General features: G+C 42.1%; 1 protein-coding gene and 1 pseudogene across 3 annotated transcripts; both read right to left on the bottom strand.

The window, feature by feature from the left end:
* Positions 1 to 2,679: 2,679 nt before the first annotated feature.
* LOC124594795 (lactosylceramide 4-alpha-galactosyltransferase-like) lies at positions 2,680 to 466,325 on the bottom strand. 3 transcript variants are annotated; one of them, XM_047133215.1, is made up of 6 exons: positions 466,218 to 466,325; positions 190,952 to 191,007; positions 80,791 to 80,980; positions 58,956 to 59,275; positions 30,330 to 30,549; positions 2,680 to 5,297 (listed from the first exon to the last, which is right to left on the bottom strand). In XM_047133215.1, exons 2-6 carry the CDS (start codon positions 190,990 to 190,992, stop codon positions 5,037 to 5,039), a joined length of 1,032 nt encoding a protein of 343 aa, XP_046989171.1. In that variant the 5' UTR covers positions 190,993 to 191,007; positions 466,218 to 466,325; the 3' UTR covers positions 2,680 to 5,036. The 3 variants fall into 3 exon arrangements, with proteins under 3 accessions (XP_046989171.1, XP_046989170.1, XP_046989172.1); XM_047133214.1 differs by lacking the exon at positions 466,218 to 466,325 and adding an exon at positions 294,463 to 294,539; XM_047133216.1 differs by lacking the exons at positions 190,952 to 191,007; positions 466,218 to 466,325 and adding an exon at positions 163,766 to 163,828.
* Positions 24,495 to 24,612, bottom strand: LOC124597219 (annotated as a pseudogene).
* Positions 466,326 to 576,716: the final 110,391 nt, after the last annotated feature.

Below are 576,716 nucleotides of genomic sequence, written 5' to 3' on the forward strand. Positions count from 1 at the left end.
GTAACCATTTTTTCACCAACAAAATTTTGGTGTGCTGTCTCCACAGTCCCATTATGGACATTTCACACCTATATACTGTCCTGACCTGGAAGTGCCATCTGATGGTATAAGCACCTTACAAAAAATTATTTTGTCATAAGAAATGCTTTGTACACACAAATCAAACACCAAATTTTTTGTTGCACTGTAGCTGTAGGTTAAAAGTAGTTGTGCATTTTTATGAAAAAGGGAATTTGCATTGGATGAGAGGCTATTTTGTTTTAACATTACATTATGTTGCTTATATGCGTCAACCTATAAAAATATGTTGAAGTATATACATAAACTGTCAAAACTTTACTGACCTACAGAATTCATTTTATATAAGCAGTACACCAGCTGAAAAAAACTCATGTCAGCACAAAAAGCCATATATGTTCCTCACTGAAAAACTGGCAGAAAAGTAGGAATCAGCTGCCTCAATCCTCATTCAGCCTTCCCCACCAAAATATTTGGCATCTGAACATTTGGGTGCTTTTTTGTGTTGAAAGAGAGTAGCAGAGAAACAGTGACGGTAGGAGAGAGACATTGCCAGTGTGTGAGAGAGAGAAAGAGGGAACAGTGGCAGTAAAATAGAAAGACAGATGAGTGGGTATAGTAGCAGTGGGAGCAAAAGAGAGATGGGTGGAGATGTACAAAAGCTTGGAGGAAGGGAGGGGGGGGGGGATGTCTGGACACATCCCACCCCCAAAACACACACACACACACACACACACACACACACACACACACACAGACAGACACAGACTTACTCATGCTGGCAAACTTTAAGATGAAAAAGTTTGCCAACTTTACCCCATACCCACATGTTAAAGTTTTTCATTGTAGGGGTGAAAACCGTGAAGAAACCATCCCCAAGAACATGTGTGGAGAGGACAGGCAGCAGACTGTAAGTGATAAAGAGAGAGACAGTGGCAATGGGAAACAAAGAATGGGACAAAGACAATGGCAGTGGGGCACAGTGAAAGTAGGAAAGAAGGAGAGTGGTAAAGAAGAGTGAGAGAAAGAGATAAAGACGCTGACAGTGGGAGATCAACAGTATAAGGAAAAAGATTGCTACTCGCCATGAAGATGACGTGTTGAGTTGCAGGCAGGCACAACAAAAAGACATTTACACATTTGCCTTCTATCAAATCCTTTGTCAGAAAAAGAAACACAGAAACATTCGTCCACACGAGTAGGCACACCTCACGTACACATGACTGCGATCGCCGGCAGCTCGGACCGGGATGTTGCATCTCGGTCCAAGCTGCCAGAGATAGCAGTCATGTGTACATGAGGCCTGCCTGCTTGTGCGAATGAATGTTTGTATGTTACCTTCTCTGACAAATGCTTTGGCCGAAAACTAATGTGTCTTTTCATTGTGCCTGCACGCAGTTTAACGTGTCATCCTTAAGGTGAGTAGCAATCTCCGTTTCCTGTATATATTTAACACTGGGAAAGACACAGGATAAAGTGCCAACAGTAGGAAGAAACAGTGGGAGAGAGACATAGATAGACAGTGGTAGTGAGGGGGAGATGCTGAGTTTGAAGGCTTCACTTTGGAGAGAGACTGGTAAAAGGATTTTGAATGTTCTGTGTTAAAAAAAACTGCAAATATGTTAGCATACCAAATTTTTTTGTAAGGAACGTGGAATGAGGGTTGAGGCAACTGGGTCCCACTTTTCTGTCAGAGTCTTTTAAAGAGGAGCATATTTGCCTTTTTTATGCTCAGAAGGAGCATTTTTCAGTTGGTGATAGGCCGACCTCTGTAGGCTTTCATTGAGGAAATCTACATGCTTCAGAAATCTTATAATGTTCACACTTTGTAATGTTCACACTTTATAATGTTTCTGAGAGTGGAAATAAACATGTTATATGATTCCACAACAGACTGATGTCAGAAATTCATCCCTATAATTATGTACATCTGCTCAACAACTCTTCTTGAAAATGAGAACTCAATTTTTATTCAAGTTTTAATTAACATTAGTTAAATAACTTATGCAAAACTAGTTATCTGAGTCAAGGTATTTTGACCTCATGCTTTGACACAGATATCTCAGTTGTTTCAAAAGACTTTATTAAGAAATGCATGAGAAAGAAATTCAGCAGTGCTTACAGTGTCACTGTGAATGAAATGTAGTTCTGTTTCACTAAATGTTATGCATTATTCCTAAAAATGAAACCAAGAGTCCAAACTTCAGTCACATGATGGCAGCTGATAGAGTGGAAATAAGAAACGTGAATGGTATAAAACTAGATTCATTATTTCAAGCATTTATGTTGTAGCGATAAGGGCTGTTAAATCACTACACAAAACTTTAGGTTATCATGATCAAAGTGTTTGCAACTGATATTAGATTGGTAAAAAGAACAGAGAAGTCAATAGGATTTATCACAACCCTCATATTTAATGGTTCCAAGTACAGTAGTAGTCCAAGACACTTAAACAACAAGTGGCTTTAGGTCTCCAAGACATGCGAGGGGCTGTAACAGAAATTTCTTGATTACTGTTGTTATACAGTTCATTTCATTTCATACAATTTGAAAATGCGTTACTTTTGATCAGAGAGCTACTTCTGTCCGGGAAAAAGAAAATGGGAGGGAAGGAGATTCAAAAATTTGAAATTTTTAGGTTTTTTTTATTTCTTTATTTATTTATTTTAGGAATTTGCAAGTATGGCAGACAAATAAATCGTCCTTTTCTGTAGGTTTTCACAAAATATGAGCCCTAAATACTGGTATCAGTGCACCAAAATCTACAAAATATAAATTCTGTAAGGCAGCATTACTTGATATGAATGCCGTAACATTTTGTTTTAAATTGGCAACATTTTCTAGGATTCATACAAAATAGTCATACATGGCATTATTTTAGTATAGTTTTTTCCCCTTGAAAGCAGACAAAATATATAACACTTTCATTCTAAGAAGAGACTACAAATTGGCCTTCAGAATCACATACACAGTGCTTTTTCCAGTTGACTACATTTCTTAACATGATCATTAATTAACAACAATGAAAAATAAAAAGTTTTATTATCCTAACATTGCAGAATAACTCTCTGATGAAATTAGATCAGTTCCTGTTTACAATCCCAGTTCAGTATCATTGCTAAGGTACTGTGATGTTTTCATTAGTAAATGGTATTTAGGCGTACAAAAAACCTTGTCTTCCTGTCAGATGTTCTATGAGACATATATTATATCGCAGATTGACAGAAGAAGTAACTGATGCAAGTCATTAAAAATGAAATTTTATGCCTAGTCCTACAAACAGGAGTATCTGGGGCTGAAAGGTACTGGACCTGTATCAGTGGAGATTTGAGGCATTAATTGTTAAACTGTAACATGATTGTGTCATGTAAAACATACACCTTATCCTCATCTTCTGATACAGCTCCTGTCCAGTTTCAGAAATAGTTATGTACATGAATGGTTGTCTAGTGGATGACAGTTCTTGGTGAAAAGGTGCACATCATCAGCTTTAAAATTAGTTAACCAAAGCTTTACTCCACACTGAATCAGGAAAATTGAGCACATATAGTAACAATGAAAGGGCCTACATAATAGTAAAGTAGCTGATAACACCAGCACCACACTTTCTTTTAGCAAATTTTAATATCAAATTACTTCATAATTGTATTTTTTTTAGAAGGGAGATAAGCACTAAGGTTTAAATTCTGTTAACACAGTTAATGTCTCCAGGAAATTTAAGAATTATTATACCAGTAAAAATCATTTGCATACACAGCACTTCACTCTATATGTATACAACAAAAGCTAGTTGTAATTCCTTATTGAATTAATAACATCTTCACATTTAAAATGACAAACAGCCGACCACTTTATCTCATCAATAAGCAAATCATAACAATGTGTAGTTAATCCACCTTATCAGACAATAATATAAGCACTGAAATTACCACAGAAAGTGGCATCAAATCAAATACCTTGCACAAGGATAGGAGATACATTTATGTATTTTTTTTATTGAATGATGTACTTTTGTTACAATTAGTGGCTATCTAGATGAAAACATGAGCCTTTTGAAATGTCTCAAGTTTCATAGGGAAAAAACTAACTTCATAGGGAATCAATAAATCCCTCCTATTGCAGAAAAAAAGAAAGTTAAAGTAATAATGTAAGCTTGTACTGTTTATGTGAAGCATCACATTTATAGTGTACAGTGCATACTGTCTGGCTTTTTTGTTCTTTTTTCCACTAAGTGATCATGATTATAAATATAAAGCTGCAATTTAAGGTAAGTCATAGGACTGTTAAACGGGTACAACCTTATTAAATGTAAAACAATATGCTGTTGGTGTTTTTCTTTTTCTAAAAGACTGTTGCATGTGCTTATATTAATTTAAATACAATATTAAACAAATTTCCAATGTGTTACAGCAAGTCAGTGAAAAAATTCACTTGTTTAAAAAAATGTTGGTGGACTCTTCGAGAGAATAGTTCTAGCCCTAACAATAATTGTGACTCTCATATCTATTGTTGAGATGCTGTATGATATTTTAGAGGCTCTGCCCATTTATCTTGATTTCTCAGAAATACCAATCTTGACTTTTAGTGTATTGAAAAGCTGAAGAATCACAATTAACAAATTTTTCACAAGTGTTGCTACAATGATAACATCCTCTGCAACTGCTAAAAGTTTATGAAAATTAATCACAGCTTCATGGTTTCTAATGTGGTTTTAATCATAGTGGACACTAAAATTTAAAATGAAATGACTGACTGAATCATCATATAAAAGTAAAGCCCTTATAAGGGTAAATTCGGTACTGGTATGGGAAAATAGTAACTTTTCATAGTTACTTATAACTATCTTAGGAAATAATAAATATATTGAGCTTTGGCCATACTCTCATTGAAAATTCTTAAAAAATAAATTAAATAAATAACTAAAACCTGCAGTTAATAAAGTACAAGTGTTTCTCAATGCTGTTCACATTCTTTGATTAAAAGTCCAGTTTTTTTGTCACTTATCACAGAAAACATTTTCAAAAGCCGTCAAGTGCACTTTCATAGGCATCAGGACAGTTCACACGTGCAATCTTGGCATAAGCAGAGTGAGGGAGTGTTTTGCGGCTGATTCTGCTTAGCTTGTTCCATACATGAACAGCATACGCTGTTTCCAGCTTGGCAAGTGTTGTGTTTGCATCCTCCTCTGAGAAGTACATCTGCCATGAGTTATAATGAACTGGGAAAAATAGTGCTGCTGGCAGCACACGAAAGCCACCACAATCTGCCATAGCTGCTGTCTGAGGGAAAAAAAGAATAATTGTAAAACAAAACCTCATTTTATTAAATCTCCCACCAAACTGTTACCTCTAAATTTTAAATAAATTATGTAATATTGGTTCTCGTGTTCTGAATGAGAGTCACTTCTTTCCCTCAAAATGGATGTGTTATTGTTGGTTCTGCTCTTCAAATATCAAAAAATGCTTCTTTTATTATTTCTATTTTTATCTTTTTTCATAATGCATTTTTCATATTATTCTCCAAAGTCTCTGTTTACCTCTCTTGACAGTCTGACAGATTTTCTATATATTCTCAGTGTACTTTCCAATAATTGCAATGACTGCTCTCTGTTAATATCTTTAATGTCAGTATTTAATGAATGTAAACAAGAAAGTCTGTACGCAAGCAGTTTGAGTGAGATTTAAGGGAGAACAACCAAAATTTAATTTAATACTTTGTACAAGTTACCTTTCATGTTCTACAGTGTACTGAGTCATCAGTGAGATTATGTGCATGCAGCCAAAAGTAGTTAGCACACTATTTCACTGTAGCACACTACATCTGATGATATGCCTGAAAGCACTTACCTATTCCAAATGCCAGTTATTAACATTTAGCACAGATTCTCTATCCACTGGGAATCAAATATTTAGGAAATATTTTATTTTATTTTGTCCTTCTTACTACAGTTTTAACACACATACAGTTGTTCAGTGGTGACCTGTATGTTCAGTGCACAAATGCCAACCATAACAATTTACAGGGTGTTGCCCTGACTGTGTTCAAACAGGATAAAATAGAAACTTAAAATTCAATAGCACACACACAATATTTTGCCTTGACACAGGAAGGCACCTAGAAGAAATACAGAGTTAATGATTTAATACAGTACTGCAAACTGATTTATTAGATATATGTGCTTGCTTGTTCTTGGTAGAACAATATATGAGACATTCAGCCACACATTAATGCCATCACTCTAGTAATTTAGGATGAAACTTCAACAACATGGCGTTTTTAACATCATATTCATTTCACTCACATCTAAAATAGAGCAGAACCTCAGGGCTATGCTAGTGGTTGTTGTCTGGTGAGTTAATTTAATAAAACAAGATGCACTGAAAGTAAAGCGCAAAGTCTTTGCAGGAAAGTTAAGTGTGCTGTCTGCATGAGATAACTACAAATCTTTGTCAGTGCTCTAGTTAAATTTCAGGTCGAGGTGCCACTGCATCTCATCACAGTGGCTGGAATAATATTTCTTCCATCATCCACATATAGCTATTCATTACCTTTATCCCTCAATGTTCCATTTTTAAGTTCTTCTTGACAGTGATACTTTCGCACATAAAATTAGAGCTCAGTGAACAGCTTCACACGATTCATTTGTTGTTGTTATTGTGCTTTGTGCTAACTGCTAATTATGTTCCTTGCACTTAAAAGTATTCTAGTATCCATAAAAATGAGACAATGTTCCTCTGTTTGCAAATGGAGGTATGAATTCAAAATGTGCTGGTTACCACATAGAGGAGGCGTTGAGCTGCCAATAGTCACATTGAAAAGACTGCTGTTATATAACAAACTTTTGACAAAGTCCTGTGTCAAAAATAAAAAACACATTCACACAGGCACAACTCACATACATATGGTATTGTCTCCATGCACTGGAGGCCAATGGCCCAAATCTTTAAGACAGGATCTCCAAAAATGTAGCTGCTGTTTGACTGGATAACCATTACACCTAAAATTTTTCTGATTTGTACACTACATTTACAAGTGTTGAGCAAAACTGGCATTGCTGACAGAATAAAATTTTGTGTCGGATGGATATTCAAACCTGGATTTTTGCATTCATCATAATGCTGCACCATCTGCCTCATCTAAGGACACTTCTTGATCACAGTGAAAGCTCCAGTCAGCCAGTATCACTGTTACTTTTCTTAACTGCAAATGGTTCTCCATCATACATTACTGGATTAGCATCCAAGAAAAAAAATTCGGTAGAAAATGACTCAGTGACACCCGAGAGGTTGGCTCCATAATATTAGATGTCTAAAATTAGTCAGCAATGTTTTAGGGTCTCACCATTTGCTCAACAGCAAGGGCCTTCAGGAACTCCACATTGTATCAGTTTTCAGAAGGGATGGAGAAAATAATCATAAAACTATTAATAAAACTATCATCCTAGAGTTTCCTTTGAATGATTAATAGAGCCACAGACGTTTTTGACTAGGATTATTAAAGTTTGAAATTTACTTTGACAGTTAAGAAGCCAGTATTTTACCACTGCTGCTAGTCTGCCCAGTAAAACTGATGAAATGTTATATTTTGAAAATATACAGGCTGTAGGCAGTTCATATAAACTTTCCCTGTGAGAAACAACAGTTATGTCTGTACTACTTGCCTACGCACATCACAATTGCAGCGCTACTTTAAAATGTTTTTTTAAAAGTTAAAATTTTTTTTTTTAAGTACAGTCTCTTTCAGAATAATCCATATAACTGATCTCACTGTCATGTGATGCATGTCAATATCTAAATTTGTTCAAAATCTTGAGAATGAGACATATCCCATTTTCATAGCAAGTAGTGTGTTTCCGCTGATTTTGTTGCTTTTGGTCCTTATGATGTGTGTAGACACACACACACACACACACACACACACACACACACACACACACACACAGAGCTGTTCTCATTTAATAGGTCAAACTAACAAACTAACGTTTTATTTAACTTTTCACTATTGTCATCTATATAACAGTGAAGTATGAACTAAATTCACACCACTAAACCCAAAATTCTGATAAATTATAGAGGTTCTGGTTAATAAGGTACCCTCTTTCTTTAGTTTTCAATACTTAGAGATTTTCAGTTTCCTGCCTAATGTCTGCCAACAACCTGTCGAACCCAGAATTTAAAGATCTCTTCTGAACCCAGGATATCAATGCATAGTTTATATTAAAATTACTTTTGCGTACAATATTGGAGGTGTGAATTTCATAGCTCATCCACTCGACACCCCAGTCTGTTCATAATACCAGGAAACCCTGAAGTGACATGCTTGTTGCAGTACAGCCTCTAGATTAAGGTGAAGATAACATTAGCTTAAGTAATCTACAAGTTATGTAGAAATGTGTTGACCTGATCCAGAAGCTGCTGTTGTAAACATCTAAAATTCACAGGAGTTAATATCCCAATGAATAACTGGCTGCCCACACTCCTCTAGTTTGATCTCAAATGTGATGGAACGTGATATTTGACTATCAGCAAGCAGCCATTAAGCTCATAATCAGACCAATTAATCATTATTTTATAAGAGTTCAACACCTCTTTTTAGCACTGCTCTCAAACAATGTTCAACTGGCATTGTGGGGAGTGGTGGCTCCGAGTACAGCCAGATGCTTAGTTGTAAACTACTAATTACTTTCCAAGAGCAACCGTCATTTCACTTAAATCATCATGCTTCCCTTATTACACTCCTGTCACTATATTTCCTTTATTTCTTCATATGTGACAAAAATTTTAAGCTGCTTTAATTGATCAGCATGTAACATTACTACTCTGGTGTGCGTGTTTGCTAAACGTATCATAACATAGCACAACTGGTGGGTGTTGTGGGTGATACTGAGCTAAAGTTTAGGATACTTAAAAATTTTATCATGAACTCACCTGTTAAAATATTGAAAAAGTCATAAGTTAAGGCTAAGTTAAAAGTTAAGAACAGGATCAAAATATGTCTGGTTGATCTCATTCCTACGCACATGATTAACAACAAACACAGATACCTAACTCCTACAAAAAGAAACAGAAAAAGGAAAATACTGACCAACCTTTGTAAAGCATTCAAATTAAAAATTATGTCCAAATACTTTCACAAACTATTAAGATATGCTTTAACTTTAATCTGTCTGAAAGTAGCTCTACAGAAGTGAGCACTGTAAGGTAATTATACATAAGCAAATTCAAGGAGGACAGCAGTCAGTCATTTTATGTCTACTACGTAAAGGCTAGTACCATTTTATCTTACTTTATGCTTGTCACATTGTGACCTGACTCACTCTTTGGTAATGAAACAATGATAACCATGTTATAGTTGAAATCTAGATCTGCAATAAATTACAGATTTTGCGACTTTCTTGAATTTTAATGTTCAATGATAATTGCAGACACAGGCATCCAATGGATTCCAGGTCATTAATTGTAAATATTAGATTTGTTTCACACAACTTCACCTTTAATATTGAAATTGAATTTAATTCATCCAAAATAACTTGATTCTGTGATCAAGAGTTTAATGTATTTATTTCTGTCGTGAAAATTGGTGGTGACAAGATTCCTTTGGCAACTGTAATGCGTAAGAATGTCTCATTATTAAAAAACTACTCATATGACTTGTTTGCAATTTTGAGTTGCAGAAGTTTAATTGTAGTGCCTTTACAGCTATAGCAATATTATCATATCTGTACCTATGAGATAAAAGTGTGTTACAATAAGAAAATCTGCTGCAACAACATTTATGACAAAAGTTAAGTTTTAATATTTAGTTTCAGGAATGTATCAGTAAATATGGACACTTATTAGTTTTGTTAAACTTCAGTATTCACAAAACCATTAGCACTAGTTGAACATAAATTGATACACAATTATTTTGAATGAAAAAGTATGCCAGAACTTTTCACCTTTTGGACTTTAAATTTCATCAGGATCAGAAAAGACACACATTCCAGCCATCACAATTTGCAACCATATGGCCACTGTCGTCTTTGGGCACTAAGGTTTGACTGCAACTGTGTCTGAATAGAGAAAGGGCAAGAATTACATATGTGAATTGGTAGGAAAGAAGATGTGAAGTACTGGAGTGGGAGCACAGGAGGGAATGGAGTCAGGTAGAGGCCAGAAAGTAATGGAGGTTGTGTCCAGGCAGGGCTTATGGGAATGAAAGATATGTTGTAGGCAGAGTTTCCACCTGCGCCATCCATAAAAGCTGGTGTTGATGGGAAGAATCCAGATGGCAAAGTCTGTGAAACAGTCGTTAAAATAAAGCACATGGTGTTGAGTGGTGTTCCATATATCCTTATACTATTATCTACTCCAGTTCCGCCATGGGCATCTCCTTGCCCATTAAGGGCAGGGCTGCCTGTTTAAGCATATATGAAATCAAGAAATGTAGTCGCACCCATTATGCTGCGTTCAACATGGATATGACTACTAACAAGCTGTCTGTCTGCATGTATGGCATGTATGATCACTGCCAGTATGTGGCTAGGAGACAGCTGGACCAGCCAGTTCCAAGAACGCCACTCAACACAATGTGATTCACTTTAATGACCGCCTCACAGCCTGTGCCATCTGGATTCTTCCCACCAACACCAGCTTCTCTGAAGTGCACAGGTAGGGACTCTCCTTACAGTATATCCTTTGTTCCTGTAACTCCCTTGGCTTCAACCATCATTAGGACCTGTCCTCCATCTGCCTGTCCTCTTCTCTGCTCCCCATCCAGTACTACACATGCCTTCTATCACGACAATGCACATACATAATCCTCACTCCCCACCCCCTGTTTCACATTAGTGTGAAGTTCGTTTCCAGTGACGTGGTACGGATGTGAGTGATGCTTCATCCCCCCCCACTCAGTTGCATCTAAATGCTTCTGGTAAGTGGCCACTTGCATAACTAATTCCAAGAAGCATTGTCCAGCTAAAGCAATATCAGTCTTATCCCAGTGTGTTCCCTGTGTCTTTTTATGGTAAATTCATACAAATGAGAGCAGAAAAATAAATATAGTTGGATTTGAAACACCTACTATGGAAAAAATATAGCTTTAACAAAGCCAGGGGTATTAAAGAAATTGCATTTAGTATCTTCCAACAAAAAATCAGATGTGTCAGTAATGGAAAAGGACAAACTTGACTTTTGCAGACAAGAAAATGAAAACATAGATGGAATTTCAGTAGACTTGTTGTGCATTTGTGAAAACCACTTGGAAATAACTGAAGTGGAAAAGTTCATCTTGATAAAATGGGCTGCAATAGAATGTTGCCTCATTTAACAGAGCAGAACTTGTTAACATCCTCTGAAAAAGGGAATGCCTCAGGCATGGCTAACAAATTTGGCAACTTGTTTGTATACAACCTGAAATCGAAAGACTAAGATAGTCTGGCTCAACACCCCTCTGATTTTATTTTTGAGGAAACCACCCTTAACCCTTAAATTTCTTGATGTGCAATCTGCTCAAAATTGATGAGATCAATAGATAACTGGAAATGGAGCAGTTTTCATTGTCATAAATGAGGTTTGCAAATGTGTATTTTCCCAGAAATCAAGGAAAGAAATTATTAATTCTGCCCTTTATGTATCCCCAGGATAAATACTAGTGAACAAAAGCACCACTGGCATAGCAACCAAGGCGTTTGACTAGGGTATGGAGAACACCTGAGTTCAGTTTTCAAACAAAGACTGTCGCCCCCCCCCCCTTTTTTTTTAATACCAAAAGAGATAGGAATACGAGGGTTAATAAGATGCATAAATCAATAGGGAATAATAACAAGGTAGGCACATAAATTCCTCAAACAACATTACTAATGAAAGAACTAAAATTTTAAGCCTTGTTGTACGAAAACAATTCTGAATAAGACTGCTGCAAATCAGTCATGAGGGGCCACACCCAGCCAACTGTGCAGACGGCACAGGACAGAATTTTATTTTGGTGGTTCAAAATTGCTCTGCTTTTTCTAGAAACCCAGAGGGAATTGCCCAACTGCACAGATGCAATAATAATTCATAGCATGATCAACTGTAAGCACCAATTTATCAGGCAATGTTATTATATGTCTGTTTAAATGTAAACCAAGTCTGTTTTTCACCGAATCTTTAGAAGGAACAATATAGTTACACAAATATTGCAGTTATTAGATGTTATGGATGCCATGAGTATATTTGCTTTGAGTGTTTTTATGCCAAATACCATTCATGTTGTTGCTAAAATGGTATACAGATGAGCTAGCTCTCACTAGGGAGGAGATAAATGGAAATGTCGTGTGGCTAGGGCCTCCTGTCGGGTAGACCGTTCGCCTGGTGCAGGTCTTTCGATTTGACGCCACTTCGGCGACCTGCGCGTCGATGGGGATGAAATGATGATGATTAGGACAACACAACACCCAGTCCCTGAGCGGAGAAAATTTCCGACCCAGCCGGGAATCGAACCCGAGCTCTTAGTATTGACAGTCTGTCACGCTGACCACTCAGCTACCGGGGCGGACAGGGAGGAGATGCTCAGACTGTACAGAATATATAAAAATTCTTGTAAACAAGGACCTGAGCTAGATAATACTTCTTATAGAGCTTATCTAAAATGTAAAAAAATCTACAAAGACAAACTGTCCTTGGCCAAAAAACAGGCATGAGAACATTACGTTGAAAGTGCTGCCAACAAATGTAAAGCAGCGTGGGATATCATCAACCAGTGTAATTCATAAACCCATACACAAGATGCAATGCTGCTCCCAGAAGAAGTAAATAATTACTTCCTAACCTAAGTGAGTGAGCTGAAAAACTGGCACTTGTGCACTAGATCATCTTGGTGCTGTGCCCCATAGGAGGTATACTTTCCACTGGAATGTTGTCACCCCAGAGGATATTGTAAAGCTGTGGCAAGGTTCACCAACTCCGAAAGTATGGACTGTTATTGGTTTTCTAGCTATGTAATGAAAAAATAATACACCTTATCTGTCAACCTCTTTCTTTCATTTTTAATATGTGTTTAGAATCTGGAGTTTTCCCAGATGCACTCAAAACTGCTAAAGTGATACCAGTCTTTAAAAAGGGAGATAAGCATCTGCCCCAAAACTATCGACCAGTTTCTATTGTCCCAATTTTCTCCAAAGTTTTTGAATATCTAATGTACAGTCAACTAAATAACTATTTTGAAAAGCATGATCTCCTCTCCAACAGACAGTTTGCATATGAACGTGGTAAAAATACCACTACTGCTGTCACTGAAGTTGTTAACCAAGTGTTAACTGCATTCGAAAATAAGGATCTAGTATCAGTTGTACTTTGTGATCTTAGCAAAGCCTTCGACTGCATACCATCTAACACCCTACTTGCAAAACTGGAATTTTATGGCATACACAAACCATTTTTAGATGTAATCAAATTATACTTAAGTAAGAGGAGACAGTTTGTATCAATTAAAAATAGATCCTCCTCGCTGAAGGAAGTTCGGACTGGAGTGCCTCAGGGCTCGGTCCTAGGTCCTTTTCTGTTCATCATTGCAATTAATGACTTACCTTACCATGTAGGAGCAAATTCAATTGTGTGTTATGCAGATGATACAACATTGCTCAATACACACCATGACACAACAGAACTGCATCAGGCAACACAGGAAAAACTAGAACTAGTAATGGATTGGTTTTCTTCTAATGAACTCCTGTGTAATCCTGATAAAACACAAGAACTAATTCTGGGTTTAACTACAGCTGTAGAAAGCAAATCAGTAAAATTGTTAGGTTTCCACATTGATTCAAAATTAAACTGGGAGGAACACATTGGCCATATCTGCAAGAGAATAGCAAAAGTGTGTTATCTCATTTGGAGATTGACAGATGTAGTCACTGATGAGTATCTAAAGGTGGTATATTTTGGCCTCTTTCAATCACACATTTCCTACGGCATATTGTTATGGGGACATTCTTGCTTTGTCAGTGAAATTCTGAAAATTCAAAAAAAGTAATCAGAATAATGAGCAAAGTTAAGCCCAAGGAACACTGCCACCCCCTCATTATCAAGCACACGATATTAACTGTTGTGAATCTATACATCTACACAGCACTGCTTTATGTCAAAAGCAACTTAAATGAGTTTGAGACCAGAGAGAACATACATCCCCAGAACACCAGAGGCAAACTGGACTTCGACATACCAAGACACAGACTCACAAAGACTGCAAAACTCACACAAAATAATGAGTTTAAAACTCTTCAAACTTCCAGCATCCACTCGGCCACTGACCAGTAATATTTTCAAATGTAAGATTTATGATTGGTTACTCAAACACCCATTTTATAAGATAACAGAACATTTTGAAATAATCATTGACATTAGTATATAAGAATATTCCTAAAAGAAAGGGAATTAAATTGTAAAACCTTTACTGTAAAGTTATTGTTAATTGTATATTTAATGTTCAGACCTATTCCGCTGTAAGTGGTCAATGGTGAATATACTGAATACTGAGGACGTAACAGAATGAGTGAAAGATCCATTGTAAGGCAATCTGGATTAAATTTTTAATTCTTTACTAATCAAAGCCATTCAAGAAATTTATTTGCTTACCTTATTAACCCTCTTTCTACCTTATTTGATTCTGGAAAAATACATGTAAAAAAAAGTGACAGAATTCATTTGGGAATCAGACATGAGTTCCTCACTCCCCATCCAAATGCCTCAGTCATTGCGCCAGTGGCACTTTCATTCACCAGCATGTATCTTAAGGTTAGGTAAGCTTCTTTCCTCAATTTCTAGAAAAATATTTGTTTGTGGATTCTCATAAATGATAATGAAAAATGCTCTATTTTCAATTATCTATTGACCCCATCAATTTTGAGTCAGCTGCATGTACTGATCTTTAGGGGTGATTTTCTCAGAAATGGGGAGGTGTTGAGCCCAAATATTTTAGAGCCTTTTGTTTCAAATAGCACACAAACAGCCTGCCAAATATGAGCTGAATCGGTTGACCATGGCTCAGGCCTTCCCCTTGTGGGAGTTATCTTTCATAAAGGAATCCCCACAGATAAAGCAACACAAGACCTAATGTGAAGTGTTGGCAAATTTAGTCAAGAAAAATTATCCTGCTGGTATATCCTGAAGCATTTCCGTAAGACTCGTGTGATGATCAAACCTACCAGTAACAAATCTAGCAGCCCGCCTCTGAATTGCTTCTATGTCCTCCCTCAATCCAACCTGATAGGGATCCCAAATGCTCAAGCAGTACTCAAGAATAGGTCGCACCAGCGTTCTACAAGCGGTCTACTTTACAGATTCTACCAATGAACCGAAGGCGACCATCCGCCTTCCCCACAACTACCATTACATGCTTGTTCCACTTCATATCGCTCTGCAATGTTATGCCCAAATATTTAATCGACGTGACTGTGTCAAGCTCTACACTACTAACGGAGTATCCAAACATTACAGGATTCTTTTTCCTATTCGTCTGGATTAATTTACATTTATCTATATTTAGAGTTAGCTGCCATTCTTTAAACCAATCACAAATCCCGTCCAAGTCATCTTGTATCCTCCTACAGTTACTCAACGACGACACCTTCCAGTACCCCACAGCATCATCAGCAAACAGCCGCACATTGCTATACACCCTATCCAAAAGATCATTTATGTAGATAGGAAACAACAGCGGACCTACCACACTTCCCTGGGGCACTCCAGATGATACCCTCACCTCTGATGAACACTCACCATCGAGGACAACATACTGGGTTCTATTACTTAAGAAGTCTTCAAGCCACTCACATACTTGGGAACCAATCCCATATGCTTGTACCTTAGTTAGGAGTCTGCAGTGGGACACCGAGTCAAACGCTTTCTGGAAGTCAAGGAATATGGCATCCGTCTGATACCCTTCTTCCATGGTTCGCAAGATATCATGTGCATAAAGGGCGAGTTGCGTTTCGCAGGAGCAATGCTTTCTAAAGCCGTGCTGATGCACGGACAGCAACTTCTCTGTCTCAAGGAAATTCATTATATTCGAACTGAGAATATGTTCGAGAATCCTGCAACGAACCGATGTTAAGGATATTGGTCTGTAATTTTGAGGCTCCGTCCTTCTACCCTTCTTATATACAGGCGTCACCTGCCCTTTTTTCCAGTCACTCAGGACTTTATGTTGGGCAAGAGATTCGCGACAAATGCAAGCTAAGTAAGGAGCCAATGCAGTAGAGTACTCTCTGTAAAACCGAATAGGAATCCCATCAGGACCTGGCGATTTATGTATTTTCAACCCATTCAGCTGCTTCACATTATTACTGGCAGGTTGTATACGATTAAAAAAATAATATTTTCTGGAACATTTCAAGTTTATTAGAAATTTTAAAACTGATCAGTAATTATAAGAAGAATTTCGTGATTGGCTTCTACCATAGCATTTCATGCCTCTTCATTTTATCACATGTATATAGTTCAATAACATTGAACAGTACAGTGGTATTGCATTTTTAATATAGTATACAGATTAAGTTTCTCCAATTTCCACGCCCAGAGAAAATGGTGAATGGATGACAATTAAAGGAAGACGAATGTGGGCAAGCATTAAAACGAAGTGTTCAGAAACAGAAGTGCAGTTCTTCTAGAAAAGAAAAAAATTCAAATCAGACACAAAAGCAAAGCAGCATCAAATGAGATTTATAACAATGAAGGCAATCAATTATTGACAAAATTATTTAATTGAATAGATAAAAAATCTACTCACCAAGGCAGAACACACACATATAAGAACATTGTAATTGCCAAGCTTTCGGAGACGTTAGCTCATTCTTCAGGCAGAAGAGTTGAAGGGAAAGGAAGAGGGGTGAAAGAAAAGGACTGGAGAGGTCTAGGAAAAGGGGTAGGTTTCGAGAAAGTCAGCCAGAACTGCGGGTCACAGGAGACCTACCGTACAGAATGCGAAGGAAAGACTGATTGTTGGGGACTGCATCGGACAATATTCGAAAACCTGAGAGCATAAATATGGAAGACAGGGTATATGCAAGACAGAGATTGCTACTAAAACATCATGAATTAGTTAATAAGAATGAAAAGCTAAGTGCATTGTACGTAACAGAGACGGAAGGGGGGCAGTGAAAAGTGAATGGAAAAGACAATGAAAGATGTAGAAAACTAAAATGATGTGAAGCAAAGAGTAGTTACAATGAAGGAATGCTGAAACGGAACAAATTAACATAAATTAAGGCCAGGTTTGTGGCGAGAACCAGGTCTAGTTCCCCCCGCAGAGTTCTGAAAAACTGGTGTCTGGGGGAAGAATCCAGAAGACGCATGTGGTGATACAGGCGCCATGATCACAAATGTCATGTAGAGCACGCTCTGCAAAAGGATATTGCGAGTTGCCAGTATACACCATCCGCCTATGCCCGTTCATCCTAATTGATAATTTGGTTGCAGTCACCAGTTTCTCAGAACTCCACAGTTGTAAACTATCACTAAACATGTCCTTAGTTCTCGCCACCCATCTGGCCTTAATTTATGTTAATCTCTTCTGTCTCAGCATTTTTTCATGGTAACTACTCTTTGCTTCACTCCGATTTAATTTTCTATATCTTTCATTGTCTTTTCCATCTACTTTTCACCGTCACACTCCCACCTCTGTTATGTACAATGCAGTTAGCTATTTATTCTTATTAACTTGTGTACCCCGTCTTCCACATTTAAGCTCTCAGGTTTTCAAATCTTGTCCAATGCAGTCCCCAGCAATCATTCTTTCCTTCTCATCTTGTACAGTAAGTCTCCCATGACCTGTGGCTCTGGCTGACTTTCCCAAAATCTACCCCTTTTCCTAGTCCTCTCCAGTCCTTTTCCTTCGCCCTTCTTCCTTCCCCTTCAACCCTTCCACCTGAAGAAGGAGCCAATGTCTCCAAAAACTTGTCAATTACAACATTCTTTTATGAGCGTGTTCTGCCGCCGCTTGGTGAGTAGATTTTTTTCTATCCAATTAAATAATTTTGTCAATAATTGATTGTTTTCATTGTTGTGTTCATTGTTGCTAATAAGCCAAAATGGCCATCATTCCTTCTTATTTAACACTCTTGTCCGTCTTTGTTGTCATCTGTCTTGTTCAAAAAAATGTGTTGAAATGTGTGTGAATTCCTAAGGGGCCAAACTAATGAGGTCATCGGTCCCTAGACTTACACACTACTTAAACTAACTTATGCTAAGGACAATACACACACACCCCTGGCCAAGGGAAGACTCTTACCTCCGGCAGGAGGGGCTGTGCAGTCTGTGACTTGGTGCCTCTAATTGCGCAGCCACTCCATGCAGCTGTCTTGTTCAAACTGTCGTCTGTTTTCTACCTTATCAGCTAATCTATCCGTTTATTTATCTGTGTTGTTGTTGTTGTGATCTTCAATCCAGAGACTGGTTTGATGCAGCTCCCCATGCTACTCTATCCTGTGCAAGCTTCTTCATCTCCCAGTACTTACTGCAACCTACATTCTTCTGAATCTGCTTAGTGTATTCATTTCTTGGTCTCCCTCTAGGATTTTTTACCCGCCATGATACCCTCCAATGCTAAATTTGTGATCCCTTGATGCCTCAGAACATGTCCTACCAACCGGTCCCTTCTTCTTGTCAAGTTGTGCCACAAACTCCTCTTCTCACCAATTCTATTCAATACCTCGTCATTGGTTATGTGATCTACCCATCTAATCTTCAGCATTCTTCTGTAGCACCATATTTCGAAAGCTTCTATTCTCTTCTTGTCCAAACTGTTTATCATCCATGTTTCACTTCCATACATGGGTACGCTCCATACAAATACTTTCAGAAACGACTTCCTGACACTTAAATTTATACTCGATGTTAACAAATTTCTCTTCTTCAGAAACGCTTTCCTCGCCATTGCCAGTCTACATTTGATGTCCTCTCTACTTCGACCATCATTAGTTATTTTGCTCCCCAAAAAGCGAAACTCCTTTACTACTTTAAGTGTATCATCAAGACTAATCAACAATTTGCCCCTACACCTTTTCTAATTCTGATTTCCATGCTCGTGGACGGTTCCACTTTTAACTGCATATAAAAATTCCATTGCTATTTACGAATTTGCATACAACACTTTACATTTCATTGCACTGCATGGCCTTCTCCCGATCATCTTTCGCCTATTTATTTGCAAATTTGACAGCTATTTTTTTTTTCCACCATTCACTTTCTTGTTTATATGTCATTTTTTCACGTTTTTGTGCATTTGTTTTTCGCCAAACCGATCTTATCGACTTTTATTGCCATCTCTCACGTCACTTTAATTGCCAAGTTAAGTAGTTTACATTTTCTCCTATGACTTTCACTTTCTGTTTACCCAGTTTCTAAAATTTCATCTGTTTTCACGACTTTGCCGATCAATTTTTTCCTTTTATTTTTTTTTCATATCATATAGATCGCCCACTCATTACCTCTTGTTCTATTTCCATACGAATTTTTTGCTTGCTTTTCTTCCATTTTTCTATCTTTTCCACCCTCTGCTTATTTATTTTTTTCCACTCTCATGATTTCTAATTCTCCAAACTGTTCTCTTTTGCCATGGTGAATCCCATCTGACAATACACCCATTCTTTTTGAAAACATACCTTTGCACTATCGCAACTAAGGTCCCACATTCTGTTTCTTGAAACCTGATTGTCCCTTGGAGTTACTTCAAAAGGCATAACATTGGAAGTCCCTGTTTCTAGATGCAATCCTACCCCACTCCAGGCTCTTTTGCAGTTTCAAATACAGCAATCTCTTGCTCTTACCTGTCTAACCTCTGACCTATATGCCTCATCAGCAAATTTCCACTCTACCAGACTTCTCTCCTTCTACAAAATCGACCAGTTATCTGCTCCTTATGTTTCCTTGAATGTTATCATCCACCAAGCCAACTTTGAACTGCAACAACATGCCAGACTTCATCTCGAAAAGCTATCCCACCTTCTCGTAAACTACCTGAAAAGTGGTATTTCCCTTCCCGTCCCTCTGCAGCTCCCTAAACAGCCACACCATCAACCACCACTTTTCTCCTGCAAACTGAGCTTGGCCAACCTTCTTAACACCACACAACCTTCACCACTGCCTCCCAGAACAAGAATAACCCATAATCCCAAGAATCAGTCTCAACAGTACAGTGTCCTTAACCTGTCATCTAAAGCACTCTCCTCTCCTAAATTGTATTATCTAAAGTCCTCACTTTCAGCCCTAAACCTGTGTTTGATAATGCTGCTTTGGTGAAGGACCTACTTTTCTTCACCCTTAATATCTGTTGGAAATATCACTTTGCAACCCAACCACAAAACCTTTCCACCAGCAAACCTGACATTTAACCCTGACTTTAACAGTTCAGACCATGATCCCAACCTGATCCACTGTGACTACCTCAAAATCATCCCTTACAAGCCTTCCACGAATTCCTCAAATCCAGTATTTCTTCACAACCCTTCCTCAGATCCCTACATGACTGTAACCTGTCCTCTGCAGAACTCCAGGCTCTATGTTTCCCAAAAGCTGATGACTCCATCATTTTCCTCCCAGCAGATAAAGGATTTGCCATTGTAGTACTTGACCAAAAGGAGTATGTTAGTGAATGTCTACGCCAGCTGTCTGACACCTCTACATACAGCGTCCGCCAACAAGATCCCATCCCTGTAATCCAAACTGACCTGCAGTCCCTCCTTTAAACATCAGGACCCTCACAAGGATTAACACCTCAATCCAAAGAACTTATCACCTCATCCAAACCATGCATCCCCTCCTTTTACCTTCTTCCTAAGATCCACAAACCCAATCATCCTGGTCGTCCTATAGTAGCTGGCTTCAAAGCACCCACTGATTATATATCTGCCTTAGTTGTTCAACACCTGCAACTCATAGTACAAAGACTCCCCTCCTACATCAAAGATACCAACCATTTCCCAGATTGTCTGAAATCTGTGCCTGTTCCACTCCCACCACATACCTTGCTTGTCACCACTGATGCGACCTCCCTCTATACCAACATCCCCCATGTACATGGTCAGTTTGCCGCTGAACATTTCCTCAGTCAGCGTCCATCTGATCCCAAACCTATGACATCCTTCCTACTCACCTTAATCAACTTTGTACCTACCAACAACTACTTCACTTTTGAGAGGCAGACATACAAACAAATCAGTGGTATAGCCACGGGAACCAGGATGACTCCTTCCCTTGCCAACCTTTTCATAGGTCACTTGGAGGGGGCTTTCCTGGGATCTGTAAGTCTTCAGTCCCTGGTTTGGTTTAGATACATTGATGACATCTTTACCATATGGACTCATGGTGAGGCTGACCTGCTAAAATTCCTGGAATCTCTGAATACCTTCTCCCAATTAAATTTCACATGGTCCTATTCCGAATCCCATGCTACTTTCCTTGATGTTCATCTCATACTCACCAAAGGCCAGCTACACACTTTTGTCCACATTAAACCTACAAATAAAAAACAGTACTTACATTTTGACAGTTTCCATCCTTTCCATGTCTAACGTTCCCTCCCACACAGCCATGGCATCCAAGGCAAACGTATCTGTTCGGATGCAGACTCTTTACATCAATACATCACCATTCTCACCTCAGCTTTCATTGCATAATTACCGCACCAGCCTAGTTAAAAAGCAGATTTTCCAGGCCATCACATCCAATCCTGGAACTGCTGACCCCTCCAAAAAGCAGCTTTGGAGTACATCATTGGTGACTCAGTATTATCCTGGCCTGGAATATGTTAATCAGCTACTTCAACAGGGCCATGTCTTTCTAAAATCATGCCCTGAAGTGAGATCCATTCTGTCTGAAATTTTGCCCACCACTCCTAGGATGGACATGGATGGCTGGTAGGACATGTCCTGAGGCATCAAGGGATCACAAATTTAGCATTAGAGGGCAGTGTGGAGGCTAAAAATCGTAGAGGGAGACCAAGAGATGAATACACTAAGCAGATTCAGAAGGATGTAGGTTGCAGTAGGTACTGGGAGATGAAGGAGCATGGACAGGATAGATTAGCATGGAGAGCTGCATCAAACCAGTCTCAGGACTGAAGACCACAACAACAACAACAACTCCTAGGATAACTTTCCGTGTCCTTTCAACTTCCGCAACATTCTTGTCAGACCCTATGCTCCTTCTGCACTCATCTCCCTACCCTATGGCTCCTACCCCTGTGACCCAGCCCACTGCAATACTTGCCCTATGCACCCTTCTACCACCACTTATGATAGCCCTGAAACTGGCAAAACATATACTATCAAAGGGAGAGCCACCTGCAAAACAACACGTCATATACCAGCTATTACGTAAACACTGTTCAGCCTTCTACATAAGTATGACTACCACCAAATTATCAATTAGGATGAACTGGGATAAGTGGAGGGTGCATACTGGCAACTCACAATATCCTGTTGCATGCTCTACAACATGACAATCATGACCATGGTGCCTGTTTCACCACATGCGTCATCTGGATTCTTCCCCCAGACACCAGTTTCTCAGAACTCCACAGGTGGGAACTAGCACTACAACTTGTCCGTAGTTCTCGCCACCCACCTGGCTTAATTTATGTTAATTTCTTCCATCTCAGCATTACTTCACTGTAAGTACTCTTTGCTTCACACCATTTTAGTTTTCTACATCTTTCATTGTCTTTTCCGTCTACTTTTCACTGCCCCCTCCCACCTCTGTTATGTACAATGCACTTAGCTTTTATTCTTATTAATGCTTGGATGATGTTTCAGCAGTAATCTCTGTCTTGCTTATTACTCTGTCTTCCACATTTAAGCTCTCAATTTTTCAAATCTAGTCTGATGCAGTCCCCAACAACCAGTTTTTCCTTCGCATCCCATACAGTAGGTCTCCCCTGATGCATGGTTCTGGGTGATTTTCCTGAAATCTACCCCTTTTCCTAGATCTCTCCAGTCCTTTTCCTTCACCCTTCTTCCATCCCCTTCAACCCTTTTGTCTGAAGAATGAGCCAATGTCTCCTAAGGCATGCCCATTACAACATTCTTTGATGTGTGTGTTCTGCCACCATTTGGTGAGTAGATATTTTTATCTATCCAATTAAATAATCAAATGTGATTTGAATAATAAACAATTATCTGCTAAATTATCAATCACAGAAATGAAGGAAACTGTCTTCTGAAATAATACAGAAATTTATACCAAAATTTTCAAGATAAACCCGAGGAGTAACAGGTAATATGCATGTTTCCAGAATGAGATTTTCACTCTGCAGCGGAGTGTGTGCTGATATGAAACTTCCTGGCTGATTAAACCTGTGTGGCGGACCGAGACTCGAACTCGGGACCTTTGCCTTTCGCGGGCAAGTGCTCTACCGACTGAGCTACCCAAGTGCGACTCACGCCCCGTCCTCACAGCTTTACTTCTGCCAGGTTTGCAGGAGAGCTTCTGTAAAGTTTGGAAGGTAGGAGACAAGGTACTGGGTAGCTCAGTCGGTAGAGCACTTGCGAAAGGCAAAGTTCCCAAGTTCGAGTCTTGGTCTGGCACACAGTTTTAATCTGCTAGGAAGTTTAATATGCATGTTCTTCAAAGATGAAAATTGTATAATACAATGCGAAAAACCTGCTGATAGAAGAGGAACAACAACAATTTTACACACAGGATCTGCCGTGCATAAATAAACTACAGACCTCATCATAGATTTCAGTTCAGTATCAGAAAGGATCTCCCCAATGACCTTCAAATCAGGAAACATCAGATATGCAACCATCATTATACATGCATTGACAAATGATCACAACAGAAAGAAACTACAGGAAGTCTAGGTCTTTTAGGAGGACCTGGAAGAAATAACAAACAAAATACCGGAAAGACATGTTAAAATTGTATTAGGAGATACCAGTGCACGCCTAGGCAAAGATAAAAAGCACAAGCAAATCACAGGCCCATGCATAGAACACAAACCCCCAGCTATGAATGGGGGCATCTCATACATTATTGTCAAAATAATAACTTAAAAATTATGTCACCACAATTCCAAATGCCAGGACAAAAACTCACATGATAAATGCTCAAAAACATATGGGGAGAGTTTCAGATAGTTGTATATAGATAAATATAACAAACAAAAATACAAGAGAGATTTTGAACGTGAGAATACATAAAGGATACTTGGATTCAGATCAGCACTCGCCACAAGTAAAGATAAGACCAATCGCAACAAACTGAAAGGGAATACAAAATAAAATTAAAAGGCTGGATCCAGAATACTGGAAAGTAAAAAAAACTCCATCTTCAGGCCACGAGTGGCCTACTGGGACCATCCGACCGCCATGTCATCCTCAGGGGAGGATGCGGATAGGAGGGGCGTGGGGTCAGCACATTCCTATCCAGGTCGTTATGATGGTATTCTTGACTGAAACCACTACTATTCGGTCGAGTAGCTCCTCAATTGGCATCACAAGGCTGAGTGCACCTCGAAAATGGCAACAGCGCATGGCGGCCTGGATGGTCACCCATCCAAGTGCCGACCACGCCCTACAGCACTTAACTTCGGTGATCTCACGGGAACCGGTGTAACCACTGCGGCAAGGTTGTTGCCATACTTGAAAGTAAACAAAGGCAAACTTATTGAAGAAATTAATCAAAAAACAACACAAAATTGGACACTTCTTGTGAAGACAGTTAAGAAGGCAAGTCATTGGGGTCAACCTCCTACAAAACACCAACATAGATGGTGGAAAGCAACTTGAGATCAGACCACTGAATATAGATTCCAGGCATGGAAGAAGTTTAACAGTAACAGAAACATGGCAGGATTTCCATTAAGTCCAGAAATGAAAACAGTCCTTGAAAGATATTAAAAAAGTGAAAAGGGTATACAACAGAAGTCAACTAAATGAAATCAAGGAAGACTTTAAAAGGAATAATATGAGAAACTTTTAAAGAATATTCAAGGATAAGCATTAAGCAGTTATCAGCCTTCAAATATCTGCTTCTAAAGAACAGACAACCTCTAGAAACAAACACTGAAGAATACTGGAAAATTCCTTCAAAATACTTTCATAAACCCCTCAATTGCAAAACCTAAAGAAAAAAGTCATCAAAACAAAACCAAATGTTGATTCAAAACAGCCTACAATCACAGAGGTAGAGGAGATTTTTAAAAAAAGGACCAAAACATCACACCGAATATTCACAAAATTCTTGCAAAAATCTGGATTACAGAGAAAATATGACAGGAATGGAAATTTTCATTGATCCACTGACTGCACAAAAAGGGCAACAAGACATTCTAATAATTACAGAGGTATCTCGTTATTACTGGTCACTTACAAAATTCTTCCCAAGGCATTACTCAACAGACTGGAACAACATGCTAATGCAGATAGGTGAATACCCAGCAGGCTGCAAAAGGGGAAGATCATAATTATATTTAATATACTTTGAACCTGTGAACACTCCTGAAAGACAGTGAATGTCTGTTGTATGAATGCTCTAGCCTTTCTTTCTATCTTGTATTCTTCTAATATGACAAAGAGTCTATCTGTCTGTGGAGTTTTAGGCCTTCTTAAAGTCCACAGTTTGGACTACAGTTTTGTTCATCTGCCTGATTTTTCAAGTGTGTTCACAGGTTCCAAATCTGTTCAATTCAGACACCACATTACATAAAAAGCAAAATCTCAATCATTTGACATACATATAGTGGTCAGATGAGGAAATGGGCTCTCACAACTTTCATGCAACGTGCTGTTGGACAACATTATCAAACAATGGGAAGAAAAAGTAAAAGGGATTCAGTTAGGAAGAACATGTGCAAACAAAAAAAAACATAAAATGACTAGAATTTGCAGATGACCTGCAGACAATACACAAAAGCACTGGAACACTTAAGTGAAGTCTGTGCCAGAACGGGTCTACAGATATCACATGAGAAAATGCAATACATGGAAAGGAACAACACCACACAAGCCATGCACACAAAATATAGAAGTGTTAAAATAGTGGAAAAATTCAAGTATCTAATGGAAAACAATCCCAACTTGAAATAATTAATATAGAGTAATGAAATTTTGAAAATACTTTGTCTATGTAACATACTTAAGTGATTAACATCACAAGTTCACAGAATAATGTAAGTGAACTGTGACTTCCTGCGATGCTCATGGCAGGATAGTTTCTCAGTTGAAGTTATGTCCTTTGTGGTGTCCTGGTTGGCTAGAGCCCTCTATTTAAGAGGGTTGTGGCTCACGATGTGGGATTCAGTCGAGGGCAGTGACGGAGACTCGGCCAGCAGCAGTGACAGAGGGAAGACAGTGCACAGAGCATTGCGAGTAGTCAGTCAGCACAATGAGGATGGACAGTGTTGACATTCCAGTGCCTGGGTGTGGTGGCAAGCAGAACTGGAGTGCGGAAGCAGTCATCGGTCAACTTAGGCTCTGTTTAAGAGTCGTGTCTATCTTAAATCCTGAGGAGAGTGCATGAGATTACCCTGGCATGCATGTTAACAGCAAGCTCCTAGACTACCTTTAAATAGTGAGCCATTTTGTGGTGGAACTTTTGGATGTGATTGCTTCACATACACACTTTGATTTTCACTCATCATTACATAAACTATTTGGACGTGGGTCCAGGATACTTGGTATTGCAAGTCCATAAAACTGTGCTGTGTCCTGGTTCACTTGCATTTATCTCGAATCGCAAGTCTGGCCAATATTCAGCAATTCCTTTTTTATTATTATTGTCAATATGTTAAGTGGTCAATTTTTTGAGTCAAAGGTTAAGATTATTTGCAGATTGTCTGGTCATTATCACCTTGAGCTAGTTGTGGTTTATAAATTTATCAAGTGAAATTTCATGTCATAGGAGATTGTTTAATGAACTACTGCTTTAACAGTAACTGCGGTCATCACACTATAACGTTTAACATCTCTTCCTGCATTTGGTGCTACCCAGTGCTTGGCTGTTGGTTTTAGTATTTTAGTGAACTGTATATTAGTACTGGGTTTGTGTGTACTAGAAGCCATTATTGGTGTGTGTAGGCCCTCTTGCCTCTTGTTGTCACTTGAGCTCTCGAGCACAGAATTCAGACATGTGTCAATATGAACGGAAAACGTCGAGAATGTGCTGGTTGCTGTGTAGATTTTTCAGGCTATCATAACATCATATTGCCAAATGTTATTTATGAGATCTTGCTATTTGAGTATTTTTGAAACCTAACAGCTTTTACAAATAGTTATTTTTCATATTCACAAGGCCAGATAACTGACTTAATTTCACAACTAGTGAGCTCAGATCTGCAGTTATGTTAAAGTTATATCTGTGTAACATAATTTTTAGTAACTTAAAATTGGGCCATAAGGCTGTTTTTCTTTTAAATTTTTTTGAATTATTCTCATTGCTTTTAAACAACTGAATAAGCAGTGTAAATCACTGCAATTTGCAAATGCTAATTAATCAATGTGTTGTTACCAGTGAAAATAAAATGTTGTATCCTCAAATAGGGTCAGCATTCCACTCCAGCAACCCAAGTGCCCTGCTTACCATTCCTATACCTTACCAATGGTAGCAGAGTGTGGTCGCAATTTTCACGGGAGGGGGATACTAAGTAAAGTTCACTGGTAACAGCGTAGTAACTAGTGTAACACCTGTACTCATTGAATTGTATTGCTTGTTCTTTGGATTATGGCTGTTGTGCTGTTTATTGTGTTACAGTATGGATTCCACAAGAGCCCATGTGCCCTGCTTAGCAATCCTATACCTTACCAGTAAGTTTGAGAAAAACCATTGCAAGCTTCAAATGCTGGCACATGAATAACCAGTGTAACTGACAGAATGATGAATGCAAGCATACAAATGTGCATGCATTGTGTTGTACAGGTGCAGGATGACAGTTTGTAGGATGGACCTCCATGTGTGTTGTGTTTTATTGGTCAATACAGGGTGGGTTAATAATGCTGGTTGTGGATGCTGCTGGAGTTGTCATCTGATGATGTCCCTTGCGTGCTTGGCTGGAAACAGATCTAGTGATCAAGCACGCCAAGGTAACATGTCAACACTTTGTAGAGCTTGTTGGGTTAAAACAGCAGTATGGGGATGAGCATTATCCTGTTGAGAAACATTCCCTGGCATGCTGTTCATAAATGGCAGCACAACAGCTCAAATCATCAGACTGATGTACAAATGTGCAGTCAGGATGCCTGCACCTGCTGTCACATGAAATTGTGCTGTTGGTTGCAGGTGGTCACCTGGCCTCCTCCTAACTAGCACATTGTCATTGCTGGCATTGAGGCAGAACCAGCTTTCATCAGAAAACACAACAGACCTCTCCTCTGACTTACAACAAGCTCTTGCTTGATGCCACTGAAGTTGCAAATGGTAGTGGCCTAGAGTCAGTGGAATGCGTGCTACAGGATGCCTGGCCCAGAGCTGTCCTTGAAGTAACCAATTGTAACACTAACAGTTCATTGTGTCACTGTTGTGCCAACTGTTGCTTGAATTGCTCCTGCAGATACAGTATGGTGTGCCACAGCCATGTGAAAAACGTGACAGTCTTCCCTCTCATTAGTGCCACATGGCCATCCAGAGCCCAGTCTTGTTGTGACCGCACATTCCCGTGACCACCACTGCCAGTGGTCATGTAAAGTGGCTGCAATCATGCCAAGCCTTTCTGCAATACTGTGGAAGGAACAGCCAGCTTATCATATTCTTATTACCCAACCTCGTTCAAACTCGATGAGCTGTTGATAATGACATCTTTGTCATCTTAAAGGCATTCGTGATTAACACTAACGTACGTCCAGTCTCAAGAGTAATGACCACTGCAGTGTGTACTTAAAGCAAACCTGATTTGCATCCTCATACAAGCACTACCGGTGCCACATTCATTTGACTGGCGTGCAATTTGAATAGGCATCATCTTTCAGTCCTTCTTGGTGTTCAGACTTTTTTTCTGTCAGCGTACACGAATAGGAGGTTCAGACAAGGCAGCCAACATACAGGAACAGAAAAACTTAAGAAAGCATAAAAACTCACATGGGCACACTACAATAAAAGAAACATATCAAGACAGGCCAAACTCAGGCACTACAATACAGTTGTAGTACCAAAAGCCGACTGTGCATCAAAAATGACCACAGACAAAGCATCAGGTGTGAACAGTACACAGAGATGGTATATGGATGAAGGGACCAACCAAAGAATTAGACAAACATACAGATGGACTTGCAGTTATGACCAGAAAATGCTGCTTCAAATCCTGTGGACATAATATGAACAACAGATTCACAAAGAGGATTTTTAACATAGTACACAGTTCAATAAAAAAAAACTGGCTTCAAAAAATAGAAAAAGATGTAAAATGCGCAGGTATCAGTACAGAAATAATAAATGAAAGAGATAAATTCAGAAACAAAATCTGAGGTAAAAGAAAGGATGAAAACTGGGACAATGTCAATAATTCACTACAGTATGTTCTACAATGGCACAACAACAGGATAATTTACAGGTCTCTGTAAACAGAGACATGACAGACAAGAAATCTCAAAATCTGGTATCAAAAACAAAAAATTAAAAAGTAAGCAACATAATTCATGACAATTTAACAAACGTAAAAGTGAAATTTAGGGAAGAAAATTTTGAAATAACTAATGTTTTTGACACTGCTTCGCCACCTTACAATCAAAGTGCCATCTTCCAACCTAAACTAGGCCTGAGGCTATGTTTACAGATCAGTATTGCACCACAACTAACATTTCCTGTTTACATTTATTGGCTCCACTAACTCTTGTTACTCTTGCTCAGTCACTTTTCAATGTAGCCTATATCTCAGACTACACTATAGATCAGTCTGTTGCCACTGCCTATGTATTAAAAAATATGTTTGAAAAATATTTCCAATGTTCTGTTCCCCTTCTTTTTGACATACTATATCATCATTATGTTGCAGGATAAGGCTAACATCTGGTATCAGTAGGTTCAATCGACTTGATACACCTTGACCAATCAAAATTTTAAAAAAAGTGGTTTAATGAAGGAGTATGGTCCAGCAAATATACTGTTCAATTGTGATTTATAGAAAAGTAAGTATTCAAAATGTAGATTGAGGAAAATAATTTCATTAATCTCATACGAAGAAAAACAAACAAAAGTAAAATAAACTATGTTTTATAATAGAAGTGATCACAAAAATACATCCTTTAAGAAAAGTAGACAACAGGACTGGTTTAAGAATTGTCATTGCAAAAAATATTTATGATAACATGAAACATGCACCAAAACACGTGAACGAGGTAGGTCAGTATATTTACTTGTACTTACACTATCAGCATTGCATCGCTGTGCAAGGATGCGTGTAAGGAGAGCAGGTCCATTGTGTGTCCACTGTTCACCATCAAAGCAATCCCTTAGTGATTGCAGGCAAGCAGCAGCCACCTCAGGACCTGCACTGTCAGGCCGTGCAGACAAGGACAGTGCACAGTTGGCTACTGTTGCAGAGTCCTCAGCACCAGCCCAGTTCTCACCCAGTTCTGATAACTGCCTGTGGACCATAAAGCCCAAGCCCATTATACACTGCTCATTAAACAAAAGAGTCATTGTATCCTAATGTTTCTAGTCCCATAAATCAGAACAGTTGTGAATCAAACTGAAATCATGAACAATGGTAGAAAAATGTGCATGGTCAGATTCATTCATTTGTAATGGCCCACTAATACCATCAGAAAGAAAGACATTCAAAGATATACAATTGTGTCCAGGATTTGAAGTGGGGCCCAACTCCCATTACTTGTGGTTTTGAGAGTTCATGTGCAAACCATTCATTTTCTAGCCATGCTTCTGCAGAACGCCACTGGCAGCCCAACTCCCAATTTTAGAGCTTGAATTAAGAAAATTCTGCAAATAGGAAGAAGGCTCAAATGACGAGTTGGGCCAATCTTGGAATTCAATGACCTGTTTTTCAGAACTCTCACTATGTGACAGCACAGTCACAGAGCAATAGTTTCGCAAATGGCTTACCCTTCATCTGCTAGCAGTGCTTCAGAGATTGATTTTTAATGAAGTAAATGTGAAAATAAAACAAAATGAACAGGATTGGACTCAGAATAAAAGTGTGTTTACTTGTTCAGATCTGCATGATATTTGTTCATAAGTTGTTTTACTGTTTACAGATCTTAACTCATAAAAAATTTGTATTTTATATGTTGATGTTCATGTTAGCACTACTTTTCAGAATAGTGCAAAAAAACTGTTTGAAAAATTAGGAGATCAAAATGGACAAGATGCAATTTTACCAGGCATGCTTACACATGTGAAAATAAAGCATAAATATCTTAAACTGGAAGAAAGGAACCATCAAAGATCACATCAGCTTATTTATAAGGTATTTTAAGAAAAATACAGAAAAAAGTAATTTCATTTTTGTTTTGTTATTCACAACAGACCTATTAAATATATCATATGCAGGTGTCAATAACAAAATGCATGGTGTCTGTTCATCAAGACATGTCCAAGAGAACAGACACCACACATTCACCTAGCTGGGCAATGGATCCACCTTTTTCAGTGTGGATGCATAAATACGTACAACCTCCTATGGGAATCTCAGAATAGCAAACATGGAGTAAATGGACGGGGACTGTGGATGGGTAGCACTTGATGGGAAAGTGGATTGACCATGAGGAATTAGGGATATTCCACACAGCTGTGATAACACTTTGGCCTGGACGGCACAGTGGTTAATGCAGCTGCTTAGTAAACAGGAGATCCTGGGTTTGAATCCCAGTCTGGTACACATTTTCCCCTGTCACCGCTGATTCTGAATACTGTCCCTATGCAACTGACAGCAGTAGTCCCCTCCCTTTCCTTTCCTTTCTCCCCCTCTCAACCTCAATTTGCATATAAAATGTATTGCTTGAAACACAAAACAACAAGCAAAGCAACTGCCAACAGGGTTAATATTTGTAAAGTCAACACTTTCTTTTTACATGAAGTCATGTTTCTCTAATTTTAGGTTACTGCAGGTACAGAATGTGGAACTGTGTGTCATGAAGGTCTTGTCACTTTGCATGGTGTATCTGTGAAATGACTTAGAAGAATACCTATATTGAAAGATCAAGAAGAGACTCCTGTTGATCAGGGAAACATAATAATAGATGTTGAGCAAAAGTAGAAAATATTTCCTTACAGAGTGATTCATTATGTAAAATCAAAAGACAACATGAAAAGAAGATATTTATCTGCTGATTTGTCTGTTTCAAAAATGTATTGTACATTTTTGCAAATAAATGATCCAGATAATTATGATGAAATTGTAGCTAGAAATACTGATGTAGAAAAAGTGAAATCTGAAGTATCATGCAGGTGTTATGTTAAGTGTTTTAGAGATCATTTTAGTTATGCTTTTGGGAGCTCAAAAACATGTATTTGTAGCCTTTGCAATCAAAAGAAGATCCAAATTCACCCAGAGAAGAGTAAAGAGGTACGAGATCGGCTTCAAAAAGATCTTGCAGTCCATAAATCTTATTCCAGTTTTAAAAAAAGTACGAATAAAAGGCTGGGACTAGTGATGAAGCAGAAATATTGTGATTTGATTTTATGGTAAACATACCATTTCCTCATTTACCAATCTGTGAAATATTTTATTTAAGACAACTGTGGTTGCATGTTTTTGGTATATACAGTGACACAACCAAATAATCTAAAACTTTTTTGTGGCCCAAAATAAAAGCAAGAACTAGGGGAAATGAGATAATCAGTTCCTTATACAAATATTTTAATGAAAAGTTAGATAAAAATGTCACAATGTTGTATCTTTTCAGTGATGATGCTGCTGGGAAAAACAAAAACCATGGTTTCAGTTCTCTCATCTTTAATAAAAAGAGAGAGATTTAAGAAGATAGTTCATACATTTTCTTTAAGAGTACACCAGATTTTCCACGTGATCTTTGTACACGCCTGCAGTTCCTGTAAACCCAACAAAACTGCAGGATTTAAGTAAAATAAGAATGCATATGGAAACACTTCAGTTTGCAGAAAATGTAGAATGTGACAGTGAAGTGGAATAATATAATAAGATCACAAGTGGTTAAGTTCACAGAATCGCTCTGCTTTGAAAAATGTATCTGAAGATAAATACTGTGTGTAAAATGAAACTATAGGAGTTTGCATTACTTCATTAGTTGTTTTACATTTTTATTTACTGCAGCAACTTATTTTAATATCCCAGAAGTACTGTTATTTCAGGCAAATTTTCATTTCTATGATATCAGATTCCAAGAAGGGCCTAAAATTTTCATTTTTAATAATTCACTTAAACAAGTTTGAAATGCATTTTCATGCTTCAAGTGTATACATGAATCAAAAATATTTGCTTAAAATAATTTTTTCACATTGTAATACTCAATTCTAAATTTTAAACAGTTTTTCTTGATTTCCCACAAAAATGGTGTCGTGGAATTGGGCCTCTCTTCGAATCCGAGATTCAATTTATAATGAAGGAAAAACTACTTTACATCCCATACAGAGTGCTGATATACATCACCCGCCCAAAACATTCAGAGACTGATTGTATGCCTAGTGTACAAGCAGTGTCAGCACAGTAATTATGATGAAAGCTGAAACAAATAACTGTAAACAGCAGATGTGCATTCAACCAGTGAGCTGTGTGCAGGCAGTGTTAAGCAATGGATGTGCAGCCGTAATGTGTCAACACTGTCATGTCACAAATCTCAATGGAGCAACATCTCTAAGTGTTCAAGGCATTCCCTAGAATGTTTTGAAGAAGCAAAGAGTGTGTACAAATTTTGTTGCACACAAAATAACTCCCTAACAAAAACAGAACCCTTGAACACTTGCCATGACTTGAGTCAAATACAAAACGTGGAAAATTCTTTTCTGGAAAAAATCATCAGGTATGATGAAACTTATTGTTATCAATATGAATCTATCACAAAATGACAAAGTGCAGAAGTTCATATCAAGAGTCAGTGCTTTGATAACATAACTGACATTCGAGCCAACATGACATGCGAGTTGAACAATATCCCAAAGAAAGACTTTCCTGACGCTTTGACATAAATTGACTGTGCATTGTCCTCAACTGGGAAGAGACTATGTAGAACACCTGAAGATTTAATACTGCCATCTTAACTTTTTTTAATATTAATCCAATCCCAAAACTTTTTGAATTGACAGGTAATTTTACAAACATTATACAAAATACAGAAAAGAAGGCAATCAAAGCAACTGAGATAACAATGGCTCACTGCCGAACTCCTGAACATATTTTCAGTTGTAATATAGTAAATTTCATTTACACAGAAAAGTTTTTATCAGTAAATCAACATGGTTTAGGAAGCATTGCTCATGTGAAACTCAGCTTGCCCTTTTCTCATACAATATCCTGTAAACCATGGATGAAAGGTATTTGTCACAGTGCCCCACCGCAGACTGTTAATGAAGGTACGAGCATACAGAATAGTTACCCAGATATGTGAGTGGCTCAAAGACTTCTTAAGTAACAGAATCCAGTACGTTGTCCTTAACAGTGAGTGTTTATCTGAGACAAGAGTATTGTGGGGAGTGGACCCAGGAAGTGTGAAAGGACTGCTCTTATTCTCTATGTATGTAAATTATCTGACAGATAGGGGGAATAGCAATCCATGCACATGATGCTGTGGTGTACAGGAAGGTGTCATCATCAAGTGACTGCTTGGGGATACAAGATGACTTAGACAAAATTTCTATTTGGTGTGACAAATAGCAGCTAGCTCTAAATTTGGAAAAATGTAAGTTAATGAGTAGTAAAAACAATCCTAGCATTAGTAGTACGTTGTTTGACACAGTAATGTCAATCAAATATCTAGGTGTAATGTTGCAAAGCAGTATGAAATGGAATGAGCATGTAAGGATGGTAGTACAGAAAGTGAATGGTTGATTTTGGTTTATTGGAAGAATATTAAAAAAGTGTGGTGCATCTCTAAATGAGACAATGTATACAACACTAGTGCAACCTATTCTGGATTACTGATCAAGTGTTTGGGATACCCACCCAGTCAGATCAAAGGAAGACATCAAAGCTATTCAGAGGTAGGCTACCTTAACTAGTAGGTTTGCTCAACATGCAAGTATTACAGAGATGTTTCAGGAACTCAAATGGGAATCCCTGGAAGGGAACACTATTGAGAAACTTTAGAGAACTAGCATCTGAAGCTGAATGCTGAACGATTCTAATAGCGCCAACCTCCATTTCACATAAGGACCATGAAGATAAGGTAAGAGAAATTAGGGTTCATGTGGAGGTATATAGGCAGTCATTTTACACTCACTTTATTTGTGATTAGAATAGGATAGGAAATGACTAGTAATCATACAAGGTAACCTCCACCACATGTCACAGCCTTGTGGAGTATGTAAGCAGATGCAGATGAAGCTAAAAAGATTCATGTAACTGTTAACATTAATGTATCATTTGGTACAGGAATATTCCCAACAAACCTAATATGAGTGTGTGTTACCTGAAAACATGTGGAATCTTCGCAATTAAGCAGCCAATTACAAAATTAGTAGAAATGATTTTCACAGAGAAGTAGACAGGAAGTCTCTTATCAGGGAGGTGTGTCAGATCAACCTAAAATAATATTCAGTACATTGCCTGCAGAAATGGAGAACATAAAAACAAACAATGGAAAATCCAAGAGGTGAATTTCTGTGACTCAGCATCTGTGCTATATGGTGAGCAGCAACTACATTGTAACATAAAAACATTTCTTTAAGAATGAAGAAACAGATGCTAATAATTAGTAGTATTTATAGCATTCAAGAATACATATATTATTCACATTGGCACAGGTCTGCCACTTAGTTGAAGAATGTGTTTGATGCATTTACTATGCCTCTCGTGTAAAGAACATTTATGGCGTGGCATCTCAAAGAAATACATGAAAAGTGGGGTGGGGGGGGGGGGGGATGAGAGGGTTTGTGTGTATATAAAAGTGATGAGATCTGTAGAGTATAGCATAAAAAGAGAGACCTGATCTGCTCATATCTAGATTACAGCTACAAGACACCTGAAAACGCATCTTAATATATTCTCAGAAGAACTGATACAATACATTTCAGAAGCTGTGCATCACTAAGACTAATGCTGTTCTAATTAAAGCTGTAGAAATGCCCCTCTATATCTGAAGGGAAGTACTAGCCAATAGTTAAAAAAAACACTACTATTAGTCAAAGGGTACATTTACTAGATACGTATCATACCTCTAACACGGAAGCACAGCATAAAATAAATGTTTAGAAAGGTGCACGAGCTGACTATGTTCCAGCCTCCAAAATTCTATGTGCTTAACTGCTTAATCATGCAAAGACTCAATCAGTTCAGTGGTACAAAATGATCAGAGCATTTAGCAGATTTATAATACAGGCAGAATTGCTTTGCCAGTTTTCCCCTCTTAACTGTGCTATATAAAACTCTCCCTTCCTATGAACACTAGAATTTTTACCGCAGAAACTGTGATCATGAAGAAGGCTCATGCTTATGGTATAAATTGGGATGACAAAATTGCAATTTTGACAGTTTTGAGCAGCACTTTGAAAAACTTATAATTAGGACCAAATCTTAAGTCTACAATTGAAGAGTTATATATACAACATTATAGAGGTAATCAAGACAGCAAAAGCAAGTGGAAATACTGTTAATGTGAATTAGTTAAGGCTCATACTGACAAATAACACATTGTAGTGGCTTGCTTGAAAATGCACAGTAATTCTAATCTTAACATTACACAACAATCATGCAATGTGTTGAGGAGGATTTTGTGTGTGCAGCAGGGCATGTTCAGTGAGTTAACATATACATGCAGAATGAACCAGGCTCAGAATTTAAATGTCCCTAAGCCATTTCATTCAAAAACCACAGACAGAACTGAACATTCTAAGTTGACCTGGAAGCTATAAGCCAAACACGAAAGAAAATTTGTAAGGACAAGCATGCAAACTATTTCTTAGCGTTCTTACATCAGCGGGTAAAAACGGAATCCTTATAGGATCACTTTATGTCCTTCTGTCTGTCTGTCCTATTGTTAAGACCTCTTTTCCTCGAGAACTGGTATAGGTATCAAGTAGAAATTTATGTCACATACTAAGGGCTACAATCCCTTGATGATGGAAAAAATGTAAGCTTCTCAGCCAGTACAATCAAAAACTACAGTCAAGCATGTCACATATTTTGATACTTGCAAATTCATCATCAAAATCTATGGGTGAACTAAGTGCATACATTTCAGCCCTGGTAATCTAGTGGTAAAGCACATGCTTGGAAACTGAGATGTCACAGGATAGGACTGTGGATTTTTCAGTCTTCCATTTAACCTAGTCTTCACCTTTCATCAGTGTGAGGAGTCACCAGAAAAAACACATTGTTTGTATTCTGTGTTTAACTGTAGTTTACCTTTCCCTGGTTGGATAACTGGGGTAGGATAAGGACATTAAATGACCAAAGTGGCTTCCACTGAGCCACACAAAATTATCATTATCATTTATATTCATAACTAAGCTTGTACAGAACTGTTAGAGTGTCAACCAACTTCAAATGGTGTCAGGTTTTTCAATGGACTTTTTCTGGCTTGCACTATGTTTTCTGATGTTTGGATTTATTTCTGGTGGTTTTCTACTGGTGTCTTCATTGTGTAGATGACATCATCACAAAATGGCAAAAGGAAGTTTTATTTTGGCCACCCTGTATTATCTGACCATCCAAACTTACACCTAACTTGATTTAATTATTTTTTCAAGCCTGAAAAAATGACTACTTCCTTAATTTGAAAATGACTAGAGCATGGGTTGTTCACGGTACACTTACTCAATCTAGGTGCCATCAACTCTTAAATCTGTGAGATCAATCAACAAGAAATAGCCGATCTGCGTTATTTACTTCTCATGTGCTCTGAAGTCAACCCGGGATTAGCATGCCATTTTTGTGCAGGATTGAGAGGCAGCTGTAGGGAGGATGCAAGCCAGTGGCAGCACATTAAAACAGTACCAACAAGTCAATCACTTCATTACAACTCATGAAACTACACTTAGATGACACAGGGTGACAGTCAGGCCCCTCATAGCACGTGATGAATGCTGACGACTGCAGCAGCTAGTAGCACATGACCCAGTAATCCTTGCTGTGCTGTGCAAGTGCTGTTTGCTGTGCAGGAGACAACCGGAACACTTGCAAAGGATGCCAGCCTCCTGGTGGGAAGTTCCACCTCAGCGAGCAGTGGCATGAGGTGCTGCAGCACCCACACCATTGTAGAAGGAAGGGCGGCTGTACCATCCCAGTTGGAACCTGCTGTTCCCTGGGCATAAGTTGTGCTACTGCTGGACAAGCCTAGAGTGGCTCACCAGTGAAGCAGCACTATGTCCTGGAAAGTAGACGTAATGCTAGTAGGTGGTGCTATGATGGCAGCTGCCTAGGCTATGGTAGCTGCTTGCTGGCCCATGGTGCAGCAGTTCCCATCGTAGTCCACTCATCATAGTCAGTCTGGCAGGCTGTGAATATCTCTGCTAAGAGAGTTAGTGGCTCATTTGTTGTGCTGAAGCACCACTTCTAGTTACATCTTTGACAACATTTTTGCAGCTTGTCAGGGGAGGGGGCAGGGAGGAGGGGGGGAGGGGAATCACTTGCATCCTGGGTTATTCTGTAAGACCACTGCCTTACTGCTGCACTGGTAGGCGCATGGTGCTGGGCTTGGTCTGTCTTGCAATACAAAAACAGCTCTGTCACTGTAATTGGCAGGCTGCCGTCCTGCACTGCTGGCCGCTTGCAGTTTCTGCAATGCTCTATTCCAATGCTTACATGGAACTGCTAAAAAATAGTGGGCAGTGCTACAATACCACCACCCTCTGGAAGACCCAGGCCCCAAGTCTCTAACCTTGACTGGTCTGCAACAAAACTCAACATGCATGGACAAGAATGTACAAAGATTTATACTTCATTAGTACTAGGCAGCTTGAACCACAAGGTTCAGAGCCTGTGCATTTGCCATACAATGTTTAGCTCATTAGATCATTCCTTACAACTACAAGATTACACCTTTGTTATAATAAATAATCAGGGGCCTCAATATGTGGAAATGAAAATTTATAATAAGTTAAAAGGGAACAAGTTAATGCAGATGAATTTGCGTCCACTTAAAAGGAAGCTATATGAGCCACTGACACTGAATGTTATTACTCAGTGGATGAATTCATACAGGATGAACTGGAAACTTGAGCTAGATCAATGTGTTACATATCCAAATAAATATCATTGTAGTGTTATTATTTATTTTAGTGTTATTATTTATTAGTATAAAAGTAATTGTAGCTGAATTATAAATTTTTGATGTCTCCTGTACGCAAACCAAATGGATTGCAAATGTACGTCATGAGATGAATAAACCGCAATTCCATTCCAATAGCTTTTGTGAGGACAAACAACACAACTAATATCTCACTAGCCATGCCATCTTCACAAATTTCTGCACACCACTTAACACCTCATCTCCCTTCCAAGGTCTACATGACCTACTCAGTGGCCTTATACTTCCTAAATGATAGGAAATGCTTTCCTTACTATCACATACATTACATCACACATACAACAATTAACTTTCACTTCTCACTTTTCACTTACAGCTAAGAGCTGTACTGAAAAACTCCTTCCTTCTTAATAAATTATCTTGAACAAATCAGCTTTAACAATACCTGGCGTAATGTAGCAGAATGGGGCATTATTAGACAAAGAGTATGACTCTACCCATATCTGAGATTAAATGCCATCAGTGGAAACTACTTAAGATAAAATTAAACAAGTCTGATAATTTTATGGATATATTGTGCTACAAATCAAAAGATATATCAAACATAATGTAAACATAAGCCCAACTTACCCTTTGTGAAGTTTATACATAGAAAAGTAGTATGGTTATGATAGACACCACTGTAAAGACTCAGTATTCATCTTAGGAACAAAAGTTGTACTGAAGTTGCAAAATAATTAATGGAAATAATTATCATTGTTATTGATGAACATTCCATAAAATTTTAATATGAAAACTGTGATATTTTGAAGTAACTAATTGTATCAGGGACATTGTAAAGCTGAAATCCATGAAAGCATGTAACTGTTAATTGTAAGTTAAATTTAAACAATATGTGATGTGACTTTTTAATTGTTGGAACTTACATAAGCAACCTTGGTGATGATCGAATCAAGTTAATGCTGCGTCAATATTGCAGGAGTTAGTGCTGAGTTAGTATTGTGTCAGTCTTTTATCTATGTTGTCTGTTTTCATTAAGTTATTTTTGGTGAACTCATCACAAGTTGCCTAACACTACGTAAAACTGAACCCAGATGATATTTTAAGTGGAGGAACTGCATTAAACCTGAGTTACAGACCTCAGTCATATCTTCGGTAATCAGAATGTTAAGTAACTGAAATGCAGCCACAAAATCTGGTAATGTTTTACTATGATATTTGGAGATGGGACACGTTTAAAAAAAGTCAGGATAGACTTATCAACAAATTTTGAGTTTCCGGTATCTATGCATCACAAAAATATTTCAAACAAAATTCTAAATTGTGAATATGAACAGCACTGACAGCATGACTGACCAAAAATGAAACAACCAGATGGGCAAGGAATGCGGTGAACTACATTTATATTTTTTTTCCGTGCAGCTGAAAAGAAAAAAAGAAAAAAAAAAAAGAAAAAAAAAAACAGTAGTTAGCTCGTATGACCTGAGAATTTTTTGGCGTGTTAGGTGAAACTGTTTAATGTGGAAAAGAGAAATGAGGCATCTAAACAATGAGTAGGATTTAATTATGATTTTGTTGAACAACAAAATAATTTTATAAAGAAACAATCTAATAATCAAAATAAAGAATTACACAAAATATTCAAACAATCATGGAATGTACTAAATCTATCACTAGGTGAAAAATTGAGACATTGACAAATAAACTATTTAACAGTCCACAGAAAATAAGCAATAAAACTGAGGCATCAAGTACCGAATTGAAGCATCAAAAAGCCATTTAAGCGGTAAGCTTGATACAATGAACAATGAAGTAAAAAACTTGAGAAACTCCTTCAACAGCTTTTAGGTGGGGTTGCCAGTCTTCAGGTGCTACTGGAGCCACAAGGCACCACTTAACTGAATTTATCTCAAAGTCTCTGACAGGTACTTTTGTAATGTGGTCAACAAAGATGCATGGGTGGCACCGAGGGTGTTGCTGTATTGGGAATCATTGAGGGACACTTTGCCATTTTATTCACCCACATGTCAATGTTATGCTCTTTGTGATCAAACCACAGAAAAGCAAACTGTAGGAGAGCCAAAAAAGAATAAACACCTTTTGCTGGTTTGGATCACATTCAAATTTTGTCAAACAGTTTTGAATAGCCTTAGTAGTTCCACCCTGTGTACCAGAGCAAAAATTGTGGTTGCACTACACACCAAAGAGGTCAGATCATGTTCATTAAGGTTGCAGGCCACGATTTCCTTAGAATGGGGTTGAATCATCTGAGGGCTGTCAGCAGTATTGAACATTGTTAAGAACATCATCCTGTTGCTCATTACACTGCAAACTGTGATTATCAACTGTGAAACATATGGGAATCACTGTCCCAAGAGAAGGGGTGGTTCCATTACTGCCCTTTATGCTACCTCCTGAGAGCTTTCCCTGTCAATTGCGAGCAGTGGTGTGTCTGAAATATTTTCCTTGGCCACCTGTAAGAAACTACATGATTTAAATGCTGGATATCTAGGTTCTGACTTACATTGCAGATGGATAAAAAAAAGGGGGTGAGAGAAGGTGTGACGACCTTCCCATCATGTGACATGTGATGGTGCTGGGCAGAATTGCGGTGAAATCTGGTGCCTATGTGACATCATTAACCCACCTTACACTTTACATAAACTTTTGAGCTGTGGGCTATTTTTCACATGTGTCAACATCTTGTTGGTTCAAGCATCATTGACCCTGAGGGTGACATTGCAGGGTGCCATGCATTTGCACCATTGCAGAGGAAGGTTGTAGGCACTTCTAAGCCAAATTTCAAAGTTAAGCATCACAACCCAAGACAATCATGTGGTTTCAAAAAACTGATATTATTTTTTTGTGCAATGCAACTGTTCTATTGGAAGCATTGGTAAAGGTTATATGAAGACCATTTTCACACAAGTCAACATCTACAAAAAGCAGAATTTTCAGAAGACACATTCTATTGAATTACTGGAACAATATACACTGCTGCTGTCTTACAAAATTATATTTTACAAATAATCTCTGGATGTGTGATACAATGATGGAAATAAAAAATGTGAAAGTCATAAATTTTTTTCTAAACTGAAAATCCACAGATTGACTATTTTGTAGCAGTAATGTTTTAGTTTATTTTAACCTACTGAACAAATAATAATTTAATAAATTTGTTCATTAAGCTACTGTACTTCATTATTTTCACTGTCAAGTTCATCACAATACTCTAGGGCCTTCCTGTAGAACTCTTGGGTTCTTCTAATGATGCTCTGAAAAATCTCTTTAGTTTCTGTACATCATCAGCTTTTTTGACACTCAAATTGTTTCTAGGTTTTATTACAGCTGACTGTTTGATGTCCTTCAAACAATCTACATTAGGTTTTTTCTCTTCAAGAATGATTGGAGAGGAAAGATATGTGTTCCGATTCTGCAGAGGGTTTCTTTTTTTATAAATAAGAACTCTGGTTTCAAAAAATTTTAATGGTAGCTTCTCTTTCATTAAGCTGTTAGCGCTTGTCTTCAAATCACAAACATGCAAGTCCTTCCCTAAAACCTATGGTTGGTCATAATCTCATGATAGTGTGATGGTAAGTTTACAGTTTCAAGTTTTCTCAATTCCTTTTTAATGGTATCAGGTATCCTACCAGGAGGCACATATGGCAAAGTTCTGCTTATTATGGCAATAATGTGATAACTGTGCATCTCATATGACAATACTTGGCAAAAAGTATAAATAGTTTCCACCATATTATCATGTTCTATTAAAGTGAATTCATACAAGTATCAGACATCTGAACAAGTTACTTCACAATATGTAACTGGTGCTTTTATTTAACATTTCGTGCATGTAAATGACATGGCATTACCTTCCACACAGAAGTTATCAGTAGAATAAAATGTTGAATCAGTCAACTTGTTTAAGTTGTTGCAATCAGGTAAAACTGTTCATCAGTCCATGTTTACAGAGAGCAAACTAAAATATGTTGAATGTAGAGAACTAGTGTCAACTTTGGTGCTACCAGAATTAAATTCTAGGACTTCACTATGCTTTACAATGTGTACAAAATTCTTTACAGTATGTACAAAACTCAAGAGTAAGCATATATCTTATATATGGCAAAATGTATTAGTGACAACATGACGAAACTTGTTTTTTACTGAACCACCTTCTCAAATAAGTTTGAAAAATATTCTCATAACTTATATACATGATTTACAATTAATGGGACAAATTAAGTATAATCCCACAGCACTTTCAAATTTCCATGACAGAAGATACTTGTAGACAGTAGAGATTCACTGAATTTTTTTATCTTTTTCACAAAATTATTTCATAAGAGCAGTGTTTTTGCACAGCCTCTGAGAGTACAACCCTCCCCCCCCCCCCCCCCCCCCCAATCCCCCCGCCCACCACTACCACATCTTTTCTACCTCAGAAACAGTTTTCTGGTATCATTTCAGTTTGAAAAACGTCTTGATTCCTTCTTAAGCTCTGTTTTCTTTAATAGTCTACACTTGCTACCAGAAATATACAGCTGGTACAAAATATTAGTCAGCAACATCACTTTCTTCCAAAAATATTTTCCACGGATTACTGTCCTACTATTTTCATTACCTTAAGACATGTTTTGTTATAAACTCATGAGAAATAGTCAGGATACTTCATTATAGTACCATCAGATTAATGGTAAACACAGTAGAAGCCTTCATCTTATTTCCAGGTACAACAACATACTACGTGACACAACTGATTATCACAACACACCACAATGAATAAAAGTTCCCTAACACAAGGCAAACTCATCTTAATTATCATCTCCAAAACAATACAAAATCTTATCAAAACATGAAGAAAATCACTGTATTTCATCATCATAGCATTATAGACCTACCTCAACACAATATCATAATACTCATAGACAACTCATATTTCAACATAAATGCAAAACCTACGAATTCCATGTTTTAAAATATTTGAGCATTGTGTATCAGTTCTCAAATTCATCTAGCACATGTTCAATATGTCAGAACCTATTTTCCATCACATCTCAAACAAACATTAATCCAGTTCACACATAAAATTACTGATATTAGTCATATTTCTCATCTGTTACTAGTTTTCAAAGATAACAATGTAGCTTGAAAAATAATCTCCTTAACCTAAGCATCATCTACAGTAAAATGTACTTGAGTTAATAGACAAAAGTTATTAAAGTCTGAAAATTTCAACTTAATACTCTCGTACCATAATATGAGAACCATTTCCACAAAACTCAACAACCACAAACTACAAATGTGTTTGAACATCATGTACACTCTGTTGACTGGATGATTGTACTAGAGGAGTATTCTATGCTGAGAGTAATTTACCAGTGGAATATGTTGACATAAGAAAATACTTTTAACTGCAGAAACAAAATGAATTTCTATTCTATTTGACACATATTTATTGTCATATGGTGATGCTTCTTGATGAATTAACAAAACAGTTAAGTCCATTCTAATTAGTAATATGTTTAATTAGCATTTTATTTTGGAAATTTTGGATCCACACATACCACATGCAACCCCAATGCTAAAAGAAGACATTCTAATCACTAAGAGTCTATACAGGCTGAAGAAAGAATGCCACACTTGGTGGTTGGCATATGATTCCTCATCTCAATTCAAGCATAAGTGTCTCTAGTAAAATCTAGCACTACCAATAGATGTAATAGAAATGCAATGTTAAAATAATAATAATAATAAAAACATGCATTTTCTTATATTTGCAACAATAGAATGAAAATACCTTCAAGTATTAAAAAAAAAAAAAGTCCCTCTGGCTATGCTGCAACCATGTGCAGCATGGCCAAGAACAGGTAGCATGAACTCTGCACTGTGCCAGAGCTGTTCCATTAACTCAGTGATATGAGGCAATGCTGTGGGGAATGATATGCAGACTCATCAATGTTTTAGTCACATTTGCACAAAACATTTATTTTTCAGTAAAAGCATCAAATTGTATCCAATTTACACTTCCACAGTGAGGTATCTTGTGTATTTCTTTCGGTTACTGTTACCTTTGTTTGAACATTAAGACATGACATGAACTTCTTACAGATGTAAATGACCATTTTGTTTTATCCTTGATACAAATAAACCCAACAGAAAATAATAGGGGATACAATAACATCATCTGTATCCAATGAGGTACATAAAACACAAGAGGCAGGCTAAACTAGACTGCACATTATGCTATGCACAATAATTCCATTCTGTATGTTTAATGTACAGAGCAATATACACTTTAGAGAAAATGTTCAAAGTGACCAGCTTGCATTTGCAAACACTTCACCCCTCGCTGGATCATACTTTGCTGGAAACTATGCAACACGCCTGCATCCCCCATTGCCAAAGCAGCATGCATGCAAGCTGTTAGTTCATGAACATCCATGTGTAGAGCACTATAAACTTCTTCCTTTAAGTGGCCCACAAACAAAAATCTAATAGATTAAGGTCTGGGGAACATGGAGGCCAGAACATTGGACCTCCATGACCAATCAATTTTCCTGTAAATGCTTTATTTAAAAAGTTAAGCACATTCATTCCAAAGTGTGGCAGCACACCATCATGCTGAAACCATAGCAGTCACCAAGCACCAAGTGGAATGTTTTCTTTTGCGTCAGGCAATGTATTGCAAAGACATGTACGATACAGGGGTGCATTCAACTTGCCCAGCCATAGATAAAAGCCCAAAAGCACTCCTGTCATAATTCCAGCCCACAGGTTATGCCAAACATGCCTGAAAGCCACATTTGTGGGTGACATGTGGGTTCCTTTCTGAACAATAATGGCTGTTGTGGAGGTTAAAAAAACTTTCACGAGTGAAGCTAGATTCATTAGGTCATGACATATTACTTATAAAGTGTTCATTATCTCCAATTCTGAAAAACTCATTCACAGAACTTGACTTGTTGAATGCAGTCTTCTGGCCACTAGGGTTGAGTTAACGTGTAATGATATGAATGTAGTTGTTCATTGCACAACACTTCAATAACAAGTTTTTGAAATATATGCTAGAACTGCCTTGCAATTCATGGGTACTTTGGCAAGGTGTTTGGTGAACAGTTTCACAACTCATGTCCTGTACTTGTGGAGTACATCTAATCCTTGGACTATCTCTGTCCGTTACTTATAGATGAAGATTACCAGTTTCTCAAAGATGTTGCTCGAGGCTACGAAAAACATTCAAGATGGCATCCTTGAGGATACTGAGCAGTATATGCAAGAGCAGCAGCAGTAGCTTTGGCATCAGATGCACACAGCACAAAAAGCATGTAGATGTATTCATCATTAATGTAGACAGTTGGGAAGCTGCCCTGCAAGAACCTGACAAGACCAGTTATGGTTTTGCATTGCATGTTTAGTAGACAAATGCATGCAGTTGAATTAATCCCACTGAGATGCATTAAGGCTATTGTTGTATGGAAAAATGATGTCCTGCTTACAAACAGTGAGAACTAGGGAACCAACATCCAAAAAATAAAAAAGAACCTGACAAGGATTTGAACCATATCTCCATGATGGATGGATGGATGTGGGTTTCATATCCCAGCAGTCTACTCAATGAGCTGTGAGGGCTGGTACAGTAGTGTTGGGTGATAAACTTTTCTCTGTACATTCCAATGTGCTGCACAATATGACAGTGTTGTAAGATCCGTGTTTTCATGCATGTGTTTTCAAAACACACCTGATCTGATTTTGCTAGATAAACTTTTGACTTGAATCTGGATGAGGAATAGCATGCCAACCTCCAAGTGTGGCATTTTTTCTTCACCCTGTATACATGAATAGGTTTTATAATAACTGAAACATGAATGACATAACCGTATACTTGTACTGTTCCATAATACAATTATCTGAAACACTTAATTTTTAATTCTGTAATATTAGAAGCAGTAAAGCTTAACTGTTCATTGATCACACAGGATTGTATATATTTTTCTGTAGTTGTGCTCTGACTGAACTACTGGTAATGGAGACTTTCCTTGAAAGACAAAGTATCTGAATGAAATTGAGGAGAAGTGGGACACTGAATGGCAACACTTCAAGGACAAGTTTTGGCTGTTTTTGCAATTTTGTGAAGTGGAGGAAGGACATTCTCAGGGCATTTATCAAAGAAAAACATGTGTTAATAATTTTCGTAAAATAAAAATAAATGTGTATGTGTGTGTGTGTGTGTGTGTGTGTGTGTGTGTGTGTGTGTGTGTGTAGAGAGAGAGAGAGAGAGAGAGAGAGAGAGAGAGAGAGAGTTAAAGCAGTACTTTGTATAAAATGTAAATAACAGAACTGAATTTGTCACTACTTTGTTTCACTAACAGATGCAGACACTGCAATCACTTTGTATAACAAACCTCCTATTCTGATGCATGCCTGCCACGATAAAGTTTCAACTTAACATGTGATACTTTTGGCATGGGGTGGGGGGTGGGAAGGGGTATTTATTGTAGCAGAATGGAACAGCGTTAGATGAAGAATACGATTTCACTTATACTTATTTATTTATTTATTTATTTGTCCATATAAATCTCTTTTTAAGTACATATATTGTACACAGGATATTGGACAGAAAACATTTTTTGGCTATTGGTTTTTCAAATATCAAACATAAATTTTATAAATTTTTATGACAAATTGGATCTATACAGTTAATAATTACAAATTTTTGAAATACTGTATATTTATAACTTATTTCTACAATTAAAGATACAAATTACATTTTTTCCTGCATTAGATACTGTGAGACTGAATAGTACCAGTTTTTCAGAAGGTAGGATGTCACAGACTTTTTAAAGCTTTGTAGTTCAGTAAGAGATTTTATATGTCTTGGTAATCTGTTGTAAAGTTTTGCTCCTGCATGATATACACCTTTTTGGCGTAATGTGGTGTTACAATGATTGACATGTATGTCACTGTCTGACCTGGTACTGTAATCATGGACACTTTTGTTTTGAGGAAAAAGGTTTTCTTTTCTCAGTATGCTTTTTTTGACATGCGTGACTATTTCCAGTATATAAATGCAGGGTTCAAAATGGTTCAAATGGCTCTGAGCACTATGGGACTTAACTTCTGTGGTCATCAGTCCCCTAGAACCTAGAACTACTTAAACCTAACTAACCTAAGGACATCACACACATCCATGCCCGAGGCAGGATCCGAACCTGCGACCGTAGCAGTCGCGCGGTTCCGGACTGAGCGCCTTAACCGCGAGACCACCGCGGCCGGCTATAAATGCAGGGAAGGGGTAGAATCTTTAGATCTTTAAAGAAAGGTTTGCATGATTTTCTGCTGCTCACTTGTTTCATTATTCTTATAATTGCCTTTTGTTTCCTGAAAACTGTTATGGCCTGATGTACATTTCCCCAGAAAATGATACCGTACTTCAGTATTGAATGTACACAAGCAAAGTATACAGCCCTAACTGTTTCTGCACTAGTACTGTTGCAGAGAATTCTTAGCACATAGCTCATTTTTGCTAGTTTTGAATTTAGGGCTGTGATATGAGTGTTCCATTTAAGATTTTCCTGGATATGAATCCCAAGAAATTTAGTTTCATTGACAGAACTAATGTTTTGGTTATCTGTACATACTACAGGTTGTGCCAGATTTTTATTTTGATCAGTGTGGAAATTCATTAGTACAGTTTTTTGGGGATTAACTATTAGCCTGTTTCTGGTAAACCATTCAGACACTCCTTTTGTAATATCTTTTGCAGATGCAGTAAGATTTTCTTCATTATTCCCTTCAATCAATAGACTGGTGTCATCTGCAAACAGTACTGGTTCAGAATCCCTAACGTGTGATGGGAAATCATTAATGATACTATCACACAATGTGAAGTTATTTACATGTACAAGTTTAAACTGTAACATTGCTTGCCTAGTGTTCTAATGAAAACTAGTTGACTTCAGATGAAATTAAACTAATCCTGATACGTTTATGGAGATATTGCACTACAAATCAAAGATATGTCAAATATAATGTATACATAAGCCCAACTTATTCTTTGTGGAGTTTATACATAGAAGAGTAATAGTGATTACAACAGAGTGCACTGTAAAGACACAGAATTCATCTTAGGAACAAAAGTTGTACTGCAACTGTAAAGTAATTAACAGACATAATTAAGATATTGTTACTGATGCACATTTAATGAAATTTTAATAAGAAAATGTGTCATACTTCGACATACTAAGTGTGTCAGGGACATTGTAATCATCTTTAAAGCTAAAATCCATAACTGGTTCTATGAAAGCATGTAAATGTTAATTGTAAATTCAGTTATGTTCAATTTTAACAACATGTAATGTGACTTTGTAATTGTTGGAACTTACATAAGCACCCAAACCAGTAGCCAAATTGTGTTACTATTGCATCTTTGTTGCAGGAGTTAGTATTGAGTTAGTACAGCATCACTCTTAGGTCAGTTTTTGGGCACTAACCCCATTTCAGTTTTATCTGTTTTGTGATACAGAAAACATATTTTAAAAGTATTTTGTGTGTTTTGACTACATTATTTTTTGGTGAACTCATCACAAATTGTCTGACATTAGGTAAAACCGAACCCAGATGATATTTTAAGGAACTGCATTAAACTTGAATTACCAATCTCAGTCATATCTTCCATAATTAACTTAAGTAACTGAAATGTAGCCATTTAAGCTGGTTATGTTTTAAGAGTCTGACTCCATGAAACTCTTGTGTTCAGCATCTGTTTTGTCTATCTAGTGGTTTTTTAACTCATTGTTTGAGAACATCATTCAGATCTTTGTGCATGCAATAACAGATCCTCCTATACTTCCCTAGGAAACATATTCCCACACCTATCCTCATACACGAATCACTTATGATACTACCACTTGCAGTACGTTGATAGGTAATCCTCTTATCGCTCCTATTGCAGTGTTAACACAGACTGGATTCTTCTTGAAATTCTCCTCCGAAAAGAGTCTTCCTGGTGCCCAGTGGCATGATATGCTACAAATTATGCCTCCATGGTCTTGTTTGCAGAGTAATCAATTTGTCCCTCATGATGGATGAACTCTGCAACAGCAATCCACTGATGACAGTTTCCATTAGATAGAATTTTGTGTGTGTACGTTTCAGCATGTGTCACTGAAGGTCAGTTCTGGCATTATGTTTTGGCACAAAGTTTACTGCCAGGATTGCCCTGCACCCTTCATCTACAACACACTCATCGTGCACATCAGACTGTGCTTGCATTGTAAACACCTCATGGCATGCATTAGCAGCTTGCTCTGCAAAACTATGACCTAGTGCTCATGCTACTGTAACATTATGAACCTCAGGTATACACTTCTCAAAAGATTTTGCCTTGTTGGTCTGATCAGTAACTTTACAAACATGTTCCCCCTTCCTTTCCCTATGCCCGCCCTGCTTCTGAGAAAAGAGGTGACTATTTATCATTTTTTTCAGAACATCTGTGGCACAACCATCAGCATCCATGTCAACAGTCTTGTACATTCCTCATTGTATCTCCAATAACCTCATCATCTGCAGTGGCACTCTGCATGATGCAAAAATCAATGGCACACATACTCCCCTCTGGCCCTGACTTCATAACGGCTAGACAACTCCCATTTTCACCCAACGAGATATCCATCTCTTGAATCATCCATGTTGTTATCCACACTCTTATTCACTCCCATGCACGATACATTCTCTCTATATGGGAGTACAGCTGCTTCAGACTCCAATTCCACATGACATCATAGTGGATATTTCAACATTCAAATGGTTCAAATGGCTCTGAGCACTATGGCACTTAACTTCTGAGGTTATCAGTCCCCTAGAACTTAGAACTACTTATACCTAACTAACCTAAGGACATCACAAACACCCATGCCCGAGGCAGGATTCAAACCTGCGACCTTAGCGGTCGTGCGGTTCCGAACTGTAGCGCCTAGAACTGCTCGGCCACCCCGGCCGGCATTTCAACATTACTCCTTTTAATGTCCAAGTTAGTACTCTGCATGCTGCATAAACTCTCTGGAATTTTTACAATGCTAGCACCCTCTTCATTAACTATCATAACCTTACCACTTACATCATCATCCCACAACAAAACAGCAAAACCAAAATCAGAAGGACACTTAACTGAAGCAATACCAAAAGACATCTTACTGTAACTTAATTACTCTGTTTGAGTGGCTGCTGGTAGTTACTACTTCATACACTAAAAACAGTGAATACTTCTTGACAGCCCTTAGCTTCACCTCTTGAATAGCTACACATTCTTAACTACACGTAGATATTACCTTATATATTCCTGGACAATGAGCCACACCCCCACAATTACGCATCTGTATCGATGGATGGCAATTGTAGGCACTGTAGATGCTGCTTCTGACACAAACTGAAAGCAACGCTGGTGCAGGATTGGGCTGTGGCAATAGGTGATTGTGAGGATGTGAGTGCTGGCAGCTCATTCAAACAGTACCAATAAGGCAGCCATTATCACAGTTCTTGAAGCTACACTCAGATGCTGTGAGGTGGCAGCCATAGCTCTCACAGCACGTGGCGGGATAGGCATGTGTGGCACAGTGTCAGGTAGCATCCAGCCGGCAGGCTCTCACTTATGCATCCCAGAATGCTAACATCTGTGGCCGGCTAGCAGCACATGACCCAGTTACACATGTCACACTATGCAGGTGCTATCAGCAGTGCAGGAGACAACTGGAAAACTTTCAGAAAATGTCAGCCTACCAGTGGGAAGTCCTGCCTATGTGAGTGATGCACGAGCTGCCACAGTACCCACTTCGGTGTTGACAGAAGGGTGACTGTACTGCCCCAGTCACAACCTGATGCTCCTTGGGCAGGAGCTGAGCTGCTGCTGGGCAAGACTGGGGTGGCTCATCAGTGAAGCACCACAAAGTCCCAGAAGGCAGACTTGATAATAATAGATGGCAACTAGCAACTGGCAGTGCTCATAGTGGGTGTTTGCCGTCCTGTGGTGGACAGTGCCTAACGTAGCCCCCTCCTCATAGCTAGTCTGCCAAGCTATGAACAGCTCTGCTACAATGTCACAGCAATTTGTTAGAGAAAGTGGTTCATTTGTTGTGCTGATGTGCTGCCTCTAGTCACTTCACTAACAACATTTCCATGGCCTCCCAATGAGGAAACCACTTGGCTCATCTTGTAAGACTGTTGTGTAGGCAAGTTCATGGTGGCTCAATATACGAAAACCACTCTGTTGCTGTAATCAGCTTGCCATCATCTTGTGCAGCTAGCTTCTTCCAGTTTCTGCAATGCTGTGCCACAGCTCGAACCCAAAGTGCAATGCAAGGAATTGTATGCCCCAATAATAAAGAACAAAATGCAAGTACTAGTCAAGGTTATGCATGTTTTACATGTATTCCACACTACAATTTACTCAGGAATATGTAAATATCTGCTTGATACAGGGCTTTCAATGTAATAGGTAGTAATTTTTACTGGTATACTAAAATACATATTTCATGCATACACCGATGCTCCATCTCACTCAGTAATTTGTATCAAGATGTGCCCCATATTTTAAGACACAAGGTTGTACACAGGGAGCAATGATTTAGGCCCCTGTCAAGGGTGCAGGCATGGAAGGGGGTGGAAGAACTGACAAAAAAAATTCAAGAAAGAAACATGGTTAAAGAACTAACTAGGAGAAGTACATGAGGTCTCCTGTTCCAAGAAGCCTCACATTCGCCCCATGACAGTAAACACACACAGCTGGCACTATCATTTATGCAATGTCATTACACCCAAGAAGCACCTTAAAGAAATTACTAGCAAACAGACCTCTATCAATAACATGGTTTACGTGGCAGCAGTGCACTTGGTTCACATTGCCGCCAGCTATGTGGCCCAGCCATGTTCAACAGTATTCATACTGCTACTTTGTTATGGTGTAGTAGGGTCTCACAGGTTGGTGAGTGGGTGCTGAATCAAATATGCTGTTAAAGGTTGATCCAAATATTCAAATAGCTGTGAGGTTATTTCTGACTGTGCCAGTCACCTTGTAAATGCAGTTCCAGCAAATTAAAAATGATAAATTATGTAAAATCAAATATGGGTGGGAAAGCAGACTATCAAATTTAGCTATTTTGTTGATAGAATGTGACAAAGTTGCTAATCTTCACTTTTATTACATAATTAATGAGTTTGCTTTGCTCAAAGCAAGAAAATGCAAACTAAAATTATAATAAAAACACAATTCCTGGAAAGAAGTATTTCTCAACACTTAGTTACAGAGTTTTTTGGAATAATATCCATGGAAAAACCGCAGTCCATAAAACTTTAGTAAAATTATTTCAGTAAAAGCACTCTTGATCACACATCAATTACTATTTCATTCTGTGACAGGGTTTGATCTTTTATAGGATCATCATCCATCCATTTTACTGTGTGAAGAAGAGTAATATACTTTCTTAGAGGTCAAAGGACATGAATACAATGATAAGAATAAAATAATATAAAAATATGGTTGATATCCTTTTAGTGACAGTAGGATACAGTGCCATGGAGCATAACGCTCTTGAGAGGTGTGAAGAACAAGGCTGAATAAGGCTCAGTTACTCATAGTTTAATAGCGAAACCTCCACCCACCACCTCCAGCATAACATCACTAATACGTGACAATTTCATAAAGAAGACTCTGTCCACCATCTTTTGCGTAATATTACGTATTACAGACATTATGCCAGAGGTGATCAGTGGAGCTTTCGCTACTAAACTTCAAGCGACTGAGCCTTATTCAGCAGTGTCCAGGCACCTCCAGAGCAAGCTTCTCCATGCCACTGTCTCCTGCTGTGACCAAGGATATATTAACCATACTATTATATTATTTTATTCTTATGACTGTATTTATTCAAGTCCTTTGATCTCTATGAAAGTGTATTACTCTTCTTCGCAGAGTAAAATGGTCTGATGTTGATCCCACAAGAGGTCAAAACCAGTCACTGAATGGAATAAGTAACTTATATGTGATCAAGGCTACTTTTATTGACACAAGTTTATCTTAATTATAAACCCTTTCCTTTTACTGCTAACTAATAACTTGTGAGGAGCAAATAAAATTTGATCTTCATTACAGATCTTAAAATGGTTCAAATGGCTCTGAGCACTATGGGACTTAACATCTGTGGTAATCAGTCCCCTAGAACTTAGAACTACTTAAACCTAACTAACCTAAGGACATCACACACATCCATGCCCGAGGCAGGATTCGAACCTGCGACCGTAGCAGTCGCGCGGTTCCGGACTGCGCGCCTAGAACCGCTAGACCACCATGGCCGGCTACAGATCTTACTAAAACTAATGTACGGTAGTGTCTACAAACAATAAGATATAGATTTTTTGCCTCAATTTCTTTTAGGAACAATATAGAATCTGTAATAACTTAATACAGTGATACATTTAATTTGTTGTATGCAATATTTTTCATTAGTATAGTTTATTAGTGTAATATTTTCTGGAATGCTATTTTTATTTTCAGAAGAGCTGTATTGTTACAAAATTTGTAAATAATGCATGGGCAGAAAATGTGTAATGGTTTTGTACAATACTAAAAGGGGGTGGGTTGTCTTCTGCAGTTCTGACAAACACACACAATCACCTAGGTAATCTTCTGACCAAATACACTCCTGGAAATTGAAATAAGAACACCATGAATTCATTGTCCCAGGAAGGGGTCAGATACATCACATGATCACACTGACAGAACCACAGGCACATAGACACAGGCAACAGAGCATGCACAATGTCGGCACTAGTACAGTGTATATCCACCTTTCGCAGCAATGCAGGCTGCTATTCTCCCATGGAGACGATCGTAGAGATGCTGGATGTAGTCCTGTGGAACGGCTTGCCATGCCATTTCCACCTGGCGCCTCAGTTGGACCAGCGTTCGTGCTGGACGTGCAGACCGCGTGAGACGACGCTTCATCCAGTCCCAAACATGCTCAATGGGGGACAGATCCGGAGATCTTGCTGGCCAGGGTAGTTGACTTACACCTTCTAGAGCACGTTGAGTGGCACGGGATACATGCGGACGTGCATTGTCCTGTTGGAACAGCAAGTTCCCTTGCCGGTCTAGGAATGGTAGAACGATGGGTTCGATGACGGTTTGGATGTACCGTGCACTATTCAGTGTCCCCTCGACGACCACCAGTGGTGTACGGCCAGTGTAGGAGATCGCTCCCCACACCATGATGCCGGGTGTTGGCCCTGTGTGCCTCGGTCGTATGCAGTCCTGATTGTGGCGCTCACCTGCACGGCGCCAAACACGCATACGACCATCATTGGCACCAAGGCAGAAGCGACTCTCATCGCTGAAGACAACACGTCTCCATTCGTCCCTCCATTTACGCCTGTCGCGACACCACTGGAGGCGGGCTGCACGATGTTGGGGCGTGAGCGGAAGACAGCCTAACGGTGTGCGGGACCGTAGCCCAGCTTCATGGAGACGGTTGCGAATGGTCCTCGCCGATACCCCAGGAGCAACAGTGTCCCTAATTTGCTGGGAAGTGGCGGTGCGGTCCCCTACGGCACTGCGTAGGATCCTACGGTCTTGGCGTGCATCCGTGCGTCGCTGCGGTCCGGTCCCAGGTCGACGGGCACGTGCACCTTCCGCCGACCACTGGCGACAACATCGATGTACTGTGGAGACCTCACGCCCCATGTGTTGAGCAATTCGGCGGTACGTCCACCCGGCCTCCCGCATGCCCACTATACGCCCTCGCTCAAAGTCCGTCAACTGCACATACGGTTCACGTCCACGCTGTTGCGGCATGCTACCAGTGTTAAAGACTGCGATGGAGCTCCGTATGCCACGGCAAACTGGCTGACACTGACGGCGGCGGTGCACAAATGCTGCGCAGCTAGCGCCATTCGACGGCCAACACCGCGGTTCCTGGTGTGTCCGCTGTGCCGTGCGTGTGATCATTGCTTGTACAGCCCTCTCGCAGTGTCCGGAGCAAGTATGGTGGGTCTGACACACCGGTGTCAATGTGTTCTTTTTTCCATTTCCAGGAGTGTATATAGATTTTTCCCCTCTTACAAGCTTTTATGAAAACGTTTTTGCTAGGCTTTAGTCAAACAACTATTTTCATTTTCTAGAAGTTCCGAACATTTTTTCTCTGCATGCTTTTTTATGCTTTTTATTAACTTACTTTTTTAGCTCCTTACTTATGATCAAATTGTTTGACTTACACTTTTAGTCACATTACTGTGACCACCAGCCAAAAGCCTGAATACCACCTTTTGCAGTGTGTACCTCTGTGACACATGCAGGAAGAGAGTCAGTGAAGTTCTGGAAGGTACTGACAGGGATGTGAAGCCATGCTGACTCCAATGCACTAGGTTTCCCAGTTGTGGATCCATGGTACAAACAGCCTGATTGAGGTGATCTCAAAGATTCTTGATTATGTTTAAATCCAGAAGTTTAGTGGCCAGGAGATTAAGGCAAACTCATCCTGGTGCTCTTCGTAGGATGCACAAACACTGTGACCTGTGTGAAATGTTGCATGGTCCTGCTGGTAGATGTCATCATACCGAAGAAAAACAAACTGCACATAGTGGTGGACATGGTCCTCAAGGATAGATGCATATTTGTGTTGATACATAATTACTTCCTGAATCATGAGATACGATGCCACAAAAACATTCCTCAGGCTATAATATCTCCTTCCTCCAGCCTTGAAGCTCTGCTTTCAGTTGTGTCATGCCACAGACGTCAACAGCCGTCTGTCCGATGAAGCATAAAACATGATTAATCTGAAAAGGTTACCTGTCATCACTCAGTGGGTGTCCAGTTAGGGCATTAGCATGCTAATTCTGGCCTTCAATGATCATGCCCCCCTGGATGTCAGATAATTCACTCCATTTGCACATTAATGACTGCACTGTTTTCCGAGACTCCTCGAAATGCTTTATGTACCCCCCACTGCTGGTGCTGCTGTCTGTCATCTGTGAGTGTTTACTGCACATTGACATTGAACATAGGCGGTGGTCACATTAATGTGACTGGAAATCATATCAGTTTAAACCTATAACTCATAAAAGGTTTTAACCTATTATCACTATCATTTTGACATATAAGATGTTGGAGGCACCCTAGACATTTCTTCAACAGTAGGTTCCTTGGGCATATCTCCAAGAGCTACCACACTTTGCAGTACAAGTCATCTGATGTAATGATAAAGTATCTAGTGATGAGAAGCAATGCAATCTTTCAACAGACAATGAGCAGCAAACAAACCTACCATTAGAAGGACATAATTGAGCAGCACTACCATGAAAAAAGCTTCACTAGAGTCCAGTAGAGAAACTGAACCAACAGCTCATGTGTGATAATGTGCACAGTTTGTTATTTCAAATAGTTTATATCATGGACTTACATAAAAAGAAGTTGGTATCACATACTAGGGCCATTCAGTAAGTAATGCAACACTTTTTTTTCTGAAAGCAGGATGGTTGTATTCAGGGTTCTGAAATAACACATTACTCCACACTATTTTGGCTACAAAACCCTGGTTTTCAAAGTAATCTCTGGTCAACATCAGAGTCAACATCTTGCTAAATCTATAATCCCCCATCAGCCACGTACTGCTACCCTTGGAGTGCGTACTTCACTGGGCCAAACAAATGGAAGTTGGAAGGTGAGATGTATGGGCTGTAGGTTGGATGAGGAAGAAGAATCCAGTGAAATTTTGTGAGATCCTCTTGGAGCACAGACTTGTGTGAGGCCCAGCAATGTCATGGAGATGGAGAAGTTCATTGAATTTTTTGGTGATGAACACACTGAATGAGAGTGTCTGTATGTTCCAATGTTTCAGGAGTCACAGCCACATGCAGCTGGCTGGTACACAGGAGACCAGACAGATGATGAGAGACACCTCAGCCAATGACTCACCATGCTTTTGTTCACTGCCAGGTCTCCATACACATTCTGCAAACACCTCCGAATATCTGCGATACTATGGTTTTCCACCAAAAGAAGCTACCGGTAGCTCTCTGCTTGGAACACGCCTCCATTGCAGACGCCATTTTGAAGGGTACATAAAATGCTGCAACCTTAATGAAATGGTAGGGGCTGATGTGGGAATATTCCACAATGTCCCACAACAAATTCCGCATTTTTTCAACCAAAATGGTGGAGCAAAGAAAATGTGTTGCAATACTTATTGAATACCCTTTGCAGAAAGATTGCTTCCTGGCCATTCTGTGATTTTACGTAGACTAAAGGGATTTTGGAGTAAAAATTTCAGAGTAATCATTTTTTAAATCATACTGGAGTGGCAGTGATTGTGTTTAACACTCAAAACAACATTCAGTCCAGATTGCAACAAATCTTATTTTATCACTGGCTTCGGTCAAAAATGACCACTTTCAGACCTGTACCTGAGTATATACACAACTTTTATTTTTCTATATTGCTTGTATGTTAGTTTGTAAGATGAACAGCTGTGCCATAATTGGCCAATTTAGTTAATTTCAGAGTTACTGGTCTGAAGAGGTCACTTTTTACTAAAACCATTTCCTTCAATTAATAAATTAATATTTGTTACAATCTGCACTGATTTTTTCATACAAGATAAGAGTAATTTACCTGAGTACGACAAAGTCGAGGTCCAGGTAGACACCGCCATATTTCCATAGCGCCACCAGTCGCATCACGTCAGAAGCATGTTCTATTGGCCAGTGACTGGCAGCAAGAGCGCCTTGCTCTATGAGTGGCGTGTATAGTGGCGTGTCACTCAGGAACTCTGCCAGAGGCACATACACTGCTGTGGCACCCGCTGGCACCCAACGGACAGGGCGGGGTGTAACACACGTGTGCAGCACATAGATATGCCACCCAGGATGGTGCCGTGCTGCAGACTCCACAGCACATGCTTGTCTCGGTCTCAGCCCAGACCACGACACATTCTGTAAAACGTAAGCAAAATGTGTGTCTAGAGCAAACACTTAACTATGTCGTTGAGAGCTGCTTCTACTGTCTTCTTGTTTCTTCCTTGCTCTGCAGATTAAGGGTTTTAAAATGACAGAGTGTAAATTTGAAAACAGGCTTTGTTAGACTCGAGCAGCAGAGACTAAAAAAGGGGGAAGGTACAGGGCACTGGCGGATACAGAAAACCCTCAAGGAGGGGGCGCTAGGTATAGGAAACAATTGTTACGTTATTAGTAAAAATATTTTTACGAGTCTCTTAACAATATTTTTACTGAGAAATTGTTATGAACTACTATTATTAATACTTCATAATCAACTGATCACTCTCACTCTTGACTAATCTTCACACTTGCACTTGCTACAACTAGGACTTATTACTTATTCATTCTTCAGTCTTAATATTTCTGCTTCTGAATGTAAACTAGCATCCTATTTGGCGAATAGCCCGAATTTATAGCGCTACTTGTCGAAGATTCTCTGTACCAGAAAACAGCAGACTATTCGCGACTTCTCTCAACCAAATGCCAGACAGAATAACGCATCGAGATCACTAGAATGGCCGCGATTTTTCTCGTAGGTATGTGTTAGCTATCTATGTTCCGGACAGAAACGTATAAAATACGCTGACGTGGGTGCTACATAGGAAAGTACAACTACTCGATAACTCGATTCAGTCGAGTCGACTGACGAAAGAAATGAACGAATAGCGTGCGGGCTGACTGGCGGAGGCGCTGCGGGTGGGAATGCGGGCGCCCCGCGCGCCATATGCAGTGCTTTTCTTCTGAAAAAAAGTTTGATAGTACTCTGACATTGGATATAATGCAACGAAAATTACTTATTACTGAAGCATGGGATACCACCCGTCTGCTTTTCGCCATGACGACATCAACATGTCGAACTAAAAAAAAGGTATCGGTCGGACTCTACAGTTGACTCCAGCTCAAATGAAGCAGGCGATACCGAGAAACACCCAAACATACAAGAGAATGTGGTATCGAACACTTCAGTTTACATCACTTCAAATGAAGCATGCGATTCCCATCAACTCCGGAACAATAAAAGAAAAGGGTATCATACACTTCAACTGACCTTTAATACACCTCAATGAAACAGATGAGTCCAATCAACCCTCCAGTCAATGACATCACTTTTCCCACCAAAAACTGTACTGGTATCGTCCGTATTTCAATTACCAATACAAAAAATGAGATAAAAAATTTACGTCCGTGAAATAAATCTTTGGCACTCTTCCAAGTTCTCAACATCGTAAAAAAATTACTTTGTCGACGAAAAAGTTTAGGGGTTCGAATCCCCAGCGTTCCCCCAGAAAAACAGCACTGGCCATATGTATTCGCCACTGGTACAGGGCAGAAGATGTCTGGTCGTGGGGGGCGGGGTCTTCATACCTAGAAATGTGTTAGAAATTCTAGAATCACGATGTTTAGTGGTGGCCGAGCGGTTCTAGGCGCTTCAGTCCGGAACCGCGCGACTACTACGGTCGCAGTATCGAATCCTGCCTCGGGCATGGATGTGTGTGATGCCCTTAGGCTAGTTAGGTTTAAGTAGTTCTAAGTTCTAGGGGACTGATGACCTCAGATGTTAAGTCCCATAGTGCTCAGAGCCATTTGAACCATTTTTTGATGTTTAGTAAACAGTTTATCAAATTGCAAGTTAAAAATAATCTTTTTATCCACTTAAAAAAAATTAGCTTTATAGTCAGCCACTATATAAACGCTACACACAACATTCATTTGAAAATGACCATGCATTTATGATCACGATGGTTCCTAACTATTCTCTACTACGAGCCTACAGGCTACATGGAGAGAGAAAAATTACTGTTAATGGATGTATAGTCTATGATCTGTCATCGAAACGATCTTGCGAGTCTTTTTTTTAGTGAAATGAATTCACCCACCTGTCTTCCAGAAAAGAAACGTAAGAAAAGCAAAGCCCGAAGAGACACAATCACTAACTGGATCTTTATCCTAATAGTTTCCCCTCGTGGAGTAAATAAAGATGGCAAAGAAACGAGTAATCAACATGTTAAATATGGCTCTGGTGGACCTATAATTATGGTTGTTGGGCTTAAAAACACAGGTGAAAAGCCTAGCGCATGCGATTTTAGTGATGACTTTTGTGTAACTGGCACTGAGAAAAAGTGATGATATGGATAGTAATGATGAGAACATTACTGAGAAACGTAATGTTTCAAAAAGAATCGTGAAACCTTATGTGGTCGTTTCCACTGTGTGATATCAGGTAGGTTGTTCACGATAGATGTGGTTGTCACTCTTTCCCGATTTATTATACTCAAGAAAGATGTATTTCATCACGCAGTGGTGTTTCGTGTTTTGTGTGCTGATGTAACATGGCAGATGGATCCATGCCACATCTGTAAACAAAGTTGTGGAGAGAATGTCTGAACGGTGAACAAGAAACCCCTGAAACCATCAACAGTAACACAGTCTTCTCTTATGATCTGTTTCTTGCAGTACTTGGACCATGTGCATTCTGTATGGTCGCAGTGCGGGTTTCTTCGCAGCCATCTGACATGTGCCACATGAATTGTTTGACCAGTGGCTCATTCGACGCAACAATTTCCTTGGAGAGCTCTCCAAGCGTCTTCGAACATTATCAATAACCAATGCACTCAGTGATGGTTTATGTTTACCACTGTTACTGTTTAGTACACCCGTTGTCTCCAGCTTTCTTCCAATCGATAAAACTGTTACCTTTCTTGGAACATCGCGCACACTGTATTCTCTCCGGAATGCTCAGTGTGTCTGTTTTCCAGCACGATGTCACCATAAAAACTCGCTTTCGAAGTGTGTACTGCATGTTTCTGCCATCTAAAGACTGCGAAGAGTCGCTAATGCGTTCGCTATTGTCACGCGGCCCGAACTACACACTCACGGATTTCACAAACCGCGGCTGACAAGGCTACGAACGAAATAATACGAGCCAGGCAAGCGCAGCGTTATGCTGGACATAGTCCAGTCAATGAGTGCTCAAATGAGGGGAGTAGAGTGCATGGGATGTGCGAAAAATTTTGACTTCAGCACTTTATTAGGAACAGTTAGGCGTGAAGAGGGAGGTGGGGGGTAGAAAGGTCCAATTTTTTTATTTTACAGTTATATCTCGTAAACGGTGCACTGTAGAAAATAAAGTTCCGGATAAAAATTAAAGCTTTTTAAATTTCCCATAAAATTGTTTCAATAGATATCAGACTAACTCCCAAAGGTTTTCTAGAAATATGTTATTGAAAATCGATGAATTTCGAAAAAAAAACATTTTTACGTCGCTCTTTCAGTCATTTGCTTCTAGTGCCTCCTACGACCGTTTCTCATAAAAATGGTCAAAGACGAAGCTGTAGAGCATTAAATGTCCAATTTCATATACAGGGTGAGTCAGGAGGAAAGGTACATGCTTTGAGGGGTGATAGTATTAGTGATTCTGAACAAAAACTTCATATGGACGTATGCCCTATGCCGGCCACTGTGGACGAGCAGTTCTAGGCGCTTCAGTCCGGAACCGCGCTGCTGCTACGGTCGCAGGTTCGAATCCTGCCTCGGGCATGGATGTGTGTAATGTCCTTAGGTTAGTTAGGTTTAAGTAGTTCTAAGTCTAGGGGACTGATGACCTCAGATGTTAAGTCCCATAGTGCTTAGAGCCATTTGAACCATTCGTATGCCCTATTCCGAATGTGTACCAAGATAGAAAACATTTAATATCACTTTTGTATGTTTTTCTTGAGTAACTCGAGAACCGCACCCTCCAGCGAAAACGTGTCGCATTCCAAAATTAAACTATATTAAATTTCCTACAAAAGAGGTCCTATTCATTTTTTCTCTGGAACTACTGGTTTGTGCGAAGAGAGCGCGAGAAATGATGGAAAACTCACTCGATGCGCATGCGCTGTAGCTTACGTAGTTTCTGTAGGCCAATTTGAGGTATTTTCCCGACTTGATAGACAGCAAGTGTCCCTTATCAAATTGTTCGCCTCAACTTGGTTCAAATGGCTCTAAGCACTATGGGACCTAACATCTGAGGTTATCAGTGCCCTAGACTTAGAACTACTTAAACCTAACTAACCTAACGGCATCACACACATCCATGCCAGAGGCAGGATTCGAACATGCGACCGTAGCAGCAGCGAGGTTCCGGACTGAAACGCCTAGAACCGCTCGACCACAGCAGCCGGCCGCCTCAACTTGCTACCTCAATATACTATCATCATGAAGTTAGTTTTTTCTTTAGCGTGTTCACCTGGTTTTTCTACAGACTCAAAAGGTCCCTCCGTGTTTTGATAAACTTCACTATCCTTTCCAATAATCAAAGGTCTACTGTGGTTTGAAACAGGTATTGGCAAGTGTGCAGTATTATATGGATGAAGAGGAGTCAAAGTTAGATGCATCAGAAATATGTTCATCCTGCACTGACACACACACTTCTCTAGACGCGTCTGTTCTTGGTATCAGACGCACACCCACAATGAAGCACTGTACCCAACCAACATTTCATGTGCCAGACGTAGATGTGAGTTTTCAGATCACAGCTAAGTCCTCGTTTCTTTCTTATGAAGAGGTGACCATACAGTCTTCCACAGTAATGATATTCGAAATGGATAAGGACTTGTATATCTGTTACTTCTTGCGTGGGCCGCCAACCATAATGTGTCTCCACAACTCAGGAACAGGGCTGACGCATAAAAATTATTCTTCAGGACGATGTGACTTCCTTAAATAATGGATTCAGTTCAGTCTTACAGATCCTTATGTACGATGTTCACTAACTAGAGATATTTTATTTGCATGAAGATATTTTGAAAATACGTACTTTGCGTTTTGTATTTAAATACTTTTATTTAAAACCACTTTGCATTTACAACTGAAAAAGAAAAAAAATAATTTGAATACTTTGCACATTTCTGACCGTGGACAATTTCTGAAGTCCGTGAGGCCACTAAACTTGAAATTAGCAACACTAGCGGGGCTACACGTACAGAACGTTTGGGAATATGGCGAAACGAGTAGAGCCGAGCATCGATGCTGGCGGAGGCGACTTCCGACATTTGTAGTGAGGACTATATATGTACGTATGTACTCTTCCAGTTGTGTATTATCATTTCCCAAAATCGCAAATGTGTTCCATTATTGGTTCAAATCTTATGACTCATTAAAGTAGTTCAGGTTTATACGATTCGCACAGTATTTGAGTTATTGTCGGATTTGTTACGCACTCCGTATGTGATTGCACTCTGGCCAGACAGCAGCTTGTAGAGATTTTACGCCTGTGAGCATATATATGAGCTTTTATCTGGCAAGGAGACCTTGTGGACTGACCTTGTCCGATGTCCTTTATTATATTCGTAGAATTTGAAAGTCTGTGACCAGAAATCTGTTTATTAAAACAGTGCGACAGAGTAAGTAAAAAGCATTCACAAAATGGGTGTAGGTAACTGTAATCGAATGAATAGCATCGAAGTTTCATGCTGAAAGAAAGTCAAGTTGGATCATGTTTTCCACGCAACTTTTTATGCTTGTATTTAAAGTCTATATTTTTTGTCAAGTGTAAATTACAATAGACAAGTACTAAATCATAATTTTCTAATTTACAGGGTGATTCAAAATGAATACCACAACTTTAGGAATTGAAAACTCTGCAACGACAAAAGGCAGAGCTAAGCACTATCTGTCGGCGAATTAAGGGAGCTATAAAGTTTCATTTAGTTGTACATTTGTTCGCTTGAGGCGCTGTTGACTAGGCGTCAGCGTCAGTTGATGCTAAGATGGCGACCGCTCAACAGAAAGCTTTTTGTGTTAATTGAGTACGGCAGAAGTGAATCGACGACAGTTGTTCAGCGTGCATTTCGAACGATGTATGGTGTTAAACCACCCGATAGGTGGTGTATTAAACGTTGGTATAAACAGTTTACAGAGAATGGGTGTTTGTGCAAAGGGAAAAGTTCTGGACGGCCGAGAACGAGTGATGAAAATGTAGCACGCATCCAGCAAGCATTTGTTCGCAGCCCAGCAAAATCGACTCGCAGAGCTAGCAGAGAGCTGCAAATTCCACAATCAACTGTATGGAGAGTCCTACGAAAAAGGTTAGTTATGAAACCTGAACGTCAACTACCCGAGGCGATGGATCGGCCGCCAGGCAGCCCGTGACAGAGCACTTCATCACTGGCCTCCAAGAAGCCCTGATCTTACCCCCTGCGATTTTTTCTTATGGGGGTATGTTAAGGATATGGTGTTTCGGCCACCTCTCCCAGCCACCATTGATGATTTGAAACGAGAAATAACAGCAGCTATCCAAACTGTTACGCCTGATTTGCTACAGAGAGTGTGGAACGAGTTGGAGTATCGGGTTGATATTGCTCGAGTGTCTGGAGGGGGCCATATTGAACATCTCTGAACTTGTTTTTGAGTGAAAAAAAACCTTTTTCAATACTCTTTGTAATGATGTGTAACAGAAGGTTATATTATGTTTCTTTCATTAAATACACATTTTTAAAGATGTGGTATTCTTTTTGAATCACCCTGTATTTATTTATTTAATCGTGTCAGAAGCATCGTACATAAAATCGGAATGATTAACACATACATATCAAATATATAACAAACACAAAGTTTTCTAATGAAAATTATATTTCATTTTCAATTTTGGGTCACACGAAACAAATAAAGATTTGATACAGACATGTGAAAGGACACAAATGTACATCAATAATACTCCATAAAGAATTTTCACTCTGCAGCAGCGTGTGTGCTGAAATGAAAAATCCAGGAAAAATGTAATTGCATTTGACCAGCAGTCCAACCTCTTGTATTTTTATGTACTAGAATCTACGATATGACTCCTCTGAGGGACGGCTGTCACGTTATTTGTTTGCTTTCCCACTTCCCTAACAGTGTCTCTCAAAGTTTTGCACGATTAAATTAGTTAGTTTCTGTAAACAGCATTCATTCTACCAAGTATGTAAACGCACCAATTTTTTGGTGATTTACGTTTCTGTAAATTATCGTGCACACGACCATCACGCTTTATGTAGGCTTTATCTTCCAAACCTTGCTGATAACGTGAAGTTTGAATTTCAGTTTTGCTATGACCCAGAACACCAGGTTTTGCTTCGGTTTCACTACTACCACAGAATGTTGACTCTGATAAATTGTAAGTGATGTGTAAATGATTTGACATCCACTGTTATTAGATCAAATGAAGACATTAGTCCTACGTCTTGTGGGCAAGGGTATGTGACCATGTGTTGTATGGTATGGGGGCAGTGCCACGTTTGTCATCTGTCCTAATGGACGAAAGTCTACTTAAATATAGGCAGTTTCAAGTATTCATTCACGAGAAAAAATGTACACATCCCTACATGTTCATCAGGACTTTTAAAAATGTACTACACAGCTCATAGACTGATAAACAAAGAATTCAGTACTTCACAGACTTCATCCAAGAGGAAATTGCCCTTTGGGCCACTGAGACTGAAGAATTGGTAAGATTATGCTCAATTTGAATAGGCATTTTTGCCAGAGAATTGGTCTCAGTTTGTGCAGAAACGACTTATAAAGGAGGATTTAATCCAGAGTCCTTTAACACCAGACAGGATAGCTTCCGAAAATATTTTGAAAAATGTTTGGGTCAAACCTTTATTCAACTAGGTCACTCTCAGAATTTTAAAGGCCAAACCGCCAATGGATCTCCTGGATAAATTAGTACAGGTACCAGAAACCGACCTTCATCACTTAATGTCAGTCTTGGATTCTCTTGTCTTATACAAGAGGATCCAAGAGTGAACAACCACAGCAGTAGTGATGTGGCACAATCTTCTCCGACATACGAGGTGGAATCCAAAATTTTCGGGACTGGTGCTACTATCTAGAAAGTAGGAGTAGTAGATATTTGCACCACTAGGTGGCGAGAGCTGCATATCTGATGAGTCAGTGTGCGGCGTGGCACTCAGCTGGGAGGACATGTTAGGTGTCAAATGGTTCAAATGGCTCTGAGCACTATGGGACTCAACTGCTGAGGTCATTAGTCCCCTAGAACTTAGAACTAGTTAAACCTAACTAACCTAAGGACATCACAAACATCCATGCCCGAGGCAGGATTCGAACCTGCGACCGTAGCGGTCTTGCGGTTCCAGACTGCAGCGCCTTTAACCGCACGGCCACTTCGGCCGGCGTGTTAGGTGTCCACAGTGATTTCCGTAATACTCTGTGTTTGGTGTGTGGCGATTTTACGATGGATCCGCGAACAGAACAGCGCATGTGTATCAAATTCTGTGCGAATGTCGGCAAAAGTGCTACGGAGAACCTTCCAATGATTCAACGAGTGTTTGAGGGACAGAGCATGAGCCATATGCGTGTGTGTGTGTGTCATGGTCGGTTCAGGGCAGGCCTTACAGACTTCGAAGATGATGCTCACACTGGAAGACCCGTTAGTCGCACAATGCCAGACATTGTTGCCAAACTTCAACAATTGGTTCGTGAGGATCGACGTAGAACCATTCAAGACCTTGCGGACGAAGTGGGTATTGGTTATGGAACATGTCAACGAATGTTGACTGATGAATTGGTCATGCAAAATTTGTGCCAAGGATCTTCACTGCCGATCAGAAGGCACAGCGTGTTTAAGTGTGCATGGACCTTCGTCAGACTGCATCTGATGATCCAACCTTCTTGTTACGTATTATCACCGGTGACAAGTGCTGGATTTACGGTTATGACCCAGAGACAAAGCAACAAATGTCCTAGTGGATGAGCCTGGGCTCTCCAAGACACAAAAAAGCGAGACAGATGAAGAGCAAAGTGAAGAGTGTGATCACAATTTTCTTTGATACCAAGGGAATTGTGCCCAAAGAATTCGTCCCACCCAATCGAACAGTGAATTCCGCGTACTACTGTGAAGTTTTGCGAAGGCTCCATGATAACGTGTGGCGATGATGGCCCAAACTCTGGCGTCAAGGGAACTGGCTGCTGCATCACGACAATGCGCCCTGTCACACGTCCTTGCTCACCACGTCCTGGCTCACCAGGGCCTTTTCGGCAAAAAACAACATGTCGGTTGTACCCCAGCCACTGTACTCGCCAGATTTGGCACCTTGCGACTTCACGCTATTCCCAAAACTGAAACTCAAGTTGAAAGGCCGTCGGTTCGACACTAGAGAGGATCCAAGAAGCATCGCTGGTGGTGATAAACACGCTCAAAGAACAGGACTTCCAGAAAACGTTTGACCAGTGGCAGAAGCGCTGGGACCGGTGTGTACATGCGGATGGGAACTACTTCGAAGGTGATGGTGACCACTAGTCCAAAGGTAAGGTTTTCAACAGATGGCAGCACCAGATCCGAAAATTTTGGATAGCACCTCGTAGGTACAGTGGTACTACAACAGTGTCCAATACATTATGTAATGCAATCGGGTTTACCTCCCACGCAAAATTCGGAGCACATAGATTGTGGACTACGTGAGTTTAATAAAAGAAAGCGAGATGACAGCCACTATTCCCCAGGATAGTATGGAAATGATCACTCACCAGACCACCGTAGTAACTGAAATAACCACTACAGTTGGGAATCTCCCATGAGAGGTCATTAGAATAAAAGTCCAAATACAACAATTTGTCTGTGTCAATCACTTTTTATTTTCTCCCACGAAGCATTTCGAGAGTTTGTATTCTCCCATCTTCAGGTGGATAACAGCAGTATCTTGTTACATGTGTACCAGCTGAATGCAGCCAGCTGGTGCCCATGTAACAAGATATCGCTGTTTTCCACCTGAAGATAGGAGTAGAAACTCTCAAAACGCGTCATGAGAGAAAATAAAAACTGACTGACACAGATAAATTGTTTTATTTGAACATTTATCGTCAATAGAGTGGCAGTTTCCTTAAAAGAAAAAAAAGGTCTAACATGGATGACATAAGTTTAGGTCACGACAAACTGCAAACGCATAATCATAATAAAAGTAATGAAATGCACAAGGCACCAGTACAGACTTGCACCATTAAAGGTGACTGGCAAACCCGACACCCAACAGTAAATATGACTGCATTGTCAGATGAGCCACACCTCTCCAATATGGTGTTGAAACGTACAGCTCACCATGGGCTGGATGTGGGCAATGCAGAGCGTCCAATAAATATACTATGTTACAACGATGATACAGATATCATGGTGGAATTACCCACAGATCAGTTTAAATGCAGTAATAACACTAAAGAGATTGTACAAGTTAGTATACATGCAATGGTAGGAGGTACTGCCAAGGGTTAAAAGTAAAGTTAATTGAAACCAAGACAGCACCCACATGTAACACGTATACAGGGTTACAAAAAGGCACGGCCAAACTTTCAGGAAACATTCCTCACACACAAAGAAAGAAAATATGTTATGTGGACATGCGTCCGGAAACGCTTACTTTCCATGTTAGAGCTCATTTTATTACTTCTCTTCAAATCACATTAATCATGGAATGGAAACACACAGCAACAGAACTTACCAGCGTGACTTCAAACACTTTGTTACGGGAAATGCTCAAAATGTCCTCCGTTAGCGAGGATAGATTCATCCACCCTCCGTCGCATGGAATCCCTGATGCGCTGATGCAGCCCTGGAGAATGGCGTATTGTATCACAGCCGTCCACAACACGAGCACGAAGAGTCTCTACATTTGGTACCGCGGTTGCGTAGACAAGAGCTTTCAAATGCCCTCATAAATGAAAGTCAAGAGGGTTGAGGTCAGGAGAGCATGGAGGCCATGGAATTGGTCCGCCTCTACCAATCGATCGGTCACCGAATCTGTTGTTGAGAAGCGTACAAACACTTCGACTGAAATGTGCAGGAGCTCCATCGTGCATGAACCACATGTTGTGTCGTACTTGTAAAGGCACATGTTCTAGCAGCACAGATAGAGTATCCCGTATGAAATCATGATAACGTGCTCCATTGACCGTAGGTGGACGACGAAACTAAAATGAGCTCTAACATGGAAATTAAGCGTTTCCGGACACATGTCCACATAACATCTTTTCTTTATTTGTGTGTGAGGAATGTTTCCTGAAAGTTTGGCCGTACCCTTTTGTAACACACTGTATACAAAGTAATAAGGTTGAAGATATTGATAACCAGATAGTGGTCGAAGTAGCCGAGTGCACCACTTCTGATTCATCGCAATGAACTGGGTTAAAAAATTTATTTTTAAAGTACGTGCGCATATTCAGTAAAGAATATGGTATTATAAACGCTTATCAGTATCGTATGGAAATCCAGTCCCATGAGATTTATGTTACAATATTTATTCCATCCAGTGATCTAAGACAGCAGCAATTAACAGCGAAATAAAACAGATGCTTGAACGGATTATAATAGAATCTTCTATGTCACCATTTTGCAGTCCACTGTTAGTTGTGGCGAAACCTGACAATACTGCTCCTTGTGCAAACTTGTCTGGGGAATGTGAATGAAAAATTACACAAATTTATTGCGATTAAATTCCTCTCTAGCACTGATTTACAAAGTTCTTGCTGGCAGGTAAGTCTCACCAAGGATTCTAGGAAATACACTGCCTTTATTTACGATGGAAGAAGCTAGCAGTTCTGTGTACTGCTATTTGGCTTAAACGTGAGTTCAGGAGTATTTATAAAAGTCTTAGATACTGTCTTAGGATCTGAACGCTCTGGCCAAATTACACTCCATGTTGATGATATACTAATGGCCACTCATACCTGTGAAGAACATGTAGAATTGTTAGAAAATACACTGAGGCAGGAGTGACAGCTAATTTGCAAATGTCTAAATTTGTCAGGGAGAAGATTAAGTTTCTTGGTCCATAATTATCTCTACTGTAATAACACCTAACCCAGATAAGATTAGTGCCTCCAAAAATTTTCTATAACCTCCTACTAAGCAACAACTTAGAGTTCTTTGGTTTATGCTAGTTCTGCACCCAAACAGCTTTTAAGCAGTACAAACTCGCTAAGTCTTTTGAAGAAAAATACAACATGGGTCTGTACCAGTGAATGTGAGAATGATTTTAAGGCAATAAGAGAGGCTCTAGTAAATTTTGACATTCTCCATCATACTGATATGACTACGGATTTCTCTTTAGTTACTGGTGTGTCATTTTCTGAATTAGGAGCTTGTTTATTTTAGATCCATGAGGGAAAAGGAAAATCAGATATTCGAGTCATGTTTTGCTAGAAGTCCCTCATCTGAATGCAAAGGATCATACTCTGCTACTGAGTTAGAAACTTTAGCGATGATTTGGGCGTTTAGAAAATCGAACAGTTACATTTGCAAAAAGAACATTTAAGTCTGTTGTAACTATCAGGCGTTGAGCTTTCTCATGTCATGCAAAATGCTACATTCATACTTCGTGTACTGGTCTTTATTTCTTCGGGAATAGAATTTTGAGATCATTTACACGTCTGGAAGAGATAACTTGTAGCAGATTCACTGTCATGATTACCACAAGGCTTGTCAGAATACACGAAACCAACTGAACAACTGACTACTGAGTAGCAAGATTGTAATGATAGCCAATGTTATTCAGATATGTGCAAGAACATGGCTGATTTATAGAACGTAGACAGTCAAGAAGGTAAAGACGTTAGTTTCAAAATCTATTAGACAAACTGAAAAAAGCGCTACACGATACAGAATTATGTCCCATTCTATGGACAAATTCCTAAGTCCAACATCTGGTATGTTTGCATTCCTAGTTCATATGAAGAAGCATTAATCTGATATACATGTTCTCCGCTAGCTCAGCCACAGGAAAACAAGCAAGTAACGCAGAGAAGACACGACATATTCGCCATCGATACCGCACTCTAATATAATATCGATGATAGATTTTTTACTTTTAATTAAGGGGCACTACTTTATTAATTGTATTATGATTAACTGATCTCTTAGGATAGAAGATTTCGTGATTTTTTTTATTTTATACTTTTTATTCTGGCATTCATAAAAGGTTGTATGTTACCTAACCAGGCTAAGGGCTGTATTGTACACTCCTGGAAATTGAAATAAGAACACCGTGAATTCATTGTCCCAGGAAGGGGAAACTTTATTGACACATTCCTGGGGTCAGATACATCACATGATCACACTGACAGAACCACAGGCACATAGACACAGGCAACAGAGCATGCACAATGTCGGCACTAGTACAGTGTACATCCACCTTTCGCAGCAATGCAGGCTGCTATTCTCCCATGGAGACGATCGTAGAGATGCTGGATGTAGTCCTGTGAAATGGCTTGCCATGCCATTTCCACCTGGCGCCTCAGTTGGACCAGCGTTCGTGCTGGATGTGCAGACCGCGTGAGACGACGCTTCATCCAGTCCCAAACATGCTCAATGGGGGACAGATCCGGAGATCTTGCTGGCCAGGGTAGTTGACTTACACCTTCTAGAGCACGTTGAGTGGCACGGGATACATGCGGACGTGCATTGTCCTGTTGGAACAGCAAGTTCCCTTGCCGGTCTAGGAATGGTAGAACGATGGGTTCGATGACGGTTTGGATGTACCGTGCACTATTCAGTGTCCCCTCGACGACCACCAGTGGTGTACGGCCAGTGTAGGAGATCGCTCCCCACACCATGATGCCGGGTGTTGGCCCTGTGTGCCTCGGTCGTATGCAGTCCTGATTGTGGCGCTCACCTGCACGGCGCCAAACACGCATACGACCATCATTGGCACCAAGGCAGAAGCGACTCTCATCGCTGAACACGACACGTCTCCATTCGTCCCTCCATTCACGCCTGTCGCGACACCACTGGAGGCGGGCTGCACGATGTTGGGGCGTGAGCGGAAGACGGCCTAACGGTGTGCGGGACCGTAGCCCAGCTTCATGGAGACGGTTGCGAATGGTCCTCGCCGATACCCCAGGAGCAACAGTGTCCCTAATTTGCTGGGAAGTGGCGGTGCGGTCCCCTACGGCACTGCGTAGGATCCTACGGTCTTGTCGTGCATCCGTGCGTCGCTGCGGTCCGGTCCCAGGTCGACGGGCACGTGCACCTTCCGCCGACCACTGGCGACAACATCGATGTACTGTGGAGACCTCACGCCCCACGTGTTGAGCAATTCGGCGGTACGTCCACCCGGCCTCCCGCATGCCCACTATACGCCCTCGCTCAAAGTCCGTCAACTGCACATACGGTTCACGTCCACGCTGTCGCGGCATGCTACCAGTGTTAAAGACTGCGATGGAGCTCCGTATGCCACGGCAAACTGGCTGACACTGACGGCGGCGGTGCACAAATGCTGCGCAGCTAGCGCCATTCGACGGCCAACACCGCGGTTCCTGGTGTGTCCGCTGTGCCGTGCGTGTGATCATTGCTTGTACAGCCCTCTCGCAGTGTCCGGAGCAAGTATGGTGGGTCTGACACACCGGTGTCAATGTGTTCTTTTTTCCATTTCCAGGAGTGTATAATATTTGTGCTTTTTATGGATTTCAAGTATAAGTCCAATTTCACATATAGTATATCAGCATATATTTTTAATGTCAGACGCTCATTTAGCCAAAGAAAATTTTTAACTAAAGACAGTGCATACTGCATTTTAATCTTCATATTTGCGACACTGGTTTACTATGTACTCTACCTAAAAAATGGTTCAAATGGCTCTGAGCACTATGGGACTCAACTGCTGAGGTCATTAGTCCCCTAGAACTTAGAACTAATTAAACCTAACTAACCTAAGGACATCACAAACATCCATGCCCGAGGCAGGATTCGAACCTGCGACCGTAGCGGTCTTGCGGTTCCAGACTGCAGCGCCTTTAACCGCACGGCCACTTCGGCCGGCTACTCTACCTAAAGTGCCCTCTGTTGGCAGTAGGTTCTTGTATAAATGCCTGACGCAACCTGAGTATTATCAGCACGTACCATGTACTAAGATGTTCAACTTGACGATGATTTTTTATCAGAATATTTTAACGGTATATATGGCTGCTATACAAGGCTATAAATATTTCATATTTTTATATTCCATGCATCATTAATACTGTATAGATTTAGTCTTAACTAATTGAACCTGGTCGCTTACACAATTTTTATATTTACAACAGATCTGAAGATGGCGGTAAGCCGAAACCGGTAATAAAGTGTAAAGAAATCTGTGTAATCAAGACGGGCTTGTGGAAATAAAAGTGCCAAAAATAAGATGATTGCGGACTCATTTACAAACTTCATATCTTCAATTGATACGATTGTTAAGTAAATATGCTTCTTGCAATTAAAATTAACAAATCAGTGCGCTACTGATAAATATACATACATACGAACCTAAAGTTTCAACCTCTAAGACCAAAAGAGATCATCTTCTTTTGTTGTTTTTGCTTTGGTGCGCAATAACGATCACATAACTTCAGTTAAAGGAAACAATTATAATCAGTTATTTTGCACACCGAAGTGTTGGGTATAATCTGTGTTAACATTTTGACAGTTTAACAGCTCGTAAGAAGCTCTGTGATAAAAATAATAACCATTATCTGTTTAAAAGACACTTTCAAATAACATGTTACAATTACACTACACACAGATCATTCACACACACACACACACACACACACACACACACACACACACACACATACAAACACACAAATATATACTGGCCAGTTCAAATCACTTCTTATTACAACAGAATGATCACGAAAGTTACTAACGATATTCTACACGTTCTCTCCAAAGCACTCAACCACTAAAGTTCCTGACCTAGGCTGCCTATAAAAGCATCTGGTTACCATTTTCGACCGATCTTTGATGCTTAACTTCAGTCAGATTAATTCACATTTAGAATATGTGATAACTTCGCTCGATATTATCGAATAATTTATTGCAATAATTACGCCACCAGCGGTGGGTGTAACCCATCCTTACAATAAATAATCGCATCTGAATTTATGATTTTGTTGCTGTTCACTTCTGATTTCAACCAGCTTTTTGTTCCTAATACTGTCTGATCATTGTAACCTTCAGTGAGTGATACTAATTCTATGACCTTTCCCTGGATGTTCCTGCAGTTTACAATGTCATGTTAACTTCTCCTCTATCTGATCTGCGAGAACGAGCACTCGCTGATGTAACAGCGACCTATGCAGGCAATCCGTCTCTGATCCCAAGGAGGGGTTACTCTAACCTAAAAAACCTCATGTGCACGCCACCCAGACTCCGCTATCCTAGAAGCTGCCACCTGCGCGTAATGCACGCCTTACCTATTAAGGGTAACCCTACAACTCTCCACCTAATAGCAGAGGTGAGAAATTTGCACCCGATACTGCCACTGAAACGTCTGAGCCTCTGGTTTAGACCTTCCACTTTGCTCCAGACCAGAGGACCATGACTGACCCTGGACAAGAAAGGCATCCCCTGCTGGCTCAGATCATCGGGCAGCATTTCATGTCTGTTGCTAAGAGTAAGGAGCCAGCCGTGTGGTCCATTCCCTCTTTCGGTTTCCGGCCTGTGACATGTACCTACCACTATACGCCACTCATTCTTGAGTGGAGATGAACTGGTCAGATGTTGCATATAGAAGATGCAACGACAACTAGGTCACCGTGGGATTCTAACGGCACCAAGAGTCTCGCAGCTCTCGTAACCGGCCCCCTGATGTCGCCGCAGGTTTAAGCATCAGTGAGAAGCCTCTCGACCGTGGCCAACGCAGCCTCCAGCTGTTTACAGATAACAGCAAATTCTCCTTGTGTTCATTCACAATAAGCACAGTCCCTATCCATATCGTAAGTAGCTGAAAGAGTACAAGCAGACATCCAAAAAGCCAAAAAGGAGGAATTTATCCGACTGTGGCGATTCTGAGGCAAAGCCTCACGCTGCTGTATGCACACCAACTCACTGAACACAATTGCACAGCACACAGGGAGACAAAAGGCAAACTGATGCTCTAAACGTTCAAACTACTCGATTGTCGTGCTATATTCGGCGTAAATCTGCACTACTAAAACTACGATACATGGAAATCTTTACACAAGGAAACAAAAATTAAATCTGGTGTCTCTTTAGACGGCAATGAAGGCAATATTAATAACCAAACTCACAAAATGAAAAGCGCAAGCAACTGTATAAACGCTAACTCACTGCACACAACTGCACAACACGCAGGGAGACAACGAACTGGTCCTTATGAGCGTAACCCGCAATGGAAGTTATCTTCCGGCTTATCCTAAGAGTAATAAGATAAAGGGCTAATATTACGATCAGGATTTGAAGAAATATTTTCACAAGTAATTCATCTTATTTTCGTATATGTAATATTTATGTTTAAGTATACTCAGTGAAGTGATTTATAGCTGGTTAACGAGTAATGAAACTTCCTGGCAGATTAAAACTGTTCGCCGGACCGAGACTCGAACTGGGGACCTTTGCCTTTCGCGGGCAAGTGCTCTACCAACTGAGCTACCCAAGCACGACTCACGCCCCGTTCTCACAGCTTTAATTCCGCAAGTACCTCGTCTCCTACCTTCCAAACTTCACAGAAGCACTCCTGCGAACCTTGCAGAACTAGCACTCCGAGTCTTTGTCAGACTTCCATTTTTTCCCAAAACTGAAAATTTTTCTTGGTGGACGAAGATTCACTTCCTACGAAGAATTGATGGCCAGAGTTGGCAACTATTTTGCAGGCCTGGATGAAACTCATTTTCGAGATGGGACAAGGCACTGGAACATTGCTGTACCAAGTTCATTAATCTACAAGGAGACTAAATTGAAAAACAAGAAAAAGGGTTCAGGGATGTAAGTACCTCTTTTCTATTCCGTTCTGAGAACTTTTCAAACAACTCTCGTAATATGAGGTCTGTCCGCCCTTCACCTTTGCGAAGACTTGAACTCTGCTGGGGATACTTTCAAAGGGCTTTCAGTGTCTTTGTAGAAATGTCATACTATAAAAATGCACCATACTGGATTTGCGCCAATGTGTATATACTTAGGACAACAGCACTACATCCTGAGTCATGTCATTGTATTGGCCTGAGAAGGTAGAAACGCTGGGGTCTGACGTGAAGTCGACTATCTGACACATCCCCAAGGTGTTCCATTGGCAACAGGTCAGGACCCTGAGCAGGCCAGCCAATTTCAGGAATGTTATTGCCAACAAACCACTGTCTCCCAGATGCTGCGTTATGACAGGATGCATTGTCATGCTGATACGAACAATCACTATCTACTAACAGTTCCTCTACTGTGAGCATTACACAACGCTGTAAAGCGTCTTTAGATCCTTCCGTATTTATCGCTTTCTTAGGCGCAATAAGTGGACCACAACGTAACCATGAAAAATACCTCCATACTCTAACATCACCTCCTGCGTGTTTCATTCCTGGCACTACACATGATGGCACGTAACGTTCTCCAGGCATTCACCACACCCAAACCCTTCCACACGATTGGCACAAAGTATAGTGTGATTAATCACTCCAAATCAGTAATTTCCAGTCGTCCGATGCCCAGTGACGTGGCTCTTTATACCAACTAAATCGTCGCTTAGCACTAACTGCTAAAAGTTTGGTTTAGGAGGAGCTGCTCGACCATAGTAACCTGTTATTTTTAACTCCATCCGCAGAGTCATCGTGGTAGTTGGACTGCTGTTAGCACTTAGACGAACTCACAAGTGATTTCTTCCGCTGCCTGCATGCGATTTTTTACAATCACCCTTCCCAATGCGTGATGGTCCGTTTCCATCAGTGCATGAGGTCTTCCTATTCTTGGTTTAGATGTGATTGTTATTTCGAGATTCCACGTTACAATCACATCACAAACAGTCAAACTGGGCAACTTTAGAAGGCTTAATATGTCCTTGATGGATCTGTTGCTCAAGTGACATCCAGTGACTAGTCTACGTCCTGGTCGTCAGCTACTGCTGTTACTGCATCTCTACAGACAACACAATTCCTCAACCCCTTTTCTACTGGTGGGCCCGCCTTTCATAACATCTAATGGGCAGTTCCGCTTTACATAGCAGCGTCCAGTTACTTCTCGTCAAACAACGTTTATCAATTACAGTAAGGTAAAGAAAATGTATAATCACCAAAGCGAAAAGAAGATATTGCATGTAAACAATGAAGTCATGCAAGCAGTTGTGTTTTTGGTTTTAGGGCCGTTAAAGACGGCGACTGGATACAGCAAAAGGAATAAACAGAAGAGCAGACATGACAACGAGTGTTTTTGCAAAATGAGGTGGATTTCTCAAAACCAAGCTTCCGAATTGAAGGACAGTTTATAGTCAGTGTGTATTACAAACAATTATTTATTAGTGTGAAACAGTCATTTTCAACGGAAAAAACGCCAGTGTTAGGGACTAAGTTTTGAGACATAAAAATGAAGAAACAGATCGGGAAATAGGCTGGCGTGGAAAACGGTGATTTTGACTGTGTTCAAAATGTTTGGGAGTGGGGTTGCACATGCAGCCCGGGGAATGAAAAGTAGATGAACCAAAGGAGCTCTTTGCCGGAATCCAAAGAATTAGAAAAGATCGGTACGAAGACAATTGAAGGTGGGTGCATGACATTGTAATACACAGGATGACAGAGCAACAGCCGGCCGGTGTGGCCGTGCGGTTCTAGGCGCTTCAGTCTGCAACCGCGTGACCGCTACGGTCGCAGGTTCGAATCCTGCCTCGGGCATGGATGTGTGTGATGTCCTTAGGTTAGTTAGCTTTAAGTAGTTCGAGGTTCTAGGGGACTGATGACCACAGATGTTAGGTCCCATAGTGCTCAGAGCTATTTGAACCATTTGACAGAGCAACACAATTATGAATCCTGTTAATAAGAGATCATAACCGAACTGTACACGGACAAGGCACGAGATATTGGATCTAACTGAAGAAAGGACACAATCACAATCTAAAAAAGTGAATCATGCAAAAGGGAAAATAGATGTCCAATAAGTTAGGGAAGTGCAAAATGACAAAGTAGGAATGGTTAGACGAGAAATTAGGGGATGTAGAAGCATGCATATCTAGAGGAGAAGAGTTGCTGAGGAAAATTATAGAGAACTTTCGAGAAAAGAAAAGCCGCTGTATGAACGTGAACATCTCAGATTGCAAGCAAGAACTTAGCAAAGAGGGAAAGGTGAAAGGTTTGGTTTAGTTTAGTTGGATGGAAGGTGTATGTGGAAGGGCTATAAAAGGGAAATGAGCGTGAAGGCTTTATTATAGAAAGGAAGAGGACGCAATCGAAGATCTGTAGGGAAATACGAAGAATTTGACAAAGAGCATTGAAAAATCTAAATTGAAATAAGTTCCTTGGAATAGAAGAGATCAGGACATTACCTTTGAGATATTGAGTTCCTTACGATAGTCAGACAGAAAAAAACTACTCGACTTGCTGTGCAAGATATATGAGGCAGGCGAAACATATCTTAGAAGATAGGGTAAAGAACGGAAAACCTTCGTTTACAGCATTTGCAGTTTTGGAGAGAGCTTTTGACAATGCAGACTGCAATATATTTTTTGAAATACTGTAAGTAGCAGGCCTAAAATCCAGGGTGCCAAAGGTTAAAGTACAGAAACACGATTACAGTTGTAACAGTCTAAAGACATGAGAACGTGGCAGTGGTTGAGAAGGGACTAAGACAGGGTTGTAGCTTATTCGCATTGTTGTCAATCTGTACCCTGAGCAGACGGAATTAAATTCCAGGGACAAGAAGTAATAACATTGAGATTTGCCGACGGCACTTTAAATCTGTCAGATACAATAATGGATTCGGAAAAGCAGACGAATGGAATAAACAGCGCCTTGAAAAGAGCAGTTATATGAACACCAATGAAAGTAAATCAAGGAGTATGGAATTAGGTGATACTGAAGGATTGAGGTAGGGGGATCAGATAGTAATAGTAGTAGATGAGTTTTGCTATTTGGGCAGCAAAACAACTGACGATGGCTGAAGTACAGAGGAGGTAAAACGCAGACTGATTATAGCACGAGGAGCATTTCTGAAAAAAAGAGGAATTTCTTAACATCTAATATCAGTTCCAGTGTCAGGAAGTCTTTTTGAAAAGCATTTGTCTCGTGTGTAGCCTTGTGCAGAAGTCAAACGTGGACGATAAGCGTTTTAGACAAGAAAATAATCGAAGCTTTTGAAAGGCAGTCCTACAGAAGAATGCTGAAGATTGGTCTTTCAGGTCAAGTGACTAAAAGGAAGGTACCGAATCGGATTGGTGATAAAAGGTATTTATGGCACAACCTGACTATAAGTAGGAACCAGTTGACAGGACACATTCTGATGCATGAAGGGGTCGTCAATCTTGTAATGGAGGGAAGTGTGGAGGAATGAATGCAGTACGCACGTTCAAATGGATGTAAGTAGCAGTAGTTATTCGGAGAAGAATAGGCGTGACAAGGATAAAGTGGTACAGGGAGAGTTCGGATTGAAGCCCACAACTACAACAAGCAGATTGTTGTGAAACGTATGCTTCTACTTTGCACACCTGCTACAGTGACACAAAGAGAGATCTGCTTACCTCGATGGCACAAGTGGTCTCTACGAAAATAATGTTACGCGCTCCACGCCGGGGCATGAACGGTTCATCGATGATCAACGGTGGCAGGATGACAACATCGGGAAGCTTGGGTGGAGCTGCCAGCCACGTGAAGAAACTCGTCACACTCAGCAGGAGGGCCGCCACCAGTCCGTACCTCTGCCATCGATACCTGCCAAAGAACGTACACAAGTTGAAGCATTACGTTCTCCATGTGTCATAGCAGTAGTATCTGTGCTTTGATCTATAGATTAGCTACAGTACTAGACCGAAACCGTGGTTCTCTGCGTTAATGAGTTGGTGGCTAATGTATAGGCTATTAAGCAGGAGTTCACAGGTCAATCACAAACCGCTCAGGGACAGTTTTTAAGCACCCCAGTGACTTACACAGTTTGTGTTCTTATCTTCTTGGGGGGGGGGGGGGGACTTCTTTCTTGGTACTCTTGTGACCACAGGAAATCACTACGTACGGGTATATGGAAAGCTGCGTTCTCATCGAGGTTCCGTAGAACGTTAGTTGTGCCCTACTGTGAACGGGACAACGAGACCTGTGCACACTTTTCAGCCGGTCAGCGTGGCTCACACGATAATTTCAAGCTTCGACAGTGCACGTTGTCCCTTTACATATATGTAGGGGTGTCTGTTCATTCGGACATGTCCAAAAGAACAGACTCAATTTTTATCCTGCAGCCACTATGAATCAAAACACAAAGGAAAGACATTAGCTGCTAGTGGGCAGAGATTTACACACATCAAAAACAGTTTTGCATCACTCCGGTTCCCAGAACTCCTGAAGGCAGACGATGACTGTGGATATTGTATCACAGACACACTCCCTTTGTTCAGAGATGTCACTAAACCCGCCAAAAGATGTAAACAACCATGCATGAGCAGCGCCTATTAGACGGAGAAGGTCCGACAGCCGATCAGTTCCAGTTACTCCTCCAGGAAGGTGGTACACGGCTCGTGTTCTCTGTATGTGCCAGGATGGGCTCTCAACAAGGGAAGTGTCCAGGCGTCTCGGAGTGAACCGAAGCGATGTTGTTCGGACATGGAGGAGATACAGAGAGACAGGAACTGTCGATGACATGTCTTGCTCAGGCCGCCCAAGGCTACTACTGCAGTAGACGATTGCTACCTACGGATTACGGCTCGGAGGAACACTGACAGCAACGCCATCGTGTTGAATAATGCTTTTCGTGCAGCCACAGGACGTCGTGTTACGATTCAAACTGTGCGCAATAGGCTGAATAATGCGCAACTTTACTCCCGACGTTCATGACGAGGTCCATCTTTGCAACCACGACACCATGCAGCGCGGTACGGATGGGTCCAACATGCCGAATGGACCGCTCAGGATTGGCTTCACATTCTCTTCATCGATGAGTGTCGCATATGCCTTCAACCAGACAATCGTCGGAGACGTGTTTGGAGACAATCCGGTCAGTGTTAGACACACTGTCCACCGAGTGCAGCAAGGTGAAAGTTACCTGTTGTTTTGAGGGACCGACGTACGCCGCTGGTGGTCATGCAAGGCGCCGTAACGGCTGTACGATACGTGAATGCCATCCTCCGACCGATAGTTCAACTATATCGGCAGCATATTGGCGAGACAACCGTCTTCATTGACGACAATTCGCGCCCCCATCGTGCAAATTTTGTGAACGAATTCCTTCAGAATAACGACATCGCTCGACTAGAGTGGCCAGCATGTTCTCCAGACATGAACCCCATCGAACATGCCTGGGATAGATTGAAAAGGACTGTTTAAGGACGACGTGACTCATCTACCACTCTGAGGGATCTACGCCGAATCGCCGTTGAGGAGTGGGACAATCTGGACCAACAGTGCCTTGATGAACTTGTGGATAGTATGCCACGACGAATACAGGCATGCATCAATGCAAGAGGACGTGCTACTGGGTATTAGGTGTACCGGCGTGTACAGCAATCTGGATCACCACCTCAGAAGGTCTCGCTGTATGGTGGTACAACATGCAATGCGTGATTTTCATGAGCAATAAAAAGGGCGGAAATGATGTTTATGTTGATCTGTATCCCAATTTTCAGTACAGGTTCCGGAACCGATGTGATGCAAAACTTTTTTTGATGCGTATATATCAACAGGGAAAGTTGAAAGTTCGTGCCAGACTGGAATTCAACCCTAGGTCTCCTTACTAGGCAGATGGGTTGGCCACTAGCCTCTGGACACACTGCACAGGCTACCCTAGCATGCCTCCAGTCAGACCCAAATTCTCAACCTATCCACACACTACTGACGTAGTGCCTCTTGCCCATTATCCTCATTACTCACAGCATTTCGCTGATTCCCATAAGAGTTTTGGGTTGGTGTGCATGTGCACTGAAGTGACTTTTGCCCATCCTCGCCTTAATTATGTATATGTGGTGTCTGTTCTTTCAGACATGTCGGACACATGACACCATTTTGATCCTGCAGGCACTATGAATCAAGACACAGAGGAATTAAAGGCGTTAGCTGCCAGTGGGTATTGATTGAAAATTTGTACCAGACTGGTTTCTGAAACCTGTCTCTCCTCCTTACTAGGCAGATGTGCTGACCACTACGCCATCTGGACATAGTGGTCAACTTAACTGTATGTGCTACCCTAGCACGCCAGTAGTCAGACCCAAATCCTGATGTAGTGCCCCTAGCCCACTATCCTCATTATTCGCGGCATTTCGCTGATTGCTTTGAGAGTTTGAGCTTGCTGAGCATCTGCACTGAAGGGATCATTGGCCATCGTTGCCTTAATTATATGTATGTGTGTGTGTGTGTGTGTGTGTGTGTGTGTGTGTGTGTGTGTTGTCTGTTCTTTCGAAATGCCGCGAGTAATGAGGATGATGGGCAAGGGTCACTACTTCAGTAGTGTGTGGATAGTCGAGAATTCGGTTCTGACGAGAGACGTGTTTGGGTAGTTTGAACAGTTGTGTTGACCACTGTGTCTGGATGGCGCAGTGGTCAGCGTCATCTGCCTAGCAAGCAGAAGACCCGGATTCAAATTCCAGTCTGGCACTAATTTTCAACTTTCCGCATTAATATAAATAAATGTCCACAGGCAGCTAATGTCTTTAATTCTGTTGTATCTTGTCTCTTCACGGCAAAAAGTGTTGCCAGCATGGATTTAGGACTTATTAGATGATAGAGTTCAATACATTGTTCTTAATGGGCAGAAGTCTAAGATGTAAACATAATTTCTGAAGAACTCCAAGGGAGTGTTACAGTGCAGCCAGTACTTTCAGTGTACATAAATGAACAAAATGTGTGAAGTCGGAAGCTTCCGGAGGTTGTTTGCAGACGATGCTCTTTATAGGAAGGTAGTAGTGCAGTAAGACTGTAGGGAAATGCAAGAATAACTGTGGGGGATCGGTGATTGGGGCAGGAACTGACAGTTGACCCTGAACGTAAATAAGTGTACAAGAGCATGCTGAAAAAGATTCCATCCGAATTTTTAATTCTGTTCTCGATATCGGTTGAGGTTTTACATTCACGCACATTACTCGGTCGACTTTCCCGCTTCGCTTACGCAAATTGCAACATTCTGCCGCTAGAGGGCTCTGTAGCGTAGCATTTAACATGGCGGTGCATGCTGTAATCGAGTTTCTAACCGCAGAAAATGTGTCTCTGACTGAAAAACCGTTGAAAAATGAAAGCTGCGTATGCTGACGACTGAATCGACATCAGTAATGTGTGACGTTGGTTTCGTAATGAAGGAAGCAGTGGTGCTAATCTCAGCGTGTGTGACAAGAGTTCAGAGCGGACAACCGAAAGACTCATCGGAATAGATTTGACGAATTCACCCGAGAAAATCGTTGGATAACACACTTCCAAGTAAGTGTAGCATATCACGAGAGCTTCTACAGGCTATCGTTGCAGCACTGCGGTACAGAAAATTGTGTGTACAGTGGGTGGCTCGAATGCTCACTCCCATCGTGAAACAGAGCAAAGCGGACATCCGTCAACATTTCCTTTGCTGTTTAAGCATGAGAGTGATGGGTTCCTTAACAACATTGCGATAGGTGATGAAAACTGGGGTCAACATTTTAACTCAATCTCGCACATTATTGACTACGATACAGTCATCACCGTATGACAGCTTTCAGTCTTCTATGGATTTCAATTGGAGGCGCGTTTTATGTGGTTTGAAACTCGGTTACAGCATGTTGTTTCTCACGCACCAACATCGAAACGTTACACATTACGGAGCCCTTAATCAGAAGAGGGTTGCAACCTTCGGCGATGCGGGAAAGTCGACCAAGTAATATGCATGACTTGTAATATCTCAACAGATACTGAGAGCAGATTAAAAAATTCCGAGGCATTACTTTTCAGCACCGTCGTAACATATTGCACACAAACAGGCGAAGAGACCCATTATTTTTCAGTTATACTATTATTAATAAAACACTGGGAACGGCAAAGACCGTAGACCATCAAGGAGTAGTCATCCGAAGCTACCGCCAACTCCAATGGCAGACGCTACAATTGAAGATTTGTGTGCAACGGAGAGTTTATTGTTCAAGTTCCCAGAATGCGAAAAGAGTCGGCCGACAATACGTCTCGTGAACTAACAAGTGAATACGCGAACACGCGATTAAGGGCGACCTGAGTCATGCAACTGTAAGCGACTGGGATTGTCCTCTGCAAGTGACTTCGTGCGACAGGCAGTTTGCAACCAGGTAGGTGATCAAAAATTTACAGTGAGTCCAGTGGATAATGAGGATATGACTTACTTTTTGGAAACGCTATACCTGATCAGGCGTATTACGCAAACTGCTAAAAGAAAACGTAGGTTCTAAATTAGACTATAAGTCCTTGTAGAGGCGTGCAACCATTATGAATATAATGATTGGGAAGAATTTTAAAAAGCTGAGTGGGTCCTTACAAACAGTCGCTGGTTTTTTCTGTATTTATTTATCATCAAAATATCTATTACGTTACAAATTTTACAGTAACACAAACTTCTTATAAAAACCAGTTCTAGACAATATTCAAGAACAAAAGGCATTTTTTACATAGAAATACATACCATTTTAGATACAAATACATGAGAGTTTGATGTAGATGTCAAATTCCGTCACTACTAATATGTACAATAACCCAAACTGTTGAAATATCACACAAGCAATGGCCAGCGGCATCGTGCGTATGTGTGTTGGGAGGAAGGCTCGTTCACACTAGGTGGTGTAATCCTGTCGATGAATGTTTAAGGAGCGCCACACAGTTCGTAGCCAATGTAGGTATTACATTTAAATTTTTAAGGCACAACTGCCGAAAGTGCGTGTCAATATACACTGAAGCGTCAAAGAAACTGGTATAGCATGCGTATTCATATACAGAGATATGTAAACAGGCAGAATATGGTGCTGCGGCAGGCAACACCTGTATAAGTCAAGCGTCTGGCGGAGTTGTTGTATCGGTTACTGTTGCTACAATGGCAGTTTATCAAGATTTAAGTGAGTTTGAACGTGGTGTTAATGTCGGCGCTGGAGCGATGGCACACAACATCTCCGAGGTAGCGATGAAGTGGGGGATTTTCCCGTACGACCATATCACAAGTGTCTCGTGAATATCAGGAATCCGGTAAAATATCAAATCTCCGACATCGCTCCGACCGGAAAAAGTTCCTGCAAGACGACGACTGCAAATAATCGTTCGACTTGACAAGTGCAACCCTTCCGCAAATTGCTGCAAATTTCAATGCTGGGCTATCAACAAGTGTGAGCGTGTGAACCATTCAACGAAACGTCGATATGGGCTTTCGAAGCCGATGGCCCACTCGTCAAACGAACATTTGACTGTTGATGACTGGAAACATATTGTCTCGTCGGACGAGTCTCGTTGCAAATTGTATCGAGCGGATGAACGTGTACAGGTATGGAGACAACCTCAAGAATCCATGGACCCTACATGTCACCTGGGGACTGTTCAAGCTGGTGGAAGCTTTGTAATTATGTGGGGTGTGTGCAGCTGGAGTGAAAGGCGACCCCTGATACGTATAGATACGACTCTGAGTGGTGACACGTACGTAAGCATCCTGTCTGATCACCTGCATCCATTCATGTCCGTAGTGCATTCCGATGGGAAATTCCAGCAGGACAGTGCGACACCCCACAAGTCCTGAATTCTTATAGAGAGGCTCCAGAAACACTCTTCTGAGTTTAAAAACTTCCGCTGGGCACCAAACTCCCAGACATGAACAATATTGAGTTTATCAGGAATGCCTTGCAACACGCTGTTCAAAAGAGATCTCCATCCCATCGTATTCTTACGGATTTATGGGCAGCCCTGCAGGATTCATGGTGTCAGTTCCCTCCAGCACTACTTCAGACATTAGTCGAGTCCGTCCCACGTCGTGTTGAGGCACTTCTGCGTGCTCGTGTGGTCCTAAACGATATTAGGCAGGTGTATCAGTTTCTCTGGCTCGTCAGTGTGTAAAACACTTAAAATGGCTTACCTACACACGGGCAGAAATCCTATCTTGCTTATAAAAATTCAAATTACATATAAAACAAGGGTATAAGAATGTTTACAAGGCTTTTTGTTTGCATAGGTATGTAAAATTTTAAATATATGAGCAACTGAAATCTGTTACAGTGCAAATTAGCTATGTAATTTAGCACAAAAATATATATTCATTTTTATTACAAAGTAAAAGTTCTTGGATCATTGTTTATCCGGCCAAGTGCAAATATTTACAACATTAGATAGAGTTAAATCTTCACAAATTAATTTACAGTTTCAATCTCACAACAGAGCAAAGACTCATGACTCATCACTCAACCGGTGTAGTGCAAAAGAGGAGGAATATTAGATGAAGTTAAATTTTCATAAATGAAAGGTTATGTTATGTTATGCTAACCGGGGACATAGAAACGACGGAGAAGCTCCGTCCTCGCCGCAGCCGCAGTGGTCCACAACCCCACGGCGACTATCGCAGTCCACTTCACCCCTCCGCCGCCCCACACCGAACCCAGGGTTATTGTGCGGTTCGGCCCCCGGTGGAACCCCCAGGGAACGTCTCACACCAGACGAGTGTAAACCCCTATGTTGGCGTGGTAGACTAATGGTGGTGTACGCGTACGTGAAGAACTTGTTAGCGCAGCAATCGCCGACATAGTATAGCTGAGGCGGAATAAGGGGAGCCAGCCCGCATTCACCGAGGCAGATGGAAAACCGCCTAAAAACCATCCACAGACTGGCCGGCTCACCGGACCTCGACGCTAAACCGCCGGGCGGATTCGCGCCGGGGACCAGGCGCTCCTTCCCGCCCGGAAAGCCGTGCGTTAGACCGCACGGCCAATCGGGCGGGCCTAAATGAAAGGTTGTCAGTAGTGCAGATATTGGTACAAACAAGAACGGGATACTCTATGATTATATTTTATTTCGATCGAAGAACAGTTCGTCGTGAAGTAAAAAAAAAAAAAAAAATCCGGTTACGGTTGCTCGTTGTCTGCTCGTTAATCGAAAATTTTGTGTTCGGCAGGTTACTGACGTAAAATATCATTACTACGAGTATGTCCAAATTATTACCGTTAATTTCATTGTGCAATGTTGATAAACAATTTTTAGTGGAAACTAAATGATCATTCTGTTCCCTTAAGACTTATGTGGTATCCCAGGTCTTCCTGTTTGGCCGCTGTAGTAACATTCACAGGATCCACATTTGATCCTTTACTACAGCATTGCAAAACTTATTTTTTGGGGCTTCCAACTTTCGTCGTATAATCTGCCTTTGTTTGTTACTGATTCGGAAGCCGACCCGTATATTGAATTTTTTTAAACGTATTTGCAATTTTATCTGATAATGGACCATGGTAACACAATGGAAGATATCTAATGTTTTCCTTATTTGTTATCTTTCACTTTTAGGTGTTGGATGAACCCAATAATAGTTAAAAGCCCCAGTATTTCTTTGATTATTGCAGGATGCATCCAGAGCACGTACTCACAGGAGATCCGATCAATGCTGGCAGCATGGCAAAATTATAAGCATTACTTCTCAATTTTAATGCAAGCTGTCGCTAACTCCGAGCGGTTCTAGGCGCTTCAGTCCGGAGTCGCGAGGCTGCTACGGTCGCAGGTTCGAATCCTGCCTTGGGCATGGATGTGTGTGATGTCCTTGGGTTAGTTAGGTTTAAGTGGTTCTAAGTTCTAGGGACTGATGACCTCAGATGTTAAGTCCCTTAGTGCTCAGAGCCATTTGAACCATTTCTTGTCGCTAACTCAGATTACAACGTACATCGCCGCTGACATGGGAGCATACGGTAAGGAGAGCAACGGTAGTATTTTCTCCAAATCTAAACTTGGCACACATCTTGAAACTGAAGGACTACACATTCAAAAAGTTTCCACATTGTCTGGATCGAATATTAAAGTTTAGCATGTTTGGGGATAAGTGTATCCTCTTAAAACGTACCTAAATTCTGTTTCCCGCGTCAAAACTTGGTTCATCAATAACAATATTTAGTGAGGGAGTTTCAAAGCCACGGCAAGTTACTGAGTGTACATTCGGTACCATGGCCAGCCAGTAGCTAGTGCTCATGTACTGAGGTCAACTCCGATTCGCTAATGCTATTGATAAATATTTGCAGCTGTTACATAGTATTGTCAGAAATAAAGAAGGTGAACACTAATATGTGCTTCATTACAAGAGCAACCACAAACTGAAAGCAGTGGAGCTTCCATTAGATTTGCTGCGCTAGATGAAAACAAACGCGTCACAAGAGACAATGTCATCAGAGAGAAATATGTAGCATATTTCTGTGAACACGACTCGAATGCTTGAGTATGTGCTTGAGTAATATATTCTTTATTGCAAAACCTTTCTGTACTATTAACATCACATGCATCTATAAGGTGGTTATAATTAAACTTTCGCTACCTGAGAGGGCCCCATGAAAAGGAGTGATCGTAGTAGAATGAAACTTTTTGGAAACATTTGTAAGGACATACAGAGGAGAACGAATAAACCACTGAAAGTAACATTTTAATTTCCATGTGAGAGGGTAACATCTGTTAATTCCGTGCTACGTTTACGTCCCAGGTTACAAATGTTGTTCATCGTGACGAGCATCGGCGTCCATCACACCCTGGAATTGCGCAAGAGATACAATTTCACAACTGTTCGCAGCGCTATTAGAATAGTGCATCACGGAATGTTCAGCTGATGTGTGATATCTCGCGCACTTCTTGAAGGTGGCACATTGCGTCCAGGATTCTCCGCCATGGCAACAGTAACTCCCTCAACAATCTGTGGCGCAATTGGCCGTTGGCCTCTACATCTACATCTACGTCTACATCCATAGTCCGCAAGCCACCTGACGGTGTATGGCGGAGGGTACCTTGAGTACCTCTACCGGTTCTCCCTTCTATTCCAGTCTCGTAGCCGGCCGGTGTGATCGAGCGGTTATAGACTGAAATTTACTGGAATAATCTTACGGAAATGCAGTCCGAAAACAAAGGAAGTAGGTTACAGTACACTTGTTCGTCCACTGCTTGAATACTGCTCACTGGTGTGGGATCCGTACCAGATAGGGTTGATAGAAGATATAGAGAAGATCCAACGAAGAGCAGCGCGCTTCTTTACAGGATCATTTAGTAATCGCGAAAGCGTTACGGAGGTGACAGATAAACTCCAGTGGAAGACTCTGCAAGAGTGACGCTCAGTAGCTCGGTACGGGCTTTTGTTGAAGTTTCGAGAACACACCTTCACCGAGGAGTCAAGCAGTATATTGCTGCCTTCTACGTATATCTCGCGAAGAGACCATGAGGATAAAATCAGAGAGATTAGAGCCCACACAGAGGCATACCGACAGTCTTTCTTTCCACGAACAATATGAGACTGGTTCAAAATGGTTCCGGTTAAAGGCGCTTCAGTCTGGAATCGCGCGACCGCTACGGTCGCACGTTCGAATCCTGCCTCGGGCTTGGATGTGTGTGATGCCCTTAGGCTAGATAGGTTTAAGTAGTTCGAAGTTATAGGGGACTGATAACCTCAGATGTTAAGTCCCATAGTGCTCAGAACCATTTGAACCATTTTCAAAATGGTTCAAATGGCTCTGAGCACTATGGGACTCAACTGCTGAGGTCATTAGTCCCCTAGAACTTAGAACTAGGTAAACCTAACTAACCTAAGGACATCACAAACATCCATGCCCGAGGCAGGATTCGAACCTGCGACCGTAGCGGTCTTGCAGCGCCTTTAACCGGAACCATTTTGAACCAGTCTCGTATTGTTCGTGGAAAGAAAGACTGTCGGTATGCCTCTGTGTGGGCTCTAATCTCTCTGATTTTATCCTCATGGTCTCTTCGCGAGATATACGTAGAAGGCAGCAATATACTGCTTGACTCCTCGGTGAAGGTGTGTTCTCGAAACTTCAACAAAAGCCCGTACCGAGCTACTGAGCGTCTCTCTTGCAGAGCCTTCCACTGGAATTTATCTGTCACCTCCGTAACGCTTTCGCGATTACTAAATGATCCTGTAAAGAAGCGCGCTGCTCTCCGTTGGATCTTCTCTATATCTTCTATCAACCCTATCTGGTACGTATCCCACACCAGTGAGCAGTATTCAAGCAGTGGACGAACAAGTGTACTGTAACCTACTTCCTTTGTTTTCGGACTGCATTTCCGTAGGATTCTTCCAGTAAATTTCAGTCTGGCATCTGCTATACCGACGATTCATTTTATACGGTCCTTCCATTTTAAATCACTTCTAATGCCTACTCCCAGATAATTTACGGAATTAACTGCATCCAGTCGCTGACCTGCTATATTGTAGCTAAATGATAAAGGATCTTTCTTTCTATGTACTCGCAGCACATTACACTTGTCTACATTGAGATTCAATTGCCATTCCCTGCACCATGCGTCAATTCGTTGCAGATCCTCCTGCATATCAGTACAATTTTCCATTGTTACACCCTCTCGAGATCGACGTTAGAAATGTAGGTCTATAGTTCTGCACATCTGTTCGACACCCCTTCTTGAAAACGGGGATGACCCGTGCCCTTTTCCAATCTTTTGGAACGCTACGCTCTTCTAGAGACCTACGGTACACCGCTGCAAGAAGGGGGGCAAGTTCCTTCGCACACTCTGTGTAAAATCGAACTGGTACCTCATCAGGTACAGCGGCCTTTCCTCTTTTGAGCAATTTTAATCGTTTTCCTATCCCTCTGTCATCTATTTCGATATCTACCATTTTGTCATCTGTGCGACAATCTAGAGAAGGAACTACAGTGCAGTCTTCCTCTGTGAAACGGCGTTGGAAAAAGACATTTAGTATTTCGGCCTTTAGTCTGTCATCCTCTGTTTCAGTACCATTTTGGTCACAGAGTGTCTGGACATTTTGTTTTGATCCACCTACCGTTTTGGCATAAGACCAAAATTTCTTAGGATTTTCTGCCAAGTCAGTACATAGAACTTTACTTTCGAATTCGTTGAACGCCTCTCGCATGGCCCTCATCATACTACATTTCGCTTCGTGTAATTTTTGTTTGTCTGCAAGGCTTTGGCTACGTTTATGTTTGCTGTGAAGTTCCCTTTGCTTCCGTAGCAGTTTTCTAACTCGAATGATCTTCTCCCACGAGCGATTCCCAAATCGCCAGACAATTCGAACTTCCTAACCATGTTCTTCAGCCACGGTGCGGAAGGAGAACTCTCCGCATTCATGAAAAGTATCGATACTCACCAAGAGCAGCGGCACTATTACTGCCGGTTTAATAAAACAGCTTTACGAGTAAGGCCCTGGTCACCTCGCCCAGTCCCATGTTGACCGTCCACAACTGCAATGCACACTGACGCTTCAGTTGCAAACCTACGTCGCCGTACCAGTACTGGCGCCTAACGGCAAGTGGCGACACTATCACAACTAACAACGCAAATCGCGCAACACGCAGTTTGAGCATCATTCCTATAAAGTTCGGTACCCATAAGGTAAATAGTTTTCCGTCTACACTGGCTGACATAGCGGAAGTTTAATTATCCTGTGCCGGCCGCTGTGGCCGAGCGGTTCTAGACGCTTCAGTCCGGAACCGGGCTGCTGCTGCGGTCGCAGGTTCGAAGCCTGCCTCGGGGATGAATGTGTGTGATGTCCTTAGGTTAGTTCGGTTTAAGTAGTTCTAAGTCTAGGGGACTGATGACCTCAGATGTTAAGTCCCATGCTAAGAGACATTTGAACCATTTTAATTATCCTGTACTATAAAAGTGACTACATATTTACCATTGCTGACACCCACTTCTTCTACAACTTTCAACCATAGTTTTCTTTGAATACCACGAGAATAATACTTATCGCCTTTCGTACTGCACGGAGATGATTTTGAGCGAACTACAACAATCAATTTTACACAATCTACATCCGTTACGATTGTGGTTGCAGCAGCATGTGTACTGGGAACGAGCGACTACAAGCGACTATTGCCGTTCCTAGTAGCCCACCGTTGCGTATAATCGCGTCGAATAGCCGCATTAATGGACGATGTTCCGTAACACTGCTCGTACCGGTATCGATTCCGCGACTGCTCTCGTAATCGCTTCCAGCGGACGAGCAGCCTTACAGTTATGTGCTGAATATGCTATCTTTTTTTAAAAAAACAATGCTACTCTGAAGCTAACCAGAATGAAATTTCAAAGAAAAAAAGTTTTTCTTCGTGTATGTACCTGTGTCAACCTGGCGCCGCAGTTACTCCAGGGCCGATATACAGTGCTACGAGCAAGAGAGGTCGTTCCGCCGTAACTTCTGACATTTCGATTCGCATTGTCAGTCACCTTCTGTGTTGATTCAGCCAGTGGCTTTATAACTCTGCCAACTGTCTCTGAGTGCTGAGCCACAGCCTCTCAGGCAATCAATGGCATTGGCAATGGTCCAACCTCTGCGGCGGCTTTACCTGAACGAGAGCGAAGTTGTTCTTTATTGCTCATTAACGATGACTTCAAAGAGAAGATTTTATATACATGATCAGCCATTTCTTGACGCAAACCTACGTAATTGTGACTATGACGTAGCAGCATCAATATGCCATACAGTTCGTTGGGCCAAATATCTGGTGCGTACCTAATCAGTCATAACGCAAGATAAACCCGAGGAAAACGTGTTTACCAACAAAAAACAAAAATTGGCTCTGAGCACTATGGGACTTAGCTTCTGAGGTCATCAGTCCCCTAGAACTTAGAACTACTTAAACCTAACTAACCTAAGTACATCACACACATCCATGCCCGAGGCAGGATTCGAACCTGCGACCGTAGCGGTAGCGGTCGCGCGGTTCCAGACTGTAGTGCCTAGAACCGCTCGGCCACCCCAGCCGGCGTTTACCAACAGATTTTTGTCATTTAATAGTAAAAATAAACAATAAGGTCGAACACGAATGTAGCAATCACAAAATACGTATTTTCCGTTACGTTTATAATGCTTTATCACCAAACTATTACAGTATTAATTTCTCACGCAGCTACTATGGTAACAATGAACTGTCATAATCAAAGCTGCTCCCGGCGATGGTACGGTCTGGGAAGGGGGGGGGGGAGGGGGGAGTTGGTAAAGACCTGCAACAGTGGCTACCTTTTTCTTTTCAAATAGTGACAGCAAGTGTACGAAAATCCTCATCATTTGGGGGGGGGGGGGGGGGTTGGGGGAGGGGTGTTGATTTGGGGGAGGATACCAAACTGCTAGGTCATCGGTCTCATCGGATTAGGGAAGGATGGGGAAGGAATTCGGCCGGGCGCTTTTGAAGGAACCATTCCGGCATTTTCCTGAAGCGATTTAGGGAAATCACGGAAAACCTAAGCCAGGATGGCCGGACGCGGGATTGAACCGTCGTCCTCCCGAATTCGAGTCCAGTGTGCTAACCACTGTGCCACCTCGCTCGGTGTCCTGATCATTTGGCTTGACCTGAAGCCGAACCCACGATTCACCTAACTTCCATGACAAAGATGCCTACGAATGTGGTAGTGTATGCGTACGCACTGATAAACTACTATTTCGATATCTGCACGTCTGTACGCGTGGAACTGTGATTGCACAGATCTATGTACAAGGTGCGACAATAAAGTAATGAGACTGATGTGAAAAAAAATGTTGCTTACCGTTTTAGTCAAATTTAGTATTGCCTCCTCCAAAGTAGTTCCCTTCTGATTGCACACACTTTTTCCAGCGCTTCTGCCACTGATGGTAATATTTCTGGAACACATCGTCTGTAATATCCTCCAAGACCATCGTCACAGCTTTTTGGACATCTTGTGTTGTTTGAAAATGGTGTCCCTTGACCGCGGTTTTGACTCTTGGAAATAGTGGCTGTGGTAGTACTGAAATTAGCCGGCCGCGGTGGCCGAGCGGTTCTGGGCGCTTCAGTCCGGGACCACGTGACTGCTACGGTCGCAGCTTCGAATCCTGCCTCGGGCATGGATGTGTGTGATGTTCTTAGGTTAGTTAGGTTTAAGTAGTTCTAAGTCTAGAGGACGATGATCTCTGATGTTAAGTCCCATAGTGCTCAGAGCCATTTGAACCAGTACTGAAATTTGTTATGAGGTTAAAAATTGCTGATCTGACAGAGCAGTATGAGATGGCGCATTATCGTGATGCAGAATCCAATCTTTCTCACACCAAGATCTTCAGTTATTATTAGACAAACTGTTTCTCGATTGATGTTCAGTTCTTCTGCAATAATTTTCACGAATAATCTTCGATCAGATCATAAGAGTTCACGCACCCTGGCCAAGTTGACATTCGTCCTTGAGGTTGATGTTCGTCCATTGCGGTCTTCATCTTCAACATTCGTTCTGCCTTCACTAAACATTTTATGCCAACGAAAAACTTGAGCTCTTGACATAACCTCCTCTCCAAAGGCCTTCTGAAGCTTACCGTAAGTTGTTGTCGCGTTTCCACCCAATTTAACGCAAAAATAAATGGCATAACGTTGTGCAATATTATGCGGTTCCATTTCCGTGAATAGTGACACAAACACGTGTTAACTTATTACAGCACATCTCACGACTGAGCAGTTGCATCGATGTGCTGCTTGGACTAGAAGCAGCTTACAGACCAAGGTCAAAGATATTGTGCCTACACAAGCCTGCAGGGTTGCCACATCTTGCAAAGAAAATCAGTATCATTACTTTATTGTCGCACCTCATAGATCTATCATATCCTTAGGGCCAAATCCCCCCTTGGTACTAAACCTACATTAATATTTACATGAAACGCATTCGCAGTCAATATGGACAACCGTCAGCTGTGTAATGGAATGACGATAGTGAAAATTTTTGCCAGACCAGGACTCAGACCCCAATTTCCCGTTTATCGCGAGAGGTTGCCTTACCATTAGGCTATCCGAGCACGACTCACGGCCAAATTTCTATATGTCGTCAACCACGTGTTTACAACCTGTGCTCGTGCATCCATTGTGTATATTCCCGTACAGGCGAGGGCATTTTACTGAAAACTCACTTGACTGTAATCGGCAGATAAATACGATATTACAGTGCTTGCGTTGCTCAGAAGTGCGATGCGGTGTCCCTTTGGACGTGCACGGGAATTTACATAACAGATGTACAAGTCCAGGTTGTAGACGCATGGTTGACAACATTTGGAAGTTTGAGTCTGGCCGTGAACCGTGATCGAATAGCGTAATGGTAAGACGACCGCTCGTGATAAGTCCCCCTTATCACGAGCGGTCGTCTTACCATTACGCTATTCGACCTAGTTTCGTGTTCCGGTCCGGCACAAATTTTCATCGTTGTCGTTTCATTATTACAGATGATGGTTATCCATATTTGGAAATGCGAATACATTTCACGTAATTCTTAACGGCTGTAGAGGACGCAGTACCTGTCCCTTCCGACATGCATGCTTGCATGTCCATGTATGTCCATCAATATTTGTCAGTCTAGTCACGGAAGTCTGTAAAAAGTGGAATAGGCGGCGAGTAGTGGTACTGGCCGTTCCTCCGTGCTCAATACTAAAAAACGGCATGCAGGACGTTCTCTCACATGTTCTGTGCAAAGTCCCCACAGATGTAGTCCCCTTTGTTCAGAGATCCTAACAGTCTTCCTATACAACTATGAATGGATGTGCGGGTAGCTTATCTACTTTAAATAATATTTCAGGGTGTCATTACTGCCCATATTTTGACAATCACCGCCAAATAATTAACAATCACGCAGTTTTATACAATCAACCTCTAAAAGTTACGGTAAACTGAGAGCATGGTTTCCATGGTGACCAGAATCCCTAAAGCCGACAGAGGTGCGTAGCCTGCGACAGAAATCTCTAGTGCTTTTCGTGTAACTTTCGAACGATTCGTACAATGATAATTATCATTTGTTTCTTAATATGGTAGTTTACTGCGTAGCAGAGTTACGGTAGCAAAGCTTTAGTTATACTTAGGCTGCTCCTAGCACTTATTATGTCACAGGTAAGTATTAGTAATTAATATTTGATATAGAAAAGTTCTTAGCTTCGTGCCTCTGTGTTGTTGGGTCACTGTCGTTCAGAATCGCCGAGTTAGTACCACTCTTAAGTGTACTCATGACTCCTCTCGCCAATGGAATAGTCTCAGACCAATGAGGCGCTGCCAGCGACCCAACTGTGGTAACTGTTTTCCTTCTCGCCGCAGTAGGAATATGTATTGCTGCTTAAGAGGGCGAACTCCCAGTGACATCGCCTTAAAATCCACCAAATAACATTGTAACACCCGATATCAGCACTATTCTCAACATCGCACCATGACTCATCGCCGCTAGGGATCTGAGCGCAGTACACCTCGACTGGAACTCGCGAATACAGGTTTAAGTAATTCTACGTTCTAGGGGAACGATGACCTCAGATGTTAAGTCCCATAGTGCTCAGAGCCATTTGAACCATTTTTTGCTGCAGGCTTCAGATGCACGACCACTTCCTGACACCAATTTTGCAAGAGAAAGCTAGTGGTAGGGCGCTAAGTAGAGTTGGTTATGTGTCAGGAGCCACGCTCGTAGTACGCTCTTTGCCAGAAGGACAGTAGCGACCTGTGGTCACCAGTAGGCGCAGGGCAGCATCTTGACTCGTGGTTGGCATTTGAAACAGTCTCAGTAGATACCGGCAGCGCACCAGGCGCCTGTTGTACACAATGCATGCTAACAGGCTCCAGGGTATTAAACGGGAAAAAATTCAAACATTTGAAACCACACAATGGGACCAAAAACTCGGTGAACTGATACTACACGACCGGTAGTGTGGAATTTAGCTCGACACTTTACCACGGAGCGACCCCCGCTCTGGCCGGCCGATGTGGCTGAGCGGTTCTAGCCGCTTCAGTCTGGAACCGCGCGACCGCTACGGTCGCAGGTTCAAATCCAGCCTCGGGTATGGATGTATGTGCTGTCCTTAGGTTAGTTAGGTTTAAGTAGTTCTAAGTTCTAGGGGACTGATGACCTCAGATGTTGAGTCCCATAGTGCTCAGAGCCATTTTTGACCCCCGTTCTGTGAGGACCAGACGTACCTATATACCCTTCGGCGGAGAAGGTCGAAATAATGGCCAGAACTCTAGCAGAGTCCTTCACACAGAATTTGTCTCTCTCACACACATCATTCACGCTTGAAACGGACCAGGAGGTTACACGACCTGTAGACCAGTCCGTGAGCGACGAAATCAGACGTACCAGCGCACATTAAACCACGTGGGCTATTAAGCACTGCTCAGCTAGGAAAGCTCCTGGTCCCAACGGCATTCAAAACCGTGTACTCAAAGAGTTGACGTATAAAGCCAAAGAATCTTTGACACATCGCGAATGTCATTCTACGACACCAACACTTCCCTGTCTTTTGAAAGGTAGCCAAGATCCGGATGTTCAGAAAACCAAGAGATCAGAATGAGATTTTCACTCTGCAGCGGAGTGTACGCTGATATGAAACTTCCTAGCAGATTAAAACTGTGTGCCGGACCGAGACTCGAACTCGGGACCTTTGCCTTTCGCGGGCAAGTGCTCTACTAACTGAGCTACCCAAGCACGACTCACGCCCCGTCCTCACAGCTTTACTTCTGCCAGTACCTTGTCTCCTACCTTCCAAACATTACAGAAGCTCTCCTGCGAAGCCAGGAGATCACTTACTCCCCAAAAATTACCGACTCATCAGGCTGCTGAGCTCGCTCAGCAATATTGTTCAGAGTTGATTCTAAAACGACTCACTAGGCACTGCATCAACAACGACACCCTGAGCCGGAGCAGTTCGGCTTCAGGAATCACTACTCAACAACGCAACGACTCCTCGTAGTGGAGCATATAACAGGCGACTCCATCAGTAAAGCAACGATGGCTGTGTTCCTGGACATCTAAAAAGCCTTCAACGATCTCACCGACGATGGTTTCCACGGCGGACTCGTATGTCTGATGCTCCCTTATCTGACGAACAGATGTTTCAACACCGACATTCATGGCAAACAATCAACACGACATGGCATTCTGGCCGCAGTACCCCAAGGCAGCGTCCTGGGGACCCTCTTGTTTAACTTCTACATAAGTGATATCCCAACAACACATAACGCGATGGTTGCCATCTACGCAGATGGCACTGCCATCCTAGCACAAGATTGGAAACCATCAAACATTAACTTACGACTACAGATAGCACTCAGAACAGTCGAGACTTGGTTAGAGAAATGGCGTGCCAAGGTAAATGTCGACAAATGCGGGGCTGTTCTGTTTACAAGCAGACCGAGACAACTGCAGAAACACCAGTACTGTAGAAAATTATACACTCACACCCAAGACATTTCCGTGGAAAAGTCAGATACCTCGGTGTCTGGATGTATCGGAAAATCACATGGAGAGACCACATACAACACGTTGCCCATAAAGTATAGCGGAGCTCAAACAACAGTATCTTATGCTTAACAGACAAAGCGCAATTAATAGAAGGGTGTCGAGGGTTATGTGTATGACACTTATCAGACCTCTGATGACGTTCGTAGCTCTAGTCAGCGGTTACACGGCTCCAGCACGTCATACAAAACAAGGTGTTACGAATAATGAGCAATGCCCGAACATACACACCTACGGCGGATTTACATAATGAATACCTCCTCGATACTCTCTTGGAGGTATTCAGGAAACTCGCCACACGACTATATTCTGGGGGGACTATGATCATAACAACAGGTGGAAGTACGAGCGCCCAAAGACACTTCTTAGAGAAAATTAACCACCTATGGAAGGATCAAATTAAACACACAAACAACGAAATATCGGTGAACCCAAGTATCACAGCAAATCTGACTGGCACCGCCAGCTCTACTTGTCCAGGGAAGCTGAACACACAAGACACAAACTCCGCACGACTCTACACAACGAACGGCCTATTTTGCAATCAATTGACCACTCATAAGACGACCTGGCATGTCACAGGTATGCAAGCGCTGCAGCTGGCCCATGAGATTTCGTCGGGGACCAGCTAGAATGGTAACACCTGTCCACAACACTTACCAACACCCAAGCATTAACTTACGCTACTGGCGCAAATCCGCCTAGTATTATCTGCCCTGACTATGGCAGAATTTTTTTTTTTCACGGCGCTGTATTTGGTAATTTTTCCCTCTGCCCTTAAAAGCCGCTACCCTTCAGTCGCTTCCTATCTCCTCGATGAAACTATTTTAGCGGGTGATCGCAGCCAGACGGCATGCTGTGACTCCTTCTTCTTGCTAAAAACGAGGGCAAATTACTAATTCTAAGCGTAGCGATCAAATACAACGTTAAAATAATAAAATAATTTTTCTGCCAAATTAAGAGGAACTTCACATTATTATTCACTTACTTACTTGCCATGATGAAATAGCTGACTGCAGATGTAAGTCGTCTATTAGATTTCCGGACCTGCATCCAATAAGTATGATTGAAATGCTCTCGACAGGATATTATGTTTCGCAGTCGTTTCCCCCATATCGTAACAACGCCGAGATCGGCGTTGCTAGGAGAACTGGAATTCATTTCCAATGGAACTAATCCCTTTCAAACGAACCATTCTGGCACTCGCCTTAAACTCCACGGAAAATCCAACTTGGGTGCAGGGTCGGAAATGTCAGATTACCCTCTTGAATGTCAACCCAGGAGAATAGCTATCTCGTCACCTCATCCTTATCTTGCTCATTGGTTGGAAAGTATTGCCACAGACTGAACACTTTAAGGCGTGTGCCGTCGGTTTTCGGGTGCATACAGGAGATACAATGTCCGTAATCAGTGTAGTCACGTACTCTACAAAGGGGTCACTTTAACCCTAGCATACCGAAATAAGTTCAGTGAATTATAGTAGGCAGAAGATTTCGTTGCGAAGTTGTTTTGAAGTTTACAGCAACGCCCAAATGGTGGAAGGCAGTTCTCTTTCTTGTGGTAGCCAGTTCAGTTTTCTTGTGGTAGCCGCGGACAGAGTGCAGAACATGTTTGGTCTAGACGCGTTCCAAACTCATGAATTTCCACCTCCTGTAATTCGGATTCCTACGGCAGTATTGCTCGAAAATCTGGTAGTCTAGTATACGGAATTGTCTTTTGAAAACTGATATCGGTTGTGCTAAGAACGCTACAGCTTTCACAACGCAGAAACATTCAACTACTGCCATTTTTTGCGCTTGACAATACCAATCACATTAAGCGAGGACTTAACTACTAAAGTCGAAAAGTTCAGACGCAACACAATCTAACGTCTACCACTGAACAACTGAGCTTTTTGGCATGCAGGCCAATCATTATGATCGTTGAGCAGAAACTTAAAACCATGTTTACTGAACGCTCTCTCAACAGGTCATAAACACCAAGAGGAAAAACTTTCCTGCACCAGGCTTATTGTTCTCATCATTTCCATGTCTACATTTCTAAGCGGCTAAGTTTGTCACCATTTCCAGTTGTAGGTTGCATATATAAACCTTCCAGGGGCAAAAAATATGATTTTCAATATTTCATATAATTATTGACTGAATTTAAAATTTTGAAATGCTGTCGTAATCTGCTTATTAAGAGACACAATTTAACATCAATGGATTAATACCAACCTTAGAGTCAGAAACTGTGGATACCTCTTGACCAGCGTAAAACTCATGGCGCGAAAATTACTCGTACTATATTCATCCAATATTTGAGACTTAACGACTTCAAACAAACTTAACACATAATTTCAAACTACCACAAAATAATGAAATTACGTTTTCGTCAGTCATGCAGTAAAACTTCAGCATCTGGCACCACGTTTCAATTTGTTACTTCTTTACTACTTGTAACGCTACCTCCTTCGTAGCGCTGTGGGTTTTATTCTAATTTTCAAGTAAGAATACGAAATGTTAACGAAGGATAGGCGCATCACATAGACAACAACAGAATAATGAAAGCACATATACACTGAAAAGCCAAAAAAACTGGTACACCTGCGTAATATACTTTAGGGTCTCCTCGAGAACGCAGAAGTGCCGCAACAAGACGTGACATGGACTCGACTAATGTCTGAAGTAGTGCTGGTGCGAACTGACACCATGAATCCTGCAGGACTGTCCATAAATCCGTAAGAGTACGAGGGGGTGGAGATTTCTTCTGAACAGCACGTTGCAAGGCATTGCCCAAGTCCGTCGGAATGCACAATGGACATTAATGGATGCAGGTGATCAGTCAGGATGCTTACGTGCTTGTCGCCTGTCAGAGTCGTACCTAGACGTATCAAGGGACCCATATCACTCCAACTGCACAATCCCCATACCATTACAACACCCCCACCATCTTTAACAGTCCCCTGGTGACATGCAGGGCCCATGGATTCATGATGTTGTCTCCATACTCGTACGCGTCCGTCCGCTCGATAAAATCTGAAATGAGACTCGTCCGACCAGGCAACATGTGTCCAGTCGTCAACAGTCCAGTGTCTGTGTTGACGAGCCTAGGTGACACGTAAAACTTTGTGTCGTGCAGTCATCAAGGGTACATGAGTAGGCCTTCGGCTCAGAAAGCCCATATCGATGATGTTTCGTTGAATGATTCGCACGCAGACACTTGTTTATGGCCCAGCATTGAAATCTGCAGCAATTTTGGGAGGGGCTGTACTTACGTCACGCCGAACGATCTCTTCAGTCGTCGTTGGTCCCATTGTTGCAGGATCTTTTTCCGGCCGCAGCGATGTCTGAGATTTGATGTTTTACCGGATTCCTGATATTCACAGTACACTCGTGAAATGGTCGTAAGGGAAAACCCCTACTACATCGCTAGCTCGGAGAGTTGTGTCCCACTGCTCGTGTGCCGACTGTAACACGACGTTCAAGCTCACTTAAATTGTTATAACCTGCCATTGTAGCAGCAATAATCGATCTAATAACTGCGCCAGACACTTGTCTTACACAGGTGTTGCCGACCGGAGCGCCGTATTCTGCCTGTTTACATATCTCTGTATTTGAATACGCATGTCTATACCAATTTCTTTGGCGCTTCAGTGTATTTACCCGTGTGACCCAGCATTTATGCGTTGAATTAAGAACGATTTGCCTTGCTGCGTATCTCATTTTTGCTTGCTTTCATCAAAGGTCGAAATCGACGTTAGGAAGCGGCAAGCTCGGTGACACAAAACTGTGCCATTGTTAAGTTTCAATGCAGGGAAATGATCTGCATTCAAATAATAATGATGATCGGACTTCGTTAAATGCTTGGATTGCGCGCTCGTTTTACAAATATTGGAATGGATAAACAATAACACGGTTATGGTGTGCGATAGTTGCGTCACCAAACCAACCACTTGCAATGTACCCATTTAAAACGCTGAAAAACAAACATTTTCACAGGGAACCTCTGAATTCATAACTTTTAAACGCTTCAGCAAACGCATTTCAACAGTCTAGAGTAATACTCTTCAAGTTTTTTCCACTTGTATTATGGAGCAGAGGATAGATGGAGTATGAGTTACTATTTTTTGTACCATACGTGATAATTTTTAAATTGAGCTCTGAACTGTATTGAGCTGGTGAATATTTCGTGTTCTGTTATTACGAAATGGACTTAGCTTTGATGTAGCTTTTATTACAATTTATTTTTATGATTTTACTACCATTCTCGTAAAGCTCTCAATGCAAAATTTATTTGCATTTTATAAGGATATTTTCTATCTGTATTTTAATTGGATATCGTAGGACCACTTCCAGTTTATTTAAGATGTCCTTTTTTCAATAGGCATTATTCAAAAAATTCTCTGTCGTCTGCATCAGTTACAATAGAACCCTTGTTAATAAATTACTCATTTAACTTTCGTTCTGTATTTCTGAGTATTTGATTAACTGGCAATTCTAGCCAGCGCACAGATTATTTGGCTGCACGATCACAGCTACAGGTGAATATTTGCAGCGAATGAGCTGCGGGGCATAAAAGCAGTAGTGCATGGCTCGACGTAGTGACTACACCGAGCTGTTCTTTGTGTGCATAGCCCAAGTACCTAAAGCACGAGTAACCACACGTAAATATGCAACTGATTTGCTCGTAAGGGATGCTGTTTGGAACAGCAAACACAATTGCCGTAACCGTTAGATACGGCTCGGTTCCTCAGTGGCAACATTATGTTAGATCTACACCTATACGTAGTTTATGAGCGTCTTCACAGCTTGTATCGTCCAAATGCTTAATGAAGTGGAGACCGATGGAGCGAAACTAGTACAGCGTGCTAACCCAACTTCGACCCCAGCAGCAGTAGGACAGGATGTCGACAATGTTGCAAGTCCTTTCCGCCTCGTCCGAGGTCCTCACCACGTGTAAACCACGTGCTTCCTCATATCTGCAGCGACACAACCTTCGGAACATCGTTATAAATATAGTTCTCCAATGAATAGTCTCACCAGGCTGTTAGTTTATATTCATTAAAAACTGTTGGCCAGTTTCGAGTATGTGATCATTTTCAAGAATACAGTTGGATGAGGACACATCTTCCTCGTAAGTATCTAGGATGTTCCAAGACTAGAGGGCATAATTTGAGGTATGTAATCCAGATATGTAGACAATAAAAGAAATTAATTATAACATGTGTCCTGAAATGTACAGTTTCTGAGTTTGGTCACCAAATAATAGCGATATTCACCGAAACATTTCTCTTCCCACAGGTAGTTGCAGTGGCAGAAGACATTAAGGGAAGCGTCCGATTCCACTCGACTACGTTGACCCATGACGCCATCAATGTGGCAGAAACGCCTACTTGCACCGTATACAAAACAATGACGATGTTGTCACTACACGCCAACAAACGCGGACAAAAATACACAGTAACTTCCAACTCCAACAATAAAATGAAACTAACGTGACAACCGCGGGAAAAAGGGAGGTTTAGGGCGGGACAAGCTAAATATATAACAATACAAAACAGTGCACCATCCTAAAACAAATATTATAAAAAAATCTCAACTTACGACATAGCGCTGCAGCCACAAAACCAACAGGAATCACACATTTCATTCGACCTGTGTAGTTCAAAAGAAGCCCACAATACCAAATAACCAACATCTGAAATTCCGAAGAGCGAAATCGGACATTTCAGTTTACCTAATAGCTCAAACGAAGCCATCGATACCTAAAAACCAACACCTACAACTACCAGAAGTGGAATAGGGCATTTCCCTTGTCCTGCGATCTCAAACGCAGCTCGCGATGCCTACTGGCTAACCACTAATAAAAAAATCACAAGCACAAACTTCACACTCCTACATAACTCATAAAACACCACCGAAACCAAACACCCAACAATTCGAAAACCCCAAAACTCCCATATTCACTAGATCAGTTAAAACAACCGAAATAACGTAAATATAAAACGGGCACAGCATCACAATTGCTATACAATAAAACCAGAACAAAAATTAGTTACTGACAAAAGCATCCGACAAAATCACTTGAGTTGGATACACACCCACCCACCCACCCACCCACCCACACACACACACACACACACACACACACACACACAACCACAACGACGACGACAAAAACCCAGGTAATCAGACATAACAAAAACGTCAAACACATAAACAAGAGGGAAAAACCATAACAACTCACTGAAAACAAAGCAAACACTTTCAGATCCACGTTACAGCACTGACTACGCAGGCAGATAAACCCACGTTACCACGGTGTTATCCAAGACTCAAATGAACCAAATACCGCACGTTAAACCCAATCCGTCAACATCCACCACCTGAGGGCGCCAACTACAAACACTTGAAACACACTGCGTCATAGAGACGTCACACACCACAACACCGTTACGTCACAGGTCAAGGCAGACTGGTGAAATCGGACGCTTCCAATGACCCGGACAGTTAATTCCGAGACGATGCGTACAGTCTGGCGTTCGACATGCACATAAATCAGGAGCTGGCAAAGGGGAGCCTGATTTACGGTATGGCGGACAGCAATGTGGCGCTGGCTTATCGTTTGTACCAGGAGAGGTACCCACAGCGAAGGTGTCCAGGTCGGAACACATTTGAACGTCTGTATCGCCGTCTGTATACTCTTGGGAAGTTTACATCTCCTGCTTTGGTGAGGGAACGATCCAGATCTACAAGTCCAGGCGTAGAGAAGGAGATTCTGGATTCTGTGCAAACGATCCCTTCTAAGAGCACACGAAGGTTAGGATTGCAAGTGAATGTTGCTCATACGACTGTCTCGAAACAGTTGAGATAGCAGCAACTGTACCCTCATCATTTGTAACGTGTATTCGCCCCATCACCAGCAGATTACCCTGCTGGAATTAGTTTCTGCCAGTGGTTCTCGCAGCAGTGTGCTACAAATCTGAACTTCTTTGCCTTAGTATTATTCACAAATGAAACATACACCAGCTGGCATTACAAACTTCCATAGCCAGCATGTATGGGCATGTGAAGACCGATACGAAATTGTATTATCTAATCACCAAGTGCCGTTCTCCCTCAACATGTAGGCCGGTATCGTTCGAGATCAGTGAGTTGGATCCCATGTATTTTGTAAACAGACTTACGGAGCAGGGATACACAAACTTCCTGGAAAGCACCAAACCTCAAGTTTTTGAAGAAACTCCGTTGATCTTTCGTCAACAGCTTCACATCCTGCGACGGATAGAATGTTTCCAGATCGATGGATAAGTAGACGTGGCCCAATTGTCTGGCCTCCACTCTCACGTGATGTGAACCCTATCGATTACTACTTACGAGAGCATTTAAAACCATCGGTGTATTCGTCTCCAGTGCCTGACATGGAATTCCTTTGGAATCGAATAGTGGCTGGTTGTGGGGAAATACGCAAAACACCGGGAATTTGGGTTCATGTTCGGAGAGCCGTGAGACATCGATGTGAGACCTGTATTCAAGTAGGACGTGGGCATTTCGGACGAATTTTGTGAAGGCAACTAACTACCTGTGGGAAGAAAAATATTCTGGTGAATATCACTTCGATTTGGAATTACATTTTTTATAATAATTCAATGATGACGAGATATAGTCCGAGAAGATACATACCATTGACTACATACAGGGAATGTCTCAATTGGATTACGATGAGGAATAGTTTTATTTATTGCATCAGAAGCCGTAGTCTTCGTATAGTCTTTTGAGCTTTTTTTTTCTTTTTTTTTTTTCTTTTCTTTTTTCCAACGAATATCACTGTCTTGAAGGTCATACGTCTGGAAAACCAAGGATTTCCAGACACGTATTGTAATAATTTTTAATTGTCGAGATACAAGAAATACATCCAGTTTTGAAATACCTTGTACAACAAAAATCACTCGCTATGCTCAAATACGATGACATTCTCGTCAATTCTGAGGTTGTATCCATTGAAGAACATGCCATATTTATTTATCGAGGCTATGGTGCCTCCCCCTCCTCTCGACGAAGTAACAAATGCCATGTTAAGTGCAAATGCAAGACATACAGGATGACACCTGAACCTAACAGACAGCAATCGACATTTCACTCTACACATAATTCTTAAACTAAATTGTTACAGGCGTGTCGCCTGATAAGAATTGCGAGTATTTTCACACATCTACAACTGTTAAGGTTTGCTTACATGTGTAAAAGCAATCGAAAGGCGTTCTGAAAATTTCGGAAGACTTTCTGTTTGTAAAATGGTCTTTCATTACTTACTCCAGAATGAAGGCGTTTCGTTCATATGTTTACATGTTGTGATCACCAGCAGGATAGACTATTCAACAGGTCAGGCAGGTCTTAGTCGAATACCACAGGGCTTGTAAGACGTCGTGGTCTCCTGACCTTCATTGCTTACATATTCCGCCCCCACAATCGTATTCCGCACATCAAGACGCTTCATTCGAACCCAAACTCGATAAGATAAAGTCAAATGGTTCAAATGGCTCTGAGCACTATGGGACTTAACTGCTGAGGTCATCAGTCCCGTAGAACTTAGAACTACTTAAACCTAGAATGAAATTTTCACTCTACAGCGAAGTGTGCGCTGATATGAAACTTCCTGCCAGATTAAAACTGTGTGCCGGACCGAGACTCGAACTCGGGACCTTTGCCTATCGTGGGCAAGTGCTCTACCGTGTGAACTACCCAAGCACGACTCACGCCCCGTCCTCTCAGCTTTACTTCTGCCAGTACCTCGTCTCCTACCTTCCAAACTTTACAGAAGCTCTCCTGCGAACCTTGCAGAACTAGTACTCCTGGAAGAAAGGATATTGCGGAGACATGGCATAGCCACAGCCTGGAGGATGATTCTAGAATGAAATTTTCACTCTACAGCGGAGTGTGCGCTGATATGAAACTTCCTGGCAGATTAAAATTGTGTGCCAGACTGGCACACAGTTTTAATCTGCCAGGAAGTTTCATACTTAAACCTAACTAACCTAAGGACATCACACACATCCATGTCCGAGGCAGAATTCGAACCTGCGACCGTAGCGGTCGCGCGGTTCCAGACAGTAGCGCCTAGAACCGCTCAGCCACTTCGCCCGGCTAGATAAAGTCAACGTTGTATGAATTCATGTAAACGATATGGAAATAACTAGTAAATCGCAAGGGCACACTGTGGTTGAAATACTCAAGGCTGGCGTACACGCACACATTCAAGACACGACCGTCACAAAAGCTTTTTGTTGGGGAGAGGCAAACCGCACGCCGGGGGGCCGGTCCCTTCAGAGGACGAGTCAACCTATCTACGTCGGCCGGCGACCGCCCGTAGAGTAGACAGCGTTTGCCCGAGTGAAAGGGAGAATGACCCTGTGTTCAGCTTAAAAGCAAATTCCGCTACATTGTGTGGGAGCGCCCAGCCTACGCATTCTTTACAAACATAGCATGCAGTTTCAGAGGTTTCCACAGGGAGACAGCAAACGCGCTACAGATTCCCAGACTGGTCGCCTTAAACGAAACGTCATTCTTCCGTTTCAGAAGAGCAATGCTGATTGGCAGGCGATATTCCTGATGCCTTGAGCTGAAGGAGTAATGGAAGAGACTGAAAGATATACCCCTTCACATATGGCGTGGAGAGGGGCTGTTCTGTTGTCGCTCTTTGAGCGAGAACACGTAACAAGAGCGTGTGCGCTCGTACATGTACTCAAAGAGCGAGGAACAAGTCTCTCCTCAGTGCTTCACTGGGAGAGCACCTCTGTCGAGAGCGAATCGGAGTGCGACTCTATATTGAGTCCTTGCGATTAAGCGTTGTTCACTGTGTTGGCTGCCACAGTTATTGTGCGGTGTGAACGGAAAGAGTTATAGTTAGCCGCCTGCGAGCGAATTTTTGAGTGGCATCGTGGTGGACTGGTTCTCTGACCGGTGTACCACGCCAATAGTTAGACTAGCGCGAATAGGAGTCCTTGACTTCATCAAGGCGGAGGGAGAGTTTGATTGGCGAAGGTCAATCCAGATAGAACGAGAGTTATCTTATTTGTCAGCAGCGAGCGAGGCAGACAGCAGTCATCGCAGCTTACGGTATTGTGCACTACAGCTCTTGCGAGCCCCATATTTCCTCCACAACAGTACGCTTCACTGCATTTCAAACGCGACAGCCTCGACCGTACCTAGCAACATTCCAACGGATAATTATTCAAGTTGAGTAGGTGTGGCTCTCAGCCATTCTGTTGACTCAATAACAATCTTAAACTTTGTATAGAAATTTCATTAGCGAATCCTATCCTTAAGAGGTAACTTCACATTCCGAAAAGAACCCGGAAATAACTTGTTCAGTTCATAACTAAAAGTGCCTTTGTAATTTCTCAGAATTTTAGCAAAATAAATAGTAATTTTCGTTAGTTTCATGTTTTTCTTACACTAACAAGCACTACTCCAGTACCCAAGTATCCCACAAGTTACGTAAGAAATTTTGTGAATTTTTGTGTCATTTCCTTACAGCGGACAACTCCTGAAGATATTTATTGCTGAACGTTTTTCAGGCATTTCTCTTTAGAACGTTAGGAGCGTCTGTCTGACTTCCGTAGTAGTGTGGGGGTGGAAATTGCATCTTGCAGGAGCTACAGGGTAAAGGGTACATCTCAGATTAATCCGTTGCACAGAATGACAGAATAGCACCCACACACCCACAGGCTCTTGACACCGGCACCCTACTTTATGCGGTTCAGAAACACAGACTAAACATCATCGGCTATCTCTACGAAACGACGTAGATTTTCTTTTGTATATAAGTGCTGTATCTTGTATTCACCATTCACTACTGCGTTTTCCAATGTCTATAGTCATGCACTTTTTCTCATTTTTCAGAATTTTTCATTCCTTTTCTTAACTCAATAATCTTTACAAATTGTTCAGGGTGGTTCAATAAGAGTCACTCGATTTAACAAGACTTTATCTTCTACATAAACGAAGATAACAACTTCCAATAACTAAGTTTACAGCACTCGGTATATTAGAAAAATCCTAACCTCGTTGACAGCATAGGTTCTAACCCCCTTGATCCCATCAAAAATTGATGGAGGAGATCGGTCCCACTGTGACCAAGCGGTCGGCTGACGGGGTCTGGCTGCCGTTGTCGGTGCCCCTGTGAACGCAGCCCAAGCCGGCGCCGTGGGTTTTCAGGCAGAACGTCAGAACGTGAAACGTGGGGAACAGCAAAACATTAGGAGTATATCAGAGCGCTGGAGGCGTCAAGCGCAACGAAGCTAGCGTTTCCCCTCCGACACGTTCCAAATCTCACAGCGGTGTGCGGGAAAGTGAAAACAATCCGCTTTCAAGTGGCCCAAATGTTAGTTTCCCTATCACTTCATGGCCTGGCATAAAGCTGCGCCGCACAGTGAACGGAACCATTTGGTCCTCCCGTATGTGGTACAAGATGACTTAGACAAACTTTCTCGTTGGTGTGATAAACGGCAACTAGCTCTAAACGTAGAAAAACATAAGTTAATGCAGATAAATGTAACGTTCGAATTAATCATTAGTAGTGTACTGCTTGACACACCCACGGTGATTAAATATCTAGGCGTAACATTGCAAAGCCGGCCGCAGTGGCCGAGCGGTTCTAGGCGCTTCAGTCTGGAACCACGCGACTGCTATGGTCGCAGGTTCGAATCCTGCATCGGGCGTGGATGTGTGTGATGTCCTTAGGTTAGTCAGGTTTAAGTAGTTCTAAGTTCTAGGGGACTGATGACCTCAGATGTTAAGTCCCATAGTGCTCGGAGCCATTTGAACCATTACCAAAGGGTTATTACATGGAATAAGAACGTACGGACGGTAACAGGGCAGTGGTCGACTTCGGTTTACTGGTGTTGAGTCGAGAGTAGTCTTTATTCACACACCGTCTTGGGCCTCCTGGTGCATTCGTGATCAGTGAACTGGAAGAGCGACTGTTGTTTAGCTTCTTTGTTATTGTTATTTTTATTGTCTTCAGATTTGTTTGAAGCAGCTCTCAACATTAGTCTATCCTGTGCACGCCTCTTCATTTCATTAACTACTGCAACCTACATCCATTTCAAACGGCTTACATTATTCAAGCCGATTATCCCTCTACAGTCTATGAATTTGTATTATTTGATGCCACTGATTTTATTCCGCATTGTACACTATTGTAAATATTTTATGATACCTGATGATAGTCCGCGGACTGAAACTGGTTGTGTAATAAAGAAATTTTTATCTCTAGCTCTTGTCTGTGAATTATCACGTATTTATGAGCTATCGGGTGACATCTCCTTAAAATATAGATTAATATCTCAAAAGATCATACTCCAGCTATGTCCGAGCTATTTTTTGGGCATACTAATCCTGAAAAATCGCTTGGACTTGATGAAGCCCTGTGAAACACAGTTTATATGACTATTATAAAATTTCAGCATGCTTGTTGATTATCAGTATCCTGTAACCAAGAAGAAATTAAACGCTTTGTCACCGATGTGACAAATTGCTTCCTTTGCCGAGGTGGTTAATGCACGTTAATGTAATAGTGACAGACCCCTGTAGCCGTCGGCGTTGACCCAGACTTGTGCGGAGGAGTTCCGCTCTTAGGTACACGGTTCGAACCTCGAGGGAGTAATTCACTTTAATGCTTGGCACTGTGCAGTGGAGCAGATCGCCAGCTTTTCTTCGCGTGTCAAGACACCACGTAGCGGCTGTAACAGGCACTTTTTTGTGAAGGTGAATGTGCTGTTCAGAACCACTTTCACTGTGGCAGCTGCAGTGGCTGGCAGTGACTAGCACTGCATTACACCTTGGCCTCTGCATCGCAAAGACAAAACTCAGGTGTCACGTTGCCTTTTTACGCTTCGTTATCGATTACAACGATAATTCTACGATTAGCATGATCAGTAAACTTATGAAAATCTCGACAAAGTTCTATTTAAAGCACTCTGCCACTACAACTCCTAATGTAGTTGGTCTATAAAAGCAACCAATAACATTTTTGTTTGCCTTTGATGCTTTACCTCACCCAGATTACTTCATACTTGGAATCAATAATAAAGACTGTCAGATATTATCGAGTTCTGTAAGGCATTAAGTAGCATGCCATAATTAGCATCTAACCTATCATTCCGGTGTACATTGGTGTGCGAAACTTATATACGACAGTTAGTTTTGCATAATGTGCCACTGCCAAGCAACTTAGGTAGATAAAAGTTGGACCATACGTAGAAAAAACTACTATGGTATAGTACAGAAGGTAACTTACAGATATGCGCAGTGAAACGTGCAGAAATAAGAAGGCACTGCGATTCATGATGGTCCCCTCGACGTTACAAAAGGGCAGCAGGGTTCTTAATAGGGTGTGAGATCACCAAGGACAGTAATGTACGCTCTGCAACGTGCTCCCAAAACAGCCGCAAGGTTAATAAGGAATTCTTCTGGTAGTGCGTTCCGTCCTCCACCACCGCCGTTAACAATTGCTGAATGGTCGTTGCCCTTGGAGGTCCTGCAATACGTCTCTCCGCAATGCTGGACGTTCCCTCATATAGCGAGAGGTGTGAACACATAATGCATCCTGGAAGACTGTCGAACATGATCTTTTGGTGGTCCAGATGTTATAGTGTGGGGAGGCACAAAGTTGCATGGGCGTATTGACCTCCACATCTTTGACACGGTACGCTCAGCGGTCGCCATTAACCCGCCAGGTTAGCTGAGAGCGCTAATGCGCTCTTGCTGGACTCAGGTAGGCGCGCCGGCCCCGGATCGAATCCGCTTGGCGGATTAACGACGAGGGCCAGTATACCAGCCAACCTGGAAGTGGTTTTTAGGCGGTTTCTCGCATCCCAATAGGTGAATACTGGGCTGGTCCCCACGTCCCGCCTCAGTTACACGACTCGCAGACATCTGAACATGTCCACACTATTCCATGGATTACACTAGACACAGCCAGCTGGGGTGCACTAATTCCGTCCCAGGGGGTACGGAGTGGTGGCTGGAAGGGCACCTGGCCACCCCTTTACATTAACCTTCCCAAATTCGATACTAACCATGCCGACCCTGCGGAACCGTGGGATAAAGACATTAGCGAAAGGAAGATGAATCCTCAGCGGTCGCCTTTACTGTGACACTGTATACGTTTCACATGAGCGTCGTTTCTGGTGTGCACAAGACCCTGACTTCATTTTTAATGTTCCGTACCTCAAAGTTAAAATTTATATCAAATACTGACTCTACGGTTCCCTGGCCGTGTACAAAATTTAAGCTTCTAAGTCAATGCAATCTAAATATACAGCCACTTATGTCACATATTCTGATACTTCCAAACTCACTCGTCAGAACCAATAGACAAACTATCTATATACATAATTAAGTTTGAACGGAACCATCAGACCGCAAAATCCCTTTCGGACTTGTCCGTTTTTTTGCGAATGACAATGCGTGACCGCATCCCATAGCGTGTAATATCATCTTTTAAAAGTGTCATTTCCGTTCGACTAATTGCTTATTTGTTTCACTTACCTTCTGTACTCTACTGCAGCAATTCTTTCTATCTATAGTCCAAATTTCACAAGTTGTTTTTCTCGTCAGTTCATGCGAAGGTTATTGTCATCCTTGAGCTTTGCATGCCAGTGTATATTTCAGTCTGAATTTAGGATGTTACTGCTATTCACTTCCCGTTTCAGCTAGCTTAATGTTCCTAATCATATGTAGCCACTATCAGCGATACTAATTCCAGGACCTTACCACGGACGTTCCTGCACTTTACTAATATCACATTAACAAAAAAATGGCTCTGAGCACTATGGGACTCAACTGCTGTGGTCATAAGTCCCCTAGAACTTAGAACTACATAAACCTAACTAACCTAAGGACATCACACACATCCATGCCCGAGGTAGGATTCGAACCTGCGACCGTAGCGGTCGTGCGGTTCCAGACTGTAGCGCCTTTAACCGCGCGGCCACTCCGGCCGGCTATCACATTAACAGTTTATCTTTATGATCTACGACGAAGTTCTCGTATCTTTCCACTCTGTCTGTCTGTCTCTCTCTCTCTCTCTCTCTATCTCTATCCATCTATCTATCTATCTATTCAACTATCTATCTATCTATCTATCTATCGCCCCCTCCGCCAAAGTAGCTATATGATATACAGTGAAACGCCAAAGAAACTGGTAAAGGCATGCGCATTCAAATACAGAGATATGTAAATTGTCAGAATACGTCGCTGCAGTCAGCAGTGCCTGTATAAGACAACAAGTGTACGGAGCAGTTATTAGATCGGTTACTCCTGCTACAATGGCAGGTTATCAAGATTTAAGTGAGTTTGAACATGGTGTTATAGTCGACGCACGAGCGATGGCACACAGCATCTCCGAGGTTGCGTTGAAGTGGGGATTTTCCTGTACGACAATTTCACGAGGGTAGTGAATATCAGGAATCTGGTATAACACCAGATTTCCGAAATCGCTGAGGCCGGAAAACGATCCTGCAAGAACGGGACCAACGAAGACAAGAGAATCGTTCAACGAGACAGAAGCGCAACCCTTCCGCAAATTGCTGCAGATTTCATTGCTGGGCCATCAACAAGTGTCAGCGTGCGAACCATTCAGCGAAACATCATCGATATGGGCTTTCGGAGGCGAAGGCCCACTCTTGTACCCTTGTTAACTGCACGACACGAAGCTTTACGTTACGCCTGGGCCCGTCAACACCGACATTGGTCTGTTCATGACTGGAAACATGTTGCCTTGTCGGAGGAGTCTCGCTTCAAATTGTATCGAGCGGATGGACGTGTACGGGTATAAAGACAACCTCATGAATCCATGGACCCTGCATGTCAGTAGGGGACTGTTGAAGCTGATAGAGGCTCTGTAATGGTGTTGGGGGTATGCAGTTGGAGTGATATGGGATCCCTGACAAGTCTAGATATGACTCTGACAGGTGACACGTATATATACTGTCTGATCACTTGCATCCATTCATGTCCACTGTGCGTTCCAACGGACTATTGCAATTCCAGCAGAACTATGCGACACCCCACACGTCCACAATTGCTGCCGAGTGGATCCAGGAACACTCTTCTGAGTTTAAAGGCTTCCGCTAGCCACCAAATTCCTCAAACATGAACATTATTGAGCATATCTGGGATGCCTTGCAACGTGCTGCTCAGAAGAGATCTCCACCCCCTCGTACTCTTACGCATTTGTGGACAGCCCTGCAGGATTCGTGGAGTCAGCTCCCTCCAGCACTGCTTCAGACATTAATCGGGTCCATGCCACGTCGTACTGCGGCACTTCTGCGTGCTTGCGGGGTTCAAATGGTTCAAATGGCTCTGAGCACTATGGGACTTAACATCTGTGGTCATCAGTTCCCTAGAACTTAGAACTACTTAAACCTAACCAACCTAAGGACATCACACACATCCATGCCCGAGGCAGGATTCGAACCTGCGACCGTAGCGGTCACGCGGTTCCAGACTGAAGCGCTTAGAACCGCACGGCCACACCGGCCGGCTTGCTCGCGGGGGTCCTATATGATATTAGGCAGGCATACCAGTTTCTTCGGCTCTTCAGTGGAAACTGCACTGTAGCGTTCATCAACAAACGAACTCTCTTTCCAAAAAAATAATCTAAATTCCAGAAAATATGTTTAAAGGTCTAAAATTACTTGTATCAAAAAGCAACCGACAGAGAGGGATCACTGCGGTAAATGGAGTTTTAGTAACAACAAATTTCACTGAAGACAAAGTGAAGTGTATGACACTGTACTCTTGTAGCGGCATGATCAGAAACAGTTACAACAAACTGATGCAGAGCGCTGCTAATGTGGGAGGAGGATGAAAGCACAATTACACGGCTACATACGAGAACATTGTGACTGACAATATGGCGTATAGAGTTAGTGTTAGTTGTCTCTCCATGTTGCTTGATTGACGGCGAATGAGTTATATGCGGGCCGGCCAGGGTGGCCAAGCGGTTACAGGCGCTACAGTCTGGAACCGCGCGACCGCTACGGTCGCAGGTTCGAATCCTGCCTCGGGCACGGATGTGTGTGATGTCCTTAGGTTCAAGTAGTTCTAGGTTCTAGGGGACTGATGACCTTAGAAGTTAAGTCCCATAGTGCTCAGAGCCATTTGAACCATTTTGTTATATGCGGTACTTGCGGATGGAATACAACCAGGGGGCTTTGGCAATCAATTAAGTGGGGCTATTGTCTCTGTAAGGACTAGCCATCACGAAGACAGACTGACCTCGCTGGGGACGGCCCAGAATAGTTAACACAAGGCACACATTGAGCGGCGCATCGTTAAAGGATTAATTAAAGGTGTCGACGGTGATTTAAGTAGAACTTAACGGTAGAGCTAACGTCTTAAGAAAACTTCAGAATTACTTTCAAGCAATGGCTTAAGGAGGAAGATCACAGTTGCTCCGAGCATTAGGAAAATAAATGGACAGTTCAGAAAAACCATAGCAAATTCGTCAGCAACATGTACACACGACACGTAAACGGACAGATATAAGAGAAACCAAGAAGCTGATATTTCGGGAAAGCCGGTATTCTGTGGTAAAATGTTCTGAAGTGCGATTTCATTGCATCCCGGGCGAAAGTATTAAGAGGGTGCGTCATAAAATTTGCCACGTATTCCAGCAGTTCACCAACCTGAAAACCTCTGGCTGAACAATTAATCGTACGACAATTATTTGGAAAGGAGCAAGGAATAATAAGAACAACAACATATATATAATTTTTTAAAATATAATAACAGTCATTTCTTTAGTTGAATTTGTCTGTTTGTACTATCTGTAATCGTTTTGTCGTAACATCCAAGAAACTGCATTCTTCCAAAAACTTCCTGTACTCGAAAATTAAGTGGCTTAATACGTTGTCTGCCACGTGAAGCTATAAAGCCTGGTTTTAGTGGGAGCAGAACTTTTGCCCCGCGTACTACGTGATGCGACCGGCGTAGTGCATCGTCCCCTCGGCAGTGGTAGGAGAATGAAGGTGTTTTCCGACAGAGCGCAATCCGTAGTGCGTCAGCGCTTTACGTCAGTGAATCTCGACAAGTCTAGTGCGTTATATGTTGCGTTCTAGTGAAGGAATTGCTGCCAGTCAGGTAAAGTTCGTGTGCCAAATGCCTAGAAGGTGAGCTAGAAAGCTACAAGTGCGTTTCAGTGCTGAGGAAGATAAAATGTCGATTAACACCGTGTCAAAAATATGCTGCTATCTGCTTTCCTGTGCTTCGCGTATGTCTGTAGCAAATAATCCTCTTCTTCATCGTCCATTATATGTTTGGCTATCAGCAGTGACTTTCAGTAACTGCAAGTACTAAGCACTGGGTTCCGTCGGAAAACCCCTTCACTATTTTATCACTTTTGACAAATCGAGGAGTTTTGTTTTATTTTCTCTCACGCAACCCAGCAATACGGTCACGGGCGCCCATATCCATGGGCAAGAGGGGAGCGGGGAGGCTAGCTCTCAGGGGAAGAAAAAAAAATAGCGTAGTCCGGTGTTTTTATTTCAAGAAAAGTATTTAAAATGTATTATGTTGGTTTTTAACAGGGTTGGAACTGAAACTTTTTCATGTCGCCATTCGTCTTCCAGAATATTAAAAATACACCATATTCTCCGGTCTTGCCCTCACCCCTCCTCGTACAAACTATCGTACTGGCACCCTTGAATACTGTACAGTAGAGTAGCACTTCTAAGCAACAACATTTTGTTTCAACACTCTTCCCAGGCAGCACGTGTGGAATGAATAGTTAACGCGCTTGCTGTTTCATTTCTGGGAAAACACAGTTTCGCAACTTGTTTAAGTTTTGCTTCCCTGCGGATGAAAACCGACCTGTCCAGTTCCCGCGGCACAAAATTCCTGCTCGTAGGAAAACCAGTCTTACGGAAATCCCTGTTAGGCCACGCGGCGCTGCTTTCAAGGGCGCTGCTATAGCACAGCCAGGCGCACTTCTAAGTGACGACATTTACTCGGGCAGGTGTGTAAACATACTAGGAGCCCTCCTGATTGGCCGTGCGGTCTAACGCACGGCTTTCCGGAAGGGGGGGAAGGAACGCCTGGTCCCCGGCACGAGTCCGCCCGGCGGACTTGCGTCGAGGTCCGGTGAGCAGCCCAGTCTGTGGATAGTTTTTAGGCGGTTTTCCATCTGCCTCGATGAATGTGGGCTGGTTCCCCTTATTCCGCCTCAGCTACACTATCTCGGCGATTGCTGCGCAAACAAGTTCTCCACGTACGCGTACACCACCATTACTCTACCACGCAAGCATAGGGGCTACACTCGTCTGGTGTGAGACGTTCCCAGGGGAGTGGGAGGGGGGGGGGGGGTCCACCGAGGGCCGAACCGCACAATAACCCTGGGTTCGGTGTGGGGCCACTGCGGCTGCAGCGGGGACGGAGCCTTTCTGTCGTTTCTAGGCCCCTGGTTAACATACAACATACAAACATACTAGGACCAATGTTTCTTGTCGGAATATAAGACAATTACGTTTTGAATGAAATCTTATTGACAATGATTCAACACGTTAAGTTCCAACTCCTATTTGTCTTGCGTATGGTTTGGTTCGCTAGAGAAGTTCTCTTCAGAATCGGCATAAGGTCGGGTATATGTTTAGGTTACGACAAAGCAATACAAACATTGTAGAATTGTTTGACGTTTACATTCACTTAGTTATCTGCGATTCTTGGTCCAATGCAGACAAACATCTGTCTTCAGCCTTGAACGTGAAAATGTCAGTCGAAGAGTATGAAAGTGGTAGTACTGAAATTATTTGTGCTAAAAATCGGCGTAGAGTGGTTGTGTTTCTGGAATCAAAGGAAGAGGAGGAACATGTTGATGAATGGCATGATCGGAGAAGTGATCAACCAAAGCTTTAATCAGACCTCTTGGGGTTAGAATTTAAATTTTGAGTATAAGGTCAGATTTAACGGATAAATTGTTCGAGGCCATTGCCGAACAAACTTACTTGCCAGCAGTGAGAAGATGGATGGATACTCGCAGCGCAGTGAAATACAAAAATGAAGTAAAACGATTTTTTGGGCTAGTTATATGGTTGGGGTTGGTTAGACTATCATCTTTACATTTATACTAGCCCCATGATACTGCATATATGCAAACATTTCCGAAAACAACATGTCCAGGAACAGATCTGAAATATTACTGAGAATGACATGTTTTGCTGACAACAGAAAGAGTAACTGCTTGTTCAAAATACAACCACTTACAGACACTTTGGAAATGAATGTCAAAAAAATATTACAATCAACACGAGACACACGTATATGTATTTATGACTTATTGATCCCGTTTCGTGGCCGTACTATATTTAGACAATATTTAAAACAAACCTCAAGAATTAAAATATTTACGTCGCGCTGCAGACCTCATTACACGTATGCCCTTCTCGCATATACAAGGGAATTCTAGAAGAGGAAAACTTTGCGCCCACTAACAACGTAATGTCTCTTTGTAGAGATTTATTCGGTAAGGTATACATGTTGTATACCAACAACTGGTATACGAGTTTAGAACTGGCAGACAAAAAATGGTTCAAATGGCTCTGCGCACTATGGGGCTTAACATCTGAGGTCATCAGTCCCCTAGAACTTAGAACTACTTAAACCTAACCGCTACGGTCGCAGGTTCGAATCCTGCCTCGGGCATGGATGTGTGTGATGTCCTTACGTTAGTTAAGTTTAAGTAGTTCTAAGTTCTAGGGGACTGATGACCTCAGAAGTTAAGTCCCATAGTTCAAAAATGGTTCAAATGGCTCTGAGCACTAGGGGACTTAACTTCTGAGGTCATCAGTCCCCTAGAACTTAGAACTACTTAAACATAACTAACCTAAGATGTAGATCACACACATCCATGCCCGAGGCAGGATTCGAACCTGCGACCGTAGCGGTCGCGCGGCTCCAGACTGTAGCGCCTAGAACCGCTCGGCCACCCCGGCCGGCTATGTCCCATAGTGCTCAGAGCCATTTGAACCATTTTTACTATGGAAGTCAGTCCCTCAGGTCTTATCATCCTGTTCCTTCTCCTTATAGTGCTTTCCACATGTTCCTTTCCTCTCCGATTCTGGGCAGAACCTCGTGATTCCTTACCTTATCAGTCCACCTAATTTTCAACATTCGCCTGTAGCACCACATCTCAAATGCTTCGATTTTCTTCCGTTCCGGTTTTCCCACAGTCCAGTTTCACTACCACACAATGCTGTACTCCAGACGTACGTTATCAGAAATTTCTCCCTCAAATTATGGTCTGTGTTTGATACTAGTACATTTCTCTTGGCCAGCAATGCCCTTTTTGCCATTGCTAGTCTGCTTTTGATATCCTGCTTGCTCCGTCCGTGATTGGTTATTTTACTGCCTAGGTAGCACGATTCCTTAACTTCATCTACTTCGTCACCGTCAATCCTGATGTTAAGTTTCTCGCTGTTCTCGTTTCTACTACTTCTCATTATCGTCCTCTTTCTTCGATTTACTCTCAATCCATATTCTGTACTCATTACACAGTTCATTCCGTTCAGCAGATCATGTAATTCCTCATCACTTTCACTCAGGATAGCAAATGTCATCAGCGAATCGTGTCATTGACACCCTTTCACTTTGAATTTTATTTCCACTGCTGAACCTATCTTTATTCCCATCACTGCTTCTTCGATGTACAGATTGAACAGTAGGCGGAAACACTACACCCCTCTCTTGAACCCTTTTTAATCCGAGCACTGCGTTCTTGGTCTTCCACACTTATTTTTCGCTCTTGGCTGTTGTACATATTGTATACTACCCGTCTCTCCCTATAGCTTACATCTATTTTTCTCAGAATTTCGGACATCTTGTAGCAATTCACATTGTCGAAGGCTTTTTCCAGGTCGACAGATCCTATGAACGTGTCTTGATTTTTCTTTAGTCTTGCTTCCATTATCAACCGCAACGTCGGAATTGCCGCTCTCGTGCCTTTACCTTTTCTAAAGCCAAACTGATCATCATCTAGCACATCCTGTTTCCTTTTCCATTCTTCTCTATATTATTCTTGTCAGCAACTTGTATCCGTGAGCTGTTAAGCTGACTGTGCGATAATTCTTGCACTTGTAAGCTCTTGCAGTCTTCGAAATTGTGTCGATGATATTTTACCGAAAGTCAGATTGTATGTCGGCACTCTCACACACTTTACACACCAATGTGAATAGTCTGTTTGTTACTACTTCCCCCAATGATTCTGGAGATTGTGAGAGAATGTTATCTATCCCTTCTGACTTATATGATCGTAAGTCCTCCAAAGCTCTTTTAAATTCTGATTCTAATACTGGATCCCCTATCTCTTCTAAATCTACCCCTGTTTCCTCTTCTATCATTTCATACAAATCTTCCCCCTCATAGAGGCTTTCAATGTATTCTTTCCACCTATCCGCTTTCTCCCCTGCATTTAACAGTGGATTTCCCGTTACGCTCTTAATGTTATCACCCTTGCTTTTAATACTACCGAAGGTTGTTTTGACTTACCTGTATGCTGAGTCTGTCCTTCCGACAATCATTTCTTTCTCGATGTCTTCGCATTTTTCCTGCAGCCATTTCGTCTTAGCTTCTCTGCACTTACTACTTATTTCATTCCTAAGTGACTTGTATTTCTGTATACCTGAGTTTCCCTGAACATTTTTGTACTTCCTCCTTTCATCGATCAATTGATGTATTTCCTCTGTTACCCATGGTGTCTTCGCAGTTACCTTCTTTGTACCTATGTTTTCCTTCCCAACTTCTGTGATGGCCCTTTTTAGACATGTCCATTGCTGTTCAACTGTATTGCCTACTGGTCTAATCCTTATTGCTGTATCTATAGTCTTAGAGAACTTCAAGCGTATCTCGTTATTCCTTAGTACTTCTGTATCCCAATTCTTTACGTATTGATTCTTCCTGACTAATGTCCCAAACGTCAGGTTACTCTTCATCACTGCTACATTGTTGTTTAAGTCTATATCTGCTCCTGGGTATGTCATACTTTCTAGTATCTGATTTAGTAGTCTCTGTCTGACCATGATGAAACCTAGCTGAAATCTTCCCGTATCACCTGGCCTTTTCGAAGTATACTTCCTCCTCTTGTGATTTTTGAACAGAATTTTCGCTATTACTAGCTGAAAGTTGTTATAGAACTCAATTAGTCTTTCGCCTCTCTCATTCCTTGTCCCAATCTCATATTACCAGTAACGTTTTCTTCTGCTCCTTCCCCTACAACTGCATTCCAGTCTACCATGACTATTAGATTTTCGTCTCCCTTTACATACTGTATTACCCTTTCAATATCTTCATGTACTTTCTCTATCTCTTCATCTTCAGCTTGCGACGTCGGCATATATACCTGAACTATCGTTGTCGGTGTTGGTTTGCTGTCGATTCTGATAAGAACAACCCTATCACTGAACAGTTCACAGTAACACACTCTATGCCCTACCTTCCTATTCATTAGGAATCCTACTCCCGTTATGCCATTTTCTGATGCTACTGATATTACCCTACACTCTTCTGCCCAGAAATTCTTGTCTTCTTTCCATTTCACTTCCATGACCGCTACTATATACAGATTGAGCCTTCGCATTTCCCTTTTCAGGTTTTCTAGTTTCCCTACCACATTATCCTTTCGTTGATTATTCAGTCTTTTTCTAATGGTCACCTCCCCCTTAGCAGTCCCCTCCCGGAGATCCAAATGGGGGACTATTCCGGAATCTTTTGCCATTGGAGAGATCATCTTGACACTTTTCATTATTACAGGCCGCATGTCCTGTAGATACGCCTTACTTTCTAGTTGAGCTCTTACTGAATACTTAAATTCAGAAACTTTATATTTTATATAAAAACACCACCAAGAATTACCAAATTCCGGAAAAAATTAGTCGTACACCTCACAAATTGCCGGGACGAAGACATTCCATTTAGCAGTATTGCTCATACCTCTGTAAATCCACGACAAAAACTAAAACTTGGAAAATCCTGTCAGTGCGAGGATGTTCTAAACTGTACTATGAAGAAAAGTGCCACAGTTTGGTAGAGAAACTGTTTGTATATTTATTGCGATTCGCTAAAAATCCGTTAAAATGCTGTTGTCGGAGATATTAAGAACATTAATGGAACGATCCTGTAATTTAAAAAATTCAGTAAATGTTAAAAAGATAGTAAGTAATTATCTACCATAATAATATTTAAAACAATGTATTTGAAACAGTGTAATTGTTTTAGCTTTGTACTGAATTTTACACTGCCAGTCGCTGGTGACCGACGCGCACTTAACGTGTTAACTTTTACGTTTTATCCTTTCACAGGTTTCAGTTATATTTCATTCCACTTAAAAACAGTTGTTCTTAGGTATAATATTTGCCAAATAGGATGATCTTCAACTGAACAACCTTACAGCTATTTGTTAAAAAGCTTTAGGCATGATACATGATTTTTACGCATCACTAGTTGTGGCTGTTATGTCAGCTGAAATTCAATGGCAAACATTATAATCTTGCCTTATGTGATACTATCACAGAACTAATTGCAACATGACCAGCTGAAAAATGCTCATGTTAGAGAACAAAAAAGGCGAATATGCTCCTCTTTAAAAGAATGACAGAAAAGTGGGAAACCAACTGCCTCAATCCTAATTCCACCTTCCTCACCAAAGAGTTTGGCATGCGTACATACTCGCGCTCTTTCAACACAGGGCATTTTAAGTCCTTTTATCCAGCCCTCTTTTTAGTGTAGCCTCCATACTCATCATTTCCCTTTCACTGCCGCCGCGCACATAGATTGTGGCGAAAAAAGTCAAGAGATAACGATTTCACACATACAGATGGCGGTAGTATCGCGTACACAGGGAATAAATGGACATTGTATTGGCGTAGCTGTCAATGGTATTCAGATGGTTGACGTGAAAAGGTGTCCGACGTGATTACGGCTGCACAACGGGAATTAACACACTCTGAAAGCAGAATGATAGTTGGAGCTAGACGCATGGGACATTCCATTTCGGAAATTGTTGGGGGATTCAGTATTTCGAAATCCACAGTGTCAAGAGCGTGCCGAGAATATCAAATATCTTGCATTACCACTCGCCACGGACAACGCAGTGGCGGAAAGTCTTCACTTAACGACCGAGCTGCAGTGTTTGCATAGAGTCGTCAGTGCTAACAAACAGGCAGCATTGTGTGAGTTAGCCGCTTATATCATTGTGGAACGAACGACGAATGTACCCGCTAGAAAAGTGCGACGAAATCTGTGGTTACTGAGCTATGGCAGCAGTAGACAGACTTTGCTAACAGCACGAAATCGCCCGCAGCGCCTCTCGTGAGTTCGTGATCACATCAGTTGGACCCCAGACGACTGGAAAACCGTGGCCTGGTCAGATGAGTCCCGATTTCAATTGGTGAGAGCTGATGGAAGGGTTCGAGTGTGGCTCGGACAGCGCGAAGCCATGGATCCAAGTTATCAACAAGGAACCGTGCAAGCTTGTGGTGGCTTCAGAGTGGTGTGGGCTGTGTTTCCATGGAATGGACTGGGCTCTCTGGTCCAGCTGAACCGATCAGTGACTGGAAAAGGTGATTTTCAGTTACTTGGAGACCATTTGAAGCCATTCATGGATTGCCGGCAGCGGTGGTCTAGCGGTTCAGGCGCTCAGTCCGGAACTGCACGACTGCTACGATCGCAGGTTCGAATCCTGCCTCGGGCATGGATGTGTGTGATGTCCTTAGGTTAGTTAGGTTTAAGTAGTTCTAAGTTCTAGGGGACTGATGACCACAGATGTTAAGTCCCATAGTGCTCAAAGCCATTAGAACCATTCATGGACTTCATGTTTCCAAATAATGATGGAATTTTTATGGCTGACAATGCGCCATGTGACTAGGCCATAAGTGGTCGCGAGTGGTTTAAGGAACATCCTGGTAAATTTGAGCGAATGATTCGGTCATCCAGATTTTTTCCCATTTAAGTTCGCCAGTCTGGGGGTGTGGGGTTGTCCAGAACACCCCCCGTCCAAGTCTCCTTTCATCTCTCTCTTCTCGTTTTAATTTCCACTCTCTCTCTTTTGCTCCCACTGCTACTGGCTGCAACCATCCATCTCTCTCTCTCTCTCTTACTGTCACTGTCTATTATTATCCATCACTATCTCCTTTCTCTTTGGCTCCTACTGCTGTTGTCTTCACCCATCTCTCTTTCTCTTTCACTGACACCTTCCCTCCCTCACCATCACTGCCTCCTCTCTCCTTCTCTTCCACTGGCACTGTCTCCTCACTCTTCCACCGTCACTGTCTGTCTGCTACTCTCTTTCAGCACAAAAATAGTCGAATATGTCCGCATACATAAATTTTTGTTGAGGAAGGCGGAATGATGATTGAGGCAGCTGGTTATTCACTTTTATGTCATCACAGCATATTCGCCTTTTTTTGTGCTCTGTCAGGAGCATTTTACAGCAGGGTGTGCTGCTTAGCAGAGTGATTCAGCTGACTCTACCTATGGGTTTTATGCAATCCGCAACGCCTTCATAAACCTCTCATTCGTTACATGCAAACCATTAGCCCTACAGAAAAAAATGAAGAGGACCTTTTTGTAGGAAATTTAATGAAAAATTTTGTACTGGATGCGTTTTTCTTGACGGCGATGTCATCCTTCTACAGTACAGCTGTTCGTGTCTCGGAGCCAGAGACGTGCAAAAGTGGTTTGAGGAACATTATAGGGAACTCAGGTTGATGTCAAGGTGACCAAATTCGCCTGATGCAAAACCTACGGAACACATCTGGGTCCACCGAACGCTGTCACTGTGAACGCAAATCGGCGTCTCGTTATTTACACGAATTACATGATCTGTGAGTAGACATCTAACGCCACATATCTCCACAAACCCGCCAACCAACTGTCGGATCTCTGATAAGCAGAATCAGTGATTGATTTCGTTCCAAAGAGGGACAAACAAACTATTAAGCAGGTAGTCATAATGTTTTGCAGAATCAGTATTCGGCTCCAGTGAAATCGCGTGCAACGTTTTTATTTTTCTTAGGTATGATAATCAGACAGTGTTGACAAAATTGTTTCGAAGATCCTGTTGCTTACTACGAATGAAATTTTTCTTTACGAAAAGAAGATCGTCTGTCGAAGCATACCAGTGATTGGCGTATTGCGAACTTCCTTTTATGTCAGGCACAATCACATTCTATCACCAAATTATAATTGATTTCGGCCTAAGCTGGCCATCTTCAGGTGCTGTTGTTTCCGTGCGGCATATGGAGAACAAAAATTCTTTATATGGGTTGCCATCGCAATGGACAATGTGTAACCTGGTGTATGGTCCTCGTGCCAAAATAAAGGGTGCCTCAAAGTAATGCCTACACTCGCTGAAACTGTATTTCTCTCTAACTAAAGCCGATTAAGATGAAAAATTTTGGTATCATATACATTAACATGTAACTCGAAGTGGTATATGCTGAAAATGACAACCTTCCACAGCAGGGTATCGTCGACAATAGCTTAGAACAAAGGACATACCACTATTACTGTTTGGAACAGCATCGAGGGCTTACTCATTTTGTCTCTTAGATCATCCAGTATTTGCGGTTTTGCGGCATACACTGTGCCCCTGACAGTATCCCAAGGACAGAAGTGTACAAAGGTCAAGTCCGGCGATCGAGCTGTATATTCCACAGCACTTCATCTTCGACCTACCAGTCACTAAGAGAAGGGCGACTGACAAATTCCCATCACGAAGTTGAAAGTGAGGTGATGCTCCACCACCCTTGGTTCAAATGGCTCTGAGCACTATGGGACTCAACATCTTTGATCATCAGTCCCCTAGAACTACTTAAACCTAACTAACCTAAGGACATCACACAACACCCAGTCATCACGAGGCAGAGAAAATCCCTGACCCCGCCGGGAATCGAACCCGGGAACCCGCGCGTGGGAAGCGAAATCCCATCACCCTGAAAGTAATAATCTTCACTGACAAAAAGGTCAAACTTAGAGTTACTAAGCGCAACAGTTCTACATAAGAGGCACTGCTTCGTATTGTGTGTGCACCTGAATCACTGTATCAACGCGTTCGTGATCTGTTGAACGTTTTTCTTCCGCCAGGTCCGGTCTGTACAACATGCACCGTTCCCTCAACTTCAAAATGGTTCAAATGGCTCTGAGCACTATGGGACTTAACTTCTAAGGTCATCAGTCCCCTAGAACTTAGAACTACTTAAACCTAACTAACCTAAGGACATCACTCACATCCATGCCCGAGGCAGGATTCGAACCTGCGACCGTAGCGGTCACGCGGTTCCAGACTGAAGCGCCTAGAACCGCACGGCCACAACGGCCGGCCCCCTCAACTTCCAACTTGTCTCGGAATCCTCTAATTGTTAACAGTAAATGTGGTGGTCTTCCAAATTCAACTCTCCGACGTCATCGAATTCCACTCACATTCTCAGTTTTCCAATCACAGTTTAGCACATGCTTCCGTTTCTCAAACGATAACGTCATGCTTATTTTCCATGCTGCAACAACTGGAAGCGTTGTCAAGTTTTTCGCTACCTTCTGAATTATTATACAAAAAAGAATTAATTATACCAGCTTTAATTAAAGAGAGAGAGAATCACTTTCGAAGAGTGAACACACTATTTTGGACATCTCGCATGTCTTCCGCGCTAATGTTGAGCACTCCCAACTCACTACGAAAACTTTCTAATGGTGCTCTGTAATTTTAGCCAGTTGTGAAGATTACTACTGTAGTAAGACGTACTTTTTTCTTTTCTTTGTGTTTTCTCAGGTCTTTATCAGGTTACCTTCCATTCAGAAAGCTGTTGCCCTCAGCGACTGTTACATTGACTTGTAAATTGTAGATTGCAGCGATCAGTCGTCCTTTTTAAATTTTATTGTGCAAATCTAGATTCCGGCTAGAAGCTAGCCATTCTCAATGCACTATTATTTTTTTGGATCAATGCATGTAATGCCTGTTGGTCGGGCTTTATCCACAGGTCATTGGCTACTCATACACACAAAATAGAGTGATTCTTGGAGTAAATTATTGTAGCTGAACTTAGTAAGGTTGTAGAGACGTCGGTCGTCAGCCTAAACAGAAGATAGTTAATCAGCTGATCGGCCGGCGCATGTCAACAGGGTTCGCGCGCTGACCGCCAGGAGCGCTGTGAGACGCTTTCTCCGTGCTGCAGAGCGCGCTCCACGAATTTAATAATTTTCCTTGCCTTCTTTAGTATTCCTGTTACTGTTACTGTTTTCCTTACTTAGTTACCAAAAATGGTAATATTCGTTGCAATGGAAATGTTTTATAATGTTTTTCCTACTGTTATGTGAGCTTGAAATAAACTTCTCGTCTAAATAAAGTGTTGAACAGAATTATACGTCGTACGTATCTTATTTTCGCTGCGGAAAAGAACACGAAAAGGAGATTGCAATTACAACACATACGACTGGCGACAGTGGTGACCCTGACGTCGCTCACCATTATAACGCCGTTTGATCTTTTGTCAAACTTGTTTATGCCGTTCGCATTGAGAAACGCTGCCCAGACATGCCAAAGATTTATAGATTCCGTTTTGCGAGGCTTGCAGTGTTGTTTTGTATATCTTGATAATATACTGCCCGCATCTCGTGGTCGTGCGGTAGCGTTCTCGCTTCCCACGCCCGGGTTACCGGGTTCGATTCCCGGCGGGGTCAGGGATTTTCTCTGCCTCGTGATGGCTGGGTGTTGTGTGCTGTCCTTAGGTTAGTTAGGTTTAGGTAGTTCTGAGTTCTAGGGGACTGATGACCATAGATGTTAAGTCCCATAGTGCTCAGAGCCATTTGAACCATAATATACTCATCTTTTCAGCGACCACAGAAGAACACAAACAGCAGCTGATTGAGGTAGCTAAACGCCTTGACGAATACAGAGTAGTGCTAAACACCTCAAAGTGTGTTTTTGGCCAGACAGAGGTTATCTTTTTAGGCTACTGGATTTCATCAAAGGGATCACAGCCATTACCGGAGAAAGAAGAAGCTATACAGGGTGTACAGAAAGCCCGGTAACACTTTCAATTATTTATTAAAAAAGAACATATTGCAATTTGAAGAAAACCTCAGTTTTTTTTTTTTTTTTTTTTTTTTTTTTTTTTTTTTTTACAAAATTCGATATGTGAATCATGAGTGACCCGGCAGACGTCAATAAGGTAATCGAATTCTTGCCATACCCGTCCCAGCACGGCATAGTCGACTGTGGCAGCCGCTTCCCGTATTCTCTCCCGGAGCTCTGCGACATCACGTGGCAGAGGCGGTACATACACCCGATCTTTAATGTGTCCCCGCAGAAGAAAGTCACACGTAGTGAGATCTGGTGATCGGGGAGGCCATTTCATGAAACAGCTGTCCCTTTCTGTAGTACAGCCGGTCCAGCGCGCCATGTATGCGACTATCGGCGAATTACCAAACTCCGCTGTGGTGGTATACATGAAAAAAAAAAACTTTCAGGGTTTCTCTTCAAAATGATATATGTATGATATCTGTACAATGTTTGGTTCTTGTGCAATAAATAATTGAAAGTGTTCCCCGACTTTATGTACACCCTGTATTGAGTATTCCACGACCAGAAACTGCTAAACGACTGCGACGAATCTTGGGAGTCCTTAATTTCTACCGACGTCACTTACCTCACGCGGCAGAACTCCAAGAGCCTCTTACCGCAGCTCTAGCTGGTCTTAAGGCTAAAGGCAAAACGCTGGTATTGTTGAAACAGTCGATGAAAAACACGTTCGAAGCGGCCAAGAAAAGTATAGCAGACGCAGCTCTTCTTACTCATCCTGCTTTCGAAGCACTTCTCGCGCTGGTAGTAGACGCTAGCCAGACGGCAATCGGTGCTGTCTTGCAACAGTATGTAGACGGAGCCTGGCAGCCTCTCGCATTCTTTTCACGAAAGCTATCTCCTGCGCAGCAACAATGGAACGCATACGACCGCGAATTGTTGGCGATGTATGGGTCCCTTAAATAATTCCGTACACTGTTGGAAGCTAGAGTTTCTGTCATTTTTACAGAACATAAACCCCTCAGCTATACCTTTCGTCAAAATAATGACAAATGTTCTTCGAGACAATATGATCAACTGGAATTCATCGCGCAGTTCACTACTGATGTACGACATATGTCGGGAATCGACAATGTCGTTACCGGCCGATGTGGCCGAGCGGTTGTAGGTGCTTCAGTCCGGAACCACGCGGCTGCTACGGTCGCAGGTTCGAAACCTGCCTCGGGCATGCATGTGTGTGATGTCCTTAGGTTAGTTAGGTTTAAGTAGTTCTAAGTCTAGGGGACTGATGACCTATAGTGCTTAGAGCCATTTGAACCATTTTTGACAATGTCGTTACAGACTGCTATCTCGGGTGAGCAGTATCACGAAGACTGTAGATTTCGCACAGCTAGCCCAAGCACAAGGCTCAGACCTGGAACTTCCAGATTTTTTACAAGATGTCACGTCTGGCCTTGAGCTTCGGCCGATCGAAGTTCCAGCGACAACTGCGTGAGGCTTCAACTGGGAAAACTCGTCCTTTCGTTCCTTCGGTGCTACGCAAGCAAGCCTTCGAAAGTCTTCATAATTTATGTCCCTCCCCCCCCCCCCCCCCCGTTGCCATTTTGTATGGCCTGAAATAAAAAAAGACTGTCGAGCATGGGCTCACGCATGCGTACAGTGTCAGCGCAGCAAGATTTCTCACCATATCTCTGCGTCGGTGAGCAAATTTCCGGACACAACAGCGCATTTGCCTATATTCATATTGATGTAGTAGGTCCGTTGCCCCCTTCAGAAGGACTACTTACCTACTGACAGTAATAGACCGATTCACGCGATGGCCAGAAGCCATTCTGGTAGATAACATTTCTATTGAGACGCTAGCCACTGCATTTGTGCCACACTGGATCGCCCATTTTGGTTGTCCGCTTCATATAACCACGGACAGAGGACGGCCGTTCGAACCTGACCTATTTGCCCAACTAAGTAAATTTGCATCACACAACAAGTTACCATACTGCCAATAACAGCATGACTGAAAGCCAGTACCGATCGCTTAAAGCCGCCCCAATGTGCCATGAATCACAATGGATCTCCGCCTTGCCACTGGTTTTGCTCGGCCTACGTAACATGTATAAACCGGATGTAGACGCCTCACCGGCAGAACTGGTATATGGAGAAGTCCTACGGCTTCCCGGTGAGTTCGTGGACCCATACGCGATTTCGTTGGACGATAATGCACCACCAGTATTCGTCGCCCACCTCAGAGAAAGGCTGACGCAGATTCGACAGCGACAAGAATCGCGCCATGGTACATCGCAAACATTCGTACCCCGAGAGTGACGATCCTGTACACACGTAATGTTGCGAGTAGAGGGCGTCAAACCGCCACTCACACAGCCATATACTGGTCCGCATCGTGTTGCTATTAGAGGTGACAAAGTATTTGATATCATCGTCAACGGCAAGAGTAATAATGTTTCCACTGCTAGAGTGAAACCAGCGTTCGTCCTACAACACATTCACATATGTAACGTAATCAGGTGAAACCTCCCACCACCCCAACCTCCACCGGCTCCAACTGAACGGCAAAACACGTTCCGGACGACGGTTACACTTCCCGCCACGCTTCAGGGACGTCACTTCCGGCTTCATCCAAGGACGGCGCTTCGCTTTCCCGAAGGGAGCTGGTGTAGCGACGTCGGGCGTCAGCCGAAACAGATGTCAGCCAATCAGCTGATCGGCCGGCGCAAAGTGTTCAACAGAATTATACGTCGTGCCTATCTTAAACTCGCTGCGGACAAGAACAGGATAACGAGATCGCAAGTGCAACACACACAAGCTGTCAGTCGGGACAGGGTAAAGACAGTTGTACCAAGTCGTCCGCTTTTTATAATAGTGAAGTACAAGTACAAAAATTTAACTTTGCCACGAACTACTATTTCACGCAACAATTATCTAAAAGCTACGGCTTTTGGACTGTGGAGCGACGTGTCTGCCAAGTGGACACCTTGCGATACACATCGCGGACTGCTATACATAACGTGTTACTCGCATTAAACTAATGAGAACACTACAACGTTCGAACCGTCGTGAGAAATGATTAGTAAGCGCAGTGGCGTCGGTGAACATTGCCTGTTCGCTGCGTGTAGCACGTTTGATCTACATCGCCGACAGCTGGTACTTCAGTCAATGAGAAGAGTGCGAATGTCCCAGTTTCGTTCTGCATCTATAAACGATTTGCCATTTCGAAAGGAACAAGTACAGCAACAATTATTAAGGAGAATTTCACTACTGGTTTATGGACCATCGACGTGGGACGACGGCATGCCGAGTCCGACTTCATAAATGATAGGAAGCTCTTCTCTAGTGGACAAATGCCCTAAACAATTTCGTGACAAACGCATCATTTTGTTCTGATGTAATTATATTTACCTGGAGACCAGTCTCAACTTTATCTCTGATAAAGATAGAAGCTGAAGCAATAAATTAAAATCGGTGCTATAGCTGGGACTTGAACGCTGGTCTATTGCTTACTTGGCCACTGTGCTAACCACTTTTTTTTTTTTTTTTTTTTTAATCTCATTTTGTTCGGTTTCGTTTGTTGCATCTGCTCGGGGCGGACGTCGTAAGACAGCCATTTAAGTTCGCTGTTGATCGATTAACTCAGTTTTTTTATTACAGAGGACAGCTAACCCTCTGACCGAACACGCTGAGCTACCGTGCCGGCTACACCACCGTAGCACTGCTGATACCTCCATTACACTCTGCTATTCCAGTGTCGGAGTGTCAGAAATACTGACACCTGAAGTTTGCGTTAAGGGGCATTGGATGAGGGTTTTCCGTGCAGCTATGGTAACTGAAATGCTATGGTGGTTAGCACACATGTCTAGTAAGTACGAGAGCTGGGCTCAGTGGTATACATTTTTATTCATCGTTTTAGCTTCTATTCTTAACGAGCATCATTTTGCGTTAATGTTATGTTTAGAACTTCTCATTGTTGCTACCGTTGTCACGTAACTAAAATCCCAAGCATTTGAAACAATACTCTCGGTGATTTCAAAAGCTCAAAACAAAATTAATGTCTTTTATTAAATGAATTTCAATAGCAAATATTGTATATTTGCGAATACTTTATCTTTTGACACTTCTTTCATTCTTGTACGATTTACGTGTACTACGTATTTACCCGCACCTGCACAAATACAAACCTTTTCAGTTTTGTTTTCTTCTTTTCCTGCTACATACAAATGTGGTGTTGCAGTGTTTGTGAGCTTTTCTCCTATCTTCGCATGTTTATCCAAACTGCATGTTGAATTTTGTGCTGTTTAATGCAATGCGCTATTGAAATACGCGCGTCGTATAACATCCGCCATTAAACTAGCGATTTCATTGGTATAGATAGCATGAAAACTTTGAATCTGACAGATGCATGTTGTTCCACAGCATTTTTTTATATATCAGAATTCTTCGTACTATGGTATTCCAGAGCCACTGTGGGGCTTGTGCTTACTTCTTCAGTGAATATTAGTATTACTCGCGCAAACGAAGTTGACACTCGGCGAGCTGGCTGATGGGAGCGACTGTTAATGGGAAATGCCTTAACAGCCGCGCGGAGTGGCCACGCGGTTTGAGGCGTCATGTGACGGACTGCGTGGCCCCTCTCGTCGGAGGTTCGAGTCCTCCCTCGAGCATGGGTGTGTGTGTGTGTGTGTGTGTGTGTGTGTGTGTGTGTGTGTGTGTGTGTTGTTCTTAGCTTAAGTTAGTTTAAGTAGTGTGTAAGTCTAGGGACCGATGACCTAAGCAGTTTGCCGGCCGGTGTGGCCGTGCGGTTAAAGGCGCTTCAGTCTGGAACCGCGTGACCGCAACGGTCGCAGGTTCGAATCCTGCCTCGGGCTTGGATGTGTGTGATGTCCTTAGGTTAGTTAGGTTTGATTAGTTCTGAGTTCTAGGCGACTGGTGACCTCAGAAGTTAAGTCGCATAGTGCTCAGAGCCATTTTGAACCTAAGCAGTTTGGTCCCTTAGTAATTCACACACACATTTGATTTGGCTCAAATGGCTCTTAGCACTATGGGACTTAACTGCTGAGGTCATCAGTTCTCTAGAACTTTGAACTACTTAAACCTAACTAAACTAAGGACATCACACACATCCATGCCCGAGGCAGGATTCGAACCTGCGACCGTAGCGGTCGCGCGGCTCCAGACTGTAGCGCCTAGAACCGCTCGGCCACACCGGCAGGTCACACTTGATTTGAAATGCCTTAACAGTCGCTCCCATCAGCCACCGCGCCGAGTGTCAACTTTGTGTGCACGAGTAATAATCGGGTCACTCCAAGCTGATATATTAGTCAGTGAATTCTGAGAACATCAGTGGACTGAAAAAAAAAACAGCCAACCAGTCGCAAAATACAGATTTATTAAACCTTGACCATGGTTTAGACATCATCTTCTTCAGAAGATATTGTACACTGATGCAAATATTATTTATATCTGATGTGGGAGCTTGTCTAGTACATGCGTGTGTGATCCACTTAATCAATATTTAAAACACTTGATTTAAAAGTAGTAGTCTCTAGTGTAGAGCTTTGTCTTAAAACATTTTATAATACCACACATTTGACAATGGATCCTACAACATATGGAGAGCTACTACTTGTAAATCTGAAGAAGACAGTTTAAACATTTTCGAAACGATGGTAAACGTTTAATAAAGCTGTATTGTGCCCACCCGATTAGTCGTGCGGTTTAACGCACTGCCTTCAGGGCGGGAAGGATTGCCGCTCCCCGGCACGAATCCGCCAGGCGGATTAATGTCGATGACCGGTGTGCTGGCCAGTCTGTGGATGGTTTTTAAGGTGGTTTGCCATCTGCCTCGGCGAATGCGGGCTGGTTCCCCTTATTCCGCCTCAGTTACACTATGTCGGCTATTGCTGCGCAAACACTTTCTACACGTACGCGTACACCATAATAACTCTACCACGCTAACATTGGGGTTACACTCGTCTGGTGTGAGACGTTCCCGGTGGACCGCTCAATAACCCTGGGTTCGGTGTGGGGCGGAGGTGGGGTGAGTGGACTGCTGTAGCTTGTTGTGGAGTTGTGAATCACTAAGGGCTACGGAGGGGATGACGCCTCTCCGTCGTTTCTAGGTCCCCAGTTCCATACAATACAACCAGTATTGTGCAACTATTTGGCTGTTATTTCCAGTCCATTGAAGCTCTTGCATGCACAGTTGCTGAAGCACACCAATGTTTAAATTCTTAAAATTCTGAGAATAGTTAGAACTTATTGATTTTAGTTATCCCAAAACTTACGTAAACGAGTTCTTGTACTCATTTCGTTAGGAACGTATCAGGTTTCCGTAACTTTTAATATATGTTGGGGTTAAATTCTGCTATAATTTAAAATATAAATTGTTTTATTACTAAATTTTTATATGAATACGGTCATTTCTGGTAGAAGTAATTCATGGGAGTTTCCTGTTTCGTTACACAATCGCTGAATACGATTCCCCGAAATTAATACTTGATCACTGTGTCAAAAAATTATTATCATCACCTACCTAGCGGACAAATGGATTTTTCTGTTGTAGATGCACTTTCGCCTTCGCTACCAACTGTTCTGACTACAATTTTGTCTCTGGGTTGAAATCCTGGTTGCCGGCCAAGGTGGCCGAGCGGTTCCAGGCGCTACAGTCGGGAACCGCGCGACTGCTACGGTCGCAGGTTCGAATCCTGCCTCGGGCATGGATGTGTGTGATGTCCTTAGGTTAGTTAGGTTTAAGTAGTTCTAACTTCTAGGGGACTGATGACCTCAGAAGTTAAGTCCCATAGTGCCCAGAGCCATTTTTTTGAAATCTATGTTCTTCACAGTCACAAGGACTCCAGACGTCCTTCAGGCTATATTTCACCGTTTCCAAACAAGGTTTTGAGATAGCTTTCCGCGAGGGTCTTCCACTTCCAATAACAAACACAACAGCCATGGCCCACTTAACTTATTTATAAGCAAACTTCAATCAGGATACTGAGTACACTTTTATCCAGACAACTTCAACAATCTGTTGCTACGGTCTACTAGCAAGATACCACGTATTCTATTAACTACTTCTTCCAAAAGATCCTCGATTGGACGACCGGAAGGAAGGAACGAAGGAAGGAAATAAAGAAACAAGTAAGGAAAATTAGGATTTAACGTCCGTCGACAACGAGGACATTAAAGATGGAGCGCAAGCTTCGGATTGCGAAAGGTAGCAAGAAATCGTCTCGGCATGATCTGATGTGGATTCGAACTCCACTTCCCCTCGCAATTAGCAACCACAGAGCCACAGCAATAGGTATCAGACGCCCTGAACGCGACGAATCTGCATGATTGTACGACCTCGTTATAACTCATCTATCCAGTATCAAACAGACTGATCGTGCAGAGCCACCTGTCATTCCCTCCTTCTTTCCTCCTGCCCTTCCCCCACCCCTCCCCCATCTCTGCCTCAAGTATTTTCTTTATCTGAGCTGTAGTTCACTTTTAAATGAGTCAAAAGATCATCCAGGACAGCTAACTACAAACAATTGGATGTTGCTTCCGATCCTTCGAACAATATCTACAATAAAATCATTTTTTCCAAAATAGGTGCCCCTTAACAATATTTCTCATTATTTCGTACAAATTTTGATGACGTATCAATCCAACCTCGTAACAACCACCCCTGGTACGCGCGCCAAGCTCTCCATTGTATTGGCTCCTTGAGGAGTGCAGCGCCTTGATAGTGCCGTGTAACAAAAGGCCTTTCACATGCCGAAAATCAATAACCAGCAAGGCCTTCACTTCTTAAAGGGGAGGTCAACGAGGATCAGCCAACAGGTTAAAATCCGTCACTTTTCATCACATCATGGACTATCACTGACCGTCTCCTAAGGAACTACACAAGAACGTGACTGCATGTGCAACTACACTTTGAAAATCTCTATAAATTTCAGACCAGAAAGTACAAGTTGTTGTGTCACGTATTAAGATTTTCCCAGTTCTGTCTTCCTGTGTAAGAAGTGTGGGAAAAAAGGGAGTACTTATAAGCAATTTTTAGTCCAAATCCTTCTTCCACATTCGCTACGTGACCATTGTTTACAGAGATGAAGAACATGCTTTGGTTACTCACAGAACAAAACTTCTGAAAAATTTGTATATTTTTGCGAAGTATTACTTGGCTTTCCTCAAGCAAATGGCTCTTCCGATTTTACAGCAATGCCTTTTTTTCCTATACTCACTGTCTTATGTTATCCCAACTTGATATGGGTCCCACCAGTGCTGGAAGTATCCATTGTAGGACATAATACGTTATTTCGTGCATACACACATCAAAAAACTGGTGCATCACCTCGGTTCCGAGAGTTCCGGAAACTTTACAGAAAATAGGAATAGAGATCAACATAAACATTATTTCCGCCCTTTTTATTGCCCATTAAAACCACACATTCCATGTTGTACCACCATACAGCGAGACCTTCAGAGGCGGTGGTCCAGATTGTTGTACACATCGGTACGTCTAATACCCAGTAGGACGTCCTCTTGTACTGATGCATGCCTGTATTGGTCGTGGCATACTATCCACAACTTCTTCAAGGTAATGTTGGTCCAGATTGTCGCACTTCTCAACGGCGATTCGGCGTAGATCTTGGTCCTGATTATCCCACTCCTCAACGGCGATTCGGGGTAGATCCCTCAGAATGGCTAGTGGGTCACGTCGTCCATAAACAGCCCTTTTCAATCTATTCCAGGCATGTTCGATAGGGTTCATGTCTAGAGAACATGCTGACCACTCTAGTCGAGTGATGTCGTTATCCTGAAGGAAGTCATTCACAAGATTTGCACGATGGGGGCGCGAATTGTCGTCAATGAAGACGAATGCCTCACCAATACGCTACCGATGTGGTTGCACTATCGGTCGGAGGATGGCATTCATGTATCGTACAGCCATTACGGCGCCTTCCATGACTACCAGCGGCGTACGTCGGTCCCACATAATGCCACCCCAAAACAGCAGGGAACCTCCACCTTGCTGCACTCGCTGGACAGCTTGTCTAAGGCGTTCAGCCTGACCGGGTTGTCTCCAAACAGGTCTCCGACGATTGTCTGGTTGAAGGCATATGCGACACTCATCGGTGAAGAGAACGTGATGCCAATCCTGAGCGGTCCATTCGGCATGTTGTGGGGCCCATCTGTACCGCGCTGTATGGTGTCGTAGTTGCGAAGATGGACCTCGCCATGGACGTCGGGAGTGAAGTTGCGCATCATGCAGCCTATTGCGCGCAGTTTGAGTCGTAACGCGACGTCCTGTTGCTGCACGAGAAGCACTATTAAACAGTGGCGTTGCTGTCAGGGTTCCTCCGAGCCATAATCCGTAGGTAGCGGTCATCCACTGCAGTAGTACCCCGTGTGCGCCTGAGCGAGGTATGTCTTCGACAGTTCCTGTCTATCTGTATCTCCTTCATGTCCGAACTACATCGCTTTGGTTCACTCCGAGAGCCCTTCCTGGCACAAATTAACAACGCGGACGCGATCGAACCGCGATATTGACCGTGTAGGCGTGGTTGAACTACAGAAAACACGAGCCGTGTACCTCCTTCCTGGTGGAATGACTGGAACTGATCGGCTGTCGGACCCCCTCCGTCTAATAGACGCTGCTCATGCATCGTTGTTAAGATCTTTGGGCGGGTTTAGTGACATCTCTGAACAGTCAAAGGGACTGTGTCTGTGTTATAATATCCACTGTCAACATCTGTCTTCAGGAGTTCTGGGAACCGGGGTGATGCAAAACTTTTTTTATGTGTGTATTTTAGTTTCCTAGTATCCTATCAAAGAATCTAAATATTCTATTACTTCAGTTCTAGATTTGCTTTACAAGTTCGTTCCATCGTATATTGCCATTCACAGTTACTATTAGCTACATTTACTACACCACTGACCAAAGTTAAGACTTATAAATCCTGTAATCAAGGCTATTACAAGTTTAGATTTAACACTTGTCCTATCATCTTGTCCTTTTCCTGTCAGTGTTTCCCACATGTTAATCTTTCGCCGATTCTACGAAGAATCTTGTTACTTCTTACCTTATCAGTACAACTAATTTTCAAAATGTTCTAATCTGTGTGAAATCTTATGGGACTTAACTGCTAAGGTCATCAGTCCCTAAGCTTACACACTATTTAACCTAAATTACACTAAGGACAAACACACACACCCATGCCCGAGGAAGGACTCGAACCTCAGCCGGGAAGAGCCGCACAGACTAATTTTCAGCACTCTTTAATAGCACCATCTCGCAAACGTTTCGATTCTTTTCTTTTCCGGTTTTTCCACAGTCCATGATTCACTTCCGCACAATCCTGTGCTTCAAACGCACCTTCAGAGATTTCTTCCTCAAATTAAGGCCAACGTTGGATACTAATAGTGAACCAGTGAGATTCTGGAAGGTAGGGACAGGGGTGTTCGGATGCCGATTCCAGTGCTGTGACCAGCTGCGCTAGCTTTCTCGGTTGAGGATCGGTGGCGCGAACAGCCCGATCGAGGTCGTCTCACAGACTCTCGATTGGGTTTGAATCCGGGCAATTTGGTGGCCAGGAGTTTACGGTGAACTCTTCCTGGTGCTCTTCGAACTACGCACGTTCACTGCCAAGCTGTGTGAAACGTTGCATTGTCCTGCTGGTAGACGCCACCATGCCGAAGGAAAACAAAATGAATGTACGGGTAGACATGGTTCCCCCGGATAGGTACACACTGTTCTTATGTTGATCCATTATGCCATCCAGAATGGCGATGTAACGCAGGGAATGCCTTCTAACAGTTGTTGCAGGGTATTTGGTTTCAGACGTTTCACACCGATTGAGCATAAAAGTGATTCATCTCAAAAGGTCAACCGGCCCCATGAAGTGCGCGTCCAGTTACCAGTTGCGGTATTGGCGAGCAAAATACAGCCATCGTTACCGATGAATACCATTCACCATGGATGCACGAACCAGGCGCCTGCTGCGGGAGTCCATAAATAGCAACGTTCGCTGAGGGTCGGTGAGGAGTCACTGTTGGTAGCCCCTTGGTTCATCTGGGCGGTTAGCTGCTCAACAGTGCACGTCTATTCACTCGTACACACCTTCGCAGCCGTCGTTCACCCCTGTCATCTATGGGTAATGGTGCAACACAGTTGCCTCGGCGCCGGTTTGGATAGCGCCATATTGTCATGCACGATATACATTACTGGCCATTAAAGTTGCTACACCAAGAAGAAATGCAGATGATAAACGGGTATTCATTGGACAAATATATTATACTAGAACTGACACGTGATGACATTTTCACGAAATTGGTTGCATAGATCCTGAGAAATCAGTACCCAGAACAACCACCTCTGGCCGTAATAACGGCCTTGATACGTCTGTACAGGTACAGCTGCCCATGCAGCTTTAACACGATACCACAGTTCATCAGGAGTAGTGACTGGCGTATTGTGACGAGCCAGTTGCTCGGCCACCATTGACCAGACGTTTTCAATTGGTGAGAGATCTGGAGAATGTGCTGGCCAGGGCAGCAGTCGAACATTTTCTGTATCCAGAAAGGCCCGTACAGGACCTGCAACATGCGGTCGAGCATTATCCTGTTGAAATGTAGGGTTTCGCAGGGATCGAATGGAGGGTAGAGCCACGGGTCGTAACACATCTGAAATGTAACGTACACTGTTCAGAGTGCCGTCAATGCGAACAAGAGGTGACCGGGACGTGTAACCAATGGCACCCCATACCATCACGCCGGGTGATACGCCAGTATGGCAATGACGAATACACGCTTCCAATGTGCGTTCACCGCGATGTCGCCAAACACGGATGCGACCATCATGATGCTGTAAACAGAACCTGGATTCATCCGAAAACATGACGTTTTGCCATTCGTGCACCCAGGTTCGTCGTTGAGTACACCATCGCAGGCGCTCCTGTGATGCAGTGTCAAGGGTAACCGCAGCCATGGTCTCAGAACTGATTGTCCATGCTGCTGAAAACGTCGTCGAACTATTCGTGCAGATGGTTGTTGTCTTGCAAACGTCCCCATCTGTTGACTCAGGCATCGAGACGTGGCGGTACGATCCGTTACAGCCATGCGGATAAGATGCCTGTCATCTCGACTGCTAGTGATACGAGGCCGTTGGGATCCAGTACGGCGCTCCGTATTACCCTCCTGAACCCATCGATTCCATATTCTCCTAACAGCCATTGGATCTCGACCAACGCGAGCAGCAATGTTACGATACGATAAACCGCAATCGCGATAGGCTACAATCCGACCCTTATCAAAGTCGGAAACGTGGTGGTACGCATTTCCATTCTTACACGAGGCATCACAACAACGTTTCACCAGGCAACGCCGGTCAACTGCTGTTTGTGTATGAGAAATCGGTTGGAAACTTTCCTTATGTCAGCACGTTGTAGGTGTCGCCACCGGCGCCAACCTTGTGTGAATTCTCTGGAAAGGTAATCATTTGCATATCACAGCATCTTCTTCCTGCGGTTAAATTTCGCGTCTGTAGCACGTCATCCTCGTGGTGTAGCAATTTTAATGGCCAGTAGTGTACTTTAACCACGTAGCCGTTTGGGAAATCCTTCCACATTTGGCCTGAAAGACAAAAAAAAAAGCCTTTCTTTACGTCAGATAAATCGTTCCATTTCCACATTACGACAACTGCACTGTTTTCCGCGTCCCCCGACACGTTTTATATAGCCTCCACCGCTTGTGGTGCCACCTGCCGTCAATGGGTGGTTACTGCACATTGACGTCAAATATAGACGGTGATCACATTAATGTGACTGGACCGTGTATATGAGCAGCTTGCATGGATACTATTGGTTTGTTGTTTCTTCACGTCTCCTGTAAAATCTCTAGAATACTATTAAACGGCTGATGACTCAGTGCAGTCTCTTGGTACCATGCACTTGTTTACAGAACTAGCCAGTGCACCGAAAGGCAGCCATCATGAATTGCTGCTGAGATGGCCATTGTTACCAACACAAGAAAGGGGCGTTCCGGTGAATGGGTGGTGGAATGGAAAAGCGAAACAAAGAATCAGGTCACTACGATTTTAAAGTAAGATTTGGACTTTACGTCCGAATATTTATCCCATGTTTTTATTTTAGGACTACCTCGTGTTTTTAAGTACCTTTTAAGAAGGGTTGAACGTAGGCAGCCAGATGATGATGCGTAGCTGTCGATTATATTCCTCACATTTGTGCGTTGTACACTATGTAACATTATCGATTATCTTTACAACCGCTTCTCCATTGTTTAAGATAGATAGTATTAGACTGTTCATCAATTTTATGATCCTATAAACGATAGTTTTTATTTTTGTTTATGCGCTACTATTAAAAGTTCGCCTTATAACAAGGACTTTGGGTAGGTGAGAGCTCACAGTGCAAAAAAATTGAAATGATCGTATGGCATATTATAGGTCGAGTGATTGACGTCTTTTACAGTTTTAATTTTGTATATTCTAACATTACTATAAAATGAAATGTTACTGAATGAATATGCGACTTGCAATATTTATACTTGAGCCTGCACCCTCACAGTCTTTATGTTAAAAGTGTGTCGTAGTCTATCTTCTACGCTGAAGAGGCAGGCTTCCGGAATACGTCTATAGTTTCAGATGGCGGCGAAGCCTGGTTGTGTGCAATGCTCCATGCGCGATGAAGTTTTGTGCAAGAAAGATGAAATGAAGGAAGAACCTAATACGAGTTGCGTTCAGTAAGTAATATAACACATTTTTATTCTGAAAGCAGATTGGTTTTATTCACCACCTTACTATTGACCACTCTTTTGATTACAGCATCCTACTTTTGAACATAAATCTCCGTTTAATGTGACGGCCTTAGGTCACCTTACTGGGAGGGCCAGTATACCCGTATGCATCAATAACCTCCCCATCATCCACGCAGTGCTTCGCGCGGAGTGCATCCTAAATGGGACAAACAGATAGAAGTCGGAAGGTGCGAGATCCGGGCTGCTTGCGCGACACTGTTGCGTTGATGACAAACGTCTCACTCAACGACTCACCGCACTTTTGTTCACTGCCAGGTCTCCGAAGACATTCTGCAAGCGCCTGCTGCGATGCTCTAGTTTTCCGCCTAAAGAAAACGACAGCGCTCTGCTTGGAATGCACCTCCGTCACAGACACCATTTTGAACGCTACATACAACGCCACCACCTATTGAAACCTTATGAAGTTCGAGGGACTGAAGCGAAATATTCCACTATGTCCCACAACACATTTTTCATCTTTTTTGTGGCCAAGGAAAAAAAGTGTGGTGCATTACATATTGGACCCCCATCGTATTATTCGTTTTGAGCAATAAATTATTATTTTTCACGTTGTTTGACGGCACTAACTGTCGACGGACACAGCCTAACCATGCGGGGTGGCGCAATGGTTAGCACACTGGACTCGCGTTCGGGAGCACGGCGATTCAAACCCGCGTCCGGCCATCCTGGTTTCACTAAATCGCTTCGGGCAAATGCCGGTATGGTTCCTTTGAAAGGGCAACGCGGACTTCCTTCCCCATCCTTCCCTAATCTGATGGGGCCAATGAATTCTCTTCTTGGTCCTCTCTCCCCAATCAACCAACCAATTCAGCCTGACGAAAACAGTGAAGTACCAGGAAGACATGGTCGGAAAATAGTGTAACTTCGTACACATACGCATCATCGGCGGGAATGTAAATGATTAGAGGTGCATCTCCGAGACAGGTAGAACGGCCACCAGAGTGCATTAGTGTTGTTCGTGTTTAGTGTTGTTACCAGGCCTGGTAGGGTATATAAGGGGCGTGAACGACGCCAGATACTGAATGATCAGTCTGAAAGATAAGTATGTTGCAGAGTAGGATGAGACAGTGTTATCAGCACTCGATAGAGTTTGAAAGGGGCCTGACTGTGGGTTTCTATTTGGCTGGCTGGTCGAATCGTGTAATATCCAGATTTGTGGGGCATTCGAATGTAACCTTGGCCGGGTGTTAGAATGTATGGGAACATTAGGGCAGGCATACTGTTCGATATGGTTCCGGTCGACCATATCTGACCACCACAAGGGAGGGTCATTGTACTGAGCATTAAGCACATCGCACCCCCTTCACATCTGCACTTGCCATCGGAGAACAGATAATGGACTCCATGTGACATTCTACGCCATCTCCCAACATTTGGAGACTAGCAGCAGCTGGTCTAGGAAATTACCGGCTCATATGTAGACTGTCAGTAACACCACAACTCAACATCCACGCTTGCAGTTGTATCGTGCCCGGAGAGCAAGGACTGCTGATGAATGTGTCGCTTTATGTTCAGCGATGAGTCGTTGCTCTACATCACCCCGGCTGACTATCGTTGGTGGGTACAGCAGCGAAATGGGCAGGGGTCCCATTCTTCCAATGTTCTGGAGAGGCACAGTGGCGTCATGGTGTGGGGAGCCATCAGGTACATACAATAGCTTTACGACACCCTTCACGACCGAATCAGTACTGGCATCCAACCCAGAGCGGGTGCAACATCATACTGATAACTACGCTAATACTACCAAGTTATTTACAAATCTGACTAGATTTTGCAATCACTGACTTAACATCAGGCCGAAATTCTAAACCTAGCTTTCAAAAACTCGTTTACGGTAGAGGACTGCAGCACCATTCCCCCTTTCAACTATCGAACAAACGCAAGTATGACTGACATAGTATTTAGTGTACCTGGGATTGTAAAACAGTTAAGATCCTTAGACGCCAGGAAGTCATCTGGCCCAGACGGTATCCCCGTAAGACTATATGTTGACTACGCTACAAATACAGCACCATTCTTATCCATCACCTATCAGAGATCACTGGAACAGCGGAAAGTTCCACGGGACTGGAAGAAGGCCCAGGTCATCGCAATCTATAAAAAGGGTAGAAAATCGGATGCACAGAATTACCGGCCAATTTCACTGACATTGATTTGTTGTAGAATCATGGAACATATTTTGTGTTCAGACGTAATGACCTTTCTAGACTCTGAGAAGCTCATCTGCAGAAAACAGGACGGTTTTAGGAAACAGCGGTCATGCGAGACACAGCTGGCCCTCTTTGTGCATGATATGCAACAGGCTCTAGATACCGGCTCCTAGATTGATGCCATTTTTCTCGACTTTCGAAAGGCGTTCGACTCAGTTTCGCACTGAAGTTTGCTCCAAAAAGTGCGCGCTTACGGTCTATTCGATCACATATGAGGTTGGATAGATAGTTTTCTAACAGGCGGCGAGCAGTATGTCGTCCTGAACGGGGTGACTTCCACAGAAACAAGCGTAACTTCAGGTGTGCCCCAGGGCAGCGTAATAGGTCCGCTGCTTTTTACGATTTACATAAACGATCTGGTTGATGGTATTGACAGCGGCATTAGACTGTTTGCCGATGATGCTGTAGTCTACAGGAAAGTAGTATCACACGAAAGCTGTGAACAAATCAATAAGGATTTGCAGAAAATAAATGCGTGGTGTAATGACTGGCAGCTATCTCTCAATATTAGTAAGTGTAACCTACGGCGTATAACAAGGCGAAAATCCCGATTAATGTATGAGTACAAAATAAATGCCCAGTCTTCGGCAGCGGTAACATCCGCCAAGTATCTTTGTGTAACTATTCGAAATTATCTCAAATAGAATGACCAAATTAAACAAGTAGCGGTAAGGCAATCTCTAGATTGCCATTTATTGTTGGAATCCTGAAGCGACGCAGTCCTTCAACAAAGCAAATAGCTTACAATACGTTAGTTCGTCCAGTCTTAGAGTATTGTTCGTCTGTATAGGACCCTTACCAGTTGGGTCTGATTCAAGAGATTGAGAAGGTGCAAAGAAGAGCGGCAAGATTCGTGACTGGTACATTTAGCCATCGCGAGAGCTTTACAAATCTCATAGAAAGTTTGAAGTGGGACACACTTGCAGATAGATCACGCGCTAAACGGAAGGGGCTGCTGACTAAATTCCGAAATCCGATCTTCGCCGAGGATGTAGAGGACATATCACCAACTTTCAAACCATCACCATTTAAAGATAAGGGAAATTGGAGCTCGTACTGAGGCGTTCAGACAATCGTTTTCCCCTTCGCGCGATTTGGGAGTGGAACAGAGGGCGAAGGGGGGGGGGGGGGATATGACTTTGGCGCGGATTGTGCCCTCCGCCACACACCACTTGGTGGTTAGCGGAGTATATATGTAGGTGTAGATCACATATCCTCTCAAACTGTGAAGTTTCATTTCATTTTCTTCTCCCCTTCTGGGAGCATAACTCTTTTTTTCAGGTAATATATAAAAGAAGTACCGATTCCACAGCTTTGGTTAATCATGTCAGACATTTTATCAAATGAAACTATTTAATTTTTTTACTTGCAACACTCTGGTCCTTCTTGCACCCTCGATATTCTATCCAAGATGTTAATTTCATCAGCGCTGCTGGTAAACATTTCGGGATATAAGGTCGAGTTTGACGAAACTCCTCAGTTCCTAACGTTTCGTCCAGACCTGCACTGGTCATCTTCAGAGGCGTTGCTCCTCCGTTAAGTCTCGCCGACAGTCAGCAAGAAGCAACGTGGGAGCAACGCCTCTGAAGACGACCAACGCAGCTCTGGACGAAACGTTAGGAACAGAAGAGTTTCGTAGATCACGATCTTATATCCCGAAAGGTTTACCAACAGCAATGACATCCTGTCGTGAAAGCCTTCATTCTACCAATTTCATCAATACTTTTCCGTACACTCCCACGTCATCGATCGTCTATCCCTTTGCTGCTACCGTTCGACCACACTGAGTTGGCGTGACTTCCCTCGGGTGCGAACATCTGCGTCACACGTTGGAACATCACGTGAACAGGATGCAGGGATTGACAGAAAACAAAAAAAAACAAACGCGCGTTTCATGTGATCGTTAGACACATCGCAGCATTCATCTGGACCCTTTTTTTTTAAATGTACTTTTAGATGAAACAGCTGCATCAGAGGGGAACTTAATTAAGGGGATAATTGAGATATTCTTTTACATACAGGGTGTCCCAAAAGGAATGGTCAATATTCAGAGATATGACAGTAACGATCATTCAGAGGAAAAAAACTGGAGTAAACAAGGGCTTTGAAACGCATACCTTAAAAGCTGTGAGACTTGTTCATCTTCACTACAGTAAAATACATATCTTCTACTTCACACGTGCTCACAGTTCTTAAGATGTGTATTGTACAGCCCATGTTTACTGGACAATCTTTTCTTGTTTTGGTCCATACTACCTCCTCCCAAAATATGGAAAGCAAAGAGCTTGCAGTAGCGGACATTTATTTCTAGTACTGAAGAAGAAGAAGAAGGCCTCATAGCTTTTAATATTGTGACCAGACGAAACTACTTTCATTCGGCCGTAAATGTGGGTTCTTTGATTGCTCTGGGAGAAGGCCCATCGAACTAGAACACATTAAATACTTGTTCACTTTATTACATAAATAAATAAAACATTTACGAGGGTCGTTCAACAAGTGAAGCACCACTTTTTTTGTTACTGCAAGATGGCTTTATTCAGGGTTCCAGTATACCGTATTATTCCTCACTATTTTGGTTACAAAATCGTATTTTTCAACACCATCTCCGTTCAGTGCGACGGCCTTACGCCACCTTACTTGGAGGGCCTGTACGCCCGCGTGGTATCGCTCTATTGATCGACGTCGGAGCCAACGCCTTGCTGCATCAATAACCTCACCATCATCCACGTACTGCTTCCCGTGGAGTGCATCCTCCGCTTGGGAAAACAGATGAAAGTCGGAAGGTGCGAGATCCGGGCTGTATGGTGGATGAGGAAGAACAGTCCAATGACATTTTGTGAGCTCCACTCGGGTGGGCGTGAGGCCATGCGTTGTCATGGAGAAGGAGAAGTTCGTTGTTAGCATTTTTTGGGGGGCGAACACGCTGATGTTTCTCAGTTTTCATGAGGGTACCACCGTTAACTTCAGAGTTGCACCATGAAGGAGGACATCAAACAAAATAATCACTTCAGCGTCCCAGTTGACCGTCGCCATGACTTTACTGGCTGACATTGCGGCTTTCAACTTTTTCTTCGGACGAGTGGACGTGTGTCGCCACTCCATAGGTTGCCATTTTGTTTCTGGTTCAAAGTGATGAAACCTTGTTCTGTACATGCACCCAAGCCAGACGGGGTGCAACATCTTGCTGATAACTACGCTAATATTACCAAGTTCTTTATAAACCTGACTCGATTTTGCGGTCACTGACGTAACACCACGTATCCTCTCAAATTGTGAAGTTGTTCGACAAAAAAAGTACCTTCTAACACGCAAACAAATCCGCAAAGCTGGTCCTTCGTTGTTGTGCCCTTTATGGTCTTGCGTGGCGAGGAAACCAACAGGCATACACCTTTGAATGCCACAATTCTTGGATGGGTGTATCAGCACTACCAACAGAGAAATCCAGTTGTGCAGCGATGTACTTGGTTGTGATCTGTCGATCACCTTGAATGAGAATATTCGCACGTTCCAACTTTGCAGGAGTCACAGCTGTCGCGATCTGCTGGAATGCTGCAGATCGGAGAGGTCTGTACGACCTCTGTTGCGATGATGACCGACGTCTCGGCCAAGGACCCACAGAGCCTCTTTCACTGCCAGGTCACCGTAGACATTCTAAAAGCGCCTCTGAATATCTGCGATGCTCTGGTTTCCCGCCAAAAGAAACGCAATGACAATTCCGTGTGTGAAATGCCTCTCCGTTACAGATGCCACTTTGAAGGCTACGTATAGTTCCACCACCAACCAGAACGTCATAAAACTAAAGGGGCAGAAGCAGTACTATTCCACAATGTCTCACAACAAATTCTGCATGTTTTCAACCAAGATTGGCCGAGTAAAAAAAAAAGTGTTGCATTAGTTATTGAACGGCCCTCCCGTATTTAACTTTGACACAGTTCTTTCGCACAGGACTACTTGATGATTTAAAACTGTCATTTGATGCACTAAGTAACGCACTGTTCTCTTCAGGTACAATGGTCGACATTCGCAACAATATAAGCTCACTGGTAACGTAATAACTCGTTTGTCCTATACTATGATGTTGACTCCTTCGGATGAGTTCATGAATTGATGTGAGTTCTTGCTTGCTCGAAGTTATACTGACCTCAGTGAGAGTGCGCTGCAGTGTGGTCCAAGGAGAAAAATGACATTTCAGCATTACCAGATAGCGCTGTGTCCAGCGTCGAGCCAAGTGAACATTCCTGGTGAAATACGTGCAAAGCATGGTGCAAGCTGGAGGCAGTTGTTACATTCTGAAATGATTTAAATACGATGGAATGGATCCTTTGGACAATTTCACTCATACCTTAAAATTATTGGCTAAAACCAGATTTTGGCTTTCGCCCTACATCTGGTCGATGAATAACTTTGAAATTACTCATAACGTCCACGATTAGGATATAAGTTCTACAGTTTTGTTGAGCAGGTTGCAAAAACAATGATACTCTTTACAGACAATGTTTTCAATTTATCAAAATACTGTAGAAAAATGGCATGGCGTCTACAACATGGCACGCCACTGACTGCAACAAGAAGATACACTACTGCTAGCAAGTTGTCACGTAAAATACATAACTCATATTTTCACGGTATTCAATGTAAATATTAGTTTTTGTATTACAAAGACACTGTCATTCAAACTGCAAAAGAAACTAAAAAAAACACAGAAAAACTGGCAAATTATAGAGCTTATCAGATCAACTGCCAAAACTGCGACCATTTCTACATAGGTCAAAGTGGCGGAAATTTTCGAGTGAGGCTTAAAGAACATCTTGCAGCCTTTGGCCTACAACAAGGAAATGAAACGGCGGTAGCTGCCCATTTACTTGAAACTGGGCACACTGTTGACAGTATTGAAAATGACCTGGAGATCGTACATATACAAGACAAAAGCCGAAAACTGGATATCCCAGAATATTTAGAAATCTTCAGGCACAAAATCACGCAACCAAATCATATACGTAACGAAAAGATAGGCAGCGAATACGCTACACTTGTAAATACTGGCTTAAAGCAGATTCACCCATTGTAGCTCTTATATCATGCTATCTTCTTCTGTTCCTTCAAAAATAAACGCGAAAAAAAATGTAAAAACAGTCCGTACCTTTTGTCATTATAATTTGCATAATTTCAGGTAGCAGTGAAAAATTGTAGCCTTTAATAGAAATTTTTGCCCCTCCAGTGTCTCATACCTAAACCAATCTATAAACGAGTATCTTTGGTCGCATTGACACTTTATTTTCAGTTTTCTTCTTACGTTTGTGGCGCTTTATGTAGAAGAAAAATCAAGAAATTTCACCATGGGCCTCCAGTTAAGCAGTTTCGCACAAGGTGCAGGTATTCCATAGCGCCGCAGTTTGTTTTTAATTGATCTCATTCATTTTGCATTAAATAACGACATAACCTCTCTCAGGTGCAACTGTTTCACCAGCTGAAAACGGAAAGCCTCTTGTAAATATGTAAACCTTTGATGACGCAATAGGTATTGGAAATAAAAAAAAACGAACAAATCGAGAATTGGACTTAATTATGTATGTACACCGAAGAGCAAAGTAACTGGTACACCTGCCTAATATCGTGTAGGGCCCCTGCGAACGTGCAGAAGTGCCGCAAGACGAAGTGGCGTGGACTCGACTAATGTCTGAAGTAGTGCTGAAGGGAATTGACTCCACGAATCCTGCAGAGCAGTCCACAAATCCGTAAGAGTGCGAGGTGTGGAGCTCTCTTCTGAACAATACGTCGCAAGGCATCCAAGATATGCTCAATAATGTTAATGTTTGGGGAGATTGGTGGACAGCGGAAGCGTTTAAACTCAGAATAGTACTCCTGGAGCTACTCTGTAGCAATTCTGGACGTGTGAGGTGTCGCATTGTCCTGCAGGAAATGACAAAGTCCGTCGGAATGCACAAAGGACATGAATGGATGCTGGTGATCAGACGGAATGCTTACGTAAGTGTCACCTGTCAGAGTCGTATCAAGCCGTATCATGAGTCCCATATCACTCCAACTGCACATGCGCAACAGCATTACAGAGCCTCCATCAGCTTGAACAGTCGCCTACCGACATGCAGAGTCCATGAATTCATGAGGTTGTCTCCATACCCGTACACTTCCATCCGCTCGATACAATTTTAAACGAGACTCGTCCGATCAGGCAACATGTTTCCTGTCATCAACAGTCCAATGTCGGTGTTGGCGGACCCAGGCGAGGTGTAAAGCTTTGTGTCGTGTAGTCATCAAGGGTACACGAGTGGGCCTTTGGCTCCAATAGCCAGTATTGATGACGTTTCGTTGAATGGTTCACACGCTGACACTTGTTGATGGTCCAGCACTGAAATCAGCAGCAAATCGCGGAAGGGTTGCAAGTCTAGCACGTTGAACGATTCTCTTCGGTCATCATTGGTCCCGTTCTTGCGAGATCTTTTTCCGGCCGCAGCGATATCGGAGCTTTGATGTTTTACCGGATATTTGATATCCACGGTACACTCGTGAAATGGTCGTACGGGAAAATCCCCACTTCATCGTTATTTCGAATTTGATGTGTCCCATCGCTCGTGCGCCTACTATAACAGCACGTTCAAACTCACTTAAATCTTGATAACCTGCCACTGTAGCAGCAGTAACCGATCTAAGAGCTGCCCAAGACACTTGTCTTATACAGGCGATGCCGACCGCAGCGCCGTATTGTGCCTATTTACATAATGTCTGTATGTGAATACGCATGCCTATACCAATTTCTTTGGCGCTTCAGTTTAGAAGCTTCATCTTTAGGTTTTGATGAGTGAGTTTGCGAGTATCAAAATATATGACGTAAATGGCAATGGCCTTACATCTACATAGATAGGCCTACTCTGCATATCACACTTAAGTACCTACCAGAGGGTTCATCGAACAGCTTTCACACTAACTATTATTTCAATCTCGAACAGCGCGCGAAAGAAACGATCACTTATATATTTCCACGCGATCTCTGATTTCCTGTATTTTATTATGATGGTCGGTTGTCCCTATGTACGTCGGGGTCAGTAAAATACTTTCGCATTCGGAGAAGAAAATTGATGTTTGAAATTTCGCGAGAAGATTCCGCTGCAATGACAAACGCCTTTCTTCCTCACAACATTTTCTATGTGTTCTTTCCAATTTAAGTTGTTCGTAATTGTAATTCCTAGATATTTAGTTGACTTTACGGCCTTTAGACTTGACTGAGTTATCGTGTAAACCAAGTTTAACGGATTCTTTTTTGCACTCTTGTTGATGACCTCACCCTTTTCTTTCTTTAGGCTCAGTTGTCAAATGATTGCATTGCTTTCGGAGCTTAATTTTTTTTTATCGTCAAGGTATGTAGTCGTCAGTATGTGAAATAAATTTCAACTTCAATGCCTCTAACCGTCCCTGAGAAAAAGGATCTTGACAGACAAGCAGACAGACGGACAACAAAGTGATTCTACTAGGGTTCCGTTTTTAGCGACTGAGATACGGGATTCTAAACGTAACATTTACGTAAATCACGAACGTTGTACTTCTAACTTCCCACGCCAGATGGTGGGTATTATGTTTTTCTTTAAAAACCTGTGTTACCCCTCATTCATGTTATTCATTTATTATTGTTTTTCATTATCTTTTGCTCTTTTATATGTCCTGTACTCTGACAACTTATCATCGATCTGTTTTATGTTTTATAAGTTTGTTTTTTAAAAAACAATACGCCAATGTATTTTAGATATTTCCTTCCCCCTTCGTCTGCTATGTGTTGTACGTACATTTTAAATTTGAATTACTGCACGATTCACAAATGCACAAGAGATATTTAGTGTTAATATCTCGCAAAACCAGAAATACTATGTCTTCACGTGACACATGTCACATAGAGGGCGTGTCAAGCCCCGTCACACCGAGGTCTGCTGAACAAGTGCATGTAAACAGCGACCTCAGTCTATGTGATCGCCGTAAGCTTATTGACACCAGTGCTTAGTAATTTAAGTTATAATTACAGGTATGTTCCTAACAAGTGTTATGTTCATATGCAGATGTAATTGTGATTTTCTGTTTTATACTCTCTGATCGTAATGTGAAAAAAATTTTTAACTTCTAGCACTGAAGATGGTCATTAAGTGACAGAAAATCGATTTTGCGATAATAAACAAAAATATACGACCAATGCTGTCTCTCCTTCCAAGTATACCCATTATCTGGTCGTAGTGCACAGGACACCATGGAGTCGCCAATCAACAGTTTTATTGCTAGGATTTTTCTTAATTTATTACTGGGATTCTTATATTATCGCAATGCTTCTGGTTGTAAATATAGAAGTTGTCGAGGAATCTCCAACCGTTTCCTTCTTGAAAAAAGTTACACCACAAGGCATGTCCTACATGACTTTCACCTTTTATTTTCGATTCGTCCGCGCAAAGTGGAAAATAGTCTGGCGACCTAATTTGCAGCGTTAACGAAAGATTGGATGTAACAGACCCTAAACTATTGTAATGTGTAAGAAGCGGAGGAACTTTTCAAGCCCTCGATATGGGAAAATGAAGAAGGGATAGGTGTTAATGGAACTTACCCGAATCTCTTTTGCTTTGCGGATGCCATGGCACAGATGGCTTCTAGCCCAGATAAACCTCAGTAGCGAATGGAAAGATTCGCGGGAACAGGTCTGCAAGTAGGCCTGACATGCAGTTACAATAAGAATGATATAATGTGTAACCTTCCCACTGAAAAAGTATTACAAATTAACAATGTAATTATAGAATAGGTTCATAAGTTTTTGCATTTAACAGAGTAGAGATAGCTATTGGATGCACAGAAAAAGAAACAGAAGTAAAAAATACATAGGGTGTTAGGGGTATAAGTGCTGATATTGTGATCATTGGTACCTTAATACCCGTATGTATCCACATCAGTGTGATAACTGTTTTTCTCTGCATTTCTTCTCATGAACACGTCACACAATGTGTGCCTGATGTTATCTGCACAGACGTAACTGCACCAATTAGTTGACTACAACTGTCAGCTTAGACTAACCATTTTGTGTCCATACACCCACACTTCAACACCCAATCTGCTTCCCAGGGGAAAATAAGCTCCAATGGCTCCGCTCTAGCAACACATACTAGGATGTACTACTCAATCTAAAAACATACTACTCCTAATAACTATAATTATTGGTCTGAAAATGAAGTAAATACTTATGTAATGAAGTTCTTACACTGTCGTCGCTCACCAATAAAAATCTCTCCACTTATAAGCCGAACATCCTGTATGTGTGATGCCTGTTCTTTCAAACGTGTGCAAAGGAACAGACACCATTTTTGACTCAGTGCCCATATATGCACACGAAGTAAGAGAAAGACCTCAGCCGCAATCAGGCACTGAAATAAATCCAATGGCGACAAGTGAAAATTTGTGCCGAACCGGGACTTCAACCTTGATTTCTCGCTTTACGCTGTCGTTTTAACTGTTCGGCTAACAAATGGCTCTGAGCACTATGGGACTTAACATCTGTGGTCATCAGTCCCCTAGAACTTAGAACTACTTAAACCTAACTAACCTAAGGACATCACACACATCCATGCCCGAGGCAGGATTCGAACCTGCGACCGTAGCGGTCACGCGGTTCTAGACTGAAGCGCCTGGAACCGCACTGCCACACCGGCCGGCGTTCGGCTAACAACGTACACTTTCCGTCCAACCCAAATTCTCAATTTGCTGCAAGCTGCATATGTAGCGTATACTGCCCATTACCATAATTGCTTGCAGCTTGATCTGGTTCCCGCAAGAGATCGTATGTGGTGTGCATCCGCAAAGAAGGTATCATTGTTGGCGGCGAATGATGACACCTTAGGTGCGGACGCACACCACATCCTATCTGAAACTTCCTGGCAGATTAAAACTGTGTGCCAGACCGAGACTCGAATTCGGGACCTTTGCCTTTCGCGGGCAAGTGCTCCACCAACTGAGCTACCCAAGCACGATTCACGACCCGTCCTCACAGCTTTAATTCTGCCAGTACCTCGTCTCCTACCTTCCAAACTTCAGAGAAGCTCTTCTGCAAACCATGCAGAACTAGCACTCCTGGAATAAAGGATATTGCGGAAACATGGCTTAGCCACAGGCCGGGTGATGTTTCCAGAATGAGATTTTCACTCTGCAGCGGAGTGTGCGCCGATATGAAACTTCCTGGCAGATTAAAACTGTGTGCCAGACCGAGATTCGAACTCGGGACCTTTGCCTTTCGCGGGCAAGTGCTTTACCAACTGAGCTACCCAAGCGCGACTCACGACCCGTCCACACAGCTTTAATTCTGCCAGTACCTCGTCTCCTACCTTCCACACAGTTTTAATCTGCCAGGAAGTTTCAGATAGGATGTGGTGTGCGTCCGCACCTAAGGTGTCATCATTCGCCGCCAACAATGATACCTTCTTTGCGGATGCACACCACATACGATCTCTTGCGGGAACCAGATCAAGCTGCAAGCAATTATGGTAATTGCTCTTAACAACCCTCAGTTTCTGAGTATTTTTCGTTAAAAGTCTCGCTCCCATTAGACTGAACTCGTAACACACACTAGTTATAAATGTCCCGTCGTATCCACAACAAGCTTATTTCCCACAAAATTCTTTTAGGGTGTAGATGATATAATGATATAAAGTGACGTATGAATGGTACATTGTTATTCACCATGACATGGATGGCAACGCATTTACAAAACCTTACGAACATTTTTTTATTTCTGACGTGAGAGAATCTGAGATCTCATCGGCAGTTGGGCATTGAAACAAATCCAGTAGCGACAAATGTTAATCTGTGCCTGTCCGAGACTCGAACCCGAATTTTCTGCTTTACGTGAGCAGTTGGCTTAACCGTCGTGCCTATCAGAGCACGCTTTCCATACGATCCAAATTCTCAACTTCTCGCACAGTACACATGTAGCCTCCGCTGTCGGTTATCACAATTGTTTGCAGCTTGATCTGGTTCCTGCAACAGACAGGAAGTGTCCAGAATAAGATTTTCACTCTGCAGCGGAGTGTGCGCCGATATAAAACTTCCTGGCAGATTAAAACTGTGTGGAAGGTAGGAGACGAGGTACTGGCAGAATTAAAGCTGTGTGGACGGGTCGTGAGTCGCGCTTGGGTAGCTCAGTTGGTAAAGCACTTGCCCGCGAAAGGCAAAGGTCCCGAGTTCGAATCTCGGTCTGGCACACAGTTTTAATCTGCCAGGAAGTTTCATATCGGCGCACACTCCGCTGCGGAGTGAAAATCTTATTCTGGACACTTCCTGTCTGTTGCAGGAACCAGATCAAGCTGCAAACAATTGTGATAACCGACAGCGGAGGCTACATGTGTACTGTGCGAGAAGTTGAGAATTTGGATCGTATGGAAAGCGTGCTCTGATAGGCACGACGGTTAAGCCAACTGCTCACGTAAAGCAGAAAATTCGGGTTCGAGTCTCGGACAGGCACAGATTAACATTTGTCGCTACTGGATTTGTTTCAATGCCCAACTGCCGATGAGATCTCAGATTCTCTCACGTCAGAAATAAAAAAATGTTCGTAAGGTTTTGTAAATGCGTTGCCATCCATGTCATGGTGAATAACAATGTACCATTCATACGTCACTTTATATCATTATATCATCTACACCCTAAAAGAATTTTGTGGGAAATAAGCTTGTTGTGGATACGACGGGACATTTATAACTAGTGTGTGTTACGAGTTCAGTCTAATGGGAGCGAGACTTTTAACGAAAAATACTCAGAAACTGAGGGTTGTTAAGAGAACAATGGAGAAGTATATATTGGGAGTTAGATGAAGATATAGGAAAAATAAACACATGGATTAGGGACATACTGGAGTGGAAAAATAATTAGAATTGCGATGAAAATGAAACGGTTGCGGCGGACCATATAGCCAGGCGAGTGAATGATGGAACCAAAGAATTTCTTTGCTAGGTTCCAAGAGAGAAGGGAAGACCGACACGATGACGTAATTGAAGGCGAGTAGACAATGTCAAGAAACACGTAGGATCATCAGGCAGCTTATCTCTGAGGACTGCCATCTCATTTAGCCAAAAATGAGTTTTAAATGGTTGACGATTATGTTGATGACGATGATGACAGTGAGATCTACGAACTCTTCTGGCTAACTTTTGCAACTTCTTGAATGAAGAAACAATGAGACGTGACAGTGGCCACCGATCTGAATTTCCGTCAATTTTCTTTTGATTTCAGATGCGAGTTCAAATTAAAAATTTCTTGCATGCTGAGTACCGAGTAGAATGGTACAGAAGGAACGTTACTCGTGCTTAAGGAAAAGCGATGTTCAAATGTAAGTTACTCAGTATAGTTTGTCTTTTTTTAAATCCAATCCAGTAAAATCCCGACATGGTTTCTTTAAGTAGACTGTAGACGATTGCATCCTCTATTCCTAGAGAATTTATCCAACGTTACACAGTTGAAGTCACGGTGGAGCGGATATGAACGACAAGCAACAGTTTAAAGAATTGTTCTCTAAAGGAGTGAGATCCTGTAGTTTTAATCAAACGACTGTTCGCATTCCTTGTAACAAAAATTAAAAACTGAGATCATAATGAGCTAGGATGTGAGCACTGCCTAGTGGTGACAGGTGGGTGGGGCAGATATTCTGTGTGACGTCACATGACGAATCGCTCGCTGGACATTACTTCCGCTCTGGCTTCCACGAAAGAAACGTGAGCTTCTGTTGCCTGAGGGCACCTGCGCGCATTATCCTGTGACAGTTCTCCGCCTTGTATCCATAGCATGAACAGTCAGTAAAATAGATCGTATAGAGACCGGTCGATATTCTTGGAGAAAACTAAGCACGTGAGGGCCGTAAACTTCACGTATTCATCGTGCAAATATAATTCTGTTGAAAATAAACGTATTCATTAAGAATTAAACACAGAACGTCAGTTTTATACTGAAACGCATGTAGTCACCAACCGATGTAATGTTCACACCCCATAATACACTCCTGGAAATGGAAAAAAGAACACATTGGCACCGGTGTGTCAAACCCACCATACTTGCTCCGGACACTGCGAGAGGGCTGTACAAGCAATGATCACACGCACGGCACAGCGGACACACCAGGAACCGCGGTGTTGGCCGTCGAATGGCGCTAGCTGCGCAGCATTTGTGCACCGCCGCCGTCAGTGTCAGCCAGTTTGCCGTGACATACGGAGCTCCATCGCAGTCTTTAACACTGGTAGCATGCCGCGACAGCATGGACGTGAACCGTATGTGCAGTTGACGGACTTTGAGCGAGGGCGTATAGTGGGCATGCGGGAGGCCGGGTGGACGTACCGCCGAATTGCTCAACACGTGGGGCGTGAGGTCTCCACAGTACATCGATGTTGTCGCCAGTGGTCGGCGGAAGGTGCACGTGCCCGTCGACCTGGGACCGGACCGCAGCGACGCACGGATGCACGCCAAGACCGTAGGATCCTACGCAGTGCCGTAGGGGACCGCACCGCCACTTCCCAGCAAATTAGGGACACTGTTGCTCCTGGGGTATCGGCGAGGACCATTCGCAACCGTCTCCATGAAGCTGGGCTACGGTCCTGCACACCGTTAGGCCGTCTTCCGCTCACGCCCCAACATCGTGCAGCCCGCCTCCAGTGGTGTCGCGACAGGCGTGAATGGAGGGACGAATGGAGACATGTCGTCTTCAGCGATGAGAGTCGCTTCTGCCTTGGTGCCAATGATGGTCGTATGCGTGTTTGGCGCCGTGCAGGTGAGCGCCACAATCAGGACTGCATACGACCGAGGCACACAGGGCCAACACCCGGCATCATGGTGTGGGGAGCGATCTCCTACACTGGCCGTACACCACTGGTGATCGTCGAGGGGACACTGAATAGTACACGGTACATCCAAACCGTCATCGAACCCATCGTTCTACCATTCCTAGACCGGCAAGGGAACGTGCTGTTCCAACAGGACAATGCACGTCCGCATGTATCCCGTGCCACCCAACGTGCTCTAGAAGGTGTAAGTCAACTACCCTGGCCAGCAAGATCTCCGGATCTGTCGCCCATTGAGCATGTTTGGGACTGGATGAAGCGTCGTCTCACGCGGTCTGCACGTCCAGCACGAACGCTGGTCCAACTGAGGCGCCAGGTGGAAATGGCATGGCAAGCCGTTCCACAGGACTACATCCAGCATCTCTACGATCGTCTCCATGGGAGAATAGCAGCCTGCATTGCTGCGAAAGGTGGATATACACTGTACTAGTGCCGACATTGTGCATGCTCTGTTGCCTGTGTCTATGTGCCTGTGGTTCTGTCAGTGTGATCATGTGATGTATCTGACCCCAGGAATGTGTCAATAAAGTTTCCCCTTCCTGGGACAATGAATTCACGGTGTTCTTATTTCAATTTCCAGGAGTGTATTTGACAAACTGTTCAAGATATCTAACAAAGTTCAAATTATAAGAACGCAAGAGGCAGAGTTATTTTGTTAATAAACTGAAACCGATTAGTTATTGGAACTTAACTATGAACTTAGTGGAATGATAGCGGATTTCATGTAATCAAGGCTTTCGCGATCGGTTATCTCAGTTATTGGTGAATCTTTTGGTCTTTATGGAAGTGGTACATGGAACTTTTCGCTCTCAGCGTTTGCCCTGAGCTTCGTTGCATATCTTCAGAGGTTCTCCTGGTTGCGTTGAGTCATGGATTGACGGGTCGGGTGTACGAGAGCGACACAAATGCTCCACCTTTTTCACGACGTTTATGTCGCTCTAAGCTGCATTTGGAATCTTCAGTAGTTTTCTCAATCAGCTTCACTGTTTTCTTTGAATGTTTCTGAACTGTACGAGGAGACATGTAATGTCATTAATCATAAGCTCTAAGTTTAATTTGAAATCTTCAGTAGTTTTCTCAGTCAGCTTCACTGTTTTCGCCGGCCGCTGTGGCCGAGAGGTTCTAGGCGCTTCAGTCCGGAACCGCGCTGCTACAACGGTCACAGGTTCGAATCCTGCCTCGGGCATGGATGTTTGTGTTGTCCTTAGGTTAGTTAGGTTTAAGTAGTTCTAAGTTCTAGAGGACTTATGACCTCCGCAGTTGAGTCCCATAGTGCTCAGAGCCATTTGAACCATTTTCAACTCCCCCTGATCCATACTGAGACTACATGAATTAACAACTAATTTATAAGCACTCGCATTAAGAATTTCTATCCCTATGGTTATACGATGTTCAGAAAGACAAATTATTTCAGTTTCTTTCCAACCGCTAAGATATTGGGAAAAAAAGAAGAAGAAGAAAGAAAGAAGGACTGGCACATCATTTACTTAAAACTTTTTCCCCGAAATACTCTGATGAAGGAAGTTGCTTTCATCTTTCCCTTCATTATTTTCTAATTCACAAGCACTTTTACTCTCTGTGCGTTCTCTTTGAAGAGAATACAGTTAGACGCCCTGTCAGGTGTGAGCTCTGCATGTTATCGAGACCTTCTAGTACAATATCTGAATCCTGCTTTGGAAGAGCGCATCAGTGTTTTCGTGCAAAATGGGCGACAACTCACGTCGCTCGTCCAGTGAAAGATCTGTTTAATGGAATCTTCTACGAATGCGTTATCTCCAGAGGTTTTCCAGCTGCATGGCCCACGAGATCACCTAATCTAAACCCGTGTGGCTCTTTTGTCTCTAGGGATATCTAAAATAATGCGTTTACCAGGGACACGTTCGGTCTCTACCTGAAGGTCAGTGTAGAGTAATAAGCTGCTCAGTTTCCACCGCATCTGCTGCGAGCAACCGTTTATCACGTTTTACTGATACAGCATCTCGTCGACGTATTCGGTGCTCATATTGGACAAATTGTGAAAGCGGCGGTTAATAATATCAAAAAATTCATTTCTCACTTGTTTGACCTTCTCTGCCCACCTCGCGGTCGTAATCTGTTACGTACGGACATATTTCTACAAGTCTTTCTTGCGTTCAAACAACCAGATTTGCACCTGGTGGCCAAAACTGACACTAAATTTTTTTGCATTAATCGGTTCCCGCATCAAAGCATTAGCGTAGCTACCAAGTTTAGCTGTCACATAAGACAACTACAGCCCACTCTAGACCTCTGTGAGTAGCTGCACTTTAATTTTAAGCACCCAGTACCAGTTATGAGAACAGAGGTGATCGTGTCGCAATACACAATGGTGATCCGTGTCCAGTGATGTCAGGCACTCCAAGTGTTGATACACACTGCTCCTTGTTACACGGAGCACAAAAATATCCTCTTATGAACAAATATTCACAGGTGATTTTTGCTGCATTGATATTCATTCGCGTATCCAACCACGTAGAGCACCTCATGCTAACTTCCAGTTTCATACACTACTGGCCATTAAAATTGCTACACCAAGAAGAAATGCAGATGATAAACGGGTGTTTATTGGACAAATATATTATAGAAGAACTGACATGTGATTACATTTTCACGCAATTTGGGTGCATAGATCCTCAGAAATCAGTACCCAGAACAACCACCTCTGGCCATAATAATGGCCTTGATACGCCTGGGCATTGAGTCAAACAGAGCTTGGATGGTGTGTACAGGTAAAGCTGCCGATGCAGCTTCAACACGATACCACAGTTCATCAAGAGTAGTGACTGGCGTATTGTGACGAGCCAGTTGCGCGGCCACCATTGACCAGACGTTTTCAATTGGCGACAGATCTGGAGAATGTGCTGGCCAGGGCAGCAGCTGAACATTTTCTGTATCCAGAAAGGCCCGTACAGGAACTGCAACATGCGGTCGTGCATTATCCTGCTGAAATGTAGGGTTTCGCAGGGATCGAATGAAGGGTAGAGCCACGGGTCGTAACACATCTGAAATGTAACGTCCACTGTTCAAAGTGCCGTCAATGCGAACAAGAGGTGACCGAGACGTGTAACCAGTGGCACCCCATACCATCACGTCGGGTGATAACACCAGTATGGCGATGACGAATACACGCTTCCAATGTGCGTTCACCCCGGTGTCGCCAAACACGGATGCGACCATCATGATGCTGTAAACAGAAGCTGGATTCATCCGAAAAAATGACGTTTTGGCATTCGTGCACCCAGGTTCGTCGTTGAGTACACCATCGCAGGCGCTCCTGTCTGTGATGCAGTGTCAAAGGTAACCACAGCCATGGTCTCCGAGCTGATAGTCCATGCTGCTGAAAAGGTCGTCGAACTGTCCGTACAAATGGTTGTTGTCTTGCAAACGTCCCCATCTGATGACTCAGGGATCGAGACGTGGCTGCACAATCCCTTACAGCCATGCGGACAAGATGCGTGTCATCTCGGCTGCTAGTGATACGAGGCGCTTGGGATCGAGCACGGCGTTCCTTATTACCCTCCTGAACCCACCGATACCATATTCTGCTAACAGTCACTGGATCTCGGCCAACGCGGGCAGCCATGTCGCGATACGATAAACCGCAATCGCGATAGGCTTCAATCCGACCTTTATCAAAGTCGGAAACGTGATGGTACGCGTTTCTCCTCCTTACACGAGGCATCACAACAACGTTTCACCAGGCAACACCGGTCAACTGCTGTTTGTGTATGAGAAATCGCTTGGAAACTTTCCTCATGTCAGCACGTTGTAGGTGTCACCACCGGCGCCAACCTTGTGTGAATGCTCTGAAAAGCACATTTGCACATCACAGCATCTTCGTCCTGTCGGTTAAATTTCGGGTCTGTAGCACGTCATCTTCGTGGTGTAGTAATTTTAATGGCCAGTAGTGTATTTGTTGCGTGCCGCTGCCATATCGCGCGATTTTTACAGGCAGCAGTGTAGCAGTTACCAAACCACGTGGGACAATACAGTCAGTTAGCCCCACAGTCGCAGATGAATACGCATAGGTTTAAACAAAAATGAGAAATGCACAAGAAATTTACAGAAAATCTTCTAACTAATATCTTATGATGCTGGTAAATGCATGCATTTACACGTACTTGCACAGACACATACATATAGCCTATAAACACACACAGATGCATACGTACGAAATAAGAACCATGCAGAGCATACAACGCTTCCCATATGCGACCTCGCAGCGCCTCGTGAAGGGAGCGCCCTATTTGTGGCGCTGTGCAGAAAGTTGCCAAAGACGTCCGCCGACGCATTTAGGACCGCGTCAAGACCGCGCTATTTCTGTCTCCGGCGCCACAGCACCCGACACCCATATAGCGGCGCCGAAAGCATGGCACAGCTTGAATTCAGGTGCACTCGTTCACTCCCATAAGGGCAACTGTTAACTAACTGCAAACTTCACCCACTGTAAGTATAAGATACAGTTATTATTAGGTAGTGACAACGGAGGGCAAGGTTCTGTAACATTAGGTTGGTGCATAAACTCGTAGCACTTTTGTTTGGCATGTTGGTATTCCGGTTGATATGGGTTTGTTTATCGAGCGACATTTTTTATTCGTAGTTCACAGTTGCTATTTGAGTTTACAAATAGCTTTGGTCTTATGTCTTACGTCAAAACGGTAGGTGTATCGAAACAAAATGTCCAGACACTCTGTGACCAAAATGGTACTGAAACAGAGGATGACAGACTAAAGGCCGAAATACTGCACTGTAGTTCCTTCTCTAGATTGTCGCACAGATGACAAAATGGTAGATATCGAAATAGATGACAGAGGGATAGAAAAACAATTAAAATCGCTCAAAAGATGAAAGGCCGCTGGACCTGATGGGATACCAGTTCGATTTTACACAGAGTACGCGAAGGAACTTGCCCCCCTTCTTGCAGCGGTGTACCGTAGGTCTCTAGAAGAGCGTAGCGTTCCAAAAGATTGGAAAAGAGCCAGGTCATCCCCGTTTTCAAGAAGGGACGTCGAACACATGTGCAGAACTATAGACCTATATCTCTAACGTCGATCAGTTGTAGGTATTTGGAACACGTATTATGTTCGAGTGTAATGACTTTTCTGGAGACTAGAAATCGACTCTGTAGGAATCAGCATGGGTTTCGAAAAAGACGATCGTGTGAAACCCAGGTCGCGCTATTTGCGGATGATGCTGTGGTATATCGAGAGGTTGTAACAATGGAAAATTGTACTGAAATGCAGGAGGATCTACAGCGAATTCACGCATGGTGCAGGGAATGGCAATTGAATCTCAATGTAGACACGTGTAATGTGCTCCGAGTACATAGAAAGATACTTTATCATTTAGCTACAATATAGCAGGTCAGCAGCTGGAAGCAGTTAATTCCATAAATTATCTGGTAATAGGCATTAGGAGTGATTTAAAATGGAATGATCATATAAAGGTGATCGTCGGTAAAGCAGATGCCAGACTGAGATTCATTGGAAGAATCCTAAGGAAATGCAATCCGAAAACAAAGGAAGTAGGTTACAGTACGCTTGTTCGCCCACTGCTTGAATACTGCTCAGCAGTGTGGCATCCGTACCAGATAGGGTTGATAGAAGAGATAGAGAAGATCCAACGGAGAGCAGCGCGCTTCGTTACAGGATCATTTAGCAATCGCGAAAGCGTTACGGAGATGATAGATAAACTCCAGTGGCAGACTCTGCACGAGAGACGCTCAGTAGCTCGGTACGGGCTTTTGTTGAAGTTTCGAGAACATACCTTCACCGAGGAGTCAAGCAGTATATTACTCCCTCCTACGTATATCTTGCGAAGAGACCATGAGGATAAAATCAGAGAGATTAGAGCCCACACAGAGGCATACCGACAATCTTTCTTTCCACGAAAAATACGAGACTGGTATAGAAGGGAGAACCGATAGAGGTACTCAAAGTACCCTCCGCCACACACCGTCAGGTGGCTTGCGGAGTATGGATGTAGATTTTGTCAGTTGGAGATAGCGAGTGGAGCTGTGGAAGCTACAAAATGGAGTGCCAAGTGGAGGAATCGGAACATTACCGACAGATTCTTCTGTCTGAGTTCAGTATATGGGTGAAAGCAGCCGAGACAACCAGAAACATATGCGCCCTCTATTGACATAATGGCACTGGACAGGGCGCGGCAAGAAAATTGTTTCCTCGTTTTTAGGAGGACTTTTTTGACAGTAGTGACACTCTACGTTCAGGAAGACCTTCAGGGTTTGATGAATATCGTTAAAACGTATTAATCCACAATGATCCACGTCAGCGCACTCGAGAATTAGAAAATGAGATTTGCTGTGATCATTCCACCATCGTGCGACATTTGCATGCAAAGCGGAAGATTCAGAAATCGGGTGTATGGGCACCGCATATTTTAAGCCAAAATTACAAGAATCAAAGGGTCGCCATATGTGCATCTCTGCTTTGTCGCAGTCAGTTGGCTCGCGAACAACGCCGAGCATTCCTATCCTGTATAGTTAATGGCGACGAGAAAAGGTATCTGTAACCTGGCGGTTCTAGGCGCTTCAGTCTGGAACCGCGCGACCGCTACGGTCGCAGGTTCGAATCCTGCCTCGGGCATGGATGTGTGTGATGTCCTTAGCTTAGTTAGGTTTAAGTAGTTCTAAATTCTAGGGGACTGATGACCTCAGATGTTTGGTCCCATAGTTCTCAGAGCCATTTGAATCATTTTTTGTAACCTAACGTACGGAAAAGAGAAGCCTAAACAAACCAGCAACTCCCGTACAAAAGACCCACAAAAGCTAATAATTTACATCTGGTGGACCTGCTGATAATTATTGTCAACAACTGAAACGTCTTGCAGATGAAATCCAAGAACAGCGACCCGGAAGATTGCGTAAAGTGACATTATTCCACGATAACGACCGCTCGCGTTCTGCTAGACTGTCAATAAGTACTTTACAGGAGTTAGGTTGCGAAGTCATTCCGCATCCACCTCATTCACCTGATCTTGCACCCTCAGATTTTCACATTTTCCACCGTCTACCGAACAACCTGCAAGGAATTTCCTTTCCGGATGAAAATGTACTCCGAACATGGCTCGACAAGTTCTTAGCCTCAAAACTAGGTGATTTCTACAGTCGCTGAATCGAAAAGTTACCCCAGCGTTGGCAGACTGTTGTAAACACTGCAGGAGAATATATTATTGTGGACTAAAGTCTTTTTTATATCTACCTGTTGTATTTATTACACTTACGCTACGAACTTATGAACCAATCTAATACATTCTAAGGCCGGCCGGGGTGGCCAAACTGTTCTAGGCGCTACAGTCTGGAACCGCGCGACTGCTACGGTCGCACGTTCGAATCCTGCCTCGGGCATGGATGTGTGTGATGTCCTTAGGTTAGTTAGGTTTAATTAGTTCTAAGTTCTAGGGGACAGATGACCTTAGAAGTTAAGTCCCATAGTGCTCAGAGCCATTTCAACCATTTAATGCATTCTAAGCTCGAACATAATTACATTCTTTGATTAGAAAGAAGCTTGCCTCAGATGATCAGGATGCATTCCCGAAACACTACTCGTGTACAACGCAGCTCTTACTTCTCACATATGGTATTTTGGAGTGCTATCGACAGGGAAGCTCAGGTTGATTAAATATTTTTAGATTTCCACAAGGCTTTTGTGTACCTGCATCTACATGGATACTCTGCAAATCATACTGAAGTGCCTGACAAGGGGTTCATCGAACCGCCTTCACAATAATTATCTATTATTCCAATCTCGAACAGCGCGCGGAAAAAACAAATACCTATATTTTTAATGATTATAAAGAATCCGGCTCGATTGCAAATGGAAACCGGATGTTGACCTAGGTTTCAGCGCGGATAACCACGCCGAAACCGAGGTCAACATCCGGTTTCTATTTGCAATCGAGGCGGATTCTTTACAATCATTAAATTATTCACGATTGCTGACGTGCTGCAATGTTAAAAGTTCTCAACCTATATTTTTCCGTGCCAACTCGGACTTCCCTCTTTTTATTATGATGATCGTTTCTCCCTCTGTAGTTTGGTGTCAATAAAATATTTTCGCATTCGGAGGATTTATTTATTTAATCGTGTGGTTATTTTATACAATATACAGTTGATATAAGACACGTGATTTTATACAATATACATATGATATAAGGCAAGATTAAACCTTAAAGTCCGTGTTTTTCAACCAATTAATTAAGCTGGGTATGAGAGTGAACAAGTCGTCGGGAATTCCAGGGTATGAATGAAGTGGACAGCGTTGGACTATATGTTCAATTGTCTGCTCTTCTTGATTACATTCACACATTGGTGAACTGATCCAGCCCCATTTGTACCTGAAGTAGTTACAACAACCATGTTCAGTCCTTAACCTGTTGAGGCGGCACCAGAGCTTCCTCGGTAGGTCAAAACCTTTTGGCTTCTTTGTCGGATCAAGGTGATGGGCTCTTGTTCGCAATGTTTTTGTTGACCACTCATGCTTCCAGCTTTCATTTAGATCAAAACCATCCGCGATGAGTTGTCCTGCACTAACACTTGCTGATCTTCTTGATCGCAATCGTTGCTGTGGCGGATGACAGAATTCCTGATGCAGTGGTAGAGAGGGTGATGCAGAGAGTTTCTTAGCCTCCCTCATTAGAGATTGTTTCCACCTTAAGTGAGCTCGGGGGGGGGGGGGGGGGGGTGTCGATCGTTGCTCACGTCCGTAAGTATAACCTAAATTACCCTACACGTGACCCCTGACCCCTGGATGGTGCTAAACGAGCAACAGTGTCATAGGTGATATACAATATGTCCGGAATTCGGAGGAGAAAGTTGACGATTGAAATTTTGTGAGAAAATTCCGCCGCAAAGAAAAACGCCTTTGTTTTAGTTATGTCCACCCCAAATACTGTATCATGTCAGTGACACTATCTCCCCTATTTCGCAATAATACAAAACGCGCTGCTCTTCTTTGAACTTTTTCGATATGCTCCGTTAATCCTATCTGGTTCAAATGGTTCAAATGGCTCTGAGCACTATGGGACTTAACATTTACGGTCATCAGTCCCCTAGGACATAGAACTACTTAAACCTAACTAACCTAAGGACATCACACAACACCCAGTCATCACGAGGCAGAGAAAATCCCTGACCCCGCCGGGAATCGAAGCCGGGAACCCGGGCGCGGGAAGCGAGAAGCGAGAACGCTACCGCACGACCACGAGCTGCGGACTCCTACCTGGTAACGATCTGAGACCGCGCAGCTGTACTCCAAAAGAAGACGGACAAGAGAAGTGTAGGCAGTCTCTTTAGTAGGTCTGTTACATTTTCTAAGTGTTCTGCCAATAAATCGCAATCTTTTGTTTGCCTTACCCACAACATTTTATGTGTGTTCTTTCCAACTTAAGGTGTTCGTAATTGTAATTCCTAGGTATTTAGTTGAATTTATGTCCTTTAGATTTGACTGATTTATGGTGTAACCGAAATGTAACGGATTCCTTTTAGCACTTCTGTAAATGACCTCACACTTTTCATTATTTAGGGTCAATTGACAATTTTCGCACCGTACAGATATCTTTTCTAAATCGTTTTGCAATTTGTTTTGATCTTCTGATGACTTTTCTAGACGATAAACGACAGCATCTTCTGCAAAGAACCTAAGACGGTTGCTCAGATTGTCTCCTAAATCGTTTACATAGATGAGGAATAGCAGAGAGCCTAAAACACTATCGTAGTTAGCGCCAGAAATCACTTCCATTTTACTCGATGGATTTCCGTCGCTTACTACGAACTGTGAACTCCCTGACAGGAAATCACGAATCGAGTCACATAACTGATGGATGATATTCCATAAGCACGCAATTTCATTACAAGCCGCTTGTATGGTACAGTGTCAAAAACCTTATGCAAATCTAGGAATAAGGAAACAATTTTAAATTCCGTGTCAATAGTGCTCAACACTTCGTGTGAGTAAAGAGCTAGTTGTGTTTCAGAAGAATCATGGTATCTAAATCCGTATTGACTGGTGTCAATAGACGGTTGTCTTCGGGGTAATTCGTGACGTTCGAACACAGAATATGTTCGAAAATCCTGCTGCATATCGACGTTAATAACGTCGGTCTGTAATTTAGTTGATTGCTTCTACTACCTTTCTTGAATATTGATGTGACCTGTGCAACTTTCCAGTCTTTGGGTACGGATCTTACGTCGAGCTATCGGTTGTGTATGAGTTAAGTATGTAGCCACTGCATGAGCATACTCTGAAAAGAACCTTAGTTGCTTCACTACTCCGAGGATATCAATTTCTAAGTTACTCATGTTGGCAGCTGTTCTTAGCTCGAATTCTGAAATACACTCCTGGAAATGGAAAAAAGAACACATTGACACCGGTGTGTCAGACCCACCATACTTGCTCCGGACACTGCGAGAGGGCTGTACAAGCAATGATCACACGCACGGCACAGCGGACACACCAGGAACCGCAGTATTGGCCGTCGAATGGCGCTAGCTGCGCAGCATTTGTGCACCGCCGCCGTCAGTGTCAGCCAGTTTGCCGTGGCATACGGAGCTCCATCGCAGTCTTTAACACTGGTAGCATGCCGCGACAGCGTGGACGTGAACCGTATGTGCAGTTGACGGACTTTGAGCGAGGGCGTATAGTGGGCATGCGGGAGGCCGGGTGGACGTACCGCCGAATTGCTCAACACGTGGGGCGTGAGGTCTCCACAGTACATCGATGTTGTCGCCAGTGGTCGGCGGAAGGTGCACGTGCCCGTCGACCTGGGACCGGACCGCAGCGACGCACGGATGCACGCCAAGACCGTAGGATCCTACGCAGTGCCGTAGGGGACCGCACCGCCACTTCCCAGCAAATTAGGGACACTGTTGCTCCTGGGGTATCGGCGAGGACCATTCGCAACCGTCTCCATGAAGCTGGGCTACGGTCCTGCACACCGTTAGGCCGTCTTCCGCTCACGCCCCAACATCGTGCAGCCCGCCTCCAGTGGTGTCGCGACAGGCGTGAATGGAGGGACGAATGGAGACATGTCGTCTTCAGCGATGAGAGTCGCTTCTGCCTTGGTGCCAATGATGGTCGTATGCGTGTTTGGCGCCGTGCAGGTGAGCGCCACAATCAGGACTGCATACGACCGAGGCACACAGGGCCAACACCCGGCATCATGGTGTGGGGAGCGATCTCCTACACTGGCCGTACACCACTGGTGATCGTCGAGGGGACACTGAATAGTACACGGTACATCCAAACCGTCATCGAACCCATCGTTCTACCATTCCTAGACCGGCAAGGGAACTTGCTGTTCCAACAGGACAATGCACGTCCGCATGTATCCCGTGCCACCCAACGTGCTCTAGAAGGTGTAAGTCAACTACCCTGGCCAGCAAGATCTCCGGATCCGTCCCCCATTGAACATGTTTGGGACTGGATGAAGCGTCGTCTCACGCGGTCTGCACGTCCAGCACGAACGCTGGTCCAACTGAGGCGCCAGGTGGAAATGGCATGGCAAGCCGTTCCACACGACTACATCCAGCATCTCTACGATCGTCTCCATGGGAGAATAGCAGCCTGTATTGCTGCGAAAGGTGGATATACACTGTACTAGTGCCGACATTGTGCATGCTCTGTTGCCTGTGTCTATGTGCCTGTGGTTCTGTCAGTGTGATCATGTGATGTATCTGACCCCAGGAATGTGTCAATAAAGTTTCCCCTTCCTGGGACAGTGAATTCACGGTGTTCTTATTTCAATTTCCAGGAGTGTATTTACTTCACTCTCTTTGGTGAAAGAATTTCTGAAGGCTGCGCTTAGTAACTCTGCTTTGGCAGCACTGTCATCAGTTCTTCCATTGCTATCACGCAGAGAAGGCGTTGATTGAGACTTTCCGCAAGCGTACTTTACATACGACCAGACCTAAGGAGTAGACTATAATCGTGATTTCCTGTCAGGAAAGTCGCAATTCGTAGTAATTTATGGGAAATCACATACTAAAACAGAAGCGATATCTGGGATTTCCCATGAATAGATGTAGGCCCTCTTCTGTCCTTAATTTATACAAATGAGAGAAGTCCTGTTATATTGTTATGCAGATAATGCTGTCGTTTTCTGTCTAGTTTAGTCATCAGTAGAATTGCAAAACGATTCAGACTTGATGTCTACATGTTGTATGACTCTCAACAGTAAAGTACGTGCACATGAGTTCTAAAACAAATACGTTAAATTTCGGTTACACATCAATAACATAAATTTAAAGGTCGTATATTCACCTGAATGCCTAGGAATTACAGTTACAACCAACTTAAACTGGTAGTATCGCAGAGGAAATGTTATGCGAAGGTGAACCAAAGACTACATTTTAGTGGCAGAACGGAAGTTGCAACAAATGTACTAAAGAGATTCCCACACTACACTTACCCGTCCTCATAATGGAGTACTGCTGTGCAATGTGGAATCCTTACCAGACAGGATTGACGGAGCACATCCAAAAAGTTCAAAGAAGGGCAGTAAGTTCTGTATTAAACGTAATTGTGGAATAGAATGCAGCAGGTATCATAAATGAGTTCGGATGGCAATCATTGAAACACAGGCATTTTTCGTGGCGGTGATATCCTTTTCACGAAATTTCAGTTGCCAACTCTCTTCTCTGAATGTCAAAATATTTTGTTGACTCCCACGTACACATAGAAAAACGACCATCGTAATAAACCCAGAGCTTTAGATTTAGGCGTTCATTTTTCCCAAGTGCTAATCGAGTCTGGAACGATCAAGAAATTGTCTGAAAATGGCTCTGTTAACCGTCCGCCAAACAAATAAGTGTGAACTGAAAAGTAATGAAATAGATGTAGCATGGGGTGGGGAAATAAAAGTTGCTCGGAGAAAAAGAGTTCAAAGATAGTTCTTGGAGACCATGAGGGTTGTTGCGAAACACTTTAGACTTGAGTGCTCCCCACACAAAGCAATCGCACACTGACAGATCAGTCACCTGGGTGGCCAGTGAGAGCCACGACAAGACCAACCTCTTGTAACAACTCAGTCAGGCGTTAAAACCGTGTAAATGTGCCCCAAGTTTCGGCCAGCTGTATGGGCAGTTGCACCATCCTGCTGGAAGTAACTGTAATTCTCTTCCTACTCTGTTGATGCTGCCACAAATACACGTCCAATCGAATCCATTTGTCTGGGTCACTTTTACTTGCACGACGCTGCATATGTAGAAGGAAACCGTAGAAGCACCGTGGCCGAGAAACTACTGGAGTGCACAATCTGATCAAAGATATCCGGGCAGCCTTATGTAGTACGTAATTGACTACTAGATGATAAGAGAGGCAGACGGACCAGTACAAAAGGAGGCAGGGAGGCCACGCGGGATTAGCCGAGCGGTCTAAAGGCGCTGCAGTCATGGACTGTGCGGCTGGTCCCGGCGGAGGTTCGAGTCCTCCCTCGGGCATGGGTGTGTGTGTTTGTCCTTAGGATAATTTAGGTTAAGTAGTGTTTAAGCTTAGGGGCTGATGACCTTAGCAGTTAATTCCTATAAGATTTCACACGTATTTGAATTTGAGGCAGGGAGTATTGGGTTGTCGGTACAGAGGCAGTAACAGCAGAATGAGGCGGTCATGACAGCTCAGTGACTTCAAACGTAGATCAGTCATTGGCTGTCACCAGAGTAACAGATCCATCAGGGACATTTCAACCGTTCTCAAGCTACCCAGGTCGTCTGTTGGCGATGAAACTGTGAAGTGGAAACACGAAGAAAGAACCAGCAGTCCAGACAGCATTGTGACTGTGCGTAGGGAATTAAAATGGATGGGGTACAATGATCGAGCAGCTCCTCATAAGCACACATTTGTGTAGCCAAAGATAAGCGGCGCTTGAGGTGGTGTAAAGAGCGACACATACGGACAGTGTGACTGTAAACGAGTGAATTGGAATGATGAATAACGCTACACCTGCGGCAATCCGATGGAAGGGTTTTGGTTTGGTGAATAGCTGGAGAATCTTACCTGCCATCATGCCAGCAGAGAAGTATGGAGGAATTGGTATGAGGGTGTTTTCTGTAGTTAGTGTGGTCCCCTCACTGCACTTAATAAAACGCTACTGTGGAAGGATATGAAGAAATTTAAAGCACTGTGTACCGCGTGCAATAGGGGAACAGTTCATTGGCAATTATTAAATGGTTCAAATGGATCTGAGCACTATGGGACTTAACTTCTGAGGTCATCAGTCCCCCAGAACTTAGAACTACTTAAACCTAACTAATCTAAGGACATCACACACATCCATGCCCGAGGCAGGATTCGAACCTGCGACCATAGCGGTCGCGCGGTTCCGGACTGTAGCGCCTAGAACCGTTCGGCCACCCCGGCCGGCGGCATTTATTATACGAGCATAATGCACCCTGTCATAAAGCAGCATCTGTGAGACAATGTTTTGTGGACAATAACACTCATGAAATGCCGGCCGCGGTGGTCTAGTGGTTCTAGGCGCGCAGTTCGGAACCGCGGGGCTGCTACGGTCGCAGGTTCGAATCCTGCCTCGGGCATGGATGTGTGTGATGTCCTTAGGTTAGTTAGGTTTAAGTAGTTCTAAGTTCTAGGGGACTGATGACCACAGAAGTTAAGTCCCATAGTGCTCAGAGCCATTTGAACCATTTTTTGAACTCATGAAATGGACGGAACTGGTCTGCCCAGAGTCCTACCTAAACCGAATGAAACACTTTGGCATGAGTTAGAACGTCGACTTCTATCCACACCACAGCCTTGGAATCACTATCTTCTCTGGTTTCTGCTCTTGAGGAAGAACGGTCTGCCGTTCCTCTATAGGCATTTAGAAACCTCGTCGAAAAAGCAGAGTTCAACGCGTCAAAAAGCGAAGGGTGAACACTCCCCAGAGTCATGTCCACTAATATGTGTCCGGATACTTTCTATCATGCAGTGTAGAAATCAGAGATCTTGGTTTCAATCGTTAGTCTATACTGGAATTTTTTTATCACTTTCGCATGTGACAACGATATTGTTCGTGTAAAAAACCTCAGATTGCATTGTGCTTCGGAGCACACGTTAAACTATAGGTCCACCTGCAACAGGTTAGCTAAGTAAGTTGGAAGGACGGAGGAAGGCATGGACATATCCCATCAGCTCAAAATGTTTCGAGACCAAGTTAATAAAATATGCAGAAACCTTAAGAAGTTGGTTTTAATGTTTTTGAATAGTCTCCACCCCTCCCCGCAACCCTCTCCATGCACTTGAATACAACGCAACACAAAACATCCATAAGGCATGTGACTCTGTCAGGAAACTGTGAAGTGTGTTCTCCAGACATGAACCATATCTAAAATGCCTAGGATGGGTTGAAAAGAGCTGTTTATGGACGACGTGATCCACCAAACACTCTGAGGACGAATCGCCGTTGAGGTGTGGGAGAATCTGGACCAACATTGCCTTGATGAAGTTGTGGATAGTATGCCACGACGGATACAGGCATGCATCAATGCAAGAGGACGTGCTACTGGGTATTAGAGGTACCGGCGTGTACAGCAATCTGGACGACCACCTCTGAAGGTCTCGCTGTGTGGAGGTACAACATGCCATGTGTGGTTTTCATGAGCAATAAAAAGGGTGGAAATGATATTTATGTTGATCTCTATTCCAATTTTCTGTACAGGTTCCGGAACTCTCGGAACCGAGGTGATACAAAACTTTCTTTGATATGTGTACATATGACATCAGGCCTTAGCGTGATCTTTAGTGTCTTGTACGCTTTTTCTTGAATATTTGAAGAAAGGTAATTTCTTTCTCTGGAAACTATTAGGAAAACATAGAGAATCAGTCTTTCAGATATGCTGTAACACTTCTGGCTCCATCGTCTACCTTGCGTATGCATCATAAGAACAGTGTAGTAGATTAGGTTGAAAGCGGGGGAACACTGAAATGTTTCATACAGAGAGGGAATATCCAACATTGGCAGCAAGTAACCTACACCGTGCTCTGTAATGAGAATCGCTCGAAGGGAGATGATATATTAACGGCAAAGAAACGTCTTCGTACGCTAATAACAAGCCTTTCAAGTACCTATTGACAACTGAATAAATTAATTAAGATTGAGCGAACAATGCAATTTCAAATGAACGGGTAATTAGTATTCGTAGCCACGTCATTTCACTGTGAGGAATAAGGGGCCCGTATACTTCCCAAGGGTTGTCAAGATGTGTCCTTGACATATTATACTTATACTTACCACACACAGCGCTGACTTCAGTATTATGAAGTACGCTGAACGCGATCAGAGACCAAAAAAATCAAATTTTTTATTATAAATATTTAGTGGGAAAGAAAGATAGCAGCAGTTATTAAAGAAAAGACTGAAGGCAGATAGAGGTAAATAGCAACGCACCTTAATCTTGTGACTGTGGTAATATCAGTTTATGACAGGTTTGAGGTAAGCATCATTTGTATGTTGAACTGTGTATTTAAATAGAAAGATGAGGAAACAGTGTAAGAACAAAGTTCTCTGATCTGAAGAACATTAATTAATTAATTAATTAATGGAACTGAGATCAGATTCCTGACCCAGTAAGTAAAATTCAACGGGAGTTAAATACAAAAGGACGTACAAAGTGTTCCTACCTGTAAAACGTTCGATGAGCAGTAAACAGAAAATACAAAGAAAACGATTTAATTACCGTTCAAAGCCTGTTTGACAACTTTTTAGAAGCCGCTGGAGATTGCTAGAAAGATTTTCTTGGATAGATCTTTGTAAATTAGGCTTTCTGCTTATATTATTGTAAATAATTCGCCTTTACAGAATGAGATCGCTGCCTGAGTAGCGAATAAGATCTTTGACTCTGTTTTAGCTGTGGTTGACGTGCTAGTCAGTCAGTTGGCCAGCGATGGGCCATTATTGTTTGAGGCTTTGTAGCGAGCTGTTGCGTTTTTCAGAGAATGACATCTGTTTGTGTGTGTGTGTGTGTGTGTGTGTGTAATCTGGGAGAAGCTATCTGGAATACTGTATTATGATGAAAACTCATCTATAATACTTTCTTGTTCTTTATATTGATGGAGAAGATTTTAGAGGAATTTTGAAGGGAATCGTTGTCCCTCAGTAAACTAATAACTTTCAGGACTAGGTTTAATCTGATGTCTTTGTTTTTAATTATGTCACGAAAAACTCAACTAACTGAAATGTTTGTAGTTTCTTTGTAATGAGAGAATTTTGTAAGTGTTGGTCTTCTTATGTTGTGTAGTTCTTTTGTAAATAATCAGAGTACGATTTGTCAAAAACGATTTACTTTAAAGTAAAACCCACGTCCGTGATTTATAGAAAAGTTTAGAACATTTTATCGTGTGTGCATTGCACCTTACGCCACACAAAGTCGCAGACTGGTTCTGACCAGCAAAAAGAAATACATTAGTAGTGAGAAGTTTATTTTCCTTTAGCTGCCGCATCTGCTGGTTTGTACTCGTATTTGCTTGTGAGAGCGTCACTACAACAGACACAAAACAGCATGCTGAGCAAGAGGTGAGTCACTTTTATTTCAGGGCAGATCTCCTCTTACATTCCTGAGCAAACAGTGTGTAGTAGGTGTCGTGCTAGCATGCAGATTATTTTTCAGTCAACAGTAGCCGGCCGGTGTGACCGAGCGGTTCTAGGCGCTTCAGTCCGAAACCGCGCGACCTGCTGCGGTCGCAGGTGCGAATGCTGCTTCGGGCATGGATGTGTGTGATGTCCGTAGGTAGTTAGGTTTAAGTGCTCAGAGTCATTTGAACCAGTCAACAGTACTGTTAATATCGAACATTTATTTTCATCTGAGTAGAACAGTAATTTATTTCTGTCGCTATTCCATGTCAAACAAATGGTTCAAATGGCGCTGAGCACTATGGGACTTAACATCTGAGGTCATCAGTCCCCTAGAACTTAGAACTACTTAAACCTAACTAACCTAAGGACATCACACACATTCATGCCCGAGGCAGGATTCCAACCTCCAACCTGCGACCGTAGTGGTCGCGCGGTTCCACACTGAAGCGGCTAGAACCGCTCGGTCACACCGGCTGGCCCCATGTCAAACTTTGCACTTCATGTCACGCAACGTTCCTAATGTACTTCGCTACTGAATTTCAGTTATATAATTTTCACTGAGCACGTAATTAGTTTCTTTTGGCATTTAATTAGATTCAGTTTCTTTATTTGAAATTTTGCATTTCATGAATTTTATTTCACGACACTGTTCACATAGGACCAACTAACAGCCAGCTTTGCTCAGCAATTGACTAAGAGACCTAAAGTACATGTTGCATGAGGAGATAGTTGCTGGAATCAACATATTCACTTTGCTCACATACAAATTATATTTTTTATAGAAAGCTTACACATTACAAGAGTTTTAACAAAAATTAAAATTTATCAGCGTATCACATTCGTCATTAGAGCTCATATTCAGGTGTTATCAAGAAGCTGGCACATAATTCAAGAGCTGTTAGACCCGAGTACCGAGAGTTGTTACCTAAGATTGTGTTACAATTCCGTTCGTCTAATACCTTCATGTATGTTGTTTTGTCAAAGGCGGCGTTGCTATAACTACAATGATTTTCTTTGTTATAAAATAACATTTGCGCCGGACTGTCACTAGTTTTATTTATTTTCCTCAGGATGTGTGTCGCGAAATAAATTCCACTTTTAAACGCGTTGTGCTGTACTATGATACTTTTAAACGTGATGTTTTGGATACGTGGACTGCTGTTCTATTCTGGTGAGGTTAATGTAATGTAAACACACGTAATTTTATAATTACTGGAGTAATGCCATTAATATGATTTTCTGTAATTTACATTTACATAATTGAAATAAAGTTGTTACAGGTTTTTACAAAGATATGAAACTTTTCTTAATACTTCCATGTCACATAAAACAAAACCATAAGAAAAATTTTTGTGTATACTTTCTAAAATACTATAACTTATGTATTTTCCCGCATAATATTCCATTCACCGAACCTTTTAGATGCATCTTTTAAATGATATCAGATTATAGGTCTTAGACTGACCGAACAGCTCTCAACGGTATACTGTAGTAACTAAGTGACTAAAATAGTTGCATGATACGCGGTAAACTAAATCGCACGCTAGACTACAGAAATACAACGTCACCATTGATGACACATTTGAAGAGCAGAAGAAAAGAAATCGGTTCGTGTTTGTTAAATGTAATGAAATTGCCCTGGCGTAAATAAAAAAGTAATATTGTATATTACTGACAAATTACTGACTTACGTTTCAGTTAGGTAAGACAATTCTAACGACTCCATTGCAGTCCACTAGGGACCGGTTGTCGGAGAAGTAATAGCTAAATTCGGATTTTAGTCAGAAGAGAAAATTTACCTACTTTTTAAGAACGAAGCGACTGACCCCCGTGAGCATCGAGACGAACAGCCAATGGAATTCTTAGAAGACTTCCCGACAAGCATGAGGACTAGGTAACCCCTTCACTGACAGCCTTAGAGGGATGAGGACATTTCCCACAAATCTGAGCGTAATTGGCATTCGTGGATGCTTTCACTGTACGGATTATTCAAAGGGTTACCGTGACTGGTCGTGAACTTGCCAAATTTGGTTATCAGTAGTTTCCGCAAGACTTCCTAATCGAAGAGAAAGTTGTCATTAGCTGTAAAAGGAGCTGAGCGAATGAGAATGCTCGTGTATAAGAAACAAGCTTATCACTCTGCAGCCAATGCCCAGTTGGCTATGCGGCTTAACAGTTCAACAAAATTTCCAGAACTGTGTGCTAACGTAGCTTTAATGTCAGAAACTTTTGCAGGGTCTAAGGGTCCTGGACGCATTGTTTCTAAGGCAGTATCGAGTTCCCCAGGCGGACTTTAACTTTAGGAGAGCGTGATTTTAAAGCAGGAGCTTCGCTACAGCACTGGCACATTAGTAGTTGACTCTACAGTTATTTAGCCCGAACTGGGTTTGTGTTGGTGGGTCTGACAAGTAATAGTTAACTGGACAGGTATTGCTCGAAGACAGATTTATCAAAGTGGGAATGTGACGTATCGGTTTTCGTTCAATTGAAATGGATTTTCGTATGACTATACGTACGTGTCTGCAGCCTGTATCGCAAAAACTTACTTTACTGGGACACTGAAGACGTCACAAACTGCCAGCTGGAGATTAAACGGCGATTGTCGGTGGTGTATGATACAGCACAGTTGTGGTTCAAATGGCTCAATGGCTCAGAGCACTATGGGACTTAACATCTGAGGTCATCAGCCCCCTAGAACTTAGAACTGCTTAAACCTAACTAACCTAAGAACATCACACACATCTAGGCCCGAGGCAGGATTCGAACCTGCGACCGTAGCGGTCACGCGGTTCCAGACTGAAGCGCCTAGAACCACTCGGCCACAGCGGCCGGCAGCACAGTTGTATAATTTTTAATTTCTCTACGTCAAAAGGATTGCCAACACTGCAGTCACCAGTAAAATCTGAATTCTTTTAACCTAGTATCGCCGGTGAATGCGACGTTGTCGACCGGTACCATAAACAAAAAAACTCCACCCAACCAGGCCATGAAAACCCTATGGTACCGACCGGCCGCTGTGTCATCCTCAGCCCGTAAACTCACCGCTCTCCCACCCGTATGTCAGTTTACGAGGCCGGAGCTGCTACTTTTCAGTCAAGTAGCTCCTCAGTTTGTCTCACAAGAGCTGAGTGCACCCCGCTTGCCAACAGCGCTCGGCAGACCGGATGGTACTCATCCAAGTGCTAGCCCAGCCCGACAGCACTGAACTTCGGAACCGGCGTTACCAGTTCGGCAAGGCCGTTGGCTACCGGTACCATAAACCGTTTCAATAATGCAACAGTGGAAAGCTTGATCCGAGTTGGCCATTAATTTTCCCTTCACCGATAGCGATACAGTATCGTGTAGCAGGATCGCATGTGTTGCAAAAATCACGAGCGCCTGGACTTGGGACAGACGGGATACTGTAACTGCGAGCGGCAACCACAGAGGGTTTGATGACTGTTACACAATAATGATTTCGGTAATGTAATACATTGCTAGACTGATACTTTACATGTACGTAGCCCTGAGGCGCAATTATTAGTCAGTGGATGCTGACGACAGTGTCAGTAGCTGAAGGACAGTTACACATTCGGTACACAAACCAACCTATGCCACATTATCAGCATAGCTGGTAGCATGAAATTAAAGCTTTTTTGTGGGGACCTCAGATTTCTGGCTGGACTGATGCTGCCTGTCACGATTTTCTCTTCTGTGCCAAACTCTTCTGCTCAGAGCAGAACTCGCTGCCAACGTTCTCCATTATTTTTGGATATATTCCAGTTTTTGTCTTCTCCTGAAATCTTTACCGTCTACAGATACCTATTTTACTATGCAAGTTATTCCCTAATGTATTAACACATATCCTATCATCCTGTCTCTTATTATTGTCAGAATTCTTCATAATATGTTCCTTTCCTTGTTGATCCTGCGGAGAACTACTCATTTCTATTCCACCAAATTTTCTATGTCTTTCAGTAGCACAACATCTCAGACGTTTCGATTCTCGTCTTCTCCGGTGTTCCCACAGTCCATGGTTCACCTCTACACAACGTTCTGGTCCAAACTTAACGTTCTCAAAAAACTTTTTCTGTACATTAAGGGCCATGTTTGATGCTGGCAGACTTCATTTGGCTAAGAACCACGTCTTCACCTGTACTAATGCTTTTCACCTTCTTCTTGACTCACCCTATCTGTGTTATTCTGCTTCAAGGGGAACAGAATTCGTTCATATCGTGGTCACCAATTTTGATGTTAAGTTTATTGTTAATCTAATTTCTTCCAATCTTCATTACTGTCAGCTTCCATTCTGTGCTCACTAGACTTCATTCCATTCAACAAGTCCTATAGTTCTTCTCGTTCCAACGGAAGATAGCAATGTCGTCAGCGAATCTTACCCTGAATTTTAATCACAGTCCTGAACATTTACTTCATTTCCGACATTGCTTCTACGATTTATTGTGTGTAGGGGTGAAAGACACGCTTTTTAATCCGATCACTTCGTTCCTGAACATCCATTCTTATTGTTCCGCCTTGGGGTCTAATACATATTGTTTGTAATGGCGGACAAAAAAACACTTGAGACATTCGCAACGGCACTCTAGTGGATTCTAGCAAACCTAGATTTACTTCTGCACAGATTCTACAACACACACAAAATATTAAATAAGTTTATTAAAACTTGAACAGTCTGAAATGCTTAACTTGGAAACAATTCATGTCCATAGGAATATTTATGTATTTGTTTCTGCGGATGAACGCTATGACTTTCGTCATTTGATACCATTACAGAATGAATCTCCCAAGATGCAGTTGACTATAAACTTCGATGCTGTTCTGACTTTTAATACTACGTAAGTACTCTTCCAGCAGCGGTGCCGTATCGAGCCTCTTGAGAGCGTGTCTACACCGACAGCTCTCATTCGTTGCTGCGTCAGGCAGCGACTGTCCTTACTTGTCGTTTTGTCGTGCGATACCAAGTTTGCCATTGGACCTCGTGCTTTGGACTCCACCACATTGTATACTGAAGAGACAAAGAAACTGGTACACCTGCCCAATACCGTGTAGGGTCCTCGCTCGAAACTGCCACAACACGACGTGGCATAAACTCGAGTAATGTCTGAAGTAGTGCTGGAGGGAACTGATACCACGAATACTGCAGGGCTGTCCATAAATCCGTAAAAGTACGACGGGGTGGAGATCTCTTCTGAACAGCACGTTGCAAGGCATCACAGATATGCTCAACAATGTTCATATCTGGGGAGTTTGTTGGCCAGCGGAAGTGTTTAAACTCAAAAGAGTGGACGTGTGGAGTGTCGCATTGTCCTGCTGGAATTGTCCAAGTCCATCGGAATGCACAATGGACATGAATGGCGTATCCAGACGTATCAGGAGTCCCCCACTACTCAAACTGCACACGCCCCACACCTTACAGAGCCTCCACAAGACTGACAGCGCCTTGCTGACATGCAGAGTCTATGGATTCATGAGGCTATCTCCATACCTGTACACGTCCATCCGCTAGATATAATCTGAAACGAGACTCGTCCGATCAGGAAACATGTTTCCTGTCATCAACAGTCCAATGTAGGTATTGACGGGCCCAGGCTAGGCGTAAAGCTTTGTGTCATGCAATCATCAATGGTACAAGAGTGGGCCTTCGGCACCGAAAGCCCATATTGATGATGTTTCGTTGAATGGTTTGCAAGCTGACATTTGGTGGCCGCGGTTCTAGGTGCTACAGTCTGGAACCGCGCGATCGCTACGGTCGCAGGTTCGAATCCTGCTTCGGGCATGGATGTGTGTGATGTCCTTAGGTTAGTTAGTTTTAAGTAGTTCTAAGTTCTAGGGGATTGATGACCACAGATGTAAGTCCCATAGTGCTCAGAGCCATTTGAACCATTTGAACTTGGTGGCCCAGCACTAAAATCTGCAGCAGTTTGCGGAAGGGTTGCATTTCTGCCACGTTGAACGATTCTCTTCAGTCGTCGTTGGTCACTTACTTGCAAGATCTTTTTCCGGATGCAGCGATGTCGGAGACTTGGTGTTTTACAGGATTCCTGATATTCACAGTACACTCGTGAAATAGTCGTACGGGAAAATGCCCACTTCATCGCTACCTCGGAGATGCTGTGTCCCATCGCTCGTACGCTGACTATAACACCACGTTCAGACTCACTTAATTCTTGATAACCTGACATTGTAGCAGCAATAACCGATCTAACAATTGTGTCAGACACTTGTCTTGTATAGGCGTTGCCGACCGTAGCGCCGTATTCTGCCTATTTACATACCTCTGTATTTGAACACGTATGCCTGTACCAGTTTCTTTGGCGCTTCAATGTATATTACCCAGAGTTAGTTATACCTTACGCTTTTTTTGAGAATTTCGAACATTGCTACTATTTTGCAATGCCAAACGCTTCTTCTAGGTTGACAACATGACCTATGAACATGTATTTTGTTAAGTTTTGCTGATTACAGTGAGATATTTATGACAAATTGTTCCGTGTGGAAAATGTCGTGAGGCGCAGTATAGCTTAAACCCAACTACCACATATGATCCCGCGCTAAGTTCTTGTGTGATCACGTGAACAACCATTTGTCGCCTCCCATTGGCTGCCCGCAGGACGCCCTTGTTAAGGAAAGTTACATTTCCTGCCCTCTTATCGGCCAACAGTCGAGAACAGGTATTCCAAAATAGCTTGAAAATAAGTTTTTGGCGTCAGTTCTCACGATAAAGTCGCTCTGGGCAAGAATGTGCTCTGAGACAGATATAAACTCAGTGCGACAGTGCGTTCTTATTCAAAATGGATTGTGTTTAATCATACCAGTGTATTTAACAAAACGTAGTGGCACACATTACACCATTGCAATAAAAGCATTGCCGAGTACCTGAAAAATTTAGTATGGTTCAGGGATTGAGAATCCTACGTCCTCATTAGAGTCACGATGTGTACCTTCAACAAACAGTGCGAATTCTTCTGCGAGAGGGACACAATTATTATACCCCGCCAGGTGAGTGCACAGAAATTTTGCGACATGTGCCTGAAATGAACACGTTCAACAGCAATGTCCACGTGATCTGTCAGGCTGTTACAGCTAATCCATATCACCAGGTTCAAGCCGACCGGTGTGGCCGAGCGGTTCTAGGCGCTTCAGTCTGGAACCGCGCGACCGCTACGGTCGCAGGTTCGAATCCTGCCTCGGGCATGGATGTGTGTGATGTCCTTAGGTTAGTTAGGTTTAAGTAGTTCTAAGTCCTAGGGGATTGATGGCCTCAGAAGTTAAGTCCCATAGTGCTCAGAGCCATTTTTGAACCAGGTTCAAGATCTCAAAACAATTACTTGGGGATCCTCTATCATCTGTAATATTTTGAACCTAAGGCGTCCAGGGAAGGGCGACAGATCACACAGATCAACATCATGTCACATGATCTGCACCCAGCTCGCTCGTGTATTGGCAAATCGCAGTGTTCGATCTCTGATCGTTAGAAATTGCCAGGAAATCTGATGAATCCCAAGTGACAGATTGCCAGTCTTTCATAATACGGTTGTCTGGTTCCGACTCGTTTTTCTAGTTGTTATTCGAAGTTGACTTTTAATAATTTTATTTCATTTTGCTATGTGCAGTGGCGTTAGAACTTTACGATAGAATATACGGTTACAGAAGGAACATGAACCTCTCTCAAAAGTTAAGATAAAGCGGAGTTGTAACAATTATTAAGAAGGGATAAATATCTAAAAACATTGATACCCTTCGATTTTGCAGTGAGCAGCATTTTGAAGCTTGTTTTGTAAAAGTAGAAATTCGTGGGAAGTCACAATTTACTGGGCTCCTGCTGGTGAATATTAGCAACTAGACGGGGTAATATTAAGAATGTAATATTAAGAGTTGAATGTTTAGGGCATACCTATTCAACAGCCATACAGAGGTCCCCTGTCATTTGATATATTATAACTCTCCGTCACAAAACTTACAACACGAGTTATGGAAACCAGAGTGCTGCTGTTGGTAGCATTTCTATAGTCACATCGAAATTGCGGAAACCACTATGTAGATATTTCTAGTTAAATTACAAGACTAATTAAAGAAAAAAGGAAATGTAGATTTTAAAATGCATGCAGAATCGATAGATGTACACAGCCCACTTGGCGTCAATGAAAAATGCAATGAACACTAATAACTGGTAGCATTTAACCGTTTCTTCTGTCCCACGCAAGACTCAACAATGCGTTTCTAGAGACAATGCTGTAATCATCAGGTAGTCAATGTGTTCTGTAACATATTCTACAGTTCCCAGAAAAAGTGCTGCAAAAATGGCAGTTCTACTTATTATTATTATTTTATTCTTTTAGAATATTAGACGACGTGCAGAGAGATCAATTAGCACTGCCGCTAAACATAGCATTTCATTTTTCATAGCAGAAACACACGGCACAGTGCCGTTCGAAATATTGGCTGAAACTGCACACTAAATCGCGATATTACCAGCGATCTGTGTCGCTCATATGTGTTGGGGGGGGGGGGGAGGCAGCAATGTTCGGACACCTCGTATAGTGTTGTTAATAATAATCAAATCGGTAACTAAGCATAAGGCATTTTAATTCAAATTCAATAATGCTACGTTCGATTCCAGTTCATGTTAAGCTTTACATTCTATGGAAGACGTACGACCATGATGACAACAGTTGCTGAAACATCGTAATGAATGAAATTACATTAAGCGATCTAGACGACATTATTCATAAGAAAAAGTAATACGTACAGTTTATGCGGTGACCCATAATTTACTAATCCTCTTAAAGCTACAGGTATGTAAACTAATTGTGTGTGAGGAGTGCATTGGGTGCGCTGGAGGAGTTCCTTGTGCTGTAAAGCTGCAACCTGTGACAAGGTCTTTGTGGGTCACACTATAATTGCTGCCGCGCCGCGCAGCATTTAGTGATAATTCGCAGCCTCGAAACACCGACTGAGTCCGCCTTCGGTAATTAACTGCTCAAAAGGAGATTTGAACCACACTCGTGAATTATTTAGTTTGTTTTTTATCTCTTCTTCTGAAAAAAATCACAAACCTCTGGCATAATAAACTTTCGCTCGCAGGAAGGCGCTGTGTAATATAGATAAGAAATTTCTGTGTTCGCAGTTCGGCTCCACGTCGTAAATTTTTGGTCAAATGCCGGGATGAAATCATAACAAGTGTTTCGTAATAATATGTAATTTAATTATCAATTTCTATTATACATTGGTTACACAGTGTAGTGTAATGGTTACATAATACATAAGTAAGTGTAGGATGTTGCTGCCCGCGGTAAGCCCGACGGGCCAGCAGCGTAGTCTCTTTGCGTTGTTTTTGCATATCTTCTTCCATTCTGCCTTAGTTCGTTCTCGAATTCGCTCGGCGCCATAATTTTTAGGCTTTCTGGATTCTTTTCGACCAGAGCTTTCCTGTGACGTGTTTTCTATCAGTCTTTCTGGATTCTTTTCGACCAGAGCTTTCCTGTGACGCGTTTTCTTCAGTCTGAGCATATTTACGAGTCATATGATGGTTCAAATGGCTCTGAGCACTATGGGACTTAACATCTGAGGTCATCAGTCCCCTAGAACTTAGAACTACTTAAACCTAACTAACCTAAGGATATCACACACATCCATGCTCGAGGCAGGATTCGAACCTGTGACCGTAGCGGTCGCGCAGTTCCAGACTGAAGCGCCTAGAACCGCTCGGCCACAGCGGCCGGCGAGTCATATGAGACGACATCTTTCATTACTTTGTAGTTTTCAATTTAATACCGATTTTCATTTATATTCCGGTGAATACTCCGCAAGCCACCATATGGTGCGTGGCGGAGGGTACGTGGTACCCCTGCTAGTCATTTCTTTTCCAGTTCCACTCGGAAATGAAGCGAGGCATACACGTCTGTCTATGTGCCTCAGTACGAACCCTATTTTCTTTTTTTTTAATCTTCGTTGTCCTTATGCGAAATATACGTAGGTGGCAGTCGAATCGTTCTGCAGTCAGCAAATGTCGGCACTCTAAATTTTCTCAATAGAGTTTCACGAAAAGAACGTCATCTTGCCTCCATAGCTTCTCATTTGATTTCGCGAAGTATCTCGGTAATATTTGCGTGTTGATCGATCTTACTAGTAACAAATCTCCAGCCCGACTCTGAACTGCTTCGGTGTCTTCAGTTAATCTAGACCTGGTGCATATCCCAAACTCGCGAGCAGTACCCAAGAATGAGTCGCACAGTGTCCTCTACAGGCGACCCACACTTTCGTAAAATTTTCCCAATAAATTGAAGTCGACCATTCGCCTTCCCTACTACAATCCTTACACGCTCCTTCCATTTCATATCGCTTTGCAGCGTTACACCCAGATATTTCAATGACGGGGCTGTGTCAATAAGCACTATACTAAGACCGTATTCAGACCTTAAGGGATTGTTTTTCCTGCTCATCTGCATTAACTTACATTTTTCTACATTTAGAAGAACTGCCAGTCATCACTCCAACTACAAATTTTGTCTGATTTATCCTGCGCCCTCCTACAGCCACTCAACGTCGACACCTTATCGTACAGCACGACATCATCAACTAACAGCCGCTGTTCATTCTGTCCGTCAGATCATTATGTACACAGAGAATAGAAGCGGTTCTGTCACACTTCTCTGGGTTACTCCTGACGATACCCTTGTCTTTTATCAACATTCGAAGTCCAGGACAACGCAATGGGTTCTTTTCCTTAAGAAGTCTTAGAGGGATTCACATATCTGGGAACGTAATCTGTATCTTCGGACCTTCATTAACGGTCGGCAATGCGGCACTGTGTGAAACGCTATCCGGAAATCTAGGACTATGGAATCTCCCTGTTGCCCTTCACCCATGGTTTGCACGATATTATGTGAGGAAATGTCAAGCTGAGTTTCGCACGAGCGATTCTTTCTAAATCCATGCTGATTTGTTGGCATAAGCTTTTCCGTCTCAAGAAAGTTTGTTGTATTCGCAATCACAATATGGTGAAGAATTTTGCTGTAAACCGTCTACACTGGTACGATGACGTCATAGGCAAAAAAATACTACGAACACACGTACAGACCATTGTGGGCTCAACAGTATACGCCTTGTAAGTCTCGTAGCTATTAGCGATTCAAATCTGGTGGTATTTTGTCACACAACAAAGTTGGACTGAGAAGCGAATGGACGTTTTCACAATGAAAGTAAACCTGCATTCTTGAGCGGCTGAGCGCCCTGTGTTTCCGATCGTGAACAGGGCGGTGAGGATCGGGTACACTGTAGGATCTACCAACATACCTCGAAGATTCACTTAAAGTTCAGACCGTGCATGCAGTGATAGCTCACGGTAAGATGGGTTCTCAGCCCTTGAAACTGGCCGCTGAATTGGCTTACACTACAGCGACATAATTCGGACAATCATCCACGACAGTGAGACAATACACTGAAGATCTGTCACGTACCGGATGGCTGTGTCGACCCGGACTGTACGCAATGTCTCCCCACGATCAGTTTGGCCTAAGGCGTCCACTATGAAAACTGTGGAAGCATAAGAGGTGGGTAAGGGAACATCTAGAATGGAACGTGAATCAACGGTGTCGGTTCCTCTACATCGAATGCAAAATAGTCAGACGCATGATACTGTTGGTAGAAGAAACGTGCTTTGGTACGAACTCGCCTGCACATTCAAGTACGCAGTCGCCGGGTTTCAGCAAGAAAGTGTGAGAGTCATGTTTTAGGCCCATATCATACACGGTTTTCGGACAACTCTCCTCGCATTCGAGGCTGATTTGGCGCCGTACATTACTGGAACAGGATGTTCCAGCCTATTTTTCACTCCTAAGATCTCGGCGACAGGGTCGCCTTTGACGACGATAATGCAAGAGCAGACTGCGCACAACTCGCGAACACGCGTCATTCAAGAGCCAAGAATCACGTGTGTTCATTAGCCAAGCTGTATCTGCTGACAAATTCTGTTGAGCATTCTTGCGACCAGTTGGAACTTCCAGAGTCGCAGGAAACTGCCTTAGGCTGCTTTCATTGTGGCAACAGCGTGGTTCAGTCTCTACAACGCGCGATTATTCGTGCGGTTGAGTTGCGCGGTTGAATCGCCGAGCACGCAACTGAACCGCGCAGCTGAAACTGAGTGGCGAGAACTGTCTGTGCGCTTGCCGAGCAAGTTACGGAAGGTGTCTGAGGAGAATACATTGCTTTTCGTTTTTTTTGTTGAAAAGGAAGTACAGACGTCAACGAAAGTATTGAATTTTCGCAGTTGCGGTGCAAATATTTTGCACATCTCCTCCCAAGCAATACATTTTTCAACCTTGCCTTCTACTGTTCCTGATCATATGGACGACATAGGAGACAATCCGAGCAACCCTCTTGTATTTTTTGCTATTGATGCTGTCATTTACCATCTTAAAGTCGTCAGATGTTCATAAACCAATCGCAACATGACGTAGACAAGGTATCTGTATGGTGCAAAAAACGGCAATTGACTCTAAATAATGAAAACTGTGAAGTCACCCACATGAGCACTAAAAGAAACCAGTCAGATGTCGTTTACACAAAAAACACACAAATCTAAAGGCTGTCGACACGTTTGATGTAGCGCCATTGCAACGATCCGCAACCAAGGGTCGTCGCGCAGCCCTTCCCATAACATGTGTTTATCTCGGGAAGTATGCGTTAAAGGACCTTTGTTTATTGGACTTACTTTTCTTGTCTCGATCAGTATTACCACCTCTCAAAGTATTGACACCTTTTTTTGAACACCCTGTTTAAGCCATGATTGTTGGGGTAATTTCACGCACAGAGACCGAGTGCATCATTTTACCCCACTTCAGTTTGACACTAATGGAGGTAGGTAGCTAAATGCAATTTAATGAACGCATATTTAACAAGTCAAAATAACACAGTGAATCATTTTTATCAGAATGGGTCCCTCTGTTCAGATGAGGATGTATATCCGTAAAACATAGAGCGCTTCTTGGATGGCGGGTGAATAAGAAATGCCGTCAGTGCTGTTCATAACGGAAATTCTGACAGAGCGCCACCCGACAAAGTAGGCCAGAGGCAAAGGTGTATGCGTAGTATGTGGTGAATTTGACAAAGACAGCGATAAATGGTACCTGTGTATTTCTTGTGCTTTTGGTATCATTCTGAATAGAGTGGGTGGGACAGCCCTGAAAACTGTAACTGTGACTCCTGTCGGAAGAAGCATTAGTTGTTCTTCAGATATGCAAGAGACCAGTCACTCGAATTTTCTTTATTTCTGTCACTATTTTGTCAGAAAATTATTTTTTATGTCTATTCCTTAGTTAACTAAGCTGATATTTTCGCCATTTACCGTTTGAGAACTATGTTGTTCAGTGCTTTGCTTAATAAAAGTAATATTCAAAACATATATTTTGTACTGTACCCGGTATGTCGGGTAAAATGACACAGTCCGATGATGTTACACTTACCAGTTTCTTTTCTAAAGCATGGAGTTGTACATTTATAGTTTTAAGATATGTTACAGTAAACCAATGTGGCCAATACTCTACGTAAATTGGAGCCTCTAGGTGTTATATAATAAAGATTATAATCAAAATCCCTTAGGTGCGCAACCACCCCATTTTCCGCTAACCGTTTTTTAATAGTGTAGAGTAACGAACTGTTCATCTCCCACTTGCGAAGCCATTTTATTCTACCGTGACTGGACGCTGTACTATTCCTGGCAAGCTAGATTAAGATGCCAGAAATTTCTATGGAGGTAATTAATATTTTGTAGAACTCACCCACGGCGCTGGTCAGGGATCAATCTCTTTACGGCAGCCATCCATGACGGAATTTTCTGGAAAGAAATTCACAAATCGTTAAATACTATCTAATGTTTTTTCGCTGTTTGAAACTTTTCTTTAATTATGCTACAGCTTCTCTTATCACACACCCGCCCTCAGCCCTTCCTGTACAGCCACATATAGTAACTTAAAAGTTATATATGGAGAACTGCAATATTCACATTACCATCATCAACTGTAATACGCACAGTTCGTCATTAAAATTGTACGAATGTCAAATAGGAACGCCATCGGTGTGATTTCAGGTCATCTATGGAAATGATTCAGGGAGGCATTACGTCACAGACATTCGGTATCTTCGAGTGTTAGCTCTCATGATAGTATCGTGACACCATTTTCAATAAGAAAATGCTCTTTCCACACACATATTGTCTGAACTGCATGCTTGATGTTAACGTACGCTGTTTATAACATATATAATAAAAACTAAAGTCACACACGAGAGGGATGATTTTTTTATTTGATGTAGAAAATGTTAGAATAATAAAATTTATTAGATTTGCCATCAGACACAATACTTTCATCATTAACATTTTTGAAAGTAAAGTCCTGGGAAGGGAAGGAAGAGGATGGACCACGAAGAAATATTTGGAAGAAATCGAGAAGAGAACAGAATGTGACAGTTACATGTAACGATGAACAGCTAATGACAGAAGAAAGTTGTTGCATTCACAAGATTTTAGGCTTTAGACTATGTGATGTAAAATTACATATATTATTATTATAAAAAATAAATGAATTAGTCGTATTTTTACACACTGTAAAGAAAATATGAGAATTTTAAATATCTCCTTTGCATAACGACAGGCTTTTACACCACATATTCCCGATCACTCCCTTACTCTCCTTCGTGACACTATGTACCCTCCCTCCCATTTACTACCCATCATTGTCGATTTATATGCTTTTGCAGTACGAATTGATGTTGGTAATATGTGCATCCCGAAAGAAAGGCTAGCAGACTTTCAAGGCTGCGTGGTGCTGTTGGAATTTCTTTATTGTACAACTCTTGGATGATAACTTTCATCTAAGGAATCTTGAACCATCGCCAGCTGTGAACACTAATGTATTACTGACATGAAACTTGCTAGCAGATTAAAACTGTGAACCAGATCGAGACTCGAATTCTGGACCTTTGTGATGTCCTACATTCTGGTAATACCAGAATGAAGAATTTTAGTAAATTATTTATCTTTTTGTTTATTTATTTAAACGGGTACTTACTATTTTGTATCCACGTTTGGAAATGTTCATTATATACGATCAAAACTAGACATTAATCATCGTTCTTACAAAATACCAGGTCTTTCAACTATTATTGCACGAATAATACGTAAATGTTTTATATTCTCATTAGTTCCTGTTCACGAGTTAGATAAATTTATAGCCATATGATGTTACGATCAAAAAAATACCGTTCGACAGTAAAGAACGACAGTGGAAGCAGACTGGTTACGAAGCTGGCAGGACGCAGTAAGTGTCCGGTACGAGCAATCGTAAACGTTGATCCGTTAGTATTACTCTTCCATAGGCAGTTATGAGCCAGACAAAGTTATACATGAGCAGCTTGTGGAATGGAAAAAAGAGACTGCAATACCAGCGCTGGTTCACATTCTACAGCTCATAAACATCAATTAAAGACATACAGCTCGTCAACATAATTTAAAGACAAAGTATAAGTTTCCGCCAGTACTGTATCAGGACGTGCCTAAGTGAAATTATTGAACCGTTGGAGTTGCTGTAAGGAATTTCCATAACAATCTTTCTTTATCCTGAAGCAGCGAACACGTAAAAGGATACTTACCTGCTGCGAAAAATAAACGCTTTTGTTTTTTCAACATAAAGTTCTCAACAGTCCTCAGCAGTGCAATTTGAAAAAATCTCGCCACTCTAAAATTCATTCAATTTAAGTATGCATAGTTTAATTTCGAATGTGATATGTTATTTTAATTACTTATAAGCATAAATATTTTCCCTTCTTTCCTGTGCTATGTTTATGAAAACAGTGTCGAATATGGGTTACCTTGTTTGTCCCTGAGCGACAGTGGTTAGCATCGAAATGTACTCGTAGGTAAACAAATTAAGTAAGGTAATTTTGGTTCCGAATACTCTAAAGCGAGGTGTTGAGTGAAGTATATGTTGAATAGAGATAACCTTGTCCATGTCACAGTAATTAAATTTTCCTGTGATAAAACATTGACCGAATAAAAAATGTTGGATGTCAATATTACTTCATACAAGTACACATCATGGGCGAATATGTAAACGATTAGAGTTGCAGTTCTGTACATCAGGTAGAATGACCACCAGAGTGCGTTAGTGTTGTTCATGTTTTGTGTTGTTACCAGGCTCCGAAGGGTATATAAGAAGCATGAACAACGTCAGATGATGAGTGATCATTATGAAGGACAGAGAGATGCCGCGTACTCGTGTGAGATAGCATTATCAGCACCTCACAGCGTGAAAGCTGTTTCATTCTGGGTCTAGAAATGGCTGGATGGCCGAATCGTGCAATATCCATATTGTTGAGGCATTCAGATGTGACGTTGATCCGATGTTGGAATAAATGGGATCGTGAAGGAAGGTGTACTCATCATCAAAGTTCTGGTCAGCCATGTCTGACCACTAGAAGTGAGGATCATCGTATCATGCACCAAGTACATTGTAACCCCTGCCAGTCCACCCCAGCCATCTGGCATCAAGTAATAGACTCCCTGCAACATTCTGTCATCCCACACTCTAATCGGAGGCTAGCTGCAGCCAGACTAGGAAATTACCGTCCCGTATATCTGCTGCCGTTAATACTTTACCACAAACGGCAGCGTTTGGAGTGGAGCGAAAATCGGAGGTGAATGGTGACTAGTAGTGTTTAGTGATCAATCGCGGTTCTGCATTACTGTAGGTGGCCATCTTCGAGATTATGGCCGCCACCTGAGAAGAGGTCTCCAACTCCCAAAGTTTTGGAAAGCCGTAACGGTGTTACTCCTGGTGTCATGGTGTGTAGAGCTATAAAGTATGGTTTCAGGTTACGTTGGTAGTGACTGAGGGGGAACTACACTACTGGCCATTAAAACTGCTACACCAAGAAGAAATGCAGATGATAAACGGGTATTCATTGGACAAATATATTATACTAGAACTGACAAGTGATTATATTTTCACGCAATTTGGGTGCATAGATCCTGAGAAATCAGTACCCAGAACAACCACCTCTGGCCGTAATAACGGCCTTGATACGCCTGGGCATTGAGTCAAACAGAGCTTGGATGGCGTGTACAGGAACAGCTGCCCATGCAGCTTCAACACGATACCACAGTTCATCAAGAGTAGTGACTGGCTTATTGTGACGAGCCAGCTGCTCGGCTATCATCGACCAGACGTTTTGAGTTGGTGAGAGATCTGGAGAATGTGCTGGCCAGGGCAGCAGTCGATCATTTTCTGTATCCAGAAAGGTCCGTACAGGACCTGCAAAATGCGGTCGTGCATTATCCTGCTGAAATGTAGGGTTTCGCAGGGATAGAATGAAGGGTAGAGCCACGGGTCGTAACACATCTGAAATGTAACGTCCACTGTTGAAAGTGCCGTCAATGGGAACAAGAGGTGGCCGAGACGTGTAACCTATTGCACCCCATACCATCACGCCCGGTTATACGCCAGTATGGGCGATGACGAATACACGCTTCCAATGTGCGTTCACCGCAGTGTCGCCAAACACGGATTGGACCATCATGATGCTGTAAACAGAACTTGGATTCATCCGAAAAATGACGTTTTGGCATTCGTGCACCCAGGTTCGTCGTTGAGTATACCATCGCAGGCGCTCCTGTCTAAGATGCAGCGTCAAGGGTAACCACAGCCATGGTCTCCGAGCTGATAGTCCATGCTGCTGCAAACGTCGTCGAACTGTTCGTGCAGATGGTTGTTGTCTTGTAAACGTCCCCATCTGTCGACTCAGGGATCGAGACGTGGCTGCACGATCCGTTACAGCCATGCGGATAAGATGCCTGTCATCTCGACTGCTAGTGATACGAGGCCGTTGGGATCCAGCACGGCGTTCCGTATTACCCTCCTGAACCCACCGATTCCATATTCTGCTGACAGTCATTAGATCTCGACCAACGCGAGCAGCAATGTCGCGATACAATAAACCGCAATCGCGGTAGGCTACAATCCGACCTTTATCAAAGTCGGAAACGTGATGGTACGCATTTCTCCTCCTTACACGAGGCATCACAACAACGTTTCACCAGGCAACGCCGGTCAACTGCTGTTTGTGTATGAGAAATCGGTTGGAAACTTATCTCGTGTCAGCACATTGTAGGTGTTGCCACCGGTGCCAACCTTGTGTGAATGCTGTGAAAAGCTAATCATTTGCATATCACAGCATCTTCTTCCTGTAGGTTAAATTCCGCGTCTGTAGCACGTCATCTTCGTGTTGTAGCTATTTTAATGGCCAGGTAGTGTATGACGGAAGAGCGGCACGTCACAGACATCCTGTGTCCTCACGTATTACCTCACTTCCAACAGTTCAAATGGTTCAAATGGCTCTGATCACAATGGGACTTAACATCTGTGGTCACCAGTCCTCTAGAACTTAGACCTACTTAAACCTAACTAACCTAAGGACATCACACACATCCTTGCCCGAGGCAGGATTCTAACCTGTGACGGTAGCAGACGCGCGGTTCCTGACTGAAGCGCCTAGAACCCTTCGGTTATCATGGCGCCATTTTTCAACAGGACGATGTTGACACGTTTTTCTACGAACTGCATAATGTTGAGGTATTCCCGTGCTCTGCCAAATCCGCAGATCTGCCCCTATAGAACATGAGGGACCAGTTCAGATGTTTAACTCTGTTTCAGTGTCAGTATTTAGGTTATAAAGGACTAGATGCAAGAGTTGTGGATCAGCTTGCCCCTGGAGAAGATGCCACGCTTTATGGCACCGAATCAGTGCAAGCATCCACGCCAAGAGGGTGCTTAATGTCATACTCACCAGTGGGCTCATATTGAAATGTTCTTTTTAAACTGGACTCGATACTATAACCACCGAAACAACATCACATACTTTCTCAACCTGTGAAGTCCATGTCGATTCGTCCTGCGCTTCTGGGTGCTTCACTTTTTTGCCAGGTATTGCATATAATTAATTACAAGCCATAGTTCCAAGAAGTTCAATAAGGACAGGAAGTCTCAGATCCACGAAAGTATATTACAATAAGGCGAGACAGTCCAGAATTTAAAGCAGTTTTGATAACAGTTCTTGAGCTGTTTGTGAATTAATGCTACGTTTTTAATCAATGTGTTTGAAACAACATTTGGCGTCACAAACTGGTGACCGTTTGCATGTCAGGCTACTGTGTAGCGAAACCGGCTCTGATAAGATTACTCTACCGAATTTTGACTGTGAATGTTCTTATTGATATCCTTCTCCCATGTTTTCTGAATCTCAAGCATACTGATATATCATTGAAGACATAACAGTTTCTGACTAGTTGAGAAGGCATGAATACCGAGAGCTACTTTGGAAGTAGCAATGTGGCCCGGTAGTAAAGCCAGCACGCCTGCATGGTCTTGGCGTATGTCCCATTTGAACGACACAAAGCAGTCTAGTCTGTTCCTACCTGTGTTTTGTATTGGCCTTCAGCGAGCGACTGTTGCTGTTGCTTCCACTTTTTTTCTATTGAAGACTGATTTCGAAACTTGCTTGCAAGTTGTTTTCTGATGTCATTTTCATGCAACTGCTTACAAAAGAATGGTGTGATTCTGGCTTCAATTTGTAATATTTGCCAGCAACTTTTTCAGATCATTGGTGTGTCTTTGCTTGTGTTCAGACTTAATGAGGTAGTTAGCTTTCGATGTACGTGATACAGAGTTGAGTTTTAGTTAATCCATACGGGTAGTCGGCGTGCTGAATACATCATACTCATGTTCATATAAATGTTCCAATGGATTTCTAATGTGTCTAGCAATTTTCTTTTTTCAATTATCTCTTATGTGGTGACCCTGTACGCTGTGTGGAATATGTACAGACAACTGCATTCCTTCTTGTATCAGTGATTGCGGTTTGAGTCGCAATTATTACGAACTGAACTGAAGCTTCTATGATTTATTTACATTCCACTGCCACCGATGAATTCATGTTTAAAGCTACGACTACTAACATGACATTCTATGCATTTTGCACTTTATGCTTTAAATATGAATTCTCATTCGTATTCTTCCTTTAGCAGATATGTTAGTCGGTGCGAGGTAACGCTTATCACACACAGCACTGAGACTTGTTCCGACTGAAAATACCTCTTTAAATTTTTTCATCGATCTTTTAGTTACCTGCACACACTATTTCTTTACATTTGTTAATAATTTATTATTTTGCAGGTTTTTGTTTACTGGCGTAAATAGAGACACTAATGTACGAATATTTCTTCCTATAAATTTGCATGTAATTATCGTAATGCAATTGTTGATTAGGCAACCAATGACGTTATTTTACTGCTGCGCATTAGTGCACAGCAACTTGGTATACCCTCTCGATATGGACTATTTATCTTCATATAAATTCATTTTTTAAAATTAGTTATCACTACGATCACTTTCCAAGTAGTTCAGTACAGTACTTTTCACTGACAGACAACTTACAGCTGCTTTCTTTTCAGAAATATTAAAATAATCAGTCATAGTTCACTCTAATTGTAAAATAATTCATTCTGTCGTACTGCTTCAAGACCAGAGGTTAATCTGCTGTGGTAGTTTTACATTATATTTTCATTCAGTATAAAATTTTATATTTCATGAAAAATATCTTCAATAAAATTTACTACGCGGACTTCACAGTTTCAAATAATTTTATTGCACATCGTGATATACAAGAAATTGCCACGTAGTAAAACTAAGCGACTCAGCTACCACAAAACACCGGGACTATTGCTGTACAACGTTTCATTTCGAAAACATGCGTATTTAGTTAATGTCACTCTCAATACACTTTCCTCCTCCAACCCTACGATGCTGCATGTGAATTTTCCATTGATGGAAACAATGCTGGTAGTCTTTCACAGTCAGCTCCTTATCGACGCGTGCCGCTGTTTCTTTCACTGCTGCAACGGAATGATATCTTGTTCCTTTCAGTGCAGATTGATTAAGGGGAATAGACAAAAGTCACGTGGTGCTAGGTCAGGCGAATAAGGTGGGTTTTATATCAGTGGGATGCTATACTTCGCTAGAAACCTTTCAACAGACAATGCGGTATGAGCCGGTGCGTTTTCTTCATGCAGAACCCATGGCTTGTTCTTCCACAATTCGGGCTTTTTTTCTCATTTTCTCACGTAGTTGAGCAAGAACTTCAAGGTAGTAATATTCATTAATAGTTTGGAATTCAGAAACCCAGGGTAGATACTAAATTCCATGAAAATCGAAAACAATAATCATCATCGCTTTCAATATTGATTCGTTCATTAAAGCTTTTTCGCTCTCGGTGAAGCTGGGCCTTTCCATTACATTGACTGACGCTTAGTTTCTCGATCATAAGTGAAAAACCAAGATTTGTCATATGTTGTCACTGTTTCCCAGAAATACGGATCCTTTTCAGTGGTATTCAAAGTGTCAGTAAGAACATTTTCACGCACTTCTTTTTGTTTGAGGGTGATAATTTTCGGCACCAGTATCTCATGTTAAATTGGTTACTTAAAATTTGCCTTGCGCGTTCTTTGTCAATTCCTACAGTTTCAGCAATCGCTCGAATAGTCAAGCGAAGGTCAGATTGAATCATATTATCTACTTTTTCGATATTTTCATTCGTTTTTGACGTTGAAGAGAGTTCCAGGTGTGAGTCATCTTCAACGTCTTCTCGGCCATCTCAGAAACGCTTGAGCTGCACCAAAACTCACATAGTGATAAGCAGTCTTCGGGATACACTTCTTTTAGTAAAGGTTTCACTACCTAGTTTTCCGCGTTTCATGAGAAACTTAATGACAATTCGTTGTTCTATTAACACCACTTATCATTTTTCCGGGAAACAAAGTAACATCTCTTACACAAACGAAGGCCATGACCACAATGATTGGTCTACAGACACCAGAGATGCTACGTTCGACTAAGAAGGCTCCATACTTCGCAGCTGTTTGTCGTTCATCTTTGGCACACTCGTACTTCCTCTGCGATAGCATTAGTCCCATTGTTTTATAGCCACACCTCGTAAATGTGGAAGTAATCTTGGCTACATGAAAACTTAATACAGCATGAACATTAAAATTTTACAAATTCATTTGTTTCATTACTGTAAACTGTAGCATAGAGGATGTCGTGTAACCTCGAGCTGCTTCTTGCGGTAGACGATCGTTGATCCAGTGATAATTTTATCCTGTGACGGGAAATTCCCGTGGACCATGAGGAAATAGCTATCAGCTCTTGGCCAACTTTTGCGTCACTCAGGTAACAAAGAAAACACAAAACAAACAAACTGTAAATTTTCATATTAAATTGTTACTGCTGCAAAAACCATTAACATGCATATGTAAGATATAATACTGGGCGCCTTACGACATGCCGTGGAGGCGAAATAGTTCCGCAGTCGTGCAGCCTAAATTCTGATTACTACAGAAGCACAACTGCAGCGGTACTAACTTCTTTCGGAACCGCAGCAGCAGAAACATATTGTTATTCGTTGCATACTTCACAGGTTAGGAGGTAAGAGACGGTGCGGAGATTACGAGAATTCTTGCTGTTTACCATATCGTGTTCGACGTGATTGCTTTGAATCTTTATATTTCAGATGTTGTACAGAAAGGTATTAGCTTATCAGACGGAGCCGAGCATGCTCACTGCACATGATTCACCTATAAGGTTGCTCGTATATACTAGACGTTTTCTGAGCCAGATTATGAAACTGCTGGATGTAACTTTGATCACAAAATTAACTCAAGTATTCATTCGTTCCCACAATTTTTTCGCTCAAAGTAAGCACTAACTACTCTTCAATATGCTTTTCAAATATGTTCAGACTGTGTTATGTATTAGTTGTTGGGTCAAAAATTTTAGCAAAACGGTGCACGCATTCAGGGAATTTTTTTCAGATGAAATACTTTCAGCTAATCAGAGCAATACACAAAAGAGTAGCTGACTTATCATATTTAACTCAAAAACGTGATGCACCTAGCAAACAAAAGCGCAAAAAATATAAATCACGAAAATCCCACGAATATCTTTGTAAACTAAGCCAAACAAATAGTAATGTTGCCAAAATATAATTGAAAAAGTATGCGCGTTGTCGCAGCATCGGAAATGTTCAAGAACGTAAACATTAACGTGAATAATAAGTTCCAGCATTGTACAGCTGTCAGATTTAGAACTCCCAGTTTTTTGGACCTTGCAGGAACTACAAATAAGTTACTTTGTTCTGACCGGTCGGAGCCAGAAACAATGATGGACGCGAGATAGTGTACCTCTTACCATAGACTCTATACAAATTATACACATGCTCTCTACAAATACTCTATACAAATGCTCTCTTTACAAATACTCTATACAAATACTACGGCACTACAACCTGGCAGTCGGCGGCAGCAGAAACGAAATAGGACTTGACCGCCTGAGGGACGAGGAGCGGTGCAGGGAACAAACGAGTTCCGACTTCCTCTCCCAGGCCTACCAGTCCACACTTCTGTGCCTAACTGACACACACTAATAGAGATCACCGACCCAGAATCGTACACCTGGCCGACCAGGATTAATCTCTTCACCCATTCGAAAATTAGATAATTACTTGAATAATAATACATTTTTAATATAAAACGTTTTTAAATTTAACTAAAAAGTATAAAACAGTCAGGGATGAACACAGAAATCAGTTGCATATCAATCTCTATTTTATTACAGATCTAGTTGGATATCACCTGTAGTACAGCTGCGTTTTGTAACGAGTTAAACAGACACAGAAAGCTTGTAAAAGCACCTGTTGTTAAATCGATCTTAAACTTCACAGTGACATTTGAGCTAGGGACAGCTTAAGGGCCGGCAGGTGTGGCCGAGCGGTTCTAGACGCTACGTCTGTAACCACGCGACGTCTACGGTCGCAGGTTCTAATCCTGCATCGGGCATGGATGTGTGTGATGTCCTTAGGTTAGTTAGGTTTAAGTAGTTCTAAGTTCTAGGGGACTGATGACCTCAGATATAGATTCCCATAGTGCTCAGAGCCATTTGAACAGTTTAAGGTCATTTTAACAAGCTTTCTGGGTCTCTATGACTCGCTACAAAAAGCACTGATGATGGCTACACTGTAGCCAAAATCTAGCTAGATCTGCAATAAAATACAGATTAACACAAGGCTAACTGCTGTGTTCACCGTGATTATAATTATTTCAGTCGCTGAACACAACGGATCCTAATGGAAACCAATGTGAAGTATGAAATAATTTCTCCTAGTCCCATACAGATTCCTAAACCACACGAAAATTTGTGACTGATTTTTAATAGCTATGAAAATACTTATAAGATTTATTAAGAATATTGTGAGATGCATGCAGTAGATAACTGATGTATGAATACTTCACCTCCTGACAGTTATCTTTTGCATGCACCCCATGTTTTTCGTTAAAAATCTTACAAGTATTTTCGTAGGTACTACAAATTAACAGTTACAGATTTTCAGGACTATCAGTATAGGGTTAGGAATCTGTATGGGACTAGAAGAACTTATTTCATAGCTTTTAGTCCAGTTTCAAAAAGTGTCATGTTTAAAATTTATTTTTATTTAAATAACTATTTTCTGCGTTTTAGTCTTGCGTATGTGAAATTTCTCAATGGATTTCAAACATTTTGATGAGATTATAAGAGAGATAAGTGATAAATTTCAAGTTTATTTCAATGTTTTTTTCTCCTGTTCTTATCTGAAATATACTGGTGTCATACCTGCCTGCCAATAATACATGAATCTGTTACACTTTTATTTTTCTAAAAAATAAAATTCCGTTATCCCACCTTGGTGAGTTCAAAAACGTGCCGGAAGGCGTGGAACTCTATCATAGCCTGTGGACAGCACTGCTACATCCACGAGTGCTGGCGACGCAACTGCAGCGCTGGTGGCAGAGCCATGCCGATCTTCAAGCTAGCAGCGCAGTGGCTCACTCACTCTTCAATAGTGATTCCGCTGCGCTCTTGTATGGTTGTCGCTACGCATCGTTGTCTTGGTCACAGGATACGCTACAACTTAGGTTTTCGCTTGGTTTACTGATTGGACCTCTTATTCCGCCGCGTCGTCCCCTCTCCTCCTGTTTACATTCGACGACTAGCTGTACTCAATCCAGTTCCCGGTTTTCTCAGATTCCGGTCGCAGTGAAAGGTTAGCAGCGTCCCATGGACGCCAAACACGTGAAATGCAGGAGCAATAGCAACAGCAGCTCCAGCAGTAAAGTGAGTTACTCCATCAGGAAATTCTGCTTTTGGAGGATCAGCTACAGATTCAGATTACCCCCCCCCCCCCCCCCTCCACTACCCGTACTGGCAGCAGTTACTTCCCACGCAGACGGACCCCCCGACCCCGTATTTCCGCCTTTCAATGACGCCAAAGAGGACTGAGACACGTATTTGCACTAGCTGAAGCCACCTTTCGGGCCTCTGATGATGCCCCCCAACGCTCGCTGTTTCAGCCTTGAGGTAACGTGGAGATGTTTCTCTTACTGAAGACGTTGTCTCCCTCTCTAAACCAGCTGCACGTACTTTTGAGGTGTCGTGCTCGTTGCTTTCGAATTACACTAGTGGCCATTAAAATTGCTACACCAAGAAGAAATGCAGATGATAAACGGGTATTCATTGGACAAATATATTATACTAGAACTGACAAGTGATTACATTTTCACGCAATTTGGGTGCATAGATCCTGAGAAATCAGCACCCAGAACAACCACCTCTGGCCGTAATAACGGCCTTGATACGCCTGGGCATTGAGTCAAACAGAGCTTGGATGGCGTGTACAGGAACAGCTGCCCATGCAGCTTCAACACGATACCACAGTTCATCAAGAGTAGTGACTGGCGTATTGTGACGAGCCAGTTGCTCGGCTACCATCGACCAGACGTTTTGAGTTGGTGAGAGATCTGGAGAATGTGCTGGCCAGGGCAGCAGTCGACCATTTCCTGTATCCAGAAAGGCCCGTACAGGACCTGCAAATTGCGGTCGTGCATTATCCTGCTGAAATGCAGGGTTTCGCAGGGATAGAATGAAGGGTAGAGGCACGGGTCGTACACATCTGAAATGTAACGTCCACTGTTCAAAGTGCCGTCAATGCGAACAAGAGGTGACCGAGACGTGTAACCTATTGTACCCCATACCATCACGCCCGGTTATACGCCAGTATGGGCGATGACGAATACACGCTTCCAATGTGCGTTCACCGCAGTGTCGCCAAACACGGATGCGACCATCATGATGCTGTAAAAAGAACTTGGATTCATCCGAAAAATGACGTTTTGGCATTCGTGCACCCAGGTTCGTCGTTGAGTATACCATCGCAGGCGCTCCTGTCTAAGATGCAGCGTCAAGGGTAACCACAGCCATGGTTTCCGAGCTGGTAGTCCATGCTGCTGCAAACGTCGTCGAACTGTTCGTGCAGATGGTTGTTGTCTTGTAAACGTCCCCATCTGTTGACTCAGGGATCGAGACGTGGCTGCACGATCCGTTTCAGCCATGCGGATAAGATGCCTGTCATCTCGACTGCTAGTGATACGAGGCCGTTGGGATCCAGCACGGCGTTCCGTATTACCCTCCTGAACCCACCGATTCCATATTCTGCTAACAGTCATTGGATCTCGACCAACGCGAGCAGCAATGTCGCGATACGATAAACCGCAATCGCGATAGGCTTCAATCTGGCCTTTATCAAAGTCGTAAACTTGATTGTACGCATTTCTTCTTCTTACACGAGGCATCATAACAACGTTTCACCAGGCAACGCCGGTTAACTGCTGTTTGTGTATGAGAAATCGGTTGGGAACTTCCCTCATGTCAGCACATTGTAGGTGTCGCCACCAGCGCCAACCTTGTGTGAATGATCTGAAAAGCTAATCATTTGCATATCACAGCATCTTCTTCCTGTCGGTTAAATTTCACGTCTGTAGCACGTCATCTTCGTGGTGTAGCAATTTTAATGGCCAGGAGTGTATTATTGGCAACAGTTCCATGTGATCGTATTGTGACTACTCGCATAAGCAATCTCTCACGCTCTTGGGTGCCTGATTTGTAAGTTTGAGTCGCAATTGCAGTGTCGTTTGTGCGAATCCAGCTTGCAAAACCTCTTATGCAGCTCCTGGTAACGTCAAGCGGCGGTACATCGGTCAAGAACGTTAGAGCAAAGAGGGTTGTGAGACGACGTCAGACAATAGTAAGCTGACCGACCCCTCTCTAGGACGACGACGAGACAGTGGCACCATCTACACGAAGAGGACGTAAGCGCCGCGCCACCTGGCCGCAGCCCGGTGGAAGTCTAACCGACCTACAAGCTCTGCAGCAGTGACTTACGAACTGTATCGTTTCACTTGTATTAGGAATTGTATACACTGAGGACACTTCTTAATTTGACTGTCGCCAATTGCTTGCGACACGACTGTAAATTACCAAAGTATTGTCATTTATCGTACTAAGATAAAAATTCATTAATACGATTTGCTTGAATTGCTGTCTAGCGATCCAAGAAAGCAGGTTTCCTAGGCACCCTATATTAGACGAGTGGGCAAGACAGAACAAGAAGTAGACACTGTCGTTCTCAAGATGGACGATATTTTGAAAATCGTGCACTCTTTCGAAATAGCGTAGGCAGCATATGAGCGCCTCATGATTCGGCAACTAGTAGCAGTTGATTCAGACGCCACATCACTTTCTAGGAGGGATGGGCGGGGGGCGGGGGGGGGGGGGGGGGGGAAGGGGTTTGCGGCATTCTCGCAACACGCTTTCCCGATGACGACACCGCGTTTCGATGACCTCTGAACAGCCGGCCACACCCTATTGGTACGGGTGACCGTGTCTTCTATTTTGTCTAGACTCCTTCGTGGGACACCCACATGTGAACTCTCCATATTGATTCGCACATTGCCCCATAGTGGGACAGATGGGCATCTCCAAGCTAAGAGCTTCAGGACAGTCAGATCCCTGTCATCCATATGTATCAAGGGATGGGGCATGAACTTCAAGTGGTTGTTCCCCAGGGCGATCCTAACTCTACCAAGTTGTTCATCATTCTTACAACTGCGGATCAGGATATCCATTTCCAGGTGGACGCGGGATCTACCTTTTCCTTGGTAATCCTCCAAAATTATGCTCATGTGGGTTCCCCAACACAGGCACCATTCTCCCACACCTTCGTCACATATAGTGACAGTTCAGTTCCCTTCTGCGGTCAGTTCACAATTACAGCTGCCTGCAAAAAGGCCACATAGCTGATAACACTATTTGCTGTCAGCAGATAGTCAAATGGCAACATTTTTGGTCTGGATACCTTCTCACGGTTTAGATTCGCCATTAGTGACAAGGTTCAGGTCATTCTGATACAAAGTCCATCCTAGCTTGTAATAGCTATCTCAGTGACTTCATTGTCATGGACACTTTCCATCAAGATATCTTGCACAACCTTTGCTGCCTCTTTACTAGGTTGCGTGATAAGGGCTCAAGTACTGTTTACTGAAATATCGCATTTTTTCAGGAGCATGTGGAATATCTTGGATACTTGCTCAACAAAGAATGTACCCAGCCCACTGACTGCAACATCACAGCTGTTGACTCTCTAACCCGCCCCCCCCCCCCCCCCAAACTTACAGAAACGGCAGGCTATTTTAGGAAATGTGTATTATTATTCTAAGTTCCTCCTTGCACTGGCTGCAGCTGCAGGGCGACCTCCACCTTGACGGCCTATCAGTACTCACGGCCACCCTGTAAAGCTACCACCACAGCGGCTCAGTCTTCAGTCGTGATTCCGCTGTGGTCTTGTATTGTTGGCAGTAAGGATTGTTGTCTTGGTTACAGATTTCACTATGCCTAAGATTTTTATTTAGATTACTCGTTGGATTTGTTATTCTTCTGTGCCACCTCTGTTGCCTGTATTCCTATTGTTGTTGTCCTGTTTCCTCCTGACGTCTCACTGTTGATGGCCTTTGCCCAGTTTTGCAGGTTCTCACGCCATTCCCGGTCTTGTCAGATTCTGGCCACAATAAAAATAAAGACACAAGCAAAATTAATTTTCTATGATCTTTTACAAGATTCGTATTTTAGTTTTTTATTGTTGCAAATTATTGCAATGAGGGCCTGACAAGGATCAGGAATGAGCAAAAAAGCAGCAGAGGCTAGGCGACTGGCAAGGATTCATCAGCAATGATTAGCTAAGAGTCAGCAGGAGTACAACAACGAGAGGAAATCAGACAACAGAGATGGCACTGCGGGATGAGGAAGTTCAGATGAGTAACCTAAGAGTGAAAACCTAAAGGTAAAGCAATCTGAGACCAAATCAATGGCGTATAATGAGAATGATACCATAGCATAGTAAATACACAACTGAAGGCAAAGCCATCATGTGGCTAGCTTTGTGCAGCAGCAAGTAATATTTTGCCAGCAAGTTGGCTGTGGCCCTGTGGTGCCATGCATACTGACTGGAATGAATTCCGATTCAACCCTCACAGCACAATAGTCCTGCAGGGAAGCGGAGATGTAAGGCATTACCAACCATCCCCCCCCCCCCCCCCCCTATGAAATCTAGATGAAGCAGACAGACAAAAAGCGAGTTATTTTGCATTGTCATCTGGTTCTGAGCTACGTTTAAAATTTCAAGTCTCTACGTCATTGGGAACATACGTTAAAATCAGTTACAAAACTTGCACTGAACAGGCAGACAAGAAAGCGACCTAATAAAGCGACTTAAAAAGAAAACAATGATCACGGCACAAGCCATGTTCCAAGATGGCTGCTCGGTGTGATACGTAGGTCTATTTAGTCCAGAAAAATAAGTTATTTAAGAGTAAGTGGTGTTTAATTTAAATTTATTTAAAAATTTACAATTGGACACTAGCCACAAGTCGCATATAGCTTTCTCTTTATTTTTACATGTTTCATTCGACCAATGTGAGAATCTTCAGAAATTAAGTAGCTGTGGGGCACACATCACAAACATTTGGCTGTGCATTGTGTCACCATCATGCATAAATGACATGTATGATGGCAGCGCTATACAAAGCCCGACATTTGCAACATGAAGCCTTCAGGAACGTAATTCTGAAGATGCCAGTGTTGGTCGAGCGAAACATGTAAAAATAAAGAAAAAGTTCATGTGACTTGTGGTTGGTCTACAATTTTAATCTCTAATGGTAGCTGTTCCCCTGCAGGCAAGTGCCTGCACTTCCTAAATTTCTTTTCTGTTCTATGTACTTGAGTTGGGGGATGGGGGCGACTGTACTGGATAATCAGCATTTTCAGACTAAATGCAGGGCTAAATAATAGAGAAATTAGGGTCTGTGTGTGAGGATTTTTCAAAAGAGGGCCATGTAGTGACAGTGGATGGATGGGAAACAGTTCGGATAGGGGTGGGGCATACGACGTAAGTGGTGACTTGGACAAGATATCTCTCCAGACTCATGGTACGAAAGTAGACTTTTCCAAGCTGTCCTGGGACATGGTTAGCTGCACCTTGATGGAGTCATGAGGCGGATTAATGTGGGGTTAGAGATGGTTGCCGACTTTGCTCTGATACTAGTCAGGTCTATAAATAAATGGTATTTCACTAGGAATTGCCTACAACTAAACTGCACTGGAAAGTAAAGATTGGTATAGCTGATTCATGAAAGTACAGGGATGGATCTTGGACCAGGCATCGTCAAATACCTGTTGTCATGGATAGGAGAAGTAGGTCTTTTTTAGTGTAGATCCATAAAACAAGTACACCTATCCAAAGAGTATCTCCACTAGTTTTAAAACATTCTGCAGTAATCACTAACAAGGTAGATTCTAGCAAACCAAAACGCAGACATACACAAGTAAAAGAAAAGGAGAGCATTGGAAAAATGAACACAAGACATTTCACAGAAAATAATTCTTCGCCAAAACATGCGATAAATAAAAAATAAAATATAGAGATTTGAAACCGAGTCCCAATATTCGAACTGCATCACAGTTAGTATTATTGCAGACTCTAACTACTTCTACATCAGAAGGTGGAGGGTGCATCATGCCTTTATATCAGGGAAAAGCAGTTGAAATCAAGACATGACCTTATTAATGTAAATGAAGATAAAATCTTTTAAATATCAGCTTTGAATTAATAGTGGTTAACGTCACTGCGAAATTAATCATTCTGTGCGTGTATCAATCACCCAGTGCTGATCAATAAATTGACAGAAGTTCTAGATAAAATCTCAAGTGCAAAAGTCAACATAATTTTGTGTGGGGATGTAAACATAAACACAATCATCACAAATGTAACTAATAGCACCCTCATTAACATGCCTTGAAGTTTTATGGTGCCCCTCTTGGCGAATAGTGTAGCAAGAGGTATTACAGTGACTGCATCAATAACCGATCATGTGGCCACGAGGAGAGGCAAGGAAGAGTGTTATGTAGCTGTAAAAGATCTCAGGCTCTCATTGTCAGACCGTTTCTGCAAAATAATAAAATTGAATACGGAAAAATCTGTAAACTGTTAGCCTACAAAAAACACCTATAAATCATAAATCAAAAAACAAGATTTTTGAAGAGGACTAGCAAACCAAATGTGGGATGAAGCATAGAGAGAAACGAATGTAAATGCGAAATTCTATACTTTCTCAACATTATTTAAACTGAAATTTGAAAAAGAAAACTTCAAGGTACCCACAACAGTATTAATTTCTCAGAAAAGTAAAGTGATAACAGTTATTAGGAAGTCCTCTCAAACCCTTAACTGCTTCGTTTCCATGAAAGAGAACGGTAATGTGCTGGTGTTCTGAAATTACTATCACAGGTATAAAAAGATGTATAGGAAGGTGCTAATTGCTGTAAAGAAGTCATTTAATGACAAAATAATATACAAAGCAGAGAATAAAAGAAAAACAGTCTGGGATGGTATTAAAAAGGAAACAGGAAGAGACAAACAAAGGCATAATAACATGCTGATAATGGTGGGGATGAAGTAACAAACAATCCTCATCACCTAGAAAATTATGTGAAAGAACATTTTTCAAGTGCCTCAGAGACATTACAAGAAAAACTCCCAAAAACAAATATAATGCCTGTAAATAACTATGCACTGATTACAATATTACTTCCAGCCACAGAGCATGAAGTCAGTAAAACTGCCCAACACCAGAACTTCGCATGTGGCTTGATTATTTTTTGTTACGGTAATAGTAAAGGTAACTAAAAATATCTTTGGCGTCCCCTCCTGGATGGATTTCTGTACCCGCCACTGCTTCCACATGTTACAACAATTACTGTTAGGTTCGCAGTTTTAAACTGTCCAGAATCACCCCAATTCATGGAATATGAAAGTGCAGTACGTATGTTTTTGTAACGCGTTTTACACCCACGAGATCATTATCTGGCCATTAACATTCACATTTACGGGTTTTCCCAGGAGGAATGGTTAATATTCGGGGGTATGACAGGTACGATAATTCGAAGCGAAAAGGTTTATTAAACATGGACTTTAAAATGTATACAGTAACGGCTATGAGCACTTGTTAAGCAGAAGAGATGGGTTTCACAATATCGAAGATGAAGAAGTGCTCACAGCTCTTAAGGTATCCGCTTTGGAGCCCATGTTTACTGGGCTTTTCTTGCTTTGAATGATTGTTCGTGTTGTATCACCCAATATTGGTCATTTCTCCTGCGACACCTGTATATAAAACTGTTTAAGCTGTTTGCATCACTAATTTTAGTACCTGAATGCGCGTGAAGCCACATTAGTTTGCAAAATAAAATATAAAACGCGTCAGTTTTCCGCCACTCACGTCACATTATATCCGTCCATCCAAGCAACAATCAGTTTACCCGCTTATACATTGACAAGATAGCCTGTAGCGTATCATGAGGCTCAAACTACTTAAATCTATTTCCCTTCATACAATGTTCGAGATGAAGTCCATAAATTATTCGAAATTTAAATGTTCAGTTGTGCGTGGAATGCTTTTTATTCTGACACGACACAGACCTGCTGCTATATCTGCGTTCACACGAACTCTCACATGCACGCCCACTCTTGTCAACTCTCGGCCCATCGATTTAGCACTCGGTCTTTCCCACTCGTATTGCAGTTCCCTTTTAGTATACGAATATTTGTTACAAAAATTTACTTGAAACTGAAATATTGCACGCCCAAAAAGAAACACGTTAATAATAACTAGATAGCATAATACAATACAAATAATACGCAGATGTACCCTAACACTTCAAGAAGAATATAATAATTCCAGCCGGCCGGGGTGGCCGTGCGGTTCTAGGCGCTACAGTCTGGAACTCCGCGACTGCTACGGTCGCAGGTTCAAATCCTGCCTCGGGCATCGATGTGTGTGATGTCATTAGGTTGGTTAGGTTTAAGTAGTTCTAAGTTCTAGGGGACTGATGACCTCAGCACTTAAGTCCCACAGTGCTCAGACCCATAATAATTCCAACCCCAAAGAAAGCAGGTGTTGACGGATGTGAAAATTACCGAACTATCAGCTTAATAAGTCACAGCTGCAAAATACTAACACGAATTCTTTACATACGAATGGAAAAACTTGTAGAAGCCGACCTCGGGGGAGATCAGTTTGGATTCCGTAGAAATATTGGAACACGTGAGGCAATAGTGACCTTACGACTTAGAAGAAAGACTAAGGAAAGGCAAACCTACGTTTCTAGCATTTGTAGACTTAGAGAAAGTTTTTGACCATGTTGACTGGAATACTCTCTTTCAGATTTTAAAGGTGGCAGGGGTAAAATACAGGGAGCAAAAGGCTATTTAAAATTTGTACTGAAACCAGATGGCAGTTACAAGAGTCGAGGGGCATGAAAGGGAAGCAATGGTTGGGAAGGGAGTGAGACAGGTTTGTAGCCTCTCCACGATGTTATTCAATCTATATATTGAGCAAGCAGTAAAGGAAACAAAAGAAAAATTCGGAGTAGGTATTAAAATCCACGGGGAAGAGATGAAAACTTTGAGGTTCGCCGATGACATTGTAATTCTGTCAGAGACAGCGAAGGTCTTGGAAGAGCAGTTGAATGGAATGGACAGTGTCTTGAAAGGAGGGTATAAGATGAACATCAACAAAAGAAAAACGAGGATAATGGAATGTAGTCGAATTAAGTCGGGTGATGCTGAGGGAATTAGATTAGGAAATGAGACACTTAAAGTAGTAAAGGAGTTTTGCTATTGGGGAGTAAAATAACTGATGATGGTCGAAGTAGAGAAGATATAAAATGTAGACTGGCAATGGCAAGGAAAGCGTTTCTGAAGAAGAGAAATTTGTTAACATCGAGTATAGATTTAAGTGTCAGGAAGTCGTTTCTGAAAGTATTTGTGTGGAGTGTAGCCATGTATGGAAGTGAAACGTGGACAATAAATAGTTTGGACAAGAAGAGAATAGAAGCTTTAGAAATGTGATGCTACAGAAGAATGCTGAAGATTAGATGGGTAGATCACATAACTAATGAGGAGGTATTGAATAGAATTGGGGAGAAGAGACGTTTGTGGCACAACTTGACTAGAAGAAGGGATCAGTTGGTAGGACATGTTCTGAGGCATCAAGAGATCACAAATTTAGCATTGGAGGTCAGCATGGAGGGTAAAATCGTAGAGGGAGACCAAGAGATGAATAAGAAGATTCAGATGGATGTAGGTTGCAGTAAGTACTGGGAGATGAAGAAGCTTGCACAGGATATGGTAGCATGGAGAGCTGCATCAAACCAGTCTCAGGACTGAAGACCACAACAACAACAAACAACCCAAACACGTGAACCAACAAAGATATAAATAATGTGTAAGTAGGCTGTTTAGGTTTTTATGTAGGTGACGTCACGTAGCGCTCTGTATGAAAATCACTGGCTGTGCTGTATGCAGTCTGTGGCTGGTTGGCATTGTTGGAATATTCGCTATTGTAGAGTGGGGCAGTTGGATGTGAACAGCGCGTAGCGTTGCGCAGTTGGAGGTGAGCCGCCAGCAGTGGTGGATGTGGGAAGAGAGATGGCAGAGTTTTTGAGAGCGGACAATCTGGACGTGTGTCCGTCAGAAAAACGAAATTTGTAAGACTGGATGTCATGAACCGATATATATAAGGTAAATACATTGTTTGTTCTCTATCAAAATCTTTCATTTGCTATGCCTATCAGTAGTTAGTGCCTTCAGTAGTTAGAATCTTTTACTTAGCTAGCAGTATTGGCACTCGCTGTATTGCAGTAGTTCGAGTAACGAAGATTTTTGTGAGATAAGTGATTCATGAAAGGTATAGGTTATTGTTAGTCAGGGCCATTCTTTTGTAGGGATTATTGAAAGTCAGATAGCGTTGCGCTAAACATATTGTGTGTCTGTTTAGTGTTGATCAGTTCAGTTCTGCTCAGCTGTTTGAAAATCAAATAACGTAAGATGTTTACCAGCGCAGTAATTCATAAATTTTTCTAAGGAGACGTTTCAAATGTTTCCATATTGCAGCGACATAAAAAGAGAAAAGAAGAGAAAAAATACCACTGGGAATTAGCATTGTCTTCACAAGTTGTACAACATATCTCACTTAAATTCATGCCTCTCGATCCTTGAGCTCTGTGACAGCAGTAACCCAGCCTTGTTCAGTATTTTAGATGACACACTCACGGACAATTCCATAATAAACTAAGACAATCCATAAGGTCAAACTGTGTGTCATTTGTTAATGTATGGAAACAGCTTTGACATTGCGCAGCAAGACTTAATTAATATGTGTGAAAGAGAGGAAGGACGTTACACCGTGAGCAGCAAGATCCCACGATGTACAACTGATGTAACAGGCCCAGACAACTCCATCCGAAGTAAAAAAAATCCAGGTTATTAAGGACCTCTGACAAAAATTGTGGGCCTATGCCCCTCAAGAGAACTACGACACTCTTTCCATCCGATTCAGGGCATGCAATGCTGTTCAAAGGGGTGAAGCATCCAGCTGATAAGGGACAAGCAGTGCACTCGCATTCTCAGTTTCTTTGTCCATTTAGCTTGATTCTATAATCATTGAAATAAATCCTCGTAACTGTGCCGTGTAGTCCTACCCTCCGGGGTTTCTGAAATACCGCCACCTGCCGTGTATGGTGCTGCTGTCAAAGTGACGCTCTCTACTGGCTGTTTTCGCGGCGAGAACGGAAACGACATAGGGTTTTGCACTATCCCAACCATGTCGTCCAAGCTCTCACCAGGCGACCAATGAAAAATCAGAACGGGAGAGCCAATGGGAAAGCGCTATTTTTCACCAGCGTGCATGCAAATTGAGCTAATTTCCGGATTGGAAGTATGTGATTTTTGTTGACCATCCAAAGCACTGCTGCTTCTTTGAAAATTTGTCTACCTATGCGTGAAAAATTTTTCCTCTGAAAATTATATTTATTTGAACTCAGATAACCTAAGCGTGTTTGAAGTGCAATCAAAAGCTTCTAGAACACTAGAATAGTTTCTGTAAGAAACGTTTGGTGTACTTTACAGTGCAGTAGTAAAAGCAAGCCCTATAACGTGAATGCTATCAAATGGGCGCCAAATAAATTATATGACGTGCAGTTATTTTACACAGAGCACTATACGGAAAAGCAGTATTTTTCGTCGTAATGTTCGATGCAGTATTCACACGCTATTCTGTTACCAAATGCAGGCTTTAATCACGGAAACTGGAGCTCCTAAAGTTGCTTAAACTGATCACCTTACTTTTTTACATCTAAAGTTTTCCTGTGGCAGTACGCGTTCTTATTCTCTTGCTCATTGCAAGTGGGTAATAGGAAGGGTTGATCAAAGAAGGTGGTTTGTCTAAAATGACTAGAGCTATTGATGTCGTTCAAAAACAGGTGAATTGGAAGAAGGTCACTGAGGAGTTTCATCTTCTAAAAACAACTCTTATGAGGGCGTCCAACAAGAAGTACAGTACACTTCAGGAAGCAGCAAAAACAGTAACAGCCAGACCTACACTTTTGGGTAAACATCTTGAAGAAGTGCTGGTTTAGTACTGTCTTGCCATGGAAACTTCTTTCTTCTTGCTTACTTGCAATGGCTTGTGAAGAAGGCTATACAACTGGCAGAGAGAAATAACATTGAACAAACTCTCAAAGACGAAATTGCTCGAGAAAGGGGGGTAGTTCTTAAACGACTGTCAGAAATAATTCCTACAGGAATATGCTACAGCAGAGATATTTGGTTCGGCAAAGAAAACAAATAGAAATTCTACATCTTTCCTCCTATGCAAGTAGATTGTTTTCTCCGATTTAATACCGTCTTCTAATTTTGTTTAGTGCTATTTTGAATATTTGTTCATGGGATTCGACTTTGCCATCTATTTATGGAACTAGCCAAGCGTAAAGTTTTTAAAAAATTTTCATAATAACTTTTCATTTACTTCCTGTTACTAAAATGCAAATGTTGCATAAGATTATAAATATTACATGCTTTTAAAACATAATTTTTTACTCTTTTTTATTCGTTAAATAAGAACGAAATGGGGGACAGCTTTTAGGCACTTTCCACACTAAATGTCATTTATGCTCATTCACTCACAACAATTTAAGCTGTAGCCTTAGGTTCCGGTCTAGCCACAACAATGAAAATCGCGATTTAGTCGAAAAAGACCGTCAGATATTTGTGACAAGTACCAATACAAATATTGCTGGTCTCAGGATCCGTTGAAAATATGAAAAAAACTTTTGCATACAACGGGCTGCAATTCTGCGACCACTAACACGCATTTCTTTTTGAGTCATCAATGTTCTGGCTGGTTTGACGGGCCCGCCACAAATTCCTCTCCTGTGCCAACCTCTTCATCTCAGAGTAGCACTTGCAACCTACGTCCTCAACTATTTGCTGAATGTATTCCAACCTCTGTCTTCCTCCACAGTTTTTGCCTTCTACAGCTCTCTTTAGTACCATGAAAATCATTCCCTCATATCTTAGCAGATGTCCTGTCATCCTGTCCCTTCTCCTTGTCAGTGTTTTCCACATATTTCTTTCCTCTCCGATTCTGCGCAGAACCTCCTCATTCCTTACCCTATCAGTCCTCCTAAGTTTCAACATTCGTCTGTAGCACTACATCTCAAATGCTTCGATTCTCTTCTGTTTCGGTTTTCCCACAGTCCGTATTTCACTACCATACAATGCTCTGCTCCAAACGCACATTCTCAGAAATTTCTTCTCCAAATTAAGGCCTATGTTTGATATACAAGATCTGAGGCGCCTTGCCAGGGTTCGCGCGACTCCTCCGGACGGAGGTTAGAGTCCTCCCTCGGACATGAGTGTGTGTGTTGTCCTTAGCGTAAGTTAGTTTAAGCTAGATCAAGTAGCTTGTAAGACTAGAAACTGATGACCTCAGGTTTGGTCCCATAGGAACTTACGAGTTTAAAAAAAAAAAAAAATTGATGCTAGCAGACTTCTCTTGGCCAGGATTGCCCTTTATGCCAGTGCTAGCCTGCTTTTGATATCCTCCTTGCTCCGTCCATCATTGGTTGTTATGCTGCCTAGGTAGCAGAATTCCTTAATTTCATCTACTTCGTGACCATCAATACTAATGTTAAGTTTCTCGCCATTCTCATTTCCGCTACTTCTCATTACTTTCGTCTTCCTTCGATTTACTCTCAGACCATATTCAGTACTCACTAGACTGTTCATTCCATCCAGTAGGTCACGTAATTCTAATTCACTTTCACTCAGGGTAGCAAAGTCATCAGCCAATTGCGTCATTGGTATCCTTTCATCGTGAATTTTAATTCCAGTCCTGAACCTTTCTTTTATTTCCATAATTGCTTCTTCGGCGGCGTACAGTCTGAAGAGTAGGGGCGGTGTGTGTGTGTGTGTGTGTGTGTGTGTGTGTGTGTGTGTGTGTGTTTGACGAGTTACGTGTAATCACTGCGTATAAAAAAAAAGAATTAGTGGTAGGAACGACTAATTTAAAAGACTAAAACGGTCAGTAAGTTGTCATATTTTTCGCTGTTGATGGGCATTATGAACGTAAACTAACACATTCGATATTACAGTGACAGACCGCATTTATAATCCATTGAACAAGCAAACAATTAACCATCATCTGCGAATAACTCCATGGGATCTGACCGGTAACATCGAAAACCACCGATATCTCGACAAGTAACAGTCACTGTCATTTTAGGGCCTTACCAGTTAGTGCCTTGAAAATGACAGAGATTTACAACATGGTGGGAGAAGCTTAACTTCTCCTTGTGCAATATGTTGAACATAATAGTCTGCATAATTAAAAGGATACAGAGTCCTAATCAAAAAGGCTAGGAAGTTATAATTACTATGTATGCAACGTATATGTTGACAAACACATTTTTTAAACCAAGAGTCTTTAAAACTAAGAAATATTATTACTTTGTTCCAAAGTCTACATTGTAATACTATCGTTACTTCAATTTGATTTTGTTTCCAAACAATCTGATTTTAAATTTATTATGATAGGTTCAAGGCTTATATCCATCATTACTTCCCTGTGAAATTCTTTGTGCCCACACTGCAGGTGGGATGTTGTCTGTTGCCTCATTGTCTATTAACCTCATGCACAAGTGATTCACTGTATGTTATCTTGAATGTTTTGATTTTTTTTCACACACATAGCCTTAAAACCCTTTGCCGAAATTAATTCCATGGAGATACATTGACAGTGACATGTGGGTAAACGCAAAGCTGTGTGATCCCATTCACGTGCAAGGAAGTCAAGTTTGTACGCTCTGTCACGTGACTTGTACAGTATAAATTAACGAGCTGCAGGAGACCGGCACGAATCTGGTTTACACGGTGCTTCATATTTTTATTTTTAAGCTGGGGAAAAATATCCTATTTTCTGGTGTTTGTGCATTATGTTTTCTCTATAACGGTTGAATTATAACTGGCAATGACCGACTTCGAAGTGCTTGTGAAGCACTTCACATTTATTGCCGTCACCTGAATCTTCGTTTTAATCTTACAAGATACACATTCGCAGCTATACCGCAACAAGAAAATGAAAACGAAACAAAAAAAATTGATAGTTGAATGAATAAATCGATTGTCACAAAGCGCGGCAACAGTGCAGCATGTAGGAGCGTGATTATCGCTCTCTAGCTGTAACTCACTACTTGCTGCTCGGAAAGAGAATGAATATTACTGGCCGCCAGTGGCTAGTGGAGGGGGATGCGCAGAACGGCTGAAAATTGGGCCGTCTTCTTACATCACATGAACAATAGCTGGGAGTATGGGCCGCCTGTAGCGATTGTGGTGATAGACTTTCGTCGTCGTATGGCTCAGGTATGTAGGCGTGTGTTTAGATGTGGTTCTAGAATGAGATTTTCACTCTGCAGCGGAGTGTGCGCTGATATGAAACTTCCTGGCAGATTAAAACTGTGTGCCCGACCGAGACTCGAACTCGGGACCTTTGCCTTTCGCGGGCAAGTGCTCTACCATCTGAGCTACCGAAGCACGACTCACGCCCGGTACTCACAGCTTTACTTCTGCCAGTATCTCGTCTCCTACCTTCCAAACTTTACAGAAGTTCTCCTGCGAACCTTGCAGAACTAGCACTCCTGGAAGAAAGGATACGACACATGGCTTAGCCACAGCCTGAGGGATGTTTCCAGAATGAGAGAAGTGAATCAAGGCAAGAGAGTGGTCTTAGATTTAGTGCATCATCTGGCTGGCAGTGGTAGGAATATTACCACTGACAAATTTTTCACGAGCTATGACCTTGGCCAAGTATTGTTGAAAATGAAGTTGACACTTGTAGGTACTCTACGTTCTACAAGAAAAGAAGTCCCAAAAGAGTTTTTGTCTTCGAAAACTAGGGAAGAATGCACTACCAGATTTGCATACAGTGGTAAAACCCTATTAGTTTCGTATGTTCCAAAAACAAATAAGGCTGTGCTACTCCTGTCAACACAACATCAATCATTTGAAGTGCCCAAAGAAAACAACTTGAAACGAAAACCAGAAGTAGTGTTGTATTACAACTCAACAAAATCAGGTGTTGATACGCTAGATCAAATGAGCTCTTACTATTCTGTGAAAAAGGGTACAAAACATTGGCCATTAGCATCTTGTCGATCTAGCTGCACTCAATGCCTACAGACTCTTCTGTGTTGCTGTTTAAAAAACAGAGAGACGTCTTTTTCTAGTGAAGTTGGCCAAAGAAATGGCAAAGCCCCAAGTGGAACGTCGTTTGAGTTTACCACAAGCAAGGAACAAGGATATTATTAGCAGTATCAAACGGTGTGGATTTGATGATCTGTTAGACAATGGACATCCAGACGTAATACCCGACAATCAGAAGAGAAAGCGAGGCAGATGCTCCATTTGCCCCCGATCAAAGGACACAAAATACAGTTCAAAATGCAAAAAGGGTAACAAATTTGTTTGCAAGGAACATTCTGAAATAGTTACTACTTGCAGAATATGTGCAGATGACTATGGTACGGATTCCGGTTAGAATTATGTTTCCTGTTGAGTTGTTCATCACATTTTCTGTAAATTTGAAGCCATTGTGAAACATTTATGAGTGAAACAAATTATGATTTAGAGTAATATTGTAACTTCTGATATGTAATTACTCTGCCATATGTAATTTAATTCTACTATGTACATACCTGTTACAAAAGCTGTAAAATGTGTCTAAATAATAAATAAAATGTAAACAAACAGTATTAAACGACAGACCGTTGTTCTCTGAATGATTAGTACACACAGTCAATTATATATTGATTGGGGTCATGTATGACCCCAGATGGAGTACTAGGGAAATTTTAGCAGAGTGAGTCCTAGGGTTAATTTGTTCATGCTCTTCTGTGTCAGTGAAGGCTACAGGTCTTGTGTCATTCAGATCATCATCTACCTTTGTAGATAAGTTAGTGAACTGATCCGAAAGTACGGCTACTTTCTCCGATAGTGAACTTATTTCCTCAGTGTGTTTTTCTGAACCAAGTTTCAGAGTGTACATTTGTGTTGAAATAGTATCTACTGTGTCCTTTAAGTTTTCCTGAGTTTTTGCAAGTTGCGTAACCGAATCGGTAGATGCAACTGAGTCAATTTTAGCTTGCAAGGTGTCGTGATTTTCATGAACAATAGTATGCAGTTCTTTTACGGCTGCTTCGTGATTCTGTAATGCATTTTCATGACGCGAAAAACTAGGTTGGAAATGCTCACGAATTTGTGTTTTTACGTCATTACAGACTTTTTGACATTTCGATTCTATTTTAAATAACTCAGCAGTTAAACCTTCACGTGTTTGTTCAAGCGTGGTGTCTAACTTTTAAAGCTGTTGCTGTGACTGTTTTTGATTTTGTTCCATTGCGTCTAACTGTTGCTGTGTTTGTTTCTGGTGTTGTTCCATTGTGTCTAACTTTTGAAGATTTTGTCCCATTTGTTTCTGATTTTGTTCAAGCGTTGTGTCCAACTTTTGTAGTCTTTGTCCCATTTGTTGCATTAACTGTAATAGCAATGCACTGATGTCTGAAACACGTTCCTCAGTGCTATTCCGCAGTGCATTTGAACCGGCAATATTCGCGTTTTGAAAATCAGAAAATGTTTCTTGACTTATTTGAGAAAACGGTGAGGACGAAAAACCTGAATCTACAGTATTTGCAAGATTGTGTCCTGATATTTCGGATTCCTGAGGCGAGCTGTTGCCGACCGGTCGATCGATAATGCTTCCGTGTTCACTAATTGTTTCACTGTCTACACCATTATTTGCAGCCCTCTATATGCATACCACAACTGTTTTACTGTACAACAATGAAAAACTACAACTACAAAAGAAATTCTCTCTATAATTACGCGCTAGCAATAAACAATAGCTATACTAAATACACAATCTACGAGAACAAAATCAGAAAATTCCAGTGAGGTATCCTCGGCTAAGGGTCGACTTATGTAACGTCCCCTTAGAAAAATTTATGAACGACTGTGCTGGTTAACCCCTTACGTTATTTGATTTTCAAACAGCTGAGCAAAACTGAACGTACTCAGACATTTCTCTCTTTACTTATTCTGATCATCTAAACTGACACACAATATTTTTATCGCAACGCAATCTGACTTTTAATAATCCCTACAAAAGAATGATCCTGACTAACAATAACCTATACCTTTCATGAATCACTTACCTCACAAAAATCTTCATTACTCGAACTACTGCAACACAGCGAGCGCCAATACTGCCAGCTAAATAAAAGATTCTAACTACTGAAGTCACTAACTACTGATAGGCATAGTTTGCAAATGAAAGATTTTGATAAAGAACAAACAATGTATTTACCTTAATAGCGTTCAAAAGTCATTTTATATATATATATATATATATATATATATATATATATATATATATATATCAGTTCATGACATCTGGTCTTACAAATTTACTCTCTCTGATGGACACACGTCCAGATCATCCGCTCTCAAAACTCCGCCATCTCTCTCCCCACATCCACCACCGCTGGCGGCTCACCTCCAACTGCACAATGCTACGTGCTGTTAACAGCCAACTGCCCAACACTGCAATGGCAAATTCCAACAATGCAAACCAGCCACCGACTGCACACAGCACAGTCAGTGATTTTCATATAGAGCGCTACATGGCGTTACCAACATAAAAACCTAAACAGACTACTTATAGTGCCAACTGGCACAGTTCTAAGTGACATTAAATTCAGTGAATTTGATAGGTGAGTGCAGCAGCTTAAGTAGGTGTCACTGCAGTTAAGAGGGGGGCGGCAACTCTGTCTACTAATATAAAGTACTTTTCATTACTATCTGCGCACGTGGGAAAAAGTTAAGTACCATCTCTCAAGGCCAGTTTTTGGACCATTATGCGCGTTTGTTTACTGAATGCCATTAGGTTTCAGGACAATATTCTACTGAATGTTTTGGTGCTATTTTAAGTGCTGTCAGTCTATGGTGGTGTTGCTTGAAGATCAGGTTGCTTACTCAGATCTCAGTTTCAGACAAAGTGTTTGTGTTTTCCGTCCATTCATACAAGGTTGGCGCCGTTGGCGACACCTACAACATGCTCACATGAGGAAAGTGTCCAACCGATTTCTCATACACAAACAGCAGTTTACCGGCATTGAATGGTGAAACGTTGTTGTGATGCCTCGTGTAAGGAGGAGAAATGCGTACCATCACGTTTCCGACTTTGATAAAGGTCGGATTGTAGCCTATCGCCATTGCGATTTATCGTATCGCGACATTGCTGCTCGCGTTGGTCGAGATTTAGCAGAATATGGAATCGGTGGGTTCAGGAGGGTAATACGGAACGCCGTGCTGGATCCCAACAGCCTCGTATCACTAGCAGTCGAGATGACAGGCATCTTATCCGCCTGGCTGTAACGGATCGTGCAGGCACATCTCGATCCCTGAGTCAACAGATTGGGACGTTTGCAAGACAACAACCATCTTCACGAACAGTTCGACGACGTTTGCAGCAGCATGGACTATCAGCTCGGAGACCATGGCTGCGGTTACCCTTGATGCTGCATCACAGACAGGAACGCCTGCGATAGCGTACTCAACGACGAACCTGGATGCACGAATGGCAAAACGTCATTTTTTCGGATGAATCCAGATTCTGTTTACATCATCGCGATGGTCGCATCCGTGTTTGGCGACATCGCGGTGAACGCACATTGGAAGCGTGTATTCATCATCGCCATACTGGCGTATCACCCGGCGTGATGGTATGGGGTGCCATTGGTTACACGTCTCGGCCACCTCTTGTTCGCATTGACAGCACTTTGAACAGTAGACGTTACATTTCAGATATGTTACGACCCGTGGCTCTACCCTTCATTCGATCCCTGCGAAACCCCACATTTCAGCAGGATAATGCACGACTGCATGTTGCAGGTCCTGTAGGGGCCTTTCTGGATACAGAAAATGTTCGACTGCTGCCCTGGCCAGTACACTCTCCAGATCTCTCACGAATTGAAAACGTCTGGTCAATGGTGGCCGAGCAACTGGCTCGTCACAATACACCAGTCACTGCTCTTGATGAACTGTGGTACCGTGTTGAAGCAGCTTGGGCAGCTTTACCTGTACACGCTATCCAAGCTCTGTTTGACTCTATGCCCAGGCGTATCAAGGCCAGAGGTGGTTGTTCTGGGTACTGATTTCTCAGGATCTATGCACCCATGTCAGTTCTAGTATAATATATTTGTCCAATGAATACTCGTTTATCATCTGCATTTCTTCTTGGTGTAGCAATTTTAATGGCCAGTAGTGTAGATTGGCGTCGTCTGAAGATTCTGTTAATAAAATATGAGACTGAATAATTAAATGAAGGATAAAAAATGTCAGCCCAACCACTCTCAGTCGCAAGGAAACCAGAGCTCCACATCCCAATCATGATGTTGCTGGCCTTTACACTGACCTCTCAGTGCATAAAGTTTCAATTCCTCCTCTCTCTCTCAGGTACATAAATTCGTCAGAGAGTGAGCATGGAAATCCAATTGTTTAAGACAACACTGCCAAGATCCATTAAGAGCTATTCTCGAATCGTTGATATGTAAAAGAGCAGAAACTTTTATATGTGTTTTAGATTAAGCTGGAGCACGTAAATTCCCACACAAAACCTGCAACTGCTTCAGCGAATGTTACGTTCTTATGTTAACGTCTCTCTCTAAAAATTACGTCGTCTCTCTCAGGGTTTTCCCTTATAACTGAGTGGGCAGGTAAGTTCTCAGCCAGTACAGAGAAAGTGCGTACCACCCCCATGCATGGGGAAAGTATTGACAGAAGTCAGTCAGTGACAATCCTACACAGCTTGCTCCCGAAATTACTGAAAATGAAATAACGCCCCGGTCACACTCCCAAAAGGTGATACCGCAGAGGTAATTGTCAGTAACGTCATTCGAGGGACTAAAACAAATAGACTTCCAGCGGTAAATGTTGCTTGTGAACAAAAGTTGAACAGGGAAAAATAGCTCCAGAATTATGTTAGGACTTAGACTAAAGAAACCATTTAGAAGCCCGCCTGAGCAGCTTTCTTAGATTTTTGGAGATGAAGGTGTCGTTGACTTTGAAGGAAAGTCATCAGAATATCAAAACAAATTGCAAAATGATTTAGACGAGATGGTGTGAAAAGTGGTAGTTGACCCTAAGCAACAAAAAGTGAGAAGCCCTTCACATAAATACTGAAAAAAATATATATTAATTTTGTGTTAGAAGATAAACCACACAAATTAAAAAGTTGTCGATTCGGTTAAATAACTAGGTATTACAATTACGAACAACTAAAATTTGTAACATCAGACACAAAATATTGTGGGAAAGGCGAATCAGCAACTGCTTTTTATTGACAGAGATCATAGAAGATGTAACAAATGTACTGAAGATACTGCCCGCTGTACGCTTGTCCGCCTCCAAGAGCACTGCTGCGTAGTATGGAACCCTTACCACATAGGTTTGCGGAAAGACATCAGAAAGTTCAAAGAAAGGTACTTCGTTCGATATTATCGCCTAATAGGAGAGAGACACAGATACGATATACGACGGACATTTGGAGTGGCAGCCATTACAACAAAGACGTTTTTCGTTGTTGCGAGATCTTTTCACGTAATTTCAATCACGAAATTTCTCTTACGATTGCGTTAATATTTTCGTGATACACCCTAGACAGGAAGAAATGATTACCGTGATAAAATAAGAAAAATCAAAGTTCTTGCGGAAAGACGTAGGTGTTCATTTTTCCCACATGGCATTCGACAACGGACCGTTGAAGAAACAGTCTGAAAGTGGTTCTGCGAACCACTCAGTGAAACACAATTGTGAACTGCAGAGCAGTCATCCACGTGTAAATTTAAGAAAAGTGCATGGTAGATTTCCATATTCTGCTAACAGTCACTGGATCTCGACCAACGCGAGCAGCAATGTCGCGATACGATAAACCGCAATCGCGATAGGCTACAATCCGACCTTTATCAAAGTCGGGAACGTGATGGTACGCATTTCTCCTCCTTACACGAGGCATCACAACAACGTTTCACCAGGCAACGCCGGTCAACTGCTGTTTGTGTATGAGTAATCAGTTGGAAACTTTCCTCGAATCAGCACGTTGTAGGTGTCGTCACCGGCGCCAACCTTGTGTGAATGCTCTGAAAAGCTAATCATTTGCATATCACAGCATCTTCTTCCTGTCGGTTAAATTTCGCGTCTGTAGCACGTCATCTTCGTGGTGTAGCAATTTTAATGGCCAGTAGTGTATTCACGCTTAACGAAGAACAGGTTTCTGAAACCAGAACTTCATAGCAAAGCATTTCCCGGGAAAAAAAAGTTGGCCTTGGGAAAAACGGAGAAGGTGATAATGGAAATTTATTGACACAGGACGACATCTTTAAGTACTTTTCGAGAATAATACAACACAGATTACAAACAGATATCCCATGTTTAATAAATCAAATGGTTCAAATGGCTCTGCGCACTATGGGACTTAACATCTGAGGTCATCAGTCCCCTAGAACTTAGAACTACTTGAACCTAACTAAACTAAGGACATCACTCACATCCATGCCCGAGGCAGGATTCGAACCTGGGACCGCGGTCGCGCGGTTGCAGACTGAAGCGCCTAGAACCGCTCGGCCACACCGGCCGGCGTTCAATAAATACCACAGGCCTAATATGTAAGAAATATATTCTGGCCGGCTTCCCACTCCCCCCAGGAGTTCACGTGTTCTCTTGAGTTATGTTTGTGTAAGTCTGTTGGTGTAATTGGTTATAATATTACCTATTATCTCGGTATTCCACAAATACCACTTTTCAAGAAGAGGCACATAAATGCAAGACTTTTAACGTTTAACAGTTATCGCCCCAGTGCATTATTCAACAATAGACAACTGCCTTGTACCGAGTCCACGAGAAATTTATCCATGTATTATTAGTGTGTAGAAAAAAACAATCACGTCGCTATAAAGGTTGCCTAAGATGAGTATGACACGATGGGACTGCATAAATAATGGCCGAAAATCCAAGTATGCAAGCACACAACACATTCTTAAATTTGCACTGTAAACCGTTACCCCCACCAGCATAGGATGAACATACGACAGACGTGCGCTTTTTTTTAGAACAAACTAAAAAAGATGAGGAGGAGATCGTGGTGCCATTCTCCCCGCAGTCATGCGCTGATCTGACGATAGCCGGCTTAGAGACCACTGCCGCCGCACCTGCCCCAGGGGCAAATACGAGTACTTTTGCGACCACTCGCTGTCTGCCTTTATGACACAATAAACCACCTTCAACTACCGTCGGAATCACTCATTGTCGCTCCAGCTAACGGCCAAAGTCCTGCCGACCGGAACTGGTCGACGCAGCTCACAAACCGTCAGAAGGAGCGCGGCTACACATAATAAACAATGCCGCTGGTTAATATATACAGGGTTATTACAAATGATTGAAGCGATTTCACAGCTCTACAATAACTTTATTATTTGAGATATTTTCACAATGCTTTGCACACATACAAAAACTCAAAAAGTTTTTTTTAGGTATTCACAAATGTTCGATATGTGCCCCTTTAGTGATTCGGCAGACATCAAGCCGATAATCAAGTTCCTCCCACACTCGGCGCAGCATATCCCCATCAATGAGTTCGAAAGCATCATTGATGCGAGCTAGCAGTCCTGGCACGTTTCTTGGTAGAGGTGGTTTAAACACTGAATCTTTCGCATAACTCCACAGAAAGAAATCGCATGGGGTTAAGTCGGGAGAGCGTGGAGGTCATGACATGAATTGCTGATCATGATCTCCACCACGACCGATCCATCGGTTTTCCAATCTCCTGTTTAATAAATGCCGAACATCATGATGGAAGTGCGGTGGAGCACCATCCTGTTGAAAGATGAAGTCGGCGCTGTCGGTCTCCAGTTGTGGCATGAGCCAATTTTCCAGCATGTCCAGATACACGTGTCCTGTAACGATTTTTTCGCATAAGAAAAAGGGGCCGTAAACTTTAAACCGTGAGATTGCACAAAACACGTTAATTTTTGGTGAATTGCGAATTTGCTGCACGAATGCGTGAGGATTCTCTACCGCCCAGATTCGCACATTGTGTCTGTTCACTTCACCATTAAGAAAAAAATGTTGCTTCATCACTGAAAACAAGTTTCGCACTGAACGCATCCTCTTCCATGAGCTGTTGCAACCGCGCCGAAAATTCAAAGCGTTTGACTTTGTCATCGGGTGTCAGGGCTTGTAGCAATTGTAAACGGTAAGGCTTCTGCTTTAGCCTTTTCCGTAAGATTTTCCAAACCGTCGGCTGTGGTACGTTTAGCTCCCTGTTTGCTTTATTCGTCGACTTCCGCGGGCTACGCGTGAAACTTGCCCGCACGCGTTCAACCGTTTCTTCGCTCGCTGCAGGCCGACCCGTTGATTTCCCCTTACAGAGGCATCCAGAAGCTTTAAACTGCGCATACCATCGCCGAATGGAGTTAGCAGTTGGTGGATCTTTGTTGAACTTCGTCCTGAAGTGTCGTTGCACTGTTATGACTGACTGATGTGAGTGCATTTCAAGCACGACATACGCTTTCTCGGCTCCTGTCGCCATTTTGTCTCACTGCGCTCTCGAGCGCTCTAGCGGCAGAAACCTGAAGTGCGGCTTCAGCCGAACAAAACTTTGAGTTTTTCTACGCATCTGTAGTGTGTCGTGACCATATGTCAATGAATGGAGCTACAGTGAATTTATGAAATCGCTTCAATCATTTGTAATAGCCCTGTACTATCGTAAAATGCAGTCTATGAAGCTAGAGGTCTCATTGGCCTAGGCATTATCCAGTTAGAGCCCATATACTGGATGGTATTTACTACTGGCATGATTTGTGGCCGTTTCCCAGCCATATAAACATACCGTTGCCGCAGCGGCACACCGCGAGCAGTCCAGTCTGTTCTTGGAACAGCTTCATTCAGTTCCTGTTCAGCACTGTAGTAACATGCCGCGTTGAGGCATACAACACTTTGATATAGTCAAAATATGGTTTTACTTTCATCAGGTCATACACAAATCGGAGGTGGTAAGTTTCTACGGGACCAAACTGCTAAGGTCATCGGTCCCTAGGCTTACACACTACTTAAACTAACTTACGCTTAGGACAACACACACACACACACACACACACACACACACACACACACACACACACATCCATCCCCGTGGAAGGACCCGAACCTCCGACAAGGGTAGCCGCGCGAACCGTGACAAGACGCCGCAGACCCCGCGGCTACCCCGCGCGGAGGTCATACACAACATGTCACTCAAAGTGGCGTGTCGAAGGCGGAGAGAAAGTACAGAGAAACGGGAAATGTGAACGATAGACCTCGCACGAGCCGTCCTCGTACGACAACACCAATGTAGGGGCCCGACATCATCTACCAGGAATACTGGAAATGACTTCTCCTCGGCAATAGGGATTCATACCTCAGAACAAACAGTACGTAGAAGATTGCATCAGGGTGGTCTTCATTCCAGACCAATGAAAAGTTTTACACTGCGCCAACGGGACCGACACAGTCTAAGCACCCTGCCTCTTGCACATCAATATTGGACCGTTGCAGCGGCACGTTGGATGCTCTCTGTCCGGGTACCGTTCTGCATACACCGTGCAGGCTTCAGCTGCATTTCGTCGACACTCGCCATAGATGAGTATCATCTCCGCCTTTTCAGAGTTCGAATACACCATGGTCACAGTTCCTACAACACTACACTATCACAGACGTCTGGTATTACGGTGTACTACAGTTGGTCTGCGTGCGGAGACGAATGCAGCATAACAATAGCAGCAAGCGCTACATGCGGACACTGCGACAGCTAGACCAAACCACAACAGTGCACTACAGCCACACTCGTGAACACGGTCGTCGTCGTAAACATGTCCCTGCAGATGCTGCTCGCCGACCGTGGCCCGTGGTTGTTACAACACGCAACTGAACGTCGGAGGTTTCAAGCGTCAACTTTAGGTTACAATATCTCCGGATGTAATTAACATTTTACAATGCAACAAACGGCACTGATTACGTATTTGTTTATATGTTCAGATGTGCTAACAAAACTAACGTGGTTCCATTTAAAAAAACGTAGGTTTGTGTTAAAAAACATACTTCCGTGGATTTTTGTGTGGTTTGTATTAAACAATTACACTAGCCCCTCTCCTCACGTTCGGTCTGTGGAATCAGTTCGTCAGTATTTGATGTGGTTTACGAAATATATCCAGCGGTAACGTTAGGTGACTCACACTGTACAGTATATGACCTGAAAAACTACATCAAAGGCCTCTCTCTCATCTCCTTCAATCGTAGCCTACTATTATAATGCTTGTAGCCCCATCTCAACTGTGCTCAAAAGTATCTGAGATATTTATCAAAAATATACATCAAAGTCACTGAACTGCATACAAACGACGAACTACGTTTGATTTACTGACTTCCAAAAACTCATTTATGGACTGGCTCACCAGTCACATAGGTAAATTTTATTCAAAGCTGAATACCATTCACTGTGGAATATTGGATAACATACTCCCTATAAATAATAAAAAATCAGTGGATGCTTATAAAGTGTTATTAATGAATTAGTTACACATAATATAACTGCGTAGGCTTCTGCGGTCAGAGTCAGCCGACATAAAAGTTTTTTGGTTAGGGTACCACGTCGTAATGTGTAAAACTACTGCTGCTGGAGAAAAACCAACGTTTCGCCACGGTTGCAGGGGCTTTCTTCTGTGTCTACTGGTGCGTTCTAGCTATGCAATGTCCCTTATGTTTTGTTGTACTGTTCACTATCTTTTTAAAATTATGACGTAATGGCATGCGCAGTGAACAGTACAACAAAATATAACGGACAGTGCATAGCTAGAATGCATCAGTAGCCCAGAAGAAGGCCGCCGCAACCGTGGCCAAAACGTTGGTTTTTTTCACCGCGCATGCCATTACATCATAATTTTAAAAAAGATAGCGAACAGTACAACAAAACATAGGGGACACTGCATAGCTAGGTAGATCCAGAAGAAGGCCGCTGCAACCGTGGCCGAAACGTTGGTTTTTGTCCAGCAGTAGTAGTTTTACAGTTATACATAGTTGTCAACCTGAGTTGTACTTTAAATAATATCCAGCAAACCTTGAAAGCCGTGAAATAAAATCATCTGCTGTTTGGGAACCAGTAGTTCATTGTCATCAACAGATAGAAAAAAATGGCTCTGAGCACTATGGGACTCAACTGCTGAGGTCATTAGTCCCCTAGAACTTAGAACTAGTTAAACCTAACTAACCTAATGACATCACAAACATCCATGCCCGAGGCAGGATTCGAACCTGCGACCGTAGCGATCTTGCGGTTCCAGACTGCAGCGCCTTTAACCGCACGGCCACTTCGGCCGGCATCAACAGATAGCTACACTTTTGAAAACGTGTGTTGTCCGATCTCTCTACCAAGAGTTTCTTCCTGTCAACAGCAGATGTCTGCACTTCTAAATTCAAGCATTGTTCGTTCTCTGTACAACGCTTGGTTCAAGACACAACAGAGCTTAAATTAATTATTTTCCAAATCTATGATGCTTGTCAAATGTCACAATATCATTTCCAAGTATAAAATGACTGCAAAAATACGACTGACACACAAGTAATTGCAATGTATATGTTGATTATCGTAACGTTTATCTCCACACGGACACATAATCGCTAAATTAATGGCTACAACTCTGAAGTAAGTACTCCAGTGCTAATTCCACGTCTAATAACAGCTGCCCACTTTCCATATCTGACGTGATTGTCAAGTGTAACAATATTCTAAAATGTTTGCAGAAGTACTTTGCAGTGTAAACAAAATGTGATATTTACCTCAAGTATCATAATGTTAATTTCCACATACACACACTGTCGTCAAATCAGAGCCAAAAACTCTAAAGTAGGTTCTGTGATGCTATTTCCATAGTTAGTTACAAATAACAGTTGACATTTTATGCCTAAGGGATCACTGTTATAAAACTAACCTGACCGAGCTTACAACTGCAGAATATAGGTATTAGCTAAAAGATTATACTATGCAGGCAAGCACACAATCAGTTTGACACCCTGAATGTAATTAACTAGGCATTCTCTTAATGTAAGTCACTATACACCCTCAAATCAAATATACCCACATTTAACTAGCTCACGCACACCATCTTAAGAGGGATAAAGACAATGCATCATGTTATACCTACAAAAACATGATCAATGTCGCTGATTGACAGTTACGGATATTACTAAAAATAACACATGCTACTGGAGCTTATCTACTATAACAACTTTTGCAGTCAGAATATTGTACCAAAGCTGTCTAAAAGTTTTACAGATTGTACCTCCTATAATCAAGTGTTAAATAACAGCATCTAATAAAATACACGACACACACAACATAGCTTAAAGACACCAAACAACATATCAGGAAGGAAGGAAGGAGAAAGGAAGAAGGTATTCGATTTTAGGAAGGAAGAAGGTCTTTCATTACGATGAATTACTTAATCTGCGGCCCGCATCTCGTGGTCGTGCGGTAGCGTTCTCGCTTCCCACGCCCGGGTTCCCGGGTTCGATTCCCGGCGGGGTCAGGGATTTTCTCTGCCTCGTGATGGCTGGGTGTTGTGTGCTGTCCTTAGGTTAGTTAGGTTTAAGTAGTTCTAAGTTCTAGGGGACAGATGACCATAGATGTTAAGTCCCATAGTGCTCAGAGCCATTTGAACTTAATCTGCGGAATGACATGCCGTGTTTCATCTCCCTCGTGAGTCAATCAAATATAGTCACAGAGACAGATGTGACATCTCCAAAAAGAATGGCAGTGTCGATATCTCTAAAATAAGTAAAATTAATTACAATTATTGTATTCTAGGTAAGGTAACAATTTCTAACTGTATCGATCTACACTAAATAATACCGCTTTTAAAGTGTCTGTATAACCCATTAAAATACAAACAGCTTACATGCTTCTCGTAAAATGCAAGGACTCTATTAAAATTCGAGTAAAAATAAAGTTGTGTTGCATGTAAGATTTCACAAACTTTGCAAGCACAGTAGGGAATCAAATATCTCTATACCTAAATGTCTGTTTAACTGACATGAATTATAAGTCAGCAGATAACAGTAATATGATTGCATTAGATTTATCTATATATGTAAATTGTTGCATCTGGAAACTTAGTCTCATTACTTTCTCATCTTGCCATTTAACGTGGGTTAAGAGTTTTAAAGAACTGTGGTAACTTTTAGGGAACATATCGCCGACGTAGAGTGCACAATATGATGCTACCTGTAGCTCGACATACGCAAGCAACCCGTAGTGGCTTGATGTCCATGTATTCTACTTTAAAGGTTAATGACTAAAGCTTTATATTTATTTTATTCATAACATGCCGATTTGAATATTTTATTTCCAATGAAGGCACTCATAGAAGTGTCGAAACCAGGTCAAAAGACTTAAATTTTGTGACCAAGGACTGTAACTGCTTTAACTTTAATTTGTAAACGGTCGTGGACTATGCAGCCATGTTTCAAACTTTAATATTTATATCACATTTCTAATAATCCTACCCCATAAGGGTTTCAGACTGATGAGTAATTACCGTAACCCGATGTACTTTTATATTACACACTATGAAAAACGCACTCGAAAATGCAAATCATCTGCCGAGACGCGTTATGCAGGTGATAAAAAATTATGGATCAGATCAATCAAGGGGAGTATTCACAGGTATTTTTATTATGGCCTACTGACATTAGCATAATGTGGCAGAACTGTAACATACACACATTAAAAAAAGTTTTACACCACCTTAGTTCTGAGAGTTACGAAACCTGTACAGAAAATTGGAGTAGATATAGACATAAACATTATTTCCGCCCTTTTTATTGCCCATTAAAACTACACATTGCATCTTGTACCACCATACAGCGAGACCTTCAGAGATGGTGGTCCAGATTGCTGTACACACCGGTACCTCTAATACCCAGTAGCACATCCTCTTGCATTGATGCATGCCTGTATTCGTCGTGGCATACTGTCCACAAGTTCATCAAGGCACTGTAGGTCCAGGATGTCCCAGTCCTCAATGGCGATTCGGCGTAGATCCCTCAGAGTGGTTGGTGGGTCACGTCGCCCGTAAACAGCCCTTTTCAGTCTGTCCTAGGCATGTTCGATAGGGTTCATGTCTGGAGAACATGCTGGCCACTCTAGTCGAGCGACGTCGTTATCCTCAAGGAAGTCATTCACAAGATGTGCACGATGGGGGCGCGAATTGTCTTCCATGAAGACGAATGCCTCGCCAATATGTTGCCGATATGGTTGCACTATCGGTCGGCGGATGGCATTCACGTATCATACAGTTGTTACGGCGCCTTCCATGACCACCAACGGCGTTCGCCGGCCCGACATAATGCCACCCTAAAACATCAGGGAACTTCCACCTTGCTGCACTTGCTGGACAGTGTGTCTAAAGCATTCAGCCTGACCAGGTTGCCTCTAAACACGTTCCGACGATTGTCTGGTTGAAGGCATATGTGACAGTCGTCGGTGAAGAGAACGTGATGCCAATACTGAGCGGTCCATTGGGCTCAATCTGTACCGCGCTGCCTGGTGTCGTGCTTGCAAAGATGGACATCGCCATGGACGTCGGGAGTGAAGCAGCGCATCATGCAGCCTACTGCGCACAGTTTTTCGTCGTAACACGACGTCCTGTGGATGCACGAAAAGCTTTATTCAACATGGTGGCATTGCTGTCAGGGTTCCCCCAAGCCATAATCCGTAGGTAGCGGTCATCCACTGCAGTAATAGCCCTTGGGCGGCCTGAGCGAGGCATTTCATCGACAGTTCTTGTCTCTTTGTATCTCCTCCATGTGCGAACAACATCGCTTTGGTGCATTTCAAGACGCTGGACACTTCCCTTTTGAGAGCCCTTCCTGGCACAAAGTAACAGTTCGGACGCGATCGAACCGCGGCATTGACGACCGTCTAGGCATAGTCGAAATACAGACAACACTAGCCGTGTACCTCTTTCCTAGTACGGAACCGGAACTGATCGGCTGTCGTACCCCCTCCGTCTAATAGGCGCTGCGCATGCATGGTTGTTTACATCCTTGGGTAGGTTTACTGACATCTCTGAATAGTCAAAGGGACTGTTTCGGTGATACAATATCCACAGTCAACGTCTATCTTCAGGAGTTCTGGGAACTGGAGTGATGCAAAACTTTTTTAGATGTGTGTATTTCTTCATATACTGTTATCTGTTCGTAGTGTTACAGCAGTTGGCTAGCAGCACCTAACATATACACATCAAAACATCATGAACCAACCATTCACGCAATGCAATTTTTATCAGTTGTGTCAACACAGCTTTCAACACGTCATTAAATGTACCCAATTTCGTGCGTTTTCTTCTAGAACTGCATTTATGTGCTGAGATGTAGCTCCTACTGTGGTCTCATGATTATTTTATAACATTCATATCTATTAGTCGTATGCATCAGTGATACTGACAAAATATCGTGCGCTGCATGACTCAACTGTTGTTGAACTCTTCAGATGCATCACCAAGTGACCGTTTATAGCATTCAATCTATTAGTTAGTATATTTGGGTGATACTGAGGGACGCGAGATTACCTTACGCTGCATGGCTGGAGTGCAGTTCAACTGTTGAGGTGCATCATCAAGTGACTGTTTATAGTATTCCGACTATTAGTCAATATGGATGAGCGATAATGCTGGAAATTACAGCAATGTAACCCACATTACGACTATAAAGGATGGACACATATGGTATTAATGTGCACAAATAGATGCTTTTGATCATACAGTGTATGTGTTATTTCAGCTACGTACTGTATCTTAAAACGAAATGGTAACCTATTACCTCATGGCGCTTAGATTAAATTTTGTAACCTGAAGTCATAGTTAACGGGAGTTGAAGGAAAAAAATCAAAAAAATAAATACTTTATGAGGAATCTTTATTTTCCAAGTTGAGGGATCTTTATTCTCCAAATACCATCTCATCATTACTCTTACACCAGTCATCGTCAAAAGTTGATCATCAGTAGTAGTGAAACATTTCTTCTGTCTTTTGAATAACGGACCACAGTGCAGATGATAATCATTTTACTTCCTCATCACACGTTACCATAATTCAATCTGAAAATCTACACAGCTCCCACCGCGTTTGTCACAGTAAGCAGCTGTGTTACATCCATTCCCCACTGCCGATGGTGGTGATATCATGATAACCTGGAGTGTGCTACTGCGTTTTCTCTTGCAGGTTCCTGACTATTGCATCCCGTGCTATTGTGAGAGAAACTTTAGCGATAAATTGCTTGCCATCTGTGAAATTAGCAGTTGCTTGTGTTAACACAGGATTATTCACATCTTGAAATCCTTGCATGTCTACAAATGCTTTACTCAATTTGAAAAGATGATGGTGATACCATTTAATTTTTTAATACCATTGAATACGGTATTATACATCACATATGACGTTTGCTATTGTGTTTTCTCTTTCCTACCAAGTTTTTGCTGACCACTTGCTTTTACAGAGGCATATTCAGAACAGAACTGTTACCATAATTCTAATTGTCAATGCTAACCCTTATATACACTCAGAGGCAAGGATAATGGAGGGAGTGGGGGAAAGGGGACATTTGCCGCATTTCATCCATCCACCCGTCCCACACACAGATCCACTTACAAGTGGAAGATAAGGCCCGGTTTGTGTATCTGTGCATCTACGTTTAGTGGGATTCTTAATATTGCAGCTGGGTCTGGTCAAGTGGTGTTTGCTTACAAATAATCACTGTAAATGTTCTCAGTCTGTATAAAGATGTGTAATGCATTTTTTTTGTATAGTCTCTGGTGACTGCTCTGACAAGATGAAACCTGCCAGCATTATCTCGCCTGGTTCCCACCAGGTGGCTCCAGTCTACCATGTGTGGGCGTTTTTTGGCTTGCATCTGTATCATTTAGTGGTCAGGGACGTGGAAGGGAGGATTCAACTGCCAGCACTAGCAGCACACTAATCGACAATTCCCCACCTCCTTTGCAGTAGCATCTCTTATGCGGTTGTCAACAAGTTGTGATTGCTGTTGGATTGTCAAGAGAGGGCATATGAACACTATAGTTCTCAGTTGGGCACTGAGTTGTGGCAGGAGATACCTCACAGTAACGAGTGACTGCAGCAGTGTATTTCCAGTCAGCTACCAGTAAGTAGAGTGTGGATGGTTATTTGTTGGTCTCCATCATCTCCCATTTTTAATATGTTTTAAATATAGTGCCTGTCTATCTTATTCCTATCTTACGATGGTAGAGGCAATTATTTTGAGAGTACAAATTTAGCGACGTGTTGTGATTCGTTTTTTCTCCTAGCTTCTTTTTTACTAGTACACTAGGGGTAGTCCTATAACAGCGTCACATGCTGATAATACAGAGATAATGTTTATTTGGTACATATTCATTGCAGTGTGTTATTTGTTTAACATGGGATACACACGTATTTCTTACAGAATAGTCCCATTAGAATTACCCCACAGACTGGCTGAACTGCATTTACCACACATGTTATAAGAAAAAAAGATGTACATTACAAAAATTTGGTTCCTGTGATTTATCGTATGTTTTGCATTTACAGTTTTGCATAAGGTTGAAAATTTTTTTCCATCCACTCCTTTAGGCTAATTGTTTATGACTAGGATCTATCCTAGTCATTCTTGCAGAATATATTATGACGTCACTAATTTACAGTGTTTAACCATGCACTGTAACGTCAGTGAGTCTTATCTCATAATTTATGATAACATTTGCTGACGTTTTTCCAGCACTCTACTTTATTCTCACCGAGAATACCAAAGAGTGCAAGGGAATATCGCAGTATCAATGTAGGCTACAGACAGATGACAGTAACTATATCTCTAGCCTTGCAAACCACGATGTGTGTAATGTAAGTTGATCACATAATCACGACGTCACTTCCGGCTATCAATCTTAAAATGAGAATACATAATAACACTACTGAACTGCGTTATGCAGTTGGAGGATATTACGCTGTTATTCACAAATCGCCTAGAACCCTAGATGACTAAAATTTTTCAGCATTTTGCGAAACATGATATGACATTGTATGTATGTAAGCGTGATGGTCACAGAAAAATATTACGTGCCTGAGTTGAAGGCACAGTGCGAACTGCGGCTATTCCTAGATCAGTCCGTGGCAAAAAAAAAAGGTCCTTTCACATACATTGTGCCACTCCTGACCACGTTTGAAGGAAATTGCTTGGGATCTTGCCCCTGACTAACATTACCTAGGTAATGGACACAGAGGGACTGGCGGAGTTAGTACAAAACAATCCCGAAGAATTCTTGAAATGATTTTTCTTGTAGCAATAGTTTATTTGCTGCGCAGTCTCGTATTTCGATGTAAGGTGGAGTGCTTAAAAATGTCCGATACTTTGCTGCTAATTATGTTCATTTACATTCGAAACTTGAAGGTGGCCGTTTTGAAGCATTAATTATGGCAACATTGGCTACCACTATTAATAAGATAGATCCTAGTAATACACAATTAGCCTAGAGGAGTGGATGGACTAAATTTTCCACCTCATGCAAAACTGGTAATGCAAAACATCCGATAAATCTCAGGAACCAAATTTTTGTAATGTACATCTTTTTTCTTATAACATGTGTGGTAAATGCAGTTCAGCCAGTCTGTGGGGTAATTCTAATGGGACTATTCTGCTTCATGTATGTATAAGGCTGTGTTTATGACCAGCTATCATACTCACTAAGCTACATGACCACACATATTTCCAGACTCTTAATCCACTTAAAATGACAAGATGGGATGGTAAGGAGGCCAAATGCCATGTGCAACCATTTTTTACATATTAAGAGAAATATAACGTGATCAAACTATTGGTGTCTGCTAACCTATAATTTATTTAAGTATAACAGACAATTCAAGTGCACTAAATATTTGTGTGATGCCTCACTGTGCTTGCAAAGCATATACGATAACTTCCACTTTTTCTCGAATTTTCGTAAACGTCTTGCATATTACAACAAACATGAAGCGTAAATCTTTAGATCAAGTCCGCACAGAATCTAAAAGTATGGTATCTTACATATAATACAATGAATGATAAATAATTATTTGTTGTTTGCGAGGTATCGACTCAGAGCTTGTTATTGGAGATGTCACATCTCTCTTTTACTTTCTTTGGTTGTCTTGTAAATGTGTTTAAACATAACATGTCATTCTGCAGATTAAGTGACATTCTCCTAAAAAACATATTTAAAAAGAGAGGTAACATCTGAGTCACTTTTTATATTTTTTCTGGTTACCGGTTTTGTCTGTGAGTAGAAGTCACCTTCAGATCCAAAGCTAATAACTTCAAACCACGCTTCATAATTTGGGGCAAAGCTTCAGTTTCAATTGCGATTGAAACCAATAATACGAATACATATAAAAGTGACCCAGACAGTGTCTGCTTTTTCATTACATTGAAAGCAGCCATCCTGTCCTCATGTCTTGAGTTGTGAGATGATGATTGAGTAGGACAAACTTGTAGGCGATTTGCCCCAAGACACACTCTGATACTGCTTTGTGGAATGTCTACGTCAGTGGTTGCACACGATCAGCATACCACATTCTACTATTAACCATTCACACAATCAGCAAAAAGCAACAAGAACTACACGGGGACTGCGATCGCTAGTTTAGAGTCGGAATGCTCCAAGAATGGAAAGATGTAACACATGCAAATTAAACTGGGCATTCGCAGCCACCCCAAAGGCTTTCTTTTAACTGGAAAGGAAAGCAGGCAGCCATTTGAAATAGCATCTGCCACCTTGTGTCTTTGGTGGAAAGAAAGGCATCATGCAAATACAAATATAAGTCACTTGTTCCTTTCCTTGTAGGAGGTGCAAAACAGTAAACACGCAGTGGCATTGTGCCTCATACACGTTTTAGTACTGAGTACCCCCAACACAATGTAGAAATCTCACAAATGGCACAAGACACCGAAGCAACACTACTGGTAGTTAAAAGATGCAGTGAGTTATTAATTTTGGGCTATAGTTGATAATCCAAGGTAATCTGATGTATCAAAATCTTCAAGTAATTTTCGCATTAATAGCCAGATGATGTGCTAAAAGTAAATGGCGAGACAGCTAGTAAACATGTTTCTAGTGCACTACCACAGAACCATCGTACAACGACCCTGAAAAGGATTATGACAAACATCATCCTCCTTTTTTTTTCCATTGGTCTGCTGTCTACGACGTGCCCTTTACACAGAATCAGATGCTTGTCGTGACATTTTTTTTTACATAAAGCTCAAAAAGACGATACTAATTACAACTTTGAGAGGTAGCTAAATAACAGCCAAACAACAAAATTCCTCTTACATAAATATTATGTGAAATACTGATGAATACAGCCAGTAAAGACTTTATTTGTGTCGAAGTACCGTGGAGCATCTTAATATGCTTTGATGATGGCGTCAACGAGCAGCAGCGTTGACTCTAAAGGCACCGAAAGTGTTCAGTAGTCTTCCTGATCGTTACCCTTGTCGTCCCCAATGGGCTCAATAAGCTTGAGGCCATGTGACCTGGGAGTTCACACATCTGCCCTCATATCTGTGGAGTGTTCCTCAAATGTTTCTGAGAATACACGAACGATGAGGTTATCCATTGTCTTGCAGAGAACACAAATCATTTTTTTGAGTACTGCGGCGAAAAAGCGACTGTACATGAGCGCATCGGTAGATTCGTAAGTCGTTTGGCGGTAGACTTATCAGGGGCAGTATTTCATCCCACACAGACACCACTGCTTGAATGGCGGGCTATTGGCTATCAATCGGTTTGACCCTAATATCGACATGTAGAAACGTGTACAGCAACTCATGTGTGTAGGCACCCTATCTCAATGCTTTGAGTCTCCGATAGTGGTGTTTATGCGCCGACTGTAAAGTCAGCAGCCGCGCGGGATTAGCCGAGCGGTCTCAGGCGCTGCAGTCATGGACTGTGCGGCTGGTCCCGGCGGAGGTTCGCGTCCTCCCTCGGGCATGGGTGTATGTGTTTGTCCTTAGGATAATTTAGGTTAAGTAGTGTTTAAGCTAAGGGACTGATGACCTTAGCAGTTAAGTCCCATAAGATTTCACACATTTTTCTTTTGTAAATTCAGCTTGTTCTGAAGTGATGCGAGTGGAGCTATATGTTTATAATGGCCTTCAATGCGATAATTCCTGACTAAGTAAGCTCAACAGTTGTTTTCCGTCAACCAATAACAGCTTTTTGTACTGTGGCCCCTCTATCGAGTGTTTCAAACTGTGATCGTCAACATGTTGTTGCTCTCAGCAACTGACTCAGGATCCAGTACTTTCCCTTAATATTATTGTATTAATAAAATTCTGGCTCCATGACCTCTGAGCGTTGGTTACTTAATAGCTACTTACTAGCGAATAAATGTCGACATCGTGCGATGCAGCCATCTTGCGCCCGACTATCACGCAGATGGCCAGTGCAAGCTGAGACAACACCCCAATAATGGTACGTAGAACTATCCTATCTGCTGTGGCGAAAGGAAACCCCCTCACCACAGTATATAGCATCTCTAATTCAGTTTCTTATGCCATTTTCTGCATTACTAAACATAATGACCTCGTCCATACCACTCAGCATGGAATCTGAAAACATCAATCATGCGAAACCAAACTTGTGCTTTTGTCACAAGATGTCCAGCAAGACAGGGATGATGAAAATCAGGTGGATGCAGATTTATTTACTTCCGAACTGCATTAGACTTGATACCACACTAACAGTTATTAACAGACTAATTTCTTAAGGGACATCAAATACAATTTGTGACTGGATTGAGAGTTTCTTCGTAGGGAGGTCGCAGCATGCTATGTTGGATGGAGTGTCATCTGCAGTAGTCGAAATAACTTCAGGTATGACCCAGGGAAATATGTTGAACATGTTTGTTTACAACGTACGTTAATGAAGTGGTAGACAATTTTAACAGAAGCGTCAAACGTTTTGTAGGTTATGCAGTTGTCTGTAACTGTAACGAGGTACTGTCCGGAAAAAGCTTCATAAATATCCAGTCATATACTGATAAGATTTGAAAGCGTTGCAAAGATTGGCAACATGGTTTTACAATCAGAAATTGCGCGCTTTGTGAAATTCAAAACAGCAGTATCCTATTTGGAATATGTCGAATCTTACGAATACATGAGTGTAACAATTTGTAGGGGTATGAAATGGAACGATCACATAGCCTCAGTCATAACTACAGAGGCCGCCACGAAAATAGGCACCTAAAGGTTATCTCACTATCTTACAAAAATGGTTCAAATGGCTCTGAGCACTATGGAACTTAACTTATGAGGTCATCAGTCCCCTAGAACTTAGAACTACTTGAACCTAACTAACCTAAGGACATCACACATCCATGCCCGAGGCAGGATTCGAACCTGCGACCGTAGCGGTCGCGCGGTTCCAGACTGTAGTGCCTAGAACCGCTCGGCCAATCCGTCCGGCTCACTATCTTACAGCATTGCCAGTTAGTGGTAATTTCAAATGTCAGTAAAAATTCTGAAAAAATATAAGACATCTCTATTTTTATTAAGAATATACTGTAGTACTGTTTGAAAGAAAATTCTTGCAAGCTGCTACGAAAAAAATATAAATACAAACTAGTGTTACAAATTTGGAAGAAAAACAATCTTTTACTTCAACTTGTTGAAAAAACAGAACTGACATATTTGGACTGAAAAAAATATGAACATTCTGAAAGAGTGTAAATGCAAGTAATACACATTTTATCACGAAAACATAAAAGTGTTCCGAAATACGAAACAAAATACCGTAAGGGATGTGAAACTGTCCCGCCCGTGAATTAAAACTGTCGCTCCTGGCCCGCATCTCGTGGTCGTGTGGTAGCGTTCTCGCTTCCCACGCCCGGGTTCCCGGGTTCGATTCCCGGCGGGGTCAGGGATTTTCTCTGCCTCGTGATGGCTGGGTGTTGTGTGCTGTCCTTAGGTTAGTTAGGTTTAAGTAGTTCTAAGTTCTAGGGGACTTATGACCACAGCAGTTGAGTCCCATAGTGCTCAGAGCCATTTGAACCATTTGTCGCTCCTGATGAATTTGGGTTCTGTTGGACCGAGAAAGTTGTTACGAAAATCATAAAATTAATTTATTTGCGAGAGATCCGCTGCGCCGCAGCACCGGAGCACTTACATGCTGCCGCCAGGATTATGGTTCCGACGGCTCGTCTTACGAGCGAGAATATTCCCTACCTCCAGAAATTTTTTTCGTTTTCAGCTCTTAACTGAACATTTGTCACTGCAAGCAAATCCAAATCGCCGATATGTGCTGTGAAAAAGTAACTGTACGTATTTTCAAGGCCAATATTTCTGTTGAAGTCGGGCAAAATATATTTGCGGGTATGATTTTGTGATGCCTAAGTTTTCTCGAAGTATACTACAAGACTACTGTCCACAGCTCGCAGTAAATGCATTGTGCACAAAACTTCGTTCTTTCTTCCGCCATGTCTCTCCATTTCACTGCATATTTTCGTTCATTATTACACGTTCCGAATCACAAACCAAGTGAGCAGACAAGACAAACAACGAAGGTATCTGAGCCACAATACTAAACTTTTTCACCTACAACACCCTAAATTTTGCTTGTGTTGGATACTCTCTTGTGCTGTAGTGTCTAAGTACGGCTCTAAGCACTAACTTTTTGTCACACTCGCCCAGTTCCGTAGATTTTCTATACCCCTTTCTTGGATAATCGAAAAAAACATGCTAGCATCTAGAGATTCTGCCGATGTTACTGCACTGTCAATCTGTAATACAATCTATTCCGAAATACAACAAGATTTTGTCGTCATTTAATGAACTAGCGCAAAATTTGTTATATTCTTGGTTTCTACACGTTGGCCAAATAGGTAAAAATTTTCCGTGTATTCGATACGACAATTTTAGATTGTTTTCTGTCTTTTCGCCTTTTACGCACGCCGACTGGAATAGCAGTACACGTAGGCCCATGCCCATATTTCGCTCGCTACCAAACACACGTCAATGCACTGTTCCACGGAAGATTGAAACCAAACGTGATCACACGATATCGCAGGGAAACACTAAACATTCAGCCGGCGCTGACCTTCAGCATTGCTGACAGTGTATATGTGGCAATAAAGCTATGAGACGGGAGAATCTCAGGGCTTAGCTCCCATGGATTCTACAATCCGAGCCACAAACGGCGGAGGTTCACGCAAGACGACAAACGAACGGAGATTACATTGTTGCCCGTTCCGAGAGACTGTTACGGTACGCGCTTGAACGTGCTTCGCGCTTGATGTAAGCCTGTATCCTGCAAGTTACCTCTCTCACTTGTTTGTAGAGAAGATGTCGCTTGCAGTCATCATCAGCCATGACAACTAGCAACAAATGGAATAAAAATTCACTACATAACTAGCTACGATGAGGTTTAATGTTAGGATTAGCAGAGCGCTCAGAACACTACTGAACGCTCACTGGCTGTCGGAGGCTGCGTGTCGTAGGTGCGCAGAACGAGCCTAAACTCGACCGCCATCGTTTGTAACTCAAAATAGCAAGTGTGACCTTGACGTTTGATGGCCACTCTAAAGTAACTAACGAAGGTAGAAGAAATTGTGGTCCCAACACTCTTCCCTGGCGTAGGCCTGATGTTACTTCTATATCTATCGATGGCTATAGGCTCAAAATTACATGCCGTGTCCTCCCTACCAAGAAATCGAAAATGGTTCAAATGGCTCTAACAAGGGAACCTCCCCATCGCACCCCCCTCAGATTTAGTTATAAGTTGGCACAGTGGATAGGCCTTGAAAAACTGAACACAGATCAATCGAGAAAACAGGAAGAAGTTGTGTGGAACTATGAACAAAATTAATAAAATATACAAACCGAGTAGTCCATTCGAAAATAGGCAACATCAAGGACAATGGGAATCAAGGAGCGCCGTGGTCCCGTGGTTAGCGAGAGCAGGTACGGAACGAGAGGTCCTAGGTTCAAGTCTTCCCTCGGGTGAAAAGATTAATTTTTTATTTTCAGTTTATGTGACAAACTCTTATATTTTCATCACTTTTTTGGGAGTGATTATCACATCCACAAGAAAACCTAAATCGGGCAAGGTAGAAGAATCTTTTTACCCATTCGCTAAGTGTACAAGTTAGGTGGGCCGACAACATATTCCTGTCATGTGACGCACATGCCGTCACCAGTGTCGTATAGAATATATCAGACGTGTTTTCCTATGGAGGAATCGGTTAACCTATGACCTTGCTATCAAATGTTTTCGGTTCCCATTGGAGAGGTCCGTCCTTTCGTCTACTAATCGCACGGTTTTGCGGTGCGGTCGCAAAACACAGATACTAAACTTATTACAGTGAAAAGAGACGTCAATGAACGAACGGACAGATCATAACTTTGCGAAAATAAAGCAGGTAAAATTCTCAGTCGAGGGATGACTTGAACCAAGGACCTCTCGTTCTGCAGCTACACACGCTAACCACGGGACCACGACGCTCCTGAGCTCACATTTCCTTGATGTTGCCTATGTTCGCTACTCAGTTTGTATATTTTATTAATTTTTTCATAGTTCCACACAACTTCTACCTGTTTTCTCGATTGATCTGCGTTCAGTTTTTCAAGGCCTATCCACTATGCCAACTTATAACTAAATCTGAGGGGGGTGCGATGGGGAGATTCCCTTGTAAGCACTATGGGACTTAATCTCTGAGGTCATCAGTCCCTTAGACTTAGAACTACGTAAACCTAACTAACCTAAGGACATCACACACATTCATGCCCGAGGCAGGTTTCGAACCTGCGATCGTAGCAGCCGCGTGGATCCGGACTGAAGCGCCTAGAACCACTCGGTCGCAAAGGCCGGCCACCAAGAAATCCTCAATATCTTTACCAAATACTGTTGTGATATCAGGCCAAGCGCCTCTCGAAAATCAAGCAAATTCTACCTGACTGCCTTGTTTCTTGTTGACCTTCAGGATGTCGCAGTAGTATTTCGTCTCAAAATCAGAGAGTTAGGAGACTCGTCCTAAGTCGCTAATATGACTAAACACAGCACATAGTCGCTCAGTAAGCACGTAACATACAACGGCATTTTATTGACACCGGTCACGTTTCATAGCGTGGAAATCTGACTAAAATAGGTGCTCGTATTATACGTTATTGTTGTCCCACGACAAATTGTTGGCTTTAAATTACGTACCGGAGATGGGCGTGGAAAAAAGCGCTGCTGCGATCTGCGCCGCAGCAGAACCACGTGTCCGTACAGCCGCGCCACACTAGAACACAGTACACAGCTCTCGTGGAAAGGTACGTACGTATTACGCAGTCAGCGCTCGGAGCAAAACAGCCGGCCACTGAGTCACGGGGAGCTGCTCACAAAAGGAAAGCGTCCGCCGTAGAGAGAACTCAGCCAGCGTAGCAAGGAGAGAGCCGCTGCGCTGACAAGGCGAAGAAGAAAATCGTGCTTGTCACGCAGGGGACAACTCGAGAAACCAGACGAGATAACACGAGTTTCCTACCTCCCCCACATACCTCCATTTTTACAAGTTCTGGGAAAAATGGCTTTCGATGTTCTATACCCGCACTGTAACTTGGCACTTCCGACAGTGCGTGTAAAGCCAGGTTTCCACGTGTGGATACATTCCAATTCCATTGGCGTTTGCCTTACCACTGGAAGTTGAGCCGCGTTTCCATGTACAACTAAAGTGACGCCACAGCATGTGACATGACAATCGATCCGGCAATGGCGTCGTGTGTTTCTGTACGTTCTTGTCAAAATTTTAGTGGCACAGTTTTGAGCATCATCTATGAGTACTAATGTTTTGATGGGTTGTCACAAATGAATTGGGTTCTAAACAGGTTATAAGTAACATGATTATTGCACGCGCAAAATGTAAGAACTGAAATATATTCACAGTCGAAATGAACCTTCATCTTTCGCTATACAACTTCTTTGCTGTGACTGTGGTTCATAGTGTAGCTACATTTGTATACGTAGACAGCATCAGTCTAACACTTGCGCTGAAACAGACTGTAATACAACTTGGAGCACTTATCAATACAAACTCTTTCTCATAGCTCTGTTCATTCAGTAGAAACTTTTCCCGTAGCACTGTTCAGCTTTCACAAACATATGTAAGGGCTTGCAGATTAACTTGAAAGAGTCTAAGTGATTGCCACGGTACTCTTATCGCTGTTTGCTGTGGACTGAAATGTAGCCTGGTGTAGAACTGACCTCGTGTCGGTGTGACGGTCTATTTCAAGACAGGCCGTTGACGGTGGCGCGCAGAACTTCTATGGGAGTGTCTAGCTACTTCCTTCTCATTGATGTGGCCAGCGATGCTCCGATTGCAAGGAGCATCTCTGTGGTGTCGACAGCACGTGCGAGCGCTACGGCTGTCGACTGCACTACAATTCGGACAGATATTTGTGTTGCCATTCAGCTCATGGCATTACAACTGAGCCAAGAAGCCAGTAAGATGGAGAGATAGCATAAATGTTGGATTTGGGAGTCAATTTTGGGGAGAAATAACGCGGTGGCGTCAAACACAATTACAAAGGAAGCATTGCTCGAAAACGAAGCGCCGTTCACTGAGCGCTTTCAAATAACAAAAGTAAATGTGGAGTACTTGTTGAGCTGCATATCGAGATCCACTAAGAAATTCGAAACTCACATTAGAATGACATGTACGAGTTGTAATGTCCCAGTTCTGGCAAGACTCGTCACGCATCGGGACACGCATGTCTGCGAAAGAAACGCAAAATAATTAAAAATCAATGTATCACTGCAGATTCCGGACCTACAAGTAACGGCTCACTCATTGGTGCATATTTTGTCCAATTATGTGTTTTATTTCAAAGTTCCGCAAACATTAAACACAAATTTTCCCCTGGTTAAAAATTCAGAGATAACAGTGACTGTAATAGATTACTGGCATACACTGTCCATTTACATTAATGTGACCATTGACTATATTCGACGTTAGACTGCAATAACCACTCAAAGACGGCAGGTGGCACCACTAGCAGTGGAAGGTATATAAACACACCAAAAAAAAGTTTTGCATTACCTTGGTTCCGGGAGTTCCGGAACCTGTACAGAAGATTGGAATAGAGATCAACATAAACATCATTTACTGCCATTTTTATTGCTCATGAAAACCACACATTGCTAATTTGTACCACCATACAGCGAGACCTTCAGAGGTAGTGCTCCGGATAGCTGTACACACCGGTACCTCTAATACGCAGTAGAACGTCCTCCTGCACTGTTGCGCGCCTGTATTCGTCGTGGCATACTATCCACAAGTTCATCGAGGCACTGGTGGTCCAGACTGTCCCACTCCTCAACGGCGATTCGGCGTAGATAACTCAGAGTGGTTGGTGAGTAACGTCGCCCGTAAACAGCCCTTTTACAATCTATGCCAGGCATGTTCGATAGGGTTCATGCCTGGAGAACATGCTGGCCACTCTAGTCGAGCGACGTCGTTATCCTCAAGGAAGTCATTCACAAGATGTGCACGAGGGGGCCGCGAATTGTCGTCCTTGAAGACGAATGCCTCGCCAATACGTTGCACTATAGGTCGGAGGATGGCATTCACGTATCGTACAGTCGTTACGGCGCCTTCCACGGCCACCAGCGGCGTTCGCCGGTCACATATAACGCCACCCTAAAACATCAGGGAACCTCCACCTGGCTGCACTCGCTGGACAGTGTTTCTAAAGCGTTCAGCCTGACCGGGTTGCCTCTAAACACGTCTCCGAGGATTGTCTGGTTGAAGGCATATGCGGCAGTCCTCGGTGAAGAGAACGTGATGCCAATCCTGAGCGGTCCATTCGGCATGTCTTTCGGCCCATCTGTACCGTGCTGCAAGGTATCGTGGTTGCAAAGATGGACCTCACCATGGACGTCGGGAGTGAAGCAGCGAATCATGCAGCCTATTGCACACAGTTTTTCGTCGTAACACGACGTCCTGTGGATGCACGTAAAGCATTATTCAACATGGCGGCGTTGCTGTCAGGGTTCCTCCAAGCCATAATGCGTAGGTAGCGGTCATCCATTTCAGTAATGGCCCTTGGGAGACCTAAGCGAGGCATTTCATCGACAGTTCTTGTCTCTCTGTATCTCGTCCGTGTCCGAACAACATCGCTTTGGTGAATTCCAAGACGCTTGGACACTTCCTCTGTTGAGAGCCCTTCCTGGCAGAAAGTAACAATTCGGACGCGATCGAACCGCCGCATTGACCGTCTAGGCATGGTTGAACTACAGACAACACGAGCCGTGCACCTCCTTCCTGGTGGAACGACTGGCACTGATCGGCTGTCGGACCCTCTCCGTCTAATAGGCGCTGCTCATGCATGCATGTTGTTTACATCTTTGGGCGGGTTTAGTGACATCTCTGAAGAGTCAAAGGGACTGTGTCTGTGATACAATGTCCACAGTCAACGTCTGTCTTCAGGAGTTCTGGGAACCGGGGTGATGCAAAACTTTTTTTGATGTGTGTAATACATGTCGGAGGGACGCGGAAAACACGTTAAGCCGTTGTCGTAATGCGGAAACACAGCGATTTATCTAACGTTCTAAAGGGCGTGATTATTGGCTTTCGGGCCAAGCGTGGAAGCATTTCCGAAATGGCTAAGTTTGTAAACTGTTGCTGTGCACTATATTTAAAGTATACCGCGCATGGCAAACGCCGCTGTTCATTACCGGTGCCAAATGGTTCAAATGGCTCTGAGCAGTATGGGAATTAACATCTGAGGTCATCAGTCCCCTAGAACTTAGAACTACTTAAACCTAACTACCCTAAGGACATCATACACATCCATGCCCGAGGCAGGATTCGAACCTGCGATCGTAGCGGTCACGCGGTTCCAGACTGAAGCGCCTAGAACTGCACGGCCACACCGGCCGGCAATACCGGCGCCGAAACAACTGTTGAGCATCACGACCCATAGATGACAAGGGTGAACGACGGCTGCGGAGGTGTGAACGGGCAAGTAGACGAGCAGCTGAGCAACTGACTGCCTAGGTGAACCAACGGGCTAGCAGCTAACTTCGCTGCTTACGAGCCTTCGTAACAGGCGCCTGTTTCACTCGCCCATGCTCACTGCCATTCATCGGCGACGAGGACTGGAATTTGCACGCCTAATACCGCGACTGGACGTCCATGGAAGGGCGACAGCTGGTCTCGTCAAATGAGTTATGCTCCGTCGGGCATATGGCCGTTGGCGTGTAAGGCGTGAAACGGCTGAAAGCAAAGTCACTGCAACCAGGAGCGAGCGTTATGGTCTGGAGAATGTTTTCGTGGCATTGCCTGGCCGAACTCGTCATTCTGGAGGCACAGTGGATCCACACAAGTATGTGTCTATCGTTGGGGACCACGTCCATCCCTATATGCACTTTTTTTCCTCAACACGATTACATCTACCAGTAGGGCAATGGGATATGTCAACAGCTCGTAATAGACGTGCGTGGTTTGAAGAGCACCTGTATGAGTTTAACGTACTAGCATGGCCATCAGACTCCCCGGATTTATATTTGCTGTGCAGTGGCGTTTTACAGCTGCCAGGTAATTGTGAAACTTCATTATAGATGGCCGTCAGCTGTTTATTTTTACCTCCATGCTGCCACCTTCGATCAGTAGATCATTATCAAGCCGAAGAAAAGTGTGAGCAGCTTGTCACTACAAAATCTGAAGTGAACAACTTCGATGTAGAGAGAAAAACATTGCTTCTGTTACAATCAATAATATAAATAGTCTCGAAAAGACACAGAGAATCCTCGTGCAGCGGACCACGACACTAGAGTCAGCATGGCTCCACATCCCTATCGTTACCCTCCGGAACCTCACTGACTCTCTTCCTGCACGTCTCGTGCTGCAAAATGTGGTTGCTTAGGCTTTTGACAGGTGGTCATATTGATGTGACTAGATAGTGTATTAAGGAACACTATGATGGAATCCAAATTCGGATGTGATCATTTTGAGAGGAACTGATTATTTAATATATACAGCAGCAACTTTAAAATACAGACAAAAAATTCAAACAACTCTTCTTCTTCCTAGAAGAGGCGCAGTACTATAAAGACGACATTGGAGCCAAAGCAGGAGGCAAAACTCCTGTGGACAAAAGACGGTGTGTGTTCTCGAATAAGTCACAGAAAAGAATCCTTCGCCATCGTCCCTCCCAACAGCTGGTACTTGCCCTGAGGATGGCAGCGCACCAGTGTGAGGACGTTCAGAAACTACTAAACCACAAGGCGCACCCGCGCCAGTCTCGGTTTTTCAGCTTCTCTCTGGTTGCAGCAAGACTACTCCGACCTGCACGCGCTGTACTCTCGACAACGCCTTGAGTCTGTTGCTTACGTTGAGTGGAAGGTGGGATCACGTATAGGCGCCGGCGTTCACTATCGGCGAGCGTGACTGTGTCACGATCTTGCACTAGACGACGACCCTCTGCCACGAGATAAGCGTCATCGCAGTCACCCTCACCGTTGCCCTTATATGTCGTGTCCGTTGATGTTACTCATTCGCCGAGATGCTTCTTCGTTTGCCTCCTACTAGTAACAAGACCGTTTTATGTGTGGAGACGGGATCAATGTACGCACACACACACACACACACACACACACACACACACACAGGTTTATAAACTCCGATGTGCAATCAAATTACGGGGTGGGAAGTTTTCCAAACTCTTAGCCAACGAAGGTAATGTAGGATCACCATCAGCATCCTATCCTCAGTGTTTCAATACGAACGAAATGATTACATAATCAGTTGCAAAGCGCTGTTGCAGACAGATGACCTTGGCCGCGATAAAGCCGCCGTCACGCTTGCTACGGGCGGAGCTAGATCTACTTCACCGTCAGCACGCAACTACGCCGACTTGGAATACGATCTGCCGCAGCACAAATTCCGTTCATGAGTTCAGCTCTCTCCGTAGTAGGTTAGACTCAAGAAGACTAACATACGTTACGGTTTAATTTATAATATTAGAGGCTAAGATCGCTTGATGTGAAGTAAGAGGGAGATCGGAAAGTAACGCACAGTAAATTTTCCCACCCTGGTAGTGCAGCTGGAATGTTGAAATTTCACAGCGCTATAGTTTGAAGTTTGCGCTACAGGGAATGACAAGGAATTAGGAAAGGAGATAAGGAATATTATTGTCTATAATACAACATACAGTTACCAGTAACCTTTATTTTACAATTGTTGATGCCTACTTTGGCCCAAATAAACAGGTACTCGGCAGCGTTCAGTTTCTTCTTTCTTCTTGTAGACAAAACAAAGGGCTTATCTTGAACGACAGTACCATAAGGGAACTTAGCTAGTATTCCTGAATTCCCTGATATACTCCATGTCTTCCACGATAGAATATTTGCATCAGGGAAAGCTTCAATGCCACCGTAGTGTGCATGGTTCCTCCATACAACAGCCAAAGTCAACCATGTACTGCCTCCAAAGACAGCAGAAACGTCGCATGTGAACTGCGTTCTCAGTCGACGAAAGACATTTGGACCACCAATGAGCTGCTGCTTATTGAATTGGCCAGCAAGGTCAACGTGTATTGCTTTCAAAGACTAGTACACAGGCACAATGCGCCGCCAACGGCGACGATAATGACGTCGCCCAGGTATTGCAGAGGTACATTAACACAAGCGAATGTTGCATGCCAGCACCCAGTGAAACCCAAGAGCAAAGCGTCCGCACTCGTCGACATCCGCAGGGCGAATGACGCCGCGTGCTGCGGCGCGTGTGACGTCAAACACTAGAAGCCGCGGTCGGCACGCTCCGCTCGAGGCCACCACTCGCTTCCGGTCTGCCAGGGCAGCCTGCGAATCAGCTTCCGGTCCAGCATTTTTAGCTCGCGCATTGTTGTGTTAATGTACCTCTGGAATGCCTGGGCGACGTAATTACCATCGCCGTTGGCGGCGCATTAGTGCCTGTGTACAAAAGTCTTTGAAAGCAATGGACATTGGCGTTGCTGGCCAATGTGGACTGAGAATGCAAATCATATGAGATGCTTCTGCTTTCTTTGGATGCAGTACATGTTTGACTTTGGCTACGGTGGCCTTGAAGCTTTCACTGATCCAAATATTCTATCGTGGAAGACATGGAGTATATCAGAGACTTCAGGAATACTAGCTAAGGTCCCACATGGTACTGTCGTTCCAGATAAGCCCTTTGTTTTGTCTACAAGAAGAAAGAAGAAAGAAGAAACTGAACGCTGACGTGTACCACTTTATTTGGGCCAAAGTAGTACTAGGTACTCGTCACCGTTCAGCTTCTTCTTTCTTCTTGTAGATAAAACAAAGGGCTTATCTGGAACGACAGTACTTCTGGCATTAAAAATGGAGCTTGGTTGGTTTTTAAATGTTAATAACATTATATGGGTTCAAATGGCTCTGAACATTATTGGACATAACTTCTGAGGTCATCAGTCCCCTAGAACCTAAACCTAACTAACCTAAAGACATCACACACATCCATGCCCGAGGCAGGATTCGAACCTGCGACCGTAGCGGTAGCGCGGTTCCAGACTGTAGCGCCTAGAACCGCTCAGTCACGCCGGCCGGCAACGACACTATAAATTTATGTTTAAATAAATTAACATTTACTTTCTTTTTTAAATTTATGGAAGCTCACTTTCATCCTGCTACCTGGCATCCATCACCGATAATTCTCTTTCAGTAAATGACGATATGATGTGATCAGAAAGCGTATAAAATAAAATTTTTTATTTATTGTGTGACTTAATCACTTGCTTTAACTATATAACGTCGAAGGCATTTTTTTCGCAAGAAATATTTGTCATTAGTCGTTACTTGTCTTTGAAAACTTTGTTTCAGGATGTGAATCATTCTTTCAGATGTTGTATATGGCAGTAATTAATCCCGAGAACCAATTTTTATCCAGTCATATGGCTTCTTTCATTTCCACGCTACTGGATGTTTCGTCAATTTGTTCCAAAGTAAACACCTGGACGAAAAACTGAACTAATAGCCGGCCGCTGTGGCCAAGTGGTTCTAGGCGCTTCAGTCCAGAACCGCGCTGCTGCTACGGTCGCAGGTTCGAATTCTGCCTCAGGCATGGATGTGTGTGATGTCCTTAGGTCAGTTAGGTTCAAGTAGCTCTAAGTCTAGAGGACTGATGACCTCAGATGTTAAGTCCCATGGTGCTTAGAGCCACTGGAACCACTTTTGAACTAATAGAAGCAAATATCTGAACGACCGTAACAGTGACGACTGATGTCAAGCGATAACACAGAGGAGTTAAGAATACCGTTTAAGCACTGCCAAAACGACCTGAATGCACCGGGGATCCGGGCGACTGTTTTCATTCGATTGCAACCACCGACAGATTTCACTCAAAAGAATCAATCGATATTTCAAGCGACGCGTAAAACTACAACCACTACCCAAAAACTGATTGAAACGGTTGTTTTCATAGTTTGTTCCCACTGGTAGCAGACATCTGGCGCGGCGAGCATGAGTTTCCGTGCAAGACTCGTAGACACTAGTGCGCCATTTGTCGCACTGCTGTTACGGCGAGGGAGGGCGTTCTACCAAATTTAAAAGAAGGGGCAGATCCAATATAAGACGGAGTAGGTCTAGCTAGGATAATTTAAGCTACAAGTCTTCTAATTTTTATTAGGAATTTGCATCATTTAATGCCAATGGATGGGATGCCCTAGCCAATGTTCTCATATTTTTCTGTAGTTTTTCTTGTTCACTCTTACAACCAATTGAAATGAGATTGCCGAAGTTTATTATATTATATTTTATAGCTTCTGAACAGTGGCGTGCTAAACTTTTCAAAACTATGTAAGTTCTCGGTTCCACATAACGCTAAAAAAAAAATCACAAAGGTTCGGGAAGACCGTCGGATGTCACAGAAAAGGCAAAACGGAAGCTGGAATGCAAAATAATTTTTTATAACGGATTTAGAGAAAATTTTCCTTTGATTTCATAAAAAATTTGAATATTTCTTAAGCAATTGTTCAAGTTTCAGCTTGGAACTATTATCGGTATCATCGGCACAATATTATCTTCTTAGCTTCTTTCGTGACCTTTAATTTCGAAAAATTTGCTTCATCATTTTGAAGTGGTTTCAGAATGAGATAGGGAGCTGTAATCAACAGTATTTAATTTCAGATAGCGACTGGAAGCGGTACAGTGCTTGCAATACTGTGGGTTACGTTCAATGCCAAAGAGAGGTACCGGCACTGAAAAAGCGTCAGCTGTGTCACATCTTGAACAATATTCAGTGAATAGTCATAAAATAACTTCTCACAAAAATTTAGCTTCTGGCACGTGATCAACATTTTAAACGTGTGGCCATTTTTTGACAGATGCTTGGAAGCAAGAGGGGAAGACAATCCAAAGATCAAAATACTATGACGACGAAGTAATATATTCATTAAAGTGTACTTCGTACTAAGCTGACCATCAGTCCGGAATTTTTGTTTTTCGGGACAGTCACGATTTCTGTAGCTCTGTCTTGAATCTTTCCAAAAGTAAGCCTGGGCACCTATTATGAAACGATTTACTCTGAATTAGATATTTGTCACCTGAATCGGAATATGTTATTATTGGTCTTCGTTAAGTTGGCCAAACTATTTGAGAAAGAGACTGCTCTTACCAAAAAGTGTCCTCTTACATTGCAACATACTATGTCGTTGGTTTTGGCGTCAACAGCGCTGTGCACGTTGCGCACATGGCATAAAGCTGTTTTTTACCACCATATGTCATATGCACGAACGAAACTATGTTGTGTCGTGTGTTACGTTATATTAAGTTATGTAAGGTAGTTGCTTTTCATCGTCATACTTCCCTGTAAGAATGATTGCTCGTTCAAAGACAAACTGCAAAAAGAATTTCCATTGATCAGTGTCATTAATCCTTCGGACTCAAGAGGGGGGGGGGGGTAGTCTTCGCATATCATACAACTCAGCACACTCGTAGCTTCACAACTATGGATTGCACATCGAAGCTTCTTCAGGCAACACTAGAGCCTAAATCTGCAAGGGCACGTACAAAAACAGAGGCCATAACAGTGAATGTGTTAGCTCCTTATACTTTAGCTATGCCGCGAGGTGAATTAGAAAATGTGACATTTATTCTACACTCCTGGAAATTGAAATAAGAACACCGTGAATTCATTGTCCCAGGAAGGGGAAACTTTATTGACACATTCCTGGGGTCAGATACATCACATGATCACACTGACAGAACCACAGGCACATACACACAGGCAACAGAGCATGCACAATGTCGGCACTAGTACAGTGTATATCCACCTTTCGCAGCAATGCAGGCTGCTATTCTCCCATGGAGACGATCGTAGAGATGCTGGATGTAGTCCTGTGGAACGGCTTGCCATGCCATTTCCACCTGGCGCCTCAGTTGGACCAGCGTTCGTGCTGGACGTGCAGACCGCGTGAGACGACGCTTCATCCAGTCCCAAACATGCTCAATGGGGGACAGATCCGGAGATCTTGCTGGCCAGGGTAGTTGACTTACACCTTCTAGAGCACGTTGGGTGGCACGGGATACATGCGGACGTGCATTGTCCTGTTGGAACAGCAAGTTCCCTTGCCGGTCTAGGAATGGTAGAACGATGGGTTCGATGACGGTTTGGATGTACCGTGCACTATTCAGTGTCCCCTCGACGATCACCAGTGGTGTACGGCCAGTGTAGGAGATCGCTCCCCACACCATGATGCCGGGTGTTGGCCCTGTGTGCCTCGGCCGTATGCAGTCCTGATTGTGGCGCTCACCTGCACGGCGTCAAACACGCATACGACCATCATTGGCACCAAGGCAGAAGCGACTCTCATCGCTGAAGACGACACGTCTCCATTCGTCCCTCCATTCACGCCTGTCGCGACACCACTGGAGGCGGGCTGCACGATGTTGGGGCGTGAGCGGAAGACGGCCTAACGGTGTGCGGGACCGTAGCCCAGCTTCATGGAGACGGTTGCGAATGGTCCTCGCCGATACCCCAGGAGCAACAGTGTCCCTAATTTGCTGGGAAGTGGCGGTGCGGTCCCCTACGGCACTTCGTAGGATCCTACGGTCTTGGCGTGCATCCGTGCGTCGCTGCGGTCCGGTCCCAGGTCGACGGGCACGTGCACCTTCCGCCAACCACTGGCGACAACATCGATGTACTGTGGAGACCTCACGTCCCACGTGTTGAGCAATTCGGCGGTACGTCCACCCGGCCTCCCGCATGCCCACTATACGCCCTCGCTCAAAGTCCGTCAACTGCACATACGGTTAACGTCCACGCTGTCGCGGCATGCTGCCAGTGTTAAAGACTGCGATGGAGCTCCGTATGCCACGGCAAACTGGCTGACACTGACGGCGGCGGTGCACAAATGCTGCGCAGCTAGCGCCATTCGACGGCGAACACCGCGGTTCCAGGTGTGTCCGCTGTGGCGTGCGTGTGATCATTGCTTGTACAGCCCTCTCGCAGTGTCCAGAGCAAGTATGGTGGGTCTGACACACCGGTGTCAATGCGTTCTTTTTTCCATTTCCAGGAGTGTACTTCTTATTTATGCACCTAACCGTAAAGAGATTTAGGTTTCTCCTCTCCTTGTTACATATTTTGATTACAAAAATGAGGTAAAGACAAGAATATTAGAATTGAAATCAGTGCTTAAGAAACATCTACTATTGTAAGTGATTATTTAACAGAGTGCTCGGAGAAAATGGTGCGGAAGCTGTAGAAACTATGAAATCAATGTTAAACTTGTGTTGAATGTTTTAATATGCTGTCGGATACAGACATGCTGAAGAAGATTCACAGCACCGATAATTACTCCTTGATATTAGAAGGTCCAGGGTGAACATAAAGTCCGGGAACACTTTCAATTATTTATTGCACAAGAACCAAACATTGTACAGATATCATACACATGTCATTTTGAAGAGAAACCCTGAAAATTTTTTTCATGTATACCGCCACAGCGTAATTTGTTAATTTGCCGATAGTGAGCGCTAGTCGCAAATATGGCGAGTTCAGGTGTGGAGCGAGCTTTGTATGTGTTGGAGTTCGACAAAAACAAGCTTGCTACAGTTGTTGAACGGATGTCTACAACCAAGTACTGCAAGAAGCCGCCAACAAGGAAGGTCATTTACCACTGGCACAACAAATTCGTTACGTCGGGTTGCTTGTGCCCAGCAAAGTGAAGCGGACATCCCAGTATGAGTGAAGTGAATGTGGAGCACGTACGAGAGACATTCATAAGGAGTCCAAAGAAATCGGTGCGTCGTGCCTCCCGTGAACTAGAAATGTTTGTTAAAAAACTTTCAGAGTTTCTCTTCGAAGTGCAATATGTATGACATTTGTACAACGTTTAGTTCTTGTGCAATAAATAATTGAAAGCGTTCCCGGACTTTATGTACACCCTGTATACTACAGGGCCATTCTCGAAGGATTTCACAACTTAACTTACACAGAATTTAATTGAAAAGGCTTGCAATGAAGTGACAAAAGTCATGGGATAGCGACATCCACATATACAGATGTAGCTAGTATGCGTACACAAGGTACAAAGGGCAGTGCTTGGCTGAGCTGTCATTTGTACTCAGGCCATTCATGTGAAAAGGTTTTCGACGTGAAACGCGGTGTGATAGTTGGAGCTAGAGCATGGGAGATTCGATTCCGCAAATCGTTAGGGAATTCAGTATTCCGAGGTCCACAGTGTCAAGAGTACGCCAAGAATCCAATTTTCAGGCGTTACCTCTCGGCCGGCCGGAGTGGCCGAACAGTTCTAGGCGCTACAGTCTGGAGCCGCGCGACTGCTACGGTCGCAGGTTCGAATCCTGCCTCGGGCATGGATGTGTGTGATGTCCTTAGGTTAGTTAGGTTTAAGTAGTTCTAAGTTCTAGGGGACTGATGACCACAGCAGTTAAGTCCCATAGTGCTGAGATCCATTTGAACCATGTGAACGTTACCTCTCACCACAGACAAAACACAGTGGCCGACGCCCATCACGTAACTACCGAGAGCTCCGGCGTTTGCGTAGAGTTGTCAGTGTTAACAGACAAGCAAAGCGTGAAGTAACCACAGAAATCAATTTGGGATGTACGACGAACGTATCTCTTATGACACTGCGGCGAAATTTGGTGTCAATGGGGCTAAGGCTGCCAGACGATCGACACGAGAGCCGCCGACCGCTGTGGCCGAGAGGTTCTAGGCACTTCAGTCCGGAATCGTGCTGCTGCTACGGTCGCAGGTTCGAATCCTTCCTCGGGCATGGATGTGTGCGATGTCCTTATGTTAGTTAGGTTTAAGTAGTTCTAAGTTCTAGGGGACTGATGACCACAGATGTTAAGTCCCATAGTGCTCAGAGCCATTTGAACCATTTTGAATAACATTCTGGACAATTTGAGCGAATGCTTTAGCCACTCAGATCGCCCGACATGTACACCATCGTACATTTACTGGAGATAATCGAGAGATCGGTTCGTGCACAAACTCCTGCACCAGCAATATTTTTGCAATTATGGACGGCTGTAGAGGCAGCATGACTTGTTGTTTCTGCAGGGGACTTCCAACGACTTGTTAACTCTATGCCACGTCGAGGCGCTGCGGCACGCCGAACAAACGAAGGTCCGACACGATATTAGAAGGTATTCATGACTTCCATCACCTTAGCGTACACAGGTAGTGGAGGATTAGCCACGTAGCAAAATGCTGCAAGTTTCATCCCATTGTATTGTATTGTATGGAACTGGGGACCTAAAAGCAACGGAGAGGCTACGTCCCCGCCATAGCCAATAACCCAGGGTTATTGTGCGCTTCGGCCCCCAGTGGACCCTCCCAGGAACGTCTCACACCAGACGAGCGTAACCCCAATGTCTGCGTGGTAGAGTGATTATCGTGTACGCGTACGTGGAGAAATTGTTTGCGCATCAATCGTCGACATAATGTAACTGAGGCGGAATAAGAGGAACCAGCCCGCATTCGCCGAGGCAGATGGAAAACCGCCTTAAAAAAAACATCCACAGACTGGCCGGCACACCGGACCTCGACAGTAATCTGTTGGGCGGATTCGTGCCGGTGACCGGCACGCCTTCCCGCCCGGAAAGCAGTTCGTCCCATACATTTACTCTTTGGTGAATATGCCTGCCCATTGGTCATACAGCAAACATCCCAATTGACGTCAGTTTCTCGCCACACTTTATTCTGCATATCTGGCGTCAGTTATGCAGTGTTAGTCTGTATGGCTTCAGGTGCAGTCTTTCTCGTAACACTGTCCAGGCAGTTGGTTGAGGAACTCCAAGCATTAGCCACGCATAATGCGTTCATTCCCTGGGACTGTGAGCAAAGCTAGCTCTCGCTCTCTCTCTCTCTCACTCACTCACTCGCTCGACGACAGGCTTTGAAACTCGAGGGCAACTTGGAGATTTGTTATGACGAATGCTACAACCAGTTTGAACGAAATTCTGGCACCAGGAGTAAATTGTAGGCCTACTAGCGGGTTCCTTGTAGTATTTGGTACGAAGTTGTTAACCCTTTGTTGCCGTCTTTGTTAGTTCCATTCAAAACACGCAACGAACACATCCAGATCCTTTGAAGTCTGCCATTTTTGACTTATAACTTTCTGTCGTTCCTAGTGGCGGAATTGTGTTCTATAACACTATGTGCATGAAAGTTTCACTACCAGATGGTACATTAACTACATAATTTTAAATTTTCTGGTTCCTATTAGTGAAGCCGGCCGGAGTGACCGAGCGGTTCTAGGCGCTACAGTCTGGAACCGCGCGACCGCTTCAGTCGCAGGTTCGAATCCTGCCTATGGCATGGCTGTGTGTGATGACCTTAGGTTAGTTAGGTTTAAGTAGTTCTAAGTTTTAGGGGACTGATGACCTCAGAAGTTAAGTCCCATAGTGCTGAGAGCCATTTGAACCTATTGGTGGAATTCGGTACTACAACAATAAGTGAATGAAAGCAAGTATTTTGGTATAAGATGCCACCTTAACTTCTTATCTAAATCGTCTCAATAAAAGTCTATACATAAATGAAGTTGTAAAATCCTTTAAGCATCAGCCCACGTAGCTATGCAGGTTTCTGCCGCCACTCAGCTAATAAGTTTCCTGGATGTGGTTCCGCGCCAAACGGAAAAGAAAGGCTAAAGGCTATGTTGGAGAAACGGACGTTGCGGCCACGGTTGCGGTGGCCTACTTCTGAATCTACACTAGACCCAGAAGAATGCCACTGCAAGCATGGCCGAAACGTTGGCTTCTCCAGCATGTTCTTTTTTTTCTACATTATGACGTTGTATCATACCCAGAAAACTTTTGTTTCAAATAAAGTGTAAATTACTGTTCATTTTGTAACAAACAGTGTGTAAGTAGGCTGTTTAGGTTTTCTTATTGGTAACGCTACCTCTGTATAAAAATCACTGGCTGTGCTGTGTGCAGTCTGTGGCTAGTTTGCATTGTTGTCTGCCATTCTAGTGTTGGGCAGCGGCAGCTGGATGTGAACAGCGCGTAGCATTGCGCAGTTGGAGGTGAGCCGCCAGCAGTGATGGATGTGGGGAGAGAGATGGCGGAGTTTTGTAATTTGTCATGAACTGCTATATATATTATGACTATTAAGGTAAATACAGTGTTTGTTCTCTATTAAAATCTTTCATTTGCTAACTATGCCTATTAGTAGTTAGTGCCTTCCGTAGTTTGAATCTTTTATTTAGCTGGCAGTAGTGGCGCTCGCTGTATTGCAGTAGCTTGAGTAGCGAAGATTTTTGTGAGGTAAGTGATTTGTGAAACGTATAGGTTAATGTTAGTCAGGGCCATTCTTTTGTAGGCATTTCTGAAAGTCAGATTGCGTTGCGCTAAAAATATTGTATGTCAGTTTAAGCACAGTCATGTATAATTGTTCTAAGGGGACGTTTCATATGTCGACCCTTAGCCTAGGATAACTCACTGGAATCTTCTGATTTTTTCTTGTAGTTTGTGTGATTAGTGTAGCTTTTGTTTATTGTTAGCGCGTAATTATAGAGAGAATTTCCTTTGTAGTTGTAGTTTTTCATTGTTGTACACAGTTGTGGCATGTATTTAGATTTGCACCAAGTATTTCGCAGCTGCGCTTGCAATTAACTAGATATTATTTTCAGTGTTATGTTAAAGTGTTCCCCTATTTTTCCTATTCGAATTGTGTTTTTCTGTGTCGTCGTGTGAAATATTGTGACAATAATGGCGTGTGAAAAACGTAATACTAGGCTCCAAAGTAAACTGAGAAATGACAGTGAAGACGAAAGCAGTGTGTTAGCGCCGCAGAGTAATGAATTAACTAATGTTCAAAGTAGTAATTTGGTAATTGTGCATAGGGAAATGGAGCGGGCGGCAAATAATGGTGTAGACAGTGAAACAAGTAGTGAACAGGGAAGCATTATCGATCGATCGGTCGGCAACAGCTCGCCTCAGGAATACGAAATCACAGGACACAATCTTGCAAATACTGTAGATTCAGGTTTTGGGTCCTCACCGTTTTCTCAAATGAGTCAAGACTCATTTTCTGCTTGTCAAAATGTGAATGTTGCCGGTGAAAATGCACTGCCAAAAAGCATAGAGAAACAGATTCCAGACACTAATACATTATTATTGCAATTAATGCAACAAATGGAACAAAATCAGAGACAAATGGGACAAAATCTTCAAAAGTTAGACACAGTGGAACAAAATCTTAAAAAGTTAGACAGAGTGGAACAAAATCTTAAAAAGTTAGACACAATGGAACAAAATCAGAGACAAACACAGCAAAAGCTTCAAAAGTTAGACTCATTGGAACAAACTCTTGAACAAATACGTGAAGATTTAACTACTGAGTTACATAACATTGAATCGAAATGTCAAAAAGTCTGTAATGATGTAAAAACACAAATTTGTGAGCATTTTCAACCTATTTTTTCGCGGCATGAAAATGCATTACAGAATCACGAAGTAGCCATAAAAGAACTGCAAACCATTGTTCATGAAAATCATGAGACCTTGTCGGCTAAAATTGACTCGGTTGCATTTACCGATTCGGTTACGCAACTTGTGAGAACTCAAGAAAACTTAAAGGACACAGTAGATACGATTTCAACACAAATGGACATTCTGAAACTTGGTTCAGAAAAACACACTGAGGAACACTATCGGAGAAAGTAGCCGAACTTTCGGATCAGTTCACTAACTTATCTACGAAGGTAGATGATAATCTGAACGACACAAAACCGGTAGTCTTTAATGACACAGAAGAGTGCGAACAAATTAGGAAATTCAAACAAAATCAGAATCAAATTAATACGCAACACCAAAGAGAAATCCGGGAAGTACAAGATCAGCTGACTCAGGTAATACAAGAATTACGTATTTCAGAGGCCACTCCCGCTCCAATACGGGAAGAGGGACTTAGAAATACGGAACAACCACAAAATAATAACACAGGACAATTCGGAAATTATGAAAGAAATTGGCAAGGCGCATTGGATTTTGAGATGGAACCGCCGACACGACGTAACAATGACCGATATGCTACTCGCCGACACGATGATTTTGACTATAAGCTGTTCATTACTACACGTAAATTTAAAACATTTAAGAATTCTGGCAACGACATTCACCCACAAGCGTGGCTCCATCAATTCTCTCATTGTTTTCCTCCCAACTGGTCATTAGAGCACAGATTAGAATTTATGTGTGGCTATTTAGAGAATGAACCAGCTGTAAGAATGCGGTCGGTCATTCACGATCGTCACAGTGAAGGAGAATTTTATCATGCCTTCCTCTCAGCATATTGGTCTCAAGCCACACAAAACCGAGTAAAACATGGCACCATAATGATGAAACATTTCGAACAATCTGAATTTTCCAGTCTTGTGAAATATTTTGAAGACATGTTGCACAAGAATCAGTACCTGTCAAACCCATACAGCCCCTCAGAACTCATCCGCATTTGCTTAATCAAATTGCCTGAACATTTACGACATATTATTTTGGCAGGACGTTGCAAAGACGACATTGAAGCTTTTCAGGGACTCTTACAAGAATTAGAAATTGACACAGACAGTCGCGGGATGCGAAAACAGGAAAACAATCACTACAGGTCACATCCGTCACAATTCCGTGACGACAGAAACGATAACTGGACGCGACAAGGCTATTCTCACCACACAAATCGTGACCAAAACAGACACCACCCGTATGACAATCGTTGGCAGAGTAGTAATAATTACCTCTCCGCGGTAATGACTATCACAGAGACAATCAGAGAAACAGACAATATGGGAACCAAAACAATTATTATTACGGGAGACAGAATAACTTTAGACGCAACGGTCCACCGTGCAGTGATAATTCAGGGAGAAATTCTCCACCACTTAACCGAGAAGAAAGAAACTACAGGAACTACCGACATGACGACAGACGATATGATCGTAACGACAGACCTGAATTGCATCAGAACTGGCGTGATTCAAACAGAGCAGGGCCCTCTCGACAAAGTGAATTTGTAGAAGTTAGGTCTCCAAACCCCAATAACGACGCGCGCCAACAAAGAGACAATAGGCAATGACTCATACCGCTGGCAGCCACAAAACGTACGTATGAAACTAACTACGCAGCTGCCGTAGCTAGTAATTACGTCAAAATGGAAGACATTAGGGACATCTTACTCCAGGAACACGACGTAAAAAATAAGAACATTGCATATCCTGTGATTCACATTACAGTAAATGACGTAAAATTTACGGCAGTACTTGACTCTGGCAGTCCCATTTCAGTAATTAGTGAAACAGCTTTTAGCAAATGCAACAAATCGAACGATTGCCCCACACTTCCGTTACATAAGATTAAATTACAAGGTGCAATCTTTGGAAAAAGTGTAGATGTACGCCAACAAACCAATTTAGAATTCCTTTGCCAAAGCCACAGCTTCTCTATGAACTTTCTTATTGTTCCATTATTGTCGACGGAAATTATATTGGGAGTAGACTTTTTGAATGAATACAAAGCAATCTTAAACTTTCACGATGTGGAAATAAGTTTAGAGAAGGAAGGTAAGTCAATAGCTTTGAAATTTGAAGATTGGCTCTCAAACCATGACGAGGAAATTAATCGGCTTTACCTTCTGTTAGACAACAGTTCGGAATTTTCTACGGAACTAGACACTAACAATCACTCTGCAAGTACTGACAGGGATGATATCAACGGAATATTTGAAATTAATGAGTTAATTCAGAATAAAATTCAAACAATTGAGAATTGTAATGACACTGATAGGCAGGACCTTTTTGAGATTTTACAAGCACATTCCACAGTTTTTACTCATAAAACAGGAACAATCAAGGGATTTCGATACCAATTTCGTGCTCGTGAGCATACTAAATTTTGTGTTAGACCATATGTAATTCCAGCACCTTATAGGGACCGTGTTAGAACAGAAATACAATCTATACTTGACGAGGGCATTATTGAGCCTGCAGTAAGCTCATACAACAATCCATTACATGTTGTTGAGAAGAAAAATGGATCGATCAGACTTGTCTTAGATTTGAGACAAATCAATACTATCATTATTCCTGAAACAGACAGGCCCCAAACGTTGAAAGAACTTCTTCAAAATTTTAATGGTGTAAAAGTGTTGTCTTCCATTGATCTCAGATCCAGCTTTTATCAGATCGAACTTCATCCAGAATGTAGAAAATACACAGTTTTCCTTTGTTTCGGCGTTTGTTATCAGTTTCGGAAACTTCCTTTTGGTTTGAACATTTCTTCGGCAGCATTCATTCGCGGGCTAAATTCCATATTACCTGAGTTCTTAAAACGTCACATCACCTTATATGTGGACGATATTCTAATAGCAGAAGCTTCATGGGAACAACATAATCGCATCCTCAACAGTTTGTTACGTATTTTTGCAGAATCTGGAATTACAGTTAACTTGGAAAAGTCTGAATTCGGTAGGTCAAAGGTGAGGTTTTTGGGACATATTATTCCTTCTGAAGGCATTCAGCCAGATCCTGAAAAGTTAGAAGCAATCAGAGCCATTCCAGTTCCATCCACAAAAAAAACAAGTCCGCAGTTTTCTAGGTCTTGTAAATTTTTACCTTCGTTTTCTGAATATGCAAATTCTTGTTACACCAAAACTTTGTTCTCTCACTGGAAAAAATACTATTTGGAACTGGGCCGAACAAGCACAGTTGGAATTCAATTCTTTGAAAGAAGCGTTACTTCATGCGCCAATATTAGCTCATCCAGATCTGTCACAAGATTTCTGCCTTAGCACGGATTCTTCTAAAGTCGGTCTTGGTGCCCATTTATTTCAAGAAGCCATAGAAAATGACATTACTGTTCAGAAAACCATTGCTTTTGCTAGCCGAGTGCTAACAAAATCTGAAGAAAATTATTCCGTTACTGAATTAGAAGCTTTAGCTATCGTTTGGGCATTTAACAAATTCCGTTTCTTTCTTTCTGGTAAGCACGTAAAAGTATACAGTGATCATCGTGCATTACAATTTCTTATGTCTTCAAAATTAAATCATGACAGGTTAAAACGTTGGGCATTGTTTCTGCAAGAATTCCGCTTCGCAATAGTCTACATTCCCGGGAAGGAGAACATTGTTGCGGACGCACTGTCACGCGCACCGGCTCGGCTTGAGAAAAGTAACACAGAAGGCAACCTCAAGAAAAATTTCAGTATTCTTTACATTCAGAAAGTCGCCTTTGAAAACTTCATCACCACATCTTTAAAGGGCATTGCTCATGAACAAGATAAAGATCCGATTTGGAAAGACATCAAAAGCAAATGGCATGAAAAGACACACACACAGATTCGGCATTATTACCTGGTTAGAAACGACATACTCTTCAAAAGCTGCACTGTTGATGACAAGCTATGGGTACTTTGCATTCCAGACGATTTTGTTAATAAGCTCATTTGGTACATTAATTTCAGCTACGCACATTTTGGTCCACGAAAATGTTATCATATTCTTCGAACGACTTGTTATTTTAACAATATGGAACAGAGAATTCGAAGAGTCCTGTCTATTTGTAAACTTTGTCAAAAGGCTAAACCATCTACTATCTCACATCGTGCTCCGTTGTTTCCTATCATTCCTTCTAAATTAAAAGAATTTGCTGCAGTTGATCTATTGGGACCCCTTGTCAGAACATCGAATGGATTTTCGTACGTTCTAGTCGCTGTTGAACTTACTTCAAAATTTGTTTCTTTCACTCCGTTACGTAAAGCCACTGGACGATCTGTATCCAACACCTTTGTTAAAAATTTCTTACGTGAAGTTGGCTACGTTGCTAAAGTCATTTCAGATAACGGGCCGCAATTTAGATCTGCTGTTTGGTCACGCATGTTTCGGAATCATAAAATCAAACCTGTTTTTATTTCATTGTACTCACTACATTGCAACCCGTCTGAAAGGATTATGAAAGAAATCAATAAGCTTTGCAGACTTTATTGTCACAGAAAGCATCAGCATTGGGACAGATATTTACAATTATTTCAAAATGTGCTGAATGAAATGCCTCATGACTCCACTGCTTTACCACCTACTCTTGTACTGAAGAATGAAGAACCACCGAACAGAATCAGAGAGCTTGTACCTTTCCCGAATACACGTAAACTTCGACACAAAGACATAATTGATTTGGCTCTTAAAAATATAAAATCTGCAGCAGACAAAAGGAGAAAACTACACGGTAAAGCAAATGCAAAGAAATTATACATTGGTCAGAAAGTTCTCATTAAAGCTCATTCACTGTCACATAAGAAGAAACACTTGAGTCACAAATTCTTTCTAGTTTACAATGGACCTTACAGAATCCGATGTATACCATATGATAATTGCGTTGAAGTTGAAACTCTGCGTACTCGGAAGAGTAAAGGTTTACACCACATTTCACATGTAAAACCGTTTATTGAAAGATAATCTGCATTTTAACTTAGTCTTTGCCATAAAATTTTTCGCTTCACATTTCTAGTATGCATTGTCAGACTTAGAATCTGGTACCATGCAACAATGTTTGAAGTTAAATATCCAATCAAGAACCTAGGGAACATTTTTCAACAGAAATTACGAATGCATTGTTATTGTGAAGAGACGACCCAGTGTTATTGTGTGTGTGCATTCTTGCTTGTTAGTTGCATGATTATGTAACGACTATAAGGCTTAGATACTTAGAACATTTACCAGTACTGCTAATGAGATTTTAATGCAACATTTTGGTTTACTTGAAAATACATTCTGGATTTAAAGTACTTTCAGTGAGATACCAGATGACACAGTGGTTAGTTTATGTGACAGCTACACGATTTTATCACGACGCTACTAATGAGTGACAATTTACAATGTTGCTTTTGCAGTGTTTCTGTTTTATATCTGCACAGTTTTTCTGCATTATTCTGGAAAGTAAAACATGTTTTAGTAGTAACGTTTGTGGTATAGCTACAATGAGACTGCCTTTTCCGTAGCATAACAATACGTTACAGCACAGCACTTTCTTCATCATGGCAATAAGCATAATAACTAAGATATCTATACGCAAAGCATTTCACTTTTGTTTATCATGAGGTAAGTACATTGACTTCTGCAGAACTTAGCTTGCGGAGAACGACAACTACGACACTTCCACAGAGATTATCTTACAACAAGACGCACAGTTTAGCGCTACAGTACATGTATTTGAGTGATTAATTTTATATTTAAAACATTTATTTTTAAAGGTTTTTGAATTACAAAGAAAGTTTTCCGTGATACATTTTATTCCATTGCAATAATCTGTAACACCTGAGGGCATAATTACATTAATCCTCAGGGGGGTACATGCCTACTTTGTGTACCATGTGTTTGGCAAGAACAAGGAGCCCTAGCTAATATGGTATTTGCTTATACAACTTTACACATCGGTACCATATTTCTCTAACATAGAATTACATAGCTATCTGATCATTTAACAGAGAAAGAAACTTTTTTTAATACGTCAGTGACAGATGTTTACATAATTACACAGTTGGATAACTTCACACATACGAAATTGTATTTTGTCTGTACTTTGTGAACTGTTCATATTTTTTCGGAACCATTGTGATACTATGAGAGCTTTGAATGATGTATTTGGTATAGGATCATGATTTTTAAAGTACGTTTGAGGCAGATGACACTTTTGACATGAGCAGAGAATTTTTTTTTGTTTTGAAATTATTGGAGGAAGCTACGACGATTTTGAGAGTTGACTGAGGTGTTATGATGTTATTATCATGATGACTATGTGTATTATGCTGTTGCGGTATGTTTATGATCAGTAAGCTGATGCTATATGAGTTATTTGATTATGCTACACATCTGTAATGATGAAATATTGAAGAAGTGTCGACGAATAAGGTAAGGAATAATGAGTAGTGGTTAGGGACTCTGGTTTGTGAAAAAGGTTGTTGGAAACCAAGAATCGTACTTTAAGAGTTATGAAATGTGTGTAAATGCGTGAATGTAGCACAATGCAGGCGAAAATTTTTTACACACTGTTATATGCATAGGATTTTGTTTCTACACATTTGCAACTCAAATTCTCGACCGGTGAAATTTTTTTATATGAGACTGTCACTGTAATCCAAACTGGTGTCGTAAATATTTCGGTAAGAAAGTTAAGTGACCACCTGCACCTAATGCATCGTGGGCACCCAGCTGGGCGACAGTCGCCTTGAAAAAAGCCATTATCGTGTGCCTTCCAGAGGCACAGGTGGAAAAGAAAGGGAGGCCATTATCCTCACTATTGACGTTCCTTTGTAGAAAGCATCGGAAAAACGACACGGTCGAACTTGATAACATATGATTACACTGTGGAGCTCTTAATTTATGATTTACTGAAATGCATAATGAAATGACGAGAAATATTTTTATGTCTATACACCTGATTATGACTACTGTCTCTCTAGTTGAGAGATTTCTCTACTAACTTATGAAATGCCTAATGACTACTGAATGATGTTCTTATACTTTACTTTGTACATAGTTGCTTATTTCATTTGATATCTAATTTCTAGCTGCACTGGAGCATTGGTTAAAATAAAATTTTATGGATGTACTAATATAAATATTTTCTGTCTACAGATCGACTAAATAATAATTTTTTCAAAAAAATGAGGGAGCACAAAATGACATTTACCTTCAGAGGAACTGCATTCATAATTTTCTTTTCAAGTACTTGGTAACTTTTTGGTAGAATAACTTCTTGTGGTGCACCACTTTAATTACATAGACATTAAGATGTGAATATACATTTCCCTTGTCTGCATTGTTCTCTTTAGTGTACTATTTTTTCTGCTTGAGCTATGTCATGTTTAGGTATTTCATTTTCTGCTGCTGTTTGCCAGGCATAGTGCTACTGAATTTTAATTTGTGTTACTCTGCTAAGCCAGATTTATTTATCTTGTTTGCTCCGCATTGCCTCATATTAGTTGTAATGTTGAATTGCTTGGTAATTTAGATTTACTGTAGCTTGCTTTGCAAATTTCCATTTTTTTGTCATTGCTGTTTCTGTTTAATTGTTTTGTGCTGCTGCATTGCCTCGTCCCTTAGTTTAGCATCTGAGCTCAGTAGATTGAAGTTAGCTTAAGAGGGGGTAGACTATATAAGAAACTGATTATGGACAATAGGGAAAAATTGCATTGAGAAGTTATATGAAAAAGATTTGGGCCAAAATGAGTATTGTATAATGAGCCACAATTATTTTGAAAGAAATATGGTTAGAATACAGAAAGCAGGTATAGATAGGACTTTTTGGGAATAATGATGAATGAAGGGAGATCTCCAAGAAGTAAAGAAAGTTTTGTTTGCAAAATACTGCAGTAAAAGAAACCCTGTCCTTTCCTTGTGTTATCCCACTACGTGTTTGTGTTCCCTTGTGTATCTGTGTTCATCCTGTCTTTATGTGTTTATCTGATACGATTTATGTTGTAGAATTTTTCTAATACTCAGCTACATTCACTATGATGAGGAATTCTGTTCTCCTCAAATATAATTTGCATTAATAATATGTTATTTACTTTGTAAAGATGTTTAGACATTATTTATCTGTTATGTTTTGTTGCTCATGTGTGAAGTTGATGTTTCAAAAGTTATTCTGATCTTTTATGTATGTACTTATGTCATAATTCCTGCAACACTGATGTATATGTTTGTTCGATTCTTTTGTAAAGCCTGTATTACTACAAATGTTATCTGTATTTGATATCTTTGTTATTGTAATTATGAAAAATTTTATCAAATCATTATTGGCCACTGCCCAAAACAATTTGTAAAATTTTTTGTGGGGAGCATGGGGGCTATGTAAGTAGGCTGTTTAGGTTTTCTTATTGGTAACGCCACCTCTGTATAAAAATCACTGGCTGTGCTGTGTGCAGTCTGTGGCTAGTTTGCATTGTTGTCTGCCATTGTAGTGTTGGGCAGCGGCAGCTGGATGTGAACAGCGCATAGCATTGCGCAGTTGGAGGTGAGCCGCCAGCAGTGATGGATGTGGGGAGAGAGATGGCGGAGTTTTGTAATTTGTCATGAACTGCTATATATATTATGACTATTAAGGTAAATACAGTGTTTGTTCTCTATTAAAATCTTTCATTTGCTAACTATGCCTATTAGTAGTTAGTGCCTTCCGTAGTTTGAATCTTTTATTTAGCTGGCAGTAGTGGCGCTCGCTGTATTGCAGTAGCTTGAGTAGCGAAGATTTTTGTGAGGTAAGTGATTTGTGAAACGTATAGGTTAATGTTAGTCAGGGCCATTCTTTTGTAGGGATTTCTGAAAGTCAGATTGCGTTGCGCTAAAAATATTGTATGTCAGTTTAAGCACAGTCATGTATAATTGTTCTAAGGGGACGTTTCAAGTGTTATATTTTGTATGTATCACTTTTTTTTCTCAATATCAAAATTTGTAAGACGTCGAGAATTTGGGTGTAGAAAGTATGGCCCATAACTAAAGCATTTTTATGCAAACTGCAGCTTATTAAAATGCGTGCAGTTTTCATTTCAGGCCATTCATCGTGACGCTTCACCGATCCCTCTTTCGCCGCGAGTACGATCGAATCGTCTCTCTCGTGAGCCCATCTACTGGAGCCAATAGTTACGTGCAGCACCACTCTACATCTGCATCTACATCTACATGGTTACTCTTCAGTCCACACCTAAGTGCCTGGCTGAGGGTACATCGAACCATTTTCTTACTACTTCTCTACCATTCCTCTCTCGAATGGCGCGTGGGTAAAAGGAACACCTAAATCTTTTCGTTCGAGCTCTGATTTCTCATATTTTATTATGATGATCATTTCTCCCTACGTAGGTGGGTGTTAACAAAATATTTTCGCATTCGGAAGAGAAAGTTGGGTCAACGAAATTTCGTAAATAGATCTCGCCGCAAAGCAAACCGCCTTTGTTTCAGTGACTGCCACCCCAACTCGCGTATCATATCAGTAACACTCTCACCGCTATTGCGCGATAACACGAAACGAGCTGCCCTTCTTTGAACTTTTTTGATGTCCTCCGTCAATCCAACTGGTAAGGATCCCATACCGCACAGCAATATTTCAGCAGACGATGGACAAGTGTAATGTAGGCTGTCTCTTTAGTGGTTTTGTCGCATCTTCTAAGTGTTCTGCCAACAAAGCGCAATCTCTGTTTCGCCTTCCCCACGATATTATCTATGTGGTCTCTCCAATTTAAGTTGCTCGTAATTGTAATTCCTAGGTATTTAGTCGAATTGACAGCCCTTAGATTTGTGCGATTTATCGTATACCCAAAATTTATCGGATTTCTTTTAGTATCCATGTGGATGACCTCGCACTTTTCTTTGTTTAGTGCTAATTGCCACTTTTCGCACCATACAAAAATTCTCTCTAGATCATTTTGTAATTGGAATTGATCGTCTGATGATTTTACTAGACGGTAAATTACAGCGTCATCTGCTAACAATCTAAGGGGGCTATTCAGATTATCACCCATATCATTTATGTAAATCAGGAACTGCAGAGGGCCTATGACACTAACTTGCGGGACGCTAGATATCGCCTCTGTCCTACTCGATGATTTTACCGTCTATCACTACGAACTGTGACCTCTCTCAGAGGTAATCACGAATCCAGTCACACAACTGAGACGATACTCCATATGCACGCAATTTGATTAATAGTCGCTTGTGAGGAACGGTATCAAAAGCCTTCTGGAAATCTAGGAATATGGAATCGATCTGAGATCCCTTGTCGACAGCACTCATTACTTCATGGGAATAAAGCGCTAGCTGTGTTGCGCAAGAACGATATTTTCTGAATCCGTGTTGGCTATGTATCAATAAGTCATCTTCTTCAAGGTGATTCTGCTCCTGACAGCAGCTGCCAAGGTCACGAGTAGCGAGTGAGCCCGATGCGCTTACTGCCTACTTACCGCCTGTTATGCATCATTAAGTCATTTACTTCAAGGTGATTCTGTTCCTGAGAGCAGCTGCCAAGGTCACGAGTAACGAGTTATCTCGATGCGTGTACTGCCTACTAACCGCCAGTGCCGCACTGCTACACCATTTGGAGACTCTCGGTTAATGTGAACTTGGTGATGTCTTCGCCGACGTAACGAGATGTTTGTTTGCGACAGCGGCGGGCAATGCGGAAGAAAATGGGCCGATCAATGCAGCAGGGCGTCATCGCGGGGCTTGGGCCGTCGCCCAAGCAGCACAGCGACGCCTGCCCCTGCCCACAGCCTCGGCGCCGAGGCGACGCCTCCTCTCCCACCACGCGCCGACGCCTGGCGGCCTAGAGTGGCGCGTGGGCGCACCGCGACAAGAGGACGCCCTCCAGGAGACGGCACAGCGGCTCTACCCAGAAACTGACCACGAAACAAAACAACAATGAAACAGATGACGGTTTAAGAACTGTTCGTCGTGTCCCTATCATCTACCTACTAGGAGAAGTCTTTCCCGCCGGCCGGTGTGGCCGAGCGGTTCTAGGCGCCTCAGACTGGAACCACGCGTACGGTCGCGGGTTCGAATCCTGCCTCGGGCATGGGTGTGTGTGGCGTCCTTAGGTTAGATAGGTTTAAGTAGTCCTAAGTTCTAGGGGACTGATGAACTCAGATCTTAAGTTCCATAGTGCTCACAGCCATTTGAACCATTTGAAGTCTTTCCCGCTGCCTGTTTGCCGTTGTCACAAAATCTTTTCTACAATTTCAGTTCATCCAAAACGACTTGAGAGTACGCTAGTACTTTTGCAAGTGTCCGAAAAACACCAAATTTGCCACGCATTAGCGATTATATCCCTGCTAATTCGTCCTTTTTTCTGCTATTTCTGCGTATTTATTTTCTCGTTTTTGCGACCTAAAGCACAATTTTTCTTACTGGTGACACTTTGAGGTGTTTATTTAACGCATTTTACGTACTTGCTCCCAGTTTATTAAATAAATACTAGACTGAGTAAGAAGGGGGAAAAAAGGCGATCGGAGAATAAATGTACTGTAAAGCAAATACAGTTGGTCATGTAACAGTCAACCCATATAACACCATTAAGGGAAGTGGAAAGTGACACAAATGAAAGAGTTTGGGGACATGTTTACTAATATTTTACGCTTCTTAATCAAATGGTGAAGAAAATAAATTGAAGGCAAAATACACCACAGAAGATGAAAGTGTACTTTGATTAGCTACACTATTGTGTTTTTTATTTGACTTGTGCAGAAAATGTATTTAAGCTGAATGCAGAAACTGGTAGAAGGTGCTGTGGAAAATTAAAAATAGTTGGTATAGCATCTACCTTCAGCCACACACGTCCAAATTTTTCTCTGTCTAAACATTCCTCTTCAAAGTGTTTTGAACATACTTTGGAATATTTTGTGGGGACAAAATTACTCCTCCTTATTTCCTGGAGCCACATCTTTACTCGTTGTTCATCCTTCGGGAAACTAAAATATAAATCACACATAATCATTCTCCATGTCCTAGACACACTTAACATGGTCTCCTAATGTAACTTTATCGTAAACAAAAAGATTTGGACACACGTTTTATACGAAGACAATTACAGACTCCCACTCTATTGAATTTATCTGTCTCCCGTCTTTCAAGTCTATATACATAATCGACAAGTCACTAATAAATGCACGGAGGATAGGATTAGCTGCAACAACTAACCATTCCGTTTCCTGTTCCACTAGCAAATTTACGAGAGGAAGCGACTGTTTGTAAGCTTTTGTACGAGCCGTAATATCTATTATATCGTCATAAAATCGTAGAAAAATAGGTGTACAGAATCAAGCCTTAATTGTAATGCGTCTCGAAATTTTTAAACATAGTACCCATGACAAGTTGCTATCCCTCCTTTCACATATTTTTCTTTGCATCCGTAGCAACAACAGTAATTCACCATCGCTATTACACTATCAACAAACGGTGAAAACACAACAAAAACTCTTGATATTATGAACTTCAAACTCTGCGGAAAGCACACACGCACAGCGAAGTTCCGAAAACACGTGACAATCCTGCTTTAATGTTGACAACATGCGCAGAACGCAAATCTCACTTCAGAGATATTTGCTCTATGGCGGTATCACACGAAACTAGTACCTCAAGAAAGACGTCTATGCTAACACGGTTTGTGCGACAGCAGAGAGCTCGGTTCACATAGCTGCCGCCGTCGCTCATGTTCAACAGTGGAGTAGTAGTTGTATCGCTACGGTATTCTAGGATCTCAAAGATCACCTAGCGGTTAGGGACGGGAGAAACCATCCGGTTAAAACCGATACCGGTATCTTAATTCTGAATAATCGTATTTTTCGGTAATTGTTTGGCCTCGTTTATAACCTAAATACCAATTAGCCGTACCAGTTGGGCTAAAATTTTACGTTTTTATATATAGCTTTTTTTAAAAAGGAGTAATTTTTAATTGTAAACTTTATATTGTTTGAAATATTACGTCATTACAGAAAATGGAAAAAGTGATCAGTGTTATTTCATTAACAATGCCGACAGAAACGAGCAACAAACACATGGCGTAAGAACTGGAACAGCATTGTGAGGCAATAATGTCACTACGTATGTGGTGTCTTCTTCCGAACATGTCTCAAAGAAAAGATACATTTCGATTCCGCAACCATTATGAATCAAGGTGCAAAGAAGTTAATGGTATTAGCTGTCAGTGGGCATTGATATACACTGAAGAGTCAAAGAAACTGGTACATCTGCCTAATATCGTGTACGGCCCCTGCGAGCACGCAGAAGTGCCTCAACACGACGTGGCATGGACTCGACTAATGTCTCAAGTAGTGGTGGAAGGAATTGATATCATTATTCCTGCTGGGCTGTCCACAAATACGTAAGAGTACGAGGGGGTGGAGGTCTCTTCTGAATAGGACGTTGCAAGGCATCCCAGATATGCTCAATAATGTTCGTGTCTGGGGAGTTTGATCGCCAGCGGAAGTGTTTAAACTCAGAAGAGTGTCCCTGTAGCCACTATGTAGCAATTCTGGACGTGTGGGGTGTCACGTTGTCCTGCTGCAATTGCCTAAGTCCGTCGGAACGCACAATGGACATGAATGGACGCAAGTGATCAGACAGGATGCTTACGTATCTAGACGTATTAGGTGTACCATATCACTCGAACTGCACTTGACCCACATCATTACAGTTCCTCCACCACATTGAACTGTCCTCTGCTGACATGCAGGGTCCATGGATTCATGAAGTTATCTCCATATCCGTACACTTCCATCTGCTCTATACAATTTGAAACGAGACTCGTCCGACCAGGCAACATGTTTCCAGTCATCAACAGTCCAATGTCGGTGTTGACGAGCTCAGGAGAGGCGTAAACCTTTGTGTCGTGCATTCGTTGAGGGTAAACGAGTGGTCTTTCGGCTCTGAAAGCCCATATCGATGATGTTTCGTTGGATGATTTGCACACTGACACTTGTTGATGGCCCAGCATTGATATCTGCAGCAATTTGCGGAAGAGTTACATTTCTGTCACGTTGAACGTTCTTCTTCAGTCGTCGTTGTTCCCGTTCTTGTCGCCGGCCGCGGTGGCCGCGCGGTTCTGGCGCTGCAGTCCGGAAACGCGGGACTGCTACGGTCGCAGGTTCGAATCCTGCCTCCTTAGGTTAGTTAGGTTTAAGTAGTTCTAAGTCCTAGGGGACTTACGACCTAAGATGTTGAGTCCCATAGTGCTCAGAGCCATTTGAACCGTTCTTGTCGGATGTTTTTTCGGTCGCAACGATGTCGGAAATCCTATGTTCTACCGAATTAATGATTTTAAGTCTAAAAGATTTTTGTGCTGCAACACATGTTACATATAGTTACCAACTTTTTTGGAAAGCTGATCCAGTTGCTGTACAGACTTTTGTAAACCTTATCAAGGAACAAGAGTGGCAAGATGTTTATAGTGCTGATACAGTAGACAATAAATATAATGCTTTCCTCAAGACTTTTCTCGTGCTCTTTGAAAGTTGTTTTCCGTTAGAACGTTCAAAACAGGGTACTAGCACAAACAGGCAGCCTGGGTGGGTGACTAAAGGGGTAAGAATATCTTGTAGAACAAAGTGGCAATTATATCAAAACGTTAGAAACAGTCAAAATCTAAATACAGCAGCCCATTACAAACAGTATTGTAAGGTGCTTAAAATGTTATTAGGAAGGCAAAAAGTATGTGGTATGCAGATAGAATAGCTAAGTCTCAGGATAAAATTAAAACCATATGGTCAGTCGTAAAGGAAGTGGCTGGTCTGCAGAGACAGGTCGAGAATATAGAATCAGTGCGTAGTGGGGATGTCCGTGTTACTGACCGAGCGAGGTGGCGCAGTGGTTAGCACACTGGACTCGCATTCGGGAGGACGACGGTTCAATCCCGTCTCCGGCCATCCTGATTTAGGTTTTCCGTGATTTCCCTAAATCGTTTCAGGCAAATGTCGGGATGGTTCCTTTGAAAGGGCACGGCCGATTTCCTTCCCAATCCTTCCCTAACCCGAGCTTGCGCTCCGTCTCTAATGACCTCGTTGTCGACGGGACGTTAAACACTAACCACCACCACCACCATCCGTGTTACTGATAAGTCGCATATATGTACAGTACTTAATAATCACTTTCTGAATATAGCAGGTGACCTAAATGGAAACCTAGTCCCAACAGGGAATCATATAGCGCTCTTAGAAAAAAACCTGAAATGCTCCTCCATGATACTGACAAGAGGGAGATTGAGTTAATAATTAAATCACTAAAGACCAAGAACTCTCACGGATATGACGGGGTATCTAGCAGAATACTGAAGTATTGTTCCACGTATGTTAGCTCAGTACTTAGCCATATCTGTAACTTCTCCTTTAGGAGTGGTCGGTTTCCTGACCGATTAAAGTACTCGGTAGTGAAGCCACTTTATAAAAAGGGAGACAGGGATATGTTGACAATTATAGACCTATTTCTATGCCATCGGTGTTTGCTAAAGTTATCGAGAGGGTTGTATATACAAGGTTACTGCAGCATTTAAATTCACATAATTTGCTGTCAAATGTACAGTTTGGTTTTAGAAATGGCTTAACAACTGAAAATGCTATAGTCTCTTTTCTCTGTGAGGTTTTGGACGGATTAAATAAAAGGTTTCGAACGTTAGGTGTTTTCTTTGATTTAACGAAGGCTTTTGACTGTGTTGACCACAAAATATTACTGCAGAAGTTGGAACATTATGGAGTAAGGGGAGTAGCTTACAATTGGTTCGCCTCCTCCTTTAAGAACAGAAAGCAGAAGGTAATCCTCCGCAATAATGAGAGTGGTAATGATGTTCAGTCCCAATGGGGCACTGTTAAATGGGGCGTTCCCCAAGGGTCGGTGCTGGGGCCACTGCTGTTTCTTATTTATGTAAATGATATGCCTTCTAGTATTACAGGTGATTCAAAAATGTTTCTGTTTGCTGATGACACCACCTTGGTAGTGAAGGATCTTGTGTGTAATATTGAAACATCATCAAATAATGTAGTTCATGATATAAGTTCGTGGCTTGTGGAAAATAATTTGATGCTAAATCACAGTAAGACTCAGTTTTTACAGTTTCTAACCCACAATTCAACAAGAACTGACATTTTAATCAGACAGAATGGGCATGTTATAAGCGAGACGGAACAGTTCAAGTTCCTAGGCGTACGGATAGATAGTAAGCTGTTGTGGAAAGCCCATGTTCAGGATCTTGTTCAGAAACTAAATGCCGCTTTATTTACCATTAGAACAGTATCTGAAATTAGTGATATTTCAACACGAAAAGTAGTATACTTCGCATATTTTCATACGCTTATGTCATATGGTATTATTTTTTGGGGTAATTCTTCTGATTCAAAAAGGGTATTTTTGGCTCAAAAACGGGCTGTTCGAGCTATGTATGGTGTAAGTTCGAAAACCTCTTGTCGACCCCTATTCAATAGTCTGGGAATTTTGACATTGCACTCACAGTATGTATTTTCTTTAATGTCGTTTGTTGTTAGCAATATTACCTTATTCCCAAGAGTTAGCAGCTTTCACTCAGTTAATACTAGGCAGAAATCAAATCTGCATGTGGAATGCACTTCCTTGACTCTTGTGCAGAAAGGAGTGCAGTATTCTGCTGTATCCATTTTCAATATGCTACCACAAGAACTCAAAAATCTTAGCAGTAGCCCAAACACTTTTAAGTCTAAACTGAAGAGTTTCCTCATGGCTCACTCCTTCTATTCTGTCGAGGAGCTCCTGGAAGAGCTAAAAAATTAAGCAAATTCCAGTGTTACATTCTTGATTTTCTTTATTTAAACTAACGACTTGTCGCCTGAATATGTTTCTTATATGTCATTTTATCTGTTTCTACAATCGTGTTATAATTTCATGTATTGACTCGTTCCATGACCATGGAGACTTCTCCTAAATGTGGTCCCACGGAACAATAAATAAATAAATAAAAAAATAAAATATTCACAGTACACTCGTGAAATGGTCGTATGGGAAAATCCCCACTTCATCGCTACCTCGGAGATGCTCTATCCCATCGCTCGTGCGCCGACTACAACACTATGTTCAAACTCATTTAAATCTTGGTAACCTGCCATTGTAGCAGCAGTAACCGCCCCGATAGCTGAGTGGTCAGCGTGACAGACTGTCAATCCTAAGGGCCCGGGTTCGATTCCCGGCTGGGTCGGAGATTTTCTCCGCTCAGGGACTGGGTGTTGTGTTGTCCTAATCTTCATCATTTCACCCCCATCGACGCGCAGGTCGCCGAAGTGGCGTCAAATTGAAAGACCTGGACCAGGCGAAAGGTCTACCCGACGGGAGGCCCTAGCCACACGACATTTCCATTTTTTTTTTTTACCGAGCTAACAATTGCGCCAGACACTTTTGTCATATGGGCGTTGTCGGCCGCAGCGATGTATTCTGCTTGTTTACATATCCCTGTATTTGAATACGCATGCCTATACCAGTTTCTTTGGCTCTTCAGTGTAAATCATTGGGACAAGTTTTCCGGTACAAATTTTCAACTTTCCCCATTGATTTAAATCAATGCGCACTAGCAGCTAATCTCATTAATTCCTTCGTATCTTGAATAACGTTTCTGTAGTTGTGTTTAGTGGCTTAAGGTACTCGTGTACGTGCGTGGAGTGTGCAAGGCTTGCCCCCACCTGGTCAATACGGAAGTTTCTCGTTGTTGTCGCCGGACACCCGTTGTATTGCTGGATTGGACCAACCGCAGTCTGTAGACATTTGTACAAAGTGACGCAGCAATGAAGTACAAAGCTTATTTCTATGAAATAAAAAAAGAAGGAAATTAACGATAACAGAAATAAATTAAAAACTTAACGATTCATTCGTAGTATACAACAACAAAAGACAGTAGCTGATCTGCTGCCTGTGTCTACATAATATGGCTTTAGCTCTTTGAAGTCCTCGAAAACAGACAAATTAACACAAAAAACAGAGTACCTCAACTAGTTTTCGCCCTTTAGCACTGACTATTCGTAATGCCCAAATAGCGGAACAAACCCTGATTACAACATGATTTTTGAGCAAAGTTTCAAAATGTTAGAATCAATAAAATAAAACTGCTGATTTTTTGTAGTGTTCAACCACTTATTACATTTCGTGAAAAGCAGCGAACGGTGGACGGACTCAGTTTTCTTTTATTTACATACCTAATTTATTATTTTGATTCGAAATATCTTGAAACTGAGAGAGTAAATTTTTTTCAGTTTTTATTCGATTTCTACGTTTATTACAAGAAGCAATAGTAACAGAAAACCGAAAATAGCTTATTTCAGAAACTGCTTATTTCGATCGGGTTTAACAGTCAGGTTAAGCTATCGCGGAAGGAAAACGATATAACCTAAAACCGGTTGTTTCAGCGATAACAGCTCTCCATAATAGCTGGTGCTGAAGGAAATATGCTGTTTGACTGAAGTCTTCCGTTTTTTCCGGTTGCGGATTGGAGCGAGAGGGAACAAGAGTGCTTCTACATAAGAAATTCAGAAAGTAGATTCCAAATGTCATCACTGCACCATCAAACAAGCTTATATTCATTCATTCGATTATGCTTGGCCGCAGCTGATATTTCAAAAGTTCAGTACTTACGATGACAATCATGAATTTCATCAACCTAATCGTGAACGAGGAACTGCTGGGTTCAGAAGCCTCCATCTCAGTTATGAGTAAATTTTGCTCCAGCTCCAAGAACGCTATCCGCTGCCGATATTGTCAGTGGAAGCGGCTCATGAGGTGAGGCTAGCTTCCAGCCGGATTTTAGCGACAGCCCAGCCGCTTAATCCAACATTACCAATGTGCAGAAACAAGTCTGAAGTTGTTTGGGAAAGATGAAGCCCTTGCTGTCTTTCCAGCCGACAAGGTGACTGTTATGGTTATTCTCAATTACAGATTATCATAAGAAATTGCATGTATTACTGGATGAGAGCACATACCGGATTCTTAAACGAAATCCCACATCGGCACTCAGGAGGAGGAAAGATCTTTAGCCTCCCTGCCGGATTGAATAATAGTAAGGACATGTGCACCTAGGCGACCTAGGTTGCAACATCCGTCCAAAAAACACAAAGACGATGTTCCACTGAGACCGACAATTAGTGCTGTTGCCAGCCCTACATACAGGCTGGGCAAGTATTTAACTAAATTATTGGCACCTATAGCCATCCACTGCAAAGGACATATTAACCCTCAAATGTTTCTAGAGATTGTAAAACAGATAAGGGGAGGTACCAGCAGAACAGACATTGAAACTACTGGTTATTCATTTCTCCCCTGAAATTGTAGAAGTGTTTCGACCACCTATATGACCATATAATTTTTGTGTGTTAAAACTTATTATGAAATGACTCTTGCAATAGCCGCATGTTCGCAAGTGTCACCAGTGATAGCTAATTTTTTCAACTAAGTTTTGGAAGAACGAGGGTTTGAACAGTGCCTCCCTCAATCCATCACATTCCTTCAGGTAAGTTGATGATACATTTTTAATCTGTCTGCATGGTAGTGAGGCACTGCAGCATATAAATGGTATACATCCTAACATAAGAGTTACAGTAGGGATACAGCAGGACAGGAACTCGCTTTTCTTAAGTATAAGGAGAGTATTGTACCTTGGAACGCTTTTCAGGCTTTCACCTAAAGTCATTCCTGCAGTATACGTGTAAAACACATTTTTACTTCGTTTCTAAATGACAGCATTCACTTTTTATATTCTGCAGACTTTTTCTGAAACTAAGAAAATTACTCCAGAAAATTAAGGTTTTTCCAAATGTAAAAACATGCTCCAAGGAACAACACGCTCGTGTGCTTGGCAACAAATATTCTGTTGAAATCTGAGAGAGATACGATCGAGTAAAATCTTTTCGTTACTGTATTCACTCGTCAATCTGTTACATTATAAAAAATGGTTCAAATGGCTCTGAGCACTATGGGACTTAACATCTGAGGTCATCAGTCCCCCAGAAATTACAACTACTTAAATCTAACTAACCTAAGGACATCACACACAGCCATGTCCGAGGCAGGGCTCGAACCTGCAACCGTAACAGCAGCGCGGTTCCAGACTGAAGCGTTTAGAACCGCTCGGCCACACCGGCCGGCCGGACTGCTGATGGCTGGAAACATTTTGTCTGGTCGAACGAGTCTCGTTTCAAATTGTATCGAGCGGATAGACATGTACGGATATGGAGACAGCCTCATGAATCCGTGGACGCTGTAGGTCAGCAGGGGACTGTTCAAGCTGGTGGAGGCTCTGTAATAGTGTGGGGCGTGTGCAGTTGGAATGATGTGGGACCCTCGGTACGTCTAGATACGACTCTGACAGATGACACGTACGCAAGCATTCTGTCTGATCACCTGCATCCATTCATGTCCATTGTGCATTCCGACGGACTTAGGCAATTCCATTAGGACAATGCGACACCCAACACGTCCAGAATTGCTACAGAGTGGCTCCAGGAACACTCTTCTGAGTGCCCAGACATGAACAATATTGAACATATCTGGGATCGCTTACATCGTGCTGTTCAAAAGAGATCTCCACCACCTCGTACTCTTACGGATTTATGGTCTTCCCTGCAGGATTCATGGTGTCATTTCCCTCCAGCACTACTTCCGACATTAGTCGAGTCCATGCCACGACGTGTTGCAGTACTTCTAGGTGCTCGCGGTGGGCCCTACACAATATTAGGCAAGTGTACTAGTTTCCTTGGCTCTTCAGTGTATAAAAGCTGCTTGGCTCTTCAGTGCATAAAAGCTGCCCATTGTTTATAAAATATCGGAAACGAGTAAATATTAGAAACTGGTTCTTCGGTGTGAGGCACTTTTCCCATATAACGTTGTCTTTTTGCTGGCCGCGACCTTACTATTAAGCAAATCAGTGCTTATCATTCTCTAACTCCCCCTGAATGTCAAGTCGTCTGAATGTAGCGCTATGTTCTATCACAAGAACCCGCACAACAGAAAACTAACTGACTTCAGATCGACCAACCAGGAACTGAAATATTCTAAATGTTTCCTTGTATCTTTCTCTTAGCGGATACATAAGGTTGATGACCGCGCGAGGTGAGATGGCCTTCTGGTATGCAAGCAGAGGAACGAAGTAAGTTGATTCCAAATTGACATTTATTAACAACATGGAGCATACTCATGAACTGATGAACATTTAATACATACAAAAACTTAACTATTCAGTTGGGGGAAAGTTATTTTCGTTATTCAATGAGGATTAGGTTGACGAAGAAACGCTACATCTACTCGTACACAGAGGTTCAGACATTCTCAGAATAACCAAAGATAAAATTCACTGTCTTTTTCTAAAGACTGGGTCGTCAAAGCTCTCTTCAGAAAAGGAACGGGAAACTTAATTGGTGTCACGAAGCGTGAGGTGAAACGTGAACGAGTAAAGAACAAGATTGGTACCACTTACATCTAGTCACGCAAAAAAAAAAAAAAAAATTACTCGCGAGAACCCCATAACGTTTCTGACAAATAACTTAGAAAATTATGGAAAGTTCCTAGCACAAAAATCTGGGCTAGCAGCATGTAAAATCACCTCGCAAGTGCGCACAGAAGCGGCACGCCGTACTCAGCAGACAACAGCACAGCGTTTGCCCAACTCTGCACAAAAACAAGCCTGCCTCCCCGCCGTGCACAGAAACCGAAAACTCTTGAATGGATCGAATTGACCAATGGACGTGATGAATTTTTCAGTGGTACCCGGCGTCCCCTCCAGTCAGAAGACAGGAGAAACAACGCCCTGTTCATCAGGCTGAATTCCATCAGGAATCGTTGTTCTCAATCATGTGACGTGATTACAATCAGCGATGAACACAACAAACAGTCGCCTATTAATCCGTATCTTATTGAAGATTTACGAGTAGCTAGATTTCAGATACAGTATAGCCATCATCAGCGGTAAAAGGAATAAGAAAACATAGCAATCAGACGCTTGAATTGAATATATCAATAAGCATCTAGCAGTTGCTTACTGTATTTATGTCTCTACAATTTTTACCCCTACACTTGCTCCATTACCAAACTGACTAACGCTTGATGCCTCAGGAAGTGTCCTATCGCCTGATCCCTGCTTTTAGTAAAGTCATGCCTCCAATATATTTTTCCCCCAGTTCGATTCAGTACCTTCTCATTAGTTATGTGCTCTGTCCATCTAATTCTCAGCATTCTATCCAGCACCATATTTCAAAAGCTTCTATTCCCTCATTGTCTGAAAAGTTCCACGTTTCACTTCCTTACAATGCTGTTTTCTGAATCTTTATTCTTGTGACCTATTGGTGTGGACTGCCACGAATCCCTCGACTGAGTCAACCTCTTCAGCTCAGAGTAACACTTGCAAACTACGTCCTCCATTATTTGCTGAATGTATTCTAGTCTCTGTCTTCCTCTATAGCTTTTACCCTTTACAGCTCCTCCTAGTACCATGGAAGTTATTCACTGATGTTTTAGCATTTGTCCTATCCCCCTTCTTGTCAGTGTTTTCTACATTTTCCTTTCTTACCAGATTCTGCACAGAACTTCATACTCCTTACCTTATCACCTCCCTTATTTTCAACATTCGTCTGTAGCACCACATCTCCAATGCTTGGATTCTCTTCTGTTCCGGTTTTCCCACAGGCCATGTTTCACTAACATACAGTGCTGTGCTCCAAACGTACATTCCCAGATATTTATTCCTCAAATTAAGGCCTATGTTTGATACTACTAGACTTATCTTGGATAACAGTGCCCTTTTTGCTTTTGATGTCCTCCTTTCTCCGTGTATCGTTGGTTATTTTGCTGCCTAGATACTAGAATTACTTAACGTCATCTACTTCTTGACCATGTTAAGTTTCTCGCTGTTCACAGTTCTGCTATCTCTCATTACTTTCGTATTTCTTCGATTTATTCTCAGTCCATATTCTATACCCATTAGATGTTCGTTCCATTCAGAAGACCATGTTTCTTCAGTTTCACTCAGGTAGCGCCGGCTGCGGTGGCCGATTGGTTCTAGGCGCTTCACTCCGAAACCGCGCGACTGCTACGGTCGCAGGTTCGAATCCTGCCTCGGGCATGGATGTGTGTGATGTCCTTAGGTTAGTTAGGTTTAAGTAGTTCTAAGTTCTAGGGGACTGTTGACCTCAGATGTTAAGTCCCATAATGCTCAGAGCCATTTTTTTCACTCAAAGTTATCAGCGAATCGTATCATTGATATTCTTTCACCTTGGATTTTAATTTCACTCTGAACCTTTCTTATATTTCCATCATTGCTTCTTCGATGTACAGATTGAATAGTAGAGGCGGAAGATTACATACCTGTCTTTCACCCTTTTTGATCCGAGCACTTCGTTCTTGGACTTCCACTCTAATTACTCCCTCTTCGCTCTTGTATCTGTTATATATTAACCGTCCCTCCCTATAGCTTACCGCTATTTTCCTCAGAATTTCGAACGTCTTACACTATTTGACATTTTCGAACTATTTTTCCAGGTCGACAAATCTTACAAACCTGTCTTCGTTTTTCTTTAGCCTTGTTTCCATCATCAACGGCGTAGTCAGAACTGCCTCTCTGGTGCCTTTACCTTTCCTAAACCCAAACTGATCGTCATCTAACACATCCTCCGTTTTCTTTTTCGTTCTTCTGTATATGATTCTTGTAAGCAACTTGGATTAATGAGATTTTAAACTGATTGTGCGACAATTCTCACACCTGTCAGCTCTTGGCAATCTTCGGAATTGTGTGGATGATGCTTTCCCGAAAGTCAGATGGTAAATCGCCAGACTCATGTAGGTTCTGCACACCAATGTGAATAGTCATTTTCATGCCACTTCTACCAATGATTTTAGAAATTCTGATTGAATGTTATCTATCCTTTCTACCTTTCTTGATCTTAAGTTTCAAAAGCTATTTTAAATTCTAAAACTAGATCTCGTATCTCTTCTAAACCTACTCCCGTCTCTTCTTCTATTGCACTACAGAAATCTTTCTCCTCATAGAGGCGTTTAACGTATTCTTTCCACCTATCCACTCTCTCCCCTGCTTTTTAACAGTGGAATTCCCGCTGCACTCTTCAGTGTTACCACCCTTGCTTTTAACTTCACCGAAGGTTGTTTTGACTTTTGTGCATGCTGAGTCAGTCCTTCCTTTTCTTCTTTTTCAGTTTCTTCACATTTTTCATGCAACCATTTCCTCTTAGCTTATCTGCTCTTCCTATATATTTCATTCCTGAGAGACTTGCATTTCTGTATTCCTGAATTTTCCTGAACATTTTTGTACTTCGTTCTTTCATCGATCAACTGAAGTATTTCTTCTTTTACCCACGTGTTCTTCCCAGTTACCTTCTCTGTACAAGTGTTTTTCTTTCCAGCTTTTCAGAGATGTCCATTCCTCTGCATCTGAGGTGCTTACTGAGCTATTCTTGTTATAGGATCTGTAGACTTAGAGAACTTCAAGAGCATCTTTTCATTCCTTAGTACTTCCATACCCCCCTTTTTGAGTGTCGATTATTCCTGAGTATTTTCTTAAACTTCAGCCTACTCAGTACCTGATTTAGGAATCTCTGTCTGAACATGACGTAATCTAACTGAAATCTTCCCGTATCTCCCGGCATTTTTCAAGTATACCTCCTCCTCTTATGATTCTTGTACAGAGTATTCGCTATTGCTAGCCGAAATTTATTGCGGAACTCAATTAGTCTTTCTCCTCTCTCATTCCTAGTATCAAGCCCGTATTCTCCCGTAAGCTTTTCTTCTACTCCTTCCCCTACAACCGCATTCCGGTCCCCAATGACTATTAGATTTTCATCTCCCTTTACGTACTGAATTATCGTTCAATATCCCCATAACTTTCTCTATCTCCTCGTCTTCAGCTTGCGACGTCAGCATGTATACCTGAACTATTGTTGTCGATTCAGGTGAGAACAACCCTATCACTGAACTATCTACAGTAACACACTCCTGCGCTACCATCCTATTCATAACGAATCCTGCTCCCATTATACCATTTTCTGCTGCTGTTGATATTACCTTACATTCATCTGATCAGGAATCCTTGTCTTCTTTCCATTTCACTTCACTGACCACTACTATATCTAGACTGAGCCTTAGCATTTCCTTTTGCAGATTTTCTAGCTTCCCTATCACGTTCATGCTGCTAGAATTCCACGCCCTAACTCGTAGAACATTATCCTTTCGTTGGTTATCGAATACTTTCTCATGGTCACCTCCCCCTTGGCAGTCCGCTTCCGGAGATCCGAACGGGGAACTATTCCGGAATCTTTTGCCAATGGAGAGATCGTCATAACACGTATTCAGTTACAGGCCACATGTCCTGTGGATACACATTGTGTGTCTTTAATGCAACGGTTTCCGCTGCCTTCTGCATCCTCATGCCGTTGATCGTAGTTGCTTCTTCCGCCTTTAGGGGCAGTTTCCCGCCCCATGGCGAAAAGAGTGCCGTTGTCAGAATGAGGGTGGCTTCCTATGCCGGAAGTCTTCGCCCGCCAATGGTGATTTTTATTCAAAAGCTAAGCGGTGGCAGTGTTTGATCCTGGGACCCAGGACGTTCTCATTACTAATCAAAGACGCTACCCCTAGACCACAATGCTGTACTCCAGATTAGTACTTCTAGAAAAGATGTTTTCCCTTTTTCAGAATTGCTTCTCTTGCTATTGCCTGTTTGCATTTTACATGTTCTCTAATTCCACCATCGTTTATTTTGTTACTCATTTACTACTTTTAGTTGCTTATTTCCTAATCTAACTCTCTCAGCGTCGCCATATTTAATTCGAATACATTCCAATACTTTCGTTTTACGTGTGCCGGTGTTCGCACTAAAAACTCTCTTAAGACGCCATCCATTCGGTTCAGCTGCTCTTCCAGGTCCTTTGTAGTCTCTGATAGCATTACAATATCATCGACAAACCTCTAAATTTTTGTTTCTTCTCCCTGAAATTCAATTCTTACTCCAGAGTTTTCTTTGGATTCCCTTACTGTTTGCCCAATGTACAGACTAAATAATATCGGGGAAACGCTAACACCCTGTCTCACTCCCTTCTCAGGTACTGCTTCCCTTTAGTGTCTTTCGACTTATAACTTAGTCTGGTTTCTGTACAAGCTATCAATAATATTTTGCTCCCTGCATTTTATTATTGCTGCTTTTAAAGATGTAAACTGTATGGTCTAATCAACATGTCAAAAGCTTTCTCTAACTCTACGAATACTGTCAACGTACGCTTGCATTTCTTCAGGTTACTAAGATAAGATGTAGGGTCAAATATTGTCTTACATGTTCCTACATTTCTCTGGAGCCAAAATTGATATTCCCCGAGGTCGGCTTCTACTAGTTTTTCCGTTCTTCTGTAAATAAATTGCATTAATGTTTTGCAGCTATGACTTACTTCCATATCTCCTACTTTATCTTCGCCTGTTTCCTCTTTCTTAACTTATTGCCCCTACACAGATCCCTTAAATTCCTTCTCCTTTCCCTTCCTTGCTTAGTACTGGCTTGCCATCTGACCTTTTGGTATTCATGTACGAATATCCAGAGCTCAGATGGGATAAAACAAAGCAAGGAAGGGAAAGCTGAAGGGTGGAAGGAATATATAGAAGATCTGCATAGGGGCAATAAACTTGAGGGCAGTATTATAGGAAGTTTCTAATTCTCGTGTAGACGGGATCTATGTTTCTCCAAGTACTCCATATTTTTACAGCATTGAATTTGTCCTCCAGCAACTCCTAATCAGACATTTTGCATTTTCTGTGAATCGCACATTCTCTTTCGCCTGATACATTTCCATCATTTTTATATTTTCTCCTGTCATCAGTTCAATATCTCGTCTGTTATCCAAGGATTTTACTACGCCTTCTCTTTTTACCGTGCGATCCTCTGCTGGCTTCACAATTTAATCTCTCAAAGTTAACAATTCGTCCTCTACTGTTTCCTTTGTTTCAGTTCAACGTTGCCTAATTCTCCTCGCGAAACTCTCAGCAACCTCTGGTTATTTCAGTTTATCCACGTCTTAATCTGAAGTTTCCGACTGCCGGAGACGACATCTGTCCCTGGAAAAACTTTTCGGTTTAAAATCTGGTTTCGAAATCTGTCTTGCTATTATATAATCTACAAACTTCCGATATCTGCAGGTATCTTCTAAGAATACTGACCTCTTTCACAATTCTTAAACAGAGGGTTAAGATTCTACCAGCTGTCCGCAGCTCGTGGTCGTGCGGTAGCGTTCTCGCTTCCCGCGCCCGGGTTCGATTCCCGGCGGGGTCAGGGATTTTCTCTGCCTCGTGATGACTGGGTGTTGTGTGATGTCCTTAGGTTAGTTAGGTTTAAGTAGTTCTAAGTTCTAGGGGACTGATGACCATAGATGTTAAGTCCCATAGTGCTCAGAGCCATTTGAACCATTCTACCAGCTGGCTTTTCCTTTCATTCCAATTTCCCGTTCCATGTTATACTATTATTTTTCCTTCTCTTTCTTTTTCTATTATCAGATTCCAGACGCCCATCACAATTAAAGTTTCGTCCCTCTTACCTATATCAATAATTCTCTTTATCTGATCACACATTATTTCAATCTCTTCACTTCGGAGTTGATTTGTATACAAACTCGTATTACAGTAGCGGATGTTGGTTTCACGTCTGTCTTGGTTACGATGTGTTCACTACGTCGTTCATAGTAACCGTTCTAATTTCCTATTTTCTTATTCCTTTTTAGGCCTACTCCTGTATGACACCTGCCTTGATAACCTTGTAATTGCCTGACCAGAAATTCTGTTCTTCTTGTCACCATATTTCTGTATTTCCTATTATATCTAGTTTCAACCATCCATTAGGTATTAAATTCTCCAACCTAACTACCTTATTAAGTGCTCGAACATTTCACAGTACGACCCGTAGATTGCCAGTTCTGGCGATATTCTCCCGAATGGTCTCCACGCGGAGATCTGAGTAGGGAACTATTTTACCTCCGGAATATTCTACCCAGGATGATGGCATCATCATTAAGCCATACAATATAACTTAATGCCCTAGGGGAAGAAAAATTTTTCAACCGCCCGCCACATCAGCGTTACAACACAATACTGGTTAATGTTACAAGATCATGTCAATTATACAGACTGTTCCACCTCCTGTTACTGAAAACGTTGCTGCCCCTCTTCAGGAATCAAGGGTTAGGAAACATAATACTTAGGAACTAAAATAATTGCAACATTAATGTGTTGTCAGCCAGACAGAAACGTTGTGTTAACTGTACTGGGAAGTGGAGAAAACTTATTGATCGCTAATCAGCAGTGCCCTGGCAATGGCCCAATACAGTTGGCGAGAGACGCCGAGGACGCTGCAGTAAAATACAGACTAGCTGACTGTGGTGTCACCGCCAGACACCACACTTGCTAGGTGGTAGCCTTTAAATCGGCCGCGGTCCGTTAGTATACCTCGGACCCGCGTGTCGCCACTGTCAGTGATTGCAGACCGAGCGCCGCCACACGGCAGGCCTAGAGAGACTTCCTAGCACTCGCCCCAGTTGTACAGCCGACTTTGCTAGTGATGGTGCCCTGACAAATTACGCTCTCATTTGCCGAGACGATAGTTAGCATAGCCTTCAGCTACGTCATTTGCTACGACCTAGCAAGGCGCCATTATCATTTGCTATTTATCTTGTGGTGCATGTACCGTCAGACCGGTGTTTACCAATTATGGATTAAAGTTAAGTATTCCAGAAGCTACGTACTTTTTTTGCTAGACTCAACTCCTTTAACTGTTCCAGACCTCACGCCAGCCTGCGCGAGCTTAAACGCGTGCCTTTCGGCTACCTCATAGTAGCTTGGCTGTCTTGCCAAGTCACAACACTGACAATGCTTGCTGTGCGCTGGCATCTAACCCCCCCCCCCCCCCCCCTCCCCAGTACCGACAGCTCCTACTCCATCACTGACAAAAACATGCGCGCTGCGTCATTTTAGATACGCTGAAAAGTCTGACCACAGCACGAATACAAAGTTGTAACGGAACTGGAAACCTGAATTATTTTTTGTAGGAATCAACATGGATTTCGCAAACAAAAGATCATGTGAAATCCATCACGCTCGAGTTACATAACTGGAATGCTTCCAGAATAATGCACACCTTTTGATATTATCGAATATAATGTGAGAGCAAATTATTTTAATTTTCTAAGGAGCTAATCTCAGTATATGGATTGTAGAACTGGTATTTTAATGTAATTCTTTTTCTGAGAAACAATTCACATTTCAAAACAGAAATAAACACAATTTAATATTCACAAGATTTATTGTTTTTCCAAGTAATTAGTGAACGATTTTCCTTTTTTCTTCATTTTTTTGTTTGTCTTGCAATCCTCAGATGTTCGACATTTAAAATTACTGGGTTCATTGCTAATAATTTTCACGAAACTATCTGTTTCATCACTTGGTTGTTTTAAAGCTTTCTGCAATTAATTGCACCGCATTGTAACTCCCATTACTTTTGTTTAGTTTCATTGTGGAGGCCCTGGGAGTAACACCATCTTCTGAACTCAAAGAACTCTGTGAAAGAGGTAGCTAATCAGGTATCACGCAACTTTGTTCTCCAGTACCCAGGTCCCCCATATAATTTTCATCTGGAAATTCTAAAATATTGCATTCACAAAATCGGTCTCCCGTGGACAGAGAGTGGTCTTTTGTATAATAAATGATATCGAGTATTGCTGATGAGACTCCAGTTACATTTATAACAAAGTCCCAGAATCATTTAGAAAACACTGGGTGAATAAAAATGTGCTGGTAGCCAGAGGCAAACTCTACCTTCTGCTCAACAGCTCACGACTGTACCCCTTATGTTACGTGTTCGAAATGTAACAGTGTCTAAGTTATATGTTACTTTTCAAGCCTGTGACTACAGGTGTCTTTATTTGGTATGTAACTATAATAAATCAGGTCAAAACCAAAGCGCTTTTGATAAATCATCAGGGTGCCGTAATACTGAGATGGCGTAGTTTCATAGCGCTCAAGTTATACTACGAAAAGTATCAAATATGAGAAAATTTTAACTACGGATATGTAGTTTCCCGTCACTTTGAAATCGTGCCAAAAAACGGCGCGTTTTCAAGGTATCGTCAGTGTGCTGGTGCTTTTAAACAGCTTATATTTACAATACGCACTTTATAACATAAAAACCACCAAATACAGAGTTCAGACCCACAGGACGTGATTCCAGATGGCGTCTGGTAAGTTCTGTCTGTGACGTAAAACCGATGTTGCATCTCATTGGACACATACCTCAGACTTGGCAAATTCTTCGCAGTGTAGTGGAATATGAAGTTCCATCCTGTGACGTCACAAAACTCTACAGTTTCTCGTCCACGGCGTGCTTTCACACCTCATGAGAGGGTGCCTTAAGACCCACATTTGGTTCATTGGTTGTTTTCACCTTCAAGCACTTTCATAACATCTATACAGAATGGTCAGGAACAGTCTGAATAACTTGTTAGGGTGTTGCAGAGGAGATTGCGCTGAGAAATAACTGCTCAGAAAAGAACTCGATGCGTTGCGCCGTTTGCTAGTTATTTAACATGGAAGTTAGCCAATCAGGTCGTCGCACGCACAAATTCAAACAGCCTGCCAGAGGCGGTGTCGCCGAACGTATTCTTTGCTTAGGTTCCTCAGACCGAACAAACTTAGCTTTTGCTCACCTAGCTTAGATTTATCACTTCCGAAAAAGGCACATTTTCATTGGCAATGAGAATTTCAACAAGCAGTAACTCACGGACACATCTTTGCATTACAGCATTTTAGAGTGTGCAGGTGCTTGAATCTGCTCGCGCAACGACCTGATCAGCTGACGTCAATGCTAAGTAACTCGGAAGAGGTGCAAAGTATAGATTTTTTTCGTAACGGTTATTTCTCAGCGCAGCCTCCACGGCAACACGCTTACAAGCTTTTCAGACTTATTCTGGCCACCCTATACGTATAACGTATAAGCACCGCTACCTGCAATACGTTTTTAAAGTATTGCGTTTCAATTGCGTTCATTGTACGAATTGAGTAACTGAGAAAAATAAATTTCAAAGTGCCGATTTGTCCGGAAAACTTTTAAGGATACATACCGTTTACTATTCAGGAGCGCATTATTTGTTTCAGTAAGAAACGATTGGTCCGAATCAGCTCTTGTAAGTCAGTTAATTTCTGAACCACGTGAGGCTCCATCTGTGGATTCTCCTAAACAACTTACTCACCAAGAACTGGTGCCAGATGTGCACTGTGTTGAAGAGCAGAACATTGGGCGGCTTTGTAGGCATTGCTTATGGACACAGTCTCACACAGCAGTACTGCATTTTGTGCAGGGTAATTCAAAACGAATATCACGATTGCAAGCGGCTATAATTACTGCACAGCGGTACATCAATAAGAATTGTAATAGTGCAGAGGAGAATCCACAGATTACAATTATTAGCAAGATGGAGCTCCCACACATAGGCGTATGAATGTTTGTGCATTTTTAAATCAACATCTCCAAGCCATTGGGTTGGTCCTATGGGACACGACGACGCTGCTCTTGGATATATACCTGACATGTATGGTTTTATTTTTAGGAGTTGTGCGAATACTTGATATTTGCGGGGTGCTAGACCATTTATCCATTAGCCAATTTCCAAGTGATACGGCAGTGCGACGTAGTCTACAACATATATCCTGTAGAGTGGTGGCTGTTGAATATTGGCTTGTATCGTCTGCATATTGTACTGAAATTGCTTAACAGTTAGTGGTAGAAAAGCTTTCATCTTAGATGTGTATACAGAGGATAATATTGGACTGAGGCACGTTCATTAATAGAGGCCATATCACCGCTCAATCGAACATATGCCACTCAGAGTGTAGCAGCCACTGGATACCTGTAATAGATGTAGGGCCTACCTAGAATTCTAGATTAAAATGTTAGCCGTTATATTCCGTGCGTCTCCTACGACCCATTTCCTTTTCTGAAGCCACTTTGACTGCTAGGTATTCAATAGATGGTGTTTTAATAATCTGTTCCACTGTTTTAATAATGCTGGAGCTTAGGGATATTGGCCATCCAGAACAGGTGTCTCTGGGATCTCCTGTGCTGCGGAATGAACACAACGATTTGTGTGGTCCATAATGAGAGAGGTACCATAAAATATGATACGGTAACAGATGTAGCCTCTGATGGCAAATGAGTAGTCATAGGGTGTCAAGTGTTGTTAATCCTGAGAGCGGTGTTAGCGGTTTGCTTGACTGCCAATTTTAGTTGCTTCATCCTAATGGAGGTGCATAGAAAGTGAACCTCTAACGTGAGAGCAAATGTGGGCTGAAAGATGATGCAGTAATTCTAACCACAAAGCTACTTATCCAGCTTGTCTCCGATGTTCGGAGCATATTTCATTTTACTAAACTTTAACTTGCTGCAATACGAGGTGTGATTGGAAGTGATATGTGTGTTACTGGATCTACGAGTACAGTCTTGTTCCGCGCATATCCCTTCAACATGTTACCTAAGTAACTCCGCTGCGTGCTACTAGAGTAAAGTTAGTTTTGTGTTACTTTTCAATAACGTCATGTTTGCTTAAATAGTATGCTGTGATACGTTTTTGAGCAGAGGAAATGGATTACTGAAAAAATATAGGGTTCTGTACCAAACAGATGTAGAAGTGTCCGTTGTAAAGGTTCAAATGGTCCTGAGCACTATGGGACTTAACAGCTGAGGTCATCAGTCCCCTAGAACTTAGAACTACTTAAACCTAACCAACCTAAGGACATCACACACATCCATGCCCGAGGCAGGATTCGAACCTGCGACCGTAGCGGTCGCGCGGTTCCAGACTGTAGCGCCTAGAAACTCTCGGCCACTCCGGCCGGCCCGTCGTAAAGAACAGAGTTACAAGACAGGTAAATATGATGGTTTGTCTCTATGCCTATCACTGCCGTCCTGTCGGATTACGAGTGGGATAAAAAGTGTACAGGTAATGCTGCGTCACAGCCGAGATAAACTGGTAGGCCCTAATGGCAAACGGTATGACATTGTCACGTGAAGCCCTGTTCACGCGTGTTCCACACGTAAGATTTTATCGGATAGGTGAAGCATGCAGATAGCTGGCGTCAAGAATGAGCATTTTCTGCCGCGTGTGTGTGACCAGGACAATAGTTATCGTTTACTGTAACGTATTTACGGAACTTACCTTTTTTGATGACATGTTCGCCTGCAGGAAAGACCTAGGTGAGCAGAGTAAGCTAAACGACTTTGGCGTCGCTGAGTGACAGTACAAAGCTCTATCGGCGGAAGCCATCCGTTCACGAGACGCGTGATGTCATGCTTCTGAGATAGGTACTAAAGAAGCGCAATTGTCAAGGACGAAATCTGCGTAACAAGGCAGCAGAGACAGGCAAAGTTGCTACATCTGTTGCGCGCACTCCCAATCATTCGGGATTCTGGTTTCACGAACGAGGTCGACGCGGAGCAGATGGCGTGCGCTTTGAAATAAACAGTGGGCCGCGCGCACGCGAACAGTGAAAGGTGGCACACCGAAGGGGACGGCACACGCGACGCTTCCTTCACTGTCACAAGTGGGAGGGGCCTTCCGTCAGCTCGCACCTCAGCGGAACTGAGACGGTCATTAGTTACAACGGCCCTGCGACATTAAACCGTATTTTACCAGTCAGAAACGGAACAATTACTTTCACACATTATGCCAGCTTTTCGTAATACCCCCGAGAACGTCAGTTTATTTTTTTCTCCATTTTGGCGGTTGCTTGTACACTCCTGACGGTGTGTAGCGGAAGGTACTTCCGGTACCACTATCTGACCTCCCATTCCGTGTTCCCTACGCAAATGGCGCGACGGAAGAATGAATGTCGTAAACATCCGTATAAGCGATTTCTCGTTGTGGCGTTTTCGCGATATGTACACTACTGGCCATTAAAATTGCTACACCACGAAGATGACGTGCTACAGACGGGACTTTTAACCGACAGGAAGAAGATGCTGTGATATGAAAATGATTAGCTTTTCAGAGCATTCACACAAGGTTGGCGCCGGTGGCGATGCCTACAACGTGCTGACATGAGGGAAGTTTCCAACCGATTTCTCATACACAAACAGCAGTTGACCGGCGTTGAATGGTGAAACGTTGTTGTGATGCCTCGTGTAAGGAGGAGAAATGCGTACCATCACGTTTCCGACTTAAAGGTCGGATTGTAGCCTATCGCGATTGCGGTTTATCGTATCGCGACATTGCTGCTCGCGTTGGTCGAGATCCAATGACTGTTAGCACAATATGGAATCGGTGGGTCCAGCAGGGTAATATGGAACGCCGTGCTAGATCCCAACGGCCTTGTATAACTAGCAGACGACATGATAGGCATCTTATTCGCATGGCTGTAACGGATCGTACTGCCACATCCCTGAGTCAACAGATGGGGACGTTTGCAAGACAACAACCATTTGCACGAAAAGCTCGACGACGTTTGCAGCAGCATGGACTATCAGCTCGGAGACCATGGCTGCGCTTACCCCTGACGCTGCATCACAGACAGGAGCGCCTGCGATGGTGTACTCAACGACGAACCTGGGTGCCCGAATGGCAAAACGGCATTTTTTCGGATGAATCCAGGTTCTGTTTACAGCATCATGATGGTCACATCCGTGTTTGGTGACATCGCGGTGAACGCACATTGGAAGTGTGCATTTGTCATGACCATACTGGCGTATCACCCGGCGTGATGGTATGGAGTGCCATTGGTTACACGTCTCGGTCACCTCTTGTTCGCATTGACGGCACTATGAACAGTGGACGTTACATTTCAGATGTGTTACGACCCGTGGCTCTACCGTCCATTCGATCCCTGCGAAACGCTACATTTCAGCAGGATAATGCACGACCGCATGTTGCAGGTATTGTACGGGCCTTTGTGGATAGAGAAAATGTTCGACTGCTGCCATGGCCAGCACATTCTCCAGATCTCTCACCAATTGAAAACGTCTGGCCAATGGTGGCCGAGTAACTGGCTCGTCACAATACGGCAGTCACAACTCGTGATGAACTGTGGTATCGTGTTGAAGTTGCATGGGCAGCTGTACCTTTACACACCATCCAAGCTCTATTTGACTCAATGCCCAGGCGTATCAAGGCCGTTATTACGGCCAGAGGTAATTGTTCTGATTACTGAGTTCTCAGGATCTATGCACCCAAATCGCGTGAAAATGTAATCACATGTCAGTTCTATTATAATATATTTGTCCAATGAATACCCGTTTATCATCTGCATTTCTTCTTGGTGTAGCAATTTTAATGGCCAGTAGTGTATATGGTAGGAAACAGTACGTTGTATTTATTACCGACCTCACGTCCCTCTTTAGATCTTCTGCTATAAACCGTTCAAAGGAATTACGGGAACACTTGTATCGGCGTCCGGTATGTTAAATCTGTTCTGATACAGGCGAAACCTGTGGTCTTATTGCTTGGCTTGAGATCTTCGCTTTCAACGTAGGCAACAATTAAACTCATTCACCATCTATTGGCTGCGCTATGCCTTAAAGTGTCAGATGAACACTCAGGAGGAAGTGAGTACCGGTGCCCCAGTGTTTTCTAGTCAAGTACGCATATGGCAGTTGTCATTTGTGGACGTTGTATTCAACCAAGTATATGCAGGTCCAGTTGCAAGGGGGTCTGATTTAAAACGCACGTTGCTTCAGATGCCAAGGGTCTCTCCATGGTTTATCCACAGATTGTGGACACACTGTAGGGAGACAGAGCTGGTTATACAAGGTCGCCAACGCCTTGCATCTCCACGTGACGACCGATATCTAGCCATCCATGTCTGCGTTACGGCATCGTATGGATACCGCCAGTGCACTTACAAGACGATGTCAGATGGGCCACTGGAGTCGCTGTGTCCGATCAGACTGTAATGAACAGATTACGAGAAAGGACCTTACGATCCAGATGACTTGTTCGAGTATTCTGTTTGACATGACAATATTTTGCAGCTCGCCTTCAGTTCTGCCTTTCCCATGTCAACTGGCAACTACGTCACTGGCGACACTTGTTATTCACAGACGAAATGTGATGGCCGTGTTCGTACGCGGAAACCCGTGGTGAGTAGTACCTGCCAACTGTCCAGGAATTTGACAGATTTCCAAGGTTATTTGATGTTGTGGAGAGGTTCAAAAACGGCTCTGAGCACTATGGGACTTAATATCTGAGGTCATCAGTCCCCTAGAACTTAGAACTACTTAAACCTAACTAACCTAAGGACATCACACACATCCATGCCCGAGGCAGGATTCGAACCTGCGACCGTAGCGGTCGCGCGGCTCCAGTCTGAAGCGCCTAGAACCGCTTGTGGAGAGGATTCAGCGCTAACAGCCATACGGATCTAGTTGTTTATGGTCGCATTACCGTCAGGCAGTACATAGAACAGAACCTGTTGAACCATATGGTGGCTGCTGCGTACGGTGGTGGCCCTGAATTCTTTCTAACGTAAGGGCCCATGTGGCGGGCGTCAGCTAAGCTTGTACATTGAAGTAATGGAAAGGCCGACGGTGAGTCCCTAGTTAAACCCCATCTTGCATGTGTGGGATGTGCGCGGCAGACCTGTTCGTGATCGTCCTGTTACACTCTGCAAGAACTCTCATGAACTCATTGAAGAGTGGGAACGGATACCACAGGATGACCTCCACAGAGTTATACGGAGCATGCCACTAGCCGCAGGCAGTGATAAATGCTCACGCTGGATCTCTCAAAGTACAAAGAAAAGCATCTAGGAGGACGGGATGAATTATTTTCAGTTATTGTTATGAAAACAATAGAGAATCTAATGTTTTGTTGCATACTTAATGTGTGACAGATAATGGTATAATCTGGAAACATATTCAGTTTGCAGTTATTGCTCAATGAAGTATGACAGACGCCCAAAATCATTATCCACAAATTTTTTTGACCAGCGCAGTTTCTTGAGTTGTCAGTTGTAATCTAATTGCTAGAATGATGTCTGGGGTTATATTAAATAGTTAGCCAGAAGTACTTTGAACTGAAGTCTAACAAGACAAAAAATTTCAAATAATGACACTTCAAGTCAGCACTTACACTCATCAATGACTCTGCAAAACTATTTTTTATGCACCATGGACCTTGCCGTTGGTGCGGAAGCTTATGTGCCTCAGCGATACAGGTAGCCTCCTTATTGTAGGTGCAAACACGACGGAGGGGTATCTGTTGAGAGGCCAGACAAATGAGTGTTTCCTGAAGAGGTGTAGCAGCCTGTTCAGTAGTTTCAGGGGCAACAGTGTGGATACTTGACTAATTTGGCTTCGTCACATCAGCCAAAACGGCCTTGCTGAGCTGGTACTGTGAACGGATGAAAGCAAGGGGAAACTAAGGCCGTAATTTTTCCCGAGGGCATGCACCTTTACTGTATGGTTAAATAATGATGGCGTCCTCTTGGGTAAAATATTCCGGAGGTAAAATAGCCCCCTTTCGGAACTCCGGATGCGGACTGCTCAGGAGAATGTCATTATCAGGAGAAACAAAACTATCGTTCTACGGACTGGAGCGTGGAATGTCAGATCCCTTAATTGAGTAGGTAGGTTAGAAAATTTAAGAAGGGAAATGGACAGGTTAAAGTTAAATGTAGTGGGAATTAGTGAAGTTCGGTGGCAGGAGGAACAAGACTTCTGTCCAGGTGAATGCAGAGTTATAAATACAAAATCAAACAGGGGTAATGGAAGAGTGAGTTTAATAATGAATAAAAAAAATAGGAGCGCGAGTAAGATACTATGAACGGCACAGTGAACGCATTACTGTAGCCAAGATAGACACGAAGCCCACGCCTACCACAGTAGTACAAGTTCATATGCTAACTAGCTCCGCAGATGACGAAGAGATTGATGTATGATGAAATAAAAGAAATTATTCAGATAGTGAAGGGAGAGGAAAATTTAATTGTCATGGGGGACTGGAATTAGACAGTCGAAAAGGAAGTGAAGCAAAAGTAGCAGGTGAATATGGAAGGGATACGGAATGAAAGAGGAAGCCGCCTTGTAGAATTTTGCACAGAGCATAACTGAATCATAGTTAACACTTCGTTTAAGAATCATGAAAGAAGATTGCATACGTGGAAGAAGCCAGGAGGCACTAGAACGTTTTGGATAATTATAGAATGGTAAGAGATTTAGAAACCAGGTTTTAAATTGTAAGCCATTTCCAGGGGTAGATGTGGACTCTGACCACAATCTATTGGTTATGAACTGTTGATTAAAACAGAAGAAATTGCAAAAAAGGTGGAAATTTAAGGAGATGGGACCGGATAATCTGAAAAGAGCAGAGGCTGTAGAGAGTCACAGAGAGAGCATTAGGGAATGATTGACAAGAATGAGGGAAAGATATACAGTGGAAGAAGAATGGGTAGCTTTGAGGGATGAAATAGTGAAGGCAGCAAAGGATCAAGTAGCCTAGGTAGAAAGACAAAGGCTAGTAAAAATCTTGGGTAACACAAGAGACACTGAATTTAACTAATTAAAGGAGAAAATATAAAAATGCAGTAAATGAAGCAGACAAAAAGGAATGCAAACGTCTCAAAAATGAGATCGAGATGAAGTGCAAAATAACTAAGCAGGGATGGCTAGAGGACAAATGTAAGGATGTAGAGGCTCACTAGCGGTAAGATAGATACTGCCTACAGGAAAATTAAAGAGACCTTTGGAGAAAAGAGAACCACTTGTATGAATATCAAGAGCTCAGATGGAAAACCAGTTCTAAGCAAAGAAGGGAAGGCAGGAAGGTGGAGGGACTATATAGAGGATCTGTACCGTGGCAATATTATGGAAATAGAAAAGGACGTAGATGAACATGAAATAGGAGATATGACACCCCGTGAAGAATTTGACAGAGCATTAAGAGAACTAAGTCAACACAACACCCGGGGAGTAGACAATATTGCATTAGAACTACTGGTGAGCGCGATGTATGAGACAGGCGAGATACCCTCAGACTTCAAGAAGAATATAATAATTCCAGTACCAAAGAAAGCAGGTTTTGACAGGTGTGAAAACTACCGAACTATCAGCTTAATAAGTCTCGGCTGCAAAATACTGACACGAATTCTTTTCAGACGAATGGGAAAACTGGTAGAAGCCGACTTCAGGGAAGATCAGTTTGGATTCCGTAGAAATGGTGGAACGCACGAGGCAATACTGACCCTACGACTTACCTTAGAAGATAAATTAAAGAAAGGCAAACGTACATTTCTAGCATTTGTAGACTTAGACAAAGCTTTTGGCAATGTTGACTGGAATATTCTCTTTCAAATTCTGAAGATGGCAAGGGTCAAATACGGGGAGCAAAAGGCTATTTACACTTTGTACAGAAACCAGATGGCAGTTATAAGAGTCGTGGGGCATGAAAGGGAAGCAGTGGTTGGAAACGGAGTGAGACAGGATTGTAGCCTATCCCCGATGTTATTCAATCTGTATATTGAGCAAGCAGTAAAGGAAACAAAAGAAAAATTTGGAGTAGGAATTAAAATACACGGAGATGAAATAAAAACTTTGAGGTTTGTTGATGACATTATAATTCTGTCAGAGACAGCAAAGGACCTGAAACAGCAGCTGAAAGGACTGGACAGTGTCTTGAAATGAGGATATAAGATGAACATCAACAAAAGCCAACCGAGTCGAGTTAAATCGGGTGGCACTGAGGGAATTATATTAGGAAATGAGACACTTAAAGTGGTAGATGAGTTTTGCTATTTGGCGAGCATAATAACTGATGATGGTCGAAGTAGAGAGGATATAAAATGTAGACTGGCAATAGCAAGAAAGCGTTTCTGAAGAAGAAAAATTTGTTAACATCGAGTATAGATTTAAGAGTCAGGAACTCTTCTCTGAAAGTATTTGTGTGGAGTGTAGCCGTGTGTGGAAGTGAAACGTGGACGACACATAGTTTAGACAATAAGAGAATAGAAGCTTTCGAAATGTGGTGATACAGAAGAACGCTGAAGATTTTATGAATAGATCACGTAACTAATGAGGAGGTACTGAATAGAACTGGGGAGAAGAGAAATTTGTGGCACAACTTGACTAGAAGGAGGGATCGGTTGGTAGGACACGTTGTGTGGCATCAAGGGTTCACCAATTTAGTATTGGAGGGTAGCAAGGAGGGTAAATATCATAGAGGGAGACCAAGAGGTGAATACCCTAAGCATATTCAGAAGGATGTAGGGTGCAGTAGTTACTTGGAGATGAAGAGGCCTGCACAGGATAGAGTAGCATGGAGAGCTGCATCAAATCAGTCTGTGGACTGAAGACGACACCAACAAGTGTCACTCCGGAATATTCCCTATGACAAGTAATGGAGCTCAGTTCAAGCAGCAATTCGGGCGGTTACGTGTTTTGACATGCGTGAACAGTTGTTCATCTTAAAGACTTAAGCCACTAAAGCTCTGAACGTAATTTATAATTGGCGATCAAAAATTTTCCGTGTGAAGGCCGTGAAGTGCAAACTGGTATCCAGTCAGGGGGATAGCTCTTCCTATCATACTTCCACTTCTCACTTTCCGTCGACTTTTAACACACTTCTAGTAACAACAGTATCCAATGTAACTTTGTTCCACTCAACTAGCTCCCCATCGCAATACGCTTTTGCCCTTGACTCTTGAATCCTGGCCATTCACGGCCTCAGATCGGAAAACTCGATTTGTCGACACGACAATGCCCAAAGAAAGTCCATATCTTGAAAAACTTGGCCGACCGATCGATAATGCACCTTCACATGTGAAAGAACTCCCAACACACATTTTCCAGTGCTGTTAGCCTCGAGCGCCGAGTATAGACGTGCTTTATCGTGGGGATCGATCACATTAACGAACAACATTGCAAGTCTTATTTCGAGGGGCATTTTGTCTGGCGCCCTTTGCGACGTGGAACGTTACTGGGTAGCGCGATCCTTTGAAGAGCGGAAATGGAAACCGTTTTAAGTGCCAAGTCTGACATATGTTAGAGGAATGAAAAAACATTGTATCTCATTTGTACATAACTGATATGTATTCAAAACGTTGAAGAGATTTTCTGATACCACAGAATTAATGCTGCTCACCGCATGAAGGCTAAAAGCAATAAGACAAATTACAAAATAAATTTTTTATTAGAAACGTTCTGAGTGCCATATCAGGAAACTAACTAACTCTAATTGTCAATAATAAAGTTTTTCCATGTTGATTGTTGTAGGGAAGCCGGCCGGTGTGGCCGTGCGGTTAAAGGCGCTTCAGTCTGGAACCGCGTGACCGCTACGGTCGCAGGTTCGAATCCTGGCTCGGGCATGGATGTGTGTGATGTCCTTAGGTTAGTTAGGTTTAATTAGTTCTAAGTTCTAGGCGATTGATGACCTCAGAAGTTAAGTCGCATAGTGCTCAGAGCCATTTGAACCATTTTTTGTTGTAGGGAAGGAAACAGCAACCAGCCACTGTTAATAATATTTATTGATACACATAGCGCCGTTATCGGTTTCGAACAGTCAGGTTTATCTTCAGATGGCTGTTCACGCTTATATTACAGTTGTCGTTGTTTACATTAGCTGTTGGCTGTTTTAGTAACAACAAATGTAATGTAATCGTGAATAGCCGCCCAAAGATGAACCTGTCGGTTCGCAAGGGGCTATTTGTGTAAATAATTAGCAGTGGCTGGCTGGTTGCTGTTTCCGACTATGCAAAAATCAATTTGTGTTTTGTGCGTAGCCTAGGTCTCAAAAATGTCACTTTTCGATATAGAAAGGAAGTTTTTGTTCCATTTTCCATTGATACTAAGGCACTACGTTTTATTTATGGTAATACAAGTGAAAAAATACAGCATTAAGGTTTTAAACAGTTGAACTGTAGTCAACAAAACCTGCTCCTCATATCTTTTGTTCTTTGGGGCCCGGAGTGCAAAAAAAAAAAATGGCTCTGAGCACTATGGGACTTAACTTCTGAGGTCATCAGTCCCCTAGAACTTAGAACTACTTAAACCTAACTAACCTAACGACAACACACACATCCATGCCCGAGGCAGGATTCGAACCTGCGACCGTAGCGGTCGCTCAGCTCCAAACTGTAGCGCCTAGAACCGCTCGGCCACTCCGGCCGGCCCCGGAGTGCAAAATATGTCTTTTATGACATGGTTATAACGAATAACAGCCAGCTACACTCTGTTCAAAGTGCTGTCAATGCGAACAAGAGGTGACCGAGACGTGTAACCAATCGCACTCCATAGCATCATGCCGGGTGATACGCCAGTATGGTGATGACAAATACACGATTCAAAAAAATGGCTCTGAGCACTATGGGACTTAACTTCTGTGGTCATCTGTCCCCTAGAACTTAGAACTACTTAAACCTAACTAACCTACGGACATCACACATATCCATGCCCGAGGTAGGATTCGAACCTGCGCAAATACACGCTTCCAATGTGCGTTCACCGCGATGTCGTCAAACACGGATGCGACCATCGTGATGCTGTAAACAGAACCTGGATTCATCCGAAAAAATGACGTTTTGCCTTTCGTGCACCCAGGTTCGTCGTTGAGTACACCATCGCAGGCGCTCCTGTCTGTGATGCAGCGTCAAGGGTAATCGCAGCAATGGTCTCCGAGTTGATAGTCCATGCTGTCGAACGCAACCATTTCCAACCAATGATCGTTCAGTTTCCGGACCAGAAGACCCAGTCCATTCTATGCAAACACAGGCCAGACCATTACGGTGCCTTGTTGACAATATGAGTACGTGCTTTCGTGGGATCTGCGCCACATACAAAGCCTACCATCAGCTCTTAGTAACTGTAATCGGGACTCAACCGACGAGGCCACGGTTTTCCAGTCGGCTAGGGTCCATGAGCCCAGAAGAGGCACTGTAAGCGATGTCGCGCTGTTAGCAAAGGCAATCGCGTCGGTAGTTTGCTGCCATAGCCCATTAACTCCGAATATCGTCACACTGCCCTAGCGGACAAGTTCGTCGTGCGTTTCGCATTGATATCTGCGCCTATTTCACGCAGTGTTGCTTGTCTGTTAGCAATGACAACTTTATGCAAACGCCGCTGCTATCGGTCGTTAAGTGAAAGTCGTGGACCACTGCGTTGCCCGTGGTGAGAGGTAATACCTGCAATTTGGTGTTCTCGGTACAGTTTTGACTCTATCTGTCTCGGAATATTGAACTCCATGACGACTTTCGAAGTGTATTGTCCCATCGTCTAGTTCTACTACCATTCCGCTTTCAAAGTCTGTTAATTTCCGTCGTGCGGATATAATCACGTCGTAAACCTATTCCGATGAATCACCTAAGTAACAATGACAGCTCCGTCAGTGCATTGCCCTTTTATATCTTGAGTACACGATACTAGTGCCGTCTGTAATGTACATTTCGGTATCCTACGACTTGGGTCAGCTGAGTGTATAATCGGTATGGATGATGATTACAAGCAGTTCTGCCAATCATCACTACATAGCGACTGCTTCGTTTTCACAGCGGTGGGGGACTTGAATTCATCAGTCAGTTTACTCTCTAAATTCTGTGCCACCCCTCTCTCTGCTCATCCCCTCTCCCAGTCACTCCGCGCATCTCCTCCTTCCTCCTCTCCATGTCCATTTCCATCTGAATTTTCATTAGAGTAAAGTGTAAGAAATTTTTCAAGATTTTCCACATTATATATTACATACATAACAAAGTAAATAGCCTATGTCCATCGAAACGTTCTTTAGAGCACCATGTACTAATTTGTAGCTAAACGGTGAAGAACATTTGGCGATTTTCGGTAACAACGTTTTCTCTTTTCATATTACATACGTATATATAGCCAAACTGTTTTTTGTTACAAAACATTTGGCAACAGGATTGTCAAACTGAACGGAAAGCTTTTTATTTTCTTTTCAATACCAAAAATGGTACTATCATCCACAATTACGAACATAAGACAAAAAATCAACCTAATCAGTCAATCCGTTCTCAGGTGACGATCTTTCACAGCTGATTTTAATTTCCGACTTTTCCGGAGTATTTTTCAAAAATTTCCTTTCATGGTAACTTTTTCCTGATAATAACGAACACACACACACACACACACACACACACACACACACACACAAACCAAATGGGTCTAGCCGTTCTGAGGCAATGATGTTTCACGCACGCGTCAAACGGTATACCTGTTGATGAAATTCGTATAAAAATTCCTACGTTAGTTCCTGAGATTCAAACGTCAATACAGACAGAAATTGTGGCGATGGACTTTATTTTGTGTATGTATAGACAGTAGAAGATAACGTACAGATATTCGTCGTTAAAAAAATAAATACATGCGTAGCTTTTACACTCAGTACTCTGCGGTGTATGAGGAAATTGAGGTCGAAAGGAGAACGGTTCCCTGCTGGCGCCGTACTGTGTGATTTGCCCTGCTTTGTAAAATTTCTTTTGGTAACAAGACTGTCGCAATTGCTGGGCTCTTGGGGCAGGAGGATGCAGAATCTCATAGCACTTAATGTGAATATAAGTCCCCAAACACGAGGAACGAGTTGATGTTTCTAAAACCAAGTTCAAACTTTTTTCATCTTTGTTTTATGGTATTAAAAGATATTGTTTTTACAAAGAACGAAACGTGTAAGCTGTGCGGGGCAATTAAAGTCCGACCCTTTAAGTGGACCTAAGATGTCTGGGGCGTCCAGAGTGATGTCAGAGCGGAGAGCAGCGTGAATTAACCTTTCGCTGCGCGTAACAGCGCGTCTGGTGACGTAACAACTGAAGGTGGTAGAGCTGGTACTTGGTATTTTACTTATTTATTGGCTTTTGGTTTGATAACCATAGAACCAACCGCAGTTGACACATATCGGTAACAACTATCAGTTTTGACCGTTATCTACTTTGTATGCCACCAAAGAAAATTTTCGACAGCAGACACGTCATACATTATAGTGGGCGAAATTAATGTTGCCCTTTAACACGTTGACTGCCACGAGGTCGCCGGCGGCACCAGCAGAGCCTCACAGCTCACGCCGCGTCACGGCCTGGTGGCGAAGCATCCGTCACTATGCGTGCGTCAATCGGCAGTGTGACGTGGCTTTCCGGGGCCCTGTCTTCATGCGATCGCACATTCTAGTGACCACCGCCGCCAACAACCATGTACAGTGGCCTACATTCCTGCCAAGTATTTCTGCAATATCGCAGATAGAATATCCTTCTTCTCGTATCCCTATTCGCGACCTCGTTCAAACTCAGTCAGGTGTGGATTACTGCGTCTTTGTCACTTTAAAGGCATTCTTGTCTCAGATAAACTAACGAAGTCCAATCTCAAATGTAACTAACGCTCACTACCGATATAGCGTGTACCAGGTGTAGAAGTACGAAAACGGAATTTCTCTATAGATGGTTCTAGCCGCCAGTGTACGGCCCATGAGACCGCGTCTGCAGCGCTATCGGATTCCTGTAATGGCTGACGACGAATGTCAACAAACAATAACCAAAGTTCCATACATCGGTATCTGTTTAAAACCCTTAAACATGTCGAGTTTTGTGCTTACGAACTACGATTTGCGAACAGCATTAGTTTCCTGTTATTATTTGAAGAAAACTGCTGCAGAATCGCATCGAATGCTTTTCGAAGTTTTCGGCGAACATCCTCTTGGGAAAACACAGTGTTTAGAGCGGTTAAAAAAATTCAAAAGTTATGTTTTTGACGTGAGAAACGAGGAGAGCGGGAAACGGCCGAAGAAGTTCGAAGACAACGAATTGCAGGTCTTACTGGATAAAGATGATAAACTCAACAGGAACTCGTGGAACAACTGAATGTGACACAGAGGGCCGTTTCTCTTAAAGGTGCAGAAAGTGGAAAAATGGGTTCCGCATGAACTGAACGACAGACAGCAAAAAATGGCTCTGAGCACTATGGGACTCAACATCTTAGGTCATAAGTCCCCTAGAACTTAGAACTACTTAAACCTAACTAACCTAAGGACATCTCACACACCCATGCCCGAGGCAGGATTCGAACCTGCGACCGTAGCAGTCCCGCGGTTCCGGACTGCAGCGCCAGAACCGCACGGCCACCGCGGCCGGCGACAGACAGCAAGCAACTCGAAAGACCACTTGTGAAAGGGTGCTCGCCAGATACAAAAGTAGGTCGTTTCTCCATCGAATAGTGACAGATGATGAAAAATGGATCTTAGGCGTCGTAAATCGTGGGTGAATACAGGCAAACCATCGACATCCATCGCAAGACCAAATCGCTTTGGAAAGAAGACAATGCTGCCCCAGGGGCTCAGCTATTGTGGCAGTCTTGTTACCAAAGACATTTTACAAAACAGGGCAAATCACACTCTACGGCGCCAGTAGGTTCAAATGGTTCAAATGGCTCTGAGCACTATGCGACTTAACTTCTGAGGTCATCGGTCGCCTAGAACTTAGAACTAATTAAACCTAACTAACCCAAGGACATCACACACATCCATGCCCGAGGCAGGATTCGAACCTGCGGCCGTAGCGGTCGCTCGGTTCCAGACTGTAGCGCCTAGAACCGCACGGCCACTATAGCCGGCGCGCCAGTAGGGGATCGTTCTCCTTTCAACCTCGATTTCCTTATAAACCGCAGAGTATTGAGCGTAAAAGCTAGGAGTGCATTTTTTTAACGACGAATATCTGTATGTTATCTTCTATTGTCTATACATACACAAATTAAAGTTCACCGACACAACTTTTGTCTGTATTAACGTTTGAATTTGAGGAACTGCTGTCGAAATTTTTGTACGGGTTTCATCAGCAGGTAGACCGATTGACGCGAAAGGTTTTTGTGTATGTATGTAAATAAAAATCAATTGCTGCATGTGTGAAAGATCATTGCCTGAGAACGGCTAGACCTATTTGGTTTGTGTGTGTGTGTGTGTGTGTGTGTGATCGTGTTCGTTATTATCAAGAAAAAGTTTACATGAAAGGAAATGTCTAAAAATGCTCCGGAAAAGCCGGAAAATAAAATGATCTGTGAAAGATCGTCACTTGGGAACGGCTTGACCGATTCGGTTTTTTTTTTTTGTTTTTTTTTCTTTTTACTGTGTTCGTAATTGTGGACGGTAGTACTATTTTTGGTATTGAAAATAAAATAAACTTTCTGTTCAGTTTGACAATTCTGCTGACAAACGTTTTCGTAACAAAAAATCAGTTTGACGATATATATGTTTGTGATATGCAAAGGGGAAATGTTACCGAAAACTGCGAGAACTTCTTCACCGTTCATCTACAAATTTGTACACGGTTCTCTAAAGAACGTTTCGACAGATATAGGCTATATATTTTTGCAAAATATGTAATATATAATGGGGAAAATTTCGAAAAGGTCTTGACGGATTTACGTCAAATGTTTTACACGATACTCTAATGAAAATTCAGATGGAAATGGACGTGGAGAGGAGGGAGGAGGAGAAGTAAGGAGAGAGTAGGAGGGGGGATGAGAAGATGAGCAGAGAGTGTGGTCGCGCGGAAGATCCAGTGTAAACTGACTGACCTTTGATGAATTTAAGTCCCCCCACCGCTGTGAAAACGAAACAGTCGCTATCTAGTGACGATTGTCAGAACTTCTTGTAATCATCTATACCGTTTTTACACTCGGTTGTCCCAAGTCGTGGGTGAGATCAGAAGGGTGTCATCTATTATGAGCTGGTGAAACCGTTAACACTGATCGCTACCAAAAGCAAATGATCGATTTATTGAGCATTACGTGAAAAACTAGAAAAAAGGCAACAAAGTCATTTTGCTCCATGATAACGCCCCATCACACACAGCAAAACCGGTCAGGGAAACGATCGAGGCGTTCAGTTGGGAAATAGTAGAGCATGCGGCTTATTCTGCAGATTTGGCTCCGTCCGATTATCATCTATTTACATCACTGGGACACGCTCTCCCTGAACAACGCTTCGTATTAAAATGTACGGAAATGGCTCGCTGACTGGTTTGCTTCAAGAGAAGAACGTTTATTTTGGCATAGCATTCATAGCCTGCCGGAAGGTGGGAGAAATGTATAAATAGCAATGGAGATTATTGTGAATAAAATATTGTTTATCAGTTCCAAAAGAAGAGACGTGTAATTACTACATCCAAATTTCGGTTTCATACTTCTACACCTGCTATTTAAAGTAAATTTGATTTGCATCCTCATAGTGGTGCTACTATCGCCACTTCTATGCGACTGGCGCGAAATTTGAACAGACTTGTCTTTCAGATGTAGAAACACGCCTACCAACTTTCGTTTATGTCGCACAAATCCTTCTTGGTGCTGCAATTTTTTTCCGTTAATGTATTTGACAGCCATCGGCATCCGTGCAATGCCCTCAGTGTGTTGCAATTGTCAGTCGTGGATAGATCAGTGTTCAGCTTAGTTCTGTGCAGTATGTTGCAGCTCTGTGAATTCGAACGAGGGCAGATTGTTGGTGCTAGTATAGTGCGTCTCGCGTAACCAAGGCAGCCGAAGTGTTTGGTGTTTCAAGAGCCACAATATCGCCATTCCTACCACGTCTACAGCAATGATACTTTTCTTGCACTTGTATAGCAAACCTGCCCTTTCTTTAGGCACATTTGTTACTAATTTAATGGCTTATTCAACAACAACTCATCCTTCAAACCACGACCAAACAATGACTAGGAACATCTGTGTGCAACACCACGAAACCTTATCCCAGAGAGTGCAGGGAAAGTGGGGTATGCAGAATGTGGATCGTCGCTGGGAAAGGAGTGGTGTTGGGCAAAGATTTCCATCGTCTTGCTCAGCACTCACAAGACAGGCCCAGCTCCCACTTTTTAATTATCATCTACTGTGGCACAAATTACACACTGTAAGAACAACTTTTCAAGAAATGTGGTACTTACAGGGTTATTACAAATGATTGAAGCGATTTCACAGCTCTACAATAACTTTATTATTTGAGATATTTTCACAATGCTTTGCACACACATACAAAAACTCAAAAAGTTTTTGTAGGCATTCACAAATGTTCGATATGTGCCCCTTTAGTGATTCGGCAGACATCAAGCTGATAATCAAGTTCCTCTCACACTCGGAGCAGCATGTCCCCATCAATGAGTTCGAAAGCATCGTTGATGCGAGCTCGCAGTTCTGGCACGTTTCTTGGTAGAGGAGGTTTAAACACTGAATCTTTCACATAACCCCACAGAAAGAAATCGCATGGGGTTAAGTCGGGAGAGCGTGGAGGCCATGACATGAATTGCTGATCATGATCTCCACCACGACCGATCCATCGGTTTTCCCCTTACAGAGGCATCCAGAAGCTTTAAACTGCGCATACCATCGCCGAATGGAGTTAGCAGTTGGTGGATATTTGTTGAACTTCGTCCTGAAGTGTCGTTGCACTGTTATGACTGACTGATGTGAGTGCATTTCAAGCACCACATACGCTTTCTCGGTTCCTGTCGCCGTTTTGTCTCATTGCGCTCTCGAGCGCTCTGGCGGCAGAAACCTGAAGTGCGGCTTCAGCCGAACAAAACTTTATGAGTTTTTCTACGTATCTGTAGTGTGTCGTGACCATATGTCAATGAATGGAGCTACAGTGAATTTATGAAATCGCTTCAATCATTTGTAATAGCCCTGTACTTGTAGTAACGAATGTGAAATTAAATTAAGCTTGTAACACTTAGTTAAGAGAAATGCAGACCTCAGCTGCAATTAGACATTGAATTAAATTCAATGGCGGTATGTGAAAATTTGTGCTGGTCCGGGATTCTAACCCGGATTTCCCGCTTTATGCGAGTAGTCGCCTTAACTGCTTCGGCTGTCCGGATACGCTTCCTATCCAAACCAAATTCTCAACCTGTCGTACACAACACATGTAGCGTCTACCATCCATTATCCTCATTGTCGCATACATGTCTGATACAACAGGCACAACACATTTACTAATTTACAGGGTGGTCTACTTACACGTTTCAGCACAAGTATCTCCAGTAGAACAACAGACACTGAACAACAGCTTTCCCGGGTATGACTGTAAGGCAGGGTCTCATAAAAGTAAAACGTAAACTGATATAATCTTATTTTTTAAATGGGCACCCCGTATTATTTCTTACGCAATCGATAACATGAAAAATCACAGAAAGAGTGACGTTGGTTGCATCGCAATATACAGTTACATCCCGAGAAATTGCAAAGCGAATCTGAAGCTTGAAATAAACGAAACGCGACACGGTTAGTAGCATATTTAAGCCGATTCTGATGCAAAGAGCATATTGATTAAAATTTCAGGATATAAATCAAGATTTATTTTCGTCGTATACCCCGACCAAAAACAAAATTTTCACTTAATTAAAAAACAAATTATTCAATTACAATTTAATACTCAAAAATTAAATCAAAAATCTAATATTCGATCAATTCAATAACATGAATCGGACATTATTTTTTTGTTTTTTACGTCAATAAATAAAATGTAATCCAATGATTTTCTCCAATTTATCATCGTCTTGTGTAAAGATTTTAATATAACTATCTGGAAGAGTAATTTTAAATTTATCATCTAAAAGTAGTAAAACGTTCTCACCATATTTAGTTGGTAAAATTTCATATAGGTATAAAAATCACAATGCTATGCTTTCAGCTATTTCCGTTTTGGCTACTTTTTCATTTATCTCTCACTCGTTTTAAATTGGAGACTGATGAAAAATGAGGACAAGAAATACTGGACAGCTTAAGTGAAATAAAGTAAACGAATGAAAAATGGAAAGTAAATGGCGATTGATGAAAAATGAGGACAACAAAAATGGTAAACAAGTTATACGAGGGCCGTTCAGAAAGTAACCTCCGGTTGATTTTAAAAAAATACACCAAGTTAAATAAAAATATTTTAATATATACATCTTACAACTACATCTTTGCACTATTTTTCTACATAGTCTCCATAGCGATTGAGGCACTTATCGTATCTCTTCACAAGCTTTGAAATTCCTTCTGCATAAAAATCACCCGCTTGTGCCTGGAGCCAGCCTGTGACCGCATCTTTGAGCTCTTCGTCGTCATCAAACCGCTGTGACCCGAGCCATTTCTTCAAATGCATGAAGAGGTGATAATCACTTGGCGCCAGGTCTGGGCTGTAAGGTGGATGGTTGATAACGTCCCACTTGAAGGACTCAAGAAGGGCCGCTGTTCTGCGAGCAGAGTGAGGACGGGCGTTATCGTGCAAAAACACGATACCGGAAGTCAGCATACCACGGCGTTTGTTCTGTATAGCCCGTCGTAACTTTTTTATTGTTTCACAGTACACGTCTTGATTAATGGTCGTACCACGTTCCACGAATTCAACCAACAACACCCCTTTGGCATCCCAAAACACCGTTGCCATCAGTTTTCTGGCAGAAAAGTCTTGCGAGGCTTTTCTTGGTTTCGTAGGCGAATCTGAATGTGCCCACATCTTTGATTGTTCTTTTGTCTCAGGGTTCACGTACTTAATCCAGGTTTCGTCACCGGTCACGATTCTGTTTAACAATGGTTCTCCTTCGTCCTCATAATGTGACAGAAAGTCTAATGCAGAGGCCATTCTTTGAGTTTTGTGGTGGTCGGTAAGAATTTTGGGCACCCATCATGCACAGAACTTACGGTAACCCAATCTTGCTGTCACTATCTCGTACAAGAGAGTCTTAGAAATCTGTGGAAAACCAGTAGACAACTCCGACATTGAGAAACGTCGATTTTCACGAACTTTTGCATCAACTGTCTGAACGAGTTCGTCAGTCACCAATGATGGTCTACCACTCCTCTCTTCATCATGAACGTTTTCTCGTCCACTTTTAAATAAACGTACCCATTCACGGACAACTCCTTCACTCATAACTCTTGGTCCGTACACGGCACAAAGCTCACGATGAATAGCTGCTGCTGAATATCCTTTGGCTGTATAAAACCTTATGACAGCACGCACTTCACATTTGGCGGGGTTTACTATTGCAGCACACATTTCAAACTGCCACAAAAACTAAACTAGCGCAGGTACGACGTTCACTCGACCACGGCTTGATGCCGACTGACCTGTTGAGTGCGTGAACGCACAGGTGGCGTCGCTACTCCCCCCACAACCCGCACTGTGACCAATCGGAGGTTACTTTCTGAACCGCCCTCGTATTTTTTATATGTATTAAATTAACAACATAGAACAGACAGTAAGACACGTATCAAATGTAGTATATTGAAACACGCTGCTGAATAAGGGATAAAGTTAGATAAACCTAGACTGATTTGTAATAAGTGTATAAATAAGGATCGGCTTAGTAGATATTATTCAAACAAAACCAATAACGACAGTAACATATTGAATAGTACCGATGATATAGGGCAGATATTAAAAAAGTGCACTAAATGTGACACCGTAGAAAGTGTAGCAGAATATGGGAAGAAATTAGGTAAACCTAGATCAATTTGCAAAAAATGTTTAAATAATGATCGTATGAGTAGATATTGTATTAAAGTGACTAACACCCAGAATAGCATGAAAAACATGTCGAAAGATATAGACAACAAGCAAGATAATAATCCACAGAATAGTACGGACAACAGCAGTAATAGTGGAAGGTCGAAAATATGTAATTCATGTAAAATTACAAAGAATTTAGATTGTTTTGCAAAAAATCACGGAGAGATTCTATCAATTTGTAGAGACCTTAGAAAATTAAGGTTGGAAAATGAAAAAAAAATATTACTCCAACCGAAAATTTAATGTAATTACATTTATTTATAGCTTACTACAAATCTCCAGCACTAAATGGAAGAAGTCACAAATGCTAAAATTATCGATCTTTTTTATAAGAATAAAATGCATTACCAGGACACGAGAGAAAAATTAAATGGTTTGTTAGGCGAAGAATACCAAGTAGTGTTTGGATTTAATTTTACTTAAAAAATGAAAATTTGGTTTTGCAGGTATAGATAAATTTTTGGTCGGGGCGTACGGCGAAATAACAACTTGGCTATTTTTACTCAATATGCTCTTTGCACCAGAATCGGCATAAATATACTACCGCCGTTGCACGTCCCGAGGTGCAAGCGTGACCCCACATATCAATTTTTATGGCAGGAAACACTATTACTTTCGGCCCTTGTGACAACAGTGAGAGTAAGATTACCTACGTCAGTTACACCGGGATTATGAGCAACGTCGGGTTCACGCTTGCATCTTGAGATGTGCTATAGCGGCGCGTTTCGTTTATTTCACGCGTCAACCTCGCTTTGCAATTTCTCTGGATGTAATTTCTCTGGATGTAATTAACGTTTTGCGATGCAACCAACGCCATTATTATTTTTGCGATTTTTCATGTTACCGTAATAAATAATACAGGGTTTTCATTTAAAGAAACATAAGTTGACGAATATTTGCTTACATTTGACAATGTCTCATAGAATTTTTTTCGTGAGCCTCTGTCTCACATTCATACCACTGAAAGTCGTTTACCAATATCTATATTTATTCCAGAGATATTTGCGGTGAAACGTTTCAGTGGGTCTTGACAACAATGATAACACCAGTGGGGATGCACACTATTTCCGAACTCTTGCAGGAATCAGATAAAGTTGCGAGCATTGGGAATACTGGCTGATGGACTCTGCATGTGTGGTGTGTGACAAGGTGAGAATTTTTGTTGGATGGAAAGCGTGTCTGGATAGCCGAATCTGTTACGGGAACCGCTCACTTAAAGTGGGAATTCCGTGCTCGAGTCCTGGTATGGTACAAATTTTTTGTCGCCATTGAATTTAATTCAGTGGCCAATTGCAGCAAAGTCCCGTATTCCTCTTAAGCATATTTAAGTATATACTACGGACAAAACAGAGACTGGCCGGCCGAAGTGGCCGTGCGGCTAAAGGCGCTGCAGTCTGGAACCGCAAGACCGCTACGGTCGCAGGTTCGAATCCTGCCTCGGGCATGGATGTTTGTGATGTCCTTAGGTTAGTTAGGTTTAACTAGTTCTAAGTTCTAGGGGACTAATGACCTCAGCAGTTGAGTCCCATAGTGCTCAGAGCCATTTGAACCATTTTGAACAAAACAGAGACTACACATTTAATAATTTTTCCAACCTGTTAGATCACTAAGGTTGGTAATGCCCGACTACAGCACGAGGTTTACCAACATATAGCGACTACAAAAATAGAGGCATAGGACATGCATCTAATGACAACAAACATGCAAGCAAAGGACAAAGTTGCATGCAGACTTCAACAACTGGTATTTCAGTATTGCCAACGTCGGACGCTGTGCTGAAAATTTGTCGCATAATTTACTTGCGTCTCTGAACTGAAACGAATGAATATTCCGGATATTTTAACAAATTTTAAAGTTCCTTCGGGACGGAAATTTCAGAGCCCAAATAGAGGACATGTCTATAGAAATCTGGACATGTGACTGCCCTACCCAAATACCCACTTCTGGCTACTTTGGAAGATCACTATCCCAAAGACACATGGAAGTAAGATTGTTTTAGGTATTATTGATAGTGTAACGAATAAGAAAAATATTCTGGTACAAAATGTTTGTTAATTCTCACCTACGCATTACACACAGGAAAAACTCTTTCTTTGTTTTTGTTTGGTGTGGTTTTAATGACATCCCACTTTATTTCCAATTTATAACTGAAATCTATATGCAAATCATCATTCTTTTTCCAGCCAGTAATTTGGAAAATACAAAGACGACATGTTCAAAAAATGGTTCAAATGGCTCTGAGCACTATGGGACTTAACTGCTGAGGTCATCAGTCCCATATAACTTAGAATTACTTAAACCTAACTAACCTAAGAATTCACACTCATCCATGGCCGAGGCAGGATTCGAACCTGCAACCGTAGCGCCTAGAACCGCTCGGCCACTCCGGCCGGCTCGACATATTCCCATATTCTGATACATATCTAATTTTTCTGTGACAAACTATCTCTTTTATGGATTTAACAACAAGCTCTGCCCCTTCTTGCAGTTCTATTAGCCTAGGGCACTCGGGGATTTTAATATTGCTTTTTTTTCCTACATTGCATGATTGTTAGGGCACTCTGCGTCTTGGGTCTATGTTATCCACTTTTCTCTCCACGTTCTTGTGGTGTTTCCTTATAGAACTTTAAGTTTAGCACTTAAGAAAGTGAATGCTCGTTAAATGTAGTCACTCCATTGGTTTTAAGTTCTACAAATGGCTTTCCTGTTGCCAGAGGCACAATGTCCAGTCCTCCACATTTAGACACAATATGACCACCCTTTTTCAAAGCAGATTCAATTTTTTTGTTTATCCTTCAATATAAGTAAACGCCTTGAATCCATCTTTTCTTGCGAGTACTCCAGTGTGCAGCCACTTTCCATTGCTACTTACAATAAAGGCTGACACCTATTCTCCACCTATACCTAGATTTTCTTGTATGGTGTTTAATTTGTTAGCTTTGCTTGCACATTGAAGTGGCTTTTTCTCTAGTAACAATTTCTATTGTTTCTTCACAGCAATTGTTTTCTCCAAACAGTCCAGTTTTCGTTTTTTGATCTTGGCCAATTCCATTTCCAGTTTTCTTTTGGATGCCCATAATGCATTAAGTGTACCGGCTGATCAAAAAGTCAGTATAAATTTGAAAACTGAATAAATCACGGAATAATGTAGATAGAGAGGTACAAATTGACACACATGCTTGGAATGACATGGGGTTTTATTAGAACCAAAAAAATACAAAGGTTCAAAAAATGTCCGACAGATGGCGCTTCATCTGATCACAATAGCAATAATTAGCATAACGAAGTATGGCAAAGAAAAGATGATTTTCTTTACAGGAAATGCTCAATATGTCCACCATCATTCCTCAACAATAGCTGTAGTCGAGGAATAATGTTGTGAACAGCACTGTAAAGCATGTCCGGAGTTATGGTGAGGCATTGGCGTCGGATGTTGTCTTTCAGCATCCCTGGAGATGTCGGTCGATCACGATACACTTGCGACTTCAGGTAACCCCAAAGCCAATAATCGCACGGACTGAGGTCTGGGGATCTGGGAGGCCAAGCTTGGCGAAAGTGGCGGCTGAGCACACGATCATCACCAAACGACGCGCGCAAGAGATCTTTCACGCGTCTAGCAATATTGGGTGGTTCTAATAAAACACCATGTCATTCCAAGCATGTGTGTTAATTTTTACCTCTCTATCTGCATTATTCCGCGGTTAATTAAGTTTTCAGATTTATACTGACTTTTTGATCACCCGGTACTTAAGGGAGAAATTTCTTTACCAAGAATGGTTTAAATCTGTCTGATAGATTTTTTATTTTATTAAGAGCTGCGGAATAACGTTATTAGTGGGAACAAATCCTAATTCGCCAATGTCTATAGTTGACAGTAGTATGGAGAACATTGAGCTCGATTGAGAAAAACAGTTTTATATATGTGGTGTTTGTTATTTTGGACATATCAGAAAGAACAGTCACCATTTTGATCCAGCAGTCACTGGTGTGCATCCGCACTGAAGAGATCATTGTCTGGCCTCACGCATCTGACTACTAAGCAGGAGACATATGTTTGAATCCCGGTCTAGAACAAATTTTCGATGATCTCTTCAGTTCGGATGCGCACTAGGCTCGAATTCCTAAGGGAATCGGCGAAATGCCGCAAGTAACGAGGATAATGGGCAAGCGGCACTACATTCGTAGTGTGCGGCTGGCTTGAGAATTCGAGTTTCACTGGAGGTATTCTAGGATAATCCATGCAGTTGCAATGACCACTGTGTCCGGATGGCACTGTGTTCATCGCATCTGCCTAGTCAGCACGAGACCCAGGTTCGAATCCCAGTCCGGCACAAATTTTCAACTTTCCCCGTCGATTTAAATCAATGACCACTCGTAGCCAATGTCCGTCATTGTTTTATATCTTAAAAATAACTTCGCAGCTTTAATATAAGAGTAATGTATAAAACATATGTCATCTCTGTTAGAGTCTGCGTTAACGATTTCCATAAAGTTTACAGATAAAATTAAAAAAGGGCAGAGAGAACGTAGTTTACAATGTTTGTCAGACTTGATTATCTGAAATGTTCACTCGTACACGTACACCAGTCGACATTCGTGTATTCTTGTTGCCTCTGTAGACAAACTACAGATCATTGTTAAGCATAATATGGCAGCTGATCTCTACGCCATCTGATAATTTACACCATATAGTTGAAATTGGCACCGAGTACTGTTGAGCAAATTTGAAATAGTGTTTGTTAGCGTTTAGTACGCTTAGTCTTCCACAATGTCAAAACAAATCCATTCTGCAGTTATAAATACTAGCTTCCAGTCTGTTAATACCATATTCTTCAGACAAGAAAGATGTAAAAGTCGCTTATAGACTATTACGGTATATTGATAATTTTTTATTATTACATAATATTACATGCAACTGAGGAAGACAGGACTACAAAAAGTTGAAGATGTCGCTTATAGGCGTTTATTGGAGCAATTTATAAAATCGATAGAAGGTTACCAATATCAGTTCGCACCTGGGCTTGTGATATGACATACAAATTTATGTTGCTTGGAGCTGATCCATTTGAAAAAACCTATTCCAACTGTCTTATCGTTCTTCACTATCAGGTTTCCGTTCCCTTGGCAGTCTCTTTGTACAAAGATTTGTTAAAAATTCCGGCTAAATCTTGCATTATACTCAGGTGCATAGTCGTCTACACGGAACTGCTGCAATATCCCAGGAAGCTCATCATTTTAAAGTCAGCCAATTTCACTTGATACGGCATAAACTCAATTTTTTATATTTCCTCGAAATGGTTTCCAGTATTTCCTTGCCGATCTTTTTCCAGTAAGCCTCATGCTGTCGTGATATCGTTCTCGTGTAGGAGAAACGGTGTTTCAACTTGAAGCCATGCCTTGCAGAGATCAACTTGGAGAATTTACTACGCAAATAGTTATTAAACGAATCACATATTTCCTTTTTCAACTTTACAGACCCATCCTTCTCTGTCATCCTTGGTGTTCACTTGAATACAGATTCTATCCACATAATACCACCTCATAGCGTTTCTGTAATGTGTGTAAGCACATTTATATTATTCTCACTACGGAGCGTTTCATATTCTATTGAATTTATGTTGCCAATGTCAGAAATAATATCGTCAGGGTTCTCCAATAATAACCAAAAACCACAGCATTTGTCTGTTAGTCTTTTCTTCCATCCTAATAGCTGAGGGACGTATAGCACTTTGGAGGAAGCCATGTTTACACTTTCCAGTGCCACAGAATACTAATCAGTTGCACCTATAAAAGCTTCTTACATATCCATGGACCTAAGGGATCATTATGTCACGTCCAGTACGTGATGCCCTACATCGGTAATGCTGGAATTCAATATGGTGTTGTGGCCCACCCTTCACTTTGATGACAGCTTCCACTCTCGCAGACATACGTTCAATCAGCTGCTGGAAGGTTTCTTGGTGACTGGCAGCCCATTCTTCACTGGCTGTTGCACTAAGGAGAGGTATCGATATCGGTCGGTGAGGCCTGGCACGAAGTCGGCGTTCCAAAACATCCCAAAGGTGTTCTATAAGACTCTCTGCAGGCCAGTCTATTAAGGGACGTTATTGTCGTGTAACCACTCCGCCACAGGCCGTGCAATATGAGCAGGTGCTCAATCGTGTTGAAAGATGCAATCGCCCTCCCCGAATGGCTTTTCAACAGTGGGAAGCAAGAAGGTGCTTAAAACATCAATGTAGGCCTATGCTGTGATAGTGCCACTCAAAACAACAAGGGGGGCAAGCCTCCTCCATGAAAAACACGACCACATTACAACACCGTCGTCTCCGAATTTTACTGTTGGCACTACACACGCTGGCAGGTGACGTTCACCGGGCATTCGTCATACCCATACCTATGCCCTGCCATCGGATCGCCACGTTGTGTACTGTGATTCGTCACTCCACACAACGTTTTTCCACTGTTCATTCGTCCAATGTATACGCTCGTTACATCAAGCGATGCGTCGTATGGCATTTACCGGTTTGATGTGTGGCTTAAGAGCAGCCGCTCGACCTTTGAAATCCAAGTTTTCTCGCCTCCCGCCTAACTGTCAATAGTACTTGCAGTGGATCCTGATGCAGTTAGGAATTCCTGTGCGATGGTCTGGATAGATGCCTGCCTATTACACATTAAGACACTCTTCAATTGTCGAAAGTCTCTGTCAGTCAACAGACGAGGTCGGCCTGTACGCTTTTGTGTCCCTTCACGTTTCCACTTCACTATCACGTCGGAAACAGTGGACCTAGGGATGTTTAGGAGTGTGGAAATCTCGCGTACAGACGTATGACACAAGTGACACCCAATCACCTGACCACGTTCGAAGTCCGCGAGTTCCGTGGAGCGCCCCATTCTGCACTCTTACTATGTCTAATGACTACTGACATTAGAATTACTCAAAACGTTGATTAGGTCCATTTTTGTTTCCATGTATTTTGAAACATCGCTATTGCCATCACCTTAGATACAAATGTCACATCGGCAAAGTGTGCAAAATGCAAACAACCGACCATTCCTAGATCCCTCAAGGCACAAATATGGTTCTGAAATTGCTTCAAGAGAACAGAATTATATTTTCTTGCCATAATTCTAAACAGAACACCGAATCAAAATTCTACGAATAAGACGAAAAAGATACCTTACACCTTACACAAAAATAAAGCCCTTCAGCTAACAAAACAACACTGATAACCGCCCACTCTAATGACTTATACCGATTACTTAAGAACAATGATAACACACAAACACATGTCCAAACAGAGCACAACAATGAGCGATACGAGTATAGGTCCTATAAAATGTGCGAAAAAGAGGAAAAATAACGATCGATATACAGGTATCACCCGTCTTCCTGATTTCAATAAACTTCCATACATACATCGATTAAAAAGGACGAAAGAGCGAAGGTTATCCAACTGCTTACCAAGGAAACTGAATTGGCAGGTTTTCAAAAGAAATGTTCTATGTTTGACGATAATTAGCTAAAGATGAAAACGAAGAGATAGAGAAAGTATATGAGGATACTGAAAGGGTAATACAGTACGTAAAGGGAGATGACAATCTAATAGTCACGGGGCATTGGAATACAGGTGTAGGGGAAGGAGTAGAAGAAAAGGTTACAGGAGAATATGGGCTTGGGACAAGGAATGAGAGAGAAGAGAGACTAATTGAGTTCTGTAATAGATTTCAGCTAGTAACAGCGAATACTCTGTTCAAGAATCACAAGAGGAGGAGGTATACTTGGAATAGGCCGGCATATACGGGAAGATTTCAATTAGATCACATAATGGTGAGACAGAGATTCCGAAACCAGATACTGGATTGTAAAACATACCCCGGAGCAGATATAGACTCAGATCACAATATATTAGTGATGAAGAATAGGCTACAGTTTTAAGAAGTTAGTCAGGAAGAATCAATACACAAATAAGTGGGACACGGAAGTACTAAGGAATGACGAGATACGCTTGAAGTTCTCTAAGGCTACACATACAGTAATAGGGAATAGCTCAGTAGGCAGTACAGTTAAGGAGGAATGGACATCTCTAAAAAGGGCCATCACAGAAGCTGGAAAGAAAAATATAGGTACGAAGAAGATAACTACGAAGAAACTATGGGTAACACAAAAAATACTTCAATGATTGACGAATGGAGGAAGAACAAAAATGTTCAGGGAAACTCAGGCATACAGAAATACAAGTCACTGAGGAATGAAATACATAGGAAGAGCAGGGAAGCTGAGATGTAATGGTTGCATGAAAAATGTGAGGAAATCGAAAAAGAAATGATTGTCGGAAGGACAGATTCAGCATACAGGAAAGTCAAAACAACCTTCGGTGACATTAATAACAAGGGTGGTAACATTGAAAGTGGAACAGGAATTCTAATGTTAAGTACAGAGGAGAGAGCGGATAGGTGGAAAGAATACATTGAAAGCCTCTATGATTTGTCTAATGTGATAGAAGAAGAAACAGGAATCGATTTAGAAGAGATAAAGGATCCAGTTTCAGAATTTAAAAGAGCTTCGGAGGACCTAAGATCAAATAAGACAGAAGGGATGGATAACATTCCATCAGAATTTCTAAAATAATTGGAGGAGTGGCAACAGAACGACTATTCACATTGGTGTGTAGAATGTATGAGTCTGGCGACATACCATCTGACTTTCGGAAAAATATCATCCACACAATTCCGAAGACTGCAATAGCTAAAAAGTGCGAGAACTATCGCACAGCCAGCTTAACAGCATATGAATCCAAGTTGCTGACAAGAATAATATACAGAAGATTGGAAAAGAAAACTGAGGATGTGGTAGATGACGATCAGTTTGGCTTTAGAAAAGATAAAGGCACGAGTGAGGCAATTCTGACGTTGCGTTTGATAATGGAAGCAAGACTAAAGAAAAATCAAGACTCGTTCATGGGATCTGTCGACTTGGAAAAGGCGTTTGACAATGTAAAATGGTGAAAGATGTTCGTAATTCAGAGAAAAATAAGGGTACGGCATAGGGAGAGACGGGTAATATACAATATGTACAAGAACCGAGAGGGAGTAATAAGATTAGACGATCAAGAAGGAAGTGCTCGGATTAAATGCGGAGTAAGACAGGGATGTAGTATTTCGCCCCTACTGCTCAATCTGTACATCAAAGAAGCAATGGTGGAAATAAAACAAAGGTTCAGGAGTAGAATTAAAATTCAAGGTGAAATAATATCAATGATACAAATCGCTGATGACATTGGTATCCTGGGTGAAAGTGAACAAGAATTACATGATCTGCTGTACGGAATGAACAATCTGAGTACAGAATAAGTATTGAAGAAGAAAGACGAAAGTAATGAGAAGCAGCAGAAAAGAGAACAGCGAAAAACTTAACATCCGGATTGATGGTCACGAAGTAGATGAAGTTAAAGGTTTCTGCTACCTAGGCAGCAAAATAACCAATGACGGACGGAGCAAGGAGGAAATCAAAAGCAGACTAGCAATGGCAAAAAGGACATTCCTATCCAAGACAAAGTACAATGTTTCCGTCCCTGGGGTACGGGGTGGCGGCAGGAAGGGCATCCGGCCACCCCTTCGAACTAACCATGCCAAATCCGGTTGTAACAAATCCGAACCTGCCTACACTGCGGGATAAGGGCACACGCAATTGAATAGATTTTTTATAAGAGATGCTGGAAGTGGTGGCCAGGGCACCCCGCCATCTTGACTTCGCGTGACGACGTTACCAACTACATGCTGTAATACTTCAGGCGTGATGTTAATTTCTCTAGTAATGCACCGTTCAAGATGGTCTACTGTGCAAGGAGTGTCAGCATACACTTTGCTTATTAGTGTGCCCCAAAATAAACATCACACGGTCTTACGTCCGGGGATCTTGGCGGCCAGAGGTTTCTACTGACAAGTCCATCTTCAGGCAACACTCATCTGACATGAAATAAAGCAAAGGGTCCAGGTAACCGTTATCAATTAATGTTAACAGCCAATTATCATAATGAACTCTTTTTTTCCTGATCCTCAGATTTCAACTCTTGCACCATTCTCTTGACCAGGCTTTCAATTTCATATCGTTTAGTACACGATGACACATTTTACGAGATACACGAACCTATTGCGATAACCTCCTTACCTACTTGTGGGGACATCTCAGTGTCCATGTGAATTCTGTCTAAAGTCAGGGGTCCTCACTGACGGTCGCCTATTCCTCTGCACATTCTGAACGGTTGCTACAGCCCTCCATTTCTTGTACAGATCTTGAACAGAGATGGTCGAGGGGAGTTTCATATCGGGATACTTCGATTGAGACATTTCTTTACATTCCTTAATGCAGTCTATCCTTACGTAAAAGTCCACAACATCAATTCGCTGTTCTAATGCAGAATGCCGCATTTCTGTAACCACTCAACAATACGAGCTTCTCACAACAGCTGACAAACGAATATACAGCTGCACTCAACTTTCGGGTAAAATGCAGTGTAGCCAACTTTCGAGGCAGTTTTGCCATTTCATAAGCAATTCGACTGGAGATAAACCGGTATGTGAGGCGTACAGGTTTTATGTGGGACACCCTCTACTAGCGGTGTTCAACAATCACGCTCAATTTAAAACAGGTCATTGGTTCTGACACATCTTGTATAAACAAATAGGGATAAAAGTATTAAATATATACAGATTTAGATTTTGATCAGCACGTAACTAAGTACTGTGTACAACTTGAGTAATTCCTACTCACTCTTCAGCTAACACATCCCACTCAGTGATTAAGATGAAAGAAGGCTTGATGCTCGTTAACTGTGAGTATCTCTTAATCAAATAATTTAGAGGTAGATGTTTAATAAATCACACCAGTACTAAACTGTTGAAAAATTATGTCTCTGAGTAACATTTAATCAAAATCAGGATAGACATTGTTATACTAGGTATATAAAATTGAAACGGCGGGAGGGGTTTGGAAGTGGTTTTGAGCTGAACTTAGTGAAAATTACAAAAAATTCCACCAAATAAATTTATTTAACAATTTTCAGATCCAATGTGGGACACGTACACAGTCAGAGAACATGTGGTAAAAGAAACACAACTGAGAAATGCAGTTAAAACGCGAGATCATTACATCTGCAATAAACTAGAATAGGAAACATTCACAATTAAATGTATTTACTTTAAAATTACAGTGAACGAGTGACGTCTGCATGCATATGGCTGATACCAGAACAGCTTCAAAAGAGTCTTTAGTCGAAAAGCTACAAAGGTTTACTAACAGCAAACATCCCCAACAATTTCTTGATAAGCAAGACCCTTATATTTTGGATGAATTCTCTCTGCGTATAGCAAATAAACAGTGGAATGAACATACCAGAACAACCTTACGACTAGAGAATAAAACAGGCGAAAAAAGAAAACAAATCTTAAAACATAATTCTGGTAGTTGAAATTAATTCACAATTACAAATTTGCATTGAAAGAAAGCAACAATTTTGGTCTGACCGAAAACGGCAACGGTCAAAAGCATAATTCCAACAATTGTTGAAAATTTCAGTCTTTCCGTTAACCACCTTTTCCATAATAATTTCTAATCATGGCCTAATGGAGTGCATTAGCGTTTTTATTTTGCATGCTGGTATTCCGGTTATTATGGGTTTATTTAGCGATTGTCATGTTTTGTTTGTAATTCACTGTTGCTATTTGAATTCACACATTATCATTTTTCATTTGGAGACAGTGAATGGAGCTGTGGACGCTAGAAAATCGAATGCTAAGTGGAGAAATCTGAACGTTTCTGACATATCCGTGTGTTTGAGTTCCGTAGAGGGATGACAGCAGAGGAGGCAGTCAGAAACATATGCACAGCGTAAGAGGATAATGTTAGTGGATAGATAACAGCAAGAAAATAGTTGTCTCGTTTTTGGGAGGACTGCATTGATATTAGTGACTCTTCATGGTCGGAAATACTTTCGGGTTTGATGAAGATCGTTTAGAAATGCATTAATCCATAATGATGCACGTCAGTGTGCTCGAGAACTGGCAAATGTGGTGAAATGTGATCGTCCCACCACCGCACGATATTGCATGCAAGGGGGAAGGTTCAAAAATCGAGTGTCTGGGTGGCTCAAGCACTAAGGCAAAATCACAAAAATCAGCGGGGCGCCATATCCACATCTTTGCTTGCTCGTTATCAATTGGATCCTAAACAACACCGGCCCTTCCTTTTCTCAGTCGTTACTGAGAAACTGTGTCTTTACGGAACATAAGGAAAAGAAAGGAACAGTGAAGTCCAAAGAATGCAGCAACTCCTCGTACAAACATCTGTGTGCATCCACAAAAGATAATGTTATGCTTCCGGTGTAACAACGAATTTCTTCCCCGAGGTGTGACATCAATTGTCAACAACTGAAACGGCTAGCAGACGCAATCCGAGAACGACCACCAGGGAGACTGCTTGAAGTGATGCTACTGCACGTTTAGGGTCAACTGCAGATGAGGATACCACCCGTCAGCTTTGGACAAGTCGCGTGACTGCAGGGAATTACCGGTAAAACCAGTAGTTAATTGTTACTGATGGTCAGGTGGTGTTTAACTGAGCAATATAAAAAAAATTAAAAACATTGACTGTGGTGACAGTGTGGCGTCAATTGTTTTGTTATGTCAACAACAAGGAATAGTTTACAAAGCTAAAAACGTAAGACTATTCATTCGACGCATCGCTACCAACATCTACAATTCAAGCAGCAGCTGACGACATGTAAACTGCACTATAACCTTCCGAATACAAATAAATTGAATGACTATGAAACAATGAAATAAAATCATGACAGTTAATCTCAAAAATGTTCAAATTTTATGGGACTTAACTGCTAAGGTCATCAGTCCCTAAGCTTACACACTACTCAATCAAAATTATCCTAAGGACAAAGACACACACCCACGCCCGAGGGAGGACTCGAACCTCCGCCGGGACCAGCCGCACAGCCCATGACTGCAGCGCCCCAGACCGCTCGGCTAATGCGCGCGGCACAGTTAATCCGTCGTGTTATTTCTTACCTTTATTGGCCACTGAGACGTACGTTCCAGCTCCACATATCTTACACTCCGCTTCAAATTCATTTCTTTCTTTCTTAAAGCTGGATATTTGCAGGAAAGCACATCAGAAAATGCACACTTTCATTTAGGCAAAGCCAAATATTTTACGTAATTCACTCGGTTAAAAATTACACTCACAAATCACACGTGCACTACAGAAAGCCAAGCCAATACAAAGCGAAGATACGAAAGGAAAATTTTAAATGATCGATATTTGCATTCGCTTATAGGTAGATCAACGATAACATCGACGATCCTGGTGCCACCTACTAACACCGCCTTCTTGCGTGTTTATCACGAAGGCTGTGCCAATAGTTAAAGTATTTAAGAAAAGAGCAATAGAACGGGACGAATTGTAAATTTAACTGTATCACGCTCAACTCTGCGAAAAAAGCCAGACACTGTAAAAATTCGCCCGGACCCCGGACAAAGAGCAAAAGAGGAGGACATGTCCGGATCAATCCGGACGTCTGGTCACCCTATGCACGGTACCCTTGCCCGATCCTGCAAGACCAGTGGTTCCCGACGTTTCTTCGACTGTTACCAAATAAAAATGTGTGCACTATAGTTACTGCTCGTAAAGCACTTTATTGTTGCAATCTTTAGTTCTGAAGTGGAAGAAATTGTAAGACTTAAGGCTATTAATGCTTTGTGTTTGACCACAGCCACTAATATTAGTAACAACTGCAATAATAATTATACTTTGTACAGCGCTATAGTAGAGTTTATCTAGTTACTACTATATCGTGCTGTCAATTAAGTCATTTATCTGTTTCGAAGCGAGTAATGAAGCAGTTTCTGGACTACTGGCAGGTACTATGTAAAACTTGGAGAAGACATTTTCTTGAGATATTTAGCATTTGTTGCATATATGTCTCACTTTTATCGTCAGCGATGTACGGGACAAAGCACAACATACGTCTATAGCGGGTGGACTATGTGAGGAACTTGTAACCCCAACCACATTAATGCTACTAACTGAGAAATATTAATTGTTGATAACTTATATAATCAGTATCAGAGTCTTATAAAATTGTGGTAATAGTAATGATCTTTTCAAAACAATTTAGTTTCTCAACTGAAACAGAATCGGATCGTTTAGTTTTTACACCTCATAAAATTTCATTTTACCCCCGGGTTGGGAACCATTGTGCTACATTAACAAAAAATACTACACAGGAGCTGGGTTGGGAATTCACTCAGCACCCACCTTATTCACCTGATTCTGCGCTCTCAGATTTTCACCTTTCGCGCTCTCTATGGAAAAACTTTTAATCTTCAAGCTTCAAGGAACTTCCTTTCCAGAAGAAAATGTGGCCCCACTAATTCTTCGGCTCAAAACCACGTGATTTCTACAGTAACTGAATCGAATAGTTACCCCAGAGTTGACAGACAGTTTTAAATAGTGAAGAGGAATATATTATTGATAACTAAAGTTGGAAGATTACCGTCGACCCTCCTTGCCTAGGGACGCCAGATGAAAGTTGAAGTCGTCAAGCTCTAAATGAAAATTACGCAATGGATAAGTGGTGAGGGGAGCTTGAGAGCGCTACCTAGAGAGCGTGCCCTTTCTGTACGATACTAGGCAATGGGCTGGAGGGCTCACACGCTGATGTGTGGGTCCCTGCATTCTATATCTTTTATTTCAAATGAATTCCTTTAACTTGACTCCTATGTGATTTTTAGGGTACGTTAAAGATTGATGACAACTGATCACCTATTTGTTTTAAACAGTAACACTCGACTTTACAGCGATTGCAGCAATTGCTCCAGTTTACAGATATTACAATTATACAACTGATAGGTCGGGTATATTATATACTAATCTGCACGCACACTTCTACGGGAAAGACAGAATTGCGTTGGCCAAATGTATACCACCAAAGTCTCCCAATATTTTACATGGGACATCCATTATGTGAGGAGGATAACGGGCAAACTGGGGACTAGATACATTAACACAGGGGATTAAATTTCCGAAATTAAACGAGAACATTCATTTCCTTACGCAATCCGAAGCTGGAAATAAAAGAATTAGTGAAAATATTCAAATGCCTCTCTTCCACGATGAACATCGAGAAAGACGCACTGAGGGCATGTTTGCTCACTTCCCCGTCTTCTGTAACACTCCCAGAATATGGCGAGCACCCAGAGGTCTTCCTGAGCCCCGGTGGAGTGGATGGTCGAACCACTTGGCCGTGAGCAACCTCTCCACCCCAAATCTTGTGACACTGGACGTCTTCGACTTTTACCTGCCTGTGCTGTCTCTCTGATCCCCTACCCAGGAGTAAGGTTGGAACTACTATACTACAGAACTACTTCCCAACTAAGATTTGGCCACGCTTTATGGAAAGGATTAGGAAAGTTCATTTGCAGATTCACATTCACGTACAAGAAATGCATAATACACGACACATATAAATATGTATTATGAAGCCTGACATTTCTTTCCACCCGTCCACTGTTGCACCCGCGGCCGGCCGCGTCGCGCAATAAAACTGGCGGCGGAGCCGCCTCCGTTTGTATTTCCCGGTGCGAGCTGGCAGCGAAACCTGCTGATTATGGAGCGGAAACTACTGTACCGTTTCAAAGTCTCTGTTTTGTCTATCTGTTGCGTTTATTAAACTGCCGGAAAAACGTTACGAACGTATGCCCCAGCCTAATAATATCGACGCTTACGGCCCGTACAGAAAGTGCGCGGTAGGATGGTTCAAATGGCTCTGAGCACTATGGGACTTAACTGCTGTGGTCATCAGTCCCCTAGAACTTAGAACTAGTTAAACCTAACTAACCTAGGGACATCACAAACATCCATGCCCGAGGCAGGATTCGAACCTGCGACCGTAGCGGTCTTGCGGTTCCAGACTGCAGCGCCTTTAACCGCACGGCCACTTCGGCCGGCGGCGCGGTAGGAGACACAACGTGTGTACAGCAGTCACCACTTAATGCCGTAAGTCCAAACAAGCAGAAGAGCGAAGTGGAATCGAGGAATTGCTCACCATTACAGTCTGTAGTTCTACAGTGAAGTCGTCCCAGTGCCGGCCCTTATGAAGTTCTACCCAACGCCGTGCTATAGCAGAGACCACAGGGCAGGGCGGGCGGCTGGCAACACGCGCGGTTCCCAGCGTCACGGCCACGGGAGGCCCACAGCCGTTATCAGCAAACCGCGGACAGCTGAGGTCCCCACACCGCACTCGCGCTTACGCGTCCAGGTGACTCTCCACCGTACGCATACGCTATCTTAATGCCCGTTCCTCAGCGGGCACCGCCGCCTGGGAACCCGGAAGTTCGTCCCGACAGAAGTGGCCAAATAGCTCTAGCTATGAAGGATCGATAGTGGAGGACAAGTGGCAAGGATTTCTGGCGCACTGCACAAAAATAAAATATTGGAAATAAAATAGCCCTTAAACTTCCTGGCAGATTAAAACTGCGTGTCGGACCGAGACTCGAACTTCGGACCTTTGCCTTTCGCGGGCAAGTGCTCTACCGACTGAGCTACCCCAGCACGACTCATACCCCCTCCTCACAGCTTTACTTCTGCCAGTATCTCGTCTCCTACCTTCCAAACTTTACAGAAGCTCTCCTGCGAACCTTGCAGAACTAGCACTCCTGAAAGAATGGATACTGCGGAGACATGGCTTAGCCACAGCCTGGGGGATGTTTCCAGAATGAGATTTTCACTCTGCAGCGGAGTGTGCGCTGATATGAAACTTCTTGGAAGGTAGGAGACGAGATACTGGCAGAAGTAAATCTGTGAGGACGCTGCGTGGGTCGTGCTTGGGTAGCTCAGACGGTAGAGCACTTGCCCGCGAAAGGCAAAGGTCCCGAGTTCGAGCCTCGATCCGGCACACAGCCTTAATCCGCCAGGGAGTTTCATATCAGCGCTCACTCCGCTGCAGAGTGAAAGTCTCACTCTGAAAACAGTTTCTGTCTTGAGGGGCTGATAAACTGATGGTTTTGAAGAAGCCCAGGCTGGAAAGTGGGGTTAATAACCATAGGATCGCAACTGACCAATAACTGATCATTTATTTTCTGGTTGAATTTTTCAAAGCGTAAAACATATCAAAAGAAGATCATAATCGCAAATGAATGCTGTTGCTTGTTACTCATGCAGCTCGCGCGTCATGAATTATATCTCAACACCTAGAAAATAAGCAGGATAAGTAAAAGGAAGGTTTCATTAAAGCAGGGGCACTTACATACTAGCATTCCACACAGAGAGAAAAATAGAATCTATTATAGATATTACCATAAACCAAACTTAAACGTTTTCAGCCAGATGATAACTACCTGTAGTTTACCGCTTGCCCACATGTTCAGTAACTTACAAGGAAATTCCCAAATTCGGAAATACGAAAAATATATACAGAGGTTTGGAACAAAGGCCTATACAATGTACACTAAACAGCGAACTTTAGTACACCAACAACTATACGATTCAGCAGTAAACAAAGAAATGCTGAACTCGTTCCTCAGTAATCACTACCGGAAAGAATATTTACCGATAAGATGAATTTAATATTCAAAGCAAGCTAGAAATGATTAAATTGGGTTCAGCGTTCACCACGTGTCGAGAACGCACATTGTCTAACTCAGGCAAGAAAAACAATAGAAAATATAGAACTTGCGAAAGATATTCGTATTACAAAAAATCATACGCGTAGGATTATTACAAAGGCTACAGCAGAAGAAGAAGGATTACCAGAGCTGGAGACTCACTACATCACGTCGGAAACACCTGGATGCTTTCACACATTGCACACTACAAGAAACACGAAACTCGCGAAACTAATCCAAATCAAACGACAGGAAAAGAAGTAGTTCTAAGTTCTAGGGGACTGATGACCTCAGATGTTAAGTCCCATAGTGCTCAGAGCCTTTTTTTTAACTTCGGAAGCAAGATCGTATTTAAATATTTATTTTGAATTGATGACAATTTTCAACAGTACTTTGCTGTCATTTTCTTACCTGCAATACGAAGTACACATACACTGCATATGTAATAGCGGTTCTAGGCGCTCAGTCCGGAGCCGCGCGACTGCTACGGTCGCAGGTTCGAATCCTGCCTCGGGCATGGATGTGTGTGATGTCCTTAGGTTAGTTAGGTTTAAGTAGTTCTAAGTTCTAGGGGACTGATGACCAAAGATGTTAAGTCGCATAGTGCTCAGAGCCACTGCATATGTAAACATATCTTCTATATTAGTAGTAATGGAATACATAAGTGTAGTATTTTAGGTGATCAAAACCCATCAGCATGTCATTAATAAAAATTCTATTTACAATTGTGTTGCCATACAACTTTCGCCGATTACTTGCGACCACACACTTGCTCGACTAGAGCCGTGCAGATTCGGCCCCTGTGACAGACAAGTTACTTCATGTGTCCGCTAGGTAGTGGCGTGGTAAAGGATGTTACTCTTTGCATTTGCATTAGATACATTATACAATTCGATTATCTTACATTTGTACAGAAATTAAAGTGGTCCAAATCTGAAGTTAGAAAATCGTAGATACTGATTATACAGTAGTAATAGCTGTAAGATATACAAGTGTTAGGGCGTAATGTCAAGCGCCAGCAAGTCAGTCTGGAACGAGAGAACAGAGGGGGCAGTGAAGAAGACATCGGCCAATTGCACGTTGATCGACCCCTAATGGAAATGAGAGTTCGGTATTGGGGGCCGGGAGTCCCCCCATTCGGGGAAGTTCGGCCGCCGAGGGCAAGTTCTTATTGCATTCGGCGCCACATTGGGCGACATGCTCGTCGGAGATGGGGAAGAAATGATGATAACAACACAACACCCAGGCCTTGAGCGGAGAAAATCTCCTGCCCGAGCCGGGAATCGAACCCGGGCCGCTCACCACTCAGTTAACGGGGGCGGACTGACCGACCCCTGTTCAGGACATCAACGCGACAGCAGGACATAAGCGCCGCCCCCGACTGGTCGGGGCCCAGCTCTACATCAGCGTCTAGACTAGCGACCTTAATAGAAGCGTGAACTGTATTACTTCACTTGTATTAGGAATTGTTGTACTGAAGAGAGTTCTTATTTTGTGTGTCACCCTTAGCTTGCGACACATCTGTTTAACACAGTGTTGAGTATTGTCATTTTCTTTTCATAATAAACTCATTAATACGATTTGCTTGAGTGTTGTCTAGCGATCCGAGAAAGCAGGTTCAAATGGTTCAAATGACTCTGAGCACTATGGGACTTAACGTCTGAGGTCATCAGTCCCCTAGAACTTAGAACTACTTAAACCTAACTAACCTAAGGACGTCACACAACACCCAGTCATCACGAGGCAGAGAAAATCCCTGACCCCGCCGGGAATCGAACCCGGGCGTGGGAAGCGAGAACGCTACCGCACGACCACGAGCTGCGGACGAGAAAGCAGGTTTCAAAGACACCCCACATTTGACGACTTCTACAAAGGAGCAATATTGTCATTTAACCCTTTCGTGAGCCATCGGAAACATGCTTCCCACTACAATGAACTCGCTCCTAGTCCCGTGGGATTCACAGTTCCCACATCTGCGCGGTGCTACCACCTAGTGAACAGTATAGGTTACTACTTCCAATCGGAAGTTCCCGCCGTTTTTGCTGTACCTTCGCGCAGAGGCATTGTATAGCTGAGTGTTGCTCTGTAGAGGAGCGTTTCAGTGCTGTTTGCGTGACATTTTGTGATTTTTTTCCTCGAAGCTATAGTATAGGGTAAATACTTTTGATTTACCCAAATTTATGAAGGAAAACGTAAAATTGGAACGAAGAGAATTCCAGTTTGAAACAAAAGGAGCCATTTATGCAGTAAAATGGATAGATAACCGTCCAGTCACTTTCCTGTCTTCAATTCATGACCCATGAGAAACAGCCACAGTGAAAAGGAAAAACAAGGATGGTACTAGTTCAGAGATTTCTTGTCCTGAAGTTGTGGCAGAATACAACAAAATAATGGGTGGTGTCGATAAGATTGATCAATCACGAGAAAGGTATGCTATTGGCAGACGTTCTGTAAAATGGTGGCACAGAATATTTTATTTCCTGATGGACGTTGCTGCAGTGAACAGTTTTATCCTGTGGAAAATAAGTAAAAGAGAAAGTGGACAGCATGATCAGCTTACAAACAGGCTCCATCTAGCCAGACAATTGATAGCTGGTTTCTCATCCCAAAAAAGGCGTGGACAAAAACCTGTCTTTCTGTCAAAAAGGGGTAAAGTACCTGAAGATTTTCGTCATGTGGCTGTAGGAGTGCATCAACCCATTTTAGGAGAAACCTACTGGACGTGCCATTATTGTAGTACCAAAGCTACGAAAAAGAGCACTCGCTGTGTGTGTACACATTATCAAATACAACTTTGCATAGACCCATGTTTCAGAAAATTTCATGGCAAGTAATTGTGAACAATCATTGTAACAAGAGAAGTAAATTTATCAAATAAATATGACATATAAAACTTCCTGGCAGATTAAAACTGTGTGCTGGACCGAGACTCGAACTCGCAACCGAGTTCGAGTCTCGGTCCGGCACACAGTTTTAATCTTCCAGGAAGCTTCATATCAGCGCACACTCCGCTGCAGAGTGAAAATCTCATTCTCGAAACATCCCCCAGGCTGTGGCTAAGCCATGTCTCCGCAATATCCTTTGTTTCAGGAGTGCTGGTTCTGCAGGGTTCACAGGAGAGCTTCTGCAAAGTTTGGAAGGTAGGAGACGAGATACTGGCAGAAGTACAGCTGTGAGGACTGGGCGTGAGTCGTGCGTGGGTGGCTCAGTTGGTAGAGCACTTGCTCGCGGAAGGCAAAGGTCCCAAGTTCGAGTCTCGGTCCGGCACACAGTTTTAATCTGCCAGGAAGTTTCATATCAGCGCACACTCCGCTGCAGAGTGAAAATCTCATTCTGGAAATATATATATTGAAAAAGTTGTTTTTGTCATTTAACTCCAAGGAAGGGAGGGCAGTGAGAAGAATACTTCCCACCTTGTGTGACCTCACTTTCACAGTTGGAGCAAATTTGATATTCTGTATGATAAATACACCCATCTGTTAACTACTCTCTGCTCTCCATTCATTAAAAAAAACTAGTCAATAATTTTGCCCACGAAACGGTTAAGTAACACAATGACCCAAAATTTTTATTCTGCAGTGTATATGTCATATTTATAGGATTTAATCGGCGAAAGTTGCATGGCAATCTCACTCGGGAAAGAAAAGTCGTTAACATTGGTGAAGTTTTCCTGCATTGACAATAATTTCGCGGCAAACCATGCAAAGCGGATCACTTTTCCGAAAACTGGCGCTCGCAATTGATTATGAATCAAGATACACTACAGAACTTTTGCCGAAAACAATTTCAGATAATTATCTCATTTTTAAATGCATTCATATGGCATACAATTAGCAGACGAATAAAGACAACGTTGTATCAATGTATATTGGAAAACATTGATGTTGCAATCTTCTACAGCCATGGGTGTACGAATGACAGACGAAAATAAAAGTAATAATCCGATTTCGAACACCTGGCGCATAATTAGGAAACCGCGACGCTACACACTGTGTCGCAATTTCCTCTGAGATATCACGCGGTAAAAGACACTTTCATCTGATGATATCACGCGGTAAAAGGCACGTACAGGGGCCTGGAAAACACCTCGAAAACTTTTACCATAGCTTTTGCAGAAACGGCCGAGTATCTACGGGTAGTCCAAGACACGTGTTACCATGTTTCGGCCCCTCTCCCACTGAGCGAGGTTTCTGGGAAATCGGGTTATGGCACTTGCCGTGTTCTCTTCGTAAGCTGCGGCAGGACAAAAGATCAAACCAAAGAAACAGAATGTTAATAAACATGATACCTCTCCCTAACTGAAATGAATTACAGGTCTGCGCAGTGGTTAGACACTGGACTCGCATTCGGAAGGACGACGGTTCAATCCCGCGTCCGGCCATCCTGATTTAGGTTTTCCGTGATTTCCCTAAATCACTCCAGGCAAATGCCGGGATGGTTCCTCTGAAAGGGCACGGCCGACTTCCTTCCCCATCCTTCCCTAATCCGATGAGACCGATGACCAAGCTGTCTGGTCTTCCCCAAACCAACCAACCAATTACAGGTCTACGGTACGATTTGCATTGTCTACACCTCAAAGAAACACATTAGAACCTCAAACTAAACTGAGTCTTACACATTTCAATTTTCAAACTTGCACTACTACAGGTGACCTGAAAGGACTTTGTCACATACCGAAATGCCACAGGTAGCACCGGAAACGGCCAGAGAAAATATGTGCCAGCTACATGTCCCAACCTAAACAATAGCTATTGCCCAATGGAGACTAATGTTTCTTGGAGCCAGCCTGTCTCTACCCAACTCTACACAAAAGTTCGCTGAACTGCCACTTCCGTGCTAAGAACAAGTGTTCGTGAAAACAGAGTTTTGAAGCACCACACAGACACAAACACGCTCTCTCTAGCATGTGAAAAAATGAATAGGAAAGAAAACGCACAAATATAGCATGAACACATAAAAAAACACGTTTATGAGAGTAGATATACACTTAATAGACATATAGGTACATTATACATAAAACATAAAACATCACTAGATTTGAATACTGAAATGCCGCAGCGGCTATCGAATGAACCAGTCTGCTGTTCGTCTTTCCCCTCAGATCAAAGCACAGATGCACTAATAATATGAGGTGCCAAGAAATACCGGAGAATCAAAGTCGGCACAAGAGAACAAATGAAACGGCTAACATGGAGACGTTTCAAGCTGAATGTCCAGATTCCTTAATCCTTTGTAATAATTTCGTGAGACTGACGTGCATTTTACTGACTACCAGCTATTGTCTAAATACGATGTACTGTCCGAAGTGGAAGCAGTTTTCCTCAGCTGCGGGGTACAATGCTGCTGCGCATTAATTCGACAAGCTGAAACTTTGTTTTAATAATTAAAATCAAAGAAGTTCGCAGAAATCATTTATTAACTACATTCCTAAGTGGTATTATTGCTTAGCCTTACGCTACCTTAGAATTTTGTGTTAAGATACTATTCAGAAAACTCTATATGAGGAACTAGATTTTTGTTTTACTTTAAATCTGTGGAGTTTGCCGGTACTACTTTCTTAAACAGTAGATAAGAAAGTATATTAACCAAGATAACCACATCCAATCACGATTGGAGTCCATCATCAAAGATTTGTAACGTGTTAATTAATAAATATGCAACTGTGCAACTCTCGAGCAGAGCAACAATGCTTACTGATCCTCAACCACGCGGCAGCGAGCTTGCAAGCCACTGCTGCGTGTAGCACAAACAATACCACTTAAAAGGCGCGACCGTACTGCATTTTATTCGTAGCCTTAAGCCTTGCCGGTCGCGGTGGCCATGCGGTTCTAGGCGCTGTAGTCCGGAACCGCGCGACTGCTACGGTCGCAGGTTCGAATCCTGCCTTGGGCATGGATGTGTGTGATGTCCTTAGGTTAGTTATGTTTAAGTAGTTCTAAGTTCTAGGGGACTGATGACCTCAGATGTTAAGTCTTATAGTGCTCAGAGCCGTTTGAACCTTAAACCTTCCTCACGCGGGAGGAGTGAGTTGACGTTGACGTTGACGTGGACGTGGACGTGGAGAGGACATCGACCTCACGAGAGACAGTGCCGAAGGCACACAGCACAAGCTGGTTAACGTGATTTGCGCTCTCAGCGCCATCCAGCGGCCGTCCTCGACTTATTCAGCTCGCAAACCACACAGTTTCTCTACGAAATTGAACGCGCGTAAAATAGCTGCTATTAACGTCGAAGAAAAGCGGAGAAAATTGGAAGAATATTCTGGACTCGCCGATGGCTTGAATAGCGAATTGCTGCTAGAGGAATCTACATAATGTTGTACAGCAATCCGGGATACATACTAGCAGTTTTAAAATGAACATAGTTAAGTTATAGTCCTCCGCCTCTCCCCCACCCTCACATACCTTGGCCTCGCCATTGACCGTCAGCTCACCTGGATCCCTCATCTCCGCTCTATCCTATCCAATTCAAAGCAAACAACCACCTCTGACTCATCAAGTTCCTTTCTGGCTGGACATTGGAGTTAAACCCCTCTACCATCCTTAATCCGTCCTATCCTCTGTTATGCCAGTCCCACCTGCATATCCCCCCCCCCCCCAAGTTTCTGTAAGTCCCTCCAGATTCTCGAGCGCCATGCACTCCACCTCACCTTCTGTATACGCACCCTGTCCCCCATGCGGATCCTCTATGACCTGATTCCTTTCCCCCATCTGCTCCTTTTCTTTGAACATATCTGTGTCCTCTACAACTCCCGCCGCCTTGATCCCCCTCATCCTCTGGTTGCTCCTCTCCTCTCCAGCCCCCACCCTCTGCCGCACCTTCATCTCTGTGTCCCCCCCTATCCTCCACCTCTACAGCATGCATCTCCTTTCCCAAGGTGGGTTCCATCGACTCCCTCTCCCAGATGATGCCCTCTCTCCCTCCTTTTATCACTCCTATCAACTCTGATCCTCACCCTCCCTTCTTCTGTCCTTTTCCCGGGCTCCCTCTCCCCCCCCCCCCTTCCATCCTGATTTCCCAACCTACCCTCTCTCTGCCTCCCTTCTCTCCCCTGAGTCCTTTTTGCTCTCCTGTTCACTGCCCTCCCCACTCCTTCTCGCGTCCACCCAGCCCCCCTTTTTCTATGTCACTTCCCTCCATCGGCTCCTCCCTGTTTTCCTTTCCTCTCCTCCCCCCTTTTTCCCCCCTCGTTGGTCCGCCCCCCCCCCCATCTGCCACCGTGTCGCCTGTATAATGCTGCTTTAAGTGAGTGTTCAGTGTAGTGCGTCCCCTGTCAGTGCTGCGAACATCCACCATACAGTCGCTAGTTGTGTGTTTTTTCTTTATCTCATGCGAACAGAAACCAGAATGTCGCCGTGTTTTTTAATTGTGCCTGTCTATTTACTATGTGTTTTAATCAGCATCACTGATCGTTTTGCTTTTATATTTTCTTCGTATCTTTTTCTCCGTGTTTCCGTTTTTAACAGTCACCATTTTATCGCCTGCTTTTGTTTTGTTTTTCATATCTCCTAATTCTGTTTTTATAATTTTCTGTAGGATGCAGAGCGCCGTACTGTGCTGCTGCCAGCACACCCCCCCTCTGGGGGGGGGGGGGGGGGGATCGAAATCCAATAAAGGAAAAAAAATTATAGTCCTCCCACTTCATCCCCCCTCATTCTCGCCTCCTTTCCCTTCACTCTCGTCCCCTACACCTGGCAGATCCTCCCAGGCTTTTATTCATCATCATATGTACTGCGTTAGTGTTGTGTCTGGTGCCGTTCTTCAGTGTCATCAGTGAAGTGGTTATAATTGTGTGCTCGACCTGTATATAATCCATGATTGTTCCGTGCTACGCCGTCCGTCAAGTGGGTGTTTTAATCGTTCTGCGACTTTTTATGCTCTGGCCGTACTTTGCCTGGTGCCTTTTAATCCTTACAGTGTGTGTTTCTGTGTGTACAATACTTTTTTAGATTTTTATCTCCGTTTTACAGTATGCTTCCTATGCTTATGTTCCGCCTCTTTTGTTCCTACGTTCCGCCATGTTTTCTTCTTTATATTGTTTTACATGTCATCCTGTCTACTTTCAATGTCTTTTGGCTGAAGGGGAACACCTACACTGTTGCCAGCCCACCCCCGATGGGGAATTGGAAATGCAATTAAAAAAGTTATAGTGTCTAATCTCATTTTGCGCATGCATAATATCCATATTCTCGACGTTGCACTGACTACCAACGCTATGGAATGACGTGCATCATCACACAGATTTCAAGACTGAGATTCATTTCGTAATTTCATTTGAACGGGAGAGGAGATTATTTCCAAGCTGCTCACCATCACTGAAAAAGATTTTTACCGGTAAGATAAAAACATGAACCAGTCCGTAAAACCAAAGGCAGTAACATATATTTTACAGGAATTTTCATAACAGCAAAAACTTCCAGTGTGTAACTTGCCTTTGCTTTCAGACGTAGACTGTCAGTCACAGTTAGATTAGTACACTCTGGGGAACATTCCCTTGCAACAAGTATTGCAGCAAATTCATTATTTATAGTAAGTAACATCGCTTCCCCCTATGAACCATGAACCTTGGGGTTGGTTTGGAGTCTTGCGTGCCTCAGCGACACAGATAGCCGTACCGTAGGTGCAATCACAACGGAGGGATTTCTGTTGAGAGGCCAGACAAAAGTGAGGTTCCTGAAGAGGGACAGCAGCCTTTTCAGTAGTTGCAGGGACAACAGTATGGATGACTGACTGATCTGGCATTGTAACATCAACCAAAAGTGTCTTGCTGTGTTGGGACTGCCAAAGGCTGAAAGCAAGGGGTAAATACAGACATAATTTTTCCCGAGAGCGTGCAGCTCTACTGTATGGTGACATCACGATGGCATCCCCTGGGACAAAATATTCCGGAGGTAAAATAGTCCTCCATTCGGACGTCGGGGCGGGGACTATTCAGGAAGACGACGTTATCAGGAGAAACAAAACTGGCGTTCTAAGCATCGGGGTGTGGAAGGTCAGATGTCTTAATCGGGCAGGTAGGTTAGAAAATTTAAAAACGGAAATGGATAGGCTAAAGTTAATTGACCGGAGGAACAGGACTTTTGGTCAGTTGAATTTAGGGTTATAAATACAAAATCAAAAATGGGTAATGCAGGAGTAGGTTTAATAATGAGTAAGAAAATAGAAAGGCGGATAAGCTACTATGAACTGCATAGTGAATGCATTATTGTAGCCAAGATAGACAAAGCCTACATCCACCACAGTAGTACAAGGTCATATGTCAACTAGCTCCGCGGATAAGGAGGAGGTTGGGGAAATGTATGGTGAGATAAAAGAATTTTTCAAATAGTTAAAGAAGCTGAAAATTTAATAGTCATGGGTGACTGGAATTCGATGGTAGCGAAAGGAAGAGAAGGAAAAGTAGAAGGCGAATAGGAAGTGGGGAAAGGAATGCAAGAGGAAGCCACCTGGTAGAATTTTGCACAGATCATAATTTAATCATAGCTAACACTTGGTTTAAGAATGATGAGCGAAAGGACCTGGAGATACCGGAAGATTTCAGATTCCTTATATAATGGTAAGAAAGAGATCTAGGAACCAGATTTTAAATTGTAAGACATTACCAGAGGCAGATGTGGACTCTGGCGAAAATTTATTGTTTAAGAATTGCAGATTAAAATTGAAGAAACTGCAGAAATGCAGGAATTTAAGGAGGCGACCTGGATAAACTGAAAGAACCAGAGGTTGTAGTGGGTTTCAGAGGGAACATTACAGAACGATTGACAAGAACAGGGGAAAAGATTGCAGTTGAAGAAGAATGGGTAGCTTTGAGGGATGAAATAGTGAAGGCAGCAGAGGATCAAGTAGCTAAAAAGACGAGGGCTGGTAGAAATCCTTGGGTAAGACAAGAGATACTGAATTTAATCGATGAAAGGAGAAAATATAAAAATGAAGTAAACGAAGCAGGTGAAAGGGAATGCAAACTTTTAAAAAAATGGCTAAGCAGGAATGGATAGAGGACAAATGTAAGGATGTAGAAGCATATAGGGATAAGATAGATACTGCCTACAACTGCTTTTGGCAGTATCTATCTTTTGTGGTGGTGGTGGTGGTTGTCGGGATGTTTAAGGGGGACTAAACAGCGAAGGTCATCAGTCCCCCAACTGCTTTTGTGTATGAGGAATCGGTTGGAACCTTTCCTCATGTCAGCACGTTGCAGGTGTAGCCACAGTGGCCTACCTTGTGTGAATGCTCTGAAAAGGTAATGATTTGCCTACAAGGAAATTAAAGGGACCTTTGGAGAAAAGAGAACCACTTGTATGAATATCAAGAGCTCAGATGGAAATCCAGTCCTAAGCAAAGAAGGGAAAGCAGAAAAGTGGCGCTGCAGTCTGGAACCGCAAGACCGCTACGGTCGCAGGTTCGAATCCTGCCTCGGGCATGGATGTTTGTGATGTCCTTAGGTTAGTTAGGTTTAACTAGTTCTAAGTTCTAGGGGACTAATGACCTCAGTAGTTGAGTCCCATAGTGCTCAGAGCCATTTGAACCAGAAAAGTGGAAGGAATATTTAGAGGGTCAATACAAGGACGATGTATTTCAGGGCAATATTTTGGAAATGGAAGAGGACGTAAAGGAAGATGATGATACTGCGTGAAGAATTAAACGAAGCACTGAAAGACTTAAGCCGAAACAAGGCCCCGGTAGTAGACAACCCGTTAGAGACACTGGTAGCCCTGGGGCAGCCAGCCATGGCAAAACTCTCCCGTCTGGTGTGCAAGATGTATGAGACCGGTGAAATACCCTCAGACTTCAAGAAGAATCCCAATTACAAGAAAAGCAGGTGCTGACAGGTGAGACAACTACCGAGCTATCAGTTTAATATGTCATGGATGCAAAATACTAACACGAATCCTTCACAGAAGAATGGAAAAACTGATAGAAATACAAACCAACCTCCCGGAAGATCGATTTGGATTCCGCAGTTGTAAGAGTCGAGAGGCACGAAAGGGAAGCAGTGGTTGAGAAGGGAGTGAGACAGGGTTGTAGCCTACCCCCGATGTCATTCAGTCTGTATATTGAGCAAGCAGTAAAGAAAACAAAACAAAAATTTTTGAGTAGGGATTAAAGTACAGGGAGAAGAAACAAAAACTTTGAGACTTGCCGATAATATTGTAATTCTGCCGCAGACAGGGAAGGACTTGGGCGAACAATTGAACGGAATGCACAGAATTTTGAAAGAAGGTTATTAGATGAACAGCAACAAAAGCAAAACGAGAATACTGGAATGTAGTGGAATTAAATCAGGTGATTCTGAGGGAATTAGATTGGGAAATGAGACACTTAAAGTAGTAGATGAGTTTTGCTATTTGGGATGATGGTCGAAGTGGGGAGGATATAAAATGTAGACCGGCAATGGTAAAATAAGCGTTTCTGAAGAAGAGAAATTTGTTAACATCAGGTATAAATTTGTCAGGACGTCCTTTCTGAAATTATTTGTATGGAGTGTAGCCATGTGTGGAAGTGAAAATGAACGAAAGATAGTTTAGACAAGACCATGTTTCTGAAACGTGGTGCTGTAGAAGAATGCTGAAGATTAGATGGGTACACCACGTAACTAACGACGAGGTACTGAATATAATTGGGGAGAAGAGAAATTTGTGGTACAACCTAATTAAAAGAAGGGATCGGTTGGTAGGACACATCCTTACACAACAAGGGATCACCAATTTAGTACTGGAGGGAATAGTGTGGGGCAAAAATCGTAGAGTGAGACCAAGAGATGAATACAGTAAACAGATCCTGAGCGATGTAGGTTGCAGTAGTTACTCAGGGATGAAGAGGCTTGCACAGGATAGAGTAGCATGGAGAGTTACATCAAATCAGTCTTTGGACTGAAGACAACAACAGTAACAAGTATCATAGACCTCTGAGATAATATGTCTATAAAATGTAGAAAACGAAAAGTGAAAATCATTGGAAGGAGACTGACACGAACCTGCTACCTTTCTCTTCACAACTCAGTTCCCTCTCGCTAAGAAATGCGCTACAGTTCCAACCTTGCAGCTAGGACTCCTTATGTGGCATAAACTATCTAGAAACTGTATCTACATAAGTCTTTATTTGACATTTAATATGCAAACTGTATCAAATAGACGTGTTTCTGATAGATCATCACTGTGCCCTGGCAGTGGAACGGTATACTTCTGTAGCACACAAGTTATAATACTAAAAACATCAACAAGAATATGCCTTTGCCTACCGATGTGAAGTTTCCCGTAATTCAGTTATAACAAACTGTAGCTAAAGCGACTCGTTTTCGAGAGATCCTCAACTAGGTGATGCTTTGAAACTGCTTATAGTCACACCACGTACTCTACGAGAAAGAAAATCAGTGAGTTACGAAATTTAATGCCACACAATACGGCGGTTCCTATGTTCTGCTTGTGACGCGAAATGATGTCACTTCTCACTGGTCACGTCTGACTGCACGAGGTAACAATCGGTCGTCTCAAATTCTTTATTTCTCACTCCGCAGAACAGTGGAACGTGGAACTGAACGCTGTGACGTCACCAGCTCCTCGCCCACATTTTCACGTCCCGTGAGAGGATGGCTTTTACGTGCCCGCAGATCTCCCGTGTCCACAAGCTTCCGTGTCCGCAAGTTCTGGACACCCATCAATTTGGCTAGTATGTCATTTAACTCGTTGACCCCTGCGAGGCTGCCGGCGGGCACAACAGAGGTTGTTCACTTCTGACGATTCTGACGACGTGAGCCCACCAGCGGCCACACGCTTTATTGGTATTACTAGGACCGTTGATGTTTTTTAAAAATGTCGGGAACCCTGTACATCGATATTCAACAGTACTTCATTGTCGGCACTCGATATATCTGAAAAGAAATTATCGATGCATCGACGGAAGATTTATTGACGTACCAGGCAAAACAGATATCGGCTGCTCATTGTAAATATACTGCCAGGTTTAGAGCTGTAAATTTAAGCAGTGATTCATTATTAGATATTCTGTACATCAAGAAGCTAGCTGCCTGATTATCTCCATCAGAGCAAGCTTTGAAAGAAAAACGATAAACGTCCACGTGTGGCGATAATCACTTTGCTAACAGTAGTAACTGCAGGTAAGTGATAAAAGGTGTCCAATGGGTCTGTCGTTCGGATTTGTCTGGAACACTTCATGTTGGCTTCCCTGTTTTTAATTTCTGCAAACGCCTAGAAGTTGTAGTGTCAAAATTGAGTGATGAAGTTAAACGTTGCGGTTTCTGTAGGTAGCGCCGAGCGCCGAATACCTGCTTCCTGCCGGCCGGAGTGGCCGTGCGGTTATAGGCGCTACAGTCTGGAACCGCGTGACCGCTACGGTCGCAGGTTCGAATCCTGCCTCGGGCATGAATGTGTGTGATGTCCTTAGGTTAGTTAGGTTTAAGTAGTTCTAAGTTCTAGGGAACTGATGACCACAGTAGTTAAGTCCCATAGTGCTCAGAGCCATTTGAACCATTTTTGATTACCTGCTTCCTGCTCTTCGCTCAGGTCATGCGGAAGCCATCTAGCAGCAACTTTTCTCACATTTTACTTTCCAGTTATGATTCTGTAAAGTGAAGTGACAGACATCCTGGCCTCATATGCAATTTTCTCACGTGTTTTTCGTCGATCCTTTCTCAACATTTCATTAACAATAACCTGAGAGGTGTTGTCTGTTGCAGTTGGTGGTCTTCCACATCCTGGCTTGTTCTCAGTACTTACCCGACCTTCAAGGAAACCAGCGGACTAGCGTGATACTATGCTAGATCCATTACACTACTCGCACACACCTCTCTCAAAGCGTTGTAAATTTCCTCTCGGTTCTTTCCACGTAAGGATTTGACTTCGATTTAGGAACGCTGGCCGTCATGTGTAATCCGATCTGACTCAGTTTCAGCTTCCGTTTTAAAACTAAATTCCTCACGATGCAGCCACGCGAACCAGGAAACATATACGACTGTCATGCCTAAACTCTCGCTAAGAGACGTGAATTTCAATTTGATCACACAATCTTAACGGTCGCGCATGCGTCGTGTGCAGGACGTTTGAAGTAACTCTCGCATGCAGTCTCAAAACAGTTCACACAAACACAGCTCATGGCTTGCACTCACAGATTCCCTGACCCGCACTCACAGATTCCCTGAGCCACACTCACAGAGTCCCTGCGACTAAGTAGCTAAGTCATTCCTCTTTTCTCCTAGCAGTGCTAATACCGCAAGGGAAATTAAAGTAATTTGATGGTAGCTGAGAAGTACTGGCAGAAATGCTCAGTAAGTAGAGCAGCTGCCCGCTAAAGATAAAGCTCCCAGGTTCGAGCGCTGGTGCAGCTCACAGTTTTAATCTGCCAGGAACTGTCAGATCAGCACACACTCCGCTGGAAAAAAAAATAGATTTTATGAAGTCGGATAACAATTTTTTCGTCGTTATTTGGACAGGTACTCTGTTGAATTCCTTAGTCTTATAGTAGAATTGTAACATGACAGTGGACAGTAAGGCATTGTGAAATCATTATCGAGATTAGTCACATTCAACATATTCTAGAATATGAGTGATTTTTTGTGTGTTTTAACTGGATCACTCCAAGGTAGCGGGTTTGTTTCTCCATTTTCTTCATTCGTCGTTCACAGTTAAATAGAAACACCAAGCGCGAAACTAAGACTGCTAAAGCCTGTTGTTGCCGCAGTACTCTACAGTTTACACAGACTAACATGTGAAGAAAGAAGTATATTATCATACGGTTAAATTTACATTTCATACTTAACTGTTACAAGCCTGTAGAACGTGGTGTTTCTCTCTCTCTTTCTCTCTCTCTCTCGCACACACACACACACACACACACACACACACACACACACACGAGGCGATGTGTGCGAATTCACTGAGGCATTGTTCTTTGTACATGGTGGACAATGGAAGCTACGTCCTTGGGTCATGCGCCTTCTCTGTAACGGAAGCGCTAACGAAATGAGCTCCATGATAGGGTTCGTCGTCAGCTCTGCCTCCAGTGAAAGCGTTTCTTGTTGGTCTACATCGGTAGTCAACTATTTCTACTCTCTATATAAAGACAGTGTTTAAATATTTACCAGTCTTTCTGACTAAAGCATTTCGCTCTGCAAAATGATTAAATTCTTTCTCTGATGTACAACAGAGTTTAAAATTTCTCCTTTTTCTCAGTGTCTCAGTTTGCTTATTTATTTTCATGACAAGTACCGTATTCAAAAAAATACTTAAGAAAAATATTATAAACTTTTCATCACAACCTTTTTCATGGTTTTATGTTTTTACTAAAGTAACTGTTTTACATAATGCCGGAAGTATAGTAGTAGAGTGACAATCTGTCGCGAGTGGAAAAACAAACGATAACGTAGACAGCTCCCATCGGGCTATCAAAGTCCCGCCACTCTCTCGCAGCCTCCGTCCATGATCTATGCTTCTATGAAAGCAGAACTGATACATTGTCACGTGGATCGCCACTCCCTTCTGGAGTTGAGATTCCCAATTGATCTCCGTGATGGATCGGGATTAGTCGCTGCTGCTCATTCCTGAGATGCATTCGTTGGGGGACATAAGGGAAGGCATGAGGGCGTTGCACGTTGAAGAAAATGAGTGGCTGTTAACAAATTTAGAGGAGGTAGAGACTCATTGTGCCTTGAGAGAGAAGTGCGTCGGAGTTTTAAATGAGAGGACTGAAGTTTCTGATGGACAATTCTGGGCACACTTTAGTGACGTTCTGCTTACGAAGCAGCCACCAACATATTATACCCAGTGACACAGGATTTTCGCATGCTACTTCCGTTCAGATTGGATTTAAAGGTAGTTTTAAATTAGAATGGGCTATGAAGAGACAGGCATATCTCAAATATTCTATGACAAACAGTAGTACCATTGATCTGAGCATTAGTCTTAAAGTAAATAGCATCGTTTCTGGTTGTTGCCAGCGGCTTTCAGTTTGCAACTGTACCTCGGAACGATGGATGCACTGGCTTGCGATTTTTTTTTTTCTTTTTCTTTTAAAGGTTTGAGTTCACTCTGCACATGTGCAGCATGTTTTTAAGTTGTGACATGACCTAATGGCATAATTTTTTTTTAAAGGTAGGTTGTAACTCAGGAAGTCTGTAATCCTTATATGTATGTTGTAACCTCCCCACCGCAATTTTTTAAAAGAAGATGTAGCAATACTTAATAGAAATGGGGGCCAAGTGTAACCTCCCCACAAAAATTTTAAAAGAAAATAACGATACTAATTAGAAATGCTGATGGACATGGCTCTATGCGTAACCTGCCTACAATCAAATGTACTGACAATGGCAACAAATGTGAAATTCGCAATCTGACTCAATTATAAATTCTTCAAAAAATTAAAGTCCATTCAGTGACAAGAAAATTCAATTAAACCGAAATATCGGTTTTTGGCCCTGTGTAAAAACAATCAGAATTAAAGTCTTACCTCAGAATAAATGGATGTCACATATCTGCTCTTGTTGTTGCGCACCACTTGGAGGAACTACATTGCAAATAATAATATTCTCCTTTTTTTTTTGTAATTCTAGTGAAATTTTTCTTCAAAAGGAAGTGGAATGAAATGGGAAGTGCAACGAGATCTTTAGTTCAAAAAAATTAAAGTTTTGAGAAAATGCTTTTGAAATAAAAAATTATTATTGGGAGACTTGTTGGAGAATAATTACAATAAATAAAATTTTTCATTATCTAATGATTATATTAATTAACAGTATACCTTATTCCTCATCTTGACCATTGTTGCCGACCGCCTACATCACACAACCGCACTGGGCTGCTACTACTGACCGACCGCTCTGCATGACGACTACAGACTGAGTACTGCTCTCAACTAGACAGAGCTACAGACTCGCAACGACTGACTGACTGCTACTCTGCATGACGACTACTAACTCGCAAAGACTACTACTGACCGAGAACCGCTCGCAACACTCGCGCGGTCAAGCGCATACTCTCTGGTCACAGATGCTACAATGCCTCGCCATCGCTGCTGCGTTACATACGTGTTTCATAACCCTCCACTCGGGGGGCAAAAATTTGGCAGCGATGGTGAGTCATTTGGACTTGCCAAGCGCGGCAAAATTTTTCTTTAATTAACAAAATCCTACAACTTACAGAATATTTAAATGTTGTGCACACGCACTAAGTACAAAATATATCAGACAAGGACAAAATGTGAATACTAAACATAGTAGCAAATCAGAAAAAAGTATATACAAACTTTTTGACAGATAAAGTGCACAGGCACTGAAAAAATTCTTTAGCATATGCAGAACAAATAAACAGACTGGCAAGAATAATTAGATGTAGTACATAAAGTAAAAGTTGTGCACACGCACTAAGTACAAAATATATCAGACAAAGACAAAATGTGAGTACAAAACATAGTAGCAAATCAGAAAAGTATATACAAATTATTTGACAGATAACAAAGTGCACAGGCACTGAAAAAATTCTTTAGCATATTCAGAACAAATAAACAGACTGGCAAAAAATATTATGTTGACAAGTGTACATGCACTGAAAAATGTCTTTAGCATTTTCACAACAAATAAACATAATGGCAAAAAAAAAATTCATGTCCAAAGTGCACATGCACTGAAAAATGTCTTTAGTATTTTCACAACAAATAAACATAATGGCAAACATCATGTCGACCAGTGACATAAGTGTACTCACACTGGAGTTTAGCGAATCGAAAAATGTATAACCTATGAACATAAATGATGTTACCAAAAAAATTTTTTTCTTTATGTGACAAGAATCAGGATAGGAAAGGGAAGGATTGCATCATGGTTGTAGCACTTTAGATTGCACACAGCTGCTCTGAAAGTCCATATCTTTCCACAGTAGTACAACACCAAGTGACACAACTTGAAGTTCTTTTCCCATCAGAATTTATCAGTGTAGCCAAGACACTGAACTGTCGTAGTAATGTTCCATGTTTTCATTTTGGCAGTACATTAGGTACACCAAACAGTGGGACCATAATAATGTCTTCATCGCTCATGGTGGTGGACAGCATGTCGTGTCAACACCACACTCTTACGAGGCACACCAACGTAGAATTAGTGCAAAACCAAATATAGTGCTCCATGATCACTGGGATAAACAGGACAAATGGACATTGCAGTAATTCAGGGTAGTCAGCTTATGAGGTGAAGGACATCAAGTCACATAATATTGACAATTACAGTCTTCATTGATAGTTCGTGGCATTCATAGCCCAGTTATTGAACATTTCTGTACCAAGTATGTAGTATTACAGAAAAATGTTCATTAATTGTTTTACATAGAATCAGTAATCTTCTTTTCCTAGTTACAAAGCATTATTAAATAATCGCATTCTTTTCCAGTTACAGTGTATAATTAAGAATCATTAGCCTTTTCCTAATTACAGTTAATTAATCATTTGTCATTAATTAATCATTTGTCTAATTACAGTTAATTAATCATTTGTATAATTACAGTTAATTAATCATTTGTCGTTAATTAATCATTTGTCTAATTACAGTTAATTAATCATTTGTATAATTACAGTTAATTAATTGATCATTTGTCATTTCAATATATTAAGAATTATTAGCCTTAATTAATTACAAAGCATTATTAAACCGTCACATTCATTTCAAATTACAAAGTATGAACATTGAAAACAAGAGTTAATTAATGGCATAATTAATAACAATTTTGTTGATTGACATTAATTATTGGCACTCAGTGGCCATCAAGTATTGAATAGAATAAAACATAGTTCATCATTCAGTATTATTCAGATCATTACAAAGTCATTATTAAAAATCAGTTAATTACAGTCAAATCATTAGTAATCACAGGCATTACAATAAACAGTGGCAGTTATTAGCTAGTGACAAAGCATTATTTTGAATATAGTCTCATTAAGAGGTCATTACTCGAGTGACATGCTATTCAGAGTTGATCAGTATTATTCAGAATTATCATAAACTAGTGACATTATGTGGGACTGGTAATACATTTTTTTTGGTAGCAATGCATTGCGTTGGGATCGATAATTAATTGCTGAGGCATAATACTTTTTGCTTTTGACCTATTGCTGCAAATGAGGATAGGTAACGTCATTCGTCATGAGTCAGCTGTAGCAAGATTATGTAACAAGGCAGTACATGTGATCACATTTATAAATGATAAACACAAATGGGTAAAAAATATAAAAATGCAAGTACTAGAACAGGTATAATAAGTAACAGGTTTAATAAGTGTCATGAAAAACTTCTCCTGGAAAAAATACAAAAACGGATTATTGACCTGAAAGAAGAAACGCACACTATGCTGAAAAGTAGTGAACTTCGAATTAACAAGTAGTGAAATGTGTATAAAATGTGTTCCATAGCTGTCCTTTCCAAAACTTTCCGTCATCCTACTATGCAATGTAACACCTGCTGTCAAAGCAAACCGCAACAAATACTTAAATAACTACGTGGCATAAAGAAAAAAAAACTTCATTATCCATATCATCATAACTTCACCATTATCATCACCTGTAAAGAAAAACTTCATTATTCATAATACCATTTCCTTCATCATTATTCATCAGTATTCACTATCATCTGCAAAAAATCACTTCATTACTCATTACACAATTATTCCTTATCTCTAGCATATTTCATCACTAAAACTAAGATGTGTAGTTCAGTCTGACAGCCTGCATCAATCACCTTGTATTCTGAAAGAAAAAATTAGTTAAGACTGCTATTCTGTGATGAGTATAGTATATTCTTGTTAATGTTTGTTAATCCTGATCCATTTACTCTTCCTCATAAAGTTATTGCATCTCCTTTCGTTTATTCCGTAGGTGAAATTCCCATTTCTGTTGAATTTATTTCTTACATGCATCATTTCTTTCTGAAATTGATGACAGAGATTAATGTCCTGCACTTAAATCATATACCCACTAGATAATGACTGGTTTATGGTAACATAATTAACCCTACAGCATAACATGACAGAAAACGTAATATGTCAAAAACATTGACAGTGTTCGGATGCGAAAAAATGTACACAGAATAATACAATGCAGTAGCAAAAAAAATGTGAAACAGTCACGATGTTGAGATGTCATAAGGCAAAAAAAAATGTCAAAGTCGACTGGTGTGTGTTATATCTTAACTATTTCATAGTGCATACAAACAAAACTGGAGTACAGTCATATACACAAAAAAATGGAAAATGTGCACGGTCTGATGTGTAACGACAAGAAAAGCGACCTGCTAACCTTACCTTGCCGGGCACTTGCCAAGAAAAAAAAAATACGATAATCATCAATAAGTAGTCACATAAATATAATTGCAGAAATAGTCGTAAATGTGTAAATTCATCTGGAAAAATATGCACGGTCTGATGTGTAACGACAAGAAAAGTGACCTGCTAACCTTACCTTGCCGGGCACTTGCCAAGAAAAAAAAATACGATAATCATCAATAATTAGTCAGGTGAATTAATTGCATTAGTAAATGGCATCATAGTGTGTTGAATCATACAGTGGTTTCACTCAATAAACGGTTTAATGTTTGAGATATGGTGATTGCCTTTCGATTTTCTGGTTCTCAAAGTTTCGACGTGTACAACATTGGGGTGAGGGATACTGCGAATCCGATACGGACCTGCGTATAGTTCAAATTTACTGCACTTACCTTTTAATTTGCTGGATAAATAGTGTGTACGTACTAATATCTTCTGTCCAACGTGAAAGTCGCGGCGTGTACAAACCTGTTTTTGCTGTCTTCTCCGGCGCTCTGCGGCACGTTTGATGTTGTTCAGCGCAATGTCAATTATTTCGTGGTGTCGTAGGCGACGATTTTTGGGGAATTCTATTAATTCTTTAATTTTGTTCGGTGGTTCAACGTTTTTCAGTATAACAGTCGGAGATAGCATAGTGGATTCATTTGGAATGGAATTAATTACATCTTGGAATGAGAGTATGTGTGTATCCCAATCAATATGTCTTTTGTGGCAGTATATTCTGCACAGCTTACCAATTTCCTTCATTAATCTTTCACAAGGGTTCGAAGAAGCGTGGTACTTGGATATATAGATCGGAGAAATGTTTCTAGCTCGTAACATGCGTGTCCATACACTACTACGAAATTGAGATCCATTATCAGAAATTACTTTCATTACATGCCCTACATGAAATAGAAAATGTTTTACAAATGCTTTCGAAACAGTTTTAGCAGTAGCTTTGCGTAACGGAGTGAAAGTAACAAATTTTGAAGTGAGCTCAACAGCGACAAAAATGTAGCAAAAACCTCTGTTAGTTCTCGGAATCGGACCAAAAATATCTACTGCGGCCATGTGTCTTAATTTCACAGGTATAATGGGATATAAAGGAGGAATATGTGAAGTGGTGTCTGATTTAGCTTTCTGGCAAATTTTACAAGACGCTAAAACTCGTCGTATACGTTTTTCCATGTTGGTAAAATAACAGTTCTGTCTCAGTATAAGAAAACATTTTCGTGCTCCGTAATGTGCGTAACTTAAATGAGTGTACCAAATTAGTTTGTTAACCAGTTCGTCAGGAATGCATAATAACCAAATGTTGCTGTCAGGATGAGAGCGGCGAAACAGAATGTCATTGCGTACAGTGTAGTGGTTCCTAATCGTAACATTTTTCCTATCTTGCCAAAGGTGTTTAATTTCTTTCCACACATTGTCCTTATTTTGTTCTTGTGCTATGTCCTGTAATGACGATGAAATAAAATTTTCAAATGCAACCTGCTGAATGTACATGACACTGAAATTTGCTTTGCAGAAGTTGGTTGCTACGTCTTGCTGATTGTTACTGAGAGAACGCGATAGTGCGTCTGCTATAACATTTTGCGTACCGGGAATGTGAACTATTGTAAAATTAAATTCCTGTAAATATAGTTTCCATCTGCTTAACCTGTCGTGAGTGAATTTAGCTGAAAGTAAAAATTGTATCGCTCTATGGTCTGTGTAAACGGTGGTATGTCTGCCATAAAGAAAGTGCCGAAATCTCGTAAAAGCCCATACAACACATAATGTTTCAAGTTCTGTGACGGAATAATTTCGTTCAGCAGGTGACAAAATGCGACTTGCAAATGCGATGTTTTTAATTACTGTAGAACCATCTTCTTCTATTTCCTGGAAAATGTGTACGCCTAAAGCGGTGTTAGAACTGTCGGTGGCAATGGAAAAATTTCTAGTAAGATCTGGGTGCGATAATAGTGGAGCATTCAACAAAGCATGCTTCAAATAACATTCTCGTGAGCAAAATTCTGCTTGTCAAAAGTAATGTTTGCGTTACTGTAGTATGCAATCTGTGCTGTATCTGGTTAAATTCTATCGTACGTGTTATTATTTACGGGAGAATGTTGTGGCATATCCACTGTATGAACTGTTCTGTTATTTCATACAGACGTGTTACGCTATGGATGACACCTATTGTCTGGATCATTCATGATAATGTGTTGTTGCTAATGTTCTTGCTGCTGAAAAGATCGACTGTTATTAAATGTACGCTGAAAATTGTGCTCATCATTTTTACGTCTGTCATGATAGTAATTTCTATACGGCGCATAGCGATGCGAGTTGAAATAGTGTGTTGTCTGTACGTAGTTATTTCTTTGCTGCCATGCGTTACTATTTGTTGGGGCTGGGACTATACGTGCACGCGGCGAAACATTAAAGTTTGGTTGACCTTGTAGACTGCATTGTTGGTTACGTATGCTAAGCGGTTGACTTTCATGCTATTGTGGTGAAAAACATCTATTGTTACCAAAAAATGCGTTTGCTGTTAATTTTACTTTTACACATACTGATGATTACGATTTTATCTGTAATTAAAATTACGGCGGTAGTTGTCATTACGGGAGTGCCTACTGAAAATTGTCACATTCGGTAAAAGTTTGTCACATCGGATATTCATTACATGTTTCTTAATACTACAAAGAGCAATAGTTAAAGAGCAGTTTGGATAGATATAAAGGATAGTAGAAGAGAAGGCAGCAGTGCAGAAAACTAAAGATGAAACAGCACTACTACAGCTCGGGGCCCTATGCTCGCTACGGCACATATTCATTAAAGCGTAATGAATCCCCTGAGGTCATTTACGCACTGCAAATAAATTTTAGCTTTTGTGTTACAGGCAATAGCGGTAAAATTTCAAAGGCAAATTGTTGTATTCGTGCTAATTCAAATTTCTTCATTACAGGCAATGCTGTTGTAAGTACAAAAACAAATTGTCGTATACAGCTCAAAGCGTGTACCTGTGTTCTGTCATTATTAAATTCTTTACATTTTCTTACAAATACAAATTGCTCGAGGTCTACGTTCTCGTCACTCGGTTTGATAACACGTTCAGGTTTGTGTGTGAATTTGTTTGTCTGTGTCATTTCGTACTTCAAGTTACGTAGCTTTTCAGATTTTAAGTCGCGTGGCTTTTCGGATTTTACGTCTCGTAGTCTCCATAAATTATTCACATTATACACGCTGCGTGACTCTGATAAATGCTCGCAACGTGGCGGATTCTGTGACGTATTGGTGACTGAAATAATTGTTAATTCTGTTACTTTAATACTTTCGTCAATCTGGTTATTGTGTCGTTCACTTTTCTCGTCAACTTCCGTATTCGGAGTGTATGAAACTTCCACTGACTCTAAATTAACTTCGTCGCGAATCTGTACTTCGTTTTTAGGACATTCTTCAGTGACTGCATTAATTTCGTGTATATGTGATTCGGTTGTGCCTACACGTGTGCTACTGAATTCTTGTGCAACAGTGCCAACCTTTTCATTACTGTTATTAGCACAAGTCTTAGTATCATCACGTAGTTGTTCCTTACTGTCCTGACATTGCACGGTAACAGCTGTAATCTGCTCACTAACTTGTTTGTTCTGTTCTTTACGGTTGTCTTGTTTTTCGTTCGTCAGTTTGAAACTTTCATTAATTGTTTCGCTAAGTTGTTTGTAATGGTTGTCGACACTTTCATTTAGTTGTTTGAAATAATTACTCATCATTTCATTCCGCTGTTTGTACTGTTCCCTAAGTTGTTTGAAATTTTTGTCCATTTTCTCATTCTGTTGTTTGATATCTATCAATATTGCCATAAATTGCTCCAAGGTGACATTACCTACTCTATTCTCAGTACTGTTTGATGGTGTTTCTACAATTGTCGCGTTTTGTATGACCATTTGGTCATTCTGTAATTTACAAAAACGTTTATCAGTCGGATGTACATTGTCAGACACTGTTCCGGAATTAAATAAATCCGTCCTACTTTGAGTATCCTGATCACTTTCTTTAGACAAATTTGTCTGTACGTTACTTGCATTTTCCAAATCGGGTGTGTTAAGCTCTGCAGCGCTCATTACCATAGAGCATTCTGCGTCATCAATTGTCGTCAAGTTAACAGACGAGACAATTGAGTTCGTTTGTTCATCATTAAGGTGAAAGTCATCATTAGTGGTTGGAACGCACTGATTGTTAGTGAACGCAGGATTGTCATCATTACGTTGCGTATCACAATTACTATCGGTCACGTTGTTTAAGTCGGTAATTTCATTCACAATACTTCGCGATACACTATTCACAGTCTTTCGCGGCATTTTTACAATAGTCAAAATTTTTCACAAAACAAATAAGCACAATGCAAAAGCAACACACAAATACAACAAAGCAGCAAATTGCCGTTGACCTGTAGAAAGAAAGTCACAATATTATTAAAAGCGTTGCGCCAAATCCTAATTATCTAAGCAAATAAGAGCAGATATCTGACTGTCGCTCAAAAGACTCTCAACGAAATACGATCCTGGACTGGGTGTCGCCAAGTGTAACCTCCCCACCGCAATTTTTTTTTATAAGAAAATATAGCAATACTTAATAGAAATGGGAGCCAAGTGTAACCTCCCCACAAAAATTTTAAAAGAAAATAACGATACTAATTAGAAATGCTGATGGACATGGCTCTATGCGTAACCTGCCTACAATCAAATGTACTGACAATGGCAACAAATGTGAAATTCGCAATCTGACTCAATTATAAATTCTTCAAAAAATTAAAGTCCATTCAGTGACAAGAAAATTCAATTAAACCGAAATATCGGTTTTTGGCCCTGTGTAAAAACAATCAGAATTAAAGTCTTACCTCAGAATAAATGGATGTCACATATCTGCTCTTGTTGTTGCGCACCACTTGGAGGAACTACATTGCAAATAATAATATTCTCCTTTTTTTTTTGTAATTCTAGTGAAATTTTTCTTCAAAAGGAAGTGGAATGAAATGGGAAGTGCAACGAGATCTTTAGTTCAAAAAAATTAAAGTTTTGAAAAAATGCTTTTGAAATAAAAAATTATTATTGGGAGACTTGTTGGAGAATAATTACAATAAATAAAATTTTTCATTATCTAATGATTATATTAATTAACAGTATACCTTATTCCTCATCTTGACCATTGTTGCCGACCGCCTACATCACACAACCGCACTGGGCTGCTACTACTGACCGACCGCTCTGCATGACGACTACAGACTGAGTACTGCTCTCAACTAGACAGAGCTACAGACTCGCAACGACTGACTGACTGCTACTCTGCATGACGACTACTAACTCGCAAAGACTACTACTGACCGAGAACCGCTCGCAACACTCGCGCGGTCAAGCGCATACTCTCTGGTCACAGATGCTACAATGCCTCGCCATCGCTGCTGCGTTACATACGTGTTTCAATGTCTGTATAAGGAGGATTGCTTTACCTGGTTTCCTCGTTTTTAGCACTTGAAAATGGGATAATGTTGTCCCGAAACATGTTATGGCAATAATCGCACAATTGACAATTGTGCTGAAGATCTTCAATATGGCTTGATTAACAGTTGTATGATGGCTTCACTTTAGTTATCCATTGTCATTACCCCATTGTGTCTCTCTGTCACTCTCTCCCGTCCCACAGCCACAGTCACCAACGTTCTGTCCTTATACTACTGTCTCTTCTCACAGTAACTGACTCTCTCTTATTCTTTATTACTGCTACCAATTCATTTATTCCAATCTACCGCTGCTGTCGATTCTCACTGTCATCATTATCTCTCTCTTCCTCGTGGTCATTGTCATGGACTCTGTCTCTCACCCATTTATACTTTCTCCGCCTCTTTAGTCCCCTCCCATTGGTACTGTCTCCTTTACTCCTTTGTTAGCACTGTTCTGCCATTGTAAACAATGTTTCACTACCACTGTATCTCTCTCTTTTAATCGCACTGTCATCGTCTCCTTCACCCTTCCTATAACGCAGCCACTGTCTACTATCATCTAGTACAGTTGTTCCCAACCTGGAGGTAATTACCCCCCGAGGGACAAAATGGAATTTTCTGAGGGGTAAAAACCAAACTATTCGATTCTGTTTCAGTAATGAAAATAATTATTTTCAAAAGACCATTACTATTATCACAATTTTGTGAGACTAATACTGATTATATAAGTTATGAATAATTAATTTTTTCAATTATCAGCACAATGCGATGGAGATTACAGATTCCTCACATAGTCCACCCACAACACACATATGTTGTGCTTTGTCCCGCATATCGCTGGTAATTAAAGTGAGACATATATGTAACAAGTGCTAAGTATCTCAAGAAAACATCTTGTCCAAGCTGTAGATAGTACCTGCAGTAGTTCAGGAATTGCTTCATTACTGGCTTCGAAACAGGTAAATGAAATAATTGACAGAATGACAGCGGTAGTTACATAAGGGCTACTATAGTGTTGTAGAGAGTGTTATTATTATTATTTGTAGCTGTCAGACACAAAACATTAACGGCCTGATGTCTACCAATTTCTGTCAATTCAGAAGTAAAGAGTGAAGCACTGAAGTAATTTACGATCAGTATGTATAGTGTACACAGTTTAACTTGCTTGATTTTAAATGGGGTAGCAGTGTGCGGATCCAACAAGTGCCGCAATGGAGAGGAGTAATGCAGGGGAAGTATGTTTTGTAACTCACTGTGGATAGTTAGCATTCTTATCTGTGAAGGAGTTGTTAGTAGCACTTGTGCGATGCACCACGAATTCCTTCGTCATTCAGTATAACACAAACAAACACACACACACACACACACACACACACACACACACACATGCTAGCGCAAACTAAAAATCGTTCATCTGCTATCATTTTAAAAATAAAAGTGTCCCAAGAAAAGCCTTTCACTCTATAGTTTAGTTAGGTGTTAAAATTGGTGATAAAGTGGGGGAGGAGTGGTGGGGAGTGGGGGGGGGGGGGGGCAGCAGACGGTGGGGGGAGCGAGGAGGGGGAGAGAGGGCGTACTAACTAATATGTGTAATTGCACTCAGATGTACTGTTCTAAGAAAGGTTGGGAACCGCTGGTCTAGTATTTATTACAGTTACGTCTCTCTCTCACTGCCACTATCTCCTTTTCTCTCAGCATAAAAAGCGCGAATACTTCCGCATACCAAACTTTTGGGAAAAATTTCGAAGGTGCTAAGTAAAGTAGAATGAGGTAGCTGTTACCCCAATTTTTCAGTCACAGTCTTTTAAATATGAGCATATTCGACTTTTTTGTGCTCCGATCGGAGAATTTTTCCGCGGATTTCCTTCTTTACCCTGCTACAGCAGGACATGTCACTCATATGAAAAGAACTGTAGGAGTCAGTAAAATTTTGATAGTTTACTTACGTGAAGCTGAAATAACGGAAAACTAATTTTACACTTCAGACAGGAATTTACGTGCACAAAAGTATTTTATGTGCTTCAATACAACAACGTTGGGTTCCTAGAACCATTCTGATGATAACGGAGACATTTGACAGCATATTTCGCCGTGATACGTCGCTTTATAAACTACGTTTTCGCCGTACGTCAGATTTTACGTGTGTATTTTACGTTTACAAGTACGGTAACTTGGAACCTCTGTATCTAGGGAACGGGAAAGGTATCATGAAAATTTTCAGGGTTTTTTTCCAGATTCGGATCTTAGGAATGAACAGCAAAAATTACACCCATCTGCAGTGCGTAGCTGTACTGGAATCTGCTTTTGGGGTGTTCCTCGATAACGCATAAATATTTTTGAGAAGATGGCACTCCTTGATAAGTGCGTAGAGAATATAAAGTTACAATTTGAGCAATTTGCTGCGGTTATTTATTATTTAGACTTTCCCTCATACCGGATTTTACGTGCGTATTTTAGTGTAGAAGTAGGGTAAATTCGCACCTCTGTATCTCGGAAACGGATAAAGATATTAAGAAAAATTTAAAAGTTATTCGAGAGCGGGATCTTGGAAAATAATTTCAGCCGTTAGTTGTGCATAGCCGTCTTCGAATCCCCGGCTCGGGTTTGGTTCGCAAAATAGTAAAAAGCATGTTTTTTGGGTTTTCTAAAGAACCGTCCATGACCTAATGGTGCCTCTATAAGCCTCTGTAGACAACATCAAATACAAAAAGAGCCAACCGATGCCCTCCATTTGCCTAAGCAGGAGTTAGTGTGTAATATTCATATTTTGAGCTTGTGCTGTAGTATAGTGACATTAAGACGATCCTGCTGCTGATGTACAAATGGTCCCTAGCCTGACTGCTATCCAAAACACTTGACCCTACCATTCTATTACCAAAAGAATCCGATGTAAGAGCCACAGAAGAAACCTGTTTTAATGCGTGGCGTTTTGCAACATATTACGTAGCGCATGGTGTCGCATGCGTACCGATTTATCACGTGGCTTTTAGCTCTGGGAGTCTCCGAAGAGATATTCTGTTGGCCGTCGATACAGTTCTTTTCATTTAAGCAGTGAGGCTGCGCTTTTAAGGGAAATGGAATCTGTCGGAAAAGAAAGAAATTGGGAAGGAATACAATGGGCCTTTTGTAAGGGAATAACACCGGCATTCGCATAATTTGAAAGTGGGAGAGCCATTTTCAAGGTTGATGGCTGGTGGATTCGATCCACGTTTCCCGAATCCAGGGATTCCTAGCTCAGCGGCTCAACACGTAGAGTTGCCCGAAGTCAGTGGACGATTTGGAAAAACTGGTTGTTGTACTTTGTTTTAAAATAAAAGAAAATGCGTCGCAACAACGTAAGGAATTCTGATATTGCATGTTTTTCCTTTAACTGTGCATGTCTGGCCATTTGATAGCGCGTGGATGCATGCATTTCTTAAGATTTAATTGTGCGTGGAATTCCTGCCTTCTGTTACTATAGCATTACAAGAGCGTAAATAGATTTTAGACAATAAGGGGAGGGGGGATTGGGGGGGGGGGGGGTGTAAGGCGCGGTCGGCTCAGACGAATTCAAGCAGACCGCTGAAGAAACTCCTTTAGAAACAAACGAAGTATAGACTGTGCTATCATCACATACCCATTCCGCTTCCACAAACCCCTTCTCATTGTTCTGTATCGGAACTGGTTTTCATAACTGAGTACCGCCGGGGTGGCGAAATCGGGCGTTTGCCATTATGGCTCATAATGATAGAATTTTGAGCAAAATTTTTAAATAAACGCAACCATCGATGTTTGAGCGATATTTTTGTTGCTCAATGCGATATTCGGGCGACACAGGCAAATCCAAGAGTATTTTTACTTACTGATTTTAATGTAATGTTAGTTGTAATGTCGTTAACCGCTCCGCTGCCTTGTGAAATATTGAATTATTGTAACCCCAAAATTCCGCCAACCTCCAAATAACGACTCCAGTACTAACATTAAGCAGCTGTAGATACACAATTAGGCTGTTATAGCAGTGCGTACATATTTTTGAGTTATTTTAATGTCGTCGGTACACGGAGCGAGACAGCTAACGTTGACGTGCAAGCAGGCAGACATCCCACGTCAGGACACACAGCACCGTCGGCACACGCCACAATCTCCTTAACGTGCTATCCAGCTGCAGATGTCGACTTTATTTGACTCGCAAACAATGCAGTTTGTTCACGAAAATGGACGCGCGCAGAATTTCTACGTTAGCTCTATTACACTGAAGAGCCAAAGAAACTGGTACACCTGCCCAAAACCGTGTAGGCACCGACGGGCACTCAAAGGTGCCGCAACACGACGTGGCCTGGACTCGACTAATGTCTGAAGTAGTGCTGGACGGCACTGGCACCGTGAGTCTTGCCTATAAATCCGAAAGAGTACGAGGGGCTGGAGATCTCTTCTGAACAGCACGTTGCAAGGCATCCCAAATTTGCTCAGTAATGTTCAGGTCTGGGGAGTTTGGTGGCTAGCGGAAGTGTTTAAACTCAGAAGAGTATTCCCAGAGCCACTCTGTAGCAATTCTGCTGGAACTGCCAAAGTCCGCCGGAATGCACAATGGACATGAATGGATGCAGGTGATCAGACAGGATGCTTACATACGTGTCACCTGTCAGAGTCATATCTAGACTTGTCAGGGATCCCATATCACTCCAGCTGCACACACCCCATACCATTACAGAGCCTCCGCCAGCTTCAACAGTCCCCTGTTGACATGTAGAGTCCGTGGATTCATGAGGTTGTCTCCATACCCGTACACGTCCATCGGCTCGACACAATTTGAAACGAGGCTCGTCCGACCAGCCAACATGTTTCCAGTCATTAGCAGTCAAATGTCGGTGCTGAACTGGCCCAGGCGAGGCGTAGAGCTTTCTGCGGTTATTTCAAGCAGTGTTGATTGTCTGTTAGCACTGACAACTCTACGCAAACGCCGTCGGCCATTGCGTTGTCCTTGGTAAGAGGTAATGGCTGAAATTTGATATTCTCGGCACACTGTGGATCTGGGAATACTGAACTCTCTAAAGATTTCCTTAATGGAACGTCCCATGTGTCTAGCTCCAATTACCATTCCGCGTTCACAGTCTATTAATTTCGGTCGTGCGGCCATAACGACATCACAAAGCTTTTCATATGAGTCGCCCGAGTACAAATGACAGCTTCGGCAATGCATTGCCCTTTTATGCCTTGTGGACGCGATACTAACGCCATCGGTATATGTGTATATCGCTATGCCACGACTTTTGTCACGTCAGCTTGTATGGAACACGTGTACATGCAGTGTGCAAAGCCCTGCCCCATCAGGCCTATAAGGTTGCCGTCGGAAATTAATTGTATTACAGAATGGCACCATCCCAAGTCTGGAAGTATTTTAGAACCGTTGTTTCAATGAAGTACATTGTCTCATTTTTTCTTTAAAAGATTAAGAACGGGCTGAGCCACTACGAATTTGCGACATCATATTAGGAGTTTACAAATAAAAATAGAAATTAGCCGAGCTGTTGCATGTGTCTACGTAATATGTCTACATCTGCTTGTAGCTTTTGAAAATCGAAAAATTAACATGAAAATTATAGTTCTTTAGTTTCACTTTTCACCTTTTAGCACTGACTATTCGTAATGGCCAAATAGTGGTATGATCCCCGGCAACAAAGTGATTTTTGAGTAGAGTTTCAAAAAAATTAGAATAAATAGGAGAATACTGGCGGTATTTGTAGTATTCAAGGAAATAAGGGAAAATAAGTTATTTCAGAAACGAGTTATTTTGAGCGGTTTTAACACCCAGGTTAATATGGTGTTGAACAAACCCGATGTAGCCGAAAACCGGTTGTTTCAGCGATAATCGCCATCCCTATAATGGAAGCAGCTTTGAAGGAACAAGATTGGGTTTTATCGGACTTTTCAATATTTTTTAGCCACCGATGGACGGATATCTGCCACGAACTAAAATCTACAGACGTGCTACTCTCCGCGACCTTTGTGGAACGGATGGTTATACCAATTCACAAACCGTCCAGTGGCTCACGGATACAAGATTACCGCGCGCTGACGCTCCTGAATTATGACATTAAGATCTTTATCAGACTTGGCGGTACGTACACGCTAGACCTTAAGCCAAGTGCTCTCGTCTAACCAAATGTCGTTAGAAAATGGCAATAACATTCACACAGCGATCAGTGAATACCATGATTTGATCGCATTGGCGAGGGCATGTCGTCTGACGGGCGCTTTGGTGTGAACTGATTTCAGTCAATGGCGAGGGCCATTACTATTAGGATGCGGTTCTCCTACAAATGCAATATCCGTGGTCATTTATCACTGTCGGAATGCGACATCTCCGTGGCACGAACTCCAAGCTGGTCGTCAATGGACGACCTAGCCCCCCCACCCCCTCCCCGTACCGCACGACATCTCGATCGGCACGCCAAAGCTGCCCCCTGTCTACACTGCTCTATTCTGTGGCCCTCGGCCCACCATAATGCGGCCTGCGCCAGCGAGTAACGGGTATGTCGTTACGAGGTCACACATTAAAATGTAAAGCGTATTTGTACTGACGACGTGGAGATTGCGATCCGAAACGGCAACGTCACTGGCAACGCACTGGATTGGACCGCTACACACGGCATGGCCTCTGGCAGTCGTATCAGCGTCACCAAAGCGGCGATGAATATCGGAGCCGGGCTGCCTGCTGACTGTGCTCCACCCTCGCAAACTCACCCCCCCCCCCCCCCCTACAGCTCAGGGAAACCAAGAAACGCCACGGCATTGATTTCACTGACGATGTACGATGCACTACTACTCACAACCAGCGACGACTTTTACAAAATGTCCAGACAGGGGTTGCTGCTGTCTACGAGTACTAGGGGCACTGGGTATCCACCTTTTGGCGTCAAGCATCCCGCACATCGCCCAGATACTATCTATACCGATAACATTAGTACTTAGCCTTGTTCATGTTTAAGACAGGGCGGTCGCTCAGTTTGTAAGCGCGTTAGTCAAACTATGGCAGCGCCGTCCGGATAGTTTAACGGGTTTGTTATTAGAGGAATTGGCGCCGCCCTCGCTCACGTCGCGTGTGACAGTAAAGCATGTCCCCACGTCACTCTTCTACATTGGCGTGGCCGGCCGCGGTGGCCGTGCGGTTCTAGGCGCTGCAGTCCGGAACCGCGGGACTGCTACGGTCGCAGGTTCGAATCCTGCCTCGGTCATGGATGCGTGTGATGTGCTTAGGTTGGTTAGGTTTAAGTAGTTCTAAGTTCTAGGGGACAGATGACCTTAGATTTTAAGTCACATAGTACTCAGAGCCATTTGAACCATTTTTTCTCCAGTTATTTATGGAGTGCATTTCACGATTCTCCACGCAGCTGGATCATCAGGGGCAGGATAAGTTAGAATTAAAAGACGACGATAGAACAACGCACGATTCACGTGGGATGCACCTTGGTCAGTACTAAAAGTCATGCCAGGATGATTAAACTATGGAAGAGTTTCGTCATGACTCTTTGCACTGTGCTGCGGTATGTGCCCCCTTTTTATTTTTCGTCACAACTGAGGAAGGAAACTCGCCTGTTTTTGTTTCTAATCCAGCGCTCAACGTAGTATCGTTTTTCTTTCTTTTGTTGTGACTATAGCTGTATATTACATTTTGTCAGTCCCGTCCATATAGTCAGCCCCCAATTTGATACAACAAACTAACTACTCAGTTTCAGTCTTTTATTATGTATAAAAGAGACAAAATTTGAGAATAAAAGTCGTATATTTAATTTGATGCAGAAGACATTATTTTATGTTTGGAAGTGCTCTGTTTAAAGGCGATGAGGTCGGGCCGAGAAGGCACATACTGGCGAGCGTAAGGCGGGGCTGTAAAATCGGAGATTTTGTCGACTCGGGGACTGCATGCTTGTCCTCATCATTTCATCATCATCGAAAAACAAGTCCCCGAAATGACGACAAATAAAAAAGAATTGCACCAGGCGACCGAGCGCCGCCAGATGAGATCTCGTGGCCGAAATTGCCACACTACCATTTCATTTGCTATAAATGTATACAACCATCGGCGGTGGTGAGTATTGAAGAAGTCATTAATAAAGATAGTTTATACGGTGTGATCCGTATACTAAATAAAACTCTGCAATAATTATACAGGTTTTCAGACTTTCCCAGCGAAGTGTTGTCATCTTGGAAATTCGAGTTTTCTGCCTGTAATGCTCGTCGTACTTGCAAGGTACTTCGCGTAGCTCGCAATGTTCATCAGGCTCAGTACTTACATCTACGTGGGGCTAGGTGCTCCGTCATCGGTCCATGTAGCGCCAGTTGGTAGCAACAACCGTAGTATTTTCTAGCCGTAGCTGTTCCGACTGCTATGCACGTATTATTTGGCTGTTGTCAATAATTTTGTCATCTGACGTTCTGTTCCATTTCCAAGTTGTATTTGGCGTTTAATCTTGATAAATACCGTCATTTAGGCTTTCCAGTGAACTATGCTGTTCTCACTTATGACTTCTGAAGGTCTCTGGACCTTGTTACGTGTAGCTTGAGCATTAATAATTACTAGCCTACATATGATTTGGGTTTGGGAAATTTAGACCTAGCGTTTATTTGTTTGTCTTCTCTTGTTGTCATCTCATCCACTTCTCTGGTGCTCGGCTCTAGCCTTGAGACACGCAGAGCAAGGTGTAAAGCTTTGTTTTTTACCCGCTGTAGCGCGTCAATATGTTCATTGGCTGCATTGCCCCACACTATACCGGCGTATTCTACAACAGGCCGTGTAAGGGCCACATACAGTGTTACTCCACACTGTGCTGATAGAGTCGAATTGGGGTTTAGTAGGGGGTAGAGCGTTTTCATCTGCCCCGGTGCTTTCCCTCTGACCTCTCGGACGTGCGGTCCCCATATTAGATGTCTATCGAGGTTCACGCCTAGGTACTTCCCAGTTCCCGACCAAGGGAGGGCCTCCCATGATGCGAATCGGTACTGTCTGCTGGTAGCTTTTTTCTACATCTACATCTACATTTATACTTCGCAAGCCACCAAACGGTGCGTGACGGAGGGCACTTTATGTGCCACTGTCATTACCTCCCTTTCCTGTTCCACTCGCGTATGGTTCGCGGGAAGAACGACTGCCGGAAAGCCTCCGTGCGCGCTCGAATCTCTCTGATTTCACATTCGTGATTTCCTCGGGAGGTATAAGTAGGGGGAAGCAATATATTCGATACCTCATCCAGAAACGCACCCTCTCGAAACCTGGACAGCAAGCTACACCGCGATGCAGAGCGCCTGTCTTGCAGAGTCTGCCACTTGAGTTTGCTAAACATCTCCGTAACGATATCACGCTTACCAAATAACCCTGTGACGAAACGCGCCGCTCTTCTTTGCATCTTCTCTATCTCCTCTGTCAACCCGACCTGGTACGGATCCCACACTGATGAGCAATACTCAAGTATAGGTCGAACGAGTGTTTTGTAAGCCACCTCCTTTGTTGATGGACTACATTTTCTAAGCACTCTCCCAATGAATCTCAACCTGGTACCCGCCTTACCAACAATTAATTTTATATGATCATTCCACTTCAAATCGTCCCGTACGCATACTCCCAGATATTTTACAGAAGTAACTGCTACCAGTGTTTGTTCAGCTATCATTTAATCGTACAATAAAGGATCCTTCTTTCTAAGTATTCGCAATACATTACATTTGTCTATGTTAAGGGTCAGTTGCCACTCCCTGCACCAAGTGCCTATCCGCTGCAGATCTTGCAGCATTTCGCTACAATTTTATAATGCTGCAACTTCTCTGTATACTACAGCATCATCCGCGAAAAGCCGCATGGAACTTCCGACACTTTCTACTAGGTCATATATATATATATATATATATATATATATATATATATATATATATATATATATATATATTGTGAAAAGCAATGGTCGCATAACACTCCCCTATGGCACGCCAGAGGTTACTTTAACGTCTGTAGACGTCTCTCCATTGAGAACAAGATACTGTGTTCTGTTTGCTAAAAACTCTTCAATCCAGCCACACCGCTGGTCTGATATTCCGTAGGCTCTTACTTTGTGTATCAGGCGACAGTACGGAACTGTATCGAACGCCTTCCGGAAGTCAAGGAAAATGGCATCTACCTGGGAGCCTGTATCTAATATTTTCTGGGTCTCATGAACAAATAAAGCGAGTTGGGTCTCACACGAACGCTGTTTCCGGAATCCATGTTGATTCCTACAGAGTAGATTCTGAGTTTCCAGAAATGACATGATACGCGAGCAAAAAACCTGTTCTAAAATTCTACAACAGATCGATGTCAAAGATATAGGCCTATAATTTTGCGCATCTGCTCGACGACCCTTCTTGAAAACTGGAACTACCTGTGCTCTTTTCCAATCATGTGGAACCTTCCGTTCCTCTAGAGACTTGCGGTACACGGCTGTTAGAAGGGGGGCAAGTTCTTTCGCGTACTCTGTGTAGAATCGAATTGGTATCCCGTCAGGACCAGTGGACTTTCCTCTGTTGAGTGATTTCTATTGCTTTTCTATTCCTTGGACACTTATTTCGATGTCAGCCATTTTTTTCGTTCGTGCGAGGATTAAGAGAAGGAACTGGAGTGCGGTCTTCCTCTGTGAAACAGCTTTGGAGAAAGGTGTTAAGTATTTCATCTTTACGCGTGTCATCCTCCGTTTCAATGCCATTATCATCCCAGAGTATCTGGATATGCTGTTTCGATCAACTTACTGATTTAACGTAAGACCAGAACTTCCTAGGATTTTCTGTCAAGTCGGTACATAGAATTTTATTTTCGAATTCACTGAACGCTTCACGCATAGCCCTCCTTACGCTAACTTTGACATCGTTTAGCTTCTGTTTGTTTGAGAGGTTTTGGCTGCGTTTAAATTTGCAGTGAAGCTCTCTTTGCTTTCGCAGTAGTTTCCTAACTTTGTTGTTGAACCACGGTGGGTTTTTCCCGTCCCTTTAAAACGCATTGCCTTGAACTGTTTCCATAAACACTCAACATTGTCAGTATCGGAACAGAAATTTTCGTTTTGATCTGTTAGGTAGTCTGAAATCTGCCTCCTATCACTCTTGCGAAACAGATAAACCTTCCTCCCTTTTTTATATTCCTATTTACTTCCATATTCAGGGATGCTGCAACGGCCTTATGATCACGGATTCCCTGTTCTGTGCTTACAGAGTCGTTATGATTAAAGTCTGGCTCTTCCCCGCGCTCATTTTGGGCCGACACTTTGTGGCCCAAGCTCCAAGCGTTTCGCAAGCTTTATGTAGGCGACGTCTTTCGATGTATGCTCATAACTGCCCTCAAACAGTGCAGTGTCATCGGCGTATAACGCCAGATCAACTCTCGGGGTTTTCGGAGTATCGGCGGTCTACAGTGTGTGTAGCAGGTGCCCGAGTACAGACCTCTGTGCTCTCCCGCTCTGATTTGTCGCGCTGTCGAGACTCCTCCATCGGGTTTGCCATCGAATGCTCTATTACTGAGGTATGATTTCAGCAGGGGCACGTGTGACACCGGTACTCCCTGGTCAAGAAGCTTGAACAGAAGACCGTTATGCCACACGCTGTCGAAGGCCCTCGGCACATCTAATATTAATTCCCCAAGGCACTCACGACTGTCTAGTGCCCCCAAGCGCTTCTCAACTAACCTGAGTAATTCTTGTTGTTGTGTGGAGTGCACCCTCCGGAAAACTAACTGCACGTCCGTTAAGAGACGCCCCGCCGCCACATATCTTCGCAACAGTTTGGCATACAAACTTTCGAACACTTTCGAATGTGGCGGCAGAAGGCTTATAGGTCGATAATTGCTCGCAAATCTGGAGTCCTTACCTGGTTTTGGGATGGCTACCATCTCTATTTGTGAGAAAGACGGGAAGCCGTTCCTCCTCATGTTGAAGGTGATTTTCTCCACTATGTCGTCAATGGGCGTGAAATCCTCCACGAACGCATCTGCCAAGGCGTTTCCTTCGGCATTCGGTTCGCAGATGACCTCAAACCCGACTTGCAGTGACTAGATTCACTGTTTTTTTAAGTAAAAACTGTTTTGTTATGCGCCAGGCACTATAATCACCGGTTCTGAACGGCGCGATCCACCCCTCCCAGTCTCGATTCCTGTGGTTATCTACGGCAACCTTGATTTCACGGCGAAGGCGGTTAATACGCCTTTCTTCATGGGATTTCGTGTTTTCCGTAATGGCCTCCCGTATGTCGGGTCGGGAGGAAGCTACTTAGAGGAGTCGCGTCAACAGCTTGCAGTGTAAGTTGGTCAGACACTGCACGAGCCTCGTCCACCTTGACTTCATCTATCTTAGACATTGCAGTGAGTATCGGCTAGATACACTTTAGTTTTTCCAGTCAACAGCTCTCAGCTGGCGGCGGCCGTTTTCTGTTGTGTTTCGTTAAGTCGAGATCAAATACTACTGGTAGATGGTCCGACGATAGCGCAGTCCTGACATATCCGAAGTCTGGAGACCTGCGCCCTTTAGGATCGCGATGTCGAAGACATGGGCAGCCACGTCTGGGGCAGTGCGTCGGGTCACAGGGCCCATTTACTAACGCATTCTGTCGTTCGGCGGCACATAGCAGACGGCGTCCATTAGTACTTGTGACTCGCGAATTCGATTCGTAATGTTTCGCATCAAAGTCAGCGCCGATAAATACTCTGCTACGTACCGTTAATAGCTTTCCAATGTCACCTTGTGATACTGGTCTCCGCAGTTGTCTGTAGACTGATATAAAGGTGACATGACCTATGGACGTGCTGACTGCCACCTCGCTTGCTTCCAGTTGTTCGAACAGAGAAGCTGATGTACTGGTGTCCCAACGTTCGCTTGACGTAGACGGCCGTGCCGCCTCCCGCTGTTTCGCGATCGTTACGGTAGCAATAAAAATTTGCTGCGCGTACGTTCACACCAGGTTTGAGGAATGTGTCTGTTGACAGACGTCTATGGCCTCGTCTCGCAGAAACTGGCGAAATTCGCCATCCTGAGTGTGAATGTCACTGGCGTTCCACACACAAGCAGTTAAACCTCGTGTCGCTGTGCTAGCCACATAAAATCTGAGTTTTTCCTACGGTTATCGCCTCTAGGGTCACCTTCATAGCAGCCACAATTTTGTGCGGGTGTCCCCATATTAGCTGCCCCACTGAAAAAGCAGTGTTTTGATCTCGTCTGTGTTCCTTGAAATTCTCTCTGCACTGGTTTGACTTCCCGGAAGAGAGTTTTCAGTGCTTTTCAAAAATGTTCAAATGTGTGTGAAATCTTATGGGATTTAACTGCTAAGGTCATCAGTCCCTAAGCTTACACACTACTTAATCTAAATTATCTCAAGGACAAACACACACACACCCATGCCCGAGGGAGGACTCGAACCTCCGCCGGGACTAGCTGCACAGTCCAGGACTGCAGCGCCCTAGACCGCTCGGCTAATCCCGCGCGGCTTTAAGTGCTTTTGCCTCACTTTTCTTGGATTCCTGAACGATACGCTGCTGTCTTTGCGGCAGCGATGGGAACAGCTCTCTCTTCCGTCCGCTCCCTTGTTACCATAGCGTGCCGCGTTAGGTGCACTGTCCGAGTTCTGCGCCTGCTAGGGGAGGCTGCGGATTATTTTCTGGCCGCTGGAGTTCAAACTGCCGTTCGTTCTCGAAATGACCGTCCTCAGATACTTGACTTGCTGGCAGAAATACCACAGTCAGTGCGCCCTGTGTTGGTTGTGGAGGGTTTTTTGCTCTGTCATCATTTCCGATGTTACTTCCCCTGAGTTTGGATGTTGCCTTCGTTGTGACTTTAGCAGGTCGAGTGCGGGATTCCAGGCGGAGACAAGCTGATACCCCGTGCCACGGTTGATAAGGTTCGGTATGGCCTTTATTTCAATGGATTCCTTAATAATGCTATCCCAGTATCTGGGTGCCTGTGTCAGAATTTTGACGTCATCGCAATTCATAGAATGATTTAGTTGCAAACAGTGTTCCACTGGTGCTCATTACACCCAATGTCAACGGTTCTGGTGGTCTGGCTGATATATAACATGCCGCACTGGCATGGTATGTAGTAAACGCTTGTTTTCTATAGGTCCAGATCAACCTTTACACTCCCTAACAGAGCCTTAGTCTTGGTCTGTGGCAAAAAACGCTCTTGACGTTATACCTGAGAAGAATATTGCCAAATTTGGCAAAATAACAACCTACTTTGCTTCTTCTTGTACTTCTGCTGACCTTTCCGGCGGAGAAGCAGAGCGCAGTGCCCTCTGAATATCCCTAAAGAATATCCATTTCTGTAGAACATAGACTGCAGGTGTTCGATCTTCGTCAAGTTGTCTGGATCCGAAAGAGCCTGTACCCGGTGAACCAGAATTTTGATTACACCGTTATTCTGCGCCCGATGGTGACAGCTACTGGCTTGTAGGTACAGATCGGTGTGAGTTTGTTTTCGGTAAATACTGTGACCGAAAGTGTTATCTGCCTTCTTCTGGACAAGAACACCTACGAATGGGAGTTGTCCGTTGTTCTCCATCTCCATTGTGAAATTTACATTTTTATAAAGTTAAGCTCGTACGCCCACAAACTCGTTTTCGTGGAAAACGTTTCTAAACGGAGAAGAAAGGCGTAATACAAAAAAAAATATCGAAAGGATAATGGCGGTTCTATGCCGCAATGCCAGTGTATAAAGAGGCCCGAGGCACATTAGTCATCTATGGTCTGACGCTAGAAACAAATTGATTGTCAATATGGTAAAAGCAAAATTATGCATTCATTGTAATTTGAAGTTTGCAACGTCCAACAATTTTTACCAAAAAATTAAAGGTAACAAACATCTGTTGATTGCTGTAACTAGCAATAATAAAAATAATTGTTAATGTTTACTATGTTTTTTACTGTGTCCACCTTCAACTCAGCAACTTCTTTCACCAGGCAATGCTCGTTAATATTGTGAGTTCAGCTTAACAAGCCTAATTGACACACATGCTTGAAATGACATGGATTTTTACTGAAACCAAAAACGTGCACAAGACGACGAACAGATGGAACTCCAAAAGCAATAACTAGCAAAAGAATTGATTTTTAGCTAAGACGATATTGTTTATAACATATGCTCGACATGTCGGTCATCATTCATTAGCAATAACTTTAGTCGAGGGACAATGTTGTGATCAGCACTGTACATCATGCCAGTAGGTATGTGAGAAATCGCCGCCGGATGTTATCTTTCAGTATCCCTAATGATGTCGGACGATCGTGGTAGACTTGCGCCTTCTGTAATGCCACAACCAATAATCACACGGATTGACGTCTGAGGACGTCAGAGGCCAATCATGACGGAAGCGGCGGCTCAGCAAGCGATCCTCACCAAACGATGTGCGCAATGGATCTTTCACACGTGCAGAGCGCCACTCTACAAATAAGTTGTACATTCCGGCAATGGTTCATCAGCCAGGCTAGGCACGATGCGATTCTGTGACGTATCGGCGTACCTCGCGCTCGTCACGCTAGGACAATTTGAAAAGCAGCATACCGCTGTCCAGCATCCGCTGGATGCCATTGTTAAAAAATGGTAAGGTCAGTGCGGCTGGCCCGGCACCAATTAAAGAAGAATTGGCTCAATGGGCCCTTGCACAAGGGGTCCTTGGGGGAATGATAAAGGAATTGTAAGAGGAAAACGTCCTACTTCAAAGACAGCAACTAGCTAAGTCTTGTGTAGCCGTCGCTTTGGTGCCGGCTTAACAACCTTCAATAAAGGATACAATACCACAGGTGTCTGGGGTCTTTTTAGACCCCAAGACACGTTTATCTACAAAGAACGAATGTTCATATATGCTGATGATGCAGCAGTGGCCACACAGGATAAAACCTTTGAACAAGTGGAGGAGAATCTCACAGGAGCCTTAACAGAACTTGCTACCTATTACGACGGCAATAATCTCAAACCAAACCCCAGTAAATCACAAGTATCCGCCTTCCATCTTAGGAGCAAACAAGCCAAACGGAAACTCCGAGTCATGTGGCAAGGGGAAGAGCTGAAACATACAAACAGCCCAAAATACCTGGGAGTAACATTGGACAGAGCACTTACTTTTAAGCAGCACTGTCACAACACTAAAAAAAAGGTCTGTGCCAGGAACAACATACTGCGGAAGCTAACAGGTTCATCGTGGGGAGCTCAACCACATGTTTTGCGCACCACAGGTCTGGTGCTGAGTATCTCAGCTGCGGAATATGCGGCGCCAGTTTGGAGGAACTCTGCCCACGCTAAGCAAGTTGACGTCGCCGGAAACGAAACTGTACGTATTGCCACAGGATGCCTCAAACCAACTCCCACAGACATCATTTACCCCATCATAGGCATAGCACCACCCACTGTCCGCAGACAAGTAGCCGCCGAGATCGAAAGATCAAAACAAAAGAATGATCCTCGACACCCGATGTATATGCACCGAAAACAACGTGTCCGGCTGAAATCCCGCAGGAGTTTCACTGAAACTACTGAAGAGCTCGCCACCAAGCCCGTCGCAAGGCGGCTATCGCTCTGCGAAGAAATGGTGCCACACTCCAACATGGAACTACTTGAGGAGGGATCTGCAGGATTTCAACTATCTTTTACAACTTGGAGGTCATTAAACCGGCTGCGCACTGGAGTAACTGGGTGCAAATCAAACCTATTTAAATGGGGTTACAGTGATAGCGATAGGTGTGAATGCGGAGCAATACAGGACTTGGACCACCTACTGATCTGCCCAGACATGTCTATGACATGCACTAAAGATGATATTTTGAAAGTCAATGACAAAGCAATCTACGTTGCTAATTACTGGGAAGGGAAGATATAATTGGTGCATCTGGACACGGAAGAAGAAGAAGAATCTACAAAGAAACAGTTTTAATTTGAATGAAGACTTCTTATCCTCCGGATATGCTTCTTATGGACTTTTTATTATAACTAGGAAAATATTTATGTTTATACCATGGTAGTACAATAATTGGAAATTTTTGCAGTGGTGTCAGAAAAAATCCCAGGCATACAATACGTGATTTTCAATGCTATATTTCAACTTTATTACAAAAATAAAAACTTGCCAACAATGTAGCTTCTAAACCGATATTTATATGTCCATTGTTCTAAATAATACATAGAAAATACATACACGTGCACTGTTATGACAAATTCACATGCAAAATTCACAAATTACGTGCACACCTATAAACCATATTTTAGATACGCCAAAAATCACACAACTAAACGCGGTGAGAAATAAATTACTATTCCAAGAAGTTATAGCAGAAGAGTAGTTGAGGAAGGGAATTATGACCTTCTTTATATATAAAGCAGAACTACTGTTTGTTTGTTTATAATTCATATGAACGTACAATTCTGTTCCGATCTTAATGAAATTTTGGGCATGGTTCCTTCAAGAGAAAAGAGAGGTCAATCTCTACATAATATTTCGTAATATGACTTCAAACATACACGTAATATATACAGGGGACAGATTGTTACTAAAAATCTCTAAAAGTTCTTGGCCGACTTACTTAAAATTTCTACACGATCCACTAATGAGGTACGCTAAATATTTGTAATACATCAACATTTATTTCAAATTTCCTGGCCGATTTACTTAAAATTTCTACATTCAGACGAAACAATTAAGATAATTAATGAACAATTAAATGCCTAACAAACGAAATACAGGGCAACTATAATGAAAGTTAAACTTTCAAGCCGGCCGAAGTGGCCGTGCGGTTAACGGCGCTGCAGTCTGGAACCGCAAGACCGCTACGGTCGCAGGTTCGAATCCTGCCTCGGGCATGGATGTGTGTGATGTCCTTAGGTTAGTTAGGTTTAAGTAGTTCTAAGTTCTAGGGGACTGATGACCTCAGTTCTAAGTCCCATAGTGCACAGAACCATTTTTAACGCTAAACGTACACCGTAGGCATTGTTGTATGATTCAGTTGTCATTTGTAGTCGACCCCTATTAAATTACGATGCGTAAAGCGCCTTCTATTGCTACATTTTGTAACTATTTATTTTTCTTTTGCCAAACGTTTTCCCCCTTCTCCGATAATATTCCGTTGCAATTTACCGTCATTGTGACCAGTGGTGTTATTTCTACAGCGGTTTGGAAGTTTAATTATAATCATCCTGCATATCGTGCTAAACTGTAATTCCTATCGCGAGAATAAACTACAGCTGCAATACCTGTCTTAGAGATGGTACTAGTCACTAGATCGCGGGACAAGCGAAATCTCGAGAATTTGACAGAAAAATGATTGCAAACTCTTATTTACTGATCAGTTGCAGTTGTTACATATGACGTTAGATATGTGTTTCGCAGATCGTATCCACATATGCCGCTGAATGTATCTACACAAGTACATCATTGTACGACGCATAGTTCAAGAGGTATGACGTCACAAACACTGAGATGCGTGATCAAATGCTGCATCGTGCATAAAGTTTTAATACATTTAATCTTTGCTACCAAGACACTCCTACAGTCGAGTCCAATTCAGGAAGTCGCTGGCACGTAGCAGCGAATTTGATGGTTTTCGACAGCGGGCGCAAACGGCTGTAAGCAAAAGCTATAGCCATATGTAAAGTTATGAAGAGGCGTTGCCTTGGAGACGTTTACAAAATCGCACTATAGACACACGAAGCAGCTGTGCTTATACATTTGTACGTTATGCTTATTTCTTTGTACGCCAGTTTCATTCTTTCAAAGGTGTTTTCACGAATACATGGAAATGAAATTTTTCTATATTAAATAAGACAGTTAATTTTTTTCGTTTCTAATACAAAGTTGGCAAAACGAGCACCTGGGCAATGGCGGGTTCGTCAGCTAGTATTATATGTTTACCAGAACCGTACTCCCTCGATGGTCGAGTCCCCTTCACAGGAGAAAACTGGCAAGTAATCACCACTGGAAATGAGCCTACCTCTGCTATCGTAATAATCAACAAGTTTATACGAGCTACCGTAAGTCAGTTCTGCAGTCAATATGTAACCGTCTGGGAGCTCAACGCGGAAGTAGGAACAAAAACGCAAAATCTCACGCCTGGCACAGTCCCGTGCAGGATGATGACGGAGCCAAGGTAAACAGTCATCGAACTAGAATTACGAAAATATAAACAAACTGGCCAACCTTTAGGGAAAGTTCTGGAGCAGCCACGAATATCGATATAACATTGAGCAGACAAGGAAAGTTCAAGGAGTCACACAAAGTGACCGTAATATATAACTGAACTAGAAATGTGCAACAGGGAACGCCACTGGAGCCCAGGGTAGAAGGAGCGATGGAACTTTAATAAAACAGACTGGAATCGAGTGCTGGGGGACCGCGAATCGCTTGCATTGTCAGAGGGTGGCTCTGACATGAACGAAAGTAATAAAAAATTGGTGCAAGAGATGATACGGGCAGTGAACGCACCTGTGCCAAAGAGAAGGAGGGCCAGTGCGGCCTTGACGTCGCCGGGTTCGGCCGAGGTCGGTTAGCACTGCCAGTCTGTGTGTAGAGCAAGAGCCAGCCGCTGTGGCCGAGCGTTTCTAGGCGCTTCAGTCCGGAACCGCGCTGCTGCTGCGATCGGAGGTTCGAATCCTGCCTCGGGCATGGCTGTGTGTGATGTCCTTAGCTTAGTTGTGTTTAAGTAGTTCAAAGACTAGGGGACTGTTGACCTCAGGTGTTAAGTCCCGTAGTGCTTAGAGCCATTTGAACCATTTTTGCAGAGCAAGAGAGAGGAATCAACGATCAGTAATCTGGAAAGAAGGAATGATAAAGTTACAAGACTTTCCACATAAACTACGAGAGGTCCGTCTTGTGACCTGGGAGAAATTTGTCAGAGCCAATGGCCACTGATCCGTGGGGAAACACTAAAATGATCGGTAGTGATGAGGGGTGGGGAGGGGCGACTGCGACTTGGCAGGAACCTGCTGAGTTATTGCTTCACTCCGCGCTCCTTGAATGGGATACGGTACCGCAGCGTGCTGTAAGAGAAAGGGTGTAGGATGCGTACCATAATGATAATCGGGTCCTCCCCTTCTCAGAAGAAGAGGTGACTGCTAAGATTAGGACATTCAAAAGAGGGAGGGCCACTGGGTCTGACAATAGATATCATTCAGTACCTCGCCCCACGACAATACAATGAGTGTCTCATGAAAGGATTATTTTTTAACGTCTGGAAAAGGGCCGAACTGGTCATTACCAAAAAGGGAAAACATAGGGTTTTTTTTTTTTTGTCATCAGTCTACTAACTGGTTTGATGCGGCCCGCCACGAATTCCTTTCCTGTGCTAACCTCTTCATCTCAGAGTAGCACTTGCAACCTACGTCCTCAATTATTTGCTTGACATATTCCAATCTCTGTCTTCCTCTACAGTTTTAGCCCTCTACAGCTCCCTCTAGTACCATGGAAGTCATTCCCTCATGTCTTAGCAGATGTCCTATCATCCTGTCCCTTCTCTTTATCAGTGTTTTTCACATATTCCTTTCCTCTCCAATTCTGCGTAGAACCTCCTCATTCCTTATCTTATCAGTCCACCTAATTTTCAACATTCGTCTATAGCACCACATCTCAAATGCTTCGATTCTCTTCTGTTCCGGTTTTCCCACAGTCCATGTTTCACTGCCATACAATGCTGTACTCCAGACGTACAACCTCAGAAATTTCTTCCTCAAATTAAGGCCGGTATTTGATATTAGGTAGACTTCTCTTGGCCAGAAATGCCTTTTTTGCCATAGCGAGTCTGCTTTTGATGTCCTCCTTGCTCCGTCCGTCATTGGTTATTTTACTGCCTAGGTAGCAGAATTCCTTAACTTCATTGACTTCGTGACCATCAATCCTGATGTTAAGTTTCTCGCTGGTCTCATTTCTACTACTTCTCATTACCTTCGTCTTTCTCCGATTTACTCTCAAACCATACTGTGTACTCATTAGACTGTTCATTCCGTTCAGCAGATCATTTAACTCTTCTTCACTTTCACTAAGGATAGCAATGTCATCAGCGAATCGTATCATTGATATCCTTTCACCTTGTATTTTTATTCCACTCCTGTACCTTTCTTTTATTTCCATCATTGCTTCCTCGATGTACAGATTGAAGAGTAGGGGCGAAAGGCTACAGCCTTGTCTTACACCCTTCTTAATATGAGCACTTCGTTCTTGATCGTCCACTCTTATTATTCCCTCTTGGTTGTTGTACATATTGTATGTGACCCGTCTCTCCCTATAGCTTACCCCTACTTTTTTCAGAATCTCGAACAGCTTGCATCATTTTATATTGTCGAACGCTTCAGGTCGACAAATCCCATGAAAGTGTCTTGATTTTTCTTTAGCCTTGCTTCCATTATTAGCCGTAACGTCAGAATTGCCTCTCTCGTCCCTTTACTTTTCCTAAAGCCAAAGTGATCGTCACCTAGCGCATTCTCAATTTTCTTTTCCATTCTTCTGTATATTATTCTTGTAAGCAGCTTCGATGCATGAGCTGTTAATCTGATTGTGCGATAATTCTCGCACATGTGAGCTCTTGCCGTCTTCGGAATTGTGTGGATGATGCTTTACCGAAAGTCAGATGGTATGTCGCCAGACTCATATATTCTACACATCAACGTGAATAGTCGTTTTGTTGCCACTTCCCCCAATGATTTTAGAAATTCTGATGGAATGTTATCTATCCCTTCTGCCCTATTTGACCGTAAGTCCTCCAAAGCTCTTTTAAATTCCGATTCTAATACTGGATCCCCTATCTCTTCTAAATCGACTCTGTTTCTTCTTCTATCACATCAGACAAATCTTCACCCCCATAGAGGCTTTCAATGTATTCTTTCCACCTATCTGCTCTCTCCTCTGCATTTAACAGTGGAATTCCCGTTGCACTCTTAATGTTACCACCGTTGCTTTGAATGTCACCAAAGGTTGTTTTGACTTTCCTGTATGTTGAGTCTGTCCTTCCGACAATCATATCTTTTTCGATGTCTTCAAATTTTTCCTGCAGCCATTTCGTCTTAGCTTCCCTGCACTTCCTATTTATTTCATTCCTCAGCGACTTGTATTTCTGTATTCCTGATTTTCCCGGAACATGTTTGTACTTCCTCCTTTCATCAATCAACTGAAGTATTTCTTCTGTTACCCATGGTTTCTTCGCAGCTACCTTCTTTGTACCTATGTTTTCCTTCCCAACTTCTGTGATGGCCCTTTTTAGAGATGTCCCTTTCCTCTTCAACTGTACTGCCTACTGCGCTATTCCTTATTGCTGTATCTATAGCGTTAGAGAACTTCAAACGTATCTCCTCATTCCTTAGTACTTCCGTATCCCACTTCTTTGCGTATTGATTCTTCCTGACTAATGTCTTGAACTTCAGCCTACTCTTCATCACTACTATATTGTGATCTGAGTCTATATCTGCTCCTGGGTACGCCTTACAATCCAGTATCTGATTTCGGAATCTCTGTCTGACCATGATGTAATCTAATTGAAATCTTCCCGTATCTCCCGGTCTTTTCCTAGTATACCTCCTCCTCTTGTGATTCTTGAACAGGGTATTCGCTATTACTAGCTGAAACTTGTTACAGAACTCAATTAGTCTTTCTCCTCTTTCATTCCTTGTCCCAAGCCCATATTCTCCTGTAACCTTTTCTTCTACTCCTTCCCCTACAACTGCATTCCAGTCGCCCATGACTATTAGATTTTCGTCCCCCTTTACATACTGCATTACCCTTTCAATATCCTCATACACTTTCTCTATCTGTTCATCTTCAGCTTGCGACGTCGGCATGTATACCTGAACTATCGTTGTCGGTGTTGGTCTGCTGTCGATTCCGATTAGAACAACCCGGTCATTGAACTGTTCACAGTAACACACCCTCTGCCCTACCTTCCTATTCATAACGAATCCTACACCTGTTATACCATTTTCTGCTGCTGTTGATATTACCCGATACTCATCTGACCAGAAATCCTTGTCTTCCTTCCACTTCACTTCTCTGACCCCTACTTTATCTAGATTGAGCCTTTGCATTTCCCTTTTCAGACTTTCTAGTTTCCCTACCACGTTCAAGCTTCTGACATTCCACGCCCCGACTCGTAGAACGTTATTCTTTCGTTGATTATTCAATCTTTTTCTCATGGTAACCGCCCCCTTGGCAGTCCCCTCCCGGAGATCCGAATGGGGGACTATTCCGGAATATTTTGCCAATGGAGAGATCATCATGACACTTCTTCAATTACAGGCCACATGTCCTGTGGATACACGTTACGTGTCTTTAATGCAGTGGTTTCCATTGCCTTCTGCATCCTCATGCCGTTGATCATTGCTGATTCTTCCGCCTTTAGGGGCAATTTCCCACCCCTAGGACAAGAAAGTGCCAGGAAACCTCCATCCGCTCCTCCGCCCTCTTTGACAAGGCCGTTGGCAGAATGAGGCTGACTTCTTATGCCGGAAGTCTTCGGCCGCCAATGCTGATTATTTATCAAAATTTAGCAGTGGCGGGGATCGAACCCGGGACCGAAGACGTTTTGATTATGAATCAAAGACGCTATCCCTAGACCACGGGTTCTGAGGTACATAGGGATACCACACAAATGTCATACAGACCTATTTGTCTGTTACACGTTGCTGGCAAATATTCGGGAAGCTGTTATGTGGTAGATTGGAGGCCCATCGGGCCTTGTATGAGTGGAACGAACGAGAGGTAGTTCGGCATTCAAATGGTTCAAATGGCTCTGAGCACTATGGGACTTAACATCTGAGGTCATCAGTCCCCTAGAACTTAGAACTGCTTAAACCTAACCAACCTAAGGACATCACACACATCAATTCCCGAAGCAGGATTCGAACCTGCGAGCGTAGCGGTCGCGCGGTTCCGGCCGGCAGTTCGGCTTTCGCGTGGTGTGCGCAACATCATATTCGCTAACGTTCGCAGCCGACACATGCCTCTCGTCGACGTGGTATCAGTACGTGGCAGGGATCATGACGGACGTCAGTGAGGTCTTTGACAACCTGTGGTGGCTCTCGCTCAGCTCCCGCTTGCGGTTGGTGGAGAGTATTGGGCCTCTGTACAGCTGCCTGAGGAGCTACTGTAGTGAACGTGAGGTTCAGCTATCATCTACAAGTACAAATATCTGCAAAGGCGTTATCCAAGTATGCCCTCAGAGCTTCGTGGTAGGTCCAGCTTTCTGGGACGTGTATATGGAGCTCCTGTTCGACAAATTACAGCATTGGAGGTGGCGGTATATTTAGATGATCTCCTTCTCCTGGTAGGTGGCAATAGCCACCTAGAGATGGGGAATAAAGCCAGCCACTTCATAGGCGTAGTATATGACTGCTGCAAGGCAACGAAGAAGTCACTCGCTCCAGATAAGTCAAGGTATATATGACTAAAAGGAAAATTGGCACGAAACGCGAATATCAAGTGGATAATGCACCAATTCGACGGCAGTCGGAAGCCAAATATCTGGGTGCTATCCTCGACGAACGCTGGAGTTTGGCGGCACATAACAATGCGGTAACACAGATAGCTCTGAAAATAATAAACAAGTTAAAGAATATTGGTGGAAGAAGGTTTCATCTGTCGCCTGGTCAAATTATATTGTAACAGCGTACTTGCGTCGATCGTGGGCTACGACTCCAGCGTTTGGGCCCACAAGATTACTCGGGCGAGTTCAAACATGCAACCTTCCCAGATCCATTGGAAGATACCGTACGTTGCCTGTAAATGCTCTGCATAGGTCATGGGCCAATGCCCGTTAGACTTTACCGTTCAGCAAAAAGTAGCCATCTACTGACTGTGAAAACTAAATTTAGACAAAGATGACGACATATTAGCCAGACGATCAGATAATATACAAGAAATTGAAAACATCACACTAGACCTGTGCGGGAATATTGGGAGGCAGAGGAGACGGACGCACGTGAGGGACTGTTTGAAGATTAAACACCTCAAATCGAGCAAAGGCTTAATGCATTTTCCAACCGGTCATGGATCCTTTCCTGCATAGCTTTCTTGAATTCTGAAGTTAAGTTATTTCATTTGTGTACGTGTTGTCTCATTTTCCTTCTTTGCAACTACCAACCATAAGAACCAATTTCCGGTGTTAAAGTAGCGCGGGGTAGCCGCGAGGTCTATTGCACCTTGCCACGGTTCGCGTGGCTCCCCCCGCCGGAGGTTCGAGTCCTCCCTCAGGCATCGGTGTGTGTGTTGTTCTTAGCATAAGTTCGTTTAAGTCGTGTGTAAGTCTAGCGGCCGATGACCTAAGCAGTTTGTTTCCTTGGGGATTCGCACACATTTGAGCAATCATGTAAGCAAATTAGCTATAGACGTAGTAAATTAATGAAAGAATGGAAAAGAAATGTCCAAAGCCATTAGCTGGCCTGTTTTTTGCGCTCTTCTTTGGTTTAAATAAAACCTCATGTCATTTCAGGCATGTGAGTCAAGTTTTACCTCTCTACCTACATTATTTCGTGAATTAGTGCTTTCTCAAATTTTTACGGACTTTTGCGTCGCCCTATATATTGTGTAAATGCGTAGACATCTGCGAGCACTGTCAGCCTCATTAAAATCCTTCTGGGTGTACTATCGGATCATCTTACCAAACTGTAGAATGATTTTTCACTCTGCATCGGAATGGGTGCTGATTTGAAACTTCCTGGTGGATTAAAACTGTTTGTTGGCAGATTAAAACTGTTTGTCAGACAGAAACTCAAACCTACAATCACTGCTTTTCGCGGGCAACTGTTCCATTGACTGAGCTGTCCAAGCACAACTAACGAACCAAAGGAACACTTTTGTGAAGTTCTAAAGGCAGGAGAGGAAGTAAAGACGGAAGTATAGCTGTGGTTCCGGGTTGCGAGTCGTCTATGGATAGCTCAGTTGGTAGAACACTTGCCGGCAAAAGGCAAAAGTTCCAATTTCGAACCTCTATTCGGCACTCAGTTTTACTCTGCCAGGAAGGTTCAGATCAGCACACACTCTGCTGCAGAATGAAAAATCATTCTGGAATCAATCCCTCACACTGTGGCTAAGCCAAACCGCCAGAACATCTTTTCTTCTAGGAATGCTTGTCGCACAAGGCTGCAGGAGAAATTCTGTAAAATTTGGAAGGCAGGAGACGAAGGAACGAGATGCTGGCAGAGGTGAAGCAGTGAGGACGGATTGTGAGACGTGCTCGGAGCGCTCATTCGATAGAGGACTTGTTTGCAAAAACCAAAGGTCCCGAGTTCGAGTCCCTCTCTGATATGCAGATTTCATCAGCCAGATGTGTTGCAGTGGCCTTCCTCACGGCAGACTGCATGTACGTGCGCGACTGGAAACTAAGAAGCAATGGTGAAACACAGGATGTTTCACAGTCTTTGCGTAGGCGTTCTTTAGTATTCGCCGACCCTGGGACGACGAGATTTCACCGGACTAGCAGGGTGAACTAACCACGTGTGCAGCATACTACCTCCCCCAGAATATTGATAATAATTTTCAACAAGAAAACCATACAATCGAGTGTCTCTCAGTGGAGAAAGACATCTTAGAAGCAAATCAATAATTTCAGTTTTGCTTGGCCTACTGCCTTTCACGCGAAGATGATGACTGAATTACGGAAACATCCACTGCATGCGAACGCTGCAGAGAGCCTACATCTTGATACCTCTCAGTGGCGTAACCAGTCTTAAACGACTCCAGGCGTCTCTGAGAAGCTTCAGCGAACATTTTGCTTTAACAAAAATTGTTCACCACAGCGTGAGATAGCAGCCTTAGGCTTTTGTCACAAATGCTTTGAAACATCTTGTATGTCAAAACACAGAAAAAAAACTATAGCGGCCGCCACGAAAATAGGTACCTCAACGTCATCTCACCGCATTATAGCATTGCCAATTAGTTAAAATTCCGAAAAAATATTATATATCTCTATTTGTAGTCTAGAACATAATGCAGTGCTTTCTAAAAGAAAATTCTTGCCAGCTGCTATGGAAGAAAAACTAATGTTACAAAAAATGTTAAGGACAAATAATTTCCTACTTCAACCTGTTGTTAAAAACAGAACCACTGACATATTTGGACTGAAAAAAATATGAACATTCTGAAAGTTTATAGATGCATGTGACATATATTTTATCTTGAAACCATAAAAGTATTCAGACATAAAGCAAAATACTCTAAAAAGTGTGAAACGGTTCCGCCTGTGTAACGAAAAACGTCGTTCCTGGAGATTTTGCGTTCAATTGGGCCTTCTAGAAACTTCCAGCGAGAAAGCTGCTAAGAAAAGTATAAAATTAATTTTGGTAACACCTGAGACATCATTATTAGTACCGTGTCACGTATGAACGCATTTTATTTGCGAGAGACTCCGTGCAGCACTAGGATTTTTCCGACGGCTAGCCTTAATACGACTGATAATATTCTCTGCTTCTGGAACTTTTTTTTATTTGTAGCTCTTAATTGAACCTTCTTCACTGCACCCATCAACCAGATCGCCGATATACGCTGTACAATAGTAACTGTACATACTTTCAGGCCACTATCTTCGTTGAAGTCAAGCAAAATACATATGTGCGTATGGGTTTGTAAAAACCAAGTTTTATCGAAGTATACTACAAGACTGTTGTCCTCAGCAAGCGATAAGTGTATTGTACACAAAACTTCGGCCTTGCAACTGCAATGTCTGTGCATTCCATTAAAATTTTTCCTCCACCATTACATTTCTCGAATCAAAAGCCAAGCGAGCAGAGTAGACAAAGAACGGAGGTCTCCGAGCCAGAATAATTTTTTCCGCCGTAATCACACTGTATTTTTCTAGTCTTCAGATCATCTCACCAGTTGTGGTACCTAAGTACACTTCTAAGCACTAATCTTTTATCAAAACCGTAAAATTTCGTAATTTCCGTTTTCATCTACATCCCTTTCTTGGAGAATCAAAACACATGCTCACATCTAGAGATTTTCCAGATGTTATTCCATTGTTAATACATAATGCAATCGATTCCGAAGTACCATAAGGTTTTGATGTCATTATGTGAACCTGCACAAAGGTAATATCATTCTAAGTTTCTTCGCTGTCAGCCAGTACATTTGATACAATTTTAGATTGTTGTGGAAACTCTTTACACCTCCTACGCAGGCCCTTGTTTCTGAATTTCGATCACTACCAAACACAGGTCCACTCTCCGATCCACCGAAGACTGAAACCACATGTGAACACACGATGTCGGAATCACAGTGCTTACCGCCTCCGGGCTGCAGGCAGCGCGTGTGACCTTGAGGTGTGTAATTTCGTGACCACCACTCTAACAATAAGGAAAACAAAGTTGATATTTTTTCCGGTATTTACAGGGTGAAAAGCATTTAAACCGACAAACACTGGTAGGTTGTAGTGAACATCAAAACAAATATTTTTCCCTAATGTCATTTTTTCCTATGAGGATTATTTAAACCGGTGGAGGCCGTATTACGCTCTTCACTTGTTAGAGGCCGTATTACCATCTTCAGTTGTTAGAGGGCGTATTACGCTCTTCAGTTGTAGACAACTGCTGTCCACCAGCATAGTAGTGCATTGTCTCTGTTTACTAATGGAGCGATACACCTGGAGTGAGTACACTGACATGCTTGGTGCGTACTACATAGCGCACCACAACGGACGAGCTGCACAGCGGGTTTATCAACAACAATATCCTGATCGCCGTATCCCGCATCATGCGACCTTATCTGCTGTGTACCAACGTTTGCGTGAGACCGGGTCATTTAGCAGATTACCTGGACAGGGACGCCGTCGCACGGTAAGAACGCTGCAATTTGAGGAAGCTGTCTTGCAGCATGTGGAGCGGGATCCTTCAATCAGCACTCGTGCAAAGAACAGTCCTTCGAGAGCAAGTGTTACGTCCATTTCACTTACAGCGTGTCCACCACCTGGAACCAGTTGGTTATCCACCCAGAGCACAGTTTTCGCAGTGGTACCTGGGGCACTGTGAAATGCATCCTACACTTCCATCCTATGTGTTGTTTACCGATGAAGCAACGTTCGGGTGTGATGGAGTCTTCAACACGCACAACTCGCATGTTTGGAGTGAGGATACCCCAAATGCCACAGCTACTAGCGCTCATCAAGTGCGGTTCTTCGTTAATGTGTGGGTCGGTGTTGTTGGGGACTGTTTAATTGGGCCGTATCTGCTACCTAGGTCATTAAATGGCAGACACTATTACAATTATCTCGCCAGAGCATTGCCGGAATTGGTGGAAAACGTCCCGCTCCCTACAAGACAACGCATGTGGTTCCGACATGACGGGGCGCCGGCACATTTCAGTCATCGTGTGCGTCGATTCCTGGACCGACGGTTCCCAGAAACGTGGATTGGCAAAGATGGTCCTGAACTTTGGCCTGCTCGATCCCCAGATATGTCCCCTCTAGACTTTTTTGTTGGTTTAGTTAATTTGTAGCCAGAGAAATCTTCCTCTACCGGTTTAAATACTCCTCATAGGAAAAAATGACATTAGGGAAAAATATTTGTTTTGATGTCCCCTACAACCTCCCAGAGTTTGTCGGTTTAAATACGTTTCACCCTGTATACAGCATGAATGACAACAGGCTGACAAAACAGAAGTTTAAGTATCAAAATTAATCAAGTACAAGCTGGATCCGAAAAGTTAAATTCGCAATACTCAACATAAAATCAGAATAGCAGAAGAAGTAAAAAGAGTTAAACTTTAAACTGAGAAAAGTTCCGAAGTAGGAGCAGTTAAGAGAAGAGCTGCGAAATAGTCTGAAGAAAAGGAAACTGACGAAAGAATTAAATACCGTACTCGGAAAAAGTGTTCCGGTTGGCCAAAGCAAGAAACACGATAGTAAGACAGGTGCTGATTTTTCAAAAATGGTTCAAATGGCTCTGAGCATTATGGGACTTAACTTATATCAGTCCCCTAGAACTTAGAACTACTTAAACCTAACTAACCTAGGGGCATCACACACATCCCTGCCCGAGGCAGGATTCGAACCCGCGACCGTAGCTGTCGCGTGGTTCCAGAATGTAGCGCCTAGATCCGGCCGGCGCTGATTTTTCCACCTTTGTCTACCTGCGTTCAGGTTTATAACAGAACCTTACACTGAGGTGACAAAAGTCATGGGATACCTCCTAATATCGTGTAGGACCTCCACTGGAACGTGTAGTAGAGCAACTCGACGTGGTATGGACTCAAAAAGTCTCAAAGTCTCCTGCAGAAATACTGAGCCATGCATTCTCTGCAGTCGTACATAATTGAGCGAGTGTTGCCAGTGCAGGATTTTGTGCACTGACTGACCTCTCCATTATGTCCATAAATGTTCGATGTCATTCATGTCGGGCGATCTGGATGGTCAATCATTCTCTCGAATTGTCCAGACTTTTCTTCAAAGCAATCGCAAGCAATTGTGGTCCACTGACATTGTCATCAATAAAAATTCCATGGTTTTTTCGGAACCTGAAGTCCGTGAATGAGTGCAAATGCTTTGCAAGTATCCAAACATAACCATTTCCCGTCAGTGATCGGTTCAATTGGGCTAGGGGACCCAGTTCATTCCACGTAAACACTGCCCACACCATTATGAAGCCATCAGCAGCGCGCAGAATGACTTGTTGACAACCTGGGTCCACGGCTTCATAGAGTCTGCGCCACACCCGAACTGTACCGTCAGCTCTTACTAACCGAAATCAGGACTCATCGGATCAGCCTACTGTTTTCCAGTCATCTAGGGTCAAACAGATACGGCCATGAGCTTAGGAGAGGCGCTGCAGGCGATGTCGTGCTGTTAGCAAAGGCGTTCGCGTCGATCGTCTGCAGCTATAGCCCCCATGCGTCTAGCTCCAGCTACCACCTCGCGTTGTATGTTAATCCCCATCGCGCGGTCATGATTACGTCGGAAACCATTCCAAATGAATCACTTGAGTACAAACGACAGCTCCGCCAGTGCACTGCCCTTCTATCAGAGGTGTACAAATTCCCATTGCAGCCTGCTTGCCCCTAGCTCCTCTGCAACCATTCATGCAGGTCAGCCTGCCGCGACGTAAACACAAGAGTACGCATGTACTGAGGCATAGTGGGTAATGCGACCGACTTGGGCTCCCGCGAGCCCGGGATACCTGGGTTCCCGCAAGCCTGCCAAGCTTCACGGGACCCGCTCAGCTTGCTGCGCCTGACAACAGGTTGCGCTGTCAAGCTACCGTGACTAGAGTAGCCAGGTAGTTAGCCCGCAGTACATTTATCGCAACGGTGGGGGCAGCACAATGAATAGGTCGGACTTTAGTGAGACTCAAAAAAAATTGACAACTGGCGAATACATGCTGGTAACGAAATAGAGCACAAGTGCCCCATAGGAAAGGTTTTCGTGTGTTTATGAGGCCGCTTCAAATAAATCGGTAGGTGTATCTCAAGGAAAACTATGTAAAAAGCTCTTAAGTACTTATTTAGGAACCTCGAGTATGTTACGACATGTGTGCAAATTTGACAAGCAGTTCCCTCACTTCGTAAATATCTTGAAAGAGGACAAAGATTTAGTGGCCGAAAAGGGCGTCGAAATGTGTGCTAAGGACCTGAGACCATTTAGCAGTATAGAGGGAGAAGGATTTCATGGTAACCCGCAAACGATGTCAAAATCTTTTGTAAGGTACTCTATTCCATGCACTGTGCGAAATATTATGTAGACAGTAATGTTCCTCTTGATGGTCAAGTGTGCAAAATTTCTTCAAGATCGGAATGAAACTGTAGGTTGGTGTAGAAGTGTGTAAGTAAAGTACCCTCCGCCATGTACCATTCAGAATTTTAAGCAGATAGCGCCCTTCATCCTGCTTTGAATATCAAGTATGCCAAATTTCATCAAGATCGGAATAAAAACGTACAATTTGTCGAATTCCATTAGGTAAAGTAACAACCTCTGCCATGCACCCTACGAAATTTTAAGTAGACTGTGACCTTCCTCTTGGTTTCAAGGTATAGTGTGCAAAATTTCATCAAGATTGTATGCAATACAAACACACGGACACAATGACAACACACTTTCAGTTTTTCTCAAATTTTCCAATTTTTCGGTCGATTTTCGAAAAATTTTATTTCATAAAAACCTTGTCCTGAGAATTACGAACACCGGAAAAAAAATTGCCGAATTGGTCCAGCCGTTCTCGAGTTTTACGCTTATCAACGCATTTGGCAATTCATTTTTATTTATATAGATAATAAGCCCGAAATACACGCGTAAAGGAAGAATGTACAAATAAAACCCAATATTTTTTGACCTGAAATTAATATATACATAATGTTAGGGTTTGTCTTTTGGTGCTCAGGTAAAATAAAAACTTTTAATTAACGTTCATAGTACGACAATGAAGCGCGCAGACTAAACGGCTGCGTAGCGCAGCTCAGCAGTAATATGGGCAGGCAAGCAAGTTTCCCGCAGCCTGGCCGAGTTGGGTTCTGCTTGGCTTGGCTGGGAGTGAAGCAGCCTGCCCGTTCTGTAGACAACGCGCGGCGGCCTGCCCGCCTGGCCACCGGGCAAGCATGGGCGGGTTAAAAGCGGAACATGTACACCTCTACCTTCTATTCCTTGTGTCGCGATACGACCGCCATCTGTATATCTACATATGGCCAGCCCGTGACTTCTGTCACTTCAATGTATAGAGCAGCTGTCAGGTGTTACAGACTTGTTAGTGTGGAGAATAGTCCGACAAAAGCACGCACAACGGTGGGTTCCTCTTCCTCTGGGAGCTGTAAGAGAATGTGGGCGTTGCTTATCTTAGCGGGACAGGATGCGTCGCGGCCGGCCGGAAAACGTGGCAAGGCAGGGTGCAGGGCCAACCGCTCCGCTGCGCCCGCAAACCGTCAAGACTGTCTCGCCCTACCTCAACTCACCTCACGTATGCGCGACATTGTCAGCCAGACATCACGGCTGTCAAAGCGACACTACTGCCGTCAGGAACGCTAACCCGTAGAGCAACCCAGACGCGAGCACGGATTACAATAATGCGTCGCCAGGTGGCGCCATTTGTATGTCCGTTAAGTCGGGAAATGTGTTGGAAAACGCACAGACTGATCGCTGATCACGCTGTATTTCCATGCCATCCTGTGAATAGCATGCGACAAATCCCTCGATTCGTTTCTTTGTGAATTAAGCGTGGTTTTGTAGTTCTGTTTCGTTTCGGTATGCCAACGTGGAGTATGAACCTTACGTTAGAGTCTGCTGTTATTCAGGGAGCACACTGAAAAATGACGTTTGCATTCTTATTAAGCAGGAATCTACGTAAATAAAATGTAAATGTTCGTGTGTTCGCCGGCCGGAGTGGCCGAGCGGTTCTAGGCACTTCAGTCTGGAACCGCGCGACCACTACCGTCGCTGGTTCGAATCCTGCCTCGGGCATGGATGTGCGTGATGTCCTTAAGTTAGTTAGGTTTAAGTAGTTCTACGTTCTAGGGGACTGATGACCTTAGATGTTAAGTCACATAGCGCTCAGAGCCATTTGAACCATTTTGTTCGTGTGTTCAAAATCTTATCGAGGGTCTTTTAATAATTAAAGAGATAAATTGGTCTGGGGACAAAAACTGTTAGTAGCGCAGGTTTGGTACTTTTATGGCTTTAAGTTGGCATCACTGGGACGAGCCCTGATCAGCTGATGTATCAACATTGTTATGTTTATAACCTCAACAATACATTTCAAGATGGCGAGTCCGCTTGAAACGTCCACATTAGTTGGACAACGTTCTGTCATTCGTTTTTTACTTGCTGAAGGTGAGGAACCATTGAATATATACTGGAGAATGCCTAAAGTTTGTGGTGAAGGTTATATGAATCGTGCAAATTTTGACAAGTGGGTAGAGCAGCTCAAAAATGGTCGCGACTCAGTGACTGACGGAACACCGTTCTGGCCAACCAGTTGCAGTTTCAGCTCCCTCACTTGAAAGTCGAATTGATGACAGTATTCGTGCCGAGCGCCGTGTAACTGTGGAAATTATAGTTGATAAGGTTCAAGTTAGTACTAATACAGTTCATAACATTATCTGTAACATGCTCAAGTACCGCAAAACATGTGCAAGGTGGGTCCCAAAGGAGTTGACGCAGCTACACACGGAAACAAGGTCGAGAGCGTTTACAGAGCTAAAGGAACGTTATCAAAAAAAAGGTGAGCACTTCCTCAACAAAATTTTAACTTGTGATGAAACTTGGGTTCACTATTATGAGCCAGAATCAAAAAGACAAAGCATGGAGTGGACGCACACCAACTCATCTGTCAGGAAAAAAATTCAAAACCCAAGCATCAGCAGGAAAAGTCATGTTGACAGTGTTTTGGGTTGCTGAAGTTCCAGTTTTTTGTGATTATGTCGAAGAGCAGCATACGATGAACAGCCAATACTACTTGGTTTTGCTTTTAAACAAGTATTGTTTTGTGAAAATAAACGTGAGAGAGAGACGTCGTGGATATCAGAGGTGTGATACTCCAGCAAGACAACGCACGTCCTCATATTGCTCAACCACGTGATACCATCGACAGATTGGGCTGGGAAGTACTGCCTCATCCCCCCTTACAACCCCGATTTAGCACCTAGTGATTTCCATTTGTTTGGTGCACTGAAAAGGCATTACGTGGGAACAGGTTCCAGGACAACGAGGACAAGTTTGTGGTAAATTGGTTCAAACACCAAGACAAAGAGTTCTTTGTAGCCAGAATAAAAGTGCATAAATGTTGGAGGGGATTATGTTGTAAAGTAGAAAAAGTATTGTTTTGTGAAAATAAACGCTTTTTTCTCCAGACCAATTTGTCTCTTTAATTATTGAGTGACCCTCGTATCTCCGAAAGTTCTTCTCCGATTGCTTTGAAATTTTGACACAACGTTGCATTCGAACACGATCGTGTTTTATATACCTACTGGAGCGCCATATCAAAACGTATTTAATATAAAAAAGGGAAACGTTGTCACCAAACATCTCGGAAGTTCTTCACAATCAACTTCAAATTTTTACACATTAATAAACGTTAGGACATACATACGTTATGTACTTTTAATAAATTTAAAATGTAAAACTATAAACAATACGTAATAGGAAACCATTGTTAGCAACACTCGAAAAATTCTTGACAAATTTACTTCTAACTTTTACAGGACGCGATAGTACACGATTCACAAAAGATGGCAGCTCGCGCAGGACGAGACACGGACGGGGAATTTACTGTTGCCGGTTCCAAGCGACAGTTGCGGTACGCGATTGCACGTGCTCTGCGGTCGAAGAAAGCTTGTATCATGCAAATTATGTCTCTTGCTTGCTTATGTAGAATTTGTCGCTTACCACCACCATCAGCGATGACGACTCGCAACAAATGGAACGAAAATTCACTAAATAACTCGCTACGATTACGTTTTATGCTCACACTGGCTATATGACATTCACAGTAAAGCGCTCAGAACGCTACTCGCGCTCATTGGCTATCGGAGAATGCGTGACGTACGTGGGCAGAACAAGCCTGTACTCGACCGCCATCGTTCATCACTCCATCTGCAATAAACATTCGAACGGACATTAGCTGTATATTTTCTTAAACAACAGTGTGCAGGTTTTCTGTTAAAACCAACAGCGAGGAAGAAACCGCCGTGTTTTGTTCTGCTGTGAAAACCTGGGGTTTTGTTTTCCTTCTCGCAGTCAGTTTTAACAAAGATAGTAGGGCATTAATATCATTAGAGAAAAATGTTCCTTCCATACATATTCTTTCTCATAACATGTGTTTTTAAAGAAAAACTATACACACACTAATGTGCTGTTTTGTTTTCTTCATCGCAGTCGGTTTTCACAGAAAACAGGAAAGTTCTATGAATGGCTTATCAGCTTATGATGGAATACTACTGCGGAATGAATTTGCAGTAACAATAAGTAGGGCTCAAGACCAGAGAGAGGAGGAGGAGCAGATGGACAGAGTAGAAGGAGATAAATTGCACATAGAGGGGAGGAAGGAGGATAACGACATAGAGAGAGGCAGCGCGAGACAGAGACATTCGACACCCATATAGTCGATGGCCATCCACAGCAATAAGAAGATTCCGCTGTACCACATCTCCTATGGCGATTATGGGCTGACAATGAACTAATTGAATGAATAATTGATGTTTTTAAAATTGTGTTCAGTCTCTTCTTGGCTGCTGCATAACAAAAATTTGTTAGACGATTTAACATGTGCTGTTATGTGGCATATGAATGTATATCTCATGTGAAAAACCCAGCTGGAAAGTTTCTACAACTAAGTAATAATCATTCAATTATGCATACTAATTTATGCACCTATGAAATAGTTTGTTTCACTTGTCCCTGCTGTGAAAATTTTAATCAACTTGTTACATACCGGGTGCTTATAATTCAAGGCAGCTACTCCAGTGGGGGCTGTAATTATCATATGTTAGTGAAACTTGGGAGATATATGATGCATTAAGGCGGAACCGATTTACGCTGGAAAACAAATTACAGTAGTTCTGTTTGTGGCCTCCAGGTACAAATCTGGCGCTGTACACTGTTTGTATGATGGTATGACATCCACCCTGTCATTTGATAAATTATAACTTGAGTGAATAGTATGGCTATAGCGAAGAGAGACCGTGAGCTGTTAGTGAAATTGTATGTGAACGGCAGCAACTACAGAGCTGCATTGAGAGAGTAACGCCGTCCGAAAAGTCTGAGGAGCGACCAAATGCCATAATTGGTTTAAAGAAGATGATAATGTAATTCGAAAACACGAGTGAGCTTGGTGTGGCATCCGGAATATGTTCAAATGTGTGTGAAATCTTATGGGACTTAACTGCTAAGGTCATCAGTCCCTATGCTTACACACTACTTAACCTAAATTATCCTAAGGACAAACACACACACACCCATGTCCGAAGGAGGACTCGAACCTCCGCCGGGACCAGCCGCTCAGTCCATGACTGCAGCGCCTAAGACCGCTCGGCTAATCCCGCGCGGCATCCGGAGTAGGAAGGCGTCCTATTCCAGTGGAATTTATTGCTGTTGCTCTAACTGATCATTCAGAACGTGAACCGGGTAGTGCCAGTGCTCGAGCAGTGGAACGACAACAGTGCATCGCATGGTCAACAGTACGGAAGTTTGCAGTCTGTTTTAGACTGGTACCCGTGCAAGATCCAGACGGTGCAGCATCTGAAACGCGAGCCGCAACAGCGTTCTTTACTTGTTCTTCGGTTCCTAACACGGGTCGAAGTGGATGACATGTGGACGGGTAATATTCTATGAATTGATGAAGCACATTTTACGCTACAGGGTGCAGTGAATAAACAGAGCTGCCGAATTTGCGGTTATGTTAATCATGCGTGTTGTGAACAAAGAGCCATTGCATACGCCGTATGTGACTGTATGGTATGGATTCACAAACGCCTTTATTCTCGGCCCGTTCTTCTTTTAGAGATGGCCTAGAGGGCCTGTCGGGTGTACCGTGACGTCTTCACATTATCGAGACCACCTCGTAGAATGTGATGCCTGCTTTGGAAGAGTGCAATTGTGTGGAAAACAATGTTTTCACGCAAGATGGGGAAGCACTTCAAGTCGCTCGCCCAGTAAAAGATCTGGTGATGCAGCCTTCCACGAACGTGTTATCTCCAAAGGTTCACCAGATGAATGACCTCCAGGATCACCTGATCTAGATCACGTGACTTTTGGCTTTGACGATACCTAAAAGAACGCATTTACCATCTGATCTGAAGGCCAGCATACAGGAACACATTGCTCAGATTCCACCAGAACTCTTGCAAGCAAGTGTTGATCACGTCGTTTTACGGTTGCAGCTTCTCGTCGACGTCTCTGGTGCGCATATTGAACAGCTTGTGTAAGCGGCGGTTAACAATAAAATCAGCGTTATGCCTTCCTCACTTGTTCTAATATATTACATACTGAAACACTACTATACGTCTTTCTCGCATTCATAGTGCCAGATTTGCATGGCGGTGGCCAAAACTGGAACTAACTTTTTTCCCAGTGTAAATCGGTTCCGCGTTAACCCGTTGATATATCTACAAAGTTTCGCTGTCGTATGATAATTACATCGCACACTGGACCGTAATGGGCAGCTGCACTGCAATTATAACCACTCGTTATTTAAGTCTTTAAATTATGAGAAATGCTGAAAGTTTGAAGTGTATCTTTGCTTTTGAAATGCTTTGCCATGATGCACTTACGGAACGGTGTTTTCTGTTTTAAAAAACGGATTCTGTTTTAAATTGTATGTGGAAGAACGGAATATGTTTTAAATTGTATGTGTATGAAAGATACATATTTCAATTACTTGACTATAACCTGACGTAATATGCCCGCATCTCGTGGTCGTGCGGTAGCGTTCTCGCTTCCCACGCCCGGGTTCCCGGGTTCGATTCCCGGCGGGGTCAGGGATTTTCTCTGCCTCGTGATGGCTGGGTGTTGTGTGCTGTCCTTAGGTTAGTTAGGTTTAAGTAGTTCTAAGTTCTAGGGGACTTATGACCACAGCAGTTGAGTCCCATAGTGCTCAGAGCCATTTGAACCATTTTTTTGACGTAATATCAGAAATTGAGCAGAAACCGGTGGGCCACCATTTTGTTTAAGTGCTTGATGAAATATCGTTCTTGGTTGTCTTGGCAACGATGAAAGAACAACTACGGAATATTAAGACAGCTGCCGCGCGGGATTAGCCGAGCGGTCTTAGGCGCTGCAGTCATGGACTGTGCGGCTGATCCCGGCGGAGTCCTCCCTCGGGCATGGGTGTGTGTGTTTGTCCTTAGGATAATTTAGGTTAAGTAGTGTGTAAGCTTATGGACTGATGACCTTAGCAGTTAAGTCCCATAAGATTTCACACACATTGAACATTTTTAAGACAGCTGCTGGTAGCGGATATAGGAGTGAATTTTCCGTCTTCCTCATGTGAGACGAATCTCTGGCGATACACTGGCGAAAAACATTAAATATCAGAAGCAGTTGTGATGGAGAGCAGACAGCGCGCGATCTGTTCATAAACCACATTTACTGTTTACCAAAAACTCACAGTCAAAAGAAGTCCGCTTCACCACAGTTGACATCCTCAGATTTTAATGTGATCAGTGTTTTAAAGCTTGCGCAACACAAGAAACTTTGGTACACCCTCACTTCACCCGTCACCTTAAGGTGTGTGGTAGAGGGTACTTCTGATGTCACCATCTTTCCCGCCAGTTCCTGTTCCGTGGAAAGCGCATAATTTCTGAGGTTTTTAACTTCTACATTGGAGTTCGTATTGATAACAACTGCCAAGAAGAGAAACACAGAAGTAGATATCCTTGGTGCGCAAAGCAGCTTAAATCACTTAATAAAGGCAAGGCTTCCGGTCCAGATTGTATACCAGTCACGTTACCCTCACAGTATGCTGATACAAAGCTACATATTAGCAATTATATACAACCGCTCGCTCACAGAAAGATCTACCTAAGACTGGAAAATTGCTCAAGTCACACGCATACCCAGAAAGGAAAGTAGGAGTAATCCGTTGAATTACAGGCCCATATCACTAACGTCGATTTGCAGTAGGGTTTTGGAACATATACTGTGTTCGGACGTTATGAAGTACCTCGAAGAAAACGATTTATTGACACATAGTCAGCACGGGTTCAGAAAATACCGTTCTTCCGAAACACAACTAGCTCTTCATAATCATGAAGTAAAGAGTGCTATCGACAGGGGATGTCAAATTGATTCCATATTTTTAGATTTCCAGAAGGCTTTCGACACCGTTCCTCACAGGCGTCTTCTAACTAAACTGTGTGCCTATGGAATATCGCCTCAGTTGTGCGACTGGATTCGTGATTTCCTGTCAGAAAGGTCACAGTTCGTAGTAATAGACGGAAAGTCATCGAGTAAAACAAAAGTAATATCCGGCGTTCCCCAAGGAAGCGTTATAGGCCCTCTGTTGTTCCTGATCTATATTAACGATATAGTAGACAACCTGAGTAGTCGTCTTAGATTGTTTGCAGATGGTGCTGTCATTTACCGTCTTGTAAAGTAATCAGATGACCAAAACGAATTGCAAAATGATTTATATAAGATATCTGTATGGTGAGAAAAGTGGCAGTTGACCCTGAATAACGAAAAGTGTGTAGTTATTCACATGAATACAAAAAAACGCTAAATTTCGATTATGCGATAAGTCACACAAATCTGAAGGCTGTAAATTCAACTAAATACTTAGGGATTACGATTACAAATACCCTAAATTGGAACGATCACATAGACAATGTTGTGGGTAAAGCAAACCAAAGACTGCGATTCATTGGCAGAACACTTAGAAGGTGCAACAGGTCTACTAAAGAGACTGCTTACACCACGCTTGTCCGCCCTATTCTGGAGTATTGCTGTGCGGTGTGGGATCCACATCAGATGGGACTGACGGATGGCATCGAAAAAGTTCAAAGGGCGGCTAGTTTTGCATTATCGCGAAATACGGGAGATAGTGCCAAAGACATGATACGTGAACTGGAGTAACAATCATTAAAACAAAGGCGTTTTTTGTTGCGACGGGATCTTCTCATGAAATTTCAATCTCCAGTTTTCTCCTCTGATTGAGAAAACATTTTGTTGGCACCCACTTACACAGCGATAAATGATAATCACTATAAAATAAGAGAAATCAGGGCTCGCACAGAAAAATTTGAGTGCTCGTTTTTCCCGCGTGCTATTCGAGAGTGGAACGGTAGAGTAACAGCTTGGTGGTGGTTCATTGAACCCTTTGCCAGGCACTTTATTGGGAATAGCAGAGTAATCACGTAGATGTAGATGTAGATGAGTGTACATTGATTCTGAATTTAAATGGTTACGGCACGTATGTTCTAGTTAAGCCTATTGTCGAGTGATCTAATTCTCCCATATTTAAATTACAATAAGAGTTAAGCATACCAGTAGTTGTGGTACTGATAACATTTGCAGAGATACATGAGATTCCAAAGCCATTGTTGTTCTTGTGGTCTTCAGTCCGAAGACTGGTTTGATGCAGCTCTCCTGTCCTATGCAAGCCTCTTCATCTCCGAATACCTTCCGCAGATTACATCTTTCTGGATCTGCTTACTGGATTCATCTCTTGGTCTCCCTCTACGAATTTTAACCCCCCACACTTCAGACCAATAGTAAATTGGTGATTCCTCGATGTGTCTGAATGCGTCCTACCAACCGATCCCTTCTTCTAGTCAGGTTCTGCATCAAATTTATGTTCTCCCCTCTTTATTCAGTACCTCCTAATTAGTTACGTGATCTACCTATCTTCAGCATTCTTATATAACCCAAAATTTCAAAAGCTTCTATACTCTTCTCGTCTTAACTGTTTATCGCCATGTTTCGCTTCAGTTTCAGAAAAGGCTTCCTAACATTTATACCTATATTCGATACCAACAAATTTCTCCTCTTCAGAAACGCTTTGTTGCCATAGTCCGTCTATATTTTATACCCTCTCTACTTCAGCCATCATCAGTTATTTTGCTGCCTAAGTAGCAAAATTCATCTACTGCTTTAAATGTCTCGTTCCTAATTCCCTCAGAATGACCTGATTTAATTCAACTACATTCCATTATCGTAATTTGGCTTTGTTGACGTTCATCTTATATCCTCATTTCAAGACCCTGTCCATTCCATTCAACTGCTCTTTCAAGTCCTTTGTTGTCTCTGACAAAATTACAATGTCATCTGCAAATATCGAAGTTTTTATTTCTTCTCCCTGAACTTTAATTCTTTGGTTTCCTTTACTTCTTGTTCAGTGCACTGAATAACATCGGGGATAGGCGACAACCCTGTCTCACTCCATCCTCAACCACTGTTTCCGTTTCATGGCCCTTGACTCTTGTAACCGCCGTCTGGTTTCTGTACTGGTTGTAAATAGCCTTTCGCTCCCTGTGTTTTATCCCTGCTACCTTTGGAATTTCATAGAATATTCCAGTCAACATTGTCAAAACCTTTCTCTAAGTCTACAAATGGTATAAACGTACGTTTGCCTTTCCTGAACCTGTCTTCTACCATACGTTGTAGTGTCAGCATTGCCTCGAGTGTTCCTACATTTATCCGTAATCCTAACTGATCTTCTCCGACGTGGCTTCTACCAGTTTTTCCATTCTTCTGTAAAGAATTCGTGTTAGCATTTTGTAACCATTACATAGTTTGGTAATATTGATAACTGTCGGCACCTGCTTTCTTTGGAAGTGGAATTACTATATTCTTCTTGTAGTCTGACGGTATTTCGCCTGTATCATGCAGCTTGCCGCCTGATGGGAGGGTTTTGTCATGGTTGGCGCTCCCCCATTTTACTTTCATCTATAACTTCTCCCATTTCTATAATACTGCCTTCAAGTTCATCTCCCTTGTATAGACGCTCCATCTGCTCCTTCCACCTTTCAACTTTCCCTTCTTTGCTTAGGGCTGGTTTTCCATCTGGGCGCTTGATAATCACACAGCTGCTTCTCTTTTCTCCAGAATTCTCTTTAATTTTTCTGTAGCGGTATCTGTCTTTCCCCTGGTGAAACATGTATTCGTCCTCTAGCCCTTACCAATTAGCCATTTTGCACTTCCTAATAACCCCAATTTTTAGACGTTTGTATTCCCTTTCTCCTGCTTCATTTGTTGCATTTTTATAATTTATCGTTTAATGAATTAAATTCAATATCTCCTACGTTACCCAAGGCTTTCTAATAGACCTTGTCTTTTTACCTATTTGATCCTGTGCTGCTTTCACTATTTCAACTCCCAAAGTTACCTATTCGTCTTCTACTGTATACTTTTACCCTGTTCTAGTGAACCCTTGCCTAATGCTCCCTTGACACTCTCTTCAGCCTCTTGTTCTTTCAACTTATTCAAGTGTGTACTCTTAATTTCCTAACATTCTTCAATTTCATCAGTTTTAATCTGCGGTTCATAACCAATACATTGTGATCGCAGTACACATCTGCCCCTGGAAATGTCTTCAATTAAAATCTGGTTCCGAAATCTCTTACTATTATACAATAAAACAGAAACCTTCCAGTGTCTCCACGTCTCTTCCACGTACTCGTATACAGCCTTCTTTAACGGTTCTTAAACCAAGTGTCATCGTTGATTAAATTTTTTCTGTACAATATTCTACCAGGCGGCTTCCTCTTTCATTCCTTTCCCCCTGTTCATATTCACTTACTTTTTTCCTTCTCCTTCTTTTCGTACTATCAGAGTCATTCCCCCATCCCAATTAAATTCTCGTCTCCTGTAACTACCTGAATAATTTCGTTTATCTCATCATACATTTCTTCAATCTCTTCATCATCTACGGAGCTATACTTTTACATGAACTCATCTCTCAGTCGTTTTACTCATTGTTGAGTGTCGTGACCTCATTTCCGCATTCATTCTTACTTAGTTGAAACTTCAGACGTCTCCATTCACAGCGATCTTCGAGCATTCTTAATACGATGTGAAGAGGCAGGCTGCTAATCTTCTTCGCTTGATACAACCATCTGTTTGCTTCTCTTCCACGTGATCTTCTGTCGTCAGTTTTTCCCTGCACGATGGTCTGCTCTAAATTATCCTCTTTCGTTCTCAAGATTTGCCCAAGTACCTGAAGGTATCTTTGACTGACACGAGAAGATAACCTTCTTGTGATTTTAAGGTCATCTATGATTGAAACATTTGTTCTTTTTTGTGTCCACGGTACACGTAGCATCCTCCGCCATCACCACATGTCGAAGGCATAAATTCTATGGCTTTTATCACTACCTCTCACGGTCCAGGTCTAGCATCCGTATAAGAATACAGGAAACACCAATGCTTCTACCAAGCGCATCTTCGTTGTCTTGGATATTGCCGGATTCTGCCATATCTTAGTGAGTTTGACCATTGCGGCTCGGCCAATAATGATTCGTCGTCTTATCTCTTTATCACACTTTCCTGTGCAATTGATCAGAGAGCCTAGATATACATAATCACTCACTATCTCCAGATTCCTTAAGCATCCTCTAAGTTGGCTTTCATTGTTGCCTTGACGATTTATAACTATTAATTTTTTTTTTCATGTTAATCCCTAGGCCAAGGTTTAGACTAAAATCTTTCACTCTTGAGAACAGATTACCGAGTTCTTACTCACTTCCTGCTATGAGTGTAGGATCATCAGCGAAACGTAAATTGTTGATTTTCCTGCCGCCAATTGAAATCATGAACTACAAGACTAATAAATGTAACAGAAATCGAAGGTTTTAACATGTATTTGTGAAACAGACTAAAAGATGTGTACAACAAATTTAGCGTCAACGAAAAATGTAATTTATTCTGTAACACAGCCTACAGTTTCCAAGAAAAGTATTCAAAAACAAGATTAATAAATTATAGGCTGGCCGCAGTGGCCGCTCGGGGTTAGGCGCTACAGTCTGGAGCCGAGCGACCGCTACGGTAGCAGGTTCGAATCCTGCCTCGGGCAGGGATGTGTGTGATGTCCTTAGGTTAGTTAGGTTTAATTAGTTCTAACAAGGGAACCTCCCCATCGCACCCCCCTCAGATTTAGCTGTAAGTTGGCACAGTGGATAGGCCTTGAAAAACTGAACACAGATCAATCGAGAAAACAGGAAGAAGTTGTGTGGAACTATGAAAAAAATAATCAAAGTATACAAACTGAGTAGTCCATGTGCAAGATATGCAAGATCAAGGATGGTGTGAATACACGAGCGCCGTGGTCCCGTGGTTAGCGTAAGCAGCTGCGGAACGTGGGGTCCCTGGTTCAAGTCTTCCCTTGAGTAAAATTTTATTTTCGCAAAGTTATGATCTGTCCGTTCGTTCATTGACGTCTCTGTTCACTGTAATAAGTTTAGTGTCTGTGGTTTGCGACCGCACCGCAAAACCGTGCGATTAGTAGACGACAGGACGTGCCTTTCCAATGGGAACCGAAAACATTTGATCGCAAGGTCATAGGTCAACCGATTCCTCCACAGGAAAACACGTCTGATATATTATATACGACACTCGTGACGGCATGTGCGTCACATGACAGGAATATGTTGTCGACCCACCTAACTTGTACACTTGGCGAATGGGTAAAAAGATTCTTCTACCTTGGCAGATTTAGGTTTTCTTGTGGATGTGATAATCACTCCCAAAAAAGTGATGAAAACATAAGACTTTGTCACATAAACTGAAAATAAAAAATTAAAATTTTCACTCCAGGGAAGACTTGAACCAAGGACCTCTCACTTCGCAGCTGCGCACGCTAACCCTGAGACCACGGCGCTCCTTTGGTCTGTTTCCATTATGTTGCATATCTTGCGCATGGACTATTCAGTTTGTATATTTTGCTTATTTTTTTCATAGTTCCACACAACTTCTTCCTGTTTTCTCGATTGATCTGTGTTCAGTTTTTCAAGGCCTATTCACTGTGCCAACTTATAACTAAATCTGAGGGGGGTGCGATAGGGAGGTTCCCTTGTAAGTTCTAAGCAACTGATGACCTCAGAAGTTAAGTCGCATAGTGCTCAGAGCCATTTTTGAATAAATTATAGTTCTGTCACTTGTTAATTTAGTTTCTGCAAGTGTTAGCGGACAAGCGTACATTAACTGCCACTGCTACCAAACGTAGCACATTATTTTGATTGCAGAGGTTAACGACGAAGTGTCGTTCGAAATACTGGTTGAAATTGCTAGGCAAACCGTTCTTGTCTGACGCAGTCGAAACAAACCGTTTTAAACGCAGGCGGTTTATGGCTCGTGTGTGCGGTCCTCAACGGCGTAAATATACTGTACAGTAAATGTCGCGATAACATACCTAGGATGTCTAGGTACTATAATTATCTGACTACAGCTTTCAGCTTCGTGATGTCACGCAGGCTGCAGAACAAAAATGGCTCTGAACACTATGGCACTTAACTGCTGTGGTCATCAGTCGCCTAGAACTTAGAACTACTTAAACCTAACTAACCAAAGGAAGTCACACACATCCATGCCCGAGGCAGGATTCGAACCTGCGACCGTAGCGGTCGCGCGGTTCCAGACTGTAGCGCCTAGAACCGTTCGGCCACTCCGACCGGCCGGCTGCAGAACATTCTTGCTCTTCAGAGCGATCTACCACTTCTTCACCATGTACACTGACTGGAGTACTCGGGTTGTCTACGACGCACAGTACGACGTTATCAGACATGGTTTTTAGAGGAGTCAAGTGTAAGCACACTGGGCAAACTGTTATTCGTCCCCAGGACAAAGTGTTAATGTAGTGGAAACCAGCTTCTAGCTTTGATGAAGGTATGAAACTCGGTGTGGAGGAGAGTCCGTAATACTGTTCAGGTGCGCTGTATACAGTTGAAGCCACTCAGACTGGATCCCGCAAAGCTCTCAAACAGCGGGATGTTGACTGCTATGTTTCCTTCCCTTGTTCCAATCAGGCCCAGACACTTTATATGGGATTAAAATAGGGATAGTCAACCAGCCAGTCGAGGTGCGACAGATAGCCTGAGTGTTCCTCAGAACAGGAACATAAGTTTTTGCAGCCCTGTGAAGAGGACTGTTGTCATCTTTGAAGACAGCGTACCCATCATGAAGTTGAAGAAGAAAGGGAAGCATTGGTAAAGAGAAAGTTGAAATAAAAATTTCTGTTCATGTTTACAGTAACTTGAATGATGATACGCAAGTTCTCGGACAAAAACCACTCACAGCACGTTACAGAACCGATCCGCCCTAAACTAGACTCTTCACAAACTACGGGGTTAAACGCCTCATTGGGACATCGGTGCAATAGAAGCCTTCTATCACTTCTAAAGATGCAACATCAAAAATGGTCGCCTTTTGCGAGACTCCCAACTCCAAATGCACATTGTATGCAGTTCCATTCGGAATGTTCTCTCGAAAGTAGGTTGAGATGGACCTGCATTAACTGACACGAGCAGTTCCTCCCGGGTTGGAAAATGAATGACGCTCACTAGGCGTGACAGTCGTGTTTGGTCTCTATCAGTTAGAATATTTACGAAGATTATTTTTACGCCCTGTTAAAGGGTTGCGAGTAGTACATATTTCTAGATTTTCAGAGATCAGATCGGAACTTATCATTCACTGGAATAACATGATGTTAGAAAGAACTCCTCCCACATCAGGTAAAATTGTTGTTTATTAAAACTCAACCGGTTTCACGGCTTTAAACCGCATCATTAGGTCAACCTACGTGGTAAAAAGCGAAGTGCAGTGTCACCACTTTTTGCGGATATTGAAATGAGGAATGTTTAAAATATACTCATAGTGTTAAAGGACCATGTCAGAGGTAAATATTCAGAGAATATAGTCAATATTATGGCGAGCGAAAGATAAAGAAGTAGTGTCTCATTCTTTAAAATTTGCCTGCATCTAAAAAGAAAGAAGAAAATATTTTATAGTGAGCAGACGATATTTTTTTTTTAAACAAGAGGCCGGACTGGCGGTAAAGAATTTTAACTGCTAACATGATTAGTCGCAGCACACGCAAATTATAATGTGGACAGAACTAGATGGCAGTGGCTTACTAGTATGACAGCAGGGCAGATCAGTGCAGGGCATGGCAAAAGCGGCCCGCACGGACGACAAAGAGAGACTAGTTGGCTGGCGGAACGGAAGCCATCCATGTGGACAGTTGTGACGTCACATACTTTGACTAGAAGCGCTGGGCTGCTACCTTTAAATGCGAGAACAGTACAGAATTTTATTACCTACTAGCATATAAACACACGAACAATCAAAATTAGCCAGAATGCCATGGTGCTTCAATTCCAACTGGCTATTCAACGTGAACTATGCGTTGTATTTCCACTTAATCTAATATATTCAACATATGGCCTTTTTTCTTTTTTGTGAAGTATTTTAAATTTTCTGAAGTACTTCGAGTAAGTGCGCTGTTAAAGCAGTGCGGGGATTATTTAAGTTAAGGTGTTCCTGAAATCTTATTCGAAAAGACCTACCGGTTGGTCCTATATATTTCTTAGGGCCATCACTGCATGCAACGCAGTATACACCTGCTTCATTATATTTATTCACCACAGCTTTTTCCTTGTGCCTGAGTGTTCTGCCTAGATCTGAAAATGTAAAATACGCTGAAATAATGTTTTTGGATTTCATATCTCTGCCAATTTTTTGGATATTGCACCCAGATATGGTATTCTACAAAAAATAGATCTTTCCTTTGTCTGCTGGTTTAAGCGTTATAAAATCTATCTCTGATCCACTATGGAAGGAAGATTTCTCTTTTTCAATATACTTCTATTAACTGTGTTAACGAATTCTGGATCGTAACCGTTTTGATACGCAATATACCGTATAACCTCATATTCAGCCACTTGAGCTTCTCTGGTAAGGGGCACTTCATACATGCGGTTTATCATGGCTCGGAATGCTGCGGATTTATACTTCATTGGGTGACATGATTGCCTGTGTATGACAATATCTGTCGTGGTTGGCTTTCGGTAAATATAGAAGCATACATTTCATTTTTGAGTCTGTCGTTCCGGCAATTATTTCTTTTCAGATTTCTTCACATTTTTCACGCAGCCATTTCATCTTAGCTTTCCTACACTTCTTAATTATTTCATTCCTCAGCGACTTTTATTTCTGTATTCCTGAATTTACCTTTTTGTACTTACATTTTTGTACTTTCATCGACTAACTGACGTATTTCTTTTGCTACCCATAGTTTGTTCGCAGTTCTTTGTAATCGTGTTTTTGTTTCCGACTTGTCCTTTTCAGAGATGTTCATTCCTCTTCTACTGCATACTGAGCTGTTCCTTATAGCCACTTCTTTGCGTATTGATTCTTCCTGAGTAAACTGTTAACTTAAGCCTACTCTTCGTGACTACTACATTGCCATCTGAGTCTGCTCCTCGGTACGCCTTACAATCCAATATTTGATTTCGGAATCTCTGTCTCACCATGATGTAATCTAATTGAAATCTTATCGTGTCACCCGGCCTTTTCCAAGTACACCTCCTCCTCTTGAGATTCTTGAACAGAGTATTCGCTATTACCGAACTCCATTAGTCTCTCTCCTCTCTCATTCCCTGTCCCAAGCCCATGTTCTCCTGTCACCATTTCTTCTACTTCTTCCCTTAAAACTGCATTCCAGTCCCCATCACTGCTAGATTTTCATCTCCCTTTACGTACTGTATTACCTCTTCAGAATCCTCATATACTTTCTTTTCATCTTCAGATTGCGACGTCGGGATGTATACCTGAACTATTTTTGTCGGTGTTGGTTTCCTGGCGATTCTGGTAATAACAACCCTATCACTGTACTGTTCACAGTAACACATTTTCTTCCCTAACTTCCCACTCATTACGAATCCTATTCCTGTTGTACCATTTTCTGATGCTGTTGATATTAACCTAGACTCATCTGACCAGAAATCCTTGTCTTCTTTCCATTTCACTTCATTGACCCCTGCTATATCTAGACTGAGCCTTTGTATTTCCTTTTTTCAGATTTTCTAGTTTCCCTAACACATTCAAATTTCTGACATTCCACGCCCCGGCTCGTAGAACATTATCGTTTCTTTTGTTATTCAATCTTTTCCTCATGGGCACCTCCCACTTGGCAGTCCCCTCCCGGATATGCGAATGGGGGACAATTCCGGAATCTTTTGCCAATGGAGACGTCATCATGACACTTTTTTCAATTACAGGCCACTTGTCCTGTGAATATGCGTGTCATTAATGCAATGGTGTCCATTGCCTTCTGCAGGCTCATGCCGTTGATTATTGCTGATTCTTCCGCCTTTAGGGGCAGTTTCCCACCCGTAGGACAAGAGAATGCCCCGAACCTCTGTCCGCTCCTCCGCCATTTTTGACAAGGCTGTTGGCAGAATGAGGGTGACTTCTTACGCCGGAAGTCTTCGGCAGCGAATGCTGATTATTAATCAAAATTCAAGCAGCGGCGGTATTCGAACCCGGGGCAGAAGACGTTTTGATTATGAATAAAAGACGCTACCCCTAGACCACAGGGTCTGTGCACATGGTCTATAGCGCATTTTTTTATAGGTTGGAAAACGTTTCCTTCAGCATGTAACGTGGGACAGTCTTGCAGCAGCCTGACGTACAATCTTCGTTCCGTTCACTAATGTCACCAGAGACATTTCTGATCAGACGAGCAACCGCTACTTTCTTCCTAATCGCCGTTCAATCATTCATTAGAAAGATCTGGCTCTTTTTATCAGTTCAGGAGCACTACATCATTTCTTGTAGACACATTGAACAGTCCGCATTGATACACCAAGAAATCGGGCATCTTCGAAATGGATTGGTCGTGGAAACGTCCAGACACGATACCTCCTTTCTGCCATTGTCACGTCACCACGTCGACCCATCTTACGGTATTGATTCAATACAATTTACCGCCACATACACACTACTATATTGCCATTACTTACGTCTGTAGTGGAGGATCAAAACTCTACACAGTCTACGGCTACCACCAGTATGCTCTGTTAACGGACTGACGAATATTTGTTCAGTGATCTGACACTGTTATCGTCTTGCTGATATGCAAGGCTTCTTCCAACGAGTCGTCAGGGGCTTTTTCTCTGCTGTTTTGGTAGAAATTGCAATTTAGTTTCAGCAGTGTGTAGGTTGTTCGCTTGATTTGGGGGAGTGGACCAAACAGCGAGGTCATCGGTCGCTTCGGACAAGGAATGGATGGTGAAGGAACCATCCCATCACTTGCCTGAAGCGATTTAGAGAGACCACGGAAAACCTAAATCAGGGGGGCCGGGTGCGAGTTTGAACCGTCGACCTCCCGAATACCAGTCCAGGATGTTAACTACTGCGCTATCTCGGGCGGTGCAGAAGAAGACCATTAGATAAAGCACTCCAAAATTTGTCAACTATGATATTCGACTTTATTGTATGTGATAACAAGGTTAGCAAAAAACCGAGACTGTTATAATAAATTCTAACCTCCTTGCAAAATGCAAGAAATAACCACCATCCCTGCAGCGAAAAACGAAGAGCAGCACTGTTGTCTTGCGGTTGCCATATCTGTAATTGGGTTGGTGCATAAGCTTAAGAAACACAACAGATACACATAATAGGGCCTTTAGTCATCAACAATATATTGCCCTTCAGTATTCACAGTAGTTTGCCAACGCTGAGATAATTTTTCGTTTCCGCAACTGTCTAAATCACGTGATTTTGAGGCGAAGAATTGGTCGAGCCATGTTCGGAGCGCATTTTATCTGGAAAGGATGTTCCTTGAAGCTTGTTCGACAGAGAGCGGAAAAGGTGAAAATCTGAGGACGCGAGATCAGGTGCATAAGGTAGGTGCGGAATAACTTCCCAACTCAATTCGTCTTTAGTGTTTTTTGTCAGTCTGGCAGAATGTAGGCGGGAATTATCGTGGAGTAGCATCACTTCACTCAGTCTTTCTGCAAATTTTTTATATTTATAACACAAGAGGTTCAGAACTGAAATAGTTTCCTACGGAAGTTGAATACTACCCTCAAAAAGCCTAGAGAGGACAGACTACGAACTTTTCCACGTGCCTGTATTATTCAAATGGGTTCACCCACGTCGCTACGAACAGCGTAGTTCCGTGGTACGATGCTAACCCGCCATACGGAGGGCCAGGGTTCGATTCCCAGATGATTGGTATTTTCAAACATAGTTGATGAATATTTTCAAACATAGTCGCATGCTCTACAAGCATTTCCGTGAGCGAGAAATACATAAATAATAAACAAAAACAGCGCTCGCGACTAGTAATTGTTGGATTGCTGGTTCGAGTCTAGTTTCGGTAATTACTTTTTCAGTTTTTTCCGTTCAGTTCGAATACCTACGTCATATAAATATATGCTAATTAACATATATTTAATCATAATTTTTATGAAAAATGCACGTCTCCTTGTTTATAATTATGTATCACACACAAAACTCCAGTTTCCGTTGCAGATATAAATCCCTAATCCAGATATAAATCCCTAATCCAGTTTTCATTGCAGCTATAAATCCCTAATCACCTTACCTGTATATATAAGGTTGTTTAAAAAAAATTAAAATTAATTTTTTTCCATCTTCAGGTACTCTTAGCTTAACGGAAACGCCCGGTGAACATGAACCTTGAAAGGTGGATACACTGAGCCACAGCGCCAGAGATTGCGCCAAAGAGTTTTATTCCGCCGCCTCCACTGGCAGTGCTTGCTGAGATGTCGTAGTAAACAGTTCTTGTCGAGAAGTCGTGGTGGAGAGTGCTTATCGAGATGTGGTAGTAGTGAGTCGGTGTTGAGATGTTGTAGTAGGGAGTGCTTGTTCCATGTTTTATGCAGTTGTTTGATGGGCTAGACGGCAGATGTTGTTCGAATGGAAATATTGTAATGATCAGAGTGCTTTTCGTCAATATATATGAAGGTAAAAGAAGACTTCGTAATCAAACATACAGCTACGAAAAATAAAAATTATTTGCATTCATTATAGTTAATTAAGCCCCCATGCACGTTGTAAATTTAACTCTGAAAATTTTTGTACTATCACGCGATCTCTTTCTTCCTGTTCTCTATCCTGTTCCTTTTGTGTAATCTCTACTGCAAATAATCTATTATTGTGAGAATTCAAAATCGGTTGTACTTCTTCTCTAATTTCTTTCTTTAATTCATCTTTCATATTTTTGAAACATGTCCCTATTCGTGAATCTAACCGTGTTTCCATTGTTTTCATCTCAGTTCTAATTGTTCCTATTTGTGATCCCACTGAGTCTAACCGTGTTTCCATTGTTCCCATACCAGTTGTAATTGTTCCTATCTCTGTTTTAATTGTTCCTGTTTGTGAGTCTAACCGTGTTGCCAAAGTTCCCATCTATGTTTTTAATTCAGATCTTAACGGTGTTTCCATTGTTCCCATATCAATTTTAATTTCAGATCGTAACTGTGATCCCACATTTAATATAGCACTCATCAACTGCTCCATAGTAACTGGTTCAAAATTCTTTTCGCCCCTAACATTTCCCGCAAAACCAGGTTCCATCGTCATCGCTGTAAAGCTATCTGTGTTCGATACTATTCCAGAATCTTCTGTCATTAATCTCGTATTCTGAAAGTTTTTTGATTGTGAAAAATTTTGAAATGGTTCCGGACTATTTTCCCGACTTATTAAATTGTTTTCAACTTCATTATCCATCACACTGTTCTCCTGTGTTGGCGAGTTCGCCATGTTAACAATTTCGTCATTCTCACTATCCATCATTTTCGCCTTTTTCATTGATCGCGTAATCATTTACAAAACATACAAAACTCGTCACTATACGAAAATTACACACAGTGACTCTTTATCTCCAACAATACCATTCACACGGAATTTTTTCCTCAAACACGATTAACTAACAATTGAAATCTTCCTAACTGCACAGAATTGTCAAACCCGTATACAAGACAACAAAAATTAAATTCTGGAAAAAATACCATTAGAAGAATGACAATTACCAAATCTACACATGCAATATAGACTACAATTACTAAACTACAAATTACTACAACAATACTACTGTCTACTATTTTTACAATCAGAAGAATTCCAAGGGACGATCCGAAGCAGCGGTCGCCACGTGCATGGGGGCTCAATTAAATATAATGAATGCAAATAATTTTTATTTTTCGTAGCTGTATGTTCGATTACGAAGTCTCGTAAACGGTTGGCCCTGACTAGTTTTAGTACGCAATCTGACTGTATAGAATAACAACAAAGAATGAAAGAAAATTTCCGTTAACACAATTAATTAATTAAGTCCCCAGCAACTATAAAACGTACAAAACCAAAGCACAAGTGTAACTGTTCTGTGTGTGGAAGTGTGATTCAACGTACACATCTGGCACGGTTCTTCTTCAATAAGACAAGAAATTTTAAATACCATTTATACTGAAGTAATTAAAAAAAATAGAAATACTATAATTGCGCAAGAAAACCACAATTACACTCTAATACAAGAACACGAGCCAGATGCTTTGTTGACTGAACCTGTAATGACGCATTATTTAAGACACTGAAATAATAAAAAGAAAAGGGAATTTTTTTACCTTCATATGTATTGACGAAAAGCACTCTGATCATTACAATATTTCCATTCGAACAACATCTGCTCTCTAGCCCATCAAACAACTGCATAAAACATGGAACAAGCACTCCCTACTACAACATCTCAACACCGACTCACTACTACCACATCTCGATAAGCACTCTCCACCACGACTTCTCGACAAGAACTGTTTACTACGACATCTCAGCAAGCACTGCCAGTGGAGGCGGCGGAATAAAACTCTTGGGTGCAATCTCTGGCGCTGTGGCTCAGTGTATCCACCTTTCAACCTTTGTTAAAAAATTTAGCACAACTGGAATCGAAGACCACCCATGTGGCAGCTGGACACGCAGCCACGCAACCCATCAAAACAGTCAACTTCCTTTACGGTGTTGAACAACTTCGGGGAACTTTACTGTTCGTAGGGGATTTTTGAGACTTACATAGAAATACTTTGAGTAACTGATATTTTTTCTGAACTCCACGGACCAATATATAAAAAAATTGCAGAACTCCGATTACTGTGGGGTCTCTCTGTTAGTTTCCGACTTTTGGAAGAAAGTCGGAAACTTTTGGAAGAAAGTGTCCGTTTCTGTTCAAGACGTAAACTTGGTATGGCGTCAACTAGTAAACAAATAGAACCTAAAAAGAGGAAAGTTATAGAGGAGTTGAGAACTTTTCAAGACAAGTGGACTGTAAACAATTTTTTTTTGTGAAACATTAAACAATCCATATATGTCTGATAGGCAATGAATCTGTTTCCAAAAGATTATAACACCAAATGGCATTACGAGACTAAACACGCAGTATAGTTTGATAAATGCGAGGGACAATTCCGGCAAGACCAGGTAAACGACTTAAAAAGAAAACTTTCTGCTCAACAGCAGATATTTAGTAGGGCGAATTCAGAGTCAACATGCTATGTGAAAGCGAGCTGTGCTGTAGCTCTGATACAGGAAGAAAGTCAAAGCCACATTCAGATGTCGAAATGGTTAAGAATACTTAGACACCGTCGTTGAAATTGTGTGTCCAGAAAAGAAAAAGGATTTCTCAAAAACAACCCTGTCTCGTCAAACTATTACCACATATTGGAGGACAAATTGAAGGCAATGTAAAAAACCAGTGCATCTGAGCTCGTATTTTATTCACTATCTTTGGATGAATGCACACATATGGAGGATACTGCCCAAGTCGTCGTCAGAGGTGTTGATGCCCATTTTAATCAAACAGAAGAAGAATTAGAGGCGTTGTATCCACTTAAGGATACCACGAAGTCACGAAATTTGCTGGAAGCAGTTATATTGTCATTAAGTCACTTTTCTTTAAAACTAACAACCTACCGGGGCTAACAACGGATGGTGCTCCAGCAATGGCTGGGAAACATGAAGGTTTAGTTCAGTTCATTGAAAACGAGGCCCGCAGAGTTGGCAATATGCTAAACTTTCGTTGCGTTATACATTAAGAGAACTTATGTGCCAAGTCCCTCAAAATGGACCATGTCATGATGGTAGTTGTCAAAACAATGAACTTTGATAATTCGAAAGGATTGAATCAATGTCAGTTCCAAGAATTTCTGAAGTCTTTGGATTCACAGTATGATAACATTTTCAGAGATGATAACATTTCGTATTATGCAGAAGTAAGATGGCTAACCCGTGCGAAAATTTTGAAAAGAATGATTTGAAGCAAGAAATACAATCATTCTTTGAAAGCAAGTCAGAAAGACTTCCAGTTCGAAAATACGGAATGGTTTCCGACTTTGCGTTCTTGCTCGGTTTAATTAGCCACTTGAATGATATTAATACTCGACCCCAAAAAAAGATCAGCTGATTAATGTCGTGCGTAATCTTATTTCCGCATTCCAAATGAAACTTCAGCTTTGGGAACAACAATTACGAATAAAAACTTCACACTTTTCCTATATTGTCAAAGCACTCGGTCGTCACACAGGTGGCAGGTATTAAATATGTTTCTTTGAAAGCTGACCTAAAATATGAATTCGAAAACAGATTTTAAGAAACGTTGTCTGCTTTTTTTCTGTTTTTGCTACGCCATTCTCCGTTGACATGAGCTCATTATCGGGACATTTACAAATGCGATTCTGCGAAATGCAATGTGATGCACAGTTAAAAGATAAATTTAATCAGATTCGTTTGGAAGAGTTCTATAACACATATTTGTATGAGAAGAAATATCAAGCGTTCTACTAACATGCTTTAAAAATTATTTCATTATTTGGAAACACGTGTGTGAACAGCTTTTTAATTGGATGAACTACATCAGATGGCAAATGAGAACACGAGTTACTGATGTTCATCTGGAAAACTCATTGCGCGTAGCAACAACTTTAGTTGACATGTACGGTGACTCACTTAGTTCAATCAAACAGAGCCAGACATCCCACTAACATTGTATTTCATTAAAGTGCATAATATTTTACAAAATACATTAATACTTCTTGCTTGTTTTGGTTCACAAGACAAAAATTGGTAATGCGGCCCGCGGGAAAATCGCCTCTCAAAATTTTGGCCCGCCCTGCCGATAAGGTAGGCCATCCATGGTTTACACGATCTTCATCAAACCCCGAAGGTCTTCCTTATCGTGCAGAGACACTAATGTTGAAACGATTGTCCTTAAAACGAGAAATTTCATGTTCTTGCCGTACTCAGTCCAATGACATTACCCTCATGCCAGGCTCAAATGTGTCTGGCTGCCTCCGCTGTTGTCACCGGTCTCAAAGAGAACAAAACTGTATCTTGGAAATATTCCAATTCCTTCACGTGGCACTCGATTTTCTAGCGACCACAGCTCCATTCACTACCTCCAAATGACAAAATAATACACTCCTGGAAATGGAAAAAAGAACACATTGACACCGGTGTGTCAGACCCACCATACTTGCTCCGGACACTGCGAGAGGGCTGTACAAGCAATGATCACACGCACGGCACAGCGGACACACCAGGAACCGCGGTGTTGGCCGTCGAATGGCGCTAGCTGCGCAGCATTTGTGCACCGCCGCCGTCAGTGTCATCCAGTTTGCCGTGGCATACGGAGATCCATCGCAGTCTTTAACACTGGTAGCAGCGTGTACGTGAACCGTATGTGCAGTTGACGGACTTTGAGCGAGGGCGTATAGTGGGCATGCGGGAGGCCGGGTGGACGTACCGCCGAATTGCTCAACACGTGGGGTGTGAGGTCTCCACAGTACATCGATGTTGTCGCCAGTGGTCGGCGGAAGGTGCACGTGCCCGTCGACCTGGGACCGGACCGCAGCGACGCACGGATGCACGCCAAGACCGTAGGATCCTACGCAGTGCCGTAGGGGACCGCACCGCCACTTCCCAGCAAATTAGGGACACTGTTGCTCCTGGGGTATCGGCGAGGACCATTCGCAACCGTCTCCATGAAGCTGGGCTACGGTCCCGCACACCGTTAGGCCGTCTTCCGCTCACGCCCCAACATCGTGCAGCCCGCCTCCAGTGGTGTCGCGACAGGCGTGAATGGAGGGACGAATGGAGATGTGTCGTCTTCAGCGATGAGAGTCGCTTCTGCCTTGGTGCCAATGATGGTCGTATGCGTGTTTGGCGCCGTGCAGGTGAGCGCCACAATCAGGACTGCATACGACCGAGGCACACAGGGCCAACACCCGGCATCATGGTGTGGGGAGCGATCTCCTACACTGGCCGTACACCACTGGTGATCGTCGAGGGGACACTGAATAGTGCACGGTACATCCAAACCGTCATCGAACCCATCGTTCTACCATTCCTAGACCGGCAAGGGAACTTGCTGTTCCAACAGGACAATGCACGTCCGCATGTATCCCGTGCCACCCAACGTGCTCTAGAAGGTGTAAGTCAACTACCCTGGCCAGCAAGATCTCCGGATCTGTCCCCCATTGAGCATGTTTGGGACTGGATGAAGCGTCGTCTCACGCGGTCTGCACGTCCAGCACGAACGCTGGTCCAACTGAGGCGCCAGGTGGAAATGGCATGGCAAGCCGTTCCACAGGACTACATCCAGCATCTCTACGATCGTCTCCATGGGAGAATAGCAGCCTGCATTGCTGCGAAAGGTGGATATACACTGTACTAGTGCCGACATTGTGCATGCTCTGTTGCCTGTGTCTATGTGCCTGTGGTTCTGTCAGTGTGATCATGTGATGTATCTGACCCCAGGAATGTGTCAATAAAGTTTCCCCTTCCTGGGACAATGAATTCACGGTGTTCTTATTTCAATTTCCAGGAGTGTATATAAACTGAAATAGCAACAGTGAACTAGAAATAAAAACTGACAACCACTAAATAAGCCAATAGCAACAAGAATATCAATACGCAAAACAAAAACGCTACGATCATGAGCTCCAACCCACTATGTGCTGTAATCCTCCGACGCCTTCTTCCAGTGGGCAAAGTCCATACCTATTTACAAGTTCTTGCAACATGTGTCGTTTTCTTAATGCCGGTTCGACAGCACGCTCAGTAGGTGGTAACACTGCAAAGATAATGACCACCGCTCACGTAGAGAAGCCGATAAAAATACTGTAAAGTAAGCAATAAGAAAAAAACTAAGAAATATAATGGTACTACAAGCTGGAATACAAACTGAATAAACGTACGGAAAGTTTTTAAATTGTGCTTAGTATAGTTGCAACAAAATGTAGAAGTCTGCGAGGACAAGAGAAATATGAATATCATCCACAACCCATAAAAGTGCATTACCCAGCCACAACTACAAGTATTATTCTCACCTGCTGATATAAAGATTTTGTACAGCACTTTAACGCGTTCAGTGCGACGGAGCTTAGACGGCACGATTGCCCATGACCTAAATTTTCGCCTACTAAGGTCGCACCTACCCATTAAGAAGATAGAGGCCGATATGATCACAGTTTGGTACAGCGTGGCTCCGCAAGTTACAGTCTTATGTGGTAATTAATTAAACACACTGTAAAATTTTCTGCGGACCATTTCTGCAACTCGGATGAAATCGTGTTACAGGTTGTCATATGATGCATACTACTTGAAGTTAGAGATACAGGGTGGTCCATCTGAAGTTTCGGATGAGATTATCTCGAAAACTATACATCGGGTAAAAATAATGGGTAAGACAAGTTCGTAAGCTCAGAGGGGGACATCAAATGATACTACACGTGACCTCCAGCCCCCGCCCTCTTGGGAGGGGCGGGGAGCAACTTTTAAATCTTAAACGGAAACACCCATTTTTAGTGGAGATTCGGATTCTCCATAAAAAGTAATCAAATTTTGTCTGAAACCATGTTTTAAACCATTGACGGATGGCGCTGAAATCTAGAAAAATTAAAATTGGGGAAGAACTCCGATTTATTTATAATGATCCGAGAAGGACGCATCAAATCGATACAAAACGTGCACCAATTTTTTCATTACGCCAAATTAAGGTATTTTTTAAACAAATGTATCCTACCCGCCACAGTTTTTGACGGAGGGAGGCGGAATGGTATTAAAATCCAGGAACAACGACATGGACGTAGTAGAATGATGTTCCCATGGGGTGCTTCATTAGCGTGAGTCCCCTTGCCTCTCACATGTTGGGGTGCTTAATTAATGAAATTAGCCACGAAGAAATTGTCCCCATTTTCTTCAATTCATAAAGTCAATCGTCTGCGAAAGTTGTCCACAGTTTTGAGCAGCACATCCCGTGGTATGGCTGCAAACGCTCTGCGAATGCGTTACTTGATATCGTTTCGGGTTGTGGGCTGTCTTTCATAAACAATATTTTTTAAATAATCCCAGAAGAAAAAAATCAGGAGATGTCAGGTCTGGTGAACGTGGAGGCCACTGAATTGGTCCGCCGCGTCCTATCCACCGACCAGGGTACCGTAAATTTAAAGCCGTCTGCACATTTTTAGCATAATGGTGAGCTGCTCCGTCCTGTTGAAACCACATTCGTCGCCTAGTTTCTAAATCAACATCTTCCATTAGCTCCAACAAATCAGCACGTAGAAGTTGTAAGTAAGATTCCCCAGTAACATTTCGGTCAAAAAATATATGGTCCTATCAAGTAACCATTTAAAATTCCACACTAGACCATTAACGACCATTTGTGTTGATTGTCGACGGGTCTGTGCCAGTGTGGATGGACAGGGGACCAGTAATGACAATCATGACGATTTAATTCGCCATTGTTTTTGAATGTGACTTCATCGGTGAACATAACATAGGTAAAAAAAATCATTGTCATCTCTTATTTCCAAGACCCATTGGCAGAAATGCACGTGTATTTGCATATCTTTCGGCGTTAATGCCTGTGTCAGCGTGATATGATACGCATGATATTTATGTGCCTTCAAAATCCTCAAAACAGTTGATTTCGGTATTCCAGTTTGTCTCTAAACCGCACGACTACTCATTTCGGGATCCAGTTGAACACAGGCGCGAACGGTAAGGCTACGAGCGTCATTTTCGTTGTATTCGCGATGACGAGGTGGAAGGTATATGTGTCCATTTCGATCTCGTTGAGTGCAATTTCGAATAATGTTTTCGCTTGGATGTCGTCTGTTTGGGAAACGATCAGCATACAATTGCGCAGCTGCAGCGTAATTCCTATGGCATTCACCTCAAATTAACATTATATCAACAATCTCTGTAGGAGGATAGTGAGCATTGTTTCGCTAAATAATAATTTACTTTTTTACAGTTCATGTTCACGGTTCACAATCTGAATGCGAAGTGACGTCTGATTGTATTTGCACCGACCTTTATACTGAGCCATAGTCAGTTTGGTCACGGTAGCGCCACAGTCGGGTGAGTAATGCAATTGTGAAGAGTTCCCTAACGAAATTTTTATACCATTCCGCCTCCCTCCATCAAAAACTGTGGCGGGTAAGATAAATATTGTAAAAAAATAGCTTAATTTGGCGTAATGAAAGAGATGGTGCACATTTTGTATCGATTTGATGCGTCCTTCTCGGATCATTCTAATTAAATCGTTCTTCCCCAATTTTAATTTTTCTAGATTTCAGCGCCATCTGTCAATGGTTTAAAACATGGTTCAGACAAAATTGATTACTTTTTTTATGGAGAATCCGAATCTGCAATAAAAATGGGTGTTTCCATTTAAGATTTAAAAGTTGACCACCGACCCACCCAAGGGGGCGGGGGCTGGAGGTCACGTGTAATATCATTTGATGCTCCCCTTTGAGCTTACGAACTTGTCTTACCCACTATTTTTACTCGATGTATAGTTTTCGAGATAATCTCATCCGAAACTTCAGATGGACCACCTTGTAAGTTTCATTTATCACATGTACGTTAATTTACCGTAATATTAAATGATATTAACTTGCTACACTGCTTAACACGACGATGCAACAAAAATCATGGGATAACGATATGCACATATACAGATGGCGGTAGTATCTGTGTACACAAAGTATAAAGGAACAGTGAATTGGCGGCACTGTCACTTGTACTCAAATGATTATGGTTCAAATGATTCAAATGGCTCTGAGCGCTATGCGACTTAACTTCTGAGGTCATCAGTGGCCTAGAACTTAGAACTAATTAAACCTAACTAACCTAAGGACATCACACACATCCATGCCCGAGGCAGGATTCGAACCTGCGACCGTAGCGGACGCTCGGTTCCAGACTGTAGCGCCTAGAAACGCACGGCCACTCCGGCTGGCAAATGATTATGGGTCATAGCAGACTTTGAACGCTGTCTCGTAGTTGGAGCTAGACGCACGGTGCACTCCACTCCGGAAATTGTTAGGGAATTCAGTATTCCGAGAGCCACAGTGTCAAGAGTGTGTCAAGAATACCAAATTTCAGTAATTACGTCTCATAACGGACAACGCAGTGGTCGGCGACCTTCACTTAACGACCGAGAGCATCGGCGTTTGCATAGAGTTGTCAGTACGAACAGACAATCAACACTGCGTGAAATAAACAGCAAAAACCAATGTGGGACGTACAACATATACAACGTATCCGTTGGACAGTGAGGCGAAATGTATACATTAATGGGCAATGGCAGCAGACGACCTCGCCTGTAGCGACTCTCTTGGACTCTTTACGATATCGGTTGGACGCTGCATCACTGGAAAACAGTGATCTGCTCTGACGAGTCTTGATTTCAGTTGGTAACCGCTGATGGTAGGTTTCAAGTGTGACGCAGATCCCAAGAAGCCATGAACCCAAGTTATCAACAAGGCACTGTGCAAGTTGGTTGTAGCTCCATAATTGCGTGGGCTGTGTTTACATGGAATGGACTGGATACTCTGATCCAGCTGAACCGGTCATTTATTGGTAATGGATACTCGGAGACTTTTCCAGCCATTCAAGGACTTCATGTTCCCAAACAACGGTGGAGTTTTTATGGATGAGAATATGCCACGTCACCGGCCACAGTTGTTCACCGTTGGTCTGAAGACCATTATGGACAGTTCGAGCGAATGATTTGGCCACGCAGATCGCCCGACATAAATCCCACCGAATATTTATGGGACATAATAGAGAGATCAGTTCATGCGTCGGCACCCCTTTCGCAATTACGGACGGCTATAGAGGCAGCATGGCTCAGTATCTCTGCAGAAGACTTCCAGCGAATGTTGGAGTCCATGCCACAGCGAGTTACTGCACTACGCTGAGGTGGTCCGACATGATGTTAGGAGGTATCCCATGAGTTTTGTCACCTCAGTGTATGTTAAGCGTTACGTTTTGTACTTATAAATATATAGGAGAGGACAGCTCATGATTTCATTCATTTTACGCTGAACACTATTTATCATGTACCGTCTGCACAAACCAGGTTGACACTAGGCGCGATGGCTGACGGCTCCGACCGTATTCTCCCACCCCTCACCTGCATACACGAAGCAACTCAAATAAAACCGGTTGCCGACGCGAGTTAGTAATCCGTGGATTGTGAATCTCCTCCTGTGTAGTTAAATAGGGCTCCGCACACGGCGCTACTGCATCGTGACTCGCCGGTAAATAGCTTGCAACGCGCTACCAACCAGTTGCCAGCCACATGGCGTCCGCGTTGCCAAACGATCAAAGTTAATGTCGTGTCCCTGAACACAGCTCTGTATTGCGGGAAGGATAGATTGCCAGTCACCATATAGACGAGATGTTGAGCAGCAGACAGGCGCAACGAAAAGACTGCTGTATACTGTAGCTCTCGGCCAAAAGGTTTTCTTCTGAAGTAGGAAGCACACACATACATGCACAACTCACACACACATGACCATTGACTCTGCATTGCAGGATAGCGGCCAGAGGCAGTGGTAATATATAGGGCTATTACAAATGATTGAAGCGATTTCATAAATTCACTGTAGCTCCATTCATTGACATATGGTCACGACACACTACAGATACGTAGAAAAACTCATAAAGTTTTGTTCGGCTGAAGCCGCACTTCAGGTTTCTGCCGCCAGAGCGCTCGAGAGCGCAGTGAGACAAAATGGCGACAGGAGCCGAGAAAGCGTATGTCGTGCTTGAAATGCACTCACATCAGTCAGTCATAACAGTGCAACGACACTTCAGGACAAAGTTCAACAAAGATCCACCAACTGCTAACTCCATTCGGCGATGGTATGCGCAATTTAAAGCTTCTGGATGCCTCTGTAAGGGGAAATCAACGGGTCGGCCTGCAGTGAGCGAAGAAACGGTTGAACGCGTGCGGGCAAGTTTCACGCGTAGCCCGCGGAAGTCGACGAATAAAGCAAGCAGGGAGCTAAACGTACCACAGCCGACGGTTTGGAAAATCTTACGGAAAAGGCTAAAGCAGAAGCCTTACCGTTTACAATTGCTACAAGCCCTGACACCCGATGACGAAGTCAAACGCTTTGAATTTTCGGTGCGGTTGCAACAGCTCATGGAAGAGGATGCGTTCAGTGCGAAACTTGTTTTCAGTGATGAAGCAACATTTTTTCTTAATGGTGAAGTGAACAGACACAATGTGCGCATCTGGGCGGTAGAGAATCCTCACGCATTCGTGCAGCAAATTCGCAATTCACCAAAAGTTAACGTGTTTTGTGAAATCTCACGGTTTAAAGTTTACGGCCCCTTTTTCTTCTGCGAAAAAAAACGTTACAGGACACGTGTATCTGGACATGCTGGAAAATTGGCTCATGCCACAACTGGAGACCGACAGCGCCGACTTCATCTTTCAGCAGGATGGTGCTTCACCGCACTTCCATCATGATGTTCGACATTTCTTTAACAGGAGATTGGAAAACTGATGGATCGGTCGTGGTGGAGATCATGATCAGCAATTCATGTCATCGCCTCCACGCTCTCCCGACTTAACCACATGAGATTTCTTTCTGTGGGGTTATGTGAAAGATTCAGTGTTTAAACCTCGTCTGCCAAGAAACGTGCCAGAACTGCGACCTCGCATCAACGATGCTTTCGAACTCATTGATGGGGACATGCTGCGCCGAGTGTGGGAGGAACTTGATTATCGGCTTCATGTCTGCCGAATCACTAAAGGGGCACCTTTCGAACATTTGTGAATGCCTAAAAAAACTTTTTGAGTTTTTGTATGTGTGTGCAAAGCATTGTGAAAATATCTCAAATAATAAAGTTATTGTAGAGCTGTGAAATTGCTTCAATCATTTGTAATAACCCTGTATATATATATATATATATATATATATATATATATATATATATATATATATATATGTGTGTGTGTGTGTGTGTGTGTGTGTGTTTTCTATTAGGGAAGAAGGCATGTTTTGCCAAAAGCTGAAATGTATATTAGTCTTTTTGTTGCGCCTGTATGTGACTCATCGTCTCTACTGTACGGTGAACAGCAGTCTACCCTTCTCGTAATATTATTATTCCATGCTGGACTGCCGGCCGGGGTGGCCGAGCGGTTCTAGGCGCTACAGTCTGGAACCGCGCGACCGCTATGGTCGCAGGTTCGAATCCTGCCGCAGGCATGGATGTGTGTGGTGTCCTTAGGTTAGTTAGGTTTAACTAGTTCTAAGTTCTAGGGGACTGATGACTTTAGAAGTTAAGTCCCATAGTGCTCAGAACCATTTGAACCAAGCTGGACCTACCATTGTTAGAGAGCTCTCTTTTGATTTAATATGAAGAAGATTGAGCAGGTTGTAAACACCAGCTTTGTAAGGGAAGTGGAAAACCAGTCTACTTCATACAACTACAAGCTCCACGGCTACTACAGAAGGGTTCTGAAAGAAAAAGCGTGGTGTAACATGGAAAAGAATATTGTATGATGTAATGTACTATACACCTAATGTTTAAAGCAAAATTACCGGTATGTCAATGGGAGCACATGTAAAAAGATATAAATCATAACGGGGTATTGTTTTGTGTGACTAGCTGCCATTGTACAAAATTAAATTTTCAAGCGGAACAGAACAGTGAAAAGCCGAATATTGTAAACATCATGGTGTTCTGCAGAACATACTAATGTACATTGTAACAATTATCGAACTATATGAAAAAAATGTAAATTAGTTGCAAACTACGGCGCGGACACACTTTTAGTTCAACATGTATACGTCACTACGGATATTCGGGTTTAGGTTATGACATGTTCGATGTGCCTGCCATCATTGGCGGTGATGTACCGCAGACGAATAGCGAAATTCATCATGACCCGCTCATGACCTACTGAAGTGTCAGAACATCGGTGCTGTCGATGACCTCCTGAATGGCTGTTTTCAGCTCAGCAATGGATTTGGGGTTATTGCTGTACACCTTGTCTTTAATACAGCCCCACATGTGTTCAGATCCCGAGAATATGGCGGCCAATCTAGGCCCACGCCAGTGGCCCCTGTGTACCCCAGAGCCAGAATGCGGTCCCCAAAGTGCTCCTCCGGCAGGACACACTCTGTTTCTTCGATGGGGTCGAGCACCGTCTTGCATGAACCACATCATGTCGAAATCAGGGTAACTTTGGATAATGGGGATGAAATCATGTTCAAAAACGTTCACGTACCGTTCGGTAGTCACTGTGCCATCAAAAATACCGCCCCGATTATTCCGTGACTGGACATACACCACACAGTCAACCACTGAGGGTGAAGAGACTTTTCGATCACAAAATGCGGATTCTTAGTCTCCAAAATGCGCCAGTTTTGTTTGCTGACGAACCCATCCAAATGAAAGTGGGCTTTGTCGCTAAACCAAGCCATATTCACATCAAAGTCCTTCTCGCCAATTCTCTGGACAGTAGTGTTGGCGAAACACAACCGCTGTTCCACGGCCCTGGGCTTAATGGCTGATGTGTTTGAATCTTGTATTGTAAGAGATGCAGGCCTTCAACAACAATTTGCCGCAGTATCTCCCGGCTGATTCCCATCTGTTGTGCAGCTCGTTTGATCGATTTCCTGGAACGGGTTTGAAACAAAGCGCGTGCCTTCTCGATGTTTTCAGCCGTTTTCATCCTTTTCGGACGACTGGCATAGCCAACACTGTCATCACGAACACTACATGTTCTCTCAAACTTGTGAATAAAATTGTTGATTGTTAGCACACTTGGACCAATTGTCTTCAGCTTGAACTCGGTCGCAAACTCCCTTTGTGCCGCAGTTGGGCTGTTATTGCCCGAATAGTAGGCCTTCACAAGCGCTATACACCCAGGCACCAGTGTACCATGACATTTTCACGTGCAAATGGCCAACAACAAGGCGTGTGGTCATGCGCATACTAATTCCCATCATAACCCGCGCCCAACCGTGCAGTTTGAACTGTTTCATTTCATATAGTTCAATAATTGTCACCCTGTACATGTCCTGTGAATACGAACGTCCTATCTTTCGTCGTTCAGAGCGTTCTGTTTTGTCCGAATATGAGTGCATATACTGTAAGTTTCGTTGGCCCTTAGTATTCAATGTTACCGCTGGCATAAAGCGAAACATAGTGTTTTACTAGGGCGTTCTTGTCCACAAGAGTTTTGTTCCAAATTAATTCCACTAATAGGGCATTATGAAAGTACTGAAAATTTAAAAACATACATTATTGAGTGTAAGCTCGTGCAACAGGCTTTGAATTTTAATACTGCTAGAATGCTCGAGTAGCAAAATTTATCGAAGTGATTCGTGAGACCCATGTGCAACAGCTTGTTAATAAGACCTCGCCATAACACCGATAGTACCTTATGACAAAGATAAAGTAAAATACTTCTTTCGAGGAATGTTACTTCATAGCAAAGAAACACAAACGTGTTGCAGGTTTCTATGTGGAGAACCCCACTGTCGACAGAGGCAGGTAACTGTCACGCAAGCCATTAGCTCCGGACATGTTTGGTACTGAAATGTTAGTCGACAACAATACAATTGCATCTGGAGGTGAGGACGCTTCGGTCGGCTTGTGTGTTTTATCCCGATATTTCACGAGGACACACTGGACCACTTGATAGTATTTGCATATATGACTTAAAATCATACATAGTGCGATGCGTTTTCCTCAGTCACCACTGTACCTGTTTACTGTAATGGCACCGCGTATTTCCGATACTGGGCACAGGAAGCCATGTGCAGTAATATCGTGGTCGGATAGTTTTGGTAGACATTTGTGAAATCAGTAGCCCCGTCGAGGAATCGTTCGCATAACTGTGTTTGCAGTGATCGACAATTTACTGGCTGACACCCGTGACAAGCATGTGATTATTTCCTTTCACAGACAGACATGTTGATTTTCTGCATTAAAAATTTTTTTCCCCAGAAGTTTCATTAGCAATAACAAACAAATGCAGATGAAAGGAACGTAGTTAGTATGATCCGTGTGTCCATATCATGCAAGTTATCTATGTTAGTAATCTGAAATTCCACATTACATTTTGTTTAATCAATTCAGCCGGCTAAGCGTATTAAATGTAGGTGGTGGAATTTGTTCAGCAACCTAAATACTCATGCTTCCACTAACTCGTGTTCACAGTGTCTGGCTCATATCATTTAAAACTCTTACAGGAAACAAATATTTTCTCTGAACCACTGAACAGGCGGATTTACGATCTTTACCGTGCTTTGAAGTATGCGCGAATGCAGATATCCGAAATAAGAATCACTCCGTACTTAAACGTTGCAGGAGAGCGTCACGAAGTGACTGTCGTCAATTTCCATTAGATGGAATCGATATTAATAATTATACACAACTGGCCATTAAAATTGCTACACCAAGAAAAAATGATAAACGGGTATTCATTGCACAAATATATTATACTAGAACTGACATGTGATTACATTTTCACGCAATTTTGGGTGCATAGATCCTGAGAAATCAGCACCCAGAACAACCACCTCTGGCCGTAATATCGACCTTGATACGCCTGGGCATTGAGCCAAACAGAGCTTGGATGGCGTGTACAGGTACAGCTGCCCGTGCAGCTTCAACGCGATACCACAGTTCATCAAAAGTAGTGACTGGCACATTGCGACGAGCCAGTTGCTCGGCCACCATTGACCAGACGTTTTCAATTGTTGAGAGATCTAGACAATGTTCTGGCCTGGGCAGCAGTCAAACATTTTCTGTATCCAGAAAGGCCCGTACAGGACCTGCAACATCCGGTCGTGTATTGTCCTGCTGAAATGTAGGGTCTCGTAGGGATCGAATGAAGAGTAGAGCCACGGGTCGTACACATCTGAAATGCACCGTCCACTGTTCAAAGTGCCGTCAATGCGAACAAGAGGTGACCGAGACGTGTAACCAATGGCACCCCATACCATCACGCCGGGTGATACGCCAGTATGGCGATGACGAATACACGCTTCCAATGTGCGTTCACCGCGATGTCGCCAAACACGGATGCGACCATCATGATGTTGTAAACAGAACCTGGATTCATCAGAAAAACTGACGTTTTGTCATTCGTGCACCCAGGTTGAGTACACCATTGCAGGCGCTCCTGTCTGTGATGCAGCGTCAAGGGTAACCGCGGCCATGGTCTCCGAGCTGATAGCCCATGCTGCTATAAACGTCGAACTGTCCGTGCAGATGGTCTTGCAGTTGTCTTGCAAACGTCCCCATCTGTTGACTCAGGGATCGAGACGTGGCTGCACGATCCGTTACAGCTATACGGACAAGATGCCTGTCATCTCGACTGCTAGTGATACGAGGCCGTTGGGATCCTGCACGGCGTTCCGTATTACCCTCCTGAAACCACCGATTCCATATTCTGCTAACATTCATTGGATTTCGACCAACGCGAGCAGCAATGTCACGATACGATAAACCGCAATCGCGATAGGCTACAATCCGACCTTTAACAAAGTCGGACACGTGATGGGACACATTTCTCCTCCTTACACGAGGCATCACAACGTTTCACCATGCAACGCCGGTCAACTGTTGTTTGTGTATGAGAAATCGGTTGGAAACTTTCCTCGTGTCAGCACGTTGTAGGTGTCGCCACCGGCGCCAACCTTGTGTGAATGCTCTGAAAAGCTAATCATTTGCATATCACAGCATCTTCTTCCTGCTGGTTAAAAGCCGCGTCTGTAGCACGTCATCTTCGTGGTGTAGCAATTTTAATGGGTAGTAGTGTAGTTTTAAGTCACTCTATTGGCTTCAGTGCGCAGAGTCTTGGAAAGTCTTGTTGTTAACATCTGCAAAATCCTTGTTCCTGTTTTTCCGCAACAGCTACATGTGCTTCCTGTTTCCGTTGTACCAGCAGCTGCCTAATGCCTGAGTCATCCCCGCCTCGTCCGCAGTAATAGAGGTCACAAAGCTATCTGTAGATTCTTCTAGGGTATTCTACAACGTATACAATGAGATCTTCGCTTCTTGGTCTGACCCAGTTTGTGTATCACACACTGTCCGCGGAAACAAAGGTGACCCTCCGGGCGGTGGCTGGTGGTAGCGACCGTAAAGGCATTCCCATTTAGGCCTTCCGCACACGGAGTGGCTGAAAATGAACGCAATAGGCAAGCGACCTACATCCCAACTAGTTACTGACTGGCTGGCAACGCTGTTACGCACACAGTGCAACTCTGAAACGGGAAACTGCAGTTGCTGTGTGCGGCCATGGAGGATAGGGAATGCTATTTGTTGCACACTAACAGCTTTTGGCTACACTCGGCATGTCGAGTATAGATTCAAGGTCAGGGAAGACGAGATTAACGACGAAATTTCTGGATTCATTTGTACATCCAAAGAAATGACTGTTAATAGAACGACTGAACAATGCTAAAGTGATGTGCACTGTTGTTGACATCTTCCGCCGTAACAAAGCGTTACTTTTATTTTGAAAAGGGAAATGTATTGGAATTTACATACATGCAAATGTGGTGATGGTGGTTTGTGCTCGTTAAATCATTTGTATGTAAACACTGTGACTAACATTTTGGTCACCTCGGTGCAGCATGTGTCCTGTTGCCTAATGGGCACAGGGTCCGCCATGGGCCCCGATAACTTGTTCCCTGTGTGATGGAATTGACAAGTATAAGGCGCGAATAGCATCCTGTGGTATAGCCATCCATGCTGAATTCACCTGGTTCCAAAGATCATCTGTGGTGGTTGGCACTGGGTCACAGTGCTGCACCTGTCGTTTCGCTATAGCCCACACACTTTCGATTGGCGACAAGTCTGGTGATCTGGCAGGACAGCGCGAAAGGCTGACATCCTGCGACATCTAGAAGACAAGTATTCGTTTAGCAACATGTGGTCGTGCGTTATGTTGCTGATAAACGGCGTCTTGGGTGTTGTGTGATTTGTGGTTGTACCCAATAGCACCCTACACCATAAGTCCTTGAACTGGTGCAGTATGTCTTATGCCAATTCAGTAACTGTGATGCCTCTCCCCCCGTCTGTGGAGAAACAAAATGCGGACATCATTTTCAAACAAACAGAACCTAGATTCGTCTGAAAACACTATCAGATGCTATTCCTTCCCCAGTGGCGTCATTGCATACACCAATGCCGTTTAGCACGCTGCTGCACATTCGTCAAAGGTAGGCGGAGAAGTGGATCACGTGCATTTAACCCATTCTCTAAGTAACGCCGACGAACTGTCACCCCTGATGCATTACACTGTTGCAATGTTGCGCTAGAGCCGAGGACGACGCAGATCTGTCCTGCAATTCCGCTCGGATGAGGTATCGATCTTTTCGGGGTGTGGTCTGGGTGGTGCTACCTGACCCATTTCGTCGTGTTCTACGGCCTGCCGTGAACCATTCTGCACGCATCCGTTGCACTGCCCAAACACTTCGTCCCACAAGAGCAGCAATTTTCCGGATTTATGTCAATAATGAAATTCATTGATTTGTCGGTACGATTCGCTCATACGTGTGTGATGCATCCTGTGTGTTTGCTCAGGTCACACTGATCCATTACCTTCTATTTAAAGCGACACCGAGAAACGTGGGTACATTTTACCGGTAGGTGGTGATGCGCTGCGATATTGATGTTGACCTTGAACAGGCGGGCCGACACTGTTCAAATGCTAATCACTTCTGCAGAATATACTAACATAGATGTCCTGTGAATATGAACGTCCTACCTCTAGTTTTTCTGAACATGAGTGTACTCGTCACGTTGAATAGTCGACGTTCTCTTTCGCATATTGTAGCACTAATATAACAGCGGTTAGGAACAGGAGTCGTTATCGAACTGGAACACTCAGACAGCGAGAGTGCGCAACCAAAAATAATGGTACTGTAACTCTGCAAGTCTGGCAACCGCAAACATCGCGACAGTGATATACTTTCTCTCAAGTACTAACATTGCTAGTGGCTGCAAATGTGTTACAGGATCAGATGGCATTTTGAACGCCTTTATGCTTCTAGGCGACACTGTCAGCCCATTCTTTGTGGAGTCAACCATTTAGGTATTACATTTCACACATTATACCAGTTACCTTGTGCTTGAGACCGGAACCACAGCGCAGGTTACAAACGTTGTAACCATTATACTGTCCGCAGCTGCGAAGAGGGCTCGCGACAAGAATGCGTCTGTACCTCATGACGGAATTTGCAGCACAACAGTACGCGCCGTTCTAAACGTATCGTTAATGTAACGTCAAACAACGAAGTACGCCATAGCAAGGCTAACAATGAAGTCTTCCGTTAGGTTAATGCAGGGTTTCTATAAACGTTTCATTCTTTTTCAAAATTCTCTTTTTCCGAATTATTACATGAACAAATATGATTGAGGCATGGATAGCACAGTAAGGAAACCGAACTTCCATTGTTCTCACTAGTTGGAGTTACGAGTGCAGTCCCTTGACAAAGCGTTGAAAAAGTAACAAGAAACTTTTTGTTTGTTGGGATGTTCAAGATGTTTATTCGTTACAACTGTGCAGCGTGCATTCAGAAGGAATTACGGAAAAGACCCGCCATGTAAACAAAACACTGTGCACTGGTATCGACAACTTTCGGATAGTGGTTGTCCCTGTAAACAGATATGTACCGGCCGACCAAGTGTGCCATATGCAAGAGGGCGAGAGAACGTTTCGTACGCAAAGCCACGAGCTTCGAATGCAGCAGCAAACTTGCGACGGCGGTTGCATTTAAAAATGCGCAGTCTGCAAATAGTGCAACAATTAAAACCAGGAGATAACGGCCGACGCCTTCAGTTTTGCATTACAATTCAGTAAGCATGTCTTCTAGGTGAAGATTCCGCTTCCACGTTGATACACCGGTCGCTGTGACCGAGCGGTTCTAGGCGCTTCAGTCCGGAAGCGCGCTGCTGCTACGGTCGCAGGTTCGAATCCTGCCTCGGGCATGGATGTGTGTGATGTCCTTAATTAGTTAGGTTTAAGTACCTCAGACGCTAAGTCCCATAATGCTCAGAGTCATTTGAACCAAGCTGATACTCAGAGCGGAAGCAACATTCCATTGAACCAGAAGGGTTGCCAAGGCAGCCAAAACCTCTCAGACAAACAGAAGCTAAACGATGTCTAAGTTAGCGTAAGGAGGGCTATGCGTGAAGCGTTCAGTGAATTTGAAAGTAAAATTCTATGTAACGGCTTGACAGAAAATCCTAGGAAGTTCTGGTCTTACGTTAAATCAGTAAGTGGCTCGAAACAACATATCCAGACACTCCGGGATGATGATGACATTGAAACAGAGGATGACACGCGTAAAGCTGAAATACTAAACACGTTTTTCCAAAGCTGTTTCACAGAGGAAGATCGCACTGCAGTTCCTTCTCTAAATCCTCGCACAAACGAAAAAATGGCTGACATCGAAATAAGTGTCCAAGGAATAGAAAAGCAACTGGAATCACTCAACAGAGGAAAGTCCACTGGACCTGACGGGATACCAATTCGATTCTAAACAGAGTACGCGAAAGAACTTGCCCCCCTTCTAACAGCCGTGTACCGCAAGTCTCTAGAGGAACGGAAGGTTCCAAATGATTGGAAAAGAGCACAGGTAGTCCCAGTCTTCAAGAAGGGTCGTCGAGCAGATGCGCAAAACTATAGACCCATATCTCTGACGTCGATCTGTTGTAGAATTTTAGAACATGTTTTTTGCTCGAGTATCATGTCGTTTTTGGAAACCCAGAATCTACTCTGTAGGAATCAACATGGATTCCGGAAAAAGCGATCGTGTGAGACATAAACTCGCTTTATTTGTTCATGAGACCCGGAAAATATTAGATACAGGCTCCCAGGTAGATGCTATTTTCCTTGACTTCCGGAAGGCGTTCGATACAGTTCCGCACTGTCGCCTGATAAACAAAGTAAGAGCCTACGGAATATCAGACCAGCTGTGTGGCTGGATTGAAGAGTTTTTAGCAAACAGAACACATCATGTTGTTATCAATGGAGAGACGTCTACAGACGTTAAAGTAACCTCTGGCGTGCCACAGGGGAGTGTTATGGGACCATTGCTTTTCACAATATATATAAATGACCTAGTAGATAGTGTCGGAAGTTCCATGCGGCTTTTCGCGGATGATGCTGTAGTATACAGAGAAGTTGCAGCATTAGAAAATTGTAGCGAAATGCAGGAAGATCTGCAGCGGATAGGCACTTGGTGCAGTGAGTGGCAACTGACCCTTAACATAGGCAAATGTAATGTATTGCGAATACATAGAAAGAAGAATCCTTTATTGTATGATTATATTATAGCGGAACAAACACTGGTAGCAGTTACTTCTGTAAAATATCTGGGAGTATGCGTGCGGAACGATTTGAAGTGGAACGATCATATAAAATTAATTGTTGGTAAGGCGTGTACCAGGTTGAGATTCATTGGGAGAGTCCTTAGAAAATGTAGTCCATCAACAAAGGAGGTGGCTTACAAAACACTCGTTCGACCTATACTTGAGTATGGCTCATCAGTGTGGGATCCATACCAGATCGGGTTGACGGGGGAGGTAGAGAAGATCCAAAGAAGAGCGGCGCGTTTAGTCACAGGGTAGTTTGGTAAGTGTGATAGCATTACGGAGATGTTTAGCAAACTCAAGTGGCAGACTCTGCAAGAGAGGCGCTCTGCATCGCGGTGTAGCTTGCTCGCCAGGTTTCGAGAGGGTGCGTTTCTTGATGAGGTATCGAATATATTGCTTCCCCCCACTTATGCCTCCCGAGGAGATCACGAATGTAAAATTAGAGAGATTCGAGCGCGCACGGGGGCTTTCAGACAGTCGTTCTTCCCGCGAGCCATACGCGACTGGGACAGAAAAGGGAGGTAATGACAGGGGCACGTAAAGTGCCCTCCGCCACACACCGTTGGGTGGCTTGCGGAGTATAAATGTAGATGTAGATGTAGAAGGGTTAAGACCGCTCCAGGTTTAAAATTAGCTATACCATTTTATCGACATTTTAATTAATATTAAAACACCATCTTTGACCTGAAACTAATTATCAGAATTAAGCTACGTCGACCTAATTCGACTAAGACAGCTGTCAAAAATAGGGTGAGCGGTGTTCTCAGATCAAGCTTGGCGGGATTAATTCATTACACCAGTGCAAATATGAGTTGTTACTGACTTCTAAATTTCTATTAATCTTTGGCAGAATTTCTGAAAAGGAAGGTAACAACGATAGCTTTAATCACAACACAACGATAATTAATAGAAGAAATATAAGTAAAATAAATCGAATGGTACGGAAAGAGACCGACGGTTTCAAAAAATTTTATGTGGTAGCCGTTAAGTGTCCTACGTTGCATCAGAATCGACATCTTATTACGTGAAATTTTACGTTATGATGAACAAAGAGCTTTCTGTCTGAAGAATTCAGATGTAGATCGTGTGCCTACAGTCGAGTTATGGTAAAAATGGCGGAGAATTCAACAGAATTATATCACACCATGAATTCTCAAACATGTAATATAAAATGCTATCCGAAGGCGGTAAAATGGCCTCAGTCTTCAAATGTATCTTGTCATATCATTTACTGCTTTCTTCAACATATGTGTATTTTCGCATTCTGCATCTTTTAACTAAAATCACATTTAAAAACCGGTACTCATGGCTGCGACCTCGAGGTTACGACGCAGCGACGCATAAGGTGGCCAGAGACAGAACATCTATTCATGATAATGACTCAGTTTCGGAGGACGGAAATATTAGAACCAGGAATTTTCAAGAGCGGAGTGAATAAAATTAACAAAAATCTAACTTGTCTCGGACACGAAACCAAACCCAATCTTAATATTAATGAGTTACTGTGTTTTGTTTCTGCTTGCTGGGTAAGAATCAAACTTCCTGTATTCTACAAAGACAAAGATAAAAGTTTTTGGTTGCCATTTTAGATAAATTAACTTCGTCCCCCATTTCTGTTTTTGATATTTTATGAATGACATGACCTAACACCGTAAGGTTTGTTGAGATTGTTATGTGCTGGATAATGGAGTTTCAACGGAACCGGTCGCACATTAAAAAAATAATTGCAGCTAATAATGCCATTTCTATAGTTCATCAAAACTGTGGAAAATAATCAACATAAATGATTTTTAAATGGATTCTATCCTTGACATGTAATTCTAGAAGGTCTGAAAAATACATTACTAGAACTACCAGAATTCTGGATGCAAAACATTTTCTAACCACAAGATTCTTCAGATGTGGGATTCGGACGGTGCAAAAACCTAACGAATAATTCAGTTTGTTGCTTTAAATGCCTCAGTTTCTCAGAGCAACTAAGCGCTTTGCTTTCAGATATATCGGGCTGATGAAGGACGTTTCTCTTTTGAAATTCATGCGTTTTTGGATTTGCATCTATTCGGCGTCCAATTAATACGACATACTTGCGCAAATCGCCCGTTACCATATCGAGCTTTTTTCTGTCTTCCTCTGTGGTTGCAGTGTTCCCTTAGATACAAGCCAGATTATGTCAGCTGCCCTTTTCGTAAGTGCTGGAACTGGTAGTAGCTGACACCCTCTGAAGCTCCAGCTCTCGGCAAATTCCCGCCGGCTATGGTTTAAAGAAATTATGACCGCACCGTCCTTCATTTTATCTGTTTGACAAAACGAATACAACTTTTGAAAAGACTACAAACAAAAATATTTCAGAGATATAATTAACATAGCTTTCGCTACTACGGAAGATGGACCAATAACAAAACAAACCAATCTTGAATCGAACTTTACAATAAATAATGCCCGGTTTCATTGCCCTATTTCAGTACAGAGATGTGAATATGTTCATAATAGATTAGGACATGACTATTGTAATTTGCAATCAAATGCTCCAATGTCGCATCTGATACAGCGTGTAAAGTTGAAAGTACACGATACTAAAAGCAAGTAAATCTCAGTAAACATACTAGGTCTGCGAAAGAACCATTTGCGAAATGATTCCGACTTTGTGGTTACAAATGGCTACTGACTTAATTCTATGTAAACGTTATCCGAATTAGGAAAAAGTACTACATCAAGAAAAGTTATTCGAGATGCCTTGGTAGAAGTGCTGGTGTTCTGTATGAATACGACAACAGTTACATCACTGCACTCATAGTTAAAGGAGTTCAAAGTGTCGTCCGTATACCCGGATGCAGGGCTGTACCCATCGCCACAACGAATTTCGAATCCTTTCAAAGACGCCTGGATCATTTGGAAAGTCTTGAGAAGTCTCTGCTCCAATTTTTCAACCGTGTTAACTGGAATGGCGTACAGTATACTTTTAAGGTGGCTCCAAAAATAAATCCACGGAGTTTAAATCGGGCGATCTGTGATCTTTGAGACCACGTACGGGTCCTCCTCGCCCAATCCATCTTTGGCCATATCGGCGCGTTAGCTGTCAACTTTCCATAGCAGCAAAATGTGCCAGTGCCCCATCACGCATGTACATCATTCTCTGACGTTTCCCTACGGGAACATCCTCAAACAAACCTGCTAGATGATGCCGCAGAAACCGGAAGTAATTTCATCGAGTTTGTTTGGTAACATGTCTGACCCAATTAAACGATCACCTAGTACCCCTAACCACCTATTCAACGCGAAATCTCGCCGATTTGTAGGTTCATGCACAGCATATGGGTTGGAACCTAGAGGACTCCAAACGTGAGAATTGCGATAATTAAACACACGATGATGAGTGAACCCTGCTTCATCAGTAAATGAAATGTTATTATCAAACGTAGGATTGCCTACAGCTTATTGCATCCACTAACTGAACGTTAGTCTAGGACCAAAGTCCACCTCACTAAGACACTGACCTCGCTGGAGGTGTCACGGATACATTGCATTGCGATACATTATTCTCCCAAACACTACTGTAGCTCATTCCAGGACTTTGTGTGGTAAGTCTCCTTGTCGAAATTCGTGGAGAGTGTTCGACTGTTTCGAGCACATCTTCAAGTACAGGTGTAATTCGTGCAGGCCTATTCTCTCCCGCAGGATGTGAAAAGCTCCCACCTTCTCGGAGGCGTTGATACACCCTTCTGTTGGAGTGCCATCTTGGTACAAGCAAGCAACTTCCCATGAATTCTCATTAGCCTTACCATGCGTGAAATGCATATCCGCATACTGCTTGTTACTGTAATATTCCATGTTACAACCATTGCACTGTAAACAACTGAAATGAATGACTGTGTGCTCAGCACACTGTACTGTACTGTCTTATCAGTTCCGTTTGCAACTGCTTGTCGAAAGTGTAAACAAAGACCAGAGCACGAACCGGCATGCAGTGTTTGACGCAGAAATCACTTCAATAATCGCTGGTAACTACAAAGTCACAGCGGGCATATGTTTTCTGAGACTTTTTTCCTTCTGTTATCCGTGTACATTAAGTGCACGCGTTTACACCCTGTATTTATATTCCTACATCTAAAAAATTAACTCTGAGAAAGTAACGCAAATCTCGTCACTGGCTTGCGCACTTGTATGTGTATGTGTGTGTGTGTGTGTGTGAAAGAAATAGTTGGGGGGGGGGGGGGGGGGGGAGAGAGAGAGAGAAAGAGAGAGAGAGAGAGAGAGAGAGAGAGAGAGAGATTTTATCGGGCCACTTCACATTCATGCGAAGAGAGTGAAAGTTTTCCTTTTAACTGCTTTGAGTCGAAATTATTTATCTTTTAACAGACATCTGCAGATGTACATCTTTCCGCAGTAACCTGCAATTTGAAGTGTACTTACACGTATGGGATCGTAACTAAAAAAAAATGGCTCTGAGCACTATGGGACTTAACATCTTAGGTCATCAGTCCCCTAGAACTTAGAACTAATTAAACCTAACTATCCTAAGGACATCACACACATCCATGCCCGAGGCAGGATTTGAACCTGCGACCGTAGCAGCCCCGCGGTTCTAGACTGCAGCGCCTAGAACCGCACGGACACCGAGGCCGGCGATCGTAACTGAACATCGCAATACAGAAATTACCTTTCCGCTGTATCGCAATAACGGGACCTATTTCCACTGATAGCAAACAACATACATGCCAGTTTTCATGACTGCTGAGAAGTACGCACTCAAAGCCCCTGTGGAAGAAAACCTCAGAAATATCCAAGACATTTTCGTAAAAGGTATTCAGATCATAAGTGCGTGCCAGATAAGAGAGCGAAGGGACGCAGTCTACTCCCTAACATGAAAACTACGGTGGACAGGGAATGTATTGATGGAACCGATGAATGTATTCCTGGCCACAGTGAAAGAGTTGTACTAGATCGTGTATCGCGAATAACGGCCGTTTGTATGTTACAAAAAAATACAAAGCACGCACAGCCGATGCGCATGTTGAATTCTCGAAGTTATAAAGCGTACAACTTCACAAAAGCTCAATGCGGGACATTTTGTGGATGTGGGCAGGGACTGAGAATAAGTGACAGAGTGTCTCGGTTGTACTGAAATTAGAAATGGGACAAGTTATTAATGCTTTACTTTAAGTCCACATTTCTGACATGACTGACAGTTTTCTGATTTATTATGGGTTTTGATACAGAATTTCATAAAAATTTTCACAAGTTCCCATATTAAATTTTAGAATGAGCATTGCACGTACCGTTTCAACATTAAGTGACGATTTTTCCGATGTCCACATGGTATTCATCAACGAAAATACTCGTTCGGTAGGTGTGATCATCCCTGGCAAACAGGGTAGCTACTGGACGATGGCCAAAAAGTTTTTATGTGGTATTTGCCGTTCATTAAGGTTTCCGAACACCACTAAGTACCGTTGCCCCGTACTGGTCTTCATCTCTTCCCATTTCTTCAGAGCATTGAGGTCCTCGTAGTTTGAGACGCAGCTTACTTCGTCGAATAAGTTACCTTCTGTTATCGTCGTTGCCGCCGTAGGCATCTGCACCATTAACTGTTGGTAAATCTGCTCATCAGCCATTGTTTTAGCTGGATCCTATTATATAGTACTGATGAATATATTTCTATAGGTACAGCATGCAGCTGTGATAGAAGTTACGTACATGCTCCATAAAATAATTTCTGCCGATCTGCCACCCCTCCACGAGCTTTCTTTTAACAATATTTCGTATGCTCAAAGGAATATAATCATTTTATGGGCGGTTTGTGTGCTTGTTTTTCAGATCCACAAACAAGTGAGAAACTTCCTAATACTAATTTTGTCTCCTTGCATCGTTTTCACGGTATCTTTAAATAGTGCAGCTTGAACACGTACGATTTTCAGCCACAGCTCCGAGTATTCATTTGAGAAGAATGCATGTAGTACGGCTGGACATTTTTCTTACGATAAAAAGTAAGCTTTTAGTGGTACATACATTTGCAGGATTCTCGCAACTGCACGCAAAAGTGGAAGCTATCTTGTTTCACCATATCCCAAAATTCTTTTTTAACTGTATCTCCGCCTCATTGAAAAAATATCCGAGAGCTTATACACGAAATGTGTGTTTATAAAAGTACAAATATATCTTCGTAACAGTATATTCGACATCCACTGTTAATAAAACTATTAAAACTTGTCTAGCGTTGTGTACACACATCAAAAAATGTTTAGCCAGCCGCCGCTGTGACCGAACGGTTCTAGGCGCTTCAGTCCGAAACCGATCTGCTGCTAGTCGCAGGTTCGAAACCTGCCTCGGGCATGGATGTGTGTGATATTCTTAGATTAGTTAGGTTTAAGTAGTTCTAAGTCTAGGGGACTGATGACCTCAGATATTAAGTTCCTTAGTGCTTAGAGCCATTTGTACCATTTGAAAAAACGTTCTGCATCACCTCGGTTCCGAGAGTTCCGGAAACTGTACAGAAAATTGGAATAGAGCTCAACATAAACCTCATTTTCGCCCTTTTTATTGCTCATTAAAATCACACATCCATGTTGTACCACCATACAGAGAGCCCTTCAGAGATGGTGGTCTGGACTGCTGTACACACTGGTGGCACGTCCTCTTGCATTGATGCATACCTGCATTCGTCGTGGCATACTATCCACAAGTTCATCAAGGCACTGTTGGTCCAGTTTGTCCCACTCCTCAACGGCGATTCGGCGTAGATCCCTCAGAGTGGTTGGTGGGTCAGGTCGTCCATGAACAGCCCTTTTCAATCTATCCCAGGCATGTTCGATAGAATTCATATCTGGAGAACATGCTGGCCATTCTAGTCGAGCGATGTCGGTATCCTGAAGGAAGCCCTCACAAGATGTGCACAATAGGCACCTGCTGCTGGAATAACCACAAGGCGGCAAGAGAGGAAGAAAGCACAAACTGTGACAACGAGAAGACGAACCTAAACGAGAGGAGAACATATCAACTGAGATATCTGACGCAGGAACAGCAGGCCCTGCTAAACCTGCCCCAATCGTGCATGGAACGCACGTGAGTCACGACGCACGCACGCATGTGCACAATGGGGGCGTGACTTGTCCATGAAGACGAATGCCTCGCCAATATGCTGCCGATACGGTTGCACTGTCGGTCGGAGGATGGCATTCATATATCGTACACCCGTTATGGCGCCTTCCATGACCACCAGCTGCGTACGTCGACCCCACATAATACCACTCCAAAACAGCAGGGAACTTCCAACTTGCTGCAACTCGCTGGACAGTTTGTCTAAGGCGTTCAGCCTGACAGGGTTGCCTGCAAACACGTCTCCGACGATTGTCTGGTTGAAGGCATATGCGACACTCATCGGTGAAGAGACGTGATGCCAATCCTGAGCGGTCCATTCGGCATGTTGTTGGGGCCACTTGTACCGCGCTGCATGGTGTCATGGTTGCAAAGCTGGACATCGCCATGGACATCGGGAGTGAAGTTGCACACAGTTTGAGTCATAACACGACGTCGTGTGGCTGCACGAAGAGGATTATTCATCTTGGTGACGTTGCTGTCAGGGTTCCTCAGAGCCATAATCCGTAGGTAGCGGTCATCCACTGCAGTAGTAGCCCTTGGGTGGCCTGAGCAAGGCACATCGTCGACAGTTTGTCTCTCTGCAACTCCTCCATGTCCGAACAACATCGCTTTGGTTCACTCCAAGACGCCTGGACACTTCCCTTGTTGAGAGCCCTTCCTGGCACAAAGTACCAGTGCGGACGCTCTCGAACCGCGGTATTGACCGTCTAGGCATGGTTGAACTACAGACAACACGAGCCGTGTACCTCCTTCCTGGTGGAATTACTGTAACTGATCGGCTGTCGGGCCCCCTCCGTCTAATAAGCGCTGCTCATGCATGATTGTTTACATCTTTGGGAGGGTTTAGTGACATCTCTGAACAGTCCAAGGAACTGCGTCTGAGATACAATATCCACAGTCAACGTCTATCTTCAGGAGCTTTGGGAACTGCAGATGGAAAACTTTTTTTGATATGTGTACTATTCTTCCTAAGTCATCTTGAAGTTCGAAGAAAGTATTACAATGTCCTTCACGCTGAACACCACCAAAATTTGCCGGCCGGGGTGTCTGAGCGGTTCTTGGCGCTACAGGCTGGAACCGCGCGACGGCTACGGTCGCAGGTTCGAATCCTACCTCGGGCATGGATGTGTGTGATGTCCTTAGGTTAGTTAGGTTTAAGGAGTTCTAAGTTCTAGGGGACTGATGACCTCAGAAGTTAAGTCCCGTAGTGCTCAGAACCATTTGAACCACCAAAATTTGTATTTTCATTATAGCATAAATTCCAATCACTTTTTCTTATAAGAGCTCACTTTTCAACAATGCCCATTAAAGAATCATATATAATGACTGCAGTTTCGACAGGTAAATTCAGGATATCTAATATTTTGACTTTAATTCCAGTTGTAGGATGAAACTACCGCACTTAGCATTGGAAATATTTTGACATCTTTATGGTTTGAAACATCTGCACATAAACAGGTAGATGGGACATCATTAACTTCGGTCTTCAGGCTGTCTAAAGAATATGGCGGGATCACATTCGTTATAATTGCCTCGCACTTAGGTTTCCTATAGCGAAACTTCTTTCCAAATACTTTTTGAATTAATTTAGAAATGCACTTCATCGATCTAAATCTGTGATTGTGACTTACCGTGTTGAAGGCACATAAATCTTCGGCTATTGCAAGTCGAATCGCTGTATTTTTCTTGACAGAAGTAAGTTGTCAGTGATGACGACGTTCTTGCAGTGGTCATCGCTGTTTTACGCCTGTCACATGTTGAATGCCTTTGTATATTTTGTTTGCCGCCGTGAGCAACAGAAAACATCCCTTTGCATATATTGCACTTCAGAAGGTGTTTAAGAGTTCCGTAAAAAAGAGAACTCTTTTGCGTGAATTTACAGCTTCGCTTTTTCGCAGTCGGCGACTTTGCTAAGCAGAACAACCAGATTACTTCACGAAACTGGGAGAGACAGAGAGATACAAATTAATAATGTCGGTGTTATCACGCGGACTGATTTAAACCCCAAACAATCGCTTCGCATCGAAGGTTTTTTTTTTTTTTTTTTTAGATCGCTACCAGCCTCAGTGACCTAACAGTGTTCGCTATCTTTCTTACAACACCCTTAATAACTTGCCTCCGCATCCCATGGGTGACACACTAGCCGGCCAACTTTTCGCAGGAACTGGACTGCCACTTTCTCGCCTTTCGTAAAATATTCTTGTCCTATATTTCTTTCTCTTTTATCTATAATTGACAAAGACTGCTATTGTACATAGCCACACAGAGATTATGACATATGGAAGTAAGATGTGAATGGTGTAATGTGAAAATTACCGGAATGCGTGACATGCGGGATGTATCAGGCGTTTTGCCGGACTTTTTCTGTTAATTATTCCAGTGCAGGATTACAAGCACCACTGCGTGATGATCCCGCAGAATCCCGGGCGGCTGGCCGTCTGATATTAGCTACACTTTGAACAAGAGCGTAAGTGCACCATTTCGCTGCAACAGATTGCAGTGCATCTGGAGATAGGTTTGCCATAACTACCTGGCCCTCGTCGGGACACTCTGAGAGGGGGGTGTAGAAATGAAGTAAAAAATTTATTTAATATAATTACTTTTTATTTCGAACACAATTACGTGGCACTTGTAGCGGCAGAAGTAGTTCCTACACCATATCTTTCTGAAGATTTCACCAATTCAGCAAGTCTTTTTTTTCCCTTTTATGTATTTATAAAACTCCATGCCAGTCAGCTTGCAATTAAACTGGTACCGCAAGAATTCCCCGGCAGCAGTAGATTTCTTTCATCAGTTCACTGGGTCGATATCAGCGAAAATAATCTTTCCACAGTGGCGTTGTGTGCGAAAATAGAAAACAAATACTCCCATAATTTTAGCAATTGGCATTTGCTTTATGATTTTCGGTCTCCTTAGAAAAGTAAATCCACCTTTCTTCCACGGAGTGTTTAGACTTCCATTCTTCCGAGTCACCGCTTAGTTTCTAAATAGCTCTTCAGATACATATATTCCTGTACACAATTGTCGCCTGCAATCTTCACACCATTTTCAGTGATAGTGTTTTCAATCATCACCCAATCTGGGATTTCAGGTAACGTCGTCCAATCAAATACTTGATATTTACAAAAAGATATAGACCATTTTCCTAAGTAATCAAATGTTATGGTACAGAAAGCCATTGTCTTCCTCAAATTTCGAAATCAAATTAATTATTTCTTGGTTAGGGTTCTCATTCTTTAATTTGTTCAAATTCAACTTGGTTTGCATGCTAATAAAACTGGCAGTTTTCCTTTCATTCATACGTCTTTGGGCGTCGATTAATATGTTTCTTATTTCAATTATCAAGACCTTATTCTTCTCCATGTTTTCACATTTTTTTTCAAAAGACCCGAGTTTGACTGCAGAAACATGAAGTAAATTTCGGTGATCGGACTACTGAAAAAAATTTGAAAATATTTTAGGTGGCCTGTCTTTGTGGTCAAAAACTAGTTTTAATGGAATCCAAAGCTTAAGAATTCTCTCAATTGCGGGAATTAACGACAACCATTTTATTTTAGAAGAGTATGATGATTGACATCAACAAACAAGCAAAATTTTTTCAGCTTCTCTGTTCTTACCGTGCATATTGAAAAATTTTTAATATTTTCTAGACAATTATTTCAGTGTCGACATTTAAGACTCAGCAACACTTGACATGCTATTGTGGAGAATACGGGCAGGGCATCCAATTCGTTCCACATTTTTGCCTGGTTCTCCTTTAATTTGGCAAAAGCATTCCACTGGCCGCGTCGATGAAGTCCTCCAAAATTGATGTTGGTATTGAAAGCGATTAATTTATCTAATAGAATTTGCAGTTACAGTGTCTAGACAAAGCTTTGCAATTGTGTCTGATGTTTCGTTATTCAGCGAATCAAAACTCAACAGCTTCTGTTGGATCCCGTCAGTTTCAGTAAAGAATTGAACAACTAAAGGAAACATCTTTTCAACCTTCTAGTTCGATGCGTCGGTGCCTATGCCCATAACTTTATAAGCTGTTGTTAGTTCTTTAATCATGAATGTAGAAATAGGCTTTGATGTCGATGCTACCCCGAATCTGTCTGTATGATTCTTCGTAGAAATGTGATGCCTCATATCTGCCTTCCCTCCGTGAGTTGCTGAGATGAAACAGCTACAGATCTCACAGATCCGTATATGGCTCTGAGCACTATGGGACTTAAATTCTGAGGTCATCAGTCCCCTAGAACTTAGAACTACTTAAACCTAACTAACCTAAGGACATGACACACATCCATGCCCGATGCAGGATTCGAACCTGCGACCGTAGCGGTCGCGCGGTTCCAGACTGTAGCGCCTAGAAGCGCTCGGCCACCCCGGCCGGCAAATGCGTATAGCCGCGCGGTCTCGGGCGTCTTGTCACGGTACGCGCGGTTCCTCCCGTCGGAGGTACGAGTCCTCTCTCGGGCATGTGTGTGTGTGTGTGTGTGTGTGTGTGTGTGTGTGTGTGTGTGTGTGTGCGTGCGTGCGTGCGTGTGTGTGTGTGTGTGTGTGTGTGTGTGTGTGTGTGTGGTCCTTAGCGTAAGTTAGTTTAAGTTAGATTAAGCACTGTGTAAGTTTAGGGACCGATGATCTCAGCAGTTTGGTCCCAAAAGACCTTACAAATTTCCAAAATTTCCTGATCCGTACGTCCTCTCGTCACCTCTCTTTCGTGTAATCATACGAGAAGTGACGCTTTTTCTTTCCATCCTTAGGCATTTTCGCAAGCTATGATAAGACAAGTTTATTAGACTGTAAACAGTCGACAATAACACTTTAGTCATCGAGGGGCACGCCACTATACACTTCACGCCCTATGAACCCAAAGTAAACACTTCGAATATTACTAACTTGCACTCGTTGTTCGTATTACGTTTAGAAAGAATCGTCTTAAGAGATCGCTATTCAAATGGGAACTGCACGATTCTTTAGTGCTGCTTAACCCTGTCTCGCGAGGTGATTTTTCTGTAACGTATACCATGAGGCGGGGTCTCTGGGATCCCTATGTTTAAACCGAGATTTAAGGCAAAATCATTTGAAATTTTTAATTTATGCTATATAACATTAATTTTTACAACTATTTAAGTGTTGTTAGAATTCTTCTAGTTTATTTTATTGCACTATTTATCACACAAAAACACGTAATTTTGTGTGGATCTATTAAATAGTACACATAAATAGGCTGTTAGATTAATGAATTTTACATTCTGAAAAATTATACAGTCTCTGTAGCAAATAAATTTCCAAATAAAACTAAATTTCAGGGTTTCAATTGCCACATAAAAATTTCATCCGATAGGTACACAAAGAAAGTCTATCAAACTGACATTCATTGCTGGGAACTACATTTTTATCACCACTCAGAACACTTTTCGATTTTAACAGACGCTTTAAGTATATCGTTGAAGAAACAGATAGATCCCCATCACAACTTTCCTGAGGTTCTTCCTCTGAATGAAACTTTTGTTCGAAAACAGAACTGTGATCACTGGTTAATGTAAAATCGTCGTCTTTTTCGTTTGTTTCTTGATCTTTATCACCGACACCTTCCCCCATATGCCGATTAACAACATCAAACTAGGGAAAGTTAAAAATGACACATTCGTGCCAACACATTTTGAGCTATACGGTACCGTAGTGAAGAAAACAGGTACGTAGTTCACGTGGCACCGTCTAGGAGACTCCAATACCTATCAGTAACACGTGTCAACAGAAGGCGATAACGCAAACAACAACAAAACATCGCAGTCTTGGCAATTTAAGGAGGGTAGGAGGAGTATAGAAGATTTCCATCACAACTGGCCTTGCAGAGCGAGTTCGAAAATTTTCGCGCGGTCTGAGAGACCACACCTCGTGAGTTCAGGGGTAAATAGTTCCAGCGCCGTACTGCTGGAGAAGTCTGGCATTCTCTAGAATGATGGCGCTAGATCAAGAAGGTGTTTGCATCGTCGAAAGAGGATACGCAATATGTAACGCAATCTGTGAAACGAGGTCTCTTCTAAAAATTCCGGAACTTTCCCACAAAATTTTTCTACACTTACGTTTTACTTATGGTGCATGGTCTCCATCGAAATACTTTCCTCTGCAGGAATAAAAGACTTCAGGCAAAACACTGCAGATTTACAGGATCGCCTCTCTCGATGTAGTATTGAGTTACATGAAATTAAAATACGTTCAAAGAGTGATTCAGGGCTCTTTTTCTGAGTGTCAGCAACAAGTGTTTATGAAAGGATGGTCATCTGAAGACAGTGCAAAGGATGCAACTTTACGTTGCCTATCTTATAAATCGTTATCTTTTGTCACGCGTGTATTAAAATATACGCTTGCGAGTGAAGTTACTACTAAAATGAAGACTCAGGCAATTTAGCCTTACACAAGGTTTTATTGATTTAAGTCTTAGTGTTTTCAAAACTCCAAGTTGTTCACAAAATTTGAAAAAGACGTAGTTCAGAGGCTTTATACTAAAATTTCACAAGCATAGAAAAAGTAGTCAAACTAAGATAAAGCTTAGTAGTAATAACAGTAACAAATAATGAACTAAAACCTGGAAAATCTCGATTACATTCATATTTACGTTCGAGTTAGATATGAGAGGGTATAAGCTATAATGGGGGAGAAGAGGAGTTTGTGGCACAACTTGACTAGAAGAAGGGATCGGTTGGTAGGACATGTCCTGAGGCATCAATGGATCACAAATTTAGCATTGGAGGGCAGCGTGGAGGGTAAAAATCATAGAGGGAGACCAAGAGATGAATACACTAAGCAGATTCAGAAGGATGTAGGTTGCAGTAGGTACTGGGAGATGAAGAAGCTTGCACAGGATAGATTAGCATGGAGAGCTGCATCAAACCAGACTCAGGACCGAAGACTACAACAACAACAAGAAGCTATAATGCAGTGCGGCGTTGCGAGAGGGTTCAAGTTGACGTCACAGCTTACAGCCTGAGAGCGCGTGACCCCTACCGTGTATTCTAATATCTGTGGTACTAATAGTGGGAGCGGTAACAGTGCATGCTTAACTCAAAAATCAGCACTGTCAGAGAACACCAGGAAGGAGGCATTGTTCACGTCGCCCATTAACAGAGCTGAATTTGGGAACGCCCGTTTGAATTTTTTACAAACGGACCACCAAATGGCGCTATTTAGACTTGACATTGTCATTGCTTCAAAATTTTTCATTTGTTATTGTTACAACAATAGCAGATCAAAAATTAACATAGTAGTTTGCTTATAATAATCAAAGTGTTGTGGAAAAATGAAAATGATGCTAGAACGTTTTTTTTTTTTGGACGTTTTTCTAAGAAGCCAGCAAGAAAAATGCCTAGACTCGCTTCGTTCAACTTTTGGTAATCAATCACTTCCACTCACTCACCACAATACTGGCATCCTTAAGAATCTACAACACTACAGTGCCTTCAATTTTGCATAGACGGTAAAAAGGATCTGTTCCCCATGAATTCTACGCATTGTGAATGAGACTCTGAAACAGACTTGTTCATTTGGTGTACGTAAGGAAATGCTAAAAAAGTGCGACCAAGGAGATGCAAAATCCGCATACAACTTAGTGCTCTATGAAAACAACGAAAGTATTGCTTGTAATTTTGGTTACGCTGAACATGTGACAGTTATTTTAGTTGACCTATAACGGTTATTATGCGGACACTTTAATGAGACAGTTTTAGGTTGAGTGTGTTTTCAAGTATGGCTGCGCAAGATATCCCCACAGGTCGGGCTGAACTTCCATGACTGCGACACTGACAGTCTACGCAAGCAAATGCGCGATAATCTTCACCCAATACTTTTTCGCTTTACTTTGGATTGCGAATTGATACTTTCTTCCGTCACGGGATTTGATTAAACACCAGAAGGTATCGGCGACCCCCACGGTAACGTGTAAGTTCTGCCTTCGCAGAAGCACAGAACACCTGTGTAGTTTGCCAACCCTGCAACACTACGAGAAGGGCGTGGCTTGTTTCCCCGCACGGATCCTATGTAAAAAAATAATAATAAATAAAAAAACCGTCGGGCTAAGTGAGAGTTTGTTTACACAAGCTGTCATTTGCCAAGTTATAGTGTTCGCACTGTAATGGCTGTATGGCATACCACAGTTTGCTTGGAAGTCATCTATCAAATCAGAATAAACAATTGAAAACGTTGTATCGTTCAACATGAGAATATCGACTGTCGTACCACATGAAACAATTATTTGACGAATAAAGAAGTCGAATTAATGTCACGTTCCCTGTATTAATCTGATTTATCTCCTAATTTTTTTTGTTTCCTTATGACAGCCATTTTCATCCCATCAAGAAGCTCCCGAATCCTTTTAAAAAGTTTTGAAGTACGAATATCAGAATGGAAACAATGTTTCCAGAAATTGTCTAAATGCTTGCAAAAAATTTTTAACTTTCAGAGGCGAATGTGCCGACGGACAGGAAATGCCTGCAACTTCGTACAAACATTAGTGGCCTTTCAGTCACGCCATGCGCGACCGTGTTACGTATGCCACAGCACGCGGTGCGTGCGTTACGTAGAAACTCTCGCCATCAGATACGGACCTACTGTCGCACTGTTGCTAAATGAAATTTGTGGCAAGGCAGTCACATACCAGTTACCACCAAAGTGAATAACAAAGGGACACACAATTCAGTTGCGGAAAGACCGATCTTCGTCTTAGCATCCAGCGTGTAATCCGCAAACACTGATCATATGAAATCCCACTAACGTTTTACACTATGCCGTAAGACCAGTACTACACACATGCACCGGTCAAGTGCGTGCGTTGATACAGGAGTCAGGTTTGCAAGGACTTCTTGATTGCAAGAACGTAGTACGTTACTGTCGATGTAGCCATCGAGCGATACAAAAGTACTTTAAGCAGTGCTCCATGTTGTGTGATAATGTCATTACTCTTCTAATGCTGTTAGTAAGTAGTGTTAGATGTAGTATCTGACTTTTCGCATATGATGGAAGGTTATTAGAAAAAAAAAATATTGGAAAGTTTGCAAACTCGATCTTAGTTAGGGTAGAGAAATATAAAGTCGTGGACTTCACCAGACGTAAAAATATTGCAAAGTTGTGATGCAGTATACATAGGCATGACATGCAGGAAAACACGGTACAAAGAATACATCGGGTGTTGGCAGTACGAAACAAACCGTTCCACATTTGCAGAACATTTAAAGCACCATAAGCACCATCCTACAGACATGGAACAAGAAATGAAAATAATGAGAATAAACAACCAGAACAAAAACCTCATAGAAACGCAAGGCAACTTCCACATTCAAAAAACCATCGCTGAAAACAAACATGTGATAAATGAGCGAACACACATCAGTACAGGCTCCCTACTGCACTTAATAAAAGAAATGACAAGATAAAAATCATCCCTCTCACACAAGCAGCCGCAAAAAAATAAAATAATAATTTAAAACACTAAAAATTAATAAAAGAAATTAAAAAGCACACCAAAATAAATATTATTTCACAACAAAACACACACAAACACACACACACACACACAGTTCACAGATACTTCAAAAATTACTCTAGAAAGTTGGCAATAACATTCGATCTTTGGCAAGAACATCCCACAGTCGGCAACACAAACCAAAACACTGCATCAAAACAAGTGTTCAGTTCCTATAGTTGTGAACTGTGAAAAAAAAAAACCAAGTGGCATTTATAAGAAGAGGAACGGCACCAAAAATGGAACAGAAACATAAAATGCAGAAAATCGTCCGCGCAACCTATAAGTAGAATTTAAAGTATTACTACATCATTACCAGAACTGTTTATAACTTGTAAGTACATTGCCCCGAAATTTAAAATAAATAGTAAAAATATGTACATATTGCAGGCCACTGAGGATCCCTTGCAGAGAATAAAGGCAAAATGAGTATGGCACGAAAATTGTGTTTCATTCAGTTGTAGTTAGACGATCCAAAAAGCAAAAAAACAATTATCAATATACCGTAATAGCAGCCTTTATCAGCCGCTAGTGGAGTCTTTCCTCACAAACAGCTGGGAGTAACAATAGGTGGACTATCAACTGTGTCCATCACATAGGATCTGCTGGAGGTGTAACAAATACCAGGCTACCACTGAGTTACAGAAGTCTGAGAAACTTATTTTTGGATTCTTTTTGTGTGGAACTGACGAGGAGCTACGTGAGTAGATAGAAGAGAACAACAATGATCGCAGCCTTGTTTGAATCGCAGGAAATAACAAATACAAATGAGGCACGTGTGCCTTGAAACTGAGGGCTGTATCTTTCGAAATATCGGCGGTTATCGAAGACGTCACGCGGCTACATTCCCGAAACTACGCCGAGAGAAACTCAACAGAAATGCTGATCAATAAAATACAATCAGGCGTATAATATGTCTACAACACCTACGTGTAGCCGGCCGCTGTGGCCGAGCGGTTCTAGGCTCCTCAGTTCGGAACCGCGCTGCTACTCCGGTCGTAGGTTCGAATCCTGCCTCGGACATGGATGTGTGTGATGTCCTTAGGTTAGTTAGGCTTAGGTAATTCTAAGTCTAGGGGACTGATGACCTCAGATGTTAAGTCCCATAGTGCATAGAGCCATTTTTTTGAACACCCACGTGTGATTTCCAAGAACTGAATGAGAAGGTGGCACTATTCATGAAACTCGTTCGAGGTCATGAAAATACGCTGTCCAAAAAATGGTTCAAATGGCTCTGAGCACTATGGGACTTAGCTTCTGAGGTCATCAGTCCCCTAGAACTTAGAACTACTTAAACCTAACTAACCTAAGGACATCACACACATCCATGCGGTCGCGTGGTACTAGACTGTAGCGCCTAGAACCGCTCGGCCACTCTGGCCGACGAAAATACACTGTCCAAGAACATTAATGTGACCATCTCTCAAAACCCTAAATAACTGGCTTTTGCAGCGCTGACAGCTGCTGGATGTGCAGGAAGAGATTCACTGAGATTCTGGAACGTACGGACAGGGACGTGGAGCCATACCGACTCCAGTGTCGTGGACAGCTGCGCTAGGTTTCTCGGTTGAGGATCCACGGCGCGAACTGCCCGATAGAGGTCATCCCATAGATCCTCGACTATGTTTCAATCTGAGCAGTCTGGCGGTCAAGGGCAGTATGGTAAACTCATCCTGGTGTTCTTCGAACCACGCACGTAAATAGCGAGCTGTGCGACACGTTGCGCTGTCCTGCTGGTAGATGCTATCGTGCCGAAGAAAAACAAACAGCATGTGGGGGTGAACATGGTCCCCAAATATAGATTCTTATTTGTGTTGATCCATTGTGCCTTCCAGAATGACGAGATCTCCCAGGGAATGGCACAAAAACATTCCCCAAACCATTCATCTGAAAGGCCATCTGTCGCCACGCTGTGGACATCCAACTGCGGTATCGGCCAGCCTTCGACGCCGATGAACAGCAGCCAGCATGGGTGCATGAACCAGGCGCCTCCTGCGGAGGCCTTCTCCCATACGCAACAACGTTCGCTGAACGGTCGTTGAGGAGACCCTTGGTTCATGTGGGCAGCCGGTTGCTCAACAGCTGCACGTATATTTGTCCGTACATACCTCCGCAGCCATCGGCCACGTCTATCATCTACGATACATGGTGCACCACAGATACCTCGGCGCCGATTTTGGAGAAAGTCATTTTGCCACGCACTGTATATTTTAACCACGGTGGTACGCAAACAGTTTACAGACTTAGCCTTTCCACCGTTGGGCAGAAAGTCAATGATCATGGGTCGGCCGCGGTGGTCTCGCGGTTCTAGGCGCTCAGTCCGGAGCCGCGCGACCGCTACGGTCGCAGGTTCGAATCCTGCCTCGGGCATGGATGTGTGTGATGTCCTTAGGTTAGTTAGGTTTAAGTAGTTCTAAGTTCTAGGGGACTGATGACCAAAGATGTTAAGTCCCATAGTGCTCAGAGCCATTTGAACCATTTTTGAATCAATGATCATGTCCTTTTGGACTTCAGATAAATAGCTGCATTTCAGGATTGCGACAACGACTGCACTGTTTTCTGCATCCCCCCAACACTCTTAATATGCCATCCAGTCTGGTACTGCCATCTGCCGTCTGTGAGTGGTTATTGCACGTTGACGTCGAACATAGGCGATGGTCACATTAATGTGACTTACGGAGAAGCCTACAACTACGGCCTTATCGTTTCCAGTTGTTACAGGCTCTAAAGCCTACAAGCTACGGTTTAAGTGCCAACTTTGCAAACGAAACGTTGCTGAATGGCAATGAAGATTTTCTGGATCGTGTAGTCTTCGGTGATGAATTGACATTTCACTTAAGTGGAAATGTGAACACGAGTAATGTGCGCATATAGGGGTCAACAAGTCCCCACGAGATATTATAGTTGGAAAGATACTACCCTAAGCTGAATTTTCCTGTGCCGTATTGCGGCCTTTCTTTTTCGGTGAAGCAACTATAACTGGTGTTTCTTATCGCGATGGTCTAGAATTGAAGCTCTTTTCCTCAACTGGAAGAAGCTGAACCACAGAACTTTATTTGGCGGCAGGAAGGTGCGCCTCTTCATTGGTAAAATAAATAAATGGCGTGTGACGAGGGCCTCCCGTCGGGTACACCGCCCGCCTGGTGCAAGTGTTTCGATTTGACGCCACTTCGGCGACTTGCGCGTCTATGGGGATGGAATGATGGTGATTAGGACGACACCCAGTCCCTGAGCGGAGAAAATCTCCGACCCAGCCGGGAATCGAACCCGGGGGCTTAGCCCGCATCTCGTGGTCGTGCGGTAGCGTTCTCGCTTCCCACGCCCGGGTTCCCGGGTTCGATTCCCGGCGGGATCAGGGATTTTCTCTGCCTCGTGATGGCTGGGTGTTGTGTGCTGTCCTTAGGTTAGTTAGGTTTAAGTAGTTCTAAGTTCTAGGGGACTTATGACCACAGCAGTTGAGTCCCATAGTGCTCAGAGCCATTTGAACCGGGGGCTTAGGGCTGACAGTCTGTCGCGCTGACCACTCAGCTACCGGGGGCGAAGTCTTCATTGGTATAGCGCTGGATTTGTGCAAGGGGCAGAATGATAGATCTTGCTTTTCCTGACCTCCACGTTCACACACGAGCTGACTCAACGCGACTTCTACATTTGGGGATTCATAACGGATCTTGTATGTGTGTCTCCGCTACCAGCTGAGCCACCTGACTTTAGAAACAGTTGCAATAATTATACAAGACCTGCTCTTTCATTTGATGTATTTTTTATAATTGTAAGTTGAATGTAATATATTCTACAGAGCCTTAGAACCCGTACGTTCATTTTGAAACATCCTGTATTTTTTTGGCCTCCACTTACATAGAGAGAAGTCATCATCATAACAAAATAAGAGAAATTAGAACTTGCACGGGAAGATTTAAATGTTTGTTTTTCCCGCACGCTGTTCGAGAGTGGAACGGTAGAGAAGTATCTTAAAGGTGGTTCGATGAAGCCACTGCCAGGCACTTAATTGTGAACTGCAAAGTAATCATGTAGATGGAGATGTCGTTGTTCTTTTCCACTTCATAATCACTTCACAAACAGTCGACTGGGACAGCATTAGAAGGGTTGAAATGTCCACGATAGAGTTCTTACTCAAGTGAACTGTCATGACCGACTCAGTGTACTGTTTACCTTCTTATCTACTGCCAACACAATATGTGACAAACTCCCAAGCCTCCGTTTATATCGACGGATCCACCTCTCATGACATCTAGTGGCCAATTCCGATCACATACGGCCGACTGGACACTTTATTAAATAGCGTATACTGAATTGCAGACTGTTGGCGTAAATTATGTCATTATCTATTCCATAGTACCTAAGATACTAATAAGTTCTAAAATTCACTTCTTGTGCTACCTCACAAGCACTAGTTACAATGCCGTACAAGATCTCAAACTTTATTTTGATACACTGCAAACAAATTTCTGTATACAGAAATTTTTCCTTTATGATAGTTTAATGTTTCAATCAGCCCACAGAATTATTCTAAACTCGCCTGGCGAAAAAATGTTAAACGAAACGAGCATAATGCTGACTTGGGTGGATTTCAGCTCATACTAGAACAAAACAAAGCAAGCAGTACAGGAGGGATGTCTAAAACCATAGTTGCCCGCATGCAGCTTTATAATATGGAGAGCCACAGCCTCTGAAAATCTTTGTAAATTTAATTAGAATAAAACCGCAAACAACTGTTAAGTGATGATTTATTCACATCATCACTTAAAAGTAATTTGCGGTTTTACTCGAGTTAAATTTACCATAGTTTTCCCGACCACATGATTAGTATACGTCACATTACAAGTCATACAAGACTTCTGTTCGATGACAGCATTTATCTAGGTCACCTGTTTTGAATAGGTGCTGTGAATAATCGGCAATGCGACTGCCCCAACGAATGTATTAGTTACATATATGCCCTAACCATCGAGGTCATAGAAAACAATATATTAACTGCAGAAATCGGAAATCCAATTTCTTTCCGTTTAACTGTTATTGTCAAGAAACTACGTACACATATTCAATACATTCTACACACTTATCAAGGCTTGTCAGCCTACTCTAGCTGTTTTTGTACTCTCCATACGCTACTAAAATTCATAGGAATTACAAATATGTACCCATTAAAATGTGAATTATGGTAAGAATCGTGCAGTTATTCTTTACAGATTGTTGGTAACTGTGAGGATAATAGTAACTAAAAGAACTGATTTTTAGCAGGCATTTTAAGGTAAAGAAAACTGTAACTAATGGTTTGTGATAAAACTTGGTAGGCTGTGGCGTCCTCACAGTCGCGATAGTTTGAATCTTTAGTAATGCTCATTTGAAAGCGTTGTGTTAACAACTACGACAGTAACAATATTATTTGCTAATGAGTCACGATGAGCATCAGAAGAGCGACAGAGAATGAGTGTCCCGGAGGTGCAGAGATCAACGTCTATGGGATGTATCTATTACATTTCAGAAGATGGACATCGTCGACATTCAAGAAATTTTCAAAGCAAACCATTAACTTGCAACATAACACAGAATGAAAAATGGCACCCCATAGTTCACTTCATCAAGATCTAAGGCGAACTCCTTGGTAGTTACAAAGCATGCAGGCTGTTCAGCTCGGTATACACTCTTCAAGCATATAATTATCATCTTATTGGTCTAAATGGATGATAACAACTGATGGAATAGGTTGGCATGCAAACGAATGCGAAACAGTCTCTCATGGAGCTTATTGTGAAACTGGCTATCATTTATGGCGTAGCTACTGAGAATGCGATAATATGCTTTATAGCCGCGAAAAAAACGAACATCCAGAGGCAGAATTTGTCCAGTAGTTCCAGGTGGTATGAACTGCAATGTCACACATTCTGGAGGGATAGTTTGCTCTAAAGGAGTAAGATTTTTATACCTAGATCAGCAACAAAGCAAAAGCAAGTTATTTTGACCAGCTATAGGCCAAAAGTAGTGCTCGTACCATAGTTTTAGATCTCGTACGCCATTTTCCAACCGTTGCTTGTTTTGAAGTAAATATTCCTTACTGCCCTTACGAGATCATGCACACGAGAAAGTATCGTAGGCAGCAGGGTACATCCAACTTCCCGCAGCACAATAAATAACTTTCAAGCCAATTTGCCATCCGGGTTAACAGTCGGCATAATTGTATACGAATGCGTTAAGGCATTCATGATAGTTGATCTTGATACAACTCTCGTGGTGTCTCTAATTTCCAGAGTTTCTTTCAGATGCATTTCCTTTTCAAATCCTGGTTGGTCGAAATTGAAAATTCCTTATTAAACGATGGGATATGTTTGTTTATTTCCGATACAAATTTCCGGCCGGTTCCGCAATTTGCTGTGCATCGTCACTTTGTTTGAAATTTCATTATCTTACATCTTCCAGTTCTGTAACACTGTTGCAGCCATTCACTGCTTCCCTTGAAACCACTGTAATCTATGTCGCGTGCAATTTGATATACATAACGTAGTAGGTAACTATCATGTGTATGAAGTAAACTGTATCGAGCATCCTTGAAACGCGCAAACACTAGTTTTGTACCAAGTGCGCCTTGTCTTCCCTTGAAAATCCGTAGTTTTTCTTATGCACTACACGATCATATTGCTGCGGACCTGTCCGAAATATGTTCATAATTGTTTTTTTTTTAGTATGCTGCGGCTGACTTTCCATGTACGTAATAATGTTTAGTACCCACTCCTTGGACAATGATTGTCCATTACTGCGTTTCACTGGAGACGGGATTTGTGGCTCCATGTCCAAGAAGGATAATGAATTCTATGGCTCGACACCTGTTTAGAATCGCTTTTACTTGATAAGCATGTATCGTCATCATTGTACTCCTCATGTACATTGTCCGCACAGTCGACCGTGTACAACACCACACAGTCCACTGACTCATCTTTCAGGAACGCTAATATTTCATCTGCCGCTTCTTTCTCACTTTGCGAAATTCCTTGGGTTCCTGCAGTCGTAATACCAACTTCGGCAACTGCTGTTGTAGATATAATGTAATGTTTGCCTACTTTATCGTTGCCATTGCTCTATTCTGTATCAACACCACATTCTGTAGCACTGTTGTGAGTTACTCATAGGCTAAGCATTTCAACTATGCTCCGTGGCCTTATGCTGTGCTTACCACTGGATACCTCCAGCCCCGCCCACTGTTGCCATTAACAGACAATACTGTGGTTGCATTGTAGGCAATATGTGCGGCGTCATTGGCCTTTTACGACCTCGCGCTCGAAGGGCTCCTTATGAGAGGTCAAAATCAGGAAATCAGTAATGCGCGGTTCTTCATTGTCACCCTGATAATTCGTATATTGAAAAGCTAAGGAGGAGGATAATGATCGCGATTTAGGTTTAGCATGAAGAGAAAATCACCATGATACGATTTGCTCCAGACATAGTTTCAGTGAACCGAGTCGAGCGCTTAAAGAAATGCAACATAAACTAGTTAATGGCCATATAATATGCACATAAAGAAGAAAATAAAGTAACGGTGTGCGCTAAAGGTGGCTATTCTGAGGGCTAAGAAGTGGATGAATTTCCCTACATCGGAAATAGAATAGGTAACGAACGAGGATGCAAGAAAGATATCATATCAAGGAGTGCACATCGTAAGAGGACTACCTTCAAATGAAACAGCTATCAACCTGTAAAAAATATAAACCTTGAGACTAGAAAAACATTCGTAAAAAAACTGTTTTTCAAGCGCAACTGTAGGGTTGTGAAATGTGGATGATGGAGAAGACAAAATGAAAGGATTACAAATGTGGTGTTCAGGGGGATGTTGAAGATTAGATTATGCAGATGAAAAGCGTTCTGCATCTACTCTACGAGAGAAAACGTATAATGGACACAAGGAAACCAAGAGAGAATGGTCGCTGAAACAAGTTGAAAGGGTGTTGGAGAGAAAGGACGGCTGGAGCAGGCTTAGATATGAATACGAAAGGCAAGTAGTAGTGAGGGATGCAGCCTTTAAATCGAACTGAACACGTTAGCTCACAAGCGAGAAGGATGAAGAGCCGCGCCAAATCTGTCTTCCGGCTGAAGAAAAAAGACACTCATTATGAATTTTATGAATGGTAAAACCATTTTAAAAGTCGACTGTGGGCTGTCAAATTTTTTATACAGATTAATTTTATTGGATCACGAATTACATTATTGGCACCTTCAGACTGTGGCGACTTTCAAATGCCTAGAATATCAAAATTAACAATGTAAAACACTTTTCCTTGCATCGTTTCGCTTTGCGTATTACACTTGCTGTCACATTATTTACAGTAGTAAAGCGTGATGACGGTAAAGGTTTTACGTTCGTGCCTTACTGGTGTCGCAGGCATTTGAAAATGGCCACAGATTATGGAGTTATGTAACGCATGACAGAAAAAAACTCATCTGTATAAAACATGATACTGACCTTCCAGGCGGATCATTTAAAATGGTTTTAGCATTCAGAAATAATGTCAAGACCCACTCATGAAAAATTCGCCTTTAATATGTTTGCCTTACTTTATTTAGTAACCTTAAATATGTTACATAATTTGATAAACGTTTCCGTTCATTCATGTCATGTCATTATTAAAGCCACGACATTTTCCATGTTGACCACTCGCATCCACACATATTTGAACGACTGCCTGTTGCAGTCGTTGTAATTTTGTTAGACATTTCCTTTCTATTTTTCTTTTTCACAGCTGCAAAGTTTGAGTTGTGTGCAGTACAATCAAACGTGCGTACTTTGATTTCGGTCAAAACTACGTTGCGCATACGTTGTTAAAATGCAGCTAGGTGGCGTTTCTCGTGATCTTTTAATAGTATTTTCTCATCGTCTATTCTAAGTAAGTACGTTTGGAGCACATCATAGACTACAGCAAAATCGAAATAAAGAATCGAAGCGTTTAAGATGTGTTGCTACGGATGGATGTTGAAAATTAGGTATACTGACAAGAAATGAGGCGTTTCTCCGCAGAATCGGCGATCAGAGGAACGTGTGAGAAACAATGACGAGATGAAGGGGCAGGGTGATACAATATGTATTAAGACATTAGGGAGTAACTTACATGAAACTTGAGCGAGTTGTAGGGGGTAAAAACTGAAGGGGGACAGAGTTTGGGCTATAATTCAACAAATAATCGAGGACGTTGGGATCAAGTACTATTCTGAGACAAAGTTAGCACAGGAGAGGCACAGAAGCCTAATGACCAAAACAACTACAGTTTTGCCGCACGGGGTAGCCTTGCGGTCTAGGGCACGTTGCCACGGTCCACGCGGCTCCCATCCGTCGGATCGAGTCCTCCCTCGGACATGGGTGCGTCAGTTGTCCTTAGCGTACGTTAGTTCAATTTAGATGAAGTAGTGTGTAAGCCAAGGGACCGATGACCTCAGCAGTTTGGTCCCATAGGAACTTGCCACAAATACAGTTTGGGATGTGAAGCAACATTAAAAACTTCCTTTATTGATAAGTTGTGTAGCAAGGACAACCACAAACTGTGTTGTGTACCAAATGGGAAATAAAATATTGATGACGATTGCGCTATGTTTTAAGTTGTGTTAGCCGGCCGGGGTGGCCAAGCGGTTCTAGGCGCTACAGTCTGGAACCGCGCGCTGCTGCGGTCGCAGGTTCGAATCCTGCCTCGGGCATGGATGTATGTGATGTCCTTAGGTTAGTTAGGTTTAAGTAGTTCTAAGTTCTAGGGGACTGATGACCTCAGAAGTTAAGTCCCATAGTGCTCAGAGCCATTTGAGCCAACCAAATTGTGTTAAAATATGGAAATCTTACGGTGTACTACCAGACCTCGGGAGACCCGACGGTCTCTGCCGTGCATCCTCAGCGAGAAGTTCGCTGCCGCACAGGACACAGCCGATCCACACCAATTCACTGGGAGTGTTCCGCTTACTGCACCCGGCTTCCTGCCACAACTTCAGAACGGAGCCGGGGGGGGGGGGGGGGGGGGGGCGGAGGAGGGCGAGGGGGGGGGGGGGGGGAGAAGCAGCTCACGATACTGCCACTCGTGACTGTGATAAGCAGTAAGGGTTACAAGGGAAGCCTGTAAAAACACAATACGTCGAGCTGCTGCGTTAGCGCAACCGGTTGAGGCGACAGTATTGCGATCGGCACGTACTGGATGGAGGTTTCTTCTTTTCTAATTTTCCGCTAAGGGCTTGTATCGCTACAACGAATCATTTTTCTTCGTAAAGGAACAAAAGTAATAACAATAATCATCAATACAAATTTCTTTCGACAAGGCAGACATTACAGATGCTCCAAAATTCCTACCCACAAGATATGGTGGAGTCAACAGAGTAAATAAATGTACGTACTTAGGGGAAATAATACGTGAAACGGATTGGATAAAGAAAAATGGTTCAAATGGCTCTGAGCACTATGGGACTCAACTGCTGCGGTCATTAGTCTCCTAGAACTTAGAACTAGTTAAACCTAACTAACCTAAGGACATCACAAACATCCATGCCCGAGGCAGGATTCGAACCTGCGACCGTAGCGGTCTTGCGGTTCCAGACTGCAGCGCCTTTAACCGCACGGCCACTTCGGCCGGCGATTGGATAAAGAAGCAAACAAAAATAGTTCCCAGAAAATGGATACGACTTACCAATTACCAAATGGCAGTTACAATAAAAATCGTTCTCAGTAAAACAAAAATACAGTACTACTACACTACCGTTTAAGCCAGAATGCCTTTGTGCATTAGAATATTAAGTCCTCGACAAAAAAGAGAAAAAGGAAAGAAAGGTACTGTGCAACTTACTCTGTTCAAGGGAAGTTGGAAGTACGTGCATGGGAAGAAGCAATGAAGAAATCTACACCTAAACTGATAAAAGGAAGCTCCCAGGAAAAGGAGAATTTCGTTTCATGGTCATTGGTACGAATGAACCCGGAAAGACTGACCAAATAAGTGTGACAGTTTCGAGAAAAATCCCGAAATGAGAGTCACTTGGTTCAGGGAAAGTGTAAAAGGACTTACCAGAAATCAAAGTTACGAAAGCAGAAATTCTGGACAGTTCATCTTTTCGAAACAAAACCTGGAAGTTCGCGGGTTTTTAGGAAAAGGTCAGGTGTGCACCACTTTATGGACAGATTAAAGAAGCAGAGAACTCTCAGAAAGAATGAAGAAATACTAGAATGCTCGAAAATTGGGAAACACTACTTCATGAGGAAGTTACTTTGCGTGGTCGACAGTCGGCCTAATCGAAGACAACAACATCGCGGGGCATACATTGCGCAAGTGTAGTCAGGGTGTAACAAGGCATTAAGGTTTCCGAAGAGACGATGCACTAGGAAGGCTACAACTCTCGAATTTCGTATGCAGTAATGCCAAGATCAGCAAAATCGGTGCTCAGTTGGTATTTTACATTATCATTGCTAGGGCAGTTGACTGTCAGTAATATTTTTTCTTACAGAGAAGCAAAGTACTTGTGGTGATCATCTGTTATGCTTCGCCATTGCAGAGTAGGGCTTTTTTCCCTTTTGTCATATTCATGAGTAGGTTACTCGGTACGTCAGAACAGATACCAGCAGAGGAACGATATTCCATCAACAAACACACAGTCTTGTTCTATATGTACTATTATGTTAATATGACGATTGATACTAAACAGAAGGAGCACTAAAAATATGATGTCCCTATTGATAAAGGAAATACGTGACTCACGCTAAACAGTTTCTTATTTGACATGAATTTTAATTTGTCAAACCGAGACCAGTTTGTGTCATCATTTTAACTCTGACATTTAGTACAAACTTATATCACTACTGGAGCGCACTTGGTCAAGAAACTTTTAAAACAAAAAACATTTGGGCTAAGATCGTGATATAGCGCATCTCACGATTTTACGCCCTAATAGGTTCGTCGAGTATGTATTGCAAGCAAAGTGTGCACCTCGCCATGAAAGAAATTTTTCGAATTAAAATCATCAGGAGATGAAGTGTTCAAAACCACTCTAGTTCAACAATACAGAGTTCAACGCATTCGACAGGCTGGTATTTTAAAAGGATCTGCTGTCAAACTCGTCCTAAGCTAGCATAAAAGTGAATACTGTTTTCACATCCAAATGTACTTCGTTCATGGTCGCCTATGTACGAAAAGATGGACCTATCCTTTTAGGTTCCACGTTGTCTTCACAAGTTTCTTTTTCCTTACAAATCTTGTAAATGAGCTGACAGTCACTACAAATTTTGTTAGGGGTCTGCGTTTGTTTTATGCCATGTACAAGTTATTCCCTATAAAGTGTAAATGGTTCGTTATGTGGAAAAAGTACAGCAATCATCAGGTGGGAACGTCAAGCATAATCAATGACGAAGAACAATATTTTTAACGAACCGATTTTTTTCAAAGGCCTTCGATGGCTCGTGCAAGTTCAATATACTTATGCGAAATCTTCATGGCAATGATAATGAAACTGCCGTATTTCGGCAGAATCCAATTTCAAATTTAAAAATTTTCCACGTTTCGTTTTCGCTTTTTGTCGTACGTTGTGATTGAAAAATTTTCTTAACCGTTCTTGTAGCTTCCCAAAATATGTGGTACCATTTGCAACACTAAGTCGCGAAATAAAGTTGCCTGAGAAAATAGGTTATAAGGGTTAAACTGCAGCTGCCTTTTGCGTAGCGTCACTTGCCAAATACGGTACATTGTTGCCATATTGCAAACACCTTAGGAGGTATTGGAACTACGATCGCAGGACTTCCTATATATTTCCTCTCTCAGTTGAAAGTTTGTCGGTTGTATTTTAGTTAATCATTCTACTACTAACCAGAGCAAGACACACCCAAATAAACATACAATAAATTTTAGTTTTTAGTCTTTGTCACAGATACAAGTACGAATAATCCCAATCCTCCAGTCCTGACCAACGCTTTCGGGAGGTTTCCCATGCTTATCAGGCGAATGCCGGAAGTGGAAATACGCCCAATTTAATATAATATATATACGAAATAATTACAATTCTCGGGTTCCATCCAAGGTTTTCAGGATGTTTCCCGGGGTCTTCAGGCAAACTCTGAATAAAATGCTGCCTTAGTTCTATCAGCTCTAATGAGTAAAAGCGAAGCTGCAGCTCTTTGTTCGTTATAGCTAGTGCGTGTGTATGTTTGTGTGCGTAAAGGGGAGGGTGATTGCAAGGCACGTAAGCATAATTTAATATAATATAATTCTCATTTACTGTTCGGTTTCAGTTGCACATTTTTAATTAGATTACATTTTTTTAAATTTATAATATTTAACGACACTTCATGCAATTCTAGGTCTTCTACATAATTCCACTTCTGTAATTTTGCGATCTTCATGTGTTTCACTATTTATACATCCATTTTCGAAGCTTATACTTTGATATTTTAACGAAACAATTTTTATAACTTTTTTTATTTTTATGTTTTCTGAGTGAGACCTTATGAATTTATAGTTTCAAAGTTTCTCACTTTGACTATCTTAAGATACTACAAAAAAATGTCAGTTTTCACTGCTTTATTTCGACTTTTGTAATCTAGTATTTTATCCACCTTTCACAGTTTTATGCAAGTATCTATGTTTTCTTTTTAACATAAGGTTGTTTACATGATGCACTTTCTGCAATTTATTGTACTAGAGCCTCTCATGTTAAACCTGCCACTATTCATTCCTGCCCCGTCCCCTCCTTTGTCTTCTTTGCCCACTCACAATTCCCCTCACTCCATTTTGTAATTTCACTATTTTATGCCGTTCACATTTTTCACGCCCATACGTTCTATAATTGTAGCACGACCCTCCCTTGTTAAACTCATGACATCCCAATCACCCTTAACCAGCTTCTGCTCTCCACCCCCTCAATCAGCCTCGTTCCATTTCCTCTCCTCCCTCCCCCCCTCACCCCCACCCACCAACATATACCTATTTGAAACATTGACCGGAGTTGCAAAACACAGTTGGCCTTGTGGTTCTGCATAGACAAGACGCATTTCTGACGCAACTACTTAGGTAAACTCTACTTTTATGTACAGTTCTTTTCTTTTCTACTTATTGTAAAATATTAGATGGTACATATTTAGTTTTACTTTGATTTAGATCTGAAGATAATTCAGAGTGATCGAAATATGTAATCTCAGTGAAAATGTGCAACTGCGACGGAACTATAAACGAGAATTATCTTAAATTTCAATACAGTTGCTGAATCTCTCAATACGATTTGTCGGCTGTAGTGAGTTAGGAATAAAGCAGATCATATATTGTGAGAGAACATTTCAATATTTTAGTTATACAGAGCGACTTTCTGCCAACAAGGGAAGAGGTAAGTGACCAGGTAGAAGTTCAAGCTTGATCGAAATGAGGAATGTTAGACTATAATGCTCACTGAATGAGAACCCTACATCTTCGTGACAGTGACTGTCGTAAAATGGTAGTTGGTGTGACATTTCCTTAACTCGTACTAATTACTTTTAAAGCATATCGGGTAGTCAAACAGTTGTTGGAAGTGGATACTATAGCCCTTCCAAACTACTACAGGATTGACAACGAGGGCGGAAGTGGTAGAGGGGGAGGAGGGCGAAGTCAATGCTGCAGACAAGGGCCACTTTCCGCCAGTACCACGCTACCTGCAGCTACAGCAAATTCCCGAAATTACCAAACCTTTACCCCACACTACAACACTTGTTGCTTGCAGTGGGCTTCAGTTGCGGCCAGCTTGCTGTCCCGTGTGATTGTTGCGCGCTGCAAGTTTCTGTGTGTTCGTTTTTACAGTTGTAGGAGTTATTCTTTCGTTCGTTTTTACCGTTATTTGTTGTAAAATTTTGTCATGGCCGCACGTCCAGAGACCGTGAATAGTTACAACTGAAATAAAAACAGCCCTCGGTCATTATTTTTAACGAATTAACCCGGTTTCAACATTGGTAGGAGTGTCTTCCTCAGACTTTAAATCAAAGAATGGTTTTTATATTGACCATGTTACAGAATATAGACCATTCTTTGATTTAAATTCTGAGGAAGACACTCCTAGAAGTGTTGAAACCGGGTTAATTCGTTAAAAATAGTGACCGAGGGCTGTTTTTCTTTCAGTTGTTATTAGTTGTTTCGGTTATTAGTTGTTTCCATTATTCGTCGTTTCCGTTATTCGTTGTGTGGTACTGAACGATGTCAACGTGAAGTTCGGCGAAAATTGTAAGTGAAAAAGTTCGAAGTCGTTCTCTTGGCCAGGGGATTGGCATACAAGGTCAGTCAAGAGAAATGGTTTGAGCGTTACGTGTCTACCTTGAAAATGAAAAACTTAGCAGTGGCCCGCTGCTCTCCGTTACCAAAGTGGTCAAAAGAACTGCTGCAGCTTTGAATATATATAACACTGTTGTGAAGATTGGGAAGGATATGTTCGACAAAGAAAAGGAAGCAGTACAACCATCAAAACTTATCACCTCTGGGGAAAAAACGTCGTATGGATAAGCGGATTACCAATGTCGATACGTTTGCAGAGGATGCGCTTCGTCGTCATGTTTATGATTATTACCGCAGGAAGGAACATCCGACACTCACGAAGCTACTGGTCACACTTAAAGAAACAGAACTTGTGCAAGACAGTCGCACATCCTTGTCCACAGCTTTACACTACCTTGGCTTTCACTTTGGATATTTCTGTGGTCATAAGTTGTTGATGGACAGGGAGGATACAGCTGCACGGCGATGCCAACTTTTAAGGGACATCCGTAGCTATTAAATATCGAAGAAATGTTGTGGCTCGCCGGCCGTTGTGGCCGAGCGGTTTTAGGCGCTTCAGTCTGGAACCGCGCGACTGCTACGGTCGCAGGTTCGAATCCAGCCTCGGGCATGGTTAGTTAGGTTTAAGTAGTTCTAAGTTTGTAAGTAGGCTGTTTAGGATTTTATATTGGTAACGCCACATAGCGCTCTGTATGAAAATCACTGGCTGTGCTGAATGCAGTCTGTGGTTGGTTGCATTGTTGTTCGCCATTGTAGTGTTGGGCAGTTCGATGTTAGCGTAGCGTTGCACAGTTGGAGGTGAACCGCCAGCAGTGGTGGATGTGGGGAGAGAGATGGCGGAGTTTCGAGAGCGGATGATCTGGACGTGTGTCCATTAGAGACAGTAAATTTGTAAGACTGGATGTGATGAACTGATATATATATTATGACTCTTGAACACTATTAAGGTAAATACATTGTTTGTTCTTTTTCAAAATCTTTCATTTGCTAACTATGCCTATCAGTAGTTAGTGACTTAAGTAGTTAGAATCTTTTATTTAGCTGGCAGTATTGGCGCTCGCTGTATTGCAGTAGTTCGAGTAACGAAGATTTTTGTGAGGTAAGTCATTCGTGAAAGGTATAGGTTATTGTTAGTCACGGCCATTCTTTTGTAGCGATTTTTGAAAGTCAGATTGCGTTGCGCTAAAAATATTGTGTGTCAGTTTAGTGTTGATCAGAATAAGTAAAGAGAGTAATGTATGAGGACGTTCAGTTTTGCTCAGCTGTTTGAAAAGAAAATAATGTAAGAGGTTTATCAGCTCAGTCATTCATAAATTTTTCTATAGGGACGTTTCAAGTTCTAGGGGACTGGTGACCTCATCATCTTAAGTCCCATAGTGCTCAGAGCCATTTGAACCATTTTTTTGTTGTGGCTTGCCGAAACGTGGGACAATTCTGGTCACGTTTTCAAGAGAACGTGGACAGACAACACAGCTAATGGGACAATGGCAGTACCTTGTGGCAAGGGGAGGGGGGGGGGGGGGTGGACTTGTTCTTCGTGCAGCACCTTGCAAGGCTTTCTTTCCAACAGTCTCCTCCTTTTTAAATCAAAGCAAACAGGAGATTATGACGAAGAAATGAACCACAGTTCAATTACAAAGTGATTCGAAGATTCACTTATACCAAACCTTCGAAAAACGTCAACAGTTGTTCTAGATAATGCTCCTTACCATTCCTACCATGGCAGACCTAAAGGGGAAACGAGAGATTGGCTTCAGCTTCATAAGGTCTGTGAAAGTGACGACCTTAAAAAGGTGGAGTTTATGGAAAAAAATGTCTCTCCATAAATCACAGTTCTCCCTATACGAAATCGACGAACTGACAAAAAAACGTGGACAAATTGTCTTAGGCTACCACCTCACCACTGCCATTTCAACCCAACAGAGTCTAATAATAAATTTACCCTCTCTGCAGTCGAAGCGCTCACAAGAGAAGTTGTCAGGAAAGTCATCGCTGATGAGTGGAAGAAAGCCGCTAAGCAAACGCAGAGCATCATGGAAAGAGCATAGAAAAATGAAGCTCTTTTGGAAAATTCAGTGGAAGAGATGATAATTTCTTTAAATGACAACAGTGACAGTGATAGTCACAGTTCAAGAATGATATCCCTGGAGTTTTTTCATTATCCCGATACAAATGGAGCACAGGCGGATCCGGCTACATGTTTGGCGTTCGAAGTTTACGTGTATAAGTACCTACATAGCAAAATTACATCGTCGCAAGTTTTGAAATTTTAATAAAAATATCTCAGGAATTCAGTATGTATCACACGAAATTTATATTACTGTTTACAATATGACTGCTGTAATACAGAGGCCCTGTTATTTGTATCGCTTTTGTTCTTAGTAAACAATTAGAGATCGGTGTATGTAAGATGCGTTTTTCCACCGCGGCGTTTTTCCACCGTGATAACCACGCTTAATCTTATTTTTTGTTCTGTTAGAATTGAGTAGGCGGATCAGTAAAAATAACTATTTCATTACAAACCTACAGCGATCTGTTCGCGAGCGGACCATTGCGCGTCATAGTTAACTCCAAATTATCTCGCGTTAGATATCTCTGACAGAGTTCTGGTTTCGAACATATGAAAATATGTAATCTTAAGATTTTATTCCCATAATGTATTCACTTAACTTCAATAACAAAAAGGTTTCCCACATGTTGAAAATTCGGTAACATCGTGAGAAAATGATCTTTCGTAAACTGTCCTTGTATCATCTTAATAATTTGTTGTCGCAAATAAAATTAAAATCAAAACGTGGTGTATACATCGATGCTGTTAACGTATTTACAAAATGAATAGTTCCCCTGTTTGCGCGAGTTGAATGAAATGTAGAATTAGGCGTTAGTTCCGTGCCGGACGAGGCAGATCTGTTACGAGTGCTCCTGCCGAAGTAGCAATCCGTAAGTAATTTTGGACAGACTATAAGATGTCCCATCGTATAGAAAGATTAGCGGTGCATTTTAAGAGCTTAAGAAAAAAGTCCCTTTTTTCTTTTAAATTCGCCGCGCATTGTGCCGTCGTAGCGACTGTCAGTTGTCAGCGTGAGAATGTAACCCTCACCTGTCAACTGCGCCAGCTGTGGGCGAACGTTGGCGGGAAAGCGCGCCGCGTCGTTCGGTGTTGGTGGGGCCGGAGATAGTCCGCTGCGTTCACAACAGACATCGAGCGACTGCCCTGAGCGGCGGGACAGCGGCCCGCGGCCGCGGCAGGTTGGCGCCGACAGACACGCCCCTCTGCGCAAGGCTGCCAACTTACACACATGACCACACTGCGCGCAGTAGAACCAGCCATGCTGCGCCGTAGCTAAAAGCTCCGCTCGACTGCGGCTAGCAGTCAGGACAGCGACTGAGGCGAGATCGTGATGGATTTGGTCCAGTTTCTGAATCACAGAGAGTAGCTCATTCCGTGACTTTAATGCAGATGCCACAATGTGGCGTTTATGGCAAGTTGCGGGTCATGATTTGATCTCCGTACAGGTGTGGAAAGGTGCAACCGCTCTGTGGCTTCGAAACGAGCAACCGACTTGCTGCCCGGACCGCGCCTAAATCCGTCGGCACACGGAACCTGCTGTCGAACGTTAACGTAGAGCGTGCCAAGTTCAACGTGCTGCTGAACGCTCAGGAACGATGCAACTGGTGCATGCGGTACGTAGGCCCCAACGTGGTATACGCGATCGCAACTCACTCCAGCGGCAGTTGAGGGATATTTATAGTCCGTAAATCACACTGTTTACTCAACGGACGCGCGTAAAATTCCCACGTTAGCTCTGTTAAAATGCACATTTCCTCCATTGTCCACGAACAGGAAAGTACCGTGTCCAAACAATAAGTACACAGGCTTATAAAAGTTCCATTACAAATAGTGCAGTACAAATTTGGAATACTTCTCCGCATAAGATAAACATTATTTCATCATTCCCACATTTTAGTAAAACCCCAAGGTCAGTCTTACTTGATCACTGTTCCTACCCAGTACCAGAATCATTGTAACATGTGAATTACGAAGCGTAAAAGAAAAAAAGGAGCAAAATATGTTTATACAAGTAGCGCAAGCTGTCCTGTAGATAAGCCAATCGAACAAAGTCAAAACAAGGTGAACACATATATACATAACATCAAATATTATAGCATATACTTATATTAAAGTAATAATAAAGTATCAGAACCTAATAAATACGCGAATGTTAGGAAAAAATAAATGCAAGTGTTACGACGCGAACCACCGCCCCAGCAGAGGCTTACATCTAGACAGAGACGCTGCTAATTACGCTAAAGCAACAATAGAACTCTCCAGCCTTAATCAAATTGTGTTACTGTCTGCTAAGAACGTTAATCGTAGATAATTATGTTACTAATTCAAATTTGATTATAACAAATTGTACCAAGAACAATGCGCTTTGGGTGGATCTTCAGTGTGTCGCTGCCTTCAAATAGCCTACTCTCATAATACGCAAGTTACAATAATTCTTTTGTCACGAATATGATGTTTCTCATTATTTTATTGGAACGTATCACACAACTAACAACGAGTTCTCCAGTGATTCTCAATTTGCTGGTGCTCAGAAACGGCATATATATACATATAGGCTTGAAATGAATGCCAATATGGCGCCTTACAACTCTGTGCTGAAGGGAGACGGCGCGCGTGTGACGTAGGTGGCGTTGTGCCATCTCATTGGTCAACGCTCAGACGCACGCTCAGAATATCTAACATGCCAGATATTGCTCTGCACGTTCCGAAAGACTCCCGAACGTGCTATTCCACGCTGTGACGTCAGAAATTCGGCACGCTCAACGCTCAACGTGCGGATGCTCGGTCCGTGTGCCGACGGCTTTAAGCTGTCCTCACACGGGACGAGGCAGCAAACGTTGACGCGAACGCAGGCGGAAAACCGACCTCACGAGAGACAACTCCGTCGGCATACGGGACGACGACCTTATTAACGTGATTTGCGCTCTCAGCAGTCTCCAGAGGCCCTGGCGGCTTTATTTCGCTCGCAAACCACTCAGTTTCCTTACGAAAACGCGTTAACTCTGTTAGCGATGGTCGAAGAAGAGCGGAGAAAATCGCAAAGAAGATTCTGGACTCATCGATGGCTTCAACGGCGAATTGTTGGTAGAGATAGAGTACATACATTACCTAATCCTGTACGACAATCTGATATACGTACGAGAAGGTGTTATTCGTTAATTCAGATGCATTTCCATCCCATTTTCGGTTTTAAACTGGATACAGTTAAGGTGCAGCATCTAACGTCAGTTTGTGCATACACGGTATCCATATTCTCGATGTTGCATTGATTACCAACGCTCTGAAATAACGTACCTCTTTACATAGATTTCAAGATCGAGATTCGTTTCGTAATTTCATTCACCTGGAAGAGGAGACTTTTTCGTTGCTGCTAAGCATCACTGAAAAAGATAATTTCACAATATCAAAATCTTCCAGTGTGTAACTTGTGCCTGCCGGGGTGGTCAAGCGGTTCTAGGCGCTACAGCCTGGAACCGCGCGACCGCTACGGTCGCAGGTTCGAATCCTGCCTCGGGCATGGATGTGTGTGATGTCCTTAGGTTAGTTAGGTTTAAGTAGTTCTAAGTTCTAGGGGACTGATGACCTCAGAAGTTAAGTCCCATAGTGCTCAGAGCCATTTGAACCCTTTTTTGAAACTTGTGTTTCCTTTCTAACATAGACTGGGAGTCATGTTAAAATTTATGGCCACTGAGGAAACATTCCAGTAGTTGGCCTTTGGAACAAGAATCGCAACAAATACATTATTTACAATAAATAACATAGATTTTTGAGATCTTTCTATTAAATGAATAAAAAGACCCGGAATTTTTTAGAAAACTAACGTTAAAAAAAGTTTGGAAGGAGATGGACAGGAATCTGCTACCCTTGTTCGTACAGCTCACAACAAGCAGGACTACACACTGCGTTATGGTTAAACTTAAGTACTGAGTCTCCGTGTATGGTATAGACTGTGTAAAGACTGTATCTACAAATATCATTATTTGTTATTTACTCTGCAAACTGCGCCACAAAGATGCGTTTTTGATAGATCGTCATTGAGCCGTGGCATTGAAACGGTGTACTTCCGTGGCTCACAAGTTATAACACTAAAAACATCGACTACAGGAAGCCGTTACGTATGCTATTATAACGAATTGTAGCTTAAACGACTCGCTATCGATAGATTCTCAATTTGCTGGTGCTCTGAAACAGCTTATACTCGTACAACATACTCTGTGCGACAAAAAAGTCACCAAATGCGATGTTTAACGCCGTACAATATGCCGACTGCTACGTTCAGCTTGTGATGTAAAACGGCGTCGCAACTCAGTGGCCATGTTTCTCTCCACGGGGCAAAAATCTAACGTGCCAGATCCTTTATCTCACCCTCCGCAGAGTAGTGGAACGTGGAATTCATCGTTGTAACGTCACCAGCTTCTCGTCCACGTGCGTTTTCACGTCCCGTGAGAGGACGACTTAAAGCATCGAACTCGTCCCCTACTACAGCCAATATTCGACCCTGTTTTGACAATCGCTGTGGATAGATTAAGGACGACAGAGGGTAGCTCAGCTCTACATAAATAGCACTTGACTACAGATATGTATATTTGCCGGGTGGCCGAGCGGTTCTAGGCGCTACAGTCTGAAACCACGCGACCGCTACGGTCGCAGGTTCGAATCCTGCTTCGGGCATGGATGTGTGTGATATCCTTAGGTTAGTTAGGTTTAAGTAGTTCTTAGTTCTAGAGGATTGATGACCTTAGAAGTTAAGTCCCATAGTGCTCAGAGCCATTTTTTTATGTATATTTCCATGAAGACCCAAAAACACACTAACAGTGAAGCTCACAGATCGAACAAGATAAAAAGGAGCGGGCACCAGAAAATTATTACTTGACCGGTAGACGACACCCGGCCAGTCAAGGAAAACCATATACGTAAGTAATCAGAGGACACACAATGAAGAAGTAAGACGTAATTGAGGGTAGGCGAGAGAGATACTGTCATGGCACATGGCACGAGATCTTTGCAACGGCGATATGGAGGCGTCAGTGGTCGAGGTTTGATCGTAATTCCGAATGGCCACTGTAATTTCGAATGACCTGAATGTAGCAACTAATAAGCAAAAAGATAAGTAACTGTTTCTCTGACTAGACGGTGTCGACAGCACTCAGTTAGCTGCCTAAACCGGAGACGGCCAAGATTGCGGCTCAGTGGCAGTACCCTGGCACGAGTGCTATAGTACTCGGCTTCGCTGCACATTTCACATCAGAGCAATGCCACGCTGAGCAAGAGGAGGGACTAGAGTGGAAAATTGGCAACGCGCCGCGTTTAAGTGGCATTGCAGTCACTCTGCATACGACTTGGTTCTGTATTTGACATTTCTCAACAATGTAGGTCACAAACCAGATAAATTTTTAATATTATTTAATTATTTTCGACGCGCTGAAGACAAAATTTTTATCCGTTACAAACTGTCAGCTTACGGACAGACGCAGACAATTTCACAGATTTTCCCACCCAAGCTGCCACTGCATCGTGACGCATGTTGTTTTATAATCGAAAAAAGGTCTTTCACACAAATACGTCGATCGAAATATTGTAGCACTTTTGCAACCTCATTACGGAGACGTGAAAACTCTACCCGATGAAAGCAATGCAGACGTCCTGGACAGTTTTAACATAAAAGGATTTGTCATTAAAACGGGAATTCTCTTGCAGGTCAATCAGTTACATCTACATGTGATCAGGGTCGCTTTCAACTGAAACGGCAATCGGTCTCGAAAACAGATCGAAACGAGAAGTATGACTGGCAGTGTCGTCAAAACGTTTAGGAAACTGTCTTTGTAGTTCTTCCAAGATGACAATGAATTCTTCAGACATCACGTTTCCTTTAACAGCAGTGAGCTTAGGGAATTGAACTGTCAACATGTTTCGCTTATGTAATGCTAAATGCATCCCATCAAAACACACAGCAGTAGTTCCTCACCTTGCAATGTCTTACTGATGGCAGTGTGCAGTAAAGTCCACCTAAAATGCAAGGTATGCAATCCATTTCAGATGTTGTAATTTCTGTTCCTGCACTCATTTTTTCTTCACAAACTCAACAATAGCGAGTTTTAAATCTAAAACTCTTTCCGGGCTTGCCCCTGGACTTTGCCAACGTGCTTTGCAGTAATACAGAAAGACTCTATACTCTTCGATCAATTCCATCGAAAACAGTTGCAACTGATAGTGTAATAACGCGTGCGATTTCAGAAATTTTACTAGTTATACCAACAACATCTTCATGTCTGGATGCCTGAAAATTTAGCACAAAGTGCTTCTTGCTGTACTGAACAAAGAATCCCATTTCTCGATCGTTTTAATTTCTCTTTCTTTCATTATCAACTAAATCTTTAAATTTATTCTGCATGATATTGTAATACCGTTTTCTAGCAAATTTTCAGTCCCTGTCGTTTGTGCGACTGCGTAAGATATATTGAGAATTCTTACCCCTCTTCTGTCATTCCTATTAATTTTTAAACAATGGTGATGGTAGATTACTAAAGTTTATTCACCGAGAGCTGGGACGAAACACAAACAGTGTCACGTGAACGACTACTCTTGTTTCCAGAGAAGCTATCTGTGTTCACTTGATACGTAGGGGTGTGGAAAACCCTTGGCGCACGCTTTGCAGCTGGCGGCGTTCGGCTGGCTGCCGAGCTGTCACAGCGGACCGTGAGAAACCTGGGCAACAATGTACGAAATAAATTTAACAATAATGTTAAAATAATTCTGCCGAAGCAGATTTATTTTCATTCACGTTGCTAACAAAACGCTCCATTGAAACACAATTAATTGTTAATTTTAATAACAATACCGGTAATAACAATGATAAAGGACGAAACAAGGTTCACTCTGTCGAACTTGAACTGTTTTCATTGAGGTTTATAACAAACCGCTCCTCTCTCTCCTCCGAGGTGGCGCAGTGGTTAGCACACTGGACTCGCATTCGGGAGGACGACGGTTCAATCCCGTCTCCGGCCATCCTGATTTAGGTTTTCCGTGATTTCCCTAAATCGCTTCAGGCAAATGCCGGGATGGTTCCTTTGAAAGGGCACGGCCGATTTCCTTCCCCATCCTTTCCTCACCCGAGCTTGCGCTCCATTCTAATGACCTCGTTGTCGACGGGACGTTAAACAATAATCTCCTCCTCCTCCTCTATAATGCAGTCTAATTTCCACATTTGAGTTTCCACTTTTTCTACGACATGGAGGACGCACTTGTTCCAATCCTCTGCAGTCACTGTTCTTATTGCTTGTTGTAGCAGTACTTAAACTTCCGGCATTTTGTATGTTTTGTTGTTCGCTGCATAATAGCCTTTGATTCTGGCCCACACTAACTCGATGGCGTTTAATTCACAGTGGGTACTGAGGAATTCTGAGAACAGTTTTCCCTGCATTCTTCACCATTTCATCTACTGCGTATTCGTTGTGGGCTGTTCTGTGATTTTTAATTATATTTAAAAGTTCTTTCTTCAACATACCGCCAGCGAAATCGATGTTTTTAGATTTTAGCCACTCTGATATTTCGTGCTTATTGGAATTCGTATTGGGAACTTTTTCTTTTCTCCGAGCATGGTACGGCGCGTTATCAAGAACAATAACTGCATTTTCCTGAAGCCGAGGAAGAACATCTTGAAACCATTAAGGTTTCGGCGCACATCTGCTCATGATAATCTCCACTTTTCTTGGGTTCGGAAGTCCACAAACATCCTTCAACGAACCCTGCTTTGCTGCCAATGTGTGCGATAATCAGACGTTTCCCTTTACCTTTTGGGCTCTTGCTTCCGGTGGATAATCCGGACAGAAACGCTTGTTTTGAGGAATTTATAGTGTCATCTACCCAGACGTAACTTCGGGCATGTCCTGCGTTCACCCAAGTCTCGTCCAAATAGTAAATGGGTCTGTCTTCATCTCTCAACCGTTTAATGGTTCGAAGATAACGCCACCTCCATAAAATGATGTATCCCTGTCTATTAGCACGCTATCGCGCCCACGCCGGACATATTTGAAATTCATTTCTTTCAATAACTTATAAAATGTAGTTCTCTGAAAATTGCCCAGATCTGCATCTTCGTTCACGACTGTAAGCACTTTGTCAATTGTTGGCAATTCGTTACGAAAAGAAAAATCGTGTACATTCCTTCGTATCGCATTTCTATCGAAGTCATCAACACTTTCAGAAAGTTTCTATCGTAATTTTCCTTTCTTGGGAGACTTCAAAGAGTGTGTGGCCTTGTACTCACTTATCACACAATACACTGAAGAACGTCCAACACCTGTAGCTGCAGCTGTATTCGAAAGAATGTCACTCATCGACTGCTCTGGATGTAACAGTTCCGTTTTATGCACATTAAACACCATGTGCTTCTCAGAAGAACTTGATGATTTCTTCTTTGCTCGCTTCTTTGGTAGACTCAGAACGGACACATCGACCTCGCTCGCTGAATCCGTGGATGACATAATGAGGACAGCCGTATGTGATGCTAATGAAATAAGTGAATATATAAAATAAGAAACCATGCCATTGGATTCACACATAAACAGTGAATGCTCAGCGTGACTACAAACAGATATACTTACTCTAATAATCAACAACTAGTCTTTCAAGCGTCTTTACAGAAGAACGTAAGATATCCCGAAATCGCCGCTGTACAACACCCACTAACGAGCTCACACCTGCAACTGAGACGGCCACACTGACTAAGCGCCGCGCCTGCGAACCGCACAACGCATCGCTCATAAAGGACAAAGGGTTGCACCCATCGCATTCGAACAAACTACAAAATTAAATTCGAACCTTTCTGAAAGTTTTCTCGCTTACACCCCCACAAAAAAATTTAAAGGGGAAAAGTTTGTCGCTTACTATATTTCGGATGATAATTTGGTAAAAGTTCTGCATCAGACGTGAGATTTTAATTTATTACTTCACTATTACTGACTCTATTGGGCAGAAAATTTGCAGACGTTATCATCATATAGCACTGAAGGCAATTATAAAATTATTTTGTTGTGGTACACACAGTTTAGGAGATATGGCGTGATAAATATAGAGTAACGCGAAAAAACAACTTTTCCTGAAAGCTTAAATATTTCTCTTTTTCAGTGACAATAAATTTTAATGTAATGTAAAAAAAGGTGTCGGAAGGTAGTTCTCGGATCACTTTATCGTGTTCAGGTGCCAAATTATAAAAAACACAACTTTCATTTTTTAATTTGAGGCGCCCCTGCCTTGTACACCCCTCGATGGCAGCGCTGTGGTCACGCGCCTTGCCGTGTTTACAGTGCGTCTCTTGTTTCGGCGAATGGAGTATAGCTGCCTCTTTTTGAGCAGACATCCACTGGACCTGTGAATGTCCTTCATAACACAAACAAATAGCGAAGCGTAAACAGCGACGACACCACGATTCTGCCGAACTGAAGAGAGTTGGGCCGACCGAAAAATGCCACACCGTAATGCTAAATGAAGTGTCGCTCTGTACCTAGAACTTTCGGGAAGGAACGTGAAACTCGATACAAGAGGAGCCTTGGCCCGCACTCTCAGCGAGCGTGAATTTTGGCACACCGTGGCCGGTCGTGGCTTAAACGGTAGGAAAATGTGGTCTGAAGACTGACTGCACCAGCCACAGAAACGCGTCTCTGCGGAAGAACAACTTGGGTCCCATTGAGAAAGAGCTCTTAAAGTGAAGGTTACTCGAGTCACGGGATTTCGAAGCAAACGGCCGATTGCGCAGAGGATACTATGTTTTGTAGGCAACCTAGCTCGGTGTTTGGTTATGTGAACATTTAATTCGTTATCAAACGAACCAGTTATAGTTTTGTAGTTGAAAGTGCTATAACTATTAAAAGTGCCTCGGGCAACGTTTGATTTTGTACGAAAAGACTCTCAAAGAAAGACAGTGATGTTAGGTACAATAATTGTTGCCCACGATATTATGATCATTCATCATGATAGTTATATTCACTTACGAAATTTTACTCTCTCTCACGTGATGTTAATTTTATCATATTGACAAAGGTAATAGTTGTCTATAAATAACGTAAAATCATTATGAGTCTGCAAGTCACTAATCAATAGTCGGCCGTTGTGACCGAGCGGTGCTAGGCGCTTCAGTCCGGAACCGCGCGACTGCTGCGGTCGCAGGTTCGAATCCTGCCTCGGGCATGGATGTGTGTGATGTCCTTAGGTTTAAGTAGTTCCAAGTCTAGGGGACTGATGACCTCAGACGTTAAGTCCCATGGTGCTCAGAGCCATCTGAACCATTTGAACTAATCAATATACACACATCAAAAAAGTTTTGCATCACCTCGGTTCTGAGAGTTTCGGAACCTGTACAGAAAATTGCAATAGAGATCAACATAAATATCATTTCCGCCCTTTTTATTGCTCGTGAAAACCACACATTGCATGTTATACCACCATACAAAGAGATCTTCAGAGGGCGTGGTCCAGATAGCTGTACACACTGGTACCTCTAATACCCAGTTGCAGGTCCTCTTCCATTGATGCATGTCTGCATTCGTCGTGGCAGATTATCCACAAGTTCATGAAGGCACCGTTGGTCAAGATTGTCCCACTCCTCAACGGCGATACGGCGTAGATCCCTCAGAGTGGTAGGTGGGTCATGTCGTCCATAAACAGCCCTTTCCAGTCTATCCCAGGCATGTACGATAGGGTTCATGTCTGGAGAACATGCTGGCCCCTCTAGTCGAGCGATGTCGTTATCCTGAAGGAAGTCATTCACAAGATGTGCATGATGTGAGCGCGAATTTTTGCCCATGAAGAGGAACGCCTCGCCAATATGCTGCCGATACGGTTGCACTATCAGTCGGATGATGGCATTCACGTATCGTACAGCCGTTATGGCGCCTACCATGATCACCAGCGGCGTACGTCGACCCACATAATGCCACCCCAAAACAGCAGGGAACCTCCACCTTGCTGCATTCGCTGGACAGTATGTCTAAGGCGTTCAGCCTGGCCTGATTGCCTCCAAACACGTCACCCACGATTGCCTGGTTGAAGGCATATGCGGCACTCATCAGTGAAGAGAACGTGATGCCAATGCTGAGCGGTCCATTCGGCATGTTGTTGGGTGCATCTGTACCGCGCTGCATGTTGTCGTGGTTGCAAAGATGGACCTCGCCATGGACGTCGGGAGTGAAGTTGCGCATCATTCAGGCTATTGCGCAGAGTTTGAGTTGTAATACGACGTCCTGTGGGTGCACGAAAAGCATTATTCAACATGGTGGTTTTCCGTGATTTCCCTAAATCGCTCCAGGCAAATGCCGGGATGGTTCCTTTGAAAGGACACGCCCGACTTCCTTCCCCATCCTTCCCTAATCCGATGAGACCGATGACCTCGCTGTCTGGTCTCCTTCTCCAAAACAAACCAAAACATGGTGGCGTTACTGTCAGTGCTCCTCCGAGCCATAATCCGTAGGTAGCGGTCATCCACTGCAGTAGTATCCCTTGGGCGGCCTGCGCAAGGCATGTCATCGACAGTTCCTGTCTCTCCTCTATGTCCGAACAACATCGCTTTGGTTCACTCCGAGACGCCTGGACACTTCCCCTGTTGAGAGCCCTTCCTGGCACAAAGTAACAATGCGGCATGGTTGATCTACAGACAACACGAGCCGTGTACATTGTTCCTGGTGGAATGACTGGTACTGATAGGCTGTCGGACCCCCTCCGACTAATAGGCGCTGCTCATGCATGGTTGTTTACATCTTTGGGCCGGTTTAGTGACATCTCTGAACAGTCAAAGGGACTGTGTCTGTGATACAATATGCACAGTCAAAGTATATCTTCAGGAGTTCTGGGAACTGGGGTGATAGAAAGCTTCTTTTTATGTGTGTAATTGTGCGACTTTATAGCTATTTTCATTTTATTATTTTAATAAAAATCTAAGGCTTCTTTAATTCACTTGGACAAGTGAATAAGGCGGCATTCTTTTTTTGTTAAAGACTTTGAACATTATTCGTAACATTATTGTTAACAATAGTACCGAACTCTACGATCACTGACCACACTTACGTTTTCTGTCGAAAACGGCTACCGTATATTAGGTGTTGTAGCTTGCGAAGAACATTTCCAGTCGTGACAACGAGACATCTTTGGGTAACACGAGGTAAGCAGGCCCCTACTCAAAAAATTAGCGAACCATCAACTGCAGACTGTTAGGATTTATCCTCGCAGCTTTTCTGACGCACCCCTCCACGTGCAATCATGCCTTGTAAGGTACGACTTTGGTGTCAGGGGATTCATATGCAGTAATGTATCGCAGCTGTAAAATCCCATAGCGTCTTTTTATTAGAACACTCAACGAATCGCTACAACATGACCTAGCCATTTCATATTGCGTTAGTTGTTTTGAATAGATCCCACAGAGAGTGGTCTCTAAAATGTCGAATGAAGTTAAAGATGTACATATAAACTGAGGACAATGCATTATAAAGGATTGTTGTACTACAGGAATAATTCTAATTTTAAAATAACATAAGCCACTAAATTTAAGTTTCTGTGAAGATAGTCTTCAGCGGACTACAAAGAAGTGCCCCTACAAAGTTCTCTACTTTAGTCTTACACTCAGTACCATTATCTGTATTGCCTGTATGTGGCCTGTCAAGTCGATGAATGCAGGTGAACATAACCCCTTCCTGACCAAATGTTGACATCTTGGAGTCTTCGTAGACGATCGCTTTGGCCATAACGTTATATTAAAGACTATCACATTTTTAAAGACAAGGTTATTTTTGGTAATGAAAAAAGACATTAATTGTCAGAATACCAAGCTTTTGAAGAATATTGTGCAGGATGTTCTAGAATTAACAGAGAACTCTAAAGTGTACTTGTGTTCTGAGGCCCAACCTGAAGATGGCCATTTCGAACCCTGGTGTCACTACTAGCGTAAGTCAGCAACAAGTGGATGTGAAAATTGTGGATTTTAGGCGCCCAGAAGCCGTTGGTGAGGGGGACAGACCAGTAAGAGGTGTTTAAGTATGGGAAGGTCTATAAACTCCGTCCGAACAGGCCTTGGAAGGCCCAAAGGTACCGACCTGCCGCCATATCATCCTCAGGCCACAGGCGTCACTGGATGCGGATATGGAGGAGCATGTGGTCAGCACACCGCTCTCCCGGTTGTATGTCAGTTTCCGAGACCAGAGCCGCTACTTCTCAATCAAATATTTCCTCAGTTTGCCTCACAAGGGCTGAGTGCAGCCCGCTTGCCAACAGCGCTCGGCAGACCGGATGATCACCCATTCAAGTGCTAGCCCAGCCCGAAGTGTTTAACATCTGTGATCTGACGGGAACCGGTGTTACCACTGCGGCAAGGCCGTTGCCACTGAAGGTCTATAAATCGAAAAATAAATATGGATATAGCAAGACATAACAAAGTGAAATTTCAAGGTTGTAGATTGTCGTCATCTATTTTTAATTTGTGCTCTGAGAATATTGTACGAGAATGGAAATGTACTGATATGAATCTTCGAGTTTTTCTAGTATGTTGGATATTCTGTAATATTTCAGAATTGCAGTCATCCTTCGTTTAGTCCAAGTTTGATGTTTATCTGCTAATCATCTCCAGATGACTTGGTGAACAGCGCTATAGCTTTTCTTCCTTTTTCTCCCCATCGCTGATTGTGTGGTTAAGACGAGCTGTCTGAGATTCAGCCCAGTGTAGAACTCAATTCCTTACAACCAAATACCAAGCAAGGTGGCAGTGAGACATAGGAGGTTCCCAACTCAGAATATTGTGTTAAGAGATTTCCAGTTTCGTCATTTGTCTTATAACCAACTGATACCTCCCTAGTGTCTTGATGGGACTGGGTTGTTGGGGGGAGTGGGAGAGGGGTGATGGGAGCTATTTTTAAACCGTTTCTGAAATAGTGTATCATAAATATGAAGGCCTAGTACGAGGCGTGTTTTTTTAAGTAATTAGCGTTTTGAAACTAAAAAAATACATGCTAAGATATCTCAATAATTTTATTTGTACGTGAAAGCCAGTACCTTAATTTACTTTTCTACATAATTTCCATCTATATTGAGGCACTTGTCATAACGTTGTACCAGTTTTTGAATACCCTCCTCATACAAGTCTGCCGCCTGACTTGTTAACCACTGCATCACCACTGTTTTGACATCGTCATCATCTTGAAGAGGCTGACCGCCCAGTGTTCCTTTATGTGCAGGAACAGATGGCAGTCACTGGGCGTAAGATCGGGGCTGTACGGAGGATGACCTAGAGTTTACCACCGAAAAGATGTGATGAGATCTTTGGTCTGATTCGCCACATGCGGGCAGGCATTGTCTTGCAGCGAAACGATGCCCTTGCTCAACTCACATGGACTGTTGCTTTGATTCTGGTGTGACGTAGGCCACCCATGTTTCATCGCCCGTAACAGTTTGGCTTAAGAAATCATCACCGTCGTTGTGGTACCGCTCAAGAAAAGTCAAACTCACTGTCTAATCGTTTGGTTTTGTGCACATCCGTCAACATTTTCGGTACCCAACGTGCGCACAATTTTCGGTAATTCAAGTGCTCGGTCACAATGCCATACAAAACACTACGAGAAACATTAGGAAAGTCATCCCGCAAGGAGGAAATCGTAAAGCGTCTGTTTTCTCTCACCTTATTGTCCACTTCCTGCACCAAACTTTCATTAACGACCGAAGGACACCCACTCCGTTGTTCATCATGCACGTTTGTGCGGCCATCTTTAAATGCTCTCATCCACTTTCTTACCATTCCGTCACTTATAATGTTTTCTCCGTAAACTGCACAGATCTCACGACGAATATCGATCGCTTTTAGGCCTTTAGCACTAAGAAATCATACAACAGCCCGTACTTCACAGTCGGCAGGACTCACGGTTATCGGAGGCATCTTAAACACTCACCGCTACGGTCGCAGGTTCGAATCCTACCTCGGGCATGGATGTGTGTGATGTCCTTAGGTTAGTTAGGTTTAAGTAGTTCTAAGTTCTAGGGGACTGATGACCTCATATGATAAGTCCCATAGTGCTCAGAGCCAATCGAACCATTTTCTTAAACACTACACCGAGCGAGGTGGCGCAGTGGTTAGACACTGGACTCGCATTCGGAAGGACGACGGTTCAATCCCGCGTCCGACCATCCTGATTTAGGTTTTCCGTGATTTTCCTAAATCACTCCAGGCAAATGCCGGGATGGTTCCTCTGAAAGGGCACGGCCGCCTTCCTTCCCCATCCTTCCCTAATCCGATGAGACCGATGACCACGCTGTCTGGTCTCCTTCCCCAAACCAACCAACCAATCTTAAACACTCAGTACACAACGTAAACAAGGAAGAATCAGACTGTAATGGCGTCAGTGCGTAGATTAAAGTACAGGCTTTCATGTAAAAACAAAATTATTGAGATATCTTAGCACGTCTTTTTTTAATTTCAAAAAGGTACTTACTTAAAAAACACTCCTAAGAGGGTAAAGTCGGTGACTTTCGTGACATGCACGATTTGGTATCGGCCAAATATATATTTTCCATATCACATTATTTATTAGTACTTCGTAAACATTTAGAGAAAAACAGATGTAAACTGTAGGGAGATAGGGTAACATACAGCATGTAGATGAACAAGAGGGGACACTAAGAATGGAAAGGCTAAGAACGATGTAGTCTTTCCCCCTTGTTGTTGAGTCGATACACCAAAAAAGCAATGAAGGGAATGAAAGAAAAATTCAAGAGTGAATTAAAACTCAGGGTGCAAGGCTGTTGGTGATAAGATTCGCTGATGACATTGCCATATTCAGTGCAAGTAAAGAAGGAGAATTATAGGAATTCTTGAACGTAATGAACATCCAGGGGACTGATGACCCCAGATGTTAAGTCCCATAGTGCTCAGAGCCATTTGAACCAATGAACAGCCAAATGAGCACATACTACAGAATGAGAGTAAACCAAAGAAAGACGAAAGTCTGATGAGTAGCGGAAATAAGAATCGCAATAAACCTAACATCAAAATTTTAAAGGACGTACAGTTGGATCGTAGCATTTTCGTAGTGAATCATGAGCTGTGAAAAATAAAAAGGAAAAGAATTGAAGTATTTGAGATGTGGCGGTACAGAAGGTTGTATAAAATTAGGTGTTCTGATGAGATAAGTAAAGAGAAGCTTCTCCTCAGAATCGTCAAATAAAGGAAAATGAGTAAAACACTGACAAGAAAAGGGATCTGGAAGTAGAAGATCATTGGATATTCTGCCCCAAATCACTGACATCATCATTTTTTTTGGCATAGCGGTCCAGGAATTCTGACATCATTGTGTTACTGCTCTATGATGTGAATGCGATCACTGACTAAAAGCGTCTATTCTTGCTGCAAAAGTTGTGCGGAGTATAAATAATTAGTTGCACGGTGTTACAGGAAATGTATGTCTTCCTCCAACAGCACTTGAGCAAGAGCTAATCACAATGTCACATTGTAGCCGTACTCAAAAGTATCCAAACAAGCTGAATTATTTATCAATCATATGCTGTTTCTCTCAGCCAATAGCTGTAGGGATTCACTGCTCTTAGGCAATTTGCTCTCCATTCTATGTCTTTGCTCTATAGTGAGAGGATTAGTGTGAAGGTATTTGGTGTAAGATTTTACTTTGTTATCAATTTACATGAATATCCATTATTTGCTGTAGTGAGAAGACCATTACCAGTGGAATTTTAAAATATAGGGAGTGAGATATTTTGACACTGCTGTGTGTGTGTGTGTGTGTGTGTGTGTGACATCGTTGCATATTCTGCAAAATGTTGGTGAATATTGATGTAAAATACTTCGACATTACGTTGTATGACGTCATGGTAAATTCTGCTAACATGTTAGCCCTCTAGGGAGTTTTGTGTATGTGTGTGTGTGTGTGTGTGTGTGTGTGTGTGTGTGTGTGTGTGTGACAGGGGGATATCCCATCTAAAAATTTCTAGCCAACATTACCATAATTAATGACCGTCCTCTAGTTTCATATCCTAATCAACACATTTAGCAGTAGAATATTGACTATTTTCTGTAATTTGCTATAATTGTAGGTGATTTTTTAAAATAAATATCCACTTTAAGAACAAGATCGAAATCTTTGCTACGGGAAAAATATTTTGCATCGGCTTCTGTGCGGATATACATTAAATATTCGACTGCATTCGCATTTCTGCAAGTCTCAGCCTGTCTCTACACACACACAAGCATTTCTATCGAGTCAGTGATTGCTGAAAGTATTGACTGTTACCTCAATATCGAGAAGAAATGTTATTTCACAGATCTTAAGAAAAAGGAAGAACCTAGAACCTGCATGTCAAATTAAAACTATTATCTACACTTCTGTAGTTTTAATTATTTAACGAGGAAATCACGTCTTTCAGCACTGCGTTTGATCTATTTCGTTTGTTACGCTTCAATTTACAACTACAGTATTTACCCTACACATATGAAAGAGAAGATACTGTATTACTGCAGTGTGGACACATGGATAGTGGTGTTAGCTTGTCCACATGCCACCTTTGTCAAGCGTGATCAGCCATTAAAAACTGGTGAAGTAGACCAAAATGCATGTGTAAAAAAAATTGGTAGGGTTAGCTGCCTGATGTTAAGGTAACACATCTCCTTTTGAGTAATTGCATGGCTGCTTTCAACACATTAGGAGCACTGCCTCCACTATGAAGAACAACAAACTTTTACCACCTACCAAAGAGCTTATGCATTGTCTGTCAGCACTAGAAAACATGACTACCACCTGTCTTTTACATGCTCACATAGTAAAGCAATAACAACAGCGAAAAAATGCTGCCTTGCATCTATTAAAGCATAATCTGAGGTGCCTTTTTATATTACACTCCGCCTAGGTAACATTATAGAACTCCAAAACAAACTGTCAATGGCAGAAGGTACCTTAGCATGCACTCACTGCAATGTGTAGCGATGTAGAGCAATTTTGTTTTGATAAGATGATGTATAGAGGAGTAGATAACATAGATTCCATCATACATATTGTAAATAAGTGTTACAGTGCTTGATTCTGCAGAAACAGATGGGACTGTATCATTGTCTTTCCTCTTTCCCAAAGCCTGAAAGGTTACTCTTCGGATTTTAGAACTGTGTTCAAACAGTTGAAAATACCTCAAAAAAAAAAAAAAAACTTCCACATGTTTGAATTCAAATAGCTCCAGCATAATGCAACATACTGAGGGCAAATTGCTACAGTGCAACCTGCCCCGTACGTGATTAGTGATACATTAAATTCCTATGAACAGCCACCAACCAATATTTTAGATGCTGTGGTCAGTCAAGAACTGTATTTCTATGACACATCTGGTACTCGGCCTATGACATAGCTAGCATGAGCAGTTCTGCATGTCAGCCCACCTGTAGAAGTTGTAAGAAAAACTGACAGTCTACAGAAAAGCATGGGAGAGAGAGAGAGAGAGGGAGAGAGAGAGAGAGAGAGAGAGAGAGAGAGAGAGACGGTGCAACAGCATGTAACTATCAGTTTGTGGCAGTTAATATAGTGCAATCAATCTGTGATACAGGAGAGAGAATATTCACCCATATTCGTTATGTTTACATGTGAAGTGACGGTAGTATTTAATAACTATTGCTATGAATAACTGAAGTTCGAATACTGTGCGCCACAGCATATAACTGAATGCGGAAGTGAAGTCATTGTAATTACAATTTGCTTCTCAAGCCTACATGTGATACACAGAGTAACATAACATAAATGTGCTGTATGCATATGTATCAAACAACAGAAAGAATAGCTGTAGCCGGCCAGAGTGACCGTGCGGTTCTAGGCGCTACAGTGTGGAACCGAGCGACCGCTACGGTCGCAGGTTCGAATCCTGCCTCGGGCATGGATGTGTGTGATATCCTTAGGTTAGTTAGGTTTAATTAGTTCTAAGTTCTAGGCGACTGATGACCTCAGAAGTTAAGCCGCATAGTGCTCAGAGCCATTTGAATAGCTGTAACAATAAACAAAACCTTCAAATAAACTGTATTTGATCTGAACATTAATATGAGATCAATTAACTACTAAAGCACCTTAGGGATATACGGTCTGAATCAAACAGCCTTCGACACACTCCCTTTTAAAAAAACAATGTAGAATGATTTTTTCTCTCTTCGCACTAGAGCACAGCATTACACCTGCTGGAAGAGTGCTGTTAACAGTGGTGCCACTGCATGTATCAAGTATCACAGGCACTGTGCACACATATACAGTGCGATCTGTATACATGAACTACTTGAATGAGTCATAACATCTGAACCAGTAATGGGACACAGCTGCAATTTTGGGAGATAATAATACACAATTTGGAGGCAACGTACATATGTACATACGTACATGAAATGTTGGAATCGCCCTTCATCAGCATCGATGCACAATTGCACTTGTTTACCGTATTCAGCGATATTCTGTGAAGCTTATCCTCGCCAGCGTTGCTTATTTCGTCTGGAATGCCCTCAAGTAGTTCTGCAGTTCTCCGTAGTCTATTCTTGTACACTCCACTTTTAAGATAACCCACAAGAAAAAATCCTGGACGGGGAGATGGTTAGGTGAGGTGATTTCGAGGGCCACAATTTTTTTGAGGTTATTCGGTCACCAAAAAAACTGGTTAAAAGTTGTATGGAAGTGTTGGACGTATGACACGTTGGTCCATCTTGTTGGGAATCTTATCGTTGTTGTGGTCTTCAGTCCAAATACTGGTTTACTGCAGCCCTCCATGATACTCTATCCTGTGCAAGTCTCGTCATGTCCGAAAAGCTACTGCAGTCTACATCCTACTAAACCAGCTTACTGTATTCATCTCTAGGTCTCCCTCTACGAGTTTTAGTCTCCACACCTCCCTTTAGTGCTAAACTGCTGATCACCTGATCTCTCAGAATGTGTCCTACCAACCGATCCGTTCTTCTATCAGGTTGTATCACAAATCTCTTTTCGCTCCAATTCTAATCAGTATCTCCTCACTACTTGCGTGATCCACCCATCTAATCTTCAGTATTCTTCTGTGGCATCACATTTCAAAAGCTTCTATTCTCTTCTTGTCTAAACTATTTATCATCCATCCATACATGGTCACACTCCATTCAAATAGTTTCAGAAAAGACTTCCTGACACTTAAATCTATACCAGATGTTAACAAATTTCTCTTCTTCAGAAACGCTTTCCTTGCCATTGCTAGTCTACATTTTATATCCTCTCTACTTCGACCATCATCAGTTATTTTTCTAGCCAAAAACCAAAACTCATTTACTATTTTAAGCGTCTCATTTCATAATCTCAGCATCACCAGATTTAATTCGATTACATTCTATTATCCTCGTTTTGCTTTTGTTGATGTTCATCTTATATCCTCCTTCCAAGACACTGTCCATTCTGTTCAGCTGCTCTTCAAGGTCCTTTGGTGTCTCTGACAGAATTACAATGTCATCGGTGAACCTCAAAGTTTTTATTTCTTCTCCATGGACTTTAATTCCTACACCGAATTTTTCTTTTGTTTCCTTTACTGCTTGCTCAATATACAGATTGAATAACATGGGGGATAGGCTACAACCCTGTCTCACTCCCTTCCCAACCACTGCTTCCCTTTCATACCCCTCGACTCTTGTAACTGCCATCTCGTTTCTGTACAAGTTGTAAATAGCCTTTCGCTCCCTGTATTTTACACCTGCCACCTTCAGAGTTTGAAAGAGAGTATTCCAGTCAACATTATCAAAAGCTTTCTCTAAGTCTACAAATGCTAGAAACGTAGGTTTGCCTTTCCGTAATCTATCTTCTAAGATAAGTCGTAGGGTCAGTATTGTCTCACGTGTTCCATCATTTCTACGGAACCCAAACTGATCTTCCCTGAGGTCGGCTTCTACCAGTTTTTCCACTCGTCTGTAAAGAATTTTGTAGCCGTGACTTATTAAACTGACAGTTCGGTAATATTCACGCCTGTCAACATCTGCTTCCTTTGGGATTGGAACTATTATAGTCTTCTTGAAGTCTGAATCTTACAAACCAGGTGGAAGAGTTTTGTCGTGGCTGGCTCCCCCTCGTCTATCGATAGGTCTGACGGAATATTGTTGACACGCGGGACCATGTTTCGAAACAGGTCTTTCAGTACTCTGTCAAATTCTTCTCGCGATATCATGTCTCCCATCTCTTCTTCATGTACGTCCTCTCCCATTCCTCTAATATTGCCTCCAAATTCATGTCCGCTGTACATATCTTCTAAATACTCCTTCCACCTTTCAGCTTTCCCTTCTTTCCTTAGGACCAGTTTTCCATCTGAACTCTTGATATTTTTACAACTGCTTCCCTTTCCTCCAAAGCCCTCTTTAATTTGTCTGTAGGCAGTATCTATCTTTCCCTTGGCGATATTTGCTTCTGTATCCGTACATGTGTCCTCTAGCCATTCCTGCTTAGCGATTTTCCACTTCCTGTCAATCTCATTTTCTTGAACATTTGTACTCCCTTTCGCCAGTTTCATATTCTCCATTTTTATTTTCTCCTTTCATCAATTAAATTCAGTATCTTCAGTGTTATCCAAGGATTTCTGCTAGGTCTTGTTCTTTTTACGTATTTCATACTCTGCTGCCTTCACTACTTCATCTCTTAAAGCCACCCATTCGTCTTCTACCGCATTCCTTTCGCCCGTTCTTGTCAGTCGTTGCCCAATGTTTACTCTAAAACTCGCAACAACCTCTGATTCTTTCATCTTATCCAGATCTTATCTCCTTAATTTTCCACCTTTTTGCAATTTCTTTAGTTTAAATCTACATTTCATCACCAACAAATTGTGCTCAGAGTACACATCTGCCCCTGAAAAGTCTTGCAGTTTAAAATCTGGTACCGAAAAATCTGTCTTAGCATCATATAATCAAACCTTCTGGTGTCTCCATGTCTCTTCCACGTATACAGCCTTAATCCACTTGCTAGCGATGATTAAATTATTCTATGCGCAAAATTCTGCCAAGCGGCTTCCTCTTTCATTCCTTTCCATCATTTCATATTCCTCTACAATTTTTCCTTCTCTTCCTTTCCCACCCCGTCCTCTTCTCTTCCTTTTCCAGCCACCCATCACTATTAAATTTTTTCCCTTAACTATCTGAATAATTTCTTCTATTTCATCATAATTTTCTTTCATTTCTTCATCACCTGCAGAGGTAGTTGGCATATAAACTTATATTACTGTGGAGGGTGTCGGCTTCATGTCTATCTTGGCTACAATAGTGGGTTCACTATGCTGTTCACAGTAGCTTATCTGCGTTCGCATATAATTTTATTCGTTATTAAACCAACTCCTGTATTACCCCTATTTGATTTCATATTTATAAGCCTGAATTCACTTGGCCAGAAGACCCGTTCCTGCTGTCAACAAACTTCACAAATTTCCACTAAATCTGACTTCAATCTAAACATTTCCGTTTTTAAATATCCAAAACTACCTGCCCCATTAAGGAATCTAACATTTCGTTCTCCGGTACGTAGAACGCCAATTTCGTTTCTCCCGACGACGTGATTAGTCCCCGCCGAAGATTTTACCTCTGGAATATTTTACCCAAGAAGTCATCCATCTTTTCCGCAAATGTATTGAAAATGCCCGTATAAACTGTAGTGTAGTATAAGTATTTTATCCACCTTCTTCAGCAACTGTAGTTGCTGAAGATGATGGATAAGATACTAAACTTAACGTTAAGCCACACGCAAAGAGCCATCTGTCTGTATCAAGAAACACAATGAAGACTAAAGATTTCCAACCATATTAATTATAATAAGGAATGTATCGCCAATAAGGTAATACCCAAACGTTTTTGCGTACATCAAAGTGCCTACAATTAGTCATTATGAGAAGTAGACTTGGAAACTTGTGAAGTTCATCATCAATAACAGGATAAAATATTGATTCATGGAAAAAGATAAACTGAATATTAGAACTTAATAATAATGAAATGGTTCAAATGGCTCTGAGCACTATGGGACTTAACATCTGAGGTCTTCAGTTCCCTAGAACTTAGAACTACTTAAACCTAACTAACCTAAGGACATCACACACAGCCACGCCCGGAGCAGGATTCGAACCCGCGACCGTAGCAGTCGCGCGGTTACAGAATGAAGCGCCTAGAAGCGCTCGGCCACTGCGGCCTATATGCACTATAACATCACTAGTGTGTAACGTAAGTGCCTGAAACCGGTTAAGACATTAAATTTCTGTTATGCAACTGGATGCTAATTATTTCCATATATAAACTGCAGTATCTACACTTGTACCAAAGAAAATGCGGCCAACAATCCTGAAAGCTGATGCCACACACCACACTCCAAGCTTTTCACCATGCGATGGTGTTCCGCGGATGACAGAGGGTTTACACTAGCTCAGTATCTGTTGTTTTGCGTGTTGATGTAACCTGACAGATGGAACCATGTCTCACCAATAAACCAAGTTACATAGATAACGTCTGGACGATGAATAAGAAACCTCTGAAATCACTGACATTAACGCATTCTTTTCTCATAATCGGTTTCTTGCAACGCTGCATGTGTGTGCACTCTGTATGTGCACTCTGAATGGTCGCAATGCCGATTTCTTCGGAGCTCTGATATGTGCCATATGAAATGCCAGTCTCCTGGCTCAATCGAAGCAACGATTTCCTTGGAAAGTTACCCGAGCGTCTTGCTATTCAATAACCACTGCACTCAATGATGGTTTACGTGTTCCACCATCACTGTTTAGTACACCACCTTTCTCCAGATTCCTTACAATCAATAAAATTGTTGTCTTTTTTGGAATATCGTGCACACTGATTTCTCTCCGGAATGTCCGCTGTGTCGTAACCAGTGAGTCTCTTCCAGTATGTTTTCACATTAAAAACTCGCTCTCGAAGTGTATACTGCATGTTTCTGTCAGCTAAAGACTGCGAACGAATCGCTAATTTGCTCTTTGTTGTCACGCAGCCCGAACTACACACCACAGACAAGGCGCTACCGGCGGGGCTACGATGAGCACAAACACGAGTCGAGGAAGCGCGACGTTATACCGGATAATGGACTTCATGCGTAGAAACAACAATCAACTTGCCAAAAACTGGCGGTATTTCTGATTCTCCCAGTGTTACTGATAACATTAAAACAACTTTCCCGTTTCAACGAGCTTTCGGAGGGAAATTATGACCCTTTGAAGCAGTTCAGATTTACTGTATGCATCATTCTGTAGTTTTCTCTTACTCCACTGATTATCTCTTGGAGATTTAGTGCTTTGCAATAGCAGAGCAGACTTTATGGCTTGCACGAGGCGAGCGCAGCGTTGTTGTTGTCAGCAATGCTCTTCCAAAATGCATGTAGTCGGTAAGAGATGAGTGTTATTCGAATAAATTGCTATGAAGACTATCATCTGAATAAAGAGACCATTCAAACGGGCTGATTCGCAAATAAATTATTGTCAGATAAAGGGATTATTCCTTTCTGTGAATACAAATAATTATCTGTTATCCATTATTCGTAGCTTAAATAACGAATGACGTAGAGTGTCACCTCATTTTGTTTGTTTATTTCTTGTACAGATCTACAAGTAGTGTTTGCTCCCTTACCTCAGTGCAATTTCTGTTTGCTAAATAAGTTATTAATGATTTTTACATTAGTGGGCCCCGGTGGCTCAGTGCATTAAGTTCCATACTGTCAAGTCAAGTTGCACTGTGTTTCGGAGTACATGTTGAGCCATAGGTCCCCGGTAACCTGCTGGGTAACACGGATGAAAGGGCAAGTGCACATTACCTACAATAGAACAATGCGCAATAAAGCCTGCAGCGTTAAAAGCAATCTTCGGGTTGATCACAGCTTTCCTTTACGGCTTAACAAATGCAACATAAAATCGCTTTGTAGGCGGAAGGACTTTGTAGCTACACTACCGGCGCGGCCCAGTTCAGTTAATGATGCTCTTTGCACACTGGCCCTACCAAAATGTGGAAGTATTCTACATCAGGCCAAAGCAACATTGCAGCAAACAGAACCTATATATTCCTCCTTTATACGAAGATTGCCAACACTACCGAATATACATTTGATATAACTACGCATTCGTTGTGTTTGTAGTGCTACAAGATGAATGAACAAAGTAAGAGCTCAGTGGTTGCTAAAGGCTGATAGCAACAGACTTTAAAATCTCAAACTGTTTATGAAATGCTGCTATATGTCCGAAATTAGAAGATGGAGTAATTTTCTATGAGACTGGTCTGTGCAGTTCCACGGAGCTTCTGGACTGAAAATTTTCGGAAGAGACACTAGATTCGACTACATAAGAGATCATAGAATTACAGCACAATGGCGATTTTTTTGTGGATAAAATGTCATGAGATAACTGAGATATTTTTTCGCCTTCAACACCAACCGCAACTATTGCAGCAACGTTGTACACACTTCAAAATATAAAATACTTCTCATGTATTGCCATTCATAACCAAGGGACAAGGGCGCCCGTGCAATAGTCTGTAGATGGTGTAAGGAGGCTGTTAAGGTTTTTATGTTGGTAACGCCACGTAGCACTCTTTATGAAAATCACTGACTGTGCTGTGTGCAGTCTGTGGCTGGTTGGACTCATTGTTGGAATATTCGCTTGTGTAGTGAGTGTTGGGCAGTTGGATGTGAACAGCACGTAGCATTGGGCAGGTGAGCCGCCAGCAGTGATGGATGTGGAGAGAGAAATGCCAGTGTTTTGAGAGGTTAGTATAAGCGGACGGTCTGGACGTGTGTCCGCCAGAAAAAAGGAAATTTTTATAGACAGTCGAACACATGAGTGAAGGTAGTATTTTGCATTACACAAAAACTGAAAATTCAAGAAATAAAACAAGAAATTAAAAAAAATCCATTATGAGTCAATAAAATAAACAGGAAATTAAGATATCTCAACAGCAAGTAAAAAGGGAAATGAAGGGCAATTTTAACAAATTATGTGATGGATTTGGTAATATCCATGAAAGCCATGCAACGACTGTGCGTAATTTGACACTTTAAGTGAGGCAGACGATGTTGAAATGGTATCCACGTCGTCAAAAGTTGACTAACGTTCAATGAAATGTACATAAAAGTCTCGAAAACTGTTCCATGTGGCAGGCTTTTTGGGCATTTGGTGTTTGAACTGTGCCAAACTACTTCTGTGTGCAAAAGACTGTCAAGATTTTGTCATCAAATGCAACTGAACTGCTGAAAGAAGTATTTGAACGAATTCTGCAAGCATCTGGCAATAGTTATAATAAACTACATGGTAGTGTAACACATAATGATGACTTCTTTGAAATGTGGGATCGTAACGAGAAATTACGATAGTTTAATTTGCTGCTTTCTTACTAGATCATGTAACAGCCACGCGGAGCGGCCGTATGGTTTGAGGCGCCATGTCACGGATTGCGCGGCCCCTCCCGCCGGAGGTTGGAATCCTCCCTCGGGCATGGGCGTGTGTGTTGTTCTTAGCATAAGTTAGTGTAAGTAGTGTGTAAGTCTAGAGACCGATGACCTCAGCAGTTTGGTCCCTTAGGAATTCACACACACACACACAACATGTAACAAAAGTGTATGAAAGCAGGTTTATGTTTTTCCCTACGCAGAAGCTGGACAGTTTTGATTTGAAAATATGTCATGGAGGTTGTCGTTATTGGTCGACGCACTCGCTGTACAGGTCAACACATTGGCCCGTGTGCAGATCGCCTGTTACGATGCTACTGCAGTACTGCGATATATCTAGATGTAACACCCACTCAAAGAGTTTTCAGTCGGCGGCGGGGACGACGCAACAGACCATATTATGAAGAATTTGTGCAATGGATTCCAGCTCAACTTATGGACAGTGTATTAAAAGGAGAATAACTAGTAATGTAATTACGACTGCTTTTGTCACATGCTTTAGTGCCTATTGTGTGAGTGTGTGTGCGAAGTACATCTCAACATGTTGGTAGGGCATCAAGAGCACAGTACATAACGATCTATTTAGAATTGTACAACGCAGTGCAACAATTAAAAGCGTTTCACGATATGTTAAACATAGATTTTGTCATTTGTATATCAATGGATCATTACAAGGTATGTCAAAACTTATAAATATTACTGTATGAGTGGACTGTATACTGTGTGCCAAGTGTATTTATTTCTTTTTACTTGACAATTTTCAAATGATTATTCACATATGTATGTGACACTAATCAGTTCTTTTGGCTAATACTGTATGTATTTCCCAGTTTACAGTTCCTTCGTAGTTGTAAAATACCGTTATTACCTATGATTCATGTTTAGACCTTCCTATTTGTAGCTGTGAATTTCGTACGAACTCATCACATCTATGGCCTTTACTTATACGAACAATTTAAAAAAAGAATACCTACTTGCTACGCACTCTAAGGTTTTACTTTTATAAGCTCATGACCCTTGTTCAAGTAGATAAGCAAGTGTTACTCTGTAGACATTTCACTCATTTTAATCGTCTGTTTATATGAAGGCCTGTATATACCTCATTTATTTCACATGTGCATATCTTCATCTGCGTAAATCTTTGTTTTCTTATCTCATTTTTAATTTCAGTATCATGTGTGCTGTGAACATTGCATTTTAGTGAATCAGTGCAACATAGGGAATATATTGGGACACTACTGTAGGCTACACACCTACAATTTATTTGCTCTTTTTTGTTAATACAAGTACTTACATCGTAACATGGGTCGTGAGCAAACAATTTTAATATTTTTTATATGATTTATTTCGTTTTTTAGACATGGTTGCTTACTTTTGTGTTCTCTGACTAAAGCTATGACAGATCATGTACAGCAATTACATACAATGCATCCACCCTTTGTAAGACACAAAGCTGATGGTTCTGATACTGCAATTTCTACAGTAATTAAAACAACTTTTGTGAGGTGACCTAGTATTTTGCCTTAGTGTGATGATGGATCCATCTCATACTAGTTCTGTTATCCACAGCAATAATTAAGTTAATAGGACGCAGTATCACTTAATCATGTGTAATTTGAAATGTTTATGTGTAGGAAAATTATTTGACATTAATAAATAGTGTTCAAAGTTGATTAAGCGAAACAATTTCGTAGGAAATCTTATACATGATAGTCAGTGTTTATTAGTCAACAGAGATCATCATTTAATCAGAAGGAGAATTATCTTATCATCTTAGGTGTAATAAACACTGTATCATGTGCATGAGATTATCATTACATTTGGGCTCATAGTCGTATTCCAATCCTCTATAGTTAGATGCCAGTCCTCTGTAAGTGTAGCAAGATTCTGACAATCTTCTGGTGTTGCAGTGGAATAGCATTGATACACTTCTGTTTTAATGGGAATTGTGTGCAGGCGAGCTTTCCATTTCGTCAGCAATCAAATTGTGAACATGATCTTTGCTATGATGTAAGCCATATGATCATGGGACTGTGAAGACATTTAGGTACAGTAAACATTGTGAGTGCAAAGAATTAATTCTGGTGTGAACACTACTCTTATATTTTTAGACCTAAGTTTTTACGTTCATACGAAAGGTAAAGAGACGAAATTTAAGTACCTGACTGGTTCACCACTCCCTGGATGACTTTTTGCTATAGTTTCTTTGATTATGAGTGAGCGGGAAATGGTAGCAAAAACATTAGAAAGGTCTGACTTACATTACACTTCTCAATTCTAAAATTCAGCGGAAAATGAAAGAGGACTTATTTGGCAGCAAAGCAAAAGAAGTCCTAAATGCATTATCTGTTCCATTACAGAAAAGAGCAACTGAAGATCTTAGAAGCTTTTATAGCAATATGCTTCAGTTTCGGTAAAAAGGTATGATGTAACACATACAGATGACAGCCCCTATACGCCCCATGCAGTATTTTCTCTGTAGGAAGGGATTGAGTTCAAAGATTCTGAAAAGCGTTTCACCTAAGTGAAAATATTTGCATAATTGACCTGTACGAGGAGATCAACAGTCATCAAGCCTACCTTAGCAGCAGTGTGAACAAAGATGTGATTATGTTTCGAATTGGCTTAAATTCTTGGCTTCAGTACTGAGCAATGTGTATAAAATATTTTCAAAGCGATAGGATTTTTGTTCAATATCTCTGGCTGTAAAGCCTTTCTAGAGCGAATAATTTCTTTCATGGAGAATAAATGGTGTGACACAAGATACAGATATTCAACGGATTTATCAAGGCAGAACTCCAGGTGACAGTGAACTACGAAAGCAAGCTGTGTTCAGAAATGTTTGAATTTGCAAAGGATGATATTCAGTTACTAAAAAGTGCCAAAGGTCCAGTGAAAATCAATTAGAATACATCCGAGTCCGATTGATTAGGCCTTGAAAATGAAAACGTGTACATGTTGTGTGCTTTAGCTGTGCACTTCTCCGCTATTAATATTGTGTGCTCTCTATTATACATACGGAAGAGCTATGTAACTGTTCATGTGATATAATGCGTGTGTGTATTTTAGCTTTGAAAATATTGTTATAAACGAATAGCTAGTAGTCACTCCTCTTCTTATTTTACGAAATCTGGCAAAACTAGTCCGACCGCAGCGACTGAGCGTTGTACTGAGCAACCATTAATCTCTTACAGTTTACAGTCAAGCAAGGAAGTTTACATACATTATGGTGAAACTCGCAAGCCAATCTAGTAACCTTACGTTGGGCCATATAATGCACTTGCTTGTCAAGGCATATGACTGCTGTCGATGTAAGCAGTTGAAAGTTACAGTGTGTTACCGCAACAGTACTCTGACCAGTCGACAATGACACAAGCGCCACAGCACACTACGTGCATGCAGCTTTCTGCCACAAAAGATGGTATCTTTCCAACAATCGAATCTTCAGAATTTCTGGATAATGCAGGTGCCTAAACCCTAATTACCACTGACTTAATAGTGGAGTGATGCAGTGATACGTAATTTATTATCGACGCCGATACTCTCCAACATCTGAACAGTTCTCGGGTATCCGACCGGGTAGCGTCGTAATTTCTCCACAATATTTCGGCAGGCGTACACGCTGCCATCTTCAGGTGGTTCTTGACGAATGCTGTGCTGTTCCTCTCGACGCCCTATATACAGGGTGTCCCAGCTATCTTGTCCACCCAAAATATCTCTGGAACAATAACAGCTATTGGAAAACGACTTTAACCGGTATCAATGTAGGGCTGGGGCCCATGAATGTACATATTTGGAAACATGCTAAAACGAAAGCATATGTGTTTTTTTAACACAAACTTATGTTTTTTTTTTAAATGGACCTCCTATATTTTTTCTTCAGAAATCCATAGCATGACAAAGCACATACACAATGGCGTTGATTGCATCGCAATATTTCCGTTACATCCCGAGATATTAAGACGCGAAGTTGACGCTTGAAACACCCGACATGCGCTGCTAGCGCACGTCCTGAGGCTCAGGCGTGAACCCCATGCTGTCCGTAATCGCGATGTGATTGACATGCGTAATCACACTTCCATACTTATCAAGAGGTCCGAAACGAATAGTCTGCTGCCATCCTGCATTAACGTCGTACATTCCAGCAGGTATTTATCCCATAGGCTAGTGGTGATGCGGTTCTGTAACATATCTGTGTACCGCAACGTTAGTCACAAAGTTAACTTCGCTTATCGTTAATCCGTTACTAAAAAGCTAATGCCGTTCAACGTTAAAACTTTACTTTACTGTAGATCTAGCGCAAGTGACAGTTAATCATTCGCTCGTAATAGTAAAATTCATGTTGATGGTTTTAGTGAAACGAGCAAGTGGACTAAAAGTTTTACCGTTGTTTAGGTAAAAATGTTTTGATTTGGGAAGTTCAGGTAGGACATAGAAGATGAATGTAAACATGTTTAACCAATTCGTTTTATTATCACATAATTATCAATGTTATGTTTATCTAATGCGTTAAATGACAAATTGTTGCAAACAAATGTTTCTTAACATCACTGGGTAAAATGGCCCTTTTTAGAAACTTCCACTGTGATACCAGCACTACATACTAAACATAGCGTTCACATCTCATGCTCAAAGTGATGCCCATTGGCTTGCATACATGGGTCAATCTGCGGATGAAGGATGCCCTACTTCGTGCTACTGTTTCCTCTTTGATGGCTGTACAAGCATCAATAACGCGTTGCTTCATGTCCTCTGGTGTTGTTGGTTCATGTTGGTAAACAGCATCCTTCACTGCTCCCCAAGGTCCGGAGATCGGGCAGGCCACCTAACTGGGCCACCTCGTCCAATCCACCTACCAGGGAACTTAGGTTCAGAAGTCGTCATGCTCGTAAGGCGTTATGTGCAGGGCATCAGTCATGCTGATACCACATGACCATTCTCCGGTTCAGAGGTACGGTGTCCAAGAGAACAGGAAGATTGTGTCGTATAAATCTGGAGTATTGTCTGCCATTTTGGATGCCATTTATAAAGAAAGGACCGATAATGGTATCTCCAATAATCCCACACCAAACATTAACTTTCCACTGACGGAGCCATTTTGGATTGTCTGCGGACCAATAATGTATATTCCTCATATTGACAATTCCTTTGTTGGAGAATGATGCCTCGTCGGTAAAGATAACATCTGCAAAAAAATTTAGATTAGTCAGAAGTTTTTGCTGAGCCCACCGACAAAATGTTACCCTATTGCGGAAGTCATTTTGTAAGACGTATGCATTGCCGGCGATGTGCGAGGCATGGCAGAGTCTCTGACCAGAGTTGTTGCTTGTCGCGCGAGTCAGCGTCAGTCGGTAGTAGTCTTCAGTCCGTGCTAGTAAGCTGTAGTATGCAGTGGTCGGCGCGTGTCGACAGTCTGCTCTGGTTGGGACTCTGGAGGATGAGTGTTATTGTAGAAGGTAAAGAAGCAGCCTTGCGCATATCTAGTAATGTATATTGACTGTCATTAATTTCTTTAAAAATGAATGCCCCCAATAATAATTTTTATAATATAAAGTAACTTTTTTAAAGAAAAGCATTCACTTCAATTCAAAGAATATTTCCAATGCATGATCATTCCTTCCAAGAATCAAAAAAATATATACGCCAGCATTGCACGAAGCTGTGCCGAAAAATTTCTACATAAGAGCAGATATATTCGCAGTTTTTATTGAGGTAAGAGTTTTCCTTTTTTTTTATTCAGAATACAGGGCCGAAGGGCAGCGCTGCTGTCCTCAAAATTTACCAGGTTACTGATTTTTTTTATTATTTCCGGATTTACGAATTGAATTTTCTGGTTTTATTAAATGTGAATGCATTTGTGCACAGAGATTATAATGGGAGCCAATTTTGTTCAGAGGTTATATTAAAATCAATTTTGTTCAGAGGTTACAATATCTTAAAAATTCATTTAATTATTATTTTTGTGCGGAGGTTACACTTGATTCATGGTTAATGGTTTCTCATTTAAATATTTCTGTGGGGAGGTTCATGGCTCATGGTTCATTTCATTATTTTTGTAGGGAGATTACACTTGGTTCATCATTTTAATTATTATATATTCTGTGGGGAGATTACACTTGGCGACATCCGGACCAGGATCGTATTTCTTTGTGAATCCTCTGAGAAGTAGTCATATATCTGCTCTTATTTCCTTAAATGTAGTTTGCATTTGGCGCAGCCCATTTACTAATTTGTCACTCTTTCTTTCACAGATCATCGGCAATTTGTTGCTCTTTCTTGTATTTGCGTTTATTGCATTTTGCATTGTCCTTGTTTCATTTGTGCTTAATTTTGATTTTTTGTGAAAAATGCCGCGAAAAACTGTTAACAGTACATCGCGATGTGCAATGAGTGAAACAGCAGACTCGAATAATTTGGCCGATAGTACTTGCGACACTCAGTGTAATGATGACAATCCTCCATTTACTGACAATCAGTGCGTACCGACCACTAATAGTGATTTTAAAGTTAATAATGAGCAAACAAATTCAATTGTGTCCTCTGTTAATTTAACAATTGACGACGCGGCGCGTTCCGATACAATGAATGCTGCCCAGTTTGACACACCCGGTTTGCAAAATTTACGTAACGAACAGACAAATTTTTCTAACGATAATGAACAGTGTAATCAAAATACGTCAGATTTATTTGATTCCGAGGTAGTGACTAACAGTGCACATCCGATTAGCAAACATTTTCAAGAATTACAGAATGACCAAATGGTTACAGAAAACGTGACAAATGCACATACACCATCACACAGCACAGAGAATACAGTAGCTAATACTGGCATGGATCAAGTTATGTCATTATTGGTACAATTTAGTGAAAAATTTAAACAACTTAATGAAAAACTAGATGACAATTCCAAACAACAGAATGAAAGACAAGACTACAATCACAAACAACTTAGTGAACAGAACAAACAACCTAATGAAAATTTCAAACAACTTAGTGAACAGAACAAACAACTTAATGAAAATTTCAAACAACTTAATGAAAAACATGACAACATTAATGAAAAACTAGACAACAGTTCCAAACAGTTGAATGAAAAATTAGACAACAATTCCTGACAGCTTAGTGAACAGATTACAGATGTTGCCGCGCAATGTCATGATACTAAAGAACAATTACGTGAGGAAATTGAGGCTTGTGCTAGGAAAAGTAGTAAAGAAATTAGATCTGTTGCTCAAGAATTAAGGAACATGCAAGCAGCTGCAACAGAATCACTTAGAGACGAAATTAGTGCAGTCGGTAAACAATGCTCTGAAAACACAACACAGTTATACGAGGAGTTTAAATTAATGTCAGCAGAACTTTCACGCACACTGGATGCAAAAGTAGATGCGAAATTCGACCAACAGAACAGTCAAATTGACGAACGCTTTAACCACCACCTACAAAACAGTGAAACGCGTTACCGTAAATTCCTACAGGAACAAAATAAAGTAAAACGACAAGTCATGGAAACAATTACCGCACAGAGACAGGAAGATAAACGTAAATTGTTTACGAAAGCAAAACATACGTACACAATAATATTGCTACAGTATCAGATGAAATTAATACTATCAAACAGTTGAACACCGAAATGCGCGATGAAATTTCCGATCTTAGATCTAAAACAGATACACACACACTACACTTTCAGACAGTGACCGACAGACTTGAACAATTAGAACTAATACAGGATTCCGATGCCATCAAAGCAGACGTTAAAAAATTGAACGAAAACACACGTAGAATACAAAAACAAATTAATGCTTTTGACACTAAAAACGATGATCAGGTAAAAACACTGACTGAAAAATATGATGAATTGGCCAGTCGTATTGAAGTTATTGAAAGTAATAATGACAGCAAATCAGACGACACTTCACCGATTTCGTTTAATCAAACACCTGAATTCCAAAATTTAAAGCAGACGATCAGTGAGATAGATTCGTCCAATAATACATTACGTAGAAAATTGTCGACTTTACAGCAGGAGGTGACAGAAATAAAAAATATTTCAGTCAATAACACGTCACAGCATATGGCACATTCCGAATATTTGTCACACTCACACAGCCAGTATAATGTAGGTAATTTACAGAGAGTACGTGACTTAGATTCAGAACAATCACAGACAAATACATTCTCACACAATCCTGAACCTGTTCAGACGTACAGAGACGATAATTTTGATTACAAACATTTTCTATCAGTGAGAAAATTTAAAGTATTTAAAAATGACAGAACACAGATTCATCCCTTGGATTGGATACAACAATTTAGCTTTGCCTTTCCACCGACTTGGCCTGTAACGCACAAACTTGAAATTATTTGCAGTTTTTTGGAAGGCGAACCGCAACTCGTATGAGACCGATCGCGAGACAATACTACTCGGTAGAAGAATTTCAGAATGCTTTTCTGTCAGCGTATTGCTCGAAGACGACACAGCGCGGAATTAAGGATCAATTAATTAGTTTACCGAATTATGAGAACTCAAATTTTTCCACTGTCACGCAATTTTTTGAGCGCATGGTCCAACAAAACCAATACTTAAGTGAACCATACAGTGAATGTGCACTTATTCAATTATGTATTTCTAAGTTACCACGATCATTAAAAGTGTCACTTTTAACGGGTCAGCAGAAAGAAAATCTTTCGGCATTCAGAGATCTGTTACAGCTTTTGGAAGTGCAGCAATCGGATTATTCCTTTATAAACAAAAATTTTTCATATAATAACCAAGGTCAACAAACATACAGCAATTACGATCAGCCACGCAATTTCAATAGCAAAGGTAATAGACAGTTCAGGAACGACAACCACCAGAACTTTAATAACAGACAAAATTTTAATTATCAGTATCGTCAAAATTATCAGCACCAGGAACCACATTTTGGTAACAATAGACGTTCTCCACCGCAACAGCATGAAAGCCAGCCGGTTAGCATACCTAACCAACAACGTAATGTACAAGGTCAACCAAGCTTTAATGTTTCGCCGCCTACACGTATGGCGTCAGCTCCAATGAATAGTAACGCACAGCAACAAGGGAATCAGTACGTACAGAAAACACACTATTTCAATTCCTGTCGCAATGCACCGTATAGAAATGACTATCATGACAGACGTAAAAGTAATGAACACAATTTTCAGAGTACATTTAATAACAGTCGGTCTTACCAGCAGCAAAATCATCCGCAACAACATATTATCATGAATGAACCAGACATTAGGTATCATCCCGAACGTAATACGTCAGGAAGAAATAACAGAACCGTACAAATAGTTGAAATGCCACAGCATCCTCCTGAAAATAATAGCGCGTCAGATAGAATTTGACTAGATACAGCACAGGTTGCATCTTCCAGTAACGCAAGCAATGCTTTTGACTCGCAGAATCATGTTCACGAAAATGTTATTACTTTTGATGATATCAGAGACACTCTTTTGCAGGAAAGACCAGTTGTTCAAAAAACCATTTCACACCCTGTCATTGAAGTAAAAATTGGAGCATCAAAATTTTCAGCAGTAATCGATTCTGGATCTCCTATGTCAGTCATAAATGAGGAAACTTTCAACGAATGTAACAAAGAGATACCTATCCTACGTTACCTTTAGGCAAAACTAAAGTAAAAGGAGCAGTATCTGGTAAAGGAGTAGATGTAAAGTTACAGACACACTTATCATTTTGTATTGCAGGTCATACATTTCACTCAAATTTTTGGATTGTTCCCTTATTGACGACAGACGTTATTTTAGGTACGAATTTTCTGGTACAACACGACGCAATTATTGACTTTCAAAACTCCTATTTAACGTTAAAGGATGAAAATGTACAACTGGCTTTAGAATTTCAGCACTCTTTATCTGCAGAAGAGCAAACAATTAATCGTACAGAGGTCATTTCCGCATCACGTAACATAGACTGTAATTCCACATTGTTCACAGATACGTACGTACACAACTACACTCCTGGAAATGGAAAAAAGAACACATTGACACCGGTGTGTCAGACCCACCATACTTGCTCCGGACACTGCGAGAGGGCTGTACAAGCAATGATCACACGCACGGCACAGCGGACACACCAGGAACCGCGGTGTTGGCCGTCAAATGGCGCTAGCTGCGCAGCATTTGTGCACCGCCGCCGTCAGTGTCAGCCAGTTTGCCGTGGCATACGGAGCTCCATCGCAGTCTTTAACACTGGTAGCATGCCGTGACAGCGTGGACGTGAACCGTATGTGCAGTTGACGGACTTTGAGCGAGGGCGTATAGTGGGCATGCGGGAGGCCGGGTGGACGTACCGCCGAATTGCTCAACACGTGGGGCGTGAGGTCTCCACAGTACATCGATGTTGTCGCCAGTGGTCGGCGGAAGGTGCACGTGCCCGTCGACCTGGGACCGGACCGCAGCGACGCACGGATGCACGCCAAGACCGCAGGATCCTATGCAGTGCCGTAGGGGACCGCACCGCCACTTCCCAGCAAATTAGAGACACTGTTGCTCCTGGGGTATCGGCGAGGACCATTCGCAACCGTCTCCATGAAGCTGGGCTACGGTCCCGCACACCGTTAGGCCGTCTTCCGCTCACGCCCCAACATCGTGCAGCCCGCCCTCAGTGGTGTCGCGACAGGCGTGAATGGAGGGACGAATGGAGACGTGTCGTCTTCAGCGATGAGAGTCGCTTCTGCCTTGGTGCCAATGATGGTCGTATGCGTGTTTGGCGCCGTGCAGGTGAGCGCCACAATCAAGACTGCATACGACCGAGGCACACAGGGCCAACACCCGGCATCATGGTGTGGGGAGCGATCTCCTACACTGGCCGTACACCACTGGTGATCGTCGAGGGGACACTGAATAGTGCACGGTACATCCAAACCGTCATCGAACCCATCGTTCTACCATTCCTAGACCGGCAAGGGAACTTGCTGTTCCAACAGGACAATGCACGTCCGCATGTATCCCGTGCCACCCAACGTGCTCTAGAAGGTGTAAGTCAACTACCCTGGCCAGCAAGATCTCCGGATCTGTCCCCCATTGAGCATGTTTGGGACTGGATGAAGCGTCGTCTCACGCGGTCTGCACGTCCAGCACGAACGCTGGTCCAACTGAGGCGCCAGGTGGAAATGGCATGGCAAGCCGTTCCACAGGACTACATCCAGCATCTCTACGATCGTCTCCATGGGAGAATAGCAGCCTGCATTGCTGCGAAAGGTGGATATCCACTGTACTAGTGCCGACATTGTGCATGCTCTGTTGCCTGTGTCTATGTGCCTGTGGTTCTGTCAGTGTGATCATGTGATGTATCTGACCCCAGGAATGTGTCAATAAAGTTTGCCCTTCCTGGGACAATGAATTCACGGTGTTCTTATTTCAATTTCCAGGAGTGTATAATACTCCAGACGAAGTCGACTATGACGTTATACAGATGATTTCTGATAAAGGTAAACAGAGCAGTGCAACTACGCAAAATTCTTTTACAGCAAGCTCCAGTTTTTGACAACGTTCCTGGTACTATGTCCAGTTTTATGTATGAATTTCAAGTTAAACAGCACGACACATTTAAAGCGAAACATTGTCCCATTCCGTATATTCATAGAGAACAAGTTAAGAAAGAATTGCAAGCTATGCTTGACCAAGGAATTATTGAACCGGCAGTTAGTCCGTACATAAACCCGCTACATATTGTTAAGAAAAAGGATGGTTCACTTCGCCTCGTACTTGATTCGCGTCACATCAACGACATTATTATTAATGAAACGGATCGCCCACAGACACTAGAAGAACTTCTACAGAAATTTCATGGTACTGCTATTTATTCCACATTAGATTTGAAATCGAGATTTAGGCAAATTCAACTCCATCCGAATTGCAGAAAGTACACGGCTTTTCTCTGTTTTGGTGACTGTTATCAATTTTGTAAATTACCGTTCGGCTTAACTATTTCTTCAGCAGCATTTATTCGCGCTTTGAATACAATACTTCCGACAGAACTTAAAAACAGAATCACAACGTACGTAGACGACATTCTTATTGCAGAAGCTAATTGGTCTGAACATAATCTGATTCTTGAACAACTGTTCCAGACTTTTCGTGCACAAGGACTCACAGTTAACCTCAGTAAATCGCACTTTGGTAAAACTTCTATTAAATTTCTTGGACATGTAATTTCAGCAGAGGGCAATACGCCTGACCCGGAAAAACTTCAAGCTTTACGTGACGTTACTGTTCCTACGACGAAGAAACAACTACGCAGCTTTTTGGGTTTAATTAACTTTTTTCGTAAATTTATTCATTACTCTGCTTTAGATACCCCTAGATTATGTCAACTGACGGGCAAAAAAACTATTTGGTCCTGGGATAAGCAAGCACATTCTGAATTTATGAACCTGAAACATGCTTTGTTGAATGCACCACTTTTATCGCACCCAGGTCTTACTAGTAATTTTTCCATTGCCACCGACAGTTCTAACACCGCTTTAGGCGTACACATTTTTCAGGAAATTGAAGAAGATGGGACTACCGTAATTAAAAACATCGCCTTTGCGAGTCGCATTCTGTCACCTGCTGAACGTAATTATTCTGTTACAGAACTTGAAACATTATGTGTTGTATGGGCATTTACGAGATTTCGGCATTTCCTTTATGGAAGACATACGACCGTTTATACAGACCATAGAGCTATACAGTTTTTACTTTCCGCTAAATTTACACACGATAGATTAAGCAGATGGAAACTTTATATACGAGAATTTAATTTTACAATTGTTCACATTCCCGGTACACAAAATATTGTAGCAGACGCACTATCCAGTTCTCTTAGCAACAATCAGCAAGACATCGCAACCAACTTCTGCAAAACAAATTTCAGCGTCATGTACATTCAACAAGTTGCATTTGAGAACTTCATTTCGTCGTCATTACAAGACATAGCACAAGAGCAGAGTAAAGACAACGTTTGGAAAGAAATTAAACACCTTTGGCAAGATAGGAATAATGTTACCATTAGAAACCATTACACTGTACGCAGTGACATTCTGTTTCGCCACTCTCATCCTGACAGCAACAATTGGTTATTATGCATTCCTGACGAACTTGTTAACAAATTAATCTGGTATACTCATTTAAGTTACGCACATTACGGAGCCAGAAAATGTTTTCTTATACTGAGACAGAACTGTTATTTTACCAACATGGAGAAACGTATTCGACGAGTTTTAGCATCATGTAAAATCTGCCAGAAAGCTAAGTCAGATATGACTTCACATATTCCTCCATTACACCCCATTGTACCTGTTAAATTGAGACACATGGCCGCTGTAGATATTTTTGGTCCGATTCCCAGAACTAATAGAGGTTTTTGCTACATCTTTGTCGCTGTTGAACTCACTTCAAAATTTGTTACCTTCACTCCGTTACGCAAAGCTACTGCTAAAACTGTTTGGAAAGTATTTGTAAAACATTTTCTATTTCATGTAGGGCATGTATTGAAAGTAATTTCCGACAATGGATCACAGTTTCGATCAGCTACACTCCTGGAAATGGAAAAAAGAACACATTGTCACCGGTGTGTCAGACCCACCATACTTGCTCCGGGCACTGCGAGAGGGCTGTACAAGCAATGATCACACGCACGGCACAGCGGACACACCAGGAACCGCGGTGTTGGCCGTCGAATGGCGCTAGCTGCGCAGCATTTGTGCACCGCCGCCGTCAGTGTCAGCCAGTTTGCCGTGGCATACGGAGCTCCATCGCAGTCTTTAACACTGGTAGCATGCCGCGACAGCGTGGACGTTAACCGTATGTGCAGTTGACGGACTTTGAGCGAGGGCGTATAGTGGGCATGCGGGAGGCCGGGTGGACGTACCGCCGAATTGCTCAACACGTGGGGCGTGAGGTCTCCACAGTACATCGATGTTGTCGCCAGTGGTCGGCGGAAGGTGCACGTGCCCGTCGACCTGGGACCGGACCGCAGCGACGCACGGATGCACGCCAAGACCGCAGGATCCTACGCAGTGCCGTAGGGGACCGCACCGCCACTTCCCAGCAAATTAGGGACACTGTAGCTCCTGGGGTATCGGCGAGGACCATTCGCAACCGTCTCCATGAAGCTGGGCTACGGTCCCGCACACCGTTAGGCCGTCTTCCGCTCACGCCCCAACATCGTGCAGCCCGCCTCCAGTGGTGTCGCGACAGGCGTGAATGGAGGGACGAATGGAGACGTGTCGTCTTCAGCGATGAGAGTCGCTTCTGCCTTGGTGCCAATGATGGTCGTATGCGTGCTTGGCGCCGTGCAGGTGAGCGCCACAATCAGGACTGCATACGACCGAGGCACACAGGGCCAACACCCGGCATCATGGTGTGGGGAGCGATCTCCTACACTGGCCGTACACCACTGGTGATCGTCGAGGGGACACTGAATAGTGCACGGTACATCCAAACCGTCATCGAACCCATCGTTCTACCATTCCTAGACCAGCAAGGGAACTTGCTGTTCCAACAGGACAATGCACGTCTGCATGTATCCCGTGCCACCCAACGTGCTCTAGAAGGTGTAAGTCAACTACCCTGGCCAGCAAGATCTCCGGATCAGTCCCCCATTGAGCATGTTTAGGACTGGATGAAGCGTCGTCTCACGCGGTCTGCACGTCCAGCACGAACGCTGGTCCAACTGAGGCGCCAGGTGGAAATGGCATGGCAAGCCATTCCACAGGACTACATCCAGCATCTCTACGATCGTCTCCATGGGAGAATAGCAGCCTGCATTGCTGCGAAAGGTGGATATACACTGTACTAGTGCCGACATTGTGCATGCTCTGTTGCCTGTGTCTATGTGCCTGTGGTTCTGTCAGTGTGATCATGTGATGTATCTGACCCCAGGAATGTGTCAATAAAGTTTGCCCTTCCTGGGACAATGAATTCACGGTGTTCTTATTTCAATTTCCAGGAGTGTATATGGACACGTATGTTACGAGCTAGAAACATTTCTCCGATCTATATATCCAGGTACCATGCTTCTTCGAACCCTTGTGAACGACTAATGAAAGAAATTGGTAAACTGTGCAGAATATACTCCCATAAAAAACATATTGATTGGGACACACACATACTCTCATTCCAGGATGTAATTAATTCCATACCAAATGAATCTACTATGCTATCTCCGACTGTTATACTGAAAAATGTTGAACCACCTAACAAAATTAAAGAATTAGTAACTTTTCCTACATCTCGTCGACTACGACACCATGAAATAAATGATATTGCGCTGAACATCATCAAACGTGCCGCAGAGCGCCGGAGAAGACAGCAAAAACAGGTTTGTACACGCCGTGACTTTCGCATTGGACAGAAGATATTAGTACGTACACACTATTTATCCAACAGAGGAAAGAGTAGATGCAGTAAATTTGAGCTTCTATACGCAGGTCCATATCGAATTCGCAGCATTCCTCACCCCAATGTAGTACACGTCGAAACTTTGAGAACCAGAAAAACCAAAGGGAATCACCATGTCTCCAACATCAAACCCTTTATTGAATGAACATACTTTATGATTTATCACACTATAATGCCATTTCCTAATTTTTTTATGACCACTTATGCAATTATATTTATGTGATTACTTACTGATGATTATCGTATTTTTTCTTGGCAAGTGCCGGCAAGGTAAGATTAGCAGGTCGCTCTTCTTGTCGGTACACATCAGACCGTGCACATTTTTCCAGATGAACTTACACATTTTATGACCACTTATGCAATTATATTTATGTGATTACTTACTGATGATTATCGTATTTTTTCTTGGCAAGTGCCCGGCAAGGTAAGGTTAGCAGGTCGTTCTTCTTGTCGTTACACATCAGACTGTGCACATTTTCCACTTTTCGTGTATGTATGATTGTTTTTCTGTTTTGTTTGTATGCACTATGAAATATTTAAGATGTAACAAACACCAGTTGACTTTGACATTTTGCCTTATGATATCTCAACATCGTGACTATTTTACATTTTTTTTTTGCTGCTACATTGTGATACTCTGTGTACATTTTTGCATCTGAACACTGTCTATGTTTTTGACATATTACGTTTTCTGTCATGCTATGCTGTATGCTCAGTTATGTTACTATAAACCAATTTTTATTGAAGGGGTATATGATTTAAATGCAAGACATTAATCTTTGTTCATCATTTTCAGAAAGAAATAACGTGTAAAAGAAATAAATTAAACAGAAATGGGAATTTCACCTTCGCAATGAACGAAAGAAGATGCAATCGTCACGAAGAGTAAATGGATCAGAATTAACAAGCATTAACAAGAATATACTATACACATCGTAGAATAGCAGTCTTAACTAATTTTTTCTTTCAGAATACGAGGCGATTGATGCAGGCTGTCAGACAGAACTAAACATCTTAGTTTTAGTGATGAAATATGCTAGAAATAAGGAACTCTATACTATGAATAGTTGTATAGTGAATAATGAAGTGACTTTTTTGCAGATGATAGTGAATGATGATGAATAATGATGAAGAATATAGTGATATGGATAATGAAGCTTTTCTTTACAGGTGATGATAATAATGGAGTTATGATGATATGGATAATGAAGTTTTTCTTTGCAGATGATGATAGTAATGATAATGAAGTTTTTCTTTGCAGATGAAAATAATGATAAAGTTTATATATTTGCTGTTAGTTAAGAAATGCTATGTAGTTATTTAATATTGGTTGCAGTTCGTTTTGACAGTATGTCTTATGTCACATGGTATGATGACTGAAGGTTTTGGAAAGGACAGCTAGAGAACATATATATTTAATACACATTTCATTACCTGTTAATTCGAAGTTCACTACTTTTCAGCATAATATGCGTTTCCTCTTTCAGCTTAATAATCCATTTTATATTTTTTGCAGGAGAAATTATTCACGAAATTAGTACGCTATAAGCAGTTAATCATTAAACCTGTTCTAGTACTTGCATTTTTTTACCCATTTGTGTGTGTCATTCATGAATGTGATCACATATACTCCACTTGTTTCATAACCTTGCTACAGCTGACTCATGACGAATGACGTTACACATCTTCATTTGCAGCAATAACTCCAAAGCAAATATTGTTATGCCCCAGTAATTAATTATCGATCCCAACGCAATGCATTGCTAGTATAAAAAAATGTATTAACAGTCCCAAATAATGCTACCAGTTTAAGAGAATTCTGAGTAATACTGAATAATGTTTTCTAACCACAGACCTTGAGTAATAGTTACAGTGTGTTACATGTTAAATATGTTCTATGTCACTTGAATGATGAGTTCTGAGTAATACTGAATGATGACTTATGCATTAATGCTATTCCAATAATTAACTCTTGTTTTGAATGATGACTTCTGAATAATACTGAATAATATTTTGTAAAATTATAAGAATACTTTGTAACTGGCCAATGAGTGCCAATAATTATTTTAAATATGTCGTATGGCACTTGAATGATGAAAAATGTTTTGTACTATTGAATGCTTGCTATATGTTTTGTAACTGGACAATGAGTGCCAATGATTACTATAACTAAGTTTATTATGTTAATACTATGCCATTAATTAGCTCCTGTTTTGAATGATGACTTCTGATGATTTGTATCTGGCCAATGAGTGCCAATGTTCTCTGTAAACAGATGATTTATGAACATTATTCTGTAATACTTTATTCATGGTACAGAAATGTTCAGTAACTGGGCGATGAGTGCCTTGAATTACTTAAAAATCAGTTAATCGACTAGTGTAATTATCAATTATGACTGACATAAGATTTAATGTCCTTCACCTTCTGACCTAATTACCACAAATTACTGCAATATCCGTTTGTCCTGTCTATCCTCATGCTCATGGAGCACTATATTTGGTTTCTGCACTAACTCTACGTTGGTGTACCTTACAAGAACGTGGTGTTGACACGACATGCTGTCCACCACCTTGAGCGATGGAGATGTTATTATGGTCCCACTGTTTGGTGTACCTAATGTACTGCCAAAATGATAACATGGAATATTATTACGACATTTCAGTGTGTTGGCTACACTGATTAATACTTCAAGGAAAAGAACTTCAGATTGTCTCACTTGGTGTTGTGCTTCTGTAGAAAGATATGGACTTTCAGTGCAGCTGCGTGCAACCTAATGTGCTACAACCATGATGCAATCCTTCCCATTCCTTTCCTAGTTCCTGTAAAATGATAATGACATATACAGTGCGTGTGCACTTTATTTCACTCCATGATATGTTATGTAAAAATGTTAAAGACTTTTACAGTGCGTGTGCACTTTATTTCACTCCATGATATGTTATGTAAAAATGTTAAAGACTTTTACAGTGCGTTTGCACTTTATTTCACTCCATGATATGTTATGTAAAAATGCTAAAGACTTCTACAGTGCGTGTGCACTTTATTTCAATCCTTGATATGTTTATTTGTTGTAAAAATGCTAAAGAGTTTTACAGTGTGTGTGCACTTTATGTCATTTGTCAATATGATTTGTACTCATTCCGTATACATTTTGTGATTTGCTGATATGTTCTGAACCACAGTGCGTGTGCACTTTTGTCATTTCTCAATATGACTTGTACTCATTGCGTATACATTATGTGATTTGCTGATATGTTCTGTACTGCAGTGCGTGTGCACTTTTGCCATTTGTTAATATGTTTTGTACTCATTGTGTACACATTTTGTCTTTGCTTGATATGTTCTGTACTCAGTGCATGTGCACTATATTTTATTTCATGTTCTGCACTTATATATATATATATATATATATATATATATATATATATATATATATATATTCTGTGATTGTAAACTTAGTTAATTAGGAAAAATTTGTTGCTCATGGCAAGTCCAATGGACTCGCCATCGCTGCCAAATTTTTGCCCCCCCAGTGGAGGGTTATGTAAGACGTATGCGTAGCCGGCGATGGGCGAGTCATGGCAGAGTCTCTGACCAGAGTTGTTGCTTGTCGCGAGTCGGCGTCAGTCGGTAGTAGTCTTCAGTCCGTGCTAGTAAGCTGTAGTATGCAGTGGTCGGCAGTCTGCTCTGGTTGGGACTCTGGAAGATGAGTATTATTGTAGAAGGTAAAGAAGCAGCCTTGCGCATATCTAGTAATGTATATTGACTGTCATTAATTTCTTTAAAAATAAATGCCCCCAATAATAATTTTTATAATATAAAGTAACTTTTTTAAAGAAAAGCATTCATTTCAATTTAAAGAATATTTCCAATGCATGATCATTCCTTCCAAGAATAAAAAAAAAATAAAAATATACGCCAGCATTGCACGAAGCTGTGCCGAAAAATTTCTACATAAGAGCAGATATATTCGCAGTTTTTATTGAGGTAAGAATTTTCCTTTTTTTTTATATTCAGAATACAGGGCCGAAGGGCAGCGCTACTGTCCTAATAAAATTTACCAGGTTACTGAATTTTTTTTATTATTTCCGGATTTACGAATTGAATTTTCTGGTTACATTAAATGTGAATGTATTTGTGCACAGAGATTATAATGGGAGCCAATTTTGTTCAGAGGTTATATTAAAATCAATTTTGTTCAGAGGTTACAATATCTTAAAAATTCATTTAATTATTGTTTTTGTGCGGAGGTTCCACTTGATTCATGGTTAATGGTTTCTCATTTAAATATTTCTGTGGGGAGGTTCATGGCTCATGGTCCATTTCATTATTTTTCTAGGGAAGTTACACTTGGTTCATCATTTTAATTATTATATATTCTGTGGGAGGTTACAATTTCCATGAAGATCCTGGTGTAAATGAATATGGTAAGGATGAAATTTATGACGTTTAAGAATACGCTGTGCACTTGATTTCGACACACCAACTTCACGTTCAAGTTGACGTGTGCTGATTTGAGGATTCACAGCTATGGTAGCGAGCACAGCAACTTCAGCACGTTCATCTGTGCGTGTTCTAGGACGATGTCGAGGTCTTGGATTTAAGCTTCCCGTTTGTCGTAGACGAGATGTGAGACGACCAAACATCCGGCGCGAAGGCGATGGCTTGTCAGGGAATCGTCTTCTGTATAGTCGTTCTGCCTGAACAGCATTTCGTCCACCTACAACATGGTACAGTACAGGTATGTAGAGTAGGGTAGAAAACAGACATATTAACTTAGTAATCATAATGTTCGCTAACAGTACTATCAACAAACAAGCAATCTCATAACGTATTTCCCGTCAACGTACATTCTCCATAGATCAGCAGCATTTCTACCATATCTTCATGTGTGTACATTATACTATACAGTGTAAGTTCCACAACACAAAGTTTATTCACAATGTGTACTACCTCCGTGCCGTCACTAGATTACTCTAATGCACGACTACACTGGCAAGCGGTGTACTGCACGCCAAAGCAACAACAAATGGGATGCTCGGAGGGTGGTGGAGTACAGGAGTTTGCATGGGTCGCAAATCATGAACAAGGCGAAGTGGTAACTGTGGCAGTAGTGGGAACTACGTTGGACACTTGACTAGGTAGAGCCAGGCCCTGCGCGACAGGCACAATGGGTCATATAACGCATTAGATAAACCTTATTTTGGGTGTGCAGGATAAATAAGACAACCTGACGGGTGTACACCGATCGGTATTGGTCCATATTGTGTACGTAGATACGTAAAACGTGCAAGAGGGAAACAATTATGTGCTTATGAGAGTTGATGGCAGCAGACCGTATTATTCGTTTCGGACCTCTTGATAAGTATGGAGGTGTGATTACACAAGTCAATCACATCGCGATTACGGGCAGCATGGGGTTCACGCCTGAGCCGCAGGACGTGCGCTAGCAGCGCATGTCGGGTGTTTCAAGCGTCAACTTCGCGTCTCAATATCTCGGGATGTAATGGGAATATTGCGATGCAATCAACGTCATTGTGTAAGTGCTTTGTCATGCTATGGATTGCTGAAGAAAAAATATAGGAGGTCCATTTAAAAAAAAACATAAGTTTGTGTTAAAAAACACATATGCTTTCGTTTTAGAATGTTTCCAAATATGTACATTCATGGGCCCCAGCCCTACATTGATACCGGTGAAAGTCGTTTTCCAATAGCTGTTATTGTTCCAGAGATATTTTGGGTGGACAAGATAGCTGGGACACCCTGTATACTAGCCGGTACCCCCTCCACCGTTCCTCTCCTGATGTCTTTGGTGCGGCCGGCCTGGCGGCTACTGGAGGTGGTGGGGGAAGCGGCGCCTGGGTCTGAACTGGGGTCTGAAGTCTCCCTGCTACCACCGTTGGGGGCGGTCCTCGATCTCTGGGACCGCATCTTTCTCTCCAGGCTGAGTGCAGGGTTCCAAGCCTGACTAAGTTGAAGGCCGCTGTCTTTATTAAATTAGATCGTCCTGTAGTCGGATTTCGATGGGCTGTGTAGTAACGCAGTCCCAGAAGTAGGAGGATTGACAGAGTATTTTTGTTTTTTCATAGTATGGCCAGTCTTTATACAGTGATCAGCCACGGCTGGTTTAGTGGCCTGGCGTAATTCGGTATGGCGCTCGTGTTCGCGGCACCTCTCCTCTACAGTGCGGACTGTCTCCCCAATGTATGATTTTCCGCACTGACAGGGAATTCGATAAACGCCTGGTTTTCGAAGGCCTAAGTCAACTGTCACTGCACCCAGTAGAGTCAAGGTTTTTGCAGGGGGTCGGAATACACATTTCACTTTGTGTTTCCGCAGGAAATACGCCGGGAAAACTTCAGACCGCACTCTCCAACATCGTTTGAGTTTATGACTATATCCACAATCTGTGACAGTTCCTGTTTTGTAAAAGTGTTAAATGCCCTTTGATTATAGCTATAGGTTATATAGCGTCTCTGTACCAATATATAATAATAGTATGTTTTGCAAGTAAAGTGAGATGTAGAAATACTGTAAAACAAACTCGTGTGACTGTGAAAAGTGTAAAGACTGTTTTATACGAACAGTTACGAAAATAAACTTTAAAAACAAAGACAATTATGATGTACTTGAAAAATAATCGATATTATTGTACTGTGCAAGATTCCCTCGCTTCTAAACTGATGCTGTTATTACTCAGCTTAGCCGCGAGTCCGTAGAGGGTGGTATATGTGGCGTACAGTGTAACTGGTCAGCATTTCCACCCGGAATTTGCGAGTGTAAGTCGGACCTTCCTTGATCCGCCTTGGTGGGTCGTGTCGTCGGATTTTCTCCTACCTGTGCGCGGTGCAGCTCTCGTAAATGTCGCCCCGTGCAGATTCTTCATTGGCGCATTGGATGTCTCTGTCGGTGGAAGCTAATTATATGAAATTGCTGTCGATCAACTTTGGGGTATCTATTTACTCGAAATTAACATTCAGAATGCCGTAATATCACATTTATTCCTATTAGATCAATAATGAGACACTCATGTCACCAACTACTCGTAACCGAGAGCATGGCTACCATCGAACAAGGCAGGAAGAGCTCTTAATGCCGACTGCCGACTTTGGCGCGCAGTCCGTATCTCTTACTAGTTTCGTCACAGTTCGTGGATTTCCGATCAAGTTCGTACTTACTAAGATATGCATTTGTTATGAACGGGTGTGAATTTTAATGAGGCAAAATTATGATAAATAGTTTAAAACATCCAGAGGCTCCTTCTAGTATTCATGTTAACATAAATGACTTTAATTATTAAATATAAATAAACAAAATCGGTGAGTTTGGCGCCAAGATGGCGGTAGTTCCCGTCATGTATATTTCCCAGGCTGACGCTTGTGCTAAGGTCCAGCGCCGAGCCCCACCCCACTATGCGCGACATATAACCGCTTCGTCACCTAGCCAGCCAGCGTGGGAAATGCTCTCCGAGTCATGGCCGGCTACGGACTACAGCACTTCCTATCATGAACACATCAATAAGAGACAATAGTTTATTAAAACTGGTAAAAATGTCTTCCTCCCGTAAGAGGCACCTTACAATTGATAGGTGTTCATCTGCGGTCCTCGACCTATTTATATACGCAAAGGTTTCTCTTTCTCTCTCTCTCTCTCTCTCTCTCTCTCTCTCTCTCTCTCTCTTCCTCTCTCTCTCTCTCTGTGTCGTCCCAGTCCTGTACTAAGTCCAAAGGAGAAGGGACGACTTTCATTGCAAATGGTGAACATTATATTTTATCTAGCAAGTGACAGCCCAAAACATATTTATTTAGGCGGATAATTATCAGGGTGAATTTGGTTGTGTTTTAATGTGTTCGTATTATATCGATCGTATGTAGCTTAGAAATTGCATTGCGTTGCCAGAGTGTTTTTACTGTTTTATGAATTGTAGCAACATTACGTCACATTCAGACACTCTCACTGAAGTAATAATAGCAATATTTAATTAACAAACTAAAAACAAAATGAAATATTAACACATTTTAAAGAATATATAAAACGTTATTTAATCAGAGTATGGCACATTAAAATTTGGAGACTAATTATGCGGGTCTCGAATAAAGCTAAATTTCAATATTTCATTTGTATTTATATGTGTTGAATATTAATTACATTGTATATTTTTTTCTTATGTACAAACCACGTCAGAATAAATATGTAGAGAAGAGAAGATTGTAAGATACGAACGAATCTGAGGAGAAAGATATCTCAGTGTTGGAAAGATTACTATAAAAAGAAAGAGCAAAATCTGAATTTCACACACAGGGTAAGGACAGTAGCTCATGTACTCACGCGTATGGCTTTCGTAGTGATTGTACAGTGTGTTGTAGGATAGAAAATTTTTGGTTCGCACGAAGGCAAAAGTACCTATTTATGTGTATATTGCGTTACTGCATTCAACCGATTGAAGAAAATTGTGTGCAATTCCTCTAAGACTTTTAATTATATATTGCCAGCTATGATCAAGTTAGACAAACAAGTAAAATCACAGGCTAGGCAAGCAATATCTGAACGAAGTACTGTTCACAATTTATAGGAAGATACTCACAGTGAGCCTCCAGTGCAGCCTAAGCGGAAGGCGCTAGTACAGTAAAACTAATGTCATTTATAGGTAATAATATGATCGAGGATTCAAACGTAGTTACACCTACGAAATCGAATGTCACTCTGGGAAGACTGAAAGAGCACCAGTTTGTTCTCTGGTTCCAGACCCATTTGCAGAATTGTTAAGAAAGTTAGAAGAACGCGATAGCAAACGTGATAGGGTAAACTGAATGAACGTCATTTGAAACAAGCTAAATGTGACAAAGCTTTGGTCACTAAAGTGCAAGCATAATTAGAGATAAAGTTAAATGAATGTGAAAAAAAACTAGAGCAGAGTCTAAACGAAATAAAAGGTGAAATTACTGATCTTAAAAAAACAAACTGTAAAGACGTAACTCGTATTAGTCAATACAGTCCAAGCTGGTTATAGATTTAGCAAACAGAGTATAATGTAGTGAAAGAAGTAGTACAGAAAATAAGGGAGCGTTTTGAGAACCTAGAACTCGAAACGAAGAAAAGTGTGGAAAAGCATTTGGCTAAACAGACAAAGAAAGCTGAAGGAGAGTTCAGTCAGAGATAGAAGCTAAAGGTAGAGAAATTGCAGAACATCTAGAAACTGAACTAAAAGTGCTGGACAACGAATAAGTAGTGAGTTCCTATATAACAATGCTGTTAACACGGAGTGGACTACATCTGAGCCAAGCTGCTCAGTGAATAAAGTAAAATCTACTATACCACCTTGGAAAAATAACAGTATCGAGTGTGTGGAGACGGTGCCTACGGTATCGAACATGTTACTAGAGGAAAACCTTATCAAACACAGGCCATTTCAATCTATACAGATGAAAAGAGATCGATTCATCCTGTAGTATTCAGAAGAAGATTTAAGAACATACTGCCATATGCGTGAACAGAGAGACAGAAAATACGATTTATCATCTCTCATATCCAAGGCGAAGCAGCGTTATGGGCAACGCAAATTGCGGACAGTTTAAATACACAGGAAGAATTCGAAAAAGCATTTTTATCGAAATTTTGAACTTGTTGTATTCAAGAACGGTTGCGAAAACAAGTTTACAGCCCAGAGGTGTACAGGGTGTCACACTCAAACCTCCCTCATTTCAAAGACCCAGGAAGAAAAAACCACAGTAGATACGACAATGTAAAATGCACCACATTGTAGAGCATCTCAAAAAATTTATTTATTTATCATCAATACACCTCTACATGTGAACCATTTGCAGTACACAGAATATCGAGTCTATATTCAATTTCTTGCCAATTTCTTTGTAACATTTCCTCTGTTATTGTTGCAATCGCATTAGTGATATGATGTCGCAATGTAGGAATATCGTCCACTTTGGTCGCATACACTTGGTCCTTCACGAATCTCCACAATAAGAAATCAAGCGGCGTAATTTCGGGTGAACGTGGTGGCCAGGTAACGGGTCCTCCGCGTCCGGTCCAACGACTGGGAAATTTCCTATCCAGGAACGTGTGAACCACCGTTGACCAATGCGGCGGAGCTCCATCTTGTTGAAAAATTATGCTGGGTTGCAAATGTTGTATCTGAAGGTACACAAACTGCTCCAACATGTCCACATACACTGACCCATTCACTGTTTCTTCCGCAAAGAAAAACGGTCCAACAATCCTGTTGTGCATTAGCCCGCACCAGAAGTTTAGTTTAGAACTATCACGAACATGTTTAGTGACAACATGTGGATTTTGCGAACCCCAAATCCGGACATTATGTCTATTAACCGTTCCTGATACATGAAAGGTTGCCTCATCTAACGATAAACATCTTTCCAGGAAGCTGGCATCCATATCGATACGCTGCAGCATATCCGCAGCAAATTGTTATCGTTGTGGTTTGTCGTTCGTCGTCAGATGTTGTAGAATTTCCACTATGTAAGCACATATACGAAGAATCTGGGCAACTACACGATGCAATGTTGATCGAGGTACATCAAGTTGCCTAGATGCTTGACAAATGGACTTAAGTGGGCTTCTGAGAAACGGTTGTCTCATGTCCTCCACTGTCTCTTCTGAAACTCTTTAACGTGCGCTGCCAGAATGTTTCAGAGCACTACCTGTTGCCAGGAACTTCCTACATCATTCCTTAATTGTTTTCACATCCGGTATATCACATTCACATACACGACGACAATTTCTTTGCACAGAAATCGGCGATTTTGTTTCTACAAACCACACTACTGCTGGCGGCGCTGGTGTGGAGTCGCCATTTTCACTTCATGCGCCCATGCTGCACTCTGGCGACGATACTTGGCACTTCTGACGCGGTAATATAAATTCTTTGAGATGCTCTACAACGTGGTGCATTTTTCACTGTCGTATCTACTGTGGTTTTTCCCTCCTGGTTCCTTGACATCAGGGAGGTTTGAGTGGGACACCCTGTATAATCACAAACGCAGGGTACATTGAGAAAATACTTCGAGAGATGTAGAAGAGGGATCCAGAAAAACGTAGACACTGTTTGATAGTTAGTATCTTTGGAAGAAAATGACGAATCATTGCAATTTTGCGTGGTAGCGTTGTCCAAAGTTTTATTAATAGATCTTGGCGTTTTACAGCAGATGACAGTGCAGCAATGAATGAAGTATGATTGTCGTTTGAGCTGTGAAAGACAGTATTCAAGTGGTGCTGGAAATTAGAAAACATGATGAAGGTGCAACAGCAATGGCGCAATGTGTACGGAACTCAGCCACCAACATGTACGACTGTTTATCGTATTTGGGATAAATTTGAAGCCGACGGTACAGTTCAGGATGTGTAAAAGGGCAGATCTGACCGACCAAAAACGTTAACAAGTCCAGCTTACAGCGCTGCTGTGTTGCAACGTTTTACTAGGTCACTTCAGAAATCCGTGAAGCAGGGTGCACGTGAATGTGGGGTAAACCGATCAAGCGTGTGACGAATTCTGAAGGCTGCAAAGATTCCAAGATCACTGCACGCTATGAAGGAGGACGACCCTGATCGAAGGATGGACTACAGCGAATGGTTCAAGCATGCATCACGAAGATCAACGGTTTGCAGTGATTGATTGTCGTCTGGTCTGACCAGGCAGAAACTTAAACTGAACGGTACTGTAAACCGCCACAATTGCGTGTACTGGACTCCTGAAAGTCCTCACTTTCACGTGGACGACCATGTTAATCTACCAGGTGTTAATGTGTGGTGTGGTCTGTCATCTCGCGGTTTGACTGTCCCATTGTTCGTTGAAGGTATCGTAAATGGCGAGGTGTATTTTCATACCTTGCAAATATCGATTTCACATGTCATCTGAGAGGTGTTTGGAAATGAAAGATTTTATCTTCAACAAGATGGCGCTCCGCCTCACTACCACATAGATGTCAAAGCCTACGTGGATGAAAATCTACTTGGATGATGGGTAGGTTGGAGAGGAGCGGTTGAGTAGCCGTCACAATCTCCAGATGTTATATCTCTTGAGTTCTACCTACCGGAGACCGTGAAACATTTAAGTTCACCAACAGAAGCCAGCTACACTGAACGAGCCAGGAGAAACCACAGAGGCGTCTGTGCGGCTATCACACCGGCACCACCGATAGCCGTAGTTCTGTCAACAATTCAGGAGCATCCAAGTTGTTTGGCTGTTAATAGGATATCTTCGAACACACATAATAACCTTCCCACTGTGTAAGAATTGTAATGGTATGTGATTTTGTTCCATTAATATTGATTACCAAAGAGTATCTACATTTTTCTGGATCCTCTGTAAATAAGACTGGGATGGACTCATCTCAAATCGCGATGTGATTCGGTTACTCAAAGTACGACTACCGAATAACATCAAAGAAACATTCATTAACGTAGCGGAATATGACATGGAACGTTTCATGTCAGTGTTAGATTCTATTGATCTAGCACGAGAAGACATACAGCAGAATGGTGAGCACGGTAATGATAATTCATCTCCTCGCAAGCGTAATAAGCAGAAACATTCGCTAACTCACAATAACAGTAAGTATATTTATAATAACGGAAAGTCATAGAACGGAAACGGTCATCCACCTTTCAACAGGAAAGGTGAGCGTGAGGATAGATTCAGCTCAGGCCTAAAAAGTAAAACGAAATGGAGACTTCTGAACAAAGTGGCTATCCCGGACACTGGCATCAGCATCAGGGATCGCCTCCGGACAATACAAATATGCATAATAATATTACCCATAATCCTGCACATGGACTAAACCCTAGTGCACCGCAGTGGTCAAACACTGACCAGAGTGTGAGAATCGTAGATCTAACTGACAATATCCGTCCCGAAAAGTCTCAGTCGTCAAACGAGATTCGGCCGCAATAACACTTCCGTTGTTGGCCGTGAAATGCAGTGCGAGCAACATCGATGGAGTAGGTAATACCATTGTAGTGTTAAGATGCAACGAAGGTATCGAACTGCAACAATAGCTGTTGAACGAACCTCGTTCTTGTCCACAGAAAGACAGTGAATTAGTGCATGCCGTGGTCGAAGTAAGTGTTTGTGAAATACCTCTGAACCTGATAGTAGATATGGGCGCTTCGGTTAATGTAATGAGTCCAGAGCTCTTTAAGAGGATAAGTCAGGCTTATAAGTTACCAACATTGCCAGTAAAAATTGCAAGGTGACCGGTGTTATAGGCGCTCAGTCACAAACCATTAAGCACCAGGTACTGGTGGAGGTTTTAATAGGAAAGGAAGCGATATTACGCACCTTTCTCGTAGTTAAAGGATTGATGGTGGCCTGCATACTGAATTGCTAGTTTTTCCTCGAGAGGAAAGCAAATATTGACCCCTCTAATGATGAACTCATCTTTTTGAATGAAGATAGGAGAGTTTCGCTGGCGATGGTATGAAGAAAGACGTACATGGTAAATACTGTTAGACTATTAGCGTAACGTGCATAAGGCCACAAGTACTGCAAATTAGCAATAACTTATACAATGGAGAATTCTATTATACTGAAAGGAAGGAAGACAATATTCCTGGTACAATTGAATCGATTTCCTCCAAGATGAGAGACTCGCTGTATTTGACCACTAAACCAGCAATCAGAGCGAAATAAGTTGTTAACTAAATATTTAAACGTATTTTCAGAAAAGCCCGGTATTATCAAGGGATATAAACCAGATTGAGATAATACCACATGATACGTTTTGCTACGCGACGTACTTCTTCCATGGACCAAAAATGAGTCTGTTATTAAAGAGATAACAAAAATGATAGAATGGGGAATTATCGAGCCGTTTTTGTGCACTCACCATAAATCGTCAGTCTTAAGTAAGACTTAAGTAAGAAGCCGCAATTCCTATATGCACGACCTTCCAAGGTAATCGGTATCCCACAAGTGCGTAGTTATTTACTAGCAGATGTAGAAGGTAATAAAATCACGGGTTTGCACCCGTACAAGAATTTTAAGAAGTATTTATGATGATGACATGTACCTAGTAATTGCAAGTTGAAGGATAGTACTTGCAAGTAATGTTAGTTTGCTCAAACCTTATTTTGTGTAATAATTTGTGTTGTTGTCAATATGTTTTAATAAACATATTTTGGTTATGCAGACAAGTGTGCACTGCTTTCTGTAGTGTACTACTGAATACTTAACTGAAGATTGTATACAATTTGAAGGGAGAAGATTAAACAAGCTTTAAACCGAGTAATATTCTTAAAAATCAAATAACTTCAGTAATTAGATAAATTTCTATTGCGATTTTTTGTGTTTCTGTAACAAATATTTGTGGGCTATTTTGCATTTTATGTAATAATAGCAGAAAGAGAGATGATTAGAGGTACTAATTTATCAGAAAAAACTTGATGAGAAGAATTAGTACAGGAATGTACCATGAGTGTCTTCCGTTCTCTCACTTGAAGCATTGAAACCGTATAGGTTTTGTGTCCCACAGCTTCCTTGTTGAAGTCCTATTTGCAGAAACTTCTTTTGAAACTAAGGATCACCACGCGTGTTTTGATTTATCCGCAGGAGCGTGCATTGTCGTCCTCGAAAAGGTAATCTCAAACGAGAAGTATTAACCATTTTCTTAAAATAATCTAGAAACGAAAGAAACATTATTGTAAAGTTAGGCCACAGTGTGTAGGCCAGGCCACAGCGATCCAGTGATCGATTATTTGGTAGGGTGATATAAAAGAACTAAATACTGAATACAACTGTTTTATAAACAGACCTGTATGCAGAAACGTGTTAATGACTCTTTTATTATAAGGCAGTGTATTAGTGGCTCATAACCGTGTTGTGTGTGCTAACTGAGACAGTTGAAACGGTGATTACTAAACATAGAGCGATATTTAACGTTTTCTGGGACAAGACGACGTCGCCACGTCAATATGAGCACAATATATGACCGTGGCAACCAAGGTTTCAAACTTAAAGGTGATAAACTACTGTGAAATGGCATTACTTAAAGTACGGACAGTGGTTTAATGCATAAAGTCCTTGATCAATGCTTTTGGAACTGTTGCGAGTTAGGTGCAGTCAACACCAGCGTTCCCCGCCAACAGACGCGGCGGTGTGAGCAGTTCAAGGTCACGGTGCTGAATATTTTCCCAAATTGAGAATGCAAACGAACGCTTACAAGCAGACGGACGCTAAATGTATACCTACTTCTGTATAAAGTTTTCATTTGTTTGATTATTTACACAAGAATTGCAGAAGTGCTATCAAAAGCTGCGAGATAAAATTACTACAGAATGTCAGTATTCGAGGGTTATGGACCGCTGACACCCAAGCCAAATAAAAACTTTTAGAACTGGTCCTGTGCCAGACAATAATGCCGATAGCGTTGACGTCAGAGCTACTAAAGAATGTGATGCTGTATTCTGGGTTTATTTAATGCACGCATCTGACGGAGTTATGTTATCAGCAAAGCAGACAGTAGCTGAGGGTCCTGGATTCGATACCATGTTCCATCCGGGCGTATCCCATGCCAACTGCAGCACTCAGTCAACGACGTGGCGACACAAAAGCGGCCACGTCGGGCACCAGCTGCACGCGACGGAGAAGACTTCTCGCAAACGTCAAAATTTATTGTAAATGTTCTTACTCAAACAATCAGAAATAATTTGTATATAACAGAAACTACAAAGACTACTCAAACCAAACATAAATCCTAAAACTTGTAAAACTTTACAACAAGATTGTTTTTTCCTGCAATGGTTTTGTAAATACTGCACCAATATGTTCTGAACGCATACTTCGGGTAAACTATGTAATTATTAAATTTTCAACGTAATTCAAAGTAAAACGTAAAACAGACAATAGTATGGGTACAGATGGGCACCGTCGTGGTTTTCTTGGGTTCCCCATTGACCTCCGCCGGAATGGGGGAGTCATAGAGCAATGTACTGTTTCAAGCAAGCGAATAAAAATCTGTGTCAATAAATCTAGCAGCTAAAATGAAACTGCAATAAATGTGTCGTCAAGCATTATTAATGAAATGTAAACCTCTGGAACGCAAGACCTTAAATGAATATAACAAATGAACTTACATGAATGTAAACGGGGATGCCAATAACAAACATCGAAAAAGTGTACCATTAGCATTCCAGTGGATCGTATAACGTCCCTATACCAATACGCAATAATAATACTTTTTTGCAAGTGAAATGAAACGTAGAGAAACTATGAAACAAACTCGTGTGACTATGAAATGCGCAAGGACAGAGTTTTATGCGAACAATTACGAAAATAATACAATAGTTTAAAAAACAAAGACAATAATGATGTATTTGGAAAATAAACGATATCGTTATATTGACAAGTGTTCATCTGCGAGCTTATACTGACAAGTGTTCATCTGCGGGCTTATACTGACAAGTGTTCATCTGTGGGCTTCAACCGATCTGAAAAAGGTAAAGGCTCTCTGTCTCTCTCTCGCTCTCTCTCTCTCTCTCTCTCTCTCTCTCTGTGGCTGTCTTCCGAAGCGCTACTACCCATACTGCTTATCCAGGTCTGTAATGAAATGTAATGTAATTTTCTGAGCTGATGTAAAATACAAAAGGTAAGTTAAAGTGTAAGATGAGTTTTATTTGCGGAAGTGTTAAACATATGTCAATAATCCCAGTTTTCAGTATTATAGAATTGTTTGCAGTGGAGAGAAAACAGCATCGCTGGAGCGCTGCAATCTACAACCACATTACAGGCACACTTTAAATTTACGTTATTATTTTACAGGCGCGTTACTGTCAGCGCTCATTATTTAATAACTTTTCTTCTGGCAAAGTTGGAGTCGTGGACCAGGCAGTTTAATGACGAATTTGTCAGTCGTTTTAAGTTTAGTGCCTGGCATTTACTAACAAGGGGAGGCCGCCAATTGTGAAATTCAGATTCGATTCATACTGCGCATAATAAAAGCTCATGGCCAGAGGTGTAATGTGGCAAAGCACCAAGATGCACTCCTCAGCCGATGTCGAGGAAATCGACATGTAAAAGAAACCGTTTCGGTGAAATACTCTCTACGATTTATAGTTTCCTACAGCGTCGTGGCGCAGCGGTAAGCGCTCGGGTTCGTAATCTGAAGGTCGTCGGATCGAATCTCGCGCCATGCAATTTGTTTTTAATATTTGTTTTTTGTAATTCAAATATATAGTATATGTATTTGAATTACAAAAAACAAATACTAAAAACAAATTGCATGGCGCGAGATTCGATCAGGCGACCTTCGGATATATATATATCGTGGGGTCTCTAATTCGAACGTTTGACTTACACTATACGTATTCGTTTCGGAATATCGTTTCTACGTCTTCCCTTAACTACACGTGTAAACATTATGAAGATAATTAATAACATTTGTGAAATACAACTTTGTTTGCGGATAACATAATCATGTTGGAAGTCGCGAGTTTTTCCACGACAAACGACTTTCAACAACTTTTTATATGCATAATTGTTGCAACTGATTGCCGGGAATTTTATATATATATATATATATAAATGAAACTGAAGGAAAGTAAGAGAAGAAAAAATTACCTCTCTCAATGTGACACAGTGGTTGAAGAGCCACGTATCTTGCGAAGGGAACCGCAAGGAGGAGACTTCTGGAAAGGGATACGTCTCAAAAGGCTCTCATCGGCGCCTATGCTTTCGCGCATATATATATATATATATATATATATATATATATATATATATATATATTTGAATTACAAAAAACAAATACTAAAAAAAAAGTTGCATGGCGCCAGATTCGATCCGGCGACCTTCGGATTACGAACCCGAGCGCTTACCGCTGCACCACGACGCTGTAAGAAATTACAAATCGTACAGCGTATTTCACCGAAACGGTTTCTTTTTAACTGTCGATTTTCTCGACAACGGTTGAGAAGTACATCTTGGTGCTTTGCCACATTACACCTCTGGCCATGAGGTTTTATTATGCGCAGTATGAATTGAATCTGAATTTCACAATTGGCGGCCTCCCCTTGTAAGTCCAAAGCAGGACTTCCATTACAAAGAGTGAACGTTACGTTTGACCTAGCTCGTTGAAAAGCGTGTTTATTATCGCGGATAATTATCATGATGCATATCCATGAGTTTTAATGTGTTCCTAAGAAATCGGCAGCATGTGGATTAGAATTTGCATAGCGTTGCGAAAGTGCTTTTACTCTTTCATCAATTGTAGCAATATTACCCCACATACAGACAATTTCACTGAAATACTAATGGCAATATTTAATCAACATAATAACAATAAATTGAAATATTAACACATTTGCGAAGCATATATAAAACGCAATTTAATCTGAGTACAGGCAAATTAAAACTCATGCTAAATATGTAGCAAAATATTATTTGTCATTTTAGTACTTAAATGTACAAATACTTGTAAGTATAGACGTAACACTTTTCAGTAGTTTAACGATTTTGCAATGTCTTTGTAGGTTGAGCCCTTCAAGTTAACGTCGATCAAGGGACAGTCCGTACCCATATTAATAGCTCAAGTGTGCATGTATTTGACTGTCTATTTTTAATCAATTTCCTGCTGTTGTTAACAAGAGCTCATTGTATTTGTGGCCAATGGTCTTTTTTCTTATAAACTGCCTCACTGTCTCTAATTTTATTTATAATTCATTTATGTTTTTTAATTTCATAATGTCTCATATTGTTTTTGTTCTACGTTTTGACTCTATAATCATTTTGCTAACAGTATTTGCTTGTCACTTGCTGACATTGTGAAGAAATTTACTGTATTGTTTGTTATGCAACTTCAGTTCTTCACTGGAACTGTTCCTGATAAGGATATTTTTCTTAGTTTTCTTAAAAACTTATTACACTTCTCTCAAGAAAAAACTAGAATCGAAGTACTTTACAAATATATTTAAGAAGTTAGCAAATTTTCCATCTACATTCCCTATTAGGTACACATCTTATCCAAAATCTTCTCACATATCTTCTTTAAATACCCTGACTAAGCATGCATTTATTGTTCTTTTGATCAAATTTTTTAATATAGTATCTCTGCATAAGGGAACTGAACATGTTCTTTTTATTATTTTATCAGATAAAATTATTTGTTTTGTGTTCAATACCCAATCATTAATTATTGTTGGATCTGAAAACAAGATATCTCCTTCTTGGAACTGTTTTTATAGAGATTAGCCTAAAGCTGGAAAAGAATAATTCCAGGTTTACAAAAGCAGTATTGTCTGATACTAAATCAGCTCAAAATACCTCACACATCATAAATAAATTCACATCTGTAAACTATTATTAACACTCCTTCCAACTGCTTTTTAATGCTTAATACGTTTCAATTAGGTAGTTTTAAATAGTGACATATATTTGCCTGCGTGTTTCAAAATCCAGTACTTCAATACAGTATTGTTTCAGGCCTAAGGTGTGGGAATTAATTCTACTGCTTTTTAACGCTTTCAGGTCTCAGGCGTGGGAATTAATTCTACCATTTGTAGAGCAACATGATTCAAGCCTATAATCTTGAATCTTTGTGGCGATGGCGATTAACGCTTTTTGGAAAACAACATCTTTTCCCATAGATCTCAGATTGTCTGTGATATCCTATAAGGCTAGGCCGCAACTCGAATCTTTCCTAGCATTGTCTCTAGCCTGGAATTCTATTGAACATTTCTCGGATTTAAATTTTAGGCTCACTCAAGCTTGATCAGCATCTCCCAAAACTGTCATTTTGAAATAAACTACAATCGACAGACATCAACTAAGCCAATTTTGCATAAAATTACGACTCACTGTAATAGATATGTCCAGTTTTGACGTACAGTGATTATAGGTAGCACACCTGTTCGTGAGCTATTCCCATGATGCAAAAATTGTCCTGTGACTGTTCGAGCCACACGGAAAAGTATCATTTCAGTCCAGTTACGCACATTTTTTCGATTACTATAGTCATTGTTATGTTAAATTTCGCTAATTTCTAAAAAAAGATTCAACATTTGACAAGAGAAAAATCGTGAGATGCTCATGTTGAAGTATCTCTTCAAAGGTATACACTGTTCATAATATTGCGAATTTATCGCTATACCTCACTTGTTTGCTTGTATCAAAAGAGTTGAATTAAATTGCACCTGGATGTAGGATGGAATAAGACTGTGGAATACTAGACATCTAGGAAGTTCCAGCTTCAGATTATGAAGACAATCATTGTTTGATGAATGTCTGAATGATTAAAGAATGTGGTATACAAATCATTTCATGCTCATGACTACTCTGAAAACATTAGAGGAAGGCTTCATATTCCTCCAGAGGTCTTTCTTAGACTTACTCATTTCAATAGGTACATGTCGACCACCTTGAAGCGATACAAGAAATTGGAAGTTTTATATATATATATATATATATATATATATATATATATATATATATATATATATATGTGTGTGTGTGTGTGTGTGTGTGTGTGTGGCAAATGAATAACTTTCTTCAGTTACTTAAATCTTTTATTATGCAATTACATTTCATCAAAGAGTGCAATTACATTTCGTCAAAGAAACTGACTATCAGATTCATATGTACAATTCAGTGTAATATGGTAGTACTTACACATAAGACAATGATGTTGGGTTTTTCCAAAGATAGTGTGTCAGTTGTTCGTCTCATGATGAATTAAGAGTCCAGTGGAGGTCTGGATACAAATGCAGCGCCTCTCCTTACGTCTTGTGTTTTCGCCGATACAGCGGTCCCGTTTCACTGTTGGATAAGGGAGTTCATACACCACATTGTTACCATGAAGTCTTTAACATTATGCCATTGTTCTCGCGAACTGTTACTACTTTTTCTCTGAGTAATTTATGCGATCAGCGGAAGTCTGCACAGCGCTTGTGGGCGACATCTGGCACGCTGGAGTGGTCTCGTGACTGTTTCTTTTCTGTCGCACTGGCGAGTTCCGTCCGTCCGTTTGCTGACCACTAGCTAGCTCCTTTTCTGTATTGGAGCAGAGCTCTTCCCAGCTAAATCTTAAAAGATTGTCTTCTGTGGTGAGAAGGTAATTAGAGGATGTATTATATTGGTTTCCTGGAATATGTGGTCTCGAAGCTTCATTTACAGCCTGGACTGGAGGCGTGATCAAAAACTCTACGCTTTCCAGCTCTTTTCCCATCGAATCTTGCAACGGAGGCCCAGTCCTTACCCGTGACTTTCCCACGACGGTACTACATCGTCGTTCATAAGGCTTGAGATCGCGGATAAAATCTGCTTCTCTTTCAAACGACGAGTTGCTCCTTGTAATACAAGATTCATTATCGTCATATGAACCAGCTTTGCTCTGCCACCTGTCTGTTTCGTTAGTAACTGCTGTGTGACTATTACTTAAAGAATAGGGAAAATTGTAAAGCATATCCCACTGAGTAGGTTCCAGTACCAATTTGTTACTAAATTTCCCTATTGTAATATCATTATTAGGTGTGAACGAAGTTTCATTCGTCCTCTCCATAGTATCTGGAGGCATTTCGTTCCTAGTTTCTTCGTAGTATTGAGCATGTGGCATCATAACCCTCTCCTCAGGACTTGAAAACATGTAATGGACGTTGCACGAATCCACACCCATGTTCAGTTTAATGCGTTCCGCCTCAAGCTCTGTTGTATTGGCTTTGTTGGACGCAGATAAAATTTGTTTCTTGCTGTACACTGTAACTGGAGTGATTTCGTTCTTGACCTCCTCTTTGAGTTGTGGAAACCTATTATGGGCGCTTTTTGGGTTTGACATAGTGGTTTTAACCTGTGTTGTTTTAGGCTGCGATGCGAAGTTGTGTAAGAAACAGGACCACGCAGCTTCATTGTCAGTTTCCTCAGTGTCAGATTCGCTACCAGGAACGATGATAGGTCTGTATCCTGCACCCTGCGAAGATTCGTTTGTTCTCTCAGACCGGATCTCTCCAAAAACCTTCTCTTTACCGACAACCAGATCTCTGGAGTTTTCTGGACACTGAGCCTGTACGTCCACCGTAACTTTTGCTGCCGAAGTGCCAGTTTGAGCGACAGCGTCTCGGGTTGTCTTTCGAAGACCTTTACAGGTCACTTTGTGTCGGGCATCGAAGTCAACTTCCTCACATTGCGTCTGTGGCAACATGTCCCTTACCGTACGCTTTTGATCGTCACTTTTACGTTTTTTAATTGCCCCACCATGAGCATCATACTTCAGAATGATGCCTTGGTTTTCTGGAGTTGCCAGTCCTTCACTTTCCCTTTCCCGCCGTAAGTGTTCTGGCGATTTCCTAGGCGTCGTCTCCTCTATTGAGACACGGGAGTCTGATGAGGAACTGGACCATGGGTAAGAAGCCTGCTCCTGTGAAAACGCGTGACATCGTGGAGCAGTCAATAGTAACTCAGACTCTGTGTCACTTTCGTCATCTGACATAAGCGACACGAGGCGGTCAAACCCCTCGATGACTTCCAACTGCCGCTGACGGTGCTGGTCCATCTTTAATGTCCCCGAACTCGTGGTGGCATTCTCAAACACGGGTGTCTCTTTCTTCGACGGAGGGTGCGTGGTGAGACTCTCACTACCGTGAGACTGTGGGGTCTCTTTCTTCAATGGAGGGTGCGTAGCGAGGTCTTCGCGATCGTCAGCTGTCTTCTGTGTGTCTTTCACTTTCTCTCCTACGTCGCCCACATGACCCTCTGCGCTGCGGCGACCACGTGCAGCACATGTTACCAGCAGCAGCATCATCACAGCTGCACACGAGTATTCTGCCACCTCTGAGACTAGCTGCCACTCTCCTTCGCTCGTAACACATGTGATGAAACAAGATTCATTGTTAAATACGTAATCAACTGTACGTAAACCGACATACTAACTTATACACTATTAAAGAATGGTAGAACGGTATATTAAAAGCTGCTGTAATGTGTACTAATTTTCGGACAACCAATTTCGGTCAAGGGATCATCTTCAAGTGACGCATCACCATTACATCAGGTTAAAGGAAATTTCCTAGGTGTCAAATGCATAACTGAGGCGCTCCCTCGAATAACGACTTTAAGTCCATTTCTTACAAATACTGAATCTGTACTAACAAGTCTTTCTGTTGACGATGTAGTGGTACTCTCCGACAGACACAACACCTCCAGAAGCACATGGATGCTGTGCTATATCTCGTCGTTGTTCCATAGACTGAAGAACCCACTGGAAGGGAACAAAATTCAGGAAGGGAAGTGGAAGAAAGTGATTGTGAAGGAAAAGAGAAATTCTGGACCGTGTTACGTTCCGTCAAAAACTGGCAAGAAAGTCAGTTCTAAGAAACCTGAAGTTACTAATAAATGTGCGATGAAAAGTTTTGGAAAAATAAACCCAAAAGATCAAAAAGAGATTCATGAAGAATTTTGGGTTATTAGTGAAGAGGACAAAAACACATTCCTTTTAAGGTAAACTGGAAAGGAAAGAATATCTAGGATAAGTCCGGGAGAGTTGGGCCACTTTTTTTCTTCAGCATAAAATGTTTGTGTTTCTCAACTTTTTTTGCTTCTGGCAGCATGTTCGAGTAGAGTGTAATATAAACGTAACAGCAATATATTATTGAGGCACTGCCACTTAAAATAAAAGAGATGTAATAAAAGACATATGGACCAGTCTACTGGGAGAGACGGACGGTAAAAGAATGGTTATGAACGAAAAAAAGAGTCAATTAAAATTTCATATTTATGTTTGGAATATATAGTAATGAATACAGAATTATACTATTAAATATTTTACTCTAAAATAATTTCTCAATTTATTATAAGCCTTAATTGAACATCGGATTTTTTTAAAGGAGTTGTTGATTTTGTTCAAGTATTATCTTGTTTTCTCTCAGCACAGCAACTACGCTTATTACCAAATGTTGGCTATTATGAACATGCAACACACTGAATCTAATCGTAATTTTATTATTTTTGTAATAGATTTTACCACAGCCAACACAGTCATCCTCATCGCATTCATCAAAGTTATTTTGGTAATCTTCTGCAGTGTCAGAACCGATGAACATGGTGAGCTACTTGGAGCTTTTTCGGGTAGTTTTTCTCTGCACTAGTATTTCCTTTTTGTGCCTTTTTTGTGTTTCCTCTATTTTCTAACTCCTCTTTTTTTACTGTTTAAATATATTTACAGAGTTTAGCCCTTAGGATACAGTTGCTGCCATCCTCTTAAAATTCGTGGTTTTATTAATAGAAGGAACAGGTGATGTTTCTTCCGAAAGTTTTATATATGTTGGCTTAGGAGTAATCAGTTTTGAGTTGGTAATCTTGAAAGTCTTAGTCCGCAGCTCGTATAGTGGCTAGCTTGCTGCCTCTCGACCACGGGGTCTGTGGTTCGATTCCAAGCCGGATCGGGGATTTTCGTCTCCTGGGGACTGGGTGTTTATGTTGTCCTCATGACCATCTCATCTTTGGGTAGTGGCAACACTTGAAATGGAAAGACTGGAACTTGTACGGGCGCTGTTGATAACGATGTTGAGCACCGCACAAACCAATATCATCATCATTTAGTAAGTTTATGTTTACCATGGGTTTAGTGCAGAGTTGTGTCAGTGAAGGAATCTGACTTGTGCAGATAACTCTGCTCTTTTGATGTGCGTGGGATCAGCAGGTCTTGTGATCAGCTTTGAAGTGGCTGGTTGACCTATGTGTGGGATTCTGCTCGTACAGTTGCTGGCACAGACATATCTTCCGACAAATAAGTATATCCTGAGACTGCGACTACCTTCAGTCGGATTCTTGCACGTGCCTCGAAGCTAAATTTCATTGTGCTCCATGTCTTTCACATTAAAACAAGTGCTGTATCTCTCCCAAATAACATTGATACATTTCTCCCGGCTGTCTGAATGAGACGGACTACCCCGACTTTTATCTGTAGGCAGCGAACTCGGTGGTAATTTTAGGTTACTCTCATGCCTACACATTTCTCAAACTCGCAATAAACACCTACATCAGTATTGTGCAAACTAAGCGTTAGTGCCAAATTAATGTAGCTACACCATAAAACTTTTCGATATACCACAACAGAGAATGTGATTTTTATTCAGAGCACTTCTGATCCATGTTTGTTCATAGAGGACCTTCCTCACAAGTAGCGGAGACGGCTCTCCAGCTTCGCGTTTGTGAAATACACAATTGATTACCCAGTGGTAAAGCTCTCCCGGAACTACCATATAATATGTAATTAATCTAAATCTGGTCGGAACCGTAGCTCTTCGTGTATTTATCATATAAAATTCAGCAAAAAAGTACTGTAGTCTGCACATACCTATTCTAAAATGTTTTGTAAGTTACCGAGAGTTATTTAAAAACAGTTTTAAAGGCATTGAATGTTTGTGTTCTTACTGTAGAGTAAATACTAGAGGGCATAACGCAGCAACGGAGTTATGGGAAATGGCCTGATCTTCCCAAAACATCGCATTATTGCTAAGGAAATTCTCAAACAACACCGAGCTTAGAGTTGCAAAATTATTTAGATCTTTCCAAAATTATTTTCTCCGTGAAAATAACGCCGTACTCCAGATGAAGAACAAAACTTGTCATAAATTTTTTAGAAATAACAGTCCATCCTCATTTTGAAAAACAAAACTGATATCTGTGATTTATGCCGGGAATGTGAAGTTATATTGAGTGTCAACGCAGATGAATCTCTTGCGTACGACGGTAATCCCAAAAGTAAGGTCTCGTATTTTTTTTGTAAGTACAGAACCCTGTTTGTGTGGCAGTTGGTCACACTGTTATGAAGAGTGCTTCACGCGCTGTATGTAAACATGCGCACGCCGCGCTGAGGCGCTCAGTCTTGGCTTGGCAGCAGTAGAAAACGGAGCTGCCCTTCGATGTTCCCGCCAAGCGCGAATTGCGCGCAGTTATTCGGTTTTATGAACGCAAAGGTCGCTGCGGCGATTGAAATCCATCGCCAATTGACGGAAGTGTATGGTGAGTCGTGCATGGATGTCAAAAATGTTCGTAAGTGGTGTAGAGAGTTTGCAATTGGTCGGACCGAAATTCACGACGAACAAAGGAGCGGGCGACCGTTAATTTCTGAGGAGACAGTGTTGAAGGTTGAGCAAAGCATGCGTGAAGATCGGCGGATCATCCTGGATGATCTCTGCACTTTGGTTCCTGAGGTTTCCCGAAGCACCGCTCACAGAATTTTAACGGAAACATTAAACTACCGGAAGGTGTGCGCAAGATGGGTGCCACGCATGCTGACTGAGGACCACATGCGGCAACGAGTTGATGGTTCCCGCGCATTTCTTCACCGCCTTGCAGGCGAACAGGACAACTTTCTGGACTCAATTGTCACAGGTGACGAAACCTGGGCGTAACACTTTACACCTGAGACCAAGCAACCATCACGCCAGTGGCGGCATCCTTCTTCGTCAAAGCAGCGGAACTTTCTGAACAGCATGGCGGCGAGCTGGTATGACATGGGCATACAAAAACTGCCACAGCGTCTACAAAAATGCATCGACAGAAATGGTGATTATGTCAAAAAATAGCTAAATGTTCAAACTGTAAACTGATGTAAACCATTGCAGAAATAAACAGGTCTATGTACTTATAAAAAAATAGGAGACCCTACTTTTGGGATTACCCTCGTAGAAGGTCATATATTACACAATACACTAAACTAAAGAAAAAGTATCTCAGATCGTCCAAATCTGAAACCACATATACGTTAGTGCCCGAGTTTGAATAGGCACAGAACTTGCCACTACCTAAACTGAACAGTAATGCGCAATGCTGCAAGAGGCTGTCGTGGTTCTGTGTATTTAATGTGCACAGACACAATGACCACTCACTCACTGGTCATACCGGACTCGAGAGTCCATTACCGCAGCAACGTATTTTCGCCATCTGTCACTGCCTTGAGGTATTTCCTTCCATTCACCTTCAATACCTAGGCTCCTCAAATCAGCCTTCACATTGTCCTCCCATCTACGCCTCGATCACCCCACAGGGCGTTTTCCCTCTAAGTGCCCTACCAGTACTCTGCGCGCTGCCCTGCCCTCATCCATTCGAGCTACGTGACCCGCCCATCGCAGCCTACGTGATTTAATAATACTGATTATGTCAGGGCTTGAATAGAGTTCGTGAACCTCTACGTTATGCAGTTTTCGCCACTCGCCCCTAATGTCATCCCTTTTTGCTCCGAAAATTTTCCTCAAAATTTTTTTTTCAAATTCTCGAAACGGCTTTTCATTTTGCACAGTGAGAGGCCAAGTCTCACACCCATACAGCATAACTGATAGAATAATAGTTGTGTATATTCTAATCTTTAAATTCCTAGCAATGTCCATGATGAAAGTAATCTATTCAGTGAGAAGTAGCACGCATTTCCCGCCCATAATCTCTTCTTCAGTTCGGATTCAATCCCATTTCTCGAAGTGATATCCACGCCTAGATACTTAAAAGTATTCACTTTTTCAAACTCTTAATATTTCCTGATCTACTGCTGTTGGCATTCTAGTAGTAACCAGGTATTTAGTTTTGTCTTCACTTATCCTTAGACCTACATCTTCACTAGCCTTGATTAACGCATTCGCATTTGCTGTTACAGATTCTTTCAGGAATGACCAGTCAAATAAATGTTGTTATTTTCTAGAAGGTGCAGAAGACAGACTCAAATTCTGTTTTTTGCTTTTTATATGAGTTCATAAGCAGTAAAATCCAGCATCCAAACAATACGAATACCATTACACTTCTATCGTATTAGTGCAGAGGGCAAAATAAAATACGAGTATTTTAAGATTCTGTACCTGGCTTTCGGAATCAACAAGTTAACCGTGGGACACGTGTTTTCAGTAAGGGAACACTCATACAGTTGACGCGACCGTAGCGTCGGCCTATATATAAGCATTCTCAAGGATCTTGAAACCATTGTGAGCGTGTGCCAATATATTAAGCTGTTTCAGAGCTGTAGAAAGAATCCAGCACTCTTTGAATTGATAGAAAGAGTGGACTGGCCGTTAAACACTATGATCACCTGGAAGTTTGTTGACGTCGGGGCAAAGTGGGAAACGTCCATTCGAGAGAAGATTGTCATTAATCGTAACTCGTGTGAGACACTGACAGGGAATCCCTTGAGCGCGAGGTCGCAAAAGGCCAGATGTTACGGCATTCGACGCCTCACATTTTGTCTGCCACGCAACCACAACATCGACTGCTAGTGGCAACAGAGGGCGAGACTGGAAGTATCCAACACTAAGCACAGCCTGGGGCTACGGAGCGTTGAACTGCTTAGTCGACAAGTAACTCACAACAGTGCTACAGTGCTGTTGACACAATTCAGAGCAATGGAAACAATAAACGGAGCAAAGATTGCATTACGCCTACAACAGCTGCCGAAGTTGACATTTCGTTAGAAAGGAACCCAAGGAATTTCGCAGAGTAAGAAAGAAAGAGAAGACGAAATATTAGTATTTCTGCAAGATGAGTCAGTGGAATGTGTGGTGTCGTTTACAATCGACTGTGCGGACAATATACATGTGGAGTAAAAGATGACGATACATGCTTAACAAGTGAAAGTGACATTGAAAGAGGTGTCGAGCCATGTTGTTCATCATCTTTCTCGGACAGGAAGCCACAAATACCGTCTCCAGTGAAACGTAGTAAAGGCCAATCGTTGTCCATGGAGCGGCTACTAAATGTAACTACAATATATATATATATATATATATATATATATATATATATATATATATATATTCGAGAAAGTCCACAGCAATATGACCCTGTAGTGCATAAGGAAAACTACGAATATTCAAGGGGAGACAATGCGCACTTGTTACAAAAACTGGCGTTTGCGCGTTTCAAGGATGCTGGATACAATTTACAGTATGTGCTTGATAGTGACCTACTACCTTATGCACATCAAATTGCGCGCAACATAGTTTACAGTGACATGCATTGTTGCATACCTTTAAACACTGCTAAAGAATTGGAAGACGTGAAATAATGGATTTTCAAAGAAAATGTCAAGTTGACAATGCACAGCAAACTGCGGAATCGGCCCGAAAATTTATAGATGAGATAAACAAAATTGTTCCATCATTCAGTAAGGAACTTGTTTTGAACACAGATCAATCGTGATTTGAAGACGAAATGCATGTAAAAGGAAGCCTGGAAATTAGATGCACCAAGAGAGTTGTATCAACATCAACTAACATCAACGCCTTAACGCATCCGTGTACAATTATACTGACTTTTAATCTGCATAGTAATAGGCTGGAAAGTTATTTATTGTGCTGCGAGAAGTTGGAGCTGCTGCACCTCCTAAGATTCTTTCTCGTCTGTGTGGTGTCGCAAAGGCAGGAGGGAATATTTGCCTCACAGCAAGCAAGAGTGGGAATATGGACGTAGGAGAACTACAACTTAGGAATCTACACTGCTTTTAGCTAATTGCTGGTCAAAATACCTTGCTTTTGCTTGATTCCTGGTCTGCGTAAAAAAATCATACTCTTTTACAACCAACTATCCTTCCTGAAAAGTGTGTCACATTGCAATTCATACCACGTAGAACACTGGACAAATTCAGCCTTTGGATTTTTATTTTTTTCCTCGCTTATTATCGCTACGACGAGAGGATCAGTTAGCCAGTTTCACAAGCTACACGACAGACTATTTCGCATTCGGTTGCATGTCATCAAATTTCATCAGTTCTCATTATCCGATTACGCCAACATGACAATACAGGCATTCCTTAAGAGTCGATACGTAGCTGAACGTCACGCACGGTCTCTTAATTCCCAAGGAGTTTACCTTCGATCTTGATGGTGCAAACCTTTTTGATCACTGTGGCGCGCCATTTTTGATTCGGAGTTGATGGTGCAAGTTGATGGCTTGTTTTGAACATTTCTTGAATCTCGAAGATGTTCATTTTGTGACATGTAATACATACATCCCACAGTAGGTTGATCTCTGCACCTCCCAGCCACTCATTTTCTGATGAGGCATTAACAGCTAATGTTTTTCCTGTCGTAACTGTTAACGCTACACTTTGAAGTGAGCCTTACTAAAGATTGAAATTTCTATCTCGCACTTATGGGGTTCCTTGTCAGTGCTTTGCTTCAGTTTCACGTAACAATTCCTTCTGTACCTGTTGTTGATTCTATACTGGTTAAGAATGGAAGACATTTCATTCCAGTCTACGATATCATAAGCTTTCTCCAAACGATGCTGTGAAGCTTGAAACCGTGAGAACGACACAGCCTACCAACTTTTATCACAAACCTTTAATTTCTGCTTTCTTCACCTTATAAAAACCGCTAAAAATCAGTTCTTTTACTTACTATTATACTCACAGTTACAAGCAATCTGCAAAGAATGACCATAAAATTCTCTCCATAATTCACATTTTAATGCGTACATATTTATAATGCCTATGAATTTTAGTGATCTACTGAGAGTACAAAAACAGCTAGAGCAGGCTGAAGTGTAATACATACGGGGTCTGTTCAAAAAATTGCGGAACGTTGATAATTTCGCACCACTGGTGTGTCGGAGGGAAATGCGGTTAGCACCCCTGCAGACACCTTTGTTTGATGTGCAACTGCCGGAAGTTTCATTGTTGTATATCTGTTAGCCTGTTAGTTCTTGTTCAGTGCTGTATTGAGTAGAACGTTGTCGCATAGTTTGCGAATTTCGAGATGGTAGAGTTAGGGGAGCAACGCGTCTGCGTTAAATTTTACAAGAGTCTCAAGAAAATATTTACAGAGACACATCAAGTGATGCAGGAAGCTAACGTTTTGAGTGCTTAATCGTACTCGATGTTACGAATGATTCACACGGTTTAAAAACGGCCGGACGGAAGTTAAAGATGATCCTCCGTCAGGAGACCCTTCCGCGTCTAACGACGATGCTTATGTCAGAAAAGTCAACGAAATTGTGCGTGCTAATCGAAGACTGACAGTCCGAGAGATTGCAGAACAATGTAACATTTCAGATGAATCACGTCCTGAAATTCTGGCACAGCGTCTCGAAATGCATCGTGTTGCTGCCAAGTTTGCCCCACAGCTAGTGAGTCAACACCAGAAAGATCTTCGCCCCGCAGTTTGTGAAGAGTTTTTGGATCGCACAAATGTTCCTTAAGAGACTGATAACTGGTGATGAAACGTGAGTCTACACTTACGATTTGAGACACGGGATCAATCTTCACAGTAGTAGTAGGCACATGGGGCTTTCACCCCAATTTTGATATTAAATTGATATGCAAATTAATTAAACTGATCAATTAATTCCCCTCCCCCAAACATACCCACAACCACACCCACACCTACCTGTGATGACGTCATGTGTTTTTCTCAGTGTGATTGTGGGCCCCAGACCCCCCCCCCCCCCCAGCTCAAACTTTGCTATTGCGAAAATTTCCAATTTCGGCGAGAATTTCGAATTTTTGTGCGAATTTCTTTATCTCGTGGCTGTGACAATGTCCCATTGGGATTGGCGGGAAATTAAAAATGGCGGAACCCTTTCCGAGACTCGAACTGTGGTTCCACTGGATGGAAAACCCAAGTGCACCTTTCTAACGCAGTTATAGCGCCAGAGGAGCTTGGAATTGACGGGGAAATAAAAATAGTGGTGCCCTTTTCGGGATTCGAACCCTGGTTCTATTGGATGGAAAGCTCATGTGCACTCTCAACACATGGAAAGTGTCCAGATGCAGGAGTGGAAGGTTAGGCTAGTGTACTTGATTAATTCTGAATGGGAAAATGAAGTAAATGCAGGTACTAATTATGTAATTAATCATAAAGATAGTGCCTAATTACACAACTATATGTGTAGCATTAGACAGCGATGGCCTGAAATTGCAAAACAGCTCAAAAATTGATGATACCATACAACCGGTGCTATCCTGCTGGGAAAAAATTTCGCAAAAGCACCGAAACTAGCGACAGACACTCAAACTCTACCATTCACCTACAGGCCTCGACGCGCAGGTCGCCGAAGTGGCGTCAAATCGAAAGACCTGCACCAGGCGAACGGTCTACCCGACGGGAGGCCCTAGCCACACGACATTTCCATTTATTTACCTACAGGCCGGCAGGAAAAGGGCAGGGGTGTTAGGTACTACACTATTGGCCATTAAAATTGCTACACCACGAAGATGACGTGCTACAGACGCGAAATTTAACCGACGGGAAGAAGATGCTGTGATATGCAAATCATTAGCTTTTCAGAGCATTCACACAAGGCTGGCGCCGGTGGCGACACCTACAACGTGCTGACATGAAGAAAATTTCCAACCGATTTCTCATACACAATCAGCAGTTGACCGGCGTTCCCTGGTGAAAAATTGTTGTGATGCCTCGTGTAAAGAGGAGAATGCATACCATCACGTTTCCGACTTTGATAAAGGTCGGACTGTAGCCTGTCGCGATTGCGGTCTATCGTATCGCGACATTGCTGCTCGCGTTGGTCGAGATCCAATGACTGTTAGCAGAATATGGAATCGGTGGGTTCAGGAGGGTAATACGGAACGCCGTGCTGGATCCCGACGGCCTCGTATCACTAGCAGTCGAGATGACAGGCATCTTATCCGCATAGCTGTAACGGAGCGCCTGCGATGGTGTACGCAACGACGATGAATCCAGGTTCTGTTGACGGCATCATGATGGTCGCATCCGTGTTTGGCGACATCGCGGTGAACGCACATTGCAAGCGTGCATTCGTCATCGCCATACTGGCGTATCACCCGGCGTGATGCTATGGGGTGCCATTGGTTACACGTCTCGGTCACCTCTTGTTCGCATTGACGGCACTTTGAAAAGTGTACGTTAGGCCTACATTTCAGATGTGTTACGACCCGTGGCTCTACCCTTCATTCGATCCCTTCGGAACTTTGCATTTCAGCAGGATAACGCACGACCGCATGTTGCAGGTCCTGCCGGACCTTTCTGGATACAGAAAATGTTCGACTGCTGCCCTGGCCAGCACATTCTCCAGATCTCTCACCAATTGAAAACGTCTGGTCAATGGTGGCCGAGTAACTGGCTCGTCACAATAAGCCAGTCACTACTCTTGATGAACTGTCGTATCGTATTGAAGTTGCATGGGCAGCTGTACCTGTACACGCCATCCAAGCTCTGTTTGACTCAATGCCCAGGCGTATCAAGGCCATTATTACGGCCAGAGGTGGTTGTTCCGGGTACTGATTTCTCAGGATGTATGCACTCAAATTGCGTGAAAATGTAATCACATGTCAGTTCTAGTATAATATATTTGTCCAATGAATACCCGTTTATCATCTGCATTTCTTCTTGGTGTAGCAATTTTAATGGCCAGTAATGTACTTTTATTCTTTTTGGCGGGAAATATGTTCAACTGATGAGATGCTAGTGTTGGACAGAGAGGACTCTAAAAAGTGTATTATCTGTAAGCATACATCTGAAGTCAGTATCTATTGTTGTTTGATGTCAGATTCCGCTACAGAGGCCTGCTCAAAAACCACCCTGCAGCCCAGGTAGCCAAAGTCAATAAATGCTTCCACAACTGATGGAAAAAATGCATCACAGTTCTAATTATACTTCAAAAGCAGCACTCGTATTGACGGGTCATAATGCAACACATTTTCTGGGGAAAATTGTCGTCCCAAAAGGCTGCAGTTGGGGCGGTAGTTCTCATCGAAGGGCGTCCAGAAACTGCCAAAAATCGAGGCCCACATACCTCCCCTCATGCCTCCCCCCCCCCCTCCATCCATCCTTCCACCTATGGAGAGGGGTATACAGGCTTTTTCAAACGGCCAGCTGCTCTGCTGAACGCCTTGCAGAGCGAGCTGGCCGCTGTCCACCTTAAGGCGATGGTCCTGCGCCAACACAATAGCGTATATAGTCAACTAAATAATAGGAGTTAAAAGGTCAGCCGCCTCAAGTGCAACTTGTTCATCTGAAATACAGCGACACGTCTCCCTCACACCACCTCCCTGGTTAGAGCGCGGCTGTGTTTCGCGACCACCCCCAGTAGACATGCCTCCCTTACCCCAGCAGCCAGCCATTCTGCGATGGAGAACAATTGTATTTAACATGAACGCAACTCTTTCTTGCAATCTTTTAAGACTGAACTCCTCTGGAACGACAGCGAAATTCCGGAGAACGCCCCAGATGGCTTCTTCAAAAGTCAGCTGCTTGGAAAACAGGAAGCCTTCAGCCTGAAGTGACTGCAGCCTCACACCACAGTGTCTTCAGTACAACGCGGCCGGCGAGCACGCGTTATCGATCGACCAAACCTACACATACAATAGAGCGCGACGCCGGCATCCCTCAGAACAAAACCGTGGTAAATGAGGGCTATCCCGACTGTGCAAGACATGCACAGACACAGACACACTGAAAACAGAGCAAACGCACTGCAGCTGTTGAATATGTGCTTGGAGGTGACTGGATGCATTCGAGTACAGTACATCTACATCTACATCCACATCTACATTTATACTCCGCAAGCCACCAAACGGTATGTGGCGGAGGGCGTATGGTTCGCGGGAAGAGCGACTGCCGGAAAGCTTCCGTGCGCGCTCGAATCTCTCTAATTTTACGTTCGTGATCTCCTCGGGAGGTATAAGTAGGTGGAAGCAATATATTCGATACATCATCCAGAAACACACCCTCTCGATACCTGGACAGCAAGCTACACCGCGATGCAGAGCGCCTCTCTTGCAGAGTCTGCCACTTGAGTTTGCTAAACATCTCCCTAACGCTATCGCACTTACTAAATAACCCTGTGACGAAACGCGCCGCTCTTCTTTGGATCTTCTCTATCTCCTCTGTTCAACCCGACCTGGTACGGATCCCACACTGATGAGCAATACTCAAGTATAGGTCGAACTAGTGTTTTGTAAGCCACCTCCTTTGTTGATGGACTACATTTTCTAAGGACTCTCCCAATGAACCTCAACCTGGCAGCCGCCTTACCAACAATTAATTTTATATGATCACTCCACTTCAAATCGTTCCGTATACTCCCAGATATTTTACAGAAGTAACTGCTACCAGTGTTTGTTCCGCTAACATATAATCATACAATAAAGGATCCTTCTTTCTATGTATTCGCAATACATTACATTTGTCTATGTTTAGGGTCAGTTGCCACTCCCTGCACCAAGTGTCTATCTGCTGCAGATCTTCCTGCATTTCGCTGCAATTTTCTAATGCTGCAACTTCTCTGTATACTACAGCATCATCCGCGAAAAGCCGCATGGAACTTCCAACACTATCTACTAGGTCATTTATATATACTGTGAAAAGCAATGGTCCCATAACACTCCCCTGTGGCACGCCAGGGGTTACTTTAACGTCTGTAGACGTCTTTCCATTGAGAACAACATGCTGTGTTCTGTTTGCTAAAAACTCTTCAATCCAGCCACACAGCTGGTCTGATATTCTGCAGGCTCTTACTTTGTTTATCAGGCGGCAGTGCGGAACTGTATCGAACGCCTTCCGGAAGTCAAGGAAAATGGCATCTACCTGGGAGCCTGTATCTAATATTTTCTGGGTCTCGTGAACAAATAAAGCGAGTTGGGTCTTTCACGATCGCTGTTTCCGGAATCCATGTTGATTCCTACATAGTAGATTCTGGGTTTCCAGAAATGACATCATACGCGAGCAAAAAACATGTTCTAAAATTCTACAGTAGTACACTATGCCGCCCGAACAGAAAAATTGTGCATTTGCGCTAGGTGTTGGCAACTCTACAACGTTTAAAAGCAATTTTAAAATACGGAACGGGAACTGATGTCACGGTCGCATGGGTAAAATCGATAAAATCACAACAAATTACGGAAAATACGTATAAATTGAGGGAAAATACGCCGAAATGCGGGGAAATTGAGGGAGTACTTGCATGTCTTATGGTTGGTGCAGAAGAATGCTAATACACTGGAACGAGTATACGACAGCAACAGGAATACGAGAAAACGTAGATATGGGAGCATCGGGAACTGAGGAAACGGTCTTTTTGTTTCTTTTTCGTGGAGGGAACATTGTAGTAATATTGATACACGCGAGTTGACTGCTGTCTTTGATGCTTTCCTTCTAAACTTACTTGCATATGCGTTAAGGGAGGACAGAGTGTGGATGGAGTGATTGGTTCAGATGTAGTTATAACGAGGTAGGATTTAATGGTAGATTGATGATGCATTTTGGAGAGAGAGGGACATGTTGTTGAAGGTCATTTGACCATTTTTTCAGTTGTTCTGGCAGGATGCATCATTTGTGTGACACAATCTGTTTTCAACTCCCATACAATTGCATGTTCTGCGTGTGACTTAGAGTACTGTCTACTTGCGATAGTTAATGGCAAATCTCTCGGTCATCAGATGACATCCATCTCAAGTGTAATGAAACATAACCGTTCTATTTCGACACATTCTTCTAGATTAATGAATATTTATGCGACGAACTCCATTCCCCTGCTGCATCTTGGGCTTAAAATCGAGGCTTCAGTTTCATAACTACGGTGATTCTAAGTTAGCGACAGGTGTTTGTGACGTACTGCAACCACTGTGTATACATCTGCTTGACAGATGTCTTGTTTACGGTGTTAGTGGCGGAATGATGTGTAATTCCACATGTCAAAAGGCTCTGAGCACTATGGGACTTAACTTCTGAGGTCATCAGCCCCCTAGAACTTAGAACTACTCAAACCTGACTAACCTAAGGACACCAGACACATCCATGCACGAGGCAGGATCCGAGCCGCGGTCGCGCGGTTCCAGATTGTAGCGCCTAGAACCGCTCGGCAATTCCGCATGTCAGACAGCACTGCTATGCGTTTGTCTCTTTCTTTGTAAAAGGCATTCTCTGTTACTAACCATCATTTTATATAGGATTGATGCGAGCCTAGTATAATTCCTGAACTGTGATCGGATGTGAACAGTTGGAGCTATACAGTTCTGGAAAGCTATATTGTACATGTATCACCAGGAATCGATGTTTTACGGAAACATTTTTTCATTTTACAGTTTCTCACCATAGTTTATTGTAGAGAAACCTGCAAGGAAAATGTCATGCGCAGGAAATACATTTCCTACAATGGGATAGTAACAGCATTGAATTCCACATGACTAATAGGTCGGAAACCTCAACGATCTAGCACTATAGCGTGTTTCAGTGCAGACGCGTTTAGCCTTAGGAATGCATGTGTTTATGGTCTGTATTATCAATACTTTCTTGGTACTGACCCCATACGCTACACTTTATTCATCAGAAGAATAAACCTGATGTAAACATTATGCCATGTATTCTTCTGTGTTTGCTTTAATCTCATTGGATTTCGTTTCACGTGGAGCGGAAGCCAAGTTGGGACCATTACAGTCAAGTACAATCATAAGGACACATTTTATGCTGTGTCAGACGCACATAGGTTGCGATTATGTGCGGGACAACGGCATTACTGGCGCATTAAACCAACGGTCCAATTAGCCTGCAATGATGTGAGCAGTTGTATTTCAGACGTAAAAAGATACAGGCAAAGAAACAATATAGCTTTGAATATCATTTAATTTTTAAAGGGAATGAAATAATGTTCGGCAAAACTGCAGCACTACCGCGAGCTTATTAGGTGACCAGACGGAAAGCATAAAATGCTCTCGTTCTCCGTTGACGTAGTATTACAATCACAAAAAACGAGTAATGAAAATTTTTAACTTAAACACAGCGTAATTTTTCGAACGAACCATGCGTGATGCAAAAGTATACTGCAGAGATTTCACCGTACTGTTCAATACTGAAGCCACAGAAGGTATTAATTACAGTCAGTCGTCTGGTAATCCCTTAGCTCCTTCCTTACCCGAATACGAGAAAAAACATTTCAGTTCTGGAAGTGTCACCTGCTACGTTGATAACGAGCTTATCAACAACAGAATCAACGAAGCCAACTAGGCGCTGTATTTTCTCTTCTTCATTTGTGACGATCCGTTCTACACCCCGCCAACACTCGGCAGTTACATGTGAAAAGCTGCGTGCGTTAGTTCCAGGACGTCTGAAAGCTTAACAGTCTTGTTACTTCTCGAGCCAAATCTCGCAAATTGCTCCAGATCAGTTCTGTTGGGTTCATATTGTAATGGTACAGTAGCAAATGTAAAAATGTAGCATTTGTATAATGTGCTCGATGCCGTGGAAATGATTGTTTTTCATATATCTGCGATACTTATCTACCTCTGCGGTATAAAACGATGAACATAGTCCAAATAAAGGGGATTTGGTTTTTCATTCTGCCTTATAAAATTAAATTGTTATGTTTTCTTAAATTAGGCCACTTTTATGAACAGTCTTTCATAAAACATCGATAATTAAGAATTTGAATTTGAAATGAAAATAGGAATTTCGCGTCCATTGTGTATTTAGAAACAAAAAGACGTGCATTAGTCACAAAAATGAAGATACGTTTTATAATTACGAGCTGTTGGTATTTCAAATTGAACGAGAAAAAATACGATACTCTGAAAAACCGAACCAACGAACCATTAACTGGGTATGGTTAACATTCCACTACACTATTGAATGCGCTATACGTACGATGCGACCGTGTGTGGTGGGGGGGGGGGGGGGGCAAAAATCTACTCTAGTACATACAGTCGCTGGGAAAACTTCAAAGTCGATTATATCTGTAAATTTATGAAAAACATTAAGAACAGCCTATTTCTTGGCACTTTTTAACCGTATTCCACACGCGTGTTTCACTACGGAGTGGAAGGCAGCCTCAGCCATTTTCATACTGCGCAGTAACAGCGCGACAATCGGAGTACATCGCTGCAGATGCTGTGACTGTTCACGATTTTTGAAATAAAAACTACGTATCTAAAGCGTGATTAAGAAAAACGTCGATGAATACCTTAAAGTTTGATTTAACGCAACTTCCAAGAGCGTAACAACACCAGTGAACGTGTGCTACGGCTTCAGACTAATCATCGCGTTTGTGTTTGTTTACAACAGGTTTATTCTTATGATGAACGGATTATAGAACAATAAAATTGATAGCGAAGTTGATTTACATAAAATGCTTCGCACTCCGCCCTTCTGGAGCTCCATCATACATAAAAACCACCCGTTTCTTGTTCTTGACAGTCTGTTATATCATCACAACGGCCGCGCTGTTTAAAGCGTCATGTCACGGACTGCGCGGCCCCTCCCACCAGAGGTTCGTGTCCTCCTCCAGGCATGGGTGTGTGTGTGTGTTGTTCTTAGTTAGTTTTAAGTCAGTTTAAGTACTGTGTAAGTCTAGGGACCGATGACCTAAGCAGTTTGGTCCCTTAGTAATTCACACACATTTGAACATTTTATCATCACAACAGTTTCTATCTACATGTACATCTACATCGATACTCTGCAAATCACATTTAAGTGCCTGGCAGAGGGTTCATCTAACCACCTTCGCAATTCTCTATTATTCCAATTTCGTATAGCGCGTTAAGAATAAACACCTACATCTTTCCGTACGAGCTCTGATTTCCCTTATTGTGTCTTAGATATCGTTCCTCCCTATGTAAGTCGGTGTCAACAAAATATTTTCGCATTCGGAGAAGAAAGTTGGTGATTGGAATTTCGTGAGAAGACTCCGTCGCAACGAAAAACGCCTTTCTTTTAATGATGTCCATCCCAAATCCTGTATCATTTCTATGATACTCTCTCCCATATTTCGCGATAATACAAAACGTGCTGCGTTTCTTTGAACTTTTTCGATGTACTCAGTCAGTCCTATCTGGTAAGGATCCCACACTGCGCAACAGTATTCTAAAAGTGGACGGACAAGCGTAGTGTAGGCTGTCTCCTTAGAAGGTTTCATATCTACTATACACAGATTAGGGGGTGCTAACCTCTTCGACATTCGCGCATCTGGTGGAAGCTCGTGCTCTTGGACGGGTGCAGGACAGCAGTTGCAGACTCGGTTTGCACTGCTCCTTCACGAAATGTGGAATGTAGCAGTCTTCTTCTGGTCAGCTGCAGATTAAATCAGTGCCAGTGCTGCAGGGAGCGTTGGCCAAAGACAATGCTAGGAGATCTTCCGGTCTCTAACTTTATCCTAAGAATGCGAGAATGCATTGTGTCTCCCATCCACATAGAGAAAGATCTTAAATTACGCACTATGATCGAAGTGCTAGATATATGTAGATCGCTGTAACGTGTACCTTGGTGTACATGTTCGAGAATTAACAATTAATGAACTGACTGCACAGTCATATATCTGCATTCGCAATGGTACTCGCAAAGTAGTGGCATGACTGTTTAGCAATGATACAGAAACTGGGAAGCATTCTGCCACGTCATTGGTCGCTATTGAAATTATGGTAAAACTGCTAAAATTGATCGCACTATCAACTCCGATGCTTATTATTGCAGTACATCGACGGTGTCTTTTCCATTCCATCCATCCACTGGTACGCTGTTGATTACCACATAATGATTGACTGACATCGCTTGTTTGAGATGGAGAAACAGTGATGGTGGAGGGGCAACACATTCTGGGGATGGCTAGCACCGAAACAGTGATTGCGTACATGACTGCAATATGAGGATTCAATCGAAACGGAATACAGCCTCATCCGCTATCCCATCACTGTGAATGATGAGTATAAAACGTCATTCATCTTCGGTCAGCATTTTGGAAACGCTCCGCAATGCCTCAAAACTCTTCCAGTTTCCTTACGTTGTGACTGTCTTTTATTTCAATCACCCAGTGTGTGTGTTGTGGGAGCAGCAGTAACAACATGCAATGTCTCGTTTTCTGTTAGAGCCAGTGGATCTAAACGTGTTAATGTCAGTTAAGAACCTGACACAGACCTCGAAGCCGTGGTGGAAAAACCAAAATATACGGCATTGTACAAAGCGTGTTACGGCATAAAAAGGAGAGTATCAAACAACTGGTAGTCTGTGGGATAAGGTCCTCGTACAGTACAGATGATTAAACTTTACACTGGTCGGTGCAAGCGACTTTGATCACTGGCTGCTTGCTCCTGTGGATCAATATATTTAATAGGATCGCTGCATATGATCGATGTCGACACTCAGACAGTATTTGTTTTCGATATGGAGAGATGCGGTAAAAATCTTACCGAGTTCTCCATTGGATGAGGTTAGCAGAGCTTTTATAGTTCGCAATTTTTCTCTTTTGGATGGTGCAGAATAACGATGACAGAATGTTTAGCGGATAGACGTGAATGGACCCTGAGGAACACAGATCTTTGGACAGATCGCAGTACCTCTATGACGCTGAGTCTTCCTAATTTTCCCGATAGGAAACACCACCATAAATGTTGGTACTGTCTTTGATACTATCTCGTGTTAGCACTGAGCTCACACATCGCACGCTGTTGGCGGAGCTACGACAACATGTTCCCATTTCCACTGAGTGGTCAAAAAACGGTCCTGTCGCATTAACTCAGCTCCCTATGTTTCTACACAGGATGCAGAATGTGGTAGATACAGCTCCCTCCGAATTCTGCTCAGTTCCGACTTAAACTGGAACGTTCACATGCGCAAAGATCCAGGGATGGCGGGGCAGAGCCTGAGGAGCGGTTACAAGACCCATTGGGACTACCTAAAACCATTGGAATGTAACTGTAACAGATAGGTTCGAAAAAGGTGACTCATTTCGAGATATGAGAGTGTCATGAATATGATTCGATAGTGGCTGTAATCATTAAAAGAGTTCTCTGTAGGATCCAACGCAGGTATGTGGTTGAATGGAAAGACTGATTTCAAATTGCAGACATCATTTCTACTGGAAAACGTAACACTAGAGATCTGAAAAGCCAGTGTACATTTCTTACGATCTCAGTTAGCACACCATCTTTTATATGTGATTATTCTCTACCAACCATCACCTGTAACCCAGTGGATATATCGCAGATGCTCTAATGTGGCGTCGAGACAGAATGCGTTACAAATACTGGAGAAATATCTAGCGGGGGCATGAGGGAGTTGCAAATATCGGCTGCACACCACATTCCTTAACCGAATCACTTTCTGAATTCGGTGATTTTATTATGAGCTTACACCGTCAGCAACTTGTAACCACGCCCTCGATCTGTTAATACACTCTCCAGCGATCACTGTCTATATTCATTGTCGCGGTATTTGTACGGAAAAACCACTTCATTCGGAGGTAATGCCATGCCTCGATTTATATGGCTTCTATAGCTTTTAACAAGCATATCGTTAGTGATACTTGTGAGCACCTGTAGAACGTAGACCACTTGTGACAGTAACACGGCTGTTGCGATCGTGTTTTTAACATCTGGCAGCTTGTAAGACTATTATGTCTCTCTTTCTAAGACACAGCGGTACCACACGCAAGGAAATAACTTACGAGACATGTCCACCCATTAAGTATGTATGTGACTGTTCCAACATACACAAAGAAAACGATTATGTCCTGTCATAAGGGAAGGTATGGATTTGACGTGGAAAGCTGCGATAGCATTAAAGGGAATGAAAGATTTTTTTTTTAACACTGCTGATGAAGGAACAATAGAAGAGCCCTCTTGTATGATTAATAGTTTGCTGTATATGGTCTTCTTCCAGTAAAGACGACAAAATTTTGTGCAGGTCTGCGAAAAGGACTTCGAGCTCTGGCGTCCGGCTCCAATGGAGCGATACATTATATGTAATACGTTCTGGCGTAACCACAAGCGCCAGAACGCAGATGAAGAACACAAGAACATAGAAGGCAGTGAGGCGGCGTCAGCCAATAGCCCGCTGACAAGGACCACGCCACGACAGGAGCGAGCTCTGCAAGAAGCGAATATATGTGCCACTCGTGCCAGTCTCGGCTGGAGAGTATTAGGACAGTAGTAGACCCGGCCTGGTAGTGAGTGCTACGATAGCAGTTAGTAAAAATGGCCCTGAGCGCTATGGGACTTAACTTCTGAGGTCATCAGACCGTAGCTGTCGCGCGGTTCCAGACTGTAGCGCCTAGAACCGCTTGGCCACACCGGCCGGCAGTAGTTAGTAGTGATCCATATAAATTGCTTACATGGACATTATCTATAGCAAAGAACATTACTTGTTTGCATGCCGCCCATCACTTGCGACACCATTGTAAAATTCAAACTTAAGTGTTGTCAATCTTCTTATTTGTAATAAAATGTGATTTGCTTGAATTGTTGTATAGCATTCCGAGAGCGCAGCATCCCTTAGGCACCCTATAAGCGACGAGCGGACAGGACCCCACACAATATGCTCCATGAAAACATGCAGACGGTAATTGTTTTTCGATGTATTGGAAGAGAGAGGCGCGGTAAAGTCTTATGGGAGGTTCTATTACAAGGAGTGCTATAACTGGTTAAAGTTTGGATGCAGATAGTTCTCTCAAAACTGTAACTGGTTTCGAGTGGTATTGCGAAATTTTTTCCCAGCAGGATAACAGCAGTTGTGAGGTATCTCAGTTTTTGAGCTGCTTTACGATTTTCGGCTGCCCTTGTGTAGTGTTATGCATATAGTTGCATAATTAGGCCCAATATTTATGATTAATTATGTAGTTAGTACCTATCTTTACTTCATTTTCCCGTTCAAAATAAATAAAGTACACTAACATAACTCCCTCTCTTGCATCTGGGCATTTTCCATGTGTTGGGGGTGCACGTGGGCTTTCCATTCAGTAGAACCAGGGTACGAATCTCGGAATGGGCACCGCCATTTTTAATTTTTCTGTCTATTCCTGGCGCGTCTGGGGGTATAATTGTGTTAGAAAGGTGCACTTGGGCTTTCCATCCAGTAGAACCAGGGCTCGGGTCCTGGAAAGGGCACTGCCATTTTTAATTTCCCGTCAATTCGAATGCCTCTGGTGGTATAATTGCGTTAGTGGGGTGCACTTGGGCTTTCCGTCCAGGAGGACCTGGGTTCAAATCCCAGGAAGGGTAACGCCATTTTTAATTTCTCGCTAATTCCAACATGGGGGTTCAGATGGGACGTTGGCACAGCCCTAAGACAAAGAAATTCCCACAAAATTTCGAAATTCCCGCCAAAATGTGAAATTTCCGCCAAGATTCGAAATTTCTGCCAATAAGGTGGGTCGGTGGCGTGAGGGAGAGGGGTGGAGGGAGGGGGCTGGCTGCACGTACAGGTTGACAAGAACACATGACGTCATCTGGGGATGGGGGCAGGCGTGAGTCAATTTGGTGGAGGAGGTGGGCATGGTCGCGTGGGGATTAACTGATGAATTTAATTAATTTGCATAATAATTTGATATCAAAGTTGGGGTCAGGAAAGGTTCTCCAAGACCAAAAAAGATCATCAGGTCAGTTCAAACGTCAAAGCAATACTGGTAGTTTTCTTTGACTTTGAAGAACTCGTGTCAAAGGGACAAACTGTTAATCGATGATACTGTCGAGATTTCTTGCGTCGCCTGCGATAAAATGTGAGAAGGAAACGAGATAACGCATCCGCACAGTCATCACTGTTGGTGCGTGACTGTTGCACAAAGAACGAAATCACTTTGCTACCTCATCCTCCGTACTCTCCAGACCTGGCTCCTTCGGACTTTTTTTTATTTCCAGACTTGGAAATCCTGTTGAAACAATGAAGATTTGCAACGATAGAGGGGTTAATAGAAAATTCTAAGACCTCGCTTCTCTCGATCCAGCAAGGGTCGTACCAAGACTGCTTCTAGAAGTGGAAACGGCATTGGGAGCGGTGTATTAATTGTGGAGGAGAGTATTTCGAAGGAGACTATGCCCAATAATTAAAAGGTAAGCGTGGAAAAATTTTGTGGAGAAATTTTCGCAAGTTTCTGAACAGACCTCGTACATCCCACAGAAGGTTGATTTCTACACCTCCCGGACACTCATTCATTTTCTGTCGCCCTCCTGATGTACATTGTCATTAGCAGCCAGCATTCTTCCTGTCGTAATTGTTAACACAACACTCTCAAATGAGCCTTACTGAAGACTGAACTTGCGACCTCACACCCAAGGGGTTCCTTGCGAGATGCCATTATGATCTATGGACCTCAGTGAGATTTTCCCTCCATCAAAATGTCGAGCCGCTGATTAAAATTATATTTCGGTGAAGAGTTGTGTAAGTGGCAGAACTGCGTATTATAACGTATACTCATTGAAATTATAGTGTTACGTTACGAGTTTATTACAATGCTTGAAACCAACGCAGAGGAATTTAACAAGAACAACAAGAACGTGAACCACTGACGCTGTCAGACGTTACACCCTCGCTCGATGCCAAAAGAATAAAATACGAGGGCGTGCTGAAAAATAATGCCTCCGAATTTTTTATGCGAAAACTCTTAAAATTTTTTGAATAAAAAAAAAATATTAACGTTCTACCCTTTATCTCTCAGCATAGTCAACCTGGTGACGGACATATTTCTCCCAAAGAGCGAGCAGTTTTGCTTCATCATTATGAAAGGGAAGTCCTGGAAGGTGTTCTTTAAGTTTTTGAAACAGATGAAAATCGAATGGAACCAAGTCGGATCTGGATGGAAGATGATCGTTGACAGAGAATCCAAATCTTTTAATTGTTGAAGATGTCGCAGAGCTCCTGTGTGGTGTGGCATTGTCGTGCTGAAGGAAATCTGAAACACGCACCGACATAGTCATAGTTTCGTTGCACGCCGCCATGTTACATGCAACCATTCGGATCCTTCTAGCGGCAGATGGCCGCAAATACGCAGACATGAAAAATAATGATGTAGAACGTTAATAACGTTTGTTTTATTTAAAAAGCTATAAGAGTTTTCACATAAAAAATTCGGAGGCATCCAGATGCCCTCGTAGTAGCCGAATAGATTTGCTCTGATTTTTGTTTTATTCTGTTTGAATAGAAAGCCTCGGTTGGAGATGGTTAGAGAATCAGTGGGATTTTATGACTCGGCACCACGCCAACCAGTGTATTAACTCTGAAAGTAATTAAGCAGTGGTCCAGCATGCTCGCATTAATTTTTGTACGAGCAGTTCAAAAGTATTTAAATTTGATTGTGGTCAAGCAACATCAACAATTTATGAAAATCAGATGTGTATTCATTTTACACTACAATTAATAGTTTTTTTGGTTGTGTACTCGCTACAGAAAAGGTAACACTCTGGCGGCTAGCGTTTCAAAAGAGATACAGCTAATCAAAAGTCAAGTTAGATGTTATTCGAGTTAATCTATTCACCTTTGCCAGGAGAATTCAGCATTGATGGTAAGTTGGATTGTTTTGTCAGTAAGTGAACGCATTGCACTCAGTGTATCTCGTTAAAGAGGTGATAATAAATCCGTGTGATTTATCATCGTGGTATTTAGCGATTATGACTCGGTGGTTGAATGTTTAATGATAGTAGAATTTAAGGTCCTTTTAAACCATAATTTTAAGCGGCTGTGGTTATACTTGTCCTCCAGGGCGTGTCAGATGCTACCTTAAAAAAAATACGCAGGGCAAAATATTACAAAGGCTAGTGCCACGTATTTAATATTAGTCGTTTCTGCCACGTACACAGATTAATAATATTCAGGAATCTGTCAATCACCATCGTGGAACCACGGCCGTAAAACGGCAACCAATCAGCGATGATCGTCGGAAGTTGTCAAAAATATGTCACGGCTCACAGTGTACTTGCGTGTTTCAAAGAGAACCAGGACGAGTTTGCCGTACTCCCTTCGCCTCCATACACCGTGGATTTAAGCTCAATCTATGATCTGTGGTACCACCTCGAACAGGTTGTATGCACCATGGATCCTCAAGCGAGAAACCTAGCACAGCTGGCCATGGCAATGGAGAATCTACGTACCTATCTGTATCTTCCAGAATCTCACTGACTCTCTTTCTGAACATCTTGCAGTGGTACGCGCTGTAAAACGTGGTTACTCAGGCTTTGGCAGGTGGTCACATTAGTGTGACTGGACAGTGTATGTAAGAGACGGCAACTTATAGACAGGATAACAGATTGTAGAAAGATGAAGGAGGGCCTTTGCTAAAACCCAAAGGATAGCAAAATGCCCAAATGTGAAGAGGGTGAATGCTGAGCTATACCGAGGGAGAGGCGAGATAGGCCCCTGCTAAGGGCGAAAGCACAGAGGGGCCCAAAAACTAACTGAAGGGAACACGAAATAAATACCTGTTAAGAATTAACCGGGAGAGCTACGAGAGTCCTTGTACCCGTCGTGTTTCTATCTTCTGCCTAGGAGAAGGAGGCTTTCCGACGGCTCGTTACTGTAAACGCGTGTTGTTCTCACAGTGTTATTTCTAACTTGCCATTAAGTCCGTGTAGCTTCGTCAAGAAACGACTACTATGGAACAGTCTATCGATAAATGCATGAAGTGCAACTTTATTAGGAATACCGGTATCCTCGTTCAAAAAAGTCGTTCAGCCTGAATTTTCATTGTACATCTAAATGAAAAAAGTTTTTTTTATGAAAATTTTCGGAAGTCAGTTAATCGGTGCTAGTGGTTTACAGTTACTGTAGCTCGTATTACAACAATGTTGTGTCACATTTAGTTTTGCCTTTCAACAGGAATGTGTATTGTCGGCATTTACCGTAAACTAACTCTTCTTTCGAGTTTGTTAGCGACGGAAACCTCAAATAAGTTAGTAAATTTTATACCAGGTTTTTTCGTTGCCTTAAATGAAATTCCGTTTTCCGTATTACTTCAATTGCGAACGAAAGTTAGTAATACTTTAAGCGTACTAGATCCAAAAACTAAAAGAAAATCAACAAGCTTGTTTAAGTATTTTTTTTACTATTTTGTAAAAATATTGCACCAGCCCTACCGTTGAACGCTGCTCTTGAACACGGGATTGGTTAGTTGATTTTCGAAAGCAGCCAGTTACTTAGTTACTTTTCTACATGTTCTACAGATCATTCAAACAGTTCTTTCATCGAAACAATATGGAACGAGTCTGTTTGTAGGACGTACTTGCATGATTTGTGAACACAATTTTTAGTCTTACTCACGCAACTGCACTACATATCTAGTTTCTTTCCAGGGTGCCTGTTATTAAATAAAAATTACTTCACGTAATCGAAAGTTTCCATGTAGGTAAGATTTTACGTTAGACTTGAAGCTTGTTTTGCTACCTATCAAGCGTTTCGAGTTATTGAACAAATCATCAAAAATTTTTATTGCTTTATATGGAACTCCTTTCTGAGCCACTGACATGTTTATTAATGAGCAGTAGATGTCAATTTTTATAGGTTTGTAGGTATGGACATAACCTTCTCAAATTGTGGTCGATTATTTTTGACAAATTTGTTTGGTGAAAATACGTACTGAGATGATGCAGTTAAAAGGCCTAAAGTGTTGAAGAGACACCTCTATGGCAGCAACAGGTGAAAATCACATATTATTCTTACTTCTCGCTTTTGTGAAATTCATGCTTTCTTTCTAAGTGACTAACTACCCCACAAAATTATTCCAGAAGACATTACTGAGTGTAAAATGTGTCAGGAACTTGATTCGTTTGTTTTCAGTAATAGCAGCTACACAAAGAGCACAGGTAGGTGAACTTAATTGTTTGAACAGCCCCCATTTCAAGTTTTCATCAGTATGGAGACCCAAAAGCGAACTTCTTTCTGAGCCACTGATATGTTTATTAATGAGTAATAGGCGTCAATTTTCCTCTAGGTTTGTAGGTATGGACATAGTTATTCTTCTCAAAATGTAATGAGTTATTTCTGACAAATTTCTTTAGCGAAAATATGTATTCTGCCCTGTTTACTGACCACTGTTCATGTGTTACATCAGTTGTTGGTATGGCTCACTTTGTTGTACATACCTAAATGTAATTTGTTTTCTCACATTTCTTATAAAGAGATTTAATAGTTGCATATTTTAATGTGGAAAATATTCCTACGCGAGTTAGGCATATACGAGGTGTGACAATAAAGTAATGAGACTGATTTTCTTTGCAACATGTGCCAACCCTGCAGATTTGTGTAGGGAAATATCTTTGACCTTGGTCTTTAAGCTGCTTCTAGTCCAAACAGCACATCGTAAGCAGTGTTGCCAATTTAGCGACTTTGTCGCTAGAAATGGCGACAAAAATTATTTAGCGAATTATCTGGCGACTTTTGGAGTACTGACGACCTTTGTAGTACAAATCAAAACTATTTTGGGCCAGTATTTTCACTAACAAAACTAAGATTTTAACACAGAATGGGTACTACACTGACTTTTTTCTAGATTTACTAAGTTAAATTAAGTTCTTAGCAGATCATGTAGCATTTTTCAGCATTTAGTAAACCTGAATGCGGGAATTGCCTACAGAGTGAGAAAACCTTGACTATAGAACAATTCATTATTCATTATCCATTAGCCTGTTATCGTCGATAGCGTTTCGATCTATAATTCTTCAACTTTTGAACTCCGTTTATTTTTCGAATTGACAAAAAACATACGTAATATTAAGTATAATAAAATACATTTCTTCCCAGCAACCTCTAATTTTTCGAAATGTTAACTCGCAGTCAAATTATTATCACATGCACAGTGGTAACGTAAGAACAACTCGGTGGGGTATCTCAGACATTATTACGTTTTAAACAATGAACAATAGGACTGGTATCGAGTTACCGAGTGAGTAGATTGTTTCATGACTTCTAGTTCGCCTGAGTTTTAATGTATTTTCAGTGATTATAAATTGGTGAAACTTACGTTGTGGTGGCTTACATAATGGATTTACCGCAGAAGAAGAAGCAGTACACTCAAAAATATCGGGATGCGTGGGAAGCAGAACCTGAATTCAATGGGTGACTGAAACCAGTCGTTGGAGACTTATCCAAGGCAAGATGTCTAGTATGTGCAACAGAGTTTTATGCTAAATTGTGTGATATTAGAAAGAATTCGAAAACTATTAAGCATAAACAAAAAATTGATTTTAAAAAAAAAACACCTTACCTGTGAAAATTGTTCTGAAAACTACAGTTAGAACAGCAAGCAGAGCGGAAGGCGCCCTTTCTTTATTTATTGCTGAATATTGTTCTATTTTAGCTGTATATCATTTAGGAAAACTGTGCAAGAAGGTGTTTTCCGGTGATGAGGGCGCTAAAAACATGCAATTACATCGTACAAAGTGCAATAACATTATAACTGAAGTTTTGGCTCCATATTTTACACAATAATTGGTTGAAGATATAGGTAACCAAAAATACAGTGTACTAATAGATGAATCCACAGATGTATCAATATCTAAAATACTAGGTATCGTTGTACGGTACTATAGTATAAACAACCAAACCATTAGATCAGTATTTCTCAAACTCGCTGTAGTAGAAAGTGCAGATGCAAGAAATCTGGCTGATGTTTTTGTGTATTCTTTGAAAGACCTCAAACTTCCAATCGCTAATATGGTATGAAATGGCACAGATAATCCTTCTGTAATGGTTGGAATAAACAATGGGCTTTTCGAACAACTCAAGAGGGAATATGGTTTGAAGCATTTGGTACCGATCCGTTGCATTTGTCACTCTCTTCAGCTTGCAGTTTCGCACGCCTCAGTGAATACCATACCTAGAAACATAGAGTTTCTTGTACGGGAAACCTACAATTGGTTGTCCATTTCACCCAAAAGACAAGAGGAATATAAAAAGGTTTATGAGACAATAAATTGTTGAAAACAGCAACTAAAAATTTTGAAGGTTTGTGCAACACGTTCGCTTTCAATTGAACCAGCAATACGAAGAATTCTGGAGCAGTGGGAAGAACTAAAGCTACATTTTTCACTTGCCATGGTTCAAGACAATTGTTACACTGCCGATCTCTTGTACAAGATGTATTGTGACCATCAAATCATCTTTACATGTCTTACCTTAAACATGCTTTAAAAGACGTACAAATAGCAATAAAAGCTTTTGAAGGAGATGACAATGGCCCCACTATATTACTAGATACACTTGTATTTCTCATGCAGTCACTCAGACAAAACATAGTTTATCCAACTGTTGATTTGTTGACAACATCAGTTCCAAGCGAATGTATGTACGCAAATCCGAACCTTGGCTTTATGTCTTAACAGAAATTGTCTGAGTCAAGTTTGTCTGAAGAAAATAAAGTTTATTTGAAGAGGAGAAGCATTCAGTTTAGTCTGAAACTCATAAAAGAAATTCAACAAAGACGATCCTGAAAAAAATGTCAATGCTGAATGTTGAAGAAACACTAGAAGTGAATAAAAATAATGCTTCATCGGATGTAGCCAAAGAATTGGGTTTTAGTGGCTATTTCATAGACGGCATGCTGCAAGAATAATATAATATCAACTTCATTAGGTGGCATAACACTACTAACACTGTTCGATTTTGGAGTGAGGTTTTGCAGTATAAAAATGCCGCAGGGGAGACTCCTTTTTCTTTGATTTCACAGCTGGCAATGACTGTTCTATGCATATCGCATTCAAATGCAGAAGTGGAAAGAATATTCAGTTTTATGAACATTGTAATAACCAAAGAACATAACAGATTATCGTTAAAGACAATTAATGGTTTTATCATATTGAGAGACCAGCTGAAGAAACAAAATAAAGGTTGTGCATCTTTTGACATACCGTCAGCCGTATTGGAGCTTATTGGAACGAACAAAAGTTACTCTTTTGCGACAAAACCAGTCGAACTGCAACATCATCTCTTGAGCGACGTTCAGCCCTCTACATCAACTGCAGTCCTGTCAGAGCATGAAACGGAAGAATTATTCGATCTTCTGAGTGACGACGATGAATAGCTCACATACCGGTATGTATATATTTTGTAACCTAATTTGAGCTATTGCTTTCTTGCATACCGGTATGTATATATTTTGTAACCTAATTTGAGTTATTGCTTTCTTTTGTTACAAATATAGTTGTATATTTCTAGTATATTTGACTACTGTGATTGAAACAACAATTTATGTGTTGTGTCAATTATGATAACATGTTTAATTAAATGTTAGAGTATTTTATATTTTTATATGTATGTTGTTGCAAGTGATGCCTCATTTAATTAAGACAATATAGCAATTACGTATGAGACAATTTTTATATTTTTATTAATATTTTATTACCCCCCCCCCCCCCCCCCCACACACACACACACACTGGCTTATTGCACCATTCACAGCACGAAATTTTCAGTACACCCCTAGTAATATCAGGTTTAGCGACTTTTGATATTGAATCTAGCGACTCGGGTTTTTTAGAGCTGGCAACACTGCATCAAAGCAACTGCTCAGTCGTGAGTTGTGCTGTAATACGTTAACACGTGTTTGCGTCTCTCGTCATTGAACTGGAACCACATAATATTGCGCAACGGTATGCCATTTCTTTTTGTGTTAAATTGTGTGAAAACGCGACGACAACTTACGGTAAGCTTCAGAAGGCTTTTGGAGAGGAGGTTATGTCAAGAGCTCAAGTTTTTCGTTACCACAAAATGTTTAGTGATGGCAGAACGAATGTTGAAGATGAAGACCGCAGTGGACGATCATCAAACTCATGGAAGGATATCAAGTTGGCCAGGGTGCGTGAACTCGTACGCTCTGATCGAAGATTAGCTGTCAAAATGAACTGAACATCAATCGAGAAACAGTTCGTCTAATAATAACTGAAGATCTTGGTATGAGAAAGATTTGTGCAAAAATTGTCCCCAAAAATCTCACACGACAACAGTGAGAAACACGGAAAAATGTGGTAGCCGATCTGTTAGAGCAAACGGAAATCTGCCCAGAATTTTTGAGCCGTGTTATCACTGGGGATGAAAGTTGGTTTTTTCAGTATGGTTCAGAGACAAAACGCCAAAGTTCGCAATGGTGCTCAGAGGGACCATCCAGACCAAAAAAAGCTCGCATGTCAAAGTAAAAAGTGAAGTGCATGCTTGTGTGCTTCTTTGACTCCAAGAGAATTGTTCTTAAAGAGTGGGTGCCTCCAGGACAAACAGTTAACCAATATTACAACAAAGAAATTTTAGAAAGACTTCGTAAAGGAGTTCGTCGTGTCCATTCCAATATTGCTGATATTTGGATTCTGCATCACGATAATGCGCCATCCCATACTGCTCTGTCAGTGCAGCAATTTTTAACCTCAAAACAAATTTCAATACCACCACAGCCATCTTATTCGCCAGATATTGCTCTGTGCGACTTTTTTCTGTTTCCAAGAGTTAAAATGGCGGTCAAGGGACAGCCTTTTCAAACAACACAAGATGTCCAAAAACCTGTGACGAGGGTCCTGGAGGATATTACAGAAGATGAGTTCCAGAAATGTTACCATCAATGGCAGAAGCGCTGGAAAATGTATGTGCAATCAGAAGGGAACTACTTTGAAGGAGACCACACTAAACTTGACTAAAACGGTAAGCAACATTTTTTCACATCAGTCTCATTACTTTATTGTTGCACCTTGTGTAGCGCTAAGGGCATTACTTATTAAGTTAGAACAGCTTTTCAGAATTCTGTTTGAAGTTCCATCAACACTATATGACCTCTTGGATTCTAGAATTTTCATAGTACTATTAATTTCAGTGAAGGATGAGGGTGCTACTTCTAGATGTTTAATGTTTTGTGAAACAGCATTTTAATGTATTCTCTTGCTTATTCAGCTGAACCATTTAATCCTACTTTTTCTGCTACCTTTAGAAAGTGAGTTTTAAAACACTTGCAGCTTCTGAGTTATTAATAGCAACATTGCCATTAATTTAACTGGTACAGTAACTTGTACATTGACTGATTATCCTGTCACCCATTTTACAATAACCCACATAGTTTTGATCTTATTATCTGCATTATTAATTTCTATCATGACATGCATATTTCTGGACAGTTCAATGACTTCCCATAAAACATTACAGTACATTTTGTAGAACGTATATAACGTAGAATCCCTCCTCTCTTTCAAGAGATTTTAATCCCTTTAGTTTTCCATGACTTAATTGCTTTATAATTGACTTTTTGGATAACTTTTTAAGATACCTACTTTCAAATATTGACAAACATTTACTGCGGAGCATACTGATTCTCACATTAGCATCTCTTTCTACATACACCCCATCTTATATCACATCTTTCAACTTACTCTTAAAACATAGTACCTTGTCCTCAATAATAAGCCTCACTGCTTTGTACAAAGATGCGTCAGAGCTGTAAGGTGCTACATTGTTTATTTTCATAATTTTGCCTCATGAACAGCTCGTCCATTAAGAATTGGGTGCACATTATTTGTTTCATTCTAAGCACTGTCTATAAATTTTTATCTGCCGTAGTTCTGCTATCCTGTTGCACACAAGCTGGAAGATTAACTACTGAAATCAGTTTTTAACACCCAAAACATGATTCCAGGTCATTTTTACCATCAGTATCTTTTAAGAAATCCACTTTGAAATCTCCACATCTACTAACTGTTTCTTCCATCTTTTCTGTCAGGTAGATCGGTAATGCACCTAGGTTTTTCACTAATAACTGAAAGTTTTCTAGAGGGTATCTGTGGACTGTCACAACTACGACAGAAGTATACTGCAGTGACAGCTTATGAGCACATGTTTCTAGACTTTGATCTGTACAAAAATTAGTAGTTTCAATAATTTTTACTGAATCCCCAACTTTTACATGTGTTGCAACTCCCACTTTTTCCATGTTAACTCTACACGAGAATGACGCTGCTCTATAATCGCTGATATTCAACATCTCTATCCCTGTCGTTACATGGTGTTCTGCGACGCATAAAACATCCATCATTTCAGAATTTTCCACATCTTCTATACATACAAGATGGTCATCTATCTTGTTTTTTAGCCTCCTAACTTCGATAAAACTATCTTTACTTTCCTGGAAACTGTTACATATATTGTCATCCAGTTCTGTTCTAACTGATTTCAAGCCATTCTGTCTATAACATGATTCTAACCTAAAAAAAGTTTCCCCTCTGACTCAAATAATCACAGGGATTTTTCTTTGTGCGCTTGTGGCCCCCATTACACTTTTTACAAGACGCTCAGCTAAGCTGTCCTCTTTCGTCCTATACTGTTGCAGCCCATGATTTGTGCATCCCCATCTCCCAAATTGCAGCAACAGGTAAGACGCAGTCTGCTCCTTGTTCATACGATTGACAGGTGTGTTAACCCAAGGCTGATCAAGATGTTGCAAAACCCCTTGATATCGCCGTGCCTTCTGTCAGGCGACTGGAAGCTGTTGCAAATTAGTGTGTTGAGAGCGCTCCCAAGAGTTGCGTACCACAGAATCAGATGGAGGATAGTCCTCTCTTGTGGAGCCTGTCTCCTCTATATTCTATAGGAAGTGCGGGATCTATTACACTCGTCTATTTGAGCATAGCAGTGAATTTCAGGAGACAGATTACGATACTGAATACAGCATTGCTAAGATGTCTGCAAAAGTGTATGGAAAAATATATGTTCTTGTCACCACGTCGTTGTCAAGCGTACCAAATATCTTCTTCGGATATACAAATCCTATCCCTTGAATCAAGATAAGATGACATACATTGATACAGACAGTATAAGGTTAAACACCAAAGGTAAAAATGTGTTGCTACGTGTTCATTTAAGCTTATTATTATAATTAGGAACCATTCTATCTCTCTCTCAGTACATATGTGTGTGTATGTGTGTTTGTGTGCGTGTGTTGCTCAACAGCGAAATTATCAGCTTATAGCCTTTCTTCTATGTCAAATTAACAGCGCTTGCCTTAACCTTTTGGCAGATCTAAAGACGCTTTAGTGACGTGAGATTGCTAGAAGATTTTAAACTACCGACTTACCTCCAGCTCTTACTGTTTACAATTGTGTACGGATAGTATGTATAGTTAACGGTGGCTTCAAACAGTTTCCATATTACTGGTAGCTGCCAACGCTAAGAAGCTAACCCCAACACTGGGACACTAAGTAGGGCTCTCTAGCAAAACATAACATGAAAGATTGAAACGATTCACAATATATCTTTAATTTCACCCTAAGGGACTCATTCTACCACAGATATTTCCAAGTTGTTTGTGGCATAACTGAAATTTAAAGCGATATAGCTTCCTGATATTTGCTCAACTTGAAAAACAGGTACACCAGAAATCATTTCATTTACGCCTGTTACATAAAATGGCACTTGCCATTAAAACTGCAGCTTCATATTCATATTTGATGCTGCTGACATAACAAGAATCATTTTTATGAGCAAAATCTTCGTCAAATATTGACAGAAAGTTAATCACAAACGCATGTAATATGCATTCTTTGTCGCTGACATACTAAAAGCCATTTTTATTCGTAAGTATATGTCACAAAACAGAAACAGAATGTCAGATCAATTAGTACCACCACTAAACTGCGAGAAGGCAGAGTATTTGTGTTACGATCTACGAAACCCGATGAAATGTGCCCCTTCATTGCGACAGTGATTGTTCATTCTTCCACGTTACAGATATCGCAGATACTGAATTCTTAGATTATCTTCTCGACAGACTGCGATTTCTCTACCGTAAACTCGATTATAGCAATCTTTTACACGAAAACATTTAGAGATAACGTGGTAATCATGCACTGCTTTATAAATTCTCAGAATCAACAAAGCAATCTACGACAATATAACAGTTTATCCAAGCAAAGGAAGTGCAACCTTCAAAAGATTTGTCAAACTAGACCACAATTGTTCCATAAAAATAGTAGTGTAGATATTATATAGTGAAAGAGTACGGTATATTTAATTTTACATCACTAAATTATGCATCGCTCATTTACCTGTAATCGAAGAGTTGCTTGCGTATGATGTTGTATCAGCTGAAAACATGTTCGAATATGCCAGTAACAACATCTTTAGAAATTTGTCCTTAATGTCACTTTCTAGTAATGGGTCCTGATGTCCAGAGTTCTAATATCTGTTCTTCGTGTCAGGTTGTAAACAGCTGAATGCTTTTAGTTATCTCTCGGTGTAATTATCCGTAAGACTTCACTAGTTCAGTCTACGAAAAACACTTTACTACACAGAAAACACATCTTTACACTCTACAGCTAATATTCGCGATATGCTTATTTCTCTTACTTACAACCCATTTGGATGAATATCGTTCCACATTTAGTTTATTCTTACGATTCGTCGTCAATAAGTATATTGTTGGTGATACTGTCATACACAACGACACAAAACAATACTGGCTAACAAAATACTACGTTTCTTTCTACTCCTGCGATGTTCATCCACCCGTACTAGCAAGAGTACTACAACTACTGACATCACAGAGGTTACCACTAACTATTAAATACCACTACAGTCTCTGGTAACAGATTAAATTTCCCCGAATTACTATTGGTATTAAAACACACTGCCTAAACATAGCATATTTCTGCAAATACTTTATTATTTTAATAACAAAGCAAAGGGGTAACCACTTTATTTTTATTTTTAGGGGGGCCACAGCCTCAACGTATTTCGAGAATGAAGACATGGTCCAAGTAGGCTGCAATCCATTTATTATCCGTGCAATTGGCCAATTTCAACCGTGGGTTAGTTTCAAGTACATATTTTAAGCTTCACGTTTCATTTCATGTTAAACGTCGCTAGTACATATGGACAGGTATCCATCGTATTTCTGCTCGTGTTTCTGTACGTATGTGGCAAAAAAAGCTATACAATGATTACGTCCATTAGTAGATATACATTTACGCAGGGAGTTTCATTACGCCATAAAATTTGAACCTGACATTCGCCACCTTAAGGAGACCAAAACATTAGGTTCACCGCATTCGTATCTCCATGGTTCACAGTGGTGATACATCCCCGTAACGTCACTCTACGTACCTGTGCCTAGTTTGATTGTGTGGAGACGTAGTTGTTTCATCAAAAATGCCAGCTTGCGTTGTTTAGGTGTGTACTAATCGATGCGATCGTAATCTAAAGCTTAACGGAATCACAGTTCATGCGGAAATGGAGCCGTTCAAGCAATATTTTCTGTTGTATACATGAATTACGGTTGCAGTCTTTATTTTTATTGTACTGGTTTTATTTCCGTTATTTGAATGTAGATTTGCCTTACTTTTGTCTGCGTCCGTTCTTTCTCTTCTTTCCTGTGTTTTTCATTGCCTTCCACATTGCAAACGCTCCGACATCCGAGCCACACTGTATCAGTGGTCTCGACCCCGCACTACACACGGCTATGTAACTGCGCTCATTGGTGAGGCAGCATCTCATGCTCTATAATCCTTATGCCGATAATTATTCATTGTTCACATTTATTCCCTTTGTAAAAAAGATTCTGGCTAGAACAGCCGGAAACAGATGCCATGTGTGCGTGAGCTTCGTGTCTGAGTGTATGAATATGTATATGTGCTGTGCTTCCTCTCTGAAGAAGGCTTTGGCTGAAAATTTGTGTGAACATTCTTTTCGTTGTGCCAGCCTTGTGCTCAGCGTATGAGTAGCATTCTATCCGTTCCACAGTACAGTTATTACCTCGTGAAGTTTGTTGTAAATAATCCACTGCACTTCAACAATTATGTACATAGTTAGAATACCAGAAGAATAAAATGACACTCATTACGCCACACTAAGGTTGTCTGTAGCACAAACGGGGGTTCACAATGCCGCAATCAAAAGGTTTGATCGCTTACCCCATCGATATAAAATGCCTGACACACGGCAAAGAAAAATTTAAAACTAAACTGAAAACGTTTCTCTGAGATAACCCCTCCTGTCCCGCGTAAGGTTATCTATTACTGTAATGTGTAAATGCCGATGGATAGGAATTACTGTCTAACGTATGTCTGCCTTTCATTTAAAAATGTAAAAACTAATAAATGATCGCCACGGAGTTATATTTACAAAAACATATTGATGTCAATATATGATGACTCGTTCCATATCATTACGATTTATTGTGCAAACGATACATGGATCATGAAACTAAATAACTAACTATTGGGATTTCACAAAAGCTCAAAATGACATTCAAATGTGCAGATGGTCAAGGAAACGCACATTACAATTGTGCTATGTTTGATTACTCCTACTGGCGAGAAATATTCCGGGAAAAGAAGCAAACAGGCTACTGTTTGAAAGGTAGGCCTACGTCTTAAACAGGTTAGGCTATCACTACTAAAAAGTTACTCACATACATGTTAAAGTGAAATATCCATTGTAAGGGCGTCGTAACTGTGTGAGACCATTCCCTTAATCACATTCAAGCAACATTCCACAGTTCTGGAAGATGTTTAAAAAATTATATTGTTTTGATACCCTGTAAGCTGCTATTATTGGTCGCACATTGAATGACGAATCATAGCTAAGATTTCCAAGTGAGAATGTAGGTAAACTATGTAGTTCTGTTTCTTTGACATTTCAACAATCATTCACTTTGTTGACATGTCCAAAATACAACATGCCTTGTTTCTTTCCTCACTGTATACGTATATGGGCTAGCAAAGAACACGTAGGTAAGTTTTTTGCAAACGTGAACATTAAGAACGCTGTGCATACGAAATGAAAGCTGAAAATTGACGAACAAGAAGTAGTACCAGTAAGCAAGCAAGCATTCCTCTTGGAGGTCCAGTTTCATTTGCTGTCGATACAAATATAGTAAAAGTGGGATTAAGTGCATTACAAAAGTATCATTTTCACATCACATCCTTCTCTTCTTGGTTACTCGAAATAAATAAAAAGAAGTTACATTAACGAGGTCAAATGCGTGGGATTACTACAGCAAACACGCATTCAAGAACAGATAAAGTTCGAAACTGCCTTCCTTGCACTATATTGTTCATGTAAACATTGTAGTCTTTAATACTTAAAACAGATTTTGCGTGCGCATGACAGAAATAATGAACAAGATGCATTGCGAACAGTAGTCTGCTAATGTTTTCGGCTATTTAAGATGTCGGCAGGCCCGCGCACTTTGGTTTCGAAACAACGTACAGTGTAGCATATGGTCTATGCTATAGAGCCACCCTTTTTCTTTTACCTCCATGTAATTTATATAGCTAAGTTTACTGTTAATAATATCTCTGAGTAAGTGTGCTGTCATCCTTGGAGACTAAAGTGTTCTTTGAAAGATCAACAGTGAAGTATTATCTCTGATAAGACATTCAGTGTTTCGTATTCATCAAAATTGAATGTTTACTGTATAAAATTGTGGAATTCCAAGTATCTTCGAACTGTACAAATGACAGGTATGTCCCGCAAAATTTGTCTCAGCTGTTGTTGACTAGCTGCGATCTGCATATTGTAGATGTTTATCTCCTTGGACAGGAATTTTTGATACAGCCTCTTAATTTGTGTTTCACCCGTGTGCCTATGTGACAGGGCCCAAAGCTAATCCCATTTTTCATTGTGGGTAATAGGAAACACTCCTCATGTTATACCTAAGATACCGTAGCTGTCGCTTATTTGTGTGTCAGTGTTTCAGTAGAGAGTGAGAAGCAAAAGCATGTTGTTTGAGACACTTGCAGAAAGCAAACAGCGGAGGTGAAGTGCAATCTCTGTCGGTCTTTCTCTGTCCTCTGAACAAAAAGGAACACTCACCCGCCTTAGTACATGAAGAGGTAGCAAGCTCCACCTTCCTCGTGCAGAGAAAGCAATTAAATTTGTGTTTTATGCATCACACCTGACAATTACCAAAGTAAAACGAAATGCTTCATTCCTTTATTTGATACAAAGAAGCAAACAGCACCCACAATACGTATGTCTCAAATTATTAAGAATTCTCTCTGCAAAGTGGATAATAGGAGTATCCCATTTGTTTAGATATCGAGTGACGTTGTCTGGGACTGACTGCGATTTGGTCGGTACCAAATTAAGCTCGTAGACAACGCTGTCGTTAGTGCGTCCAACAAATCATTAAATACGTTATTGAAGTCGTGTGCAGAACATTTAAGCGATGGGTTACGTCGCATAGCACGTTGATACACTTATCGATGTTTTGACGGCAACCTAAAAGATGTCAACACTGGTCAATGTCATTCGACTTCTCTCTGTCCTGTCACATCAATCACCTAGCCGACAGTCCTCCATCAGAGAAACAATGTGTTAGTAACATTTTCCGTAGCTCACTTTGCTAGATATAATGTTCAAAAAAATGGTTCAAATGGCTCTGAGCACTATGGGACTTAACATCTATGGTCATCAGTCCCCTAGAACTTAGAACTACTTAAACCTAACTAACCTAAGGATATCACACAACACCTAGTCATCACGAGGCAGGGATATAATGTTGTTTAGTTGTTTACAGAACATGTGTTACTTGACAAAAGGAACCGCAGATCCCACTGTAGTAGGGACTAACGTGGTCCCGTGACTACCTAAGAACCGCCACGTTGTAGGTCAAAGTAGTGCGCATTGTTACCTCACAGTGCAAGCACTGAAAGTGGTCGTGGAAAATGGTTTCGCAGGCAACCGAAACGACTTGCTGTTAACGTTATTTAATCGACTGACAATGAGAAAGAGGAACGAGTGACAGTGCTGATGTGAAAGTTGATGGTATGTGACTGGAAAAATGTTGAAGTTGAGGTAAGTCGATGGTGTGAAAATTACAACAGGAATGCTGAGTGGAGTGGGATTCAAATACCGAAAATCAAAGTGCACTCAATCAATAGTCTACTGACCATATAGGTGTGTGTTACAATTTGTACGATATTATGAACATTATAAACAAATACCAACTTGACGAAAACTCAGTTGTAGTTGTTCAGGAATTCGACATGAAAGCTGTCGAAGAAAATCTCAGAAAAACTATTCTGGGTTGTATTTCATAAGATGCCAAAGTGAAAGAGTCGTTATGAATGCGAACGAACGTAATATTTCAAAAAGGAAACTACATTGTTTTATGTAAAATGAAGCATCAAAACGAAAAACTGTCCGCGAATTAATTGAACCAAACGTTAATTGATACACATTCCTATGTATTTAGTTCGCTTTAACAGGTTCCCCGTTACCGCAGACAGCTACGGATGACCACTGCGATCGCCAGCGTAATAACTGCAATTAGTTTTCGTTGTGTGATTATTTTTTTTCTCTGTGCCGATTTTATTTTTTATGCAACCGAATCTCTGAAGCTACTAGCAAAAAATGAGACAGATATAAGCCTGTTGCGAACCTACAAAGCAAACTCTCACGTGAACGTTAATGTAGAACGTGGGACACATCTTCAGTACTGATTCGCAGTGTTATTGCTTGAACAGCCACAGTTGGCTCAAGGGTAACTGACAACACAGCTCCTTCCACAGGTGTCATTAGCTTAGTTATTCTTTTTTATTTAATTTATTGGCTTTCTGGAGGTGCCAGCCATCTAAATAGTGGAATGTCAGTTACGAGAATACGAACGTAAGAACAATACAACTCCCTGTCCCCGTACGGAGAAAATCTCCGACCCAGCCGCAAATCGAACCCAGGCCCCTTCGCTTGACGAGCCACCATGTTGCTTCGTTATTTTGATCCGAATGTATTACTGCTAAATCCTTGAAGTGGGCAGCAACCGGAGCCGAAGAGCTAGTGGGCTGAAATTTCCTAATCCTCGAGTTCAGAATGAGGGAGCTCGGCTTTGAGTAAGCAAATGGTACAGTACAACAGCGATTATCCGAAACAATTGAAGAGAGATGGTGTTCGAATTAACGATTTTTTTTATAACCGATCATTTACGAAAACGATACCAGATGGAAAAATTTTTAAGCAGGAAATTTTTCAATGAAAAACAATACAACTAGGTCGTTCCGTATGATTTCACAGGGAGTGACAAGTAAGGTTCTTTTTAAAATATCGGTATAAGGCTATCCAGAAAATATTGATATATATAGGCCATATTTTCGTCACCAGCCGGCTGATGTGGCCCAGCGGTTCTAAGCGCTTCAGTCTGGAATCACGCGACCGCTACGGTCGCAGGTTCGAATCCTGCCTCGGGCATGGATGTGTGTGATGTCCTTAGGTTAGTTAGGTTTAAGTAGTTCGAAGTTTTAGGGGACTGATGACCTCAGATGTTAAGTCCCATAGTGCTCAGAGCCATTTGAACCATTTCTTCACCAATTTATTGATACTGAGACGCCAAAATCTAGTGCCGATAGTTTATTTTAAATTATATTTTCTTCGCAATTTTTGGTAAGTGTATGAAATTGTTCCATTGAAATTGTAGTACAACGTCATTTTACTTTCACTGTGTGAAAGAGTCTTACTACTCTTTGAACTTTCGTCACTTCCAGTCTTTCTCTTTGACTGTGTGAAGCAAGTATAGGTAGCACAAAGAAGAAGTCCTATTGCACCAGTGGAGGGGGTGAGACTTTAATTTCAAGTGAAACCAATCTGTGACATTTCTGTCTGTTAATCTGTGCATTCATTCTTTCACCTGAAATCACTGTTTAGTGTTTTAGGTGACTGAGCTATCCGTTTATTCTGCTGAGTGAACCCATCTGTAGTAGATTCATTGGTTGAACTAAAGCAGTAGAACATAACTAGGCACTCCTACTGCACCTCCCTACCGCACCCCCGAGGATACCTCTATTCACTGGGGTACCTGAATACGACTTTGGAGGTGGCCCAATCCGGAAATAAGCATTATTCATATTCATTTAATTACGTACGTAATAGTTTAATTGCGGCACTGAGAACCATAAGGGCCTAAAGCACACTGTCATATATTCTGAGATTTTAGCATGCATGCATGCTCCTGACGTCCGTTGATCTCATGGTGAACCAGGTTTATCTATATCTGCAGCCCCCTCCCCCTCCCCTAAATATATGAACGGCCACGAAAGCTGTCTCACCGATTTCTCGAATGTTCGTTACCATAACGGCACAAAGCGCAAAGTAAAATTTTGCTGCTCTGCACTGTACGTTTGTTATGTGGAGCTGACGACACTATTTAATGTCTACATCATGTACGTAATAGTAATATTTCATAAGTGGAGGTTGACAGTTTTATCTGAACCTCAAGCCACACGATGTGCTTAATGAAAATGGTGATGGTGAGCTACATGAAATGTTGAAATAGATCATAATTGCGAGTTTGCTGCATTTAACAGCTGTTCCTTATGTTCTGATATTAGATTAACATTATTTACATGCTTTACAACTGTCAAAAGACACTATTTTCACTGGCCTATATATGAAAATTTTGTAAATTAACATTAGTAATAAATATTAATTATCATTTCATAACATAAAGTGGACACACGATTTTTTCATAGGAAGAATAGGAATTTGAGACTTGGCTAAAGAGCAGTTCAGACCTAGTAGACTGGTGATTTGATAATAAATTTGATTTTCAGAAACGTCTATTTTTTAAAATTTTATTTCTGTGCATAATCACTTAAAGTTCTCACTGCCTCAGTTCTTCTGTACATCATTTAAAACTTTTTCTGAGTATTATGGTTTCCAGATGCAATTAATGAGTAACTAATTAAGAATGTACAATTGAATGTAAAAGTTAACTTGGGCATACATGAAGAAGAAAGGAACACTCCTAAAATTTACCGACCGTTTGGATTTATTTTTTTTTTTGCTGGAAAGATGTGATGATCTCCATAAATTAAAATGTTTTTGCTTGTACTTAAACACTCATCCATTTTTATTTGTGTGGAAGCCAAATTGTTTTTACAGAAAAATTTGTCACCAGCTATGCACATATAAATCAAACCCATGCACATCAACCTCTTTACATTCACAGCCTCTGAAAAGTGGCATATATAGTTTTTCACAGGTATGAAGAGGTACTATCCGCATTCTCATGATGATACTTCGGTTTCGCAATTAAGCCTGTCTCTAGCGAAACCTGTAAACAGTTTACAACCGAGATCCCACCCCTCATGAGCATTGGGAACGACAACGGGTTTGGCCTGACCGCTGCATTTAGCCTTGGGCGCACACAATTTTTGGTGTTGTTAAATCGTGATTGTTAATTGCACTCCGTTAGCTCTTACTGTCAGTGTCAATGTCCTAGAGCTTTAGCTTTTTGTTTAGAGCGTATAAAGTAACTCTTACTTAAATTTTTCGTCCATGTTTTGTGAAGTATAGCGAACTTAGTTCTATTGTACCTCTTGCGCCTTGTCCCGTGGTTACGCAGGGTCGGCCATGGTTAGTCGGATGCGGCATGTTAATTTTAGGGGGTGGCTGGATGCCCTTCCTGCCACCACCCTGTACCCCCCAGGACGGAATAAGTGTACCCCAACTGTCTTTGTCTAGTGGAATCCAGGAAATAGTGTGAATGTGTTCACATGTCTGCGAGCTGTGTAACTGTGGTGGAACGTGGGGACCAGCCCGGTATTCACCTAACGGGATGTAGAAAACCGCCTAAAAACCACATCCGCGCTGGCCGGCACACCGGCTCTCGTCATCAATCCCACAGGCGGTTTCGATCCGGAACCGGCCCACCTACCCGAGTCCAGGAAGCAGCGCATTAGCGCTCTCGGCTACCCTGGCGGGTTATAGAGCGAACTTAGTGTCTGGATGAAAATGCCTAATCACCCAGCCGTGTAGTGATTTCATAGAAAAACAAACAGAGATTTTTGCGTTCTGTGCGATCTACGAAAAGGAAATACTACCGGTTTTAGCTTGTGGCTAATTGGTTGGAAAATCAGTTTTCAGTGATATATTTATTTTTTATTTACCTATGCTTGAAATGAGATACATTATTTGCCCCTAAAAATGTGGCAACCCCAGTTATATCGCGTATATAACCGAAAAGGCTGAACAACTATGTATGTGAAAACACTCCTGCCCAGCGCCTAAGTGAAAACTTCCATATACTCGACATAACCATCAAATGCTTCTGTCGGTCGGTTGTCTCACATTTACACTAAGGAGCTCACCAATTCCCTGTCCCCACTAAACTCCAGAGGGGTCATTCTGACCCGTAATGTATAATAATAACGTTCTGAATTATTATTTCATCATTGTATGTTGTTATTCTATTTTCAGTTTTTTACGTAATTTATATGCCATTTAAGCTAAAGAACTGTGAATATAACGCAACAGAAACGAATAACATCAGTTATTAAAAAATCAGTTATTAAAAAATCAGTTATTAAAAAATCAGTTATTAAAAAATCCGTTATTAAAAAATATACTAACTTTCCTGAAACCCATAAAACCCAAACAGAGAAAGCAGCTGAGGCGGCTACTTAGTTTTAAATGCATATACATACAGCTATTTTAGTTATTTCGTACTTCTACACAATTGACACTTTAGTAAACAATCTCCTTACAAAACAATGCACTCGGAAATATTTTTATTACACGTGGAGAATTTTAAAAATTGAGATTTACGGCGTTTCTGAGCTATGTGGTCTTCACATTCATTTCCATGCTTTTCATAACCATCTGTGGTCCTATAAAGTGAGCGACTCTTCACATACTCAGAGCATAGTTCCTCTGCAAGTTGCTGAATTAGGGAAATCGCAGAAAACTTAAATCAGGATGGCCGGACGCGGGTTTGGACTGTCGTCCGCCCAAATGCGAATCTAGTGTGCTAACCACTGCCTCACCTCGCTCTTGCCTTCAAATATTTCTCCTCCAGTGCTTTACAAATAGCTTCACACGTTCAGGTATTATTTTCACCAGTGTGCACTGCGGTATTCAAGTGCTATACTGCTAACTGGAATACCTTTCTCCTGCTCCAAGGAACTGCAGTGGCATTGTTGAGGTGAGTGTTCTGCTTTGTAATAATAGGAGCCACTTTCGTGAGCACATATTGAAATGTACTCTCGTGCATTCGCAAGAAAATTTCCTAGACTTTACGTTCTTGACTTGAAGCTCCCTTAAAACATTTTGTTGGATGCTCTTAACTACCCCGCCGTGAAACCGACGATTTTACTCAAGTACGTTCCCTCTTTCCCTTTTTTCCGCTCCTCTTCCAAATGCAAACACAATGCACTTGTAGTACATGCACCTGCAGAGCGTAGTAAAAAGTTGTTGTCAACCATTCTAAAACTGCGACGAAATATTGGATGGCAGTGTAGTACCACCTTATCTTGGCAACGTCAATGATCATTGTCCAATATTTAATCATATTCTTTTTCCAATAAATGTGATAGTTTAGTACCTCCCCCCTCCCCTCCCAAAGTGTTGGTGACAAAATTCAACTGCGAGAATTCTAAGAAAATCGTCTCCTATCTGAAACTTATTGTTATGACAGTCTGACTATGAACATTTGTGAAAAACTGATTACGTTGAAATGAAGTTGGTCCCTGTGAAGTTTAATTAAAGGTAGAATCTGTTTCCTACACTTTTTGGCTTTACTGAGTTGCGCTGAACAACAGCGTGCAAACTGCTCTCGTAACTACAGCGCTTCTCGATGACAGAGTTGCAAAACCTAACTACTGAGATACGCGAATGTGCAATAACACACACACACACACTCCGTCTTCAGGCCACGAGTGGCCTACCGGGACCATCCGACCGCCGTGTCATCCTCAATGGAGGAAGCGGATAGGAGGGGCGTGAGGACAGCACACCGCTCTCCCGGTCGTTATGATGGTATTGTTGACCGAAACCGCTACTATTCCGTCAAGTAGCTCCTCAATTGGCATCACGAGGGTGAGTGCACCCCGAAAAATGGCAACAGCGCATGGCGGCCTGGATGGTCACCCATCCAAGTGCCGACCACGCCCGACAGCGCTTAACCTCAGTGATCTCACGGGAACCGGTGTATCCACAGCGGCAAGGCCATTGCCAAATGTGCAATACATTCTCTGAAAACATTGCTATCATTCTTGGTTCATAATGTTTGATAATGGTCTTAAATAAATTGAAAATTAATTGACTCTTGCGATGTGGGCAACAAATCCGGGTTAAATTAACTCAATAACAATCTCACATAATTTGGTTTAATAACAATTAATGAAACCTCAGTAATCGTTGAGTTCTCACTGAAATCATGTAAATATAACCCAATAGTTACAAAAATTAAACATCACATGTATAATCTTTTCTTAAACAAAATTCCAAAATTTAATTCTTAAACCCATTTCTCGCACTATGATCGATAAATCCTCAAAAGAAAATGAAAAGCAAAACGATTCCTGATCTGGATGACTGACGAAACAAGAATGCTTCATCATCAAATCACTGCTGCCTAGAAGACAAACTTAAAGCGTACCAATGTAAAAATCAATCCATGATGTGATTCCCAAAAATCTTCATTTGTTGCTGCTTACTGCTACTAAACCAATACTCGTCTGTTCATATCTAATACCACAACTCTACTCTTTGTCTCCTCTCCTCGCAATTCCAGATGTACGAAACAAGCAAAATTCCTCTCGCTGTCCTTCGGCCAATCCGGCTAGAATTTTGTAGGATGAGATTTGTTATTATGCATTTGCATGTTGCATATGCATTTGCATATTTGGCTCCCTGCTTGCTTCATCGGTTATTGTGTATTTTAACTAAAAACTACTGACGACGCATATTTTCGGTCTATGTTTACAATATTTTAAAAATTTAGACGGCCGGTCTCTAGCTCGATCTAATTTTGATGTCGCACAGATTAACCGTGACCTAGAACTGGGTGCAATCGCTAACCAAAAGGCCACTGCCTAGCGAAATCATTACAGAAGAGGAACGGGAACAGGCAGACAGTCAATGCTCCTGCGCCTGCGCCCCCGTTAATCCCCTCCGCTGTCATACCATTAAACTACACAAGCTTTTAGTCGCACTTCCAGTTTCAGTTTAGCTCTCTGTTTATTTGTACACAGCTAAACGTGTTTACGACGTTTAGTGTGTAATGCGTTGTGCGCCATGCCGCCCCAAAAAAGAAACGTCCTGGAACATTTACATATGACGGAATTGTTTTATATTGTCGAGTTTGCGAGAAAAACGTGTCTAGCAAATAAAGTTTCAAATAGACCAGCATATCAAGACAAGTCTTCATATAGCAGGAATGCAGAAGAAAGGACCACGACAACTTCTGACAATAGCAAGTTGCATTAGCAGGGATTGTTACAAAGGTAACATTGATCTATGTGAAGCATTCATTGCAAGCAGTATTTCTTTTCACAAATTTACAAACCATATCCTCAAAGGCTTCCTGCGCAAATATTGCTTAAATCAAAATATACCAGACGAATCAGCATTGCATAAAAATTACATACCGAAAATTTATGTAAATGTCCTGGAAGAAGTACGTAATGAACTCAAGGACAGCACTATCTGGATTTCAGTTGACTTAACTACAGACAGTTTTGAACGTTACGTTACAAATTCAATTATTAGTGTTTTAAAAGAAGAGTCTTCTTCCTATTTAGAGCGCTACAAAGAGATTGAATAAGTAAATCATTCTACGATCGCCAGATTTGTGAAGGAAGGTATCAGAAAAATATTTCCAGAATCTTCTGCGGATGAAAAGTGTTTCTGTTTATTTCAGATCTGTTCCTTATATGATCAAAGCAGGGAAAGCCCTCCGAGTATTTTATCCCAATTTGATTCACGTGACGTTCTTTGCTTATGGAGTACGTCGCCATGCTGAAGAAGTACGTTCCACGTTTGTAAATGTAAAGAAACAGATTTCATCCACCAAGAAAGTGTTTCTAAACGCTCCTGCTCGCATCAAGACCTAGAAAGAACCGGTGGTAACTCTTTGGGGTACGCGGGTCGAAGCTGTGTTGTTTTACAGTGAACATTTCGAGGCCATCAGAGGGGTAGTAAACGACTTCGATACTGCAGAGACTTCGGCAGTTTGCACTGCAAGGAAGTTTTTAATGATTCCGGTATTGAAAAAGACATTACTGTGATTAGCACTCATTTTTTCCATTTACCTGCAAGCATTAAAAAACTTGAA

The sequence above is a fragment of the Schistocerca americana genome, chromosome 2 (assembly GCF_021461395.2).
Source record: "Schistocerca americana isolate TAMUIC-IGC-003095 chromosome 2, iqSchAmer2.1, whole genome shotgun sequence".
Taxonomy (NCBI): domain Eukaryota; kingdom Metazoa; phylum Arthropoda; class Insecta; order Orthoptera; family Acrididae; genus Schistocerca; species Schistocerca americana.

Bases quoted from the DNA above. Each gene is read 5' to 3' on its own strand.
- LOC124594795 (XM_047133214.1), bottom strand. The intron at 59,276-80,790 runs GTAAGCAGATCT...TACGTTTTACAG, and splicing joins AGACCACTTGTGCCATCGAG to AATGTGTCGTGGTCTGGGCT. The intron at 5,298-30,329 runs GTAAGTACAAGT...TTTTTCCCTCAG, and splicing joins AGCGATGCAATGCTGATAGT to ACAGCAGCTATGGCAGATTG.